At 40.3% G+C, this 531152-nt stretch overlaps 2 protein-coding genes, 1 non-coding gene and 1 pseudogene across 24 annotated transcripts; 2 read left to right on the top strand and 2 right to left on the bottom strand.

Annotated features, from left to right (window-relative positions):
- Positions 1 to 84939: 84939 nt before the first annotated feature.
- LOC129136164 (small ribosomal subunit protein uS2-like) lies at positions 84940 to 85986 on the bottom strand (annotated as a pseudogene).
- A 28018-nt stretch (positions 85987 to 114004) lies between these two features.
- LOC112204718 (small nucleolar RNA U3) lies at positions 114005 to 114217 on the top strand. The gene has a single exon (XR_002938377.1). It is a non-coding gene; the product is annotated as a small nucleolar RNA U3 (small nucleolar RNA).
- Positions 114218 to 219023: 104806 nt separating this feature from the next.
- Positions 219024 to 265078, bottom strand: LOC129136163 (uncharacterized). The gene is made up of 5 exons (XM_054660064.2): positions 265064 to 265078; positions 264486 to 264783; positions 225062 to 225182; positions 221827 to 222808; positions 219024 to 219892 (listed from the first exon to the last, which is right to left on the bottom strand). The coding sequence occupies exons 1-5, from the start codon at positions 265076 to 265078 to the stop codon at positions 219881 to 219883; spliced, it is 1428 nt and encodes a 475-aa protein (XP_054516039.1). The 3' UTR covers positions 219024 to 219880.
- MPP7 (MAGUK p55 scaffold protein 7) lies at positions 222232 to 477975 on the top strand. Of its 22 annotated transcripts, XM_054660887.2 has the most exons (21): positions 245543 to 245662; positions 246308 to 246395; positions 248262 to 248302; positions 273449 to 273551; positions 276863 to 276980; positions 289584 to 289751; positions 326058 to 326176; positions 379047 to 379124; positions 381544 to 381624; positions 397444 to 397575; positions 404048 to 404129; positions 405022 to 405107; positions 408477 to 408551; positions 408755 to 408951; positions 409431 to 409495; positions 439327 to 439497; positions 459273 to 459353; positions 469423 to 469516; positions 470563 to 470671; positions 472529 to 472672; positions 474908 to 477975. In XM_054660887.2, the coding sequence occupies exons 6-21, from the start codon at positions 289715 to 289717 to the stop codon at positions 475085 to 475087; spliced, it is 1731 nt and encodes a 576-aa protein (XP_054516862.2). In that variant the 5' UTR covers positions 245543 to 245662; positions 246308 to 246395; positions 248262 to 248302; positions 273449 to 273551; positions 276863 to 276980; positions 289584 to 289714; the 3' UTR covers positions 475088 to 477975. The 22 variants fall into 22 exon arrangements, with proteins under 22 accessions (XP_054516864.2, XP_507720.3, XP_054516860.2 ...); XM_054660884.2 differs by lacking the exon at positions 248262 to 248302; XM_054660894.2 differs by lacking the exon at positions 276863 to 276980.
- Positions 477976 to 531152: the final 53177 nt, after the last annotated feature.

The raw sequence follows: 531152 nt of genomic DNA, 5'->3' as shown, positions 1-531152 counted from the left end.
AATTAAACCGTCAAAAGTCAATGACAATCCTGCAAGCAGCAAGAGAGAAGCAATTCCTCACGTACAAAGGATTCTCAATAAGATTAATAGCTGACTTCTCATTAGAAACCACAGAGGCCAGGAGGCAGTGGGATGATATATTCGAAGTGCTGAAAGAAAAAACTGTCAAGAATTCTGTGTCCAGCAAAACTATCCTTCAAAAAAAAAAAAGTGAAGGAGAAATTAAGACATTCACAGATAAGCAAAAACAGAAAGAGTATCTCACTAGTAGTCCTGCCTTACAAGAAATACTAAAGGGATCCTTCAGCCTGAAATGAAAAGACACTAGACAGTAATTCAGATCCACATGAGGAAATAAAAAACACTGAAAAAGATTTAAATACATAGGTAGATATAAATGAAAGCAATAATTATATCTGTGTCAAAGCACAATATATAAAGGTGATTCATGATGAGGAAAGGATGAAGTATAGGAGCAAAAATTTTGTGTACTATTGAAACTAAGTTGGTATTTATTTGAAATAGATTGTTATAAATGAAAGTTAATTGCAATCCCTAGAGCAACTACTAAGAAAATAACTAAAAATTTTGGAAAGGGAATAAAAATGGTATGCTAGAAAATAATACAAAAAAGGCATAAGGGAGAAATTGAGGAAGACATAGGGAAAACAAATAGCAAGTGGCAATGTCCTTCCTACTAATTACATTAAGTGTGAATGCCTTAAACTCCATTTAACAGATGGAGAGATTGGCAGAATGGAGTCTTTTAAATGTTCTAACTATATCCTGTTTACAGAAGACTGACTTTAGAACCAAAGACACAAATATGTTGAAAGTGAAAGGGTGTCACCTTAGTTTTCTTTCTTTCTTTCTTTTTTTTTTTTTTGAGATGGGAGTTTCACTCTTTTTGCCCAGGCTGGAATGCAATGGCGTGCTTGGCTCACCACAACCTCCGCCTCCCGGGTCCAAGCAATTCTCCTGCCTCAGCCTCCTGAGTAGCTGGGATTACAGGCATGCGCCACCACGCCCAGCTAATTTTGTATTTTTTAGTAGAGATGGGGTTTCTCCATGTTGGTCAGGCTGGTCTTGAACTCCCAACCTCAGGTGATCTGCCCGCCTCGGCCTCCCAAAGTGCTGGGGTTACAGGCTGAGCCACTGCGCCCGGCCAGCACCTTAGTTTTCTTGTGCTGCCGTAACAGAATACCTGAGACTGGGTAATTTATACAGAGCAGAAATTCATTTTCTCACAGTTTTGGAATCTGAGAAACTCAAAATTACGACATTGGCAGGTTTGGTTGTCTGGTAAGAGCTGCTTTCTGCTTCCAAGATGACACCTTATTGCTGCATCTTCTATAGGGGAGGAATGTTATATCCTCAACGTGGCAGAAGGTAAAAGGGCAAAAAGGAATGAAATTTCTCATCAGGCCCTAACTTAAGGGCACCTAATCTCATTCATGAGGGGAGGAGCCCTCAAGACTTAACCACCTCTTCCTGGCTGGGCGCAGTGGCTCACGCCTGTAATCCCAGCGCTTTGGAAGGCCGAGGCGGGTGGATCACAAGGTCAGGAGATAGAGACCATCTGGTCCTAGTAGAGACACGGTGAAACGCAGTCTCTACTAAAAATACAAAAGATTAGCCGGCCGTGCTGGCGGGCGCCTGTAGTCCCAGCTACTTGGGAGGCTGAGGTGGGAGAATGGCGTGAACCTGGGAGGCGGAGCTTGCAGTGAGCCGAGATTGCGCCACTGCACTCCAGCCTGGGCGACAGAGCAAGACTCCGCCTCAAAAAAAAAAAAAAAAAAAAAAGAGACTTAACCACCTCTTAAAAGTCCCACCTCTTAATACCATCATGTTGGCCATTAAGTTTAAATATCTGAATTTTGGAGGGCACACATTCAAACCATAGCAAGTGGAAAAAGACATTCCAAGATATCTCAGGTTCACATGGAACATTCTTCAGAATAAAACATGTTAGTCCACAAGTCTCAGTTTTAAAAGATTGAATTACAAAGTGCCTTCTCTGACTACAATGGAATAAAACTGAAAATAACACACCCTTAAACAACCAATGGATCAAAGAAAGATTAAATCACAAGAGAAATCAGAAAATACTTTGAGATGAATAAAAACAAAAATGCAGCACCCTAAAACGTTTGGAATGCAGCAAAAGCAGTGCTCAAAGGCAGTTTTATAGCTGCACATGCCTACATTAAAAAATACCTAGAATCAGCAACCTAACCTTCCACCTTCAGGAACTAGAAAAAGAAGAGGAAATCAAACCCAAAGCTAGCAGAAGGAAGGAAATAATAAAGACTGGAGAAGAGATAAATGAAATATACAGTAGAAAATAGAATCCACAAAACCAAAAGTTGGTTGTTTGAAATAATAATGTTCACAAACCCTTAAAAAGACTGAGCAAGACAAAAAGATTCAGGTTACTAAAATAAGGAATAAAGTGGGGACATTACTGCCATTCTTACAGAAATAAAAAGGATTGTAAGGAAATACTATTAACAATTATATGCTAACAAATTAGATAACCTAGATAAAATGGACAAATTCCTAGCAGCACACAAACTACCAAAACTAACTCAAGAAAAAACTAAACCTATAACAATACTAGTTAAAAAAAAAAAAAAGTAAACCAGTTAAAAACAAAAAACTTCCAAGATAGGAAAGATCAAACCATGTGGCTTTACTGGTGATGTAAAGTATTTTAAGAGTGCCAGTCCTTCTCAAACACTTAAAGTAGGGGAAGAGGGAATATCTTAACTCATTATATGATGCCGGCGTTACCCTGGTACCAAATCCAGACAAAGACATCACAAGAAAATAAAACTACAGTCCAGTAGTTCTAATGAATATAGATGCAAAGATCCTCAACCAAAGTGAATCCTGAAGCACATTACAAGGATATCCACAAACAAAACTGTTAGAGCTAATACCTCAATATCACAGGATGCCCAGGATCAACCTACAAAAATTAGTTATATTTCTGTATCCTTGCAATGAACATTTCAAAGTGAAATGAAGAAAACTCATTTACAGTAGCATCAAAAAGAATAAAATACTAATAAACAAGATGTAAGACTTACACACTGAGAACTACAAAACATAGTTGAGAGAAATTTAAAAAGACCTAAATAAATAGGCATTTTATGTTCACGTATTAGAAGACTTTGAAAATGGCAATACTCCCCCAATTAACCAACAGAATCAGTGAAATTCCTATGAAAATTCCAACTGCCATTAATGTAGAAATGGGCAGGTTGATCCTAAAATTCATAAGAAATTGCAAGGATGTGGCCAGGCGCGGTGGTTCAACGTCTGTAATTCCAGCACTTTGGGAGGCTGAGGCGGGCGGATCACGAGGTCAGGAGATAGACACCATTCTGGGTAACACGGTTAAACACCTTCTCTACTAAAAATAATAATAATAAAAAAATGTAGCCGGGCAGGTCGTGGGCGCCTGTAGTCCCAGCTACTGGGGAGGCTGAGGCAGAAGAATGGCATGAACCCAGGAGGTGGAGTTTGCAATGAGCCGAGATCGCGCCACTGCACTCCAGACTGGGTGACAGAGCTAGACTCCATCTCGAAAGAAAAAAGAAAATGAAAAAAAGAAATTGCAAGGATGCCAAAACAGTCTTGGAAAAGAACAAAGTTAGAAGACTCACATTTTGTGATTTCAAAATTTACCATGAAGCTACAGTAATCAAAAGAGTGTGGTACTGACATAAGGATAGATATGTAGGCCAAGAAAACAGAATTGAGAGCCCAGAAGTAAGCCTATACATCTGTGGTCAATTGATTTTTGACAAAGGTGTCAAGATAGATCACTGGGGAATAGAATAGTATTTTTAAGAAATGCTGAGGATACTGGGTATCCACATGTAATAGAATGGATTTGGACCCTTACCTTACACCACATGCAAACATTAAGTCAAAATAAATCAAATACCTAAATATAAGAATGAAACTATACAACTATTAAAAGAAAATATTGGGGTAAGTCTACATGACCTGGGATTTCCCAGTGGATTCTTAGATATGATACCAAGAACTCAAGTAGCAACATGAAAAATAGATACAATTGGGCTTGATCAAAATTTAAAACTTTACATATCAAATGACACTATCAAGAAAGAGAAAAGAGAACCCACTGAGTGAGAGAAAATATTTGCAAGTCGTATACCTGGTAAAGCTCAAATAACTCTTACAAGTCATCAATTAAAAGACAACCCAAGTTAAAAATGGGCAAAGGACTTGAATAGACATTTCTCCAAGGGAGATATTCTAATGGCCAAGTACATGAAGAGATGCTTTGCATCATAACCTTCCACCTTAAGGGAAATGTAAATCAAAACCACGATGAGATACCACTTTCTATACTCACTAGGGTGCTATTATTAAAAGACAAGTGTTGGCAAGGATGTGGAGAACTTGGAAAGCTCATAAATTGCTGGTGGAAATATAAAATGGTGCGTTCATTATAAAATAGTTTGATGGTTCATCAAAATTTTAAATGGAATTAACATATAACCCAGCAGCTCTCCTAAATATATACTCAAGAGGATAGAAAACTAATCAAACAAAAACTTCTGCATGAGTGTGTATAGCAGCACTATAATAGCCAATAAGTAGAAACAACCCAAATGTTCATCAATAGATGAATGGACAAATTGTGGTATATTCATATAATGAAAAACTACTCAGCCATAAAAAGAAATTAGGTACTAGTATATGTTGCAACATGGATCAACCTTGAAAGACCTTGCTAACTGAAAGAAAAGGCCACATCTTACATGATTGTATTTATGTGAAACATCTAGAAGAGGCACATCCATAGAGACAGAAAACATTGGTGGATGCTAGGGGTTAGGGAAATGTAGAAATGGGGAGTTGCTGCTTAATGGGTTTCTTTTTTGAGTGATGAAAATATTCAGATTTAGGTAGTGGTGATACTTGCAAACATTGTGAATGTACTGGAAGGCACTGAATTGTACAGTAAAATGGTTAAAATGGTGAGTTTTATGTCATGTGAATTTTACCCCAATAATACCTCAATAATAATTTTTTAAAAGTAGCCCCTCTCTTAGTCCATTTTGTGCTGCTCTAACAGAATACCCGAAACTTTATAAAGAACAAACGCTGGCCGGGCACTGTGGCTCACGTCTGTAATCCCAGCACTTTGGGAGGCCGAGGTGGGCAGATCACGAGGTCAGGAATTAAGACCAGCCTAGCCAACATGGTGAAACCCCGTCTCTACTAAAAATAACAAAAACTAGCTGGGCGTGGTAGCACATGCCTGTAATCCCAGCTACTTGGGAGGCTGAGGCAGGAGAATTGCTTAAACCCGGGAGGTGGGGGTTGCAGTGAGCTGCGATCACGCCATTGCACTCCAGCCTGGGCAACAGAGCAAGAGATTCTTGTCTAAAAAAAAAAAGGAACTATATTGGCCCACATTTCTGGCAGTTGAGAAGTCCTAGATGAAGGGGCCACATCTAGTGAGGGCCTTCTTACTGCATCGTAACGGTGGAAGGCATCACATGATGAGAGAGAGAGCAAGAAAAGGTGCTTTTGTTACAAGCCCATTCCATTATAATGAACCCACTCCCATGATAACAAGCTATTCATGAGGACAGAGCCATCATGACCTATCCTCTAATTAGGCCCTACCTCCCGACACTGTTGCATTGAAGATTAATTTTCCAACACAAGAACTTTGGGGGACACAATCCATAGCAGTCCCTCTCTTCACTAATTTCTTTCCATGAATTCTTCCACTCCCCTGAATTTTGTGTGTAGTTACCATCTATACACAGATGCCTCACTAGAGGCAGTTTGTATCTCCAACCCACATCTTTTTTCTGAGTTCCAGATGTGAATATCCTGCTGTTTACTTACCTACCACCTCCACACATATGCTTCAAATGCAACTTTGAAATATAAAACTGAGTTCATTACCTTTTCTCCTAAATTTGATTATCTGTGAATGCTTTCTGTCTCACTAAAGATAGCTTCCAGTCATTGAGAGTTTGCTGTATGTTTGGACTAAAGTTTTAATCCATTAATTTACTTAATCCTCACAAGAACCTCAGATAATACTATTTTCCATTTGCAGTGAGAAAGTTGAAAAGTAAAATAACTTATTGAAATCACACACCTTTTAAGGAAAGGCTAGCCCTCAACAAAGGCAGCCTGACTTTTCAGAGCCTATCTTCTTAATGCCATTGCTATACCATCCTCTAACTTTTTCTAGAGACCTAGAAGTCATCTTTGTCACTTCTCTCCTTTACATGCTTTATCAAGTTGATCATGAGGTCCTATTGATTTGACTTCCTAAATAACTCTCACTCCATCCAGTTCATTTCATCTGCTATCACCAGCCTTATTCAAGCAACCATCTTTTGTCTATACAATGGCCTCTTAACTAACCTCCCATATTCACTGACAACAACCTAATAAAAATATTTATAAATATAAATTTGTATCTTACAGGTAGGGAATTTATATTCTTCTCTTATTATGCCCAAGGAATATTTCCAAATATTAATCATAAGATTGATCACCTAGAAAACCTTAGTGAATCATGAAAAGTAGAAATCTTAAGAGCTGCTTTTCAGATAGTGCAATAAAACCTAAGGTCAACAAAGGTTGTTTTTGTTTCTTGATGATTTTAACTGTTGGTTTACTATCAGTCTCTCCAACACTCCTGCCTTAATTCTTGGTGATTTTAATATGCACATCAATGATCTTTCCAATATCTTGACCTCCAGCTTCTTGGACACCTCTTTTCATTCCACTTCAGCCACTCCTTTGGTCATTCCGTAGTTAGATCTGCTTATTACCATTAACTGCAAACTCAATTATCTCAACTTCATGCATCCACCTTTCTGGCTGCCACATCCTGTCTTTCCAGCTTTCCCCTCTAGATCCCTAGCTCCTCATAATTATTTATCTTTGTTGGTAATTCTAATCTATTGATTCTATCACTGTTTCACTGCCCTTCACCCTTATTTTCCTCCTCACTTGCCTTAAATTCCATAGCCAGTCATTGATTGGATATTCCTTTTACCCACTGACAAAACCGTAACCCTAATCGTTACTTATCTACTCCATTCTTGCTCCCGTGTAGCTGAACATGACTGGAAGAAAAATGCAAGAGTTTCACTTTAAATTCTTGAAGACAAACCTCATGTGACCTCAAAATGCTGCCAGTCAATCAAATTATATTTTCTCCAAGTTTATTCACTTGTAGTCAGCTTGGGCTGCTACAATAAAATATCATAAAGTAGGTAGCTTGTAAACAACAGATTGTCTTCCTTCTGGTTCTGGAGGCTGGGAAATTCATGATCAAGGCACCAGCAGATTTAGTGTCTGTTGAAGTCCAGCTTTGTGGTTCATGGATGGCGACTTCTCACTGTGAGAAGATATGGTGGAAGAGGGGTCCTTTCTTGAGCCTCTTTTATAAGGACACTAATCTCAATCATGAGGACCGCCCCCCATAACCTAATCACCCTCCAAACGTGATTAGGCCTTCCAATACCATCACCTTGTGGGTTAGGATTTCAACATACGAATTTTGAAGGGACACAAACATTCAGAGCATAGCACTCCCTTTTCCTGAAATGATTTTATGTAATTGTCTCTTTTCGAATATCCAACACTCTATTCCCAGTCTTACCCTCGATGATAACTCTTGTTCCTATTTCCTGGAGAAAATCGGAGCAATCAGAAGAGATCCCCTGCCACTAAATCTATCCTTCTAGCAGCTTGTGAACTCATATAATTTTCTTTCCAGCCTGTTACTATACATATATGCATGATGTCCATGCTCTCATCTAAAATCAGCCTCTGCTTGTGTACTAGATCAGGGTTGACAAAATGCAGCCTGTGGCCCAAATCCTGCATTTTGTTTTGTTTTTGTACAGCCCGTAAGCCAAGAATAGTTTTTACTTTTTTTTCTTTTTTTTTTTTGAGACAGTCTTACTCTGTTACCCAGGCTGGAGTGCAGTGGCACAATCTTGGCTCACTGCAACCTCCACCTCCCGGGTTCAAGCGATTCTTCTGCCTCAGCCTCCCAAGTAGCTGGGACTAGAGGCACCCGCCACCAGGCCTGGCTAATCTTTGTATTTTTTAGTAGAGATGGGGTTTCACTATGTTGGCCAGGCTAGTCTTGAACTCCTGACCTTGTGATCCACCCACCTCAGGCTCCCAAAGTGCTGGGATTGCAGGCACAAGCCACTGCGCCCGGCTAGTTTTTTACAATTTTAAGTGTTGGGGAGAAAAAAGTATATACAGCAGAGACCATGTGTGATCCACAAAGCCTAAAATATTTACTGGCTCTTTCCAAAAAAATTTTACTGATTCCTGTACTAGATCACATTCTCTCACACCTACTTGATAGTAACACAGCAATTCTTCCTTCTCTCTTCTACATTAACCAGTGTTTGCCCTCATTCAAGATTACTTCCACTAGCATTCAAGCATTCTGTTATTTCTCCCATCTTTAAACAAACCGAAAAAATCTCGATACTACTTTTCTTGCCAGTTACTGTCCTGTTTCTTTGCTCCCCTTCGCAACACAGCACCTTGATTTTTATTTTAATTTTATTTTATTTTATTGTGAAACAGGGTCTCGCTCTGTTGCCCAGGCTGGAGTGCAGTGGTGCAATCTCGGCTCACTGCAACCTCCACCTCCCGGGTCCAAGTGATTCTCCTGTCTCAGCCTGCTGAGTAGCTGGGATTACAGGCATGCGCTACCACGCCCAGCTAATTTTTGTATTTTTAGTAGAGACAGGGTTTCACCATGTTGGCCAGGCTGGTCTTCAACTCCTGACCTCAGGTGATCCGCCCGTCTTGGCCACCCAAAATGCTAGGATTACAGGCACGTACCACTGCGCCCAAACAGCACCTTGAAATAATAATCTATAGTTGCTGTTTTGAATTCCTCCTTTCTAATTCTCACTTGAACCTACTCTAATCAGGTTTTCTCCCCTGTCACAAAGACCACTGTCCTTATCACAGTCACTAATAGCTTCCATATGCTAATTCCAGTGGTCAGTTTTCAATCCTACTTTATTTGACCTAGCAGCAACATTTGACCAAGTATATTCACTACCTCCTCCTTGGTAAACTTTTCTTCACTTGATTGCCGAACACCACACTGTGTTTTCTCCCTACATTACTAATGTCTCCTTTATTGGTCTGATACGTTTCCCAGATCTCTTCACACTGGAGTGCCCCAGGGCTCAGCCTGTCTTTCTCCATCTACACATCTTGAGGGATCTTATCCAGTTTCATGACTTTCAAAACCACCTATTTGCTGACAACTCCCAAATTTATATGTAGCCTTGACTTCTCGCCTAAAACCCAGATTCCTTTATCGAACAACCTACCCAACATCTCCAGGTAAATGTCAGATAAACATCTCAAAACCAAAACATCTAAAACCAAATTTCTGATATTTAATCCTAAACCTGTTCAGTAGTTATCCTCATTTTATGAATGTTAACTCATCCTTCTCGATAATAATGGTAAAAACTTTGGAGTCGGCTGGGCACGGTGGCTCACGCCTGTAATCTCAGCATTTTGGGAGGCCGAGGTGGGCGGATCACAAGGTCAGGAGATCAAGACCATCCTGGCTAACACGGTGAAACCCCATCTCTACTAAAAATACAAAAAAAATTAGCCAGGCGTGGTGGCGGGCGCCTGTAGTCCCAGCTACTTGGGAGGCTGAGGCGGGAGAATGGCATGAACCCAGGAGGTGGAGCCTGCAGTGAGCCGAGATCAAGATCACGCTACTGCACTCCAGCCTGGGCGACAAAGTGAGACTCTGTCTCAGAAAAAAAAAAAAAACAACAACAACTTTGGAGTCATCCTTGACTTTCCTGTTTAATACCACACATGCATTGTATCAAGAAATCCTTCTGGCTGTACCTTTGAAATGGAACAAGAGTCTGACCCCTTCTCAGTCCTCTACTGCCACCACCTTGATCCAAGCTGCTATTATCTCTCACCTGGGTTACTGCTCACTTGCCTCCTACTTCTATCCTTGTTCCCTGTAATCTGTGCTCAAATAGCAGCCAGTCATGCTTTTGAAATGTAAATTATATCGTGTCACTCATCTGCTCAGGATTCTTCAGTGGCCCCCCATTTCACTCAGTGAAACCCAAAGTCATAACAATGGCCTAAGAGCCTACGTGAACTGATCCCTTTTGCGTCTTGGACCTCATCTCCAACTCTCCACCCGTGCTATTCTGGGCACTTACTAATTCAGGGCTTTTGCACAAGCTGTTTACTTTCTATTCTTCTGCTGTATATTCACTTGGCTAACTCCCTCCCCTCCTTTAAGTCCTTCCTTAAATCCCACCTGCTCAGTGGGGCCTACTTTGATCACATTATTTTAAATTACAGCCTCTCCATCTGCACATATGATTTTCCTTTCTCTTTTTTATTTTTGTGTTACATAGAACACTTATCACCTTCTAGCATGCTGTATAATTTATGTATTATGTTTATTGTCTAGCTCCTGCCCCCTAATGGAGGCTTCATAAGGATAAAAATCAGAATCTCTTTCGCTCTGTGATATATTCCAAGCACATGGCTCATAGTTGATACTTCATAGATATTTGTAGAATAAATAAAAATGAATTTAAAAACTTCCCAATTCTTTAAAAACACTACAAAATAATTACTGGATTATAGCAGAAGTCAAATTTGAGATTACAAGTTGTATACAAATTGGAAAACTGGAACACTTCATATGAATATGTATGGAAGTGAATCAAACCTAAGCCCAGAGAAGAATTCATAGTTTTAAAGGAATATAATGCCAAACAAAATAATTCTTACTGTGATCAGAGCTCTTACTAATAATGTTCTCTCTATCATCACTTCCTGCATCAATCTCCTAGCAAAGCTACTGGGCTTTCTCTCCCAAAGTTATTACGTTAGAAGATGGTTCTCAATATGTAGTTGCTGGACTAACAGCATCAGCTTCACCTGAGAACTTGTTAGAAATGCAAATGTTTTAATAAGCCTGCCAACTGATTTCAATACACATGATTGTTTGAGAATATTGCATTAGACTCAGGAAGCTTATTTCTTAGTGCCTTTTTCTTTTCTCACATAAAAGAATAGAGTCTGCTGTTGATTCAAACACTGTCTTGCTTAGGGAGGCAAATTTAATGGATCAGACAGGGTTAATAGATAATCGTTTCTCCCGTGTTAGCCAATATACAATTATCTTTAGGGCCAGGCACGGTGGCTCACGCCTGTAATCCCAGTACTTTGGGGGGGCCGAGGCAGGCGGATCAGGAGTTCAAGAACAGCCTGGCCAGCATGGTGAGACCCCCATCTCTACTAAAAATACAAAAATTAGCTAGGCCTGTGGTGTGTGCCTGCAGTCCCACCTACTTGGGAGGCTGAGGCAGGAGAATCGCTTGAACCCGGGAGGCGGAGGTTGCAATGAGCCGAGATTGTGCAACTGCACTCTAGCCTGGGCGATAGAGTGAGACTACTTCTCAAAAAAAAAAAATGCATTCTGGATGCATTTTGTTCACCATGTATACCTTGAGTATCATTACCTTAACTTCTATTTTTAAGATGAACCAAAACAAAAATATTGTGTTGAAGTCATAATCATAGGCTTGTATCAGCCTTACAGTTTTTATCCTGAGGTTCATAATCACAAACAAATTTTTGTAGAATATCCTGTTTAATATCCACGAATATGTTTTAAAAGAAATATCAAGACATATTCAGAACATCTTAAGAATTTACAGAAGGGTGCTCTTGGGCAACCTACTTTCTCAGCATGAGGAAGCTTTCTCTCTCTCTCTTCTTTTTTGTCTATTAAACTTTCCACTCCTAAACTCAAAAAAAAAAAAAAAAGAATTTACAGAAGAGCATAAAATAATTTGACTAAGTCAAAAAACCATTTAATTTCCTGGTTAGAATAACTTAATAGTGTAAAGATAACTTCTTTACACTATTAATATATACATGTAATGCAATAATTTCAATCGTAATCATAACTTTGGAGAAATGAGGGTAGTATTTGGTAAGTTGATTCTAAAATTTATCCTGAGAAATTAATTCATGGAAAAATTTAAAATCATGAGGAAGAAGAAGAATGTGGGAATACCATACATTAAAATGTACTGTAAGTCTAAAGTCATTTTAAATGTATGTTATAGCTACTGGAAGAGACAAATACTACATGAATCAAAATACTTCAAATATACCTCCATATGGCCATGAGAATTGGATGAATTATAAAGGAGGCATTTTCAATCAGTGGCAAATTGATGGAATATTTAAGAAATAATGTTGGAACATGTATCTACTCATTCTGAAGAAAAAGTTAAATCTCTTCTTTACATTGTACTCCGAAATAAGTTCTTAATGTATTAAATACCTAAATGTTAAAAAACAAAGTATGAAAGCGCTAAAATAATATATAGAATTGTTTTAATCTAGGTATCAACGGAACATGAAACCCAGAAGCCACAGAGAAAAACACTGATAGATTTGACACATACAAATTTATAACTTCTTTATGATGAAAAATATAAATAAAGTTAAAAGGTAGGTTACGGATTTGGAGAAAATAATTACAATACATAAAAGAATCAAGAAGTTAATCCATATACTATACAAAGAACTCCCAAAATTAGTAAAAATACCAACTCAACAAAAAGTAGATAGAATATATTAACATATAGATGAGTCAGAAAAGGAAATACAGATGGCCAGTAATAAATGTTTTATCTCATATATAAAGTAAGAAATACAAATAACATTGAACTTTCAGTGTAAGGCTAGACTGAGCACCCATATGTACCTCTCTTTCAAGGTCTTACTTTATTTTTCTAATTTCACTGTTACATACCCTTATGTGTATCACCTCATTATTACCATCACTCTACAAATAAGGAAACTAGGACATAAAGTAGTTAAATCATTTGGCCAAAGTCAAACAGATAATAAAAGCGGCAGAGCTGGGGTGTGCACTCAGCATTTGGACTGCAGGATCTACCCTCTAACCCACCATACTATGCTACCTCTAAATGAATTAAAGCAGGTCTGGGAGTGGCCAAGACACTTTCAGAGAAGATCTACGAAGTTAAAACTTTTCATAATAATAGCAAAACATAATTTGGCTTTTCCACTCCTTCATGAGTGTGGCAGTGTCATTTTCCAGAGGCTTCATGACATGTAATGTTGCAAAAGATTAAATGCAGAAGCAGATACGAGAATTCAGCTGATTTCCATTAAGTCTCATCTTAAAAGAGATTTACAAAAAAGTAAACAAAGCCACTCTTGTTTGGAAATATGTAACTTTTCATGAAAATATTTATAACGTAATTAGTTTATTTTGAATGAATTTATAGTTTTAAATTTCTCACTTTTAACTTCTAATTGGTAAATATAAATAGATAAAATCCACATAAACAAAAGCTCTTTGTATTCTTCAATAATTTTTAAGGATGCAAAGGGATCTTGAGGCCACAAAGTTTGAGAACTACTGAATTAAACAATTACCTCCAGTCAACTGACAGCTGAGCCAGTTAGGCCTCTATCCCCCTTCACTCACAAATACAGACAGAACCCTCTGGGAATCTGTGGCTTTTCCCCCAGGAATAAAATCTCAGGAGGTCTTCTGTAGGCTAGAGCAAAGTATGGTAAGGAAAAACATTTGAGATGGTACCATGTCACTATCAGCTGTTCTCTACTTCCTGGGCACAAACTTTTGCAGAAGTGCAAACTGTCTATTGAATAGCACCTCTGTTCACTAAATGGCCCCACTGTGGCATGCTAAGCAGATGCTCTCTGTTAGGGAAAGGGACGTGCTTATCTAGTATCAACAGTAAGAAATCTCCTAGATGACAAAGGAGTGACTGATGTTTGTAATCTGTTGTGCCTGAAAAGGCACCCGATTCTGGTTTTCCATTTACAATACTGCAGTGGCTCACTTCTGTAATCCCAGCACTTTGGGAGGCCGAGGCAGGCAGATTGCCTGAGGTCAGGAGTTCAAGACCAGCCTTCCCAACATGGTGAAACCCTGTCTCTACTAAAAATACAAACAATTAGCCGGGCGTGGTGGCGGGCGCCTGTAATCCCAGCTACTTGGGAGGCTGGGGCAGGACAATTGCTTGAACCCGGGAGGCGGAGGTTGCAGTGAGCCAAGATCGAGCCACTACACTCCAGACTGGGCGACAAGAGCGAAACTCCATCTCAAAATAAATAAATAAATAAATAAAAAGTTTCCTTTTAAAATAAATTTAGTGGCCAGGCGTGGTGGCTCATGTCTGTAATCCCAGCACTTTGGGAGGCCGAGGCGGGAGGATCACCTGAGGTCAGGAGTTCGAGACCAGTCTAGCCAACGTGGCGAAACCCTGTCTCTACTAAAAATACAAAAATTAGCCAGGCATGGTGGCTTGTGCCTGTAATCTCAGCTACTCAGGAGGCTGAGGCACGAGAATCACTTGAACTCAGGAGGCGGAGGTTGCAGTGAGCCGAGATCGTGTCACTGCACTTCAGCCTAGGTGACAGACTGAGACTCCATCTCAAAAATAAAATAATAAATTTAATTTTCAAAATTGAGTTGATTTTAAAAAAAGTGTTAAGAAAATGTTATATATGTAAAGATGGCAAAAATTGTTAAGTGAAGGAAGTTTGAGAAACATTGCTAGAAAGCAAATCATTAGTCTGTCTCGGGTGGGTCTTTGATGTAGCAGTTAGGGGTCTGAGAAAAATGGGGCAGACATGAGGTAACCCCAGACCCCCACACTAAGGGAGATAAGAAGCAAAGTGAAAGGGCAACTCTGCCTGAGAGTGAAAGATTGAAACTCTGCACCCTGGCATTCTCTGGTCTGTACTTGTTCCTTCCCCAGTAAATCTGCTTACTGGTATGTTTCACTCACACAAAGCTTGTGTTCACCCCTCTGTGTCTTCTACTGCTACTCAGTCTTCATTGGAGACCTAATTTTCCCTTAAAACTCTTTATGATTGGCCAGGCGCGGTGGCTCACGTCTGTAATCCCAGCACTTTGGGACACCGAGGCGTGTGGATCACGAGGTCAGGGGTTCGAGACCAGCCTAACCAACATGGTGAAACCCCTTCTCTACTAAAAATACAAAAATTAGCTGAGCATGGTGGCAGGCGCCTTAATCCCAGCTACTCAGGAGGCTGAGGCATGAGAATTGCTTGAACCTGGGAGGTGGAGGTTGCAGTGAGTCGAGATCGTGCCACTGCACTCCAGCCTGGGCGACAGAGCAAAACTCCGTCTCAAACAAAACAAAACAAAACAAAACAAAACAAAAAAACACTTCTATGATTGGCCAGGCGCGGTGGCTCATGCCTGTAATCCCAGCACTTTGGGAGGCTGAGGCAGGCGGATCACGAGGTCATGAGATCAAGACCATCCTGGCTAACACGGTGAAACCCCATCTCTACTAAAAATACAAAAAAATTAGCTGGGTGTGGTGGTGGGTGCCTGTAGTCCCAGCTACTTGGGAGGCTGATGCAGGAGAATGGCATTAACCCGGGAGGCGGAGCTTGCAGTGAGCCGAGATCACGCCACTGCACTCCAGCCTGGGCAACAGAGCGAGACTCTGTCTCAAAAAAAAAAAAAAAAAAAAAAAAAAAGAAAAACACTTTATGATCATCTATCTGATAAGGAATTGCTACCCAGAATATATAAAGAACTCTCTACAACTCAACCACACACACACACACACAAAAACAATTAAAAAATGAGCAAAGGACTTGAATAGACATTTTCCCAAAGAAGATATACAAATGGCCAATAATCCCATAAAAAGATGCTCAGTGTCACAAGTGAAATGCAAGTCAAAACCACAGTGAGATACCACCTCACACTCATTAGGATGGCTATTATAAAACAAAAACAAAACAGAAAATAACAAGTGTTGGTGAGGATATGGAGAAACTGGAACACTTGTGCACTGCTGGTTGGAATATAAAATGGTGCAGCTCCTATGAAAAACAGTTTGGCAGTTCCTCAAAAATTTTAAAATATATTTACCATATGATCCAGCATTTCCACTTCTGGGTATAAACCCAAAAGAAAGCAGTAACTCTAACAGATGTTTGTACACCAATGTTCATAGCAAAGTTATTCTCAAAAGCCAAAAGGTGGACGCAACCCAGGTGTCTGTTGATGGATAAATGGATAAACAAATGTGGTATATACATATAATGGAATATTATTCAGCCTTAAAAGAGAAGTAAATTTTTAAATTTTAAAAGAGAATCGCTTGAACACATGCTACAACATGGATGAAACTTGAAGTTATTATTCTAAGTGAAATAATGTCATCATGAAAGGAGAAATATTGTATGATTCCACTTATGTGAGGTGCCTATAGTAGTCAAATTCATAGAGACAGAAAGTAGCATGGTGGTTGCCAGGGGTGCGGGGAGAGGGGAGCAGGAAGTTCTTATTTAATGTGTACAGAGTTTCTGTTTGATATGATTTTGAAAGTTTTGGAGGTGGATGATGGTGATGGTTGCACAACAGCATGGATGTACTTAATGCCACAGAACTGTTCATTTAAAAAATGGTTTTACTGGTAAATTTTATGTTATATATATTCAACCACAATTTAAAAAAAAACTATTAGGAACTATTATCCATGTAACTTAAAATACGACCTGAATCGTAATATAATATGTCTCATGTGAAACAGATAACGAAACATACAGCACAGATGACCTCAAGGTACTAACCAATCCCTGCTCACAAACCACAATATTTAATGTAATTTGCATGGCATGGTTATCTGTTCTTTTACTCACAGATTAAAAATTTAGACAGATAGAACATTGCATTTAGGTCTCCATTTTAGGTTTTTCTTTTGCAACCCTGGTAATATTACAATACAGCAGGCTGGAACCAAAAAGGAAGCAGTGGGGCTCTGTTGTGCCAGGAAGTTACCCCAAAACAGAGGCACCTGTTATCCAACTAATGTGTGATGCAACCGTGCTTGGCCAGGGAGTTACAGTGCTACAACAACAGTTGTCCAGGACCTACATATTCAGATCCTTGGTTTATCCAGATCATTTTGCTGTGCAGACTTTCTTTTTACAAAACAGTACATGTGCTGTACAAAACCTTAAGACAATGGTAAGCACTTTTTAAATAGGAAAGGTGATTCATATTTCAAAACATTTTCATAATTTTATCTGTTTTTTACCAAGATACTATAGTCACAGTTTTCTTGTGAGTCAATGGTTGGTTGTTATTTATATATTTATTTTTACTTATTTATTTATTTATTTAATATTTTTTGAGAGAGTCTCACTGTGTTGCCCAGGTTGGAGTACAGTGGCACGATCTTGGCTCACTTCAACCTCTACCCCCCGAGTTCAAGCGATTCTCCTGCCTCAGCCTCCCGGGTAGCTGGGATAACAGGTGCACGCCGCCACACCCAGCTAATTTTTGTATTTTTAGTAGAGATGGGGTTTCACCATGTTGGCCAGGCTGTGGTTGTTATTTAATATATAATATTAGAAACTGCATAAACTAGCAACATTTCTCCAAGAAAGAGATAGTTTAGAAATGGAAGCACAGCCGGGTGCGGTGGCTCACGCCTATAATCCCAGCACTTTGGGAGGCCGAGGTGGGTGGATCACCTGAGGTCAGGAGTTCAAGCCCAGCCTGCTCAACATGGTGAAACCCTGTCTCTACTAAAAATACAAAAGTTATCCAGGTGTGGTGGCAGATACCTGTAATCCCAGCTACTTGGGAGGCCGAGGCAGGAGAATCCCTTGAACCTGGGAAGCAGAGGTTGCAGTGAGCCGAGATTGTGCCACTGCACTCCAGCCTGGGTAACAGAGTAAGACTCAAAAAAAAAAAAAAAAAAAAGAAATGGGAGCAGCTCTTTAATCTTTTCCTTCTGCGTGCGGGTTCTCTTGCTCCTTACTCATTGCTGTCCTATATGCTGTTTTTCAGTCCCAAATGCCACCTGTATCTAGGAAGCTTTCATCCTTGACCAAATCCTGGAGCACTATGCAACTTCCGCAGCCCCAGTATAGAAGCAGGAGTATTAATTCTCAGGTCGAACACAAATTAATCAGTGAATACAATGATCTTCTACTTTGGTTCCTTATTCTTGCAATTGTTTTGCCAGTGAATAGTGTCACTAGGTAAGCTACATGTAGCTCTTTGGCTTCCAATGGCTTATCATTGCCTCAGAGACTTCTGTATTATCCTTCAGCGATTTGTCTTTGAAATGAAGCAGAAGGAAAGCCTGCCAGTGGTTTCTTGGGGCCCTTTATTCTCCTAAATTTTAGAGAAATGGTACCTATCTAGAGGTCTTTGGTAAAGCAAAATTTGCTTAATAATAGAGTGTGTTGTAGAATCCTAGAGGTTTCTAATATTTTCTGTAATTGTCTCTTGTTAATGTAGGGTTTCTCTGGACCCTGCAGCTGGCAATCATTACCCCTGTCAACACTCTCTCTTTACAGACTCTAATGCTCCATCAGCTCAACACAGCATCCACGTCCTCAAAACCTTCCATCATAGTAAACATAAGACTCGGTAAGTGTCTTGAGGCTTGAAAGAATACTCTCACAGAAGTCTCACATAAGTGTTTGAGGCTTGAAAGAATACTCTCACAGAAGTCACATCATCCCAAAGTGATAACAATATTTGATTAATTAGGAAATATTGGACATTTATATGAGTAGAATTATCATATTTCCTCAAATACTGCATGAAAATTGGGTGCCTAGTAATTCGTTGCTACGTTGGATTAATCTGTAGCCTGCATGACTCCATTGATCTATCTTGCAGGAATTCAAATTATGAAGATAGTATCTGAATATGCATGTTTGAAAGATATTTGTTTGTTTGTGTTTACCGAGTCTTATGTTTACTGTGATGGAAGGTTTTGAGGACATGGATGCTATGTTGAGCTGATGAAGCATTAGCGTCTGTAAAGAGAGAGTGTTGAGGAAATATGATAATTCCACTCATATAAATGTCCAATATTTCCTAATTAATCAAACCCTGTTATCACTTTGGGATAATGTGACTTCTGTGAGAGTATTCTTTCAAGCCCACCTTTGGCCTGCATTATGTGCCTTTAGGCCACTGCATTAAAAGCATGTAGCAGGGAGCACACTTGGCACATATAGGCAGGTGCTTGTCCTAGCAGCCCAGCCCAGCAGGGGCATATGACTCCATCGGCAGGGTTCCAAATTCATATTAGTGTTGTCTGCTTGCCAGGTGGTATACAACTGTGCGGTAGTACTGAATTCTTTCCTTTTACAATGCTGTTTTCCATCTGGCTTTGATTCTTTTTTTTTTTTTAATCACAAAGTATACTTCCAGAAAAAGGAATATACATTACCTGTATCAAAAAAGACAGGCCATCTTAAATTAACATTTAAAAAACTAGATTTCATTTGCAAAATTCTAAAATAAATTTTGGATGTTTTTCTATATGCAAGTTACTTTCACATTCGAAAGAAGATTGACCTGTTTATATAAGTGAATAAATTTACCTGTGGAACACTACAAATATAAAAGCTCTGTCAAAAGGAGGCTTTCTCCCAATATTTTTTCTCCATTCTTTCTTTGTAGAATCCCTAATTTTTAGTGGGCCTCTCTCTGTCCAGAAAAAGATTGTATTTCTCCACTTCCTTTGTAACTTGACGTGGCCATGTCTGTCCAACTGGATATAAGCAGGAGTGGTGCGTGGAATTTTCAGGAACTATCCTTAAAGGGAAAAGGTTCTTCTACTTTTCTCCTTTTTTTTTTTTTTTTTTTTTTCTGAGACGGAGACTCGCTCTGTCGCCCAGGCTGGAGTGCAGTGGCACGATCTCGGCTCACTGCAAGCTCCGCCTGCCGGGTTCACGCCATTCTCCTGCCTCAGGCTCGCGAGTAGCTGGGACTACAGGCTCCAGCCACCACGCCCGGCTAATTTTTTGTATTTTTAGTAGAGACGGGGTTTCACCGTGTTAGCCAGGATGGTCTCTATCTTCTGACCTCATGATCCGCCCGCCTCGGCCTCCTAAAGTGCTGGGATTACAGGCGTGAGCCACGGCGCCCCGCCTGCTTTTCTCCTTTCTGGCTACAGTGTGAATGTGAGAGCTGGAGCGTGAATACGCACCTTAGACTATGAGTGGAAACCATGTGCTAAGGATGATAGAGCCAAAGATAAGAGCCTGGTTTCCTGGCATCGTGGGACGGCGCGTCACCTCTAGAGAGACTACTACCTCCCTAGAGAGATTTTTAACGTGAGTGAGAAAATAATCTGCTTTTTTGATAAACCACTGTAATTTTGCATTTACTGTTATTCGTAGCTAAACTAATTTAAATGGGTAAACCCTCAGATATGGGAAGAAATTATCTCCTTTTGAAAATACACCATACTGGCTGGGCGTGGTGGCTCACGCCTGTAATCTCAGCACTTTGGGAGGCCGAGGCAGGCGGATCACGAGGTCAGGAGATCGAGACCATCCTGGCTAACACGGTGAAACCCCATCTCTACTAAAAATATTTTTTAAAAATTAGCTGGGCGTGGTGGCGGGCGCCTGTAGTCCCAGCTACTCGGGAGGCTGAGGCAGGAGAATGGCGTGAACCCGGGAGGCGGAGCTTGCAGTGAGCCGAGATCGTGCCACTGCACTCCAGCCTGGGCGACAGAGCAAGACTCCGTCTCAGAAAAAAAAAAAAAAAAAAAAAAAAAGTTGCTGTACCAACTTTTTTGTACTGTTTATCTATATAACAAGTTTACCTATATAACAAAACCTGCACATGTACCCCTGAACCTAAAAAAAAAAAGTTAAAAGAAAAAAAAGTTGTGGTAAGGTTCTAAGAAACCTTCCATAAGAAATATAATATAAACTCCTACTCATAGCTTGATTAAATAAATAATGAAAAAAGGCCGGGCGCGGTGGCTCACGCCTACAATCCCAGCACTTTAGGAGGCCAAGGTGGGCGGATCACGAGGTCAGGAGATAGAGACCATCCTGGCTAACACGGTGAAACCCTGTCTCTACTAAAAAAAAATACAAAAATATTAGCCAGGCTTGGTGGCGGACGCCTGTAGTCCCAGCTACTCGGGAGGCTGAGGCAGGACAATGTCATGAACATGGAAGGCGGAGCTTGCAGTGAGCCGATATCGTGCCACTGCACTCCAGCCTGGGCAACAGAGCGAGACTCTGTCTCAAAAAAAAAAAAAGAAAGTTATTAGCTATCACAAAACAATGATCTGAAGAAGTTAGCTGATTTTGGATACTCATTTCATAAATGGCTCATATAAATAACAAAAGTAACTAATGAAAGTGTAAAATTAAAATATATTAACTCTGAATTGAGTCTAAATGAATCCACGATGATTAAGAATTCTTACCCACCCACTTCAAAACGGAAGCATCAGTTTCCAGCAAACACATTTTACTTCTCTTTACATGAGTAGCAGTTGCTAAATCTTTTTTTTGTTTTTTTAATTGAGATGGAGTCTTGCTCTGTCGCCCAGGCTGGAGTGCAGTGGCATGATCTCAGCTCACTGCAACCTCCACCTCCTGGGTTCAAGCTATTCTCCTGCCTCAGCCTCCCGAATAGTTGGGACTACAGGTGCGCGCCACCACACCCAGCTAATTTTTGTATTTTTAGTAGAGACGGGGTTTCACCATGTTGGCCAGGATGGTCTCGATCTTTTGACCTCGTGATCTCCCTGCCTTGGCCTCCCAAAGTGCTGGGATTACAGGCGTAAGCCACTGAACCCGGCCGTGCTCTTTTAATGTACTCACAGTTCTGCACTATTCTCATCAGCCTAGCTCTCAGTGGAAATATTGAGCAGAGATGCTAGCTGGGCTTCCTGGGTTGTAGGGGCTGAGAAAGCTGTGGAACTCACTCATTTCCTGCATCAGGACTTACTTTGGTCCTGGATGAATAATATTGAAGATATATGCTTAAAATATTCCTAACATCAGAATTTGTGCATGTGTTTTCTTCCCCAGGAAAGCTATAAACACTAGAAATTTTGCTGTAAGCTTCCCTGTGTCCTCTCTCCCTCTCTCCCTTCCTCCTCCCCTGAAACTAAAGTGACCAGCAGACCTTATCTATGCTCCCAATTCCAATTCCCTGTAAATACAATTTGTAAGGTCTTGTGAGATCCTGTCTCCTTTGCCATGCTGCTGCAAGGTTATAAAGTAGATAAAACTTAAGTTACAATTCCGGTTCTCAAGATCTGAGACATATTAATTGTCTTTGTTTCTCGCTCTGGTAACATCTTCCCATCCCACGTATTTCCGGCCTTAAAGAGTTTAAAAGGTGATGAAAAATCTAACACTGGCTACCCACTCGGGACCCCTTCCACGCTGTGGAAGCTTTGTACTGTCACTCTGCTCAATAAAGTCTACAGCTCTTTTTCTCTCGGTCCGATCCCTGTCTCTCTCGTCACAGGCTACCGCCATACCAATCCTTCGGCATGGCTAAGGCAAGAACCTTTGGCATTACAATGTCAAACTCTAACAAACACCTGCCTTACTCATAAAGGACACCTATTACATCTAGAGACAAAAATTTAAAACTGAATGATACTTAGTCCAATATCTTCATTTTAATAAACAGGAAACTGAAGCACAAGGAATAAATGATTTGTCACAGATAACACAGCTAGAAACAGGGTTTCTTGATCCCTACCTCATTAAAATACAATTCATTGTCTTAACCATCAGTGAGATTTGTGATTGGAGGCAGTAAGAGGGGACCCTAGAAACAGGCCAGACTTAGCAGAAAAGAAAATGCTTGTGCACAGAGCTGCTTCTCAGTAAATCACACCAAAATGATCACCTGCAAGACTATAGAGGCCAAACTATTATAGACGCCAAGAGTTGGACTCACGAAGGCAGTAAGTAGGGAAAGAGATGTGGTGTAGTAAAATGTTACTAAGAAAGGACTTCAGGCAACGATAGACACGTATAAATAAAATCCACCTGGAGGGTGGCCACAGTGGCTCACACCTGTAATCCCAGCACTTTGGGAGGCCGAGGCAGGAGGATCACTTGAAGTCAGGAGTTCAAGACCAGCCTGGCCAACATGGTGAAACCTCGTCTCTACTAAAAATACAAAAATTAGCCGGGCGTGGTGGTGGGTGCCCGTAATCCCAGCTACTCGGGAGGCTGAGGCAGGAGAATCGCTTGAACCTGGGAGGCAGAGGCTGCAGTGAGCCAAGACTGCACCACTGCACTGCAGCCTGGGTGACAGAGTGAGACTCCATCTAAAAAAAAAAAAAGAAAATCCACCTGGAATGCGGCCTCAGAATCCTTCCGTCAAAGCCATGCCTTCTTAACTCACTTGTCTCTCAAAACTTCTTTCTCTTCTCCATCTTGTTTGCCCATCAATGCTTCCTTCAGTTGCTTATTTTAGCCAGATTATTCTGCACATAATTTTTTTTTTTACATGGCAGGGAGAAAGGTATAAAGTACAGAACACATAGGCAGCGTAATTCTCCTAAGTCCTGAATTCCCTTGACTTAGTCTTAGCTACAATTGTTTAATAATTTCCCCTATGTATTTAAGGGAAATAAAAGGTTATGTTTCCCTTCAGAAGAACCATGGGATTGCTGCATGATGCACCTGATGGTCCACACTTTTGGAAAACAAACTTGAAGAAAAATAAAGACAGCATTAAACTTATATATTTATGTGACTAGAATACCTCCTGCCTATGAAACTTGTTAGAGGATTAAATATATTTAAAGAAATAATCCAGAAATGCTTCTATGAAATTTACCAAATAGAGTGTTAAGTACCTGAAAAGAAATAAGATTGGGAGGCTGAGGCAGGTGGATCACTTGAGCCTAGGACTTTGAGACCAGCCTGGGCAACACGGCGAAACCCCATCTCTACAAAACAAAAACAAAAACAAAAACAAAGTAAAACTAGCCAGGCATGGGGGTGCACCCGTATTCCCAGCTACTGGAGGGGCTGCGGTGGGAGGATTGTTTGAGCCTGGGAGGCTGAGGCCACAGTGAGCTGTAATCACACCACTGTACATCAGACTGGGCGACAGAGTGAGATCATGTCTCAAAACAAAACAAAACAAAACAAAACAAAACATGATGGGTGCGGTGGCTCACGCCTGTAATCTCAGCACTTGGGGAGGCTGAGGCGGGTGGATCACCTGAGGTCGGGAGTTCGAGACCAGCCTGACCAACATGGAGAAATCCTGTCTCTACTAAAAATACAAAATTAGCCAGGTGTGGTGGCACATGCCTGTCGCCCCAGCTACTCGGGAGGCTGAGGCAGGAGAATCACTTGAACCTAGGAGGCAGAGGTTGCAGTGAGCTGAGATCACGCCATTGCACTTCAGCCTGGGCAACAAGAGTGAAACTCCCTCTATTAAAAAAAAGAAAAAAAAAATAAGATAGCAGAATCTTACTCTCCAAATCTGCTTTCTTTTTCTAATATGTACTTTAAAAAAATATGCAGTATTCCTCTTGGTAAAGCATTAACTTAGTGATTAGATTGTGCATGGCAGTAGCAGCCAATGCATCATTAATCTTAGAGGACTGTTCACTCTCATCAGTTGTCAAAAGGTAATGAAGACTGAGAATTTCTCAGCCCTATTGATAACACATGAGTACAGGCCGATTTGTATTTATTCCATGATCCTATTTTAGTCCCTTTTGGATAATGGAATCCCACTGTGTTATCTGTCTTTTCCTTCCTTCCTTCCTTCCTTCCTTCCCTTCCTCCTTCCTTCCCTCCTCCTTCTTTCCTTCCCTTCCTCCCTCTCTTTCTCTCTCTCTCCTTCTTCCTTCCTTTTCTTTCTCTTCCTTCTTTCTTTTCTTTCTTTTTATTTCTTTCTCTTTCTTTCTTTCGTTCTTTCTTTCTTTCTCTCTCTCTTTCTCTCTCTCTCTGTCTCTCTTTCTCTCTCTCTCTTTCTCTTTCTTTCTTTCATCAGGATCTCACTCTATTGCCCAAGCTGGAGTGCAGTGATGCAATCATAGCTTACTGCAGCCTCAAACTCCAGGGCTCAAGCGAGCCTCCTATCTCAGCCTCCTGAGTAGCTGGTACTACAGGTGTGCACCACTACACCTAGCTATTTTTTAAAAAATTTTTGTAGAGACAGGGGTCTCACTATGTTGCCCAGGATGATCTTGAACTTCTGTCCTCAAGCAATCCACTTGCTTCGACCTCTCAAAGTGCTGGGATTATAGGTGTAAGCCACCACACCCAGCCCTGATTGGGTTATTTCTTTTTAAAATATCTCTTATACTTTCAAGTAAATTGACATTTGTGAACTTTCTATTTCTATCATTTATTGTTATTATAGAAATTATCATCTTAAAGTTTGAACATGTAAACATCCAGCTTCTGGAGATTGTGGTCTACCTAATTCTGAACCCTGGGAATTTGCATCTAGGGTTGCTTAACCCTATCTGTAAAGTAGGAAAGTTCCAGCTCAGACTCTGGAATAATTCACATCCTCTGTATGTGGTGGATAAGAAACGAGATCTTCAGCCCGACACTGGGTCATCTGATCCTGTTTCCCCAGTATATCCAGGAAGTTGATTCCTTATTTAGACTTCTGTGCCTGAGTCCTTGCCTTCCACCTTGGTACATCAGAAACCTGACTGTGGCTTTTCTTCCTATGCCTCACTGACCCGGTTCCCTGCAAATTGGACTCTCCTCTATCTCCCCAGTTCCATCTAGCCTAGTGAATGAGTTGCTCCTCTGCACGTCACTTTCTGTGACCAAATTTCAACAGCTACTTTTAGACCTTTCTGGCATTATCTCCCCTTTCTTCTGGAGCTCTTCCAAAGGTCTGACATTTGGACATCTACCAATCACCTGCCTTTGTTGACAAAAATGTGGTAGAGTTAGAATGCAAGACCAGATTTCATCACCTCCAAAGACTGCTTGTCTGCACCAGATCCATCCACTGTTTATATGGACATTTTGAAAAGGTTCTCCAGATGAAGGGCCAAGATAGTGGCTCATGCCTATAATCCCAGCACTTTGGGAGGCCGAGGCAAAAGGATCGCTTGAGGCCAGAAGTTCAAGATCACCCTGGACAACAAAGTGAGACCCTGCCTCTAAAAATAAAAGTAAACAATAAATGTTTACAAATGTTCCCCAAATGAGAGATTTAGCAGAGCAAGTTCTGCAAAGAAGGCCTCTTGCAAACACTGGCTTCCTAAACAGTCAACTCACTGGGGCAAGAGCCAACTCTCTTAATCTAGTTGATGTCAGCGTAACTGAACGCCTGTTAGTCGAGGTGAGACACTGTCCTCTAGCAGGGCTAGGGCATGGAGGTAAAGATGACCCATGATAAGGTGGCCTCATTTGGTAGCAAAGGCAAATTGAAGATTTCTTGATCCATAAATCAGTCTATAAAAAATAAGTAAGACTTTGGACTAACAGTCGCTAGATTTTGGATACCTGGGGGGTTTTTTGTTTTGTTTTGTTTTTGCCTGTTTGCAGGCATCCAACACTCCTCCCGAATCGGTGTCTTGCAGAAGCAGAAGTAAAGTAATACATCTATTGTATTTTGAAATGAAAGCAGGAATTATTTTGCTGCAGAGCTATAGCTTAACATTTTTAGCAAAATGTGGATCCTTCTTCTCAATCTTCACTTAGGACTCTGTGACTACAACCCTCTGTTTAGTTAGTGGAATTGAGAGCAAGACTCAGATGGATGATTGAGGACTAAACCCCAAACTTGCCTAGGATCACTCCACTGTTTCAGGTAAGATCAGAGGGTAGTTAACTCTGAGTTATACAAATTGTTGTCTGCAGTAGCATGAGAATAAACCTTTCAGATCTCCTACTGCAGGAAGCATAATTTATTTCCAGCCCTAGCTGCTGGTGTGCCCAGCATTGAGGCCACACTTCCTGTGGGCTGCTCCCAGTCAATGACTGAGTATGGCAGGGATACCAAGGAGGCCCCTTCCTGGGAGGCAGGGGCTCCTCTAATGGGCAACTTAGGTTCACTGACTCCCTTTTGACCTTGCTGAAACTTTCTGAGAACTACAAGGCAGTCTATGGCCTGTCTTTGCTCCTTCCTCCCTCCCTCCCTCCCTCCCTTCCTTCCTTCCTTTCTTTCTCCCTCCCTCCTTTTCTCTTTTCCTCTTTCCGTCTCCAGTTTCTTCCTTTCTTCCTTCCTTCCCTTCTCCTCCCTCCTCTCCCTTCTCTCTTCCTTCCTCCCTCCCTCACTTCCTTCCTTCCTTCCTTCTTTCCCTCCTTCCCTCTGTCTTCCCAGGGGGCAGACGTGTGTCATGATCTGATGGCTCTCCTATCACCCTCTTGTTTCCTTCTCATTATCCCTCCCCAGTGCCCCAGTATTTTCGCCAATTAATCTCTTATCCAGCTAATCCTTTTTTGGCATTTGCTTGTCAGAGAACCTGGACTAAATCATTATTTAACTAATTTGTTTTGCATGTGTAATTTAGGATCAAACATCACTTCTGAGTTCGGGGGCACATATCATTCTTTAGAAGGGGGAAGACCTAATGCTGAAAAACAAAAACAAAAACAAAAACCCAATATGTGCGTTCTATGGATCAACTGACTCTGTTGACCTAAACATGTAGAACAGTATTCCAGTTCTTAATACTTTAAAATCTCTAGAGCAAGGCCTTATAGCTTGGAAGAAAACCATTGGAAAGCCAAAAGGAAAGAAGTGGCACCAGCCAATTCTCCTCATTCTAGGCCCAGGGCAATGAACTTAGGGAGGAGGTCGTGCAAACTGGAAACCATAGCCTTGTTTCATGGCTTAACTGGGGGTGGTTAAGGCTCTGAGAGGCAGGTTGTCACCTCATTATCTATCCACTCATGCACACAATGAAGTCCATGGAGAGCTCACTGTATGACCAGCACTGGTGGGCCCTGAAGATAACAGAGGTTATCCTCAAGAAACTCAAGCCTATGGAGAAGATAGGCTTGGAAACAGACTAATGACACAATACAAGCCCTAAAACTGAGATGTGAACTGACTTGGGAAGTATGGTAAGGACACCTCCGACTGCTTGGCAGATGGAAAGGCATTTAAAGTGGAAACTGAAGAACGGAAGAGATGGTCAGACAGTGGAGAGAAGTGACACTAAGGAGCTCCATTCACAGAGAGCAAAATAGATACATCTACAGTCTTTTTCTTCTTTTTCTTTTTTTTCAGCCAGGGTCTCACTCTGTCACCCAGGCTGGAGTGCAGTGGCTCGATCTCAGCTCACTGCTGTCTCAACGTTCCAGGCTCAAGTGATCCTCCCACCTCAGCCTCCCAAGTAGCTGGGACCACAGGTGGATGCCACCATGCCCAGCTAATTTTTATCTTATTTTTGGTAGAGATGAGGTCTCCCTATGTTACCCAGGCTGGTCTCTGACTCCTGGCCCGAAGTGATCCTCCTGCCTCAGCCTCCCAAAGTGCTGAGATTACGGGTATGAGTCACTGTGCCTGGATTTTTTTTTTTCTCACACAAAGAGAGAGGAATTAAGTTTCTTCTCTTAAGGGAGGCAGTATCAGAGGATTTGTGGATATATCTTTAAAACCATCATATTGTTTTGAAAGACTACCATTCTGAAACAGACATAATTAGCATAAATGTATAAAAATGCACAAACTATTTGCTTCAAGTACTTGTCACAAACTATTTCAGTGGATAGACTTCATGCCAAGACTTATCTAGAAGGCAAGGACAGGTTTTTTTGTGTTGTTTTGTTTTGTTTATTTTTTTGAGACAGAGTCTCTGTCGCTCAGGCTGGAGTGCAGTGGCATGATCTTAGCTCACTGCAACTTGTGCCTCCTGGGTTCAAGCCATTCTCCTGCCTCAACCTCCCAAATAGCTGGGATTATAGGCGCCCACCACCTCATCTGGCTAATTTTTGTGTTTTTAGTAGATACGGGGTTTCACCATGCTGGCCAGGCTGGTCTCGAACTCCCGAGCTCAAGTGATCCATCCACCTCAGCCTCCCAGAGTGCTAGGATTACAGGTGTGAGCCACCACGCCCGGCTGACAATGGCAGTATTTATCCTTCCATTGTCATTACTGCTTAGCATTGATCTGCTCACACATGGGGTCTTGAAATCTGAATTGCTTTACTACAGAGAATAAAATATTGATAAAGAGATTGGTATCCATGCAACATATTCTTTAAAAACAAGATTCTATCTTTAATAATTCAAAATAAAAAATAAGTCCCTAAAGGGCTGTATTTGAAGTTGTAGCCCCACAACATACAGAGCTGGTGACACAATTTGCAACCTGCATATTTGCTGAATTGCTTGAGCGTGTATAGAGAGCATTAGAACGTGTATATAGAGCGTGTATAGAGAGATTACAGAGGCTTCTTATTTATTTATGTATTTATTTTAGAGATAGATTCTTGCTCTGTCACCCAGGCTGGAGTGCAGTGACACAATCCTAGCTCACTGCAGCCTCAAACTCCTGGGCTCAAGCAATCCTCCCACCTGAACCTCCCAAGTAGCTGGGACTGCAGATTCAGGCCACCACATGCCTAGCTAATTTTTAAAATTGTTTGTAGAGATGGGGTCTCGCTGTATTGCCCAGGCTGGTCTCGAACTCCTGGCCTCAAGTGATTCTCCTGCCTCAGCCTTCCAATGTGTTGAGATTACAGGCGTGAGCCACTGGGCCCTGCCTCCAGAGGCTTCTGTATGGATTCCGCTGTGATCACTATGCACTAACACCCTGGGCCTCTCAGTCACAGAATGGAATGGGACGGGTTATAGAGCTGGTCAGAGCGGGTGTGGCAGATAATAAGCATCTACCTGTTGTTTTACAATGCCCTCAAAATTCTATGCAAGATCATAATCAAGTAGAGAATGCTCAAAAGAGCATTTTCCACTTCCTCCCAAAGCAATTTGCTAACATACGCACTGTTAATAATTCTCTTAAGTAGCTTAATTTTTCCTGTGTATAATGATAATTTAATTTTTTTCCTCTCAGATGTATTCATCTGTTTCTTCCTGTGTTTCTTTTTCATTTCTGATGAGAGAATGAACCCTCAAACCGTTTCTAATTTAAGCTAACACCGCACAGGCTTTTTTGTAATATTGTATTTGCTTTCCTTCCTCTTCTCTTTCCCCAGAGTGTATTACAGAAGAGTTGTAGCTATTTCTCAATTTTAAACAGCTGCTTTCTGGGGAAACAAACCAGCCGGAGAATAAACTTTAAAAAAAAAAAGATCAGCACCTTCTCTCTTGCTTTTTATTTGTTTTATTTGTTATTCGTCATGTCTGTGGTTATGGCTCCTCCAGGAGACCACAGAATTTTATCAAAAGAATTGCACATAAATCACAGCCTATTTTTACCAAAACTGGGATTTCTCTTTTTTTTGAGACGTAGTCTTGCTCTGTCACCCAGGCTGGAGTGCAGTGGCGCGATCTCGGCTCACTGCAAGCTCTGACTCCCAGGTTCACGCCATTCTCCGCCTCAGCCTCCGCAGTAGCTGGGACTACAGGTGCCCACCACCACACCCGACTAAATTTTGTATCTTTTTTTTAGTAGAGACAGGGTTTCACCATGTTAGCCAGGATGGTCTCGATTTCCTGACCTCGTGATCCACCCCCCTCAGCCTCCCAAAGTGCTGGGATTACAGGCGTGAGCCACCGCGCCCGGCCTCAAAACTGGGATTTCTGTGTATCAGGGGCTTCCTAGTATTACATACTTTTCTCAGGTCATTTTTCTTTCTTTCTTCTCTTTTTCTTTCTTTTTTTTTTTTTTTGTTTGAGACTGAATCTGGCTCTGTCACCCAGGCTGGAGTACAGTGGCGTGATCTCGGCTCACTGCAACCTCCACCTCCCAGGTTCAAGCGATTCTCCTGCCTCAGCCTCCTCAGTAGCTGGGATTACAGGCACCCACCACCATGCCTAGCTAATTTTTGTATTTTTAGTAGAGATGGGGTTTCACTATGTTGGCCAGGCTGGTCTTCAATTCCTGACCTCAAGTGATCCACCTGCCTTGGCCTCCTAAAGTGCTGGGGTTACAGGTGTGAGCCACTGCACCTGGCCAATTCATTTTTCTTTCAGAATCTCTTCATTCTCCCTCCCCTTTCCTCTCCCTGCCTCCCTCCCTCTCTCTATTGAGGCTGAAGGAGTTGACATTCTTCTTTCCATTTCTGGTGGTCACTAGCAGTTCTACCATCAACATTACCTTCACTGCTGAGTAACTGCACAATTTCTCCTCCTCCCTTCCAGTCCTACACAAACACAAGTGCCTATGAGTTGGGAGGTTTTTCCTTTTGTCTTTGTGGGAGGGGTGGGGCAGTTGTAGTTTCATTTGAGTTTGCTCATGTGTATTTTCCCACTCTAGTGTAGGAGCAAATAGGAGCTAAACTAAGTACCAACAAAATATTTAACATTTACCAGCAGTGAACTGGCGCTGAAAGGACCAGGGTTGTTCCCTGACATCGCCTCTTGCTTGGCCAGTGAGAGGCTTGTGCTGTGTAACTGACACAGCCCCTTGGACTCCAAGTTCACTTTCCTGTATATCTAAGTCTTCCATTTTTTAAAGACTGTCATTTTCAAATTGAAAGTCAACAATAATTACCAGTTTAATTATTTATTTTATCACACTAGCTCCTTATTAACAGTCAACAATCAGAAGTCTCTCAAGAAATTGTACCATATCGAAGACAGTTTTCTGAAAGTGGATGCAATTGTTGTCAGCATAGTAAGGCAAATATGAATATTAAGGTTGGGTTGCCCCAGGAAGCAGACTCTGAGATGGAAACTAGTGGGCAGGATCTTTATTAAGGAGTGTTCCTGACCACTGTGGAGAACAGTTTGGAGGTTCCTCAAAAAATTAAAAATAGAGCTACCATATGACTCAGCAATCCCACTGCTGTTATATACCCCAAAGAAACGAAATTAGTATATTGAAGAGGTATCTGCACTCTCTTGTTTGTTGCAGCACTGCTCACAATAGCCAGGATTTGAAAGCAACCTAAGTGTCCATAAACATATGAATGGATAAAGAAAACATGGCACATATACACAGTGGAGTACTATTCAGCTATTAAAAAAGCATGAGATCCTGTCATTTGCACCAACATGGATGGAACTGAAAATCATTATGTTAAGTGAAATAAGCCAGGCACAGAAAGGCAAACATGACATGTTCTCACTCATTTGTGGGATCTAAAAATCAAAACAATTGAACTCATGGACATAGAGAGTAGAAGGATAGTTACTAGAGGCTGGGAAGGTTAGTGAGGGGGCCGGGGGGAGGTGGAGATGTTTAATGAGTTCAAAAAATAGTTAGCAACAATGAATAAGACCTATAATTTGATAGCACAACAGGGTGACTATAGTCAATAACAACTTAATTGTACATTTTAAAATAACTAAAAGAGGCCGGGCGCGGTGGCTCACGCCTGTAATCCCAGCACTTTGGGAGGCCGAGGCGGGCAGATCACAAGGTCAGGAGATCGAGACCATCCTGGCTAATACAGTGAAACCCGGTCTCTACTAAAAAAATACAAACAAACAAACAAACAAAAATTAGCCGGGCCTGGTGGCGGGCGCCTGTAGTCCCAGCCACTCGGGAGGCTGAGGCAGGAGAATGGCGTGAACCCGGGAGGCGGAGCTTGCAGTGAGCCGAGATTGCACCACTGCACTCCAGCCTGGGCTACAGAGCGAGACTCTGTCTCCAAAAAAAATAAATAAATAAACTAAAAGAGTATAACTGTATTATTTGTAACACAAAGGATAAATGCTTGAGGGGACCGATTCCCCATTCTCCATGATATGATTACTATGCATTTCACGCCTGTATCTATACAGCTCATATACCCCATAAATATATACACCTGTACACCTGCTATGTACCCATAAAAAATTTTTTTAAAATATATTTTTAAAGGAGTGTTCCTGGGAGCTTACCTTGAGAAGGAAGGAGAGGGGACAGGGAGGATTAGGCAAAGGGAGAAGTTGGGCTCGGATGGAGTTTTGACAAATGCTGTAATCACAGAGAGCTCTGAACCCAGGAAGGCCTTCCAGAGCTGTCGCAGTTGAGTGAGAGGCTGTGTCAATTAGTCACTGGACATGGGCCACCCTGGGAAGGGCGAATGACCGTGGGTAAGGTTTTTCAGCTGAGGCAATTCCGAAAATGACAGCTGTCTCCTGGCAGAACCTCCCACAGCTCTGGGACTGAGGCCTTCATTCCTGAAGCGGAACCTGGGTGGTACATTACAGGGTTCACTACAGCCGGCATGCCCTTTTGCAAGAAGAGCACACCAAATTCTGTGTCTGAAAGTGGAGAACGCACATGACCGGTGGCAAGGTCATCTCTGTGGTGCAGGCAAAGCCTCTGCACCCTGAGACTGGTCCATGGTCACCAGGCAAGCTCTGATCATAGCAGTCAGAGAAAGAAGAGTAGGGAAAGAAGTTCATAATCCCCTGCACCACCTCTGAGTCTCTTCCATTATTCTAACTTTCCAATGACAACTCAGCTGACACTCGACCTCTCACGCTTGAGCAGGGAAAGAGTTGGCTTTCCAGCTGGAACGAAGACCCAGCCACATGCCTGCATTCACACCTCTTCCAGCCTCTCTCTCTTTCTTTCTTTCTTTCTTTCTTTCTTTCTTTCTTTCTTTCTTTCTTTCATTTCTCTTTCTATCTTTCCTTCTTTCTTTCTTCCTCCCTCTCTCTTTCTTTCTTTCTTTTTTCTTTCTCTCTCTTTTTCTTTCTTTCTGACAGAGTCTTGCTCTGTCACCCAGGCTGGAGTGCAGTGGCACGATCTCAGCTCACTGCAACCTCCACCTCCTGGGTTCAAGCAATTCTCTGCCTCAGCCTCCTGAGTAGCTGGGATTACAGGCGGCCGCAACCACACCCAGCTAATTTTTGTATTTTTGGTAGAGACAGGGTTTCACCATCTTGGCCAGGCTGGTCTTGAACTCCTGACCTCATGATCCACCTGCCTCAGCCTCCCAAAGTGCTGGGATTACAGGCGTGAACCACCACACCCAGCCCCAGTCTTTTTCTTTTTTAATATATATTTTAAAATATGGGGTCTCACTACATTGCCCAGGCTGGTCCAAAACTCCTGGGCCAAAGCAATCCTCTGGCCTCAACCTCCCAAGTACCCAGGACTACAGGCGCAGCCATCACACCCAGCTCTCCCAGTCTTACACCTTCCCTCAGATGTCACCCAAACAAATCTTTTCCCTTTCTCATACTTAAGTCCTATTTACTTTCCTTTTGTGATAACTCAAAAATATGGGCCAATGTGAGGAAGGGGTGACTTTTCTGGAACTATAATTCCCCCTGGCCTTTTTTTTTTCTCTCCCCTTGTAGCCAATTGACCCTGATAATGGAATACTCTTATCAACACCCTTTTAATGGAATATGGCTGTCAAGAATCCCCACCTACACCATGTTTTTCTAATGTCATTTTGGAGAAGCAATATCAAAAATAGATACCACCTTCTGACATTCTGGAATGATTTGCATTAAACTCACAAAGGTAAATAGAAGAATAAGGCAGAACTACCTAAAAACCATGATCAATCCTTTATGTCAGGACAAGAGAATGTATTCATATTTCCCTTGGAAGTTTTCTTTCAGAGTTGAGCTTTGTAAACACGCGTATTGGAATATGTTACAGGTTCTGCTATGGAAGCACCAGGGATTCTCTCTAGGTCCTGCTGGTCACACAGAAAGCCAATCACTGACACAATGAATATTGCCAAGGGAGAAACGTTTTTTAAAAAAATTTTTATTTATTTATTTATTTTTTGAGACAGAGTCTCGCTCTCTCTCCCAGTCTGGAGTGCAGTGGTGCGATCTCAGCTCACTGCAAGCTCCGCCTCCCGGGTGCACGCTATTCTCCTGCCTCAGCCTCCCCAGTAGCTGGGACCACAGGTGCCCGCCACCATGCCCGGCTAATTTTTCGTATTTTTAGTAGAGACGGGGTTTCAACATGTTAGCCAGGATGGTCTCAATCTCCTGACCTCATGATCCGCTTGCCTCAGCCTCCCAAAGTGCTGGGATTACAGGTGTGAGCCACCGCGCTGGGCCAAGAAAGGCTTTAATCAGGTGCTGCAGTCAAGGAGATGGGAGCTCATTCTCAAATCCATCTCCCTGATGACTAAAAGTAGGGGTTTATATAGCAGAGAGGAAATGTAACAATGTGTAAGAAAACAGGAAGTAGGGAGGGGCTAGGAAACAATCACGACAAATTAGGGGTCCACATGTCATTGGATGTGGTTGTCTGGTGAGTTTAATTTCTTTTTCTTTTTGAGAGGCCTGAAGTTGATTTCTTAAGGAAGGAACTCACATAAAACAAATGTAAGTTTCAACGTTTAAGACCAGAAGGGTCAATTTTTGTTTATCAAAAAAAAAAAAAAAGAAAACAAAACAAAAAACCCAAAACTCTCTATGGGATTATTGGGTCAGTTTAGTTCTGTGACTTGTTTGTGTTTACAGAAGAATCTTCTAACTTTATATTTTATTTGAAATCTTTGGCTTTGAGCACTGAATAATGACAGATCACTACCAGTCATTTTAGTCTGACTAGAATCAAGTAGGGCTTTCTGTGTATACAGTGGGAAAGTAGTTGGACTGAGTCAGTGAGGAGGAGCCGAATGGGAGTTGAGATTCTTTTCTATTTTCTTAGACAGATAAGAAATTGAGAGGACCTGAAAGACCTTTGATGAGATAAATGATATAGTGTTGAAGTCAGAAGGTTTTCTTCTATTTATTTATTTAAGACAGGGCCTCGGCTGGGTGCGGTGGCTCACACCTGTAATCCCAGCACTTTAGGTGGCCGAGGCAGATAGATCTCGAGGTCAAGAGATCGAGACCATCCTGGCCAACATGGTGAAACCCCGTCTCTACTAAAAATACAAAAATTAGCTGGGCATGGTGGCATACATCTGTAGTCCCAGCTACTCGGGAGGCTGAGGCAGGAGAATCGCTTGAACCCAGGAGGCAGAGGTTGCAGTGAGCCGAGATCACACCACTGCACTCCAGCCTGGTGACAGAGCCAGATTCTGTCTCAAAACAAACAAACAAACAAACAAACAAACAAACAAACAAAAAACTAGACAGGGTCTCCCTGCATCTCCCAGACTGGAGTGCGGTGGCGCAATCATAGCTCACTGCAGTCTCCACCTCCCAGGCTCAAGTGTTCCTTCCACCTGAGCCTCCTGAGTAGCTGGGTGGACAGGTGTGTGCCACCACATCTGGCTACTTTAGAACAATTTTTTTTTTTTTTGTAGAGGCAGGGTCCCTATGTTGCTTAGGCTGGTCTTGAACCCCCAGCCTCAAGTGATGCTTCCGTCTCGCCCTCTCAAAGGGCTGGGATTACAGGCTTGAGCCATCATGTCTGGCCAGTTTTCTTCTATTTTAAAAGGAATTTTAAAGTAATGAGAGAGAAAGGAAAGCATAGAGAGCAAGTACTGCAATGATAGGAAGAAATAAAAATATGCACAAAAAAAATCAGTAAGCCGTGTAAACGGATCTCTCAAAAGAAAAAGATGGAAAAGAAGAAGTAATCCTTTGGAGGCATCAGTTCAATCTCCTAACGCTAATTCATAATATTTATGATTTGAATTTCTGTTTTGCTTATGAGATAATACTAATTTTTAAATTTTTGGTTGTCTTGGAGTTCCATCAAGTTTTATACTGGTGACATCGAGTGCTAAAAGCTTATCCATTCTAAAAAGACTGCTGGATACAGCCACAGGCCAAAACTGCTAGTCTTAACATCCTTCCTCTATTTCTTACTTGTCCGTAGAAGAGAAGCAATTAATTGAGGAGGCAATAGACGCTTAATAGATTTTATCTGTCTTTGTCACATAGCTAATAAGCATTAAAGCCAGTACGTCTTTAATCCAAGTATGGGTTATCCCAAAGTCCATGCTCTTTCCACCACCTTAGCCTCATATTTAATAAAGATTTCTGAGTCAACATCAAGAACCTGTTATTGAAAAGACCTAAAAAAAATGCCAGAGTCAGAATTTTAAGGGGCGACTGAATTTCAGAGGAATACATCAGGGAAAGTGAACTGAAGACTTTTAGTTGAGGAAAGAATATCTGATTCTTAAAGAAATTACTTAATTTGAAATTCTAAGTATAGTATAGCTGTGATTTTCCAAGGAGAGTGTTCTTAAATTGAATCAGATTCTGAAATATATCAACACAGAAAAATGTGTGATTTATATGCTAAATGATTAGACAAACAAGGCACAGACAAACAGAAAATAGAAACCAGAGGTTATGCTACCATAAATAAAGTAAAGGAGACAAATTTAAATAAAAATAAGATAAAAAAAAGAAAAGGAACAGAATAGAGCAAAGCAGTTCTTGCTACCTCTTTTTAAAATCTTTTCCCTACTTTTCATGGCCCAACACTTGTGTTTGCTGCAGAGAAACAAATGCTGGCCTTGAGACTCAAATAACTACAGTTGACCCTTGAAAAACATGGGTTTGAACTGCAAGATCCACTTACACATGGACTTTTTTCCACCTCTGCCACCCCTGAGACAGCAAGACCAACCCCTCCTCTTCCCCATCCTCCCTAGCCTACTCAACATGAAGATGACGAGGATGAAGACTTTTATGATGATCCACTTCCATTTAATGAATAGTAACTATATTTTCTCTTCCTTATGACTTTCTTAATAACATTTATTTTATCTAGCTTACTTTATTGTAAGAATACTGTCTATAATATGCAGAACCAACATACAAAATATTTATTAATAATTGCCTGTTTATGTTATTGATAAGACTTCTGGTTAACAGCAGGCTATTAGTAGCTAAGTTTGGAGGAGTCAAAAGTTATATATGGATTTTCAACTGCGTGGGGTTCAGCACCCCTGATATGGTTTAGCTGTGTCCCCACCCAAATCTCATTTTGAATTGTAGTTCCCATAATCCCCAGTGTCATGGGAGGGACCTGGTGGGAGGTAATTGAATCATGGGGGCAGGTGCTGTTCTCGTGATAGTGAATACGTCTCAGGAGATCTGATGGTTTTATAAGGGCAGTTTCCCTGCACATGCTCTCTTGCCTGTGGCCATGTAAGACAGGCCTTTGCTCTTCCTTTGCCTTCTTCCATGATTGTGAGGCCTCCCTAGCCATGTGGAACTGAATCTGTTAAACCCCTTTTCCTTTATAGATTACCTAGTCTCAGGTATTTCTTCACAGCAGTGTGAAAATGAACTAATACAGCCCCTGACAAAGGTCAGCTCTAATACCAAGGGGTGCAGAGGGAGCTTGGTCCTTCTTTCTTCTGCTCTTGGTCCTTCTTTCTTTCTTCTGTTAAAGACCTGACTGTGAACCTGAGACATCCTGGTTGATACAACCAGAAAGATCAGGAGAGGATTGTAAAGGGAATAACTTTCTCTTGGTGTGAATCTACGTTATTTGATCCTCATCCAAAAGGCAACTGTGTCTCAACTGTTGGGTAATGCTGCCCCACAGCAATCAGTAGCAAGTAGTTACTGACTCAGTTAATACCCTCAAATTATGTCTTTGATATTAATCTCAAGGATCATAGAAGATACTAGATAATTCTAGAAGACACTAGAAGATAATTCTTGCATAAGGAAACATAATATCTACTCATGTACTAGCATGAAACAATTAGCCCTTTCTCAACAACAACAACAATAGCACTAACAACAACAAAGTCACTTTGGAAGGCTGAGGAAGGATGATCACTTGAGTTCAGGAGTTTGAGACCAGCCTGGACAACATAGTGAGACCTCCAAAATTAAAAAATTTGACTGGGTGCAATAGCTCACACCTGTAATCCCAGCACTTTGGGAGGCCAAGGCAGGAGGATTGCTTGAGCCCAGGAGTTTGAGACCAGCCTTGGCGACATAGTGAGACCTTGTTGCTAAAAAAACAACACACACACACACACACACACACACACACACACACACACACACACACAGTTTTTGTTTTTTAAACAGAGCCTCACTGTGTGGCCCAGGCTGGAGTGAAGTGGCATGATCTCGGCTCACTGCAACCTCTGCCTCTCCGGTTCAAGCAATTCTCATGCCTCAGCCTCCCGAGTAGCTGGAACTGCAGGTGCCCACCACCACACCTGGTTAATTTTTGTATTTTTTAGTGGAGATGGGGTTTCACCATGTTGGTCAAGCTGGTCCCAATCTCCTGACCTCATGTGATCCGCCCATCTCAGCCTCCAAAGTTCTGGAATTACAGGCGTAAGCCACCGCGCCCAGCCAAAAATACATATACCTTTTACTTCCAAGAGAAGTTGGTCTTTGCTAATACTCTTCACAAGGCAAACTGGAATTGTCCTTGAAATTGGAGATTGGGTTGGGAGAGGAGGAAAGGCACTTCTACTGTCAGAAGGCGGAAGTGCTGGCACCATGTTTAAGATGAGCCCTGTGTTCAATATCAGCATATATGGCAGAACTGAGCCACAACCAGAGGTGAGTGAGATCCTTAGGAATTAAAAATGAGATTCTGACTCAACAATAAATAATGTAGAAACCTGCATTGTTTAAAGTACACATGTATTTTGGATTTAAGAGAAATTTGAGGTTTCCTGTCATGGTTAATGGTAGGGATATGAATTTTTAAAAAATGAATTCTTGTCAGAAGATGTAGCAGAGCAAGTTCTGGATTTTTTCTCTGGTCAACCACTAAATGATTCACTTTTTATCTTGGTTACTTTTTTCCAAGTGTTTTCCCAAGGGTTTTATAGTACTCTTCTTTCACCTACAGAAAGTTTTGTCTCTCTTTTTTCTTTTATTTTTCTTCCTTCTCAATCTGTCACCCAGGCTGGAATGCAGTGGCATGATCTCGGCTCATTGCAACCTCTGCCTCCTGGGTTCAAGCAATTCTCCTGCCTCAGCCTCCCAAGTAGCTGAGATTACAGGCACCCACCACCATGCCCAGCTAATTTTTGTATTTTTAGTAGAGACCAGGTTTCACCATGTTGGCTAGGCTGGTCTTGAACTCCTGGGCTCAAGTGATCCATCTGCCTTGCTTCCCAAAGTACTGGGATTATAGGTGTGAGCCACCTCACCTGGCTTCTTTTTTGCACAGTTTCAAATGTGGCAAAATTAGTTGCAAAGATAGGAGTTAATTTTAGGAGCCAATATTCTAATAAAGCTCAGATTATAGAACTGTACACTTACAATTACTTAATGTTAAATTAATCTAAGACACTCAAGTACACTGATGCATGAACAAGAAATAGGGGTTTCAATTGATTAGTTAGAATAAGACTAGGTTATGCTGCAATGACAAATAAAATTTCCATGACATATTTACTGGCTCACATCCACTTTAGTGGCTGTACATCCACTGAAGGTTGACAGGGGCTTTGATCCTCAGACCATAAGAGACTGAAGCTAACATTGGCTCACTATCTTGTTACACTACCATCTCAGCACACATCTCAAAGGACACTACAAAGGGCATGGTGTGGAGGACTCACAAACTAAATCCTCCTCACAGCCTGGTGGCCAGACCTAGTCACATGGCTCCAACTTAACGGCAAGAGCTACAAAAAAAGAGGAGTACCAGAGATGGTGATTCTTCTCATCGCTACCACACCATGTTATTTGAAAAATAATCTGTGTTATGTGTAGACTGTATGAGTATTGCTATCATTTTAGAAACACGCTTAATGGACTTTTTATGAAAAAGTCATGATGGAGCTGGGCGTGGTTGCTCATGCTTGTAATCCCAGCACTTGGGAGGCCAAGGTGGGTGGGTCATTTGAGGTCAGGAGTTCGAGACCAACCTGGCCAACATGGTGAAACCCCACCTCAACTAAGAATACAAAAAATTAGCCAGGCATGGTGGCACATGCCTATAATCCCAGCTACTTGAGAGGTTAAGTCACAAGAATCGCTTGAACCTGGGATGCAGAAGTCCCAGTCAGCTGAGATTGCACCATGGCACTCCAGCCTGGGTGACACAGCAAGATTTCGTCTTAAAGAAAAAAAAGTCATCATGGGAAGAGAGTCACAGTTTCAACTTACACAGAGTTGAGCTTTGATATAAGAATTCTTGCCTGGTGCAGTGTCTCACACATGTAATCCCAGCACTTTGGGAGGCTGAAGAAGGAGGATTGCTTGAGCTCAGGGGTTCGAGGCTGCAGTGAGCTATGAGTGGCACTGTACCCCAGCCTGGGTGACAGAACAAGACCGTGTCTCTAAAAGAAAACAAATAACTCTTGTAATTACAGAAGTTTGTACATTTTCATAAGTAGTGGAATCATTGGAGAGCTGGTCCCTATCCCTTAAGATTTTAGCACAGTGAGTCTGAGGTGCAGTCCGGGAATTTAAATTTTAACAAGCACTTCTGGGGCTTTTCATGCAAGTGGTCTTCAGGGTTTGATAAACACATGAGCACTGGTTTCTGCTTTCTGACAGTGAAGTGTCAAGGCTTCAGCTTGTGTGTGCGCATGATATTTTATTTTGACGAGTGGGGTGCTAAGAAGCAGATGGCTGTTTCTTCTAGCACAATGATCTTCACAAGTTGAAAGCCTCAGTGGACATGGATCCCAAGGCTTCAAAGGTGTGTGGAGAAAAGCAGCTGAAAGTGAGAGAAAGTAGAAAGCACAGTGCAAGAAGCTGCGGAGGATGCAAAAGCCATGAGCAGGTGCGGAGGAAGAATGGAAATGAGGGTGAAAAACATCCCAGTGGACAAACCATGTCGCTGGAGAGAGGGATTAACTTATCTGGGTCAACATATGGTCTGGTGGAAAGAGAACATGCTGAAAGCATTCCACAATATGGCAAAGGATTTTGTGATGGTTTTATTTAGAAGCACTTGACTGAGAAGCAAAGATGGGTCTGAGAAGGGGCAAAGTCCTGCTGAACTCCCTGTCATTGGAAATGTGATCATTTGCTAAAGAATTAATCAGAGACGTACATGAGTATTTATGTTCAAAGTTTTTGCAGCATCTTTGTAATGATGAAAAATTGGAAATCACCTAAGTGTATGCCACTTGGAAGTTGGTTAAGAACATTAGGCTTCATCCATGTGATGGGATGTTACGTAATCATTAAAAGGGTTGTTGGCTCACGCCTATAGACTCTGTATTTTGGGAGGATTACTTAAGGTCAGGAGTTCAAGACCAGCCTGGACAACATAGGCAGACCCTGTTTTTCCAAAAAAAAAAAAAAAAAAAAAAAAAAAGCCAGGTGTGGTGGTGCATTCCTGTAGTCTCAACTATTTGGGAGGCTGAGGTGGGAAGATCACTTGGGCCCGGGAGGTTGAGGCTTCAGTGAGCTATGATCATGCCACTGCACTCCAGCCTGTGTGACAGAGCAAGAACATGTCTCAAAAAAATAAATAAATAAATAAATAAACAAAACAAAAAAACAACAAGTGGTATTGGAACATCCAGTAAAGGCAGTAAAATTAACAGATTTACAAAATTTCCTTCTAACACTGACTGGAATGAAGAAAACAAGATATACCAAAAGAAACATCCTCCAACACTGAATCTAGGAAATTTTTCCAACCTCATACCACAGACTTCAAGACATCTAAATCCAAATACAAGACACCCAATGCATCCAAATAAAAAACAATTAGGTCTGAATTGAAATAAAATTCTGGGAACCAACCCACAACTCCCTTTTTTGAGTGAGCTGCAGCACGTGGTGAGAGAAGGCTGCATTTCTAAAAAATCCCACTAATACTTCTCACTTCGGAGGAACAGGAAATAGAGGCCTGAGCTGGCAAGAGAAAAGATCTGGAATGTTCTGCTTGGGGGCCCTTTTCCCCTGCTGTACAGCTAAACATCAATCCAAGGCCACAGTGGTGGGAGAGAGTACAGAAATAGGCTTCTAGCAGCAATTGTCCCTGAGGGCCAGGCAGCTGTGACATAGCAAGCTGGCTGGAGAAAAGTACTTGTGGCCACAACAGACAAGGCGTTCACACGCTGTTGGGCTGGGATCCAGCTTCATATCTGATCCACCAGAGTGGGGAGACAAACCCAACCCTCCAGACCCACTGCCCAGCTATGGGACAGGGGACCCTAGTCAAGGGTTTCATCAAAATCAGAAATAAGATGAATGGAAAAATAGGCCAGGCATGGTGGCTCACGCCTGTAATCCCAGCACTTTGGGAGGCCGAGGTGGGCGGATCACTAGATGTCAGGAGTTTGAGACCAGCCTGGCCAACATGATGAAACCTCATCTCTACCAAAAAATACAAAAATTAGCTGGGTGTGGTGGAACACGCCTGTAATTCCAGCTACTCAGGAGGCTGAGGCACGAGAATTGCTTGAATCCGGGAGGCAGATATTGCAGTGAGTTGAAGTTGCACTCTAGCTTGGGCAATAGAGAGACCCTCTGTCAAAAAAAAAAAAAAAAGTAAAAAGAGTTCCCAGCTTTGACTGCACATAGACCCACTTTCCTCCCCACCCTTCTCAGACAGCTTTGGGACCAACAAATAAAAGTGATTTTGATCCAAGCCCCAGCTCATATTCCATAGAGAAGATGCAAATTGCATGCAGGTAAACAGAGAGATAAGCAAAAGAGACCACATCAGTATTATTTAGGGGGAATAGTGGGCCCATGGAGAACTGCCACTATTTCAAAATGACTAAGCAACAAGAAACACAGTGTGGTGTCTGTGCAAGAATTCTGCCTCTCATCTAAAAAAGAAGGAAGAGGAAGAAAGGAGCTTAAAACGTGCAAGACAAAGAATTCTCTCTGGAATAAAATTTCAGAAAATTGTTTCTACTCCTAAGCAAATTAAGAAGACACATAAAATCAAAATAATGGAATGGAGAGGATCTCTGAAATACCTGGGACTTAAATATGCACAGTAGTTTGAAGAGATGGAAGAGACTCCTCATTGTCTCCCATTAGGAAGGGCCACATACATTTTATGAAGCCGTGACTTTTTTTTTTTCCACTTTAGAGGTAGGGTCTTGCTCTGTCACCCAGGCTGGAGTGCAGTGGTGCAGTCATAGCTCTCCGCAGCCTCCAACTCCTGGGCAGTCCTGTGCTTTATAGGATATTTAGCTCCACCCTGGCCTCTACCCCTAGACATCAGCGGCATTCTCCTCTTCCCACACACAGTTGGGAGAAATAAAAATGTCTCTAGATATTGCCAAATATTCCCTGGTTGTTGGGGGGTTGGGGGGCAGGTAAAATCACCCCCAGTTGAGAACCACTCTTTTAGAGATTAAGTAGCTTGCCCAGGTCTCATAAGAGAGAAGGGGTCGGATTGTTCGTTTGTTTGTTTTAGTACTTTATTGTTGCTGTATTTTTTTTCTTTTTTCTCTTTAGAGATGAAGTCTCATTTTGTCACCTGGAATGGAGTGCAGTGACATGATCTCGGGTCATTGCAGCCTTGACCTCCCAGGCTCAAGCAATCCTTGCACCTCAGCCTCCTGAGTAGCTGGAACTACAAGCACATGCCACCACACCTGGCTATTTTTGTATTTTTTTGTAGAGATAGGGTTTTGTCTTGTTGCATAGGCTGGTCTCGAATTCCTGAGCTCAGGCAATCCTCCCATCTTGTTCTCCCAAAGTGCTGGGATTACAGGCGCAAGCCATCACGCCAGGACTGTATTTTGTATTTCTTTGATAACAAGGCCATTATTTTATTGTAGGCTCATTAATCATTTGAGTTCCTTTATTTCAGATAATTTTCTTTTTTTATTTTTATTTTTTTGAGACAGAGTCTCCCTCTGTCCCCAAGGCTGGAGTGCAGTGGCATGATATCGGCTCTCTGCAAGCTCTGCCTCCCGGGTTCACGCCATTCTCCTGCCTCAGCCTCCCGAACAGCTGGAACTACAGGCGCCCACCACCACGCCCAGCTAATTTTTTGTATATTTCGTAGAGCCGAGGTTTCACCATGTTAGCCAGGATGGTCTCGATCTCCCGACCTCATGATCTGCCTGCCTTGGCCTCCCAGAGTGCTGGGATTATAGGCATGAGCCACCGCGCCTGGCTTCTTCTTGTTTTTTTGAAACAGGGTCTCACTCTGTCACCCAGACTGGAGTGCAGTGGTGCAATCATAGCTTGGTGTAATCTTGACCCCCTGGGCTCAAGGAATCCTCTTGCCTTGGCCTCCTGAGTATCTGGGACTACAGGCATGAGCCACCATGCTATGCAAATTTTAAAAAAATTTTTGTAGAGATGGGGGTCTCGCTTTTTATTGCCCAGGCTGGTTTTTTGGTGTTTTTTTCTTTTAGATTCAGGGGGTGCATATGCGGGTTTGTTACATGGATATGTTGTGTGATGCTAGGGTTTGGGCTTCTGTTGAACCCATCACCTGAATAGTGAGCATAGTATCCCATAGGTAGTTTTTCAACCCTTGCCTCCCTCCCTTGCCCATTTTGGAGATGCCAGTGTCTGTTGTTCCCCATCTTTATGTCCATGTGTACCCAATGTTTATCTCCCACTTATAAGAACATGCGGTATTTGGTTTTCTGTTTCTGTTTTGCTGCAAAGGACATGATTTCATTCTTTTTGATGGTTGCAGGAGTCAGATTTTGAATCCAGGTCTGAATCAAAGCTTATGCCTTTTGACCAGGCACAGTGGCTCATGCCTGTAATCCCAACACTGGGAGACTGAGGCAGGCTGATCACTTGAGACCAGAAGTTTGAGACCAACCTAGGCAACATGGTGAAACGCTGTCTCTACTAAAAATACAAAAATTAGCCAGGTATGGTGGCACATACCTGTAATTCCAGGTGCTTGAGAGGCTGACGCACTAGGATTGCTTGAACCTGGGAGGCAGAGGTTGCAGTGAGCCCAGATTGTGCCACTGCACTCCAGGCTGGGTGACAGAGCAAGACTCTGTCTCAAAAAAAATTTTTAAAAGCTTATGCCTTTTGCCGTCATGCACTTCCCTGTCTTTTCCAACTTCACCTCCTGCACGCCTTCCCCCTGCCTTCAGGTATGCTATACTCTTCCTCCTGCCATGGTTTCTGCCCTAACCTCAGCCTGGAACTTTCTTCCTTTCCCGACCTGACTTGGACAATTCTGATCATTTATCAACAGATAGCCAGAGTTGTCACCTAGGGCAGCCCCAACTCCAAATCCTAAATTCAATGACATCAGCCTCTGACCACAGCCTCTGTGCCCTCCACTGCCTGCCTCTCGCCCAGGCTCTGCAGGGTTAAGACTGAATGTGCTTGTGTGCTATGATTTGCCTAGAGCCTAGGGTATAGAAGACCGGCTCTTGTTTGCTAAGTCGAATTAAGTTGAAGCCCACTACACTTCCTTATCTATCTCATTGAGATATCTAGGACCTCAACCCTTCTTTTCTTCCCTCAGTTATTCATTGGAAAGTTATTTGCCAAATACCCTTGCCACATAGTCCCCATCACAGTCAGGGTTCTCCAGAGAGACAGAACCAACAGGCTTCATATATGAGAGAGGATTTATTAGGGAAATTGGTTCATGTGATTATGGAGACTGAGAAGTCCCCACAACCAGCAATCTATAAGCTGGAAACCCTGAGATGCTGGTAGCATGGCTTAGTCCAAGTCTGAAGGCCTCCAAGCCAGGGAAGCTGATGGGGTGTAACTCTCAGTCCAAGGCCAAAGGCTGGAGACCCTGAGGGACTGCTGGTGTTAAGTATTCAGGCCAGGGAGCCTGAAGTTGTTGTCCAAGGACAGGAGAGGAAGAGTGTGTCCCAGCTCCAGCAGATAGATGGACATATTGGTCTTTTCTCTGTTTCTGTTCTCTCTGGGCCCCCAGCAGATCGGATGGTGACCACTCTGAGGGCAGATCTTCCCTACCTCGTTTACAAAGACTCAGATGCTATCACCTCTGGAAACACCCTCACAGACACACCAAAAATAATGCTTTACCAGGTTTCTAGGCATTCTTTAACCCAGTCAAGTTGACATCAAAAATTAACCATCACACGAGGCGGGAAGATCACTTGAGGCCAGGAGTTTGAGACCAGCCTGGCCAATATGGTGAGATCTTGTCTCTACTAAAAATAAAGAAAATTAGTCAGGTGTGGTGGCATGTGCTCCACTTATAATCCCAGCTACTCAGGAGGCTGAGGCACGAGAATCACTTGAACCCCAGGGGTGGATGTTGCAGTGAGTCAAGATCGTGCCACGGCACTCCAGCCTGGGCGACAGAGGGAGACTCTGTCTCCAAATACAAATAAACAGACCAGGTGTGGTGGCTCATGCCTGTAATCCCAGCACTTTGGAGGGCCAAGGCAGGCCAACCACCTGAAGTCAGGAATTCAAGACCAGCCTGGCCAATATGGTGAAACCACGTCCAAAAAAAAAAAAAAAAAAAAGAAAGAAAGAAAGAAAGAAAGAAAACAAAAAATAAATAAATAAATACCATAAAATAGATTTAACCATCACAGTCCCCACTCTCAGGAAGCGAGTCAGTGATAGAAGATGCAGATGAATCTTTTTTTTTTTTTTTTTTTTTTTTTTTGAGACGGAGTCTCGCTCTGTCGCCCAGGCTGTAGTGCAGTGGCGCAATCTCGGCTCACTGCAAGCTCCGCCTCCCGGGTTCACGCCATTCTCCTGCCTCAGCCTCTCCGAGTAGCTGGGACTACAGGCGCCCACCACCACGCCCGGCTAATTTTTTTTGTATTTTTAATAGAGATGGGGTTTCACCGTGGTCTCGATCTCCTGACCTCGTGATCCGCCGCCTCGGCCTCCCAAAGTGCTGGGATTACAAGCGTGAGCCACCACGACGGCCTGCAGATGAATCTTTATACTTTAATGGGGGTGAGTGGCAGAAAATAAATAGGCAGTTATTGCAATTTTATGGGATGTGCTATATGGGAGGTGGTGGTTTTGTTTGTTTGTTTTTCTATCCAGACTAGACTCCAATTGAATCACTTTCTTCCAAAGGTTCTTGAGTCCCACAACTTCTCTCCTCATCTTACAGTTGCCTTGCAAACCACCAGACTGAGACGAACGGGCGCTAACCTTATGGCTTCACGTAGCTTCTCAGAAACTCCTCCAAAACTTGACCTCTCTCCTCAAATTTCCCCCGCCTCTTGATGGGGAGGGGACTTTGCTTCCAAAAGGCCTGCCCAGAAACCGTCTTTCTTTCTCACCCATGCACTTCCCACCCGTTTCAGAGGCCAAGCTTTCCCTGAACCTGTCTCTCCTGAAACCTTGCTCCCGAATTACCTTCCCTCTCCCTCTGTGTTGTCATCTTCTCACGTCTCTCCATTCATGAAAATCTGTCCAGAACCCTTGGCTTCCCTCAAGCTACTATCTCACGTTTTCTTCCCTTTTCTATAGCCCATTTATTTGAAAACGCCATGTTCACTCATCATCTGCATTTCCTCACCTCAAAAAAGCTAGACTGTCTTTGTTGGTGTCTGTAAGAACCTCCTCAGGCTGGGTACCGTGGCTCACACCTGTAATCCCAGCACTTTGGGAGGCCAAGGCGCGTGGATCACCTGAGGTCAGAAGTTCGAGACCAGCCTGGCCAACATGGTGAAACCCTGTCTCTACTAAAAATACCAAAAATTAGCCAGGCGTGGTGGTGGGCGCCTGTAGTCCCAGCTACTTGGGAGGCTGAGGCAGGAGAATGGCATGAACCTGGGAGGCGGAGCTTGCAGTGAGCAGAGATCGAGCCACTGCACTCCAGCCTGGGTGACAGAGAGAGACCCTGTCTCAAAAAAAAAAAAAAAAAAAAAAAAATTCCTTCTCCTGGCTCAGAAGCTCCCCTGCCAGCAAGAGAAAAACCCCCTTTGACTGTAACTTTCCACTACCCACCCAAATCCTATAAAACTGCCCCACCCCTATCTTCCTTGCTGACTCTCTTTTCAGACTCAGCCTGCCTGCATCCAGGTGACTAAAAAGCTTTATTGCTCACACAAAGCCTGTTTGGTGGTCTCTTCACACAGATGCGCATGACATGAATATATTCTTGCTAGAAAAAAATTGAAAAATATGCGTGATGTGAAAAAAAGCTGCCCTATCCTTCAATCTCCCAACTGTAATCCCCGTCTCAGAGGTAGCTATTGTTTTCAATTTGGTGAATATCTTCCCAGATCTTTACTTCTTATATTTACTTACAAAGATGAGTGTATACACAAATACAGCTTTTTATGTATGTGTGTGTGGGGTATGTGTATATATGTGTTTATATAAGTAAGTGTCACATTATATGAGTTGTTCCATACCTTGCTTTTAAAAATTTATGTCTTGAGCGATTTTCACTTCAGAACAACATATATTTAACACATTTTTTAAAACAGGCTGGTTACTATTCCTCACGGTGGAGACACAATCTTTGATTTAACCCCTCCCCTGTTGGCTGAAATTTAGGGTCTTTCCAATTATTTGGTATCATAAACAACATAACTCTGAAAATCCTTGTACTTCCCTTTTAATCCACATGGGCAATTATTTCTCTAAGGCAGATGGTGAGAAATAAAAGACAGGGGCTGAATTTTAAGTGCATTTTTGTTTCTTGTGTTTGTACATACTGTCCAAATGCCTCCCCTGAAGTCCTGACCTTTTTTTTTCTTTGAGACTGAGTTTTGCTCCTGTTGCCCAGGTGGGAGTGCAATGGTGCGATCTCGGCTCACTGCAACCTCCGCCTCCCAGGTTCAAGCGATTCTCCTGCCTCAGCCTCCCAAGCAGCTGGGATTACAGGCATGCACCACCACGCCCGGCTAATTTTGTATTTTTAGTAGAGATGGGATTTCTCCATGTTGGTCAGTCTGGTCTTGAACTCCCGACCTCAGGTGATCTGCCCTCCTTGGCCTCCCAACGTGCTGGGATTACAGGCATGAGCCACTGCGCCCAGCCAGTCGTGACCTTTTCTTGTGTATGTTATGGGCTTCCCTAGAAGACAAGACCATTTTTTTTTTTTTTTTTTTTTGAGATGGAGTCTCCCTCTGTCTCCCAGGCTGGAGTGCAGTGGTGCCATCTCGGCTTATTGCAACCTCTGCCGCCCAGGTTCAAGTGATTCTCCTGGCTCAGCCTCCTGAGTAACTGGGATTAAAGGTGTGTGCCACCATGCCTGGCTAATTTTTTTTTGTATTTTTAGTAGTGATGGGGTTTCACCATGTTGGCCAGCTTGGTCTCAAACTCCTGACATCAGGTGATCCACCCTCCTTGGCCTCCCAAAGTGCTGGGATTATAGGTGTGAGCCAAGACAAGGCAATATTTTTAAAGGAGTGACTTTTATTTAAAAATGACAAGCAGAATTTTGCCTCTGGAAGTTGAAACTCTAACTTTGGGGTCCTCTATTTCACTGTAAAGTGGGTGTGAATCTCACGTCACCAACTCAGATGTGCCAGACATATCACCATACTCCCAACCATTTCATTTGCACCTGAAATGAAGCCTCAGTCAAATTAGGGGCTATTAGTGAATTCCTGTGCCACTTAGTGTGGGGTTCGTTTGCATCCCTTAGGCCTGGTTGCTTGGTTGTGGCAGAAGAGAGAGAGCCACTGGTGAGGAGTGGGGTGAGGATGGGTTTGGTGTTTTTTTTCTTGCTGTTAGCTACTCTCAGAGGCCACTGCAGGGGTGCATGCTCTCCCATCTGGTCCTTGTTGGACTGTGCGTGTCTCAGCTGCATGGACTCACCAGACCTGGCTCTTTCTCTGCTATTTCTCACCTCTTGGAGGCAGAGAAAATGCTTGGCTGTACTTCCTTGACAGGTTGGTGTGCAGGGAATTGTATCCGACTCTCTCCATCCCCACTGTGCGGCCGTGCTTTATAGCCACACCGCTGACCCTGAGCTGGTGGGGTGGACACTGGGAGCTTTGACACACCCTGGACTTTACATAAGCACAGAGGGACGGGACCTCTTCTCTTAGATTCCCCAAGCAGATCCATGATTTCTAGAAATCCTTGCCTCCACTTGGCCCCAGGCCAGTTGTAGGGAGAATGGAGGAGGACCCATAGGTAGGGTGAAGATACATTAGTGCCGGTCGGCCTGGACCAGTCCTGGTTCGTGTCTGTGTCCAAGGCAGAGTCATTAACAACACTCCCTTTCACTTTCGGAAGGGTCCTGGTATAGACAGTAAACTGTGTCATCACCCTACTCACACAGAATCTAGTTTATCTGGTTCTTTTTTCATTCTCCCCTCTTCCAACCTTGAGAATCGATATCTCATTTTGATTTAGAAAACCTGGTTTTTAACAAGCTCCTCATATTCTAATTGAATGTTTATGGTGTAAGATTCATGCTGTGACTCTTTCAAGGCCAGGCATTTGACACTGAAAACCCAAATGTTTGCAACTCCAAAAGCCATTTCCCCTGATTTCCTGATGTAATAACCCTTTCCTGGGTTGTACAATGGATGCCGCACAGTCTACTCTGTCTGGCAAAAGGGCCACGGAGTAGAAAGAAATTATCACTAATGAAAAACACATTGCTTAGGATTCTAAAAACTTATCTTACCACATCTCCCTCCTGTAATCCCTCCTACCTTTACAAAGAAAGTTTACTTCTCATAGAGGTGTCCTCTGCTACCCGACTCGCCAGGAAGTGGGATCAGAATCTTGGCTCTAAGCTGGGGGATCTGGAGAGTTTCCATGCAAGATCTGTGTGGTTTGCTGACCTAGGACCATCTGGGGTGACTTTGGCCAATGACAGGCCAGATGCGCATCCTGAACACAAGTACCCCTGAAGGTCAAGGAGTTAGACACAACCTTGGAGAGTCTGAATTGAGTGAAATTACCCTGAATTCACTAAAGTGAAGTTTCTGCCACCCATAGGAATGGGCACACAAAATAGAAACTAAATAAAGTCATGGAAAAATAAAGCAAGTTCTACTTTTTGCATATCTGAGTTGTGGCCTCGGACTCACCCCAGCTACATTCAGGGACTCCTGTATGACTTATATTAATAATAACAATGATGACAGCAATGATGATGGCTAATATTTATTGACTGCTTGCTCTGTGCCAGGCTGTGTTCTAAGGGCTTTCCGTGTCATTCTATTGTAGCTACTATTATGTGTCCCATTTTACAAAAGAAAACTGAGTCACAGAGAGATGAAATGATTGTCCAAGGTCAGAGTACACATTGGCCCCACAGACGGAAGACAAATCCCAGAATGGTATTGGCAGCAGGTCACTCCAAGACATGAGAACACTGGTGTGCAGAGATGAGGCAAATGTCTTAGAAATTCTTGTTGATTTAGAAATATTAATGGGCTGTGATGAGACTGCACTGGGGAGAAAAAAAACAAAACTATAGTTTTTGAGTATATGCAGGATAGCCAGCAAAACGAAGACATTTAGGGGCAAGGAAATGATAATTTTTTTTTAAGGCGGAGTTTTGCACTGTCGCCCGGGCTGGAGTGCAATGGCGTGATCTCGGCTCACTGCAACCTCTGCCTCCCTACTTCAGCTTCCCAAGTAGCTGGGATACAGGCATGTGCCACCATGCCCGGCTAATTTTTTGTATTTTTAGTAGAGACGGGGTTTCACTATGTTGGCCAGGCTGGTCTTGAACTCCTGACCTTGTGATCCATCCATCTCGGCCTCCCAAAGTGCTGGGATTACAGGCGTGAGCCACCGTGCCCAACCAGAAAGGATAATTTAAAGCTCTTCTGTGCCTGGGTGCGGTGGCTCATGCCTGTAATCCCAACACTTTGGGAAGTTAAGACGGGTGGAGAGCTTGAGCCCAGGAGTTCAAGACCAGCCTGGACGACACAGTGAGACCTCCGTCTCTCTCTGCAAAAAATACAAAAATTAGCCAGCTCTGGTGTCACATGCCTGTAGTCCCAGCTACTCAGAAGGCTGAGGCGGGAGGATCACTGGAGCCAGGGAGGTCGAGGCTGCAGTGAGCCATGATCACACCACTGTACTCTAGCCTGGGGGACGGAGAGAGACCCTGTCTCAAAAATAAATAAATAAATAAATAAAAATAAAAGCTCTTCTGGGAATTTCAAAGTGAACTAAGATTTGTCCTAGAAGGAGAGAAGCCTTGTAGCTTGTTGCTCCACATCAGCGACCCCAGCCCTGACCACCCAGGTAGAGGGATCCCAGGCTTTAACCTGCCACGAATTCCTCCAGCCACTGCAGAGCTGCTGTGCTTTGGAGGTGCCTCCCAGATTCATGGCCAGAGGGAAAATGCACTCATCCTAAAGGGGATGAGGTTTTTACTTTGTTTTGTTCTGGAGACACCTTCTAAGAGTTTCCGGAAGAGCAGCGTCTCTTCATTTTGTCAGTGGGAAGTGGAACATTTGACAGTAGACCGGTAGACCGTCACACACATGCTAAAGTGGGTGCGTGGGGCACTTCTGCAAACTGCAAGAGCCTAGGCTAAGCCTGCCCCCTGTTCTCCATCTTGCTAGACAGCCAAGGCCTAGAAGAAACAAGGAGGAGAAGAGGCAGGGCTGGGCATGCAGGTTGAGGAATTAACTCGCATCACCTGGTCCCCTGAAGGAGCGGTACTTGTAGTTCCACACTCCAAACTGGCTAATAATAACCCCCAGGTAGGTGAGGAGATCGGAGAGAGAGGGGTGTGGCTGGGGAGGCGGCAGGTCTTCAGAACCTCCCATGCAGCAGGGCTTGGGAGCAGGAGAGGAGAGACGACCTCAAAGGATGTCTGGGCCTAAGGGCCTGGGGCCACCTTGAGGTCCCTGTGCACCCCATGAGGCCGTAGCTGAGCATTTCCTGGTGTGGCTGAGTACAGTGTGGATGCAGCACAGAAAGCCAGAGCTTGGCTAAAGGGAGCTGTAACCAAGCCAGAGGCTGTCTCAGAGGATGCGGGGCCTCAGAGGAGGCCTGTGGGGACAGAAGAGCCCGAGGGACCAGGCATCTCCTCCCACAGATGTTGCAAGTCCCACACTCTCCATTCCCAGAGTTTAGACCAGCTCTAGGAAGTGAAGAGGGAAAAACCGGAACTGCTGAAAGAAGTTATAAAACTGGCTGAGAATGGCCTGAATTGGCTAAGATTAAATTTTCACTCCAACTTAAGGTTTGGTGGTGAGTAGTGATGATATTTCTTAATATAAATTATTTATGTATTTATTACAAAAAATCAAAGTTCCAATTCTTGTATATCAGACTTTAAGTTCTAAGTAATTCGTACCCATGCTGTTTGTTTTGGGAAGTTTGCTTGAATAGGCCCTATTGTACTCAAAAAGTAGCATCTGAAATTCTTTTTTTTTTTTTTTTTTGGTAGAGGTCTTGCTTTGTTGCTCGGGCTGGTCTTGAACTCCTGGGCTCAAGCAGTCCTCCTGCCTCGGCCTCTCAAAGCGCTGGGATTACAGGTGTGAGCCACTATGCTGGCCTTAACACCTGAGATTCCTAAAGAAACCGGGAAATCACAATTAACTTGAAGGCAGATGAAAAGAATTCTGGTTTGTGCATTCCAATGAGTGGTGATTCTCTTGATTTGTGATGTGAGAGGTGGGAGCTGTGGCTCTGTCTGAATGAAGACAATGCCAGTTCCTGTGGAAGAAGGTTTTTGTTCACGTTTTGATTGTTGCTTACAGGCAAGAAACAAAGGAAAGAAATGGAGGTGTCTGTTTTTGAGAGAGACTTTGAGAGACCTGCAGGAACCCATAGATTTGCAGTGGGCTCAGATGATAGTGGGAGGGTGGATCCCCGCACTCTCTGGTGCCGAGGGCATTGTATTAAAGGGCTGTTGGCAGAGACACTGGTGACTTTGTGCCAGGGCAGCAGATACCCTTCTTCGAGCAGCCTCATGGCCAGTAGAGGTCAAACAGGAGGGAGGAGCTGGGCAGGAAGAGCCTGGCAGCAGGACGGCTGGGCCCTGGGAGTCACAGAAGGTAATGCCTGGAAGACTTGGATATAACACAAAGACGCTGAGACTCGGGCATGTGGGTTACGTATGATGGGTGTGAAGAGCTCCGTAATGATTAGGTGCAAGAATATCACATTTCTTTACTTTTCTGAGCAAAAGCAAATCTGGCACAATGTTCACTGGCCTGGCTAACAGGATATTCCAGTCCGTCATTAAAAAAAAATTGATAATTTATGCCTAATAATTATATGTATGTATTGAAGCAATGTGATATTTCAATGCATGTAGACATAGTATAATGATCAAATCGGGGTAATTACTGTATCCATCACTTTAAACATTTATCATTTCTTTGTAGTGACAACATTCCAAACTTTCTAGCTATCGTCAAAGGTAGAATACATGGTTATTTGTGATAGTCACCCTACTGTGTAACTGATATGGTTTGGCTGTGTCCCTACCCAAATCTCATCTTGAATTGTAGTTCCCATAATCCCCATGTGCTGTGGGAGTGACCCTATGGGAGGTCGTGGAATCATGGGGACTGTTACTTCCATGGTGTTCTCATGATAGTGAGTTCTCACGAGATCTGATGGTTTTATAAAGGGTGGTTCCCCTGCATACACTCTGTCTTGCCTGTCATCATGTACGACATGCCGTTGCTCCTACTTCATCTTCCGCCATGATTGTGAGGCCTCCCCAGCCATGTGAAACTGTGAGTCCATTAAACTTCTTTTTCTTTATTAATTACCCAGTCTTGGGTATGTCCTTATAGCAGAGTGAGAATGGACTAATATAGTAATATAACAAAAAAAACTTATTTTTCCTATCTAATTGTAACTTTGTACCCATTGACCAACCTCTCCTGGTCTCTCCCTCTCTCCTTCCCTGTCCTCTCCCCAGCCTCTAGTAATTACTAATCTACTCTCTACTTCTACAAAATCAATTTTTTTTTTTTTGAGACGGAGTCTTGCTCTGTCTCCTGGGCCGGAGTGCAGTGGCGTGATCTCTGCTCACTGCAAGCTCCGCCTCCCCGGTTTTACGCCATTCTCCTGCCTCAGCCTCCTGAGTAGCCGGGACTGCAGGCGTGCACCACCTACGCCTGGCTAATTTTGTGTGTGTGTGTGTGTTTTGAGTAGAGACGGGGTTTCACCGTGTTAGCCAGGATGGCCTCGATCTTCCTGACGTCGTGATCCGACCGCCTCGGCCTCCCAAAGTGCTGGGATTACAGGCATGAGCCACCGTGCCCGGCCTACAAAATCAATTTTTAAAGATTCTGCATATGAGTGAGATCATGTGGTCTTTGTCTTCCTGTGCCTGGTTTATTTCATGCAACATAATGCCTGCCAGGTTCATCCATGTTATTGCAAATGGCAGGATTCTATTGTGTTTTATGGCTGAATAATATTCCATTGCGTGTGTGTGTGTGTGTGTGTGTGTGTGTGTGTATTTATATCACATTTTCTTTCTTTCTTTCTTTTTTCTTTGAGACAGAATCTTGCTCTGCTGCCTAGGCTGGAGTGCAGTGGCATGATCTCAGCTCACTGCAATCTCCACCTTCGGGTTCAAGTGAGTCTTCTGAGTCAGCCTCCCAAGTAGCTGGGACTACAGGCATGCGCCACCACACCCGGACCATTTTTTTAATTTTTAGTAGAGAAAGAGTTTCACCATCTTGGCCAGGCTGGTCTTGAACTCCTGACCTCAGGTGATCCACCCGCCTTGACCTCCCAAAGTGCTGGCATGATTACAGGCATGAGCCATGGTGTCCAGCCTATATCACATTTTCTTTACTCATTCATCATTAGATGGGCTACTATCAAAAAGACAAAAAATGACCAGGTGCAGTGACTCATGCCTGTAACCCCAGCACTATGGGAGATTAAGGCAGGAGGATCACTTGAGCCCAGGAGTTCAAGACCAGCCTGAGCAACATAGCAAGACCTTGTCTCTCTGAAAATTTTAAAAATTAGCCAGGTGTCATGGCACATGCCTGTAGTTCCAGCTACTTGAGGGGTTGAGGTGGGTGGATTGCTTCAGCCTAGGCTGCCAAAGCTGCAGTGAGCTGTGATTGTGCCACTGCACTCCAGCCTGGGTGACAGAATGAGACCCTGTCTCAAAAAAAAAAAAAAAAAAGTTAGTATGTATGTGGAGAAAGGGGAATAATTTTTTTTTTTTTTTTTTTTTTTTTTTTTTGAGACAGAGTCTCTCTCTGTTGCCCAGGTTGGAGTGCAATGGCGTGATCTCGGCTCACTGCAACCTCCGCCTCCCAGGTTCAAGCGATTCTCCTGCCTCAGCCTCCCAAGTAGCTGATATTACAGGCGCCCACCACTACACCTGGCTAAGTTTTTTTGTATTTTTAGTAGAGATGGGGTTTCGCCATGTTAGTCAGACTGGTCTCGAACTCCTAACCTCAGGTGATCCACCCACCTCGGCCTCCCAGACTGCTGGGATTACAGGCGTGGGCCACCACGCCCAGCAAGAAAGTGGAATACTTATACACTATTGGTGGGAATGTCGATTAGCACAGCCATAAGGAAAACAGTATAGAAGTTCCTCAAAAAATTAAAAATAGAACTACCATGGGGGCCAGGCACGGTGGTTCATGCCTGTAATCCCAGCACTTTGGGAGGCTGAGGCAGGTGGATCACAAGATCATGAGTTCGAGACCAGCCTGACCAACATGGTGAGACCCCCTTCTCTACTAAAAATACAAAAATTAGCAGGCTTGGTGGCACGTGCCTGTAATCACAGCCACTGAGGAGGCTGAGGCTGGAGAATGGCTTGAACCTGGGAGACAGAGGTTGCAGTGAGCCGAGATCACACCACTGCACTCCAGCCTAGGCAACAGAGCAAGACTCCGTCTCAATAAATAAATAAATAAATTAAAAAAAAAAAAAAGGCCCGGCACAGTGGCTCACGCCTGTAATCCCAGCACTTTGGGAGGCCGAGGCGGGTGGATCAAGAGGTCAGGAGATCGAGACCATCCTGGTTAACATGGTGAAACCCCGTCTCTACTAAAAATACAAAATAATAAGCTGGGCATGGTGGCGGGCGCCTGTGGTCCCAGCTACTGTGGAGGCTGAGGCAGAAGAATGGCGTGAACCCGGGAGGCAGAGCTTGCAGTGAGCAGAGATCGCGCCACTGCACTCCAGGCTGGGCGACAGAGCAAGACTCTGTCTCAAAAAAGAAAAAAAAAACAGGACTGCCATGGGATTCAGCAATCCCAATACTGGTTATCTATCCAAAGGAAATGAAATCAGTGTGTTGAAGAAACAGCTGCATTCCCATGTTTATTGCAGCACCATTCACAATAGTTATGATATGGAGTCAATCAGGAAGTCATTTTTGGAAGCCTATGTCTCCAAATGAAGGCATTTATACTCTGGGTACCAAAATCTCCCAAACAGAATCTTGGGTAAAGGAGGCAAATGGTTTGGGGTAGGTCAGTGATGGTATATACCATTGCTTCCATTGCTTGGATTCCCCAGCCAAGTGGATCCTGGCGCCAGGAGAAACAGCAGCACTGGCCAGAAAATATGCTGCGTCCCTATAAGGTATCTCTCCAGCTGGCACAGGAACCGGCTGCCAATAGACCATTCCTCTGTTCTCCTGAGCCACCTGCTTTTGGAGATGGGACACCGTGACAAGATCAGTGAGTCCCATGGGCATTAGCCTCTTGGCTTACTTTGTCTCTGCAAAATGTTTCTTCATCAGAAGTAATATTGTGTGGGAGACTATGACAGGCTACAAGCCATCTAGCACGAGCACAGAGAGAGTGCTGGCAGCAGCATGACAACGGCCAAGGAAACCAAATCCAAATCCGGAAAAGTGCCTGTTCCAAAGGGAACAAATCGCTGCCCCCTCCCTGATGGAAGAGGTCCAATATAATCAACCTGCCACCTGGTAGCTGCCTTCTCCCCCAGCTTCCTCATTCCACTCAATGGCACAGTCAGTCATGCAGCTGAGCGGGCCAAAATCCCAGGAGTTTGCTGTCATTTGTCCTTTTCCCTCACACTCAATATCCAATCTGTCAGCGGGTCCTATTATCTTTACTTTTAAAACAGACCCCAGATCTGATCTCTTCTCAACCACCTCCACCTCTATCACCCTAATCCAAGCCACTGTCATCTCACCCAGAGCACTGCAATAGCCTTCCAGCTGGTCAGCCTGCTTCTACTCTACACACCAGCCAGAGTGATGTTTTAAAATTTTAAAAATTGTGATAAAATATATATAGCATAAAATTTACCATCTAAACCATTTTTAAGTAGGCAGTTCAGTAGTGTTAAGAACATTCACATTATTGTGCAACCAATCTTCAAAACCCTTTTATATTGCAAAACTGAGACTCTATATTCATTAAACACTAACTCCCCATTCCTCCTCCCCTAGTTCCTGGCAACCATTATTCTACCTTCTGTGTCTATGAATTTGACTACTCCAGGTATCTCACGTGAATAAGAGGAATCGCACAATATTTGTCTTTTGTGACTTGTCTATTTCACTTAGCATAATGCCCTCAAGACTCATCTCTGTTGTAGCATATGTCAGAATTTCCTTCCTTTTGAAAGTGGGATAATTTTCCATTGTATGTAGGTACCATGTTCTGTTTATCCAGAGTGAATTTTAGAGACACGTATTAGGCTCAGTTTACTCCACAAAAAAATGACATATGAAAGAAGCAAATGGATAAACTGTAATGTGATTATACAGTGATTTGAACAAACCAACTGGAAAAAGATGTATTTGAGACAATGGAGCAATTCGAACCAGAATTGGAGATTTGTTAAGGAAATATTTTAAGAAATAGCCATTTTTTGCTTTTGTGATAAGACTATTGTGGCTAGGTTTTTAAAAAACTTTTTATCTTCTAGGGATACCTGCTGAAGTATTAATGAATAAGTCACTACCTGGAATTTAATTACTCCAGAAAAACTACGTGCATGTAGGGAGAAATCAGGTGAAATAAGATGGGCAAAATGGCAATCATTGTTGAAGCTGGTGATGTATAAATGAAGGTTTATTATATTTTCCTCTCTACTTTTATATATATTTAAAGATGTCCGTTAAAAATTCTTTCTTTTTTTTTAAGACAGAGTTTCGCTCTTGTTGCCCAGGCTGGAATGCCATGGCACGTTCTCAGCTCACTGCAACCTCCGCCTCCCAGGTTCAAGCAATTCTCCTGCCTCAGCCTCCCAAGTAGCTGGGATTACAGGCATGCACCACCATGTCCGGATAATTTTGTGTTTTTAGTAGAGATGGGGTTTCTCCATGTTGAGGCTGGTCTTAAACTCCTGACCTCAGGTGATCTGCCCACCTTGGCCTCCCAAAGTGCTGGGGTTACAGGTGTGAGCCACCGTGCCCGGCCTAAAAATTCTTAAAGATACTTACTAGACCTATTCCATTACTCTTCTAAAAATTTTCCAATAACTTTTACCACTCATAGAATAAAACGCACCAGTATAATATTATAGTATTATTGTAGTGTGATAGCATGATGTTCCTGTGTAGAATTGTGAGGGTTACATGAATTTACAGATGTAAAGCGTTGGGAGGAGTGCCTTGTGCATCTTAAGTGCTATACAACTGTTTGATATTAGTACTAGTTTAACTTACTAACAATCAAAAGGGGAATTCACTATGCTTAAAATTTAAAAACCCCACTTTTTGAAGACTTTAAAATAGGACTTTTATAAGTCATGTTCATAGAAAGATAAAAATTATGAATAGTAAATAAAATTAGAAAAATCAGTGGAGGAAGATAGCCTTTTAAAATGGTGCTAGAGTAATTGGACGCCCCAAAGCAAAAAATATGACCTGTGTCCTAGTTTTATACCACATACAAAATTTAACTCAAAATAGATCATGCACATAAATGAAAATGTAAAAGTGTAAACGTTTTAGAGAAAAATGGAAGAAAAAATCTTCATCATCTAGGGATAAGCAAATCGTTCTTAAGTCTTGCCACCAGAAGCAAGATTCAAAAAGGGAAATGTTGATAAATTAGACTTCACCAAAATATTTACATTTTTACTTTGTAAAATACTGTCATGTACCACACAAAGACATTTCAGTCAATGATAGACTACATGTACTATGGTGGTGCCATAAGATTATAATACTGTATTTTGTCTGTACCTTTTCTATGTTTAGACATAGATACACAAATTCCACTGTATTACAACTGCCTACACTATTTAGTACAGTAATATGCTATACAGCATTGTAGCCTAGGAACAGTAGGCTATATCATGTAGTCCAGGAGTGTCATAGACTATATCATCTGGATTTGTGTAAGTACACTCTATGATGTTTGCACAATGAGGAAATCACCCAACAACACATTTCTCAGAACATATCCCCATCATTAAGTGATGCATGAGTGTGCCCAGTTAAAAGGAAGAAAAGAAAGCCACATACTGGAGAAAATATTTGCAAATCGCATACCCAGCAAAGGACTAGTATGTAGAATATATAAAGAACTCTCAAAACTCAACAGTAAAATAGCAAACAATCCAATTAAAACATGGGTAAAGGACATGAAAGACATTTTGCACATATATACGTACATATTTACACACACATATACATACATATTGATGGCAAACAAGCACATGAAAAGCTGTTCAACATCATTAGACATTGGGGAAATGCAAATTAAAATCACAATGAGATTTTGGCAGGGTGTAATGGCTCACACCTGTAATCCCAGCACTTTTTGAGGCCGAGGTGGGGCAGATCATTTAAGATCAGGAATTCCAGATCAGCCTGACCAACATGGTGAAACCCCCTCTCTACCAAAAAATACAAAAATTAGCTGGGCATGGTGGTGCGTGCCTGTAATTCCAGCTACTCAGGAGGCTGAGGTGGAAGGATTGCAGAGGTTGCAGTGAGCTGAAATTGCACCACTGCACTCCAGCCTGGGTGACAAAGTCTAAAAAAAACCAAAAAAACAAACAACACACACACACACACACACACACACACACACACACACACACGCACACACAGAGATTTATATGTCAGCAGGTTACAGACTAGGAAACCCCAGACCCTCTACCCCCATGGAGAAACCAATTCAACAGCATTACAGGGACCAATTCCTTTGTGAGAAATCTAGAAACTAATTAAGAGGCTTCTGAACCTCAGGTGAGCACAAAAACAGCCTCATGGAAGCCAACTGGAAAATATGTGGCAGTTGCTCTCCATAGTCCCATCCCTGGCTTAGCATGGCATGATCAGAAGAAAAGTTGCAGCTCCTGGCTTCTCCCTGGGAAGCGACAGAGAAGACTGAAATATATGTCAATGTTTAGACTTTTCAGGGGTCTGTCCAAACAACTGGTTTCTGTTGTGTCTGAATTTAAGAAGTGATAGGAGCCGGGCGCGGTGGCTCACCCCTGTAATCCCAGCACTTTGCGAGGCCGAGGCGGGTGGATCACGAGGTCAGGAGATCGAGACCATACTGGCTAACATGGTGAAACCCCGTCTCTACTAAAAATACAAAAAATTAGCCGGGCGTGGTGGCAGGCGCCTGTAGTCCCAGCTACTCGGGAGGCTGAGGCAGGAGAATGGCGTGAACCCGGGAGGTGGAGGTTGCAGTAAGCCAAGATCGCGCCACTGCACTCCAGCCTGGGCGACAGCGCAAGACTCTATCTCAAAAAAAAAAAAAAGGAAGTGATAGGAAAAGGTACCAGGTTGGGAGCCACTGAGAACAAAGCTAAGGTTTGGTTTAGTATGCACTCACTCACCATAGCCCCTCCCCTGGCTCAGTGTGGTGTGATCAGAAGAAAATCTCCAACTCTCAGCTTCTTCGTTGGTAGAGAGAGAGAAGAATAGAGTTTGAATTCAACATCCTGGCTTTTCAGGGGGCTGCCCAAGGGACTGGTTTTTGTTTCACCTGTCTTGGAATGCTGATATGACTTTAGGTATACTTTAGGTACCCAGGGGTTACTGAGAACAAAAGAGAGCTAAGTAGTTTGCTGCTGCTCCAGAAGACCTGCAGTGCAGCAGACAGAGGCTGATACAGCTCAGTGGCCTCTCTCTTGGTGAAGGGGGAAGGAATAGGAAGAAGAGTGGAGTATGCATCCAACATTCTGGCTTTTGAGGGGGCTGCTTGAGGAACAAGTTTCTGTCTCATTGACTTGGCATGCTGATGAGATTCAGCATACTCTAGAAGCCTAGGGCTGCTGAGAACAAAAGAGAGCTGGGCAGCTTAAGGGAGCTCAAGAAAACCTGCAGTGCTAGAGAAAGACACCAGAGAAAGCAAGAGATTACTAGCTTCTGAAAAAAGAAACTGTGAAATCACTCTAATTGGGATTTTACTTGCACAAGTCCAGAGAATAGACATCCAGAAAAGGTTTGAAAGGCCCACAGGATCTCTAGTTGGGCTGATTTTGTTTTACCCGTACAAAGTCAGTCTGCAAATACAGAGAGGGGGCTATATTTATTTATTTTTCTCAAATGTGTAGATCTCACCACAGATTACAAGGCACATAAAGAAACAAGGAAATTTGGCAAGTGCAAAAGAGTAAAATAAATATTCAGAAACCAACCTTAAAGAAACATAGATATATGAACTACCTGAGAAAGAATTCAAAATAACCATCATAAAGAAGTTCAATGAGCTCAGGAAAAGGATGAGAATGTTAACAAAGAGAAAATATAAAAAGAACCAAACAGAAATTTTGGAGCCAAAGAATATAATAACTGAATTGAAAAATTCACTAGAAGGGTCAAACATTCACTAAACGGGCTGGGTGCAGTGGCTCACACCTGTAATGCCAGCATTTTGAGAGGCTGAGGCAGGAGGATCACTTGAGCCCAGGACTTCGAAATCAGCCTGGGAAACATAGTGAGATGCCATCTCTACAAAAAATTAATAAAAAATTAGCCAGACATGGTGGCACATGCCTATAGTCTCAGCTACTTGGGAGGCTGAGGCAGGAGGATCACTTGAGCCCAGAAGCTTGAGGCTGCAATTAGCTAAGATCACACCACTGCACTCCAGCCTGAGCAACAGAGTGTGACTCTGTCCCCCCCCCCAAAAAAAAAAATTGCTAAAGGGGTTAAGCTTCAGACTTGATCAGTCAGTAAACTCAAAGACAGGACATTTGAAATTATCCAGTCAGAGGGGGAAAAAAAAAGATGAATGAAAAAGAATGGGCTGGGCACAGTGGCTCACACCTGTAATCCCAGCATTTTGAGAGACCAAGGTGGGTGGATCACTTGAGGTCAGGAGTTCGAGACCAGCCTGGCCAACATGGTTGAAACTCTGTTACCAAATACAAAAATTAGCTAGGTGTGGTGGCATGCATCTATAGTCCCAGCTACTTGGGAGGCTGAGGTGGAAGAATTGCTTGAACCTGGGAGGTAGAGGTAGCAGTGAGCTGAGATCATGTCACTGCACTCCAGCCTGCGTGACAGAGTCAGACCCTGTCTCAAAACAAAACAAAACAAAACAAAACAAAAAAAAGAAAAGAAAAGAAAAAAAGAGTGAAGAATGGTAAGGGATTTACAGGACACTATCAAGCAAGCCTATATATACATTATGGAAGTTGCAGAAGGAGTACAGATAAGGGAGGAGACCACCCCTCATATTGTCTTATGCCCAATTTCTGCCTCCAAAGAAAGAAGTAAAAACTAAAAGGCAGAAATGAAATCTGCAGGCAGACAGCCCGACACCACACCCTGGGACCGGCAGTTAAAGATAGACCCCTGACCTAATCGGTTGTTTTCTATAGATTACAGACATTGTGCAGAAAAGCACTGTGAAAATCCCTGTCCTGTTCTGTTCCATTCTAATTACTGGAGCATGCAGCCCGCAGTCACGTACCCCTGCTTGCTCAATTGATCACAACCCTCTCACGTGGACCCCCTTAGAGTTGTGAGCCCTTAAAAGGGACAGGAATTGCTCACTCAGGGAGTTCAGTTGTTGGAGACATGAGTCTTGCCGAAGCTCCCGGCCGAATAAAACCCTTCCTTCTTTAACTTGGTGTCTGAAGGGTTTTGTCTGCGGCTTGTCCTGCTACACAGAGAGAAATGAACAGAAAGCTTATTTGAAAAAAAATGGCTTAAAATTTCTCATATCTAGGAAAACATATGGATAAGATTTAAGAACCCCAGGAGACTCCAACTATGATAAATCCAAAGAAGTCTACACCAAGACACATTACAATTAAATTGTTGAATGTCTAAGACAAAGAGAAAATCGTAAAAGCAGCAAGAAAAAAAATGACTTGTATGGACAAGATAGCCCTCATAAGACTATCGGGGGATTTCTTGGTAGAAACCTTGCAGGCCGGAAGAGAGTGGGATGTTATATTCAAAGTGCTGAAATAAAGTGAAATTAAAAAGCCCTGCCAACTAAGTGTTCTGTCTCTGGTAAAACTGCCTTTCATCGATAAAGGAGAAAGACTTTCCCAAGTAAACAGCTCAGGAAATTCATTCCCACTAAACCTGCCTTACAAGAAATGCTAAAGAGAGTCCCTTAAGTTAGAACAACAGGATGCTAGACAGCAGCACAAAAGGATATGAAAGTATAAAGTTTACTTGTAGAGGTTAATATACAGAAAAATACAGAATACTGCAATACTGTAACTGTGGTATGTAAGTCACTTACAATTCTGGTGTAGAAGTTGAAAATCAAGTACAAAAAAGAAATATAACTATAAAAATATGTTAATGAAGACACTATATAAAAAGATGTAATTTGTGACAGCAATAACAAAGTGTGGGGAGGAAAGAAGTAAAAAAGTTATTTTGGTATGCGACTGAAGTTAAGTTGTCAGCTTAAAATAAAGTGTTTCAACTATGAGATGTTTTATTTTATTTTATTATTTTTTTAGACAGTCTCGCTCTGTCACCCAGGCTGGAGTGCAGTGGCACAATCTCGGCTCACTGCAACCTCTGTCTCCTAGGTTCAAGCAATTTTCCTGTCTCAGCCTCCCAGGTAGCTGGGATTACAGGCACACACCACCATGCTCAGATAATTTTTGTATTTCTAGTAGAGGCAGGGTTTCACCATGTTAGCCAGGCTTGTCTTGAACTCCTGACCTCAAGTGATCTACCCGCCTCAGCCTCCCAAAGTGCTGGGATTACAGGGATGAGCCACCATGCCCAGCCTACAAGATGTTTTATGTAAGCCTCATTGTAACCAAAAAGAAAATACTTATGACACACAAAAGGAAATGAGAAACGAATCAAACATGCCACTGCAATAAAAAATAAATAAATAATCAATAGAACAAAAAGGCTGATAGCAAGAGAGGAAAAGGGATGAAATTCTATAAGAAAACAATTAACAAAATGGCAATAGTAAATCCTTCCCTTCAGTAATTACTTTAAATGTAAATGGATTAGACTCCTCAATTAAGACACAGAGTGGATGAACAGATAAAAGAACTAAGATTCAACCATGTGCTGTTGATAAGAGACTCACTTTATTTATTTATTTATTATTTTTGAGATGGAGTCTTGCTCTGTTACCCAGGCTGGAGTGCAGTGGCACAATCTCGGCTCATTGCAACCTCCGCCTCCCAGGTTCAAGTGATTCTTGTGCCTCAGCCTCCTGAGTAGCTGGGATTACATGCGTGAGCCACCACACCCAGCTAATTTTTGTATTTTTTAGTAGAGATGGGGTTTTACCATGTTGGCCTGGCTGGTTTCGAACTCCTGACCTCAGGTGATCTGCCCACCTCAGCCTCCCAGAGTGCTAGGATTACAGGCGTGAACCACCGTGCGTGGCCAAGAGACTCACTTTAGATTAAGGACACACATAGGCTGAATATAAAAGAGTGGAAGAAAAAATGCATGCAAATGTTAAACAAAAGGGAGCAGGGGTGGCCATATTTATGTCAGACAAAAGAGACTTTAAGTCAAAAGTTGTCACAAGAGGTAAAGAAGAACATTATATAATGACAAATGGGTCAGTTCACTAGAAACATATAAACTTTTAAAATATATATGCACCCAGTTGCAGAGCACCCAAGTATAAGAAGCAAATATTGACCAAACTGAAGGGAGAAATAGATAGCAACACATTAATAGTAGGAGATTTCAAATGCCACTATCAACAACTGATAGACTATCAAGGCAGAAAATTAATATGTAAACAAAAGACTTGAACAACACTGTAGGCAAATAGTTCTAAGAGACATATATGCAATGTTCCATCCAATAGCAGCAAAGTACACATTCTTCTTGAGAATATACAGATCATTCTCCAGGATAGATCACTTGTTAGGTGATAAAATAAGTCTTAACAAATTTAAGAAGATCAAAATAATACCAAGTATCTTGTCTGATGACAATGGGATGAAACTAGAAATAGTAGCCGAAGGAAAACTGAAAAATTCACAAATATGAAGAAATTAAACAACACACTCTCAATCAATGGGTCAAAGAAGAAATCAAAAGGATAATTAGAAAATATCTTTAGACAAATGAAAACAAATATACCCAAACTTATTTGATACTGCAAGAATAGTACTAGGAGGGAAATTTATAGCAGTGAAGGGCTACATTGAAAAAGAAGAAAGATATCAGTAAACAACCCACCTTTAAACCTCAAGGAACTAGAAAAAGCAAAGCAAAGTGAGCACAAACTTAGCAGAAGAAGAAAATAATAAAAATTATGGAAGAAATATGTGAAGTGGAGAAGAGAAAAATAATTGCTGACATTATCTGATAGATAGAAAACCCTAAAGCTTCCACCAAAAAATCTGTTAGAACTAATAAATGAATTCAGCAAAGTTACAGAATACAAAATCAACATACAAAAATTAGTTGTGTTTCTATATGCTAAAAACAAACAATCCAAAATGGAAATGAAGAAAACAGTTCCAGGGCTGGGCACGGTGGCTCATGCCTGTAATCCCAGCACTTTGGGAGGCTGAGGTGGGTAGATCACAAGGTCAGGAGTTTGAGACCAGAATGACCAACATGGTGAAACGCCATATCTACTAAAAATACAAAAATTAGCCGGGTGTGGTGGCACACACCTGTAATCCCAGCTACTCCGGAGGCTGAGGCAGGAGAATCGCTTGAACCCGGGAGGCGGAGGTTGCAGTGAGCTGAGATTGTGCCACTGCACTCCAGCCTGGGTGACAGAGTGAGACTCTGTCTCAAAAAAGAAAGAAAGAAAACAGTTCCATTTACAATAGCATCAAAAATAATAAATATAAGATTGAGGAATAAATATAAGGAGGTGAAAGACTTGTACAGTGGAAACTACAAAACATTGTTGAAAGAAATTTAAGATGATACAAATAAATTGAAATGTTTCATTTTCATGGATTGAAAGACTTAATATTGCTAAAATGTTCATACTACTCAAAATGATCTACAGACTAAATGCAATCCCTGACAAAATCTCAATGGCATTTTTTTTTTCAGAAATAGAAAAAAAAAATCCTAAAATTCTTATGGAACCACAAAGGACTCTGAACACAATCAGGGTCCTTTGACAAAAAGACCTGGATTCTTGAAACTATCTTGAAAAAACAAATCTGGAGGGCTCACATGTTCTGACTTGAAAAGCTATTGCGAAGCTACAGTAATCAAAACAGTATGGTACTAGCATAAAGACAGACATATAGATCAATGGAATAGAATAGAGACCCCAGACATAAATCCACACATATATGGTCAAATGACTTTCAACAAGGTGCCAAGACCACACAATAGGGAAACTAGTTTCTTCAGCAAATGGTGCTGGGAAAGCTGAATATTCACAGGAAAATAATAAATTTGGACCCTTTTCTGACACCATACACAAAAGTCAACTCAAAATGGATTAAAGATTTAAACATAAGACCTGAAACTATGAAACTTCTAGAAAAAGACATAGCGGGAAACCTTCATAACATTGTTTTGACAATGATGTCTTGGACATGACACTAAAAGCACAAACAACAAAAGCAAAAATAAACAAGTGGGACTACATGAAACTAAAAAGCTGTGTGCTCAAAAGAAACAATTATAGAGTGAAAAGGCAACCTACAGAATGGGAGAAAATATCTGTAAACCATAAATTTCATACGGGGTTAACAGCCAAAGTATATAAGGACCCCCTACAAAAAATAATAAATAATCTGATTTTAAAACGGACAAAAGATTTGAATAGACATTTTCCCAAAGAAGATGCACAAACGGCCAACAGATATATAAAAAGATGCTAATCACTAATCATCAACGAAATGCAAATCAAAACCACAATGAGCTATCACCTCACATCTGTTAGAAGGGCCATTATAAAATAAACACACACACACACACACACACAAACACACAGAAAATAAGTGTTGGTGAGAATGCAGAGAAACTGCAACCCTTTGCATTATTGGTGGGAATGTAAAATGATGCAGCTGCTATGATAAACAGTATGGAGATTCTGTAATAAATTAAGAATAGAGCTACCTATAATCCAGCAATCCCACTTTTGGGTATATAACCAAAAGAATTGAAATCAGAGGCTGGGCGTGGTGGCTCACGTCTGTAATCCCAGCACTTTGGGAGGCCGAGGCGGGCGGATCACAAGGTCAGGAGATCAAGACCATCTTGGCTAACACGGTGAAACCCCGTCTCTACTAAAAATACAAAAAATAAGCCAGGAGTGATGGCGGGCACCTGTAGTCCCAGCTACTCGGGAGGCTGAGGCAGGAGAATGGCATGAACCCAGGAGGCAGAGCTTGCAGTGAGCCAGGACTGTGACACTGCATTCCAGCCTGAGCGACAGAGCAAGACTCTGTCTCAAAAAAAAAAAAAAAAAAAAAAGAATCGAAATCAGAATATTCTTCATTGCAGCTTATTTTTGTGAAGAAGATTGAAGAAGATTCTGTTTTCAATTCAAGATTTACAATGAATCTTCATTGCAGCTTATTCACAATAGCCAAGAGGTAGAAACAACCTAATGGATGAATGGATAAACAAAATGTACATACATACAAAATAGACATATACATTGTATACATATACAATGACATATTATTCAGCCTTAAAAAAGAAAGAAATCCTGCCATACACAACCACATGAGTAAAACTTATAGATATTGTGCTAAGTGACATAAGCTAACCATAGGACAAATGTTGCATGATTCTCTTTATATGAGGTATCTACAATATTCAGTCTCATAGAAGGAGAAAGGAGAATGGGGGTTGCCAGGAGTTTCAGGGAGAAGGAAATGGGATATTGCTATTCAATGGGTTTACAGTTTCAGTCATGCAAGATGAAAAAATCCTAGAAATCTGTTGTGCAACAATGTGCTTATAGTTAACTATGCTATGCTATGCTACTGTTAACTATAATACTATACAAACTATAATACTATACTAACTATAATCTGTAATAACTATGGTTATTATAGTTATATTATATTGGTGCAAAAGTAATTGCGGTTTTTGCCATTGATATTGCAATTACTTTTGCACCAACCTATTAGTTAACTATATTATACTAACAATATTATACTATAGTATCTATATACTTAGAAAGTTAAGAGGGTCGATCTTGTATCATGTGTTTATTAACACATTAAGAAACACTCATTCGGCCAATCTGTTGGAAAAAAAAGAGAAAACCACAAAGATATATCAACACCTGTGAAAAGAATAAAGTATAGATAAAAAATAAAAATCATCAACACCTGTGAAAAGAAGGAAAAAGAAAAAAAAAGAAAAGAAAAAAGCAGAGACAACACCAAATGCTCTTGAGGATGCAGAACTGGTGGGCCATTCACACATGGTCATAAGATATAAGATTAATAGACAAAAAAATCATTTACTCCCTTATACTAGCAACAAGTATGTATAAACTGAAATTAAAAATAGAATACTATTTACAATTGCTCAAAAATGAGGTGATTAGGTATAAATTTAATAAAACATGTATATGCTGAAAACTATAAAATGATGATGAAATTAACTGAAGATATAAATTAAATGAAGAGATATATATTGAGTTCTTAGAGGAAGGTCTCGATTCTTTTCCAAATTGATCTATGGGTTTAACCCAATGCCAGTCAAAATTGTAGTAAGCATTTTTATAGATATAGACAAGAGTATTCTAAAACTTACGTGCAAAGTCAAAGGAACTAGAACAACTAAAATAATTTTGGAAAAGAAGAATAAAGTAGGAGTAATAACTCTAAAACAAAAATAAGCAAAGCCAAAAAAGTTTGCACTGTCCATCAGAGAGCCCAGAGTTTTTGCTTACCCCTCCCTAGCCTACCTTCATTGCAAACTATTGGCCGGTTTATTATTTTTTTTTTACTGTATTCAGCTTAGTGATATTTTGCGATAGTTATATTTTAAACACAAAGAGCGAAATTGTGAACGGAAGTTTTTATTTAACATTTGGAGTGTGGCTAACTCAAATTGAGTCACATCTTTTGAGATCAAGTTCCATTTTCTTGCTATTGCTGCATAAATATTACCTATTTGAACTGACTGGAGAAAGTGTGTACCATCATGCATCTCTTAAAGACAGAGATACGTTCTGAGAAATGCATCCTTAGGCGATTTCATCATTGTGTGAACATTATAGAGTGTACTTATGCGAACCTAGATGGTAGAGCCTACTACAAACTTAGGCTATGTGGTACAGCCCCTTGTTCCTGGGATGCAAATCTGTACAGCCTGTTGCTTTACTGAATACTGTAGGCATTTGTAACGCAATGGTAAGCATTTTTGTATCTAAATATATCCAAACATAGAAAAGGTACACAAAAGTAAGGTATTATAATCTTGAGGGACAATCATCATGTGGTCCATCATTGACTGAAACATTATATGGTGCACGACTGTCTGCATTTTTTTTTTTGAGTCCGAGTCTTGCTCTGTCACACAGGCTAGAGTGCAGTGGTGCGATCTCCCCTCACTGCAACCTCTGCCTCCCAGCTTCAAGTGATTCTCGTGCCTCAGCCTCCCAAGTAGCTGGGATTACAGATGTGTACCACCACACCCAGCTAATTTTTTTGTATTTTTAGTAGAGACGGTGTTTCACCATGTTGGCCAAGCTGGTCTCGAACTCCCAACCTCAGGTGATCTGCCCGCCTCGGCCTCCCAAAATGCTGGGATTATAGGCATGAGCCACCGTGCCCGGCTCCACTTTCAACCTAGAGCACTTTGTGCTTTTGAGTTCAAAAAGCCAATTTTACACTGACAGGGTGAGCTATGTAGTATCAAACCACAGTTTTCAAAACAGGTATAAGTTTTATTTCTCTATGATATTTCAGTATAGGCTAAATATACATCTTCCTGCCCATTTCTGAATTATTCTTTGTGTAAAATGTGAATGTTTTTTAAAAAGCAGACTGTTTTGTTGAATAACTACATGTATACATAGTTCTGCTAGAATGGAGCTAATTCATTCCATGTTGTAAAATGGGTTGAATACAAATTTTTTAAAATGTTCATTTCCAGATCCTAAATTCTTTGTTTTCATGAATGAGCCTTCCACATTTCTTTGATTTAAAAATTGGCATATATTCCTCGGTTTTCCAAAGCTGGTAAATACAGCACTCCATACAGTCTGGAAATCTCTTCCCTGGCTGCACTTGCAGAGAGAACTGATCAAAAGCTCAAAATGAGCCTTCTGGCCATTCTCATCACACTCTGTTCCCTGGAGAGTGAAATCTTTTTTCAGATTAAAGTAGATTGTTTAAACAGATATTTTTGTGATTCCTTCTGTCTTCTAATCCAATGTGTGATTATTTTATGTTTTAAGCATAATTGCCTCCCAATATAAGACAGATTTTTCTTACTTATTCGCATGTCAACATTTTCATTATGCAAAACAAATTTAAATATTTAACTGACCGCCTTGTTTTGCTAAGTAGAATATAAAGAGAATTATGTAGAATCAGTCTCTGCTTTAGAGATGTCTGTAGTTTAAAACAGACACCCAGACAGTGGTACATTGATATCAGAATAAAAATATTAAACCAGTGTATGATAGGAAGGTGAAATACTAACATTATCCCTTCCCCACTATGATTGGCTTCCAAATTGAGATTTTTTTCAGAGATAAAATGACTCCATATGTTAAATTGGTCTGTGTCTATTACATCTATCTGGTCCTATTGGGAGGAGAGAGGAAAGATGCTCTCTGATAAAAAGATCTGAAATGGAAAGGAGGTGAGAATGTTGAACTTGGACAATAGGACAATGAGTGTCCACTATAAAGCATGGACCAAGGGCAGCTTGGGGTAATTGAAAAAGGACCCATTGTTAAAGTAGACAATAAATTATCCATACTCCAGCTCTGCCATTTCCTTGCTGTGTGGTGTTTGGGAACATGATTTAACCTCTTTGAGTATGTTTTCACATTTAGAGAAGCAGAAAAATCGTGCCCACCGTTTCGGATTGTTGGAAACATTAAATGTTGGGAAGATTAAACACTCATGCAGTTGGGGTGATTAGGGTTCTTCGGGAGCTGGGACCGTGTGCTAGGACAGAAAGGTTGGCCTGTGGTTTGGGGTGTGGATCAAGGGAAATGCCTGCATCATGGGTCAGAGCAGATTGGGAGGCAAAGGAAAGCTAAAGCATCGAGGCCACTGCATGGAATTGGCCTTCTTGCCTCTTTGTACCTTCCTCTTATTTCCTCTTCCTCTTAATCGACATTTATTTATTTATTTATACTTAATTTTTTTGAACTGGAGTCTCCCTCTGTCACCCAGGCTGAGGTGCGGTGGTGCCATCTGGGCTTACTGCAACCTCTGCCTCCCGGGTTCAAGTGATTCTCCTGTCTCAGCCTCTCTAGTAGCTGGGATTACGGGTGGGCACCACCACGCCCGGCTAATTTTTGTATTTTTAGTAGAGTCGGGATTTCACCATGTTGGCCAGGCTGGTCTTGAACTCCTGACCTCAAGCGATCCACCTGCCTCAGCCTCCCAAAGTGCTGGGATTACAGGCGTGAGCCACCGTGCCCGGGCAATTGACTTCTTTTTAAATAGTTAATTTTTTTTCTTGTAAGCATTCTTGCTCTAAAATGCATGCTTACTGTGTAAGAAATTTGAAAAATATACAGACTAGTATGCAAAAAAGAAAGATAGAGAATTACTAAATGCTGAGGACACATGACCGTTTCCAGAACATTAAGTATTGGGAGTAGTATCATTGGGTCAAAAGGTCGTAACAATTTTTTTCTACGTTTTTAGAGACAGGGTCTGGCTTTATTGCTCAGGCTGCAGTGCAGTGACAGAATCATGGCTCACTGCAGCCTCCAACTCCCAGGTTCAAGTGATCCTCCTGCCTCAGCCTCCTGAATAGCTGGGACTACAGGCACACACCACCACATTAGGCTAATTTTTAAATTTTTTGTAGAGATAGTGTCTTGCTATGTTGCCAATGCTGGTCTTGAGCTCTGGGCTCAACTGATTCTCCTGCCTCAGCCTCCTAAAGTACTAGGATCAACATTTTTAATGCCTAAAGTACTAGGTTTTAACATTTTTAATGCCCACGTGCCCACTTACAAATTGCTTCTAGGGTGTTTGCAGCAATTTATGCTCCCATCAGCATGGGCTGGGTGCACTTATGTACAGGGACATTTCTAGGTCTTCATAAGCTGAGACAATCTTTTGGAAGCCTTAACCCATCTCATATATTAGAGTGAGGTGGTGCTTGCCATTATCTGCACTTGTTTTTTTTTTTTTTCTTACTATGCAGATTTCTGGAGAGTCATTGTGTATGCTTGAGAATCCTTGCAAAGCAAAAAGATCTACAAAAATTGCATTTAAGATAATGTGATTATTCTGAATCCTAAATTTAGCAATTAAGAAGTTCAGGGCCAGGTGCAGTGGCTCGTGCCTGTAATCCCAGCACTTTGGGAGGACGAGGTGGGTGGATCACTTGAGCTCAGGAGTTCGAGACCAGCCTGGCCAACATGGTGAAACCCCGTCTCTACTAACAACAACAACAAAATACAAAAATTAGCCAGGCATGGTGGCATGCACTCATAGTCTCAGCTATTTGGAGACTGAGGCAGGAGAAACATTTGAACCCAGGAAGCAGAGGTTGCAAGTAGCCGAGATCGCACCACTGCATTCCAGCCTGCGTGACAGAGAGACTCCATTTCAAAAAAGAGAGAAAGAAATTCGGGATGTTATGGTTTTCAACATTTATTAATTTTTAATATTATTGTCATATCTTTGATTTTTTGTCCTATCTCTAGCAATAAAGAAACGGGATGTTATGGTTTTCAATATTTATTAATTTTAATTTTATTGTCGTATCTTGTAGCCAATATATTTTTTTCAGATTTCAACATATTTGCAGTCTCTGAAAAAAAATCTCATCAGCCTTGAACCCTGAATTAGAGTGGCTGATCGATAAAATGTCACCTCCTATGTCATCTTTTCTAATTGACCAGCAAAATGACATTATTCTTTCTTTTTTCTTGTTTTTGTTTTGTTTTGTGTTGTTTTGTTTTTTTGAGACAGAGTCTTACTGTCACCCAGGCTGGAGTTCGGTGGCATTATTTCAGCTCACTGCAGCCTCCACCTCCTGGGTTTAAGCAATTCTTGTGCCTCAGTCTCCCAAGTAGCTGGGATTACAGGTGTGCACCACTGCAACCAGCTAATTTATGTATTTTTAGTAGAGATGGGGTTTTGCCATGTTGGTCAGGCTGGTCTTGAACTCCTGGCCTCAAGCAGTTCTCCTGCCTTGGCCTCCCAAAGTGCTGGGATTACCGCCGTGAGCCATGGTGCCCAGCCTTTCTTTTGTATTTTGAACCGTATGATCTATTTCTGGATATTTATTGGGTATTTTTTATGGAAAGTCCTGTACTCAAGGAAACTGAGTCTAGTAAGAGAGAACATATGTCTGATGATGATTACCAGAAACAGGTGTAAAGAATTCAGCTGTGGGAAATCCAGAGAATTCAGAAAGCAACTATGGGAATTCAGAGAACAAAGAGATTATTTCTGTCTCTAGTTGTCAGGGACATCTGGATGAGGCATTATTGTTTGAGCTAGGCCTTGAGGCAAGGGTAGAATTTTAACAGGGAGTGGGATGGAATGGGTTAACTCATGATATGCAAGATACATAAATTAAAAGATATTTTATCTAGGCTGGGTGCGGTGGCTTGCACCTATAATCCCAGCACTTTGGGAGGCTGAAGCAGGAGGACTGCTTGAAGCCAGGAGTTCAAGACCAGCCTTGGCAACATAGTGAGACCTCATCCCTTAAAAAAAAGATATTTTTATCTTGTAAAATATAAGAAAAATACATGTATATGGCTGGGCACAGTGACTCATGCCTGTAATCTCAGTACTTTGGGAGGCCGAGGCTGATGGATCACTTGAGATCAGGAGTTCAAGACCAGCCTGGCCAACATGGTGAAATCCTGTCTCTACTAAAGAAAAAAAAAAATTACCAGGGCGTGGTGCTGCACACCAGTACACCTGTAGTCCCAGCTACTTGGGAGGCTGAGCCAGGAGAATCATTTGAACCCAAAAGGTGGAGGATGCAGTGAGCCGAGATTGCACCACTGCACTCCAGCCTGGGAGACAGAGTGAGACTCTCTCTCAAAAAAAATTAGTCAAGTGTGGGGGTGCATGCCTGTAATCTCAGCTACTCGGGAGGCTGAGGCAGGAGAATTGCATGAACCCAAGTGGCAGAGGTTGCAGCAAGCCGAGATCATGCCACTGCACTCCAGCCTGGGCGACACAGCAAGACTCCATCTTAGAAAAAAAAAAGGAAAGAAAAATACATGTATATGAACCATCCAAGGATCTTGTTAAAATGCAGGTTCTGATGCAGTAGGTTTTGGCCGTGCCGTTTCTAAGAAGCTCCCATGTGATGCTGATATGACTGGTCAGGCATTTCAGGTTGGTGGAACAACAGGAACAAAGGCAGAGGTGGGAAAACATCAGAGGAGCTGCCATGCGGAGAGAAACAAGAACAGTGCAGTCAACCAGAGTGTGGTCGCTAGATGGTGAAGCCGTGGGAATGAACTGCCATGGCAGATCAGATCCAAACTGCAGAATGTTTTGAATATCAAGTTTCAAAATGTGAACTTTATTCTACAAACAATAGGGAAGCATGGAAAACCGTTGAGCAAGTGAATGACATGATCAGAATGTGTGTTAGTGACATTAATCTGGCCATGGTATGCAGGAGCCAGGGAGACCAGTGCGGAAGCTAACTCTAACAGTCCAAGTGGGAGGTATTAAGGGCTTAAGTTAGAGAGATGCCTGCAAAGTCGGAAAGGAAAAAAAAATTCTTTTATGTAGCAAATGGATGCTCAAAACTGTAAATCGGAAAAATAAATGAATCAGTGAATAAAGTAAAAGGCTTAGCAAAGAAAGAGTGAACAGGACATAATGGTCAACAGGTGACTTTACTTTTTTTTTTGAGACAGAGTTTCAGTCTTGTTGCCCAGCCTGGAGTGCAATGGCGCAATCTTGGCTCACTACAACCTCCGCCCCCTGGGTTCAAGCGATTCTCCTGCCTCAGCCTCCTGAGTAGCTGGGATTACAGACATGCGCCACAACGCCTGGCTAATTTTTGTATTTTTAGTAGAGACGGGGTTTCTCCATGTTGGTCAGGCTGGTCTTGAACTCCTGACTTCAGGTGATCCGCCCGCCTTGACTTCCCAAAGTCCTGGGATTACAGGCGTGAGATACTGCGCCTGGCTGACTTTACTTCTTATATATGGGAGAATGATGACACCATTAACAGAAAACTGAGGAAGAACTGCTTGTTTTTTGGCAAAACATAACAGCAATATTTACTGAATACTCACTGTGTGCTATTTATAGTTTTGAGTGCCTTTAATACCTTGTCTCATTTATTTATTTATTTCATTATTATTATTTTTTGAGACAGAGTTTTGCTCTTGTTGCCCAGGCTGGAGCGCAATGGCGCGATCTCTCCTCACTGCAGCCTTTGCCTCTCGGGTGCAAGCGATTCTCCTGCCTCAGCCTCCCAAGTGGCTGGGACTACTTGCTGTACACCATCACACCCGGCTAATTTTTTTGTATTTTTAGTAGAGACGGGGTTTTGCCATGTTGGCCAGGCTGGTCTTGAACTCCTGGACCCAGGTGATCTGCCCACTTTGGCCTCCCAAAGTGCTGGGCATGAGCCACCGGCCCCTTGTCTCATTTAATCTTTATCACAATCCTGTGAGAAGGTACCATTTATTTGCCCCATCTTAAGAAAAGAAACTGAAAAACAGAGAGGTTAGGTAACCTGGGCAAGGTCACACAGCTAGTAAGGGCTGGAGCCAACACTGGAAGCAGCGAGTGCAGGTCCAGAATGCAACTCTTAATTGCTGACCTAAGTCTCATAATGTATTAGATACATTTTGCGGTAGTTCTCTCACCCGTTCTCCTTCTGGGGCAGGGGCCATCCGGATCCCATGCCCCTGGCCACAGCTAAGTATCTAGGGGAGGAGACTTGTCAGGATAGGCCACCCACTGGCTGGCCTGACACCTAAAATCTGGTGCCCTGGTGGGAAAAGTGAATTGGGCCAATCCATTTCCTCTTCTGAAAACCTGGAATGCGGAAACACTGATTTTGGAAGATAAGGGAAGAGAAAAGAAGCCCTTGTCCCTGCCCTGCCTGAGAACATTTTTTTTTTTTTTTTGTGCTCCTGTGATCAGTGGCCTTTCATTACGTCCTACTTTTCCCAAAATACCTTAGTCTCTGTTCTTTGTACCCAAATGATCCTGATTTCATCTCATTTATTTCCTTATAAGAATTTATCCAGATTCTAGGCTGGACGCAGTGGCTCACACCTGTAACCTCAGCACCTTGGGGGGCCAAGGAAGGAGAATCACTTGAGGCCAGAAGTTCAAGACCAGCCTGGACAACATAGCAAGACCTCATCTCTTAAAAATAAATAAATAAATAAATAATTAGCCAGGTATGGTGGCATGCCTGTGGTTTCAGCTACTCAGAAGGCTGAGGCAGAGGGATCACTTGAGCCCTCCAGGAATTCAAGGCTGCAGTAAGCCATGATTGTGCCACTGCACTCCAGCCTGGGTGATAGAGTAAGGCCCTGTCTCTTAAAAAATTTTTATCCAGATTCATTGAAAGATGAATAAAATACTTAGGTATTGCTGGGTAAACGCTAACCCTCCAGTTTCTCCTCTTTCTGCTAAAAAATACATAGACATTTGTGAAGTAATGTGTGTTTACAGCATTCACAAGTGAAAGCTTGGAAGTCAAACTTCAGCCTACACTAGCAAGAGAGAATGTTTGGGTGAAAAATGTATTTCTGGCAAAGACTGCCCACCGTCCTCCATCTGCAGGTTCTTCTTTCTTCCAAAAAAGCCATTCTCCCTGCTGTAGCAGGATTAAGGGCAGAGATATGGGTGAAAGTCTTGCATTGAGAGCTGTAGGCAACTCAATATGAGACAGACACACACAGGCCTTAGCAAACAACAGGCTTTTTTTTTTTTTGAGACAAGGTCTCACTTTGTCACCCAGGTTAGTTGGAGTACAGTGGCAAGATCATGGCTCCCTGTCCCCTTAAACTTCTGGGCTCAAGTGATCTTCCTGCCTTAGCCTCCCAAGTAGCTGGGACTACAAGCATGCACCATCATACCTAGATTTAAAAAAATTTTTTTTTGTAGAGTTGGGGTCTTGCTATGTTGCCCAGGCTAGTCTGGAACTCCTGAGCTCAAGTGATCCTCCCTCCTTGGCCTCACAAAGTATTGGGATTATAGGTGTGAGCGACCACGCTGGGGCAAACAACAGGCAGTTTTCACTCTATTCTGGAAGAGACACCTCCTCAACTTTTGTGCTATTAAGAGTGAAGACACCTAAAGCCAAAGAAGAATGCTGGATGGAAGGGTGATGTGGCTGCAACGCTGATCACCCCATTGATGGCCAGGGTCGATTCTGCCCATCTGGGTAGCATCCTATCCAAGTCACTGCTGCACACGCCTCCTTCCTTGAACGGCCCACTGGCGGAGCAGGCTGCCTTCCCAGACAGAGGAGCACATTTCTTCAGTCCAGGGTGCGTAAGTGTCTGTGCCCCTTGCTAGAACATTCTAGTAAACTCTAGAGGCAACTGTGTGGAAGAGTGTAGTAAGGAAAGCTTCCAAGATTCCAGACAGAACCAAAGCAGATGCAGGAGCAGCCTGCCTGTCAAAAAGATAATTTATGTTCACTCACTACTTAAAACTTGAGTTCTGGAAATTGGCAAGAGAGAGATTAAAGTTGTCTGTAATTAGCTGTTACTACTTTCTACAGAGTGTTTATTGAGAGTGGAAAATCCTTTGGCCTTGTCGCCTCCTGGAAAACCCCAATTCAGTTTTCAAGCTTAACTCCAATGAGAATCTTCTCTGACCTTCTCAGGCACTTGTTTTTCCTCCCTGGAGCTCCCGCTCAGCCTGGCACACGGTTTAGTAGAACAATTTTCATTCTTCCATGATGATTGAACATTGAGATGTGTTTTTGGATCCCACAAGGTCCGGCACTGTGTTTTACTTTTGTGCCCAGTGCTTGGGAAAGGAGGGAGGAGCGATGACTTAAATTGTAGTTCATAGCTCACTGGACTGCAAAGGTCTCTGTCCAAACCTGAGGACGAGAACTGTGAATCAGAGCAAGGTTCTGGAGTATGAGCTGCAGGCAGTAAAGGAATGGGTGTGTTCTCTGCTGTAGGAAGAAAGCTGCAAACAAGAACAGATGCTCCTCCACTTACGATGGGGCTACATCCCAATAAACCCACTGTGAGTGGAAAACATCACAAGTTGAAAATGCATCGAATAGAACTAACCTACTGAAATCGTAGCTCAGCCTAGCCTACCTTAAACATGCTCAGAGCACTTATGTTTGTCTGCAGTTGGACAAAATCATCTAACGCAAAGCTGATTTTATATGTAAGTGTTAAATATCTTATGTAATTTATTGAGTACTGTACGGAAAATGAACAACAGAATGGCTGTGTGAATACCTGAAGTACTGTTTCTACTGAATTCATGTTGCTTTTGCACCATCATAGAGTCAAAAAATAATTAGTTGAAAAATTATAAGTAAGGACTGTCTGCATTTGGTGCCAAAAGAGTAGAAGGTGGCAGAAATAGAAATAGAAATAGTACTTAACAAAATTCACATTCTCTTCTTCCTGGGCACAGAGTCATATCACATTTCCCAGCCTACCTGGCAATGAGGTATGGCCGTGGGACTGACTCCTGCCAATAGGATATGGTGGAAGTCCCACAAGGATCTCACATGAGGATCCTCCAGGCATTTCCCTCTTCTGCTGGCTGGATGCCAGTGTCTAGAGAGACCAAAATCAGAGCTCCTCCCCATCACTTTCCCCACCCAACAGGGAGCACAGGTTTGAACTCTTAAGCAAGTAAGAAATAACCTTGTGTTGTATGGGGGGTTAATTGTTACAGCAGCTGGCAATCCCTAGCTCATGCAGAGCGTTTGGCTGTTTTTCACCTGAGGCAGTGGTAGCCCAGACTCATCTCTTACCTGAAGCATTCTTGGGGTTCTTCAAGTTATAATGAGAGAGAAGACCCTTGAAGAGGAGAAAAAAATTACTCGACTGGCAAGATGAGGTTTCAGAGAAGCTTGATTTGACTATTAAGAGATATTTGATGGCCAGGCACAATGGCTCATGCCTGTAATCCCAGCACTTTGGGAGGCCGAGGTGGATAGATCACTTGAGGTCAGGAGTTCAAGACCAGCCTGGCCAATATAGTGAAACCCCATCTCTACTAAAAATACAAAAATTAGCTGGGCATAGTGGTGCGCGCCTGTTATCCCATCTACTCAGGAGACTGAGGCAGGAGAATCGCTTGAACCCGGGAGGCGGAGGTTGCAGTGAGCCAAGATTGTGCCACTGCCCTCCAGCCTGGGTAACAGAGTGAGAGACTCTGTCTCAAAAAAACAAAACAAAACAAAAAAACAAAAAACAGGAGATATTTGACTTCATCTTGTACTTGAAGCTGGTGAAATGGGATGTAGTTCAGTTAACATGAGCCTTATGGTTAATAGTAAACATTTATTTCTTCATTTCCTCCACTGATTCATTATTTTAATATTAGAGAAGGTTACTTAATAACATAAGAAAATACTCAAAACAAGCTGTTAAGCGAAAAAGCCTACTAGAAAATAGTAGATTCAGCATAATCCCACTTTTAAAAAGCAAGCCAAGAACCTAAAAATATATTCACATACACATTGACCTAGGAAGGTGACATCGAACTATTAAGTGGTCATTTGTAAGTAGTAATAATAAGTGTGATTTTTTATTTGTCTTTATTCTATTCAATGTTTTTCAGCCTCTTCCCAGTACACATGCATCACTTAGAGATTAACAACAGCAAAAGCAATAGAAGTTATTTTTAAGGAAAATATAGAGAAAAATGTTGTCTTGCAATTAAAAAAAAAAGATCCAGTCTCTTCACTCATTATTACTGGGAGTTCTCGGTCAAACTCATATCCCAAGCAGAGACTTGGGGATCCACCAGTACTTCAACAATCCTAAAGTGGCAAGCAACAATCCTTGTTTCTGTTGAATGAGCAATCTTGTTTCTTTTTTTTTTTTTGAGACGGAGTCTAGCTCTGTCGCCCAGGCTGGAGTGCAGTGGTGCTATCTCGGCTCACTGCAAGTTCTGCTTCCCGGGTTCACGCCATTCTCCTGCCTCAGCCTCTCGAGTAGCTGGGACTACAGGCGCCCGCCACCATGCCCAGCTAATTTTTGTATTTTTAGTAGAGACGGGGTTTCACCGTGGTCTCGATCTCCTGACCTCGTGATCCGCCCGCCTCAGCCTCCCAAAGTGCTGGGATTACAGGCGTGAGCCACCGTGCCTGGCCACAATCTTGTTTCTTTTGCTTTTGTTGAATTATGCTGGGTGTTTAATCTAGAACTTGAAAAATAGGAAGATCAGGCTAGGCATAGTGGCTTATACCTGTAATCCCAGCACTTTAGGAGGCTGAGGTGGGGTGGGAGGATCATTTGAACCCAGGAGTTGGAGACCAGCCTGGGCAACATAGTAAGATGGAGACCTCATCTCTACAAAAAGTAAAAATAAATAAAAATTGACTGCGTGTGGTAGCACGTGCCTGTGGTTCCAGCTACTTCGTAGGCTGAGGTGGGAGGATCGCTTGAGCCTGGGAGGTCAAGGCTGCAGTGAGCCAAGATCGTGCCACTGCACTCCAGCCTAGATGACAGAGTGAGACTCTGTCTCAAAGCAAAGCAAGCAAGCAAGCAAGCAAGCAAGCAAGCAAGCAAGCAAGCAAGCAAGCAAGCAAGAAAAGTAGGGTAGGGGCCTGGCATGCTGGCTCACACCTATAATTCCAAGACTTTGGGAGGCCTAGGAGTTCACTTGAGCTCAGGAGCTTAAGGCCAGCCTGGGCGACATGGTGAAACCCCTTCTCTACCAAAAATACAAAAAAATATCTGGGCGTGGTGGTACACACCAGTAGTCCCAACTACTTGGGAGGCTGAATTGGGAGAATTGCTTGAGCCTGGGAGTTGGAGGTTGCAGTGAGCTGAGATCATGCCACTGCGCTCCAGCCTGGATGACAGAGTGAGATCCCATCTCAAGGAAAAAAAAAAAAAAGGTAAGAGAAAGTAGGAAGATCTCACAGAGAGTTTTGCATTGTTAAAGTCTCTTAAAGACTTTATTGCTTTCCAACAAGCATGTCTCTATACTCTTATTAAATTTGGGAAATATATCAGTTTTCTTGGCTAAACTCAGGCCAATCTAGCCGTGGGAGTATTCCAGTGCTGTCAGCATCAGAAGAGTTCTTTTCTTCTCCTTTGATTTACTTGTTTATTTATTTAAGAGACAGAGTCTTGCTCTGTCAGCCAGGCTGGACTGCAGTGGCACGATCATAGCTAGCAGTCTCCAACTCCTGGGCTCAAGTGATCCTCCCACTTCAGCCTCCAGAGTAGATAGGACTACAGACATGTGCTACCATGCCCAGCTAATTTTTTTTTAAGAAACAAAGTCTCACTATGTTGCCCAGTCTCGTGTCTCCTGGGCTCAAGTGATCCTCCTGCTTCGGCCTCCCAAAGTGCTGAGATTACCTGCATGAACCACCACATTCGGTCTTTCTTCTGCTTTTATTATCACATCCTAGCTAAGAGTGTGATGAATCTTCATTTCGTGAGATGAACAGAATTCCACCAGCAGGTTAAAAATACTTCACATTCTAAGGAAATGGAAGGCTGACCAAAGCGAGGGTTTCAGGAACATCAGGCACCACTCAGGCAACTGAGATTTCAGCACCCCTCCCGCCTCTTCTTTTGGCTATCTCTGGTCATCCTGTAACATAAATGTTCTTTTTACTGGAACAGAATAAATGTGGTCTGTATATTAGGGAAATCCACATGTTTGGAAAACTTCACAGCTTGTTTGAACGCTAAACACAAATCAAGGAAAAGGCAATGAAATTAGAGCAACATTTGTATACCAGACTTCATTGCTCTCTAAATTCTAAGCATTTACTATGAAAAGATCCGGATGGAGATGATACAGACATGAGAAATATAAATACATGTTTGGAGGAAGTGTGGATTATTGGAAAGGATGTAGACTTTGGAGCTTGACAGACACAGAGTCAAGCTCCAGCTCTGTCACTTACAAGTGGCACAGCCTGAAGCTAGTTTTTAACTTCTCCAAATCTGTTCTTTCAGTGGGAATATGAGGATTATAGCACCTATTTGGAGGGTTGTTGGGAGAATTAAGGAACAAAAGGTACGAAAAGCACTGCACACAGTACCTGGTACACAGTGGATGCCCATTCATCGTGTTGACTTGGGTGCTAAGGCAAAAGAAAACCAGATTGGAGTGAAAATGGGAAAATGTTGAGTGAAAATAAACTTTTTTTTTGAGATTGAGTCTCATTCTGTTGCCTAGGCCGGAGTGCAGTGGTGCAATCTCTGCTCACTACAACCTCTGCCTCTTGGGTTCAAGCGATTCTCCTGCCTCAGCCTCCTGAGTAGCTGGGATTACAGGCATGTGCCATCACGCCCAGCTAATTTCTGTATTTTTAGTAGAGATGGGGTTTTGTCATGTTACCCAGGCTGGCCTTGAACTCCTGAGCTCAAGAAATCCACCTACCTCAGCTTCCCAAGGTGCTGGGATTACAGGCGTGAGCCACTGCACCTGGCTAAAAAAAATTTTTTTTAAAAATTAGCTGTGTGTAGTAGCACATGCCTGTAGTCCTAGCTATTTGGGAAGCTGAGGCAGGAGAATCACTTGAGCCAAGGAGTTTGAGGCTGCAATGAGCTATGATCGTGCCACTGCACCCCAGCCTGGGCAATGGAATGAGACCCTTTCTGTACAAAAAATTTAAGAAGTCTTTATATAAGGTATTTATGCTTGTAATGAGTTAAAAATACATATTCTTGCATGTGGTAAAAAGTGAACATGCTTCTCTTTACTTCTTCTCTATCAGTCTCTCTTCCCAGGGGAATCCACCTCTTCTGTTTTTTGTGGTTTTTTTGTTTTGTTTTTTTTAGGAACTGATGTTTATTTTCCATCAACGTTGTTTCCATGTTGCTTAATAGCCGGTACAAGAGCAGCTTAAGACCATTCAGTGGTTGCCCCTACCCATTCAGTGGCCTGAGCAGTGAGAGCTGCAGACCAGTCTTCCACGGCAGGCTGAGCGCTCCAGTCTTCAGTAGGGAACAGCTGAATAGGCACAGAGGGCACCCGCACGCCGTCAGACCAGTCTGCAACCTCAGGCTGAGTAGCAGTCAACTCAGGAGCTGGAGCAGTCTGTTCACCCTGAAATTCCTGCTTGGTCACAGGCTTTTCAGCAGCAGCCTGCTCTTCTTTTTCAGTCTCTTCAGGATCCCTGTAGAAGTAGAGATTAGAGATCGGGCATGACCTCCCACGGGTGTTTGTGGGAAATGGTACCACGCATGTGCAGAACTTCCCGGGGCAGCAACTGCATCAAACCCACTGAGCGAGCTTCCGTGTTGTTGCATGGGATGGCAATGTTCACACGGCGCAGAGGAGAAGCTGTGTGACACAGAGCAATGGTGGGAAAGTTAACATAAGATGCCTCTGTGAGAGGCTGTTGGTCAACCGTGGGGACAGTAACCACAAGAAGCCGTGGTTCCCGGAAGGCTCCCTGGATCTGGTTAGTAAAGTTTCCAGGAGTGAAGTGGCCAGCAATTGCTCTGGCTCCAGTGGCAGCAGCAAACTTCAGCACGGTCCTCTGGCCAGTATTCCTGGAGGTTATGACACTGACATCAGCAGGGTTTTCAATGGCAACAATGGTGTGAGCTGCAGCAGAAGCTTCTCCCAGGTCCTTTCAGATTTAGGATGTAGATGCCATCACTTTTCCTTTCGTAGATGTACTGTTCCATTTGGAAGTCAAGGTTGGTGCTACCTAAGTGGATTTCTGCTGCATAACTTAAGGACATCCTCCTCCTTCATTTGCAGGACATCAAGGGCTCCAGACATTGAGAAATTTTCCCTTTAAGTTGCGATGGGAATCCAGAACAATGCCATATGGACCTCTGTGAGTAGCATGGAAAGAGGAAACCACTTATTTATTTATTTTTTTTTAAAGAGTCTCACCTTGTTGCCCAGGCTGGAGTGGAGTGATGGATCTGCAACTTCCATCTCCCGGATTCAAGTGATTCTCCTGCCTTGGCCTCCCAAGTAGCTGGGATTACAGGCACCTGCCATCACGCCTGGCTAATTTTTGTATTTTTAGTAGAGACAGAGTCTCACCATGTTGGGCAGGCTGGTCTCGAGCTCCTGACGTCAAATGATCCACCCGCCTTGGCCTCCCAAAGTGTTGGGATTATAGACGTGAGCCATCACGCCCAGCTGGAAACCACTTCTAATAATGTAACAGGTTATATATTGACACATAGACAGTTTTTATGAGATTATACTATCTCTCTACATTTTTTTCTTTTTATTGAGACGGAGTCTCACTCTGTCACCCTGGCTGAAGTGCAGTGACATGATTTCAGCTCACTGCAACCTCTGCCTCCCGAGTTCAAGCGATTCTTGTGCCTTAGCCTCCAGAGTAGCTGGGATTACAGGTGCGTGCCACCATGCCCAGCTAATTTTTCTATTTTTAGTAGAGATGGGGTTTCACTATGTTGCCTAGGCTGGTCTCCAACTCCTGACCTGAAGTGATCCTGACCTGAAGTGATCTGCCCATCTCAGCCTCTGAACGTGCTGGGATTACAGGCATGAGCCACTACGCCCGGCCTATTTACACATATTTTTTAAACTGCTTTTTAAATCTTAACATTATACTATGGACATCTTTTCACATAGTAAATACAAATTTTCCTCATGTTTCCAACAGTACAGTAAGAGGCACAGTAGAACCTAGGAATTAAGAGCATGGACTACAAAAAAAAAAAAAAGTTATAGGCCGGGCATGGTGGCTCACGCCTGTAATCCCAGCACTTTGGGAGGCCGAGGCGGGTGGATCACCTGAAGTCAGGAGTTCGAGGCCAGCCTGGCCAACATGGTGAAACCCCGTCTCTACTAAAAATACAAAAAAAAAAAAAAAAAAAAAAAATTAGCCGAGTGTGGTGGCAGGCGCCTGTAATCCCAGTTACTCTGGAGGCTGAGGCAGGAGAATTGCTTGAACCTGGGAGGTGGAGGTTGCAGTTAGCTGAGATCACACCATTGCACTCCAGCCTGGGGGACAAAAGCGAGACTGTGTCTCAAAAAAAAAAAAAAAAAAAAAAAGCATGGACACTACTCGGGTTGGATACTAACTCGTGCCCCTTAGGTTGTGTGTGAACTTGGACAAATGACTTCCCCTCTCTGCGTCTTAATTTCTCTATGCATAAAATGTGTTCTGATAAAATGCTTGTAGTAGCATATGAAAAATGCTCAATATCAGTAATCCTCAAAGAAATGCAAATTAAAATCACAGTGAGATATCATCTTATACCAGTCAGATTGGCTAGTATTAAGAAGTAAGAAGATAACAGATGTTGTTGAGGATATAAAGAAAAAGGAATGCTTATACACTGTTGGGGGGAATGTAAATTAGTACAACTTTTATGAAAAACAGTATGGAGATTTCTCAAAGAACTAAAAATAGAACTATCATTTGATCCAGCAACCCCACTACTGGGTATCTACCCAAAGGAAAGAAATCATTATAGCAAAAAGATACCTGCATTCGTATGTTTATCCCAGCACTATTCAAAATAGCAAAGATATGGAATCAACCTAAGTATCCACCAATGGCTGACTCGATAAGGAAAATGTGGTGTATATATACAATGAAATACTATTCAGTCATAAAAAAGAATAAAATGTTTTTTGCAGCAACGTGGATGGAACTGGAGGCCATTATCTTAAGGGAAACAACTCAGAAAGTCAAATACCGCATGTTCTCACTTATAAGTGGGAGATGAGTCATGTGTACACATAGACATAGAGTGTGCAATGGTAAACATGGGGGACTGGGAAAAGTGGGAGGGTGGAGGAGGGTGGGTGATGAGAAGTTACTTGGGTCCAGTCCACAGTCTTTAGGTGATGGATGCACTAAAAACCCAGACCTCACCACTGTGTAATATATCCATGTAATAAAACTACACTTGTACCCCTGAAATTTATACAAATAGGCCGGGTGTAGTGGCTCATGCCTGAAATCCCAGCATTTTGGGAGGCTGAGGTGGGCCGATCACCTGAGGTCAGGAGTTTGAGACCAGCCTGGCCAACATGGTGAAACCCTGTCTCTACTAAAAAATACAAAAATTTTTTGTGCACCAGGCATGGTGGTGCATGCCTGTGGTCCCAGCTACTGGGGAGGCTGAGGTAGGAGAATCGCTTGAACCTGGGAGGCGAAGGTTGCAGGTGAGCCGAGATCACACCCCTGCACTCCAGTCTGGGTGACAGAGCAAGACTCTGTCTCAAAAAAAAAAAAAAAAAAAAAAAAGAGTATACAAATAAAAGAAAAGGAAAAAAACGCTTGTTGTGGGGATGAAATAATTAATGCGGATAAAGCCTCTAGAATAGTGCTAGGGCATGTAACAAGCCATAACGACTCTGTCTATCCTTAGTGAAGTTTTAAGTTCTTTTTAAACTTTATTACAAACAATGCTACAATGAAGGTTTTATCACATCTTTTTGAACACTTTACTAGTGTTTTTACAGGAGAGAAGTCAGAATGAGGGATCATGTAGGATGTTCACACAAAATTAGAATGGACATTGCCTAACTGCCTTCCAAAGTGGTACCCATTTACCCTCCAGCCAAGAGTGTACAAAATGGTTCATATTCCCAGACTTTTGCCCAAACTGGATTCTATCATTTTGAAAAAAGTGTGCCCATCTAATAACAACTGATCTTTGACACATTGAATTACAGTATAAAGAGGGCTTTACCCAAATGGCCCACAAGGCTACCTAACTGGGCAGAGGCCATACATACGTATTTTAAAATTTCAATAGAAAATTCTTTATTCAACATCGAGGCTTATAAAATTCTTATCTTTTCCTCCATAAGGCTTCTATGTGTCTTTATTCTGAACTGAGGGTATATGAAAATAAATTTTCCTTTCCTTGATTTCCTTCCTTTTAAATTCTGCAGATGCTGTGAAATACTTCAGTACTCAGGAGAAGTCATGTTCTGGTTGCTGCAAGCGTGTGATGCCCTGTCATTAAAATAAGAAATAGATTGTTATCCTCCGCCCTCCTCTGTGCATGTGTGTGTGTGTGTGTGTGTGTGTGTGTGTGTGTGTATAGATAGATTTTTTTTCTTTTTTTTGAGACAGAGTCTCACTCTGTCATCCAGGCTGGAGTGCAGTGGTGCAATCATGGCTCACTGCAGCCTCAATCTCCTGGACTCAAGTGATCCTCCCACCTCAGCCCCCCAGTAGCTGGGATTACAGGCACATGCCACCACACCTGGGGTAATAATTACATATATAATTATATTTTATATATATATATATATATATATATATATATATATATATATATATATATGTATTTTTTGTTTTGTAGAGACTGGGTCTAGGTATGTTGCCCAGGCTGGTCTTGAACTCCTCTGTGCAAGGGATCCTCCCTCCTCAGCCTCCCAAAATGCTAAGATTGCAGGTGTGAGCCACCAGGCCCCGCCCTTTGTGCATTTTCTGAGACCAATCTTTCCAAAACTGGTCTCCAGGAGATGAGCAGGCAGGTTGTAAAGGATTTAGTCTCTATCACAGACCCAAATCGGAGAGAAACAACTTGGAAACGCCAGGGTTAAATCAAATTAGTGTTCAAGGCCATATTTCCGCTTTTTCATGTTCCTGAGTTGGGAATCCACATTTGGCCGCTGGGCAGTGGGAATTGTTAAGGAAGTTCTCTGGGCTGCCCTGTCGGCTCCAGGGGTTTTATTTGCCATCTTGTTCGCCCTCTACTGGTGTTTCAAGAGAAGAACATGAATGGGAAGAATGGCTTTCTCTGACCCTGGGAGATTTTTTCTTGCTTATTTTCGTTCTGGGAAATCAAAATTCCAGTTGAATTCCGTAACTATAAAAATGTTAAGAGAAGACATGTGGGTTTCAATGGAATAGACTAATTTGAATTACCATAGGTTTTCGGAGATGGGGTATGGGGATAGGAAAAAACTCTGGCTTTACTTCTTTTTATACATGTCTTACTGTTTAGTTCTTCAACTATGCATTTTCTGGTATGTATAATGGTCCTAAATCATAAATTTAAAGAATAGAATGCATGTGAATCTATATCAATATCTATCTCTATCTACATGAGCTATCTACATCTATTCATATAGCTGTATATATTCTGGAACCTTGCCAATCTGGGGAACTCAGAGCTGAAAGCATCCTAAGAGACTGAAAAAGAACACAGGGGTTGACACCTTCCACTTATAACCAGACCCCTCAATCCAAGAAAATATAATCGAATGTTTTCAGAGCCCTAAAAGGCTTTTTTTTTTTTTTTTTTTTTTTAATTTGAGATGGAATCTTGCTCTGTCACCCAGGCTGGAGTGCAGTGGTGTGCTCTTGGCTCACTGCAACCTCTGTCTCCCAGGTTCAAATGATCAAGCAATTCTCATGCCTCAGCCTCCCGAGTAGCTGGGATTACAGGCACGCAACACCATGCCTGGCTAATTTTTGTATTTGTAGTAGAGATAGAGTTTTGCCATGTTGGCCAGGCTGGTCTCGAACTCCTGACCTCAGGGGATCTGCCCTCCTCGGCCTCCCAACGGATTACAGGCATGAGCCACTGTGCCCAGCCAAAAGCTTTCTTTAATTTACAAGTTCTGTATAAGATCTATTCTAGGAAATTCTCAAAGCTTCTAGGCATTATAATGATAAAGATTCATTGAAGAGCCCATTATTTCAAGAGTTCTGGTTTGCATGTGAAGTGCATGCAAGACAGCAAACCCCACACAGGGAGGTGACGTCACACGGGGAGGTGAGGGCCCCAGTCACCAGCCTCCATTCTGAGCAGGTGGTGGTGTTTTTCTTAGTCTGGCATTCTTTACATCCCTCTGGTCAAAATAATTGGCAGATGAGCCAAACCTGGCCGCTTCTTCGCTAGGATTTTACATTAATGCTGGAAGAGAGAAGCTGTCTCTTTTCTCTAGGCTAACACCTCTGGGTTATAAAGGTCTGAACCTGTCTGTGATACTCATCTATTCCCACCGACTTTATGGTGGACACCCAGGAGAGTGGACATGCAGAGAAGTAGATACAATTGAAATGTGTTTTGAGGTAGAATCTGCTGGAGGATTGAATTAGAGGCAAGAGACATGCAAAAGGGAAGAGTCAAGAATAACTTCTAGATTTCTAAATGAGGTCCTGGATGAATGTGTTGCCATTTCTTAATATGGGGGAGAACCAGGAGTGGGATTGGAGATGAAACCAAAGCTTGGCGGTGACAATTGGGAGTTCTGTTTTGGACATATGGACTTTGAGATGCTGTGAGATAGCCGAGTGGAAATATCAAGTACGTAGTTATATATGTGACTTTTGAGAAAGGGAAAAAGATTTGAGCTGGACGTATTAATTTAGAAGCTGTGACATAAACTGTATGTAAAGATATTGGAGTGGATGAGAATATTTAGGTATAGAAGATATTAAAAAGAGGGCCCAGGACCAAGTTTTGAGGAGAATCAAATTTTGCTGATTGAGTAGAGAAGGAGAACTTAACACAGGAGAGGCTGGTAAGGTGGGGAAAAGTAGAATGGGAATAGGTTGCCACAGAATTGGAGAGAAGAGGGTGTCAAAAAGGGGAGAGTGGTCAACTCAGTCAAAAGCTGATGAGAATTAGAGAAAGTTGAGGTCAGAGACACATTCATTGGGCGTGGCAATATACACAGCATTGGTGAAGTTGACAACAGCATTTTCGGTAGAGTAATGGGCATGAAAAGTAGTTTTGAGGCAGGGAGAATAGGGTCTGGAGGCAGGGAACCTAAGGCCGATTCACGCTGACTTCCTAGAACTAAATCAAAAGGAAAATCCCACCTTTCCACACCCAAGTAACAAAAGGACAGGAGGCTACTTTGTTTGCAACTGCCTGCCCCTTTTTCTGCCTGGCAGATGGAAAATTGAAAGTACCTCTGATTGGTTGCTTTCCTCAATCAATAAGACGTTTGCATAGGAGTGTAACTTTGTAACTTCACTTCAGCCTCTGAGCCTCTGATTGGTTGCTTTCTACAACCAATCAGACTGATTGTAGGCCAACTCTTCCTTTGCATAGAAGTGTAACTTTGTAAGTTTACTTTAGCCTCTGATTGGTTGCTTTTCACAGCCAATCAGATGTTTGCATAGGGTGTAACCTTTGTAACTTCACTTCAGCCTCTGTTGGTTGCAGCAGCCAATCAGACTGATTGCAGGCTACTACTTCATTTGCATGGGGGTGTACACCAAGTGACCAATGGGAAACCTCTAGAGGGTATTTAAACCCCCAGAAAAAATTCTGTAACAGGGCTCTTGAGCCACTATGCTTGGCCTGCTCCCACCCTGTGGAGTGTACTTTCGTTTTCAATAGATCTCTGCTTTCATTGCTTCATTCTTCCCTTGCTTTGTTTGTGTGCTTTGCCCAATTGTTTGTTCAAAATGCCAAGAACCTGGACACCCTCCACTGGTAACAGTTTGAAGAAGGTTAAAAAGGAATGGTGGTGACCAGCAGTGCAGATGGCATTGTGGGTTCAAGGGAACTGATGACCACCCCCCCGCCCCCTCCCACACACACACGCACACACAGAGTACAAACAAGTAGTGCAATCAACAGAGTATTTAAAAAATATTTTAGAGACTGTCATTGTGTCCTCTGGTGTAAAAATTCATTCCATATGTCTTTGACTCCTAAACAATCAGAGCCCAAAATCATGAAGACTACAACATAAATATTGAGGGGTCCTTAGGTATAAAAGTGGAGGAGCTACTCTCACTTCCACTCCTTGCTTCCCCATTCATATACAGTTTATTCAAATTATTCATGATAGTTACATTCTATAAAGTTTCTTCTAATGCTGAATTGGCAAATAATGAACTGTTGCTCCAAGAGGAAAGACTAGGTTATGTTCCTGTGAGCCTCTGGTCATAAAATTTTTGCCAAACAAAATGCCACCCTAGGCATTATATAGGTTTGTTTGCCAATGTCCTTGTAAAACAAGCCAGTCTCACCAGCATTGAAAGCCTACTCTTGTACATAACCCTTTCCTGTATAACAGTTGGCAGATATTAAAAAAAATTCATCTGCAGCCTCCTGATCTGCAGAACCTGCCTCACCTGCAAGTTTAATGTTTCTCAAGCTCTGTTGCCTTTTGAAATGTGAAAGCCAGCCAGCACTAGCTCAGAAGAGTTTCACATTTTCCTACCCCTGGGTGTGATGGTTAATTTTATGTGTCAACTTGACTGGGCCTTGGGGTGCCCAGATATTTGGTTAAGCATTATTTCTGGGAGTGTATGCGAGGGTCTCTCTGAATGAGATTAACGTTTGAAACAGTAGACTGAGTAAAGCAGATTGTCCTATCTAATCAGTCAAAAGCCCGAATAGAATAAAAAGCTGAGTAAGAAGGAACTGTCTATTTCTGCCTCACTGTCTTCAAGCTTGATCATTGGTAGTCTCTTGCCCTTGGGCTTGGACTAGAATTTAAGCCATTAAATTTTTTAAAAAGAGCTTAGGTCATTGCTAATTCCTTATAATAAATTTCTCTCTCTCCATATATATATTTATATATGTATATATACACTATATATGCTATATATGAGATACATATACTAGGTATATGCTACATTATATATATATAGCAAGGATATATATATATATATATATATATATATATATATATATATATATCTTATTGGTTCTGTTTTTCTAGAGAACCCTAATCCACTAGGTAATGTGTCTATAAATTTATTACTGGAGTGGCCTGACTTATAGGTCAGTGCATTTCTTTCTCCTTTTCCTGGATGTATTGTGTTGTTGATTCATTCACATTGAACTCACAGCCAACAGCACTATAACTCATGCCTGAATGAAGCTTATCTAACACATACATTTTCTCCATAAGGCACATCACAGTCTTCCTGTTTTTAGGAATACTAGACAGCACTTTAGCATTATGCTTAGGGGCCATTTCAAACAGCAGAATCACCAACAAAAAGCATAGAAAGTGGGAAATATGGCACTAAATAGACATTGAAAATAATGCTTATTTATAGTATGGGATCTGAAACAAGAAACATTGCCTTGTTCAGCCTGAGCTGGCAACATGCAGAGGGCAACTGACATTTCTTGCCACCTCTGCACATGTCCTCAAATAACCATGAAAGTGCCATTGGTATTGATTTTAGGGTTATAAATAAATTTTAGCAAGTAGGCAAATTTGCAAGCACAGAAGTTATGAATGATGAGGATTGACTATATGTTGGTTTTGGAAAAACCAATACCATATATTGATGATCAGTTCAGAGTCTATACCAAAATTCTATAGCAGGGCTGCAACATGACATGTCTTTCCAGCTGGTGCTAGCATGTTATTTAGACCCGTCTGTAATCCAGGTTCAAATTTTTCTCATCAGCTAACAGGATATAATAAACTCCCTGTGAGGCCTTACGTCTTTTGAGATTGATTGAAGTAGCAGTGGACAGGAATAGCCCGGTTGGGAAGATAAGTCACCTGTTTATGCAATTCGTTTGTGTCTTCAGGACCTGCTCAGTCCGGATTAGGTGTCTGACACTTCCACTTGATAATGGACTGCTTCTGGGCATCTCAACTGTATAGAGAAGTGAATCAGAAAACAACCATTTTGTCATGGCCAGCTCAATCACATTGTCCCCTCATGTCCCATAGCCAGGCACTCAGTTTCTACCAGGGTTCAGTAGCAAGCCAAGAGCTGTTTCCCAAAATGGAAATTGTTACTAATGCAATACAGCATAGCCTTGCTTTAAAATCCTATTCTCCAGTCAAGGTTAGCTTCAGCCTCCATACAGACTTATCTTGCTCTGGGCCCTACTCAAAGGTGGCAACAGAAAATATTTTAGTTTACTTAGTATATGAGCTGTAGAAAGAGACCTAAAATGTAATATGGGTAGCTTCCAAAATCCACAACATTCCATCAAGTATTGTGCTTCTTTCTTTTTTAAATTTAAATTTAAATTTTTTTGAGACAGGGTCTCACTCTGTTGCCCAGGATGGAGTGCAGCAGTGTGATTATAGCTCACTGCAGCCTCAAACTACTGGGCTCAAGTAATCCTCCCCCTTCAGCCTCCCCAGTAGTTAGGACTACAGGCATATTACCACACCCAGATAATTTTTTAATTTTTTTGTAGCGATAGGGTCTTGCTATGTTGCCCAGGCTGCTCTCAAACTTCTGGCCTCAAGCAATCCTCCTGCCTTGGCCTCCCAAAGCACTAGGACTTCAGCTATGAGCCACCACACCTGGCCTTGAGCTTCTTTTGTAAGGGTAGGAGGTCCATATTTTCATGAGATTTTCCTCCCATACTTTAGCAGGCATATATCTTGGTTGGGCATCCAAGGAACTTCCTAATTCCAGTCCACCCATATAAATGTCATCAAAATAGTGAATAACCAGGATGTATAGTTGGTAGGAATATCAAGTTTTCAAAAAATTCCCTTGGATAAGGCAAGGGAGGAAAGGAGACTGATCATGAAGGTGTCCTGCTGTCCTTTCCAGGCAAAAGCACACTGTTTCTGGTTTTCTCTGTTTATTGATTGGAGAAGGGGAAGCATTTTCTAAATTCATAGCAGCACGTACCACATACCTGTGCCTGTGCTGCCTTGCTACCATAAGGAAATCATATCCAGAAAAGCAGCTGTAATTAAAGTCAGTTATTAATTAGGCTTGGGTTAATCCACTGTCTTTTTCCAAGATAAGTTTCTCTTCTGCAAAGACTCTACAACTGAGTGTAATGGGGGATATCATAGGTATAACCATGTCTTTATTGTTCAAAACTTTGAAGGAGACACCAATTACTACAATTCTTCAGGAATGTGTTATTGCTTTTTGTTTACTCTCTCTGTAGGGAGGAAGAACTCAAAGGGCTTCCACTTGGCCCTTACCACCATAACTATCCTTTTTCTACAGGTCAGAAGACAATGTGAGGATTTAGCCAGTTGATGAAGGCAAGAAGAAAGGAGATTAGTTATTAGCTGTGTCTGTCTCTTTTATTCAGAAAGCAAAAACTCACCCAGACACTTCACATGAAGTTTTCACTTCATGTCTAATTGACAAAATCTTGCCACTGACTCTAGTGGCGGAGGAAACTAGAAAATTAAGTATGAATTTAACATTTCCAGTCTTGATAGTAGAGAACAAAGGAGAAAGCTTTGGGGAATGATATGTGGGTTTACCACAACTCCTTATAAGCCAGGGCCTTATCATAGCTTTGATACCCTGACCTTTGCTATCTCTTATCCCAGGGATCTGTTATTTTCTGGCTGCCACATGCATTCCAGCTCTATGTGGCACTGCCATCAGAGAGCTTAGGGTTTTGTGGGGAATACAAGCAGTGCTGTAGGGAAAGGTTTTGCTGTTAACTTGCATTTTCTATTCTTTTGCTTTACCATCCCCCAGCCACCAATAAAAAAGCAGCAATGCCTTCCTATGATGCATTGTCCCCAGGGGAAGGGTGGATACAGCCTAGCAAAAACCAATCATTATTTAGCTTTGAGCTTCAAAATATGATTTTGTTTTTAGAGACAGGGTCTCACTCTGTCAACCACGCTGGAATACAGTGATGCAATCATAGCTTGCTTCAGCTTCGAACTCCTGGGTTCAAGCAATCCTCCCACTTCAGCCTCCTGAGTAGCTAGGACTACGGGCGTGCACCATCACACATGGCTGAATTTTTTTTTTTTTTTTGTAGAGATGAGATCTCACTATATTGTCCAGACTGATCTTCAATTCCTGGCCTCAAACGATCCCCTCAAAATGCTGAGATTACAAGCGTGACCCACTTAGCCCAGCCTCAAAATATGATTTTTGAACTCCTTAGCTACCGTATCAGTCTGAAAGCTGAACACGTTTGATTTTTGATTGAGAGATAATACGCATGCCTTAGAAAAATCAAAGATTCAGAGCCTAGAAGATGGGAACACAGATTTTATTAACAATCAACTCTAATGTGGGTAAAAAATAGCAGTTCTTCCTGAGCTGAATGGAATAAACTTGTTGGATTAAACAAGTTGAGAGTAAGTTAGGTGCCCAAGAAGCACCCTCCCACCCTCCAGAGAAATGCGCCTGGGCTTTGCATTCCAGGGGGTTGGCAAGCCTGTAGGAGAGACCCACATGAACCATGGTTCGAGGCATTGTCCAGGTAGATGGACCTGACTGCAGTGCTGTAGAGTCCTGCACCCTGCGCAATGATGTGAAACAACAGGTCAGAGTTCCCGAGCCCAGGGAGAAACTAGAGGCATAAATGCTCAGAGGAAGGGTATAAGGGTGGGAAGGGAGCAGCCTGGATGAAGGTGAAGAACGAGTGGACCCAGTGATTTCACCAGAGGCCATGTCACGGGCCTTGGATATCAGCAAGTGATGGCAGCCCTCTAAAACCAGGTGGCATGTCCCTTCCTCTTCAGAGGCCAGAAAGACTTGGAGAAAGACTCATGGTCCAGATACTCCATTCTTTAATGTCAAGATGTTACCAAAGTCACCCAGAAACTTAGATTATGTGCAGAAAGAAGTCAGCTGAGAGGAAAACTGACAGGATCTTAAAATTGCCTGCGTATTTACTCAAAAGAGACTGTTTCACTCCAGAAGGGATTCCTAGGTGGCCAGAATATGTGTTTTCTGTCATGTATGGCCACGTGGCTCAACAGTTAGTTGAGTTTTACTACAGAAAATAAAGAAAGCTACCTTTCCTACACATCCAATTTGTGGCTATCAATTTCATACCACCTTCACCGGGGAAATTGATAATTATAATGCAATGTGATATGTGGTAAATAAATCATTTGAAAGCAGTAGGAACTGAGAAAGGAAGCATCTCTCTCCTCAGGAAAAAATAAAATAATTCAAATAGGAAATTATATTTGAGATGAGTTTTGAAGGGTGAGAAAGTACTTGCTAAACAGACAAGTGAGGGAAAATTGTTCAAGCAAAGAAAACAGCCTGAAGACACAGGGCCACAAAAGGGTAAGGTGTGTTTTGGGAAATGGCAAGAAGTCAGGGTGGGTAGAACTTGAGTTTTGCAGGGCAGAGTAGAGGAGGCCAGGGCCAGGCGTGGGGGCGTGCACCTGTAGTCCTACCTCCTCGCAAGGCTGAGACAGGAAGATCTCTTGAGCCCAGGAGTTCAGGGCTGCAGTGAGCTATGATCACACCACTGCACTCCAGACTGGGTGACAGAGCAAGACCCTATACCTGCAAACACTAGCCAGGCATGGTGGTGCACGCCTGTAGTCCCAGCTACTTGGGAGGTGGAGGCGAGAGGATCGCTTGAGCCCCAAAGTTGGAGGCTGTGGTGAGCTAATGGCACCATTGCACTCCAGCCTGGGCAACAGACTGAGACCTTGTCTCTAAGTAAAAAAAAGAAGCAATAAGAAAAATAATCAAAGTGTGCATTGGATTTGGTTACAAGAAGATCATTAGTAACTCTACCGAAAGCATATTTTTAGGAGTGGTGGGGGCAGATGCCAGATTGGAGTGGGTTGAAGAATGAATAGGAGGTGAGAACTGAAGCCAGTAGAAGTAGGCAATTCAAGGAGATTGGCTGTGAAGGGGTAAGATTTCCATTTTGGACATATTTTGCTAGACATGCCCTTGTGATGTTAAAGTGTAGCTGTCCGGAAAGTCACACATAAAAAACTATAGCTAGGGAGCATGTCTTGGATGCAAAAATAGATTTGGTTTGCAACAATGTGTAAGTGGTTGCTGAAACCTGGGATTAGATGAACTCCCCAAGCAACAGTGGGAACAACAGCAGAAGACAGAATCAAAGGCAGAGCCTGGAAGATAAAAACATTTAAGGGGCGGCCAAAGGTATCAGAGCCCTAAGAAGAGACTGATGACTAATTGTCAGAGATGTAGGAAGAAAACCAGGAGAGCCTGGGCTGGAAGCTGAGAAAGAGGAGAGTTTCAAGAAGTGCAAAATGCTACTGATAAATCAGATGAAGATTTAAACCGAATCACTGGTTGGCTTTAACTTTTTTTTTTTTTTTTTGAGACAGGGTGTCACTCTGTTGCCCAGGCTGGAGTGCAATGGTGCGATCTCGGCTCACTGCAGACTCTGCCTACCAGGTTCAAGTGATTCTCGTGCCTTGGCCTCCCAAGTAGCTGGGACTACGGGTGCACACCACCACGCCTGGCTAATTTTTGTATTTTCAGGAGAGACAGGATTTCACCATGTTGGCCAGGCTGGTCTAGAACTCCTGACCTTAGGTGATCCACCTGCCTCAGCCTCCCAAAGTGCTGGTATTACAGGCATGAGCCACCGTTCCTGGCCTAGCTTTAACTTTTGAAGATCATTTAAGACTTTTGTTAGAGAAATTTCAGGAGGGTAGTGGATCAAAAGCCAGATGATAGAGTTTATTCAAACATTGAGAAGTTAGGTAAACAAAGTTCATGAATATTGACTCCTATTGAAAGGAGTTTAGCAACATATATAACAAGAATCAATTAATATTCTTTATATTATTATATTAATAATAGATCAATATGATAATATTAGTTAACATAAATTATTATATTAATGTGATATTACTTATATTAATCCAGATATAATTATATTTATAAATTATCAATTTCTATTTATACCAATATATTATAATTAATATAATCATAATGTTCTACATAATTGTTACATAACCCATGCATTATAGATTAGTGATATACGCATAACATGCATTATTTTATATACATTATAATGAATTATATATCAATATAAAAGGTACAATTGATATATTAGTTAGTATAACTATATTTACATTATTCTAATTATTCTAATAATTATAATGATTAATATACTTAACACTAACATTACTAAATTAATAAGAAAAAGGAATATAACCCATTAAAAATGGCAAAGGATAAGTGTATGTAGTTCACAGAAAAGGAAGTATAAAAGGCCAATAATTATGTCAAAACAACATCAAACTTACCGTCAGGAAATGCAAACAAAACAAAAGAGATCCAATTTTTCTTCCAGAGACTGACAAAATTTTTTACTAATATCAAGTGTGGTGACATCTAGGAAAAAAATTTAGCTCCATTATTTTCTATAATGCTCTTTTTATCTTAGGGGAACTTCCCTTTTATCTGATAACTGCAGGGGGCTGGTATGGAATAAACTAAAATCAGTCCCATTTGGTAAACTGAATCCTAGCTGATATTTTAAATACATTTATTAGATAACTCATGATATAATCAGAAGAGATCTGGATCAGGCCAGGCATGGTGGCTCATGCCTGTGATCCCAGCACTTTGGGAGGCCAAGGTTGGCAGATCACCTGAGGTCAGGAGTTCGAGACCAGCCTGGCCAACATGGTGAAACCCCATCTCTACTAAAATACAAAAATTAGCTGGAAGTGGTGGTGTGCGCCTATAATCCTAGCTACTTGGGAGGCTGAGGCAGGAGAGTTGCTTGAACCCAAGAGGCAGAAGTTGCAGTGAGCTGAGATCGTAGCACTGCACTTCAGCCTGAGCAATAGAGCAAGACTCCATCTCAAAAAAAAAAAAAAAAAAAAAGAGGAAGAAGAGATCTGGATTACCTAGTTATCCTGTAGAACACAAAATGGATCTGTTACACTGAGGACATGTGTTGATTGGACAGGACGAGCAAGAGGTGCTAACAGCAGGAGGCCTTGGCAGGACACATGTGCTCCATAGGGCAGGAGATCATCTTTATGAATATTCATGGAACTGCCACTTAGGTAAAGATTTTGGGTGTCCAGATTAAAAGACAAATTGCTGCATCTTGCATCTCACAAGAAGAAAGTACTAGCCCTGAAGGCCTCTTCCCATTCCACACCTGGGCACACAGCTCTAGTTCACATACTGAGTTACCTGAAAGGCTGGCAGCTGTGAGTGAATCCTGCAGCAAAAAGGGCTCTGCAGTGAGTCCAGGTGGCACTACAGGCAGTCCTGCCACTTGGCCCATTCAATATGGAAGACCTTGGAAAGGTCAGTGCTGGAAAGTTATGTCATGTGGAGCTTATGGCAAGCTCCAGAGGAAGAGTGCTTTTGTCTTTCTAGAATAATTCCTGGTGTGCTATGGGCCCCAGTCAAGGCAGCACTTTACCGTGGAGCATTACATGGCCATGAACCCGAATATGCTCATTATGAGCTGGGTTCTCCTTCTTTTTTTTTTTTTTTTTTTTGAGATCAAGTCTTGCTGTGTCATCCAGGGTGCGATCTTGGCTCACTGCAATCTCTGCCTCCCAGATTCAGGTGGTTCTCATGCCTCAACCTCCTGAGTAGCTGGGATTACAGATGCCTGCTACCACGCCCAGCTAAGTTTTATATTTTTAGTAGAGAAGGGGTTTCACCATGTCGGCGAGGCTGGTCTCAAACTCCTGACCTCAAGTGATCCTCCCTGCTCGGCCTCCCAAAGTGCTGAGATTACAGCTGTGAGCCATCATGCCCGGCCTGAGCTGGGTTCTCTTGAACCCACCAATCAGAGTCAGGGAGTCCCAGCCGCCGTCTATATGAAGATGGAAATGCAATGTCAGTGACTGAGCCTGAGCAGCACAGTAAGATGTGTGAGAAGCTAGCCCAGACTCCCCTTTTCTTTAGAGCTGTACCATCATCTCCCCCTCCAACTCACACATTTGGCCATAGAGGGCAAAGGAAGAGAAGCTGAAAGAGGAGAAAAAGCCTGAACTCGGTTTATGGATAGATTAGCTTAGATTGTTTTGTGGGTGCAAGTTTAAAATGAATAGCAGATGCATTACAGTCACACTCGGGGGAAATTTAAAAGACAGTGCTGAGTAATCCCAGCACTTTGGGAGGCTGAGGCTGAAGGATCACTTGACCCTGGGAGTTCAAGGCTGCAGTGAACTATGACTGCACTGCTGCACTCCAGTGTGGGCAACAGAGTGAGACCCTGTCTCAAGAAAAACAAACAAAAAATGAAAAAAGTGTTGAGAGAAAAATCTTTCCAACGGGTAGAACTTTGAGTATCACCTGATCATCCACTTTATGCAGAAAGAAAAGTAGCCCAAGGTGAGAATTTACGAGAGCTCGCGGGAATGGTGAATAGCCTGGTTGGTTTGCCAGCAGACTGAAACAGAAGGACTGAAAGATTGGAGACATGGAGGTCTAGGGTAGAGGCATGTGAAATGACATTCCCGGTGGGTGTGACAATTTTTGTATGCATCTTTGCTGCTCCTCCTGTCATAGACGAGGGTCTGTCTGCCCAACCCTTAAATCTAGGCTGAGCCATGTGACTTTGGCCAATAGAGCTACAGACAAAGGATACAAGCATAGGCTTCAAAAGTGCCTGAGCCTTGAGACTTGCCCTTCTTTGCTTCTAAGAATGCTTTGTCACTATGTGAAGAGCATAGCCTAGCCTCTTGGAGGATGTCAGCAGGTGGAGAGGGCCTCTGCCATCCCGCCTTTCCCAGTGAAAATCTCAGTGCATGAGTGAGCCCCACTGGTACATCACAGAACAGAAGCAAGTCTTCCTAGCTATGGCCCATCCCAATCACCGGTCCATAGAATCAAGATCAAATCAATGGTTGTTAAAAGCCATTATGTTTTGGGGTAGTTTACCATGCAGCAAAAGCAAACTGATAATGTAACTCTCTAGGCTTGGCTCTTAAAATATCAATAGGGTGTGAAAAAACTCTCTTGACAAAGACAGCCTTCAGAAATTCGCTTCTGATTCAGAAATGTCAGGTGTGAGCTTCTGAATTGATGAGCATTTCTTCCATCAGACCTGCTCTCCCTTTCCTAGGATATTAAGCCCCATGTATCAGCCTTAGGGATGAAAGTCTGCAAGGAAATACGGTTTAAGGAAGAAATTTAGGGAAAAACACATTTGCTTAATGTTTTTCGAAATATTATTATTCTCATTATTGAAATTGGCAGAAGACCAGGGAAACAGGTACTCTTATACACAGCTGATGGTAGAATAAATCATACAGACATTTTGGAAGACAAATTGGCAGTATCAGCAACAATTGAGCGTGAACCTACTGTTTGTTCAAGTGATTCCATTTCTTTATATCTGCTTTAGATGTGAAGAAACAACTATATAAAGAGGTCTAGACAGAGGTGTTATTTGCAACATTTTAATAGCAAAAAGTTGGAAACAGGAAAATAGTAATGTAAACGATGGTATGTCTATATTGTGGAACATTGTGTTGCAATTAAGAGGAATGAGGTACTGGATAGAAAAGATATCCAAGATAAATTCTGAAATGAATATACCGGCTGGGCATGGTGGCTCAAGCCTGTAATCACAGCACTTTGGGCAGGCGGATCACTTGAGATTCAGGAGTTTGAGACCATCCTGGCCAACATGGCAAAACGTTGTCTCTATTAAAAATACAATAATTAGCTGGGCGTGGTGGCACACTCCTGTAATCCTAGCTACCTGGGAGACTGAGGCAGGAGAATCGCTTGAACCTGGGAGGCAGAGGTTGCAGTGAGCCGAGATCGCGCCATTGCACTCCAGCCTGGGTGACAGAGGGAGACTCTGTCTCAAAAAAATTAATTAATTAATTAAATGAATACAGTTCCTAGTTAAGGAAATACTAACTTCTATTATAGGTAAACATCAAAATCTCAAGGGCTTAACAATGGAAGTTTATTTTTTACTCATAAAATACAGTCTGCAGCAAAGGAGAGGGTAGATCCATTCCTTGCAGTCACTCAGGGCCTTGGGCTGTCATCTTCCAGTCACATTTTCTAAGGTCTCCTTGAGCATCTGCCTCTGGCCAGCAGATAGAGAAGAATGGAAGAATTCCTTGAGGGAGATTGTTAGGGGCCAATCCTAGAAGTGGCACTCATCATTTCTGCCTGTATTTCATTGGCCCAAATCAGTCACATGAACATGTCTAATTTCAGGGTAGCTGGGAAATGTAGTCGAATTGTAAAGAAGCTGAAAGAGAAATGAATTTGATGAACAGCCACAAACACTGTTAGAACTCATTCCCACACATATACTGCAGGTTTCCATTGATACATACATGAACACCTCACAGATATTGCAGATGAGTTTCCCGACCACTCTAATAAAGCAAATATCACAATAAAGTGAATCACATGAATTTTTTGGTTTCTCAGTGCATATAAAAGTTATGTTTACACTATACTGTAGTCACTAAATGTGCAATAGCATTATGTCTAAAAAAGGTACACACTTTAATTAAAAATACTTTATTGCTAAAAAAATGCCAATGATCATCTGAGCCTTCAGTGAGCTGTAATCTTTTTGCTGGTGGAGGGTCTTGCCAGGATGCTGATGGCTTCTGACTGATCAGGGTGATGGTTGTTGAAAGTTTGGGTGACTGTTTCTTAAAATAAAACAACAATAAAGTTTGTCACATTGATGGACTCTTCCTTTCATGAAAGATTTCTCTGTAGCATGTGATACCATTTGATAGCATTTTACCCAGAGTAGAACTTCTTTTAAAATCAGAGTCAAGGCATCACATTACCTGACTTCAAATTAACAAAAACAGCCTGGTACTGGAATAAAAATAGACATATAGAACAATGGAACAGAATAGAGAACCCAGAAATAAAGGCATCTGTCTGTAACCAACTGATCTTCAACAAAGTCAACAAAAATATACGCTAGGGAAATGACACCCTATTGAATAAATAGTGCCAGGAAATTGGATAGCCACATGCAGAAGAATGAAACTGGACCTCTTCCTCTTACCATATACAAAAATTAACTCAAGGTAGGCTAAAGACCTAAATCAAGTTTGTCTAACCCCCAGCCTGTGGGCTTCATGTGGCCCAGGACAGCCTTGAATGTGGCCCAACACAAATTTGTAAACTTTCTTAAAACATTATAAGACTTTTTTTAGATTTTTTTTAACTCATCAACTATCGTTAGTGTTAGTGTATTTTATATGTGGCCCAAGACAATTCTTCTTCTTCTAACATGACCCAGGGAAACCAAAATATTGGATACCCCTGACCTGCATGTAAAACCTGAAACTATGAAAATCCTAGAAGAAAACCTAGGAAAGTCCCTCCTGAACACTGACCTGGGCAAAGGGTTTATGACCAAGTCTTCCAAAGGAAATGCAACAAAAACAAAAATAGACAAATGAAACTTAATTAAACTAAAGAGCTTCTGCAAAAGAAACAATCAACAGAGTAAACAGACAACCTATAGAATGGGAGAAAATATTTGCAAACTATGCATCTGAGAAAGAATCTACAAGAAATTCAGCTCAACAAGAAACAAGTAAATAACTCCATTAAAAAGTGGGCAAAGGACATGAACAGCCATTTTTCAAAAGACATACAAGTGGCCAATAAATATATGAAAAAATGCTCAGGATAACTAATCATCAGAGAAATGCAAATTAAAAACATAGTGAGATATCATCTTACACTAGTCATAATGGCTATTATTAAAAAGTCTAAGTCCGGGCGCAGTGGCTCACGCCTGTAATCCCAGCACTTTGGGAGGCCGAGGCGGGTGGCTCACAAGGTCAGGAGATCAAGACTATCCTGGCTAACATGGTGAAACCCTGGCTTTACTAAAAATACAAAAAAAAAAAAAAAAAAAATTAGCCGGGTGTGGTGGCAGGCACCTGTAGTCCCAGCTACTTGGGAGGCTGAGGCAGGAGAATGGCGTGAACCTGAGAGGCGGAGCTTGCAGTGAGCCGAGATTGCGCCACTGCTCTCTAGTCTGGGCGACACAGCGAGGCTCCGTCTGAAAAAAAGAAAAGTCTAAAAACAAGCCAGGAACAGTGGCTCCTGCCTGTAATCCCAGCATTTTGGGAGGCTGAAGCAGCAGGCTTTCTCTTGAAGCCAGGAGTTTGAGACCAGCCTGACCAACATTGCGAGATCCTGTCTCTACAAAAATAAAAAGATTAGCTGGGAGTGATGGTGTACTGGAGAGGCCAAGGCAGGATTGCTTAAGCCCAGGAGTTCAAGGCTGCAGTGAGTTATAATGGCACCATTGCACTCCAGCCTGGGTGATGGAGGAAGACCTTATTTCTTAAAAACAGATTTTAAAAAAAAAGGCTAAAAACAACAGATGTTAGTGAGGGTATGAAGAAGGGGAAACACTTATACACTGTTGGTGGGAATGTAAATTAGAATGACCACTATGGAAGACAGCATGGTGATTTCTCAATAAAGTAAAAATGGAACTACTATTTGATGCAGCAATCCCACTTCTGGGTATCTACCCAAAGGAAAAGAAATTATTGTATAAAAAGACACCTACACTCATATGTTTATTGCAGTACTGTTCAAAATAGCAAAGATATGGAATCAACGTAAGTGTCCATCAATGGAGGATTGGATAAAGAGAATGTGGTATGCAGACACCATGGAATGCTACTCAGTCATAAAAAGGAATAAAATCATGTCTTTTGCGGAACATGGATGGACCTGAAGGCCATTATCCTAAGTAAAATCACTCAGAAACAGAAAGTCAAATACTGTCTGCCACTTATAAGTGGGGGCTGAACAACGGGTATCCATGGACGTCGAGTGGAAAAATATACACTGGATACTACAAAGGTGGAAGGATGGGTAGGGAGAGGGTTGGAAACTACCTACTGGGTACGGTGTTCGCTATTCATGTGATGGGTTCAGTAAGAGCCAGATATGCCTTCCTCACTAAGATTAATCATTTCTAGTTTTTGGTTTCAAGTGAAGGACATACAACTCTTCCTTTTACTTGCACAAACAGAAGCCATTGTAAGGTTATTAATTGGCATAATTTCAATATTGTTGTGTCTCAGGGAATAGGGAGGCCAAGAGACGGAGAGAGATTGGGGAGGTACTGGTCAGTGGAGCAGTTAGAACACACATATTTATTGGTTAAGTTTGCTGTCTTATATGGTATTGATTCATGGCCCCTCAAAACAATTAGAATAGTAACATCAAAAATTACTGATCCTACACCACCATAACAGATGTAATTATAATTTAAAAAATGTGCAAGATTGTAAGAATTACCAAAATGGGACACAGAGACGCAAAATGAGCACTTGCTGTTTGGAAAAATGGCTCGATAGACTTGCTCAATGCAGGGTTACCACAAACCTGCAGTTTATTGGAAAAGAAAATATCTGTGAAGCACAGTAAAATGCAATAAAATGAAGTATGCCTGTACCGTCAAAAATCTTCTGCATTCTTTCCTTGTTCCTTCTGTCTTCTCCACGGTTAGTGTCTGTACTTGACCTCCAAAGTTGGCTGGGATCTGACTCTAGTTATGGGTCTGGAGGTCTTGAGATGGGGAAGGGTGGGTCTCAAGGACAGTGTGGCATCTCCTTGTATAAAAACTATGTCAGGTCCGGGCGTGGGGGCTCATGCCTGTAATCCTAGCACTTTGGGAGGCCAAGGTGGGCTGATCACTTGAGGTCAGGAGTTTGACACCAACCTGGCCAGCACGACCAAACCCCATCTCTACTAAAAATACAAAACTAGCTGGCGTGGTGGTGGGCACCTGTAATCCCAGCTACTAGGGGAGCTGAGGCAGGAGAATCACTTGAACCCAGGACGCGGAGGTTGCAGTGAGCTGAGATTGTACCACTGCAATCCAGCCTGGGTGACAGAGTGGGACGCCATCTCAAAATAAATAAATAAATAAAAATAAAAATAAAAACTATGTCAGATGAGGACACTACGAGGGTCTTCAAGCAAGAGGGAGCTTCTTTTCAGACAGAGGAAAGTGAGGTTCCTCCTATTCTAACTCACTGTAATCACTAGGATGCCGTACTTTCCAAATCAGTCCCTAACTAGCATAAAAAGACCTAGAGAAGCAGTGAATTCACCTTAGGTTGTAATTTTGCAACTCCTAGGATCAAACCTTGGATCTCGTTTTTACATGTGCTAGCCTGACAGCCACAAGAGACCAGCTCCTTTAGGGCAGTCATAGATGCTCTCTGGTCCTCTGTCCGGGAAGTCAGCCGACAATGTCAAGTGCTGAGCTCGCTGTTTCCTTTCTTTTTCTTTTTTCCTTTTTCGAGACAGAGTCTTGCTCTGTCACCTAGGCTAGAGTGCAGTGGCACGATCTCAGCTCATTGCAACCTCCGCCTCCCAGGTTCAAGCAATTCTTCTGCCTCAGCCTCCCAGGTAGCTGGGATTACCGGTGCGTGCCACCGTGCCTGGCTAATTTTTGTATTTTTAGTAGAGACGGGGTTTCACCATCTTGGCCAGGCTGGTCTGGAACCCCTGACCTTGTGCTCCACCTGCCTCAGCCTCCCAAAGTGCTGGGATTGCAGGTATGAGCCACTGAGCCCGGCCTCCTTTCTTTTATTCTGCAGGGTGATCAAAGCAACCAACCCATGCACCATGCTTTTAGTCTTTCATAACATTATATTGCAGCAGCCACTTGGTCTCTCAAAGCACTTTAATTTTTTTTTTTTTTTGAGACAGAGCCTTGTTCTGTTGCCCAGTTTTGTGAGAAACTGCCAACCTGTCTTCTGAACTGTCTGTCATTTTGCATTCCCAGCAATGCATGAGAGTTCCTGTTGCTCCACATCCTCGTCAGCATTTGATGTTGTCAGTGTTCTAGATTTTGGCCATTCTAATAGGTGTGTTGTAGTAGCTCATTATTGTTTTAATTTGCATTTCCCTGATCATATATGAGGTGGAGCATCTTTTCATATGTTTATTTGTCATTTACATATCTTCTTTGGTGAAATTTCTGTTAAGGTCTTTAGCCCATTTTAAAAATATTTTTTAAACATTTATTTATATGTTACTTATTTTTATTTTATTTTTATTTTTAGAGATAGGTTCTTGCTATGCTGTCCAGGCTGGTCTCAAACTCTTAGCCTCAAGTGATCCTCCAGCTCAGCTTCCTGATTAGCTGAGACTATAGGAGCATGCCACCATGCCTGGCTCTTTGGCCCTTTTAAAAATCCTGTTTGTGTTTCTTATTCCTGAGGTTAACAGCTCTTTGTATATTTTAGATAACAATCTTTTATCTGAAATGTCTTTTGCGTATATTTTCTTCCAATCTGTGGCTAGTCTTTTTATCCTCTTGACAGCAGACATTTTCTCTTTCTCTCTCTCTTTTTTAATTTTTTTTATTTATATTTATTTATTTATTTATTTTTGAGACAGTTTTGCTCTTGTTGCCCAGGATGGAGTGCAATGGCACGATCTTGGCTCACTGCAACCTCTGCCTCCCGAGTTTGAGCAATTCTCCTGCCTCAGCCTCCCAAGTAGGGGATTACAGGGATTACAGGCATGCGCCACCACGCCCAGCTAAGTTTTTGTAGTTTTAGTAGAGATGGGGTTTCTCCATGTTGGTCAGGCTGGTCTCGAACTCCTGATCTCAGGTGATCCACCCGCCTTGGCCTCCCACAGTGCTGGGATTACGGGCGTGAGCCACCGTGCCTGGCCCTAGACATTCTCTTTGACAAAAGAGCAAAGGCAATAGAATGGAGAAAGATAGTCTTTTAAACAAAGAATGTTGAAACATTCTTTGTCATGCAGAAAATGAATCTAGACACAGACCTTACACCCTTCACAAAAATAACTCAAAAAGAGTCACAGACGTAAGTGTAAAACACAAAACTGTAAAGCTCTTAGAAGATAACACAGGATAAAATCTAGATGACTCTAGACATTTTAGATGCAACACCAAAAGGTACAGTCCATGTAAAAAAGAATTGATAAGCTAGACTCCACTAACATTAAAATGTTCTACTCTTTATTACTATTTTTTTAGAGATGGGGTCTCACTATGCTGCCCAGGCTGGTCTCAATCTCCTGGGCTCAAGGGATCTTCCCGCCTTGGTCTCTTGAGTAGTTGGGATTACAGGTGAGAAACACTATGCCCAGCCATTTCTTTTTAAAGGATGCAGTCTAATCCCTATTTATAGACTAAGGGAAGGAGCCAAAGATTCTGAAGAAGTTGGACATAAAAAGACTTGAAAATGGTAGAGCAAGATCTTGGAGGAGTCCAGAGAGGATGGGTTCTAGTTCAAGTGGAGATCTCAGACATGGAGACTGAAGATACAGAGGTGAGAGCAGATGCCAGTGCAGGTGAACAGGAAAAAAGAAAGAAAGATAAGAGACATGCCAATAATTTCTCAATAGAGCATAAGGCAAGGCCTCCACATGAGAGTAAGTAAACGGGGAAACTGGGAGGTGATGACCACTGTGACTATTTGGAGTGGTTGCATCACCTGACCCAGAATCTGCTGAGGTTGCTTAAGGATGCTTCAGGGTGTGCCGATCCCAACTCACTGGGTGGGGCGTTTTAGAGCTGAAAGTTTCTGTTATGCTGTTTCTGAGAATGAGTAACATCTCCCATGACATCATTTAGAGCAGGGTTTCTCAGTCTTGGTATTATTAACATTTGGGGCCAGATCATCATTTGGGAAAGGGAGAGGGGGCTGTCCCATGCACCGTAGGATGTTTAGCAGCATCCCTGACCTGCACCTGCTAGATGCTAGTAGCAACTCCCCACACACTGGTTATAACACCGCCAAATATCTTCAGACATCTCCAAATATCCCTTGGGGGAAGAAGCGAAATCTTCTCCGGGTGAGAACAACCAATGTATTTATTTATCAATTGAGATGGAGTTTCACTCTGTCACCCAGGCTGCAGTGCAGTAGCGTGATCTCGGCTCACTGCAGCCTCCACTTCCCAGGTTCAAGTGATTTTCTTGTCTCAGCCTCCCATGTAGCTGGGATTACAGGCGCCTGTCACCACGTCTGGCTAATTTTTCATATTTTTAGTGGAGATGGGGTTTCTCCATGTTGGCCAGACTGGGCTTTAACTCCTGACCTCAGATGATCCGCCTGCCTCAGCCTCCCAGTGTGCTGAGATTACAGGCGTGAGCCACCGCACCCATCCAAGATCCACCAATTTCAAGCTAGAGTTAGTGACGACATGCCAGGGCTACTTCTCAGGAATGTGCAAGCTGCTCTGATTCCTGGGGATGGTCTGCCCTGCCTGTCTTTGGGAAGGGTGGGAAAGCCTTTGGCATTTGAGCAAGGTATTCACAGAGATGCTTCACCCAGACTCTTAGTGCTCATTGTATTAAAACTGCCAACAATGGAGGTGTCTTCATGGCTGATCAGCCAATTCTTCTCTTATGGAACTTCTCACTATCACCACCTTGTGGAAGAGGACACAGTTTCTCCCCCTGGATATGGGACCACTGCAATTCAAAGCCAAATGCCCCCTCTTCTTCTTCAGATTTCTTTCCCAGCATTTCGACTTTTACTATATCAAAATATAAGAATATACCCAGGACTCTCTTAGCATCAACTACACAGAATTAAATGAAAGGTATGTATCAAAATTTTCATCAGATCAAGTCAACAAAACATCCCCCCTTCTCTTCTGGGATCTTCCTGTTCTTTTCTTCTCCTTATTTATGGGGAATTTATTGACATTCACTGCTTTCTAGGCATTATGCCAGGGGCTGGATACTCCAAGATAAAATACGTGTGCTCCCTGCTGTCAAGGAGCTTACATCAAATAAACCAAGTAAACAATGTAATAAAGAGTGATAAATATTAATAGACCTACACACCCAGTATTTTGAAAGCACAGCAGAAATAGAATGCCCGGAGGAGAGGAGTCGTCACAGGTCAGGGAGGCATCTCAGGGGCAGGGAGGGATATTTTGGTTAACTCTTAAAGGATGCTCAGGAGTTCAGAGAGCCAGCCCAAGGACAGCATTTCAGGCAGGAGAATGGATTACACAAAGACCACGAGTTGTGCTTGGAAGCCTTTGAAAAAGTAGCTGTGGGCCAGATGCGGTGGCTCATGCCTGTAATCCCAGCACTTTAGGAGCCTGAGGAGGGAGGATCGTTTGAAGCCAGGTGTTCAAGACCAGCCTGGGTGACATAGTGAGACTCTGTTTCAGCAAAATAATTAAAAAAAATAGCCAGGCATGGTCGCATGTACCTGTAGTCCCAGCTACTCAGGAGGCTGAGGTGGAGGATGGCTTGAACTTGAGGGTTCAAGGCTGCAGTGAGCTATGACTGAGCCGCTGCTCTCCAGCCCGTGCTACATTAAGACCCTGCCTCTGAAAAGGAAAAGAAAAGAAAACGTAGGTGTGGCTGAAGTGCACCGAGTGGAGAGAGAAAATAAACTAGGAGCAAATGATGAAGGCCCTCGCAAGCTGTTTTTAGGCATGGAAGTTTTCCAGTGACTGGGTCCTGCGCTGACTGATCTCTTGGGTGGTGGTTCACCCCCCTTCCTCCTCTCTCTCTCTCTTTTTTTTTTTTTGAGATGGAGTCTCCCTCTGATGCCCAGGCTGGAGTGCAGTTGTGTGGTATTGGCTCACTGCAACTTCCACCTCCCAGGTTCAAGCAATTCTCATGCCTCAGCCTCCCGAGTAGCTAGGATTACAGGTGTGTGAGAACAAGCTCAGCTAACTTTAAATTTTTTTTTTTTTTTGGTAGAGATGGGGTTTTGCCATGTTGGCCAGGCTGGTTTTGAACTCCTGACCTCAATTGATCTGCCTGCCTTGGCCTCTCAAAGTGCCGGGATTACAGGCGTAAGCCACCGTGCCAAGCTCCTCCTCTCTTTTAGTCCAAGATCTAACATTTTGGATTCAGGCAAATATAATCTAGCCATCATCTGAAGTCTTCCCAGAGAAATCACTTCATAATCTTATTTATTTATTCATTCATTCGTTCATTCATTCATTCGTTCTTCTGTTTTCTCCTCTGCAAGGCAGACCCCATAATTTCTATCACTGCACGTCCTAGGCTCTTCCCAGCTCTGTTATCTCCTACTTTCTGCTTTGCAGAATCCACCGGCTCCCACAACTGCTAGTTTTTACCCAAATTCATTTCCCTCTCCCCATCAAAATAATCAGGAAGACACTCTTGCTCCTACTGGGACGTCATATTCAGATGGCATTAAATAGCCGAGCCCAATTTCTGGGCATGATTCTTTAAGAAGAATTTGCATGTCTGACATTTAATAAGATGAATTCTCCTTGCACCAACCACACCAGGCATAAAAACATACACAGTAATTTTTTTAGGTGTTTTTCTCCTTGGAGAAGGTAGCTGTCAAGGTGGGTGATGCTCTGGGCAGGAAGCGGTGTCTTTCACTAACGGGTTCTGACAGTTATATAGAAAATCCTGAAAGTACCTCTGAAGAGAGAATAGTTTCTTAAGCCTTTACCATGGAGAGTCTTAAGAGTTGTTTTACAGCAGTTAGCTGAGAGCAAGATACTGCAGGAGGTGGGCAGGTTTGGAGATACCAGAGTGCAGAGAGACGGAGACAGAGAGAGAGACAGAGAGAGAGGAGAGAGGGAGGCAGAGACACAGAGAGAAAGAAACAGAGGGAGAGAAAGAAGGAGAGAGAAAGAGACAGAGAGAGAAACAGACAAAGAGAGGGAGAGAAAAAGGAGAGGGATAGACAGAGACAGAAAGAGACAGACAGAGAGAAAGAGAAACAGAGAGAGGGAGAGAAATAGAAGTAGAGAGAAAGAGAGACAAAGAGAAAGGGAGAGACAGGGAGAGACAGAGAGAGACAGAGTAAGAGATGAGAGTAAGAGACAGAGAGAGACATCGACAGAAAGAGAGAAAGAAAGAGAAAGAGAAGAGAGAAAGAGGAGAGACACACACATCAACAGAGACAGAGACAGAGAGAAACAGAGAGATAAAGAGAAAGAGAGAAAAAGGAGAGAGAGACAGAGAGAAACAGAGAGAGGGAGAGAAAGAGAGAGAGACAGAGAAAGGGAGAGAGAGACAAACAGAGAAAGAGACAGGGAGAGAGAGACAGAGAAAGAGAGAGAGAGAGAGAGAGAGACAGAGAGAAAGGAGGCCATGAAGGCCAACTTTCTGCACATCATAATCAGCCCAGACATGGCTGTTTCCCTGACAGCACGCATGTGTGAGGACTGTGCTTTCAGAGTTCATGTCCACAGCTCATTGCGGGGGCAGTTTCTCTGATCGTGTGGAGCTGGATGCCAGGAGCAGGACACACCGTGTTCTTTCCTGAGCATGAAGCCAGCTCTCGGAGTTGTTTTGTTGCACCTGCCATTAGGCGTTGATGATGTTCTTTCTTTCCTCCGGTAGGGTAAGAAGGAGAGGACGCAGTCCAAGTGGTTTCCTTTCTTAAAAAAAACAAACAACAAACAACAAAACAAGAACACTAACGTGGGACCAGGCACAGATGCAAATTCTCGTTTTGAACTTTGAACCCTGCCCAGGAAGCCCTTCTCATGCATCTTCAGTATCATATACATACACCTGGGCCAGGCGCGGTGGCTCACACCTGTAATCCCAACACTTTGGGAGGCCGAGGCAGGTGGATCACTTGAGGTCAGGCGTTCCAGACCAGCCTGGCCAACAGGGTGAAAATATAGGCCGGGCTCAGTGCCTCACGCCTGTAATCCCAGCACTTTGGGAGGCCAAGGCGGGCAGATCACTTGAGGTCAGGAGTTTGAGACCAGCCTGGCCAACATAGCAAAAACCTGTCTCTACTAAAAGTACAAAAAAAAAAAAAAAAAAATTAGCTGGGCCTGGAGGTGCACACTTGTAATCCCAGCTACTCAGGAGACTGAGGCACGAGAATCACTTGAACCTGGGAGGCAGAAGTTGTAGTGAGCTGAAATTGAGCCACTGCACTCTAGCTTGGGTGACAAAGCCAAAAAGAAAGAAAGAAAGAAAGAAAACATAGAGTTGAGGTTGAAAGCATCATAATATCCAGAAGTCCAAGAAAAATGAGGGATGTGTTTGTCTGCATAACATCTTTAATATGGAAAAAAACACAGATAAAATTTTAAAATAGGAAAATGAGAAAAAAATCTGCAACAGATATGAGAGACAATGGGTGATTATCTTTTCTATACAAACAGCATTTACAAAATCATAAGACAGACAAGAGAAACATGGGCAAAAGACATGAATAGGAAATTTACCAGTAAGATATGAGACTACATTCAATCTCCCTGAAAAGCAAAGAAATGCAAATAAATCAGAAGAGCATTTCCCACATCAGATTTGCCATGATGAATACTTTGGATAAAACCCATTGTTGGCAAATATATGGTTAAAATGAACAGTACCATAAAATATTGGTGATACTACACATTGTTATGCTTTTATAGGGTAGTTTGGCAATATCTATCCAAATATAATATATGCATATCATTATCACTTTTAGGAACTTATCCCTAGAAGATAATTCCACCATTATGCAAAAATGATTGTATAAGAATGTTCAGAGCAGTGTTGCTTGTAATAACTTAAAAAAAAAAAAGCAGTTTTTGCCAGGTGCAGTGGCTTATGCCTGTAATCCCCGCACTTTGGGAGCCTGAGGCAGATGGATCACTTGAGGTCAGGAGTTCGAGACCAGTGTGGCCAATATGGCAAAACTCCGTCTCTATTAAAAATACAAAAATTAGCCAGGTGTCACTGCAGGTGCCTGTAGTCACAGCTACTCGGGAGGCTGAGGCAGGAGAATCACTTGAACCTGGGAGGTGGAGGTGGCAGTGAGCAGAGCACTCAGCATCGGTGACAGAGCAAGACTCCATCTCAAAAAAAAAAAAAAAAAAAAAAGGCCGGGCGCGGTGGCTCACGCCTGTAATCCCAGCACTTTGAGAGGCCGAGACGGGCGGATCACAAGGTCAGGAGGTCGAGACCATCCTGGCTAACGCGGTGAAACCCCATCTCTACTAAAAATACAAAAAAATTAGCCAGGCGTGGTGGGGGGCGCCTGTAGTCCCAGCTACTCGGGAGGCTGAGGCAGGAGAATGGCGTGAACCCGGGAGGCGGAGCTTGCAGTGAGCCGAGATCGCGCCACTGCACTCCAGCCTGGGCGACAGAGCGAGACTCCGTCTCAAAAAAAAAAAAAAAAAAAAAAAAAAGCGTATTGTACTTACATTTTAAAAAGAAGCTATTTCAAAGAAAACTTTTTTAATTTTGAAAAATAAAAACAAAACATGTACTGGTTGAGATCAGTTTTCTGGAGAACCGGCCCACTCTCCAGAGGCCAGAGAGCTGCGATGCTTCCATAGCAGAAATGCCCAGTGAGTAACGAGGGCTAGTCTCAGGAAGCACACAGCCCCATCAGAATAAGCTGTATTCACAGGAAATAAAAGGTGAATTGACTTGACTAAAGTGTAAAATGATTGAATTGGATTTTACCTTGTTTTTAAGAAGAGCATATCCATTGAGACCAGCCTGGGTGACACAGCAGGACCCTGTGTCCAAAAAAAAAAAAAAAAAAAGCCAGGTATAGTGGCACATGCCTGTTGTCCCAGCTATTCAGGAGGCTGAGATGGGGGGACTGCTTGAGCCCAGGAGTTCAAGGTTGCAGTGAACAATGATTGCACTGGTGCACGCCAGCCTACTTGACATAGTAAGACTCTGTCTGAAAAAAAAAAAAAAAAAAAGCAGATTCATAGAACAGAAATTGTTTGCACAGTCTTCATAGGGGATCCCCAAAAGTAAATAGTTGGTAGAGTTTAATCTGATATTTTCTGTATTATTTAGGGTAAGTTAACTGCTATAACAAACAATCTTGAAATATGCATGACTAAACACAACAGAATTAGTTCCCTCTCACATTGCTGTCCACTGGGAGTGAGGGGTGGGTCCCCACAAACTCATTCAAGGAGCCAGGCTTTCCAAAACTGGTTCCACTATGGGATCTCTGTGTCTCATCAATGGACAGGGAAGAGAGAGAGTGAGCCAGTGCAGAGGGCAGGAGTGGGAAGTCCAGAGGCCAGGCCTAGATATGATAGGCATCGCTTTTGCTTCCATCCCATTTGCCAGCACTGGTCACATGGCCCCACCTAGATGCAAGAACACCAAGAAATGTAGCCTTCCTGTGTGTCCAAGAGGAAGATGAACTGGTTTAGGAAACTGGTTCTAATTGTTCACGGAAGAAAGTTCTTGAATCTGACAGATGCCCATATTTTAGTTACTCTCATATGGTTAAAAGTAAATCTTTAGTGTCACCATGCCTGGATAAAATATCCCTTAAGAAAATACTATCTCCTGTTGCTCTAAGCAACTTTCTCTTTTCTTTTCTCTTTCTTTCTTTCTCTTTCTTTCTTCTTCCTTTCTTTTCTTCCTTTCTTGTTCTTTCTTTCTCTTTCTCTCTCTTTCTTTTTCTTTCTCTTTCTTTCCTCTCTCTCTCTCCCCCCGCCCCCCACCCCGCCTTCCTTCTTTGCTTCCTTCCTTCTTTTTTTTTTTTCTTCAAGGTCTCACTTTGTCACCCAGGCTGGAGTGCAGTGGCACGATCTTGGCTTACTGCAACCTCTGCCTCTTGGACTAAGGTGATCCTCCCACCTCAGCCTCCACAGTAGCTGGGATCACAGGTGTGAGCCACCACACCTGGCTAATTTTTAAAAAATAATTATTTGTAGAGACAAAGTCTCACTATATCGCCCTGGCTGATCTCAAGCTCCTGGGCTCAAGCAATCCTCCTGCCTCACCTCCCAAAGTGCTGGGATTACAGGTATGAGCCACCACGTCCAGATTTCTAAGCAACTGTTTTTTTTTGTTGTTGTTGTTTGTTTTTTGTTTTAGACAGAGTCTCGCTCTGTAGCCCAGGCTGGAGTGCAGTGGCATGATCTCGGCTCACTACCACCTCTGCCTCCCAGGTTCAAGAGATTTTCCTACTTCAACCTCCAGAGTAGCTGGGATTACAGGCACACACCACTACGCCTGGTTAATGTTTGTATTTTTAGTTGAGATGGAGTTTCACCATGTGGGCCAGGCTGGTCTCAAACTTCTGGCCTCAAGTGACTGCCCACGTTGCCCTCCCAAGGGATTATAGGTGTGAGCCACCCTGCCCGGCCCTAAGCAACTTTCTAAAAAATAGTTTAGTGTCCTACGTATCCTGATATCCAGAAGAAGTCAGATGAGGCCAGAATCCCAGTGTTTAGAAAATAATTTGTTTCTTTCTCTCTCTCTCTACTGTTTCGGTAAATTCTCTTTCTGTTTTATGTATCTGTGAATTTTGAGTTTGAGTTCACTCTGTAGCGTTTCTGGACCTGGAAGGCTAGAGTGGGACCTGAAGCTCGGTGGCCACAAGAACATTCTGTGGTCTCATGGGTCCCTTATGTTTCCATCCCTTGGCATCATCTCACTCAAACTGCAAACTGGAGCATCCGGTGGGGCTGGCTGGAGCAGGTGCAGAAGGCAGAAGATCAAGTCCAGAAAATTAATTAAGGCTGGATCAGAACCAAAACCATGAGCCCATAATTTCAAAGCTGGAAAAGAGTCTGAAATGTATTAAATTAAATTAATTAATGTATTTATTTATTTATTTTGAGACGGAGTCTTGCTCTGTTTCCCAGGCTAGAGTGCAGTGGCTTGATCTCAGCTCACTGCAACCTCTGCCTCCTGGGTTCAAGCGATTCTTCGGCCTCAGCCTCCTGAATAGCTGGGATTACAGGCATGCACCACCATGCCCAGCTAATTTTTGTATTTTTAGTATAGACAGGGTTTTGCCCTATTGGCCAGGATGATCTCAAACTCCTGACCTCAGGTGATCCGCCCACCTCGGCCTCCCAAACTACTGGGATTACAGGGATGAACCACTGCCCCCGGCCCTGAAATGTATTTTAATATCAAAGTAAAGCAGAAATGGGGCTGGATACTTAGGCATCAACCTTTTTCTTTTTCTTTTTTTTTTTTTTCCTCCTAGATACAGGTTCTCATTCTATTGCCAGGCTGGAGTGCAGCTAAGAGCCCTGGTCTTCAAAGAAAGTTTTCCCTTAAGCAGAAACATGGACTCAGCCTCTCCTGGTTAGACTATTAGCTGTCTCTTGGGCAGCCCAATCACAGCTCACTGCAGCCTCCCACTCCTGGGATGAAGTGATCCTCCCACTTCAGCCTTGCAAAGCACTGGGATTCCAGGCATGGGCCACTGTGTCAGGCCCATCATTGCCCTTTTAAAGCAGGGGTGCTCATCTGCTAGGACTTACTCTGAGAATGCCAGAAAGCCTGACTTTGCAAAGAAAGGCAAACTTAGTTCCACCAACTGCTGTAAGAGTAAGGAGGGCTGAGGAGCCAGCAACCTAGGGTGGAGTAGCTGATTTGGTTTGGCCGCGTCTCCACCTGAATCTCATCTTGAATTGTAGTTCCCATAATCCCCCCGGTGGGAGGTAATTGAATCATGCAGGTGGTTACCCCCGTGCTGTTCTCGTGATAGTGAGTTCTCAGGAGCTCTGATGGTTTGAAAAGGGGCTTTCCTCCCCTTTTCTCTACACTTCTCCTTGCTGCAACCATATGAAGAACGACGTGTTTGCTTCCCCTTCTGCCATGACTATAAATTTCCCGAGGCCTCCCCAGCTATGCTGAACTGTGAGTCAATTAAACCTCTTTCCTTTATAAATGACCCAGTCTTGGATATGTCTTTATTAGCAGCGTGAGAATGAACTAATACAGTAGGGAACAGAAAAAGTACCTCTTCCCCTTATTCTAGGAACTTTCCAGTTTCACATCAAGATAAATCTAGCGCTCTTCACCTCTGAATGTGAATTTCTGTTCTCCTGTCATCTTGGGAGGTGTTAGTATTCAGTCTAGGGAAATTAACAAGTTCTGTAAGAATTAGCTCCTCTGCACACCAAAGTTACTCACATAAAAAGCCCTCAGACTCAGGTATTTAACTTCTGTTCACATCAGAGCTGAGGCTGCTGGGAAAAAAGCCCAAATCAAGGCCTTTTTTGTTTATTAAATTTTGATCAAGAGCCCTTTAATTCGGGATATGCGGCTTTCTCTTATGGCACATACTGTTGCACTTGAAGTGGTTAATTGAGAAAGCTCTGAGCTGCTGCAGCCCAGGAGAGAGTTAATAGTCTATCCAGGAGGTGCTTAGTCCTCATGTCTGCTTAAGGGAACCTCTGCTGAAAACTTCCTCTGAAGACCGAGGCTCTTGCCTGGATTCTTAGATCACTCACAGGCAGAACCTACTTGATAATTTGTGGGACCAAGTGAACAATAAAAATATGGTGCCCTTTATTCAAAAACTACTAAGACTTTCAAGATGGTGATAGTAGAGCATTAGCTAAGTTGGGGGCCTCTCCTAAGTGTGGGGCCCTGAGTGCCTGCACAAGTCACATACCCACGAAGCCAATCCTGCCCACAAGTTATCTTCAAATCTACAGACTCAAACTAAATGCCAGTTTTTCCTTCCTTGAGCATATTTTTTTTTCTCCTGTACTTATTACATTTAATGGGACACTGTCTACCCAGGAAAAAAGCTTGGGATCATCCCAGATTTCTCTCTCCCCTTCACCCTACCATCCAATTAGTGATGATTCCTGTTAATTTCACCTGGAGAACTTTTTTGTTATTTAACACATTTCTCACCTTAATCCCCATCCTGGTTCTGACTCTCATGATCTGTCAGTGGTATCTGCCTGCCTGAATCCCCCACAATGATCCCTCTAAACCACTCAGCTGACCACATCACTGCCCTGCTTACAAACCTTCCAAGACTCCTTGGAACCTATGAAATAAAACCCAGATGATTTAGCATGGAGCATGACACCCTCTGCAGCCTGGTTCATCCCCATCGCCTCATACCTGATGCTCCCACAACTCTAAGCGACACAGATTCTGGATGCTCTGTACTGAGTCATGCCACTGTGCCCTCTTATGCTTTTCCTCCTGTCAGAAATGCTGTGCCTGTCTCCCTCATGTTACCTCCTGGAAAGGCTGAGTGATGGTCCCCCAAAAATCCAGGTCTCAATCTCTGAAATCTGTGAATGTTACCATATATAGCAAAAGAGACTTTGCAGCTGTGAAGTGCTTGAAATGGGGAGATGATCCTGGATTACCTGGGTGGACACTAAATACAAGCAGAAGTGTTCTTATGAGAGGGAGACAGAACTCAGAATCCACAGAAGAGGAGAAGATGATATGGAGCTGGAACAGAGGGAGATTTGCAGATGCTGGCCTTGGAGATGGAGGAAGGGGCCATGAGCCAAGGAGTGCAGCTCTAGAAGCTGGAAAAGGCAAGAAATGCATTCTCCCCTAAAGCCTCCAGGGATGCACAGCCTTGCCAACACTTTGGTTTTAGCCAGTGGAACCCACTTAGGCTCTTGACTTGCAGAACTGTAAGAAAATAAATGTGTGTTGCTTTAAGCTACCAAGTTTGTGATTCTTTGTATGACACATAGGGAACTAATATACCTCCCTTCCTTCCCCAGTAAAACCAGCTATGACCCTTCCTCTGTGCATACATAGCATCAACAGCATACTTTCACCATATTGTACTAATTGCACATTTCTTATTTCCTCATTAGGTCATATGCGCCTGAAGGCAGGGACCATGTCTTGTTCCTTTTTCTTTTTTTTTTTTTTTTTTTGTGACAGAGTTTTGCTTTTGTTGCCCAGGCCGGAGTGCAATGGTGTGATCTTGGCTCACCGCAACCTCTGCCTCCCGGTTTCAAGCGATTCTCCTGTCTCAGCCTCCCGAGTAGCTGGGATTACAGGCATGCGCCACCACACCCGGCTAATTTTGTATCTTTTTAGTAGAGATGGGGTTTCTCCATGTTGGTCAGGCTGGTCTCGAACTCCTGACCTCAGGTGATCCACCCGCCTCAACCTCCCAAAGTGCTGGGATTATAGGCGTGAGCCACCGCGCCCGGCCCTGTTCCTCTTTATCTCCCTGGCACCTAGCCAGATATAACAAGCACCTCATAAATATTTTTCAAGTGAAACTGCCCCACAGTGTGAAAAGCAGGGCAAGAGGCGTGTTAATGGGGAACAATCTACTTTCAGTTCAAGAAGTTACCCTTTCTATGATCATAATGTTCATTGCTCCAGGATGAGCAAAACCCATGAGAGCAGAACAAGTTGTACAGAGCACAGAGCCCTCAAATTGCAACCGGCCGGTGTGTAGCCCTCTCTGATGGAAAGAACAAACTGTCCCAGAGTAAGAGGACTATTGAAATGCATTTCGGAAAGTCATTTTATAGAGAGCAATATGCTTGGGGTAGCATTGGGATATCACTGATACAGTCGATGTCAACTGTGATTTTTGGGAAATTGATAGACACACGCTGAAGTTTTTGTGCAAATAGTAGTTAGGACTTCGATGCAAGGCAGTGACACCTCCGCACAGATGCAATAAGGAGCAGGCAGACAAGTATCAGCAGAGCTCGGAAAGAGCAGGGAAAGGATTTTGGTTGAGAAGAAAACTGTTCTCAGCCATACTCACTAAGCGTTTCCAGCTGCTTTCTAGGCCCCACTGCCTGCTAGCTGTAGTTAGATATGTGAACTTCTGCTTGCTTCCTCTATAGTAAAAACTCTATTAATTGTAATTATGTAATGTGATGTAGTGATCGGTTGTGATCTACTCATCTTTTGTTGCCTTTGCAAACTTCAGCATTAATGAACACCCTGAGATGTTATTCTAGAAGCATCTGACTTGGAGGATCCTGATTAACGGTTGCCATCAGGAATCTGGTGATCACAGTGAGTAAAATGAAGTAAGGAACTCCACTTCCAGAAAGCTGCTTTGACAAGGCTCCCCTCTGCCTGGGTGGGCCACACATCACTGATGTATAACCCAGAAGAGCTGGATAATTCTCATCTGTGACCTGACCCACATCATCATTTACTCTGTTCAAAGACAAACATGGAAATGATGGAAAAATTTGGAACCTCCTAAAGTTGCCCAGACTGTGAAAACTCTGGTCTTAAAAAAATGAAAGAAAAAAGCAACATGAATCAGCAAAGCTGATTGCCTTGTCGTGGCAATAAACAGCCCCACAAATTGGTGTCTGTAAAACTGGTGTTGGTTCCTCCTCTCGTCACGTGGCCCAGCCTTGCCTGCCATCCACCACTTCTCTGGTTAACACCAAATCCAAGCGTACCCACTCCAGGAAGTTTACTCCCATCATGTCAGTTAAGGCCATAAAAATCAATTGCAGAAGCAAGGCTGAGAGGAATGCCTCTTGCTGCACAGATTTTTTAAAGTAATTATTCAAATAGATGTGGAAAACCAGTGATAAAAGAAAAACTTTAGCTGAATTAAATTTAAAGCAGTTTAATTGAGCAATGAATGAGTCATGAATCGGGCAGCCCCCAGAATCAGAGCAGATTCACAGAGACTCCAGCGCAGCCACATAGTGGAAGAAGATTTATGGACAAAAAAAGGGAAAGGATGTCTAGAAATTGGCAGTGAGGTACAGAAACAGCTGGATTGGTTACAGGTTGGCATTTGCCTTATTTGAACACAGTCTGAACACTTAGCAGTGTATGAGTAGTTGAAGTGCGGCCACTGGGATTGGCCATGACTCAGTTATTGTTAAGGTGCATACGCCTAAGTTAGGTTTTCATTCTTGTCTGATTATTAAGCTAGGTTACAGTTCATCCACAAGGACTCAAATATAGAAGTACAGAGTCCTGGCCAGGCGCGGTGGCTCACACCTGTAATCCCAGCACTTTGGGAGGGCGAGGCGGGTGGATCACCTAAGGTCAGGAGTTCAAGACCAGCCTGACCAACATGGTGAAACCCAGTCTCTACTAAATACAAAAAACTAGCCAGTCATGGTGGCTCATGCTTGTAATCCCATTGGGAGGCTGAGGCAGGAGAATCACTTGAACCCGGGAGACAGAGGTTGCAGTGAGCCAAGATCACGCCATTGCACTCCAGCCTAGGCAACAAGAGCGAAACTGTCTCAAAAAAAAAAAAAAAAATGGAGAAATACAGAGTCCTTCTCAAGCCATATTTGGCTTGCTTTAACACCAGGAAGAGAATGATGCTAATCATTTCATTAAGAGTTCATGTTTCCTCAGACAACCTACAGAATGGGAGAAAATATTCCTACAGATTCAACGAAGGTCTGGTATCCAGAATCTATAAGGCCCTTCAGTAGTTTAACAAGCAAAAAACAACCCCATTAAAAAGTGGGCAGGCCAGGCACAGTAACTCATGCCTGTAACCCAGCACTTTGGGAGGCTGAGGCAGGATGATTGCTTGACCCAGAAGTTTGAGATCAACCTGGGAAATATAGGGAGACTCCAGTCTTACAAAAAAAAAATTAAAAATTAGCCAGATATATAGCCACCTATAGTTCCAGCTACTTAGGAGGCTGAGATGGGAAAATTGCTTGAGCCTGGGAGGTTGAGGCTATGGTGAGCCATGATCATGCCACTGCACTCCAGCCTGGGCAACAGAGTGAGACCTTGCCTCAAAAAAAAAGTGGGTGAAAGACATGAAAAGACACTCTCAAGACAAAGAAGCAGCCAACAAACATGAAAAAATATTCAACATCACTAATCATCAGAGAAATGCAAGTCAAAACCACTATGAAATACCATCTCATACCAGTCAAAATGGCTATCAGAATGGCTGTTACTAAAAAGTCAAAAAATTACAGATTTTTGTGAGGATACAGAGAAAATGGAACGCATATACACTGTTGGTGGGAATGTAAATTAGTTCAGCTCCTGTGAAAAGCATTTTGGAGATTTCTCAAAGAACTAAGAACTACCATTCTATCCAGCAATCCCATTACTGGGTATATACTCCTCCCCAAAATAAATTGTCCTACCATAAAGACACATGCATTTGTACATTCATTGCAGCACTATTCACAACAGCAAAGACATAGAATCAACCTAGGTGCCCATTAATGATGGCCTGGATAAAGAAAATATGGTACATAAACACCATGGAATACTATGCAGCCATAAAAAAGAGCGAGACCATGTCCTTTGCAGAAACATAGATACAGCTGGAGGCCGTTATCCGAAGTGAATTAATGCAGGAACAGAAAACCAGATACTACACGTTCTCACTTATAAGTGTGAGCTAAACATTGGGTACACATGGACGTACAGACGGCAATGATAGATTCTGAGATCCAATAGAGCAGGAATGGGGAGAAAGGGTACAAAGGCTGAAAAACTACCTATTGTGTATTATGCTTACTACCTGGGTGACTGGATCAGTCATACCCCAACTCTCAGCATCACACAATATACCCAGGTAACACATCTGCACATGTACCTCCTGAATCTAAAAAGTTGAAAAAAAATTTTTTTTGAGACAGAGTCTCGCTCTGTCGGCCAGGCTGGAGCGCAGTGGTGTGAGCTCACTGCAACCTCTGCCTCCCGGATTCAAGTGATTCTCCTGCCTCAGCCTCCCAAGTAGCTGGGATTACAGGCGCCCATCACCACGCCTGGCTAAGTTTTTGTATTTTTAGTAGAGATGGCGTTTCACTGTGTTAGCCAGAATGGTCTTGATCTCCTGATGTCATGATCTGCCCACCTCGGCCTCCCAAAGTGCTGGGATTACAGGTGTGAGCCACTGCGCCCGGCCAAAAGTTGAAATTTTTAAAAAAAGACTTCACATTCCCAAGTAGGAAACATGACTTGATGAGCTCTCTAAAGTGCCTAACACGCCATAGGCACTCAACAAAAATCTAATTAAAATATCTAGACATTGAAGGGAAAATGCATTTTTTTAGTCATAAGAGAACACAGCTGTGTTTGTGGTCTGTTGACTGTCTCAAGTTATTTTGAAAGCATTTTGTTTTGGTAACAAACTTGGCAGGTTCTCTTTCCCCTCGTCTTTATATCCATGTGTATTTAAAGGAGAATTTAATCCATATGTTCCTGATTCAATTATACTTGACTCATCCCAGTATTGCTTTGTGCGAGTGATTTGAACGCCAAGAATCTTGCAAATTTCCTAACAAACTCTGAAGTTTTGTTTTTTTGTTTTGTTTTCCAAGAACTAAGAATTGGTTTTGTTCACTGAACATTCTGAGAGTTGTTTTAAGGAAGCACGTAGACTTTCACTTATCACTGTGTTAGTATTTAGTTACAACTTGGGATGATGAGTTGTGAAAATGATGACATGAATATAGCTGCATTAAATGTTGATTATTGGCTGGGTGTGGTGGTTCATGCCTGTGATCCCAGCACTTTGGGAGGCCAAGTCAAGTGGATCACCTGAGGCCGGGAGTTTGAGACTAGCCTGGCAAACAAGATGAAACCCCGTCTCTACTAAAAATTCAAAAAATTAGCCAGGCATGGTGGCACACGCCTGTAGTCCCAGCTACTCGAGAAGCTGAGGCAGGAGAATCGCTGGAACCTGGGAGGTGGAGGTTGCAGTGAGCTGAGATCGTGCCACTGAACTCCAGCCTGGGTGACAGAACGCGACAATGTCTCAGAAAAAAAAAAATGTTGGTTATTTAGTATTCCTATTACATAACTGTTCAAAATGAAATTGACCCCGAAATTAGATCATCGTGGGAATTATTAAACTCTTACAAGCTCTCAACTTGGTTCAAATCAATTGAAAATATCGAGCATCAATCAAGTGCAAGTCACACTGCTCTCATAGCAGACGAATTCTGGAATGTCTGACTCATTCCCAAATTAAATGCCCTCTGCCACTCCACCTATCCCCCACAATACACAAGGGGGCTTCCGGCATCCTGGTTGATTTTTTGACTAAGTGGGCACTTAACTCAAATGAGGCTTGCCAGAATCACCTGTTGATAATTTAAATTGGGAAAATAGAGAGAGAGGCAGGGAAGGAGAAGTAGTGGAGGAGAAGAAGGAAAAGAAGGAAGAGGAGGAGGAGGAGAAAGTGGAAGATAAAAAGAAAAAGAGATTAGTTTGTTTATGTGACTTGTAGCTGTACCATATAAATGTGAGAGCAAAGAGTGGGCATTTTCTGCCATAAAGTGTGTGGCCAGAGTAAGTCATAAGCCAGCATGCAAAGACAGAATGAACCAGAAAAATCAATGCATATATTTAATGCATTATTTTTCTCCAAAATCTGTTATAATCAATGCACTTTAGAATGTGAGAAATTCAACTGGACGTGGTGGCTCACGCCTGTAATCCCAGCACTTTGGGAGGTGGAGGTGGGCAGATCACTTGAGGTCAGGAGTTCGAGACCAGCCTGGCCAACATGGTGAAACCCTGTCTCTACTAAAAATACAAAAGTTAGCCAGGTGTGTTGGTGCACACCTATAACCCCAGGTACTTAGGAGGCTGAAACAGGAGAATCACTTGAACCCCGGAGGCAGAGGTTGCAGTGAGCCGAGATCGGGCCACTGTACTCCAGCCTGGGTGACAGAACAAGACTCAAGAACAAAACAAAACAAGAAACAAAAAACAACAACAACAAAAAATCCAACAACCCCCCAAAACAAAAGAAAATGTTGCCAGGTGTTACCAGTATTTAACACTGAGAGTTAAAGTTATAAGTTATTTTTACTTCTATTATTATTATTATTATTTTGTTAGTAGGGTCGGGGTCTTGCTATGTTGCCCAGGCTGATCTTGGACTCCTGGCCTCAAGCAATCCTCTCACCTTGACCTCCCAAAGTGCTGGGATTACAGGCGTGAGCCACTACACCCGGCCTTTTTACTTTCTTATTTAGACTTTTTCTATACTTGGTGAATTTTTTTACAATTAGAAAATCACTTGAGTTGTTTCCTTCTGAGCAAAGGAAAAGGATCTATAAATGTGAGCATAAAAAAATGTGAACAAATGACTTCTGTATGGGTCACAGGGTGAATTAAATAGGGTTTACATTTTCCCAGAAATGAAAAAAAGATTCGTCAGACTATGATTTTTTAATGAAAAATTTTAATATTATATAACTTTCCCTTTACACCAAGTTAAAAAAAAAAAGTCGTTATGTTGAACAAGCAAGATTCCTGGGGTGTGATCTGAAAACACTTTCATTCTCCCATGCCCCACACCATCTGCTCACGCCCATTCTGTGGGGGTAATTTGTGGGTTCTTCAGAGCCCTCTCTCACCAGCTGTTCTCTAGATTCATGCAGAATTGCATCTTATGTCTCTGATTCTGGGAGGACAGATTTAGCCTCCCTCTGATAAGATCTCCTGGCCCCAAAGGATTTAAGAAAACCCCAGGTGGGCTCTGCGTGGCCACATCTGGCCCATAGAATACGCTCCCCTTAGATCTGCCACTAGAGGGCGCACAGGCACTTCCCAAACTTACTTCTTCCCCTGCCAAGGATTTTCAGCCACGCTGTTGCCTGTAGATTACTTTTGAAGCACACATCAAGCTCCATCTGTATGAGACAGTTGTCAAGCTTCCCATGTGGTGGAGAGACGTTCACAGCACATCCGTCATACCTTCCAGAGACACCTTGTTTAATCTCTACCTGCAAGTATTTCATGACTTCCAGGTGGGATCTCGGTTAAGGGTAACAAAACTGTTTTTAAATATCTGCTTTGCAAGTTCTGACTGTGTGTCCTGGCACCTCACTTTGCAAAATGGAAGTAGCTAACATCATCCTCTTGGGGGCTCTGTAGAAACAGATTGGTAATGTCTGATCTTAGCATCCTGGCCAGGTGCCGTGGCTCACGTCTGTAATCCCAGCACTTTGGGAAGTGAAGGCGGGTGGATCACTTGAGGTCAGGAGTTCGAGACCAGCCTAGCCAACATGGTGAAACCCCATCTCTACTAAAAATACACAAAAAATTAGCCGGGCGTGGTAGCTCACACCTGTAATTTTAGGTACTTGGGAGGCTGAGGCAGGAGAATCACTTGAACCTGGGAGGTGGAGGTTGAAGTGAGCTGAGATCACTCCACTGCTCTCCAGCCTGGGTAACAGGATGAGACTCCATCTCAGGAAACAAATGACGACAAAAACAAATAATAAAACCATCCTGTTATACGAAGACTCACATACATAGAATCCTATTAGTGTTTTGTCATTTTATTTCTGGAAAGAAGAAAGGGAAGGAAAGATGGAGAACAGATGGAACTTTAAATTCTCCTGAGCATCTATTACTAGAAATTTTCCATCAATTTCTAATTTAACTTTTTTTTTTAAACGGAATGTTCTGTTTTCTCAGATGCCTTTTATGTGTCAATGGAGATTATGACTTTGTTCCTAATCTATTAATAAGGTGGGTTATATTAAACAATGATAGCTGCTATGCCAGGCTGTTTGAAATATACATATTTGGGATGATATTATCCTAGAGTTTACAAATGAGAAAACTGAAGCTCATGAAAGTGAAGTGAAGCAGCCATCACAAGGTTAATGAGAATTACTAGCCAGCTCTAGGCAGAATTATAGTTAGGCCTTGGCCAGGGTGTTCTGATACACTTCAAACCACCTCCCTGCAGCTGCTAACTATCCAAGAGGCATGTAGCATGCTGACCACCTGCTCCCCATTGTCCCTATAGATAGAATCTTTGGCACTGGACCTTTATTTATTTATTTATTTATTTATTTATATGTTTTTTAGAGACAAGGTCACACTCAGTCATCCAGGGTGAAGTGCAGTGGTGCAATCGTAGCTCACTGCTGCCTCTAACTCCTGGATTCAAGTGATCCTCCTGCCTCAGTCTCTTGAGTAGCTAGTACTACAGGTGTGTGCCACCACGCCCAGCTAATTAATTTTTTTTTTTTTTTTGTAGAGGTGGGATCTCCCTACATTGCCCAGGCTGGTCTTGTACTTCTGGCCTTAAGCAGTCCTCCTGCCTTGGCCTCCCTAAGTGCTGGGATTACAGGTGTGATCCACCACTCCTGGCTGCTACTGGACCTTTTTACCTAAGAATTGCTTAAGATATTTTTTCTGATCCTGAATTCCAGCAAAATAGCTGACACCATCCAGTGTGAAGACCCGCATCAAGTAGCCACCTCAGCACGGGGATGCAGTTTCTTCATCTCCCTGCCCCGTGACTCCATCTGTCACTTCTCAACCAATGAGCAACTGCCATGCTTTAGCCCATCACCTGTCTAGACTCCTTACAAACCCCATACCCAAACCTCGTGGGGAGGTGGATTTGAGGTTTGCTCCCATCCTGTCATCCAGCGGGGCTATGATTATTATTATTAAACTCTTTCTCTGCTGTGACCCCTGGAGTCTTGGTATATTGGTTCACTTTGCATTGGGCAACAAACCTATGACAGTCGTACAAGCTTACACAGCTCAGGAGTGATGGGTGGTCCTGGTCCCACTGACTGGAAATGCCACGATTTTTCTACTTTAACTATACTTCCTTTCATGACTATTTCATGGTCAATTACTAATCTACATGGTAAACCAATGGCTTTTTAAAACAAATAAAACAATTGACCAGAGTATTATTTTTAAAAGATTTCTAAAAGCACACATTTTAAAGAGGAAATGCTAGATAAGCATCAATCCCTTTTTTAGTTCTGTTGTCAGAGGCCTGTATCTAGGCTATTCCTATAAGGCAAAGTTCTTCAAAGACCAACTGTTGCAGAATAACCTATGGCAGGAGGTCCCCAACCTTTTTGGTACTAGGGACCAGTTTTGTGGAAGACAATTTTTCCATGGACTGGAGGCTGGGGATGGTTTGGGGATGATTCAAGCACATTATATTTATTATGTACTTTATTTCTATTATTATTATATTGTAATATATAAGAAATAATTATATGACTCACCGTAATGTAGAATCAGTGAGAGCCCTGAGCTTACTTTTCAGCAACTAGATGGTCCCATCTCGGGGTGATGAAGGATAGTGACAGATCATCAGGCATTAGATTCTCATAAGGAGTGCACAACCTGGATCACTAGCACATGCAGCTCGCAATGAGTTTTGTGCTCCTATGAGAATCTAATGCTGCTGCCAGTGATCTGACAGGAGGTGGAGCTAAGGCGGTAATATGAGCAATGAGGAGCAGCTGTAAATACAGATGAAGCTTCACTTGCTCACTCACCACTCACCTCCTCCTCTGTGGCCCAGTTCCTGACAGGCCATGGACTGGTACCCATCCATGGCTCAGGGGTTGGGGACCCGTGACCTAGGGGGTTTGTTACAAATGTAGATTCTGAACTGACCCCTTTATTAGTTTCCCATTGCTGCTGTAATGAAGAAGGCTTAGTGGCTTAAAACAACAGCAGTTCATTACCTTCCAATTCCAGAAGTCAGAAGTCTAAAATGGGTCAGGGGTTCTGCTTTCCTGATGGTTTGGAGGAGAATCTGTTTCCTTGCCTTTCCAGCTCATAAAGGCTGCCGGCATTCCTTTGCTGGAGGTTGCATCTCTCTGGCCTCTGCTTCCATCCTCATGCCCACATCTCTTTCTCTGCTCTGACCTTCCTGCCTCCCTCGTTCACCTATAAAGACCCTTGTGATAACATTGGTCCCACCCAGTTAATGCATGTGAATATTTTCATCTCAACATCTTTTTTTTTTTTTTTTTTTTTTTCTGCCCAGGCTAGAGTGCAATGGCATGATTTCAGCTCACTGCAACCTCCACCTCCTGGGTTCAAGCGATTCTCCTGCCTCAGCCTCCCAGGTAGCTGGGACTACAAGTCCCTACCACTATGCCCAGCTAATTTTTGTATTTTTAGTAGAGACAGGGTTTCACCATGTTGGCCAGGCTGGTTTCAAGCTCCTGACCTCAGGTGATCCACCCACCTCGGCCTCCCAAAGTGCTGAGATCACAGGTGTGAGCCACAGTGCCCAGCCTCATCTCAACATCCTTAACATAATCACATCTGCAAAGTCCCTTTTACCATATAAGAAAATATATTCATGTATTTTGAGGATGAACATCTGTGAGGGGCCATTATTGCACCTGCTATGATGCCCTAGGGATTTCTTTTCAGAAATTCTGTGTGGGGCCCAGGAATCTTCATATCTGATGAAGCCCCTGCTGGTTGTTGCACTAAAAATGTGGGGATCATTACTATAAATAATTATATGCTTTTAAAAAAAAAGATGAGCATCCTAGGAGATTTAATAAGTGCATCAACAACTTATTTTAAACCTAAATTTGTTTTATCAAAATCAATGATTACAAGGATTTAAAGTATGCCTTTTGCTCAAATCCAGTGTGCTAATGTCACAGTATTTAATTGTATTTATTTATTTATTTTTATTTTTATTTTGAGACAGAGTCTTGCTCTGTCACCCAGGCTGGAGTGCAGTGGCACAATCTTGGCTCACTGCAACCTCTGCCTCAGGGGTTCAAACAATTCTCCTGCCTCAGCCTCCCAAGTAGCTGGAATTACAGGTGTGCACCACCATGCTTGGCTAATTTTTGTATTTTTCGTAGAGATGAGGGTTCACCATGTTGGTCAGGCTGGTCTTGAACTCCTGACCTCAAGTGATCAACCCACCTCTGCCTCCCAAAGTGTTGGGATTACAGGCATTAGCCACAGCACCTGGCCATTGATTGTATTTTAAAATCTCTTATTGTGCTTTTGATGTCTTAAGCAGTCTAGGTTTCCAGTATTTATTTTATTTGCTCCTTACCAATATTTTCATAATAAGGGACACCAAAACCCATCATAAGGAATATCAAGCCAGTTCTGAGCATTGAAGCCAGGACCCCTTACTAAGATTTCACATAATTTAATTATTTATAGTATTGTACCTAAGAGCATCAACTTTATAGCCAAATTGCCTTGGTTCAAATTCCATATCTGCCATTACTAGCTGTATAGCCTTGGGTAAGTTACACAACCTCTCTGTGTCTAGGGTTCTTCACCTATTAAATGAGGGTGACAACAGTCCCTGTCTCATAAGATTGTTGTGAGAATTGAAGAAGTTAATACATGGCAAATGCTTAGACTAAGCACCTATTACATGGTATACATGTAATAAACACTGTTGTTATTCTTCTTCTTTTTTTTTTTGAGACGGAGTGTCTCTCTTGTTGCCCAGGCTGGAGTGCAATGGCACGATCTCGGCTCACTGCAACCTCCGCCTCCCGGGTTGAAGCAATTCTCCTGCCTCAGCCTCCTGAGTAGCTGGGATTACAGGCATGTGCCACCATGCCCCGCTAATTTTGTATTTTTAGTAGCCATGGGGTTTCTTCATGTTGGTCAGGCTGGTCTTGAACTCCCGACCTCAGGTGATCCGCCTGCCTCAGCCTCCCAAAGTGCTGGGATTACAGGCATGAGCCACGGAGCCTGACATCATTATTCTTTAATAATGTGGTTCACCATCTTTTCATCTCTTTTTGTAGTAATACACCCCCCAAGTGTTTGTCTTCATTCATTGTCGTGTAATTGTCAAGGAGAGATCATAAATAGCACATGTAGTCTGCGGTTGTTGAGGGGACTTCTTTAGGTGCACTGTGGGGCTTTATTTGTGTGACATGGCACGGTCCTCTGTGGAATGAATTAAGCAGTCCTAAAGACTGGGGAGACATAAAGTGTGGTCCTGTTGGGAAGGACTATCCTGCTGAAAGGAGGAATGGCATGGGGTGAGATGTGAATTGCTCTCAATTAAAGGTCAGATGTCCTTATGTCCCATCAGCGGGAGGGCCAGAAGGACTCTCAAGGAGAGAGTTGTATCTGTCAAGGTCCTAGCAGGAAAGAGATGGCACATTCAAACTGGGATAATTTTAGGAGCATTTTATAAAGGGACAAAGATGGTGAGGAATAGGGAATCCCGGCACCTGTAACAACAGAGGTACATTACTGTCCTTAAGCCTGGAGGGGGAAGGGGAGGGTGCAGAACTAGAGACAGCCTTGTAGAGGGGGCTGTGGGGCAGGATGGGCTGCAACCCTGAGAGCAACCTTCAGGGAGGGGATAAAATTACTTTTTAAAAATAATCCTCCCCGGGCCGGGCGCGGTCGCTCACGCCGGTAATCCCAGCACTTTGGGAGGTGGAGGCTGGTGGATCACGAGGTCAGGAGATCGAGACCATCTTGGCTAACACGATGAAACCCCGTCTCTACTAAAAATACAAAAAATTAGCTGGGCGTGGTGGCGGGCACCTGTAGTCCCAGCTACTCGGGAGGCTGAGGCAGGAGAATGGCGTGAACCTGGGAGGCGGAGCTTGCAGTGAGCCAAGATCAGGCCACTGCACTCCAGCCTGGGCGACAGAGCGAGACTGTATCTCAAAAAAAAAAAAAAAAAAAAAAGATCCTGCCCTCCCCTCCCCTTTTCTTCCCTTCCTCTCCCTTCCCTTCGTCCTTCCCCTCCCTTTCCTTCCCCCTTCCCTCCCTTCCCTTTCCTTCCCTCTTCCCTCCCTTCCCTTCCCCCTTCCCCTCCCTTCCCTTCCCTTTCCCCTTCCACCTTCCCCTCCCTTCCCCTTTCTTCCCCTTCCCTCCCCTCCCACCCCTGTCTTTCTCTCTCTTCCTTTGTTTCATTTGTTCTTCTAACAGAGTCTTACTCTGTCACCCAGGCTGGAGTGCAGTGGTGCAGTCATGGGTCACTGCAGACTCAACTGCAGTATCAAGCCATCCTCCCACCTCAGGCTCCCAAGTAGCTAGGACTACAGGTGTGTGCCACCATGCCCAGCTAATTTATTTTTAATTATTTGTACAGACAGAGTCTCCGTATGTTGCCCAGACTGGTCTTGAACTCCTGGGCTCAAGCAGTCATCCTACCTCAGCCTCCCAAAGTGCTGGGAATGCAAGCATGAGCCACTGTGCTCCGATGGGGAATAATAACTCTGACCTCAGTCTGCTCCCACTGATCTGTTGGGGTCTTCATTGGCCTAACCCAGCCAGATGCTAAAGGACAACTGTGTAGTGCCCACAGAGAGCCTCCTGTGGACTCAGAGGAGAGCTCATAAGGGTAGCAAATGGGTCTGGAGGGGCAAATGAAAGATCTCTAGGATGAGAGGCATTTTCACTCATTGAAAAAGGTGTCTCTGCCCTGCACCAAGTGAACTTATGTGTCCTAAATTGGTAGTACAGGAATGTTAATCCTGGAATGTCCAGCCAGGAGCACAAGGCAGCCGAGACATCCCAGCAGCCTAGTAGACCAGGTCAGCACATTGCTTGAGAAGCGCAGAAAAAGAGCCAAGTAAGCCCTGTGGAGATCACTGGCAGGGCTTGTGCGAGCTCGCTGAGCTTAAGGGAGAGTCGGTGCCCATCCCTAAGGCAGGGCAGGGTGTGTCCTGAGACTTTTGTCAGGGAGCCACATGCAGTATTTCATCACTGTTGTGGAAAGACCTTTGCTGACAAACTAGAGTGCTTGGAAGAAAAGAAGCATTCAAATGCTCCCTGGAGAGTGTTTTGTAGGTCTCCAAGCAGATGTGGGGGCCTAGGACACAATCCTCGGTGCTATGAGCGCACCTGGGCCAGGGCTACACTTGGTTATTGCATCCTAGCCAGATGTTTAGGATGCCATGAAGAAAGAAACATTATTCTCAGGAGCTTTAAGATTCTAGAAATGCAGTCAGAGAGCAAACAAACAAAAATAGCAAGAAAGAAAATAAAAAAAATTTAACCTGTAAAAAGGACGGAGCATTTTGGGAATTGAAGTGGAACATGAAATTGTCAATAGCATGATTCTGGAGAACAGAAATGTCAGGAGATAAAAGAATACTCAATGACAGGAAACACTTTTAACTTTGCCTCCTACCTCTTCAATCTGCTTTCTACCCAGCAGTGAGAGTAGCTTTTCAAAAGGATATAAATCGTAACGTGTTACTCCTCTCCTTAGAACCTCTCAGTAGCTCTTCAGTGAGCTTTGAACAAAACCCTAACTCCTCACTCTGCTGAGAATCCCTGGATGATCTCTCCATGCTAACTGCTTCTGCCTGCGTATCTCCCACATGCTCACCTTAGTTCGCTGCATTCTGTCACTGTTCACTGTCCTTTCCCTAAAGCTGTGTGCTCTTGATAACTTCAAAATTGCTGCACTTGAGTTACTGGAAAGGGGCCCTGATCCAGACCCCATGAAGAGGGTTCTTGGATCTCACACAGTGAAGAACTGGAGGGGAATCCTTGCAGTAAACTGAAAGCAAGTTTATTAAGAAAGTAAAGAAATAAAGAATGGCTACTCCAAAGGCAGAGCAGCAGCTTGGGCTTGATTATATGCTAAACAAGGAGTGAATTATTTATGAGTTTTCTGGGAAAGGGGTGGGCAATTCCAAGAATTGAGGGCTCCTCCCCTTTTTAAACCATATAGAGTAACTTCCTCACATTGCCACGGCATCTATAAACTGTCTTGGCACTGGTGGGAGTGTCTTTTAGCATGCTAATGCAATATAATTAGTGTATAATGAGCAGTGAGGATGCCCAGGTGTCACTTTTGTTACCATCTTGGTTTTGTTGGGTTTTGGTTGGCTTCTTTACTACAACCTGTTTTATCAACAAGGTCTTTGTGACCTGTATCTTGTGCCAACCTCCTATCTCTTCCAGTGACTTAGAATGCCTAACTTCTTGGGAATGCAGCCCAGTAGGTCTCAGGATTATTTCACCCAGCCCCTATTCAAAATGGAGTCTCTCTGGTTCAAGCGCTTTTGACGCTTGTGCTTCCTTCTGCCCGGGCTGCTGAATCATTTCCTTCACCAGTTCTCAATGAGCTGAAGGCCTTCCCAATCACTTTCTCTAAAGCAGACTGTCCTCTATCTCTGCACCCTGTTTGTTTCCTTCATAAGACTCATTTCAATGTATAGTTTTTATTTGCTTCTGTAAACTAATAATAAAATCCTAAGCCCCCCAACCAACTTGGCCAAACGGACCCCAGAGAAACTTGAAAAACTGTTTTCTGGGCCATGATGGGAAGGGAGGTTCGACATGTTTTGTGATACCCACTCCCTTTTGGAGTTTAGGCGCAACTGACCAGCGTTAATGTTAAAATAGGGATTATAAGACTGACAGAGTGGACTCTTTGTGGCAATATGATACCAAGTTATAAACAAGACCTAAGCCCATGCAAGGCAAGGGTTAAGTCATGCCCTACAAACCACAAAAGCTCATTAAATGTGTGTTTTTGTTTTTGTTTTTCACATTAGCCTGGTATAATGTGGCTTACTTTCCAGCCTGACTCTGGTATAGCATCACATGACAGGTAGCAGACCTCTTTATCTTAACTTGAAGTCAATAGAAGGGAATGCTAGGCATTCGTCTAAAGACTTCAAGTCTTTAGACAGAGCTTAACTCTTTCAACCAATTGCCAACTAAAGAATCCCTAAAACTCATCTACAACTTGTAAGCCCCTCGCTTCGGGATGTCCTGCCTTTTTAGGCTGAACCAATGTATACCTTCCGTGTACTGATTTATGATTTTACCTGCAATTTCTGTCTGCTTGAAATGTGTAAAATCAAATTGTAATCTGACTGCCTCAGGTGCACTTTCTCAGGACCTCTGGGACTGTTGTGGTCTCTGGGCCATGGTCACTCATATTAGCTCAGAATAACCCTCTTTAAAATATTTTACAGAGTTTGGTTTTGCAATTAACGGTTTTTAACTTGTTTATTGCCTGCCTTTTCCATAAGAGTACAAGCTTCATATGGTCACGGTTGAGTTCTGTTTGTTTACTGTAGAATCTGTATTCCCCATACCTGGCATGGGTGGGTGAATGGATGGATAGATGGAAAGATGAATGGATGAATGGATGGATGAATGGATGAATAGATGGATAGATGATTGGATGGATGGATGGAAAGATAGGTGGGTAGATGGATGAATATATGGATGGATGGATGGATGGATAGATAGGTGGATGGATGGATGGATTGGTGGATGGATGAATAGGTGGATGGATGAATGGATGGACAGGTGGATGGATGGATGGATACATGGATGGATAGATGGATGGATGGATGGATGGATGGATGGATGGATGGCTAAGTTTTCCAAAACCTAGCCTTTGCTTTTTCTGCTAACACTAAAAAACGATGTTATTTAACATATAATTTATTTGGATTTTGTTCTGCTAGCCACCACTAAACATTTCTTGACCCTTTGCAACTGGAGAGAATCAAAGCAATGTGAGACAAAGCAGGAAGTAATTACACATGGAGGAGAGGTCACATTTATTCATTCCTGAATAATTACTCCAGAAATAACAACTCTTATTTGCTTTAGAATTGGTAACTTGCCTCACGAAAACTAAAAAGATTAAAAGCCTAATTTCCTTGTAAGAGAGATTATAAGTGGCTTTCTGTGTTTGTGCGAGCACATGAGTGTGTATGTATACGTGTTTGTGTGCACGTATAGCTGCCATGTACCTAAATAACAGAAGGATTTTAGACTCAGAAATTTTGCCAGTGCTTTTGTATAAACAGAACTCTCCTTCTTTGCAAAAAGCTAAAAAAAATTCCAGGCAAATCTGGAAAATCTGTTTTTGTCTAAAACCTCTTAGAGCACTTTCTCAAGGATTTATGATGTCTGAGAAAGTTTATACTTCGAGACACTGAAAGCCAAGATGGACAAAAATTAAAAGAAGTCGTTGGAAAGAATTCTACCCTTATATACCATTCCACCTCTAAGTTTGTTATTTAATATGGGCCTAGGAAAATATGTAAAGGAGAGAAACCTCTTTTTACCTGACTATAGAATTTACAGCAAGACGGTCTTATAGAGAGGGGAAAATACTCTATGACAAAGCCACAGAACAGGAGCATGAAAAGGAACTCAATAGAGGTAGGACCAAAGAGAGCCCTGCTGGAAGACTGCATGCATTGTGGATAAGATTCTTGGTTTTGGATTTCTAAGCATCTGGGTTCAAGTCCAGGCGTTGTCACTCACCAACTATGGTAACTTATCCCTTATTCTCTCTGAATTTCAGTCTTCTGGCTTGTAAAATTGAAATGATAATAATACATTTTTTAATACTGCTATTATGATGATTAAATGAAAAACCAGTGTGCACAAAACCCTTGGCATAGTATACCCGCTAGGTAACCGTTAGTACACAGTAAGCACTCAATTAACCTTAGTCATAATTGTTTGTCAAACTCTGTCCTGTGCAATTGAATAATAATGTGAGCCACATATGTAATTTACAAATCTTCTAGCAGCCACATTAAAAAAAATTTTTAAATAGCCTAGAGTAGTGGCTCAAGTCTGTAATCCCAGCACTTTGGGAGGCGAGGCGGGTGGATAGCTTGAGCTCAGGAGTTGACACCAGCCTAGCCAACATGGCAAAAACCCCGTCTTCGCAAAAACAAAAACAAAACCTAGCTGAGCATGGTGGTGTGCACAAGTAGTGCCAGCTACTCGGGAGGCTGAGCGGGGAGGATCACATGAGCCCAGAAGGTTAATAAGGCTACAGTGAGCTGTGATCGTGCCACTGCACACCAGCCTGGGCAACACAGCAAGACCCTGTCTTAAAAAAAAATTAGATGAAATTATTTTTAAATAATATATTTATTTAATTCAACATATTCCAAATATTACGCTTCAATATATAATCAATATAAATAACAAGATATTTTATATATTTTTTAATGCTAAGACTTTGAAATCCACTAAGTGTTTTGTACTTACAGCACATCTCAATTGAGACTGGCCACTTTCCAAATGCGTAGTAGCCACCTGTGGCTAGTGGCTACTGTACTGGATAGCACAGGTCTAACATCTGTCTCTGATTCCCACAGAATGACCCTCTAACTGCACAAAGCTCCTTTCTGGCAGTCGCACAGATGGACTCAAGATGGAAAAGCTCTTCATGCCTCACAGCTAATCCTGTTTTACGGAAGAGCTGCAGATGAAACAATGTTGACTATAAGGGTGAAGTAATTTTCTATAGTTTGACTCATATTCCCATGTCCCACACCCCTTCTCTGGAAACTCTAACGTCAATGCTGTGAGAATAGAACTGGATTTGTTTTTCGAATTCTGTAAGTCTTAGAGGAATATGGTACCACTCAATAGTGTTAGAGTGTATTGTTGTTTACTTAAGAATCTTTCTAGACGGGCGGCGGCTCATGCCTATAATCCCAGCACTTTGGGAAGCTGAGGCAGGCGGATCACGTGAGATCAGGAGTTCGAGACCAGCCTGGCCAACATGGTGAAACCCGTCTCTACTAAAAATACAAAAAAGTAGCTGGGTGTGGTGGTGCGCACCTCTAATCCCAGCCACTCGGGAAGCTGAGGCGGGAGAACTGCTTGAACCCGGGAAGCGGAGGTTGCAGTGAGCGGAGATAGCGCCACTGCACTCCAGCCTGGGTAACAGAGCAAGACTCCGTATGAAAAAAAAAAGAATCTTTCTAGATCTCGGAGGCTGAATTATACTGCCAGGACCAAGAAAAATGGCCTCCACGTTCCCCCTTCTTCTAGTTTACCGTTGTCTCCTCTGGGAGATTACCCCTAAGAGAGAAAGGAGGAGAAAAAAGGTCCTGTGTTGGTTCCTTTCTTTCCCATGCATATTGATGGCGTACCAGCAGGTGGCAGTGTAACACCTTGCATGATACAATTCAGGCCCATGTTTTTTGCTGAGAAAAGCAGTGGTCAACGTTTGGTCTTTGCTTGGAGTTTATGAGATAATTATAGGATTGTGGTGAAGACAGCGCAGTTAAGGCTGAGGTGGGGTATTGCAATATAAATCTCTGTCTTCACTTTTAACATATTTCAAACTGTTTTTTGGATTGCTTTTTCACATTTAGTTTTTCAGCTCAAAAGAATCATAGAATTAAAAAAGACATGAAATAATGTACATTTCCAGTTATTATTAAGTGTTCCTTACTTTTCTCCTCTTTCTTCCATGCCATTAGCTCTCTGACAAGCATAACTTATGTAGTTGAGTGTTACTGAGGAACACTTGGTTTGCAAAATATGAAACTTTTGTTGAGCAACATTTATGACAGGCAAGGTTTAGAATTTCATGCTATAAGCCTATGGCTTCTTCATTTTCCATAATTAAATAACTTCTGAGAATGTGACTTCTCAGAAGGATGCATGAGAATTAAAACCAGCAGCTCTCAAAGATCAGATATCCACAGTTAAGAAAAACCCTTGAAATAAACACTTACATGGGTCAGTTTTTCCTTCTGACAAACATTGGCTTATTTCAACCTAATAGAATAATTAGATAATATCTAGCTTATTATAGGATTGTAATAGATTATTGTTTTTGGCAAAACGACATCAGATAATATACACATGCTTCTTTAAGAGTTTTTAAAATAAAAAGTTGTAGAAATTAGTAAGTAAAAACTAGGCGCTTTCAATACAAATGTCAAAAAATGAAGGATTCTGATTTGTATTTGTTAGAGTCACTCATTAACGTCTCATGTATTCAATACATTAAATATTTGCTGGGTGTTTATTCTGGGATGAGCATGAGGGGACGTTGGTCTTTTTCCTGTCTCTGGACTGGGCTTTACACCATCGATTCCCCTTGTTCTCAGGCGTTCAGACTCAGTTTGGAAATACACAAGAGCTTTCTTGGGGCTTCAGTTTACAAACGGCTGACTTCTTAGCCTCTATAAGATCATGAGCCAATTCCTCATAATAAATCTCCTTCTTTCTGTCTCTGCCTATATCTATCTACGATTGGCTCTATTTCTCTAGAGAACCCTAATACAACCAGACACAAAAGGACAAATATTGTATGATTCTACTTATATGAGGTACTTAGAGTAGGCAAATTCATAGAAACAAAAAGTAGACTAAAGGCTAGGCATGGTGGCTCATGCCTGTAATCCCAGCACTTTGGGAGGCTGAGTTGGGCAGATTGCTTGGGCTAATGAGTCTGAGACCAGCCTGGACAACATAGTGAAACACCATCTCTATGAAAAATACAAAAATGAGCTGGATGTGTTGGTGTGCACCTGTAGTCCCAGCTACTTGGGAGGTTGAGGTGGGAGGATCACTCGAGCCCGGGAGGCAGAGGTTGCAGTGAGCTGAGATCACGCCACTGCACTTCAACCTGGGGGACAGAGGAGACCCTGTCTAAAAAAAAAAAAAAAAAACCAGCAGATTAAAGGTTATAGCGGCTGTGGGGAGAGGAAATGGAGAGCTATTGTTTAATGTGTACAGAGTTTCTGTTTGGGATGATGAAAGAGTTCTGGAAATGAATATGGTGAAGGTTGGTTGTGTAACACTGTGAAGGTACTTAATGCCACTGAGTTATATACTTCAAAATGATTAATTTTTCTTTTTTTCTTTTCCTTTTTTTTTTTTTTTTTTTTGAGAAAGGATCTCACTCTGCCCAGGCTAGAGGGCAGTGGCGTGATCATAGCTCACTGCAGCCTCAGACTCCTGGGCTCAAGCCATCCTCCCATGTCAGGCTCCTGAGTAGCTAGGACTACAGGTACCACCACCATGCCAGCTAATTTTGTTTTTACTTTAATTTTTATGTATAATAGACACGGGGTCTCGCTATGTTGCCCCGGCTAGTCTCAAACTCCTGGCCTCAAGTAATCTTCCCTCCTTGGCCTCCCAAAGCCCTGGGGATTATAGGTGTGAACCACCGAGCTCTGCCCTAAAAATTATTTAAATAGTAAATTATATGTTATGTATATTTTACCACAATAAAAGAACATTTTTTTAGGCTAGGCACACTGACTCATGCCCAGCACTTTGGGAGGCCAAGGCGCGAGGATCAGTTGAGCCTAGGAGTTCAAGACCAGCCTGGGCAACATGGTGAGACCCCATCTCTACAAAAAAAAAAAAATTAGCTGGGTCTGGTGGCATATGCCACTGTGCTCCCAGCTACTTGGGAGGCTGAGGTGGGAGGATGGCTTGAGCCTGGGAATTTGGAGCTGCAGTGAACCATGATCACAGTACCACACTCCAGCCTGGGAGACAGAGTGAGACCCTGTCTCAATAAAAAGGGGGTTTTAAAAAAAGGCAGAAACGTTATAAGTGTTCATAAGAGAGTTCTGAGCAAAAGGAACGACATAATCCAAGGCTCAAGGGGCAGGAAAGATTGAGGAGGATATATTTTGGGGGAAACTTTAATCTCAGAAAAGCTCCCAGTCACCCTGACGTGCAATTTTGGCAATGCAGGCTGGCAGGGTGATGGGGCAGATCTGGAAGAGAGGTTCTGAGGCAGCAGAGCCAGGGCTCAGCGCGGACACTTAAGTAGCTCAAGTCCTGCGATCTCTAGGACCCAGTGTCCTTGGGCATGGGTCAGGTCATTCAGTGAGGTCCAATTCAATGAGCAGAGTCCTATGCTTCGGAAATTGAGTTGTTAGTCTAATACAGAAGTCAAGAGGGCTGGGAAGGATCCAGCTTGAACCTGGCTAGACTTGTGCAGAACACCAAGCCATCATTTCTGCCAGAAAAACATGAAGAAAAATAGAACACAAAGAGCAGAACGAACCCACAAACTAGGCAGATTGCTCATCTGGAAGAGGGTTGGCAATGCTCTGGAAGGAAGGCTCCCTCCTGACTTCCTCCTGGCTCCCTGGCTCCCAGCACTGACTGACAGGGAAGGCTACTGGGCAGGGCCGTGCTCAGGAGCACAGGAGATCTGACCAGGCCAGTGGACTTGGGTCCCTGAGGAGCATAAGCCAATCCAAAACACTCCAGAAGTTGGGTGCAGGCTGCTGATGCACCTCTGTCAGGGCTACCTCGCCACCTGAGGAGCTGCATGGAACTAGAAGAGACCAAGGCAAAAGAAACGAAATGAAACTGATAGGATCATGGGAAACATACAGGGAAAAAATGGGAGAAAAGGTTGCAGGGAAGGTTAGGGCCAGCTTGCGGACAAATTCAATGCCAGGCTAAAGAGCCTGAGTAGAATTCCATGACTAACAGGAAGGTAGAAATCTCTTGAATAGAGAAGTGATATAAAGAAAACATTGCCTTTAAAAGATTCATCCAGACTGTGTGTGGTGGCTCACACCTATAATTCCAGCACTTTGCGAGGCTGAGGCAGGCAGATCACCTGAGGTCAGGAGTTCAAGACCAGTCTGGCCAACATGGCAAAACTCGGCCTCTACTAAAAATACAAAAATTAGCTGGGTGCAGTGGCGCTGCCTGTAGTCCCAGCTACTTGGGAGGCTGAGGCAGGAGAATTGCTTGAACCCAGGAGGCGGAGGTTGCAGTGATCCGAGATCATGCCACTGCACTCCAGCCTGGGTGACAGAGTAAGACTCTGTCTCAGAGAGGAAAAAAAAAAAAAGATTAATCCGGCATGTAGGATGGTTATAAATATAAGAGTCTATAAGTAGGTGGGAGAAAATAATAGCCAGAACTAGAATGGTGAAGTTGAATGCAAGATTCAGATGTATAAGTTATTTTTTTGTTGGAGAGAGGGAAGTATGCCACAATTGTATTTCCATGTTTCAATTGATTGCAGTCACTTAAAAATAAAGTGTATTAATTTATTTTTCATTATAACTATTATACCCATAATAGGAAATTTGGAAAAATCAAAAAAAATAGAGGATAAAAAATAAAATTGTTCTCAGTCCTTTTTGCACCAGTATAGCCACTATTGATATCTTGGTATATTTCATTCTTGTCTTTTTTCTTTACCTAATTATTTACATTGTGTTTTGCTTGTGTGTTTTACTAGTTGTGATTATGTTATGTATACAATTTTATATCAGTTTTTTTATTTAACATGGCCTTATTATGTAATAAGAATTAAGAATACAGACGTCGGCTGGCCATGGTGGCTCACGCCTGTAATCTCATCAGTTTGGGAGGCCGAGGTGGGTGGATCACGAGGTCAGGAGATCGAGACCATCCTGGCTAACACGGTGAAAACCAATCTCTACTAAAAATACAAAAAATTAGCCAGGCATGATGGTGGGCACCTGTAGTGCCTGCTACTCGGGAGGCTGAGGCAGGAGAATGGCGTGAACCCAGTAGGTGGAGGTTGCAGTGAGCTGAGATTGTGCCACTGCACTCCAGCCTGGGCGACAGAGCAAGACTTCATCTCAAAAAATAAATAAATAAATAAATAAAAAACAAAAGAATACAGACGTCTATTAAGAATACATGGCAGAACCAGACTGCCTGGGTTCAAATGCCAACATCTGCCATTAACTAGCTGGGTGACAACCTCTCTATGCCTCAGTTTACTTAGCCATAAAATGGTAGTAATAATAGTAGCAGTCTCATAGAGTTGTGGTGAGAATTAAATGTGTTACTATATGGAAAGCCTTTGGCATCTGGCATATAGTAATTATATGTGTTGGGCATTTTACTAAGTTATTGTAAACATGTGTTGGAATGGTTTGAAGATTTTCACTCAACATAGAAAGTAGGGAAATTTACAAAGAGTGGTGGTGCCCTTAACATTTACAGGAAAGAAGGAAGGATGGTTTGGAAGGTGGCAGGAATAGATGTGGGTTTAATTGTATCAAACTGAAGTTACAGGCAAAGAGAACAGGTGGAAGTATCTAAGAGGGCTTGAGATACAATACAGAGATTCAAAAGAGAGAAGTTATAACCAGACATCTGGATTTAGGGAACATCTGTCTACAGGTGACAGTTCATATCATAAGAAAAAAAATGAGATCACAAAAGTGTTGAGTTCAAAACTTTGGAGAACACCCGCATGCAAAGACTGAAAGACGGAAGTGGAACTAGGAGAGATGGAAGAAGAGGTAAAAAATCAGAAGAGGAAATGAGAAAGATAGGGAGGGTGTGATGGAGTTTGTTCATGGAAGCCAATTGATGTGGCTGAATCTCACAGTGTAACACCTTTGAACCCCTGGAGTCCTAAATGGGCAGTGGGCAGGAGCCCCTCCTCTGACCTCTTCCCCTTTTCCAGGGCAGAGCCTGGAAGGGGAGCATTAGAACACAGAATCACCCAGACTTACGCCTTTCTCTCCTCTTCTCACAGTTCCCCACCCACTGCCCCCTTCTCCTGCTTCCTGGCTTGGTCCCCTGGAGCTCTGCTAAACCTTACATTGCTTAGGGCTTTCTCGCACAATAGACCTTTGTGAGCTGATTCCATACAGCCTAGCGGATTAAATGCAGGGATGGAGGTGGGCAAGAATAGGGGCTACAGGGGATGACCCATGACTCTCTTTAGAAATTGTTGCCATTCCTTTGATGACAACCATCTTTTCTTCTTTTTGAGACAGGATCTCACTCTGTTGCTCAGGCTGTAGTGCAGTGGCACAATCACGGCTCACTGTAGCCTCTACCTCCTGGCCTTAAGCGATCCTCCCATCTCAGCCTCCCAGATAGCTGGGACTACAGGCACACATGACCACGCCCAGCTAATTTTTGTAGTTTTTGTAGAGACAGGGCTTTACCATGTTGCCCCAGGCTGGTCTTGAACTCTTGGGTTCAAGTGATCTGCCCGCTTGGCTCCCCAAAGTGCTGGGATTACAGGCATGAGCCACCATGCCCGGCCTGCTTTGGTGACAATAATCTTAATCTCCTTCCAGGTTTACAGATCCCTCAGGACAACTAAAGCAAGGGTCCATGTACTAAGCAGGGCAAAAACGTGGCGTATTAATTTTTACGACAGTGCCTCGTAAAAGAAGGGTATATAATTGGAGGTACAAAGTAGGGTAAAGGCACAGGACAAGAGGCTTGGAAAAGAGGAATGACAACTTCTAAATATAGGGAAGACTGAACATACCTCAACATTTTGAAGCAGAGGAGGTCAGTTGAAGGAGTTGCTGTGAGATGACTCAGCGGGAGTGTGGACAGACTTGAAGTGGTAAAGTGCAGGAACCCTGGAGACAGACATTTGGGCTTGAAATTCCAGTTCAGCCACTTTCTATCTGTGATGCCTTAAGAAATGTCCTTAATTTCTGTATCTCAGTTTCTGTGTATGTTAAAAAAAAAAGTGACATTGACATAATAATCTCTACCTCATGGGCTTGTTATAGGGATTAAATGCATTACTATATCTACATGTGAACTATATTTGCTCTAGATAATTAGGTAAAGGTGTGATAGGTGACCTTGGGAAAATGCAGGGGGTGGAGGCAGAAGAAACTCCATCCAGCAATTGTTGACAGCAATTCGGGCAGCCAGAAATTTAGCGCTAGGGAGACTCAGTGCCTGCTTTATTTTTCTCCGGTTGCCTTATCACCAACTGATTATGATTTTTTTTTTAACTTTTTTTTTGTGTGTGGGGGGGAGAGAGAAACACATGTATTTTAAAAGTCTTCATTGTTCTGAGAATCTTTTTGAATGAGAATTTGATAGTTCCTTTTATCTTCTAGAATCCAAATAAATTCTTGGAAAATTCTTTCTGATATTATTGCACATCTAGATGGGTTACTTACCACCACTTTACCCTCTCTCTCTCTCTCTTCACTGGAAACTATAATTTCAGTAGTTGATTGAAAAGTTGATCAGCAAAGCCACATAAATGAAGAAGGACTTTTGAAATAGCCTCCAAATATTTTTCTGGCTAGGCACTAAGGAACACAGTTGACAGCTGTGTAGTATTTTCTGCTACAGGAATAACATTCCAACATCAAGTTAAAACTAATGCAACAAAAATATTCAACACTAAGAGAAAGTCACATGGCGGATTGCACCTTTAAAAAAAAAAGTGTTTTTAGGCCGGGCGCGTTGGCTCATGCCTGTAATCCCAGCATTTTAGGAGGCCAAGGCAGGCGGATTACTGGAGATCAGGAGTTCGAGACCAGCCTGGCAAATATGGTGAAACCCTGTCTCTACCAAACAAACAAACAACAAACTAGCCAGGCCCAGCTACTTGGGAGGCTGAGGCAGGAGAATTGCCTGAACCTGGGAGGGGGAGGTTGCAGTAGCTGAGATAGTGCCACTGCACTCCAGCCTGGGTGACAGGGACTCCGTTAAAAAAAAAAAAAAAAAAAAATTTAAAGTAGCATTTAGCTGAGTTCCAGAATAAAATTTCTCCTGTGTGCAGGCAGAACTTGTGTAGTTGTAAGGTCTCAGAAGGGTAAGTGCACCTGAATGGTGAAATGCTAACCATTTGGAAATATATTGATTATGAATTTATGTATTATGCATTATATTATATATTTATATATTTTATGTATAATTCTTATACCTATATATTTATATCATAATTATAATTATCAGCCTTCCACAACTAAAATGTAAGTTATCAGAGAACAAACATTTTGCTCTGTTTTATTCACAATTAACACAATAGTTTAAAAAGTAAATGACTAATAGAATACATTAACTTGTAAGGAAACTTGTTTATAATTGAGCCTGAGTTCCACAAGATGCCAGGGTAGCTTGGGAGGGGCAGATGGGATGGGGTGGCTGTGCAGGAAGGGCTGTGGGGTGAGGTGGGGTCTGTGCTGGGCGAAGAGAGGGTGGATGGAGAAAGGGAGGAAGCCAAGGGTAGGAGTTCAAGCTACAGAGATGGAAACTGTGTTCTCATTGGAATGTTCATGGGAGGATTTAGTGGGACCCAGGTCAGGGAAATACATTCCTGTTTTTTTGTTTTTTTTTTCCAGTTTTGTATCTCTTCTGCTGTTAATTTTTTGAAAATGTGCATTTGTCTATTTTAAAATATAAATTGTCCATAATGGTCTCTTATTTGTCTAATCTATTCCAATGATTTTGATTTTTTTCTTACAATTTTTCTTCTTTCATTTATGTTTTTCTCAGTGACAATTTCATAAATTAGACTATGTCGATGGGGGAGTTTTCTTATTCAAAGAACTCCATTCGAATGTATTTGTTTATTTAAATGATGGCCTGGTTTGTAATTTTTCATTCATAAATTCTTTCTTCTGATATATTCAAGATTTTATTTTCTTTTCTTCTTTTCTAGAGTCCTGATGTGAGTGTTTGATAATTTAACAGACAAAATAACTGTGTGGCTCCTGAAATTGGCCTTTTTTGGGGGTCTCTTCAGAGGCTTCAGGGAGAGGCAGGCAGGGGACCCAGGGAGAGGCAGGGGACCCAGGGAAGAGCAGGTGCTGCTAATTTCCATCTCTTTTGCCTGGATTTTAAAATGGCTCACAATGCCAAATCCTAAACTATATTCTTTCAAACCTCAACCACTTTGGAATTGCCCCCTTTTGGAATTTTAAAATACGAGCTTGCTTTGTTTTCTGTGCCACCTTGCCATGACCTCACCCAAATGCTGTCTCCAGATTTCCCACCTAGGTTTTACAGGCAGTATATATATATATACACACACATATACACACACACATATATATATACACATATATATATACACAGAGTCTCACTCTGTGGTCTAGGCTGGAGTGCAGTGGTGCAATCTCAGCTCACTGCAACCTCTGCTTCCCGGGTTCAAGCAATCCTCCTGCCTCAGCCTCCCAAGTAGTTGGGACTACAGGCGTGCGCCACCATGCCCGGCTAATTTTTGTAATTTTAGTAGAGATGGGGTCTCGCTATGTTGCCCAGGCTGGTCTCAAACTCCTGAACTCAAGCCATCTGCTGGCTTTGGCTTCCCAAAGTGCTGAGATTACAGGCGTGAGCCACTGGGCCCAGCCTGCAGGCAGAATACTTTATAGTGATAGAAAGTAGCGACCCTGAAGTTACATAATTCCAGGTTCACATCCCAGTTCTGCTACTTCCTCGCTGCATGACCTTTCTCTGGTTATTTAGCCCAAGCCTCAGTCTCCTCACCTGTCAGATGAGGGTAATGATAGCACCTGCTTCAAATAGCACTTCCGAGCATGAAAAGAGATGGTGTATGTCAAAGACCTATCACAAAAGGAATATTTGCTAGTTTGTTAAGCTTTTCTAGGGGCTTTTACATACAGGGTTGTTTCTTGTTTTGTTTTTTGTTTACGACAGGGTCTTGCTCTATTGCCCAGGCTGGAGTATGGTGGCACGATCACAGCTCACTGCAGCCTCAAACTTCTGAGCTCCGGTGATCCTCCTGCCTCAGCCTTACAAGTGGCTAGGGCTACAGGTGTGCACCAGTGCACATGGTGAATTTAAAAAAAGTTTTAAGAGGCAGAGTCTCACATTGTTGCCCAGACTGGTCTCAAATTCCTGGCCTCAAGGGATCTTCCCGATTCAGCCCCTCAAGTAGTTGAGATTTCAGGTGTGTGCCACTGTGCCCAGCTCTACTTCAGGTTTTTAAGTGTCATCTCACTGCCCAAGGGATTAGCTATTATTCTCAGTTCATCGTGAGGAAAGACACAAAGATACTAAATGCAATTTCTGCAATTAACGACTAATTAGTGACTAGAATTTGAGAATCCTTATTCCCAGACGCGTGCTCTTTCTAAGGCGGCAAGTTAGCTCTTGGCCAAAACTGAAAATTAATTATTTTTTTTGCCTGTAGTGCCCAAACACCCCTCCTTACATTCTCTAATTCTTTCCCTGGGTCTTTTTCGTCTCTCTCAAGTCTTAACAGATAACACTTAGCATGTTCTCCCTCCCAGCAGCATTTGGGTTATTTTTTTAATTTTTAAAAATTTCAACTGTTGTTTTAGATTTGGGGGTACATGTACAGGTTTGTTATCTGGGTATATTGTGTGATGCTGAGGTTTGGGGTACAGTTGATCCCATCACCCATGTAGTGAGCATAGCACCCAATAGTTTTTCAACCCTTGCCCTCCTCATTTCTCCTCTCTCTAGTAGTCCCCAGCATCTGTTGTTGCCATCTTTATGTCCCCATATACCCAATGTTTAGCTCCCACTTACAAGTGAGAACATGTGGTATTTGGTTTTCTGTTCCTGTATCAATTCACTTAGGATAATGGCCTCCAGCTGTATGCATGTTGTGCAAAGGACATGATCTCATTCTTTTTAATGGCTGCATAGTATTCCATGGTGTATATGCACCACATTTTCTTTATCCAGTCCACCACTGATGGGCACCGTTTGATTCCATATCTTTGCTACCATGAATGGTGCTCCCAACAGCATTTGTGTTTTATCAGTGAATTCTTTAAAAATCAGAAAGCCTTCAAGAGGTAAAGAATGAACATCTAAAACAATTCTTAAGGCCAGGAACAGTGTCAAACAAGGGGCCTTCTCAGGGAGTGTACTTTTTTATTATATCTTGTGGTCAGAAGAATAATGTCCCCGGAAGATGTCCACATCCTAATTCTCAGACGCTGCCTTGTCACCGAATGTGACAAAGGGACTTTTTAGATGTAGGATCTTCAAATGGCGAGATTATCCTGGATTTTCCTGGATTATTCAGGCAGACTCGGTGTCATCTCAAGGGTTCTTATAAGAGGGAGGCAGAGGGTCTGAGTCAGAGGAGGCAACCTGATGATGAAAGCAGGGGTGTGTATGTGTGTGTGTGTGTGTGACAGAGAGGGAGAGAGAACCCTTTGACGGTGCTGCATTGCTGACTTTGAAACTGGAGGAAGGGTCAAGGAGTCCAGGAATCCAGGCAGCTCCTAGAAGTCAGAAAAGGCAGGTACGTGGATTGTCCCACTGAGCTTCCAGAAGCAATGCAACTCCTGACACCTTGAATTTGGGAGTTCTGACATCCAAAAGTATAAGATAATAAATTTGTGTTGTTTTAAGTCACTAAGTTTGCACTAATTTTTAACAGCAGCAAAGGGAATCCAATACACATCTTATAGTCCATCTGTGGCCAAACAGATTCAACTTTTCCACCATTCAACTATTTGCAACACCTACCAAATGGTTCAAAGCAGCATGGTGCTGCACACCTCTTGCAAAATGAACTATATGATAAGAATTAACTAAGAGTTCAAACTTGAAACCATTGGCTTGGGGAATGTTCGATCAATACTAGGGGAGATATAACAGTATAGAAAAGATGCTGTTGATTCTGGCCAATGCATATTGCTGTGCAGTTTGGGCCCAGCCGAGAGTGCCTGACTGTGGGGGCAAATGACAGGTGAAGTCCAGGCCAAGCACCATCTGCCAAGTAGTGCACCCGGTCATGGAGCGGCCTTTGCCTGGAGGAAGGAACACCATTTTCTAATTTGCCCAAAGGCACCAGATGGACTAGCAACAGTCCCAGAAGACTTAGCATGGTTCTGCCAAGGACTGAGGGTGTGAATTCAGGTTTGCTACCACTTATCACTTTGGATAGAAGCTACAATTAATTAGGTAATTCACTTCTTTGGCATTCAATTTCATTGCTTAAAAGGGAGACTTCAGGTGAAATGAACTCATTGTTACTAACTCCACTCCAGCCCTGCATGCCTTCTTGCTGTTCCTCAAGCACATACCTCCTACCCCAGGGCCTTTGCACTCACTGTTTCCACTACCCACCACCTGGCTTGCTTGCTTGCTTGCTTCCTTCCTTCCTTCCTTCCTTCCTTCCTTCCTTCCTTCCTTCCTTCCTTCCTTCCCTCCTTCCCTCCTTCCCTCTTTCCTTTCTCTTTCTCTCTTTCTCCCTTCCTTCCATCCTCTCTTTCTCCCTCCTTCTCTCTTTCTCTTTCTTTCTTTGGGCCTTGGTTTGTTGCCCAGAAGGGAGTGCAGTGCTGTGATCATAGTTCACTCCAGCCTCAAACTCCTTGGCTCAAGTGATCCTCCCACCTCAGCCTCCTGAGTAGCTGGGACTACAGGTGTGCACCACCATGTCTGGCTAATTTTTTTTTTTTTTTTTTTTTGAGATGGAGTCTCGCTCTGTCACCCAGGTTGGAGTGCAGTGGCACAATCTCGGCTCACTACAACCTCTGCCTCCCAGGTTCAAGCAATGTTCCTGCCTCAGCCTCCCGAGTAGCTGGGACTACAGATGCCACCACCACATCTGGCTAAATTTTGTATTTTTAGTAGAGACCTCCTGACCTCGTGATCCACCTGCCTCGGCCTCCCAAAGTGCTGGGATTACAGGTGTGAGCCACCGCGCCCAGCGCCTGTCTGGCTAATTTTTATTTTATTTTTTATAGAGATGGGGTCTTGCTATGTCGCCCAGGCTGGTCTCAAACTCCTGGCCTTATGTGATCCTCCCACCTTGGCCTCCCAAAGTGTTGGGATTACAGGCATGAGGGACTGGGCCCAGCCCTAATAAATATTTCTTGTAGGCATAGACTTTTCTTCTTATGTTAAAACTGACTTCCACAATAGGATGCTTCGGCGTTTCATGTTTTGTGTATGTGAGTGTAATTTTGCTCCCTGGTGGGGTGTAAATTTACTTTCTGAGGCATGGGGGTGAAGGTGACAGTGACTAGTATATTGCTTCAGGATGTGTTCTGGCCCCTTCTTATGGTGTCACCATCTTCTAGGATGTGGCCAGAGCACGGTGAGGTATATAACAAAATGAAACCTTTTGCTTAAAATCAAATTGGCCAGCAGGGCGCGGTGGCTCACGCCTGTAATCCCAGCACTTTGGGAGGCCAAGGCAGGTGGATCACGAGGTCAGGAGATCGAGACCATCCTGGCCAACATGGTGAAACCGTCTCTACTAAAAATACAAAAAAATCAGCTGGGCACGGTGGTGCACACCTGTAGTCCCAGTTACTCAGGAGGCTGAGGCAGGAGAATGGCTTGAACCCAGGAGGTGGAGGTTGCAGTGAGCTGAGATTGCGCCACTGCACTCCAGCCTGGTGACAGAGTGAGACTCCGTCTCAAAAAAAAAAAAAAAAAAATCGGTCAAAGTACAATATTTGCTTCCTACTCTGCTCATCTTCACCTGAAAAATCTACAGATTCTTCAGATTGCAAACCCATGTTTACCAAAGATAAATGCTTGCACTTTGCATGAATTTGAAAATGTATCTCTTATTTTTCATTCAAGACTCCAAGTTGGCCAGACAGGATGACTCATGCCTGTAATCCCAGCACTTTGGGAGGCCAAGGCAGGTGGATCACATGAGGTCAGGAGTTCAAGACCAGTCTGGCTAACATGGTGAAACCTCGTCTCTACCAAAAATACAAAAATTAGCTGGGTGTGGTGATGCATACCTGTAATCCCAGCTACTCAGGAGGCTGAGGCAGGAGAATTGCTTGAATCCAGGAGGCAGAGGTTGCAGTGAGCTGAGATTGTGCCACTGCACTCCAGCCTGGGCTAATGAGCGAGACTCTGTCTCAAAAAATAAAAATAAATAAAAATACAAAATAAAAATAAAGACTCCAACTCAATATTTGGAAAAAAAAGCCACTTTTATCCCTGTCTTTGACCCCTTAATCATTTTTCCTTTGCTGGACCTAGTCCTGTCTCTCTGAACTCTCTGCTGCAATTTCCTGACACTGTGGCCCAGGTCTGGGGAGCTCTTTGGGTGGGGCTGAATGCGGAAGCTCACTCACCACCTCCCTTCTTTTCAAAAGAAGTGAAAGTCTTTCTAGTTCCTTCGGTTTGGGTACTTTCTTTAAGTATGTGCCTGAGTAGACAAGTCATCGTATTTCCTGATTCTGCTCACTGAAAGTAGTTTCTACTTGTGTGCAGGAATAGCTTCTAGCTCTGATGCTTAATTCTTTTGACTTAAATATCCCCATATGGTGGGAGGTCTAGAGAGGAATTTATACCGCTGAGACTCTCACTATATATATTTTTTCTGTCAGTTACTCTTGTAAGCTGTGAGTCTTTAATGATTACCATATGCACAGGCCCATATGGTCTGAGCCTCCACTCAGCACGTGTTCCTTGATCATAATGTCACAGAGCAGTGTGGCTTTTCCTGTGAGCGTTCTGTGCAACATAGCATGGTGACAGATACCTTATCCGGAGTCGCCATTTTATTTTTTCAACGTTTTCAGTGCGTCTTTGGAAACACTAGCCAGCCATTTGTAGACACGTCAAGTACAGATTCATATTTGAAATATCCTGGGTAAATATTTAAAGTTTTTCTGTGCCAAGCAAAGTGGCTCATGCCAGTACTTTGGGAGGCTGAGGCGGGAGGATCAGTTGAGGCCACGAGTTTGAGACCAGTCTCGGCAATATAGTGAGACCCTGTCTCTACAAAAGTAAAAAAATTAGCCAGGCATGGTGCTGCACCTGTAGTCCCAGCTATTCGGGAAGCTGAGAAGATGACTTGAGCCTGGGAATTGAAGGCTGCAGAGAGCCACGATTGCGCCACTGCACTCCAGCCTTGGCGACAGAGAAAGAACTGTCTCAAAAAACAAAAAACAAACAAAGTCTCTCTGTAAGTTTGTCTGTCCATGATACGCAGGGAAATTCAGAGAGGAATTTGAATGTAACTTTTATCTCTGTAAAACAGTAGCATTCCTTCTTTCTGGCCATACTAAGGACCTGTTCCCTAAATGGCTGGAGCCCACGTTAGTTTGAATTGCTGCGTGTGAAGCAAAAATGCAATTTCATTATCAGAACAAAACAACTTGGCTTCATCGTGGGAAGCTCGTTAATTTCAAATGGAAAATAATCAACCCAGAAAAGGATGGGTGGGCTTTTTCTTCCTCTTTTTCCTGTAAACTAGAGGAAAATGGCTTTTGGCTGAAAGATAGCTTGGCAAGAAGCTTGACTCTTCAAAAGGAAGCCCCTGTAGAGAGCAGATAGGCTCTGACGGTGGGGGGCACAGGTCTGTGTCCATTTGTCACACGATTTTGAAACTGGCAGGGGTGCCCCTGCTGCTTATATCACAAGAGGGTTTCCACAAGGCACGTGTTCTCCAGTGAGGGTTCTCAGTAACTCATGAGCCATTTGCGACTCGGTACAAATTCCCAGGGGCCCAATCTCTCCTCTTTTGCCTGCTCCACCTAATTCTAGATTAATGTCATGGGTGGGTGAGAAGAAAAAGAAAATTATAAGACTTTCTATCTATTTTTATTTTTATTTTTTATGACACAGGGTCTTGCTCTGTCACCCAGGCTGGAGTGCAGTGGTGCAATTATGGCTTACTGCAGCCTCAACCTCCCAGGCTCCAGCTATCCTCCCACCTCAGCCTCCTGAGTAGCTGGAACCACAGGTGTGCACCACTACACCTGGTTAAGTTTTGTATTTTTTGTAGGGATGGGGTCGTACTATGTTGCCCAGGCTGGTTTTGAACTCCTGAGCTCAAGCAATCCACCTGCCCAAGCCTCCCAAAGTGCTGGGATTACAGGTATGAAAAGTCACGCCCAGCTTCTAGCTATTTTATTTTAGATCAGGGGGTGCAGGTGCATGTTTGTTACATGGGAGTGTTGCATCCTGGTGGGACTGGACTTCTAGCTTACCCATCACCCAAATAGTGAACGTTGTACCCTTTAGCTTTTTAAATAGTAACAATGAAAGCAAATCTGAAAACCACTGGATTATACAACCCAGTCTATAAAGATAGAAGCAAATTATATGTAAACACTGCATACATGTTGGGGATCAGAAAACGATACCCCAAAATATGGTGCTTTGACATACTGAAATAAAGAAGCAGCCTCAAGTTCACTCTGACCTTCTCCCCACCTCCAACTCCTGTCTCTTCACCTTCTGTCTCTCCCAAATGCACAAGAAGAGAATGTTCTCTGAAGTTCCCTAATCTAGGTAGAAACTGGACCCGCCAAAAAGGAACACAATTGCCTTCAATCTCCTCCCTGAAATTTCATTAACCTGAGAAGATTAAAGCTTGTATCACAGAGGAGACTGAAAGTGAAACACCACACCTGGAGCCCAGATGAACTTTGTCCCAAACTATCATCTGTTCTCTGATCCCATTCAATTTCCGAAGAGAATCATTTACTTGCCATTGTCTGAGCATGGGGCTCATTCATCTCCCCTATAAATCATTCACTACGTCTAAAAATAGCCATATTTCCCTTTTCTCCCATTCCTCCACAAAGAAGGATATAAAAGCATCTGAGCCTCATTGGGTTACTGGGTAATCATCCTTCTGTGACTCCCCTGTGCTAATGCACATTACATACATTTGTTTGCTGTTTTCTTCTGTTAACCTGGCTATTGTCCATTCATGTTCAGCACATCCTTCAGAGGGCGGAGGTGAAGCTTTTCCTTTGCCCCTAAATCTGCATAAGCAGCTCACTTTTCAGTTTCCTTCACATGTTGCTTTCATCACTCTTTCTCCTTCTTCCTCCTTTTTTCACTTATCCTATTTTTCTCAACCTGTTTTATTTTTGTTTTTCTCCTCCAACTCTTTCCTTTTCTGTCTTTCCTCTTCCTTATTATTTTTCCTTCTTTTCTCTGTGAGCCTCTCCTTCCTCTGTAATTTCTGTCTTCCACAGCAGGCAATAGGAGAGCTCTAGATTTCACATGCCACAACCTGGACTGGAAAAAGATATGAAGCCAGGTCACGTGGTAGCAACAATTGAGTCTTTTAAAACACTTCCAGGGTCCCAAAGTAGTACTTAGGATAAAACCCCTTTATTGTCTCCATATTGTCTTCTTGCATTAGGATTTTTAAAAATTGCACTTTTATAATGTTTTTTTTAAAACATAACTTAAGGCTGGGCGCAGTGGCTCACGTCTGTAATCCCAGCACTTTGGGAGGCCGAGGCAGGCAGATCACTTGAGATCAGGAGTTCGAGACCAGCCTGGCCAACATAGTGAAACCCCGTCTCTACTAAAAATAAAAAAATTAGCAGGGCGTGGTGGTGTGCACCTGTAGTCCCAGCTACTCAGGGGGCTGAGGCTTGAGAACTGCTTGAGCCTGGGAGGCAGAGGTTACAGTGAGCTGAGATTGCACTACTGCATTCCAGCCTGGGCAACAGAGCAAAACTCTGTCTGTAAAAATATATGTATTTTATTATATATATATATATATATATATATATATATATATATATATAAACTTAAGAATGTTTGACTTGTAAATATTTCAGTATTATTTTAAAATCAAGGCTAGGATGTGTGGGGGTTTCATACTTGTAAATGAGTTTAGGTTGTATTATACCTGTTGTGATTTTTTTCATTAGTATCATTTTTTAAAAAATGTTTTTCAAAATAATTTGTGTAATAGATCATCATAGCACTTTCTGTTAGAAAAGTTTTCTTAATTATAATCATTAAGTTGGCTAACTTTTCTGAGGCAGTAATAATGGCTTTTAGGTGATAGGGTGGTGGTAGACTTTGTTTTTTTATTTTTATTTTTTTGAGATAGGGTCTCGCTCTGTTGCCTAGGCTGGAGTACAGTGGTGTGATGCTCATAGCTCACTACAGCCTCGAACTCCTGGGCTCAAGAAATCCTCCTGTTTTGGCGTCCCCAGTAGCTTCAGCCTCCCCAGTAGACTTTTATCTAAAGGCATACACCACTATGCTCAGCCTGTTTTGTTTTAAATTTTTTGTAGAGATAGAGTCTCATTACATTGCCCAGGCTGGTCTTGAACTCCTGACCTCAAGTGATCCTCCTATCTCAGGCTCCCAAAGCACTGGGTTACAGGCATGAGCCACCATGCCTAGCCTTATTGTTCTGTTTTTTAAAACAATTATCCAATGATGTGAAGTTGTGAGAAAGAAGTTGACATCACACTGTAGTTTCTCCTCCTCCTCCTCCTCCTTCTTCGTTTTTTTTTTTTGATGGAGTCTTGTTCCATCACCAGGCTGGAGTGCAGTGGCATGATCTCAGCTCACTGCATCCTCCATCTCCCAAGCTCAAGCGATTCTCCTGCCTCAGCCTCCCAAGTAGCTGGGACTACAGGCGCGTGCCACCACGCCTGGCTAATTTTTTGTATTTTAGTAGAGGGGTTTCACCATGGGTTTACTCTTCTTCAGAATATTTATTAATTGTGTTGCAGTGCACTCTTACATAAATGCTGGGAGAGTCTCCTTTTTGCCCTCTGGAAAGGCTGGTCCTGGATGCAAGTTTCTCATCTTTCCGCAGTGTTCTCTGAGGGGCCTTTTGCGTATGTGTTATTATAACCCTCCCTATCACAGCCTGGCTGGGGTCACACTCTTCCCCGTTGGTTCAGGGGGCCTAGGCTCAGATCCCACTCATGTGAGACCCAGTGTGACTACCGAGCCTACTTGTGAATTCTGGAATCAAGATTCAGAATCAGATCCAGGAGAGGACTTCTCATTCTCTCTTGCAGAATTGTCCTTTGGCTTGAAGTACATGTTCTGATACATTCCTCTTCTTCATAGAAATGTCTCTAGATGGAGAAAAGTATAAAAATAAAATAACATGTGGTGTCATCTTCCAAAGAAAAGGCCTAAATAAGGTGTGGTTTGAAGTTAGCAGATGTTTCCTCAACATAATGCTGACAATAGGCCCTTACCATAATGACTGGATTCCCTTATCTTTATCTTCTCAGGGCATAGCAAGTTTCTGGCCATAACAGGCTCTTTATTCATTTTGAATGAATACATAACATAAAATACATTAAATAGGTTGTAATAGCATTCTAGAAATTCAATAATATGAAAGAGAAAGAGAGAAGGAGAATAGGCCAAAATATAATAAGATTTCAGTGTCGAAATCAATTATATTAACTAAAGACATTACTACTATATATGAAAAGTGCTCTGAGCTGGTCATGGTGGCTCATGCTTGTAATCCCACCACATTGGAAGGTCGAGGTGAGATGGCTTGAGGCCAAGAGTTTGAGACCAGCCTAGGCAATATAGTGAGACAGCCCCAGCATGTTTACACAAAAACTAAAAAAATTAGCTGGGCATTGTGGCACACCTGTAGTCCCAGGTACTTAGGAGGCTGAAGCAAGGGGTTCATTTGAGCCTAAAGGTTCAAGGCTGCAGTGAGCTATGATTGCACCACGGTACTCCAGCGTGGGCCACAGAGTGAGACCTTATCTCTTAAAAAAATTAAAAATAAACATAAAAAATAAAAAGACCCTTGCATTTTTCCCTACAGCTTATACAACAAACAGTACACAAGTGTACTGTATGATACTTCTGACATATGTATATACCTTTGAAACCAGAACTGTAACTAAGATAATAAATGTATTCATCACCCTCACAAGATTCTTCTCATCCTCATGTAATCCTTCTCTCCTGTCCCTGTCCATTCACTTCCTGTCCCTAGGCAACCATGATCTGCTTTTTGTCACTGTAGATTTATTTGTATTTCCTAGAATTTTATGGAAGTGGAACTAGATCCACATATCAAATACTGTGTATATAGTGTATGTACTCTTTTTTGACGGGCTTTTTTCACTCCGCATAATATAATTATGTTGCTGTGTGTATCAGTAACCCATTTCTTTTAAATGCCTGACCACTCTTCCATTGTATGGATACACCACAGTTTGTTTATCCACTCACCTGTGTGGGCATTTGTGTGTTCCCAGTTTGGGATAATGGTGAATAAAACACCTGTAAACTTTCACGTATGATGCTTTCCAAAGTAGTCGTCCATTTTACATTCTTGCCAGCGTTGTATGAGGGTTCCGCTTGCTCCACATCATCCCCAACACTTGGCATGGTCGGTGTCTTTCATTGTAGCCACTCTACTGGGTATGTCGTGGTATTGCACTTTTTTTTTGTTTTTGTTTTTGTTTTTTTTTGAGACGGAGTCTCACTCTGTCGCCCAGGCTGGAGTGCAGTGGCACAATCTCAGCTCACTGCAAGCTCCACCTCCTGGGTTCATGCCATTCTCCTGCCTCAGCCTCATGAGTAGCTGGGACTACAGGCGCCCGCCACCAGGCCCGGCTAATTTTTTTTGTATTTTTAGTAGAGACGGGGTTTCACCGTGTTAGTCAGGATGGTCTCGATCTCCTGACCTCGCTGACCTCGTGATTCACCTGCCTTGGCCCCCCAAAGTGCTGGGATTATAGGTGTGAGCCACCGCGCCGGCCTGTTTTGTTTGTTTGTTTGTTTTGAGATGGAGTCTTGCTCTGACGCCCAGGCTGGAGTGCAGTGGCTTGATCTCAGCTCACTGCAACCTCCAACTCCTGGATTCAAGCGATTCTCCTGCCTCAGACTCCTAAGTAGCCGAGATTACAGGTGGGTGCCACCACGCCCAGCTAATTTTTGTATTTTTAGTAGAGACAGGGTTTCACCATGTTGGTCATGCTGGTCTCACCATGTTGGTCATGTTGGTCACCTCGTGATCTGCTCGCCTTGGCCTCCCAAAGTGCTGGGATTACAGGCATGAGCCAACGCACCTGGCTTCGCACTGTGGTTTTAATTTGCATCTTACCAGTGATGAATGATGTTGCGTGTCTTTTCATGTGCTCATTTGCCATCCATATATCTTCTTTGGTGAAGTGTCTGTTCAACTCTTTTGCCCATTTAAAAAACTGTCTTGCTTATTTTCTTCTTGAGTTTTGAGAGTTCCCTATATATTTTGGATACAAGACTTTTATCAGATATGTGATTTGCAAATATTTTATCCCAGTTTGAGGTTTGTGTTTTCATTTTGTAAAAATATATTTCAAAGAGCATAAGTTCTTAATTTTGGTGAAGTCCAATTGATCAGTTTATTGTTTTATGGATCATACATAAGAAATCTTTGCCCAATCTGAAGTCACAAAGATTTTCTTGTAGAAATTTTCTTTTAGAAATATTATAGTTCTATATTTTACATTTAGTTATATGATACATTTTGAAGGGATTTTTGCATATGGCATGAAGTAACAATCAAAGTTCATTTTGGCGGCATACGGTTATTTATTCTGGCACCTTTATTGAAAAAACTATTTTTTGCCCCAAACTAGCCTTGCATTTTATTGAAAATCAATTAACCCTGTATATGTGGGTTTATTTTTGGAATCTGCTTGGTTTTCCTAATCTATTTGTCAGATTGTACTCTGCTTTTATTCTTGAGTTTATGAGGTTTGGTTTTTTTTACATCAGTAAGAAGATAGAATACTTTTTAAAGATATCATCAATCAAACTATCATGATAATTACTATTGCAGAAATGTTTGTTAATACAGATTGATGTTTGGTTTTATTGGGACTTGTTTTTAAACAATCTTAAAGGTGTCTTTAAAAGATTAATGGGGCTTTTTAAAGGAAAAAGCAGAGCAAACTTTGCAATTCTAGAAAGAAAAATACTATATAATACAAAATAGTATGAACACTGACTCTGTTCTTTCTAACTTGAAGAAGTGATTTTCTTTTGTTGGTTCACTAAAGCATAGGTGATTGAATTTATCAACAAAGCAATTTTAGTGTGGGCTTCAAAGATTTAAAATTTTCTTCATTTTGTTTTCATTTTAAATTTGTGTGTTCAGACACATATCACTCCACACATTACCTAATAAATGCTCGAATGCATAATATTAATACATATTCATGTTAATATTTTAATTAATTTCTGCTTTGTTGAAATGGTTGTCCTGTTGTGGGATCTCCTTGGCTAATCAGAATAAAGAGGAGAGTGAGTACGTTTGGGTCCAAGAGTTAAAAGATATACAACAAAACCTTCCTTGTGTTTGGTTAGTGCTTTATGCTATTTAATTTCTGCATATACAGTTATTTTATCTAGCTGCTGATCATTTAAAAAGTACCATTGTGATGCTTATGTGGCACTAAAAGACATTGATTTGAGAAAAAGCAGACCTCATGTATTTTCCAAATAACGTTTTTACTACAGCACCATATGTTTAAATATAGGAAGTTTATAAAACAGGAATGACTGAGTAGAGTCCAAAAATAAATCCACATATACAGGGTTAATTGACTTTCAAAATAAAATACAAGTTTCGGAATTAGTCTGCCTTACGATTGTGGGCAATCCCTGCCTGTGTTCTCATCTATAAAATGGGAATAAATCCACTGGTAACACAGAGATATTACAAGAGTACAAGGTCCGTCATATTACAGGAGAGAGAAGTTATGTGGCAATGCATCGCATTTCTGTAAAGTTTGGCTGTATTTAGAGGGCTTTCACCATTTTCTCACTTGAAATCTCCCAGTCACCAACAAGATAGGCAGATGAGCCTCAATATCTCCCCTTCCTGACTTTCAAGGGCAAGAGAAAGATTAGAATAATAAAAATAAAGGTTGAAAAAGAAGTGTCCAGGTGATATACTCAGATTTATTATAATAATATGACATATCTGCCTCTGCTATTTCCTATGTTAGAGTCTATAGGCTCATACATAATAGCAAAAATTATTTAAATTATTCATTTAGACCAGCTGTGGTGGCTCATGCCTGTACTCCCAGCACTTTGGGAGGCCAAGGCAGGTGGATCACCTGAGGTCAGGAGTTTGAGACCAGCCTGGCCAACATGGTGAAACCCCATCTCTACCAAAAATACAAAAAACAGCTGGGCATAGTGGTAGGTGCCTATAATTCCAGCTACTCAGGAGGCTGAGGCAGGAGAATTTCTTGAACCTAGGAGGTGGAGCTTTCAGTGAGCCGAGATCTTGCCACTGCACTCCAGCCTGGGCGACAGAGAGAGACTCAGTCTCAAAAAATAAAATAAAATAAAATAAAATAAAAATTTATTTAAAAGGTAATGTGAGATAATGTTATAATCATAGTGAGTACATCCTTTCCTTTCCTTTCCTTTCCTTTCCTTTCCTTTCCCTTTTCCTTTCTTCTTTTCTTTTGAGACAGAGTGTCACACTGTACCCTCAGGCTAGAGTGCAGTGGTGCAATCATGACTCAGCGCAGCCTCCAACACCTGGGCTCAAGTGATCCTCCTCCCCCAGACTCCTGAGTAGCTGGGACAACAGATACACACCACCATGCCTAGCTAATTTTTCAATTTATTTTTGTAGAGACAGGGTCTGATTATGTTGCACGGGCTGGTCTCAAACTCCTGGCCTCAAGCGATCCACCTGCCTCGGCTTTATATCCTATTTTTATAAAAGAAAAATAAGCTGCCTATTTGGGGAAGGGGTTGTTTGAAAGAGAGCTCCCATCTATTTAAAGAGGACTGGGGAAGATGACGGGGCGCACATGTGAGGAATTGAAGATGATGTTGGAGAGGGGAAAGGTCTGGAGGCGAGGGGAGGGTGGCAGTGTGTGGAGTGTAGGGACTGGGCACAGGCCTGCCACGGGAAGATGCGAGAAAGAGACACATCATGGAGGAAGTGATGTGGGGAGGAGTGAAGAAAGAAAGTGCATTAACAGGCAGTAGATAGGGCTGGAGGGAACAGTACCCGTCTGACATCTGCTCCTTTCATTAAGGTTCCAAATGAGTAAAAGGAATTCAACAGATGTTTAAAAAAAAAAGCTGGAAAATGGGACAAACTGTGGGACCAAAGGACAGTTTGCTGTTTCTAATAAGCTCCCAGGAGATTGGTTGTAGAAATCTTTTTTTCTTTTCTTTTCTTTTTTTTTTTTTTGAGGAAGAGTCTGGCTCTGACTCCCAGGCTGGAGTGCAGTGGTGCAATCTCGGCTCACTGCAACCTCTGCCTCCTGGGTTCAAGCCATTCTCCTGCCTCAGCCTCCCGAGTAGTTGGGATTACTGGTGCTTGCCACCACGCCCAGCTGATTTTTGTATTTTTAGTAGAGACAGGGCTTCCTGATGTTGGCCAAGCTGGTCTTGAACTCCTGACCTCAAGCGATCTGCCCGCCTGGCCTCCCAAAGTGCTGGGATTACAAGCGTGAGCCACTGTGCCTGGCCTGGTTGTAGAAATCTTAATCATAAGATCTATGAGATGATTCCAAGAGGCACTTGCACGAGGCCCACAATGCAGGCACTAAAAGGGAGGAACTGGAGTTGATCAATTGACAGTCTATTACCTAAAGATCTCTGGGCGAAAAGAGGAATGCTGTTGGGGATTTCTGTCCCATCACCAGGGGGCAAGCCAAGGTCAAAGACGGTCCTCTTATTATTACTGAGATGTGAAATGGTGGGAACAATTATGTAGTTGTGTAGTTGAAGTGATACTGCAGAATTCCCTCAGCCAAGTAAGAAATGAACAGATACAGGGACAGGGAAGGGAAAAGAAGGTGTACTTGAAGAACTGTGCTAGACAGAAATGGGAGTATGTCATTCTTCTGGTCTGCTTTACCTGGAATTTAGAGAGCCCATAGGTATTTTTAAAAATAATATGTTTCCCTGGAGCCAGGTGCGGTGGCTCAAGCCTGTAATCTCAGCACTTTGGGAGGCCGAGGCGGGCGGATCACGAGGTCAGGAGATCGAGACCATCCTGGCTAACACAGTGAAACCCTGTCTCTACTAAAAATACAAAAAATTAGCCGGGCATCGTGGCGGGCGCCTGTAGTCCCAGCTACTCGGGAGGCTGAGGCAGGAGAATGGCGTGAACCCAGGAGGCAGAGCTTGCAGTGAGCCGAGATTGCACCACTGCACTCCAGCCTGGGCGACAGAGCGAGACTCTGTCTCAAAAAAAAAATAATAATAATAGTGATAATAATACGTCTCCCTAAATACCCATCCTAAGAGCACCAAGTATTAACTCGCTTCATACTAGATCGCTTCCAGGATGGAGAATTGGGCAATTAAAAAAACCTTGCTGGGTCCACTGGCTCACGCCTGTAATCCCAGCATTTCGGGAGGCCAAGGCGAGAGGATCACTTGAGCCCAGGAAGTCTAGGCCAATCCGGGCAACATGGCAGAACCCCAACTCTGCTAAAAACACAAAAATTAGCCGGGCATCATGTCGCAAGTGTATAGTCCCAGCTACTTGGGAGGCTAAAGGGGAAGATCGCTTGAGCCCGGGAGGCAGAGGTTGCAGTGAGCTGAGATCAAGCCACTGCACTCCAACCTGGGTGACAGAGCAAGGCCCTGTCTCAAAAACAAACAAACAAAAAAAAACAACCCCCTTCCCCCGCCCCCGGCCAAACCCTTAACCAAAGGAGATAGGTAGCGAGGTCACAAGTATAAGTAGGGAAATAGCTTTGCAGCTGATGAGAGAGAGAGGGGATTACTAAGGGACATTTCATTCAAAAACGGTAACAAAGGAGTCCACACAATCTAGGGAATAGCATCTCCTTGTTCTGCAGTCATGCCAATGATCAGAAACTATCCACTGTCTTCCTCTTCGGCCAAGTCTTCGGAGAGCCTTTCCCTACACTCACTTTGGAAACCAATAAAAACTCTAATCTCAGCCGGGCGCGGTGGCTCACGCCGGTAATCCCAGCACTTTGGGAGGCCGAGGCGGGCGGATCACGAGGTCAGGAGATTGAGACCATCCTGGCTAACGGTGAAACCCCGTCTCTACTAAAAAAAAAAAAAAAAAAAAAAAAATTAGCCGGGCTTGGTGGCCGGCGCCTGTAGTCCCAGCTACTCGGGAGGCTGAGGCAGGAGAATGGCGTGAACCCGGGAGGCGGAGCTTGCAGTGAGCCGAGATGGCGCCACTGCACTCCAGCCTGGGCTACAGAGCGAGACTCCGTCTCAAAACAAACAAACAAACAAACAAACAAACAAACAAAAAGACCCTCTAATCTCCCTGAAAGAACGGTAGACGATACAAGCATAATAACCAGAACATGCCTGGCACATAGGCAGAAGTCAACATGTGTTCTTTTTGTTTCTTTCAGTCTCATTTATTTTTATTATTTTTTTTTATTTTAAGAGATAGGGTCTCACTCTGTCTCTCAGGCTGGAATGCAGTGGTTCAGCCTAAAACTCCTGGGTTCAAGCAATCCTCCTGCCTCAGTCTCCTGATTAGCTGGGACTACAGGTACACACCACCACACCTGGCTAATTTATTTTTTGTAGAGATGGAGTCTCACTCTGTTGTCCAGGCTGGTCTTGAACTCCTGGATTCAAGCGATCCTGGCACCTCAGCCTCCCCAAATCTTGGGATTACAAGCATAAGCCACCATATCTGGCCCATGGACACAGGTTTAAGATATATTTATGAGACAGACTCAATAGATAGACAGATATCAGTGAGAGTGCTTATTTGGACACAAACGAAACCATTTCTGACTATATTAAGCAGAAAAGGGCTTGATTGGAACGTTGTGAGTAGCTCACAGAATTGATGAGGAGGCTCACAATGAGGCTTGAAAAATGAGCAGAAACCCAGCTGACTCTTCATTCCTGGGTCACTCTCTCATGGTCATGGGTGTGACTATGAAGAACCTCAGATAACACACCCGTACCCTACTTGTGATGTAGAACAGATGTCTCCCCACCCTCTCTGATTCTTTTGTTTCTAAAGTGGGAGGTAGAAGTCTATCTCCTCCAAAGACCCATGAAAAGAAAGATTTCCCCAAAGTGAGACCAACATGGAGATACTGAGTAGACAAGAAATCCCAAAAGAGAAATGCTCATGATAGAGATAAAATAGATACAGAGATTCACAAGAGGCTGTTGGAAATACAGCTTAAGGTTTAAAAGAGAGGTCCAGCTTGGGCTATAGATCAATTATTGGTATTTAAGTAATATAGATGGTAGCTACCTGGATACATATATAATATATACATATATAATATGTAATATATACATATATAATAAAAAAGTCATCCTGCAGAAGGATTTCAGTATTTACTATTCAATTACTCCATTCTATAATGTGAAAGCAGAACTGCGTTGAGTCCCTCATCCATCTGACACTATGAAGTCCAGTGTTCCCCAATCCCTGCTCTTGCCTCACATCTCTGGGGAATTCTCAGGAGTCTCACATTTCTACTTTCTGTTTCTACCTCTGATTTCCTGATTCTTTGAAATTCTTGGTCTCCGTTTTGCTTCCATTCTGTTATGTGCTGTCCCTTTTCTGTGTGATGATTACAAAATTTATTATCCCTGTAGAGATAAAGAATTTAAGGCTGGGCTGGTTGCCATGGCTCACTCCTGTAATCCCAGCACTTAGGGAGGTCAAAGTGGGTGGATCACCTGAGGTTAGGAGTTCGAGACCAGCTTGGCCAACATGGCCAAACCTTGTCTCTACTAAAAATACAAAAAAAATTAGCCAGGTGTGGTGGCTCATGCCTGCAGTCCCAGCTACTCGGGAGACTGAGGCAGGATAATCTCTTGAACCCAGGAGGTGGAGGCTACAGTGAACCAAGACTGTGCCACTGCACTCCAGCCTGCATGACAAAGTAAGACTCCGTCTTAAAACAACAACAACCAAAAATAATTTAAGGCTGCAAAAGTCTAGACTGCTCACCCATGGCAAGAAGATCTCATTATACTAAGCTCAAGCTTTGGAACTGCTTTGGTGAAAAAGATGTAAGTGTTTAAGGACAAAAGCTGGAGCGAGTATGCCCCGGGGCGGGGTTTGAACTGAAGCTCCTCAGTGCTTGCTGAATGCCTGGCAGGGAAAGTGCTGTAGGAATCACTAGTGGAAATGTCCTTTTGATGGAGGTGCATACACAGTAAAGCTTTCTAGCCTAGGTCGGCAGCAGGGCTGCCCTGCCATTCATTCAACACACATTTGCTACACGACTGCACATGCAGCTTATCTTCTACTGGAGGTAATGAACAAACAAATAAGTGAGGAAATATCCAATGGTTATATGTGCAGTGATGAAAAAAAAATGCAGACGTGGCAGAAGGCCGTGATAGAAAGAGATTTGAGATCATTCTGGATTGAGTGGTCAGGAAAGGCCTCTCCAAAGAGTTAATATTTAAGCCCCAAGCTGAATACCAAGAAGGAGCTCAGCAGGTGCCAATCTGGAGGAAGAGAGAGCCAGGCAGAGGGCAGCAGCAAGGCTGAAGACCCTAGGATGGGAAGGACTGGGGAGGGTTCAGGGAACAGAAGGTAGGCAGGTGTGCCTGATGCATAATAAGCCTCACCAGGTAAGTCATGTGTGAGAGGCAAAAAGCTAAGTACATTTCATTCCCTTTTGTACTTGATATGGCTTAGCTGTGTCCCCATCCAAATCTGTTCTTAACTTGTAGCTCCCATAATTCCCATGTGTCATGGGAGGGACCCGGTGGGAGATCATTGAATCGTGGAGGTGGATCTTTCCCATGCTGTTTTCGTGTTAGTGAATAAGTCTCATGAGATCTGATGGTTTTTTAAAGGGGAGTTGGCCTGCACATGCTCTCTGTCTTGCCTGCCACCATGCAAGATGTGACTTTGCTCCTCCTTTGCCTTCCACCATGATTGTGAGGCCTCCCCAGCCATGTGGAACTTTGAGTCCATTAAACCTCTTTCCTTTATAAATTACCCGTCTTAGGTACGTCTTTATTAGCAGTGTGAGAACAGACTAATACAGTACTCTATATTAGATATTTTCCTATGCTTATACATGAATATCAGAAGGTGGGCCTTCTGGATATGGAAGGGATCATAGAAGGAGCTTTGCTAGAACAAGGTCTAATTGCAGAATGGAGACCATGAATGGAGTAGGCTAAGAAAGAAACGGAGAATTGGGTAATTAGAAGAGGGAATAGATGCCCTGCTGGGGAATGTGGTTCAATAATTCAGGAGAAATGGGCCAGGTGCAGTGGCTCATGCCTGTAACCCTAGCACTTTGGGAGGCTGAGGTGAGAGGATCACTTGAACCCAGGAGTTCAAGACTAGTCTGGGCAACATAGGGAGACCCCATCTCTACAAATACATATTTTTAAGAAATTAGCCAGGCATGATGGGACATACCTGTGGTCCAGCTACTGGGGAGGCTGAGGCAGGAGGACAACCTGAAGCCAGGAGGTTGAGGCTGCAGTGAGCTGTGATGGCACCACTGTGCTCCAGCCTGGGTGAGAGAGGGAGACCCTGTCAAAAAAAAAAAAAAAAAAAAAAGAAAGAAAGAAAAGAAAGAAAGATGTTTCCCAGAGGAGGCTAGCAGATTAACGATACGACATAAAGCATCACATGGAAAGACGGAGAATAAAAAGCCTGTATGATCACAGAGCAACATGCTGTTAGAAGAAATAAAATTAGTCAGCCTCCTTAATACCTCTCTAATTCATACACTTCTCTAATGTCCTCAGGTTTTTCTATTTCTTTCTTTCTTTTTTTTTTTTTCAAGAGACTGGGTCTCACTATGGTGCCCAGGCTGGATTCAAACTCCTGGGCTCACGCAATCCTCCTGCCTCAGCCGCCTGTGTAAGCTGGGACCACAGGTGCACACCATTGTGTTCAGCTTTTCCACTGTACCCCGCTTCAAGTTTTTCATCTGTAAAGAGAAATGATAATAGTACCCCGCTACACACACACATACACAGTTAGAAGATAATTGACATAATGAACATAAAGCCTTTGGTGTACAGTAGGAACTCAACATGTGTTCCATTGTAAACCCACAGGGCCTGTTTGGGCTGTTTACTATTGAATCTCCAGTGCTGAGCACAGTGCCTAGCAAGTAATAGGCATTTAAGAAATATTTATGGAAAGGAGGAATGAGTGAATGACTCCTTAGAGCGATCCTCATGGTTCAGATTCTTAGCATTAATTTTAGGTTGTTGCAGCATCCTTCTTAGGAGTCTTCTTGATGCTAATCTTGCCCTTCTCTAATCTATTTTCCAAAATGCCCATAGGGTTTTGGAAAATGCAAATCTGATCGTGTAATTTTTTTGGCTAATTCTTAAGAGGTTTTCCATTGCACCCCAGAGAAAACCTAATCTTCTTAGCATGGTTTAGGATGTCTTTCAGCTTTGGCCAATGTTCACTTCTCTTTCTCCAGAAAATCCTCTAAGAGCCTGGGGCTCCTTAACATGTGATATTTCTTCCTTCTCAAGGTCTATTGATTGAATTGAATTTTGCTGCCTGTAACACAAACCTAGTTACATAGGCTTAGTCAATTTTTCTCCCCCTCACTTAACAAGAAATCTGGAGGTGAGCAGTTCAGAGCTTGTTGAGCTGGGTCTTTAAAATTTTTTTATTTATTTTTGTTATTTTTATTTATTTATTTTGAGACCAAGTCTTTCTCTGTTGGCCAGGCTAGAGTGCAGTGGCATGATGTCGGCTCACTGCAACCTCTGCCTGCCAGGTTCAAGCGATTCTCTTGCCTCAGCCTCCAGTGTAGCTGGGACTACAGGTATGCACCACCACCCCCAGCTAATTTTCGTATTTTTTTTAGTAGAGATGGGGTTTCACCACACTGGCCAGACTGGTCTTGAACTCCTGACCTCAAGTGATCCACCTGCCTCGGCCTCCCAAACTGTTGGGATTACAGACGTGAGCCACCATGCCCACCCTGTTGAGCTGTTAAAGAACTTTTAATGGACTCAGAGTCTGTCTAGTCTCTTGCTTACTCTTAAGAACTGCAACCAGCTACATCAACAGTATAACTATTAGGATTAAGAACTGAGAACACCTGTGTCAACTTCTGGAGTTAAAAAAAAAAGGGGGGAGAGAGAGAGAATTTAAGGCTAAAGACTGAGTATGTAAATATCCAATTCAGCATGGCTTAGTTGTTCGTTCTGGGAAATGCCCAATTCAGCACGGCTTAGTTGTTGCCCCAGGAAAAGACTGTAATCAGTAGGTAACTTCACTGTTTGCTGCAGGAAATTTCTGCACATCGCTGTATTTGAAGCAGCAGTCTATTCACCTGGGCAAACAACTCACTTAAAACAACGGTTTGCTTACCAAGACTTACTTCAAGACCCTCACCTTGCTATGTGCACCTCTTCTAAGCTATTATGTCCTGAACTTGGCCTGATCTCAATTGGTTCCCTGTCTCTAAAGATCCACCTTAAACCACTTGAGTCTAAACTCAAAATCCTATGTTCTTCTCTGACCTTCCCCTTTGGAGATACTATGGAGACTGTTGAGGTGGTGTTTTCTCTCTTTTCCTGCAATGAGTTCTGATACATGTAGCTTTGTTTTGTTATAGGTTGTCTGGTGATATTTTGGGGGTTTCAGTACTATCTTTAGATGTGGCTTTTGTCCTGTCTTCGGAGATGTCTTTATTCCAGGATCAAAGAAATGGAGAAGAGTGAAGGACAAAAACACATGCCAACTCAATCTTACCTTTTCTTAACAATTGGGATTGTTGAAAAGTGTATACTTCAGTACCACTCTGCTGATAGGAAAACCAAAGTAGTTTACTTTTCTGTTCCGTAAAACAATACACAAGGTAGGATGAGTACTTCTATTTTTTAAATCTTAATATTCTATCAGTGCCTATATATACGGTTCAGAAAAAGGTAGTTGAATAACATAGAAAATTTAGTTTGCATGAAATACCTTCAATGCTGAGCTGCTTGCAACAATTGTCAAAAACAGGAATTCTAGGCCGGGTGCAGTGGCTCACGCCTGTAATCCCGGCACTTTGGGAGGCCGAGGCGGGCGGATCACGAGGTCAGGAGATCGAGACCATCCTGTCTAACATGGTGAAACCCTGTCTCTATTAAAAATACAAAAAATTAGCCAGGCGTGGTGGCGGGGGCCTGTAGTCTCAGCTACTCGGGAGGCGGAGGCAGGAGAAGGCAGGAGAATGGCCTGAACCCAGGAGGCGGAGCTTGCGGTGAGCTGAGGTCGCACCATTGCACTCCAGCCTGGTTGACAGAGCGAGACTCTGTCTCAAAAAAAAAAAAAAAAAAAAAAAAAATGGGATTCTAAGTGATCCTTTCCTAGGATGGCCTCAGCATATTTCTCAGAAATGGAACAACTGAGGGGGCTGGTTCCATAAAACATGGATGCCAGAGAACTCTGAATTCTCAACTGTGGCTTATTGAGCCTCCCATATTTAAAACTTCTTCCAGTTGCAAATGTGACATGTGCTAATGCAAAAATTTATACACTGCAAAATGAAAGCTCCCACTCCCACTGTCAACAGGCCCATCCACCATACCCCTTCCTACCCTAGAGGACTATTAATACTTTGGTTTACGGCCTTTCAGATCACCTTTCCATGCATTTAGGAATCTATGTATATATGAACATAAAAATGTTGTATGTTATATTAATCATATTACATAAAGTGTCCCACAAGTTGGTTTTTCTACTGTTTTTTTTTTAAGAGAGCTTTTTATGTCAATATCCATAGTTGAAATAATGTATTAAAATCACCAAGTAGGTTCCATTGCAGGAGTGCACTCTAACCTGCTTAACTCAGTCTGCTACTTGAGCTATTTCTTCCCCTTCCTCCCCCTTTTCTTCATTTTCTTCTTTCCTTTTTGCTATTTATTTTATTTTATATTTTTTGAGACAAGGTGTCACTCTATCACCTAGGCTGGAGTGAAGTGACACAATCACGACTCACTGCAACCTTGATCTCCTGGGCTCAGGTGATCCTCCTCCCTCAGCCTCCCAAGTAGCTTTGGACTACAGTTGTATGCCGCCACATCTGCCTAGTTTCTAAATTTTTTGTAGAGGCAAGGTCTTACCATGTTGCCTAGGCTTCTTTTTGCTATTACAAGCAATCCTATAACAAACTTCTTTGTAGCTAAGACAAGTTTTAAATAATTTTCAGTTTTTCAGTGTTGGTCAATGTGGTGGGTGAAATGTGGCATCTTGTTTCTTTCATTTGCATTTCCTCAATGAAGAAATAGTTTAGTCTACTGGCCACTCATATTTATTTTGCGAATTGCTTAGACCTGTGCTGTCTAATTTGATAATCACCAGCCAAATGTGGACACTGAGCACTTGAAAGGTGGACAGCCTAAATTGGGTTGTGCTGTCAGTGTAAGATACACAGAAATTTCAAAGACTTGGTCTAAACAAAAGATCTCACTAATATTTTTATATTGGTTATCTTAATATCTCATTAATATTCTTATATTGATTACATAGCAATATAGTAAGACATACTGCTTTAAATAATTTTAATGTGACTAATAAAAAATTTAAAATTACATATGTAGCTCACCTGATATTTCTATTGGACAGAGATGACTTAGATTTTTCTTTTAATTGGGTTGATTATCTTTTTCTTATTGATTTATAAGAGCTCTTGATATTTTGTTAATCCATATTTTTTGACTGCTATATTTATAGCAAATATTTCTTCCCCATCTGTAACTTATTTTTTACCTTGAATTATGGAGCCTCTTGCCATACAAAGGTTGTAAGTTTTTAAGAATCTGCCCATTGGCTGGGTGTGGTGGCTCACGCCTGTAATCTCAGCACTTTGGGAGGCCAAGGCGGGCCGATCATGAGGTCAAGAAATTGAGACCATCCTGGCCAACTTGGTGAAACCCCGTCTCTACTAAAAATACAAAAATTAGCAGGGCATGGTGGCACGCACCTGTACTCCCAGCTACTCGGGAAGCTGAGGCACGAGAATTGCTTGAACCCAGGAGGCGGAGGTTGCAGTCAGCTGAGATTGTGCCACTGCACTCCAGCCTGGCAACAGAGTGAGACTCCGTCTCAAAAAAAAAAAAAAAAAAAAAAAGAATCTGCCCATTATTTTTCTTAATTGCTTCCAGATTTTCACCATGGTGAAATCTTTCACCATGCCAAAATTACAAAAATAACTTCCTGTGTTTTCTTAAAGTCATTTCTTTCTTTAATGTTTACTTCTTTTAGGTACCTGAGTTCTTTTGTTTGTTTGGTGTGAAATAGCGGAAGTTTTAAAATTTGTATTAAATTATAGGGTAGGTAGACAAAAGAACACACATCAGATATGTACATAGTTGGATTTTCAGTGAGTGATGGTCATTGGATTGCTTATTCCATATGAAAACCAATTCTCCTAACATCATTTTTTGAGCACTCCTTGCTTTTCCAAATGATGTGAATTGGCTCTTTTCACATGCAGTATAACATTTCTGTAACAAATGAAGCATTTTGAACTCTTCCTCCGTCTCATCAGTATACTTGATTATTCCTGCACCAGACTCTCACTATTTTAATTACCAATATTTTATAGAATGTTCCTATATCTAGGAGATCAAACCTTTTCACAGATTTATTCATAGGAATGGTCTTTTCCAACAAACTTCAGAATCAGTTTACCAATATCCAAATTAAATTCTGTTAGAATTTTGATTGAGATTGCATTGACCATATAGATTACTTTGAGGGAGAATTTACATGTTTGCAATATTACTCCTATGCAGGAACATGATATATCTCTTCATTTATTTATGTCTTTAAAATGTGAATCAATAAAATTTTATATTTATTTTAATATCTGCCTTACGCTTTATGTATTAGGATTTTTCTTAATGATTTTCTTGTTCTTGTTACAAGAAAGAAACATTGATGATGTTGAATTGATTTTTTTAACTCTATGTTTTATAATTATGTTGTATCCAATCAACTTAGTTGAATGTTCTTTTGGTTCTTTAGTTTTTCACTTGATTATTTTTGATTTTCTGGATACACAATTATGTGATGCCATAGAGCTGGCTTATGCCAGTTTATGAGACTTGATTATTAAGTTTTCAGAAATTTTGTGAGGTGGTTGTTAAACATAGCCATTATTAAGAATTAAATTATGTAAATAAACTAAAAAATACATTAGAATGCCAATAATAATTTAAAATAAGCAAAAAATGTTAAAAAAGAATTAAATTATGTAAACTTACAATTAAATAGATTATATAAAAGACTAAGGTAATAAATGCTCAAAACTCATCGTGTCCTAATTGTTTTCTTACATTTTACTATTATCTATGCTCTTGAGGTTATTTATTTCTTCTGTTTCTATATAATGGAAATTCTTTATGACAGTATGCTATTGTGTCTCTTCCAGCTCCACATTCAATGATGTCCCTCTGGTAGGTTGAAAGCAACCATCACAGGAGTACTGTATTTACACTACAGAAACCAGCAAATGTTACCATTTAGGTCTTGATTTATTGTTTTGTTAACTGTCTAGACTTAATAATGTAATGGAGAAAATGTTAATAATGGAAATTTCTATGGTTTGGACATGGTTTGTGTTTGTTCCCACCAAAACTCATGGTGAAATTTAATCCCCAATGTGGTGGTGCTGGGGGTCAGGGGATGGGTCCCTCATTAATGTTTTGGTGCCATTCTCACAGTATTGAATGAGTCCTCACTCCAATGAGACTGGATTAGTTCTCGAGGGAACAGAATAGTTCCCAAGAGAGTGGGTTGTTATAAAGCCAGGATGTGTTTCAGATTTTTGTCTCTCTTCACACATGTCCACTTCCCCTTTGATGTTCTCTACCATGTTATGATGCAGTACAAAAGACCTTGCCAGAAACCAGGGCCATGCCCTTGAACTTCCCAGCCTGCAGAACTGTGTGAGCTAAATAAACCTCTTTTCTCCTTTCTCTCTCTCTCTTTCTTTCTCTTTTCTCTTTCTTTCTTTCTTTCCTTTCTTTTTTTCTGTTTCTTTCTTTTTTTCTTTCTTCTTTTCCCTTTCTTTCTCCTTCCTTCCTTCATTCCTTCCTCTTTCTTTCTCCCTTTCCTTTCCTTTCCTTTCCTTTCCTTTCCTTTCCTTTCTTTCCTTTCTTTCTTCTGTTCCCCAGGCTGGAGTGCAGTGGCGTGATCTTGGCTCACTGCAACCTCCACCTCCTGGGCTCAAGCGATCCTCCCACCTCAGCCTCCCAAGTAGCTGGAACTGCAGGTGTGTGCCACCACATCCAGCTAATCTTTTGTAAATTTTTTTTGTACAGACTGGGTTTCAATATGTTGCCCAGGCTGGTCTTGAACTCTGAGGCTCAGGCAATCCACCTGCCTTGGCCTCTCAAAGTGCTGGGACTATAGGTGTGGGTCACCACACCTGGCCAAACCTCTTTATAAATTACCCAGTCTCAGATATTTTGTTAGGATGACACAAAACAGACAACACAGAGATTAAACTTGTGAATGTGTCATACCTGTAGTCATTACATTGTGAAAAACACAAAAAATCCTCTCTCCTCTCTCCTCTCTCCTCTCTCCTCTCCCCTCTCCCCTCTCCCCTCTCCCCTCTCCCCTCCCCTCTCCCCTCTCTCCTCTCCCCTCTTTCCACGGTCTCCCTCTGATGCGGAGCCGAAGCTGGACGGTACTGCTGCCATCTCAGCTCACTGCAACCTCCCTGCCTGATTCTCCTGCCTCAGCCTGCCGAGTGCCTGCGATTGCAGGCGCGCGCCGCCACGCCTGACTGGTTTTCGTATTTTTTTGGTGGAGACGGGGTTTCGATGTGTCGGCCGGGCTGGTCTCCAGCTCCTAACCGCGAGTGATCTGCCAGCCTCGGCCTCCCGAGGTGCCGGGATTGCAGACGGAGTCTCGTTAACTCAGTGCTCAATGGCGCCCAGGCTGGAGTGCAGTGGCGTGAACTCGGCTCGCTACAACCACCTCCCAGCCGCCTGCCTTGGCCTCCCTTAGTGCCGAGATTGCAGCCTCTACCTGGCAGCCACCCCGTCTGGGAAGTGAGGAGCGTCTCCGCCTGACCGCCCCCGCCTGACCGCCCATCGTCTGGGATGTGAGGAGCCCCTCTGCCTGGCTGCCCAGTCTGGAAAGTGAGGAGCGTCTCTGCCCGGCCGCCATCCCATCTAGGAAGTGAGGAGCGCCTCTTCCCGGCCGCCATCACATCTGGGAAGGGAGGAGCGTCTCTGCCCGGCCGCCCATCGTCTGAGATGTGGGGAGCACCTCTGCCCTGCCGCCCCGTCCGGGATGTGAGGAGCATCTCTGCCCGGCCGCCCCATCTGAGAAGTGGGGAGACCCTCTGCCTGGCAACCGCCCCGTCTGAGAAGTGAGGAGCCCCTCCGCCCGGCAGCCACCCCATCTGAGAAGTGAGGAGCATCCTCCCTCCTCGTCCGGGAGGGAGGTGGGGGGGTCAGCCCCCCGCCCGGCCAGCCGCCCTGTCCGGGAGGTGAGGGGCGCCTCTGCCCGGCCGCCCCTGCTGGGAAGTGAGGAGCCCCTCTGCCCGGCCGGCCGCTCCGTCCGGGAGGGAGGTGGGGGGGTCGGCCCCCCGCCCGGCCAGCCGCCCCGTCCGGGAGGTGAAGGGCGCCTCTGTCCGGCCGCCCCTACCGGGAAGTGAGGAGCCCCTCTGCCCGGCCAGCCGCCCCGTCTGGGAGGGAGGTGGGGGGGTCAGCCCCCCGCCTGGCCAGCCACCCCGTCCGGGAGTTGAGGGGTGCCTCTACCCGGCCGCCCCTACTGGGAAGTGAGGAGCCCCTCTGCCCGGCCAGCCGCCCCGTCCGGGAGGGAGGTGGGGGGGTCAGCCCCCCGCCCGGCCAGCCACCCCATCCAGGAGGGAGGTGGGGGGGTCAGCCCCCCGCCTGGCCAGCCGCCCCGTCCGGGAGGGAGGTGGGGGGGTTAGCCCCCCGCCTGGCCAGCCGCCCCGTCCGGGAGGTGAGGGGCGCCTCTGCCCGGCCGCCCCTACTGGGAAGTGAGGAGCCCCTCTGCCCGGCCAGCCGCTCTGTCTGGGAGGGAGGTGGGGGGGTCAGCCCCCCGCCCGGCCAGCCGCCCCGTCCGGGAGGGAGGTGGGGGGGTTAGCCCCCCGCCTGGCCAGCCGCCCCGTCCGGGAGGTGAGGGGCGCCTCTGCCCGGCCGCCCCTACTGGGAAGTGAGGAGCCCCTCTGCCCGGCCAGCCGCCCCATCCGGGAGGGAGGTGGGGTGTCAGCCCCCCGCCCGGCCAGCCGCCCCGTCCGGGAGGGAGGTGGGGTGTCAGCCCCCCGCCCGGCCAGCCGCCCCGTCCGGGAGGGAGGTGGGGGGGTCAGCCCCCCGCCCGGCCAGCCGCCCCGTCCGGGAGGGAGGTGGGGGGGTCAGCCCCCCGCCCGGCCAGCCGCCCCGTCCGGGAGGGAGGTGGGGGGGTCAGCCCCCCGCCTGGCCAGCCGCCCCGTCCGGGAGGGAGGTGGGGGTATCAGCCCCCCGCCCGGCCAGCCGCCCTGTCCGGGAGGTGAGGGGCGCCTCTGCCCGGCCGCCCCTACCGGGAAGTGAGGAGCCCCTCTGCCCGGCCAGCTGCCCCGTCCGGGAGGGAGGTGGGGGGGTCAGCACCCCGCCGGGCCAGCCGCCCCGTTGGGGAAGTGAGGGGCGCCTCTGCCCGGCCGCCCCTACTGGGAAGTGAGGAGCCCCTCTGCCCGGCCAGCCACCCTGTCCGGGAGGGAGGTGGGGGGTCAACCCCCCGCCCGGCCAGCCGCCCCGTCCGGGAGGTGAGGGGCGCTTCTGCCCGGCCGCCCCTACTGGGAAGTGAGGAGCTCCTCTGCCCGGCCACCACCCCATCTGGGAGGTGTACTCAACAGCTCATTGAGAACGGGCCATGAAGACAATGGCGGTTTTGTGGAATAGAAAGGGGGGAAAGGTGGGGAAAAGATTGAGAAATCGGATGGTTGCCGTGTCTGTGTAGAAAAAGGTAGACATGGGAGACTTTTCATTTTGTTCTGTACTAAGAAAAATTCTTCTGCCTTGGGATCCTGTTGATCTGTGACCTTACCCCCAACCCTGTGCTCTCTGAAACATGTGCTGTATCCACTCAGGGTTGAATGGATTAAGGGCGGTGCAAGATGTGCTTTGTTAAACAGATGCTTGAAGGCAGCATGTTCGTTAAGAGTCATCACCACTCCCTAATCTCAAGTACCCAGGGACACAAACACTGTGGAAGGCCGCAGGGTCCTCTGCCTCGGAAAACCAGAGAACTTTGTTCACTTGTTTATCTGCTGACCTTCCCTCCACTATTGTCCTGTGACCCTGCCAAATCCCCCTCGGCGAGAAACACCCAAGAATGATCAATAAAAAATAAAATAAAATTAAAAAAAAAAAAAAAAAAACACAAAAAATTGAGGAAATAAATACTCTTGAAGTATTTGAAAACGATTTTTCAATTTAACCAAGAAGTTGCTCATATCATTGACCAACAAGTGAAGTTCAGGCAAGTTGTTTCACTTTAATTTTAAGTTGTTCCATTTTAATTTTAAGTTGTTCATATATAAATAAAACCATTAACCAACATTCATACTGGGAACTACACTCAGAACCAGTTGTTTATCATATATCATCATACCACTGATTTTACAGCATATAAATAATGAAAGTCTCTCAAATATTACATCTTATCTTATTTTTTGCATCTACTGCATCGGCTAGGGCTCTAATACAATGTGGAATAACAGCAGTGTTTCTCGACATTCTTGATTTGATCCTAATTTTAGTGTTTCTATTTTGTTATTAAAAATGGTGTTGTTCTGGATTTCTGGTAGATATTAGTGAGAGTTCTGGAATTTCATTTGAATACTTTCCTTCCTACATACTAATAGGAAACTTCTGCTGCTGGTTCTAGGAAAATTTCCTGTTAAAAAAAATTCTTCCATTTTCTACAATTCTTTATTTTCCTTCCAAATTGTATGACCATATGGATTCCAGAGTCCTAGCAACACTTGGCACGACATCACACTTAAACAAAACACCTCTTGTGGCTCCCTGAAAAAACATGCCTATACTCCTTGTTTCTACTCCCTAGCCCATCATTACTCTTATGTCAATTTATGCCACTCTTATGCCATACGTGCCTTTGTTCTCTGTACCCACCCCACACCACTAAAACTCTTCAAGTTGAAGTTATCAGAGACCTCTATTGTGCCAAATCCACTTGGTAATTCACTGTCCTCATCTCAGAGCATTAACTATTATTATCCACTTGACCATCTTTCCTTCAATCCCTCTCTCTGCTTGGCATCTGGGGCATCATGCTCTTTTGGCCTTATTCCCTCTTCATTGGCCACTCCTTTTTAGTTTTCTTTACTTGCTGTGTTGGTCTGTTCTTGTGCTGCTATGAAGAAATACCAGCTCCTGGGTAATTTATAAAGAAAAGAGGTTTAATATGCTCATGGTTCTGCAGGCTGTGCAGGCATGGTGCTGGCATCTGCTCTGCTTCTGGGGAGGCCTCAGGAAGCATTTACTCATGGCGAAAAGCAAAGCGAGAATGGGCGCATCACATGGCAAGAGTAGGAGCAAGAGAGGGAGTAAGAGAGAGAGAAGAATGAGGTCCTAGACTCTTTTAAACAACCAGATCTTGTGTGAACTGAGTGAGAACCCACTCATCACCAAGGGGATGGTGCTAAGCCATTCATGAGAGATCTGCCATATGACCCAATCACCCCCCACCAGACCCCACCCCCAACACTGGGGATTACATTTCAGCATGAGATTTGGAGGGGACAGACATGCAAACTATATCACTTACTTCTCTTCCTCATTTTTGTCTCTGTATGTGGAAAGTCCTGGTGAGCTTGAGCTTAGTCCTCAGCCCTCTTTTCTACCCAGTTCGATGGCTTCAAGTACAATTTATTTGCTGACAACTTCTACATTTATGTTTGCCAAACTTCTTTCTAGAGTGTTCAAATACATACTCCTATATCCATTTGGATATCTCAGAGACATCTCAACCTTAATGAAGCCAAAATCATACTCTTAATTCTGAGCCCTTCCTCCAAGTCTACTCCGTTTTCATCATTCCTTTCTTAGCTAATGACACTATTATTGGCTTATACCACAATCTATAACTCACACAGGATTCTGTTCTTCCTCTCGCTTCCACAGTGGGTTTGTATAAACCAAACCCTACAGCCAAGTAATGTGATACACTTAATGAAGGGTTGGTAGCTATAGCCCCTTGGTCAAATCCAGTTTGCTGCCTGTTTTTGTAAATAAAGTTTTATTGGAAAGCACCATACAAGTCAATTGTGTTTTGTCTATAACTTCTTTTGTGCTATAATGGCAGGCTGAGTAGTTGAACAGAGATCATATGGAACAGAGATCAAAAAGCTTAAACTATTTACTATTTTGTGTTCGCTATAGAAAATGTTTGCCAACTCTTCTTTTAATTGGCTGGAATACCGCTGACCCAACCTGAACTATGGTTGGGTCATATGTTTATGTTGAAACATTTATTTGCTGACAACTTCTACATTTTTTATGACAATGTTTATGTTGAAAGTGTTTCAGTTCTCTGCCATGTTATATCAAACTACCACCACATTTTGTGGCTTAAAACAATCATTTGTTGTTGTTCATGATTTGTAGATTGTAGATCTTCTGTGTCACATGGTATTGGCTGGAGAGCTAGACTTGGTGGTTGGAAGGTCCAGAATTGCTTCACTCCCATGGCTGACAGTTGGTCTCTACCTGGGTCTTAAATGGGGCTGTCAGCTGAAACCCTCATTTTTCTTTGATGTGGATCTCTCCCATGTGACTGCTTGGACTTCCTCAGAATATGTCAGCTAGGTTCCAAGAATGGGCATTCTTAGAGAACAATCACCAATATGCAAATGCTTATGAAGCCTCTGCTTTGCAACATTTAATAATATCAATTTGTGAGGAGGAGGGACTGCTCCTCAACTCATTCTATGAACCAGCATCATCCTGATACCAAAACCTGGCAGAGACACAACAAAAAACATAAACTTCAGGCCAATATCCTTGATGAACATTGATACAAAAATTCTCAACAAAATACTAACAAATAGAATCCAGCAGCACACCAGAAAGCTAATCTAACATGATCAAGTAGGATTTATCCCTGGTATGCAAGGCTGGTTCAACATATGCAAATCAATAAACATGATTCATCACATAAACAGAACTAAAGATGAAAACCACATAATTAACTTAATAGATGCAGAAAAGGCTTTGGACAAAATTCAACATCCCTTCATGTTAAAAACTCTCAACAAACTAGGTATTGAAGGAACATACCTCAAAATAATAAGAGCCATCTATGACAAACCTACAGTCAAAATCATATTTAGTGGGCAAAAACTGGAAGCATTCCCCTTGAAAACTGGCACAAGGCAAGGATGCCCTGTTTTATCACTCCTATTCAACATAGTGTTAGAAGTCCTGGCTAGAGCAAACAGATGGGAGAAAGAAATAAAGGGCATCCAAAAAGAAAGAGAGGGAAGTGAAACTATCCCTCTTTGCAGGCTACATGATTCTATATCTAGAAAACCCCATAGTCTTACCAAAAGCTCCTTGAGCTTTTAAGCAACTTCAACAAAATTTCAGAATACAAAATTAATGTACAAAAATCACTGGCATTCCCATGCACCAACAACAGCCAAGCCAAGAGCCTAATCAGGAGACCAATCACATTCGCAATTGCCACAAAAAGAAGAAAATACCAGGAATATAGCTAACCAGGAAGGTGAAAGATCTCTACAATGAGAATTATGAAACACTACTCAAAGAAATCAGAGATGACACAAATGGAAAAACATTTCATGCTTATGGTTAGGAAGAATCAATATTGTTAAAATGATCATACTGTCTGCTATTCCTATCAAATTACTAATGACATTTTTCACAGAACTGGAAAAAATAATTTTAAAATTCATATGGAACCAAAAAAGAGCCCAAATAGCCAAGTCAATCCTAAGCAAAAGAACAAAGCAGGCATCATGCTACCTGACTTCAAACTATACTACAGGGCTACATTAACCAGAACAGCATGGTTCTGGTACAAAAACAGACACATAGACCAATGGAACAGAATAGAGAGCCCAGGAATAAGACCAAACACATACAACCATCTGATCTTCAACAAAGCTGACAAAATAAGCGATAGGGAAAGAACTCCCTATTCAATAAATGGTGCTGGGATAACTGGCTATCCATATGCAGAAGATTGAAACCAGCCCCCTTCTTCACACCACATAGAAACATCAACTCAAGATGGGTAAAAGACTTAAATGTAAAACCCCAAACTATAAAAACCCTGGAAGACAACCTAGGCAATATCATTCTGGACATAGGAAAGGGCAAATATTTCATGATGAAGACACCAAAAGCAATGCAAGAAAAGCAAAAATTGACAAATGGGATCTAATTAAACTAAAGATCTTCTGCACAGCAAAATAAACTATCAACAGAGTGAACAGACAACCTACAGAATGAGAGAAAATTTTTGCAGACTATATCTGACAAAGGCCTAATATCCAGCATCTACATGGAACTTAAACAAACTTACAGGAAAAAAACAAATCACCTCATTAAAAAGTGAGTAAAGGCATGAACACTTTTCAAAAGAAGATATACGTGCAGCCAACAAGCATATGAAAGAAAGTCACTGATTATTAGAGAAATAGAAATCAAAACCACAATGAGGTACCATCTCACACCAGTCAGAATGGCTGTTATTAAAAGTCAAAAAATGACAGATGCTGGCAAGGTCGTGAGAAAAGGGAACACTTATATACTGTTTTGGGAGCATAAATTCGTTCAACCATTGTGAAAAGCAGTGTGGCAATCCCTAAAAGGGCTGAAGACAGAACTACCATTTGACCCAGCAATCCCATTACTGGGTCTATACCCAAAGGAATATAAATCATTCTATCATAAAGACACATGCACGTGCATGTTCATTGCAGCACTATTCACAATAGCAAAGAAATGGAATCAACACAAATGCTCCTCAATGATAGACTGGATAAGAAAATGTGGCACATGTACACCATGGAATACTATGCAGCCATAAAAAAGAACAAGATCATATCCTTTGCAGGAATATGGATGGAGCTGCAGGCCGTTATCCTTAGCAAACTAACACAGAAACAGAAACAAATAACCACATGTTCTCATTTGTAAGTAGGAGCTAAATGATGAGAACACATGGATACAGCGAGGGAAACAACAGATATGGGGGCCTACTTGAGGGTGAAGGGTGCGAGGGGGAGAGGATCAGAAAAAATACTTACTGACTACTAGTCTTAGTACCTGGGTCATGAAATAATTTGTACAACAATCTTTCGTGACGTGAGTTTATCTATAAAACAAACCTGTACAATTACCCCTGAAACTAAAATAAAAGTTTTTAAAAAATTAATTTGGCCCAAACTGGTCACATGGCCAAGTTCAGAGTAAATGTGAGAGAGAAATACACAAAGGTGTGAGTATGGGAGGTATGGTTCGTTGGGACCCCCAAAATACAGTGTACCTCATGGTGGTTCCCTAAAAACCCAACAGAAGAGTGAATGAGTGCTGGGCAGAGTTTTAAAAAATGTCTACTATGAGCTACTAAAGTTTTAACTTACTTAATTTGAATAAAATGTTGAATTTTATTAAATCCTTCTTTAGCACTTTTGAGTTGGTTATATAATTTTTTTCTTTTAGTTTATTAATGTTGTTTCACAGTTACATAAATTCATTTAAAAAATTAATTCATTTAAAATTTGGACTATTATTTGATTCCTGGATAGAACTTTTTAATCATAATATATTATGTACTGTAGGATTCAATTTTCTAATAACTTATTTATGACTTTTGCATTTAAGATTGTAAATAAGATTAGGGGATTTCAATTCCTCTGGGAGGCCACTGGTGGTCCTGATACTGCAGCTTCTGTTGCATGGGACCTGCTGTGGCTGCCTGAATCGTAGAGAGGATGCCAGGACACCAGGAAGCTGGAAATGGACTCAGTAGGCTTTGAGAATGTGGCTGTGAACTTCACCCAGGAGGAGTGGGCTTTGCTGGGACCTTCCTGGAAGAATCTCTACAGAAATGCAATGCTGGAAGCCTTCAGGAATCTGGTGTCTGTAGGAATCAAATGGAAAGCCAGGACATTGAAAATCTGTCCCAAAATCTTGGGAGAAAGCTACGAAATAATATGGTGGAGAGACTCTGTGGATGTAAAGAAGGAGTCAGTGTGGAGAAACCCGCAGCCAGAAAGCAGATTGTCATCTGAACAAGAAAATTCGTACTGGAGTAAAACCATGCAAGGCAGTGTGTGTGGAAAAGTCTTTGTACATCATTCATTCCTCCATAGGCACATGAGCTTACTCTGGACACAAACAATATGAGTGTGGTGGGGAATATGGAGAAAAGCCCCATAAACATAAACAATGTGGGAGAGCCTCCATTTCTCCCAGAAGTGGTCCAAGACTCATGGTAATATGCACTAGAAAGGGATGTTATAAATGCAAGCTATGAGGCAAAGCCCTTAATTTCCGTATTTATTTCACAATGAACTCATACTGGAAAGAGGTTCTATAAATGTAGAGAAATTGTGAGAGCCTTCACTGTTTTCATTTACTTTCAAATACATGAAAACATTCACACTGGAGAAAAATGCTGTGAATGTAAACACTGTGGAAAAACATTTGATTGTCCCAGTTCCTTTCATTTTAATTTTTAATTAAATTAAATTTATTTTTTGAGGTGGAGCCTCACTCTGTCACCCAAACTGGAGTGCAGTGGCGCGATCTCAGCTCACTGTAACCTCTGCCTCCCGGGTTCAAGCAATTATCCTGCCTTAGCCTCCCGAGTAGCTGGGATTACAGGCATACACCACCACATCTGGCTGATTTTTGCATTTTTAATAGAGATGGGGTTTCACCAGGTGAAACCAGGCCAGGCTGGTCTTGAACTCCTGACCTCACATGATCCACCTGCCTTGGCCTCCCAAAGTGCTGGGATTCAAAGGTGTGAGCTAATGCGCCTGGCCCTAGTTCCTTTCAAATACATGTTAGAACTTACACTGGAGAAAACCCTTACCAATGCAAACACTGTGGTAAAGCATTCACTTCTTCAACTTACCTTTGGACATATGAAATCAGAGCTCATGTTCTCGAGAAATCTTATGAATGTAAGGAATGTGGGAAAAGACACAATTGTTCCAGTTTCCTTTGAAGACACAAAAAAACGCATAGTGCAGGAAACCTTCATGAATGTAAAAAATGAGGTGAAGTCTTTAGATGTCCCACGTCCCTTCAAGCACATGAAAGAACTCATATTGGAGAGAAACCCTACGAATGTAATACATGGGGCAGAACCTTTAATTATCTCAGTTCCTTTTGAAGACATGAAAAAACTCATACTGGAGGAAAATCCTAGAATGTAGAAGGTGTGGTAGGACCTTTGGGTGGTGCAGTTCCCTTGGAAGACATGAAAGGACTCACACTAAACAAAAACCCTATGACTGTAAACAATGTGGGCAAGTCTTCAGTTTTTAAAATTACCTTTGACTACAGGAAAGAACTCATTTTGCCCAGTGCAGCCAGTACTTTGAAAGACTGAGGCAGGAGGATCATCTGAGTCCAGCAGTTTGAGACCAGCCTGGGCAACATAACAAGACCTTGTATCAAAAAAGAAAAAAGAAAAAAAATTAACTGGGTCAGGTGGTATGTGCTGGTAGTTTCAAGTACTCAGAAAACTGAGGCAGGAGGATTGCTTGAAGCTGAGAGATGGAGGTGACCGTGAGCAGTGAGCTGTGATCACATCACTGCACTCCAGCCTGGCCAACATAGCAAGACTCTGCCTCAAAAAAAAAAAAAAAAAGAAACGAAAAGAAAAGAAAAAGGAAAGAAAGAACCTCATTTATACAGGAGAGAAATTCTGTGGATGTACAGAATGCATTCAATTTTCCCAGTTTTCTTTAAAGACATGAAAAGACCCACCCTGGAAAACAATTCAAAGAATATAAAAAGTGTAGTAAAGGCTTCAGATGTCCTGGTTCCATTCAAAATCATAAAAGGACTCACACTGGAGAAAACCCCCCTAAATGTAAAACATATGGTAAAGCATTTAATGTTCTCAGTTGCTTTCTAACATGGGAAAGGGCTCTGGAGAAAAATCCTATGAATATACAGAACGTGGGGATGCTTTCCTTGCTGTCATCTCCATTCAAAGACACACCGCAATGCATGCTGGAGATGGACATTATAAAATAGAAGAATGAATGCTGGGTGGAAACCTTAGTAATATGGAAAATACAGGAAAGTTTTCCATTTTAATATTTACCTTAAAAATCATGTGAAAACTCCCACTGGAAAGAAATCCTGCAAATGTAAGTAATTTGGAAAACCTGATGTAAATTAATTATTGTAAAAGGCTAAAAACTCCACGAATGAATTATGATACAAAGTTATCAATATATGGGGTTTATCAGTGGCTCATTCTTAAAGAGGATTTCTGGAAGATGGATTTCTTTTTTTTTTTTGAGATGGAGTCTTGCTCTATTGCCCAGGCTGGAGAGCAGTGGAGCAATCTTGGCTCATTGCAACCTCTGCCTCCCAGGTTGAAGCTATTCTCCTGCCTCGGCCTCCAAGTAGCTGAGACTACAGGTGCCTGCCACCACGCCTGGCTGATTTTTGTATTGTTAGTAGAGATGGGGTTTCGCCAAGTTGGCCAGGCTGGTCTCGAACTCCTGATCTCAGGTGATCTGCCCGCCTTGGCCTCTCAAAGGGCTGGGATTACAGGCGTGAGCCACCCTGCTCAGCTGGATTTCTACTTCTTTTGCAAGGAAACATTGTGTTGAGAATTCTGTATGTACTCTTTAAGCCATGGTACCTGAGGCTTAATAGGAAGTGTTTTTATCCTAATACCGTTAAAAAATTTTTTTCTCTATCCATTTTAAAGTGTGTTGGATCTATAGGTGAATTGAAATTTATTTTTTATGCAGTGTTTAATTGTTCTGTGATTAATGGGCCATTGAAAAATGAGATTTTGTGAATTGAGATTTTCTTATTGGTGTTATGTGGCAAGTTCTGGATATTTCTAACCCAGTATGTATATTCCGTTTTCCTTTATTATGGGGAAAACTACTGCTTTGACATGACTCTTTATTCCATTTTCTTTGCTAATGAAGAGCTGGTGTCAATTTGTAAGTACGTCAAGTTTATCATACACCATTGTCTCATGGGAGTCATTTACATTTGTTGTCCTTTTTTTGTCACTATTTCTGAGTATTATTTGGATAGTTCATTTTGAATTAAAGACAGACCTGTGATATCACAATATTTTGTGTCTAATCTGATGGAGAAAGCATTTAGTCTCATGGTCAAGTATGATGTTAGCTGTGGTTTAAAAATAAATTCCTTAATTGAGTTTGAAAAAAAATAAGATTAGTCTGTAATTCCATTATATTTTTCTTTCCTCTTCCCTTCCCTTTCCTTCTCCTCTCTTACCTCTCCCTTCCTTCCTTCCTTCTTCCTTCATGATTTATATAAGATTGTGCTTGTCTTGTTTTGGTTTCAGGGTTAGGTTGATTTGAATCCCAGCACTTTGGGAGGCCGAGGCTGGTGGATCATGAGGTCAGGAGATTGAAACCATCCTGGCCAACATGGTGAAACTCCATCTCTACTAAAACACAAAAAATTAGTCAGGCGTGGTGGTGCTGTAGTCCCAGCTACTCAGGAAGCTGAGGCATGGGAATCGCTTGAACCCAGGAGGTGGAGGTTGCAGTGAGCCAAGATCACGCCACTGCACTCCAGCCTGGCGACAGAGAGAGCAAGACCTCGTCTCAAAAAAAAAAAAAAAAGAAAAATGAATCAGAAAGTTTTGTTACTCTGCTCACTGCAGTAAAACAAAGAATCTCTGCAGGCAGGAACTTCTTTTTGCTTACTGCTGTATCCCCAGCTCCTAAAACATAAAAGGAGTTCAATAAATAGTTACTGAGTAAAATGAATGAATCTTCCTCAAAACATTGGTAGGTTATACCAGATGTGAATGTGGTGCTCTTTCCTGTGAGTTTTTGGGGGGTGTGTGTGTGTGTGTGTGTGTGTGTGTGTGGTGTTTTGCTACTTCTTCAAATACTTCTAGGGTTATGAATTTTTCTTTTTCTTTTTTTTTTTCCAGACAGAGTCTCACTCTGTCACCCAGGCTGGAGTGTAGTGGTGCCATCTCGGCTCACTGCAACCTCCACCTCCCAGGTTCAAGCAATTCTGCTGCCTCAGCCTCCCGAGTAGCTGGGATTACAGACGTGCACCCCCACAACTTGGTTACTCATATTTTTCTGAAAAGTAATTGATTTCACCTAGACTTTCAAATGTATTAACATAATGATATACACAGTCTTTCTTTTCATGTTTCTTATTTATTTATTTTAGGGACAGGGTCTTGCTCTGTCACCCAGGTTGGAGTGCAGTGGCACTATCATACCTCACTGCAGCCTAGAACTCCTGGGCTCAAGTGATCCTCCCGCCTCAGCCTCCTGAGTACCCAGGACTACAGCCGCATGCTGCCACATCCAGCACTTTCTTATAATTTTAAAGTAGTATTCCCCTATCTGGTTTTAGTTTTTATTTGTATCTTTTCTCTTTTGTTCTTGAGTAGACTTTTAAAGGATTGCTAATTTTATTGGCTTTTTAAAAGAAACAGATGTTTCTAAAACTCTGATTTCAGATAGAAGCAGAAGTTAATAAGAACTTTCTGGCCGGGTGCGGTAGCTCACGCCTGTAATCCCAGCACTTTGGGAGGCCGAGGCAGGTGGATCACGAGGTCAGGAGATTGAGACCATCCTCGCTAACATAGTGAAACCCCATCTCTACTAAAAATACAAAAAAAAAAAAAAAAAAAAAAAATAGCCGGGTGTGGTGGCCTGCGCCTGTAGTCTCAGCTATTTGGGAGGCTGAGGCAGGAGAATGGCATGAACCTGGGTGGCGGAGCTTGCAGTGAGCCGAAGCTTGCAGTGAGCCGAAATCGCACCAGTGCACTCCAGTCTGGGCGAATTTTTTTTTTTTTTTTTAATAGACAGGGTCTTGCTCTGTCACCCAGGCTACAGTGCAGTGGTGTGATCACAGCTCACTGCCTCTTTGAACTCTTGGGCTCAAGACATCCTCCCACCAGGCCTCCCAAAGCACTGGGAATACAGGTATGAGCCACTGCACCTGGCCAGTAAAAGTTTTTATAATTACTTCAGTTGAATATTTAGATAATATATTTTTCTATCTTTTAGGTTTTTCTAATAATAAATTGAGGCTATACATTTTCCACTGAGAATTAATTTGATTACATCCTTAAGTTTTTAGATCCAGGACTCTAATTTTTATTTCTAATATCCTATAATTCCACTTGATATCTATCATTCAAAAGATCTTCTGATGGCTACCATTTCCCTTTTACTATGCTGTTTTGGATTTAGCTTTTTGGTAGCCAGACTTCAAGATAGCCCACATCCCTTATGTAGTCATCTCCCACACTGGATCCGAGTTAGTCTGCATGATTAATACAAGATGGCAGAAATGATGACATGTGGCTTCTGAGGCTACTTCATAAAAGACCTGTGGCTTCGCGTGAACCCAGGGGGCAGAGCTTGCAGTGAGCCGAGATCACGCCACTGCACTCCAGCCTGGGTGACAGAGTGAGACTCCGTCTCAAAAAAAACCCCCAAAAACGTGTGGCTTCTGCCTTGTCGCCTGTCCCTGGGATTACTCCCTCTGGGAGAAACCAGGTGTCATGTCAAGGGGACACCCAAACAGCTCTGTGGAGAGTTCAGTGCCATGAGGGACTAAGGTCTCCTCCCACAGCCGTGCAGCCGTGTCGGGAACTTGAGGGTGAATCCCCAAGCACAGTGAAATCTTCGGATGACAGCAGCCCCAGCAGCATCTTGATTGCCGCCTCGTGAGTGATCCTAAAACAGAAACTTTCAGCTAATTTGCCTCCTCATTTCTGACCCACACAAACTGAGATTCAAAAACGTGTTGCTTGTGTTAAGCCCTCAAGTTCTGGGGTAATTTGTTACACAACAATAGGTAAGTAATATAATTTAAAAATATATTTTATCTCATTTCAATAGGATTTTGGAAGGGTGAGAAAGAAAATGTATGGGATGAGTCTGTCTTCCTAAACCAGAATCCCACTCTGTCTTTAGCTTAAAATATTTCCCATCACCAGGGTCTTAACTGTGTAAATAAAACATTGATATTCACAAAGAGAAAAAGACTGGGAGAAACAGATGTTCCTAAAGGGAAAGTGTTAATATTTAAATTCCACACAGCATTTTAACCCTTGTAGATTTGTATCTCTACTAGGGCACACAATTATTTATATCAGAACAAATAAACGTCAAGCACATTGACTTGAGTATAAACACAAGAACATTGAGGTCAACAGGTTGCTTGGCAACTAAAGAAAGAAGCAAAACAGTAGCTTCACTCAGACACCGTAACCATCATCTCATCCTGGATGCAATTGTTGTGGTTAACAGTTGAGTATTTAGTGGTGATGGGGAGTCAACTATCATGTTCTCTCTTGTTTTGTCCAGATCACGTTATTCTTATGTATAATATCTTGAATTAAAATGATTACTTTTATTCTGCTCCTTTAGTTGTTCTAAAACTTTGTTTTACGAATTTTTCGTCTTTCATTTTCTCCTTCATCTCACCTCCTTGATGACTCGGCCACTGTTTTTTTTTTTTTCTTTTTTTAGACAAGGTCTCACTCTGTCACCCAGACTGGAGTGCAGTGGCATGATCTTGGCTCACTGTAACCTCTACCTCCTGGGTTCCAGCAATTCTCCTGCCTCAGCTTCCCGAGTAGCTGGGACTACAGGCGTGTGACAAAATGCCTGGCTAATTTTTTCGTATTTTTTGTTTTAGTAGAGACAAGGTTTCACTATGTTGGCCAGGCTGATCTCGAACTCCTGACCTCAAGTGATCCGCCCGCCTTGTCCTCCCAAAGTGCTGGGATTACAGGCATGAGCCACCGCACCCGGCCCCCTTGGCTACTATTATGTCTCCACTGTGCAGCCCATACAAAAATTTCTCGGCCCAAATTTTTCAACTACATCTGGGTTTGGATGTTTGGGAGGAAACCTCTGCTTTTCCTTTGTTTCTAGATAGACTTAAAAAAATTAATTCCACCTACTTTACATGTGTCTCACTGGGAAATGTGGCTACATGTATCTCTTTTCAAATGGAAACTGTTTCCTGCAAAATACTTGAAAAAGTTACATTGTAGAAAATTAGACTGTAATTCTCTGTGCTGCCAAATTTGCACCAGACTTTAGTTGCAGTATTTCCTGCTTGTTGTAGTTTCACAAATGTACAACGTTGCATAACGGAACATCTGAGACCTACATATAACCTTTTCCTGTTACTTCTGAGTGATTTACTTCAGCTGAAAATTTATGATGTGTGCTAAACAGGATAGTATAATTGCAGAACTCAAGAATTAGAATAGCGGCCAGGCGCAGTGGCTCACGCCTGTAATCCCAACACTTTGGGAGGCTGAGATGGGTGGATCACCTTAGGTCAGGAGTTCAAGACCAGCCTGGCCAAATGGCAAAACCCTGTCTCTACTAAAAATACAAAAATTAGCTGGGTGTGGTGGCGGGTGCCTGTAATCTCAGCTACTCCAGAGGCTGAGGCAGGGAGAATCACTTGAACCCGGGAGGCGGAGGTTGCAGTGAGCTGAGATCATGCCATTGCACTCCAGCCTGGGCAACAGAGTGACACTCTCTGTCTTAAAATAAATAAATAAATAAAAAGAATTAGAATAGTGTATTCCAGAATATTGAAATTTTAACACATTAGGTTAAAGTTAAGTCGAATTCTCACAATGCCATAAGCATAGCCTGTGTACCCAGACATGAATGGATTCAAATCTTAGATGTGTGTATCAGCTGTTGGACACTTGACATGGTTTCCTCTGTACAAAGCAAATAGGGCCAGGCACGGTGGCTCATGCCTGTAATCCCAGCACTTTGGGGAGCTGGGATGGGAGGATTGCTTGAGGTTGGGAGTTTGTGACCAGCTTGGGCAACATAGTGAGACTCTGTCTCTATATAAAAATAAAAGAATTAGCCAGGCATGGTGGCACGTGCCTGTGGTCCAAACTACTTAGAAGGCTGAAGTGGGAGGATTGCTTGAGCCCAGGAATTCAAGGCTGTAGTGAACTATGATTGTGCCACTGCACTCTAGCCTGGGTAATAGAGTGAGACCCTATCTCAAAAAATGGGGGGCAAATAATAACTTACCTTACAGAATTGTTTCAGAGTTAAATGTAGTAACATATTGAAGAGTAAGTGCTACAATTTAAGTGCTCAAAACCTGTTGATTTTATACATATGCACAATACTATGATAGTTTTCTAACTATACTTATTTCTAACAGGTTTATACTATTTATATTCTAATTTGTGCCATTGCACTATTTAGATCACAAAATGTGTGTAAACTGCCAACTGTAAAATAATAACTTTAAAACTCCCATGCTTTGAAATTTTTAAATGATATCCTTTCAACTTTAAGTTACATCATAAGTAAGAGGGAAATATAGTTAGGACAGCACTTAGAGAAATAGATGGGAAATGGAAATACTGTACCCAAGATTAGCCGCAATTTATTAAACACACACACACACACAGAGACACACGCATACATTTGACAAACTGGCAATGTACGTGTCTCAAACATTATCTAAGTTGCTTAAAACATGGTGTTAATGAAATGAAGACTTGCAGCTTTTTGTAAGAAAAAAACTCCAATTTCTTCTGGTGGCTGGGAAAGGAGCTCAAGAACTGTGGTTGAAGGAATAACCCACACCAGTACCACAGCTGAATAAACAAAGCAAATGCTTGTTCAATTACCAGTGAGTCAGTAGCTTTATATTCTCTTACAGAGGGCAGAAATACAATTTCTAAACATCTGCAACCTGGAATTAGTGCCTGTGACTTCAGCAATACCAAGGAGATGAATTGTAGGAATACAAATTGTTCTCATTTCTATGTAAAGATAATATTTTTTAAGGCCAGGCAAGATGGTTCATGCTTGTAATCCCCGCACTTTGGGAGGCTGAGGTGGCTGAAACACTTGAGGCCAGGAGTTCAAGACCAGCCTGGCCAATATGGTGAAATCTCATCTTTACTAAAAATACAAAAATTAGCTGGGCATGGTGGTGTGCACCTGTAATCCCAGCTACTCAGGAAACTGAAGCACAAGAATCGCTTGAACCCTGGAGGTGGAGCTTGCAGTGAGCCGAGATTATGCCACTGCACTCCAGCCTGGGTGACAGCGAGACTCTGTCTCAAAAAATAAAAATAATAATAATTTTTAAAAACCCTACAAACTGAAAATTGCTTTTTAAAAATATCCTCTTTAGCTTGTATTATAACTCTCATCACAGGCTGACTGGGTAAATTATGAGCGAGACCAACAATTAGGGTTAAATATTGTACTATTATATTGCATATGTGGTTTCTTGCCTTATAATTCATATCATAATTCATACTTATAATTACTTAAAATAGTTTCCAAGACCTTCTCCTGCATTTGACATTAGGAACTTACCCTTCTAACTTCCCTGAGGCTCCTCCCCTCAGTGAGGTTAGTGTAGAAAGGAAGAGAAGAAGGAAGTTAATTGAAGGCAGGACCCACTCAGTGAGTAGCCACTGAGATGGGAAGCCGGAGAAAGTCTAAATGGACTCTGAAGACATTTCCCTTTTTTCATTAATTCATCAAATATTTGTTGAGCACCTGCTAGATGCTAGATCCCAAGCTAGGTAAACAGTGAACAAAGTAGATATGACTCTGCCCTCATTTAATTTATATTCTAGTGGGGTAGATGGTAAATAAACAAGTATGACACACATAATTTCAAATTGTCCTCAGTGCAACAAAATGAATATGGTACTGTGTTAAAGAATAACAAGATGGATCAGGACAGGTGCTGTGGCTAGCACCTGTAATACTGGCATTTTGGGAGGCTGAGGCAGGAGGATTAATTGAGCCTAGGAGTTTGAGACTAGTCTGGGCAACATGGGGAGACCCTCATCTCTACGAAAAACAATTCTAAAAAATTAACCAGGCATAGTGGTGTGCACTTGTAGTCCCAGCTACTTGGGAGGCTGAGGTGAGAGAATCATTTGAGCCTAGAAGTTCAATTTTACAGTGAGTTATAATTGCACCACAGCACTCCAGCCTGGGTGACAGAGCAAGATCCCATCTTAAAAAACCAAAACCAAAAAACAAAAAAAGCAACCCCATATTTTATCCTCTGATCCCCCAATAATTCAATAAGACTGTGGCTTTCTTCCTGAGTTCTAGCCACCCCATATTGCATGGGCCAGAGAGTGCTCTTAGAGGAAAAGCCACATAAGTGAAGCTTTTACCCAGTCTCTTCCTGCTTTTTAAAAAAAAGCCTAAAAATTAATAAAAATCTTTTCAGTTTAAAGATGAGATCTTGCTAAGTTGCACAGGTCAGAGCACAGTAGCTATTCACAGGTGTGATCACAGTGCACTATTTGAGCCTATTGTAGACATTTTGGAATTTCTTATCTTCCCAACTCCTGGGCTCAAGCCATCCTTCTCCTTCAGCCTCCCAAGCAGCTGGGATTACAGGTGTGTGCCATTGCACAGTTCAGTTTTGACCTGATTTTAGTCACCCTCCAGTGCCTTCAAATCATTTTCAAAAACTATTTCAGCATTTATAGTTGTCGTTGAAAGGAAGCTCAGCATGATACAAGGTACTCCACTATTACCAACAGGAAAACTCTGCAAGTAGTATTCTTGTTAGTGAGTATTGGCAGGTGTGTTTGGTAGATGCTGTGTGGTGCCTGTTGGGAAGCTATTAACAGCACCTCACCGAATTTTCTCATTTATCCTTATTTCACCTCAAAGCAGGAAGAAAAGGAGAAGTATCACTCTTTTCGCTGCACAAATGTGAAAACTCACAATAAAGAGAAGGGAGAAAGATATTTATCATTAGAGCATTTTGGTCAGGAGCTGGGATTAGACCCCAAGCCTTTATATTTATATTGTTCTTGTTGGACAAGGTTAAAATCTATGAAGCTGTTAAAGCTAATCGGATTTATATAAATGTGCATATCCTCAGTTACTGGAAATCCTCATTTCAGATTCTACATTTTGATCATTTAATTTAAACTACAAATGCGACTCAATTTTGCATTATTCATTAAGGAAAGTTTCTCAGCTGAAAAACTGTTAGAAAAGTATTAGTAAAGTAGCGGTTTTTTTTTTTTGAGACGGAGTCTCGCTCTGTTGCCCAGGCTGAAGTGCAGTGGCGCGATCTCTCAGCTCTCTGCAAGCTCTGCCTCCTGGGTTCACACCATTCTCCTGCCTCAGCCTCCCGAGTAGCTGGGACTACAGGAACCCAACACCACGCCCAGCTAATTTTTTTGTATTTTTAGTAGAGACAGGGTTTCACTGTGTTAGCCAGGATGGTTTCCATCTCCTGACCTCGTGATCCGCCCGCCTCAGCTTCCCAAAGTGCTGGGATTACAGGCGTGTAAAGTAGTGGTTTTTAAGGTAACATGTAAAAATCGATACTTTTCCAAGCTCAGAATAGAAAATGAAAATATCAAGAGAGACAGCATTCCCTCAGTTACAACAACAAACCAGAAACATAAAATCCTTGAGAATTAATAAGGTAATATTCTAGAAATATTGACTATTTTAATGCTTTAGAGCAAGCAATGTTTTGAAATATTGATACTATCTAAATTAACCAATAAATCAAAAGATATTCCAATCAATTGAAGGCAAGGAGGTGGGCAAGGAGACTTGATAGATTAGTTTACAGGTCATTAAGAGGTTCAAGAAGTAGCCAGGGCAATTTTAGAAATGAATAGAAAATATCAGTACCTTTATAATACATTTTACTATGTAGCACAATAAAAATAAAATGTGTTACAATATACAACAATGGTAAAACAGTGTGGCAACATAAAAGCTATAATGGTGAAAACAGTGGGGCAATAAAAAGAAAGAGACATCGTAATGGTATAGTGAGGACAGTATGTGGAAAAGTTTAATATGTAATAAAAGTATTTCAAATCAGTGTCACATAGTATTTCGACAAATAGAAAGACATTAAACAAAGCTGAATTTATACAAAATCTGTGCCAGCTATACAGAAAATGTAAATGCTGAAAATATAACTAAAAGGTATTAGAAGAAAACATGAATCAATATAGTTATAATTTTGGTATAATATCTTTCCAGTGTAACAGAAAAGCACATAAGCCTTTCTACTCTATTTGGAATGTAAACAAACTTTTAATCAAAAAAAAAAAGTGCTTGCTAGTTAAGGAAAAGTCTCAAGACAGAAGCACTTTTTTCCTCCCTCTGAACTATGAGTAAGCTCGTGACACCCAGAGAGAAAAAGCTAAGAATTCTACCAGAGCTCATAACTTAAACTTATAAACTTAACTAGGGCTTATAAACTTAAACTCTACTAGGGCTTATTTTACTACAGCTTATTAATCTCATCCTTGCCATATTTAAAATTCTGCCCTACTGAAAAAGAGGGAATACTAGAGTTAATGTTCAATTTCAAGAGATTCAAAATTTAAAAACTATGAAATAGACCTCAAAAAACAGTTATTCTATACTTTTTAAGGTGTGAATTTGAACATTGAACCTTCGCATGTAGGTAAAAGTCAGTTGTAGATTTTTATTTTTTTCTTAAAAAAATCAGAATTAAATCTGACTGAGCTGAGATTTTTTTTATTAGCCAAGTACCAAGACTGTATTATATTAATGAAGCACTAGAAGTTTGAGTCAAATAAGAAAAGCATTCATGGTTCTCAGCACAGAACAACACTGTACATGAGGACAAAAACGTCTTTGCTGATTGGATGGAGACAGAAGCCTGCATCAATTTCAGCAACTGAAAGATACAAAAACATTTTCTTGTTCAACAGGTCAGGGGACTGAGGGAACCCCAAGTCAAATGCCATTTATTTCCTCTTATCTTTAAGGAGTTATTATCCGAGCTCTTTCTGGTCCATGGAATTCTTCCAGTCACTTCTGTTCTGAATGACACAATCAGTGCACACTCACGAATATAATGTCAGGGCACAATAGCTGCTAGTGTGCTGAGCAGCCAGGCCCTGATTTGGGAATAAAATTTTCACTTGGTTCTTGACTTGAAAATTCATGTTCTAAACATGAATTTTGTCCCTAGATGGTCTCAGCATGATTCACCCCCATTGGTTAAAAATAGAAACCTCGCTGGAACAATAGGAGCTAGATTAAACAGCTTCTGTAAAATAAATACCTAAATAAACTAGAACTCAGATAAATCCATATATTTGGGTCTTTAAAAACTGTTAAATTAAAAAAAATCAAAAGTTGTTATTTCTGTCTTTATCCAGCTCTTCCTATTAGTCCACGAATTGAAGAAGTTCTTTATCAAGTTTCTAAGCTGGTTTGCCAGTTTTTCTTTTTATGGTCAGATGAGAAGAAATATAAATTTTTTTTTCCAGCTGCAAATCTTTTTCAATTCTTTTGCAAATGACAGTCCAATGAATTTGAAACGAGCTAGGTAGAAGGGGTAATATTTGCATTTTGAATATCTCTTTCCAAAACAACTTCTCACAGTTAAGACTTTTTTTTTTTTTTTTTTTTTTTTTTTACTTCTTTGACAAGTTGAAATCAAAACCTGAGAGGCTCTAAGACTTCCCAGTTCCTAGTTTGGGCTTTGCTGGATGCTGAGCTATTTTTACCCCTGGCTTAGAGCCATCTGGTTTCCCTTTGAAGGTTCACGTTGGTGTTTTTCAGTGCGGCTGGTCACATGTGCTTTGCTTTCCCAAGTAAATGCTGGTGACCTGGGGAGGAATGTATCCAGACTCTCCTGGCATCTCCGTCCTCACCATATCCTTCCCTGGTCATTGATACCGTTCATTGTCATGGCTGAGTCCTGGGCTTAGTGGCCACGAACACTTCAACTCTTTCTTGCATCTAAGCATTGAAGCTTTTTCTGGTCTATGGGATTTAATAGAATATCAGTGCAGCAGACAGAGCCCGGGAGCTGGGGTTCGCAAACTCTCTGGTGAACCGACTGGCATGTACCCTGGCAATGTGGCCCAGCACTTTCTGCCACTTGGCTTTGCTGTTGAGAGCGTTGTGCCAGGTGAATGTTAAGGAACTGAGTGCCTTGTCACAGTAAAACTACGCTGTGGACAGGCAATTTGAAAAATGTATTTTCAAGGCTGACTTAGGGGAAAGAATAAATCATCTTACCATGTGACATTAGCCTTAGCCAGGGCTTGCTCTGCTGATGGCTGTAACTTAGCACTGCCAAGAAAGCCCTTCTAATGATCTGGACTTCCTTGTTTGTCTTTTTCTTTTTAAAATTGAGCCTGGAGCATTGACTGTCACCATTTGTAGAAGTGTAAGTTTCTTTGCCTTATCAACACCTTCCTTCAATTAATATTTATAGAGTGCCTGAAGGATCGATGTCGTACCCACACCTCTGACTTCTCACGTTTACAATTGGTAGCAAGGAGGAACAGCAGCTGCCTTCATTTGTAGCAGCCCTTCTCTGCAAGATGAACAGCGGTCTTTTTATTCTGCCACACTGATTGATTTCCTAAAGGTCTTTTGGTGACAGTGCCTCCCGGAAGTACAGAAAAACCCCAGTAATTGATATGGGATTATATAAATAAAAATAGGAGATTTTCACACCTGAAAAACATTTCTCTGCATTATCACGTCTACCCCAAATCTTTGGTGTGCAGCCCCAGAATAGGGTAACCACATACAGAAAGCAGTGAGCTTGTACATGCCTGGAGATGGAGAAGGATGGGCTATGCTGTGTCCTATAAAGTTAACTTAATTACTGCAGGCCAGATTTTTCTCTTTAAGGAATTTTTTTTTTTTTTTTTGAGATGAGGTCTCACTCTGTCACCCTGGCTGGACTGAAGTGGTACGATCATAGCTCACTGCAGCCTTGAACTCCTGAGCTAAAGCTATCCTTCCACTTCAGGCTCCAGAGTAGCTGGGACTATAGGTGTTCACCACCATACCTGGGCCAATTTTTAAATTTTTTGTAGAAATGTGGTCTTGCGGCCAGGCGCGGTGGCTCATGCCTGTAATCCCAGCACTTTGGGAGGCCGAATCAGGTGGATCATTTGAGGCCAGGAGTTTGAGACCAGTGTGGCCAACATGGGGAAAACCCCCTCTCTACTAAAAATACAAAAATTAGCCGGGTATGGTGGTGCATGCCTGTAATCTCAGCTATTCGGGAAGTTGAGGCAGGAGAATCCCTTGGACCGGGGAGACAGAGGTTGCAGCGAGCTGAGATCATGCCACTGCACTCCAGCCTGGGCGACAGAGCAAGACTCGGTCTCCAAAAAAGAAAAAAAAGAAAAAGAAATGAAATGGGATATTACTATGTTGCCCTGGTTGGTCTCAAACTCCTGTCCTCAGGTGGTCCTCCTGCCTCTGCCTTCCAAAGTGCTGAGATTACAGGCATGAGCCACCGCACCTGGCCAAAAATGTTCTTAATATCAGTACAAGTTATTCCTTATTCCCTAGATATCTGCTATTACAAATGCATCTACTACTTATTACAATACTACTTTCAAATACTAGCTAATGTTATTGACTCTGACCATGAGGCAAGCCCTGTGCTAAGCCACATACTGTATAGTGGTTAAGAACACAAGCAGCTGGCACAGTAGCTCACACCTGTAATCGCAGAACTTTAGGAGGCCAAGGCAGGAGGATCACTTGAGCTCAGGAGTTCAAGACCAGCCTGGGCAATATAGTGGGACCTCCATCTCTACAAAATATATTAAAATTAGCCAGGTAAAGTGGCATGTGTCTGTAGTCCCAGCCACTTGAGAGGCTGAGATGGGAGGATCACTTGAATCTGGGAGGTCAAGGCTGCAGCGAGCTGTGAACACAGGCTTTGGAACTGGACTATTGGTTCAAATCTCAGCTCTATCACTTATAGACTTAGGCAAGTCAACTAACCTCTCCATGCCTCAGCTTCTTCAACTGTTAAAAAGGGGCTAATAGCTGATCTCCTAGGATTTATAGTGAGGACTAGATTCACTCCGGGATGTATAAACCAGTGGGTAGAGTTCTGGATACTTGTGAACTTGAATAGGAAAAATTAATTACATCTATGCTCATCAGTTTTTCAAAGTCATGGCATTGTTAAACCCGTCTCCAGTTCTCATTATGAAACGTATTTAAAAAGAAGAATCTTTATTACCGTATTACTTTTTATTCTTTTGGCAGCTGTCTCAGTATATTTGGTTATCCTATATGTTCTATTTTATGCATATAGAATTCTTATTCTGAGAAAGGGTGGAGATGCTCCACTAAATTACAGAAAGGGCCTGTAGTGCAGAAAAATTAAAGAACCCTTGAGTGACAACATGTGCCAAGTACTTAGAACCATTCCTGGTACATAATAATCTTACTATCTGTGTTTTCTATTGTCTTAGTCTGTTTGAGCTTCTATAACAAAACATCATAGCCTGGGTAGCTTCCAGATTACAGAAATTTCTTTCTTGCAGTTATAGAGACTGGGAAGTCCAAGATTAAGGCGCTGGCAGATTTGGTGTCTGGGGAGGGCCTGTTGCCTGGTTCATAGACAACGTCTTCTCTCTGTGCCCTCACGTGGCAGAGGGGCCAGGGAGCTTTCTGGGGCCTCTTTCACTACAGGACTAATCCCATTCAGAACCTTCATGACCTAGTCACAGCCCCAAAGACCCTGCCTCCTAATATCATCAACTTGGGGGTTAAGATTTCAACCTATGAATTTTGGCAGTAGACAGACCATCACAGCTATTGTTATTATCTCATTTTAGTCCTCATAATAACTGAAGAGGTGAATATAGCTATTATCATCTCACTAGGATATATGGTTATGAAGGCAGATATTTTTTCTGTTTTGTTCATTGTGTATCCCTAGAACCCAAAATGTGCATGGCATATAGTAGATATTTAATAATATCTAATGAATGTCCACATCCCAATTTTGCAAAGAGGACACCATGACTTGAAGAGGTGGCGTATTATGCCATATTCAGTCACCCGGCATCCAAACCATCAAGCTCCATCAATGTGGCTCCAGGACTGGAGACTGAACTTCATTCATTGTCTCCCAGTCATTTCATGACTCTTTCTCTCTCTCTGTCTATTTATTTATTTATTATTTTTTGTGTGTAGCAACAGGGCCTTGTTATGTTGCCCAAGCTGGTCTAGAACTCCTGGCCTCACGTGATCCCTTCACCTTAGCCTCCCCAAGTACTGGGATTACAGGCTTGAGCCACTGTGCCTAGCCCATTTCACAATTCTTAGAGCAGCAATTTTTCCTAAGCTTAGAACTTGCATACTGGGGAAAACAAAGCCCGGTTTTGGCTGGGATTTCTTTCTTTCTTTTTTTTTTTTCCTAGATAGAGTCTCACTCTGCTGCCTAGGCTAGAGTACAGTGGTGCGATCTTAGCTCACTTCAGCCTCCAACTCCTAGGCTCAATTGATCCTCCTACCTTAGCCGCCCAAGTAGCTGGGACCACAGGTGTACACCACCATGCCCAGCTGATTTATTTTTCTTTTTTTTTTGAGATGGAGTGTCGCTCTGTCACCCAGGCTGGAGTGCAGTGGCCTGATCTTGGCTCACTGCAAGCTCTGCCTCCAAGGTTCATGCCATTCTCCTGCCTCAGCCTCCTGAGTAGCTGGGACTACAGGCGCCTCCACCACGCCCGGCTAATTTTTTGTATTTTTAGTAGAGACGGGGTTTCACCGTGTTAGCCAGGATGGTCTCGATCTCCTGACCTTGTGATCCGCCTGCCTTGGCCTCCCAAACCGCTGGGATTACAGGTGTGAGCCACCGTGCCCGGCCCCTATTTTTCTTTTTTGTAGAGATGGGTCTTATTATGTTGTCCAGTCTGGTCTTGAACTCCTGGCTCAAGCAATCTGCCTGTCTCGACCTCCCAGAGTGTTAGAACTACAGGGGACTGCTTAATGAAACAATGGAGGCAGAAGGTGACTTTGAGATGATGTACAGAACTGAGCAACCCCAATCTCACCAGGTCTTATCAATAATTTAACACAAATAAAATCATATTAACATGTGGGTGCTCCTAGCTTTCCCCTCACACAGCTGCTAAAGGAAACTTTGTCTTCTTCAGCTTGGTTCTTGGGCTTCTATGGTGCAGGATCTGGGCTTGGAGAAACTGGAGAAGTGACAGAGTGTGGCTGTGCTCCAGAGAGCACTGAGTTTTACCCCTGGGAAAGGTCAAAGAGTAGAAATCAAAGGAAAGAGACAGCGGCAAAGAGAGACAAGACCCGCAAGAGCGGGGTGTCAATGACAGCCAAAAGTAACAGAGAAAGGTTGGGGCCTGGCTGCCATTTTATGGAGAGTGGGTTTTTCAGATGGGGAGAGAGGGTTTTTCAAAGTTTTTTGTGCAAATCTTCTGATCCTTCCAGAGTCATGAGCTTTTATTTTTTATTTATTTTATTTTATTTTTTTAGAAAGGCAGGAAAAATGTTAATAACTTGAACTTGACAACCTCTGATCTAATGTTTCTTTTAATACTACTTCTTCAGAGCAGGAACCGCAAGACATCCAGCTTTTATATGGATAATAATATCCCATCTGTTTCAGCACCACACCATCTCCACCTGTACTTGATCTCTTCCTCCCACTTCTCCTTACCATGGCCAATTGCCTGCTAAGTTGATTGCAAGTCCTGGAGTGCAGGGCTCCTTATATAAATGGAACTTTTGTCACCTCCCTGGATCTGTGACTCATTTTGTCACATGGCCCTGAAGTGGCACAAAATGCATCTAATGTCTTTCCAAGTTTCCTCAGAAAAGCAGGTTTTTATCTTCTGTGAGTATCTGTACAGCTAAACACACACACACACAGTCTACAAAAACAAGTTGTAGCTTACAGGTATAATGCAGTCTAAATAAATTCTCTAAAAATTTTCTGGCTAGGCATGGCTCATACCTGTAATCTCAGCACTTTGGGAAGCCAAGGTGGGTGGATCACCTGAGGCCAGGAGTTCGAGACCAGCCTGGCCAACATGGTGAAACCCTGTCTCTACTAAAAAATATAAAAATTAGCCGGGTGTGGTGGCACATGCTTGTAGTCCCAGCTACTCAGGAGGCTGAGGCAGGAGAATTGCTTGAACATGGGAGGTGGAGGTTGCAGTGAGCTGAGATCGCACCACTGCACTCCAGCCTGGGTGATGAGCAAGACCCTGTCTCAAAAACAAAAACAAAAAAATTTCTATTAAAAAATACCCTAATCTGAAGGATTTAGAATGACAGTGAAGGGTTTTGACTTTGACATGAGGCAGACCAGTTTGACTCCCAGCTCTGCCAATTATTCATCATCTAAATTTGGGCAATTAAAATAATTGCTCTAGCCTCAGTTTTCTCACCTATAAAATAGGAATAATAACATCCATCCCATGATGTCAACTGTGAGGACTGCATAAAATAATCCAGGAAGATGTGTATTGGGTGTTCTCTGTTACTGTTACTTAACATGGAACAATTTAGATGTTTGGAGCAATAACATGAAAAGAGCTTTTCTCATTGGTGTCTATTTTCATATCTAAAATTAACCTTTTTTTGTTCATTTTCCAGAACAATATGCCCCAAATATATATCCTAATCTCTATTTTTTTGCAGGAGAGGAAACTACATATATATTTGAGATGTCAGCTTTTCTTTCTGGTTTTTACCAGCCCCATTAAGGTTTCAAACCTTTTAGATCCAAGTCTTGGCCTGAGCTAGGGCTCTGGGAGTGAGGAGCTGCCTATCTCCCCGGTGGGGAGGAAGCTTCTCCAAGCACCGCGCATTGTCAGAGTGGGCATGGGGCCTGAGCATGTCCTGTGCCTTGCATAGCTCTGGGGGACACTCTGTCTGCCCCTGAATTGCCTCACTGTTACAGTTAAGAAGATGAACCTCGTCAGGGGCTATTACCAGTGCTGCCTTTTGTTCCAAACCACTGCAAAGGAACAAAAAAAAACAAACAAAAACTGCACTAGTTTTAAAAATTGGAAGTGGCAAAATAGGAGATGTAGGCTTGATGTAGATATTAAGTAATTATTCTAAATTAGTGAAAACTGACAACTGAACATCACTGATTATGAAACAAAGATTTTGGACCGCCCACCCCGAATAATGAAGAGTTATGTCAAGCAAAATTGATATGAAACGATGTGTAGTGATTTCAAGTTGACCCCCCTTCCACTGTTGATAAGTACTCGGTCACTTCGATAGTTTTATTTCTATTTTTTTCTTATGAAGGCTTATTCTAAAGGTCCTCTTTTCACTATCATTGTAAAAAATAAAATAATAATTTTAATTATTTGACTTGGAAATAGTCTCTCTTTTTTCCCCTATAAGATTAATTGTCCTAAAATACCATTTTCCTGGCAAGCTAAAAAAAAAAAAAATCTTCAGTAACTTCTATTGATTTTAGAATCTGGTCCAAATTTCCCAGCCTGACAATCTAGGTCATTCCATGGCTGTCCAACCCTTCCCTACAGAAATGTTTTGTTCCAGCTGGCATCCTCGTTTTCCTTTAGACATATACAGCTCATTGCTGCCTCAAACCTTTTATTCATGATGCATCCCAAAAGGAATGCTCTCCTCCAGGGTACCTTCTCAGCCCATTTCTCTCCTTAAACTAGTTTCCTTTTCTTCAATTCCTGTTGATCTCTCACACGTATCTTCTCCAGAGTCACTAACTGACTCCTTTACATAGAGACATTCAGTGCGTGACTGGGGAATACAAGTAATGGGCCTCCCTTGGGAACTTCAATAGAGCAGTTTCCCTTACTGAGGTATAGAGGGCACCGAAAGAATAATTTGGGTGAATAAAATATGTATTTTTTTTTGTTTTTGAGAGAGAGTCTGTCTCTGTTGCCCTATCTCAGCCCACTGCAACTTCTGCCTCCTGGGCTCAAGCTATCCTCCTGCCTCAGCCTCCTGAGTAGCTGGGACCACAGGCGTGCATCACCACACCCAGCTAATTTTGTGTATTTTAGTATAGACGGGGTTTCTCCATGTTGCCCAGGCTGGTCTCGAACCCCTGGCCTCAAGTGATCCACCTGCGCTGGCCTCCCAAAGTGCTGGGATTACAGACATAAGCTACAATGCCTAGCCACAATATGTGTTTTTATAAATGGCAGTGTCAACATTTAAATACCCCCTCAGAATTTATGTCCTGAATTTACTGAACTGTAGCCAAATATAAGTCATAATACAGTTAACTGAAGATATGTCATCTCTCTCTCTCTCTTTTTCCCAGACCACCATGCTGGGCGAATTTTTATATTTTTTTGTAGAGACAGGGTTTTGCCATGTTGCTCAGGCTGATCTTGAACTCCTAGGCTCAAGCAATCCACCTGCCTCAGCCTCCCAAAGTGCTGGGATTACAGATGTGAGTCAACATGCCAGCCTAAAATTCCCATCTAGGAAGATAAAACATTGATATGGTTTGGCTCTGTGTGCCCAATCAAATCTCATGTTGAAATGTAATCCCCAGTGTTGGTGGAGGAACCTGGTGGGAGGTGATTGGATCATGGGGTGGATTTTCCCCTTGCTGTTCTCATGACAGTGAGTGAGTTCTCATGAGAGCTGATTGTTTAAAAGTGTGTAGCACCTACCCCTTCACCCTCTTCCTCCTGTTCTGGCCATGTAAGACATGCCTGCTTCCCCTTCACCCTCTGCCATGATTGTAAGTTTTCTGAGGTCTCCTCAGCCATGCCTCCTGTATAGCCTGTAGAACTGTGAGCCAATTAAAACTCTTCGTTATATATTACTCAGTCTCAGGTATTTCTTTATAGCAGTGTAAGAACAGACTAATACAAACATGCAAATATGTTTCAAGGAAAAATATGTCTTTGACACAGATTTCTAAAGCATCATATTACATTTACAAATTGGTTCTTTCACAAATAGAAGTTATAAACTGCTTCTTGCAATGTAACTTGTGAAGAGAAAACACACACTGCTTGTCTACAGATGGTGTATGAGATTTGAATTTGGCTTCACTTAAGCAAGGCAAGTAAAAAACCTTTCCATCATCCGACAACTAGAAGGGCAGGGCTATGTATCTAAGAGTACTTTCACAAGAATAATCCTATTGCTTTTATTTTATTTTATTTTTTGATATGGAGTGTCACTCTTGTCACCCAGGCTGGAGTGCAGTGGCATGATCTCAGCTCACTGCAACCTCCACCTCCCAGGTTCAAGTGATTCTCCTGCCTCAGCCTCCTGGGTAGCTGGGATGACAGGCACACGAAACCATGTCCAGCTAATTTTTATAGTTTTAGTAGAGATGGGTTTCACCACATTGGCCAGGCTGGTCTCAAACTCCTGACTTCAAGTAATCCACCTACCTTGGCCTCCCAAAGTGTTGGGATTACAGGAGTCAGCCACCATGCCTGACCCCTATTGCTTTTCAACAGAGAAGCTTGACTGTCCTGTGTTATGTTACACAGAGAAGGAAGAAGAACCAAGCCTCAGTGGAGACCTCATTACTGTCAGCCACTGTGCTCAGTGCTTTGAAGTGTCGTCTCATTTAATGATCATAACATCCCTGTTCCATGGGTGTTATTATTTCCTCTGTTACGGTTGAGGAAATTGCAATTATAGATCAGTCCAAGAGTGGGATTCTTTATTTCAGTTCAAGGTAAACAAAATCATGATTTCCCATGGTAGTTGGAATGCCCGCTCTGTTGGGAGAAGTATATATAGTGAGGCATGAAAGTAAGTTTGAGGTTGCCAAGGCTCTAAATAGATGACACATGCTCATAATAGGCGATGGCACCCGGAACAACAGCATATGGTTGTGCAGCTTGTGTACTGCACAGGGTACTGCAGTCATGGCGTAAGCACCACACATTTGTATTTTTATTATGACACATTCCTGGCAGATGTCAGTGAAGTGTCTTGCTCTAATCGAAGCAGCATAGCATAAGAATTTTCCGACAAATGGAAGGAAAACATCTTGAGGAAGAGTGCCTTTTCCTAATTAGTGCCAAGGCAGCAACTGCTTGGACCAGGCATGGCGGCCACCCTGAAATCGTGACCTACCCCATGCCTCTCTTAGCTGGTCTGCATTTAACTCACTTTCCTGCCACTGTATCAATGTGGTGAAATTTGCAAGGTTACTATTACATGTGACTACTTTAGACTTTTCCTTTAATATGGTTTTATTTAAAAATAAAAGGAATTGTGGTTAGAAGTCAGGAGAGTTGACATGACTACTTGGGAGCTAAATCAATCTTTACCGAAAACAATTCTTTACCCTTTATTTTTAAATACAGGGTCTTGTTATGTCATCCAGCCTGGGATGCAATGGTATGGTCACAGCTCACTGCAGCCTCGAACTCTTGAGCTCAAGTAATCCTCCTGCCTCAGCCTCGCAAGTAGTTGAGGCTACAGGCATGCACCACCACACCTGGCTATTTATTTATTTATTTTTGGTAAAGATGGGCTCTCCCTGTGTTGCCCAGGTTGGTCTTGGACTCCTGGTCTCTAGGGAACCTCCCATCCTGGCCTCCCAAAGTGCTGGGATTACAGGTGTGAGCCACTGTGTCCAGGCAAATAAACAACTTTTATATATCTTGATTTCTTAAAATTTTGTAAATTCTGGGATTAGCATAGAAGCTTTTCTAGCGTGTATAAATGGCAGATGCTAATGACAAGGATGCTCTTTGTTTTGGAATATCTGCCCTTAATTTTTAGGATATTGACTTCATCAGTGAAGCCTTTCCCTTGCATCACCTTCTTGGCATTTCAGAACTTTCTGGCTCACAGTTCTTCCCCCTTTTATGAAAATGATCACTTATATACATGCGTGGGTACAGCGGCAGGATTCTCCCACAGAACCCTGACCAGGACTCACAGATCCAGGCTCAGACTCCTCCCCAGGCTGAAGTAATGAGCTTTTCTCTTTGACAAATTTGAAATATGGAACAGAGAGACTCAAAGCCTGACAGAGGACAGAGCTGAGTCATGTTAAAGGCAGCGAGCGCCGTACAGGAAAGAGCTGCTGAAAACTTAACTTTTCCTACTCAAGTCTTGAGTGTTCAAATCTTCCACTGATTCCTTGAGATACACCAGTATCCTTCATATGCATGTCTACATACAACTCCATACGTATATATCATCTGTTTAAAATAGACTTTATTTTTTGGAGCAGTTTTAGATTTACAGAAAAATTGAGAAGATAGTACAGAGAGGTCCCATGTGCTCTGCTCCTAGTTCCCCTTACTATAAACATATTGCTGTGGTGCATTTGTTATAATTAATGAATCAGCGCTGGTGCATTGTTAGCAGCTAAAGTCCATACGTTATTCACATTTTCTCAGATAGTTTTTTTTTTTTTTTTTTTTTTTTAAAGACAGAGTCTTACTCTGTTGCCCAGGCTGGAGTGCAATGACACGATCTCAGCTCACTGCAGGTTCTGCCTCCTGGGTTCAAGCGATTCTTCTGCCTCAACCTCCTGAGTAGCTGGGATTACAGGCGTGCCACCATGCCCGGCTAATTTTTGTAATTTTAGTAGATATGGGGTTTCACCATGTTGGCCAGGCTGGTCTCGAATGTCTGACCTCAAGTGATCTGCCTGCTTCGTCCTCCCAAAGTCCTGGGATTACAGGCGTGAGCCACCATGTCTGGCCACATTTTCTCAGTTTTTATGTGATATCCTTTTACTGTTTCAGGATCCCATCCAGGGTACCACATTACATTTACTTGTCATGTCTCTTTAAACTATGGCAGTCTCTCAGCTATGTCCATCTCAGACTTTCCTTGTTTCTGATTACCTTGGCAATTTTGAGGAGTACTGGTCAAGCATATTGTAAAATGCCCCTTGATTGGCATTTGTCTGATGTTTTTCTCATGACTGGGGATAGGGGTTTAGGGGAGGAAGGCCATGCACACAGGCAACATGACTTCTCATCACTGTTGATGTTGACCTTGATCAGCTGGTTGAGATAGCGCTGGTCAGGTTTTTCCACTGTAAAGTTACTCTCCCCGCCCCACCTTTCTGTGTTACACTCTTGGAAGGAGGTCACTATGGGCAGCCACACTTAAGGGATGGGGAGGTATTCTTCACCTCTCTGAGGATGGAGTATTTACATAAACGATTTAAAATTCTTCTGCATGGGTGATTTGTCTCTTCTCTCAGCAACATACATATTTTTAATTTATATTACCTTGAAACAGTTTCTGTAGCTTTCAACAACTAAAAGAAGCCCTTAAAAACCATCCGGTTCAGGAGACGCAAACTCAAATGTCTGCAGTGGCCAGGAGGGAAGTGGGAGGATGAGTGAAGCCAGTGGGCAGGGTGCGCCACAGACTGCAAAGCACATGCCAGCTCGAAAAGGGGGCACAACGCTCTGCTTCAGGTAAACACTGCCACACGGAGGTGTGGGTCAACCTTCCCTCCCTCCCTCTCTCCCTCCCTCTCTCCCTTCCTTCCTTCCCTCCTTCCTCCCTCCTTCCCTCCCTCCTTCTTTCCCTCTCTTTCCTTCCTTCCTTTTTTCCTTTCTCCCTCTCTCCCTCCCCCCTCCTTCTTTCTTTTCCCTCCCTCCCTTCCTTCCTTTCTCCCTTCCTCCCTCCCTCCCTCCCTTCCTCCCTCCCTCACTTCCTTCCTTCCTTCCTTCCCTCCCTCCTTCTCTTTGTTTCTCTCTCTCTCTCTTTCTGTCTTTCTTTCACAGGGTCTCCAGGCTGTCACCCAGGCTGGAGTGCAGTTGTGCAATCACAGCTTGCTGCAGCCTTAAACTCCTGGGCTCAAGCAATCTTTCTGTCCCAGCCTACCAGGTAGCTGGTTCTACAGGTGTGTACCACCACACCTGGCTAATTTTTTTATTTTTTGTAGATATCGGGTCTTGCTATGTTGCTCAGGGTGGCCTTAAACTCTCAGCCTCAAGAGATTCTCCTGCCTTGGCTTCCCAAAGTGCTGGGATTACAGGTGTGAGCCACTGTGTCCGGCCTTTTTTCTTAAAAATTGAAACTTGTGAGTTGAACTTTTCCAAGAAATCTCCTGATTTTGAAATGTTGGCAACAAATCAAAATTTCTACAAACTTTGTGCTCACCCTGAATAACTTCAGTTTGTAACTTCTTGGGTGGATTAATCACTGCACATAAATTATTAATAAGGAAATGGCCTCAGAAAAGTAAATGAGATGTCCAAGCTCACACCACTAGCTTTAGTGTCTAAGGTAGAATTGTCATTCAGCATTCCAATCTTACTGAATATGCTTCTTCTTTGGAGATTCTTCAACACTTTGCGATTGTTCTCAAAATCGTTTGGACTTCATTCTAGATTCTCTGCCTTTAGTGAACATACGCGAAAGCTAGAACTCCTGCAACACCAGCTCTTTCATCAAGCCCACTCCAGGAGGCGGTGCCATTAATCCTATTCAGAAACTATCTGCCTTGTTTTCTTTTGTTTCCTGCTGCATTCTACAGTTCATTTGCTTGTATAATCCTTATGTTACACTGGAGATGGACAGGGCCTGAGGCAAATGCCTGTTTTGACAATGATTGCAAATGCACAAATCAGAATTCTGTGAACTCTGAGAGGCTATGGATTTTGGCCTAAACATGTTTGTATTCTTTCCCACCAATCCAGAACCCACCACACTACCTGGCACATAGTAGGTGCTCAGTAAATGTTTGTTGAATGAATGACAGTTATTAATGACTTCAGATGAAGTATCGTAACACATAATAATATTGATAGAACCTAAGAAAAATCAAATAGTGTGGAAATTAGAATATTTAGCATTTGCTAACAGGAGCCAGCCATTCTAAACAGCATGGAAGCTCTTAGTTTACAAGGTTATTCAGTGCTAGGCACAGTGGCTCATGCCTGTAATCCCAGCATTTTGGGAGGCCAAGGCGGGAGGACTACTTGAGCCCAGGAGTTCAAGACCAGCCTGGGCAACATGGCAAAACCCTGTCTCTACCAAAAAAAAAAAAAAAAAAAAAAAAAAAAAAATTAGCCAGGTATAGTGGCACACACCTGCAGTCCTAGCTACTTTGGAGGCTGAGGTGGGAAGATCAACAGAACCCAGGAAGTTCAGGCTGCGGTGAGCCGAGATTGTGCCACTGTACTCCAACCTGGGGGACCGAGCAGACCCTGTCTCAAAAAGTTATTATTTGGTTGTTTACAGAGCATAATTAGAGCCTTAAATTATAAATTTCATAAATCGTTCTTCTCTGCGGGGATATTAACCTCTTTAGTCAATTCTTCAGCTATATTATGTATATCTTACATTCTTAAATTTGTCACTATTTAGGATGTCTCTGTCTTTTTGTTTCCTTTTTTTTTTTTTTTATTTTATCTTTCTGAGACAGAGTCTTGCTCTGTCGCCCAGTCTGGAGTGCAGTGGTGTAATCTAGGCTCACTGCAACATCTGCCTCCCAGGTTCAAGAGATTCTCCTGCCTCAGCTTCCTGAGTAGCTGAGATTACAGGTGTGTGTCACCACGCCCAGCTAATTTTTGTATTATTTGTAGAAACGGGGTTTCACCATGTTGATCAGGCTGGTCTCCAACTCCAGACCTCAAGTGATCTTCCTGCCTCGGCCTCCCAAAGTGCTGGGATTACAGGCATGAGCCATCAGACCCAGCCTGGCTTTATTTTTTTAATGGTAGAATTTGCACTCATATGTATCAGAGAGTTAACTATTAAGTTCCTTTGTTTTCTGCTCATATACCAGGGACAGGGAATTTTTGGATAAAGGTGCTAGACAGGAGAAAGCTGTGAGTTAAGAAAATAGACACAATTAAGCGAAAGAGTCCCATCTTCTAAAGTAACATCTTTGCTGGAAGTGAAGCCTGGGTCCTGGAAACATCCTCTTTGTGTGCATATCCTCAAACTGCCCCTCCTGCTGTGGGGGTGCTGTTTTCTATGTTGCTGTAGCTCATCCTTGCAAGTTTCCTAATCTTCAACGTGGAACAAGGAGTTACTTAGTTTTCAAGTGGTGAGATAAGGAAGCTTCTGCTTTCCAGGTCAGCACAAATTAATTAATGCTGGCATAGTTTCTAGGATAACATAAGTGGTGCAAGAGTCACTTTGCTTGCGATGCTCCCTTGGGAGATCAACATGGTAAATACAAAGATGACTGAGCTTAATTAAATCTAAATTCTGAATGACTCATCTCACTATGTATTTTTTTCTCAACGTTTCCATCACTGGCCTTCTTGCTGAATATAAAATGCTTATTCCAATTATACGTGTTACAAAGTGTTCACGTATTTTGTTCTTAATGAGTATGGCTAAAAAGTGATGAGACTGATTTTTTTGGTACAAGGTAGAAGTGTTCTCAATTTATAATCATGCTGAGAGGTGAAGCCAGCTGGACTTCCTGGATCAACCTGGAGAACTTTTGTCTTACAGGAGGATTGTAAAACGCACCAATAAGCACCCTGTAGCTAGGATTGTAAAATGCACCAATTAGCGCTCTGTAGCTAGCAAGAGGATTGTAAAATGCACGAATCAGTGCTCTGTAAAACACACCAATCAGCACTCTGTAAAATGCACCAATCAGTGCTCTGTAAAACACAACCAATCAGCAGGAGTCTAAAAGTAGCCAATCGTGGGGAGGACTGAAAAAAGGGCACTCTGATAGGACAGAAACAGAACATGCGAGGGGACAAAAAAGGGAATAAAGGCTGGCCATCCCAGCCAGCAGCGACAACCCGCTCAGGTACCCTTTCACGCTGTGGAAGCTTTGTTCTTTCGCTCTTCACAATAAATCTTGCTGCTGCTCACTCTTTGTGTCCGTGCCATCTTTAAGAGCTGTTAATAAGGACCATCTCCATTCTTGAAGTCAGCCAGACCGTAAACCTGCTGGCAGGAACCAATTCTGGACACAATGCCAGAAAAAAATTTGATCTTTTTTTTTAAAAAAGCTAAATGCAAGTTAAAAAATTATTTTATAATCCCAACTTCAAACACTATAGATAAAAGAGTATTTTAAAAGTATCCAAACTGGTTCAACTTAAAGCTTTCTAGACATGGGCAAGAGGGAGGACGGAGCATTATTTGACATGAGAATCTCAGTGTTTGTGTGTGTGTGTGTGTGTGTGTGTGTATTAACACATCTATGCATTCTATTTAATTTTTTAATTTTTGTAGAGATGGGGTCTTGCTATGTTGCCCATGTTGGTCTTGAATTCTTGGGTTCAAGCAATCCTCCTACCTCAGCCTTCCAAATTGCTGGGATCACATGTATGAGCCACCATGCTCAGCTATATGTATATTTCAATCAAATGGACATATATATTACCGGACACAACTTGTTTGAATAATCAAAGACTAAATCACAAACAGGCAGAGGCTCCTCAGGTTAGCATACCAGCATTTACGTAATTATCAGTCTCTTTATTGTGTTTTATTTAAGAAGTTCTTGACTATGTTACTGTAACACATATGGTCACATACTATGCTGGGGACCACATATAAATTGGTATAGAGGTATTCATGAGGTCACTAGCAATCCAACTTCAGACACCCACACATCATGCTGTCATTCACACCCATATGCCTCAGAGTTATTAGATCACTCTCAGTTTACATACAGAAGTCCTTGAGTATGCAGCCAATTGCAAACCACATGGAAAATCAATCTTGAAGGGTTGCCAAATAGAAAAAAATAAATATAATGGATCACAGTCACTGCTAATGCTTTAGATAAATGTTTCTTGCTCAGGTACAACTGGTTGATGAAAACTCTTTCATTTTAAAATGAGTTCCAAATGAGTTAGTTCAGTAAATCTTCACTAGATTCTTGCTATGTCTCCAACCTGTAAGCCACTGGGGATCCCATAGTGAATAAGTCAAACAAAGCCCCTGACATTGTGGGGACAGTTTTATTTATAAGCAAGATCAAACCTGTAATTTTAGCTAAGAGAAAAATATTTTAGGTTGATGCAAAATTAATTGAGGGTTTTGCCATTACTTTTAAATGGCAAAACCCGCAATTGCTTTTGCACCAACCAAATATATTCCCCACACTTATAGACTTAGAATTCCAATGAGTCTATCAGATCAGTGAGGGGTAAAGTGGTTTATAGCTTTTTCCCAAAAATACCTGAGGGTCCTCTACCATCACCAACAGGATCACTGCTGTAATGAGGTAGATCCAGGTGTGTGCATTTGGGGAGAGCCTGTTAAGAAGCATTGAATTAGCATCTCAGTGCTTCTATAATTTGAAAAGGCTCTTCAGGTAATTTTAATACTGTTGCAAATTAATGGTATAAGGAAATTAGTTTTTTCTTATGTTTGAAACTATTAATATGATTGTTCCTGCATATGCACATGTTTATGGTATTTTTAATGGTATATAATTGAAAGTTGCTGGATTCTGGGTGATTCGTGATGGTACCATGGTGGCAACGAGTTCGTGTGACAGCGCAACAGAAGGAGATGCAGGCATGAAGACAGAACATGGGAGAGTGGAGCAGGAACCTGAGCTGGGAAGAACTGGCTGTGTGTTAGGCCATTTTTGCACTACTATAAAGGAATACCTGAGACTGGATCATTTATAAAGAAAAGAGTCAGGCACAGTGGCTCACACCTGTAATCCCAGCACTTTGGGAGGCCGATGTGGGCTGCTCACCTGAGGCCAGGAGTTCGAGACCAGCCTGGCCAACATGGTGAAACCCCGTCTCTACCAAAAATACAACAATTAGCCGGGTGTGGTGGCAGGTGCCTGTAATCCTAGCTACTTGGGAGGCTGAGGTAGGAGAATCGCTTGAACCCAGGAGGCAGAGGTTGCAGTGAGCCGAGATTGTGCTACTGCACTCCAGCCTGGGTGACAGAGCAAGACTCCATTTAAAAAAAAAAAAAAAAAAAGGTTTAACTGGCATTGGCTCCCAGTTCTGCAGGCTGGATGAGCATGGCGCCAGCATCTGCTTAGTTTCTGGGGCGGCCTCCGGGAGCTTTTATTCATGGCAGAAGGGGAAAGGGGATCAGGCATATCACGTGATGACAGCTGGAGCCAGGGTGCAGGGAGGGGATGTGCCACACACTTTACTCAACCAGATCTCCAAAGAACGCACTGACTGTCAGAAGGATGGCACCAAGCCACGAGGGATCCGCCCCCACGACCCAAACACCTCCCACCAGGCCCCACCTCCAACACTGGGGACCACAATTCAATGTGAGATTTTCAGGGGAAAACATCCAAATGATATCAGGTTGTTAATGATAAAGTTCAACAGCCAAACACCATCAGAGACAAACCTGCAGTCTAACTTGGTTGGGTTTATGAGCTCGTAACAAGGGGGAGTGCTCCAAGGAACCCACAGAGGGTCTCACCAAGGGAAAAAGCAGCCTTCTTGTAGGAATTGGGAGAAGGAATTGGAAGGAAACAGTGTTGTGATAGACTGAAAGCAGAGCAAGGCTGTGAGTAGCATTTTTTTTTTTTTTGAGATGGAGTCTCACTCTGTTGCCCAGGCTGGAGTAGAGTGGTGGGATCTTGGCTCACTGCAACCTCCACATCTCGGGTTCAAGCAATTCTCCTGCCTCAGCCTCCTGAGTAGCTGGGACTACAGGCACCTGCCACCACGCTCAGCTAATTTTTGTATTTTTAGTAGAGATGGGGTTTCACGATGTTGGCCGGGCTGGTCTTGAACTCCTGACCTCAGATGATGTGAGTAGTATCTTCTTAACATTTAGTAATATTTTTATTAACATGAGTTCTGGTGTGACAGATTCAGAGTTCTGTTTCCTTAGAGACCATAAAGTTAAATGTGGAATGCTGGGTCCCCACATCTCTGAACTGAAGGCTGGAAATAAAGACTGCTTCCTTGGGTCAAGTGATCCTCAGGCTTGAATCATCCAGGCAAGAGTGGGTGTTCCATTCTCATTTATCATCAAATAGCAGTTTCTGACTAGTTTTAGAGTTTTCCAATTTTCTTAGTCCTGTGTCCTTGGTGTTAATTAACAAGAGCAGTTTTTACAGATTCACATCAATATAGAAAAATGTAAAAAGAAAGTTTTGACTGAAGCAGGAAGAGACAATAGATGTGAAATTCTTTTTTGCTGTTGTTGTCTTTTTGTTTTTGAGACAGGGTCTCACTCTGTTGCCCAGGCTGGAGTGCAATGGCGTGATCATAGCTCACTGCAGCCTCAACCTCCTGGGCTTAAACAATCCTCCTGCCTCAGCCTCCTGAATAGCTGAGACTACAGGTGTGCACTACCACACCAAGATAATTAATAGGTGTGACATTCCAAAATAAGTTGCCAGAGCAAGAAGCAAATCTTAAAAGGAAATATCCTAGCCCCTTGGTGACTCTTAAAAGTGCCTCACCCAAAATAGGATCATAAAAGGGCAGAGGAAGTGGAGTTCAGGAAAGAATCTATGAAGATGTTTTCTCTGAAGAAAGCAATTCTGTAACTCCTACTTCTTTGAGACCTTTCTCCTTAAACTCACTAGAGAGGCAGTGTCAGTGAGGCAGACCATGAAGGCAACTTGATTTGTGTCCCCTGGTATTTGGAGACAAATCTCAAGTGGAGAGGCTGAAGATACTGGCTTGAGGCAGCAGTGGGGCAGTGGTGGAGAGAGAGAACACTGAAGACCAGTCTGCACACAGCCAGCTGCACTTTTACCAACCATGGGCGTGAAGTATGGATGAATGTTTGAAGGACCAGATAACAGCTGTTTGTTAGAGACAGCTGGGCTGAAGGAGTTTAAATCCTGCCTACAAGGATCACCTGGAGCAGCCTAGCGACCATTTCCCTTCTTCCCCTGCAACAGGAGACTATAAAGTGACTTGCAGGGAATGAGAAAGCGAGGGGAAGTGTTAGATAAAATTGCATTGCTCAGGTCAAGAGAAGTGGAGTTGGATGTTTCAAGTACAGGTCTCTAAGAACCCAAGAAAGGACCCAAGAAGGAAGTGCACATTTTAGTCATTGTCCAGGCTTGGAGAGCAACCCCTGCTAGCAATGCACCAGTTAAGCATGAGCTTGCTAGTCCTGGACTCTTCCCCCTTCTTTTTGCAACCTGAATTTGAAGGGGATTCTAGGGGGATAGAGAGAAGGATCCTTTCCCCCTTTTTGGAGTTCCATAGCTTGGCTGCATGGGACCCTTTCTGGGGAAGCAGAGGGAAAGTTTAACTGTGAATGAAGCTTGAAGTGTTGATCAATGGCATTTACATTAAAATTAAAGCTGTATATTGTGATTTAAACTGACCAAATGATTTTTATTACCTGTGAGCAATCAGAAAAATTTCGGGATCACCCAAGTTTTCATCCAGGGGTGGGGACAGATGTCCTCATATGGAATGCCTGTGGAAGGGATGGTGGCAGATCGAGGTTTGCCATCTGCTTCCCTTCACGCCTCTGTCCTGCTTGTCCTGCAAGCTGGTCTCATCTGAGCCCAGAGCAGCAGGCTAGTTCACTGACACTCATAGATTTGGCAGGAGCATTTGCTCTTTGAATACATTGATGTCAGGAGGTACACTTCAGATAGGGAAACAGGAAATTACTAGAAGACCTGAACAAGAATGGCAACTTGAAACTGGAAGACACAAGGGTACTGGGTGTCTGGAAGCCAACTGAAGTAGAAAGATTTCCAGAGAATGTGGGAAATTACCATCCAAGCCTTCGGCCTTGGCCTCTAGGTCTCCAGTTTACTATAAACAGCAGGTGAAGACTTTTAGTAACTAGAAATGAAGCCTCATTGACTGGCGATTGAAAATGTCAGGGGTGCAATGAATGCCTGTCTGGTAATCTGCCCAGTGTGTCTTCTCTGGGAAACCTCTGCTCATAAACAGGGATGGGCCCTGGCAGCCATACTGGTCCCCTGCAGCCCCCATCATCTATGATTAGGGTTAGGGTTAGGCAGGTGATTTAGTCCTTGTGGGTGCAGCTCTGGAACATCATTTCTCTGACACTGGGACATAGGAGCCAGGGGCTGGTTATCAGAATAGGAGAATAGAGCACAGGTGTAGAGAGAGCACCTGCTATGGAAAAAAATTCCATTGAGTTCCTCCTGGCTTTTCAGGTCTGCGATCTGGGTCTTCCTGAGGACTAACTTATTTTTGCCTTTGGGTTCTATTATACATCTATCTAATCTATCAATCAACGATCTATTATCTATCTATCAACTATCTATTATCTATCATCTATCTATCTATCAACTATCTATTATCTATCATCTATCTCTATCTATCTATCTATCTATCTATCATCTATTTTAGAGACAGGGTCTTACTCTGTTGCCCAGGCTGGAACGCAGTGGCAAAATCTCTGTTCACTGCAGCCTAGAACTCCTGGCCTCAAGCAATCCTCCCACCCCAGCCTCCCGAGTAGCTAGGACTACAGCTGCACACCACCAAACCTGGCTAATTTTTAAATTTTTCGTAAAGATTTCTTGCTATGTTGCTCAGGCTGGTGTTGATTTCCTGGCCTCAAGTAATCTTTCCACCTTGGCCTCCAAAGTTGTTGAGATTATGGGCACGGGCTACTGTATGCAGCCTCTTCTGTCTATCTAATGAATTTCTGTCCTCTATTAGGGTGAAGAGATAGCTTTTCAGTGGCTTTGAAGCATTGTGCCAAATATTTCAAAGATCACATTTTAAAATCTACTTTTTGATTTATTTAGTTGCTGCAAATTTTGACTTATCTGTCACTAATCAGCTGGATGTACTGAGATACTTTGACATTTCCTAATGTCTGGTGCTTTCTCTTTCTGGCCCTCCATAGTGAGGGCTGGCTCTCTTCCCTTATAGGTATCTGCTAATGCTGGAGGCTCAACTGATAAAGTAAAGATAGCCATCCCAAGAAGCAGGCGGAAAGGCTGGGGCTAATAGAACAGATCTCTACTCCAGGGGCTTCAACTCTGCCCTAGTTCTGGTCAAATAGGATTAATACTGCTCACCGTTACTATCCTAAAAGGGCTGTCATGGTTGAAAGTGGGCATTTACTATTTTCAGTGTCTTTTGTTGCTGGAATAAAGGAGATGATAATATGAAACAAAAATCAGGTTGCTTCTCCTCATATTTTGCTCAGCTCCCAAGCATTCAGAATGTCGTTACTAATTAGACATTTGTTTCAACATTCTGGGACCATCCAGGCTAGGCAATCTTGTGATGTGGGGAAAGTTGACTGGTTACGCAATGGCTTTGCATTAGATCCCCTGCTCCCTTGCAGGCGCTGAATGCTCTTCTGTTGTTCTCTGGATCTAGAACCCTGTCCCTTTTCTCTGGGATGGCTCCTACTGATGTTTCAGCTTATTCCTCATTTGCTGCAGGACAGTCTCCTTGGCCCCATAGTACTCTTGATTTCCCCATCACCTGTGCAGTAATAGTTTCTCTATAGATCCACCAGTCTTGTCTTATTCATTGTTATATCCACAGATCTAACCTATTTCTAGTAAACAGTAGGTTCTTCCTAGATCTATTCCTGATGATTGGCTTAATGAATGAATGCTCATTTTACTGGTGACTCTGAAAAAGGAAAAAAAAATAATGATTTTACTCCACTATCAGCAACTCGATGTTGCCTGTCAGGAATCCTTGTAACAAAATACAAAGTTATCATTGCCTACAAGGTCCTCACCTCCTTCTCCAACCTGTCTAGTAGCACTCTCCTTATGCACCATGATACCCATGCTGGCTTTCTCTCTGTTCTTGCTATACATCACTTTTCTTCCTACTTCAAGTCCTTTGTTCTTGCTATTTTATCTGCCCTGGAGTTTTGCTAAGTTGGTGTTTTCTTATTTAGGTAGTGCCTCAAATCTTAGAGCATTTCTCTTAGATCATTTCTCCTTAAAGCATTTTTCTCCTTTCCCAAAATTAAGTGTGTCTCCCATCCCTCTGGTCACTGTTTTCTTCTTTGCCCTGATCCCGGTCTGCAAGTTTATCTTTTTATTGGATCATTGTCCATCTTCTACTGATAAAAATAGCTGCAAGTCTGTCTTGTTCAAGGCTATACTCTGAGTGCTTAGTAGAAAGCCTCGTTCATTGCAGTATCTAGTATTTGATGATTAATATTGATTATGTTTGATGAGTAAATGAATAAAAGAATAATCTTAGACATACATTATTTAATCCCAGTGAAAGAATGTTAGTGATGGAATTTCAGGTGTTATTGTAGAAGAAACTTTTGAAGGGTATTCCCTACAGTTTGTTCATACTAGGCTAAGTTCCTCTTCTTTTCCTTACACAATGTAAAAATATTAGATCTCAAAACTATTTGCTCAAAGTACTTACTTTAGGACACGTATTTTTAGACTACAGTTTAGAATTACAGTTATTATTAGAAAGGTTTGGTAAAAACTCTTTTTGTTAGGCAATAAGGTTATTCTGTCCTCCAAAGAGCTTTACTTTATTCTCAGGAAGTAAGAGAGAAAAAAGAATTTCTTGTCTTCTTTCTATCAGGTGTTTTGCCCTTACTTCTCTTTAAGTTTATGTTTACCTTAACATTCCTTTCCTTCCTCAGGTTTGCTTTTTGTCTATCTCCATTTTTCACTATTACGTAATTCACGGAGTTGCTGGGGGGAAGTGCTTAATTTCAAATAGCCTGTTTTAGAACTTTGCGAGAATGACAAGAACAAACAGAATGTTAAGGCAGCTAGAGAGAGTTAAGTGAGAGTGGTCCCTAGGTGAGAAATGCTTCTTGCCTTCTAGGCTGACACCAGTTCTGGGGGATGTGTTCTGAGAGCTCATATTAACTGCAGGTCATTGATCCTTATCTCAATCCCCTTCCTCTCCCTTCAGCTTTCCATTCAAAGTCTCTATCACATCTTGAAGTGTTGTCGCATTATTTTTTTTTCTGATAATTCCCTCCATTAGCTGAGCTTTCCAATTTATATTACCTGATTTTTTTTTGTCTTCCGCTTTTTACTACCCCTTTTTCTAAAGCTTTATTGATTGTGTACTTTGGATTCTAATTCTTCCTATAAGAGTCTTCCTGTAATTCTGTTTGCAGTGTAGTGCTGTCCACATTATGTGTTGGTTACATGATAGGAAGGAGTATGGGGGCACTTCGGTCACATATGTAAAGTTCTTTAAGAGAGCTGAAGGGCGCTGATACCAGTTCATGTTTTTTTGGGGCAGCCCTCAGATATTAAGCATGTTTACTGTATTTTCTTCTATTGTGAAAGAATCAGTTCTCTGGATTTCCTTAAAGTTTGTCTTTACCATTCTCCGCACCCTACTCATTTTTCTATTTAATAATTTTTTTTTCTAATCATGTAGTACATGTTCAATATGGAACACAAAAAGGTAATAAGAAAAAAAGTCACCTACAGTGTCGCCAAAGGTGAAAACACCTTATGTCTTTTTTCGTGCATAACAATATCCCTCTCAATCTTATGCAGCATTTTTAAACCTAGGAGACTTGTCTGAATGCAAAGGAAGTTAAAGATTACGTTATTCACCGAGTTCATACTGAAATTAGAGAATCGCAGCGGCTTAAGAAAACTCGCATCTGGCGAATGAACCTGCGTATCCGGGGTTCTCCTCAGGGAGGTTGCTCGTCCATGAAACACCCCCCAGTCTGCAGCCACCTGGGAGTGGGAACCAAGGGCGAGCGAACCGGGCGGGCAGGGGTGGAACTTGCGGGGACTGCGGGTATGAGGAGGAGCTACAGAGCTGTCACCAATCAGAGCCCAGCTTTGTTTTCTCTTGCCGACCAATGAGGGAGTTCTGCTGGAGAGGCTGTCTTCAAGTCTGAGACGCCTATCGCCTTCGCAGCCTATCAGCAGGCCCCTCTTACCCGCGGGCGGTGCAGCCCCGCCCCGCCCCTCCAACCGCGGTCCCGCCCCTCCGAGGGTGGGGGCCGTGTTGGTTACTAGCCGGGCTGGAGGCGGGGGCCGGGCTCCCACTGGGCTCGTGCGTTCTGCGCCCGCCGCGGCGGTGCCGAGCCCGCTGGCTCCCGATTGTCCTCTGCGGCGGTGGCGGTCGCTGCCTCCTTGCCTCCGGGCCCGGGGCTGCAGGGGCCAGAGCGAGTGCGCCTCCTGCCCGCGGACCGCGGCAGCCCAGAGCAGGTAATGGGGCGCCTCTGGGGAGCGCCTGTCGGAGCCCAGGGCTAGGCTCGGGCGGTGGGGTCGGCCCCCGAAGCTGCTCCCTGCGCCGGCGACCGGGCCGAGCGGTGCCGCGGTCCTCCGGAGCCTCCTGCCGGCCTCTAGGCGCCTCAGCCCGGGAGCCCGCGGCGGGCACCTTGTGAGGAGGTGGGGGCGGGGCCGGGGCAGGGGCGGGGCCGCCTCGGGCGGGACCCTGAGGACCCCTGGAGACCCCTGTTGACGCGCGGGACTCCGGGCGGGGGCGGTGGCGGGGCCGACCCAGGGCGGGGAGGACCGGCAGGTGGAGGAAAAACTGCGGAGTTGAGTCAGAGTCCGGCTCCCCGGGGAAAAGAACCGACTGAAAGGGAGCGATAAGCTGGCTGGCTTCTTTTTTTTCTTTCCCTAAGCCAGAAAGGCGTCTTCACTTGGGTCGTGTTAATTACATGTTTTCTGAGAACAGGCGTTTGGCCGTGTAATCCACACGATAGCATTATTTATTTACTTATTTGCTATTTAAAAAATTAAAAGCAGCATTTAGCGTGAATCTATTTGGGGGCTTTTTCTTAAGTGACAGGTAGACCCAGCCGAGTAACTCAGCTTTGTCTGGGCTGAAGTGGGGAGCGGTGAGGTAGGAATGAGGGGGAGGAGTGTTCGTGAGGAATGCCTGTGCAGGTTTGAAAGGATTGTGGGGGTGGGACCTTGTTTCTGTCACTGTGCCATGGGTGGGAGTAGAATTGTGATTTTTTTCTTTTTCTAATTTTTAAAAAAATATTCACATTAAAAAAGGGGGGGGGGCTTTCTAAAAACAGTCTCTGTACTCGAGGCTTTGGGGATGCACCTGCTAGTCAGGCAGTAATAGTTTGCAGGTAAATCCTGGGTTATTAATTACGTAATTTGATTTACTTATAAAGAAGTATCTTGAATTGTTGCTGCCTTTCCTTTGACTTGCTCAATATATTGCTTGTTTACAAGTGAATTGATGAAGGTCACTGAGTTTTAGCGGTAATGTCACAGCGATGGCCCTTGGAGAGTTTTCTATGCTCAGGTTCACTCTGGTTCTATAAAAACAGTATTTCCATTTAATCGTGAAGCTCATAGCACTCTATCAATTATATAGTATGCCATCCTCCTACTCTTCTGAGGCAGGCTGTGCATAGCATGTCCATTTTACAGGTATGTCAACTGAAAGCCCTAGAAATGAAAGGAATCCTGCCCCACTTTACTCCTACTTTATTTTATACCTATAATGGATTTAATCCAAAATCTGGGTAAGATTCCCGCCATCAAGCCAACTTCTGCATACCAATTTGATCCCGTATACACAGGTCAGATGTGGAGATGCTTATTTTCAAGTAAAGAAATATCTGTGAGGTTTTTCTTTCCATTCAGGTTGCTTAGCTAGTTTGAATTTCAGGTGAAAGGTAATTTTCCACACAGGCAAAACAAACAAAAGTTAGGAATGCTGTGTGAAAATCTCTATTTTAAATTTTGGGAAGCTTTCCAAATTAGAGAACCTTATTTGTGTTTGCATCTCTAGCTCAGCATTGAATTTCGGTACCTTTTTTTGAATTGAATAGAAATAATTGATATGCAGAAGGAAAATACTAATGAAGTGTAATGCATTTTGATCATGACTTATGACTTTGTTTCGGGAAGTGTTTACTGTAAATTTATAGACGGATTGAAGAATAATTTCTTAATTAGAATAACTTGACCAAAGGAGTTTGGGCATTAGTGTGGGACAGGCTGAAATGGGTAGTTGGGAGTAGCCGCTTGTATGATGTTAAGGCTTAGGGAATTCTAGAGAATTGTTAGGTTTTGTTAAATTTACTAGTTATCAGAAACATGAAAATGTCTTATGGATTACTGAATGGAACTCTTTTTTTTTTTTTTTTTTTTTTGAGGTGGAGTCTCACTCTGTTGTCCAGGCTGGAGTGCAGTGGCTCACTGTGATCTCTGCCTCCCTGGTTCAAGTGATTCTCCTGCCTCAGCCTCTTGAGTAGCTGGGACTACAGGCGCGTGCCACCACGCCCAGCTATTTTTTTTTTTTTAAATATTTTTGTAGAGATGGGGTTTCACTATGTTGGCCAGGCTGGTCTCGAACTCCTGACCTCAAGTGATCTGCCTGCCTTGGCCTCCCAAAGTGCTGGGATTACAGGCATGAACCACTGCACCCAGCCTGAATGTAACTGTTCTAATCATGAAGTTATCTCTTGTTTTGTGGCTAATACCTCTGTTTCACATGTACATTTTAACATATTCATGTAACATATAAGGCAACTCTTCTTACACAAGGCTGTCACTCTAGCCCAGCATTTATTTACTTATTTATGTTTTAGTGGCCTTATTTAACTTTTACTCTCCTGTCAAAATTTCTAGCACCCAAGCAAAAATTTCCATAAAGGAACTTTTATCATCTGTTGATTATACAGAAAATGAATCATTTATTCTCATAAGCCCAGCCCTCTTGCATTGTGGGACACTGGAAAGATATTTTGGCTGTTTGTAAAGTATTTGCTTGTATTCTTACCTGAAGCTTTGACTTCTCCCCCTCCCCCAATGGTTTTCAGAGTTTCTGTGACTTTTTTCTTTAAATTAATTATGACACTACCTGACTTCCACTAGATGGTGCACTGGGGGCTGCTTACTGGAGATTTCAAACAGATTTTTGTTTTTCCTTGTTATAAACATTTCACTGACAAAGATATAAAGGTACTGCAGCTGTTTCTCTCCTAATTGCAATTCAGACAAAATTGTAATGAATGACTTAAGTCTTGAGTTTTGGCCAGGCATGGTGGCTCACGCCTGTAATCCCAGCACTTTGGGAGGCCGAGGCGGGTGGATCACGAGGTCAGGAGATTGAGACCATCCTGGCTAACACGGTGAAACCCTGTCTCTACTAAAAAATAGAAAAAATTAGCCGGGCGTGGTGGTGGGCGCCTGTAATCCCAGCTACTCGGGAGGCTGAGGCAGGAGAATTGGCCTGAACCCAAGAGGCAGAGCTTGCAGTAAGCTGAGATCGTGCCACTGCGCTCCAGCCTGGGCCACAGAGCGAGACTCCGTCTCAAAAAAAAAAAAAAAAAAGTCTTGAATTTTGTTAAATGAGATACATTCGGAAGGAAAGGGTATTCCTTCATTTTGAATTTAAAGTGAAGGAAATTGTTAGTCAGGCTCACTCTCTGAAGATACTGTGTTTTTTACAAACTGAAGGTTCGTTGGCAACCCTGCAAGTCGATTGGTGCTATTTTTCCAATAGTATATGTTCATTTTGTGTGTCTCTGTCATATTTTGGTAATTCTCACAATATTGCAAACTTTTCATTGTTATTCTGTCTGTTATGGTGATCTCTGGTCAGTGATCTTTGATGTTACGATTCTAATTGTTTTGGGGCTCCATGAACCGCACCTATATAATATGGTGAACTTAACTGATAAATGTTACATATGTTCTGATATCTCCACCAACTGGCCATTCCCCAACTCTCTTCCTCTCCCCAGGCCTCCCTATTCCCTGAGACACAACAATATTGAAATTAGGCCAATTAATAACTCTACATTGGCATCTAAGTATTCAAGTGAATGGAGAGTTGCGTGTCTCCCACTTTAAATCAAAAAGCTACAAATGAGTGAGCTTAGTGAGGAGGTCATGACAAAAGCTGAAACAGGCCAAAAGCTAGGCCTCTTGCACCAAACAAGAGAGCTCTGAATGCAAAGGAAAGGTTCTTGAAAGAAACTAAAAGTGCTACTCCGCTGAACGTCCAAATGATAAGAAAGTGAAACAGCCTTATTGCTAATATAGAGAAGGTTTTAGTGGTCTGGATAGAAGATCAGACCAGCCACAACATTCCCTTAAGCCAGCAGAGCAAAACCCTAACTCTCTTCAATTCGATGAAGGCTGAGAGAGGTAAGGAAGTTACAGAAGAAAAGTTGGAAGCTAGAAGAGGTTGGTTCATGAGGTTTAAGGAAGGAAGCTGCTTCCCTAACGTAAAAGTGCAAGGTGAAGCAGCAAATGCTGATATAGAAGCTGTAGCATGTTATCCAGAATATCTAGCTAAGATCACTGATGAAGGTGGCTACACTGAACAACAGATTTTCAGTGTAGATGAAACAGCCTTATATTGGAAGAAGATGCCGTCTCGGACTTTCTTAGCTAGAAGGAAGTCAGTGCTTCACCTCAAAGGCCAGGCTGACTCTTTTGTTTGGAGCTAGTGCAGCTGGTGACTTTAAGTTGAAGCCACTGCTCATCTACCATTCCAAAAATTGTTAAGCATCATGCAAAATCTACTCTGCCTGTGCTCTATAAATGGAGCGACAAAGCCTGGATGACAGTACATCTGTTTACGGCGTGGTTTACTGAATCTGTTAAGCTCACTGTCGAGACCCACTGCTCAGAAGAAAGGGTACCATTGAACAACTGCTGCTCGTTGACAGTGCACCTGGTCACCCAAGAGCTCTGATGGAGATGTACAAGGAAATTAATGTTTTCATACCTGCTAACACAACATCCACTCTGTACCCATGGATCTAGGAGTCATTTCAACTTTCAAGAGTTTTATTTAAGAAGCACATCTTGTAAAGCTATAGCTGCCATAGATAGTGATTGTTCTGATGGATCTTGGCTAAGTAAATTGAAAACCTGGAAAGGATTCACAATTCTAGATGCCATTAAGGGCATTTGTGATTCAAAGGAGGAGGTCAAAATGTCAACATTAACAGGAGTTTAGAAGAAGTTGATTCCAGCTCTCATGGATGACTTTGAGGGGTTCAAGACTTCAGTGGAAGAAGTACCTGCAGATGTGGTGGAAATAGTAAGAGAACTAGAATTAGAAGTAGACCCTGAAAACATGACTGAATTGCTGCAATCTTATTATCAAACTCGAATGGATGAAGAGTTGCTTCTTCTGAATGAGCAAAGAAAGTGGCTTCTTGAGAGAGAGTCTATTCTTGGTGAAGATGCTGTGAGCATTGTTGAAATGACAATGAACGATTTACAATATTCTGTAAACTTGGTTAATTAAGCAGTGGCAGGGTATGATAGGATTGACTTCAATTGTGAATGAGGTTCTACTGTGGGTGAAATGCTACCAAAAGAGAGATCTTTTTTGAAAGGCAGAGTCAGTTGATGTGGCAAACTTCATTTTTTAAATTTTTTTGAGACGGAGTCTTGCTCTGTTGCCCAGGCTGGAGTGCAATGGCACGATCTTGGCTCACTGCAACCTCCGCCTCCCAGGTTTAAGAGATTCTCCTGTCTCAGCCTCCTGAGTAGCTGGGATTACAGGTGCACACTGCCACGGCTGGCTAATTTTTTATATTTTAGTAGAGATGGGGTTTCACTGTGTTGACCAGGCTGGTCTTGAACTCCTGAGCTCACGCAGTCCACCCACCTCGGCCTCCCAAAGTGTTAGGATTACAGGCGTGAGCCACAGCGCCCGGCCTTATTGTTTTCTTATTTTAAGAAATTGCCACAGCCATCCATCTTTCAGCAGCCAGCACCTTGTTCAGTCAGCAGCCATCAACATCAAGGCAAAACCCTCCACCAGCAAAAAGATTATGACTCCCTGAAGGCTCGGATGATCACTAGCATTTTAAAAAAATTATAAAGCATTTTAAAATTAAGAGCTAATGCTATTGCCAGCATAATAGACACAGTATACTGTAAATATAACTTCTATATGCACTTGGAAAGCAGAAACATTTCTGTTACCTTATTGCAGTGTTAGTTTTACTAAGGTGGTCTGGAATGGAACATGTGATATCTTCAAGGTATGCCTACGATTTCAGAAATAACCTCTCCTATTGAACCCTCTGATTCTCCCTGTGTTCAGAAACCCAGACCAAAGTGTAGATTTATTGGTCTTTATTTATGAGTCGTTGAATTTTTTTTAATGTCTTGTGTTTTGTTTAAATTTTATGTAAACTGCGGCTTAGCTCTTTGAGCATAGTCTTATGCTTTGCTTTCTTAGATTACTGAGTCTTTAAAAGAACTGGTAAAGTGCATATGTGTGGAAAGATTATTTGCTACCTACTATGAACAGATACTTAAGTAAAAAAACAAAAACAAAAAAACCCAAGATGTTTTTTCCAGGCATATAAATGTTTTTTTCTTGAAGAGGCATTTAGTCTTTCTATTTACTAGAACATTATCAGCTTGCTTTACTTATGAAAGAGAGGAGACCATTCTTTTCTCTGTGAATTTAGGAGCTATTTGTCAGGCTTGTTTATTACTGATTGGGTTGCTTGTTACTGATTGTTAGAGAAGGGAGATGAAAATACATAGCAGTTGCAATATCCATTTTGGGTATAGAACTGGCAATGTTAGTGGAGATTAAAGACTAGCTGGTACGACTGCATTTTGCAAGATATTTTGAAGACAACTTTGGACTTTGAAAATGCAGGATAGGAATCTAAGTGAGAAAGTCTTTCAGTGGTTGAGGTGTGTGTGTGTTCACTTCAGTTGCACTGAACTGTGGGTGGGGAGGAGAGCAATGGTAAATTGTTTCTTACCAGAACACTGCCAGTTCTTAGGGGATTTGGTGGAGATTTGGGAGAGAGAAAATAAATAGGATTCAGCCCTTCTAGGAAGGTCATTCTTGGCAGTGCCTTCAGCCCTTAGGAGAGCGTGGGCATGGAAAAGGTGGGTGGTTGTAAGTAGCCAGGCAGATTAAAAGGCTGCTTCCTAGAGTTTTCTTTACCTTTGATGACCTTAATCAGGTCATTAAGCATTTTAAGACAGGTTTATAGCTCTCCTGTGGTCCAAGCTTGGACTAAGTACTCCTTAATCTTCAATTTTACGTTTTAAATTTTTGGAATAAGTAGAAACCTGAAATTTATAAAATTAATGACTTGAGTATGCGAGTGAATAGCTTCAGAGAGTTATTTGGCTTATGGAAGATTTCAGATTATGGTAGGTGCTTGAATATACTTATTTCTCATACTCTGTCTTCCATCCCTTTAACAACAAAAAAAGGCCTTATTAGAAACAGGCAAACTTGAATACACATAGAGCTGTACTGCTGAAATTGAGTACTTGAGTTGGGGAGAAAAGACTCCCGGTCTAGATATAGCTTTGAAAAGAGAAGGATCAGGTAGGATGCCGTACACGGCAGGTGTATGCAGGGACAGGGATAGCGTTAACCCCTTTTGCTGTGAATATTGTCAGAGGGTCTGATGTGTAATTAGGCATCCCTTAGCTTCACTCCTGATAAAAACACACTCTTGGACAGTTTCTCTGTATGTGCACTTAAAGCAGTTTGAATCTTGTTAATCAAATATTTCTCGGGGTTGTAACTTCTTTTTTGGCATTGGGAAGACTGTTGAAGTCATGTTGTAAAAATTTGGAGTTGAGCCTGGGATCAAAATTTGGAGTTATGGCCCAAGATTTATCAAGCTTCTGCTGATATTCAAAATATTGTTTTTTTCTCTTCCTATTATGGCTTCTGATTACTTCTGAAGAGTGAGTTCAGACCTCTGTGCTCTAACGCTCATCAGAGTATCCTTTTTGTACATAGTATAATCAGGATAGAGATTAGGCATTTTGTCAAGTTTGGGAGAAAGAAGTTGAGCAGTGAGGAAATGAACTAACACTGTTTTCGTTTCTTCATAGTCATTTTAAATAGGATACAAATTTTATATTTTAGAAGTTTCAAAATGGTAGTAATTTCACCTTTCACATTATGCTTAGTATGAAAAATTTCTACCAGTGGTTCTCAAACTTTAGCATACCTTGGGATCACACGGAGGGCTTGTCAAACCTTAGGCAGCTGCCTTCCAGCCCCAGAATTTCTGATCAGTCGGTCTGGGAGGGGAGGTCCTGGCGATTTGCATTTCTAATAAGTTCTAAGGCCATGTGCTACAGCCACTGCAGAGGCCAGCCACTCTAGGGGGAAACGTAAGTGTAGTGGTTAACACTTTGAAAGACCTGGGTTTGAATCTCTGCTCTGCTGCTTTCTAGTACTTTGACTTTAGGCAAGTTTCTTAACCTCTGTTGTTCCGTCTCTAAAGTGGAAATAATATAGTATTTTGTTGTGAATGTAAGTGGGCTCCAATGTGTAGAAGCTCAGGGAACAGGGCCTTGAAGATTGCAAGCGTGCAATAAATGTTTTCTTTTATCCATAAAAACAGTACGTATATAAAATAAATAGGATCCTGCATCTTATACAATTGAAGCAAAGACAGAAAATTTAATACTTAACCTCATTTCCTGGCACTGTGCTGGGGAAAAAATATGAGTACTCAATTACTTTTTAAGGAGCGAAGGAAAAGTTTGTGGATCCTAGTAATTTTCCAGAAACACTTTTTAGAGACATAGCCCATTCATATCAATGCTGCCTCCTCCCTCTTCCCCTTCAAAAAGTTTGCATTCTTTAATCACCGTATGTTGGACTCTCACAATAATCCTTATAGTTTACATTTTATATAACAGGTATTTTGAAGGTTGTTTCTGGGAGCTGAATGACAGGAAGTACCTGAAAGTCATCTTTAGAACACACTGTCACCTGTACTATGACAACTTTGTATTTGATGACCTTGAACGCAGTTCTTCTTGAGACGGAGTCTTGCTCTGTCCCCCAGGCTGGAGTGCAGTGGTGTGATCTCAGCTCACTGCAGGCTCCACCTCCCGGCTTCACGCCATTCTCCTGCCTCAGCCTCCAGTTTAAAACATATTTAAACTGGACTACAGGCACTCGGCTAATTTTTTTGTATTTTTAGTAGAGACAGGGTTTCACTGTGTTAGCCAGGATTGTCTGGATCTCCTGATCTCATGATCCGCCCGCCTCGGCCTCCCAAAGTGCTGGGATTACAGGCATGAGCCACCACGCCCAGCCCTTGAACGCAATTCTTTGGGATCTCATCTCTCGGCTTGCTGAATGCCTGGTTCATTTTCTTTCTGCAGACCTGTGGGATCTCACCTCTGGCTATCCTTTCATTAGTGAAACCCTCTTTCCATCACTTTCTGTCACTATCACTGTCTTACTTGTTAGCTGTTAACACTCTTTTATCATTATCTTATTTGTTTCCTTTTTATTGTTTCCTTCACTAGGACATAAACCCTATGAGGGTAAGGGCTTGATCTTTTGCTACTGGGTCGCTAGGATGGGATGCAGTTCCTGGTATGTAGAGACTGAATACCTGCTGGTTGGGTGAAGGGACCTGTGATGCGGAGCTGCCCTGCTCCGCTCCCTCCCCAGCTCAGGGGCTCAGACTGGAGTTAGCGCTCACTTCATGGCACGCTGTCATGATTGGTCCGTGTAGAGTCTCCCACCTTATTTTATTGTATCTTTCCCCTTCATCACCTATCCGCATTCATGTTCTTCCTTGCCCCCAGGGGACCCTCTCTCTGGCATATGCATAATTCCCTTAAGTACGACCAGATTGTTATCTCGTTGACACTTTCTTTTTTTTTTTTTTATTACATATTTCTCTTTATTTATATATATATATATATTTTCTTTTTTATTGATCATTCTTGGGTGTTTCTCGCAGAGGGGGATTTGGCAGGGTCACAGGACAACAGTGGAGGGAAGGTCAGCAGATAAACAAGTGAACAAAGTTCTCTGGTTTTCCTAGGCAGAGGACCCTGCGGCCTTCCGCAGTGTTTGTGTCCCTGGGTACTTGAGATTAGGGAGTGGTGATGACTCTTAACGAACATGCTGCCTTCAAGCATCTGTTTAACAAAGCACATCTTGTACCGCCCTTAATCCATTCAACCCTGAGTGGATACAGCACATGTTTCAAAGAGCACAGGGTTGGGGGTAAGGTCACAGATCAACAGGATCCCAAGGCAGAAGAATTTTTCTTAGTACAGAACAAAATGAAAAGTCTCCCATGTCTACCTCTTTCCACACAGACACGGCAACCATCCGATCTCTCAATCTTTTCCCCACCTTTCCCCCCTTTCTATTCCACAAAACCGCCATTGTCTTCATGGCCCGTTCTCAATGAGCTGTTGAGTACACCTCCCAGATGGGGTGGTGGCCGGGCAGAGGAGCTCCTCACTTCCCAGTAGGGGCGGCCGGGCAGAAGCGCCCCTCACCTCCCGGACGGGGCGGCTGGCCGGGCGGGGGGCTGACCCCCCCCACCTCCCTCCCGGACGGGGCGGCTGGCCGGGCGGGGGGCTGACCCCCCACCTCCCTCCCGGACAGGGCGGCTGGCCGGGCAGAGGGGCTCCTCACTTCCCAGTAGGGGCGGCCGGGCAGAGGCGCCCCTCACTTCCCCGACGGGGCGGCTGGCCCGGCGGGGGGCTGACCCCCCCACCTCCCTCCCGGATGGGGCGGCTGGCCGGGCAGAGGGGCTCCTCACTTCCCGGTAGGGGCGGCCGGGCAGAGGCACCCCTCACCTCCCGGACAGGGCGGCTGGCCGGGCGGGGGGCTGACCCCCCACCTCCCTCCCGGACAGGGCGGCTGGCCGGGCAGAGGGGCTCCTCACTTCCCAGTAGGGGCGGCCGGGCAGAGGTGCCCCTCACTTCCCCGACGGGGCGGCTGGCCCGGCGGGGGGCTGACCCCCCCGCCTCCCTCCCGGACAGGGCGGCTGGCCGGGTGGGGGGCTGACCCCCCCCACCTCCCTCCCGGACGGGGCGGCTGGCCGGGCGGGGGGCTGACCCCCCCACCTCCCTCCCGGACGGGGCGGCTGGCCGGGCGGGGGGCTGACCCCCCCACCTCCCTCCCGGACGGGGCGGCTGGCCGGGCGGGGGGCTGACCCCCCCACCTCCCTCCCGGACGGGGCGGCTGGCCGGGCGGGGGGCTGACCCCCCCACCTCCCTCCCAGACAGAGCGGCTGGCCGGGCAGAGGGGCTCCTCACTTCCCAGTAGGGGCGGCCGGGCAGAGGCGCCCCTCACCTCCTGGACGGGGCGGCTGGCCAGGCGGGGGGCTAACCCCCCCACCTCCCTCCCGGACGGGGCAGCTGGCCGGGCGGGGGCTGACCCCCCCACCTCCCTCCCAGACAGAGCGGCTGGCTGGGCAGAGGGGCTCCTCACTTCCCAGTAGGGGCGGCCGGGCAGAGGCGCCCCCCACCTCCTGGACAGGGCGGCTGGCCGGGCGGGGGGCTGATCCCCCCACCTCCCTCCCGGACGGGGCGGCTGGCCGGGCGGGGGGCTGACCCCCCCACCTCCCTCCCGGATGGGGCGGCTGGCCGGGCGGGGGGCTGACCCCCCCACCTCCCTCCCGGACGGGGCGGCTGGCCGGGCAGAGGGGCTCCTCACTTCCCGGTAGGGGCGGCCGGGCAGAGGCGCCCCTCACCTCCCGGACGGGGCGGCTGGCCGGGCGGGGGGCTGACCCCCCCACCTCCCTCCCGGACGAGGAGGGAGGACGCTCCTCACTTCTCAGACGGGGTGGCTGTCGGGTGGAGGGGCTCCTCACTTCTCAGATGGGGCGGTTGCCAGGCAGAGGGTCTCCTCACTTCTCAGACAGGGTGGCCGGGCAGAGACGCTCCTCACATCCCGGACGGGGCGGCAGGGCAGAGGTGCTCCCCACATCTCAGACGATGGGCGGCCGGGCAGAGACGCTCCTCACTTCCCAGATGTGATGGCGGCCGGGAAGAGGCGCTCCTCACTTCCTAGATGGGATGGCGGTCGGGCAGAGACGCTCCTCACTTTCCAGACTGGGCAGCCAGGCAGAGGGGCTCCTCACATCCCAGACGATGGGCGGTCAGGCGGAGACGCTCCTCACTTCCCAGATGGGGTGGCTGCCAGGCAGAGCCTGCAATCTCGGCACTTAGGGAGGCCAAGGCAGGCGGCTGGGAGGTGGTTGTAGCGAGCCGAGATCACGCCACTGCACTCCAGCCTGGGCGCCATTGAGCACTGAGTGAACGAGACTCCGTCTGCAATCCCGGCGCCTCGGGAGGCCGAGGCTGGCGGATCACTCACGGTTAGGAGCTGGAGACCAGCCCGGCCAACACAGCGAAACCCCGTCTCCACCAAAAAAATACGAAAACCAGTCAGGCGTGGCGGCGTGCGCCTGCAATCGCAGGCACTCGGCAGGCTGAGGCAGGAGAATCGGGCAGGGAGGTTGCAGTGAGCTGAGATGGCAGCAGCACCGTCCAGCTTCGGCTCGGCATCAGAGGGAGACCGTGGAAAGAGGGGAGAGGGGAGAGGGGGGAGGGGGGAGGGGGGAGGGGAGAGGGGAGAGGGAGCTCTATCTACCACCTTCAGTGGATTGTTTTTTCTCTCTGTTATTATCCTTTAATGCCTAGATTTTTCATCGTAATTAAATTTCCACAAAACCCCCAAATCGCAAGTGTTTTGTTTTTTTTTTTTTGAGACGGAGTTTTGCTTTTTTCGCCCAGGCTGTAGTGCAGTGGCACAATCTCGGCTCACAGCAACCTCTGCCTCCCAGGTTCAAGCAATTCTCCTGCCTCAGTCTCCCAAGTAGCTGGGATTACAGGTGCCCAAAACCACATTGTGGGGAAAAGAAAGAGAGATCAGATTGTTACCGTGTCTGTGTAGAAAGAAGTAGACATAGGAGACTCCACTTCGTTCCCTACTAAGAAAAATTCCTCTGCCCCCAGATGCTGTCAATCTGTAACCCTTCCCCCAACCCTGTGCTTCTCGTTGACACTTTCACCAGCTGTTGCTCCCTGCATTCTTGCTGGAATGTGGCATTTTCTGACCTTATAATTTTTTCCAATCTGATGCAACAGATGGCGCAATCCAGCACAAAGTGATATGTTATTGTTCTTATTTGCAGCTATCTGATTACTAATGCAGTGGAGTATCCTATCGTATACTGTGTGTGTTTTTCCTCGGTTGAGGTCGCCATTTATATATCCTTTGCCTCTTTTTCTGTTAGCTTTTCATATCTGTTTCCCATTTTTCTGCCCTAATTTATAGCAGTTTTCTTCTTTTTTCAGTCTCTCGTTGGATTTTAAATGGTATACGCATCTTTTTTTTTCACCTGTCAGATTTTTTCTTTGAAATCTTTCATTAAACGGAATCTTTAATTTTGTTATGATCCAACCTTTTTTTTTTTTTTTAACCTTCTGGGTCTTGTGTAGGAAATATTTCTCCATTCCTAGTTAACAAAGTTATGTTTCTGTATTTTCTTCTATGGCAAACGAATTTTCCCAAATCTCATTTACTAAATAACCTAGTGGTTTGTGATGCTACCTGTATCATATGTCAAGATCCACACACTCGTATATATGCACACAGAGACACAGACACACACATTCTCTCTCTCTCACCTTTTTAGGCTCCCTGCTCTGTTCTGATCAATTTGTCTGTTTCTGTTCTAATTTCACAGTGGATTTTGCTTTTATTTTTATTGCTACAACTTGTTTATATATTTTGATATCTAGAAGAATGAGTCCCTCCTGTGTTATTTTAAAAACATATTTAAACTGGTAGTTTTCAACCATGGCTTTATATTAGAATTTGCTAGGTAGCTTTTTAAAAAAAAAGTCTCATTGACCACAGATGAACTGAATTATAATCTCTAGAGAGTGGAGTCTAGCAATTGTATTTTAAAAAATCTCCTCTGGTGACACTGATCTATATCCCGAGTGGAAACCGCTTATCAGTGGTATTAATGTTTTATTCAATGGAGGTCAAAAATTTTTTTTTTTCTCTAATGATCTTGTCTTCTTTGTTACAGTAATTCCTAGTTCAGCTTCTGTTTCTACTGTGAATGCCGTTTTTTCTTCTGTTGTATTTTCTATTGTTTATTCCCCCTGGTGTAGGGGAATCCTACATATATCGACAACTATGAATCACTGAACAGGGATATGTTCTGAGAAATGTGTCATTAGGTGATTTCGTCATTGTGTGAACATCGCAGACTGCACTTACACAAATGTAGATAACATAGCCTACTACACACCTAGGTTATATGGTATAGCCCGTTGCTCCTAGGCTACAAACCTGTGCAGCAGGTTACTGTCCTGAATACGGTAGGCAACTGGAACATAATGGTATTTGTATATCTAAACATCTGTAAACATAGAAAAAGTACAGTAAAAATATGGTAAAAAAGATTAAACATGGTCCACCTGCATAGGACACGTTACATGTGTCTGGACTGGAAGTTGCTCTGGGTGAGTCAGTGAGTGGGTGGTGAGTGAATGTGAAGGCCTAGAGCATGACTGTACACTCACTACTGTAGACGTTATAAGCACTATGTCTAGGCTACACTATGTTCATTTAAAAAGTGTTTTTTCTTCAGTAATAAACAAAGCTTAGCTTAACTTTTTTGCCTGATAAACTTATAAATGGTTTTTAACTTTTGACTCTTTTGTAATAACACAGCTTCAAACACAAGCACATTCTATAGTGTACAAATATATTTTCTTTTATTAAAAAATTTTTTTAAAATGTAAAACTAAGACACAAACACACACTTTAGCCTAGGCCTACACAGGGTCAGGATCATCAGTATTACTGTCTTTATTTATTTAATTTTTTTTTTTTGAGACAGTGTCTCTCTCTGTCTCTGTCGCCCAGGCTGGAGTGCAGTGGTGCGATCTTTGGCTCACTGCAACCTCTGCCCCACTGGGTTCAAGGGATTCTCGTGCCTCAGACTCCCAGGCAGCTGGGATTACAGGCATGTGCTACCACACCTGGCTAATTTTCCTATTTTTAGTATAGACGGCGTTTGCCATGTTGTCCAGGCTGGTCTTGATCTCCTGGCCTCAAGTGATCCACCCGCCTCAGCCTCCCAAAGTGCTGGGATTACAGGCGTGAGCCACCGTACCCTGCCAATATCAGTCTTAATCCCTAGTTAATGTTTCTAGCTGTCATCCTATTCAAAGGAGCTACTTTTCCTGGTCTTGCCAGCATCAGTGGTTATAGCAGTTGCTGTATTTTGCGTTACCTGGGAGTCCATTTTTCTTTACATTATTGCATGTTTGGCATTTGCTAGTACATGTTAGTAGATGTTCACTAAATTTATATATGTAGCTGTTCATGATAATATTCTAATATCCTGAAATATTAGAAACAGCCTAAACTGTGCAGCAGTAGGCATTTATTCTTCTTCTCCATGGACATTGTTAATATATGGTGGCAAAAGTTTACAAAATCGTGTCATCAGGATAATCCTAATTTTGTAACAAGAGAATAAGTTAATTTTCATGTACATCTCTATATTGTCCATGTACTATTAATTCATATCTGTATGAGTGTGAATGTTCAAATAAAAACAGTTCAATTCATATCAGTAATGGGCATTAAGATTCTAGGTGAGTTACTTCTTTCACGTGTTAGTCTGTTTTCCTAAAATCCTTTTTGTTTAATAAGAAAACTGATTGGGGCCGGGCGTGGTGGCTCATGCCTGTAATCCCAGCACTTTGGGAGGCTGAGGTGGGTGGATCACCTGAGGTCAGGCGTTCGAGACCAGTCTGACCAATGTGATGAAACCCCATCTGTACTAAAAATACAAAAGTTAACTGGTTGTGGTGGAATGCGCCTGTAAGCCCAGCTACTCGGGAGGCCGAGACAGGAGAATCGCTTGAACCTGGGAGGCAGAGGTTTCAGTGAGTCGAGATTGTGCCATTGCACTCCAGCCTGCGCAACAAAAGCGAATCTCTTATCTCAACAAAACAAAACAAAATCTGATTAAAAATGACTTTATAATAAGCTGGGATGGGGAGGTGGGGCAGTTGCAGATAAAGTAAGACTGGCCATAAATTGAAGGTAGGTAAGAAGTTCAAGAAGTTTCCTTGTAGTATTATACTCTTTCCTCCAGTTTAGTATATGCTGGAAATACTCTCTATGTTAAAAAAAGAGAAAAAAAAAAAGGAAAGTAAAAAGACTGTAATTCGTGAGTGGTGCCACTTAGTAAAGAATACAGGGCATCAATACAAGGCAGACTTTTATTTTGTTATTGCTCCAAGAGAAACTAATAGAAGATCTTTATGTACCGTATGTATCAATAGTAGCGTAATAGCATTAGAAATCAATGGTTTGGCTGGGCTCAGTGGCACACACCTGTAATCCCAACACCTTGGGAGGTCGAGGCAGATGGATGGCCTGAACTCAGGAGTTTGAGACCAACCTGGGCAACATAGTGAAACCCCATCTCTACAAAAAATACAAAAATTAGCTGGATGTGGTGGCACACGCCTGTGGTCCCAGCTACTTGGGTGGCTAAGATGGGAGCATTGCTTGAGCCAGGGAGGCGGAGGTTGCAGTGAGCCGAGATTATACCACTGTACTCCAGCCTGGGTGACAGCATGAGACTCTGTCTCAAAGAGGAAAAAAAAAAATCAATGTTTTGGCCTTTTTGGGAAGAAGTAAATCATTATCTGTCATGTGGCTTACTGTAGTGACTTCTCTGCTCTTGCCCCTGCCCCTAAAACCTTTTCTCCATTTCTCCACCCAAAGCCCAGAGTGGGTTCGGGTGGATCCTGTCACTCATTTGCTCAGAACCTTGCCGTTTCACTCAGATTCAAGGGCAAAGTCTCCATAGTGGCTCACTCACCTTAGACACTGTATTTGTGAGCTCTTGGCCACACATCTCTTAAACATGCTGCTGAGACTGCACTTCTTGCCCCAGTTCTTAAGATTTAAGTGACTTTTGTGGTAAGTCTGGTCCTGAAGAGTTTACCAGTCTGTTAAAAAGGCAGAGATTTCTGTTGGTTGGGATGGCTGTTTTGATACTTCTTGAGTTAACCAGAGGAGGAAGCGCACGGGAAACAGTTCGTCTCAGCTTCCTTAATCCACTAGTCTGCTAGTCTGGACTGATATGGTTAGCTTTTTTTTTTTTTTTGAGATGGAGTCTGGCTCTGTTGCCCAGGCTGGAGTACAGTGGCATGGTCTTGGCTCACTGCAACCTCCGCCTCCTGAGTTCAAGCGAGTCTCCTGCCTCAGCCTCCTGAGTAGCTGAGACTACAAGTGTGTGTCACCACACCTGGCTAATTTTTTGTATTTTCAGTAGAGACGAGGTTTCACCGTGTTGGCCAGGCTGGTCTTGAACTCCTGACCTCAAATGATCCGCCCACCTCGGCCTCCCAAAGTGCTGGAATTACAGGTGTGAGCCACCATGCCTGGCCTGGTTAGCTATTTTTGAGACCAGAATCTCAAGAAAGAGGTATGTGCTGAGCTAAGAAGGAAAAAGTGCTGCTGACTTCCCCCACCCGAGGTCTTCTAACCTCACACCCGAGCCTAATACAAAATATTCTGCTCATAAGGCCCTTTCTCAAGATGGCTGTGGCTGGTGGTTCTTGGTGCTCTAGGCCTGACATTGGGCTCTGCTGAGCTTCCAACTTTTAGCGTTTGTTCAAACAGGAACTCAAAGAATGAGGTAATTCCTGAAGTCTCACTTGAACAAGCACAGCCTTGACCTCAGCTCCATATCCTTGGAGCTGCAGTTTTCAGACTTGTTTCAGTACTGCTTCACGCTCTTAACAATTATTAAGGACCTCAAAGACCTTTTCTTTACATGAGTTATATCTATCAATGTTTACCATATTAGAAATGTAAGTGGGAAATTTTAGAGTATTTATGAATTCAATAAAACATAATAACCTGGCTGGATGTAGTGGCTCATACCTGCAATCCCAGCACTTTGGGAGGCCGAGGTGGGACGATCACTTGAGGCCAGGAGTTCGAGACAAGCCTGGGCAACATAGTGAGACTTTGTCTCTACAAAAAATTTAAAAAATTAACAGGATATGGTAGTGTGCACTTGTGGTCCTAGCTACTTGGGAGGCTGAGGCAGGAGGATCGCTTGAGCCCAGGAGGTTGAGGCTGCAGTGTACCATGATCACACCACTGCACTCCAGCATGAGTGACAGAGCGAAACCCTGTCTCATAAAAACTAAAAATCAAAACATAATAACCCTTTTGTATATGAACAGAAATAACACTTCTGTATGAAAAATACCTTTACAAAGATAGTTTAGGGAAAGAGTGGTGGTGGTTTACATTTTTGCGGTTCTCTATAACATCTGGTTTCGTAGAAGCAGCTGGATTCTCATAACTGCTTCTGCATTCAATCTGTTGTGATTTGTTGTTTGGTTGGAATGTGTGAAGAAAATCCAACCCCAGGCACATCTGTAGTTGGAAATGGAGGCGTGTTTTAATAGTCTTTTCTGATAATTGTGGATATTCCCTTTGATGCTACACCAAACTCTGCAAGTGGCCATTTCTTAAAGCTTATTTGCGGTGTGGAATCTGAAACCATATCAGTAAACTTTTCTTACTTTGTTGCATTAAAATCCATTGACCTCTCTTTCATTTTGGATCTTTCTTACTCATGTATCATTTGGGAAATACTGATTCATGGAATTAAATGTTAGCACATTTTATAATACCATTAGAAAAAAATTACATTTGTTGAAATCAGCGGTCATCTCTTGAAAAGTCTTCTTCCCCTCCAGCTTTATTGAGATATAATTGGTATACAAAAACCTGCATATAATCAATGTATAGAATTTGTTGAGTTTGGACAAATGTATACACTCCTGTATTTGGCATTATAAAATGTGCTAACATTTATTTCCATGAGCCAATATTTTCCAAATCATGCATGAATAAGAAAGATCCAAAATGAAAGAAAGACCAATGGATTTAAATACAACAAAGTGAGAAACATTCACTCATATGGCTCCATATTCCACATTGCAAATAAACTGTATATTACATTTACCATCTCCACAATCCAGGTGATAAACGTGTCCATCACCTCCAAAGTTTCCTTGTGTCTTTGTGTTTTATTTTTATTTTGTGTGTGTTAAAAACACTTAACATGAGATCTACCCTCTACAAATTTTTAAGGACACAATACCGTCTTATTAACCGTCTGCATATTGGGAAAGCTGTCACACTCTTGGTGGCAGATACAATTTTTCTAAGTATCTAATTTTTGTTTGAAGGCTTGACTTTTATCATTGGCAACAAATAGGTCAGTTATTATTTTTTTTTGAAGCAGCAGGCTAATTTTGCGTTTGAGAAAGTGTGTGCCAAATACCCAACTTTAAATACTAATACTTTTAGTTTTTATTTCATGTAAAAATGATATTCTATAAACAAAAACTGCTAGTTCAGCTTGTTGATCAAACGGTTGGCATAAATTCTTTTCCTTCAGGCAACCTCCATACTTCAGTATGCCGCACAGCTCCTTCATGTGAACTTTCCTATTTCAGCACAAAGAATATTAAAAAGGTCAAAAGGGCACATACTCAGGGGTTGAGATTTCATGCAATTGCTAATGTTCACTGTTTCATCAAGGATATTTTTATATGAAACCGTCCTTTTTTTTTCCCACTGTGAGTTCACAGTGGTCATGAGGACCTATACTGGTGGTGCCACTGTCTTGATTTGTGCTAAGGGGCCAGCAATTTTATACACCCTTGCTTTGATCATCAGTGCTTCCTGTCAGCCTATGAAAGTTGTGAATGACCTGTTTGCATTATTATAATGATAATTTTGATGTCATGGACGTCCTGAAAGGTGCCTGAGGACCCCCAGGGTGTCTTGGAGCACTTTGAGAACAGCTGGTGCCAGTTCAGTTGAAAGTGGGCTCCTCACAGTGATCTGTCTCCTCTGAGGTTGCTCAACTGCATCCAGCTTCTTCTTTGCTTATTACTCCTAAAGCTGTCATGTTAGAAGCGGGACCAGTTACTTCTTGGCTCAGCTGTGCTGTAGTTTTCCAAGTGAAAGGAAGTTTAGTAACGCTAGGAAAGAAATTTTTATTTTTTTATTTATTATTATTATTTTTTGAGGTGGAGTCTCGCTCTGTTGCCCAGGCTGGAGTACAGTGGCGTGATCTCGGCTCACTGCAAGCTCTGCCTCCCGGGTTCACGCCATTCTCCTGCCTCAGCCTCCTGAGTAGCTGGGACCACAGGCGACGACCACCATGCCTGGCTAATTTTTTCTGTATTTTTAGTAGAGACGAGGTTTCACTGTGTTAGCCAAAATGGTCTCGATCTCCTGACCTCGTGATCCGCCCACCTCGGCCTCCCAAAGTGCTGGGATTACAGGCATGAGCCACCATGCCGGGCGAAAGAAAATATTTTTGAGATAGGCAACTCCTGACCTGTACAAAGTTGTACATTTTTTTGTCTTACACAATAAATAAGCACATCCATAAACATGCTTGTACTTGATAGACTTTCCTCATCTTTTAAGATGAAGATAATCACAAAGAGAAAATGAAGAAATGTTATGTTCATTTATCAAAAAGTACTTGTTTGGTTATCATAATTAAATAAAAAAAAAAACAGGCTACCACCTGTTGTAATGCTTTTTGTTTAATGAATGGTTTAACATGTTCTTTTGTTCTTTTAATGCCTGTAAATAGTAATCAGATCTTGATTTGATTCAGTTTCTATTTTTTTTGGCAAAACTACTTCGTAGGTGGTGGCCTGTACTTCTCACCCCAGTCAGGTAATATTGGTTGTCTCACTTTTTGTAGTGTTCATGACCATTGATAACCATTGCCTAGATCCATTATTTTATCAGGGGTTTGCAAAATGGTGATATTTTTATTGTTTTCCTGTTTTAGTTATTAGAATATTTTTATGAAGAGAAACTTCCCCTCATCAACTCTTTGAGATCTAGTTAGTACAGAAAAGGTAGGTTGGCTGGGCACAGTGGCTCACACCTGTAATCCTAGCACTTTGGGAGGCCGAGGTGGGCGGATCATCTTAGGCCGGGAGTTCGAGACCAGCCTGACCAACACAGAGAAACCCTGTCTCTACTAAAAATACAAAATTAGCTGGGTGCGGTGGCGTGTTGCCTGTAATCCCAGTTACTCGGGAGGCTGAGGCAGGAGAATCGCTTTAACCCAGGAGGTGGAGGTTGCAGTGAGCCAAGATTGCGCCATTGCACTCCAGCCTGGGCAACAAGAGCAAAACTTCATCTCAAAAAAAGAAAAGGTAGGTTAAATGCCTGATTCTTTTTTGTTTTTGTTTTTAACATCAGTTTGCAATATTATGAGCTGGTCTCTTAGATTAGTCCCTTAGAACAGGACTGTTCAGGTTGTGTAAATTAAATTGGTCTCTACAGCATTTTTGTTGGAAACACCAAGCTAAATTGCCTGGTTTTTAGAAGCATATCTAAAGGAAACTAGTAATAGAAAAGTCATTTTGTTCTATTCTGAAAGTAGCTTAATTCACTTGAAATAAAAAAATAATGGCTGAGACATCTTGGGGCTGTTAAATGGGAATAAAACAATTAAAACACTTGTTCTTGTCTTTAGAATGATGTATTCATTGCATGTCATTATCCTTTTATGTATCTTATATTGTATTCTGAGATCAGATTCAAAAATGTATAAAGCATCCTTGCCTTCAAGGTTCATAATAGAGTAAGTGAAAAGTTGACCTCTGTTCTTGTTACATTGATTTGTTACAATCATTCCATGGATGGAATGCAAACCAAAGTTCTATTTACTCCAATATTCCCCCCACTTTAAAATTCATAATTTTGAGAAATGTCTGATAGACAATAAGATAAAGTTTTCTTCGGAAAAAATGGAAGCAGTCAGTGAAACCTGTTATGTAGAGGGGGCAGTCAGATGAGACTGAAGAGGTCCTGTTGGAATTAGGGTGAGAGGAGAAAGGCAGGGAAGGCAACTTTCTTCAGTCTTCAGCTGCAGACTTCACTGGCTTCTTCCTGCTAATGCTGCCTGTGACTTGAAACAGGTCCTCCTGCTTCAGGCCAGACCTGTTTTTAAGCTGCTCCTCCCTCCCTGAATTCCTTCTCATGATTTGAGTGATTACTGAATACACAATACTTGGTGCCTAGACAACAGAAGATTATATAAATGTCTGTGTACATTTGTGTACCCCTCCTGGGAACCGGTTAACAGCTGTCCTTGATCAGCAGGGATCTTGGTGACACTGGTTTTTCCTGTGTGCTTCCTCTCATGTGCATTTCAGAGTGGTATCCTCAGTAAAGAACTTTACTTAATCATTGGTGTTCATACCGACTATTAATCTCACCACCAAGATCTGTTCAGTTGTTTTCAGTTCAGTGTCTTACACTTAATAAATGATAACTAAAGTGATTTTGACTTGGCTTCTGTTATCCTGGGTGCTTCTAATTTCCAGATGGGTCTGAAACTGGGTATTTAAATTTAGTCTTATTTTTGCATATGGAGCTAAAAGTATCCTTTGGGACAGGCTGTGTATGATATGGCAAGTCTGCTTATCAAAACAGACATTTTCCTGTCTAATAACAATTTTGGATGGAAAAAAAGCTTTGGGGGCTGGGCGTGACGGCTCACCCCTGTAATCCCAGCATTTTGGGAGGCCGAGGTGGGTGAATCACTTGAGGTCAGGAGTTTGAGACCAGCCTGGCCAACATGGAGAAACCTCGTCTCTACTAAAAATACAAAAATTAGCTGGGCGTGGTGGCGGGCGCCTGTAATCCCAGCTACTTGGGAGGCTGAGGCAGGAGAATAGCTTGAACCCAGGAGGCAGAGGCTGCAGTGAGCTGAGATTGCGCCACTGCACTCCAGCCTGAGTGGAAGAGTGAGACTCTGTCTCACAAAAAACAAAAGCTTTGGAATGTTTTAATAGAGTGGTATGAACTTGGTGTTTACAGATTAAGAGCGGTCATTTCTTGGTTCTTTACAGTATGCCAGGTGCTGTGTTATGCAAACCCTCCCTAGATGTCCATGCTTAATTCAGCTCTTTGAGTATTCCATTTACATTTACAAGTAGAAAAATGGAGTCAGGGAGAAGTTAGGTAATTTGCCTTTGGGGTCATATAACTAGGAACTGGTAGAGCCAGGATTCAAACCCAGGTTACCCATTCTCCTATACATCAGAGACCAGTGTGTAAGAACTGTAGGATTTGAATTCATATTGGAAATTTCCTCCCCTTTATGGATCTTTCATCTTTCTTTCTTTGGCTCCTTCACATAATTTGGATAAGCACAAGTTTTACCTATTTTGGCCAGTGCCTTAAGTTACTCCACCAACGTGCACCTCTTCCCAGGAGAAGACTGGGTCACATTGAAAAGTAGCCCACTGCAGGCATGACATTGTTATGAAATTTTATGTTTCATGTAAAAGATTAAAAGTTACTTTCCACTGTGCGCAACTGACACACCAGAAAAAGGTATCTTTTTTTAATGCCTACCCCTATCCACACACCGTACCTCAGGTTGAGACACAGGCTATAGAACTTTCCAGTCATGTCATAATCATATATGGAGTTCAGTTAATTCACTATGTTGTTGTTGTGGGGGTCAGGTTGGGAGGAGGTCACCGACACAGAACAAGCAGGCAATAGCGAGGGGTTGAACTGAGGAGTAACACAGATCCGAACAGTGTAAGGGAGAAGATTTGATGACTGGAGATGGGGAGCTTAGTTCCTCCATTTCTGGTTTCTTCTTGGTTTCTGCCACTGTTTTTCTTTACGCTCCTGTCCTTTAATTGTGGGAGTGTCTTCAGTCCTTTTCCCACTTACTCACCCCCACCGCCCCAATTGTGCGTTTGCCCATTGTCTTGGTTTCAGCTCTCATTTCTGTCTGAGTGGCTTCTAAACTGCCTGTGGCTTTAATGAGCTCCAGTTCAGTGAATCCACCTGAGCCCTAATTTGCTGTAGCAAATCTGCAGTTGCTCAGTGGCTATATCCTGGATATTTGAATGTCTCAGAGTGAGTACGTTTGATTTTAACCGCTCTTCCTCCAAAGCCAGCTGTAAGCATTTTTAAGTGGTACACAAATTGATAGGAAGAGAACATTCCCAGATCCACTGTAGATGAGGCTCAGGTTCCTATTTTATCAGCCAAGGTTGCTGAACTGCCCTGGAAGCGGGCAGCCACATTTGCTGGAAAAGAGACAATATACTGAGGTGTAGTTTTCTCTGGCCCCTTGGTGCCCTGTGAGGCACACAGCTGTCTGTGATAATGTCAGAGATTACATCACAGTGCCAATGGAACTAACAGGAACCACCTGTGCACTTCCTTTTACAGGAATGTTCATAAACAGCAGGTTCTCCTAGGCTTTGAACAAAATTTAGCTTCTTCAAGGCCAAAAGCCTCATTGTGAAGAGAAAGAAAGGTGGGTGTTCTTCTTAACGATGACTCTGCTTGTAGCCTTCCAGTGTCCTGCAATGCTGGTTTCCACAGCTGTCTTCCTTGCTTAATTGGTGTACACTGCCCTCGGCATGCAACTGAAAACATTAGGGCCATATGTCCTAATGGTTAAGAATGTGGACCGTAAAACTAGACATGTTGGCTTCTAAATTCCAGCCCTGCTTATTGCTGGTTTTATGAATTTAGACAAGTTATTTATTCTCTCCAAACCTCCATTTTCTTAACTGAAACAGGCTAACTAGAGTACCTACCACAAAAGTTGGTAGTGAGAATTAAATCCGATAACACATTAGAAGTATTTAGTGCAGTGCCTGGCACATACCAAAGGTCAGTAAATGCTAATTGCTATTATTAGTTAATAGTATTGTTGGTAAATACCCTAAAAAAGCTGTTTTTATTTTTTCCATCTCTGCTATCTGGTCAATAACCTGATATTGTCATCTCTTCCTACTCATAGAATCTCATGTTGTCATTTGTCTCTCTGAGTTACTGCTGCTACCTTCTTCGAGCAGATACTCATTACCACTTCATTGTGTGTACAGAATGTTGGTACAGAAGTCATCTTCCTTTTTAGAAATGACCATTAGGCCTGGTGCAGTGGCTCACGCCTGTAATCCCAGCACTTTGGGAGGCCGAGGTGGGTGGATCACTTGAGATCAGGAGTTTGAGACCAGCCTGGCCAATGTGGCAAAACTCCATCTCTACTAAAAATACAAAAAATACAAAAATTTGCCAGGTGTAGTGGCGTGCGCCGGTAATCCCAGCTACTTGGGGGTCTGAGGCAGGAGAATTGCTTGAACCTGGGAGGCAGAGGTTGCAGTGAGCAGAGATTGCACCACTGCATTCCAGCCCCGGTGACAGAGTGAGACCCTGTCTCAAAAAAAAGAAAAAAAAAAAAAGAAATGACCATTTATTCTTTGGATCTGCTCTACCACACTGAGTCTAAATTACTCAGTTTGCCTTTCAAAGCCTGTCATATTGAGGCCTGTATATGGTATTTTCCATTACTCTTGTTTTTCTTTTACATACCCTCCACTCTAGTCAGACACAGGAATGTGTACAAGGCATGCATTTTTCTTTCTCTTTTTGTCTAAATTGGCACCCTGTATTGCTTTACCAGGCACATGCCCATTTGTCTCTCATGGGACAGTTTTGACCTTGTTATGTGGAGGTTGCATGTGACCTTTGTCTGGCCTGCGCTTTCCCAGGGTCTGAGATGATCAGGGTCTTGGCTGTTGCACCTCCTCTAGGCTGCGCCCTAGCCTGCCTTTAGGAGTCTAGATTCTGGGAAACTTTATTACTCTGTTGCTATTTATTAATCTGGAGTCAAGAGTACTAGAAATCACACCATTTTTTTTATGCCTAAGCCCTGTTAAAAGGAATTCTGTTCCTGAAATTTGGACTGCATATGACATCACTATACCGTCAGGCCCCTGTATGCATGGGTTCTGCATCAGGGAATTCAACCAACTGCAGATAAAAAATACTAACAAAAAAATGAATGGTTCTTTCTGTACTGAATATGTCCAGACTTTTTTTCTGTCATGATTCCCTAAACAATATAACAACTATTTACATAGCATTTGCATTGTATTAGGTATTGTAAGTAATCTAGAGATGATTTAAAGTGTGCAGGAGGATATGCATAGGTTATTTGCAAACACTGGGTTATTTTATATCAGGGGCTTGAGAATCAGTACATTTTGGTATCGGGAGACTTTTCGCCCACATATACAGAGGAACGACTGTATAACTTCTTTATATCGTATTGTTCCTAAAACAAATCTAGAGCAGGTACACAGTAATGTTCCCTTTATTTTTGTCCTGTTAGGTATAGCAGTCTTGGCAGTTGCTGAACTGAATTCCTGGCTGGTAAGAAGTGTAGTCAAATATGAATGAGCATGCATTCATCCTTGTTCTCTGTAATGGCTCATTGTCCTGGTTTACCAGTGGTGGCTTGGGCACATTAGGGAGGCAGAGACCTTCCTAAGTGGTTGCCCCATTCAGATAGCCTCATCTCACACATCAAGTTCTTACCTTGGCTCATGACAGTCATAATAATTCTAAGGGATCATTCAGCCACAGTTTAGACTTGATTTTTCTTGTGTTTGATGGTGGGAACATTTTAAGACTAAGAAATTGAGTGGAAGAAAAATTAATAGACGTGTCTTTGAAGGTAGGAATTCCGTCCTTAAACTTACATCCCTGATGCCTGTGCGGAATAAGTGATATTGAAAGAATGCATGGAGTTCTTTTTTTTTTTTTTTTGAGACAGCGTCTCTCTCTGTCACCCAGGATGGAGTGCAGTGACGCAATCTCAGCTCACTGCAACCTCCACATCCTGGGTTCAAGTGATACTACTGCCTCGGCCTCCTGAGTTGCTGGGATTATAGGCATGTGCCACCATGCCCAGCTAATTTTTGTATTTTAGTAGAGATGGGGTTTCGCCATCCTGACCTCAGGTGATCCACCCGCCTCGGCCTCGCAAAGTGATGGGATTACAGGCATGAGCCACTGCGCCTGGCCGAAATTCTTAAAGAGCATGCTGTGCATTTCTGTAGTGAGCCAATGACAAACCCAAAAGACCAATCAGAGATTCACCTCTTAGAAGGAAAAAGATCCACTAACCTGCAGAACGTCTCTATCGGTGACTTGAGGAAGGACTTGGAAAGGGAACAGGGAGAATTAAGGGTTAGGAAGGAAGACATGGATTTATTTGGGAGGACTTTTAGTAGCTTCATCCTTCTGAATCTTCCTCTTAGCTTCCTTAGGAGATACTGAGCCTTAGTGCCCTTGCCTCGTTGCTGCCACTGGAGAACTTGCCCGTAGCTCAGGCCCACCCTGTAGATTCACTCTGGGAGATCAAACCAGCATTTAGATCTGCTAATTATGCCATTTCTATTTCAAGAAATACGTTGAGTCCAAAATAGAAATTGACTGCTTGCTTCACCCTGTTCACCCTGGAGTTATTCAGGCAGAATATGTCAGATATGTTTCATGTGATATTTTCATTAGGCAAGAGATATGGATCCTTTTCTTTCCTTCTTTTTTTAATTTGGATAACACTTCAGAAATAATGAATGGCAAAGAGAACACAATAAATGACCTTTACCTCCATTAACATTTTGTTTTTTTTTTTCAGATTAAAAAAATGGAATAAATGAAATGTTACGGATAACGTTTGAAATATACTTTGTTCCCCTTTCCAGTTTTATTTCCCTCTCTTCTCAGAAGTAGTTAATATGAATTTGTATATATCCTTTTATCTTTTTCTAAATTTACTTTTACTATATATGGATATTTCCTTAAGGACCTATACAGTGTTACATGTTCATTAACATAAATGATACACTGTGTGTTTCATTCTGTTACTTGCTTTTAAAAATCTATCATTTTGATAATATCTAGCCATGATGATATAGAGACCAGATGACATTTTACTTTTTTGTGGTGTTTGCAGGTGTTTTCTGTAAGTACCTGGTTGCTCATGTAAATCCATCAGTACCTCTAACATTTCCTAAAAATCTTTGTTTGTATGCCTTAAATTGATTAGGAATTTAAAAATGGATACCACCAGTAAGTCGAAAGTCTGATGTTTGGTGGAAACTTCCATATGCAATTTAGCAGGCTGTCTCAATATTTTGTGTTCCAAAAAGATGCTGCGAAGATAATGCAGTGGGTGTGGAATCGTTTGCAAAGGACTTGAGTAGGTGGCAGGGAGTTTTTGACTTGTACTAACATACATAGGAGTGCTGTTGCTAGGGCCACTTTGGGAACTTGTTATTGTGTGGGAAAGTGTTATGCTATTAAAAGCTTTATTTTTCTTTTTTTGGTAACAGTGTTAGTTTTCTATATTAAAACAATATTCTCTTTGGTTTAAGAAATATGCATGGATATAAAATTGTTATTTATAATATTAATCTGGCCCTGTTCTTCTAACCAAGCTTTGGTCTCATTGCCCTGGCAGCCTGTTGGACAATTTCACGTGGATAGCTCTTCATGTCACTCAAAAGATCAAAAATGGAAAAATAGGTCCACTTTTTCATGGATTCCTTTTCTGTTTAGGGTACCATTATTCTTTTTGTATCTAAGATTTGGAACCGTGGACTTACCTTCGAATCCTAATACCTCTTTAATTTTTCACTTTCAGACCTGCTCTTTTCCCCTTTGACATTCTCTTGTGCGATAATCTCTTGTATTCTAATCTCATCACTATCATTCTAGTCTAATTATGCTCACTTCTGACCTAGATTACTACAGCTGCTGCTTTGCTAAGTATATATGCAGCCTTCGGTTTACCCCGTACCCTGTTATTAGGTTTTAAAGCTTTCCTTGCATAACATCATGTTTGCAGAGGACTTCTTTGTGGACTTGTAAAGGCTCTGAGGTTGCTATATTGAAACCCCAGTTCTGCCAACTGTATGACCTTAAATATGTTATAAATCAAGCCTATCCAACCTGCGGCCCATGGGCCGCATGCAGCCCAGGACGGCTTTGAATGTGGCGCAACACAAATTCCTAAACTTTCTTAAAACATTAGGAGATCGTTTTTGTGATTTTAATTTTTTAAAAAATTTATTTTTTTAATTAATTTTTTTTTTTTTTGCTCGTCAGCTATCATTAGTATTAGTGTACTTTGTGTGTGGCTGAAGACAATTATTCTTCCACTGTGGCCTAGGAAAGCCAAAAGATTGGACTCAGTTCCCTCATAAGTAAACTGAGACAGTAGTAATGGTATTTAGATGATAGGGTTGTAGTAGGATTGATTGATTGATTTATTTGGAGACAGGATCTTGCTGTGTCTCCCAGGTAGAAGTACAGTGACACTGTCACGGCTTACTGCAGCCTTGACCTCCCAGGCTCAAGCTATCCTCAGCCTCCTGAGTAGCTGGGAGCACAGACGTGTGTCAACAAACCAGGCTAATGAATTTTTTTTTTTTTTTGTAGAGGTAGCATCTCACTATGTTGTCCATGCTGGTCTCAAACTTCTGGGCTCAAGTGATCTTCCTGCTTTGGCCTCCCAAAGTGCTGGGATTATAGGCAAGAGCCACCACACCTGGCCTATAGTAGGTTTGAAATCAGAGAATATGTGTCAAGTTCTATAGCTGGCACAGTCAAACGATAGGGCTATTATTCCTAATCTTATCAAGTCTTAATCCCTTTACCCAGATCCCATTGTTCTTCACATTGTGCTGTTCTCAGAATATTCAGCTTTAAACTTTTCCAAACATAAACCTGTTCTGTGATCAGATCAGTGACTTTGTCCTTTGATTCTTCTCCCTTCATATCAAACCTACGTGTGCATGACTTGCGCTCCTGAAAACAAACGCACCCATGTGTGATGCCTCCCTAGTTTTTCATCTGTAGTGTCTTCTGTTTTGTTTACATTCTATTGATCCTTTAGTAATCCAACTCAAAGACTCTTACAGTGATATAGTGTTCTGTTTGTCTTTATGTAATTTCATGTTGTTTGTTTGCTACCTTGTATATAGAAGCTATTTCTCATCTCAGCTGTAAATCCCATCTGGGCTGGACTATATTAGATTACTTTGGTAGCCTAACCAATGCTAAAATTTATTAATGTCTTCATAATAGCTTGCTACTTGGTAATGTTTATACTTGTTGTAAAAAGCATGTGATGAGGCCAGGCACGGTGGCTCACGCCTGTAATTCCAGCACTCTGGGAGGCCGAGGCGGGTGGATCACCTGAGGTCAGGAGTTTGAGACCAGTCTGGCCAATATGATGAAACCCCGTCTCTACTAAAAATACAAAAATTAGCTGGGTGTGGTGGTGGGCGCCTGTAATCCCAGCTACTTGGGAGGCTGAGGCAGGAGAATCGCTTGAACCCGGGAGGTGGAGTTTGCAGTGAGCTGAGATCATGCCACTGCACTCCAGCCTGGACAACAGAGCAAGACTCCATCGCAAAAAAAAAAAAAAAAAAAGTATGTGATGGCCTTTTTGGTCAAGAGGATGGGTGAGTATTCATCTTTATTGCAGACCTACTATGTGCTAGGTTCTCCAAGAGGTATAATGATTATGAGATACATAAGGTTTCTGCACGGGTACACACATATCCACAATTTTTTAACTTAAAGATTGCTCTTTAAAATTGCTGTGTAACCGGTGAGTTGGAGACATATCATAATGGCTCTGTAGTGAGATTGGTTGGGAGGTTGTTCAGGTGTTTGAGAATAGTGGCTTGGACTGGCATGTTGGTGGTAATGCAGATGTAGGGAAGAAGACTGATTCAAGAAATATTAGGAAGGGGTTGGGCATGGTGGCTCAAGCCTGTAATCCCAGCATTTTGGGAGGCCGAGGCAGGTGGATCCCTTGAGGTCAGGAGTTTGAGACCAGCCTGGCCAACACCGTGAAACGTCTTCTTTACTAAAAATATAAAAATTAGCCAGGCGTGGTGATGCATGCCTGTAATCCCAGCTACTCGGGAGGCTGAGGCAGGAGAATTGCTTGAGCCCAGGAGGCGGAGGTTGCAGTGAACAGAGATTGCGCCATTGCACTCCAGCCTGGGTGACAGAGCAAGACTCTATCAAAAAAAAAAAAAAAAAAAAAAGAAATATTAGGAAGGTGACAGGACACAGTGATTATTGGATGTAAGAGGTAAGGGAGAGATAGGACTCAACAGCACATCTAAGATTTCTGCCTTGGGCATCTAGGTGAATGGTCATGCCGTTCATGTAGAAGAGGGTATGCCGGCAGAAGAGCAGGTCTTGGGGAGGTAGTGGAAAGACATGTTCATTTTCAAACATGTTGTGTTTGAGATGCCTACACATTAAGTGAAGATGACACTTGGTTATATGTTGGGTCTAGCTTAGGGACAGAGAACTGGAGATGTCAGCTTAAAGGTGATAATTGCAGCCAAATTTCTTGTTCTTTAGTGGCAGCATTTTCAGCTTCAACAATGCCTTTTACTAAATCTGGACTATGGACATTTAAGCCGATTTCATCAAGATGTATTGAATTCTGATTATAGTATTTGAACGTACTGTGTTAAGCTCTGGGCAGATACAAAGATGAATACTGTCTAGTTTCCATCTTGAGACCTTAGCATCTAAGGATAAAATTGAACTAAAGCAAATTAAATATGACTAGAAAGTCATATAATGAGAGTAGCTTATTTTTGCTCATTATTTGTGAAATTGATGGCATATAAAAAAAAGCTAGGAAGGGATGGTGATGAAGGTAGTTTATTTTCAGAGGCATTTAGGTTTTTTAACCTTTCTGTAGCAGGAAGTAGAGAGGAAGTCATCCAGGCAGCCTCCTATGTAGTCCAGGGTTTGAGCTGTGCTATACTTTAGTCTGTGTAGTGTAGGCACTGTGTAAACACTGGGTGGATGGATATGATTGCCCTATAAATCTTTTTCATTTGTTTTGTTGGTTCTGGGAGCCAAAGAATCTTCTAATTTATTAGAGGGCTATCAGAAAATTGGTAAATTTTGTGAAACTATATTATTTATTTTGTTTCTGTGATGTTAATGTTGTGTGAAATTCTTTTGATTGTTGAAGAATATGGGCAGAGTTTAGGGAGCTTTGGTAACTACAAATGTAATATTTTAAAAAAATTTTGGCCGGGCGCGGTGGCTTATGCCTGTAATCCCAGCACTTTGGGAGGCCGAGGTGGGCGGATCACGAGGTCAGGAGCTCGAGACCATCCTGGCTCTGGTGAAACCCCGTCTCTACTAAAAATACAAAAAATTAGCCAGGCGTGGTGGCTGGCTCCTATAGTCCCAGCTACTCGGGAGGCTGAGGCAGGAGAATGGCATGAACCTGGGAGGCAGAGCTTGCAGTGAGCCGAGATTGCGCCACTGCACTCCAGCCTGGGTGACAGAGTGAGACTCCATCTAAAAAAAAAAAAAAAAAAAGAAAAAAATTTTATTTTACAGAGATGGGGTATCATGATGGTCTTGAACCCCTGGACTCAAGCAATCTGCTTGCCTTGGCCTCCCAAAGTGCTGGGATTATAGGCATAAGCCACCGTGCCCAGCCTTTGTTTGTTTGTTTTGTTTTAGAGATGGTATCTATGTTACCCAGGCTGGACTCGAACTCCTGGGCTCAAGCGATCCTTTCAACTCAGTCTCCTGAGTAGCTGGGGCTACAAGTGTGCACCACCATGCCTGGCTTGTAGTATTTTCTAATCAACATTCTGAGATACATGCAGCTTTGATTATTTATACAGGGATAAGAATAAAAATCTGGGAGGTCTAGTGAATGTAGAACTTGACATTGTTAATGCAGAATAATTGCGTTCTGCAAAGAAGAGGAAATTCTTTCATCGTGTTTGCATTTTGTGATAGTCCTCTTGATGCAATTTGCCTTAAAGTAGCAGAAGACTTAAATTCCTTGCTTTTATAGTCTCTGAATGCTGCTCTTAAACATGAAGGCAGATGTGGGTGAGTGAGCTGAAATGTGAGAGTGGGTAGAATGTTCCCAGTTCATTGAGGTAACTCTTCTGTAGGAGAGGCTATGCCGAGCAATTGCTTATGTCTGTCTCCACTTATCTTGTAACGGCACCAATAAAGAGGACACCTAGGAAATCTTGACAAAATACCTTGATCTGAATGCCTTTAATCTTTTGTAGGCTGTGTTCTTTTTCTAGATAGAATTCTTTTGTAATTGTACCATAAGATATGGAAAAGACTTCCTGGTTAATTTAGGGCAGATTGACTTGTAGTCTCTTTTAGACGATTCCAGATTGCTTTTGAACTGTTAATACTGGCTAATACTGTTTACGGTTTAAAATAACATTTTGGGGCCGGGTGTGGTGGCTCACGCCTGTAATCCCAGAACTTTGGGAGGCCGAGGTGGGTGGATCACTTGAGGTTAGGAGTTCGAGACCAGCCTGGCCAACATGGTGAAACCCCATCTCTACTAAAAATACAAAAAATTAGCCCAGTGTGGTGGTGTGTGCCTGTAATCCCAGCTACTGGGGAGGGTGAGGCAGGAGAATCGCTTGAACCCAAGAGTGGCAGTTGCATTGAGCTGAGATCGCGCCACTACACTACAGCCTGGCTGACAGAGTGCGACTCCATCTCAAAAACAAACAAACAAACAAAAAAACAAACAAACCATTTTGGGTTGTTTTACTTGGTCTATAATAAAATCATTATTCTTCATAGGAAGTAGTAACAGGTGAGTAAGACTTAATAAGTAAGTGTATTAAATTTAAAAAATGACTCCAACATCTCCAGGCATCAGTATCCACATATACTTTTCCCCTCCTGTTCCATTTCTTTTTTTTTTAAACTAAGAGTTTATATACTTTTTTTTTAAATCAACAGTGTATATAAAATTAAGATCCGAGCAAATCTTTATGAAAACTCAGTTAATGAAAAGGTGACGTTTAGTTGACTGAGTCATTAACTATATCTGTTGATTATTCATTAGCAATTGCTACTGGAATGAAATTACTTTCTAGAGATGTTTCTAGCCATTAAATGAAAAGCCCCAATGAAAAGCACTTCTTTTCATTATTTGAGGGTCTATCAATACCTTAATGAATTACCTCTATTTATTATTTTATATACTTATGTCTATAACTATATATGCACACACAATATATGTACAGATATAAGTAAAACTATTAAAAGTAAAATGTATGCCAAAAAGTGCACATTTAAGTGTAGAGCTTGATGAATTTTCACAAATTGGACACACCTGTGTAAATAGCACATTTTGGCATATATTTTACAAATAATTTTCGCTGGTTTTATGTAACAGGAAGAAACTTTGATCTAAGTCATGAATCTAAAAGTGCGTTTTAGTTTTGCTGAAGATGGGTGAATAGTCTTACTTCAGGTATTTTTCAGGCTTTGGTGCTCATGGTCAAACTATATGGACTAGAATGTTGGGTCTTGATCATTCATTAGTCTGCCTCATTTTCAGAGGAGAATATTGAACCTTGTCTTCTTCAGCTTTTCAGAAGCTGCAGTGAGCTGGCTTTTTATTCAAATATGCATCCTTGTAAGTGCCCCAGAATCTTTTTTTTGTTTGTTTTTTGAGACAGATTCTTGCTCTGTCACCCGGGCTGGAGTGCAGTGGCATGGTCTCGGCTCACTGCAACCTCTGCCTCCCAGGTTCAAGTGATTCTCCTGCCTCAGCCTCCCGAGTAGCTGAGACTCCAGGCACGTGCCACCACGCTTGGTTAATTTTTTGTATTTTTAGTAGAGACAGGGTTTCACTGTGTTAGCCAGGATGGTCTCGATCTCCTGACCTCATGATCCACCTGCTTCAGCCTCCCAAAGTGCTGGGATTACAGACGTAAGCCACTGCCCCAGGCCTCACAGAAGAATTTTAATTGCCCTTAGACTGCATGTTAAGGCAGCTGCATCTGTCTATATATCTATGAATTTCAAATAGGTACTCTCCAGACATTTCCCAGGGAGTACAAACAGGGCTCCCTACCTTTCAAAATTTATGGAAATCTTGCTTGAAAGAAGCAATATTTAGGGAGGAGTGCCTGAAGGATCTGCAGTTCATACATTAGACAAGGTATTTCAAATTATGCTCCTGCATCAAGCCAGATTAGCAAGAGAACAGTGTCTTTATGTCATATTTGATTGGCATACCAACAAGCTTTTGCTGAATTTTTAGCTGGTGTGATATTGGTGTTGCAATGGCTAATACTCCAGAAATCCTGTGATGGTGTTATAAATCCTGTTATCCCAGCACTTAATGTTTTTTCTTCTCAAGTAAAACAAATGTTTTTCAGAGATGTGACTGTTGTCTGACTTTAAATGAAATATTCCTCTGGTTTCTCTGCTCCTTCCAAAAAGATAGGCAGCACATCTGCAAAGATGGAAAGATACATTGCAAATTTTGCCTAACTTCCTTTTGCCTAGAAACCATATTTGGGACCTCTTGTGTTGTTTCGAATTATGCACACAAACCATTTTGATTGATATAATTCTTAAAAAAATTAAAACACACCAGTTGCTGGTCATGACAAGGTAAAACAGTTCTGCCTGTAATCATTATGGGTCTAGATCAGTGGACACCACCAGCTACTTATTTAGCTTACTATTGTACTAAAAAGTCCAAAAAACAAATGGCTGGGGCAGTCCCACTGAGAGATCCCATCATCATTTAATGTCCCTGGAGGAAAGGCAACATGTGCTATTTCAAAGAACCGTGGTCTTCAGAAAGAGCTCTCAGGCTTCAAGACTCTTCAAAAACAGCAGCCTAAGCATTACAGCCAGAGGTTTCTGATGAACTCTGATTTAATAAGTTCCCCAAAGACATTTTAACATTTTTAACGATAAATATTTTGCTTCCATTTCCTACTGCATGTTTAAGAAAACGAGGATAGAGGGCGTTGATGTTGAACAGGCTCTGCAGATAGAACTGAAGTAGGCACACATGCCTTTCCCCACCCAGCACTAGATGTAGATTGCGCCCCCTCCCCAGCTCCCCTCCTCCCCGCCCCCCCACCTTTTTTTTTTTTAAAGAGATAGTCTTGTTATGTTGCCCAGGCTGGTCTGGAACTCCTGCGCTCACGTGATCCTCCTGCCTCTGTCTGCCAAGAAACTGGGACTACAGGTGGGTGCCACTGCCCTGGCTTCCTCGTACTCCCCTTCAATTAAAACAATAGTTTTAAACATGATTTAAAGCTTCTGAACTGCTGGGCTGCTGTGTATTGTGATTATAACCATGTCAATGCATTAGGCATTAGAGGAGAACCACTGTGATGTTTTGCTGAATGAAAGCATAGTCAGCAATTCTCTCTGCTGAGATTTGCCTTGACCTTAGCTTTATGCCTGTGAAAATCTTCCCATTCCGTAAGGACTGTGTCAAACACCTCTTCATCCTTGAAGCTTGTCACTCTTTTAACGCGCCATCTTAGTCTCGTGGCATTTACCAGCCTACAAGTCATTGCATGTGAAGCCGTAATGGGGTCTTGGGAATCATGTGGTTTGGGGATACCCAGAGGCCTAGAGGATTCTGGGACTGGCTGTGGCCATGTTGCTGTTTTTAAGAGAACCAGTAAAACCAGGTCTAGACTCCACATTCCCTAACTCCAACTCAGGTCTCTTTCTGTCCTGATATCCTGTCTTTGCAGAATACCCTGATCTTAAGCATTATCCGCTCATCAAAGTTTGAAGGAAAATGATCTAATCTTATGTACTTTGAAGTACTACTTATTAATTTTATGTTTAAAATATTCAAACATTGTACTTGGGAGGCTGAGGCAAGAGGATCGCTTGAGGCCAGGAATTAGAGACCAGCCTAGACAACATTGTGAAACCCCATCTCTAAAAAATTTTTAAAAAGTTAGCTGGATGTGGTGGTGCGTGCCTCTAGTCCCAGCTACTTGGGAGACTGAGCTGGGAGGATCACTTGAGGCCAGGAGTTGGAGGCTGCAGTGAGCTTTGATCATGCCACTGCACTCCAGCCTGGGTGACAGAGCAAGATCTCATCGCTTAAAAAAAAAGAAAAAAGAGATAAAAACAAATATTCAAACTGTGAAGATGAAGTTCTCCGGCTAATTGAAGATTTAATGTTGGTGGAGATTTACTTTATAATGACGATGGATTGGCTTCTTTTGGGGTAATAGCTGAAGAGTTTGGGGACATAATCACTACCCAATTTATGCTTATGCAAGGTTGGACTAGATTAGAAGAGAATTGAGTTAAAATCGACCTCAGTTTGTTGAGCATTCACTGTTGTCATCACTATCTGGGCATTGAGGCTATGGCATTGAATGAGCTAATTTTTTCCCCTTTTCTATTCTTTGCTGGAGCAATGGGGTTAGGATAGCAGGGCATGTTCCTCACCTGCCTCTCCCAAAGGTCCTACATCAATCAGATGAGCAGGGTTTTAGAAACGTAAAGTATTTATATCACACCGAATCCATGGCTTCAGTCATAAGTAATCAAAATGTTTAAGGAAGTAGAAATAGTTATGGGAAAAGAAAGTCCTTACTTTTGAGTAAAAGGTGTATGTAATTACTGGTGGATTTGCTGTATATATTCATGAATATTCCTGAAGGAAGAGTAGTTTCATGAGTCTATAATATTAGCCCCATTTTCTTTTTCTTTTTTTGTTTTTTTTTTGAGACGGAGTCTCGGTCTGTTGCCCAGGCTGGAGTGCAGTGGCGCGATCTCAGCTCACTGCAAGCTCTGCCTCCTGGGTTCATGCCATTCTCCTGCCTCAGCCTCCCGAGTAGCTGGGACTACAGGTGCCTGCCACCATGCCTGATTAGCCCCATTTTCTACAATTGTCTTTTTTTTTTTTTTTTTGAGACACGGTCTCACTCCGTCATCGAGGCTGGAGTGCAGTGGTGCATTCTCGGCTCACTGTAATCTTCTCTGCCTCTCATGTTCAAATGATCCTTCTGCCTCAGCCTCCTGAGTAGCTGGGATCACAGGTATGCGCCACCACACCTGGGTAACTTTTGTATTTTTAGTAGAGATGGGGTTTCACCATGTTGACCAGGCTGGTCTCGAACTCCTTACCTCAAGTCATCCGTCTGCCTTGGCCTCCCAAAGTGCTGGGATTACAGGCGTGAGCCACCGCGCCCAGCCCCTAATTGTCTTTATAATAAAAATGGTTTTAAAAAATATAAAAATTAAAATTCAGATTTAAAGTGGCTTACAACATACTCTATGATTGTAACCCTTGCCTACAGTTCCTTCTTTATCAAAATTTCTCTGGCTCATTTTGTTCCAGCCACATCTTCTTTAGGATATATTGGGCTCTTTCCTTCTTCCCAGCCTGAATTCTTCTTGTACCTTCTGCCGGATGCCCTTGTCTCTCACATGGCGGTTCCCTGCCCCACAGTGATTCAGGGCTGAGCTTAATTGCACCTGCTTAGAGAAACTTCACCTTCTACCCAATATAGAGTATGCCTCCTCTCTACTCACATTTATTGTTCTTCATTTACTTAATTTTATTTTAATTTAATTTTTTTTTTTGACACAGGGTCTCTGTCTGTCACCCAGGCTAGAGTACAGTGGTACTTCACTGCTCACTGCAGCCTCGACTTCCCAGGTCCCAGCTATCCTCCCACCTTAGCCTCCCGAATAGCTGGGATTACAGGCATGCACCAGCATGCCCGGCTAATTTTTGTGTTTTTGGTAGAGTTGGAGTTTTCACCGTGTTGCCCAGGCTGGTCTCAAACTGCTGACCTCAAGTGATCTACCTGCCACAGCCTCCCAAAGTGCTGGAATTACAGGTGTGAGCCATCGTGCCTGGCTCGTTATTCTTTCAAATAGTATTATCTACTTTTCTTTTACCATGTTGATCACATTTTATACAGGTTGAGTATCCCTTATCTGACATGCTTGGGGCCAGAAGTGTTCTGGATTTTATTTTTCTTTTGGAATATTTGCATTATACCAGTTGCTCAAGCATCCCTAATCTGAAAATCCAAAATCTGCAATGCTCTAGTGACCATTTCCTTTGAGCATCATGTTGATAATTTTGGATTCTGGAGCATTTTGGATTTCAGATTTTTGTATTAGAGATGCTCAACCTGTGGTATTTATTGCTTCTTTGTTTATTTATTTGACTACCTGAGTGTGTTGTCTTTTTTGCTTGCTAGATTATAAGCTCTGTGAAGGTCAGGGATGTGCCTGTTTTGTTCACCACACTATACCCAGCATCTAAAGGCAGCAATTGCCTCATAGTAAATATTCTAATATTTGTTAACTTACTGAATGGATCCAACGAATGCAGAGGTTAGCAAATATTTTTTTGTAAAGGCCAGGTAGCAATGTACTAAGCTTTGCAGGTCCAGTGGTCTCTGCTTCAAACATTCCACTTTGCCATTGTAACATAAAAGCAGCCGTAGACAATATATAAGTGAATGAACTTGGCTGTGTTTCAATAAAACTTTATTTATAGGAACAGATGGTGGGCCAACTTGCTGTAGTTTTTAGGCCCCTGAACTAACGCATATGGCAGAACAGATGGCACACGGCATACCTTAGCTCTTTGACATCTGTGACAATGTTGATGGGCCTAGTGACTAAGGTTTTAGAGGCAACCTAAGCAGATAGCACACTTGGATTAAATATTAACCAGAATTAGTTGGAACAAGAAACACTTATTGAGCACTTACTGCATGCCAGATGCACTGGAAACTGGAGACATAAAGTTAATGATGCTCAAAAGCTTTGGTTCTTGAAGAGTTTACTGACTATTGAGAAACAGACAAGCTAACAATTATAACATGGGGACAGTGCTGATTGGGGTACACATATGGTGTCAGAGGGACATAGAAGAGACAGCAGCATAGCTTAGAAAGAGCAAGGTTTTAAGAAAGTGATTACAAAAATGAAACAGGAAGGAGATAAGGAAACCAGCATCTATTGAGGAACTTCTCTCTGTTGTGTTATCCATGCATTCACTTTTTTTTCTTTTTTTAAAGTCAGGGTCTCATTCTGTCACCCAGGCTGGAGTACAGTGGCACGATCATAGCTCACTGCAGCCTCCAACTCCTGAGTTCAAGAGATCCTTCTGCTTCATATGTTAACTTTTTCTAATTCTTCATGGCAAAACTATGTGTTATGAGGACCTGAAGCGCAGAAGTTGCGGGAGGTGGCAGAGCTTGATGTTACAATTTGAGGACCATGAAAGCATTTCTCTTTAGAATCAGGCTCAAGTTCAGATCCCTGCTCTACTTCTTTATTGACTTGGGTAAATTGTTGAACCTCTAAACTGAAAAGGCCCTTGTGGGCTGGGCACAGTAGCTCACGTTTGTAATTCCAGCACTTTGGGAGGCTGAGGAGGGTGGATCACTTGAAGTCAGGAGTTCGAGACCAGCCTGACCAACATGGTGAAAACCCGTCTCTACTAAAAATACAAAAATTAGCTGGGCACGGTGGTGGGCGCCTGTAATCCCAGCTACTAGGGAGGCTGAGGCAGGAGAATCGCTTGAACTTGGGAGGCGGAGGTTGCAGTGAGCCTCCTGAGTACTCCAGCCTGGGTGACAGAGTGAGACCCTGTCTCCAAAACAAAACAAAACAGAACAGAAGGCCGTTGTGAAGGTCAGATGAGAGAGTCTTGTAAATCCCTTAGCATGTAAGTACTTATGCTTACCTAAGTATTCAAGCAATAATGTAGTTTTTTTGCTCTTAAAAATATAATTTAAACCCAGGTCTGGATAATCCTAAAACCCATTCTTTCCCTTTCCTCTGCACTTACTCTGCTTATTGGATTTCATTAAAAGAAAGCACAGTTTGTGCCAACATTTATTAACTCGATAAAGTTAAAAAAGCTATGATATGTATTTCTTGGTTATTGAACAATGGAACAGACACATTATCAACACTGAGTAATTTATAGACATTTTACACTGAGAAACCATTTGTTGGAAAAAGAGATTCAAAGTGGAATTTTTTTAAGATGTAAAGGCATTTTTTGGGGGTGGGGTGGGGAGACAGGATCTTACGCTGTTGCCCAAGCTGGAGTGCAGTGGCATGATCTTGGCTCACTGCATTCTTGACCCCCTGGACTCAAGCAATCCTCCCACCTCAGCCTCCCAAGCAGCTGGGACTACAGGCATGTACCACTATGCCTGGCTAAGTTTTGCATTTTTTGTGGAGATGGGGTTTCGCCAAGTTCCCCAGGCTGGTCTCGAACTCCTGAGCTCAAGCAGTCCCCCCGCCTTGGCCTCCCAAAGTGTTGGGATTACAAGCTTGAGTCACCATGCCCAGCGTAAATGCATTTTGATGTGAGCTGAGCTCATAATTCTGTTCTTTTAAACATTCTTTATCAATTACCCCTTCTCATTTTTGCATCTTTAACCTGTTGACTCAGGTCTACCTGTTTTTAAAAATAGCAGCAGCAACAACAGTAAAAGCAATACCTCTGATGGGAACTCAGGGACCTATCTCTTGTCTCTTTTTATACATAACTTCCTCAATGGGAGGTGCATCCTGAGTACTGTTCTATCTCTTGAATTGATTCTGCCCTTGTCCTGTCTGTCTGCCCTATAATCTCCACTAATGAAACTGGTAGAGAGGATGCCTTCTAATTAGTATTTTTATATTTCTCAATATCAACAGCACTTGGAGATGAGGATTGTACCTTCTTCCTGAAAGTCTCTCTTCCTTGGCTTCTAAGATGGTACTGGTGAATTAATCTTCCAAGACACCATTCTGAACATGTCCTTTTTACCCACCGCCACCATAAAATCCTTAGGCCAGCATTGGAAATCATCCTTTCATTCCAACACTTACCTTTTATTTTATCCCAACTGTAATAAACAGTTTCCTTCACATGCTCTGTGCTTCCCACTTCCATATGTTTGCTCAAGCTGTTGAGAGATGGTGGAAATTAATGCTTGGGCTCTTCAGTCAGACTTTCTGTCTTTTTCTTTGATCGTTTGAGATTATATTTTATTTAAAAAAAAAAAAAAAAGCTCCCTGAGGCCAGGGCTGGTGTCTGTGTTGCTTATCTCCACTCTAATTTTGTGACCAAGGCAGACACCAGGACGGTCGAATTTAAAGTGCAGCCTTCTCACGTGGTGGGGTTTCTGGTCCACCAGCGCCCCATCCTGAGGATCTGTGGTCTCAGGGCTGGGCACTAGATTTCTTGCATTTTTACTTATTTTTTTTGCCAGTCATTCCTGGCCCTTATGCTCCTGTTTGTCCCTGTTGCTGTTCTTTGCCCCAAGTTTTAGCTAAAATGAGACTTAAAAAAAAGAGACAGGGTCTTACTACGTCACCTAGTCTGTAGTGCAGTGGTGCAATCGTAGCTCACTGTAACCTTGAACTCCTGGCCATCCTCCCACCTCAGCCTCCCAAGTAGCTGGGACTGCAGGTGAGTGCCATCCTGCCTGGTTAATTTTCAAAATTTTTTTGTAGAGACAGGGTCTCCCTGTGTTGTCCAGGCTGGTCTCCAACTCTTGGCCTCAAGCGATCATCCTGCCTCGGCCTCCCAAAGTGCTGGGATTGCAGGCATGAGCCACTGTACCTGGCCTAGAATGGGGCTTTTAATTTGGTTCCTGAAACTGTGCCTATCTCTCAAACTTTCTTTTTTCTGGGGATTGAAGCTCTGCCTCTGGAATTGGGTATGGAGCTAGAACGCTTTCCCTACCTGACTCCCAAGCTGCCAGACTTCCCATTGCTTTCTTCCATCTGTGAGATTTGGATACTATTCCTGTGTCTTGGAAATTCTGGTACCTGCTGTCGCCTGCATCACCACTAAGGTTCCCACATGTGTCGGATGTTTCACCTGGCGCCTTCAGCTGCAGCTCCTCCGTCTGCTTCTGAGCTGAGATAGCCCGCTCCTCTCTGCCCCTCCCCTGCCATCCTTTCCTCTCTGCAGATCGTGGGCCAGCTCCAAGATCCCTCCCCTTCCTCCTGGCTGGTTGGTCACGCTTCACAGCCAAATCCTGAGAAAGGGAAACACTTCAGTGTTGATTTTAGAAGTCTTCTGTATATGGCTCATGAGCCAATTTAATTTTTCATCACAATCCACATTGATGGGAAAAATGTAGCTCTGTAGTACTTTTAAGAGCCAACTGGCAGTGGTGGATCAAGGTCGGGGGACACTTTTGGGGCTTTATCCCTTCTATAATACCCCACCTCCTTTATTTGACATGAACAGTTTCCGTGTTCTGAATATTTATTTGCAGAACTATGCAAACACAGCTTCAAACCTTGTGACTTTACCCTCCCCAGGTCCATCAGGTCACATTCCTCATTTCTTAAATTCAAGATTGGCTGCTACCAGATGGTAGTGGCCCTTTCATTCAGCGTATTTAGATGAAAGCAATTTGAATACACTACCACCAGAGAAATTTGGGTTTTCTTTAAAATATTTTATAATTGCCTCTGATTTATATGTGGTCAGGTACTTAGACACCTGAGTGCAGGTAGACTCATTATGTTTCTTTTTAAATGTGAGATTTATTTTTATTTTATTTTATTTTTTTGAAACGGAGTCTCGCTCTGTTGCCCAGGCTGGAGTGCGGTGGTGCGAACTCAGCTCACTGCAGCCTCCGCCTCCTGGGTTCAAGTGATTCTCGTGCTTCAGCCTCCTGAGTAGCTGGGATTATAGGCACATGCCACCTCTCCTTGCTAATTTTTTTATTTTTAGTAGCGATGGGGTTTCACCATGTTGGTCAGGCTCATGCCTAACTCCTGACCTCAAATGATCTGCCCACCTCAGCCTCCCAAAGTGCTGGGATTACAGGCGTGAGCCACTGCGTCCGGCTAAATGTGAGGTTTAGCATTGTATTAGTCTCCTCAAGCCACTCAAGTAAGAGTTCCTGAGCTGTGTACATGATTGGACTTTAGAGTCTAATGAATGTACAACCTGTTTAGAATAGGTGCAGCTTTTTGTGTAACTAGCGAATGTTTCTTAGGAAAGAAAGGATCCATAGTTTTCATCAGATTAAAAAATGTCTGTGGCTTCCAAAGGGCCAAAGGCCATTTATACTAGAGTATTATTTATGACACCTGTGTAATAACCTAAAATATTTGTGACAACTTTTTAAAAGGACTTGCAGTTACTGGCTTAATGCATTGTGCCTCTTTGGGATATACTGTTAGTTTCATTATAAATTACTAGTTCAGTCAAAAATTATATTATTGGCTGGGCGCGGTGGCTCACACCTGTAATCCCAGCACTTTGGGAGGCCGAGGCCGGTGGATCACAAGGTCAGGAGAGCGAGACCATCCTGGCCAACATGGTGAAGAAAAAAAACATATATATATATATATGTATATATATAATTTATTTATTTATTTATTTCCTTTTTCTTTTTTTTTGAGACAGAGTCTTGCTCTGTCACCCAGGCTGGAGTGCAGTGGTGCATTCTCAGCTCACTGCAACCTCTGGTCCCAAGTTCAAGCGATTCTCCTGCCTCAGCCTCCTGAGTAGCTGGGACTACAGGCGTGCGCCACCATGCCCGGCTAATTTTTTGTATTTTTAGTAGAGATGGGGTTTCACCATGTTGGCCAGGCTGGTCTTGAACTGTTGACCTCAAGCAATCCACCCACCTCGGCCTCCCAAAGTGCTGGGATTACAGGTGTGAGCCATAATGGGGTCTTGTTATGTTGCCCAAGCTGGTCTCGAGCTCCTGGGCTCTGAGCTCTGAGCTCCTCCTGCCTCGGCCTCCCAAAGTGTTGAGGTTACAGACATGAGCCATTGGCACCTGGCCAAAAATTATAAATGGAGAGATAGAAAGTGAGATAAACCGGTCTCTCTCTCAGGATAGAGAAATGTATTTGTGAGTATATTGTATGATCAGACAGTTTCTTGTACTACATTGGAGGGTGTTCTACGTCATTGTCATTGGGGTGTGTCTGATATCCACACTCTGTGTACTCTGGGGTCACCTGATGGAGAAGGCTGTGCTGCCTAGGTATGTATTTGGAGATCAGCAGAAGAGTGGAGGTGTTGCAACCTTGGATAAGTACTGTGGCTTTCTCTGCTGTCCCACTTATGACCACATTTAGGATAGAATGGCAGGGACAATGGTTTGCCTCGCTTAAATCTTAGTGGAACTATGGTGACTGCGCTGGATCTGGTCTTTGACTCATTTCAATATAAAAAGCACTGGCCAGTGGAGCGCAAAGCCACCGTGTTGGTGGGAAGTACGTTTGTGATAAACGCCATAGGGTTCCACCCCAGTGAATGACTTGGGCAGTCTTTCGTTAAGTCATGGTTCAGTGTTCTGCTCACCTTGCTAGGAAGGAAAGTGTTCACAGTTAATTCTGTGTTTTCTCACCTGTGTGTAGGACCTACTTTTGCTAACAAGCATACATCACTGCCAAAATGGTTAATTCTGGAAAGAGAACTACAGAGACAAAGTATATAAAGAGCAATTTTTCTTAGTTGAAAGATTAAAGATAATTGATTGAATTGGGGACCCATCTGGCTTTGTGATTTGCTGGAGTGACTTATGAAAACTAATTGCTTTGGTAAAGAACTAGGCTATTAAAGAATAAATTTTATAGTGTAATTTTGTAGGCACCTTACATACTTGGAAAAACCATTTGAATTCTTTCTCTAACAACAATTGGGCATAAAATAAATCAACTCACACTGAGTTGAAATGCATCATGTAGAAAACAGAACCTTTTCACTTTCACTTTAAATTGTGCCAGAAGAAACATGCTATTTAAAAAAAAATTTTTTTTTTTTTTTTTTTTTTTTGAGATGGAGTCTCACTCTGTTACCCAAGCTGGAGTGCAGCAGCACGATCTTGGCTCACTGCAACCTCCGCCTCCTAGGTTCGAGCGATTCTCCTGTCTCAGCCTCTTGAGTAGGTGGCACTACAGGCATGTGCCACCATGTCTGGCTAATTTTTGTATTTTTAGTAGAGACAGGGTTTTGCCCTGTTTGTCAGGCTGGTCTCACTCCTGACCTCAGGTGATCCGCCCACCTTGGCCTCCTAAAGTGTTGGGATTACAGGCATGAGCCACCATGCCTGGCCAGAAACATACTATTTGGTTAGAACATAGTTAAATATAGTCTCTGGTATTTTTATATGTTTTAGATTTCTTTATCTTGACAAGTGATTGAAGGAAAGAACCATTTATAGTCTGTAGGTATAAGGAAGCTTTGTATAACTGCTTCACATCATTAACTAATGCATACATATAGACTAATACATAATATAATACATAGATCATTTATAGAGAGCCAGGGAGACTGGAATGGATGAATTGCCACTGGAAATGATTGAATACTTTTTAGATAATTAAGCATGTATTAATTAACAAGTAGAAAGAGGGATGGACTCAAATATGTCGATGATGATAGTGCCATAAAATTATTGTAACAGTATTTATAAATAGCTGCTAATATAGTGTTTTCTGTGTTTTTGTTTGTTTTGTTAAATATCAGTGTTTCCTAAGTATGGACATGCAGGGTTATTTCTGAAGTATTCTAATGAAGAGTTTTTGTTTTAAGCACTATGCTTTTCTTGTTATGGGGGACAGAGTGACAGAGTCTTGCTCTGTCACCCAGGCTGGAGTGCAGTGGCACAATCATGGCTCACTGCAGCCTTGACTTCCCGGACTCAGGTGATCCTCCCACCTCAGCCTCCTGAGTAGTTGGCATTACAGGGGCACACCACCGTGCCTGGCTAATTTTTTGTATTTTTTTTGTAGAGATGGGATTTTGTCATGTTGCCCACGCTCTGGTCTAGAACTCCTGGGCTCAAGTGATTCTCCCACCTCAGCCTCCCAAAGTACTGGGATTCCAGGCATGAGCCACTGCACCTGCCCATATGCTTTTATTTTCATGCATATTAGAAAACATAACTAACTCATCTCCTGCCTCCCTGCGTCCTTCTCTTCTCTCCCCTCCCCCTCCCCTCATCTTTTTCTTTTTCTTTTTCTTTTTGATGGAGTCTCTCTCTGTCACCCAGGCTGGAGTGCAGTGGTGCAATCTCGGCTCACTGCGGTGGTTCAATCCCACCTCCTGGGCTCAAGTGATTCTCCCTCCTCAGCCTCCCTAGTAGCTGGGACTACAGGCATGCACCATGACGCCTGGCTAATTTTTTGTATTTTTATTAGAGATGGGGGTTTCACCATGTTGCCCAGGCTGGTCTCGAACTCTTGAGCTCAAGCAATCCGCTGGCCTAGACCTCCCAAAGTGGTGAGATTACTGGTGTGAGCCACTGCACCTGGCCTCACTGTGGGTGTTTAAAAGGAGTCTAAAATAGGTATTTAAATAAAATAACTCTGTGTAAGAAAATTGTTAAGTAAAAAAGTAGTTTTGTATGTAATGTAAAAATTGTGAGGGTGGCATATGAATGATCAAAAGTGTGAGAACTACTAATTTAGGTGACTGATAAACAGCTGTTTCTGTTTAACTTCATTAATATATTTTAGAGTTAAAAAAAAACCTGGTGGAGGATGAATGGTGGTGGGCTGTCTACATTAGAGGTGCAGTTTCACCTGTAAGTTTGAGTCCTGAGCCTTCTCATTCTCTGAGTAAAAGTTCTGAGACATGTTACACAAAGGCTCTTTCTTTTTTCCCTTTAGCAGCTGTTTAGCGCGGTAATAACTTGGTGTTTTCACAGAAATAGGGATTTCTGTTTTTCCACTGTGTGGAGAGCTCTCTCTCCCACTCCACAGGAGTAGAGACAGGAGATACACTGTGATGTCTCTGATTCTAGCATAGTGCCTGGTGGTTGCTCAGTAAATGTTCTTTGGATACCTGTAATTGCCATTTAGTAAAACTAATAGGAGTAAAATGTAATATATTTTATTTAAATATATATTTAGGCCAGGCGCGGTGGCTCAAGTCTGTAATCCCAGTACTTTGGGAGGCTGAAGTGGGCAGATCATTTGAGGTCAGGAGTTGAAGACCAGCCTGGTGAACATGGTGAAACCTTGTTTCTACTAAAAATACAAAAATTAGCCAGGCGTGGTGGGGCATGCCTGTAATCCCAGCTACTTGGGAGGCTGAGGCAGGGGAATTGCTTGAATCTGGGAGGCTGAGGTTTCAGTGAGCTGAGATCATGCCACTGCACTCTAGCCTGGGTGACAGAGTGAGACTCTGTCTCAAAAAAAAATTTATATATATATATAATATTTAATATGTTATTTATATCTTATCAGTCCTAAGTATAATAGGAAATTTACTAGATAGTAGTATATATAGGCAAACTGTAGACTTTTGGTATTAATAGCAGCAATGCCTTTTTTTTTTTTTAACCTTTCTTGTCTTCTTGGTGGTCTCACCTTGACTCTACTTGAAGAGGTGACAGGAGTGTGATGAAGTGGAAGGAACATCGGGTTCTAGACTTGTGTCTGTCCCCTTCTTATAGAATCTGGGATGGGAAGGATGGAATGGAGGTGTAACCTACCTTAGAGGGTGTGTGTTAAGTGTGAAATAATAGCTGCATAAATACTCAATATTGTCAAGTTCTGCAGATGTGTATGTTTATGTTATTTGTGTACTGTAAGGTGTCAGCACAGGACTGTAATACCTTACCTAAAAATGATTATATTTACTCCCCGCAGAATGTCTGCCCTTTTCTCATTGAGAAGCCAAAACAGAGCCCCCCATTAAACAAAATTTAATGTTGATGGGGGTTCGTCAGAAATGTGGAGATATCACATTGTATTGATCAGGAATTGCATGTAGCTATTACAGACATAGAACCTGTTATAAAAAAGAGTTACGTTCATGGAAACAAGCTTTATTTTCTTTTCTTTTTTTATTTTTTTATTATACTTTAAGTTTTAGGGTACATGTGCACTTTGTGCAGGTTAGTTACATGTGTATACATGTGCCATGCTGGTGCGCTGCACCCACTAACTCGTCATCTAGCATTAGGTATATCTCCCAATGCTATCCCTCCCCCCTCCCCCCACCCCACCACAGTCCCCAGAGTGTGATATTCCCCTTCCTGTGTCCATGTGATCTCATTGTTCAATTCCCACCTATGAGTGAGAATATGCGGTGTTTGGTTTTTTGTTCTTGCGATAGTTTACTGAGAATGATGATTTCCAATTTCATCCGTGTCCCTACAAAGGACATGAACAAGCTTTATTTTCTATGAAGATATCTGAGAAGGTTTTCTTTGGGAGTTTTATATAAATTCTGTGTTTAATGTCTTCCTTAATATGTTGGTTTTCAGTTTCCTTATCATAATTAAAGAATATAAGGAAGACATACTTGATTGGTTTCACCAAGCTCAGACCTTCCCTCCCAGGCACCAGATAAATGATATTATTTCCAGTTCGTATCATGACATGAAACGCTGAATTGCGCTTGTTGCTTTTTAATACTGTGACATCTCAACTGCTGTCATTGGTTTTAATCTGTGGGTGATCTTGGAAAGGGATAGGTTTGATGTAGGTAGCCTAGAACCTTCTCAGGGATTGTGGAACATGTTGAAACTTATGCTGTTTCTGAGAACTATCTCCTTTCTGTGGGTCAGGCTGACATAACTCCGAGCACTTGTAATCATGACTGTAGCCAACTGTGGTTACCTGCAGAGGCTTAGATCAAATAGGAATTTGTCTCTTCATTTACTCACTCGGCATACATTGAATGAGCATCTCTGTACTGGGCATGGGGGAAGATGACTTATTATTTGTCTTGGTTCTTAAGGAATTTATAGTCTAATGGAGGAGAAAGACGCACAGATTCTCATATAAATGGATTGTGTACAATGATAGATTAAATAGGCTTTGAGACTTACAATGGAACTGTGGGCCATGATTGCCATTTGGATTTTAAAAAATTAATAGAATGTATGATTTTTCTGTTCTTAGTTATATACGTAAGACTTGAATAAATACTCATTGTGAAATAAGAAAGGTAGAAAGATTATAGCCTAAAAACGTAGTCCAATTTTATATCCCAACCTCCTCGCTGTGCCACTTTTCATTATTATTATTTTTTAAAACCATTGCCTGATTGATGAACATTTTAGGTCATTACTTTTTTTCCCTGTCTAATGATGCTTAGTCAGTTTTTTTGCACATATATATATTTGTTTACCTGTGTGAATTATGTCTGCAGTGAAATTCTTAGAAGTAGAATCTTGGCTGGGGTATTTTTCTGGGGGTGCATTTAATCTGTTATTGGAATTCATATTAATATTAGAATTAATACGCTTTTTTTTTTCCCTGGAAGCAACTGAAAATGTATGGCAATGTGGAGTTGCAGGGCAGTAGTCCTAATGGTTTAGCTGCAGCATCTGCATAGGTCTTTTATATAGAAAGTGTCTGGGTAGTGGTGTTTGACCTTGGTAACTTTTCTCTCTGCCATTTGAGCCGCTGCTGTCTTCATATCCTCCCTATCTAGAAATTCCCTCTCCAAAGTTGTTCCATATTCCAAAATTTCCCTTTTCACACTCCTAGTATGCTGTTGACCTCAGGTAGGCACAGTTTTGATTGTCAGAGCAAAGAAAATTAACCATGTATGTCTTTCCAGATAGTAGAATTTTCAGGGTATTCCATGAGTTCCAAAGGATGATTTGTATGAAGTATATTTCACTAAGTATAAAGGAAGTAAAACACTCATACTATGGTCTCTTCCCTCTCCTCTTCACCTCCCAGTGCCTCTCTACAAACTTTTTAGGATACCACTAATGACTACTTGAAATATTCATAGTTAGTCCATAAATCTGAGAGTGCTCCTGGATCCTGATAGGTATTTCATTGCACTCTGTGATTGGAATTTTGTTTGTTAAAATTGACTAGGAAACTATATTTCAGTAACAAATATGTAGAATTAAGAAAAAGATGGGCTGGGCACAGTGGCTCATGCCTGTAATCCCAGCACTTTGGGAGGCTGAGGCAGGTGGATAAAGAGGTCAGGAGATTGAGACCATCCTGGCTAACATGTTGAAACCCTGTCTCTACTAAAAATTAGCTGAGCATGGTGGCACCTGCCTGTATTCCCAGCTACTTGGGAGGCTGAGGCAGAAGAATCGCTTGAACCTAGGAGGCGGAGGTTGCAGTGAGCCAAGATCACGCCACTACACTCCAACCTGGGTGACAGTGAGACTCCGTTGCAGAAAAAAAAAAAAAGAAAAAGGTGGGCCAGGCGGTGGCTCACGCCTGTTATCTCAGCACTTTGGGTAGGCTGAGGAGGGTGGATCATTTGAGGTCAGGAGTTTGACACCAGCCTAGCCAACATGGTGAAACCCCGTCTCTACTAAAAATACAAAAACTAGTCAGGCGTGGTGGCGGGCACCTGTAATCCCAGCTACTCGGGAGGCTGAGGCAGGAGAATCACTTGAACCTGGGAGGCAGAGGTTGCAGTGAGCTGAGATAGCACCATTACATTCCAGCCTGGGTGACAGAAAAGATGAGTTCCTATCCCTTTTCTATACATTTGTTTTTTCAAAGTATGTTTGCGCTATGTCAGAGTGAGTGCATACATTTAGAGAACAACAGGGGAAAATGCTAGAAATTCAGTAACTTCTAGTTTCCATTTTATAACAAATGTATTTTTATTATTAGCTTCCTACTGGAATCCTCCTACTCCCCACCATTATGTCATCATTTTCACATCCACGGTCCATAGCGATTATGTCCATGTGGGGCCTCAGTAGTTTTCCCTTTAATTTTGTGCAGATTTCCTTACTGCATAAACTCAACTGCTCTCGCTGAGGTCGTCATTAAGTCCTGTGTGTGTTTGGGCAGGCCGACTTGATTTACAGCCAGCACTCCACTGCGGGTGAGTAAGATGGCAAGTTTCTCCCTGTTTTTCCTCTCAGCCCTTCCTATCTAGAGTGCAGATAACATAATTACTCAGTTAAATATCATCTGCCCAGGTTTTCATTTTGAGATAAATCTATATTGTGGTTATCTGCATTATACTTAAAACTTACACCGAAGATAATTCTGTTGGATAGGTTTTAAGTAATTATCTTTAGTATTTCCTTTTCATTTATGATATGAGGTATAGCAAATCTTGGATTCCTTGATATTAAAATAGGTAAGATCAAACTGTGAACTCAGGATGAGTCAGTACTGTTTTAAGAGTTGGATTTGCCATGCTTTTGGCAAATTAGTACTTCAGAGCAGGAGCCCAGAGGTTTCAGGTAATCCCAGTCACCAAAATGTTTGTTACAATATAACATCATTACTTTTCACTTGGGAACCTTTTATTTTGTTGGGCCCTTTTCTTTCCTGTTTTCTTTTTATAGCCATTTATAATTCAGGGATTCAGGCAAAGAAATACAGCCCTTGGACCACAAGATAGTTATATTCAGCAAGATTTTCAGAACTTGTACAGCTATGATTTTTCTCAGTAATCTGGGCTAGTTTGTGAAATTAATGGCTTTAGAAATATTCTCAAATGGTTTAGAGGAGAGTAAAAAGAATCTTTTGAAACATTGTCCCATTTTGTTAATTCAAGGTGATTATAGTGCAATTGAATGTAATTCCCATAAGAATGGATATAGCAGAAGTATGTCTTTTTTTTTTTTTTTTTCTTTTTCTTTTTTGTGAGACGGACTCTCTCTCTGTATCCCAGGCTGGAGTGCAGTGGTGAAATCTCAGCTCACTGCAACCTGTGTCTCCCAGGTTCAAGTGATTCTCCTGCCTCAGCCTCCCTAGTAGCTGGGACTGCAGGTGCCCCTGACCATACCCGGCTAATTTTTGTATTTTTAGTAGAGACGAGGTTTTGCCATGTTGACCAGGCTGGTCTTGAACTCCTGAGCTCAAGTGATCCGCCCGCCTTGGCCTCCGAAAATGCTGGGATTACAGGCATGAGCCACCGTGCCTGGCCAAAAGTATGTCTTTTTAATAATTGAGAAATGATGTCTTGAGCAGTCAAGTAGGAACAATTACTTGGTTGTCCTTGTGTAATGTGCAGAAATTAAGGAAGATGATTTTTCACGAATCTACATAGGACCTATCAACTATAAGGAAATATATTAGTAAACACTGTTTCTACATCCTGATGCTTGTAGGTTTCCTTGATGTTGAAATAGTGTTAGCACAGATTTGTTATTTTTCCTCTTTCTGATTAATCCAAACCTGGAGTGTGGCCCTGGTTCTCCGGCTGCAGAGAAGTCAGTCCATCTTTTGTAGGCTCCTTTTCTGTTTTACATTTGTCGGGCTCACTACTTGAGCTTACTCAGCAACCTTTAAAGCTCTAAATCCTCGTTAGTCTTAAACTCCCCAGCTCATATTTGGCTGGCAACTCTACTTGGCATTTCAGTAATTTCCCACTTGCCAGCTCATCTTTTACCAAGAATCAAAAACCATTCTGATCTTTAAAGAAATGCAGATGAGGCCGGGTATCGTGGCTCACGCCTGTAATCCCAGCACTTTGGGAAGCTGAGGAGGGTAGATCACGAGGTCAGGAGTTCGAGACCAGCCTGTCCAACATGGTGAAAACCCATCTCTACTAAAAATACAAAAATTAGTTGGGCATGGTGGTGCGTGCTTATAGTCCCAGCTGCTCGGGAGGCTGAGGAAGGAGAATCGCTTGAACCAGGGAGGCAGAAGTTGCAGTGAGCCAAGATAGTGCCACTGCATGCCAGCCTGGGTGACACAGTGGGACTCCGCCCCCCCCTCCCAAAAAAAAAGAAATGCAGATGAGAAAAGACCCTTTCTAGGACACAGAGAATAAACTTGCAGCTGTTAAGGAGTGGGAATTTCTGCCACACGTGGATGTCAGAAATGGAAGCTTTTATTATCAGGAGAAATATTTGCTGGTTGATGTTACTTAAATAGGTTCAAATTTCAAACAGTTCTAAGAGCCTGTTGAATGTCCGCTATGAAGAGTTGATTTTGCCAAGATGGAAAAAAAAAAATCTCATCTGGTTGCCTTTTAACGCCTCTGTATGATGTTAGATACAGGTGTACTTCTTGCCTTTTCACATATTGAAGAAAACAGTGAGAGTATCTAGAAAACGGGGGACCTAGATGGAGAGACTGAATGCATGAGGGTTAATGCCAGTTTCCTCATATTACAACCCAGGCTTGAGCAATATCTGATTTTTTAATGCTTCACAGAAAGCTAAATAAACGCCTATGTACTGTGGTGGTTCCATTCTTGTTCAGTACCATCTTGGCTTCCTTTCAGGTAAGGAAGAAATTGAGCAGTGATTGTAGCAGTGATTCCCCTGTGGGGGAATGCCCTACTATGGAATACTCTTGAGTGTGTGACATGTCGCCGTTTACCCAAATCCTCGAAGTTAATGAGTAAAACGGCAGAATACAATCTAGACTCATAGATTCTGAATTTTGGAAGTGAAATTGATCTTAAGATAATGAAATCTACTATGTTTATAGTTTGATATTTTTTGTTATACCCCTGACATAGTACTTTGCTAATCACAGGAGTTTGATAAGCATTTGATAACTAAGCAATGTATAAGCTAAGTCACAAAATGAAAAGATTGATTTTGGCAGTAACCGATAATTTGAGGTCTGTTGTCTTGTCTCAAGTGTAGTCACTGCTGATTGTTAGCACCTTTCTGAAACTGCAAAAGAAAAACTAAAAATGGACCAGGAATTAATGTAGGAAAGTATAGATTAGAAGACCCAAAGTGAAACAAATGGAAAAAGTGTTTTTTTGTTGTTGTTAAGTATACATATATTAGAGATGGGGGTCATTACTATGTTGCTCAGGCTGGTCTTGAATTCCTGGGGTCAAGTAATCCTCCCACCTCAGCCTCCCAAGTATCTGGGACTACAGGTGTGTGCTATCCTGCCTGGCTAAATGGCAAAAGTGAATAAAGAGGTGCCAGGGAATAGAGGCCTCCTGTGTTGGTGTATTGAAGTCAGAATACCTGTGCCTGCATCAGTTCTGTGTTGATATTGTGAGTGAAGTGAAGTAGTAACTCTGCAATGAAGATACTTTCTTTAAAAACTTGAACACTTTTCTGTTATATTTTACAGTAGATTGATTGGCTCATTGTTGCATACTTGTATGATTATTTCTTAGGGTGTATTCCTACAAGCTATTGTTGGTTCAGAGGGTATAATCACAATTAGAATTTTGATTTTTTTTTTTTTTTTTTTTTGAGACAGGGCCTTGTTCTGTCGCTTAGGCTGGAATGCAGTGGTGCGATCTCGGCTCACTGTAACCTCCGCCTCCCGGGTTCAAGCAATTATCCTGCCTCAGCCTCCCGAGTAGCTGGGACTACAGGTATGTACCACACCTGGCTAATTTTTGTATTTTTAGTAGAGATGGGGTTTCACCATGTTGGCCAGGCTGGTCTCAAACTCCTGACCTCAAGTGATCTGCCCACCTCGGCCTCCTGAAGTGCTGGTGTTACAGGCTTGAGCCGCTGTGCCCGACCAGAATTTTGATGTATTCTTATATGGTTCTTTCTTATATCAAAAATATGTTATTTGTTCAGATTAAGACAAAGTTGGGTGTTTATTTTTAGTTTCACATTCCTTACTTATTAGAAATATATTTTTTATAGCTTTAACACATCAGCTAAAGCTTGTGAAAGTTGCTTTTGTTAACATGAAGTCCATTTTCCTTTTAAAAATTAAATCATGGCACCCTCTACTGAATTTGAAAGGAATTGCTGAATAGTCATATGCAGGTTTGAAAAAGACTGTATGACTTTATAGATTAGACTTTGTTGACACCTATACTTACTATTATGATCCTTTTTGCTCACAGGCTCCTCATTAGGCAGTGTGGTAACATACATGCAATTAAACCCATATTTTGAAGCAGGCAGAGGAACTAGAGTGATCAAATTCACAGAAGCATGAAATAACACAGTGTGTTCAGGGTTGTAGTTTTATAGAAAACTTGAGAGAGGGTGTTGGTGTGATTTTTGCAAAGAAAGCAATGAGAAAGGACCAAGAGCATGTCTCAATTTAAGGAATTTAAACTTTATCATGAAAGTGCGGTTGAATCATCAGCTAGTTTATTTAGAGTAGTCAAGTGATCACGTAAGTATCTTTGAAAGATGATGCTGGCAGCATGTGTAGGATGGGTTGGAGGTGGGAACAGACCAATTTGAGGATTACTGTGTTTGCCGATGGGCTTATTAGGGTTCTCAGAAGGCACATAATTCTGGGATATAAGAGGCTGGGAGATGTGGAAGTTCTTTTTTTCTTCTAAAAAATTTTTAGCATAAAAATTTCAAGATATATAGAAAAGTAGAAAGAATAGTACAATGAAGACCCATATGTCCATCTTAGATCCAGCAACAGATGACATTTGGCCATATGTTCTCTCTCCCTCTCCTCCGCCTCTCTGCTGAAGTATTTTTGCGTAAATTACAGACACCATTACTTGACACCCCTAAATACTCTGTTGAGCATCTCTCCAAAACAAAGGATGTTAGGAGAGAGATGTTTAGGGAAATAAAATCAGGAAAGTTAGAATTTGGTGGTATAGATAATGGGTTCTGTTACATCCAATAGGAGAACCACAAAGGCTTGCTTTTACTGTTACTAATTTGTGGTTATATGATAGTTTCTTTCTACAGTTTTTTTTTTTTTGAGACTTTCAAGAGATGGACATATAGTAAATGCTATTACATTTTAAATCAAAATGTTGAAAAGGACACTTTTTTCATCAACAAAAATTTCAAATGTGCACAAAAGTTGAAGAGGACATCATTCTTGGCTAAAGCAATGGCCCATGCTAGACTTCTCCATGCGAGAAGAGAAGTGGAGCCATTCCAGAGAGGAGTCGGCTAGGCTCCTCCCACCAGGGGAAGGTGCAGGCTCTCTTATCATATCAGAAGCCCAGGTCAGCAGAAGTTTGTGTGAGAAAAGCACGCAGCCAGCACAAGTGTGACCCAAACCCAGTGAAATGGTGAGAGTGGGCAGCCGGCAAGCTGACTGGCACTAGCAGAGTCTGCTTACTCGGGGAAAAGGGAGCACGAGATGTCAAGGGGACTGGGCACAGATGACCTTTTTTGGCGGTGTACAAAGTCTCACTCTGTTGCCCAGGCTGGATTGCAGTGGATCTCAGCTCACTACACCCTCTGCCTCCCAGGTTCAAGCAATTCTCCTGCCTCAGCCTCTCGAATAGCTGGGACTACAAGCGTGTGCCACCATGCCCGGCTAATTTTTGTATTTTTAGTAGAGATGGGGTTTTGCCATGTTGGCCAGGCTGGTCTTGAACTCCTGACCTCATGTGATCCCCCCACCTTGGCCTCCCAAAGTGCTGGGATTACAGGCATGAGCCACCGTGCCCGGCCAGATAGTGACCTTTTAATATCTAATTTGTTGACAGTTTTCCTACTATACTTTTGGTCTAGTAAATATTTTAGGTTGTGATCAATGAGATTAGCAGTCTTTTTCCTTTGGACAGGAGAACTAAGAAGAGGACAGGCAGAAACACAAAATAAATAATGTATATAAAATATATAATATTATCATAGCTAAAATTGGTAGGAATTCCAGTAGTCACTCATTCATTTTTTCATTCATTATTCAATTAATGTTTGGAGCCACGTATTATTATGGCAGGCACTATTCTAAGACACCAGGAATTCAGCAGTGAATAATGCAGACCAAACTCCCTGCCCTCTCATAGTTTCTGTAAGTCATACGTTGCTTAACGACAGGGAGATGTTCTGAGAAATTTGTTGTTAGGCGACTTGGTCCTTGTGGGAGCATCCTAGAGTGCACTTAGGCAAACCCAAATGGCAGAGCCCACTACACACCTAGGCTGCATGGTGCAGCCTGTTGCTTCTAGGCCAGAAACCTGTACAGTAGGTGACTGCACTGGATATTTCTGGCAATTGGAACACAGTGGTAAGTATTTGTGTATCTAAACATACCTAAACATAGAAAGGGAAGAGTAAGAATATGAGACCACTGCCATATATGTGGTGTGTGATTGACAGAAACATCATTATGCCCTGCATCGCATTGACTGTATTCTAGTAAAAGACAGACACTAGACAAGAAGAGTGAAATACGCATAGCTCATGAAGTTGGGATAGGCACAGGCAAAGATCGTTAAGTGGAATTAGGAAGGTGTGAGGGAGATTTTAGAAAGGGAGGCCAAGGAAGCTGAGAAGATGCCACCTGGGGAAACACCCGGGAAACCTGAACCACTTGAGCCGCGTCGGAGTGCACAAAGCCTCCTGCTTGGCGTTTACATCATTTTCCGTTTCTTGTGAGGGCATGTCTCCTCCCGAGAGTGTATGAATAGGAAGTGGCTGACAGCTGGCTTCCATATGGTCTTAGCAGGCCCTGTTTTTCCCAGCCAGGTTCCCCTTCTAGCCCTCAGATTTCTTGACACTAAATTGATCATAAAGTAAGTTCTCCTAATCAGATAGATTCATTCCAGGGTGTGTTAGTCTAAGACAGTTTGGCTAGCAGTCCACTAACAGGCTGTGCATAGCTCTGTGAAATGCTCTTTTGTGTAACCATTTCCCGTGGTTTTTGGACAATGACTGGCATGTTACTTTCCTTAGCAACTTAATTTTTGTTCCGTCTTTACATAACTCTTTGGAAATGTTAACTTTTCCCCTTTTCTGTTCATTTGTTTCACTGTAGAAATGAAAATACTCCTATTCAGAGCTATGACATGCAAATTAAAAATTTACAAAGTATACTCAATAGATTCCAGCAGCTAATATTCATGAAGTATAAAAATTGATGTTATTGAAGAAAGTGACATTAAAAGGTATATGAACAATGCAGTGCTCTTAAAGTTTCTCTTGGGTATAGCTGACTTCAAATGTAAGAGTCTCTACCGTTTAATACATAAAGGGCTAATACAGAATAGATTCTCTTCTAGTTCATAAAGGATGCACTGTTCTCTACAATATAACATTAGGATTTTGAATTGTTTGAAGGGCTTATCTTGGTTTGTTCCTAGCATTGGAAATAAAATAGATGAATATGCTAGAAGAATGGAAACATGGGTATAAGCTCATACACAGATAAGTGAGGATTTCCTTTAGGAGTATAAAGATAGACCACCATGGAGAAAAACCTAACTTAATATAAAGTTGTTTGTGTTATATATAATCAATGCTTTTGGATTATATATTTCCTTTTATCACTGTCTGTTTAAGATAGCTTCAAAACATACATACATAAATATACATGATTGCAACCGTTGTGTGTTACATTTAGTTTAACTTTTTAGTGCTGTCCTTAATTTGAAAATGCATACAGTTAACTTTAGTATTATGACATAATTATTTACAAATGAATCAATTTTTAGAAAGTGTATTTTTTGATAGCTCTGATATAGGGCCTAGGAAACTGACAAAACTAGACAATTTACATGAGTCTGTTGTCAGTAAACACATGAAATCATCTTTGTGAATGTCCAGATTTATTACAGATGTTTCTAGTAGCCCACAAATTTTTGGAACTATTGTGTTGAACCACTTAATATTAATTAGTACTTAGGAAATAACAATGTAAATACTTAGAGTGAATGATTTGTGTTATTTTAAAATCATACTATTGATATTTGTAAATGAGCAGTGTATCAGTCATAATGGGCTATGTTGTATTTCAGTAGCAAATAACCCCAACAACACATTTATTTCTTGCTGCTGCTGTATATCCATCACATGTTGGTGGGGTACTGTGCTCTATGTCAGGGACTTGAGCTGATGGACTTGGCATTATGGGAAACATTAGACAACTTGGGAAGGAGAAGATGTATGATATGATTCAATTCTGTGTCCGTACCCAAATCTCATCTTGAATTGTAATCCAAATTGTAATCTCCGTGTGTCAAGGGAGGGATCTAGTAGGAGGTAATTGGATCATAGTGGTGGTTTCCACCATGCTCTTTTTGTGATAGTGAGTTCTTACCAGATCTGATGCTTTAAAAGCGTTTGGCAGTTTCCCCTATCCTCTGTTTGTCTCGCCTGCCACCACGTAAGACATGCCTTGCTTCCCTTTCACCTTCTGCTATGATTGCCCAGCCTGAAAATTTATAAAAGAATTAAAAGTGATTTATGCATCATTACAATATTACTGTATCTTATATTTGTTCATATATTCAGCTTTACCAAAGAGCTTTATATTTTCATGTGGTTTCATGTTGCCGTCTAGCGTTCTTTCATTTAGACTTGAAAGACTCCCTTTAGTATGTGTAATACAGGCATAGTGGCAACAAACTCCCTCAGCTTTTGTTTATTTGGGAAGGGATTAATTTATTTTTCATTTTGTGGGACAGTTTTGTCAGATGTAGTCTTCTTGATTGGCAGATTTTTTTTTTCACCACTTTGATTATATCATCTTACTTCAACCTGCAAAATTTCTGCTGAGAAATTCACTGATCCTCTGTGGATGCTTCCCTGTACATGATGAGTCATTTTTCTCTTGCTGCTTTCAAGATTCTCTCTGTGACTTTTGACAATTTAATTATAATATGTCTTAGCATGCGTATCTTTGGCTTTATCCAATTCAGTTTCTTAAGCTTCTTGAATTTTTGTGTCCATTTCTCCCCTCACATTTGGGAAATTTTCAGCCATGTCCCTTTCTCTGTTCTTCTCAGACTCCCATAGTGTGTATATTCATCTGCTTGATGGTGTCCCATTAGGTTCTTCCCTTTTCTTCATTGTTTTTTTGCTTTTGCTCTTCTGACTTTATAGTGTCATATGATCTATACTCAAGTTCACTGATTTTTTTTTCTGCTTGATCAAGTCTGCTGTTGAGCCCCTCTTGTGAATTTTTCAATTCCATTATTGTATTTGTAAGCTCCAGAGTTTCTAGAAATAGAAACTTTTAATAGTTCTGTTTCTCTGATTCTGTTGTTATTTTGTTCATGCATCCCTTTCCTGACAGGTTGTTGTGAGCCGAGATCGCACCACTGTACTCCAGCCTGGGCAACAAGAGTGGAACTCTGTCTTGAAAAAAAAAAAAATGTGATAAAAGCGGCCGTCTGTTGATTGGCTGCTATATATGGGTTAGATGTTTTACTTTTGTTATTTCATTTAATCTCATTTCATTAAGTAGCTTGGCCAGGATCATGGAGTCAGTAAGGTGGGGCTTGGGTGTGATCTTAGGTCTGTCTGATTTCAAAATCTGTGCTCTCATTGTTAGGCTGTGCTATCTCCCTATAGGTAAAATGATGAGGTGACTCTGACTTGGAAGGGAAAGAGAGCGGATCATTATTCAGTTTTTAGGGACATATGATGATATGGGTTCCATTCTCAAGGAATCTAGTGGGGGACATTGATTGAACAAAAAAATGTAGAATTATATTGATGTACGTTAATTACAAAAAGGACTGGTTTCTGCGGTAGAGAGGACTTAAGGGAATGCCAGTGGAATGCTGAGATGAATCTGAAATTGAGAATTAGTCAAGGAAAACGTAATCAAGAAGTTGTATCACTCTTCTCTACCCCCAACAATTAGAGGAAAGAGATACAGAGCAAAAATAGTGGGTCATTGATGGTCAGTGGTGTAATCTTGAAGATTTAGCCAAGACTTTTTAGCAGTAAGTGGTAGAATATAAATGCAATGAAAAGGCAGTCATCATCAGAGAAGTACCCCAGAGGAGAGGTGTGGAGGATGTGCCAACACTATAAATGCTGCCATTTTTGCTTAAGGAGAGTGAAAAAGGAAAATGGGGTCATGGTGCACTCATTGTTGTAGATGGTTTGGGTAGTCTGGAATGAGTTCATTGCCTGCAAGTGTTAGTTCATTCATTACACCTATGCTTGCAGAGAAGGGGCGGTTGTGTGCCTTCCCGAGCCCGCACTAGATGAGTCCCTAAGGGTCTCGTGGTTAATGCTCCTTCCTGGCAAATGGACCAGGGTTCCCGGCAGACTTTCCTAGCAGCCTTAAAGCCTGGGTCTCTTTGCCTGGGGATTATAAAGCAGCATGTTCTCTTGTTTCCTTTCTGAAGTCTTTAAAGGTTTATAGGATTCTTTTAATGGGATTCTTCTTTTCTATTGCTTCAGCATTTCCCTTTCCATGTGTGGAAAGGACATATGTTGGTTTTATATTAATCATTGAACCCCATTGGATTTGTAAAATGTGAGATATTTTGATTCTTCATAATCTTTTTTTCTTGAAAACTAGGAATTTTTGTTTTTGGTTGTATAAAGCATCTTTTCTTACATACAACATCCTAATACTTGGCCAGTTGTAAGTCTGTTTTTAAATTCTTTATGTATAGCGACGAGTCTGAGATACTTGGGATAGCCAAAATTGAAATGCAATTTTGTTTATGATTAAGAACTGAATCTTTAAAAATTTTCACAGTTTTGCACAACAAAACAAAATAGATTTTTTAACTTTCTTTTTGAATGTATAAATAATGACCAGTAAAAATGTTACTAGAAAACATGCTACTTCTAGATCCTTAAGTCACTAGCAGATAGGATGTAAGGATACAGAATAGTGGTCAGCAAACTTGGCCCTCCTTCATTTCTGGAAATCAAGTTTTATGGGAACACAGTCATACTCATGTACCTATTGTTTAGGTTGAGACCGTATGGACCACAAAGCCTAAAATGTTTACTGTCTGGCACTTTACAGAGAATGTTTGCCAAACCTTGGCATTAGAGAAGCAATTCTCAACATTTTTGGGCCTCAGATCTATACTCTTAAAAATTATTGAAGGCTCTAAAGAGTTTTGATTATGTGGGTTATATTAGTTTAATTAATTTAAAAATAATATTAAATTTGCTTCATGTTAACACAAATAACATTTTTATGAAAAATAATTTTACCCTCAAAACAAAAACATGAGTGAATTGCAAATTTCTTTAATTCCTGGCTCAACAGGAGACCGTTATATTTTCGTATCTGTGTCTACTTTCATTTTGTTGCTGTATGTTCCGGTTGAAGGATATGAAGAAAAACTGAACTTACAGAGAGATCTGTAGTTGGAAAAGGGAGGAGTATTTTAATAGCCTATTCAGTTAACTGTGCATATTTGCTGTTACACCAAAGATATATGGCAGTTTCTTAAAGATAAGTTTCAGTGTAAAATCTGAAAGTATAGAAATAAAGTTATTGTATTGGAACTTTAAATCCATTGATCAATCTTGAGCTTTTAATGGATGTCGTTCATGCATGATTTTCTAATGTGTTAGTAGAAAATGGGAAAATATTGGTTCACCGAATCATGCAGATCTTCCCAATGTTGATACAAAATGCCAAAAAAAAATCACATTTGTTAATACCACCGTGGGTCTTCTCAGCAAAGGCTTTGGGCATTGAGAAGCTGATAGAACCAGTGCACAGTGGGGGCTTGGTTCCACCATGCGTGTATTTCAGTTAACATAGCAAAATGAGCCTCTAGTGGATGCAAGTTTTTAAAATTCTGATTTTTGCTTGGAAGCTCATTTTTATCATTAGCAACACATACTGTTTTTGGTTTCCCTTGAAAGTATGGACTCTATTTATCTTCAAGAAAATGTTTGCCAAATACCGAAGCTTGAATAACCATAGTTTGTCTTCAGTTGTTCTTTTAAGTTAAAAAAAAAAAAGTTCCATGATCAAAGCAGCCAGTATAACTCACAACTCAAATCATTGCACAAGTGTTCTTTTGAGACAGTATTTCCTTTGTTTATAGCAGCAGTTACTTTATGTGTGCTTCCCCTTATTCACACAGGATGTTAAAAAGAAGAGTACTCGAGTCAATTAATATTAATTTTTACTGCTTCATTAAGGATATTCTATAATGAACCTTCCCTCTCCCCTTCTCCTCTTCCTGCTTTTCTTCCTTTTCCTCCTCCTACTCTGAATGAGCATCCTTGGCAGTGAAGAATACAATGTTGAATAGTTTCAATTTGGTGCCATTATCCTGACTCATGCTCAGGTGCCAGTGGTTTTACCAACTGTGACCATTGCTTTTCACCATTGGTGCAAATGCTGGTACAGTGCAAAAGACAAATAACATCTCAGTACTTTCTTTAGTAATTTTATGAAAATAGTTTGACTTCATGGACCTCTCTGGAAGGGTCCTGGAGACCACTAGGGGTCTGTGGACCATGCTTTGAGAATGGCTGGTATAAAAGGTACAAGTACCATTTTATATAAGCAGATGTCTGCCACTTAGTATATGTTGCCTCCTTTTATTCTTACAATTATAATTTATGAGGGTCCAAATAATGTTAACAGGTATAAGTCTGCTTCTTGCACTGGCTAATAGAACTAATGAGTCTTTCAGATTGAGCTTTTACAAAAATCTGTGATAGATTTATTTTTAAAAAGTTTACTCTTGTTTGTGTTATTTTATTGCTCTATTAGGTTTTGAAAATGTAACTTTTGAGTATGTGTATCTGGTGAAATAATCTACAGTTGGATTTCTGAGCACACTTATTCTTCTGAAATGATAGATTGCTAACATAATTATTAAAGTAGTTTATGATGACAGTTAATTACAAGTTTTCATATTCTTGAACACTTACCCAAATTTAGAGGAAATGTATTTGAAAATTACTTGGTTTCTTGTTGATATATATTAACTGTGTGTGTGTGTATATGTTCACATTAATAAAAAATGTTGCAGACTATGGAATTAAGTTAATTATTTACTGAAAACAAGTTTTAAACACTTGCACTTCTGTGGTTGACCACTAGATGTCATGAGTGCCACGGGAGCATTGAGAGTTACCCAGGGTGGGTAGAAATTGAACGTTGTAAGCTCATAGACCTTCACATAGTTCACTGTTTCCACATGATCAGTGCCAGAGGAACCTGATACAGTGTGATATATAGAAGCAAGGTACAACTGGAATAATGAAATTTCAAAAATAAGCCCTTTTAAAGGAGGGTTGTAATCGTTCTATTGGGTATTGTAAATGCTTCAGGTGCACTTGATGCTGCTGTTATGTTCCTGGCTTTCAGGTCTTTCTCTTTTTTATGGAAAGATGGATTGAACTTCAATTTAAGAATATTCGGTAATCCCTCTTAGGACATACTGTAACAGCTGGTATTTTTGTGTTGTAGTAAATCGATTCCATACAACAGTCAGTAATAATTATGGCTGCGTTCCGACAAATTCCAAAGCATTTTCAATGAATTTTGCCAAAGAAAATAACATCATTACTACAAAAGTTTAACTCAGTTTGAAAGTTAAACCTAGCAACTTTGCTTCATTCCACAAAATACAAAGTATTACTGGTTAGGATTCTGTCAAACCATTTTTTAAATTCATATACTTGTATATGGTCTGAGAAGGTGATTACTTTGTAGTATATATACTTAAAAGATAATTGTTTTGTAGTAAATGATACAGCTTTGGAAAAATTTAACCTTGAGTGTTCATTATGAAATAAAAAACAAGAAATATGAGGGCTTTTTGTATATGGCGTAGATGAACAGCAGCAATATCAGCTCAAAAGGATATTTTGATTTGGAATGTAAGGTCTTTAGTATTAATGGAATGTGAATGTTTCAAATTGTATGAAATTCTAATTGATATAAGCATATGTTGTCTTATTATATGGTGTGTATGGTTTACAAGCCTGAAACATTGTAAGTTCTTTAAGCTGTGAAGAAAGTGATAGGTTGCATGGTATACATGGTATAGCATATGTGCAATCTATACCATATAAATTTAGGCTTTTCTCATGACATAAAGAAACTTAAATTACATATATATACACACACATATAATAAATACCTACTCACAAACATACATACATATATATTGGCCTAATGGTACAAATGTGTCTGCAGACATTTTAGAAATTTTAATTGATTTTCATTTTTTTCTATTAGCAAAACAAAAGTCTACTAATTGACTGTGTTCTTTAAATTATACAGTCTTTTTTTTTGACTTTGAATTACTTCATTTCTAGCCTTGCTTTATATAAGGAACATTTTCCTGTAGTTGAATTCATCACACTGATTTTTTAGAATAATTTATGAAGGCAAAGCAAAGTTGCTTTCAAAATTATTAGAAAAAACAGCTCCATACTTGTGCATTAGTGAAATCTTGCCTCACATTTTTAATTTTTAGCTTAGTCAGCTATATTTTCATTTGGCATTTCAAATAACAATTCTTATATTTTAAATTAGCACTCTTTTCTATATGGATTTGTATGCATGTTTTAACTATGTCAGCCTTTGCAATAACATAAAGGAAAATTCAAGGTATTACAGCAGATAGTCTGGTCTAAAATAATCCATTTGATGGTGAAGTTTTTAATAAGAATTTTCACTTTAACAATTAAAAAGCAAATTTAGAAGGCTTTAATAGAATCTTACAGTTTGGATTTTTTAAAGTAAAATTTGGCAAGTTCATTTCTCTTTATTCTGCAATTTGAATCAGCAACTTAAAGGCTTTCAGAATTGATGTGAACCAGTCTTTCCAGTGTTTCCAATGTTTTTTTGTTGTTGTTAATATATGTTAAAAATATGCTTCTAAATTACTGAATTTGCTTTATAGAGAATCGAGGAAAGTGCATTAAAAATGAACTTAAAACACAGTGTATGGTTCTTCTGATTTCTACAAAAATGTAAATGGAGTACTTTCTCTGTTATTAGCCAGGGGTGATCAAATTTAAACCAGATGGCCTCCCTCTAGGTGTTAGGCCAATGTAAATTTTAATCTTGCTACTTTCTTTTATGTTTTCATTGTATAATCTCATTACCTGAATTAAAAAAAAACCCTAACAACCATTGTTTCTTGTTTATTTACCATGTGTCAGACACTGCATTATATGTCTGAGTATATTTAATTACCAAATAGTTCTAATTTACTATTGTCTCTATTTGCATATAAGGAAGTTAAGGCTTAAGAAGATGAAATACCTTGTTGAAGATCACAGAACTAGCAGCATTAAAGATTAGGTCAAACTCTAGATCCCTTGTTCTTAGCTACTGTGCTATACTGCCTTTACTGCTTATTTGAGGATAAACATTAGTTAAGATAGTTACTGAAAAAAAAGTTAATATTTTTCCAGATAAAGCAAAGGTTAGTTTTTACTAAAAGAATTTACTTATGTATGCTAGCTTGGATTGTTAGATTTACTTTGGATTACTAACACTTCTGTAAATCTATAATAACATCTTGCTTCCATTCTAGTAAATATTCCTTCAAGGTTAGTTGCAGACATCAGTTAGAGAACCATGCATTTGTCATATTAGGATGAGCTATTTAAAAAAATACAATTAGGCTGGGTGCGGTGACTCACACCTGTAATCCCAGCACTTTGAGAGGCCAAGGCGGGCATATGACCTGAGGTCAGGAGTTCAAGACCAGCCTGGCCAACATGGTGAAACCCCCGTCTCTATTAAAAAAAAAAAATTAGCCAGGCTTGGTGGCGGGCCCCTGTAGTTCCAGCTCCTCAGGAGCCTGGGGCAGGAAGAATTGCTTGAACATAGGAGGCGGAGGTTGCAGTGAGCCCAGATCGCACCACTGCACTCCAGCCTGGGTGACAGAGTGAGACTGCGTATCTAAAAAAATAAATAAATAAAATAAAAATAAAAATTATAAGTTGCTGACAATTTATATAGTCTCTGTTCTACATTTAGAAATGTAGCTGAGAATTATAGTAACACAGGGAAGGAAGTTGAGAATGACATTGACTTACAGAAGCTTCTTAAAATTATCCACGTATCCAATCAGTGTTCCTCAACCCAAATGTAAAAATCTTTAAGGAATCCTCAACACACGTATGCAGAACATTCATGTTTTCAATTCGAAGTTGCTTGTCAAGATCAGAAACTCTCACAGTTTGTACTTGCATGTGGTCTGTAGAAAAAATTCTGAAGAGTTGCGATCTCTCCAATAGTGATTGGGATGAGAATTTTGAATTAGTTACAGAATGTTGTGATTTGGTGATGGTCCCTTTTTAAAAAATATAAATGTTTCTTTCCTTTCTAGAAACGGCTTACAAAATATACAGATCTTGGTAGACAACGTGGCTGCAGGCTGTTGAATTGGAATTCCCTGTGGCTGTCCGAAGGCAGGGTGTCTGGAGAGCGGTGGGCTGACCTGTTCCTACACCTTGCATCATGCCAGCTTTGTCAACGGGATCTGGGAGTGACACTGGTATGTGACCCCAAGAGGGGCAGTTCTCATTCCATCTTTGCTTAAATCTTGTTCACAGTGAAATACAGCATTGCTTTAAGCAAATGCAGGCAGATCATGCTTGTTTTTCTGTCACCAACACTAGGGACATAAGATCAACTCAGGGATGCCCTCCTAGGTAAAAGTTACTGGAGGACATGGACTCATTGCCTCTTTCTCTGAGTAGTGATGGCGTGTGCGGATATTCTTATACTGTCTTGCTTTTAGAATAATTCTGTGCATTTAATTTAAAAAATTAAGTATTTGAAACTTATAGAAAAGTATGGCAAATACTGTGATACCCATATTATCCTTCATTCATGTATAACAGCTAGGAACTGTTTGCCACACTTGATTCATATTTTTCTCTTTTTTTTTTCTTTAAGAAGTAAAACATTATCCTTACCCCAATTCTCTGTTTTCTCTCTGTCACCAGAGGTAAAACTATCCTGAAATTGATACATACCATTAAGGGATTCAATTAAAACTAACAAACAAACATATTTTATGTTATTATCAGTTATAAGACTTTGAGATACCTAGAATAGGTATTTATAAGAAAGGAAAAAAAAACTCACACACACACGTGTACATAAAATCCTCCCCTTCTGATCTGATTCAGGAAGTAGAAGTGTGGTGGTAGATGCCTCTTTGAGGTCCTGTTCTGGACCAGAATCAGCACTTTTTCAAAGTGTAAAATCCTGGATGCCTCTAAGGACTACTAAAACAAAATGTAAATGGGGTTGGGGGCCTATGTCATGCATTTTTAAAGCCCCTTGAAAGAAGTGGTAACATAGTGGGACGAAAAGGAATGTTCTCTGTTTTATATGGGCTATCCTGAATTTGGTTGATATAGCTCTCAAACCAGCTGAGGTGGCTGTCTCAGACTGGACAATTACAATGACTGGTGCTATAATCTCAAAAACACCGAAACAGAAATTCAGTTTTATCTTGTATTATGTTACACTGGCATTTTCATTTGCACTATTTGCAAACATAATTATTTGCTATTTCAAGCATATCCATAGTTATATTTTGGCAAGTTTTGTCTCATCTTTATCCATCAAGAATGATTTTTTTTTTCCGCTGTGATTTACATTGAGGATTCGTTTTTGTCAGGAAGAAGTTTTGATTGTTAAATTACGTAAAGCTTTTCTTTCTCAAGACCTTAACTTGGAAGCCAGACCCTTTGGAAATTTTTTTTCTTCTTTTTAGGTTTTATATAGTCCCACATTGTGTTCTACTTTATAAAAATGAATGATTTAACTTTCCATAGTGCTTTGGGAAATTATGGATAAAATTTATGTGAACCATAAATTTACTACAGTCGTGTAATGAATAAGTTTTAAACCTTGCTGTTCACCCAAAATGCCTTAGTTTAATTTAATGCAAAATATCGTTGCTTACATATAACTTGAAGGAGGATTAAAATGGAGTATTTATAGTTTATAAGGCAGTTTAGGTGTCAGTCATGAAAAATAGCATAGGCTATTAAGAATTTAAAAAGAGCTTTTCCACACACAGCCAGCTCGCTGCAGTGCAAATCTAAAGTGCTGATCTGAGTGACACCTTGCTTTATGATGTTTTCTGACCTTATGTCCCCACAAGGTTTGAGCAAAGCACAGAAGACAAGAGTCTCTGCATTTACAGAAGCCGCAAAGTACGGCGTATGCATCAGATGTTTGCAACTGGCCAGTCGGGTCATTTTTCCCATAAGCAGCGTTGCTTAGCAGTATCGCTGATGTCGTCCCATTATCAGGTTTCCAGGGGAACAGAGTTGAAGTCAGACCCTTGTGCCACAGGAGCAAGGCACCCGACTCACAGCAGCCTAGATGCATGGATTGCTCATTTGGGAAAATACGTTCCGTGTAAAACTTTTACCACTTCTTCTTTCCCTTCTTGCTTATTTCACGAAGAAAAAAAAAAACTAATTATACAAGTAATACATAAAAACATGCCGCTTTCCCCCGATCTCATTTTTTTTCTCCGTTTGATAAGTAGCCTGTAAGAGTTTCCTGTGCATTCAATACTTGCATATATATGTCATTAATACATTGTTTTTGAGTCTCTTTTCCTTTTGTTTTTAATCACAGATTTTGTTATGCCCTATTTATTATTCTTCAGCTTTTTTTCTACACCAAGCTATATTCTTGGAGAGATATTTCTGTGTTAAATATAGAAAAGTGTTGGTGTGTCTACGCACGTTTATCTATATCTCTCTATACATCTGTGTATTTATCTCATTCTTTTAAACTAATGTATACTTTTCCATCATATTGCTGTTTAGTGAACCATATTGCTGTTCACAAAAGCCTGGTTTTGCTCCTTTTGTAAATATTTTGGAAGGGAAGATGTACACATTTAATGATGTCAAATTGTCCTCCAGAGTGGTTAAACCACCGAATGATCTACAGTCAGTGTATTAAAGATGCTTTCCCCTACATTCTTGGCAATATTAAATATTGTCAATCCTTGTAATTTTTACCGATCTGTTGGGAAAAACATAAAATCTTAAGTGTGAAATGTGCGTTACTAGTGATAGCTAGCGTATTTCCATTTGTTTAATGGTCATTCCTCTGTGATTCATCTCTTCATATCTCTTCCCCATTTTTGTACTGGTTCGTCATTTTCTAATTTACTTGCAGAATTTATTTACATTTTGTGTATTCATCCTTTGAGCCATTATAGGTTGAACATCATTTCTTCTGGTCAGTGATTTGTCCTTCTTATTCCTTAAATAATAACATTTCTTCTATAACAGTTGAAAACTTCTTTGTAGTCAAATCAATCTTTTCTGTATGGTGCATGCTACCTTTCTTCTGCTTAAGAAGGCCTTTCATATCCCAAGATTATGAAGATATTCTCTAAGATTTTTAATAGTTATCTTAAAGATTTGTTTTTACACATTTGAAATTGTAATCCAACTGTAATCTGTATGTGGAGCATGGCAGTAGTCTAATCTCACCTGATTTTATTTTTTCATGTGGTCCACCAAGTCCCTAGATCACTTATTCAATAGTCTGTCCTTTCCGTGTATATTTTTAATATCCCCTCTATCATAATCCAGCATTACATATATTTTCTGAGTTCTCTTTCTTGGCTGTATGATCTGTTGATTATATTTAATTTTTTATAGATTATTTTTAGAGCAATTTTAGAATTATAGAAAAATTACGAAGACAGTACAGAGAGTTTCAATATGCCTTGCCTTAGTTTCCCCTGTTATTAGCATCTTACATTAGTATGGTAAATTCATTTCATTTGGAGAAATGACATTGATACATGATTATTATTAACTAAAATCTGTACTTTATTCAGATTTCCTTCATTTTCCGTTAATGTCATTTTTTTTTTTTTGTTCCAGGATCTCATTCGTAATACCATATTACATTTAGTTGTCGTCTCTCATTAAGCTTCTCTTGGCCATAATGGTTTCTAAGACTTTAGAAATCAGGCACAGTGGCTGACACCTTAATCCCAGCACTTTGGGAGGCTGAGGCGGGTGGATCTCTTGAGTCCAGAAGTTTGAGACCAGTCTGGGCAACGTGGTGAAACCACATCTCTACTAAAAATACAAAAAATTAGGGCCACAGTGGCATGTGCCTATAGTTCCAGCTACCTGGAAGGCTGAGGTGGGAGGATCACCTGAGCCTGGGAGGTGTAGGCTGCAGTGAGCAGTGATCACACCACTGCACTTCAGCCTGGGCGATGGAGTGAGACCCTGTCTCAAAAAAAACAAAACAACAAAACAAAACAAAAAACAACAAAATCCAAAAGACTTTCCTTGATTTTGACAATCTTGAGAGTTTTGAGGAGTTCTGGTTAGGTATATTGTAAGGATTCCCCTCTCCTGGAATTTGTCTGATATTTTTCTTGTGAAAAGATTGGGGTTATGTGTTTGTGGGGTAAGATCAGAGCGGTGAAGGGCCATTGTCATCATATCACACTGAGGGTATATTCTGTCAACTCGATTTATAACTGTTGACATTAATGTTGGTGACCTGCCTAAAGTACTGTGTGTCAGGTTTCCCCACTGTAAGATTACTCTTTTTTTCATCCTTTCCATACTGTAATCTTTGGAAAAAGTCTCTTTGTGCAGCCCACACTTACAGTAGCATGTGTCGTTTCTCCTCCTTTAGGGTAAAGGAGCTATCTAAATTATTTGGAATTCTTTGTCTTTTCTCTCCCATTTATTAATTTATTCAATCATTCAGATCAGTATGGAGTCATGGATACTTATTTTGTACTTTGGGTTATAAGCCATGACTACTTTATTTTGTTGCTCAAATTGTTCCAGCTTTGGCCCTTGGGAGCTCTTTGAGTTGGCTTCCTTGATAACCCCCATCAATGTGGGCTCATTGGTTTTTAGCACTTCCTTACTTTTGATACTACAAATATTCTTGGCTCATCTTGTGTATTTCCTGCCCCAGTCCTAGAAGTAGACATTTCTCTAAGGGGCTCTAGTTCCTTTTGTTGGGATGGGCTTAGAAATCAAGATCTGGGCAATAGGTTTGCTTATCGCTGCTGGAGTGTTGTTTCTTTTTCGTTTTGTTTTGTTTCATTTCGTTTCTTTTCTCTTTTCTCTCCTCCTTCCTCTCTCTTCTCTCTTCCCTCTTCTGTCTTCTCTCTTCTTTCCCTCTGCCTCTCCTTTCCTTTCTTTTTCTTTTCAATTCTTTTCTTCTTGGTAGAGATGGGGTACCCTGTGTTGCCCAGGCTGGTCTCAAACTCCTGAGCTCAAGTGATGCTCCTGCCTCAGCCTCCCAAAGTGCTGGGATTATAGGCATGAGGCACCACACTCAGCCTTGGAGTGTTGTTTCTCTCTCTTTTTTTTTTTTTTTGAGACGGAGTCTCGCTCTGTCGCCCAGGCTGGAATGCAGTGGCGCTGTCTAGGCTCATTGCAAGTTCCGCCTCCCAGGTTCACACCATTCTACTGCTTCAGCCTCCTGAGTAGCTGGGACTACAGGCGCCCGCCACCACGCCCGGCTAATTTTTTGTATTTTTGTTTTTTTTTAGTAGAGACGGGGTTTCATCGTGTTAGCCAGGATGGTCTCGATCTCCTGGCCTTGTGATTCCGCCTGCCTTGGCCTCCCAAAGTGCTGGGATTACAGGCGTGAGCCACCGCGCCCGGCCGGAGTGTTGTTTCTTTAAGCCTCTTTCAGCTGACAAAGCAAAGAAATGTATGTGTGTAAGTTAACCCATGCGTAAACACACAGAAACGTATATGAACATTTCTATGTGTAATCATCTGTAACTATACTAAACTAAATATGAGTTCTCATTGATGTTTTCAACTCTAATCCTTAGCAAATGGATCATTGTAGCCTCTTCCCCCTCCAACAGTGGAAAACCTGCTACTACCATCCACCATCGATTTACTTAATTGTTCAGTCCCAGTGTACGTGTACCAATATAGCAGTATCAGAATTGTTAACCCATGGGAAACAACTTTTATTAGCTAGAGAGTTGATTTTATTTTTATTGCCGGGAGAGTGCCATACTATCTTTATAGTTTTTAATCTTATGGAATCATTCCTTTCCTGCATAATACCTATATTAGTTTTAGTTTTATAATTTCATTATGATTTTTACAAGCATCATATAATGTGAAATATAATATAGGTACAGAAATGCACATAAAAAACCTTTATAAGTAGAGTTTTAAAAGTGGTTATAAGCCAGCATCCATGTGACCTAGTCATAGCCATGTAACCATCATCCACCTAGGTCAAAAATTCCAACACCTTGAAGGCAGCCTGTGTATCTCTTCTCAGTCACAATCTTCCCAACCCCCTTAATGACTCCTACGTCAGACTACACATAAGACATAGTTTATGATTTGTATAAGCATTCGTAGGCAATATGGTTTAATTTTGCTGGTTGAACTTTATAAATGGAATTACACCATAAGCAGTTTTTAGTTTGAAAGTGAATATTTATTTAGAATGAAAACACATTGTAAATTTTCGAAAGTGGCTACATATAACACGTATTATAGAATCCAGGGGAAAAGTATTATTTTAAAAAAATTAACTCCCTAACACACCTCCATAAAGCTTTTCTTCTATATTTTTGGCTGTCTACTCTTTGCTTGCCTCTTCATGTGTACTATTTTCTTTAAAAGAAGAGAAAAGCAATCCAATCCATCTTACGTTACCAATCAATTGTGTGTGTGTGTGTGTGTGTGTGTGTGTGTGTGTGTGTGTGTGTTTTAAGAGACAGGATCTCACTCTGTCACCCAGGATGGAGTACAGTGGTGCAGTTGTAGCTCATTGCAGCCTCAAAGTCCTAGGATCCTCCTGCCTCAGTGTCTCAAGTAGCTAGGACTTTAGGCGCATGCCACCATGCCTGGCTAATTTTTTATTTTTTGTAGAGACTTCTGTGAGTCTTCCTGTGTTACCCAGGCTGTCTCAAACTTCTGAGCTCAAGTGATCGTCCCACCACTGGCCTCCCAAAGTGCTGGGGTTACAGGTGTGAGCTATTGTGCCTGGCCTTACACTGATTTTTGAATGTTAAACCAACTTGCATTCTAGGGATAAACCCAATTTGGTCATAATTTACTATCCTTTTTATATATTTCTGGATTTGGTTTGCTCGTATTTTGTTTAGAATTTTGAGATCTATGTTGATGAGTGAGTTCAGTTGTAATTTCACTTTTTCATTCTTTACCGAATTTCAAAAAGTCATGTTGGTCTCGTGTAGTGTATTGGGAGGAGCCTTTCCTCTTCTGTGGAAGAGTCTGTGAAAGATTGATATTAACTTTTACTTGAGTAGAACTTACCTGTTAGGTCACCTGTGCCTGGGAATTTTCTTTTTGATAAGATTTTTGGTAACTAATTCATTTATTTTAAAGGTTAAAAGAATATTCTAGCTTTCTGTTTCTTCTTGAGTCAATTTTGGTGATTTACAGTTTTCCAAGACTGTCCATTTTATCAGAGTTTTCAAATTTGTTGGGAAAGAATTATTTGTATTATTATTACTTCGTACCTGTAGTTTCTACATTGATGCTTTTTTTTTTGGTCCTGATATTGGTAATTTTTGCACTCTCTTCCTCTCTCCTCTTAATTTTGTGAGAGTTTTGTCAATTCTATTAGTCTTTTTAGATATAAAACTTATGGCTTTATTTTCTCTATTGTACATTTGTTTTTATTTCATTAATTTTTACTGTTCTTTTTCTAATTTCTAGAAATACTTTGTTTATAAATATTTAATCTTTCCCTTTTCCTAATGTTCACATTTAGGACTATTTCTCGCTAAGTTTTATTGGCTCTATTTGTGCTATAATTTAAAAATATTTTCTAATTTTATTAAGTGTTTGCTTTAGAATTTTTGTAATTGATTATTGAGAATTAAAAAAATATTCACATAAGAGTTTTTTTCATTTTTTTTTTTTTTTGTTACTGATTTTTTACCTTAATTGCTTTGTGGTCAGAAAGCTGAATTTGCACCATTTTAGCCCTTTGAAATTTGTTTATTTTATGGCTTAGACATATGGTTAATTTCAATAAGTATTCTGAATATGTTTAACCATAGGTATATTCTGTAATTATTGACTGTAGTTTTCTATATGTGTCTATTAGGCCAAACTTATTGATTAAGTCATTCAAATATTCTGTATTCTAATTGATTTTTTGTTGCTGCTGCTTATTCCTTCAGTTACCAAGAGAAGTATTTTTAAAAATCTCCCTCAGCGATTATGGATTTATCTTGTAGTTCTATCAGTTTTTGTTTAGTTTATTTATTTATTTATTTGAGATGGATTCTCGCTCTGTCGCCCAGGCTGGAATGCAGTGGCATGATCTTGGCTCACTGCAACCTCCGCCTCCCGGGTTCAAGCAATTCTCCTGCCTCAGCCTCTGGAGTAGATGGGACTACAGGCATGCACCATCATGCCAGCTAATTTTTTGTATTTTTTTTGTAGAGATGGGCTTTCACCATGTTGGCCAGGCTGGTCTCGAACTTCTGACCTCAAGTGATCTGCCTGCCTCGGCTTCCCAAAGTGCTGGGATTACAGGCGTGAGCCACTGCGCCTGGCCTTCTTTTGTATATTTAAATATGTTATTTTGTTGGTAAATTAAGCCTTTTAAATAAATTTTATATTGAAGTATATACTTTTTTTTTCTGTTAGCACTGAGTAGTTTATCTTTTTCTATCCTTTTACTTTCAGCTCTTCTGTGTTCCTAATGTATTGATGGAGCTCTTGTGAATTGCTTGTAATTGAAGCTTTTTGGGGTTGTACAAATCTTTGCTTTTAACTAGAGTATTTTCAGTACAGTTAACATAATGACTGACTTTTAAAATTTAAAATCTACCATCCCATTTTATGCTTTCTCTTTGTCCTATTCTTTCTATTACTTATATTTTCTTTGGACTGATTAGAATATTTCTACCATTTTCATTTTTCCCCTATGTCTTGATGTTATACATTCTCTTTCTGTTGTTTTGGTAGTTTCCTTCAAAATTACTACTTGAATCCTTTATTGTAAAAATTCAACATTAATCTCTACCTTTATTGTCACCATGGACAAGCTAAGGACCTTACAGGACTTCTACTTCATATGTTCCCAACTTACATGCTACTGTGTCATGTATTTTCATTCTCTTTTTTAAATAAAAAACCCCAGACCTTGAAGATATCATTGTCACAGTTCTTTTTGTTTTTGTTTTTGTTTTTGTTTTTTGAGACGGAGTCTAGCTCTGTCACCTAGGCTGGAGTGCAGTGGCGTGATCTCAGCTCACTGCAAGCTCCGCCTCCCGGGTTCACGCCATTCTCCTGCCTCAGCCTCCTGAGTAGCTGGGACTACAGGCGCCTGCCACCACGCCTGGCTAATTTTTTGTATTTTTAGTAGAGACGGGGTTTCACTGTGTTAGCCAGGATGGTCTCGATCTCCTGACCTCATGATCCGCCTGCCTCGGCCTCCCAAAGTGCTGGGATTACAGGCATGAGCCACCGTGCCTGGCCCATTGTCACAGTTTTATACTATCAGTATTCATTTAGAGTTCCTCACATATTACCATTTTCTTTGTTTACCTCCAACTCACAACTCAGCATTTTCATCCACCATGGTTTTTCCATCTGCTTACAGTAAAAATCTTTAGAATTTCCTATTTTGAAGGTCTACTGCTATCAAACTGTCTCTGTTATTGCTGAAAATGTTTTTATTTGTGCTCATTCTTGGAAGTAGTTTTTACCAAGCACATAATGCTAGGTTAGCAGTTATTATTTTTTCCTCAGTGCGCTGAAAGCAAGAGGCAATGAAATTATATATTCAAAGTGGCTATTTAAAAGTCAGTTGTCAGAGTCTCTCTTTGGAAGTAATCTGGCTTCTTTCTCTGGCTGTTTTTATTATTTTCTTTTTTTCTTAGATGTCTGCACTTTCACTATTCTGTGTCTAGGTGGAATTTCATTTTCTATGCCTTATCCAGAATTCATTTGGCTTTTTGAATGCATATAAATCCGTGTATTTCATGAATTCTGGAAAAATTTCAGCTGTTAATCTTTTAAGATGTTACCTGTACTTCATTCTTCCTCTCTCCTATCATTCTAGTGTTCCAGTTAAATATGCCTAAGACATTTCTTCTATCCCTTATCTTTCTTAACCCTCTTATATAGTTCAGTCTTTTTTGGTCTTTCCATCAGCCATCAGCCCTTTGAGTAATTCTCACCTATCTTGTTTGGTTAATTCTTTTTTGAGCTTTATTGCTCTCCTTTACATGCTGGGGTTGAGTTTTTAATTTCAGTGATGATGATGATTTTTATAAGAAGCAACTGCTTAGTTTTTTTTCTTTTCTTTTTTTCTGTTTTTTTTTTTTGCGATGGAGTCTCACTCTGTCACCCAGGCTGGAGTGCAGTGGTGTGATCTCAGCTCGCTGCAACCTCTGCTTCTTGGGTTCAAGCGATTCTGCCTCAGCCTCCCGAGTAGCTGGGATTACAGGTGCGCCACGACACCTGGCTAATTTTTGTATTTTTAGTAGAGACGGGGTTTCACCATGTTGGCCAGGCCAGTCTCAAACTCCTGACCTCAGGTGATTTGCCCACCTTGGCCTCCCAAAGTGCTGAGATTACAGGTGTGAGCCACTGTGCCTGGCCAAGAAGTGCTGCTTAGTTCTTTTAAAAATGTTTGGCCCATGTTCAAGTTGTTTGCGCTATAGATCAGTTTGCTTAGGGAAGTCTCGTTAACCTCACTTCTGGTACCAAAATCATGATCCTTTATCCTTAAAGTGATAGATTCAAATTACTGAAGGTAATCAATATATCACTGAGATTTACCACTCAAGGAATCCAGTTTAAAAAACAAAAGTGGATTTTACTGATATCGTCAGTGTCATGCAATTACTTTGTTCTCATCTTTCGTATAAAAAAAAATCTCATGTTAACATTTTTTTCTTCTTGGTAATTCATATATTTCCTTGTGGAAAAGCAAGGTCTTGAACTTGTTGCTTTTTTCCTCTAACACTTCCCCCACCCAAAGTATACTTTGCTGATTTGATTTGATCATATTCATACTTTTCGGTTTCTTTGCAGAGCAAATTAAGATTGTTGGGCAAGTAGTTCAGTCAGGATGGCAATTATTAAAAAGTCAAGAAACAATAGATGCTGGTGAGGCTATAGAGAAATAAGAATGCTTTTATCCTGTTGGTGAGAGTGTAAATTAGTTCAACCATTGTGGAAGACAGTGTGGCGATTTCTCAAAGATCTGGAACCAGAAATACCATTTGATCCACTAATCTCATTACTGGGTATATACCCAAAGGAATATAAGTCATTCTGTTATAAAGATACATGCATGCATGTGTTTATTACAGCATTATTCACAGTAGCAAAGACATGGAATCAACTCAAATGTCCATCAATGATAGACTGGATAAAGAAAATGTGGTCCATATACACCATGGAATACTGTGCAACCATAAAAAGGAACAAGATCAACCATGTCCTTTGCAGGGACATGGTTGGAGCTGGAAACCATTATCGTCAGCAAACTTATGCAGGAATAGAAAGCCAAACACTGCATGTTTTCTCTTGTAAGTGGGAGCTGAACAATGAGAACACATGGATACAAGGAGGGGAACATCACACACTGGAGCCTGTCGGGGGTTGGGGGTGGGGGAAGGGAGAGCACCCGGAAAAGTAGCTAATGCATGTAGGGCTTAATACCTAGGTGATGGGTTGATAGGTGCAGCAAACCACCATGGCACACGTTTACCTATATAACAAACCTGCACGTCCTGCACATGTATCCCGGAACTGAAAATAAAAATTAAATTTAAAAAAAGATCGTTATGCATGTAGTTGACCGCAAGCTGTTCTCTGTGAACAAGAAGCAGTGTGTGAACTGGCATTTGGGAATACCTTCTTTTTGGGAGTAATGTACTTCCTTGTACACAGAGCTTATATTCTTTAACACTGAATCAGTACACTTACTCTTGTCCTTGTCGCTACTCCCAAAATATTTAGAACTAAGTGAAAAAGTCCTCTTCAGGTATTGTGGGGTTTTCAGTGATAAACTAAAGAAAATCACTGAGTATTCTTTTCTTACAATGTTTCTCCTGCGTGCAGAGAGTATGCCTCAATGTTTGTCATATCAGTAGCTTCCTTTAATGGTAAGGTAAAATACCTGCTAGCAAGCATACATAATAGTGATTAGTTTACTACATTGCATGCCTTTACTGTTAAAAAAGTCCTTTCATATAGGAATTTTACCAGTAATCTTTATCAGTGCATAATATTTGTGTTTCATTTCATTGCTCATTTTAGAATCTTTATGGGAATAGTGTGACTTCTGTTTTTGCTGTAAGGAGTGTAGCCGTTAATGATGTCTTTGTAGTTTATTTTTCATTTTTAAGATTTTCTTATTGAGATAAAATATGTGTGATATAAAATTTGCCATTTTTACCATTTTTAAGTGTAAAATTTAGTGTAATTAATTGTATTCAAAATGTTTTATGATCATCACCACTATCTGCTTCCTAAACATTCTTTTCACCCCATACAGAAACTCAGTACTCATTAAGAGTAACTTGACCTGGCTGGGTGTGGTGGGTCACTCCTGTAATCCAGCACTTTGGGAGGCCAAGGTGGGTGGATCACCTGAGGTCAGAAGTTCGAGACCAGCCTGGGCAACATGGTGAAACCCTGTCTCTACCAAAAATACAAAAATTAGCTAGGCATGGTGGTGTGCCCCTCTAATTCCAGCTACTCAGGAGGCTGAGGCATGAGAATAGCTTGAACCCGGGAGGTGGAGGTTGCAGTGAGCCGAGATTATACCACTACACTCCAGCCTGGGTGACAGAGTGGGGCTCAAAAAAAAAAAAAAAATTAACTTTACCTGTCCCTCTCCCTCCAGCCCATGTCAATCACCATTCTACTTTCTGTCTCTAGAATTTGTCTATTTTAGATATTTCATGTAAGTGGAATCATACAGTATTTGCCTTTTTTCTTCACTGACTTATTTTACTTAGCATAATGTTTTTAAGGTTCATCTGTGGTGTAGCATGTATCAGAAATTAATTTCTTTTTATGGTGGAATAATATTCCATTGTATGTATATACTGCATTTTGTGTATCCATTTATCAGTTGGTGGACACGTGAGATGTTTCCATATTTTGGCTATTGTGCGTAATGCTGCAGTGAACATTGCTGTACAGGTATCTCTTTGAGTCCTTGATTTAGATGCTGTGTGTAATATAATATTGCCTAAAATTAGCCAAGTCACTGGGTTTAAAAAATATAATATTCATTGTCACAAAAATAAGTATGTCCCTGTGAGTGTAGTTTCCTGGTCATATGGTAATTCTGTGTTTAGCTTTTTAAGGAACCACCAACCTATTTTCCATGGATGCTGCAACATTTTACATTTCTACCAGCAATATGTGAGGGTTCCAATTTCTTCCCATCCTCATCAGCATTTGTTGTTTCCCATAGTTTTTGATTACAGCCATTGTAGGAAAGTGTGGAGTGATTTCATTGTGATTTTGATTTGCATTTCCCTAATGACTAATGACACTGTGCAGTTTTACATGTACTTTTTAGCCATTTGTCTTCTTTAGAGAAATGTTTACTGAAGTTTTTTGTCCATTTTTTAACTGGATTGTCTTTTTTGTTGAGTTTCCCTGTTCTCTATATGTTTTGGATATTAAACACTTACCACATTTATGATCTGCAAATATTTTCTCCTGTTTTGTAGGTTGTCTTTTCACTTTTTTTGATAATGTCCTTTGATGGACAAATGTTTTTAATTTTGATGTTCAGTTTATCAATTTTTTCTTATGTTGTTGATGCTTTTGGTGACATATCTAAGAATCCATTATCAAATACAAGGTCATGAAAATTTACTCCTATGTTTTCTTATAAGAGTTTTATGGTCTTAGTTCAAATATTTAGGTCATTGATCCATTTTAAGCTAATTTTTTATGTGGTGTGAGGTAAGGGTTGAACTTCATTCTTCTGTATGTGGAAATTCCATTGTCCCAGCACTGTATGTAGTTTTTCATCTCTGCATTTAGTGACTACCAGTTTTTATCCTGGGAAGCACTAGTTTGTGTTTATTTGCAGAATAAATCAGTATTCTTTATTTAAAAGTTACTAGAGAACTTTGATGGCTTTATACCACTGTTTGACAGAATTTCTCAACTGACAGAGCACTGGGGATAGGGGAGAGTGGCTCTCACAATTTTTAAATTTAGAATTTAAAAATTTTTATTTTTATTTTTTTGATAAACAAAATCTAATTCTTATGGTCATGTTTTGGTAGTTTATTTTTTGGTTACCTAAATGCATTTTTAGTTTAACTTCTCCTAACACAGGTAGATTCACGCTGTGTTTTAACGTTGGAATCCTGTTAACTTTCTCCATTGATGCTTTTGTTATCTAATAGTAATGGATGGAAGAAAAGGGCCATATAAAATTAATCTACGTTAAATGGGGGATGGAAAGAGCATGCTAAATAGTAGCAAAAATGATCAGAACTTTATCCAGAAAAGGGAAACAAATTATCATGTTTTTAATTTAATGAAGGACTTATTAGGTTATAATTTTAGCTTTGTACTAATTCATAGAATGTAGAATGGATTCTGCTGAATTTTTCTTTGTTGGCTTAATATTGCTCACAACATTTTGTGGCAGCACTTTGTTTTGCTTCCAGAAAGTCAATGAAAAGAGCATTTTAACAAAAAAATTTGCAGTCTTCAGTTTCTCTAGGTTTTTTTTAACTTTGATATTCACATTGTTCTCTTTTCAAGTGTAATATGTTGTTAAGCAGGTTAGTTTTTTCTTCTAGTTGTTAACTGGGTAAGATTTTCAGAAACTAATTCATCTCCAGCATTGCTTACAGTTGAATTTTCTCACCTCTGTGAAATTGTGTATTTATTTATTTTTTCTTTTTGAGATGGAGTTTCACTCTATTGCCCAGGCTGGAGTGCAGTGGCATGATCTCGGCTCACTGCAACCTCTGCCTCCTGGGTTCAAGTGATTCTCGTGCCTCAGCCTCCTGAGTAGCTGGGATTACAGGCGTGTATGCTAATTTTTGTATTTTTAGTAGAGATGGGGTTTCACCATGTTGGCTAGGCTGGTCTCGAACTCCTGACCTCAAGTGATCCTTCTGCCTCGGCCTCCCAAAGTGCTGGGATTGCAGGTGTGAGCCACCGCACCTGGCCAAAATTGTGTATTTTTGCAATGACGTTTATGGCATCCAAGATAAAGACCAATGACATTAATAGAGTGAGCATGTGTTAGGTGGGAAGAGATGTTGGAATGAAGCCTAATATTATACATTTCAGTTTATAGGTGAATAGCCTTATATTTACTTTCCTTTGTAGCCTTATAACACTTGAGACTCAGATCAGAAATGCTCAGAAGATTGGGAGCCTCTATGTTTGCATTACTATCTTTGATTACTACTGTGAACTAATCCTGTCTTTGATCTGTTTTACCCAGTAGAATATATGGCTCAATATAATTGTAATTTTGTAAAACAGTAATTCTCCAAACACAAATGGCAATAAGCAAATGACAGTGGAAGTTAATTAGAAGAACTCTGACAAACATAATCTCTACAGTACTTGTATAGCCTTATGCAACGATGATGGAATGAGATTTCTGCAAAAATTATAATCATGCTGCAAATTTGAGCATAGGTGAACAAAGTCTTACTGACTGAAGCAGCTTGTGGACCACTTGAAAGGTTATTGGGACCCCGCATTGTTTGGCAGGCCACACCTTAAGAAACAAGAATTAATCTGGTCTCTTGCACTGTTTCCTCAGAAGATTCGAGCTCAGTGATTAGTGTGGAAAATGCCCATCCTCGCTTCCTAGCAGTTTCTTGCTCAGGAGAAAATGCTATAACAAGTGACTCTTAAATTTAAGAGAGCATATTTCAGTGGTCTTTAAAATATTAATACATTTGAATAGTTATATTGGGAGGCTTTTTTTTTTTTTGAGACAGAGGCTCGCTCTGTCACCCATGCTGGAGTGCAGTGGTGCGATCCCGGCTCACTGCAACCTCTGCCTCCCGGGTTCAAGCAATTCTCCTGCCTCAGCCTCCTGAGTAGCTGGGACTACAGGCACCTGCCACCACGCCTGGCTCATTTTTGTATTTTTTAGTAGAGACAGGGTTTCACCATCTTGGCCAAGCTATTTTTATAGCCTAGATCCTCAGTATGCTTATGTGTATGTAATACTACCTAAAATTAGCCAAATCACTAGGTTTTTTTTTTTTTTTTTGAGATGGAGTCTTGCTCTGTCACCCAGGCTGGAGTGCAGTGGCACGATCTCGGCTCACTGCAAGCTCTGCCTCCTGGGTTCATGCCATTCTTCTGCCTCAGCCTCCCAAGTAGCTGGGACTATAGGCGCCCGCCACCACGCCTGGCTAATTTTTTGTATTTTTAGTGGAGACGGGGTTTCACCATGTTAGCCAGGGTGGTCTCTATCTCCTGACCTCGTGACCGCCCGCCTCGGCCTCCTGAAGTGGTGGGATTACAGGCGTGAACCACTGCCCGGCCATCACTAGGTTTTAAAAATTGTAATATTCATTGCCACAAAAAAGTTTCGCTTTTTAAATTTTTTATTGTTTTTTAATTTTTAATTTTTTGAGACAGAGTCTCACTCTGTCACCCTGGCTGGAGTGCATTGGCGCAATCAGGGCTCACTGCAGCCTCAACTCCCAGGCTCAAGTGATCCTCCTGCCTCAGCTGGGACTATAGGCACATACCACTACACCTGGCTGATTTCTTATTTTCGTAGAGATAGGGTCTCACCATATTACCCAGGCTGGTCTCAAACTCCTGAGCTCAAGTGGCCCTCCTGCATCAGCCTCCCAAAATGCTGGGATTTACAAGCCTGAGCCACTGTGCCTGGCCACTTTTTTTTTTTTAATCGTAGTACAAATCTTAGGGTTCAGTCCTAAAAAGAGTTTGTGATGGCTTGAGTGACCAAATATATTAAGAATTGTCTTGGTAGATTTCAGATTCCTGTTGATGTAGAATTGTTCAATATTAAAATAGTCTTTTCTGTTTGTGAATATGAACTTTTTTGTCCTTCAAACAACATGACCTTTTCCTCTTAGAAGAGAACTTTAGGGATGGATAGTAAGCAGTTCCAATAAAAATGGAGATCATATCTAGAAGATGATTTCATTCTGTTAAGATGAAATTAAATAGCTAGCATAGCACTATTGAAAATATTGATAAAAACTTTAAAATATTTTATTTGCTAGCACTCACATTAAATATTAAACTTCTCTTTCCGATATAGTGCAGCACTCGAATCACCTAGATTTTAAAAATATTGCCCAGGGAGCTCCAGTGAACATGTTTTAAGATAAGGCACAGACTACCTAAGGTATATATATTTTGCTTTGTTTTTTCTTGACAAATTTAGGGGTTGTAGAAAAATCACCTCCGTAAGTATCTTGAAGGGATTTTTACTCTAGCAAGTGTCTCTTAGACTGAATTTTCATAACATGATTTAGATGTAATGAGATTATTGGGATTCGCCTCATTACGTGGGGATCTAGTTTATTTGATTTCACTTGTTTCTGAAATGGTGAACCAGCAGTTACTGCTCTTGGTAGAATAATTCCTCACCACATAACTGATTTGAAGTGCCACTCTTATCTTGTATTCAGTTCTTTATGCATCACCAGTCTGCTTCTGGATATTTCATTATGTTTCAGGAAGTTTTGCTGGCTGCTCCTTTGTTCTTTTGGGTGGGAAGGATTTAATCCCAATAGTTATGAATTCTGTTGCTAAAAAAAATGTCACCTGTTTAGAGAATACTTGAGTGTGGATTGAAAGACTGGGAAGCATTTAACTTGGTAGTTATCAATAGTGAACCACCAGTTTGTTATTTTTAGCTAAAAAGAAAAAACGTTTACAGCTTAGGTTACTTTATTTTTCTAAAATTCATGGTGGAAGGACCTTAGTTATTATTAGTTGCAAACTCTCTAACCTACCATGTCTTTCCCTATTGAAACAAGGGTTCATCTTTTTGTTAGCTTGAGGTTTCTTAGGAGTTCAGCCGCTGCATTATTGTGTAACAGGTTGTTCTTGGAGAATGTTTGCAAAGAAAGCCATTTAAGATACTTTTATCCCTTGAACTCTGCTAAGAGCCTTCCTTTCACTTAAATGCTTTTTAATTCCTCTAACAAGCCTCTAAGAGGATATGATAAAAATGACAATAGAAGCTACTGCTTATTAAGGGCCAACCTTGTGCTTGATGTTTTTTATGCTTTTGTCCCGTTGCAAAACTGGGAAGCATTAATTAGATGCTACATACTCATTCTTTATCTCTGTTGACTATGATAACAGCTCTAGGAGAAAAGCCTACCTCTCTTTCTACTACATCATCTCTACAACCAAATAGGCCACTTTCTGCTTCCATGGTTTCTCTTGCCATGACCAATACTTCCTGATCAAGGTTAGCACCTACTGATCTGTTGATTGCTTACCACTTAATACAATGAATGCTGGCTACAGTAATGTGATGAGAGGTAAGATTTGAATTGCTACCTTGCAATGTAATGTAAAATCCAGATTTACTGTCCAGTTTGGTCAAACTACATGTTATGCTTGAGATAAATCCTATCTTACTATGAATATCATAAAGCCAATACTGCATTTTAGCTTTTATAGCCAATTACTTCAAGTAGGAAAGCCTGTAATTGTTTTAATGTAACGTAAATGTAATCGATTTTTGGAAAGGATGGTTATAGGCCATAATTTATGAGCTTTAGAAGTAATTTTCATTTTTCTATGGCTTTATTTTTTGGGTGAATACTGCTAAAAATCAAACTACCATCGTATTTATTTTGGTAGTAGAGAATACTTTGTGCAGAGCTACAGACTATTGACAGTTAATTACAAATTGGAACCTATTTAAAGCTTAGAGATGGCATGTACAAATGAAAGTTAGGTAAAGTTGTATGCATGTTCCCCTGTTAACTCATCCTGAATTTATGGACTTTAAGATAATTGTATAAAGTGTTATCAAGCAAGCTGCAATACTATAATTATTTAGATTGTTTTACATATTTAAAAACTCAGCTGGCCCGATGCTTTAATAAGTTATTTGCAGTTGAGGGAAAGTGTGAGAAAGAGATTGCCTCTCTCAGGGTTGTGTTAGTATTTTAGTATACTATAGGTACTTTTGGAAATAAAACATACTTTAAATGAGAAAAATTGCAGCCTGTTATGAATGGCACCAAATAGTGCTGATTATTTTACCTTTGACAAAGTGGAAAATTTAAAGCTTGGTGTATCCTATTTTATTAATATAATAAAATTTTATAGTGTTGTTCTGGGCGTCGATATATGTTCTTTAGTGTTTATTAGCCCTAGGTTATAGTAAAACGTTTTGGTCTGATGCCTGACCATACTGCACAGAATGCAAATGTGAGAACTAAGACAAAAAACACGTAAATACATATTTGTTTTTCTGTCTCTCAAGTCTTTTTCCATATGACTTCTAGATATTTTGGTTGCTTATATGAGTATGATTGAACCCAGAGAACATCTTTTTTAATCATTTAACATAGGTTTATGGCTTCCCCAGACTTGTACTAATAATGAAGCTATGAGGGATATGACAAGAATGGTGATATTAAATTTCTCTAGACTAACAGTAAATTTTTCCGTTCTGATGTCAGGAATGTTGAGCATCTGGAATCTGCAAGCAGAGTGAATTGTTCACTGCGGGAACACTTTCATCAAATTCTGAGCCATTTATTCTCTTAGGAACCACTACTGTCTTGTACAGAATATTATATTTTTACAGAAGCAGTTTTCTGGAACTGGAAAAATGTCTTTCCTTCTTGTGCTTCTGTATTTTTTAAATTTTTTCCCATTTTAGGTATGTCATTGTTTTGAAATTTAGTGTCACATTTTAGCACTGAATTTATGTTTTTAGGTTTAAAAGCAATAAGTTATATTTGTTCAAATGCTGTGAGAAAGCAATAGGAAATAAGTTGTTCTAAACGAAATTCTCTTTATAGTTTGTATAGGTGGATCTATGCTCCGTACTTTGTCATCATTTTCCTTGTATTTTCAGAATATCTATGATATATAGTTAGATCAATAGACCTAGATACTCGTGCCTTGATTGTGGCATAGATGTATTTCTTGAAAAAGTGCTGTGGAGGTGGAGGGAAGGAAAGTGTGAAATTCTCTAGTTTCTCTAGTTTTGTTTCAAACATTTCTGAAATGAGGAATTGAGATTCTAATCGGCCCTAGGTCGTGCTGGGTATTTAAAATAAGCATCTGTTGGTGTAAGTTACATGTTTGTTTTATTTTTTAAAAAAATTCTGGTGTTTTTAAATTTTGTTTTGGACAACAGAAACTTCTATTTTATTTAGTAATTTTTTACTTTGAATTAGGCTTTCCTGAATCTTGATTTTCTTTTTTTGGTTCCTTGTGTTTGGAGACTGTGATCGCATGGCAGTAGGTATCATTGCCTAGAATATGGGCTGGATGGTTTGATTAGAAAGCCTCCTATTAGGTCTTATAGTGTCTTCGTGGCCTGTGACTAACATATGTTTGAAAGTCAGTTATTTACTTTAAGGGAGATATTTCTGCCTCCGTTTAACATTAGTTAGCCAATCTTGTACCTGTCTGTCTCAGCTGTTGTTGCTGAGACTAAACATGGAGCTGATAAAGCTGCATTTCTTTCTTCCACACACGATTTTGCTGCTCAAGTGTGCAGGATCACAGCTTGCCAAGTGCATAAATGGTTTTAGTGTCATATTGATCCTTTAATCTGAAGATTCATTCCTCTACGACTAAATCCCTTTGCTCTGTATTCTAGTTCTCCCCCAACCACCTCTCTACCACTGCTGCCCTACCCCCAACTCTTTTCCAGCGTCCGATTTTATTTAGCACACTGCCTCAGTTGAACCATAGCCACTTCTCCACCGGCCTCTTTTGGCCTCCTCCCTACTGATCTGAAGTTAGCTATCACTGCTACTTTCAACTGTTATCTACTCATCACTTTGATCAGGCTCCTCAGTAACTTTCAGTTGCATTACACATCGTTATTTTCATTTAGGCGTAAAGTCTCCATGAGGAGCTATGAATCATCAACCCAATATGTGTTAGTAAATCAGAGCTCACATACTTTGCCTAATTCTCTTTAGGCGTTCTGAACCACAAGCATTTGGGAAAGTTGGAGGTTTTATTTTTTGCCTTGCCTTTGATTGCTTTTGATGTAGTCCAGCTGGTGTATGCTTGCTTTATAGTTTTCCTGATGAAAAGACGGTTCTCTATTGTTTGACAAACATGACAACCCTGGTAATTTTCCCTTTTACAAAGCATGAGGACTTTATTCTCATCTTTTTAGGAAGAAAATATGTTTCCTGGCTTCTTTTTTCTTACTACTTCCTTTTCCCTTCCCCTGCCTCATCTTAGTAATTCAGAAGATAATTTCTATAATAAAGGTGGGTTTTGTGAAATGGTTCCTAGCAAATGGTAAAGCCTTTTTTTGTGACTTTTTTTGTTAAAAGTTCTTCCCTGATGCAGTTTTTCTTTTCTTTTCTTTTCTTTTCTTTTTTTTTTTTTTTTTGAGACAGAGTCTCACTCTGTCACCCTGGCTGGAGTGCAGTGCGATCTCGGCTCACTGCAACCTCTGCCTCCCGGGTTCAAGCGATTCTCGTGCCTCAGCCTCCTGAGTAGCTGGGATTACAGACACACCAGTATACCCAGCTAATATTTGTGTTTTTAGTAGAGATAGGGTTTCACCATGTTGCCCAGGCTGGTCTGAAGCTCCTGGGCTCAAGCAATCCACCTGCCTTGGCCTCCCAAAGTTCTGGGATTACAGGCATGAGCCACTGGGCCCAGACTAATGCAGTTTTTCTGACTTCTGAGTATGTTATATCCTTGTCTAAAGGATAGCCTTGTTGAGTTGCAAATTCTATCAGCTTTTTCCTATATAATTAATATAGCCTTTGAAATGGAAGATGAAAGTGTATTAAAAACTTTAAAGCACTGAAACTATAAACAGGAACCTGCAAGCATGAGTTCTCTACATTTTTTTTCTGAATATCTTAATTACATCCAGAAATTTTAGAAAAATTGCTGGGAGAATTAATGTTAAAAGGCTCAAAATCAAGACTTTGAGTATTAAAAATACTTCTAGATGAATTATATTGCTGACTCTTTTTGCCACCATCTCTGAATGTAACCAGGATTTTCCAAGTTTTCGTTCTGCCAAAAAAAAAAATGAGGATAACAATGCTTAATACTGACAACATTGACCCTATATCTAATGAACTGTTTTGCGCTGTCACTTCAAGAGTTAGGGACCCAGAGATTCAGACAGATCGAATAATTTGAATGCACATTTGTTGTCAGCAGGTCTGTTCTGAGTAATAATTGTTTCAATAAGCCCACATCTGTATGCCATACCTGGTCATCTCCAGTGTGTGTGTTTATTATGTCTAACACTGGTAGTCTGGAGGAAAGTGCAAATTATTTCTAATTACCTCAATAAAGGGATTAATATTATTTTTCTATATCACTTGAAACATTGTCTAAAATGACTCTGCAACTATTTCAGTGTGGTTAGTGTTAATGACAAATGATTGGTTCCCTGGAGTCTCAGTTTGGATTTTGATATAGAATGTGCACTGGTGTACAGTTTACATCAGCCAATATTGTCAGTATATTGTTAATAGATACATACTATTGATATCACCAAAATTATAGTTGTCTCTTGCAAATATATGTTGCATTATCTTTATATTGAAAGTTGTTTTTAAATTTTAATTTTTTGAGACAAGGTGTCACTGTGTCACCCAGCCTGGAGTGCAGTGGCACCACCTTGACTCACTGCAGCCTCAAATCCTGGGCTCAGGCAATCCTCCTTTTTTTTTTTAGAAACAGGGTCTTGCTATGTTGCTCAGGCTGGTCCCATACTCCTGGATTTAAGCAATCCTCCTGCCTCAGCCTCCCAAAGTGTTGGGTGTTGGGTTTACTGGGTGTGAGCCACTGTGCCTGGCCAAAGGTCAGTTGGGGGGGGGGGTGCGGCAGATGTGATCACATTTTTAAGTTCTCATCTCTCAGTTCACTCTACCCAATACTTGGGGTCTGTTGTTGCCTGTCTTTATTGCCTATTGTGAAAGCTTTCTTTTCCCCTTAATGCATCCAGCAGGATAAACTTACATTTTGTCATCTGCCTCCTTAATGCTTGGACAAACTTAATAAGTTTTAGCATTTAATTTGGAATTATTTTTATTTAAAAGATGCTTACATAAGTTGTTCAGCAAAGCAAGGCATCATTGTAAGCTTTACAAATAACTCATTTAACCCTTATAACAATTCTGTAAGGTTAGCATGACTATACCTGTTTTACACAATAAAAAATGGATACACAGAGATGTTTACCAATATGCCCAGTTGCAGAGTTGGGATTTGTAATTATGTCGCATGGCTCTAGAGTCTAAGCATGAGTCTAGAGTCTAAGCATGCTACCCCAGGGCCTTTGTAAGTGCGGTTCTCTTTCTGTTCCTCACTTCAGCACCTCCGAGTTAATGTCTGTGCTTCCCTCAGATCCCAGCATAATTGTCGCTTCCTCGAGAACGCTGTCCCTGAGTTGTTCACATCTCTCTCTCTTATACTTTTCCTGGTGCAACAACCTCCTCTTGTATAGGGCTTTTCAGAGTTGTCACTTTGCATTTATTTTCATGATTACCGATATCTGGCTGCTACCCTACACTGGGGAAAAAACTTGTGTTTGCTTTTATTTTTTTTTTCCTCCCTTCTTTGTAATCGCCCAATGGGTTCCCCTTGCCCACTGCCTAGACAGAACTGATTTATCAAGACAGGGGAATTGCAATGGAGAAAGAGTAATTCACACAGAGCTGGCTGTTCAGGAGACCGGAGTTTTATTATTATTCAAATCAATCTCCTGAGCATTGGGGAGCAGAGTTTTTAAAGATAATTTAAAGAAATTTGGGTAGGGGCTTGGGAAGTGAGAAGTGCTGATTGGTCAGGCTGGAGATGGAATAATAGGCGGTTGAAGTGAGGTTTTCTTGCTGTTTTCTGTTCCTGGGTGAGATGGCAGAACTGGTTGAGCCAGATTACCTGTCTGGGTGGTGTCAGCTGATCCATCGAGTGCGGGGTCTACAAAATATCTCAAGCACTGATCTTAGGTTTTTCAATAGTGATGTTATCCCCAGGAGCCACGTGGAGAGGTTCAGACTCTTGGAACCAGAGGCTGCATGACCCCTACACTGTGCTTTCTAATCTTGTAGCTAATTTGTTAGTACTGCAAGGTGGACTGGTCCCCAGGCAAGAAGGGGGTCTTTCTGGGAAAGGGCTATTATCAGTTTTGCTTCAGAGTCAAACCATGAACTGAATCCCTTCCCAAAGTTAGTTCAGCCTATGCCCAAGAACAAACAAGGACAGCTTAAAGGTTAGAAACAAGATGGAGTCAGTTAGGTCTGATTTCTTTCACTGTCATAATTTCCTCAGTTATAATTTTGCAAAGGCGGTTTCATCATCACGGCATCTCCAGCCCTTCATAGTGCCTGGCACATAGATAGTAAGCACTCGGTGTTTGTGGGGTAGGGATGAGAAAGGCTCAAGAGGAGTTTTGAAGTGTGGAGGGGACTTGGGAGCTTGCCAGCTTCCGAAACACGCCTCTTGAAATGTTGGCAAGTGTGTTAAGTTAAACCTGTTAATGAAACTTTGATGTAAGTATGTTACCATGCTTCTTTCATCTTTCAGGTAGTTTCAGGGATCCTGAAGAATGGGAACATGACAGCAGTAGCAGTCATCAGGAAATTAATTATCTGGTGAATTGGTGTAAAGTTTCCTGGATACAGTTGTAATTTCAGGGTACAGCAAATAACAATTCACTGTGGCTGGAATAGAATTTGAGGAGAAGTTGTAAACTATACTGCTGAAAACAAGGTTTACAGCAGATTATTACATAAAAATGCAATTTGGAAATTTATAAAACTGCTGTTTATCTTGTAAAAGCTCAAGCAGTGTAGAAATATATATGGCAAAAATGAAAGTAATTGTCTCCTGTTCCTTTTGGTTTTTCTTCCAGATTAAACATTGATAACAGTTAGATATGGATCCTACTATAGCAGGCTCTCGGCCACCTAGAGCTGTAATGAATGAGTGAATAAAGGTGAATTTCAGATCAAAGAGAATGCAAGCTTTCAATTTTCATATTGCCAACAATGTATACCAATTTATGACTTCCCTGGATCCTTCATTCCCTCTGGGAAACCCAGAGGCTCTGACCAACCTTCTCTCTCTCTCTCTCTCTTTTTTTTTTTTTTTTTTTTTGAGACAGAGTCTCACTCTGTCGCCCAGGTTGGAGTGCAATGGCATGATCTGGGCTCACTGCAGCCTCCACCTCCCAGGTTCAAGCAATTCTCCTGCCTCAGCCTCCTGAGTAGCTGGGGTTACAGGCATGTGCCACCACACCTGGCTAATTTTTTTGTATTTTTACAACAGGGTTTCACCATGTTGGCCAGGCTGGTCTTGAACTCCTGACCTCTTGATCTGCCCGCCTTGGCCTCACAAAGTGCTGGGATTGCAGGCATGAGCCACCACAGCCGGCCCAACCTTCTCTTTTAAATGCAAACACTTTCTTCCACGTCCTCACTCTCAGCATGAAACCCTGTTTCCTAGTTTACTGAAAATAGCGAAACAATCTTCAGGGAATTATCACATGTTCCCTCAACCACATTTGCCCCACATGGGGCATCTGCTGCCTGCCTTCCTCTGTGGGACCATAGAGGAGCTGCCCTCTTGGATTTAATCCACCTGCGCACTTGACCCTGTTCCTTCACAACTACTGAATGACAGCTCCAGCTAAAACTTCTTTACCCCACTTCCCATACAAGGATCAATTCTCTGTTGAACCAAGTCTTCAGAAGGCTATGGTGGGAGGATTGCTTGAGTTTAGGAGTTTGAGACCAGCCTGGGGCAACATCGAGACCCTGTCACTACAAAAAAAATTAAAAATTAGTCACATCTAGGGGAGCATGCCTATATTCTCAGCTACTCGGGAGGCTGAGGCAGGAGGATTACCTGAGCCCAGGAGGTCAAGGCTGCACTGAGCTCTGATCATGGCACTGCACTACAGCCTGAGTGGCAGAGCAGGACCCTATCTCTAGGAAAAAACCAAACCCAGCTCCTTCTAAGAGTTGTCTGTATTTGCTCTCTCCTCTGTCTTCCCATTTTTTAGTGCTCCTCATTCAGTCTTCTACATTGTCACTCTGCCAAAGGTAGTCAGTACCCTGCGCATTGCTAAATCCAACGCTTAGTTCTCATTCCTCATTGTACTTGCTTATCAGTGGCGTTTACACAGTGGATGGTTCATTCTTCCTTGACACTCTGTTTCTAGGACGTGAGATTACAGCACTCGGAGTGGTTGCTGGTCCCTCCTCTCTTCTGCATCACCTAACTTTGGAGACTTCAGGGCGCAGTCCCCTGCCTCCTCTTCTCTTCTGTGTCTACACTCATGCTCCTGGGGATCTCATTTTACCTCATGGCTTTAAGTACAAATCATGTGCCAGTGATTCCCAGGGATTAAGTTTTCAGTCCAGAGCAGTCTGGTGACGTGCTGACCCCATATTCAACTGCCCACTGCATCTCCACTGGTATCCAGTCGACATTCCAAATTCAGTATGTCTAAGGCTGAACTTCCCCATTATAGGTGATGGCAACTTCAAAAACTGTTGGAGTTATGTTTGATTTTTTTTCCCCCATGTCCCTCATTCAGTCAGACAGAAATTCATATTAAGTTCTTCCTTGAAAATCCACCTGAACTTGTGTAGTTCTCACAACTTCCCCTGGCTACTGCATGGGCCCAAGCCACCCTCACTTTCTGCCCTGGATTGCTGTGTTTGATCTTCCCATATAGTTGTCTGCCTCGGCCCTTGGCTTCCTGCGATCTGTTCTCAATTCAGCAGCCAGAGTGATGCATTCATTCACTCATTTATTTATTTTTTTTTTACGAGACAGGGTCTCATTCTGTTGCCCAGGCCAGAGAGCAGTGGTGCAATCATGGCTCACTACAGCCTAGATCTCCTGGGCTCACATGATCCTCCTGCCTCAGCCTCCCATAGTGCTGGGATTATAGGCGAGCCACTGCGCCTAGCTGAGTGATGCTTTTGTAATGTAAGTTAGATCTAATCACCCCTTTACACAAAACTCTGCAGTGGCTCTTTCACTCTAAAGTAAAAGTGAAGCTCCTTCCCGTGTTTGCCCTTCCAGGCCCTGTGTGATCTGGGCTCCCATATCCTTCCTTATATCCCCTCTTCTTCTTGCTCCCTCTGCTCCTGTCATATGGGACTCCTTGCCCGTCATCTTCCTCAGTTAAAAGTATTCTGATGTACTCTGGTGGTTTATATACTCTTAAAAGATAATGCAATCTTATTAATTCAAAATGATGACAGCTTGTAATTATCTTCTGATTAATGAATTATAACTTTGGGTGAATTGTTTACTCAACGTGAATACATTTCCTTATGAGTTAGGTCAGGTTGTCTACCTTCCCCAATCCTTGGTCAACTCACCTGGCTGTTAGTTATATATATCTTATATAAAGATAATATTCTGATAGAAAACATGACTTTAGTTTTACAGTAATTCTCTCTCTCTCTCTCTATATATATATAGCAAAAAATATACTGCAAGACAACTTGAAGTTGCTCAAAGCATCAGAGTATCTAAAAGTGTATGTAAAATACATACCATCTCAGTGTGTTGCCCAGGGCTACTAAAGCCCCAAGAACATACCCTGATTGTAAGTCGTGAGAGGGGAAAGCACATATACCTTTATCTGTAAGGACAATGATACCAGGTGCAGTGGTGTACTCCTGTAGTCCCAGCTACTAGGGAGGCTGAGGTGAGACGGTCCTTTGAGCCCAGGGGTTCAAGGTTGCAGTGAGCTGTGACCGTGCCACTGCACTCTAGCCTGGGTGACAGAGCGAGACCTCATCTAAAAAAAAAAGAAAAGACAGTGAGACAGTGACATATGTTTCTCCTGCAGTGTAGCATGGGTTCAGGAAGATGATCACGGCATATTATTTAGGTCCAATTAAATAACTCAGTGATCTCAAAGCATATAGTTTTTATCTTTAACAAAAAGTAAGTGGCACATGTACTTATCGTCTAGTATAGTGTGGATAGAGGGAAGCCAGCTACAGCACATTTAAATCCCATCAAATAAATAAGTCAGTGTAGTTAAATTAAGATTATGGTCTTACATATGAGATGGCTTAATGAACCGGCTCACAGAGTGAGGTATTTATATTGTACTGAAAGCATTCTCATTAGTATATTACTTTTTATAATTTCATACAGCCAGAATTTGCCATATAAAATTCCTCTGGAAAGGGAGAATAGGTTACAACATTTATTTTCCACAGAGCAGGCTTTGGTAACCTGTTTAAAAATCTCAAAACATCTTTATGTGTCTTTGCAATTAGTTCCTTTAATTTTAAGCACCTTTCTTAGCCCCTAAAATTTTTGCCCACTATGTACTTTCTATCGTTTTTCCATGTTTAGGGGTTTTATGTTATTTTAATGTTAGAAAACCACAATCTATCTTGACCTTCTCTTATAAGTTTCATACATTTATGAGAAAGTTGAAATTAAGAGAGTGCTCTTTTGATAGAAAAGAGCTGTGTTTGGGTTCTCCAAATAAACAAAACCAATAGGAGATATTATAATATACATCCCCACACACATATGTACACACATGGAGACAGGTATATATTAGGTTGGTGCAAAAGTAATTGCAGTTTTTGACATTGTAGTAAAAACTGTGATTACTTTTGTACCAACTGACTTATATAGGTGTGTGTGTTTATAGGAGATTTATTATGGGAATTCACTCACGTGATTATGGAGGTCGAGAAGTCCAGTGATCTGCCATCTGCAACCTGGAGAACCAGGAAAGCTGGTGGCATAACTCAATCTGAGTCTGAAGGCCTGAGAGCCAAGATTATGGGGTGGAAGGGAAAGGGCTGCAGTATAAGTAAGTATCAAAGCACAAAGGCCCAAGAACCAGGAAGCCTGATGTCTGAGGGCAGGAGAAGATGGGTGTCCCAGCTCAATAAGAGAGAGGGGGAATTTGCCCTTCCTCTGCCTTTTGGATCTATTTGGACTCTCAGTGAGATTGGCTGATGCTGCCCGTGTTGGTGAGAGCAGATCTTCTTTCTTGAGTCTACCAATTCAAAGGATAATCTCTTTCAGAAACATCCGTGCAGACATACCCAGAAATAATGTCTTACCACCTATCTGGACATCTCTTAGCTCAGTCGAATTAACACATAAAATTAACCATCTCAAGACTGTTTATTTGTCATTTGTTGAACTTAGAACTTTGGCCTAGTGCTCCACCTGAGCTGTTGGGGTCAGGCTTAGCATATTGTGAAGACAGGCAAACATTGTCAATACAAGCCTTTGATGTAATAGTATTTCCCTTTCAAATCTATATTAGAAAAACCTTTACTTTCACTAATCACTAAATATTTTTCATTGTATCTCCAATGCCAAACAACAGAAAGAACATCGAAAACAAAGCAGAAAGGCAATATTCCTCTCCCCCAGAAAGAGACACACACATAGTTTTTTTTTTTTTTTTGGAGATAGGATTTCATTCCGTCACTCAGGCTGGAGTGCAGTGGTGCAATCCTAGCTCACTGCAGCCTTGAACTCCTGGGCTCAAAGGATCCTCCCTCCTCAGCCTCCCAAGTAGCTGGTGCTATAGAGGCGCACACCACTATGCTCAGCTAACATAAAAATTTTTTTTGGTATTGATGGTTCTTTCTAAGTTGCCCAGGCTTGTCCCAGGCTCCTGGCCTCAAGCGATATTCCTGCCTTGGCCTCTGTGTTGGGTCGTTCTTTGCATTGCCCTAGAGGAATACTTGCGACTGGGCAATTTATAAAGAAAAGAAGTATAATTGGCTCACGGCTCTGCAGGCTGTACAGGAGCATGGAGCTGGCATCTGCTTCTGAGGAGGCCTCAGGAAGCTTACAATAATGGTGGAAGGTGAATGGGGAGCAGGTATATCACATGGTGAAAGTAGGGGCAAAGGAAGTGAGTGGGGGGAGGTGCCACACACTTTTAAACAAACAGATCTCACTACAACTCACTCACTGTCTTGAGGACAGCCCCAAGCCATGAGGGATCCACCCCCATGATCCAGTCACCTTCCACCAGGTCCCAATTTGGGATTACAATTCAACATGAGACTTAGAGGGGACACATACCTAAACTATATCAGCCTCATATGTACATACATAAATCTCTATATAGAAGATTGAGCCAGTTATCATTTTATTGCCTCTTAGCTCCAAATTCCTACTTCATTGTCTGCTCTATGAAGATAGAGCTAGGCCCTTTAAGTATTTCTCTTTTGCTGCTGGCCTGACGTTAAGTTTTGTCAGATGAGGGCACTGGATGGGACAATGCAAGAGGAGGCGGAGGCATCTCTTCCTTATTCTTGTGTTTTCTTATTTGCTTTTTCTTTCTCCTTTCATAGGATTTCTAACAGCACTTGTGGGAGTATCCAGTGGTACTTATCCTCTTTGAGTTTTAGTGACACGCCCATGGGCAGACTCCCAGTGAGTCTTGTGGGCATCCCAGAGGTCAACTTCCTAGCCTCACCCTGCCTATGTACTGGAGGGGGTGTTTGCTTGACAGTTCCTGTCACTGTTATATACACCCCCTGGATATTTCTGGCTTTTTAGTCCTGCTATGCCAGGACTAAAAATGGTTTCCTGCTTGCCAGCCTCAAACCATCTGTATACTGGAGAAGTGTTTCCTGCTTGTTAGTCCCAGGCACAGTTTCTTGTCCACTTGCATCCTGGAGATGGGTGTTTCTTGCCTGCTCAATGATAATGGAGAATCTTTGGCCCAAGGAACCCAACCATCTTGTGAGCTGCAAACACACGTTCTCCTGTGAGCTCTGAGTCTTAGCCTTGGGGAGGGAGTCCTCTTCCAAGGTTGTTTTCTCCTTGGATAACAGGAAAAAATCTCCTTCAGTCCTAGGTATTCTTTAGAGTTCTCTCTGACTTTACAGATAAGCCCCTGTTATAGGTAATAATTATTTATATTAAGCTTCTCTGTTCAAATTACTGCAGAGCTCCTGTCTCCAGGTTGGACCATGACTGATGCAAACATAGCAGAAATTAGGGTTTGATTAATCACTAGTGTTTTCTTCAGTTTTATGGAAATTTAGTGCACTTAAAAATCTATAGATTTATGTGATTATAACTGCCTTTCCACCTTGGGTGTTCTCCAACCTAGAATGTACCCTTGCAGGTTCTGTTTTCCTTTTTCAGATCCTAGCTCAAGTCCTGCAAGTTCCAGTATAGCCTTTTCTTTTTCTTTCTTTTTTCATTTTTTTTTTCTTTTTGAGATGGGGTCTCACTCTGATGCCCAGGCTGGAGTAAAGTGATGTGATTATAGTCACCACACCACTGCAACCTTTACCTCCTGGGCTCAAGTGATTCTCTTGCCTCAGCCTCCTGAGTATCTGGGACTACAGGTGTGCACCACCATGCCCGGGTAATTTCTTAAATTTTTTATATAGACAGGGTCTCACTATGTTGCCCAGTTTGGTCTCTAACTCAAGCAGTCCTTCTGCCTTGGCCTCCCAAAGTGCTGAGAGGAGTGAGCCACTGTGCCCAGCCCCCAATATAACCTTTTATGACCTTCAATGATTGGTCTCATCTTTAAATTATTACAGTTCTTGTACGTATCAATCAACTGACCCTTGACATATTTTAGTTTTGCTGTGGTGCTTTCTTTTTTTTTCAGTTATAAAATATGCAAATTAAAAAATATTGCTTTTTATTTACTGGAAAATTTTATGAAATAATTTTATTGAAATGCTTCACCTGCATCTTTGACAGTGTCTATTCCATGTACCCAAAATATAAGGTGAGATTTTTTTTCCTCCTTAAAATTCTTTCTCAGAGAAGAGAGAGCTGCTTTATATTCAAGTTCTTACAAAATCTCTTATAGGTAACTTTCTGTTATTTCATTTACTCAAAAATATGTTGAATGGAGAAGGCACATTGTTCTCATATAACCTAAATTCAAAATTTTTGGGTATGGTTTTAGAGGCCACCTGACAGAATTGTTTTTTAAAAAAGGACACTATTCATCAAGACAATGGGAGAAAAAAAGGTTACAAAGAAGTTTAAGCCAGATTTAATTATTATTCCTTAGGGAAAGGTTGTGACCTCACATTTGCCAACGTTAAAGATACTTAAAGAGTAGCTTAGTGGTTCTGTTGTAGAGATAAAAACTATACAGTTACAGGAAAAATGAAAAACCGATCAGTTTTATGTAGATTTCCCATGATAGCATCTCACGAATAATCAAAAATATGCTGCATATCAAACAGCTTATAGCTTATCTAGAAATGAAAATGATATATTTTAACTCTGAAATTTAAATTATTTACAAAGTTATTATAAATAATTTAAATAAAACAATTTCATGAAATATGCAAGTGGGGCCCAAACCTAATATCTAAATTAATATATTTTACCTCATAGGTAATTTAAGGTATGTGTTCCTAACTAAACTGCAATGTAAATTTTAGAAGCAGGCATGAGCATTTTATCAACATCTATAAAAGTCAATTAGATATTTGAATTATTAGACATAAACAGATGTTAATAATTAATGAGGTATGTATTTCGTTGTCACACTAAATGTTCATGTATTTATTTGAAAGAAAATGTGTTTTGGATCTTTTCTTGGGCAAATAAGAGAGCCTTATATTTAGGATTGCTTTATGTTGGGGCATATTCTGTGTCATCTAAGATGATAAGACCTCTGGGGGCAGAGATAGTCGTATATTCTGTAAGTTGTATCTCCAGTGACAAGCATAGTACTCTGAATATGAGAACTCAGTAAATGTTGATTCTTAGGAACTTTGCCTTTAAAGAGGATCTTAGTCAGTTTTGTACTGCTATAACAGAATACCACAGACTAGGCAATTTGTAATGAACAGAATTTTATTGGCTCACAGTTCTGGAGGCTAGGAAGTCCAAGATCAAGGAACCAGAATCTGATGAGGGCCTTCTTGCTGTGTCATCCATGGCAGAAAGGCAAAGAGAGGGAGAAGAAGACTGACTCACCTTCATATAATGAACCCATTCCCAAGATAATGAGCCCACTCCTACCATAATGGCATTAATCTATCCATAACCTCTCATTGGCCTCCACCTCCCAATGCTTTTGCATTGGGGTTTAAGTTTCTGATACATGCTTTTTAGGGGACACATTCAAACCACAGCAAAGACCTAACTCAAGTGTTTACTTCTTTTCTGAAGACTTTCCTGATGTCTAATTCCTCCTTTGCAGGAATTGACCACTTCCCTTGCCATTGCCACAGCACTCTAACCTTGTCCTGGACTTACTAATAAACCTGCCTGTGCTTGTCTGCTGCACTGCCAACTCCTGAGGACAGGAGCCGTGACTGATTTTTCTTAGATCTTTAGAGCCTTGAGGAGTGTTTCATTCATAGCTACCATAACTGTTTACTGGAATCAATGAGTTTGAATGACTACAGAGTATAGGGTATCTCATTGTCTCAGTTCTTGCCCAAAGACCAAGTAGATTTAGGTAAATTCTTAAAAAATATCTGCTGCTATCTAAACTCTCATGATTTGCCCTTGAATCTCCACGACCCAAACCATTTGGATTTCACAAAATTCTTCACCATTAGAACTTTAGGAACTGAGTATAGGAGTATGTTAAAAAACATGTTAAAACACAGGCCCCATTTTATGCATGGCCAGAGATGGTTTCTAGGGCCCTTATAATTCATTTGAGTGGAAGTAGTTGTCTATATTATTTACCTTCATGGAGACTGTGCACAGCTCTGGCCTGGTGGCTCCTTTAATCATGTCTTTAATTTCTGGTTGGCACTGTGCTGTCTTTTCTTGCTGTGGTCATGGTTACCAGATGTGGTGGTTGAAGGGAAGGTACGGCTCTTGTCACTAGAGTGCCAAACTGTGGTGGGATATTAGTTAGGATTGCATAAAACTAGTAAAAACCAGAGAACTCTGGTTTATGAGCTTCTGCTAACAGAAAAATTATTTTTAATAAAAACTTAAATATAATATGGCTTATTCCCACAAAATGTAAGCAGTACTTGGGTAAAGTTAACACTTTCCATATGTAAAGGACTAGCGTGGTTTTATTTCTGAGTATGGTATTGTATCCAATTGCAATATACAGCTAAGCTATTGTTTGACTTTGAACCATTGAATTGAAATGACATTTTCATTCTAGAAGAAGACATGTTAAGCAACGGACTGCCTACGCTGTGCCAGCCACAGGGCTAAATGCTGCCATATGCATTGCTCTATAGAATTCTTACAACAACCGTGTTTGCCATAATTTTTTTTATGTTAGCATTTTATTTTGAGATAATTGTAGATTGATGTTATGATCTCATGTACCCCTCAGCTACTTTCTTCCGATGGTAGCATCTTGCATACTTATAATAGAGTCTTGCAACTAGGAAATTGCCATTGGTACAATCCTTTGACCTTTTCAGATTTCACATTTTATATGCACTTATTTGTGTGTGTCTCCGCGTGTTTGCGTATTTAGTGCTATGCATTTTTTTTTTTTTTTTTTTTGAGACGGAGTTTCACTCTGTTGCCCAAGCTGGAGTGCAATGGTGTGGTCTTGGCTAACTCCAACCTCCACCTCCGGGGTTCAAGTGATTCTCCTGCCTCAGCCTCCTGAGTAGCTGAAATGACAGGTGTGTGCCACCACACTGGGCTAATTTTTGTATTTTTAGTAGAGACGGGCTTTCACCATGTTGGCCAGGCTGGTCTTGAACTTCTGACCTTAAGTGATCTGCCCACCTCGGCCTCCCAAAGTGCTGGGATTATGGGTGTGAGCCATTATGCCTGGCCGTGCTATGCGATTTTACCACACCTGTAGGTTACCATTTGTTTTTAAACACATGAGGGAAATAAGGCTCAGTTAAGTTATGTGAAATGCTCTAAGTGTAGACTTTGAGTTTGAATCTAGCTGTGTTTGATCCACACTTGCTTTTTCAGTAACGATATGATTAATAACAGTAATAATTATGACAATAGCTAAAACTTACTGAGTTTCATGTGAAATGTATTGAGTACTTTTTATGTGACAGGGACTGTTCTAAGGTATTGAGTCATTTAATCCTCCTGACAACTTTTATCATGTAAATTATGTCAGAGTTGAATTAGTCTCCTTAATTAAACTGTAAGTCATGTTACCAAGGAATAGGTAATTATTTTTACAACTCCCCAAATCAATAATAAAATAATGAAATTTCACCCTTTCTTTACATAATTTCACATTTTGACTTCTGACCTTAACCACTGATCTTGGCCATTGTTGATTACTTTCATATATAAAATGAAACCTGTATTATTATAGATTGAGTTAGGTTGAGATACCTTACAAATAATTTTACTAAACTGTAAATAAGAGCTGGTGTAGGCAGAATGCCAGGATTTTAAGGGAATAGATGTAAAACACCAAGAATACTTCAGAATGTAATTGAGAGAAGGTTTTTTTTTTTTTAAAGAGTGTTTTAGCCTTTTTTTGGCCAAATAAGGCCCCAGACATGTTTCAATTTAATCAGATCTCCCAAGTTATGTATCTTAATTTTCAATGTGGTACCTAATGCCTTTGGTTGTGAGTTATCACTGATAAGCAGAATTAGCATGCTTCAGGAAGATAATAGATATACGAATCATCAGCCCATAATTTACTATTCTTTGCTAGTTAAATCTCTTGTAAAGCTGTCCCTGTGATGAACAGCAGCACTTATTCAGACCAAAAATAACAACAGTCCCATGTGTTGTAGGTCCCAGGAGGTCTTGGTGTTTTTGTAGACAGCAGACAAGAAATAAAAGGAATTTTGTCCTTTTTACCTCATGTAATCCCACTGGAAAATGAAACATGTGCTATGAGTTGATATTGACTCCTGCCAGGTCACCTCCCTAAAGAGTCTCGGGCAGGCACTGTTGCAACATTCTTGGACAGGAGTGTGACGGGCTGTGATGGAGATGGATGGTTTTTGTAGTACGCTACCGTGGAACACTGCACTACTGTCTACCCCTAGGAAGTGGCTAATGAGGACGCCACGAGTAACCCGCATCTGTTACTTTAACTCTTTCAGAGGGTATTACATAAGCTTTACATCCCCCAATTTTAAACTAAGTTCTACGTAGCTTTTTTTTTTTTGATAGTTGACTATAGTAATGTAGAACCATTTATGATTTCTTTTCCCGTACTTTGTAGGACTTTCTTTTGGATGTTAGATAATGCAAGTATTTTTGAAACTATATGTTATTAGGAACTATTTGGACCCTACAAAACCCTTTTAATGGGCCACCCTATCAATTCTCTGTTCTTCTAAGGAAGTTTTTCCTATTCATAACTCATTTCACTCTTTGGCTCAGATTGAGGGAAATGTAATAATGATTAAGGAAAGGAATGTATGCGTTTTCTTCTTTTTCTGAAAACCTGTACACATTTTCTGTCTCGGATTATGTAAACTTGGAGGGCTGTAGAATGTTGACAACTGTGAGAGGTAAAAATGAGTCTGTTAATACATAGCACTGCTTTGGAATTTAAAAGCCAGAAAATTCCCCTTTGGTTCTTTGGAGAAGTGTTTAGCTTGATGGCCCGGAATACAAATCCAGTAAAATTGGCATGTTCCAGCTGTCATTTACACACACCTTAGGCGAAATTAATGAGATCACTCTAAGATTACACTTTGTGTTTTATTTTCATTTTATAGGTCTGTATGAGCTGTTGGCTGCTCTGCCAGCCCAGCTGCAGCCACATGTGGATAGCCAGGAAGACCTGACCTTCCTCTGGGATATGTTTGGTGAAAAAAGCCTGCATTCATTGGTAAAGGTAAACCATGCTGATGTCAGATTCTCTTTGCGAAAAGCATATGGAAAAATATTTGGGGCACCACCAAGTAAACCAGAGATCAAATTGTTGCTCTCTGAAAACAAAACTGCCTTGTTCCATTCACCGACGGGCGTGGAAGTTGTTAAAGATTCTACCAAAAATACATAGATGATTTCACTTAATGGTGGTGAGCTGGCTCTGTATACTAATGTAGCAACCATGTGGTCACCCCCTTGTTTAGAGAAAGAATATGAAATAGTAGCAGGAAGGTTTAGACTCTTTTACGGTCAACATTCATGAGCTGGAATTTAACTTAAATAAATGTTCACAGCAAAAATTAGAAGGAATCTATTTTCTGAGGTCAAGGATGGCAGCAGTTCAGTAGCCACATTAATTTAAAATAATTTCCTTTAACAAAGTCAACTGAAATTCTAGTAAGCTGTTTCTTTTATTGGCAGAACTCCATTGAAGTGGTATTTTGTATATAAATACACTGAAGCCGAATGTGAGTAAAAACAGTTTTTGGAGACACTTTTAGTAAAGCATCATGCCATGAAAATGATCAGCCAGCAGAAATCGGGTCTGGCCATACAGCAACATTGGGAGTGATCAGAACTCCTAAAATAGTAAAATGAGAACAAGAAGCTTACTGGAAAATATGCCACTTGTGCTTCTGGAAATATGAATTGCATTTTCTCTCATCTAACTCAAGCTGAAAGAAATTTAGAGTCTTTCTGGAGTTTATGAGGAGGTAGAAACCAGTGACTCAATGATAACTGGACCTATATTTTTAAATTCAGCTAAATTTGTTATGGCTGCCTGTCATGATAAGAGGCTTTTAATTGATATAGAGTATTAGAAAATGAGCAATTTCTGAGTTGCAATTGCTTTTCAGAACAGAATTCCTATATATTTTTTTTTGTCAAATTTACTGAAATTTGTGTACTTGCAGCACTGACAATTCTTAAGAAATGGAAGTGTTGATATGTAGCATTTCCCTAGCAGTACATTTAAAGACCATGTTTATTTGTTCATTTCTTTATTTTTTCATAACAGTGTAATTTCCAAGGCATCCTTGTGCTCTAAATAATAGTTGCCCTCTGGGGATTTATTAGGCATGGTCTTGGGATTATAACTGATGACGTTTATGCCTTGGTAATACAATCATAAAAATATTTTTATGTTGACTGTGTGGAAGTTGGATAGCTATGGGTTTATTTAGATTGAGTTGACCTTTTGATAGAAGGAATAAAATATATTTGAGGTGTCATCATCATCCTTTAATCATTAAATAAGCATGCCTCCAAACAATGGATGCATATTCATTTGTATGTATTTACAAATAGCTACTATCTCAGCTTCCTTACCTATAAAATTAAAGTTATAATATCTGTTTACAGGGTTGTTTGTGAGTTTCAAATAAAATAGCGAAGATCTGAGTTTTTTGGTAGTTATATAATGGGGTTAGACAAATTTAAGTAGGCATTATTAAGTATTGAGGAAAAAGTTAATTATCGTAGCACGCTAAAGACCAAAAAGGAACTACAGAGATGGTTGTTATTTCTATTAAAAGAATGAAACTAATGCATAAAACAAATTCTTAGTTACACTGGCTTGAGTTTTAAGCTGAGGCTGTTTTTCAAAGTATATGTCAATACTAAGTGGTTAGAAAGCATAGCGGAGGGTATTGATATCTGATTTCATAAAAACAGTGGAGCGAATAAACTCATGTTGCTAGTATTTAGATAGCACAATAACACATGTACTATTCTAAATGTTTTCCAGTAATTGCTGTAAAATGTATTTTCAAAATTAGTTTTATTACATACCTCTAGTACATTCTCAATGTCTTAATAGTTCCTCCCACCCCCAACTTTTATCAGACACAGACCTCAAGTGTGTCCTTTGACTGACCCATTCTATTCGTTTTCAAGTATGTAAAGTCTACAATACTTTCAGGAGGCAGGTTCTTGGGACTGGAGCTTTAAACAGCTGGAATAAACCGCTTAACTGTATTCCAAGCGTGTCTATTTAAGCTTGGAGGATAGAAGCCTTCAGCTTTTGTACGTAAATCTTGGTAGAGCTGAAGGAATTTGTATGAAAAGATTTGTGGTAGAGTGAATCAAAATCGCTTTGGTTTTATGCTCTTCTGCCTGCAGTTGAAGCTGTTAGAATGTGGTTTAGAACTGAGTGAACACAAGACTTGATTTTATTCTAGTACAGAATTTTCATAGTTGTTATCGTGTGATCGTGTGTGTGTGTGTGTGTGTGTTTAAATGGGCTGAGTGCAGTGGTTCACACCTGTAATCCGAGGCCAGGAGTTCAAGACCAGTCTGGGCAGCACAGCAAGGCCCTCTCTCAAAAAAAAAAAAAATTAAAAATTAGCCAGGCATAGTAGTGTATGCCTGCAGTCCTAGCCACTCAAGAGTCTGATGTGGGAGGATTGCGTGAGCCCGGGAGGTCAAGGCTGCAGTGAGCTGAGATCACACTACTATGCTCCAGTCTGGATGACAGAGACCCTGTCTCTTAAAAAAAAAGTTTGGGGGCAGGTTGTAAATCACAACACAATTTTAAATACATAGACCTCTTTGGACTAGGAAAAAATATACTTATAAAGAGGAAGTTTGAGTAATACAGTCTCTGTGACAGATTCAGCCACCTTGGGGTATCTGGCTACAGTGCAAGTATATGTAGGCTGGGAGCTTGTCACTAAAAAGGAAATATGGTGATCCTCTAGGGTGTTAGCTGAGGATGCTTTTTAAAAGAAAAACGCCTAAATAGAAACGAAGAATAATAAAAACGGTGAGCATGAGACTTTAGAAGTATCAGAGGGAAGATGATACTGAGAGAATGCCTGAGAAGTCTCATATTGATATGGTTTAGCTGTGTCCCCATCCAAATCTCATCTTGAATTGTAGCTCCCTTAATTCATACGTGTTGTGGGAAGGACCCTGCGGGAGATAATCGAATCATGGGGGTGGTTTCCCTCATACTCTTCTCATGGTAGTGAATAAGTCTCATAAGAGCTGATGGTTTTTTAAAGGGAAACCCCTTATGCTTGGCTCTTATCCTCTCTTGCTTACCACGATGTAAGATGTGCCTTTCGCCTCTGCCATGATTGTGATGCTTCCCCAGCCACATGGAACTGTGAGTCCATTAAATCTCTTTTTCTTTATAAATTACCCAGTCTCAGGTATGTGAAAACTGACAAATACACATATCTGTGGGATGGAAATTCATTGTTTATGAGGGTGGAAATAGAAGGATATCAGAATTCACATGAACTAGGGAATGGTATAGACCATCAGCAAGGGTAGAGCTGCATCCAGGACCCATCTCTTGCAAATATCCAGGACCATATATTTTGTATCCCAACCTCATTTCTAGATGTAGTTTCTATTCTTGTGGATTCTTTTTTCCTATTGAGATCTCTTTACTTATTTTACATTTTATTTTTTTTAGTTATGTTTCTGTGTGTTTTTGTAATCTGGTTTAAGTTCATTTTAGAACAAGATATGGCACAAAAACTTGCTTAAATACTATCTTTCTTTCTTTCTTTCTTTCTTTTTTAAAATTCTTTGAGACAGAGTTTTGCTCTGTTGCCCAGGCTGGAGTGTAATGGTGCAATCTTGGCCCACTGCAACCTCTGCCTCCTAGGTTCAAGTGATTCTCATGCCTCAGCCTCCTAAGTAGCTGGGACTGCAGCCGCCTGTCACCAGGCCCGGCTACTTTTTGTATTTTTGGTAGAGACAGGGTTTCGCCATGTTGGCCAGGCTGGTCTTGAATCCTGACCTAAGGGATCCACCTGCCTCGGACTCTCAAAGTGTTAGGACTACAGGTGTGAGCCACTGCGCCTGGCCTATATTTCTTTAAAATAAGGCTGTAGTTCTGTTTTCTCCAGAAATCTTTGTTTTTAACTCACAACTATGTTAGATTTCTAGGATAAGAATATGGAATTGTTAGTACCTTTTAAATAGTTGTGTTATGTTTACCCCTACCCTTTAAAGTAATTATGTGTATATTTGGGAACAGGAGGAAAAAATGTAGCAATCTGAATTTTATTCTTTTTGGTATTTTGAAGTATTTCAACAAACCCAAATTGATATTTTCCAGATAATTTTCCTCATATGATTGAATTATTGTGTGTGTTTCTGTGATTTCAGCCTTATACAAGTAATGATAAATACTCAGACCCCTGTAACATCTGGTTACATTGTTTTAGCTTTGCATATTTTTTAATTTTGGGGGTTACATAGTAGGTATATATTTTTATGGAGTATACAATATATTTTGGTACCAGCATGCAATATAATAATCACATCAGGGTAAATGGGGTATCCATCACCTCAAGCATCTATTTAACTTTGAGTTTTGATGGACTGATTGATACTATTTGTTGGGTACATACTCTATGCCAGTTACTATATGGACCACTAGGGCCAAGATGTTCAACTTGGTGGGCACAATCCCTTGCCTGTGGGGGCTCCAGTCTCCCAGAGAGTTTATAAATGAAGGGATGGATGATTACAGTATTCTAAGATAGGCCTCATTTGGAGCTTTTTAGGAGAGACACAAGGTACCTCACTCAACACTAGCCTCAGAGGGGGCGGTTCATGGAGGATTTGGTATCTTAAGTTGGAACCTGCATTCGGTATAGGAGTTGCTCAGGTTAGGCTGGGTGTGGTGGCTCATGCCTGTAATCCCAGCACTTTGGGAGGCTGAGGCAGGTGGATCACTTGAGGTCAACAGTTCGAGACCAGCCTGGTCAAAATGATGAAACCCTGTCTCTACTAAAAATACAAAAATTAGCCAGGCATGGTGGCACATTCTTGTAATCCCAGCTACTTGGGAGGCTGAGGCATGAGAATTGCTTGAACCTGGGAGGCAGAGGTTGCAGTGAGCTGAGATCGTGCCACTGTACTCCAGCCTGGGCGACAGAGCAAGATTCCATCTCAAAAAAAAAAAAAAAAAAAAAGGAAGTTGCTCAGGTTAGAGTTTATGGGATGGATGAGGGCATGGGAGGTCAGGCAGAAGGAATAATGGATGCGAACACCTGGAGGCAAGAGCGAACAATCCACCTTTAGGATTGAGGTCAACAGATTGTTTTGGCTGATCTGTGACACCAGGAAGGCTGTGGGCAGCCGAGGGTGGCAGGAGAGATGAACAGTGACCTGTTCTTGAATAGCTTTGTAAACGACAGAAGGTAAATGGGCTTTCTTCTAAGAGAGTGGGAACCATTGCATGGAAAGGTTTCAAGAACAGTGAAGATATCAGGTTTTTCTTTTAGAGGTAAACAGTGAAGACTGGATGGGACATGAGATTCCCAGGTCAGAGATGATGGTGGCAAAGTGTTGGAAGAGCCACTGATTTTAGTTTGAGAGAGGGAGGCTGATGTTCAATGTGCTCTCATCTGCCTGTGGGCTCTTCATTGAAATATGAAACTCTCCTGTTGTAAGCCACCAACTATTGTTTATGCCAGGCCATTGCGGGTTGGAAGAGGATACCAGGAGACCTGTATAAGCCCTAAGATACCAGGTACCAGTTCTTATATATTTTGACCATCTCCTCAGAGGAGATGAGAGGTAATTTTAGTTTTGGTTTTTTTTTTTTTTTATTATACTTTAAGTTTTAGGGTACATGTGCACATTGTGCAGGTTAGTTACATATGTATACATGTGCCATGCTTTGGTTATGTTTGATATCTGGGGCATAATCAAATAGAGCTACTTATTGGATGTGTGAATCTTTTTTTTTTTTTTTGAGATGGAGTCTCGCTGTGTCACCCAGGCTGGAGTGCAGTAGTGTGATCTCGGCTCACTGCAACCTCTGCCTCCTGGGTTCAAGGGAGTCTCCTGCCTCAGCCTCCCGTGTAGCTGCAATTACAGGCACCTGCCCCCACGCCCAGCTAATTTTTGTACTTTTAGTGGAGATGGGTTCCACCATGTTGGCCAGGGTGGTCTTGAACTCCTGACCTTGGGTGATCCACCTGCCTTGGCCTCCCAAAGTGCTGGGATTACAGGCATGAGCCACCGCACCTGGCCTGGATATGTGAATATTGAACTGAGGATAATTATGTTCTGGATTGGACAGAATAGATTTGGGAGTAGGGGTGCCAGATAAAATGCAGGACATCCTCTTACAGTTGAATTTCAGATATGCAATGAATGGTCTTTGTTATAAGTGTGAACCATGCAACATTTGTATTTTCGTTACTGAAATCTGACAGCTCTTATTTGGGAGTCATCAACGTTTAGAAGGTAACATTCTTTTGGGAACAGATTTGTTGAGCTATATAATTCACCTACTGTCAAATCACCCACTTAAAACATACAATTCAGTGGTTTTTAGTATATTCACAGGATTGTGCAACCATTGCCAAAATCAATTTTATTTATTTTGTTTATTTTGTTCTTTTCCTATCCCCACAATCAATTTTAGAACCTTTTTATCACCTCAAAAATAAATCTTTCACCCCTAGCCATCATTCTTCAATCCTTGCATTCTCTCTCCCATCCCATCCCTAAACAACTGCCAGTCTACTTTCTGTCTCTATGTATTTGCCTATCCTGGAAATTTCATATAAATGGCATCATCTGTGGCTTTTTTGTAACCGGCTTCTGTCACTTAGCTTAATGTTTTCAAGGCTCACCCAAATTATAGCATGTATCAGTACTTAATTCCTTTTTATGACTGAATAACATTGTATGGCTATATCACACTTCGTTCATCCTTTCATCCATGGATGGACATTTGGGTTGTTTCTGCCTATTGGCTGTTATGGTGATGCTACTAAGAACATTTGTGTATAAGTTATTGCATAGATGTATATTTTCACTTCTCCTGGGTATGTATCTAGGAGAGGAATTGCTAGGTTAAATGGTAGCTCTAAGTTTTTATGAAGACCTGTTAGACTATTTTTCTAAGTGGCTGAACCATTTTATATTCCCACCAGCAGTGTATAAGGGTTCTGATTTGTCTGTATCTTCACCAACATTTGTTTTTATCTGACTTTTTGATTCTTACTATCCTGGTGGGTATGAAGTGATACCTCATTGTGATTTTGATTTGCATTTTCTAGATGTCTAAATAATGTTAACCATCTTTTCATGTGCTTATTGGCTATTTGTATGTCTTCTTTGGAGAAATGTCCAATTGGATCCTTTGCCCATCATTTCTCCCATTGGATTCTTTTTAATTAATAAACTTTACTTTGTAGAACTGTTTTGGATTTACAGAAAAATTGAGCAGATGGTACAGATAGCTCCCATATCCCCCTTCTCCCCTTCCCAGTTTCTCTTATTATTTACCTCTTGCATTGGCATGGTACATTTGTCAATTAACGAACCAATGTTGGTTGATACATTATTATTAATTGAACTCCATTGTCTACATTAAGCTTTATTCTTTGTGTTGTATACTTCCAGGTTTTGACAAATGCATTATGTCTTGCATCTGTTATCACATTGTCATGAAGAATAGTTTTACGTTTCCAAATCTCCCATGCTTCACCTGTCCTCCCTCCCCAGCTCAGCAATCACTGATAGTTTTACTGTCTGAATAGTTTTGCCTTTTTCCAGAAGGTCATATTGTTGGAATCATACAGTATGTAGCCTTTTCAGATTGGCTTCTTTTACCTAGTAATATGCATTTAGGGCTCCATCAAGTCTTCTCATGGCAACATAGCCCATTTTTTTACTTTGTATTGCTGAATAGGATTTAGTTGTAGATAAGCACCATAGTTTGTTTCTCCATTAACCTTTTGAAGGGCATGTTCATTGCTTCCAGTTTTGAGCAGTTACAGGTAAACTTTCTATAAACATTTGTGTGCAGGTTTTTGTGTAGATGTAAGTTTGCAACTCATTTGGATAAATATCACGGAGCACAGTTACTGGATCATGTGGTAAGACTAGCTTTTTAAGAAACTGCTGGCCAGGTGTGGTGGCTCATGCCTGTAATCCCAGCACTTTGGGAGGCCGAGGCGGGTGGATCACCAGGTCTGGAGTTCGAGACCAATCTGGCCAACATGGTGAAACCCTGTCTCTACTAGAAATACAAAAAACTAGCCAGGTGTGGTGGCACGCGCCTGTAGTCCCAGCTACTTGAGAAGCTGAGGCAGAAGAATCGCTTGAATCCAGGAGGCGGAGGTTGCAGTGAGTTGAGATTGTGTCACTGCACTCCAGCCTGGGCGACAGAGTGAGACTCTGTTTCAAAAACATTTCAAAAACAAACAAACAAAAAGAAGCTGCCATATTGTCTTTTAAGGTGACTGTACCATGTTGAATTCCTACCAGCAATGAGTGAGAGTCCCTGTAGCTCTATAGCCTTGTCAGCATTTGGTGTGGTCATTTTTTTTTTTTTAATTTTAGCCATTCTAGTTGGTGTATAGTAGTATCTCATTATTGTGTCAATTTGCACATGGTAGGTTAAGCATATCTTCACACGTTTATTTTTTTATCTATACATCTTCTTTGCTGAGGTGTCTATTCAGATTTTTTGCTTATTTTTATTTTTATATTCCTGTTGTTGAGCTTTAACAATTCTTTGTATTTTCTAGATGCAAGTCTTTTATCAGATATGTATTTGCGAATATTTTCTCCCAGTTTGTCTTTTCATTGTCTTCGTGGTGTCTCTCACAAAGCAGAAGTTCCACATTTTACTAAAGTCTAACTTACAGATTTTTTCTTTCATGAATTGTGCTTTTGGAGTTATATCTAAAAACTCATTGTCAGGCCAGTCACGGTGGCTCACGCCTGTAATCCCGGCACTTTGGGAGGCCGAGGTGGGCGGATCATGAGGTCAGGAGATTGAGACCATCTGGCTAACACGGTGAAACCCCGTCTCCACTAAAAACATAAAAAATTAGCCAGCAGTGGTGGCGGGCGCCTGTAGTCCCAGCTACTCGGGAGGCTGAGGCAGGAGAATGGTCTGAACCCGAGAGGCAGAGCTTGCAGTGAGCTGGGATCGTGCCACTGCACTCCAGCCTGGGCGACAGAGCGAGACTCCGTCTCAAAAAAAAAAAAAACAACAAAAAACCAACCAAACAAAAAAACCCAAAAAAACTCATTGTCAAACTCAAGGTCACTTAGATATTCTTGTGTTATCTCCTAGAAGTTTTACAGTTTTGCATTTACATTTAGCTCTATTGTCCACCTTGAGTTCTATGTCTAGATTAAAATGTCTGCATATGAATATCCAATTGTTTTAGCATCAATTGTTGAAAAGACCATTCTTTTTCTATTGAATTGCCTTTGATCCTTTGTCAAAGATTAGCTTCTATATCTGTGGGTCTATTTTTGGGTAATTGTGTTCCATTATCTATTTGTTTATACTTTCATCAACACATGCTGCCTTGATTACCTTAGCTTTATAGTTAGTTTTGAAGTAGGGTAGCGTCAGCCCTCAGACTTTGTTCTTCTTTGATATTGTGTTGACTATTCTGAATCTTTTGCCTTGTCATATAAACTTTATAATCAGTTTGTCATATCCACAAAATAATCTGCTGGGATTTTGATTGGGACTGTGTATTCTATGGCTCCATTTGTGAAGAGATGACATCTTAGTAATATTGTGTATTCCTGACCATGAACATGGAATATTCCTCAATTTATTGAGATCTTGTTTGATTTCTTTTACCAGAGTTTGTGTTTTCCTTATTTAGATTCTCTACACACTATATTTTGTTAGATTTATACCTAAATGTTTTATTATTTTTGGTGCTATGGCTTTGGAGTGGTGTTATATTTTTAATTTCAAGTTTCAGCTGTTCAGCACTGGTATACAGGAAAGCAATTGATTTTTGGATATTAAGCTTCTGTCTTGCATCCTTGCTATAATCGTTTGCTTGTGGCCAAGGTCTTTTGCTGTTGTTGATTCTTTGGGATTTTCTCATCTGTAAACAAAGACAGTTTTGTTTATTTGTTCTCAATCTGTATATATCTTTTTTTGTCTTATAGCATTAGCTAGGAATTCTCATATAGTGTTGAATAGCTGTGGTGAAAACAGACATCTTTTCTTTATACTGATCTTAGGGAAAATTAAGTATGATTTTAGCTGTAGGTATTTTATACATGTTCTTCATCAAGTTGAGAAAGTTCTTTCTATTTCCAGTTTGCTCAGAGTTTTTATTGTGAATGGGTACTGATTTTTTTTTTTTTAAAGACAGAGTCTTACTTTGTCACCCAGGCTGCCTCTGGGGTTCAAGCGATTCTCGTGCCTCAGCTTCTCAAGTAGCTGGGATTACAGGTGTGCGTCACTACGCCTGGCTAATTTTTGTATTTTTAGTAGAGATAAGGTTTCATCATGTTGGTCAGGCTGGTCTTGAACTCCTGATCTCAAGTGATCCACCTGCCTTGGCTTCCCAAAGTGCTGGGATTATAGGCGTGAACCACTGCACCCAGCCTTAAAAATATTTTTGCTTCTGTTGATATGATCATATGATTTTCTTGTTTAGCATATTGATGTGATAGATTACATTAATTTACTTATGAATGTTTAACTAGATTTTGCAGACCTGGAATGAGTCTTATTTGGTCGTGGTATTGGTTGAGGATTCCTTATCCAAAAGGCTTGTGATCTGAAAGAAGTGTTTTAGATTTTAGATTGTTTTGAATTTTGGGACATTTGCAGATTCTTAACTAGTTAAGCATCCCTGATTTGAAAGTCCAGAATCTCAAAATGTTCCAGTGAGCATTTCTTTGAGCATCATGTCCATGTCAGCACTCAAAAAGTATCAGATTTTGGAGCATTTCAGATTTCAGAGCATTTTGGATTTCAGGTTTTTGGATTTGTGATGCTCAATCTGTATATAATTAATTTGATCTATTGCTGGGTTCAACTTATTAATATTTTGTTGAGTTTTTTTGCATCTCTGTTTATAAGTACGGTTAGTCTGTAATTCTCCTTCCTTGTCATGTCTTTATCTGGTTTTGATAATAAGATAATGCTGGCCTCATAGAATGAGGTAGGAAGTATACTCTGCTTGCTATTTTCCTTTTCTTTCTGGAAGAGATTGCAGAGAATTGGTATAATTTCTCCCTTAAGTGTTTTGTAGAATTCACCAGTGAAGCCATCTGGACCTGGTGCTTGCTGTTTTGTAAGTTAACTAGTTATTGATTCAATTTATTTCATAAATATAGGCTTATTCAGATTTGTGTTTCTCCTTTTGTGAGTTTTTGTCACTCTTGTCTTTCAAGGAATGGTGTATATCATCTAACTTATCAAATTTGAGGGCATAGAATTGTTCATCACAATTCTTTATTGTCCTTTTATTGTCCTTGGCATCAGTACTGTTGACTCCTCTTTCATTTCTGATATTCGTAATTTGTATCTTATCTCTTTTTTCCCTGGCTATAGATTTATCAATTTTATTAATCATTTAAAAGAACTTGCTTTTGATTTTGTTGATTTTTCTCTGTTTTTTTTTTTTTTGTTCCAGTTTCATTGATTTTTGCTCTTATTGTCTGATTTCTTTTCTTCTACTTGCTCTTCTTTTTCTGGTTTCCAAAGGTTGGAAAGTTAGATTATCAATTTTAGATTTTTCTTTCTTTTGAATGTATTCTTCCAGTGGTATAAATTCTAACCACTGCTTTTGCAGCATCTCACAAGTTTTAGTAAGTTGTATTTTCATTTCCACTTAATTTAAAATATTCTTGAGAATTCTTCTTTGACCCATGTGTTATTTAAAATGTTGTCCAATTTCCAAATATTTAGAGATTTTCCTGCTGTCTTTCTGTTACTGATTTCTAGTTTAATTCCATGTGGTCTGAAAGCACATGCTGTATGGTTTTTGTTCGTTTAGATTTAAGTTGTGTTTAATGGCCCAGGATGTGGTCTATCTTGCTGAATGGTCTATGTGAGCTTGAGAAGAATGTGTATACTGCCATAATTGGATAAAGTATTCCATAAATGTCAGTTAGATTTGGTTGGTAGATGGTGCTGCTCAGTTCAACTGTATCCTTACAGATTTTTTTTTGCCTGCCGGATCTGTCAATTACTGACTGATAGCGGGTGTTGAAGTTCCAAGTATAATAGTGACTTCATGCATTTCTCTGTAGTTTTATCAGTTTTGCTTTATGTCTTTTGATGCTTTCTTTTTAGGTGCATACACATTTAGGATTGTTATGTCTTCTTGGGGAATTGATGCCCTTTTCATTATGTAATACCTTTATCTCTGATAATTTTTCTAGTTCTGCCAATTTGCCATGTTGGGAATTGACATATGTACTCCATCTTTTTTGGGTTAATGTTAGTGTATCTTTCTCTACTTTTTTCTTTTCGTGTGTCTGTATCTTTATATTCGATGTGAGTTTTTTATAGACAACATATAGTTGGGAGTTGGGTCTTTCTTTTTATCCATTCTGACAGTCTCTGTTTTTTAATTGGTGTATTTAGATCATTCACATTTGAAGTGTCTGTTGATATAGTTGGTTAATATTTACCATATTTACAACTAATTTCTGTTCACTGCACTTGTTAGTTTCTAAGATTTTAATTATCCTGTCTTTTCCTTCCTTCTCTGCTTTTAGTTGACCATTTTATATTATTCCATTTACTCTCTTCTTTTATCAAATCAATTATACTTAATTTTTTTTTCTATGTGTGCTTGCCCCACAGTTAGCAACACACATTTACAACAAATACAGTTTTTTTTTTTTTTTTTTTTTGAGACAGGGTCTTGCTCTGTCTCCCTGGCTGGTGTGCAGTGGTGTTATCTCGGCTCATTGCAGCCCTGATTTCCCAGGCTAAAGTATTTCTCCCACTTCTCAACCTCCCAAGCAGCTGAAAGTACAGGCGTGCGCCACCATGCCCAGCTAACTTTTTTTTGGTATTTTTTTGTAGAGACAGGGTTTTGCTGTGTTGCTTAGGCTGGTTTCAAACTCCTGGGCTCAAGTGATCCTCCCGCCTTAGCCTCCCAAAGTGCTGGGATTACAGGCATAAGCCACCATGCCTGACCTAGGTCTATTTTCAGATAACACTGTCATTTCACAGGTAGTACAGGTACCTTATAACAGAGTATTCTCAATTCCCTTTTTCCTATCTCTTATAACATTTCTGTCATTCATTTTACTTATCCCTATGCTAATGTAATCCCCCAGTACATTGCTAATATTATTACTCTGAACAGTTATCTATTAGATCAATTAAGAATAAAACAAATAAAATATTTTGCCTTATATTTATTTATTTTTTCTCTGATGTCTTTCCTTTTTTTTGTGTAGATCTGAGGGTCTGACCTACATGATTTTCTTTCTCTCTGACAAACTTCCTTTTTAACACTTCTTGCAAGGCAGGTCTACTGGTTGCAAATTCCTTGAGTTTTTGTTTGTCTGAAAAAGTTTTTATTTCTCCTTCACTTTTGAAGTGTAATTCCATTAGATACAGAAGTCCAGACTGGCATTTTTTTTTTCCGTCAACACTTAAAATATTTCAGTCCACTCTCTTTTTGCTTGCGTGGTTGCTGATGAGAAGCCTGAAGTAATTCTTATCCTTCTCCTCTAGAGGTAAAGTATTTTTTCCCTCAAGCTTCTTTCAAGATGTTTGCTCTCTAGCAGTAGTCTTCAATGGGCTTTACTTCTGAACTTGAAAACTTTACAAATTCAACTAAGGTAAACTTTGCTTACTATTTTGGTCCTTTTCACTCAAAGACATGGAAGCCTTATCAGAGGCCTCCATATTCCTCAGTAGATGATCTCATGATAATGTTATGATTAATCTTTTTTCTTTTCCCCTACAAATGGAAAAGTCCTTTGTCTATTAGCCTATTATAAGCACAGGAGTACATATCATGTGACTTGGAAGTGCCATGATAACCTCTTAATTGCCTACCCCTTTACCTTAATAAAGATGAACACTTTTTTCAGGTAAGATAAATTCCTAGTTTTATTAGCTATAATTTAAAAGGAATGCCCACTATTTAATATCAAGAGTAATTTTTAATTCAAAATATACAATTTATCTTCTTAAAAATGCCCTGAAGTCTTGTTTTTTTTTTTATTTTTTTTTATTTATTTTTTATTTATTTTTTATTTTTTTTATTTTTGAATTGTTTATTTTGTTTTTTGTTTTTTGTTTTTTTTTTTTATTATACTTTAAGTTTTAGGGTACATGTGCACATTGTGCAGGTTAGTTACATATGTATACATGTGCCATGCTGGTGCGCTGCACCCACTAACTCATCATCTAGCATTAGGTATATCTCCCAATGCTATCCCTCCCCCCTCCCCCCTCCCCACCACAGTCCCCAGAGTATGATATTCCCCTTCCTATGTCCATGTGATCTCATTGTTCAATTCCCACCTATGAGTGAGAATATGCGGTGTTTGGTTTTTTGTTCTTGCGATAGTTTACTGAGAATGATGGTTTCCAATTTCATCCATGTCCCTACAAAGGATATGAACTCATCATTTTTTATGGCTGCATAGTATTCCATGGTGTATATGTGCCACATTTTCTTAATCCAGTCTATCATTGTTGGACATTTGGGTTGGTTCCAAGTCTTTGCTATTGTGAATAATGCCGCAATAAACATACGTGTGCATGTGTCTTTATAGCAGCATGATTTATAGTCATTTGGGTATATACCCAGTAATGGGATGGCTGGGTCAAATGGTATTTCTAGTTCTAGATCCCTGAGGAATCGCCACACTGTGAAGTCTTGTTTTTAATGAAACCTATGAAGTCGCGGGCATATTAGTCACCTAGGAGAAGTGAAGTATGAGAGATGACACTTGGTGGGAGTTTATTTTGAATCTCCATATTAATATGAATTTGTAAAGTTAAATTAATGCTCATGAATTTAGGTTGAATTCTCAAAGGGAAAAATCTTCTTAATCTTGAGTCTAAATAAATCCTGAACAGAGGCTCATGGAGCAACCTGTGAACAAGAATATACTTTTGAAGTTTTATTTCTCCAACCTGGAAATTTCAGAAAGTGAAAAACCAGTTTGAAGGTAATTCTTGATCTTCATCTTTCAATAACTCAGATTTTCTACTAAAATTAGCACTATGAGATTTGCATAGAAAGTAGTTATTTCCAGGATAATCGATCCAGTCAAGGTATTTTAAAAAGAGGGATAATTTTATTGAGGAATGGTTTTATAAACTCTTTTCGGTTCAAGCACTTTTAAGTTCCTCACCTTTTAATCTAGAAGCAACAAAAAGCATCATACTTGCGGGGAAAAGGAGATATTTACATATTAGTGAATCAGATTCAAGGCTGAAGAACTATTAATATTTTATAAGATACTCATGGTATAGGCCCTTTTAGAAACAAATAGTGCTGTTTGGGGAAGGGAGAGGTGGTATTAAGTTTAGAGAGTAAACCCATTGGGGAGGTTATGTTACTTGCCTCTGACGTATCATTTGCTTTGGGTGGGAGGAAAAACAAAAAGACAGCCAGACATTGCGAATGATCCATGGCCACCTGGTCTGACAGAGCGGAGACTTGGGTAGCAGCAGCTGGTAACGCTCCTTGGCCAATCAAAGGTAATTGTCAGGCCAGCTCTGTTGGAAAAGCCAGATGAAGTTATTTCTTACGTTATAGTTTACATTTTTTCAGGCACAGAAACATGTAAAGTCTGCTGAAGAATTCCTGAGACCCTGAGTAAATTGTTGCCTTTGTAATTCATACTCTAAAAATGGTGGCCATATGTTGCCCTTTTCAGAGATTTCCTTGAGAGTAAGGATGAGAAAATAGGAGCCATATTTGTGAATATTTAGTGCGGCTGTGCCCTCCCGCGTGGTCTACATTTATGTAATGTAACAGTCAAGTTATTGTGAGATTTACATGGTGATTCAAATATACTTAGTTTCAGAACAACCGTCTTATATTTATTCATAATTTCATAATAGGAAGTCTATATGCTCTACCAGAATGAATGTGGGGAATTTCTTACCTAGAAATCTCTGACTTAAGAAGAGTTCATTCATTAGAATGTATGGAATCAGGAAATTTGTAACACTTATTTCCCTTTTCGGGCAATTCCTGCTGTTCTCTAATTCCAGAGGATAGGAATTCCAGTAGGGAAACATCTAGCTTCTCTAGGTATTATACCTAACAGTGGAGTCTCTGGGCTACAGAGATGAGCGTTTCCCACTGCAGTAGGTCTTAAGCAAATTGCTCTACTAAGTGAATTGACTGGCTCAGTGAAATGTATATTTACAATTCTAGGACCTTGGGTCATCTCCCTTTATCACCCCCATTTCTGGATTGTGCTGTTTTTGGATATCTGGCTTTAATGCCATGACAGGTGGCACTTCACGTCCTATTGCCACAAAGGTGTTGGGCAGTGCAGTGTCGTCCTGACATTCCCAGTTGGTTCTCAAAGTCCATTTCCCACAGCAAATTGTAGAACCATTGGCAGCAAATAAACCTCCAATGTTTGTTTTCATCTATAGTAAAATGATTTTAAAACGTCACAGTTCTTGCCATCTACAACTTCCTTGGAGGCTATCCTTGTTTTATTTTATTTGATGTAAATTATTTTTAAAGTATAGAACTGAATTATAATAATTTCAAAATAGGCTGTTTTCTTTCTCTCTCTCTCTCTCTCTCTCTTTCTTTCTCTTTTTTTTTTTTTCTGAGTTGGAGTCTTGCTCTGTCACCCAGGCTGGAGTGCAGTGGTGCGATCTCGGCCCATTGCAACCTCCACCTCCTGGGTTCAAGCGAGTCTCCTGCCTCAGCCTCCTGAGTAACTGGGACTACAGGCGCCTGCCACCATGGCCAGCTAATTTTTGTATTTTTAGTAGAGACAGGGCTTCACCATTTTGGCCAGGCTGGTCTCAAACTTTTGGCCTAAGTGCCTTAGCCACCTGCCTTAGCCTCCCAGAGTGCTGAGATTATAGGCGTGAGTCACCACTCCCGGCCAATACTGTACGCTTCTGATGGAAGTCAGCACGAAAGTGACTATCAGAGCTTTGGAAATGACAGGAAGAATAACTCAAATTGAACAAGGGAGTGCTGTGGGATCTGCTGTGTCAAGGCTGTGTGGAGGCTAGTTCACACTTCTTGTGGTTGTGTAAAAAGGTATACAGGAATACACATTCTGCATAAAGAAAACTTAGTGTCAGCATGGAATTTCACATGATAGATTTAAACATGTTTTTGTGGGCTGGCTTGGAGGCCTATTCACCACCACATTTAATTATATTTCTAGAGCATGTGTTTGAAGATCTAAGAAAAAAATTAGAATTACGAGCACACTTTTTGTGTAAACTCTGCTTGATTTGGAGTGGAGGGACTGGATAATATTCACTGAAGTGTAGTTTGGAACTTTAGGCCTTTGGTTAATAATCATGAAATGATTGGATGTGTGAGTGTAATGTATGGCTGAAGGAGACAGGTAATTTCTAGAGAGAGGACAACGACTTCCATGATTCCTTCACATCAAGTTGGGACCTTTTGCTGTCTGCATCCTGTTTTCTTTTGAGTCTAGTGATCATTTGCTTCTCATTGAATCTGTCTATTCACCCTTTTGTGTTGTCTCAGTTATGGACAGTCAGGTATATTGAGTACTTTTCTGTGCTTCCAGAAACCTCATGTCCCACCCTTTTGCAAAGAGGCAACTGTAGTCAGAATTCAGAGCTGGCATTGTGAGCCACATTGCTTGGGCTCAGGTTCTGGCTGTGCCAAGAATAAGATAATAACTTATATTATTATCATAATGTAACAATATATAATCATATTTATCTTAATATATCATATTATACTATATTATATCATATAACAACATAATAATTTATAACTTATTTTCATCATAATTACATTATTAAAAAATATATAATATAGGCTGGTCTCAAACTCCTGACCTTAAGTGATCCACCTGCCTCAGCCTCCCAAAGTGCTGGGATTACAGGCATGAACCACTGTACCTGGCCAATGATATATTTATGATTATAAATACTATATATGATATAATAATTACATATTAATATATCAATTAATAAATAATATATTAAGATAAATATAATATATTATTACATTATGATATATAACAATATAATAACATAATAATTTGAAAGAACTTATTTTATATTACATTATAAAAATCATAAAAATCATAGTATATTAAGTTAAAATAAATAGATATGTTTACCTTAATATATTAATATGTAATATTAATATATATTAAGATAATATCTATATATAAATAATATATTAATGATATATATTAATTATATTACTATATATTAGGATAATATCTTTTCATTTTGGAGACAGAGTCTCACTCTATCACCCAGGCTGGAGTGCAGTGGCATGATCTCTGCTTACTGCAACCTCTGCCTCCCAGGTTCAAGTGATTCTCACGTGTCAGCCTCCCGAGTAGCTGGGATTACAGATGCCCCTACAACGCCCAGATAATTTCTGTATTTTTAGTAGAGACAGAGTTTCACCATGTTGGCCAGCCTGGTCTCAGACTCCTGACCTCAAGTGATCTGCCCACCTCGGCCTCTCAAAGTGCTGGAATTACAGGCATAAGCCACCATGCCTGACCAAGATAGTATCTTAATATATTAATATTGTAATATATTAATAATATCTTGTGATATATATCATAATAATATATTAAGATAAAGATATATTTAATATGTAAAGATATATATTTAATGTATAAATATATTTTTATATGTAAGATATATATCTTAACATAATAGAATATATCTAATATGTATTTTATAATAATATGTTAAGATAAAGGTATATTTAACATATATAAAGATATATATATTTTAATATATATAAAGACATAGATCTTAATATATACTAAGATAATATATCTTTATATGTGAGATATATATCTTAATATATTGTCTTTATATATATAAATATCTTATTTTACTTCACAGTGCCTCACTTTCCTTATATATTAGTGTAAAATGACGATAATAGTAGTACCTACTTTGTGTGGTTGTTATAAGGATCAAAAGAATTGATAGATGAAATGTGCTTTAAATATTGTCTGGAACATATTAAGTCAACTTCATTATCATCATCCTCATCGTCAATTTCTTTCTTTCTGTTAGCTGTGTTCCATGCTATATGCCAGGATTTGCACCATTTTCAGTATCCCTTTGGCTACGTTGCTGCTTTTTCAGGATGATAGTTTCTTGTCTTAACAAACTTGTTTTTTTTTGAGATAGATTCTTGCTCTGTTATCCAGCCTGGAGTGCTGTGGAGCGATTGATTATAGGCCACTGCAGCCTCAACCTTTTGGGCTCAATGATCCTCCCTTCTCAGCTTTCCAAGTAGCTAGGACTACAAGTGCACAATACTGTGCCCAGCTAATTCTTTATTTTTTGCTGAGATGAGGTCTTGCTATGTTGCCCAAGCTGCTCCTGAACTCCTGGGCTCAGCAGCCCTCCTGCCTCAGCTTCCCAAAGTGTTGGGATTACAGCCATGAGCCACCACACCTGGCCTCTTAATAAACTTTTCTTCTGGCTTTTTTATTTCTTTGCTCTCACTCTTTTAAAATTACAGTGAAAATTAATAGTCTGTGATTAGAAATCTTTAAAAAGTTCTTGAGTTGGCTAAGTGTGTTTTCTAACTTTTCTTTCACCTTAAAATGTTATGAAATATTTTGGGCATTAAAAGTGAGAACAATATACTGAACATCCATGTGTTCCAACACACAGCTTAAGAGAGAAAACATAGATCCAGTTGAAGTCTGAACATCCCTCCTGTTCCCATTCTTTTCCTTTTCCTGCCAGTGATAACCTTCATCTTGAGTTTGTATTCACAATGTGAGATATTATTTCGTCTGTTTTAAAACTCTTATAAATAGAATCATATTTACATGACACATTCCTCTTTCCTCAGCTTGCTCTTTTTTTGTTTGTTTGTTTGAGATGGTGTTTCGCTCTTGTTGCCCAGGCTGGAATGCAATGGTGTGATCTTGGCTCACCATAACCTCCACCTCCCAGGTTCAAGCGATTCTCCTGCCTCAGCCTCCTGAATAGCTGGGATTATAGGCATGTGCCATCACGCCCGGCTAATTTTTGTATTTTTAGTAGAGATGGGGTTTCTCCATGTTGGTCAGGATGGTCTCGAACTCCTGACCTCAGGTGATCCACCCGCCTTGGCCTCCCAAAGTGGTGGGATTACAGGCGTGAGCCACTGCGCCCGGCTCAATTTGCTCTTTTGCTTAACATTTTGTTAATGAAATTTATTGTATTTATGGTGATACAAATAGGTCTAATTCATTTGTTTACATTGCTATCTATGGCATTATGTGACTAGATAACAAATCATCTATTCTCCTGTTGATGAATATTTGTATTGAAAGTTGGCTTGTGAGTACAAGAGTCATATGTCTGGAAATCATCTTTATCTCCATGTCACTATTGGGAACAGTACAGGAGATAACTTTTGTGTGGATTCCCCTTGTACACACATGCAGTCCCTTCTGTAAGTAATGTACCTAAGAATGGAGTTGCTGGACCATAAATATATACATCTTACACTTTAGTAGATATTGCCAAATTACTTTTCTAACGGATTGTATCATATTGTAATCCAGGAGTTCCAATTACTTCACATTTATTTCAGCATTTTGAATTGTTAGACTTTAATTTTTGCCAACTTCCAATCCAGACCATTAATTAAAATACTTACCAACAGGATCAATTTGAAATACCGTAATATCTCCTTGTTTTAGTTTATATTTATTTGAATATTAGGGGTTGAACATATGTTTGAGTCATTCCAGTTTCCTTTTTATATCCTTTGCCTGCTATTTTTTTTGCTTTGGTTATTTGTCTTTTTCTAGTTGATTCGTAGGAATTATTTTGTACATTCTGATGCTGGATCTTTGTTTATATGTATTGTAAATTATCTCCTGGTCTGGGCTCACTCCACTCTTTCCGATAATTTATCATAAGTGTTCAAACATACATCCATGCAGAAAGTCTTCTCTCTGTCTTAAATGCAGAAGCAAAGGCATCTTCACAGACTCACCATTTAACACAAAATCCTTATTAGCTCACTGGGTCTTACTGAAAGCATGTATGAGTCGGAGGTTTATGTAGCTCCTGGCCAAGTCTGAGGTCTGGTTTATTTTTATGTGCTGGCTCTAGCGGGGTCCTCTGGGACTGTTTGAACTGATCTAATATTCTCATTTGGTTGTAAGCATCTATAGAATGTATTTTTAGCACCTAGTCTAATTATGGGTATAGTTGTTCATTGAGTAAAGTTCTTTTCAGGCAGAATCTGTGTATAGTGTTTTTTTTGTTTGTTTATTCTGCGTTACCTCAAAGCGTAGTAGGTGTTCAAGGGAGATTGCCTGATTAAAGGAAACTGAATAACTTGCCCTTCCAGGGTCTGTCTTGCCCAGTTTGTTTTCCATTCATTTCACAAATACTTGAGTGCCCATCATGGGGCACGATAATAGATGCTCACATCTCATTGGATTCATTTATTGAAGTATTATGGTTATTCACAAATAATTGATGAATGTAGTTTGATTTTTCAGTCAGCTCAAGTTGTGGCATAAGTTGCATCATCTTTATTACAGACAGATGATAGTTAATAAAGAAAGATATTTTTATCCACCTGGTTTAAAATGAAGTTTATTGTTGATATTTCTGCATGTCAATAAAATAGGAATTAGGAATGTTCTATGATGATCATGGTTTAACAATAATAGACTATCAAAGGAAATTACTGAATTAGATTGGTTTTATCATTCTTTCCATTTTCACGTAAAATACTTTAAATCTTTAACATTTTAAAATTGAGTATTTTTAAATGTTTCAAAATGTTACTTAAAATACTTTATTATAATTCTATAAGACATTAATGTAAATCTAATTTATTATAAAGAACCTAAAAGTAAAATTAATAAGCTTCTGTATATGTAAAATTAGTTGCAGATGATCCATTCTGAATCAAAAAATTATTTTATATTTATCTACCCACCCATGGGTCCATCCATCCATCCATCCATCCATCCATCCATCCGTATATCCTGCAGTAGTGCTGTTTACAGGTACATGTCAGATTGCACTTCTCCACCTCTTGATGTTAGTTATGGCCACATGACTTGTTTAGTCAATAGAATGTGAGTGGGAGTGAAGTGTGTCACCGCTGGGCAGAAGCCTTTAGCAGTCAGTGCACTCTGTCTCTTCTTCCTACCCTCCAGCCCCCATTGCTGACTGCTGATGTTCCAGGTGGTGGGAGTTCTCCCCACCTGGGTCTGAGCACGTGGGCTTGTGGAGCAGAGTTCACAGAGGAAATGCAGTAGACAGAGAGTGTCTGGGGGAATATAAACTTTCATTGTTATATGCTGCTAAGGTTTAGGCATTGCTTATTACCACAATATTATTTATAACTTAATTTTAACAAGTATTTTCACTATATTACATTTCAAATATATTTTTCAAATATGGCTTAGTGATGTAGAAATTAAAATAAATAGTTATTAACATTGCATGAGGCTAGTTACTTTTAGGTAGTTGCTATTGATCTAACAGTTGCGCTGTAGAAAGTTCATATTCATTTTCTTGTCAAAACTTGGTAATTTTTACATTTTCTTCTTTGATAGACATGTATCTCCCCTCTGCAACCACTGTGGCAAGGCTTGAGAAAGGGTGATATGTCTTGTAAGATGTCCCTGTTTTACTTGATGATTCCAGTTTAATATTAATATATTAACCCAGGAGTGTGCTATCCTGGATACTTTTGATTTGTGTTTCCTTTCATCACTAATAAAACTAGAAGACAAATGTATCTACATTGTTCTTAGAGTCCCCTGTTTCATTACTACATTTCACAATTATTTTTGCTTAGCAAGCGAGGGCTATCAATATCAAAGTATAATACACCCCCTCCCTTCTGATAAAGAACTTTCCTATTTTTTTTGAAAGGCTTGAGTGTATCAAATGGTGTATTTTCATATGCAATTAGTGTTTTAATTGTACCTTTATTTTCTTTCTCACTTTGGAAGCATAGCATCTAGAATTGCTTTTTTCCTCATTGTTTTCATTTCTGTGTTCAGTTAAAAGCTAAATGAAAGGATGTTAACTGCCAACTTTAAAAATACATTTTATTTGTGAATTTCATTTGTTTAAATTGGAATGTTATAAATATACAGATGGTAAAAATTTGATTTTCATTACTTGACAAAGTTGGCATGTATCTTTGTCTTTTAATTTGAATAAATATTTGGCTAGCCACTATTGTGTGCCTAGTAAATTTAGGTAGTGTTTCAAGCCACTTTTTAATCTTATGTGCCTCCACTAGGTGGTGCTCATTCCTTCGGGACATCTGAGACCTAGCTTAAAGAACTTAGTTCTGTCACTGATGGGTTAAAGATAAAAGAAGCAACTTCAGGCCAAAGCAGTACGAAAAACTTGTGAAATTTTTTTATTTCATGTAATGAGTTGTGAAACTCTGTAGTAGAGGTATTTATTATTATTAATGTATGATATTTCCAAGAAATCAGTAATTTTATTATATGGCTCATTTATATAAAATGTATTTAAATAGTTATTATGGATTGTGTTAGATGATGGGGATGCAATGGTGAAAAACAGACACGGTGGTCTTAAACCATATGACTCTTGGAATCAACACTCAAGTAATCACTTGAGTAAGTGTGTAATTATTACTGAGATACGGACAGGTTTTTGGTGCTTTGAGTGTATAAGGGGCAGAGAAGGGGGTATTTTCCAAGATTCTGGGAAGTTTTATTGAAGAACTGATCACTGATCTAGTTAAATAAGATCTGAAAGTTGCTGAAGAATTAACCAGGTGTGAGTGTGTTGGAGGAGAAATTTCACAGTGATGAGGTTAGTGTGGGGTTGCAAGGAGTTCTTTATCTGCACCCCAGTCGTTGTAACGGTTGGATCCAATGGACCTTTTCAGTCCTGGAGACATCTGTTCTTCAGCTTTAATTTCTTGATAATTTCCTTCCCTCAGCTCTTCTCCTCTTCCATCTTTCTAGAAGTTCTTTTAGGTGAATATTGGCCTTTCTGGATTTTACCTTTGCTTTTTAAGAGATTTCTTCAACTTTTACTACATTTCTCTTTAAAATCTTAAAAATTTGCTGCTGCTATTTTAATTCCAGTACATTTGAGAAGAATGTCTCTGTTTCTTTTTTGTAACATCTTAGTCTCATTCCATGGATACACTATAGAATCTTTCTGAGGATAATTAAACAAAACAAAAGCCCCCTTTTTGTTGATTCTGTGTTCCATGAACTTTTCAAAGTTCTAAGTACCTTGTTTCTCTCTTCCAGCAACCCTTTAGATAGATATTAATATTTACCCCATTGTAAAGATTAGAAGAATGAGGTACCACTTTGATTACACAGCCAGTTAGGTGGTAGAGCTGGTCTTGAACCCAGATGGTCTGACTCAAGTTCTACATTTTTACTATCATGCTACTCTGCTTGTTGATGAGTATTCAGTAGAATGGTTTCGGTTTCATTTTCAATTCTCCTCATTTTGTTCACAATTTTTCTTTACTCTGGGACTTTTTTTTTCCTGTTTTGCCTGCTTGGTGTTTATCCTGTGGGGGCTTTCCTCAAGTGTCTGCTTATTCTTGGTTGTCTGCCTGTGTTTAATAGTGAGTTGTTAAAAGAGCTGATTGGAAGATCTATGTGTTGGAGCAGGGCCTGGTGACAGGTGGAATCTCTGTAGAACAGTGGTTTTCGACTGAGTTGGATTCCTTCTCCCCTTTCCTGGTCATTTGGCAACATCTGGAGACATCTTTGATGGTGATGACTTGAGGAGGGGGTACTGCTGGCATCTAGGAGAACAGCTCAGGGATGCTGCTGAACATCCTGCGATAGACAGGAAAGCCCCTCACAACAAAGAACTATTCAGCCTAAAATGTCAGTAGTGCCAGAATTTAAAAACTCTGCTTCAGAGGGAAAGGATGAAAAATCAGCTACTGTTGGTTACAGGAGGAGAGATTGCAAATCCCAGAATAAAGAGCCATTTTTCTCCATGGCTTTTCAGTTTTTTCATCAGAGAGACCTGGAATCTGCTGCCTGGCCCTTAGGTGGCTGGCTGCTTGGCATTCTGGATCAGCCAAGGGAAAGGAGCCCCTCACAGTATTTAGGGTTTCAGCACCTGCATGCCTGGCATCCCTGATCCGCCAGCATGACAGTGTTCCCTGGGTCAAATTGTCTCTTTTCAACAATTCCCCACTTTGTCTGGTTCTATGCAGTGGCTTCCTTTTTCTAAAAATTTTTGAACTCTCTAGTCTTCTGTCTCATTTCTGTTATTTTTAATTTGAAAAATCATCTTAGTGCAACTTAGGATAGAGAAGAGATCCGTATCTTTAATCACTAAACTTTGTCATAATTTTTAGTGGCATTATTGTAATCCATCAACCGCTTATGCTATGGTTTATTTGATCATTTTCTTATCATTGTACAGAACAATTTTTCCTTATCAATTCTTAGGTTACTTTGAAATACAGCTTATATAGGAACAATTAATCTACGAATTTTCACAATGTTGTTTTGGTGCCCTTGCACCCTCCAAAGTGAATCAGTAAGAACTCTTTTTTTTTTTTTTTTTTTTTTGAAATGGAGTCTCGCTGCATTGCCCAGGCTGGAGTGCAGTGGCGCGATCTTGGCTCACCACAACCTCTGCCTCCCTGTTTCAAGCGATTCTCCTGCCTCAGCCGCGCCACCATGCCTGGCTAATTTTTTTTTTTTTTTTTTTTTTGCATTTTTAGTAGAGTCGGGGTTTCACTATGTTGGCCAGGCTGGTCTCGAACTCATGACCTCATGATCTGCCTGCTTGGCCTCCCTAAGTGCTGGGATTATAGGCGTGAGCCACTGCGCCCGGCCAGAACTCTTTTTAGTATCGGTATGAATACAAAGATTTTTGTATATTTGATGGGTTTTAGTCCACTGCAATTATTATTCGTGTTTTTTTCTTTTCTTTCTTTTTTTTTTTTTTAAATTATACTTTAAGTTCTAGGGTACATGTGCACAATGTGCAGGTTTGTTACATATGTATACATGTGCCATGTTGGTGTGCTGCACCCATTAACTCATCATTTACATTAGATATATCTCCTAATGCTATCCCTCCCCCACCCCCCCACCCCACGACAGGCCCCAGTGTGTGATGTTCCCCATCCTGTGTCCAAGTGTTCTCATTGTTCAATTCCCACCTATGAGTGAGAACATGTGGTGTTTGGTTTTCTGTCCTTGCGAAAGTTTGCTCAGAATGATGGTTTCTTTTTTTTTTAGACAGAGTCTTGCTCTGTTGCCCAGGCTGGAGTGCAGTTGCACAATCTCAGCTCACTGCAACCTTTGCCTCCTGAGTTCCAGCAATTCTCCTGCCTCAGCCTCCCTAGTAGCTGGGATTACAGGCATGTGCCATGACACCTGGCTAATTTTTTATTTTTATTTTTAATAGAGATGGGTTTCACCATGTTGGTCAGGCTGGTCTCAAACTCCTGGCCTTGTGATCCACCCACCTCAGCCTCCCAAAGTGCTGGGGATACAGGCGTGAGCCACCATGCCCAGCCAGTGCAATTATTATTCTTTTTGATGCTAAAATGACCCCAGCTTTGGCCAGTGGGAGTGCCTTCAAGTTGACTCCTGTGTTTTGTTTTGTTTTGTTTTTGACCCAACTGCACTGGGCTTTGATTGCTTCTTTGCTTTTTGGCCTGACAGGGTCTCTCAGGCTTATTTTACACATTTCCTGCCCCTGTATATTTTAAGGTAGATTTCTAGAATTGAGAATTGCAATGATGCAATCTCAGCTCACTGCACCCTCTGCCCACTGGGTTCAAGTGATTCTCAATTCTAGAATCTCTTGTTAAATACTGTATTGGTTCCTAACAGTGACCAATAGGAATTCCTTTACCCTGCTTTTCCCAACTTCTAATTGAAACTACTATATACTTTTTTAAAACTCCCAATTAAAGGTAATCAATGAACTTATTTACTTTACATATATTATTTCCCTTCTCTTCCTAATTTTTGGTAGTTGTATTTGACCTGCATTGCTAGATTCTAAAAAAGCTGCATTCTACTTTTTACTCTGCCCCATTGTTTAACTTTAGTTAAATACAGTATATTGATGGTAACATCATTTTTTATCCAAAAGCTTCTCTGATTATTTCAGAAATTCATCCTCTAGTTGCTCTCCCATGGAGAGGGCTCAGGGAACAATTTTCCCTGAGCTCTTACAAGTTTTTCTTGTGGTCTTTACATTAATAGTTGAAGATCAGTTTGTCTAAAGTTAAAATCTTGGGTTCGTAGTTTCTTGTTTTGAATATCTTAACTATCATACTTCTTCAGCTTCTGGTATAAAGTGTTCCTAAGTATGGTGTCAATATAACTTTCCTTTATAAGTGTTTTTGTCTTGATGTTTAAAGAATGTTTTTAAAAATTTCTGATTCTTAAAAAATATTTCTCAGTGTTGACTGTTTAGTATCAGTTTTCCCAGATATTCAGTATGTTCTTTTAATCATGTATGTTCACATACTTTTATTTCATGGCATTTAAAAAAATTCCTGCAGAACCCCAAAATGTACCCTCCTCTCCCCCATCTTCTTGCTCCTTTACTTCAAACTCTCTTTCCTAAGTAAATCACTCGGCTCACTTTAAAGTTTATGGGTGGTTTGCCTGTTCTTGGAAGTTTCTTTTTTTCCTTTTTTTTTTTTTTGAGACGGCATCTCACTCTGTCACCCAGGCTGGAGTGCAATGATGCAATCTCAGCTCACTGCACCCTCTGCCCCCTGGGTTCAAGTGATTCTCATGCCTCAGACTCCCATGTAGCTGGGACTATAGGTGCACATCACCACGCCCAACTGATTTATGTGTTTTTAGTAGAGACGGGGTTTTGCCATGTAAACCAGGCTGGTCTCAAACTCCTGACCTCAAGTGATCCGCCCACCTCGGCCTCCCAAAGTGCTGGGATGGCATGAGCCACCGTGCTCAGCCATGTTCTTGGAAGTTTCTTTAAATGGAACCATGCAGGATGTATTTTGTTTGTGTCTTTCTTCTCTTGCTCAAATTATATGATTCATTTATGTTGTTACTAGATTAATTCATTTTTGTTACCAAACAGTATTCTATTCTGTAAGCATAGAACAATTTATCTATTCAACTGTCGATGGACATTTTTACCGTTTCTGATTTTTGACCGCTTTGGTAATGCCACTGCTGTTAGCAGTCCTGTACAGTTCTTTGCCTGAATGTGTATGTGTTTCTGTTGGGTATATACTAAGGAATGGAAATGTTGGGAAATAGGATTTTCATTCAACTCTTTGTATACGTATTTTCTTAAGGTATGATTTAAGAATGGAGTTGCAGGGTATCTTTGTTTTGTATTGCTACAAAGGAATAATTGAGGGTGAGTAATTTATAAAGAAAAATTTATTTGGCTCACAGTTCTGCAGACCGTACAAGAAGCATGGTGCCAACATCTGCTCTTGATGAGGGTCTCAGGACGCTTCCACTTACAGTGGAAGGCAAAGCGGAGCTGGCATATGCGTGTCCTATGGTGAGAGAAGGAGCAAGAAAGAGAGAGGGGAGGTGTCAGGCTCCTTTCATTAACCAGCTTTCATGGGAGCTAAGAGTGAGAACTCACTCTCTAGGGAATGGCACCAACCATTCACGAGGGATCTGTCCGCATGACCCACACACCTCCCAACAGGCCCCACCTCCAACATTTCAACATGAGACTTAGTGGGTCCAAAAGGCTCCCCATATCCAAACCATAGCACTGGGTAATTGGGTATTGTTGAGGTTTGTATTGCCACGATCAGTGTACGACAGTCGTTGCTGTTGCACACACACATTCTTGCTAGCCCTTGATATGGTGGGGCTTGTCTTTGCTTTTAGTTTTTGAAGCCACTTTGGGGGTTGTAGTGGTATCTCATTGGCTTTAAATTTGGATCCCCAGATGACTAATGAGGTTGAGTACTTTTTCATATGTTTCGTATGGGTCTGTTTCTGGACCGTCTGCTCTTTTCTGTTGTTCTGTCGCTGTGTCAGTACCACAGTGTCTTATTTGCAGAAAAATCTGTTGGCATTTTGATGATTATTGCATTTGAATTCATAGTTTAATTTGGTGAGAATGAATATCTTTACAATACTGAGTCTTATAATTCACAAGTGTGGTGACTCTTTCTATTTAGTTAGGTTTTCAGTTTCTCCCAGTAACACTTTCTAATTTTCTCTTATAGGTCTTGCATGTCTTTCACTAGTGTTTTTCCTAGGTGTTGAGAAAATGATTTTAAAATATATTCTACTTAAGAATGGGGTTGCGGGGTGTCTTTGTTTTGTGTTGCTACAAAGGAATAGTTGAGGATGGGTAATTTATAAAGAAAAATTTATTTGGCTCACAGTTCTGCAGACCGTACAAGAAGCATGGTGCCAACATCTGTTCTTGATGAGGGTCTCAGGACGCTTCCACTTACAGTGGAAGGCAAAGCAGAGCTGATACATAGAAATGCCTCATGTTGTTGCAGTATTATGCACTTAGAACATTTATTCCTTTATCTGTAGATTCTTTTGTTTGTTAATAATGGCAGTTTTATTTCTTCCATGACAATTCTTTATCCATCTATTTATGTTTGCCTTATTGTTCAGTCTGGGACCTCTAAGTACATTGTTGAGTGGGTAGATCCATGATAATGGATAATCCGTAGTAATGGTAGATCTGTAATAATGGATCTGCTTGTCTCTTTTCCTTCGAATTCTTTTTGTCTTTTTTTTTTTTTTCATCGCTACTCACCTATGGAGTCTGAGCCTTCTCTCCCCTGTGCTTTAGTATTCCCGCCCTGCTCACCCTGGTTCTCCTTTCAGCAGTTCCCTTCCTGTCTGGGGAACCACTACTTTTGGAAAGCATGTTTTGCCACTGTTGTTCCTCCCCCGGCTTATATTTTATTTAAAAGTCGATCAAACATTTTATTTTGTGTCCACCAAATTTGTGATATCTATAGGGTGAAAGTCTTGGTATTCATAGGATGGTTGAATAGATTAAAGGGGTCAGTCCACATGAAGCACCTGGAACAGTCCGGCCATAGTAAGCACTCACTGTTGGTGTTGTAATTATTAGTAATAATTAGAAAATGCCATATTCTTTCACTCATTCAACAAAATAACCATTTCAATAAATAATATTAAAGTTGGTAGTGACTGAAAGAAAAACATTGAGAATAAGACTAATTTATTGCTTGTCTGACTCACTTTTTGGCAAATGTGTAATTAGATACACGAGAAGCAATCATTAGTGTAATTGGTGTAATTTCTATAGCTCGGTGTAATTTCTATAGCTCAGAAAGTCTTTTTTTGGATATCGAGTTCTTTCATGCTTTATTAGATTTATCTTTCTTCTTTGGAACTTGATGAAAAACATTATTTTGTCCTAGCTGGAAAATCAACTTTCTGCTGCCGCTCATTGTCAAATATTTCTTACACCCACAGTCTGAGTCGGTGTAGTAGAGTCTTGATATTTCCACAGTAACTGCCTTCGGGAGTAGAAATACAATACATGTATGTTTAGGGTAGACCAAGTGTCTAGAATGAAATAAGACTTCTGCGTGTGCCACGTGGAGCTGTTTAACCTTCCTACATAAATCAGCAGTGGGAGAGGATTGAATAGTGTCTGACTGTTTTTAAGATTTTTTCGTACCATTCCAACAGTACCTATTTCTAAATCACGTATTTTACTTAACAATGTATTTGTTTGTGCTGAATTTTAAAAATCTGTAGTATGTTGAGGTCCTACCTGGCATTTTAGTAAAATATCCTCTTGAAATTAATAGGACAATTAGATTTGGTATCTTGCAACTTCATGAAAATGTGTTGCCAAAGTTCATGACATCGTCCTTCTCTGTAGGCCAATGAAAGTACATTGCATCATCCTAGACCTGGCAGTTTGTGAGATTTGCAAAGACGTTAGCACAGGCTCTTGTGCTGCTGGGATAGTGATGACTGCTGCTTTGGCAACATTATTCAGTGTATCCAGGGAAAGACTATGAGGACCTGGGGGATAGTGGAGCTGCTTAGATGGAGAGAAGCTCGGCTTTTGAATAACTGCATGAAACCAAGAGCCCATCCATCCTCCCCTCTTCTCTTTGGAACATGGCACGAGCAAAAAGTAAAGACATAACAAAACTACAGAAAGTCTGCTGTGTAGAAAGACTATACAAAGAATGAACAAAACTAGAGAAGTGCAGGCGTTTGATACCATAATCCACATTTACACAGAGGGTGTGCTTGTGTTACCCTTGATTTGTTTATCTGAGGATTCTGCAATATACTAGAACTGCCTGCCAAGTTTCTAATATGGTACACTTAAAAAGTTTGGTTGCAAGCATAAACTTTTATCAACATACCCGTGAAAGAGGTTCAGTAAATATGTAGAGAAGACTCAGCGAAATTATAGTTTCTCTTTCCAGTGAGTTTAGCATACTTTCACTTTTTAAAATCTCTAGGCTCATTTGAAATGCTGTTGACCCCACGGTATGGCCTCCCTCCCATATTGGCAACCAAGACTAACCGGCAGCTATTAAAATAGAAAACTGTAAGGAAAATAGACTTTTCCCACAGCATATAATTCTGAGGTTAAAAATAAAAAGGAAGTAAAGGTGGCAGAGAGAAAAATTTTCTTTACTTTCCCGCTTCTGGTTTTCATTAATTTTCATTTTCTTTTGCTCACAGAACATGTTTGTTTTCTTTTTTGAGAAAATTGGCTAAAAAGCAAGTTAAAACAATGTAATTAGTTGTTTAATGTCAACGCCTCCACAAAGTATACTATAAACTTTAAGAAGATATGGACTGAAGGTGTGTCTGTCCTTTCTGTACCCTCGATGCTGACAGGGCACATTACTCGACACCTAATAGACACTTATTAATTTGTGTTTTTGGATGTAATGTGACATTTTGAGAATTTTTATAATTAAACTTACCTTTTGGAACAATTTGTGGAATGCTGAAGTTGTATAAAGCTATTCCTCAGAGCGTGTAGGATTTTATGTAACTATTATATGATATACTGATATGGTTATTCTATCACTGTTATCTCGTCATGTGAGAGGATACTTTTGTATAATTGTAACCTAAGTCTGAGGCTAAAAGGGAAGAAATGAATGAAGACATATGAGTTGCTGTTGCAGAGATGAGCTATGAATGAACATTGAATGGGCATTGGGAAGAAACTGACAGATTCAGTGGCAAATGGAACTTCTAAAAATCTAATTGTGGAAATAAAAAACTCAGTGGATCAAATGGCTTCAATTGCAAATTAGATACAGCTGAAAAGAATTAGTGACCTCAAAAATTATCTGAAGAACAAGAAAGTAGACAGATATAATAATAATACATGTATAATTATATATTATAAATATTATAATTATGTAATAATAAAGAGTGATAGAGAATACAAAAGAAATTCCCAGTGGTAAGAAAGTTAGAATGAGAGAGTCTAACGTGTGCTCAACTGGGGATCCAGGCAGCGATGATAAAGAAAATAGAGGAAGTTGGATGCAGTGGTTCACCCCTGTAATCTTAGCACTTTGGGAGGCTGAGGTGGAACAATTACTTGAGCCCAGGAGTTCAGGAACAGCCTGGGCAACATAGCAAGACCCCATCTCTATATAAAAAAATTTTAAAAAAGAGAAAATAGAGGAAAGGTGATATTTGTGGGATAATGACTACATGCTTTCCAGAACTGGAGAAGACCCATGACACCACAGACTCAGGAATCACAATATACCCAAAACAGAACATATACATAAACAGAATATATACATAAATAGAAACATATATATGTATATACATAAAGGCAGAACTAGAATATTTTGAGCACCCTCATTTTTTAATTAAAAGAAGAAAAATACTCTTAGATAATAGGATGGGAGGAAAAGGAGGAAACTTATGGATATCTACTGAAATCTATAGTAATTATTATACTTAATGGGGAAAAATGAAAAGCATTCCTTTAAAAATAAGAAACAAATAAAAAATGCTTCCTATCGCCACTTAAAAAAATCTTGGAATAGAGATCCTAGTCACCGTTGCAAGATAAGGGAGAGTGGGGATAAGGATTAGAAAGAAAGAAACAAAACTGTCATTCACAGGTGATAGGATTATCTTTGTATGGAAAACCCAACAGGAATCTACATACTAGTTAATAGAGTGGTCAGTGCTGGGTGGCTGACTGCAAGGTCTGTATATGAAAGTCAGCTGTGTTTCTAACCCCAGCAACCAAGAGGAAGTGAAATAAACAAACAAAAAAACCCTACTTACAATAGCAGCAGAAACCATGAGTTAGCTAGGTAAAAATTTAACAAAAAATGTTCAAGACTTACATGCAGGAAATTATGACGCTTTACTGAGGCACAAGTGGAGAGTGATACTTGTTCACAAATAGGGAGACTCAGTATTGTAAAGATGGCAATTATCTAACGTGTATTAATTATTTTTTTTAAAGAGATGGGGTCTTGCTTTGTTGCCCAGGCTGGAATACAATGGTACAATCATAGCTCAGTGCAGCCTTGAACTCCTGTGCTCAAGAGAACCTCCCACATCAGCCTCACTCCTGGGTTCAAGATATCCTCCCATATCAACCTTTGTTTTAATTAGCTGGGGACCTTACCTGGCTAATTAATTTTTTTTTTTTTTAAAGAGACAGGGTCTTGCTGTGTTGCTCAGGCTAGTCCTGAATTCCTGGGCTCAAGCAATCCCTTCACCTCAGCCTACCAAGTAGTGAGGATTATAGGCTCGGACCACTATGCCTGGCTAGTGGTTCAATGTGTTTTAGAGCTTTGGATTATAGATACCAGCAAAGTGTCACCACAAGCCAACCCACACCTGATGGTATAGGGGGTGCTCTTCCCACTAGATATCAAGATTTATCATAGAGTCTCAATAGTGAAGATGGCATGGTATTGGCATGGGAGTAGACAGGTGGAACAAAGGAACAAAAGAACTCCTTGTTACAGACTTGCAAGTCTATGGAACTGGGACAGTACTGTAGAAAAAGAAGGAAGCTAAAAGAAATAGTTTTTACATATAAAAAAGGATGGATTTGGATCCCTACCTCACATCATAAACCAAAATCAATTTTAGATGGGTTATGAATATAAATTTGAAAAGCAAAACCTGAAAACTCTTAGATGGTGAGATAAAAGAGGCTGGGCACTGTGGCTCACACCTGTAATCCCAGCACTTTGGGAGGCCGAGGTGGGCAGATCACAAAGTCAGGAGATCGAGACCATTCTGGCTAACATGGTGAAACCCCATGTCTACTAAAAATACAAAAAATTAATGGAGCATGGTGGCGGGCGCCTGTAGTCCCAGCTACTCCGGAGGTGGAGGCAGGAGAATGGTGTGAACCCGGGAGGTGGAGCTTGCAGTGAGCTGAGATCACACCACTGCACTCCAGCCTGGGCGACAGAGCGAGACTCTGTTTCAAAACAAAAAAGAAGGTGAGGTAAAAGAATATCTTTCTACTTACCATAAAAGTTGGTGTGAAAATTTTACCACATTAAAGCTAAGAACTTCAGTTCATCAAGGTGTCCCATAAATAAGTGAAAAAACTAGCCGTAATTTGAGAGAAGATAATTGTAATACATATAATTGACAAAGGTTTAGCTTCCTGAAAATAGAAAGCACATCTACAAAAGAGTGAAAAAAACAATTTAAGAGAAAATGGGTAGAAAACATCAGAAACATGTAGGGGCCAGTAGATATAGAAAATATAATCTTTTTTTAGACAGAGTCTCACTCTGTTGCCCAGGCTGGAGTGCAGTGGTGTGATCTAGGCTCACTGCAGCCTCCGCCTACTGAGTTCAAGCGATTTGAGCCTCAGCCTCCGGAGTAGCTAGGACTACAAGCATGCGCCACCATGCTCGACTAAATTTTGTATTTTTAGCAGAAACGGGGTTTCACCATGTTGCCCAGGCTGGTCTCAAACTTACAACCTCAAGTGATCTGCCCGCCTTGGCCTCCCAAAGTGCTGGGATTATAGGCGTGAGCTGCCATGCCTGGCCTAGAAAATATAACCTAACCAGTAAGCATGAGTTGCAAATTAGTGCCACAGTGAGCTAGCTATTCATTTAGGTCCTCTAGATTGGCAAAATATAAGAGATCTGTAAATCTCAAGTATTGGTGAGTATGTGGAACAACTTTTATGTTATTCTGGTGGGGTGCAAATAGATAACACCATTTTAGAAAACATTTGATGTTAACGTAAAAATATTTATATCCTGTGACCCAGCAATTATTCTCATGAGAATTTATCTGAGGAAGCCATTTACGTATATATATACCAGCAAACTTTTACAAGAATATTTTTTATCAGCCAAGTACTTATTTATTTTTTAAATTTTAGGTCAGTAGGTACGTGTGCAGGTTTGTTACATGGATATGGTGTGTGATGTTGAGGCTTGGACTTCTGTTGAGCCAGTCACCCAAATGGTGAACATAGTATCCAATAGGCCTTTTCAAACGCTGTTCCCTTGCTTTCCTTCCCCCTTATGGAGGCCCCAGTGTCTGTTGCTCCCATCTTTATGTCCCTGTGTACCCAGTGGTTAGTTCCCACTTATAAGTGAGAACATGCAGTTTGGCTTTCTGTTTCAATAGCAGAGTTCTTTTGAGTGTTTTTTTTTTTTTTTTTTTTTTTTTGAGGCAGAGCCTCACTCTGTTGCCCAGGCTGGAGTGCAGTGGTGCCGTCTCGGCTCACTGCAACCTCCACCTCCTGGGTTCAAGTGATTCTTGTGCCTCGGCCTCCCGAGTAGCTGGGATTACAGGTGCATGCCACCACGCCTAGCTAATTTTTGTATTTTTAGTAGAGATGGGGTTTTGCCATGTTGGCCAGGCTGGTCTCGAACTCCTGAGCTCAAGTAATCCGCCCTCCTTGGCCTCCTAAAGTGCTGGGATTACAGGCATGAGCTACCATGCCCAGCCCCACTAGCAGAGTTCATAATAGCAGAAAAGCTATATCAATTGGGATATCTATTGATAGCAAAATAGGTAAATAATTTGTGGCTTTTCTGCAGAACAAAGTATTATGCAGCAGTGAAAAATAAATGATCTATAGAATATGGAACAAAATGAGTGATCTCCAAAACCGTAATGTTGAAGGGGGAAAAAAGCAAGTGTTGGAAAAGTTCTTACAGCTCGATACCATTTTTATGAAGCTCAAAAACAAGCAAAACAGAACAATATATTGTTGAAACATTCACACAAGAGTTGTAAGACCAGATTTTTTTAAAAATTAAAAGATAAGGCTGGGTGTGGTGGCTCACGCCTGTAATCCCAGCACTTTGGGAGGCCGAGATGGGCGGATCACCTGAGGTCGGGAGTTCGAGACCAGCCTGACCAACATGGAGCAACCCCATCTCTACTAAAAATACAAAATTAGCCGGGTGTGATGGCGCATGCCTGTAATCCCAGCTACTTGGCAGGCTGAGGCAGGAGAATCACTTGAACCTGGGAGGTGGAGGTTGCGGTGAGCCGAGATTGCACCACTGCACTCCAGCCTGAGCAACAAGACCAGAACTCTGTCTCAAAAAAAAAAAAAAAAAAAAAAAATTAAAAGGTAAAAAATAATCTGGGTAATGGTTATTTCTTGGAGGATGGAGGAGTTTGGAGGGGAAGGGGGCACACAGGGGTTAGATGTAAAATATTTGTACTATTCTAGTGGATGGTTTGTTGGTAGGTTCCTAGATGTTCCTAGTAAATTATAACTTATTAATATGCAAAATGCTTACATGCTCTTTTATGTACTGAATGATATAAGATAAAGAATAAAAGAGTAGAAAAAAAGCTCTGACTAGATTATACAGTTTTATTAAGGATGTTATGTAGTTAAGGTACATTAGGATTTAAATTTCATTTGTTGGTTTGCCTGGAAGATAAGCACCTTCAGGACCATGTGGGACACTAAATTCTTTTTTTTTTTTTTTTTGAGATGGAGTCTTGCTCTATTGCCCAGGCTGGAGTGCAGTGGCACAATCTTGGCTCACTGCAACCTCTGCCTCTGGAGTTCAAGCGATTCTTCGGCCTCAGCCTCCCAAGTAGCTGAGACTACAGTCATGCACCACCACGCCCAGCTAATTTTTGCATTTTTAATAGAGACGGGGTTTCACCATGTTGGCCAGGCTGGTCTCGAACTCCTGACCTCAGGTGATCTGCCTGCCTTAGCCTCCCAAAGTGCTGGGATTTCAGGCGTGAGCTACCACGCCTGGCCGGGACACTAAATTCTAAATTTTACTTTTATTCTAATTGGCCTGACAGGAGTCAGTGCTTATCAAAATGATTTTTGGAAGATGTCATGCCCATGTTTTTTCATGTTTGATATGATGAACTTATCATGGCTGCCTTTAAAATATTTGAGGCTAAAGTCATCTGGTCCATACAGCAGAGAATGAGGCTTCTTTCTTTTTTTTTTTTTTTTCCTTTTTTTAGAGACAAGGTCTCACTCTATAGCCCAGGTCGGAGGGCAGTGGTGCAGTCATGGCTCACTGCAGCCTTGAATTCCTGGGCTTAAGCAATCCTCCCACCTAAGACTCCTGAGAATTTGGGATTATAGGTGGGCACCACTATGCCTGGCTAACTTTTAAAAATTTCTTTATAGAGATAGGATTCTCACTCTGTTACCCAGGCTGATATCAAACTGGCCTCACCTGATCCTCTTGCCTTGACTTCCCAAGCTCTGGGAGTATAGGAGTGAGCCCCAGTGCCCAATCAATATCTTTATTTTAAAGAGACATCTGCAAAGTCCCTTTACCATGTGAGGTAACATAGTCACAGGCTCGGGCGATTTGGATGCAGACATCTTTGGGGGCCATTACCCAGACACCACATGCTCTATTATTGTTGCTGCAGCTGGGAACGGTGGGATCTCTGTGTTCATTTGGAACCATAGGTATTAGTGAGGAGAAGAGAAACACCAGATTGGCCAGGGGCATTCAAAATGCCATTATTGTGTTAAGCCATTCATTAACTCATAATTCCCCCATGTTTCTGTTTTGGTTTAGATTTAGGGGATACAAATGCAGTTTTATTACATGGATATATGTATAGTGGTGAAGTCTGGGCTTTTAGTGTAACCATCACCCAAACAGTAACATACATTTTACCCATTAAGTAATTTCTTATTTTTCATCCCTCAGCCCTCCCCCACTTCTGAGTCTCCAATGTCTCTTACAAAGATGTCCAATCTTTTGGGTTCCCTGGGCCACATGGGAAGAAGAAGAATTATCTTGGGCCCCACATAAAAAACACTAACACTAATGACAGCCGATCAGCTGAAAAAAAAGTCTCATAATGTTTGAAGAAAGTTTACAAATTTGTGTCGGGCTGCACGTGGCCCATGGGCCACAGGTTGGACACTCTTGCTCTCTTATTCCACACTGTCCACGTGTACACATTATTCATAAGTGAGCGCTTACCCACACTTTTTTAATGGAAGCTTCTATCAGGTGACTACCTGCCTTCTCTGCCTACCTGTGTTTGGAGTCCCCTGTTGCAGCCCTCCACTTAGCTACCAAGTAGTTCTCACCAAGAAAAGCCTAATAGTGGATAGTTAGCTATACAGTGTGAAGAGGTGCTATTTCAGTTCTGGAACACCTTCATTTTACCTCATGGTGAGTTCACCATTAAAAAGCGCTTTCCCAGAACTCTGAGATGCCGGCATCTGCGGGGTCTCCTACCCCTCTCCCTCCCCTCTCAGGAGGTCTCCTGGGCCTCTCCTGCACCCTGCTTCCCTTCTCAAACTGCAGACAGTCGGTTCTCCCTGGGTGATTTCCTTCTCTTCAGTTCATTTCAGTTACCATTTACATCCCCTGACTCTCCCAATCTTTGTCTTCGGTCTTGATCTTTCTTTTTAAAGCCAGGCCTATGTCGTCACCTGCCTGTCCCACTTCTCCACGTGGGTGTCTCACAAGGCTTTATGCTCAGTGTATCTCCTCTACATTTGATCTCTACTTCTTCAGACTTCTGTGTTTCGGTAAATGGCAGCATCGTTCCTCTGGTTTTTATAGAAATATAGTACTCATTTTTTTTTTTTTTTTTGAGATGGAGCTCTGGAGTTTTATCACCCAGGCTGGAGTGCAGTGGCGCGGCCTCGGCTCACTGTGATCTCCGCCTCCTGGGTTCAAGCGATTCTTCTGCCATCACGCCTGGCTAATTTTTGTATTTTTAGTAGAGACGGGGTTTCACCATGTTGGCCAGGCTGGTCTCAAACTCCTGACCTCAGGTGATCCGCCCGCCTCGGTCACCCAAAGTGCTGGGATTACAGGGGTGAGCCATTGTGCCTGGCCAAAATATAGTACTCATTCCAGACACTTCTTTCTCCCACTACAGGCAGTCAAATTCCAAGTACTATTTTTTTAACCTGATTTATTTATTTGAAAATATTTGAGTATGTACTAAGTTTCTTGCCTATCCTAGTCCCTGGGTGTATAGGTGTGAACATGATAAACCAGGGCAGCCCTCTTTTCTGAGAGAACTTATGTTAAATAAATAAAAAGTGAGCAAGACAACTTCTATGGTACTGTGCTGTGAAAGCAATAGTAAGGGTGAATAGGTAAGATAGTAAGACGGGATCACAGAGACCTCTCTGAAGAGGTGACATTTTAATTGAGATCTAATGTCAAGGAGTCAGCCTTAAAGATCTGGAGACAGAAGGAACAGCAAGTACAAAGTCCCTAAGTTGGGAAAGGCTCTGGATCTAGATTCAAGACACTGTGAAGTGCAAGGTGGCCAGAGTGTCATGAATGGAGGGAGAGGGAGGGATGTGTTCAGACAGGAAAGAGAGGCCAGATCACAGGGAGGATTGGAGGTGCTGTGTGCTGGGTGGATTCATGCCTTCCTCCACCCCTTCACTACCCTCAAGTCGTCTTTCTCCCTGGACCCTATGACTGTGTCACCTTACATGACAAAAGGGACTTTGCAGATGTGATGGCGTTAAGGACCTTGAGATAGGAAGATTATCCTGGACTATTCAGTTGGGTCCAACCAATGTAATCACAAGCTCTGTGTAACAGGGAAGTAGGAGGATCATAGGAAGGAGATTCAAAAATGGAAGCAGAGATACGAGAGAGAGAGAGAGAGAGAGAGAGAGAGAGAGAGAGTGAGAGAAAGAATATGGAGGGGGCATAGGCATGTACCTGCAAGACAAAAGTCACGGTGTTTTATAACCTGATCTCAGGAGGGACGTCCCATCACTTTTGTCTGAATATTTCAATTCATTAGAATCAAGTCAGTAGGTTCAACCCCCCAACAAGGAGAAAAGATGACACCAGGAAGTAAGTCCTGAGAAGGAGAATCTTTGGGAGCCATTTTAGAGGCCGCCTGCTGCACGCCTAGTAGATGACTGTTGAACAACGAATTAGTATCCTGCTCCCCACTGTTTTTCTGAACCTCTGCTTCTCTGAACTTGGAGTTCTTTGGTCCTTTGGTGGCCATACTTGTCCACTTTCTTTCCTAAGCAGGTCTCTCTTTCCCGGTAAGTATAGAAGAATACGATGATTCAGATAGACTTTTCATAGTATTTTTATCTTTGTATTTTTTAGAAATATTTCAGAGTCTCCTGACCTGTGGGTGGCATTTTTCTCTGCTATTACCATGCATTAAAAAAAAATTGTACTGTATATTTTTTGGTTATTTCAGTGGGATTCTGAGTAGGGTGTGTGATCAATTCGTGGGCTCAGTTCACCATCTGAAACTGCAAGGCCTTGTTCTGTGTTTTCAAGGTAATTCTTCCCACCTTTAGTGGAATTGTTGATATTTCCACATGTAAAATATTAATTTGATGGAAAACAGTGTTTCCTTTGCTTCTTCAGAGAGTTGTCTTTGTATCCCTGAAGTCCAAAGCTTCATTTAGGTTTTATTATTAAGCAGTGCTTTGTTATAGCTGATCTGAGAGGAGACTTCAGCCGGATTTCAGAGTAGTAGGATTTGACAGATTTGAATTCAGTTGCTTTCTGAATTGTGACTTGGATTTTCTGGGTGTGTAAACTATATCAATAAGAATGTATTAACCATCTGCCGTTTGAAAGTAATCAGATTTTACCTATCTGTTGGAATGAACCAAGAGATTGTTTAAAAGCTAGAAGAAAGGCATAACAATTTTTACAATTTCCTTTCTGTAAATAAGTTTTAACTTATAGCCATATGATTCTAAGGACTTAGAATCTATTTGAATTAGAATTTTCTATTAAGTGAAAAGTTGGGGAAATAATTTTCTTAGAAAATAAAGGTTTTATTTTATGTTAAAAATAAATTGCAAATATTTTCACTTAGACTTCAGAAATCGAGGACGTTTAGCTTTGAGGTGGTAGGAAATGTTGTTTAGGAATAGGAATGAAATGTTTAGCTTCGGTCTAAATTTCCTCTCTCCACCTAGGGACCATATTCTTACATGCAAAATGATTACAAGTTTTTGTTTCTTACTGACCAAGGGGTATATTTGATTATTCATGCCTGCAAAGCTTCTTGTATAATAGCAGCTTTCATGTTCTATTAAAAAAAGAATTCATAGCAAAAAATGTTTTTCATAGGAAGAAAAACATTTTAGATAACTCTGCCAGGAATAAGAAGGGAATGGAAGCTGTGTATTATATAAAACCTGCGGGGGGTGGGAGGGAGTGGGGAATGCTGTTTTTTGGACATGCTACAATACATATTTGAGTGCATTAAAATATCCCAGCTGTGATGGTAGCAGTGTAAGCAAATTACATTTTATGTTATTATACAAAGCAGAAATATAGAATAGCATTTTAGAACATAAATGTGCATGAAAGTAAATGAAAAATGTATGTTAGTGTGTGAAAGGACGATTTTGAAATAGTGCCATAAATAAAAGAAGATGATAATAGCAGCACTGGGCCAATGCCAGAGCTTCTTAGTCTGGGACCATATTATAAATCGCTGAGGTTTAAATGCGCTAACGGTGGCAGCAGTCAGCCAGCATGAAAAGCATGAAAGGCAGAACTTTGGAAAAAATGTGAATAATGAAACATTAAGGGATTAAGCAAACTTCAGTTTCATGAAATGCTAAAACCTGTTCTGTGTCTCTTTTTAAGTGAACTCTTTAAAAATATACTAGTTTTTTCCCCAAAGCTACTTTTCAGACCTCAAAATCATGGTTTTTTAGAAAAGTAACACCTGGTTCTGAGAGTCACACACGTCACAAGCCTGGACCAGTGGTTTCAGGTAAATTGCCAGATTCAGAAGACCATGTTTGTAAGGGAAAAAGTATTAATATTCCTATACCAAAGTCATATAATTCACCATGAGTTCTGCAGCCACAAAGAAATGTTAGATTTCCTTTTATTTGTTTGATTCATGTATTCAGAGATAGTAGGTAGTCGTGGTTCTCAAGGTGTGGCTTGTGGACCCCTGGGGATCCCTGAGACTATTTTGTGGGGAGGCTCTTCAAGGTCTAAACTATTTTCCTGATAATATTATGATGTTGTTTGCTTTTTTCACTGAGTTGGCATCTGCACTGATGGTTAAAAATACTGATGGGTAAAACTGCTCGTGCTGTCACACAAACCAAGGCCATGGCACCAAGTGGCACCAAGTTAGTGAGTTGTCATGTTCTTCACCATGGCACACTCACAATCAAGAATAGTTGGCTGCATTAAATCTTAACCATGGTACACATCTCTTTACTGTCAAGTCTTTTTAATCTAGAAGAAAGAGGGGAATACTCAGAAAGCACTTGGCTGCAAACCAGAGTTCTGGTTAGCAGAAGACAAGTAGCTGTAGGATTGTGAGATTGTGAACTAAACTAGTTTCTTTTTCTCATAGGAAACCATTAGAAACTGTGTCTACGCAGATTGTGGTGTTTGGAAGACTTTTTTTTTTTTTTCTAATGATCAAAGTTTGCCTGTCATTAAAAAACCAACAACAAACTATATTGTTGCCAATGAATAAAATTCAAGCTTTTGAGCAAGTATTAGAATTTTGAAAAACTTGTCTCTGCCACTCGAGATTGCCAGCTTTCTAGTACTTAAAAACTTTTTTTGATGAGATTGGTGGTGATATTAATGTGTGACTTTTTGTTGTTGAACCATGAAATGTGTAAATGTTTGGAAAATCTGCATAACTTAGTGAAGCAGTATTTTCCAAATGATCAATGCATAATATCATGAAACTATGCATGGGTAAGCGCCATGTAGAATGCAAGAGAAAACAAGGATTGTAATGTAAAGGCATATGGAAAGCCCAGTGATGCAGCTGCAGGGTCCACATTGCATCTCACCTCTAAGAAAGTATCAGCTGCAGAGTTTTGGTGTAGTATCAGTGAGTATCTACAATTAGCTAAAGAGGCTCTGAACATATTCCTCTCTCTTCCAACTGCAAGTCTGTGGGAGGCATGATTTGCTTCATGAACTTCAACCAAAGCAGCATATCCCAGTAGATAGGATGCAGGAGCTGATAGGAGAATTCAGCTGTTTCCTTTGTAGCCAGAAATGAAAGATATTTACACATTTGTCAAACAACGCCACTCTTCAAAAACTTTTATTTTGGAAAATATATTGATTTTTGGTAAGATGTCATTTTAACACATTTATTGTTATTTTAAGTGAATAAATTTTTTAAAATTCTTAGTTTTATTTTCAGTATTACAAATTATCAGTAGATATAAGCACATAGAACTCTTTAAGATACTCAGTGAATTTTAAGAAACTAAGACGAGTTCTGAGACCAAAAAAGTTGAGAACTGTTGGGCTATACTGTTCTAGACAACAAATCAAACAGTGCTCAAAGAGGGAGTTTTAATTTTCTCCAATCACTGCATCAAAATATGTTACATCAAAGCTAACTTTTCTATCTCTTTTAACAAAATTTCTGGCAGTCTGTAGCTTCCAAGACATTTTCAATTATTAAAAGCTCAATTTAGTATTCCTTTGTGGTCATCTCTGATCTGAGTCTCACCTCCTCCTGTCCCTAGTGTCAGCCAGGGGTAGGGGAGTTGACTTGGGGATGGGAGATAGTGTGTTCTTCTTTTACCCCTACTCCCCCAATACCCTTTGCAAGATGGATCGGTTTGCTTTTGAAAGGAGATCCAGTTCTTCTGTTGTGTTGGGGCAGGGAGACAGAAGTTGGCCACATTATTGCCTCTTCTCAGGCCAGCACTGACCAGCATTCTTACTCTTTGTGGAAGTCCTCAAACGTTGCATTTCTCTTACAGTGCATGGCTTGTGTAACCCAAAACCTCCTGTAGTGCTGTAGGCTGGATTATCTGCAGGGTGGCTCCAGCCCAACTACTTTCAATGGGGTCCATGTGACCTGTAGGTAACTCATGCATCATTTGTAGGCCAAGCAACTGTCGGCCTCTACTGTTCCCTCTCTCTGTTCTGCCATCCTGCCTCATTTCCCTTGTCACCTTGATTAGAGAAACACGAAAGGGAAATCAGCTAGTCTGCTGCCTGCATAGGAGCTAGAGTTTGTCCTCTGTCGTCTTCTCTGTACCCCCGTTCTCTATGAGGGATTGTCTCGGAGACTTACCTCCATTATTCTACTCTTCACTAGGCTGTGGACCCCCCTGCCTGCTGTCCCCTCTTTTCCTATTTCCATAAGACAATTTCCATTCTGTAGTCATATGTATGTATGTATATATGAAATTTATATTTCATATATAAATTTCACACACACACATTCTGGGAAGTGGCAGATAGAAGATAGTTGATGGTTACATTTCACCCATCTCTTTGACTCTAGAGAAGTGTATGTTTCAGCTGTTTGGAGTTTTTCTTAGAACATGGGACTTAACACTTCTTTTTCCTCAGCTTTGGGGACTAGTCATCAGTTTTGGGGCAAGAAGAAAATCATTGCATTTATCATCCTCTTCCACAGTGATCCCAGGGTGTTACCAACTGTGCAGGATTAGAGGATTTATATGTCCACTTATCACTAACTAATAATAACGTTTTAACATCTATTTTATGTGAGGCATTGGGTTATGAGCAAGGGATCTGGTGGTGAACTCTAGGGACATTGTCCCTGATCTATGAATTTCATTACCGATGGGGGTGTAAACAGATAAATATAATAAATCTATAAATACAAAGTCTGATAAGGATAGTGAACAAAAAGAATAGGAAGCCATCAGACCTAATAATGAAGAACTGGTTTTGATTGGGTAAGACTGTTGGGAAAAGCTGTGTGTAAGTGACATTTTAGCTAAGACTCAAAGGTGAATGTGGGTGCCCCCAAGACTCAGGAACATTGCAGGCAGAGAGGATGCCTTGAGGTAGGAGAGACTCTGGGTGCTTGAGGATCTAACATAAGGTCCCTGTGGGTGGAACCTGATGGAGAATGGCTTGAGATGGAAGTCTGCAGGGTCCAGGGCATGCAGAGCCCCAGAACAGGCTTGAGTTTCAAGTGCATTGGCAGGCATGCCCTTCATCTCAAGAGCAATGGCAAGCCACCAAAGGGCTTAAATAAGGAAGTGACAACCAATTTATGGTTGCTGGGTATTTCCATTGTGAATAAAGTCTGATTCCTGTCCAATAGTCGTTTTCCATACAGTCACATTGGAATACACTCCACATTCCTTAACCAGATCCTAGCTCATCTCAAAATTATGTGAGCTTCCTTATTAATTTCAACAGAATTTGGGCTTGTGGGCAGAGGGTCTTTGGATTCCCAAATGATAGGCAGATGAGAGCTGACAACAGTGATACTAGCCCTGTATCGTCTTTGAAGTGACCCTGACGGTTACTCTTTTTCTTTTCCTTTTCCTTTTCTTTCCTTTCCTTTCTGAGACCAAGTCTCGCCCTGCTGCCCAGGCTGAAGTGCAATGGCATGATCTCGGCTCACTGCAACCTCTGCCTCTCGGGTTCAAGCGATTCTCCTGTCTCAGCCTCCCGAGTAGCTGGGATTACAGGCACGCTGCACCACACCTGGCTAATTTTAGTATTTTTGGTAGAGATGGGGTTTCACCATGTTGACCAGGCTGGTCTCGAACTCCTGACCTCAGGTGATCCTCCTGCCTCGGCCTCCCAAAGTGCTGGGATTACAGGTGTGAGCCACCACACCTGGCCGATTACTCTTTTTCTAAGAATCTTTCCACCTCACTGTTACACTTTTTCTTGTGTGAGGGTTTCATTCTGTCTTCTCACCAAAGATAGAACTTTCTTCTTTGGGAACAGGGCAGCTAGAGCTGTGGGTGCTTCCAGACAGATTCTTTTTGAACCTGTTAATAAACATGTAGATCTAGATTTTTCATCACACCCCTCATTCCTCCAGGAAATCTCCTTATAATATTCTCAGCTTGGTCTTGCACCCTTTCCATCATTTGCCACTTGCAGTGATCACAGTTAGTGTCTGCCTTTCCTGTGTCCGTATCTGGTGGTCACAGTTACTGTCTGCCTTTCCTGTGTCCATCCAGGCTTCTGTTAGCCCTTTGTTCAGGTCCTCTTCTCTTTTTACTTGGACTGTTTTTGAAGAAATGTCAATAGAGATGGCATTTGGTTGCATGACCTCAGAAATTCTCTTCTTGAATATAGGTGATACCAATTAATCTTTGATGTTGATCTTTAGGTCTTGATTGTATCATATGTATATGCAACATGGTGTAGTCAAAGGGAGACGAATATCTCCTCTTACTAGGAACACCAGTGGAAGTGAGCAGGGGAATTGGAAATAAATACTATTTATTAGGTGTTTTCTAATTTCCAGAACTTGCATGAAACTCTTTTAATGGTGACTTTCATTCTCACAGTAACCCTAGTTAATAGATACGATTATTATCCTGTTTTAAATATGAGAAAACTAAGGCATAGAAAGTTAAATAAGTTGCTTAAGGGTAAGTAAGGGGCGGAATTGGGATTTAAACTCATGTATTTGACTTCAAGACTCTCAGTAAATTATGTTGACACTTCATCTTTTAAAACTGTGAAAATACTATAAATTCTTCATTTTTTTTTAGTGCTTTTCCTTTTCTCTATGGAGATAACAGTTACATCTCTAAAATACAATGGGCCTATATGTTTATCTTGGAGGCAGCAAGGAAAACAATGGCTGGAAGAGTACATCTGATTTCACAACAGATTTGGGGATAGAGGCAGTGTGGTGGCTGCTGAGAGGAGATGGAACTGCTTCAGTCCATTGTGTTTGCAAAGAAAGGGAAACCTGAGGAACCCCAAAGTCATCTGTACTGAGCAGTGACCAGTTTTGTTTGTTTGTTTGTTTGTTTTTTAAAGTTTCTTACCACTAGAACAATATCCTCCTAACAGGTTTTCTGTTCCTCGTCTTACCTGCTACCTCCCTTCCTCCCCAAATCTGTCCAAGGAAAATGGAGTGAAGCACAAATTGGCCCAAGGGTCTCCTATTCTTTAATGCCTTTTTCTTTTTCTTTCTTTTTTTTTTTTTTGGAGACAGGGTCTGGCTCTGTTGCCCAGTCTGGAGTGCGGTGGCACAATCTGAGCTCACTGCAACCTCCACTTCCTGGGCTCAATCAATCAATCAGTCTGCCCACTTCAGCCTCCCGAGTAGCTGGGACTACAGGTGTACACTACCATGCCTGGCCAATTTCTGTATTTTTTGTAGAGTTGGGGTTTCACCATGTTACCCAGGCTGGTGTTGAACTCCTGGGCTCAAGCAATCTGCCTGCCTTGGCCTCCCAAAGTGCTGGGCTTACCGGTGTGAGCCACCGCACTTGGCCTTTAATGGCTATTTATTTATTTACTGAATAAAGTCTTAAGTCCTTTAGCATAAATCACCCATCTGTATTTGGGATTATTTTCCTAGAAAATGCATGCAAACAAATTGTATATAGTTTTCAGGAGTTCATGAATCAACTGAGAGTCACCCATGAACTCTCCTAGCCATAGATCCCAGACTCGCCACGTTTTAAGACGGTTCATTCCATCTTTTGTTACAAAACTAGTTTTAAGCTGTAATTACAGTTTTAATGTTTGTTAAAATGTAAACTGCAAACAAGTATACAAGGTAATTGATTGCTACTTGTATGTTGAAACCTGTCTGAGTTCCATGACATCATCTGCAGTAACAGCCATCTGATCAAAAATTTAACAGTTCCCACTTCATCAACAATTACTGAAAAAAAAAAACCAAGATTTTTGAAGAATGGCAGCTCTCATAATTGTAATATGTGGGGAGTGAAAAATAAATGTATGTAGAAATTTGGGGTTGTTTCAAAATGGGACAGATTATATATCTCTGGATTGGAGAATTCAAGTTTCCCCACCCCCCCCCCCACCCCAACTAACTCAGATTTTCCGAAGAAATGTTTAATGCCCTGGCTACTTTCTCTAGAACATTATTCTGGGAACTAAGGGAATTTGATCTGTAGAAAATGTTCTGAGAAGTGGTTTCAAATAGTATCACTACATTTTCAACCAAAATGAAAATGTTGATGGTTTGTTGCTTTTTAATCATTTAACTTAAGCCTAAAAACTGTTTTTGGTGCTTTGTATTTTGTAGACTTTATAGACATGTTCCTTATAAGAATTATGCATCTGTGTAGAGATGTTGCAAACACCCTGGCTGGAATTGAAGGCAAAGTACCAGTTGCTCCCAGCGATTCCTATGGGAAGGCTTTATTTGTTTACATTTTTACTTCTGACTGTGTAGCTTGAGCAAAGGTACAGCCTCCAAGTTTTTAGGCTTTATGATATACACACACAGAATAGCTACTTTTCTAGGGCTACTTTGTTAGTGAGTGGGAAGATGAGAAAACTTTAAACTACTAGGGAGATGACAAAGAAGCTGGTCTGGCTCTTCCTGGGATTAGGTAGGAACAAAAGAAAGTCTGCTTTAAGAGTTTGTAACCATCCATGGACTTGTTGGTCCATGGCTTAGGATTTGAGAGTTTTATCCACCAAGTCCTACATTGTAAAGTTAGCAAAGTGGCCAGTGATATTTCAAGGTCATGCATCAGAAATAAATACGTATTTCTGAAAGGATCGTGTCCCATGGATTTTCTTTTTTAGTACCCAGAATCTTCTCCCTACCCCCAGTATTTAAAATATGGAGGTAGATAGGTGTATGCATGCATGTGCTAATTCTAGATCTGGTACCATTAATTAACATGCTGAAGAGTCAAACTACTGGGCAGTAATTTTCAGTACTTTTTTGTACTCGTAATAGAAGCCAATAAAAGGATTACAGCTTTAGTTTACTTAATGTAATGTAATGCAGATGACCATGGTGGAGTCTGTACATCATTGACAGGTATAAAATACATGACTGCATTGGGGGGTACTTTATTCATAGTTTAATTATTGAAGCTTTATTTTTAAAAGTTCTACTGTATGTGTAAGTAAAACAGATTTCCTCACTAAAATTAAACATTTATTTTTAGGAAGTATGTAAATGAAGGTAACTATGGCTTCCTTATGAGAACTGCTTACATATTAAAATGATTTTTATTTTTACTGATGTTTTCTGATTACAAATGTAATTATAGGAAAAAAACCCTTATGGACATATACATACAGCATAATGTATATAGATTTTGAAATGTCCTTTTTTCTTAATAGTGCATTTAATATATTTTAGCATGACCTGACTTTTAGGATCTTGTTTTTGAATAACTGTTATATAAAATTAATTTAACCAGATTTCCCCTTTTCTCCAGACTTCTTTACTCCTAACTCCTTTCCTCCCTCATCTCCTTCTCTGCTTCCTCCTCTTCCAGTTGCTCAGGGGAGAAAAATGAAGTATACGTTTTTTTTTGTTTTTGTTTTTGAGATGGAGTCTCGCTCTGTAGCCCAGGCTGGAGTGCAGTGGTGAGATCTCGGCTCACTGCAACCTCCGCCTTCCGGGTTCAAGCCATTCTTCTGCCTCAGCCTCCCTAGTAGCTAGGACTATAGGTATGCGCCGTCATGGCCGGGTGATTTTCATATTTTTAGTAGAGATGAGTTTTCACCATGTTGTCCAGGCTGGTCTTGTACTCCTGACCTCAAGTGATCTGCCCACCTTGGCCTCCTAAAGTGCTGGGATTATAGGCATGAGCCACCACACTCGGTCTGAAGTGTACTTTTATTATGTCATTGAATCTGCAAAGGGAAATGTGTAGTTAAAATAAATGAGGTTTTGCAGGTTTGGCTACACCTGATACTTAATAATTGATGCTAGATTGCTCATTGATGATGAAGCCACATCTTTGGTTATATATTTGTCTACTAGATCCCCAAATGTTCCCACTTCGGGAAATTTGTCACCCTGTATCAGAGTAAATTTTTCTGGGATATAAAGAGAAATTATAGACTGCATAAAGTTATGTCATGTTCTCCAAGAAGAAGGCTACTGGCTCCATGTGGGTATTTAAATGTAAAGTAAATAAAATTAAATAAAATGAAGAATTCAGTTCCTCAAGTCAAGCCACAGCTCAAGTGCTCAAAAGCCACACGTGGCCAGTGGCTAACCATATTGGACAAACGGCTATAAAACATTTTCACCATCACAGGCAGTTCTGTTAGATAGCCTTGGGGTGAAGTCTATATGTGTTGCCTGTTTATTAGAATTGAAAAATCATTTTTTTCTTTTGGTTATCATAAATAGTAATAAAAAGCAGAATTTCTGTCAATATTTTTGGAAACAGTGAAAATATTGTTTTCCAATTTTGAGCTCAAAATTATTTAGAGTAAATTTTTACTCCCCTACCAACTTAATTTTTAAAATGATGCCGTAAAGTAAAACACATACGCAACACAGGGTTACCAGAACTTTGAAATTCTAGAACATTTAAAAAATGTTTGATATGGCACAAAATCCAGGAGTGGGCAGGCTAGGGGTGGGATACTCTATCAATTGGGTCAGGATCTGGAGAAGATGATGGAAGAGAAACTGACTATTTGTGAAAGACGCTCAGAAGAAGCAAATGAAGTGGAGAGATAATGTGTTTATTTGAGGCACATAATTTTATGTTATAATTAGAGTATTCATAGAAATTAACCTGGGAAAATTGGAAGCCATCAGAAAGAAAACACAAGGGATGAAGAGGAACCACCAATGAGAAAGAAAATATAAGGGATGGAGAGGAACCACCGATGATCCTCTAGTCAGTGGAAGCAGTCACTGCAATTTGTTATATATCTTTCCAGCCTTCCTTTCTATGCTCTACAAACTGGCCATATTCATTAGGCAGCCAAGGATCGCAGTGAAGAACACAGATGAGATGTCAGTCTGAGAGGAAAAGTGGGTGATTAGGAGCTCCAGCACTGAGCCAGATGGCTTGAGCTTGAAATCTCAGCTCTGCCTCTTACTGTCTGCAAGAACATAGCAACTTGTTTAACTCCTATTTATCTGTAAAATGAGATGGTCCTGCTGTCTACCTCTTTATTTTCTTGTGAGAATTGAGGAATTCAAATTTTAAACTCATTAAAGACTATGTTACTAGTATTACTGACCTATTAGGTGGGTAGTACAGGCACCTGGTAAGTTCTTAATAAGTCTCTATGTTTATTATAGCAGGGAAGCAGACATTTAAACAAGTAACTGCAGTCAGGTTAGATGAGTTTTGTGATAGGGTAAGTTAAGTATTCTGTGATACTATATGTTGAGATGTCTTAATTCTCGATAATTATTTAAACAAAGTGAATTTAGCTCAGTATGATTGGTTTTTGTTTTAAATTATATGTTCATAGTTTCTCAAATCAAATCTAACTCTTTTTATAGCTTACAGTCTTTAAAGTTTGTTTATTACCTTGTTATGATACATCTTTAAAATTTCTAAGATATTAAGTAAAAATGTGGCTCTGATCATTCTGGTAATATCATAAGTGTCAAAATTCTTTCCCTGAAGCTTTACATTGTGTACTGGGTTGCCAAAAAGGTAATAGAATCCTCTCTTAGCAATAGCATCTGGCTAATCAGAATAAAATTTATCTTCCAGACTTTTACAATGGAGTTTGGTTAGCTTTGAGTATAATTAAAGAGTGTATTACTTGATACCTGTTAAAGACAGGAAATTGTGAGGTGCAACTGTTTTTTGTATATGGTGGGGGACATTGTTCTTCAACTATAAATAAAAAGAGACTAAAGTGAGTTTTCAAGTTTAAAATATGAAAGGACACCTACACAAGAGCTGAAATAGATGAAACTTAAGTGCTGACAGTTATATGTTTGTCAACACGTCTTTTGTTTCTCAACTTTCTGCTAGATTTTTCAAGGAACTCAGTGTGTCTTACATGGGATTTATGTAGATTCTTGCCTTTGTGTTTCTTGGGTCACAATAATGGGAAATGAAGGGCTAAATTTTTTAAAATTTATTATTATAATTATTTTACAATATGAAAAATGATCTCATTTATGCTAAATAATTATAAGAAATGCCACTAGTTATGAAAAATCCCTTCATTTCTTAGAAATTTGAAGTTGAGGGGGAAAGTTGGCAATTTCAAAAAAAAAGAATGAATAAGTATAATAAAAGGAACAGTGTGCTTGAGCAGATGTTCCTGGATGTGGCACCCAGGCACAAATAGTGCCAGCTCCTTCCGTCTTGACAGTGATTCCATACCAACCTGCCAAAATGTGGCTGACAGTTTATTGCTTTGCTTTAATCATAATTTACATTTTTAGCAGGAATATAAGCTGCAACTGATACTTGAAATATTGCAGCAATAGATTTTAGATATAATAGACATCACAAAACTTAACATGCTTATTGAGGGGAAAGACAAAGACTTAGTTTTCAAGTGGGTTCTGTTTGATTAAGACTGTTTTTTCCATTTGACTCCATGTTGTAAACACTGGGCCATAGTAATAGATGAATTAGGCACACATACGTGTCACCTATGGGTTTATATTAGCATGTACAAACATATTACATGTGTGTAATATGTCATAAACATATAACTTTAGGATATTCAAGGATTCAGATTCTCTTTTCAAGTATAAAAATGTGCAGCTATCTGAGATTGTTTGCTAGCAGGTGAACTTATATGCATTTGATTTTCTTCCAGATTCATGAAAAACTACACTACTATGAGAAGCAGAGTCCGGTGCCCATTCTCCATGGTGCGGCGGCCTTGGCCGATGATGTAAGTGTGACTCTCCGAGCTCACCGGGATGTGTCTGCTGCAGACCTGGCCCAGGCAGAACCTGTCCTAGTGCAGACAGATGCGTGTGATCCTATGAGTGAAAAGCAGAAGAGGTTACAAATGTTTCCAAAAGTCCTGTCGTCACTGAGCTTATGTTAATATTATGTTGATTTTCATTCACTTTTCTGTTCTAAAAATTTTACATGTAGCTACTCTCTTGTTCTGCTTTCGTAACTTCGTAATAGACATTTTAGGCTTTAAACTCATGGAGAGAGAGAAGCTGTCAGCTGTTGGTGTTCTGAGAAAGTCACAGACAAGAGGAATGCTTTGGAGAAATAAAGACAAATGAGATAGCTCTATTGCTGACAGTACTAAAAAATGACAGATACTAGGATACGAACGAGGCATATGAAATAATATGAAATACATAAAAAGACAGGATTGTTTTCATAATGGATTATAAAACATAGTAATGATTTATGGATATTAGACTTTTCCAAATTACCTTCATAACCAAAAAATAAATTTAAGAAGCAGTTGGCATTGATGGAGTAGTTAATTTCCTGTAGCTATAATTTTATTTTGAACTTGGGGGAAGGGAACTAACTTGCTGATTCTTACTGTTAACTTTCGGACTCGGATGAATTGAGAACACACCTGGATAAACTATAAAGGACATGAAGCTGGAAGAGAAATATGTTTAGTGCGAAGGCTGGTTTTAGTGATAACCCGTAGCTTATTTGTTGCTTTTAATATTTCTTTCCTTTATTTTTTAAGACAAGCTATATAATTCAGTGTGGTAAAATATCCAGGCCATAATATAATTAAAAAATTGGCCATCTTGAGAAGTTGATTTTATTTGAACTACTTTGCATTCTAATTTAGAAAAAACACATATGTAATAAATATGCAAGTTGCGTGCTATTTGTTTAGTTTCCATTTTTCTTTTTGTTTTTATCTACAAAGATTACAAGTATGTTTCAGTATATATTTAATGAGGAAGCTTACTTCTGCATTATTGAAGCAGAATTTTTTAAATGAAGGCAAATAAAGTTGTAGATACAGTTGCTCAAGTAAGGCACGAAAGCCTTAAAAAATCAGTTTTAAAACATTTACTATTCAGAGTTTTGGGAAACATTTGTTTATAAACCAATGTTGTTGTGGCCCAATCATATTGCAAAAATATTCCTTTATAAAAAGTTAGAGACTGCTATATAAATATGATAAACCATAGTATCTTATAATTTGTCAGAGCAGTATATTTAAATGTTAAAATATATTATGTTTTAAGTGACTAAAGTGTGCAAATGACCTTTATGTCTTTTTGTAAGTTAAAAATGCTGTAGAAATATTACCTCAAAAAAGTAAAAGCAGTGTTTGAAAGGTAATTAATGACTGTATAATTTTCTATGATTTTATTTTTTGTGTACAATTTATATTATGCCCTTCTTTTAGAGAAAATTCCTTTTCCAGAGATAAGAGCAATTATTTTTAGCTTGTTAGAAAAAGTAGGGGCAAATGGAAATTTCATGCAAGGTTTTAAGACGGGTTTTTAAATAAAAATGCATCTATACATATGCCACGTATTTCATAATTCTAATCTTTTTTCCTGTTTGAGTCTTGCTTTTTTTAAGAAAATTATGAGATCTTTCCTATAGCCTAAAATTGAATGGGAATTTTGATAGGAATATCTCTTAATGGAAGATATGGGGCAGGTTTGAAGTTGTAACACCTTCTTTATGTAGAACCCAAATGGGAATTCTCGGTTATTATAGTAGAGTACAGTCAGCATTTTTGGTACCAGGGTAGCTAGCTGTCAACCCATTATAGCTCATTTTACAATTGGTACTATGATTGGTTGGTATTTAACAGATTTCTTCATCTGTATAGGTAAACATAATAAAAATTTCAGGCCATTTGCTCTATTAGGGGCATTCTAATTATTTTTACCCTAGCTCTAAACAGCACAGCTACTGTGGGTTTTTGGAATCCCCATGGGTTTTTGGAAACCCTGTGGATTTCACCACCTCATTCAGAAGCTCTGTTTTTGTGGGGGTTGGGGGAGGTTACAGTGTCAAAGCTTTATCCAGTTCTTCTTACAAGTGGTCCTTTGTCTAGGTGCAAAAGACCATTCACATGGATGAAGTGCTGGGGTTTGCCCTCCTTGCAATAAATCAGAAGGTGATCTGGCTGATACGATTACTTGATTTGTACTCAGCTGAGAGCCTGGGCTCGGATCTGGACTACCGAAGGTCTAAAAAGAAGAGCAATGATTGATGATCTGTTTTCTTTTATGCTGACCTCTCCTTAAACATTGGAAAGTAATAGCCTTGAGCAAGTCAGATTCTCAGTTGTCACACACCCAATCCCACAATGCTCTTACTAAATGTTCTTTAAGTCAATGTAATCTCCGTTGCAGCTGGCCGAAGAGCTTCAGAACAAGCCATTAAACAGTGAGATCAGAGAGCTGTTGAAACTACTGTCAAAACCCAATGTGAAGGTGAGGACATGTTACGCCGGTAATAAATACCTTCAAACAGGGCCACTTTCTGAGCCTTCAGATGAATTTTGTTTCGAGCATCAATTCTCAAGTAAATGTATTTTGAATAGGGCACAGTATTTTAATAGCCTAAATCCTATTAATGAGAAAGAGGCGAGCTTTTGATTATAATGTGATGAGAAACTGCAAAATACTCTTATTGGGAAGCTCAGAATTTAAGTTCTGTCAAATGTAGCTTCAAGGTCATTTTTGTTTTAAGTAAAGTTAAGAGTACACTATACAGAACCTACTAGTAATTTTGTTTAGGTCCATTTTACTTGGGTAGTTAATGGGATTCCAATATGTTTGACAAACGTACCTATTTTTCTATAGGGTCATTTCAGCATTCCTCTTTCTTTCCCCTTTCACCTCCCCATTTCCTGTCCCTTTACTAATTTATGTTTCAAAATGTCATTCCATTTTACAGAGAAGAGCACTTTTCCAGTGTAAAATACCCGTAAAATATTGGCAGACAGATTTCAATTCTCCCTTTCCATTGCCTCCTAAGTTTATCACTTATTTTTCCTCCAAATGTGATCAGTTTACAGCAGGCATTTCAGAATTTTCCTACATTATTCTGAAGTCATTACTGCACTAAATCCTGCACTGTATACATTTTGGACTTGACGCTGGGGCAATTATGTGTCAGATATTGTTCTGTGAGTCAGAATTACATATAGGTTACATAATTACATAATTAAAATGATCATTTAGCTTGTGATGATTACTGGTGAGCATATGTAGAGTGTTGAATGAAAATTTCTTCCTAGATGTAAAAACTAGTTTCTACTTTTTTTGAGAAATAGCTTTCAGAATTTAAAACTTGGTTTTAAATTTATTTTTATAAAAAGAGAGATGGTATTAAATAAAAGATGAGGTTAAAAACATGTGGCAGGCGCCTGTAGTCCCAGCTACTCGGGAGGCTGAGGCAGGAGAATGGCATGAACCTGGGAGGCAGAGCTTGCAGTGAGCTGAGATCGTGCCACTGCACTCCAGCCTGGGCGACAGAGCGAGACTCCGTCTCAAAAAAAAAAAAAAAAAAAAAACCCAAAAAAAACCATGCGTGGACTATAAACCCTATTGCTGTAAAAGCTAAACAGGCTATGATTAATGATGTGAGGGTAATTGATTTGTAGTGGTTTAGGAAGTTTATTAAATTTTTGTTCTGAAAGAACAAGGATCAGATTAGAGCAGAAAAGTTCCTTGATGTTAAATACAAAGTGTGTAAAAACGTTAAGGAGATTTTTAGCCACAGAACGTTCTGAAGATTTCTTCATTTGGTCTTAGACTGCACCTGAGAAGTTAGTATCACCCAGGGGAGGGTGAGGTTAGCTATGAATATCTTGTTAAACTCCTTTTTGAAATTATTGTTTTGGTTCAAGGGTATTAGAAATGAAAGCAGCATGTTTCAGACAAAAAAAATCCCCGATTATGGTATTTGGTTCAAGAGTGTTTCAAATGGAATAGCTAATTATGCAATATTATACTGAATGAGAACTGATATTTGGCTCAAGAGGGAGGTATGACTTTAGACGTTATTAAGAAGGGCCATTTGATAAAATTTTATAATTAGTTAAATTTTATGTGGAAAATATTTTAGGTGGATAATTTGGTTATTTTTCATTTTATCTAGCAGTGTGACTAAAGAATTGTGTAAAGTTAGCATGAAAGACATATATTCATATGTGTAGAAAATAGGTAATATTCCAGGATACATGATGTTTTGTTTGGCAATGTCAGTTTGTAGTTAGCTAGTCTTGGGAATAAAGTATCTTTTTTCCTTTTTTGATCTAACATTTAACATTGCTTTTCTTGAAGTCATTCTTATTATCTACCATCGCTTTGACCTCATTTCCATATTACTTTAACAAGTTAAGCCCCCAAATAAATTTTAGACTATTTCAGGATATAATCAGTTAATCTATTTTTGTCCCTGGAGTAAACTAAAATCTTTTTGTGATTGTTTTCCTTTTAAACAGAAGCAAGGTATGTAGGTTGTTAGTTGAATTGACAGTTAAAATATGAAAAATGTAACTCTAGTGTATTAATTTGAATATTTAATTTCTAGTGGATTAGGGAAGTTACTTACTTTTTAAAGATTTGCTATTTCATTTTAAATACTTAATTCATTGGACTGAAAAGGAAGTTGAAATATATCTTCAAAGTAATAGAACTTTAAAAAGACACAGATACGGCCAGGCACAGTGGCTCAAGCCTGTAATCCCAGCACTTTGGGAGGCCGTGACGGGCGGATCACGAGGTCAGAAGTTCGAGACCAGCCTGGCCAACTTAGTGAAACCCCGTCTCTACTAAAAATACAAAAAATTAGCCAGGTGTGGTGGTGTGCGCCTGTAATCCCAGCTACTCGGGAGACTGAGGCAGGAGAATTGTGTGAACCCAGGAGGCGTGCCAATTCTTTCTGAAAATTTTTATAACTTTCTTTGGCAGTTTATAAATGTCACCAGCAACGGATCTTCATTCATTCATTTATTCTTAGATTTTTTTTCTTCTAATGCCTAGTGTGTGCCAGGCCCTATGGATGCAGATTATAGAGGATATATGTACACTAGTGAAGGTGATAGGAGAAATACTGATTTAAAAGAGGGAGCGTATGGAAATGATATGGAATACATAGGAATGGCGCTAAACCCAAACTTGGGCAGGGGGAGAATATTGAAGAAAACTTTACAGAGGAAGTGGCATATAAGTTGAGACCTTACGGTACAGTTTGAGGGAATCAGCAAGGGGACAAAGGAGTGGGAGATGGGTTGGGGTGGGATGTGAAAAAGAAATGATTTAGGTACAGGGAAGAGCATGTGAAGTCCCATAAAGGAAAACTTTAAGTTTGAAGATGTAAAAATGCAAACGCAGCCTCAGAACGGGCGAACAGTGGCTTGCGAAGGAAGAAGGGGTGAGAGTTTGGAGCTGAGGAGTCGACCTTTTGAGTAGGGTTTGCCCAGGATAGTCGGCTTCATGCCTGCAGTTCCAGCATTATTAGTAATAGCCTTTCTCCCACTTTCAATTGTTTCCCTATTTGGGTGATAAATTATATGGCCACACCTGAAATCGTGAGCTTATAAAAAAGTGGAAAGCCATTGAAAGGATCTGAAGCAGGAAGTGACATGTCACTCCCTATGTAGTCTACAGACCAAGCTTTTGAGGCATTGGGTGGTGTAGAATGGGAGAAATGCAATACTGAATGGAGGAAGGCCAGTGGGAGCCTATAGGAATAATTCACATAGAGCACTAGCACTTTGGGAGGCCGAGGTGGGCTGATCACCGGAGGTCAGGAGTTCGAGACCAGCCTGGCCAACATGGTGAAACCCCATCTCTACTAAAGATACAAAAATCCCGGGTATGGTGGCGGTGGCAGGTGCCTGTAATCCCAGCTACCTGGGAGGCTGAGGCAGGAGAATCACTTGAACCTGGGAGATGGAGGTTTCAGTGAGCCAAGATCACGCCGCTTCACTCTAGCCTGGGTGAAAGAGTGAAACTCAGTCACACACACACACACACACACACACACACACACACACAGACACACACACACACCACACGATTGAGGTCCTAATGAAAGAGTGTGGGATGGGTGGAAGGAAGCACGGGGGATGGGCAGCTTGAGGGACAATTGTAATACGTGGTCTTGGAATAACAAATAGTTTGGGAAAAAATGAGAAAAGTCACCACTAGAGTGAACTTCAAATAGATTAAAAATTTAAGTGTAAAAAGTTGAACCATAAGAATATTTTTAATTGAAAAAATATGTATTAGAAGAAAATTTGCAAGTTATGTTATCATGGAATAGAAAAGCATTTGATCCACAAAGACAGGAATACACACATACAGACACAAACATGCACCCATAAAGGAAAGAATATTTTAAAATCCATAAGTGAGATTAGAAGGAACATTTATTAATATACATGATTTATGATATCTGTCCTTAATAAGATGTGATAATTTATTATGTTCACTTTTACTTTTTGCAGAGTGACTTGATAAAGACTTAAAAGGAAACAAATATTCTTTTTTGATAATACATAATTGTATTTTTCATTCAAATTATAAAGAAAGTAGAAGCCCCTATCGTCATTGCTTTATTAGTGAGGATGCATATCTTTTCCTATGCTTATATGTTTTTATTTCTTCTGTGAATTGCATGTTCGTATACCTCTAGGGATAACTGCTCTTGGCTGGCTGCATTACCTTTCAACCCTTTCTGTATATATAAATATTAAATGTTTTTTCCCAGTATATTCTGTGGGATCATAGAATGCACTACTTAATGTGATTTTTTTTTCTTTTAATATTTTTGGCATTTTGTAGCCTTCTCTTTGTGTCAACAAAATTACCTATTTTAACTTACAGACGAACCTTTGTTATTTCTGCTTTTCTGCTATTTAAATAACACTATGATGCACATCTTTTGTATATTAGAGGATTTTATGGAATATTTTGTCAAAATATACTTTAATTAGGGCAGTAAATTATTGGGGCATACATAATGTTTGTACATTTTACAGTTTTGATCATTGTTTCTAGCTTGTTGTTAAGACAGACCTTCTTGAGCACCTGCAGTATAGTGCATGAGAAGGCCTGTTTCCCTATGCTGTTGCAATTTATATGCAATTAATTGCATAAGCTCTTTTCGACTAATATTCTTTCTTTTTTTTTGAGACAGAGTCTCGCTCTGTCACCCAGGTTGGCGTGCAGTGGCACAATCTCAGCTTACTGTAACCTCCACCTCCCAAGTTTAAGCGATTCTCCTGCCTCAGCCTCCTAACTAGCTGGGACTACAGGTGCGCGCCACCACACCTGGCTAATTCTTGTGTTTTTTTGTAGAGTCGGGGTTTTGACATGTTGGCCAGGCTGGTCTTGAACTCCTGGCCTCAAGTGATCCACTCACCTAGTCCTCCCAAAGTGCTAGGATTACAGAGGTGAGCCACCATGCACAGCCCCAACTAATATTCTTTTTTAGCTTTGCTAGTTGAGTACCACTAGAATATAAGCCACATGAGAATAGGGAATAAAAATTGCAGGTGTATAGCAGGCTTTCATTGAGTACTGTGTGATTAAATAATGATTAGTAAAAATTTTGTGTTTTTCCTAATGACTTGTGAGTGACATAAGAATATAAAATCATTATTATAGATTTCTCCGTAGTTATTTTTCTTTAATCTTACATGCATTTTCTAAGACTGGGTAGAAATATGTACTTTTATATAGTAGAATTTGGCATTCTTTTTCTTTATGACTTCTGGGCACTGAGTTAGCTTGGAAAGGACTTGTATTCTTCATGACGAGTTTACGAAAATTGTCTTTCCTATTTTCTTTTGGCTTTTTAAAAATGTGATTTTTTGAAGTTTGAAATTATTACTCTGTATGAAAATTTGGTGTATGGTATAAGATGTGGTTCTAGTTTTTTTTTATTCAAGTGGATGGTAATTTTCTCACAGTTTGATTTATCTTTATTATATATCTGAATCTGTTTTGAACTCTTGGTTTGATTGCTGTTAATTTGGTTATCTTATTGTTTTAGTAATTGTAGCATGATACCTTCTAAGGCCAAATTCCTATCATTATTCTTGCAAATGTATTTTCCCAGAAGAAATTTGGAATTCTCTTTTATGTCATAAAAAAAACCCATTGGGATGCAATTAAATTTTCCAGAGACCATGGCAATTTATTTATTTAGATCAAATTGTTCCTTATATAACCCTGGACTATTTCCTGCTAAGTCTATTCCCAGGCCTGATGTGTACGCGTGTGTGCCGGCATGCATATATTTATATGTATACACACATCTACACATATGTATAAATTAATTTTCCCCCATGGTATACTATTTACTGAGTATTTTCTAACAAGTATGTTGTTTCTATACAGTAAACATGTTAATTTCCATAATACTTATTTTATACCACCTTACCGAAGTATCTCATTTAATTTTCAATGTTATTGACAAGATTTTTTAAAAATCTTTTCCTGTTTAGTAATTATAGATAATTTCCCCCCTTACCTTATTGCCTTGATATGACTTGCAGGAAAAAATGCTCAAAACTTGTAGTAAAAACAGGATATGCTTTTGTTTTTCTGTACTTTTATGGGGATACTTCTGTGCTTCCTGTTATTAATAAGTATGATGTTTGTGGCTGGTTTCTGATAGAATATTTTACAAAGTTTTGTTGTCTCATTTAAAAAAAATAAATCAGAATTATGTTAAATTTTGTCAAGTGCCTTTATGGTACTTATCAAAGTGATCATAGAAACTTTTTTAGTTGTTAGCATAAATAACTGCAGATATTTATGTGATAAAACATTAAATTCTTGGGATTAAAACTTCTTTTTGATAAAAGAAGATTTTTATGTCTAATTTTGTAATATTTTACTTTAGTATTTAAAAAAAATCATCCTGAGACCAAAGTTGTGCTGTCATCTTTTTATACTTTCTGGTTAGGTTTTACATTTGGGTTGTGAGACTTTTGAAAAAGAAATGTTACATTTTACTATGTGTTAGAATTCTGTAAATAACACAGAAAACTGTAATACAACCCTTCATTTGGTTCCAGTGCCATCTCTGGGGAAAGTTTTTTGATAGTGCTTTTAATTTCTTCTGTAGTTATTGATTTAATCCAGCTTTCAAGCTCTTCCAGAATTACTTCATTATTTATTTTTTCCTAGGAAACGTAACATTTTATTAAGATTTCAAGCATGTTGGAATGGTGTTCAATTTATCCTGTTGATTTGTATCCAAAGTTCTGTCCCATTTCTCAGTGCTATTAATATACATATTTTTTCTCTAGTTTCTTGCTCTGCATACCAGAAATGAGTAATTATCTAATCTCTCAAAAGAACTGGCTCATTATTATCAATTCTATTTTTCTTTTTTTTTCTTTTTTTTTTTTTTTTGAAACTAAGTCTCACTCTGTCGCCCAGGCTGATGTGCAGTGGCGCGATCTCAGCTCCCTGCAACCTCAGCCTCTCGGGTTCAAGCAATTCTCCTGCCTCAGCCTCCCAAGTAGCTGGGATTACAGGCACATGCCACCCGCCTGGCTAATTTTTGTATTTTTTGTAGAGATTGGGGTTTCACCATTTTGGCCAGGCTGGTGTCGAACTTCTGACGTCTGGTGATCCGCATGCCCCAGCCTACCAAAGTGTTGGGATTATCGGCAGTAGCCATCGCATCTGGTCTGATTTTTTTCTTTATATCTATCTTTGATTAGATAGTGGGCTCCTCAGCTGTCACACTTGTTTAATTACAAACGCATTTAAGTAGTATGCGGCTTTCTCTTAAATTTGGTCACCTTCCATGGACATTGTGTATGTCATATTGGCATTGATATTAATTTCTTGATTGTCTATAATACATTTTGATAACTTCAATATCCTGACTTATTTAAATTTGTGAGGTTGTTTGGGTTTCGTTTTTTATATTTACAGATGTTAATTTCTAGTTTGACCCATTTTTATCACAATATACAACCTGTTAACCTTTTGAATATAAAATTTGTTAAAAATGTTTGCTTGCTAGTTTGGCCAACTTTTGCAAATATATGAAGGAAAAGAATAGCTATATGGAAAGGATTTTTAAAAAATTTATATATGGTCCTTTACAAGTTTATAGACAAGGTTAAATATACAATGTGACTGTTCCTGAAATAAGATAATCATTAAATTAATTGTAATAGCTAATAAGTCAACAATACGAAGTCTTTACTATGGAGCAGCCTTTTTGCCGTGCACTTTCATGTATTATCTCTTTAATCATTGTGAAGCCCTATTAAGTAGGTACTAATATTAACTCTTTTAAAGATTAAGAAAATTAAAGCTCAAAAACTTGTATCCAGAAATGAAACTGGACCTTTAACAGATGTTTGTTTGTGTGTGTGTGTTCGTGTGTATGTATGTGTGTTTCAGGGATTTTCTGTGTTCTGTACCTAATAAAGAACAAAAGTATATCTTTCTTATTTGTTGGAGGCAGAAAGTGTGAGGGTCATGATCAGCTCAGTATACCACTGGAGGTTATATGAGTAAACAGCAAACCTCTCATAAATGCAGGATGTGGGCAAGCTGACAACTATGTCCGCTACCCAGAAGGAATGCTGAGGGCATTCATGCCCCAAGCGCAAGTGTTTCTGGTGATTAGGCATAATTGAAGCCTGTTAGCAATGATGTGAACCTGTGATCAGTTAAGCAGCTGACCAATCATTACCTCCTCCATGCTCTTTCTACCCAATAAATACAAAGGGTGGTAGAAGCTCAGGGGCTGCCTTTGCTCACTAGAAGCAGGGAGCTCTCTTCTTCTTCCCCTGGCCCTTTCCTTAAAATAGTTTCTTTTGTTTTTTGTTATCATTTCTATGTTCGTCCCTTCATTCAGTCTCATAATGAGGGTCTCAAGCAGTAACAGTGGTAACTGCTGTAATGAGGGTCTCAGGCAGTAACAGTAGTAACTGCTGTAATGACGGTCTCAAGTAGTAACAGTGGCAGTCTGCCACACTTCATGATACACAGGATGGTCTTCTTATCTTTGTTTCTAGCACATAGCACTGTGATTGCAACATTGGGATTCCCAGTAAACGGAATTCAATGTAAATTATTAAATGTTTGGTGGAATTTTTATTCCATTATAGCCTTCTTTGTCTCTACATATAAGATAATTCTGTACATTTATATGACATTCAAACTTTTCTTTCATAGTCTTTAATTCATAATAGTATAAGATCGTGATTTTGTTCATTTTACTCTTTAGGAATCTCTTGCTGTGTTCAGAAGAATGCCAACACTTTTCTTGTATAACCTGTTGCCCTCAAGTCTTTGATAGTTAGGAAATGACTTGTCATTCTGTAACAATAGTGTCACTGGAGAACTGTCAAAAATTGAAAGATTATACCCAGAATGAATTGATCAGTCAATTGCCATATTGAAAAATAGATTATTCTTATTAGTCAATAATGTCTGCAAAATCCAGTTCAGGAAAATAAATGCAGTATAAAAGAAACAATAGGTGTCTGAAAATGTAAAAGTAAGTAGCCAAAGGCCTAACTAGATTAATTGAATGTGAATACTTCCTGCAGTGATGAAATAGGCAAAATCAATAATGTTGGTGGCATTTAGGGGCATTGATGGAGGGATATTGTTCTATATAGAGACTTTGTTTCTAGGGGAAGCAGAGATAGTCATTAATAAATCAGAACCACTTCTAACCATCAAATTGCCACATTAAAGGCAAATTAAACTGTATGAGTCATCATTCCGGGGGCTCACTTTTGATAAAACAGTGAAGTGACATCATCTCTAGAATATGGCATTATAATTTAGGAAGTCATGGAAAATTTGGTAGATTTTTTAAAAGGCAATAAAATAAGAAGATTTGTTGTAATTTTTAGCTTCCAAACATTCACTTAAGAGAAATTACTCACTGCCTGAGCATGCAAGATGAATGAAGCTTCATTAAAGCAAGCTGAAGGAAAAAGTTAAGCTCCTTCTGGAGGGATAAATCAATGTTGCTCATCCTTATAAGCTAGACACTTAATTCTGTGAACCTGACAGATACTTAGAACATAAAGTTGACTCCAGGGGGTCCAGTGCAGTGAGTGCTTGTGAGTCTGATGAGTTACAAGGCCTAGTGTTCAATTTCCTGCAGATTCTTCTGAGCAACAGGTAAACCCATCAGTTGTGATTGGTGGCTCTGGCATATGGAAACACAATTTCCATTTAAGTATTGCCTTTTTAAAGGCAAGTCTGTATATTAAAGAATAAAATCACCTCAGTTAAAACAGGATAATGGAATGCAAAATTTTAGTTGTCCAAAATTAAAAATGTTGCTATCCAACAATATTTGTAAAACAAAGTTATTAAAAATTACAAACTTAATGCCTATGAAATTATTTTGGAATGCAGACATGGAACAAAGCCAAGTAGAAAAAATATTTAGCTGATGTTCTTAATATTGCCTGTCAATTATCATAATTGCTTCATTTAAAAACATTTTATTCAGCTATCTCTGTTTTACTATGTGCAAGATATGCCATAGATACACAGACAGTAGATACTCCCAGTGTTCTTTATTCCTCTGTATGGACCCACATTTCCATCTGCCAACATTTTCCTCCTGTCTGAAAGACTTCCTGTAACATTTCTTGCAATGCAAGTCTGCTGGCAGTGAATTCTTTCAGCTTGTGTATATTTTTCAAAACTTTTCAATACCCCTTCATTTCTAAAAGATATTTTTGCTGGGTATAGAATTCTAAGTTAACAGTATTTTTCTTTGAGTATTTTAAAGATGTTGCTCCATTGTTTTGTGGCCCACATTGTTTCTGATGAGAAGTGTGCTGTCGTTTTTATTCCTTATTCTTTTATATATAATGTGTTTTTTAAATCCTTTGGATGATTTCAATATTTTCTTCCTGGTTTTAAGCATTTTGGTGGTGTTTTATGTTTTCTTTGTGCTTGGGTACATTGAGCTTCTTGAACATGTGGGTTTATACTTTTTTCATCATATTTGGACTATTTTCTGCCATATTTCTTTAAATAGTTTCCAGCAACTGCCCCCTTTCTTTGGAGATGCCAGTTAACATGTATATTAGGCCATTTAAAGTAGTTCCCCAGATCACTAAGTCCTATTCAGTCCTATTCATAATTTCTCAGTATATTTTCTCCTTGTGTTTCATTGTGGACAGCTCATGTTGCTTATTCTACAGGATTACTTTTCCTTCTGCAGTATCTATATTAATCTCATTCAGTGCACTTTTTTCTTATTTCATACTTTCCATCTCTAGAAGTTTGATTTGAGTAATTTTTATATATTCTATTTCTCATGTTCAGTGTTTCCTTTAACTTTTTAGAACATTTGAAATACAGTTAAATAATAACTTTTAATTTTCTTGTCTGCTATCTGTGTAATTTTAGGGTTTGGTTTTATCCAGTTTTATCATCTGTGTAATTTCAGTATTTGGTTTCATTGTTTCATTTTTTTCTTCATTATGAGCAGTATTTCTGCTTTCTTTGCATACCTAGTAATTTTGAGTCATTGTGAGTTTTATCTTGATTAACTACCAGTTACTGTGAGTTTTATCTTGTTGGATGCTGGGTATTTTTGTGTTTCTTTGGATCAACCTTCTCCAACCATTTTGGCACCAGTGATCGGCTTCATGGAAGACAAGTTTTTCCACAGATGGGGGTTTGGGGAGTGATTTCAGTGTGATTCAAGTGTATTCCATTTGTTGTGTACTTTATTTCTATTATTATTACATAATCACCATAATGTAGGATCAGTGGGAACCTTGAGCTTATTTTCCTGCAACTAGATGATCCCATGTAGTGGTGATGGGAGACGGCGACAGATCATCAAGCATTAGTTTCTCATAAGAAGCATGCAACCTAGATCCTCGCATACTCAGTTCACAATAGGGTTCACGCTCCTATGAGAATCTAATGCTGCTGCTGATCTGACAGGAGGCAGAGCTCAGGTGGTAATGCAAGCAATGGGGAACAGCTATAAATATAGATGAAGCTTTGCTCATTCTCTACTACTCACCTCCTACTGTGCGGCCTGGTTCCTAACAGGTCATAAGCGGGTACTGTTCTGTGGCCTGGGGTTGAAGACCCCTGCTATAGATAGTATTCTTGAGCTTTATTTTGTTATACAGTTAAATTACTTGGAAACATTTTGATCTTTCAGAGGCTTATTTTAAGCTTTTTTTTAGGTGAGATCATAGCATTAAATCTTGGGCTTATTTTTTCCACTATTGAGACAATACCCATCCCATAACTCTTCTCAGTGCCTATGAATTATGAGGATTTTCCTGCTAACTGATGAGAACAAGAACTATTTCTGCCCTATGCAAACTTCAGGGATTATTCCTTGTAATGCAGTTTCTCAACCTTAGAATTATTGACATTTATGGGCTGGATAATTGTTTCTGGAGTTTAGGGGACTGCCCTGTATATGATCAAATGTTTAGGAGCATCCCTGGCCTCAATACAGTAGATGGCAGTAACATCCTTTAAATTAAGACAATCAAAAATTGTCTCCAGATATTGCCAATGGCTCCAAGGGAGTACAATTGCCCTCAGTTAAGAGCCACTGCTCTAATTCTTTCTGGTAGTTTTCTTATATGCATGCCATGGCTAAGGACTTTGCTCAGGACTCAAGGGAGACCTCCTACAGATCTCCCAAATTCTGTATCTGCCACCCTTTCCTCTTCTATAGGCTTACCTGAGAACCTAGTCAGTTGACGTCTTTGGATTCCCAGCTCTGTTTTCCCAACTCAAGGAGACGGCTGAGTTTTGCCTGTGTTTCTTTTTCCCCATCACAGCCTGGAAACTCTAGGCTGCAATGCTGGGGCAATCATAGGCTCACATTGTTTCCTGTCTCTCAGTGATCTCTGTCCTTTGTTGCTTGATACCCAGCATCTTTGAAAACTATGGTTTCATTATCCTTTATTTTTATATATTTTTAGTTTCTAGTTTTTCAGGTGGATTCCTGTTAACCTCATCTTGGTCCTCATCTTTATTCTTGAAAGATACTTTTGCTGGGTACACAATTCTGGACTGGCTATTATTTTTTCTAAGCACTTTGAAGGTATTTGAATTGTCTTCTGGTGTCTACTGCTGCTGTTAATCAGCGGTCAATCAATTTTCTTCTTTCCTTTCTCATGATCTGTCTTTTTTTGCTCTGAGTACTTTTAAGATCTTCTCTTTGCCTTTGCCATTTTGTATTTCTGCTGTGATGTATTAAGCATAGGTTTCTTTTTATCTTTCCTTGTTCCTAAAGGATATATCAGGCTTCGTGAACCTTTAGAGTCTTTCTCTCATCACTTCTCAAAAATTTGCAGCCATTATCTTCTCAGGTATTTTATCATCTTGATGTTGTTTATTTCTTCCCCTTTAAAACTCTTGTTGGATACAAAAAGCATGAACCACAAAGGAAAAAAACATTTATTGAGCTCATTAAAATTAGAATCCTTTATTGAGCAAAAATCACCAAGAAGGAGAGTGAAAGGGCAAGCTACCAAAAGGGAGAATGTATTTCTAGCACATGTGACTGATAAAGACTGGGTCCAGCATATTATAAATAGTTCATACAAATTAATAAGAAAAAGACAGATGCAATAGAAAACCATGCAAATATCTTGAGGAGGCATCTCACCAAGAGACACACATGCCCAATAAACACAAATGGGTTTCATTCTCATTCATTTTAAGAAAAATGAACATTTCAACCACAGGAGATACCGCTATACGCTTGGAATGGCCAAATTTAGACTAATAATGTAAAATGTTTGGGATCATGTTAGAAAGCTAGAATTCACATTTTTAGTAGACGTATAATTGAAAAACACTACTAATTTTGAATGGGCTTACTATATATCTATGACCCAGACATTCTACTCTTAAATATACTTAAATAATATCATATATATATGCATCAAAAGATATGAAACATTTATGGCAGCATTATTTGTACTAGCCAAGAACGGAAAACAACCCAGATGCCCCTCAAAGGCATAATGGGTAAAGAAATTGCAACATATTTATATGTTGGAAAACTATATAGCAATGAAAAATGAATTCCTTCTACCATAAGTAACAGCATGGGTGAATTTCACTAACTTAATATTAGGGAAAAATGAATACTCACTTGTAATTCTAATTATATAATTTTCCAATAAAGGGAAAGATTGCCACTTTGCGGGGTATAGAGGGCATGATGACTAGGAATGAGCATAAGTGGGGGCCACTGGAGTTTGGTTAATGTTGTATTTCTTGTTTTGGGGGTGTTTATTTGGGCATATTCATTTCTGAAATTTATACTATACACTTATGATTTGTACTTTTTGTATATATGTTATAGTCAATTCAAAAGTTTGATTTAAAACAGACACTATTTATTTGCCATTTTAGAGCTTCTGTTTCAGTCGACAGCAAATATAAACCATATAAACATAAAAATGCACATATGATTATAAATTATGGACATGTATGAAGGCAAAGAACAAGGTGCTATGGCATTGAGTCACCAGGGGATCTGCTTTTATGTAATGTTTTGGCCAGACCTCTATGAGAAAGAGTTATTCAAGTTGAATGAGGAGGAGGGCAGTGTAAGATAAGGTTGGAGAGGCATGCAGGACTTTTAGGACATCCTGGAGAGTTTGGTCATCCCAATGGATGGGCAACTTTAGAAGGGCTATTAAGGGGTAGTTACGTGATTTAAGTTCTTAAAATAATCACTCTGGCTACACTGTGAATTGCGGACTTGAAAATGGGCCAGAGTTGAATGCTGCTGAACCATTTAAAGACTACTGGAGTGCTCCAGGCAAAAAATGATGGCATCCATGATCTAGACCAGGGACCTGACAGCTTTTTATGTAAAAAGTGTGTGTTCCACCTGCTAAACTTAGCCACTGTAGCATGACAGCGGCCATAGACAGTGGATAAATGAACGAGCATGGCCTGTGTTGCAGTAAAACTTGATTTACAAAAACATGTTGTAGTTTACCAATCTCTGATCTAAGTGGAGAAAAGAAAACCTTTAGGTATATTTTGGAAGTAGATTTAATAGGATATGCACTAGGTGCAGTGGCTCATGCCTGTAATCTCAGCACTTTAGGAGTCCGAGGCAGGTGGATCATGAGGTCAGGAGTTCAAGACCAGCCTGGGCAAAATGGTGAAACCCCATCTCTACTGAAAATACAAAAAACTAGCCAGGCGTGGTGGCGGGCGCCTGTAATCCTAGCTACTTGGGAGGCTGAGGCCGAGAATTGCTTGAACCTGGGAGGTGGAGGTTGCGGTAAGCCAAGATTGCACCACTGCACTACAGCCTGGGCGACAGAGCAAGACTCTGTCTTAAAAAAAAAAAAAATTAAAAAAATAGCTGGGCATTGGGGCATGCATTTGTAATCCTGGCTACTCAGGAGGCTGAGGAATTAAGATCGCTTGAGCCTAGGCGTTGAGGTTGTAGTGAGCTATGATCCCACTGCTGAACTCCAGCCTGCATAACAGAGCAAGACCTGGTGTCTAAAAAAAAGTTTTTAAAAAATAGAATATATATTGGTTATTGAGAATGTCAGTAAGAGGAGAGGATTCAAGGCTGGCTTGAGTAATTTATGAATAGTGGTGTTGCTTATTAGGGGTCAAGTTTGTTGAAAGTCCAAAACCCACTCATCTAAAATAGTGAATTGTGACATGTCAAAGTTCTGGTGTTCTTTTCATCTTTGGTGTAGAATTACATTTATTCTTTTATACACATAGTAGTCACCAATTACACACACAATTAAAGTGAGGAAAAAGACAAAAGAATCTGTCATATTGATCATCATTGTATTTTCTGCTAATGGGAGAAAAAATAGTAGGAAAGAACAAAATATAGAACATTCTCAGACTCTATTTGACATTGCATCTTTAGCCCTCATGTTCTCCCTTTCCCCAAAAGTAACATCCCCCACACTCTTGCCCCAAATTGCTACCTTTTTAAGGATAAACCAGAGAATGTACAACTTAGAGGAGATTATTTGTTGATTCTTTACATACATCAGTGACACTGGGGACAGAGGTGGCTGCTAAGTAGAGCTGCTATCTGCTCTCTGGACAAGCACTGTTTCCCATTCCATTTGTAAGAGGCACCTATTCAAGTAATTGTCTTATTACCACTACTATGTCAAAACCATAACACTGTTTTGATTTTCCTTATAGTTTGATGTGTTTGAAATTTTATATATATTACATATAATATATAAGTATATATATTTACTTATTTAAATCAACCTTTGAATATTGCAGGCTTTGCTCTCTGTACATGATACTGTGGCTCAGAAGAATTACGACCCAGTGTTGCCTCCTATGCCTGAAGATATTGACGATGAGGAAGACTCAGTAAAAATAATCCGTCTGGTCAAAAATAGAGAACCACTGGTGAGTTTTGGTGCTCAGATATGAGTAGATACCATGATAGGGCCAAATCTGATGGTGCATACCATGTATAACTCTTTAAAATATGCTTCCTCTATGTTCTCAAACTTTAAAAGAAATGGAACATTGATGTCTAAAGAACATGCTTTTGAAAAATGAAAGTGAAGGTTAATAGACATTTTACTGGCTACATTTAAATAGCAATGATTTTGAAAATGTAACCTGTTGACATTTATGAAAGAAGGCGTAACATGTACCAAGCATGGCTGATTTGAGATTACATGGTACAACTTAAAAAAATTGCTATTGTCTATGGGAACGCAACTTTAAGTTATTTTATATACTTAATTCAATTGCTTTTTAAATTTAAACTAATTTACAGCAGGTCCAACAAAACTTTTGAGAAGTCTCAGTGAAGTAAACATCTAATTTCTTTGTTAAACATCTTTTGAAGATCTTGTTTGGTCAGGAGGCGTGGAACTTAAATTTGTTAAATTTAATTTTATTTTATGTCCAAGTAGCTCTATTTTTAAAAATAAAAAAAGCTTAATATAGAAAAATAGAACCTCTAATGGCAATGAAGAAATTTCCAAAATTATTTGTTAGCTATTCCTTAAATAAAGTATTAAGATTTAAAATGTCATTTTAAATATTGGAATATGAAATCAAATGAATAGAATTACTTGTCTTGAAATTTTTCTCATTCGATTATATAATTGGTGTATTATCTTTGCAATTATTGTTAAGGTAAAGTAAGATTATTGTGTGAACAAATTTAAAGTTTAAAAAATACACTACCCAGAAGAATAGAAAATACTTTTAACAAATTTGTTATTTAACATCAGTCAAATGACATTTGTTAGTTCGGGGAATTGTTGGAGAAGCCACAAGACTGTCAAAGCGCAATGAAAAACACACAGAGAGAAGATTAAGAGTCAAAGATATCTTTAGGAGAATGAGCCCCAGTCATGAGAATCAGAAGTAGGCAAAGTGCTGGAAGCTAAGCTGAAATAAAATTCTAGCAAGTGGCTGGTCAGGAAATGCTTGGCAAGTGATTCATGAGGAAAGGCTGTAACGTTTGGCAACCAAGGGGTAGGTTACCAGTGTTATCTAAAAATGCAATTTTGTTTATTGGGATCCATAATGTGGTGACATGAACACTGAGCTTGCACTGGATGACCTAAGTGGGAGTTGGGATTCTGTCACTTTACCCTGTATCCTATAGAGCAAACCACTCACCATCTCAGCCTCAGGTTCCTTATCAGAAAATCAGGAAATGTACCTCTTTGCAAGTGTTTTTGAACATCAGCTAAGATATAATGTGTTTGGAATGGTTTATGAGTTCTGAAGCATTATGCAAACATTATGTAAATATTAGAATATATTCTATCTAATATTTAAAAGATATTAGAATATATTCCATCTAATATTTAAAAGATATTAGAATTTATATTCTAGTTAATACTTATAAAAGCTAGGTTGCATCTGCTCAAGGAGAGAATGGTTACCTCAGAGAACAGGCTGTGAACACAGGTTATGTGGGTATTAGATAATGGATAGGAAAAAGGGTGATTACTTAAGGGGCAAGATCCCTTGAAAATGAAATTCTGTTTGTTGGTGAGTAGATTTCGAGCCTAAATTCTCAGTGTTACTTGCATGGGCTGTCCTCTTGCTTCCTTGAGAACAGTGGTTCTCAGATTTTGGTATTGGAAGAATGACCTGAGATGCTTACTTACAATGCAGATTTCTGAGCTGAATCCCAAGGGATTTATATTAGGAGGGTTTTTTTGGTGCCTGGGAATCTTGATTTTTAAAAGTGTCTCAGATGTTCTTGGTGCAAGTTTTTGGTAGATCACACTTCAAAAACACTTGTTTCAAAGGCTCAATCTGAAATTCACTGTGCCACCTACTTGAGGAGACCTTGCAATATGGCAGTTTATAGGAAATAAATAAAGTAAATTTTTTTTTGTTTTGAGACGGAGTCTCACTCTGTTGCCTAGGCTGGAGTGCAGTGGCATGATCTCGGCTCACTGCAACCTCCGCTTCCTGGATTCAAGCAATTCTATAGGAGATAAATTTTTTGTTTAAGGAAATCATGATAACCCAGTAAGCAGTCCCCTTTTATAAACCATTTTACAGAATTAATAATTAAGAAAAATCTGACCAGAATTTATTTTTTCAATCTAACTTGAAATTCTCCATACTCTATTTTTAAAACAAAATCACATAGAATAAATTCAAAATAATTATGTAGGAAAATAAGTAATTTTTAAAATATTAGATCCAATTTTAATTTATTTTGTGTTGGCAGACTATGCTATAGGATTGATGACTTTTGTACAGTATCACGTGTAATGTGCTCTGTGTTTTTGAGATTTGATCTTATTTTCATGGAAATATATTGCACTGGGAATACATCAAACAATTGTGGTAAGAGAGGTTTGGAAAACAATATGGAAATAGAAGTCTTCAAGAATGAAGGGTTCAAAGTGAAGATTGATTCAAGTGGTAGTATCATGTAGAAAGTGAGAGATTGTTCTTCAAGTCTGTAGTTTACCCTCCAAGCAAAGTAGAATCAGGGGATAGCAAGAAGATTCTATCAGGGCACTTATCTCTGTCTATAATGAGACCCTTATGCGTTGGAGTGCTTTGCATTATCTACACATTCCAAAAGTGATTTTATTCTGCCCATGGCTTTAAAAAGCATCTATGTGCCAGAGACTCCCAAGGTTATTTCTCTTCCAGTCTTTTCTTCTAGTCTTTAAATTCGTATATCCATCTGTCTATTCGTTATCTCCATTTGGAGGTCTAATAGACATCTCAATTTTCACATATCCAAAAATAAACTGCTGTTCTTTGTCCCCAAATCTGTTCCACCCTTGTCTTAACCCCTTTTAGTTGATGGCAATTCCATCCTTCCAGCTGCTCAGCCAAAAGAAGTTGAGCCTATCTTTAATCCCTCTCTTTCTTTTGCATTCCATAGGCAATCTGTTAAATCCTTTAGACTCCACCAATAATATATCCAGATCCCCTTTCATCACCTCTACTCCTGCCAGTCAGATCCATGCCACCATCATCTTTCCCTTGAATTACTGTGCAGAGTGAGCATCCCAAATCTGAAGATCTGAAATCCAAAATGTGCCAAAATCTGAAACATTTTGAGTGCAGACATGAGCTCCAAGGAAATGGTCATTGGAGACTCTTAGATTTCATATTCTTGGATTTGGGATGCTCAACCAATAAGAATGCAAATGTGCCCAAATCTGAAAAGAAAATCTGGAATCTGAAACACTTCTGGTCTAAGCGTTTCAGACAAGGGATCCCCAACCTGTATTAACCTCTCATTAATTTCATTGCTTTAGCCCTTGCCATCCTTCACTCTTAACACAGTGGGTGGAGTGGTCCTCCTAGGTTGTGCCCCTCCTGCTGTTCACAACCTTGCATGTTCCCTCTTTCATTCAGAGTAAAGCCCAGTGTCCTCACAGTGACTCATAAAGCACAGAAGCTGACTCCCTTCTGCCTTTACCTCATCTCCTCTTGCCACTCCTCTGCTACTGGGCTCCAAGCCACACAGGCTGCCTTGCTCGCTCTTGAGCATTTTATTCACAGCCTTCCCCTTGGCACCTTTGCACTGGCTGTGTCTTCTGTTCCTTCCCATTGGCTAACTTCTTCACCTCCGTCCAGTCTTTATTCACTCAGACATCATCTTCTCAGTGAGTCCTGTGTCTTCACATTGTCTTTCCTCCGCCTGCCCTGGCATCCTGGTCTTCTATTTCCTACCCTACATCCCCTCACACCCCCACAGTGTTTACCACCTGATAGGGTTCGGCTCTGTGTCCTCACCCAAACCTCATCTTGTAGCTCCCATAATAACCACGTGTCGTGGGAGGGACCTGGTGGGAGATAATTGAATCACGGGTCAGGTCTTTCCCATGCTGTTCTTGTGATAGTGAATAAATCTCACGAGATCTGATGGTTTTAAAAACGGGAGTTTCCCTGCACAAGCTCTCTGTTTGCCTGCTGCCATCCATGTAAAATGTGATTTGCTCCTCCTTGCCTTCCACCATGATTGCGAGGCCTCCCCAGCCACATGGAACTATAAGTCCATTAAACCTTCCTTTCATAAATTGCCCAGTCTCAGGCATGTCTTTATTAGCAGTGTGAAAACAGACTAACCCTCTAACATACTGTATAATGTATGTAATTATTCCATCTCTTGTTTATTGTCTTGTCTCCCCCATTGGGATGAGAAAGCTGACTTTTTTTTCTTTTTCATCAGTTTATTAGAAGCCCTTAGAACGGTGCCTTGCACAGAGTAAGTTCTCAATAAACATTGGTCAACTTCATTGAATACAGAATAAGTCAAAGGAACTAGCATTAAGTACAACAAACAGGTTAGATAGCCCTATACTGAAAAACTGTACAGTCCATAGTACAGAGAGAGATTGGTTCCACTTAACTAATTCTATGTTACAAACCACGGCTGTATGTTGTGGCTAAAACAATATTATTTTGGGGGTTGATGAGCTCAGCTGGGAGGTTCTCACTTGGAGTTCCTCATACATACAGTCAGATGGTGGTGGCTGGAGTGAACTGAGGGCTCCTTCATTTACACAACTGTTACCTGGGCTTGGAGCTGGAAGGTTGGGGGCTGGCCAAGTGTCTCTTTCTCTAATTGTTACATTTACTTGGCTAGCTTGGGATTCCTCAGAGCATAGCAGTGGTCATGATTTCTTACATGGCAGTGAGATTCGCATAGAGCAAATGTTTCAAGAGGCCCAAGTGGCAGCTACAGATCCTCTTATAGCCTTTGAAGCCTCAAAACCATTTTTACCACTTAATGTGGGAATATGGCATGCACATACAAGGAGGGAAGGAATTGGTGATCCCCCTTTTAGAGACAATCTCCCCCAAGAGTAATGAACTCATAGACAGAATGAACTTATGAACAAAAGGTTATGGGAAGATAGAGGTTAAGCAGTATTGGATGATGATTGAGATGAATGATTGTGTCTCTGGTCAGATTACCTTAAACAAGTCCTGATTTTTCCATATACTAGTTATCTGATCTTAGACAAATTACGACCATTTAATATTCAGTTTATCATCCAGAAACTATGGATAAGTAAACTTAGATTACTAGGCTTTTCTGCCGTTGGGCATATTTGGTGGGAAAAATTTGAGACATGTCATTAAGGAAAATGAAAGTTGATTTAATCAAACTAATTAGTTATATTGAGAATATTACATTTCCAGTCATTTTGGAAACAAGTTAGAAATTGAAATAAAAGCAGAAAATACTAGTAGTTGGTGAGTCTAAGCTTTATGACCATGGAGAGATGCTCATTCAAGTCTCTGGCCTTGAATACAAGCACAGGTGATGAAAAATGCCGTAAAATGCCTGTCACTTAATTCTTTGACTTTTTTACTATTATTGGCTATGTATCTGATAGTTATAGATAAAGGATACTTATTACAGATGGACTTTTACTTTGTTTACATATCTGTTCTTTAATGATATAAATGTGTTTATTGACAAACTGGAGAAAAATTTCACTTCTTTTGGATGAATTCTGCTGCCACTGAAAAGCATACCTTTTTAGCAGTATTATGCAATGTTGGATGGCTTTGCAAAACCAATGCCAGATTCTTAAAAGGAAAGTCATGGAAAGGCTTTCAAAGTAACCACTTGTGCCTGTTGTTCTTACAAAGCAGCAGTTAATTTGCTTCTGAGTATCTGTAAGTGAAGAATTTTTGGCTTCTTTTTGAGACTGTTTCCTAATCTTATGCCAATACTTAGTTCTATTTGTACTAGGTACAATCCTAGTTCACTAAAACCATGGAGTAAGAGCTCTTTCTTCTAATCATTTATCTTAGACTTAGACAACAAATATAACTAATTTCTGGGTTTTAACTTTTTTCTTTATAATTATCGCCCAAGTTTTTTTTAATTTTTAAATTTTTATTTTTTTACTATGATAACTGAGGGTGATAGAAGGATCACTGAACTAACTAAAAGTCAAATGATCTGGGTTTTAGTTTTTTAACATATAGAATCTTTTGTCTATTAGTGTAATTGTCACTATTCCACTTTCTTGATGCGGTACTATAAGGATGAAATGAATGAAGAATTGCTTTAAAAGGATAAAAACCAAACAGCATTCAAATACAAGGTATTTTTATAATGGAAAGAAGATATGTTTATTTTACACAGTTTTGAAGAGGTTGAAGATTTCAAAAATCCTTAAACTGGGCTGAAACCCTTTGATGCTATGTAGATAGAATTTCCTCTATTTAGTCATGAGAATAGACATTGTAAGACAAATGGCATGATGTCTATTTTTCCTGCCTCATTTCTTTTTTTTTGTTTTTGTAGTTGTTTTCTCTTTTTTCAGATGAATGTCCTTATTTCCTCCTTTTCTAACACCCAGTACACACATTTACCCACAAATGCTTTTTGTTTTTGTCTTAAAAGGGAGCTACCATTAAGAAGGATGAGCAGACCGGGGCGATCACTGTGGCCAGAATCATGAGAGGAGGAGCTGCGGATAGAAGTGGTGAGACTTTAAATGTTAACCAAGTACAGACTAATCACGTGTTTCGTGTGTAGCATTTCCAGTAGATAACTAAGAGGATAACCATCTTTGGATCTCATACAGCAGAACAAGTAATAAGATATTTTTCTCTGTGTTGAAATGTGAGAGCCTATTTAAATAAATGATAGATAAACATTACTCTATGGTCTTCTTGTACACAAGCATCCAAAGCTATCTTAAAACTTGTGGGCCGGGCGTGGTGGCTCACGCCTGTAATCCCAGCACTTTTGGAGGCCAAGGTGGGTGGATCACGAGGTCAGGAGATCAATACCATCCTGGCTAGCACGGTGAAACCCTGTCTCTACTAAAAATACAAAAAAAAAAAAAATTAGTCAAGTGTGGTGGCGGGCACCTGTAGTATCAGCTATTTGCAAGGCTGAGGCAGGAGAATCTCCTGAACCTGGGAGGTGGAGGTTGCGGTGAGCCGAGATTGTGCCACTGCACTCCAGCCTGGGTGACAGAGCGAGACTCCATCTCAAAAAAAAAAAAAAAAAAAAAAAAAATCTTGTTTCTTCTGTGTTTCTCAATTGAAAGGTACTGCTAAGAGCATGCAGCCTTTAAGATAAATAAAAATTATTTTATTAGTATATTAGTATAAGATATCAGTAATGTGCATTTCTAGACAAAGACCAAGCTCCTGTTACCATTTCTTGGCCAGCATTACTATGTTGTGGTTTTTGAGTCACTGCTATGGAGAGGCATAGAGGCTGAAACCTGAGACGTGTGAAGGTCTCCTTTCCAATCGTTAAGTGTATTAAGGGAACCTAACAATGCTTTACTTATGGAAACAGCTGCAAATTACAGTTTCGGTTGTGGGTAACACTGCTGATTTACAAAATCTCCTATTTCTCAGGTCTTATTCATGTTGGTGATGAACTTAGGGAAGTCAACGGGATACCAGTGGAGGATAAAAGGCCTGAGGAAATAATACAGATTTTGGTAAGCTGTAAATTTCTTTTAAAGGTACAATAAAAATAAAATCGAATCACTGTATTTCAGACTTTTAGACTTGGTTTGACATAGACAGGATTTGTATTAAGCAGTGCAGGGTTCGAACACTTAATCCCTGTGTGTTCTTGGAAAATATCTTAATCTATTCATGCCTCAGTGTTTTCATTTACAAAATGAGAATAAGAGGTAACTATCCATCTGGAGTGTTTTGAGGATTAAATGAGATAGTATATATAAAGAGTTTTAGGGCTGAGTGTGGTGGCTTATATCTGTAATCCCAGCACTTTGGGAGGCTGAGACAGGTGGATCACCTGAGGTCAGGAGCTTAAGACCAGCCTGGCCAACATGGTGAAACCCGTCTCTACTAAAAATACAAAACAAAATTAGCTGCACGTGGTGGCAGTCACCTGTAGTCCCAGCTACTTGGGAGGCTGAGGCAGGAGAATCGCTTGAACCCAGGAGATGGAGGTTGCAGTGAGTCGAGATCACACCACTGCACTCCAGCCTGGGCGTCATAGCAAGACTTTGTCTCAAAAAAAAAAAAAAAAAAAAAAAAAAAGAGTTTAGTACCTGTCCCTGTCCCAAGTCTATACTTAGCAGATGGCATCTACACTGTGGCTGGTGATGCATTTATCTTTGTCTTCCTCCCATTGACACAGTCACATTCCATGCTATAGATCATAGCAATACAAATTAGTCAAACTAATTTAGATGTCTTTTGAAATCTGACACTTGAATAAAATTATTGTATGCCTTGGAAATATTAATTCTAAAGTTCATTTGTAAGATAAAAGGAAGGGAAACTCTCTTTTATATGTGAAAACATACTGGAAACCTATACCAACTAGAAGAGGTTTGAGTGTGTCTCAAAAACAGATCTCTGTATATATGAAAATTTAGTATATGGTTAAGGTGGCATTTTAAATCAGTGGGAAAACAGTGGAACATTTCATAGATGGTATCAGGTTAATGGCGCAGAAAAAATAAGGTCAATCCTTGTTTTACACAATACATAAAAATAAATTCCCAACAAATTAAATAAGTGCAAAAAAACACAAAAATTGCACAATAAAATGTAGTGTACAATTTTTATAATTATAAGGTAGAAAAAGACTTTTTAACCTTGATATGAAAGTCAAATAGAAAAATAACAGATGTGTCTACTAGAATTCAGAACTTTCTTTATAGAAAAAAGATGCCATAAAGAAACATCAAAGACAAATGAGATTGTATGAAAAATATTTTCAATATATATAATAAAAGGCTAATGTTTCAAAATATGTAGAGATGATAAAAATCAATAAGAAAAACATTTACAGAAAAATCAGCAGTGCACATGGACAAATACTTTACAAAAGAAAACATAGGTGTCTGGAGACACGAAGGTGATGCCAAGCCCAGGGCAGGCTTGATCCCCTCAAAGCATTTTCAGGATATGAGATTGGAAAGCTTGATGATGCCTAGAGTTGGTCAGGGTATAGGAAAATAGGTATATTTATATGATTTGGGGATGGGATAAATTATTAGTAGAACTTTTTGAGATCTGAAACTATCAAAATTTTAAATGTGCATACCCTTTAGTTGGAAATGAATCCTCAAGCAATAATTTGGTAAATGTGTATAAACAAAATTTTTCAAAAATATTCAGAAACTACCAAGAAAGTTGCGTTGATCAAATAATCATTCATCCATATGCTAGATTATTGTGAGGCAATCACAATGAGAGATAGACCTATATGGCTCAGCAGTAATAGTAATAACAATTGAGTCCTTATTAAATGACACTGTTGTAAGGACCATAGATCCATTTTAAAAAAAACACACAGACACAAACTAGAAAAATAAGAGGAGATTATAGAAAAGACTTTTGTTTTCTCTCTACCAGTGCAATTCAGTATTACAGTATGAGAATTCTTTATAAGATTTGTGAGCGCCTTCTACAATAAGCAGTAGCAATGATATTACCATTTTGAAATAAATCAACCCTTTATAAAATTCTATTATTTAAACTATCAGAATCCCATTTTACTTAACTTGCTGTGTTGCACTAGAGCTGCCTTCTTAAGGCTCGGCCCAGAGCTGACTGTGTGATGCACCATTTCCCAGCTCAGCTTTCAGCAACTTCATGCTGGTGAATTGAAATTGACTATAGTGAAAGTATTTATACCGTGGAAATTGACAGACAGTACACATCAGAGCCTTTTTTTTTTTTAAATAAATGGAGTCCTGGTTTACCAGTGCACCACAGATAGTGAGACTCAGAGATATGTCTTGCCCTACCCCCCTTCCTTTCATATCTTTCAAATGTGCCAAGTATTTAGTGCTTTTATGGAGCTTACAAATTAGCAGGAGTAACATATCTTATGAAATAATGGCATAAATAATTAAATATGGCTACAATACATGGTAAAAATAGAGAGACAGAGAATGACATGAGACTATATTTAAAGAGAAATCCTATCTGAGATAACAAAAACTTGTGGGTGCTGGTACTTATTTTAATGAAGTTAGAATAGATACTCAGTCTTTTCATCTTTCAATTAATCTATTACGTTGGATATTTTACTCGCTCACCAGAATACAATAGATATGAATGTTCTTTTTTTTTTTTTTTCTGATGGGCATTGCCACTAATTGAATCATGTATTTGTAACTGCACTACTGACATTATAGGTGTTTTGTCCCCCAAAACATGGATGCTGATACTTAAATGTAACTGTCTGAACCTTGTACATTATTCTTTAAAAAAAAAAAAAAAAGCTTCTTGCTCTGTCACCTAGGCTGGAGTGCAGTGGTGCGATCACAGCTCACTGCAGCCTTGAACTCCTGGGCTCAAGAGGCCTTAGCTTCATCACCACGCTTGGCTAATTTTTAAAATTTTTTTTGTAGAGACAAGGGTTTTGCTATATTGCTGGTCTTGAACTCCTGGGCTTGGGTGATCCTGCCACCTTGCCTCCCAAAACACTGGAATTACAGACACGAGCCACTGCACCCAGACCTTTATACATTATCTATTCTAGTCATTGAATACTGTGTTTATTTAAGGTGTTGTGCATATTTTGTGTGTTTCTATTTCGAAGAAACTTGGATGGGAATGTATTTACTTGACAGCTTAAAAGTACACAGGAAGTAAAAGTGGATTTAGGAGTTAATGTTTTTTAACTTATTCTACAAACTTCAGAGCTTTCTTTCTCACATTACAGGAATTTCTACAAAAATAGTTTCCTCCGTTTAGTCTATTTAAGAGTAGAAGCCCCAAGCTTGTAAATTTTCAGATGCATTTCACTTTCTACCTATTTTACCTTATTCTTCCTTGGGTCTGGTTTTCTAATAACTCCTTCTTTTATCTGATACCAGGCTCAGTCTCAGGGAGCAATTACATTTAAGATTATACCCGGCAGCAAAGAGGAGACACCATCAACAGAAGGCAAGGTAATTATTGCTTAAAAACATTTCTTCGTGCGTGGGAGGGAAGTCATGTTTTTCCATCCAACACGTATCCACTTTGTCACAACACATTTCTTTCAATATTCCAGTTTTAAAATTACTGTGTTTGGAGTCGGAGTTAGGAGAATATAGGCCATTTCACATTTATTTTTTATCTTTATTCATCTTTAATGAAACTTTTCTTCCAGATGTTTATCAAAGCCCTCTTTGACTATAATCCTAATGAGGATAAGGCAATTCCATGTAAGGAAGCTGGGCTTTCTTTCAAAAAGGGAGATATTCTTCAGATTATGAGCCAAGATGATGCAACTTGGTGGCAAGCGAAACACGAAGCTGATGCCAACCCCAGGGCAGGCTTGATCCCCTCAAAGCATTTCCAGGAAAGGTGAGCTGCTGGTACATAATAATGGCTTTTCTCCAGCTGACCTTTTGTTCTCTGCAAAATATCATTCTAGCATTGATGTGATAAAATATGCTATAAAACCTTGCCTTAGAATTTTTTATCCCATGGGTTTGGATTTCTGTTTTGTCTAACTAAGTATGATGAATGACCAAAAATAATATGACAGTACTGGGTCATATTAGATTTTTGTTATGAAGCAAATGGAAAATAGCACATTAATATCTTGAAACCATGTTGATATGAAAGGTGGAAAGAAAAAAAGACCAGTGGTTTTGGAGGGAGGGAAGATAATTTACAAAAATTTGAAAGTGGGCGATTTGTTTCTTAATTTGAATCTATTGCATTACATTCATTTTTTTCTCTAACCTTTAAGTTTTTTCTTAAGACTAAATATTTTGATATTGTATTCACCTCGGACCTGTGCTGAAAATTGATAGGTATGTTGACCTTCTTTCTCCCAGGAGATTGGCTTTGAGACGACCAGAAATATTGGTTCAGCCCCTGAAAGTTTCCAACAGGAAATCATGTAAGTTTGTTAATAAGAATGCAGAGAAACCAAACCCTGATGTTTATTTTTGACTATTAAAGCAGGTGCTCATGGCAGAACAAAGGGTCCTATTACCCTAGCAATAACTTTGGGATCATCAATTCTCAGGAACAAACAAATATGAGATTCATATTTGGAATATTAACATGAATCTTTTGAGGAAAGGGGTGGTTGAGGTTGTTAATAATAAATCCATGACTCACTCTTTAAGAAAGTGACTACTACTACTACTACTGTCTTTGATTTCCAAATATAGTTATTTTATTAAATGTCACCTAAAATACAGCTCTTCCTTCTTCAAAGCCAGGAAGTTTGGGTTAGGTATTTCTTGGTAAAGATTAGGGAGAAAAAAAATCTACCATTTTCTTGGGTACAAAAGCAATTGTGCTCAAGACCAATTGTTCTTAATTCCTTTCTTATCCCCAGATCATAATACTTCTGACCTTTAGCCTATCCCTTTGGAGTTATTACCAGACTAGATTAAAAGAAAATGAGAGAAAGACAAAGGATGGCTACTGTATGACTACTGAAAAACATAGTGTGCATTTAAGTACTTTTTTTTCTCTTTCAGCCTAACCTTCTGTCAGCTTTTCTTTATTTCCCACCACCTAGCTCTTCAAGTCTGCATCCCATAAATTCCCTGTTCCACCTCGCCTAGATGTTTCATGGTTCTAGGTATTTTAAGAGGAAAAAACCAACCCTTTGTTTTTAGCATAGAAACTGTACATTAAACAGCGAAATGACCAAATAAATGGCCCTGGAATTTTACACCAACATCTGTTTTTAGTATTGTTGCATTTTTCACATCTCCTGTGATTTCTGTCAGTTTGCAGAAGCATATAGCCCAGGAATCACATTAGAAGGGAGCCAAACTGTAGTCGAGTATAAATCTCACAAGCAGGCAAATGCTTAAAGTGGAGCACTGATTCAAAAGCCTGTTTGTCCTTGCTACATTAAGTCTAGGCACAAGGAAAAAAACCCTTGTCACAGAATGCTACAAGTCTTCTGACATTAGAAAACTTAAAGCTTTCATGAGAATATTGCACTGTTCTTAAGCGTGATGACTTTTCACTGGCCAACTCACTAACAGAAAGGAGCTTTGAGGCTCCTTGCCTGACTGGCTGTCAAAGGGATTTTTAAATAGGAGGCTTACACATTTCTAATATATTTGGTATATGTGGGATAAGATAATGTGTCACTTAAAGATGAAATAAATGTAATTATACTCGAATCTGGATCCATACTCAACTCTTTTTCAGTCCTAGGCAACTTAGAAATGTACAGTTTGATATTATTATAAATTTTCATTGATTGAAAATTTTTGATAAGTGTATATGTATTTCTTTAAAAGAACTATACAAAAGGGATATATTGCTTTTTAATAGCTCTTTCAAACTGATTTCTATATAGATGCATATGAAGGTGAGGTGTGTGTTGGGGTATGTGTGTTTGTGTGTGTGTGTATGTAGAAGTATTAATTGTAACGGAGTCCTTTTGTATGTTGATTTGCATAATTTCTTTTTTATGTTAATACTTCAATATTTGGATCTGATAAATATTTATTCTAGCATTTATCTTTACTGAAATGTCCTCATTTGACTAATTTTGGTTTTTTTTGTTTTTGTTTTTGCTTTTTCTGCCTCTTGAATACCATTCAGAAATGTTTGCTGGTCCTCCTCTCTTTCTTTCTCCTCTCTCTCTGTCTCTCTTATTAAACTAGAGTTTGATTCACTGAGAGATGCATTGTTTGTTTTTATATATGTTATTTATTTTCAAATAAATCTGGTCAAAATTATCCTTATTAAATCATAAACATATAACAGATATGGACTTGTTCAGAGAGACAATATATTTCTGTGACAATTAAATAGGCAGCTAATGTCTTTATTCTCAAAGAATTGAAATTCTACTTGAAATTTCCTTGAATATTGTCTCACATAAAGTTAAAAGTTATGCATAAATCATTGTATTGATTCTGAACATTTTAAATGGCATTTAAAAACACTTTAACCTATGTTTTGATGATGATTCTTTACCAAACTAAAACTTGTAAAGGCCATCTGATCCACTACTTTCTGGATTTCAATATTTGGTACTTAGGGTTTTGGAATAGGAAACTTACGTTATTATGCCCTTTGTTGAATTATAGGAAAATGCCATGAAGAAAAACAGCAAGTTGGTATAAAATCTTTTGTTTTTATGATTTTGAATATTAATAGAATAGGGTTGTAAAAAAAGTTTCTGATTCAATTAAAATTTATAAAGGAAGAATAATTCTATCATGTCAATGTTTATAAATTTATTTTAAAAATACAGTGATAAAAACTTTATCCACTAATTTTTACAAGTGTACTTAATATCTAGGAGGAAATTGCAAATATAGGATTTGAAATAATGAATTTAGTCACATAATACCATTTACGAAATTAGCCAGTTAACTTTTTATACAAAGTGATTGCTCGTATTACTCTTTTTAAAATCTTTATTTTGCTTTTTATTTCATTTGTCGTGTATCACTGTAACTTGAGTTTGCATGGGGGAAAAGTTCATGGAAGATGGTTCTGGAACTATAGGGTTTCAGTTAATATCAACACAGAAGTAAATAAGGAAGGGCACATCCCAATCTTACTATCTTTGCATTTTTGCACTTATATTTGTGCTAGAGCTCCAGTTCTTGGCTCCAAGGTAAGTAAAATCAGGAGCCATGATAATAACAACCTCTTTAGGCTTTAAAACTAGCCTCCTTATGCAAAATTCATAAGTGCAAGTCATATTCATCTTTGTTGCTTGGTTATGTCCTCCCCTAAAGAATCTCTGTGTATCTAATACAAACCCAGAAGAATAAAAAGGCTTTTCAAACAAAAAAATAATTTACCTCTTAAAAAATTCCTGAAAACTAAAACATGACCTCTTAAACCTAAAATATTTCTAAGTCTTAAGTAGCTGGATATAAGGACTTGTCTCCTCCCCCTATTTTTTGGAAGAATTGCTTACCGAACAAAGATATTTGTAATGGAAATTTGTTTTCCTCCCTCTCCATCATCTAATGATAGGTTCCCACATAATGGATTTATATTAGCAATGCAGAGAGAAAAGCAGGCCTCAAAGTCTGATAGATTTTCTTTTATATGACCAGCTTTTAGATTATTATATAAAAGATGTAGCTTAAGTGTTCTGGAAATGAGTAAAAGTGAATCTTACGTCTCAGATAGAATGTAGGAGTACTTTTGCATGACAGAAACTTGGCAGCTTGCATTTCTTGTGTCAATATAATTTAAAGTATTCTAATTTTCTGCCTAAAACTTATTTTTATAGTTTGGTTGCATGTACTACCTAACCGTTAAGAAAGAAATAGGAATTCATTTGTGGTATTGTTTGTTGCTTTTCTATTGAAATCTAAATACAAGTTAAGAATTGTCTTCCTAATGACATCAAATTAATTTAACTTCAGTAGGATGTGATTTATATTAAATATTTAAATCCAGTATAATTGTCTTCAGAAAGGAGTAAGAAAAAGCTGTTATCCAGGTAGTGTATTTTACAACAGAATATTCAAGTGTGAGTTTTTATAGTGTTGTTTCCTTTTTTTAGTTATCAAAATATAAGAACCTAAAAGTTTCTAATATTGCTGACTGAATAACCTTAATTCAAAATTTTTGTTTTACACAATAACTCTTAAAAAATTTTTGCAGTCAAAGAAACAAGAATGTACAATTTTTCAACCATTTAAAGATTAGAAAGGAAAACACAAAATATTTTATTGTAGAATTTGTTTTAACTAGTCATGATTATTATTATGCAGGTAAAAAGAAAACATTTAACTGAAGCCAAAGGGTATCCATTTAAGCAAGGTGTAACTTAGTTCATTCAAAGGCAAACATTTGTCAGTTGATAATCACAATAGGCAAAAAAGAATTTAAGCATTGGGTAAAATAACGAATTCACTGCACACGGTACCGGTATTTTGGAATGTCTTAACACTTAGGAATAATATATCACAGGACGCTACAAGTCATTGTAATAAAGCTTTTCAAGTTGAGTAAGCTTCTTCTTCCTGGATTCTTAAGTAATTTTATTTGTTGTTTTCATACATAAAGTTAATTCAGAAACAAACACATTGCTTATGTTGTTACATGAAGTTTGTATGTCTAAAACATTGTCAAACATTTTCTTAATATTGGTGGGGTCTTGTATAAACAGAAACACGTGGGGTTTTAAAAAATACCTAACATTGGCCGGGCACAGTGGCTCACGCCTGTAATCACAGCACTTTGGGAGGCCGAGGCAGGCAGATCACAAGGTCAGGAGTTCGAAACCAGCCTAACCAACATAGTGAAACCCCGTCTCTACTAAAAATACAAAAAAATTAGCCAGGCATGGTGGCACATGCCTGTAATCCCAGCTACTCGGGAGGCTGAGGCAGGAGAATCGCTTGAACCTGGGAGGCAGAGGTTGCAGTGAGCCGAGATTGTGCCATTGCACTCCAGCCTGGGCAATAAGAGTAAAACTCCATCTCAAACAAAACAAAACAAAACAAAACAAACAAACAAACAAACAAACAAAAAAAAACGTAACGTATTTTCCCCCTAATACTAATACTATCTGGAAGATGCCAGAGTTCAGAGTTTGGGTGGAAAGAGGTGTAGATGAACTAAGTTGTAAATTTCATATCTGATCACTTAAATCGAAGATGGTTGAGGTGAAGAACCTTCTAACTGTTACTGCTCACACTCAGTCTCAGTGAACTGTGTTCTCCTGGGATTCCCCAAGATGTTGCTTCTCAAACACTATCAGAGTAGATGCTTCTAGTCTTTCCATTGGAAGCGTTCTCAGCCCTATTGTCTCTTGTATTTTGTCCTGGGGACTCAATGCCATGCAGGTTAGAAAGCATTGGTTAACTCTTAGGGGTCTGATCTGTGGTTGCGGATTATTGCAGACTTTTAGGAGGGATTGCGGTAGGGGGTGGGGAATTTAGGAAAGTGGTTTCTAGTATGGGGATTTAACCTTGCCCATGTGAATAATAGCACACTAATATAGACACAGTTTCTCCACTTGTCAGGAGTGTCACACATGTCCCTTGCAGAGTGACATCCAGCAGAATGGGACGTTTACTACTGCCCAGTGTGCAGGACTCAGCACGTGCTTTTCACAGAACCTTTCTAGTTCATTCTGTTAAGACAGCACATTTATCTTTCTCTTTGAAAAAAAAAAAAGGTTTTCCTTTATTTGAGACAGGCTCTCACTCTGTCGCCCAGGCTTGAGTGCAGTGGCACCATCATAGCTGACTGCAGCTTTGAACTCCTGGGCTCAAGTGATCCTCTTGTCTCAGCCTCCTGAGTAGCTGGGACTACAGGCGTGCACCACCACCCCCAGCTAATTTTTAAAATTTTCTGTAGAGATGGGTTCTCACTATGTGGTTCACGCTGATCTCAAACTGCTGGCTTCAAGTGATCCTCCTTCTGTGGCCTCCCAAAGTGCTGGGATTATAGGCATGAGCCACTGTGCTCAGCCACATTCATCTTTTTGAGATCTTCTTGGCCTCCCCTTTGTCACTTTTCTAACTTTCCTCTCCTGCTCTAATGTACTTGAAGATAGCAGATGGTGGACTCTTGATAACACTGGAGAGAGGAGCTGGCCCTCCCTGGCCACTCCTGGCAGGAGACTCTCCCTTGGAATACCGAAGCTTTGGGGAGGGATGGCGGGCCATGGGAGGTCATGCTAAGTCAATAGGAAACTTGTAAGAAACATTATGTCCCTCAACCTCTCTCCTGCCCATTTCTAGTCTGAGACTTGAGTAATCAAAACATGATTTTGTCATGATTAGCATAGCATTGAATTAAAAACTCAGACTCGAGCCAGATGGCATGGGTCCAAATCCCAGTTTTAACATGGACAAGTGTGTTGTATTTTTTTTTCTTTCTAATTAGTTCTTGAGCTCTCTCTAGAAAGTGGCTATAAACTCTAGCCCTGCTCTGATGCAGGGGAGGTGGTCATGGCTGTCTGCAGTGTGCCTTTCTTGGGATACTTCTTTCTGGTGGAAGGCCTAATGCCTAAGTGTCCACCTGTGACCAGATGTCCTGTCTCATAAGGACTTGATTATATTGACAGACACTCTTGGGGCTCTTGTCTGACCTGTTTCCAGTTTATTCCTACCAAGATAGCCACTCTCTAGGAATGCCCTGACCAGGAAATACTGTAGATTCAGGTGTGCTGGGCAGGTGAGACACAGAGGAGGCAACGTGAAATAGCAGGGGTGCATGAAATAGCAGAGGCAGTGTATTACTCACAGATCCCAGAGAGGAGAGCAGTATACCTCGCAGGGCCAACAGGAAGAGGGGAGTTGTCTGGGATGCAGACTCAACCAGTGTGTGGGGAGCAAGAGAGATGGGGGGACCAAAGCCTTCACTGGGGTCCAGGGCATTACCCAAGCAAGCTTTCCTTGTGGGAGTTCTAAATAGTGGGTGTAAAGAAAGCAGGCATGAGTTCCGTGGAGTTATGCTGTGACTGAGAGGTGGTCACTGCAGCATAATTGCATTGTCCACGTGGGGTGTAGGGGTCACGGAGTGAGTCAAATAGGCTGTATCCGTATGTCCCATAGTGAGGTGGTCACCAGCAGGCAGTTGTATAAGGCAGATTTCTGGATGGGCTGCCTTGAGGAAGTGGGAGGAGGCAGAGAGCTTGAAGCCATGTCAAGGGCGACTAAGCCCTGTTTCTGATATGAGAAAGTTAAGCCTGGATTCACAATGGATGCCAAAGCAACATAAAATTATGAGAATTCACTATAGGGTTCTTTCTTATCTGAAAAAAATGGGGATTATAGTACTGGACTCATAGATTGTTGGGGAATTAAATAAGTTTGTGTATTGTAGTGTACACAGAACAGTGCCTTCCACATAGTAATAATCATGCGACTATCCCAACTCTCTTCTGAGATCAACGTTTTATATATTTTTTCCTCTTTGTTCAAACTTGCTAAGTCTGAGAAATTCTGTTTCTTTCCTTTTCTTACTGGATGTTCATTAAGCATGATACTTGCTACTGAATATATGTGTGTGGTTATATCAGTAATATAAAAATATCATTTTCTCTCTACTTAAAAATTTTATGGAGAAACATTCTTTTGCAAATTTATACAGCATATTCATGACATTTTATTAGAATATGAAATATATACTATATGTGATATAAATTACAGATTTTTTTGTGGATTGGCATTGGTGTTTTAATTGTTTGTTGGTTTTTGTGGTATGGCTTTTATCATTTGATTTCCATGGCGCTAAGTCTTTAATCGAGGGTGTAGTATTTAATCTATCCCATTGGTCCTATAAAAAAATAGACTCTATGTTTAACAACCCACTTTATAATGGAGTACCTGAGATTTCAAAGTGACCCATCTGATGTCCATCATGCCTAGCTGTTTGCCTAAGCCACATCATATCGTTTATTTCTTGTTTTCTAACCGTTTGCTTTAGATGCACGTGACAGGTCAGAGTTACTAAAACATGAGCTTAAATAAAGTCACAACTTGGGTGATTCAAAGCACGAGCCTGAATAATAATAATGATTTGCTTGTGATATTTGCTAATACTGGTCAAACCAAGCCAACATAGTTTAAGGATCCATAGGTATTTGAAAAATAAAAATACAGTGGTATACACCTTCCTGGAAGTGTTTTCTTTGGCCACTATTCTGTAGCTTGGATGGATGAGGGGAGAACTGTTCTGATCACTCCTGTTTGCTCTGAGGTCATTGTAGTGAAATGCTTTGTACCTTGACTCATAGTTAGATTTGCCTCTGTAATATTGCCAGTATTTTTTCCACCCTTCTGAAAGCGATCTCTGAAGTCATATTTAACTTTTAAATTGCTATCCTATTAGTAATTTAGGAACTGTTTAGGATTACTTTCTAAAATACCTTTCATCAGATAATATAGACAGAATAAAAATAAATGATTCTGCATAACTCATTTGATATGTATATAACATTGATAATTGTCAGGTTATTGTTAAATTTACAGGATATTTAGATATGTTAAGGACAAAATTTGTTGTTTCTAATATCCTTTTTTCTTTCCACTATTTTTATCAAGAAATTTCTTTTAAGTGTTGAACAGATTGATTTACAAACAAAACTGTTCTATGAAAATAAATGTAATCCCCTTATTAAAGACATTATTTTGAAAAAAATGCTGAAGGTTTTTGTTCTGGTTATTTTTCCCATTTGGTTATTTAATAAGCTATGTAAGGACTATGTTTTGACAACTTAAGTGTATGCATTCTTTTTAAAACAAGGCTGCAGTGCAGCCTAAAATGTAGTTTTTCATAAATTCTATTTATTTGTTGACTGATAATTTTGAAACATTTAAAATACATTTGTTTTTTCCTTTGGCTTTGCTAAGATGAGGAAACAGTTGAGTGTGGTAGGTGGATTTTTTTTTTCCTTTGGGTGCAACATCTTCCTATTCTAATTGTATTTTCTGCACATTTAATCATTTCCTTTCTCATTTTCTTTGTGCTTCTCAGAGGAAATTAAAGGTACATGTATAATAAGTTACCCTGCATAGTCTAGTCATTTTATTTAGTGCACATATATGTAGGATTAAATTGAATATAACAATCAACTTACAAATGTACTCTGTTGTACATCCAAACTTCCATCTTGACGTTACAATACCAAAAATTGTGGTTGCACTTTGTTTTAGAAAGAAATATGCATTTTTTTGCTTTATGCAGCAGAAATATAGAATGTAATCTGAAATAATACATTATATTTTTATTCTGTCAGTAGTCTTAAATGTGAATGAAATAAACAGTATTATTCAAATGTATTGACAGATGTATTTTGATGTAGGATCTAGGGGAACCTTCTCAATTATTTGATTTCTGTGCAGTCTATGCTGCTAGTTCCACAAGAAAGAGGCCTAAAATATTAAGTACCCCACTACTTAAATAAAGTTTTTAAGATATGTATAGCCTAGTATTCATGTGACTTAAAAATACTAGCACATTGCTTACTTTACAAATGTTTTTATCAGTTCTTTAAAAGAAATAGCAATATTTCATTCCCCTGTTACTCCCAACATGAAATCTCTTCTTATCAATAGAAAGGACATATTTTCATCTTAACCTTTCTGTCTAATCCAATGAGCCAAAATAAGTGCTGTATTTTTACCTATTATCTAAGAGCCTGATTTACAAAAATAAATGTACTTTGGGGGATCAGGTGGCATCATTTTCTTAACTTTAAAAATATAGGTCGGGCGTAGTGGCTCACGCCTGTAATCCCAGCACTTTGGGAGGCCAAAGTGGGTGGATCACCTGAGGTCAGGAGTTCGAGACCAGCATGGCCAACATGGCAAAACCTTGTCTCTACTAAAAGTACAAAAATTAGCCGGGTGTGGTAGCGCGTGCCTATAATCCCAGCTACTCAGGAGGCAAAGGCAGGAGAATCGCTTGAACTCAGGAGCGGAGGTTGCAGTGAGCCGAGATTGCACCGTTGCACTCCATCCTGGGCAAAAGAGTGAGACTCCATCTCAAAAAAAAAAAAAAGAAGAAGAAAATATAACCTCTCTGACAAGTCTCGTATAATTTTCTTGGAACTGCATCAAGAAACCACTGAAGAAAGTTGGGGGAATTAAAAAAAACCCTGCATGATGTTTCAAAATATCACTTTAAACTTAAATATAAAACAAACTGTTTTATGTTTAAGAGTGGCATTGCAAGGGCTGTTCTATGCTGTGCTTTACCTAATTGTTTTAAGTGGTTTTTTTTTTTTTTTTTTGCATCTGCGGCTGGCCTTCTAACTGTTCTGCTTTATTTCTTGGCTTTTGTTCTGTATGCTTTTACACTCCATCCAGAAGATGCTGACTATGCTGGTAACAACAGTGGAACCTATATAGGTGAGCACTTGGCCACGGAGGAGGATCTCTTTCTTTCTGTTGCTTTCCTCGAAGTCATTACCTCGTTTTATCTGAAATGAGCGCATTTGCACTCGCATGCTCTGAGATTCGGTGGGGGTGGCATGCACCTTCACGTTACACAGGCTCAATGGGCTGGACACAAAGGGTTTCCTAGTGTGCTTTGGTTATTCCGGAAACGTTCCCAGATGCCCTATCTTTATATTAATCTAATTTATATTTTTGATATAAGATAAAAATAATTGTATAATTTTTGATAGAGGGTGGAAAAGCATCCTATTGGCACTAAGCAATTTTACACAATTAATGGCATCTGGACTTTTCTAATTACCTAGTTAATTGTGAATTAATCAACACTTCTAAATAACCTTTTTCTTCCTGACAACTTTCTGCTTATTTGTTGTTGCTGTTGTTTTTGAGATGGAGTCTCACTCTGTTGCCCAGGTTGGAGTGCAGTGGCACAGTCTCGACTCACTGCAACCTCTGCATCCTGGGTTCAAGTGATTCTCCTGCCTCAGCCTCCTGAGTAGCTGGGATTACAGGCACCCACCACCACGCCTGGCTTATTTTTGTATCTTTAGTAGAGACAGGGTTTCGCCATGTTGGCCAGGCTGGTCTGAAACTCTTGACCTCAAGCGATCTGCCCGCCTCGGCCTCCCAAAATGCTGGGATTACAGGTGTGAGCGACCGAGATTGGCCACTTTTTGTTTATGCTTTTTTATGACTTCTTATTCCCACAGCCTCCTCCTAAGTAAACATTGACTGAACAGCCCCAAATATAATTAAGCCTTATGACCAACTTTCTAATCTGTACTGGCAGGAAAAAATTCTAGTTTGGAGATGCCGAGGGTTGTTATACACGAAAATATTTAGAAATTGCTCAAGGCATTAAAATGATCTTCCCCAATGTTTTACCTTCAAATTTTCCCACTCTTGCCACATCCAGGCATCATGACAAACTCTCTGCTTTTAGTAGTGAGAGGGAATGAATGGTGAATTTTATTTTATTTTATTTTATTATTATTATTATTATTTTATTATTTGAGACAGGGTCTGGCTCTGTCACCCAGTATGGAGTGCAGTGGCATGGTCTCGGCTCTCTGCAACCTCCGCCTCCCAGGCTGAAACCATCCTCCCACCTCAGCCTCCCAAGTAGCTTGGACTACAGGCCTGCACCACCACGGCCAGCTAATTTTTTTGTATTTTTGGTAGAGATGGGGTTTCACCATGTTGCCCAGGCTGGTCTCAAACTCCTGAGCTCTAATGATCCACTTGCCTTGGTCTCCCAAAGTGCTGAGATTATAGGCATGAGCCACTGTGCCCAACCAGAAACACATTTAGGGATCAGCTGCTTCAGCTCTCTTATTTTAAGATTAATAATTATGTATGATGATAATATCTCCTGGTTATTGAAGAAGTGCACCAGAGCCTGTATTTGGTATTTACTGTGTATTATCTCTAATACTGTGAGGTTAGTGGTATTGTATTTATTTTAAGAAAAGGAAACAAAGGTCTAGAAAGTTTACAGTATTTACCCGAGGACTCAAACATGGTAAATGGAGCATCCTGAAGTCACATCCCCATCTGCAGAGACAGAATATTTGCACTGTGTCTTTTACAATTGCTGCCTTTTGATTTTTCATTTTACAAAACAAACTAGAAAACCCTTTGCAGACATATGGAGTATTTCAATTTCTAGGCTAGAGAAAATCTACTAAGTAAGAATTGGATGATGAGAGAGATTTTATTAAAATTGTATTCTTTACTCATTTCAGAATAATACAGTGTGCCAGATACCCGGTACATCCATTAACACCTCCCCCTACATCACCAGAAACTGTAATGGCTTAAAACAGCAAGCATTTATTCTCATGATACTGTGGTCAGCGGTGTGGTTCTTCTGGCCTGGGTCAGCTTGGTGGATCTGTTCAGGCTGGGGTCTTGGCTGGGGTCTGGTTGGTTTGGGGGTGCTCAGGTGGGTGAACTTGTTTCTGTTTCATGGAGTGTTTCACCTTTCGCAAAGCTAGCCCGTGCAGTGGTCTCAGAGTTCCAGAGAACAGCAAAAGAAAACAGTCTCCAGGATGTAAATGCTCAGGAAGCCTCTGCTTGCATCAAATCTGCTAATATCTCATTGGATGAAACAAGTCTCATGGCCAAGCCAGGGTTACTGTGGAAGGAGAGCCCCTGGGAGCTTGGGTACAGGGAGGTGTGAAGACATGGATGGCCATCACTGCATGCTTCTGCTTCTCTCAAAAATAGAAAGAGTGGTACCTGCTCCCTAACTTTAAGGGCCTATACTCAGTCAATCAGACAGTAGGGATTATAGAAAACTGTGGCATAAAGCATTATCTGATGACTGTCACATAAAATGCTGTGATTCAGAGAAGGTGGTGATCATCGTAGCCTGAAGCAACCAGGGACCCAGTCCCACAAGAGAGGCCATTAGAGCTGGGCACCAAGGGTTAGCTGTAATTCCAGGTAGAGTGGGGGATAAAGATAGAAGAAAATAGCATGGAAAGAGCAATGGACATATTTAAGTTCGATGATATGTAGATGGTGGGCCTGGAAATTTAGTTTGGTACTGGATAATGTGAGATCATAAGTTTTAGGTTAAGTAATTGACACATTTATTAAAGTTTTGCCAGATTTTGGCACTCAGTGTTATTCTTTGTATAAAATTTCATCCAAAGAACAAAATATGGATTTTAAATCTGTGTCTCTTTTCTAGCATTTAGGAGTTTTGTAAAATGAGTATTTAATCAGTAGATGTATTATATTATACATTGATGTGCAAAAGGAAGGGGTGATCAGAAATATGGGTTTCTTTAGAGCACATAAAGACAATGAGTTCTGACAAAATGCCATTGAATTTGGCAACGCGGAATCACTGATAACATCTGAGAAACATTTTCACCGGAAGCCAAATTGCAAGGTGTCAAGGAGTGACAGAGTTGACAGCAGAGGAAGGATTGCCGTTGAGTCCGAGGCAGTTTTTATAGTTGAGGATAGGAGTGCTCCAGTGGGAGAGAGGATAATATGATCATTTTTATAGGCAGAGATGACCAAGCCAATGGTAAAGAATTGAATATCTGAAAAAGGAAATAATTGTGGTTAACTGTAAATGATTCAAAGCTTCTAAATAACTTTTTCTTTCAAATATCTTTTTGATTATGTTTCCTTATGACTTCTTATTCCCATAACCCCTGTAAATAACCGTTGGCTAAACAGCCCCCAATATAATCAACTTATGATTAACTTTCTAAGGAAATCTCCAGTTTGGAGATGCCAAGGGATGTTATTAATATAAACAAAAGCAGGACTACCTAGAAATTGTTACAGGCATCTTATCTTCACCTACACTTCTCTTCTGACTTTCTCACCACTGCTGTAGATAGGTATCCTGGTAAGTTCTCTGCTTTTAGTAGTGAGAGGTAATAGTCTAGAAGCACAGTTTTAGTGATCAATTCCATTAGAGAAAAAAGTCCAAATAAGACTAGATTGGGTGGAATTAAGACTATGGGAGGGTTTAGATAAAATAATTTGGCACTAGCAGGTGAAGTTAAGCATACAGATATCCCATGGCCCAGCAGAATTATTTCTTTGGAAAAGGTGGTGAGCTTTGTGCTTCCAAGAGATCATTCTACATCACCCAATTATAGAAGAAAATAGGGGACCATCTAAGTAGAATGAGAATAGCATGAATCATGTAATAATTCATATCAAACTGGTGGCTCGCAGACACTCTGAAGGCTTACAGACAGACACTCTGCAGACTGTGTTGGGACAAAGATCCATATTTTTTGTTAGACCTGCAAACTGAGAAATTTCATATGAAAATTTCTGGCTCCTTTGGCAGAACAAAAGGTTTGTGCAAAATAGGCCTTAATTTCCTGACGTTAATAATTAGCTGAGGCAGAGCGCAGTGGCTCATGCCTGTAATCCCAGCACTTGCACTTTGGGAAGCCAAGACCAGTGTATCATCTGAGGTCAGGAGTTCAAGACCAGCCTGGCCAATGTGACGAAACCCCTTCTCTACTGAAAATACAAAAATTAGCTGGGCATGGTGGCGCACACCTGTAATCCAAGTTACTCAGGAGGCTGAGGCAGGAGGATTGCTCGAATTTAGGAGGCGGAGATTGCAGTGAACTGAGATCGCGCCATTGCATTCCAGCCTGGGTGACAGAGCCAGACTCTGTCTCAAAATAATAATAATTAGCTGAGCTGCATTCTAACTGATTCCTTAATGGAGAGATTAAGAGCACTCCAGTTCATCGCAGTCCACACCATTCCTCATTACTTGCCAATTCCGAGACAGGTTGTCAGTTACCATTCTCCTAACAGTTGTACTGGTGCTTGTGCTATAATAGCAAAGTGTTTCTTTGTATCCATATTTTCAACCATGGGAAAGTAAAGGTAACCCAAGAGTATTTCTAGAAAAATGAGACAACATGTTTCTTCAAGGGCTGATGTTGTGCAAAATGTATTCTTATTGGCAGATGGATAACTTAAGATCTTTCTGCCTACCTGGCTTTGACAGGGTTTGTTTTTTTTTGTTTTTTTGTTTTTTGAGATGGAGTCTCACTCTGTCGCCAGGCTAGAGTGCAGTGGCGCGATCTTGGCTCACTGCAACCTCCGACTCCCGGTTTAAGCGATTCTCCTGCCTCAGCCTCCCGACTAGCTGGGATTATAGAGTACAGCTATTCACTCCATTCAACTCTTGGTCTTAGAAAAAATAGCTTCATTTCCATCCTTGAGTATGGCAAAGGGAGAAATGTGACCAATGTGTTTTGGTATGCGTGCACCATGACAGCATTTCTTTATGTCCTCCTGGTCTAAATACTTATTCTGATGTGTGCAAGAGACAACCACAAGGTTAGCGCACCTGGAAGTTCCTTGAGATACCACCAAGATTAGGAAACCTAGGAGGGTACCTGAGAAGAGAGTCATACGATATAAAAAGACTTTTAAAAAGAATGCATCCTTCCACAGTGAAACAATAGGACAGATAAATGAATAGTGTTGCTGATAAAAGTATCTTCTTTTATGGAAGCACTCCAACTAATGACCAAAGATTTGACTTGAGTTCTTTTGTAGAATAAGCAAGTTTGATCATAGTCTCTCATTTAAAAAAGAATATATTGCTAAAAAGTTACTTTGTTACAAATAGCTTGAGAAAATTATCTTGTGGAATTCTGTTTTTCCCCCAAAAGCCAAATCCTAAAAATGCCTACTGATCTTATGTGTTTTTAAAACAAGGCTTATAAGCAACATGCTACCATAAATGGCAAAACTATTTTATGGTAAACATATGTATTTAAAAAACGTGTTAAAATGTTCTGTGACTTATCGTAATTGTGGGACTTTTTAGTAGTTTTCCTCCCAATCCCACTTGTTTTTTCCTCTTAACCATTTCTTTGCCCCCTTTTCTTGTTGGGTTATTCATCAGTCTTCTGTTAATTTGATGAGCTCTTCTTATATTATGAATATTCGTCCCTTCTCTGTTGCCCACATTTTCTTCTGGTCTTCTGGTTGTGTCTTAACTTTTTCTTTGCTAAATTTTAGAGCATGTAGGTATTTTTCTTTTCACCTAGCCAAATCTGTGAATCACTTCCCTTTTGTCTTCTCTTTTCTTTTTGTATTCCTCATACCAAAATTACTTAAAATAATTTAAAATTATATGTTTTCTCCAAAGTACTATATGCGTTTGGTTGAAGCAGATGAAATTGCTGTTTTGTCAGTCAAAACCCAATAACAATGCCAGCAATTTCACATGGTTCCATTTAATAAATTGTTTGAAAAGTCAAATAGTATTGCAAGTCCAGCAACCCAAAGCAGGAGTCTCCTTTCCTCCTCCTCCTCCCCATTCCTATGGCTTCCCTCGAGAGAGAACCACCTTAGCTCTGGTTGGCATTTTCTTCTGGTATTTATAGCATATAACTTTCTTACAATGCTATTTCTGGATTTTATAACACAATATTTTTGAGTGCCTTTTACATTCTAGATGCTGTTCTGGGCACTGGAGTTTCAACAGAAATCAAAACAAACATCCTCCTTTTCTAGCACTTTTGTGTTGGGAGTAGGAGTGGAGACAAATTGCTGAATAATTCGTTAGATGGTAATAAGTGCTAAGAAGAAAAGTAAGGTGGAAATGAAGATGGGGTGATGAGGGAGCTGGGGAAATGGGCATTTCAAATTTAAATATGGTGGTCAAAGAAGGCCTCCTTGAGAAGGCCATGTTTGAGCAAAAACCTGAAGTGAGCTTGTTGGGAATAAGCATTCCAAGCAGTGGTACAAGCATGTACAAAGGCCCTGAGACAGGATGCATGTGTTCAGGTGCCCCAACAGCATGTGCAAAGGCCCCGAGACAGGATCCATGTACACAGGCCCCCAACAGCGTGTACAAAGGCCCCGAGACAGGATGCATGTGTACAGGCCCCTGACAGCGTGTGCAAAGGCACCAAGACAGGATGCATGTGCACAGGCCCCAGACAGCGTATGCAAAGGCCCCGAGACAGGATGCATGTGTACAGGCCCCCACAGTGTGTGCAAAGGCCCCGAGACAGGATGCATGTGCACAGACCCCCCAACAGCATGTGCAAAGGCCCTGAGACAGGATGCATTGTGCTCAAGTGTGTGCAAAGGCCCTAAAGATGGGTCAAGAGACCAGAGTGACCAGAGCAGAGTGAATGGGGAGAGTGATAGGAATTGAGGTTGTCAAGATAATAGAATGTTTGTGGGAGGAGGAACTTTGGCTCTTATACTCCAGATCATTGAAGGGCTCTAAGCAGAGCAGTAACATGAACTGCCTTCTGTGTGTAAGGGTCACGCTGGCTGATCTGTTGGGAATGGATTGTAAGGGAGAAACGGCAGAAGCAGGGAGCTCCTGTAGTCATTCAGGCAGACGATGATGGTGGCTGGAAGCAGATATTATCTGTGGAGGTGGTGAGAAAATGTCCCATTCTGGATATATTTTGATGGTAGAACTGAGGAGATTTCCCTACAAAGTGGCAAACCAAGGATGGGTGTATGGTTTTTGGATTTAGTAACTACGAAGATGGAGTTACTATTTACTGAGATGGGAAAGACTGCGGAGGAGTAGGTTGGGCTGAGGAAAAGTTCAGGGACTCCATTTGAGGCGTACTAAGTTGACATCCAAATAGAGATCTGTGACACTCCAAGATTTAAATGCCAATTTTTATGAGAATTATACTTTAAAACCATATTTAATAAGCTATCACTGGTGTGAAAGTACACTATGTGGTATGATTCTTACTGACCTGTAACATACCTCATTTCTTAAGAGGTTAGCATGTTTATTAATGAAAGAGGTTTGGCTGTTATTATTAAAAGAAAGGAAAAAGCTCACTGGGCAATGGAAGTTGTATGTAGTTTGCATAAAATTTTGTAATAACCCGAGCGCAGTGGTGCACACCTGTAATCCCAACTACTCCGGAGGCTGAGGCGAGAGGATCACTTGAGGCCAGGAGTTCAAAGCTGCAGTGATCTACAATGATGCCACTCCAGCCTGGGTGACAGAGCAAGACCCTATCTCTTAAAAATAAATTAAATTGTAATAATAACATGAAGGTGAATTGCTAGTATGCTGTAAACATGAATTGCAGAAATTTACACCATTTAAAGTTGAATGTCCGCAAGTCAAGGGCTGCCTGTATATAAAGATTGTCAAATCATATATGTTTATATATGTATATGCTTGCATATATATGAATTATTAGGAAAAATTCATTTCTTCCTATAGGCTTTTGAAAATTTTGCTCAGCTTTGGTGGATGGCATAGAAGTTAGTTTATTTTTGGTCTTTCAGAACAGTATGTTTGCTTCCAAAGTATAATTGCTTCTCGATGGTCGAACCATCAGCATTAAAAATTCTCCTTTTTCCTACTGCAGTACAAAATAATCCATATGAAGAGTAATTTCTTTTGTAACATTGGTCAGATTTAAAGACTGTTTTCCTCTGGTTAATTCATTATAGAAAACTTGTTCTAATCAATTCACAAAGCATCACTTACCATGCATCTCTTTTCTAACATACTTTCTTACAAATAATTTCCTGAAAAGTCACTTTTTCTCTACTTTTCCCTTGCTCTGGAGTACTTCATACATTCTTTTAAAACAAGATCAGTTTGGGGACTTAATGTAAGTTAAGAGGGGTTTGCCATAAAGTTAAATAAAAATGAAACTGTCCATTTGTTGTTATTTCTTTCAAATGTTATTATTTACCCACATCTACTCCTAGGTGTTTTTTCCTAATCCTGTTTCTTATTTCTGTCTGTCCTCCTATGTTGAAGCAACACTGATCTTCAACAAGTTATCTGCATGTTTTATAAATCCAGTAAATATTCCATTTATTCAATATTCAATCATTTTATTAAAGAATGTCATGCAAATTAAGTACAGCTATGTCTAAATATACTGCCTTAATATTTTTCCTAAACATAATATTTATGCATAGGGAACACTTAGAGGTATTCTTTCAAAAGTGACACAGGTTCTTTCTTGAATATGAAAGAACGCTGCATAATCTCAGCATGTCTGGAATACTACTTGGAAATATTTTTTTCTGACAGAAAGAAACCATTTCTGTTTGGAGAATTTTAAGTTGCACAGACTCAACTGAGAAAACATATTAAAATTTCAAATCAGTTTTTCTCTCTGTTCAGAACCATATTTTTATATACAATTTTACATATGCATAACTGTATTTTCTCATAATTTTGAAGGTATAAGTAAGAGCTTATTTCTTTATTAGCCGGCTTACAAAAAATTAAATTCTCATATGGTTTCTTCTCTCTCTGTCCGTTTTTATGGTAATGTTCTGTGCTGTACTTTAAAAACGAATTGTAAGTGGTATCAGGAAAACTTTTAAAGACCTAAGTAAGATTTTTCTTTGAAAATTGCAAATTGATATCTTTTATTAACTTTTGTGGTTTCATTAGGTACTTTGAGTTTCTATTTTTATTTTTAGCCTGAGATGAGCTGAAATACTCAAGGGTATTTATGGCATGTGAACATCTCTTTACATTTTACTGAGAGCAACTTTGAACCTGCAACATTGCAGAGATGAATTTTCTAATAGTATGTTTGAAAGCCTTTTTCCCCTTTATCTACAAAATTAGCATATGTATAATTGGCTAATATAATCCATGAAAATGTTCATTTTTCTTTGGTGATTTTTTTCTGACGTTGTTTTGTAAGGTCAATACGGAAGCTGCCTAACCTAGCCCCTTTAGACTTCAGTAAATGTACATTTAGCATTTCTTCTCAGTTTAAACCTCCTCCCAAGATTTTTACTTGTTTGTTACTGTAAGATGTTCTTAATTATCCTCCATAGTCTTTGGGATAATTTTATGATTGGCATATAATGAGAGCATCATTTAGATAATAATTTTCTATTAAGATCATGTTACTATGTTGGTTATGATTTGCACTATTATAACAGCATTGGCGTTATATTCAAAATGTTTTTATTAGTAGAAATGTTCAATGTTTGGTTGTCAGAAACCTAATATCATCTAATAATTTCCAGCTGCTTAGTTTTTATTAATGTCTACGTGGTTTTTTTTTTTTTAATCTTCTTAAGAAGTTCACTTATAGTAAATTTTTTTTTTCCTTGTAGTTAAGGTACCTATTGAATCAGTTAAATATTTGCTTGGTCAAATGAATCCGATTTTTAAGATGCAAAAAATAACTCATACAATGATTTTAAAAAGTCTTCTGATTAAAAAAATCTGCATTTTAGTAATTTTAAGGTGAGAAAAAAAGAATTTAAATGTTTTTTTTTTCTCCTTTGAAAAAATGAAGCAGTTTTCTAGACTGTGTTTGTATCAAACAAATGTATTCCTTAAAACCTTAGGAACTTTATTTTTTATTTATTTATTTTTTTTGGGAGATGGAGTTTCACTCTTGTTGCCCAGGTTGGAGTACAATGGCACGATCTTGGCTCACCACAACCTCTGCCTCCTGGGTTCAAGTGATTCTCCTGCCTCAGCCTCCCGAGTAGCTGGGATTACAGGCATGCACCACCACATCCGGCTGATTTTTTTGTATTTTTAGTAGAGACGGGGTTTCTCCATGTTGGTCAGGCTAGCCTCGAACTCCCGACCTCAGGTGATCCACCCGCCTCGGCCTCCCAAAGTGTTGGGATTACAGGCGTGAGCCACCACGCCTGGCCTAAACCTTAGGAACTTTAGAGTGGCTCCTTCTCTAATCCTCTGTTATGAGTCAAGACTATTTCACTAGGACCTCTTTTCCCATGCTATCAACACGTATAAAATTTAAACATATTAAAAGCTTATTTTTAACATTAGAAATGCATACTATCTGATGTTATTAGACCAGGTTGGTTATGTAAAAGAAATGTAATCAAAGATCTAAACTGTCCCATTTGAAAAATTGCAGGTGGTAACGTAGTAGTATTGATTTTCTTTGAGTTAACAGAAAGCCAAGTCCCACTTCCCCCTCATTTACATGTGCGATTTTTGGAGGCTGTTAGTATGGGTGGTGAGTTATCTTGACTTTGCTTGAGGGCCTTTTATGTTAATGGCCATGTTTGTAGCTAAAATGATCATGTATTTTTAATAAAATGCCATCTTAAAGGTCAACATTTTATTAAAAAGTGAGATCATTAAAATTACAAATATAGGTACATTATAAGTTTACATTGAAATTATGTGTTTGTGAGAGCCAAAGAATATAATAATTTGTGATTTTAGAAAGGATTTTTATCCATTTTATTAGTTTGGTTGTAAGTTTCGAAACCGTAAGTACTTCTTTTTTTCATCATTACTACTTAGGTGAGACTTCTGGTTCTCTCTCTTCCTTGCCCTTATTCTTAACTTCTTATATTATATTCTCATTTTTTATACTTTTCCATGATTTTTGCTTTTGTTGCTTGCTTTATGCTTGAATTTATTTGGCTATTCCTAACTATTGTTAATATACAAATTTGGTCTATTACCATAATCACTGAAAAATACAGATGATTAGAACTTGCCTCTGAGACATAACCAATACGTATTTTGTGTTACGTGCTGATATAACCACACAACTACATCTGCCAATACGGATTTCATTTGTTTGTTCATTTCATTTGTTGTTTGTTCATATATTTTTATGTTTTCTTTTTAAAATTATAAATTTGAAATTATGTAATTTTATATAATTATATAATCCAGTAATTTTGAAACATATATAATATTACAGTAAGTTTGAAAAATAGAACAAATAATTGTCCACAGCCCTCTCTACCTAACACAACCATTGTCTTTTTAAAAAATATATTTTCTTCTATATTTCTGTATCCATAACAGTCTTTATATTACTAAAAAAAGTAAAACTCATAGTGTAAGTATGATGATTGTATCCTGTCTTTTTTTTTCCATTTATTATATGAAATGCATTTCTGTGGTACTATGTAGTTTTATAATTTTAATAGTTTCAACTTCATTTCTTTGAGAAGGTGTTTTATAAGTTAATTGATCATTTCCATACTTCTGCATATCCTGGTTACTTCCAAGTTTTTTAATTGTTAAAAAATATTGCTAACATTTGAAATTATATATAGGTAGTTATAATATTTATCTATACTATGAAACTTATTTTAATAACAAATGATTCTTAATTTATGTATGTAAGCATTAAGATTAATACTGTATTGGTGAATAATGTTTTACAAATGCAATGTCAATAAATAGCTTTGAAAGTGACCAAATTGCAACTGTCCAAGTTTTAAAATTTTTTACTTAAGAGAAATTGTAGTGACTGGAATACTTGCAAAAAGTCTTTATTTTCTAGTCATGGTCCTGCATTGTGAAAACACCTTAAATTACAAGCATGTGAGAATAAGTTTTGTGTCCCCTAGTGGTTGGGAGCCAATGACACTGCCTTACATATTTTTGTATTTCGAATACAGGGGAGTGTTAAAATGTGTTTCCTTATATTTGGAAAACGTCTTCTATCAGGAAAAAATTATGTTTTTAATCCCTAAGTTAAACCGTTGGTCCTTTGTTATTTTTTTCTATTAAATTATTTCATACCTAACATAATGTAATAGAAATGAGCTAAATTCATTTTTTTCTATTATGCATCTATGTATATAGGGTAATGTTTGAAACTTTCTTCTTGACTTCATTTTATCATTTAATACTTGAACCAAAGCTTTGGCCATCTTTGTTGATTACACTGAAGAGTGTACTTAAACACATGGATTGTTATACCCACCTCATAGGGTTGCTGTGAGAGTTAAATAAATTCGTCACACATGAAGTGCTTTGAGTAGTGCCGGTCATCTAGCATGTGCCCGACAAATATCAACCACTACCACCACTTATACTGATATTATTATTATTATTTGATATTATTATTAAAAAGAGAATTTATTGATATTATTAAAAAGAGAATGAAAGGCGAGGTATGGTGGCTCATGCCTGTAAACCTAGTACTTTGGGAGGCTGAAGTGGGGCCAGGAGTTTGAGGTTAGCCTGTGCAACCTAGTGAGTCTCCATCTCTACAAAATACAGTTTTTGAAAAGTAACTGGGTGTGTTGGCATGTGCCTGTATGTCCAGCTGCTTGGGAGGCTGAGGTGGGAGGATCGCTGGAGCCCAGGGGTTTGAGGCTACACTGAGCTGTGATCGCACCACTTTACTTCAGCCTGGATGACAGAATGAGACTCTTTCTCAAAATAATAAATAAATAAATAAAAATAAAAAGAGAAGCTAAATTTAGACCAAGAATCACCTTTTTCTGTCATGGCATAATAATGTACCATCTGGTATTTCAATATAATGTATATGTCAACATAAAGTAGTAAAAGGGTTGTTCAGTATTTCTGAGACCATTGGTTAGTTATTTAGAAAAATATAAAGTTACAGCCACACTTCCCAGGCCTGATTTCATCATGATTACATGTCAGTAATTCCAGATGGAATTAAAAAATTAAGTGTAAAGCCGTGCAACCCACTTTTTAACACTTCAGAAAATATTGGTGAATATTTATCAGAACTAAGATGGAAAAGTTATAGAAACAATGGAAGGAATCACAAAGGAAAGATATTTATAAATTCAAACACGTAAACAGTTTAAATTTCTTTATGATGACAGTTAAAAGGAAAATTGAAAACCTTACATCTTTTTAACAAATAGAACAAAGGGCTCATGACCTTATTGAAAGATACCTATGTATATGTATTTATGAAGACTCTACTCCAAAAGTGATCAAAATGTATAAACCAACAATTTACGGAAGAAATGCAAGTGAGTAATAAACATGAAAAAAATACCCTCAACTCCACTAACCGTTAAAATAACAGTGATGTACAGTTTTCACTTGTCAAATCACTGAAGATTTTAAAGAAGAGATTAGAAGTCCTTTGATGAGAGAATGGTGAAATGGGCCACTGTACATACTGCTGGTGGGAATGGATATTGATATTAATCAATCCGAGAAGCATTTGGACAGGATCTGTCTAGTTTCTAGCAATTTGCCCTAATGAAGTCATCAGTGACATGGGATAAAGGGATGTTTATTGCAGTCTTATTGAACTAAGAAGCAAATAATGAGCAACTCAGATCTCTCCCTTTACAGTTAAATTTTTAACTTTAACCAAAGCTATAAATTAAATGATAAATGAACAAGTCATCATAAATTTTCTACTGGAAAATATTAGATAAGCGGTGTCTGTGATTAGGGACTGACCTGCAGCTGCAGTCTTAACTCTGAAGTCACTTTCCTATTGTAATAAACTAAACGTGCCGTTCCTTTCAAAAACACAAATCTCTAGCAGCTGTGGGTAAGCTCCCTGGAAAAAGCCTGTCCATAAAAATGTTGAGCCAATTATAAATTGCAAAAACATGAAATGTAAGGAAAAATATTTTTTATGTAAAACTGTTCCCTTACTCTAAATTCCTTGTTAATGTTCCCCTTTCCCTTCCGTCTTTTTTAAAGCCAGCTCTTGCTAAGACTTTTACACTGAAAGTGAACTGAAATCAAACAGGTTCACATTTATCTAAAAGAATCCTCTGTGTACTTTCAGTTTAAGGTCACATTTTTTGGTCTTCCTTTTAATAAGAGAAGTAAGATCTGAAGGCAAGAAACGATTAACTCCCTTTTTCTGACACAGAATTACTCTCCCTTAAGCTTAGACTTAACTAAGGTGTACTGACACATCGCTCATTATTTTACTGAAATTGGAAAATTACAGCCTCTGTACTGCCTTGAAGGACATGTGAAGTGTGCTATCACCTCTGACTACCCATGGGGGACAGAATCTAGAAAAATTGCCGTTAGGAGTATGGGGCAGGCTGAAAAATCATCACAAATAAATACTCTGAATTTCATAACTCTTGCTGTATGTTTTGTTCTGGCTATTTTATTGGTTGTCTGGGCTGGCAATTTTTTCTTCTTCTCACCCTGTCTGTGCATGTGTATACATATACATGTCTGTACATGTATATATGTTTCTGTATATATATATATATATATATATATACACACACACATATGTGTGTATGTATATCAGATGTGTGTGTATGTAAATATGAGCATTAATATGTATTTGTGAATCAGGGGAGTAAGTAAAAAGTAAGACCAAAGGAAAGGATACTTTCTTTCAATGTAAATATGGTAACAAATAACTATATCCCTAGAAAGAGAATCTGTGAAGACAAATGAAAAAATAGTTAATACATACTAAACCTTTCTGTTGTATTTTTAAAACTTATTTATTTATTTATTTATTTAGAGATAAGGTCTTGCTCTGTTGCCCAGGCTGGAGTGCAGTGGCGGAATGTTGGCTCACTGCAACCTCCACCTCCTGGATTCAAGTGATTCTCGTGCCTCAGCCTCCCAAGTAGCTGGGATTATAGGCATGTGCCACCACATCTGGCTATTTCTGTTGTATTTTAAATGTCTTAATACTTAATAAGGTACTTTAGGCATCTACAATATTGAACATATTTAAATCTGGCTTTAATTTGGACATTTTATCTGTTTTATACTATTAGTCAATTTGAAACTAATTAGTGAGCCTCTTAATTCCCCCTCCTCACCCCGCTTTTTTTATTTTTGCTAGACACCGTGCTATGGGACTACAAGGGATACATGTTCCTGCCTTCAAGGTTCTTTTAAGTAGTTGGAGGCATTGTAGCATGAATCTGTAGCTAACATGTAAAGCATTTACCATATGCCACAGATGGGACCGAAAGCTTTACATGAATTATTTAATCCTTAACCACCTTGTGAGGCAGATACTACTATCATCTGTATTTTAAAGTAGAGGAAATGAGCCTTGTGAAGAAGTAAGTCAGCAGAGCCTAGGTACTGGTCCGGATCCTCTGCCAGCCTCTGCTTGGTAACAATCAGTGACCAGCTGCTCCCATGGAACCCCTGTGGCGACGTCACTGCCTTTGCTCCTTTGCATTGTAAAATATCGTTCAAGGCACTAAAGCTTCATAACCTGTGTGAATTCCTGTGCATTAAGGCACCGAAGCTTCATAACCTGTGTGAATTGATTGCTGTTGCTACTGAAAAACTGATGTGAACAAGTGCAGCGTATGGCTGCCCTGCGGGGAGCAGACTCAGATGACCTCCAGAGTTTCTTCCAGCTCTAAGGCTTTCTTGTTTGCAGAGCGTTAGCCTTTGACACCTTTTAGAATTTTAACTCTTAGAAAATGCCTAATGTGTCATGCTTTCTTTGTTGAAATTTACATGAAGCAGATGAAACAGGAATGATAGTAGGGTTTTTGTTGCTGCCTTTTAAAATTACTTCCATTCAGTAAACGTTTATCAAGCAACTGTTCTGTAGCAAGCCTTGCACAACTGACATCACCCAACTATCTATGCAACATGGTCCCCATCTTTGACACTCGTGCAACATCACCTTAAGAGATCTGATTACCTTCTCTTTTCCTCACTAACTCTTCATTGTTTATGATGAAAGTAAAAACTTGGCTGGGTGTGGTGGCTCATGCCTGTAATCCCAGCACTTTGGGAGGCCAAGGCGGGTGGATCTCCTGAGGTCAGGAGTTTGAGACCAGCCTGGCCAACATGGAGAAACCCCGTCTCTACTAAAAATACAAAAATTAGCTAGGTGTGGTGGCAGGCGTCTGTAGTCCCAGCTACTCAGGAGGCTCAGGCATGAGAATCACTTGAACCTGGGAGGCAGAGGCTGCAGTGAGCTGAGATTGCACCACTGCACTCCAGCCTGTGCCACAGAAGTGAGACCCTGTCTCAAGAAAAAAAAAAAAAAAAAAAAAAGGAAAGTAAAAACTTAAGTGAATTTTAAAGGCTCAATTAGGTAAGCACATTGAAATTCAAGATTTAGCTGTGATTTACTCAACAGAAATTTGTCAGGTTTTTACTTTTGGATGTTATTTCCTGTGGATGAAGCATTTATGTTCTTGTTATATCCATTCCTGTGCCAAAAGTTTGTAGAGACTTGACAGCAAGCCTCCCTCCATACAGGGAATAATTATAAAGGAATTTATAGTTCTACCTGCTTATTCTGTAATTGCCTCTCATGAGGCAAGAGCTGTGGAAACATGAAATTAGAATGCTGTGAAATATCAGCATTCTAACTTTTGTTGTTAGAGTAGCTCATGTATCATCTTTGTTCTAAACCAGAAGCCGTGCTAATACTGGGCTACAGTCTGGGCCAGCACACATCCGTGACAGAGTAGGTGCTGGGGTTGGTTTGGGATAACTAAATTCTGCAATTAGGAAGAGACCCTTGTCTGAGAACCACTGTGCTCAAGCACAAGGGGTAGTTGTAAAGACCTTGGCTACTTCTGGTGTAGTGTGTTATGTCTGTGATAGGAAGGTGGCTGGGTTCAGTGTCTCATGCCTATAATCCCAGCACTTTTGGAGGCTGAGGTGGGCGGATCATTTTTGCTCAGGGCTTCAAAACCAACCTGGGCAACATGGCGAAACCTTATCTCTTAAAAAAAAAAAAAAATTGAGCCAGGTGTGGTGGCACATGCCTGTGGTCCCAGCTACTCAGGGGGCTGAGGTGGGAAGATGGCTTGAGCCTGGGAGGCAGAAGTTTCAGAGAGCCGAGATCCTGCCACTGCACTCCAGCCTGGGCAACAGAGCCAGTCCCTGTCTCAAAAAAAAAAAAAAAAAAAAAAAAAGGGTCCCTTTTCTGGGTTCTATGAAGCTTTCCCTACAACCTAGAAAACAAGATGAACAAAGAGTAATAAATAACTTTTTCTCTGGCGCTTTACATAGAAGTTTGAATCCTCTCTGCATGTGTGATTTTATAATTCCACCTCTTTTTCTCATCCTAGGGCCAGAGGGACGTATTTACCTTCTAGCTTTCCTCAGATGTCATCTCTTGTCTTATAAGACACCCATGTGTTTACAACTTGTCCTGTTCTCTTCTCCTCTTTACCTTTGTAAAGGAGCTTTAGAACAACTGTCTTCCTTGTTTTAGATCCTTTATAAATAACCTTTTCTCTCTACTCAAATATCTTCTCAAAATCAGAGTGACTCTTAGAGGGCCACAGAAACATGTTATCAGATAAACTTTAGTCACTCTGTCCTTAATATCTTGATCAGTTTTTATCAAACTCTGAATCCATAAGGTGAGTCACATAAAACCATTGTTAGTCATTGGTAATTGTTTCACATTTCCTTTATTTTGAATCCTGTTAATTTCTTAAACCCAATGGTAACAATTATTCATTTCCTTTATGCAGTCATCCTATGATATCCATGGGAGATTGGTTCCAAGACCCCCTTGGACACCAAAATCTGCAGATGCTCAAGCCCCGATATAAAATGTGTACTTGCATGTAATCTATGCACATCCTCCTGTATACTTTAAATCATCTCCAGATTACTTGTAATACCCAATACAATGTAAATGCTATGTAAATTGTTATACTCTATTGTTTAGGGAATAATGACAAGGACAAAAGTCTCAATACAGATGAAATAACACTCAATACATGTTCAATAGAGATACAGTTAAAAAATTTCAGTCCATAATTGGTTAAATCCACATGGATGGAACCCACAGATTCAGACAGCTGACTATATTCACTAAAATCCACACAGATTAGTTATTACATTTTTTTCATTTTGTTACAAAATACCTCTGTTTATAAAAAAGATATCTATGGCTGGTCATGGTGGCTGACGCCTGTAATCCCAGCACTTTGGGAGGCTGAGAAGGGCGGATTACCTGAGGTCAGAAGTTTGAGATGAGCCTGGCCAATATGGTGAAACCCCATCTCTACTAAAAATACAAAAGTTAGCCGGGCGTGGTGGCGTGCGCCTGTAATCCCAGCTACTCGGGAAGCTGAGGCAGGGGAATCACTTCAACCCAGGAGGCAGAGGTTGCAATGAGCCGAGATCGTGCCATTGCACTCTAGCCTGGACAACAAGAGCAAAACTCCATCTCAAAAAAAAAAAAAAAAAAAAAAGTTATCTATTTATCAAAGTTGATGAATATTCTTTTTGAAGAGAATGTATTTTTATACCTTTAAAATGTACTTGCATTTTATTTTGAACTTTGCAGCTGATATAAAATATATATAAGGGTTTTTTTGTTTTGTTTTGTTTTTGAGATGGAGTCTTACTCTGTCACCTAGGCTAGAGTACGGTGGTATGATCTTGGCTCACTGCAACCTCTGTCTCCTGAGTTCAAGTGATTTCTCCTGTCTCAGCCTCCCGAGTAGCTGAGATTACATGTGTGCACCACCACGCTTAGCTAATTTTTTTGTATTTTTAGTAGAGATGGGGTTTCTCCATGTTGCCCCACCTGGTCTTAAACTCCTGGGCTCAAGCGATCTGCCCTCCTTCCTTGGCTTCCCAAAGTGCTGGGATTATAGGCATGAGCCACCGTGCCTGGCTCTATTTCTTAATTTCATATGTGTCACATTATGAAAGCATAGAATTTCCATTAGAGAAAAGAACCTGAGGCTTGATGATTTATTCCATCCCCTGGAGTCCAGTTAAAGTTAAGTGACTTGCTGAAGATCAACTAATTGTTGACTGGGTGAGCCTTGTTCTGTCAGCCTGACTGACGCATAAGCACACGCTACACTACACACTCCCTAATTTAGTTTTCTTTTTGTTTAACAATAGATGCTGCCTGTGCCATGGGTACGTTGTTAGGTTATGCTTAGGATGTAATAGAAACTTTGTTCATGTTCATGAATGAGCGAACTTATTGTTTACATTTAAAATGCTTTTACAGTGTTTTTAACTTTTTCATATCAAATGTGTTTACCAATCAGTTCTTGATAAATTATGATTTTTGACTTATTTTGCTTTATTATAGTTATTTTACTCAATGATTTTTCAACAGAGCTCTTTATTGTTTAAACCAAATAAAATTTACATTATTATAACTACATAAATAAATATTAAATCTAAGTTATTGTTTTTATAAAATTGTGTACTATTATTTTTTTCTTACTGAATGCATTTCTAACAATATGATGATGAATAGGCCGGGCACAGTGGCTCATGCCTGTAATCCCAACACTTTGGGAAGCTAAAGTGGGTGGATTGCTTGAGGCCAGCAGTTCAAACCAGCCTGGGCAACATAGCAAGACCCTGTCTCTACAAAATATTTTAAAAATTAACCAGGCATGGTGATGTGTGCCTGTAATCCCAGCTGCCTGGGAGCCTGAGGTGGGAGGATCGCTTGAGCCCAGGAGTTCAACACTGCAGTAAGCTGTGATGGCGCCACTGCTCTCCAGGTTGGGCAACAGAGTGAGACCCTGTCTCTAAAACATTAGGGTTTTAACTTTAAAAACCCAATATTATGGTAAATAAAATCCAACCCAACTCTGAGAGTTGTTTTTTTTTTTTTGAGGGTTTCTTTTTTGGTTGACGTTACTAAAAATATATTTATTTTAATATTTGCAGCTGGTTTTAGAAGAAGTTTTCGTCTTAGTAGAAAAGATAAGAAAACAAATAAATCCATGTATGAATGCAAGAAGAGTGATCAGTACGACACAGCTGACGTACCCACATACGAAGAAGTGACACCGTATCGGCGACAAACTAATGAAAAATACAGACTCGTTGTCTTGGTTGGTAAGTGCTTGTTTCTGTGAGTAATTCTGAGGAAATGAGTGAGATAGTAAGAATTTCTCTTCAAAGTGAATCATACTTGAAGTTTTCAAGCTAAAAATCTCCTCCCCTTCAACACCTTTTGTCTTGTCTCTGAAACAAAATCTTTAGTTTTTTGTATGTAATTGACTTGCAGAGACTTTTAAGACATTTCTGAAGAACGGTACTGTCGTTTTTGTGGAACCTTTGTCAGGTGGGGATAGCAAACACTGTTGTAATATATGAAGCATACATCAGAGCAATTAAATAATAGAAGTGAATATTTTTGAACACAATGCAAGTTCGTTTCAAAGCATTTTGAGGCAGCAGCATGGTACAAGCTTCAGATGGCATTTAGACCTTCAGTGAAATAAAGTATTACAGCAGAGTTCTAGGATATTTCAAGCTAGAGAGTCAGCAAAGTCGCTTTAAAGTTGATAATTGGCTGGGTGCAGTGGCTCACACCTTTAATCCCAGCACTTTGGGAGGCCAGGGTGGGAGGATCACTTGAGGTCAGGAGTTTGAGACCAGCCTGGCCATCATGGTGAAGCCCCATCTCTACAGTGAAGCCCCATCTCTACAAAAATACAAAAATTAGCCAGGCGTGGTGGCACAGTCCTGTAGTTCGAGCCACCCAGGAGGCTGAGGCAGAAGAATCCCTTGAACCTGGGAGGTGGAGGTTGCAGTGAGCCAAGATCGCACCACTGCACTCCAGCCTGGGAGACAGAGCGAGACTCCATCTCAAAATAAAAAGGCAGTTAATAAAGGAATGTGGGTATTTTCACAAACATCGATTGCCTTGACTCAGATTTGCATCCTAGCATCTATCTTGTGCACCCTTCACAGATGTGAGTAGCCACAAGCTCCATGTATCTTCACTTCATTCTCAATGCATTTCTTTAAAAATGTAGCGAGAGATATTTAAACTTCCAGGATCAAAGCCAATGATTTTAGAAAAGTTTTGGAGTAGAAGAGCATGGTGTCTCTTAGTGTTAGTACATTCTCACACTGCTATAATTACCTGAGACTGGGTAATTTATGAAGAAAAGAGGTTTAATTGACTCACAGTTCCACAGGCTATATAGGAAGCATGACTGGGAGCCCTTAGGAAACTTAACAAGCATGGCAGAAGGTGAAGGGGAAACAGGAGCGGGCTTCACATGGCAGCAGGGGAGAGAGAGTGAGAGCGACAGGGGACGTGCCACATACTTTTAAACCATCAGATCTCGTGAGAACTCATTATCGTGGGAATAGCATGGGAGAAATCCGCCTCTGTGATCTAGCTACCTCCCACCAGGTCCCTCCCCCAGCATTGAGAATTACAGTTCAACATGAGATTTGGGTGGGGACACAGAGCCAAACCATATCACTCTTGTTAATTGTTCTTTTATAAACTCGTGATGATACTTATGGAAATGAGAATCAATGGAGAAGCTGAGAATTACCCCATCTTAGTAAGACGGAGTCCTTTGAAAGGTTGCAACCCATGCTGTTCATTGAGAGATGGTGGGTGACTCATGGGAAATGATGCAATTTCTCACATCTGTAGGTCCTGGAAGTGAACACTAGCATCATTACATATTAAGATTGTTCGCATTATTTTGAAACACATATTCACATACTTCAAAAGAAATTCAAAATTTCCTTTATTAATAATGTGCACATCTCCTAATTCATTTATACTGAGCCTCCTCAAGGAGGAGGAGGAAGAATTTATTTATAGCTTACAGTGCCCTGCTTCTCATCCTTATAGAGATGTGCTGAGAGAACATGCATTTCCCAGCTCAATGGGGCTACCTGAGACCTCCTGCTCCTCTCCCACCTCACTGTCCCTTCTGTGCTGCCTCCTTCACCAGCACAGATCACAGCAACATCTCTTCTGTCCCTGTTGTCTCTTCTCCTCAGCCAAGGGGAAAGACATGTAATAAAATGGCATTGAGGCTGGGCGCAGTGGCTCATGCCTGTAATCCCAGCGCTTTGGGAGGCTAAGCCAGGAGGATCACTTGAGGTCAGGAGTTCAAGACCAGCCTGCCCAACATGGCAAGACCCTGTCTCTACTAATAATATAAAAATTAGTCAGGTGTAGTGGCAGGCACCTGTAGTCCCAGCTTCTTGGGAAGCTGAGGCACAAGAATTGCTTGAACCTGGGAGGCAGAGGTTGCAGTGAGCTGAGATTGCATCACGGTACTCCAGCCAGGGCAACAGAGCAAGATTCTCTAATTAAAGAAAGAAAGAAAGAAAGAAAGAAAAAGGCATGTGTTAGTCTGTTGTGTGTTGCTGTAAAGGAATACCTGAGATTGGGTAATTCATAAAGAAAAATGATTTGTTTGGCTGATGGTTCTAATAGCTGGAAGTTTGGGCATCTGGCGAGGGCCTCATGCTGCTTTGACTTGTGAAGGCGAAGGGAATCCTGTGTGTGCAGAGATCACGTGGAGAGAGAGGAAGCAGGAGTGGTGGTCAGGCTCTTTTTAACAACCAGCTTTCTTGGGGGACAAATAGAGTGAAAACTCACTCACTGCCTCACGCCAGGGAGGGCATTAATCTATTCATGAGGGATCTGCTCTTATGACCCAAACACCTCTCCTTGGGCCCCACTTCCAATGCTGGGATCAAATTTCAACACGCAATTTGGGGGGACAAACATCGAGACTATAGCTAGAGGGAAAAATAAAATGGGAAACTTCATTATCTTGGAGGCCACCTCTCCAGATTTGACTCCATCTACACTCTGCCTGGTTTTGTTTGCCTTTCAGAGTCCCTAGGTTGTTGCCTTTTGTGCGCTGTCCAGAGGTTTGGGCTGTATTCAGCGGGGGATAGACTCTGGTGGGCTTTCCCCGATATAGTGGATCTGGAACTCTCTGAAGCTTTAAACTCCTCTGACACAACTTGGCCTTTCTTCATGGGTGTGCCTTAATCAGCCTCCTCAAAACTGTGTAATGGAACCCCAGCCCTACTGGTCAGCAGTTGAAACGGTCATCAGGACAAAAGAATATCACAGCATCATTCCAGCTACCTTTTGAGGCAAAATAATGCTCCCAGAATTATATATCACCACATTCCATTGTCAGCCAAAAATCATAGAATGACCTGAGGTATTTTCGCTTCTCCTGTCTGAATGCTAATTGTCCTGATCTGTGATCACTGATTGCACTAAAATTCATCTGGCTGAAATAATCAGTAAAGAGATTAATTGTACGCACTTCAGTTGCCCTGTTTCCCCTTTGGCCTTTGGGTTCCTGGTACCCGAATTCTGAATTGAATGTGGACTCTGTTTTGGGGCCAAGTGCTTTGCTTTTTTTCTTTCATTGTTTTCTCTTCTTTCTTTCTTTACTTTCCTTTAAATTCTGGGATACATGTACAGAATATGCAGGTTTGTTACATAGGTATACATGTGCCATATGGTGGTTTGCTGCACCCATCAACCCGTCATCTAGGTTTTAAGCCCTGCATGCATTAGGTATTTGTCCTAATGCTCTCCCTCCCCTTGCCCCCACCCCGCAGGCCCTGATGTGTGATGTTCCCCTCTCTGTGTCCATGTGTTCTCATTGTTCAACTTCCACTTATAAGTGAGAACATGTGGTGTTTGGTTTTCTGTTCCTGTGTTAGTTTGCTGAGAATGATGGTTTCCAACTTCATCCATGTCTCTGCAAAGGACATGAACTCATCCTTTTTTATGGCTGCATAGTATTCCATGGTGTATATGTGCCACATTGTCTTTATCCAGTGTATTATTGATGGGTATTTGGGTTGGTACCCTCCCTTTTCTCACTTTACTTTTTAATTCCCAGCAGAATCCTAAAGCCTTTTTTTTCTAGCCCTGTGATATCAATCCTATTGCAATGACTGCTGTTTCTGTCTCCTGTTTGAAATTCCTTAAGTTTGATTCCTGATTCTCAGAGATTTCCCCTTTGTCTTCCAACAGGGATATTCCCTCGACATAGTCCTAAACTGGAGATGCTAAATACTGATGCTCCCAAGTGGCACAGTCAGTGAACGTTTATATTGCCTTTGATAGGTGCTTCTGCCAATGTTTCCTCATTCTCTATAGATTTCCAGGCCTTAAGTAAATAATTAATTGCATTGCTTCAATGACAACCAAAATATCTGTTTGAACTTCTTAGGTTTCTCTGCTACTAAGATCTAACTGTCATGTTTCACTACCCTCTGCTGTTCCCAACTCCTTTCAAACAGTCTCAAGCAAGTTTTTAAATTTTAACTTGTTTTTAAGAGGGTCCTGTCCTTCCTCCATGCTATATAATAACAGTAACTAAGAGCTATGAGTGTATTATTTCCTTCAGTCCTCATCATGACTACATGGTAAATACTCTTATTATTCCCTGTTTTACAGATGAAGAAACTGAAGCACAGAGAGAAGTAGGTAACTTGTCTAAGATCCTGAAGCATTAAGTTACAGAACCGATTCAGACCCCAGCAGGTGGACACCAGAACCCTACTTCTTATCTTACTGTGGAATATGGCTTCCAATCTTAAAATTAGGGCAGTACTTGACACTGTGCTGGATCTAAATATCTTACTTTTTAAAAAATCTCCTTGATTAAAGGACTGTTCATTCATTTTCCTGACAGATACCTCCTTGCTTTGTGAAAGTTTAGATGTGAGTCTAGTGAAAGCGTTTATGTTCACTTGAATCCTGCCCACGTCTACAACTCGAGTTTCCAATGTAGGTCTCCCTAGGTCAGTTCAACAGGCTTGGTGGGCTCACCTCTCTCTTTCCTACACGCTAATTCTGCACACTGTCTAGGCAGGGTTTCTTACTGCACCTGTCATTACTATTTCACTGCCCTGCTCCTTAAAATTTTTCAATAAATTCCTAAAGTGCTGATTTTCCTGGTCTTTCCCTCTCAAATTTGTTCACATTTCCCATGGTCAACCTGGGATAAGTCTTCCACTTACCAGGAAAGGTTATATTCATAATCTGTCTACTGCCTTCAGAGTTCAGAGATTGTCTCTCAATAGTTTTTTGATTGCCATAGATAGAGGTAGTCTTGGAGAATATACAGAGGGAGGAGCTCCTGCCCTTCTCCTCTGACCTCCAGACCCTATTCCAGGGCTTGTCAGATTTAACATGCATTCTGGTCACCTGGAGGTCTTGTTAAGATGCAGTTTCTAATCTGGTAGCCTGAGGTGGGGTCAGAGAGCCTGCATTTCTAACAAGCTCCCAGATGATGCTGTTGCTGCTGGCCTGATTAATTAGGGTACATTTTGCTTTTCCCCTATTGCTGCTGGTTCAGATGCAGGTACTGTGAGGTCTGGTGCTGTGCACACAGGGAGAAGCCCTGTTGCTCTGTTTGAATGGGTTCAGTTGCCATTGCCTTCTTTGGTTAGTGATTGTGAATTGGCTGCCATTTATTTTGATTTTCTACTTTTCTTGGCATTGTATTTCAGTTTTGTGCTTTCTCGTGTATGCCTTATAATGATGGCTTAGAAACTTTTGGTTTCCTCTTAATCTTTCTGCTGTTCAGGATTTGCTCAGCAATATTTCAGGTTTTGGCTTGTCTGTTTTGATCAACAGATTTGTTATGATTATTAGCCTTTAGTCTGAAATTCCTCTAGGAAAATTAACTTTATGTGAAACTCTTTAGCCCCTAACACGTTCTTTTCCTATTTTGGAGCAATTGCTCGTATAAGGCAGTATTTCTTAAATCTGTAACAATTGGATTATAACAGAACAGACTTAATGGAGAATATTCATTTTGTTCTTTTTGTCATGTTAGATCACATTTTCTCTTCAGGCGAATTGTATTTCCTGTGTCTCTATATAAAAAATAGAGTAAAGGCCAGGTGCGGTGGCTGATGCCTGTAATCCCAGCACTCTGGGAGGCCGAGGCAGGCAGATCACTTGAGGTCAGGAGTTCGAGACCAGCCTGGCCAACATGGTGAAACCCTGTCTCTACTAAAAATACAAAAATTAGCCAGGTGTGGTGTCGGGCGCCTGTAGTCCCAGCTACTCGGGAGGCTGAGGCAGGAGACTCACTTGAACCCGGGAGGCAGAGGTTGCAGTGAGCTGAGATCATGCCAGTGCACTTCAGCTTGGGGAATAAGAGCAAAGCTCCATCTCAAAAAAAAAAAAAAAAAAAGAGGAAGAAAATCGTGTAAGCATGGTATATTAATGCAAACTTCTTAGTAATAGTTCTACTAAAGAAAAGATCTAGAAACTTTCCAGCATCAAGAATGCCTGTACAGCTGGAGGCTTGGAAATTTCAGCCCCCTGGTGTCATTAACAGAACATTCCACCTCTACCCCACTGTGGCCTGTGTACAGCACGACACTGCACAGTGGGGTCTGGTGATGGCCAAGGCGGTTTTATGTAACTGTCCTTCAGAAGTATTCCCTATTATTTGCTTTCTTCTTTGTATTCCTTGCTCAGAAACCCTTTCAGCTTATGTGTATGGCACATTGGAAGTATCAGAAGCTTAGAGCCTGTTACGTGGAGAAATCCCCATCTCTTTATATCCTGTGAGGCAGGATAATATAGAAGATGAGAGATGAGCCTCTGGGACAAGATGGCTGCCTTCCAGTCCTGTGATGCCCTTCAGTAGTCACATGACACAGGAACAATTCAAATTTTCTCTGGGCTTCAGTTATTCATATGAAAATTTGAGATAATAAAAACACCTACTTTCTAGGTTTGTTTTGAGGGTTAAACAAAATAATCTGTGCAAAGATGTAGGCCAATTCCTGCACCTAGTATGGTTTTAATAAGAAATATTTATTGCCCAGCATAGTGGTGCATGCCTGTGGTCTCAGTTGTTCAGGAGACTGAGGCAGGAGGATCACTTGAGCCCAGGAGTTCAAGACCAGCTAGATACAGTGAAACTTTGTCTCTAAAAATAAAAAAAGAGACTGAGTGCAGTGGCTCACACCTGAATTCCCAGCGCTGAGGGAGGCTGAGGCAGGGAGAGTGCTGGAGGCCAGGAGTTCAAGCCCAGTCTGGGCAACATAGTGAGACTCCATCTTTACAAAAAACAAAATAAAATAAAATAAAATTAGCCAGGCAAGGTGGTGTGTGCCTGTAGTCCCAGCTACTTGGGAAGCTGAGATGAGAGGATTGCATGAGTCTGTGAATTAGAGATTACAGAGAGCTGTGGTTATACCACTGCACATTCTGGGCTGGGCAACAGAGTCTAAAAGAAGAAGGAGGAGGAGGAGGAAGGATAAGGAAGGAGGAGGAAGGAGGAGAAGGAGAGAAGGAGGAGAAGGAGAAGAAGGGGAAGAAGAAGGAAGAGGAGGAGGAGGACTTACATATTAACTAAACATAATAAGATAAACATGAAATGTTCAACTATCAGTAGGCTTCTACTGGTTTTGAACCTCAGTGTTCAAAACACTTATTAGATTATCTAGAAGTTTATCATCTGAAATAGGTAATGAAGCCATGGACACAAATTTTGGAAATTCTGGGTTATTCTTGAATTAACTGTTTACTGTTTAGTTTATGATTATAGAAACGTTGTATACATAGGAATTTATTTCCTTGGCTCCTACAATGTGTATTTGTGTAGGAAGATGGAAAAAGTATAAGTGTCATAGTCCTCCTTGGAAATAATTTTTGGCTGGGTGCAGTGGCTCATGCCTGTAATCCCAGCACTTTTTGGGAGGCTGAGGCAGGTGGATCCACCTGAGGTCAGGAATTCAAGACCAGCCTGGCCAACATGGTGAAACCCGTCTCTACTAAAAATACAAAAATTAGCCAGATGTGTTGGCAGTCACCTGTAGTCCCAGGTATTTAGGAGTCTGAGGCGGGAGAATCACTTGAACCTGGGAGTTGGAGGTTGCATTGAGCCGAGAATGTGCCACTGAGTGACAGAGCAAGACTCTGTCTCAAAAAAAAAAAAAAAAAGGTAATAATTTTTTACCCAGTGTTTTCAAAGCCATTGGGAAAAGTGACACTTGCTTTGAAACCGTTTCCTAAATATTGTTGAGAAAATAAAAATATTATTTTTCTATATTATCATAATGCTATATGGTTTTTACTCTTGTATTTAATGATCAAGAAATAATAATAGACCAAGTTGTTACCATGGCAAAAATACAACAATGGAGGACTTTGAGCTGTGATCAGAAGTATTATAATTTTCTCTTCATTTTGAAAATGTATTCTTCTTAAGCCTCATTTTAGCCACCAAAACATCTCAATGACAGTTTCTGTTAAATTTCCTTCTGCATTTAAAAGTATTTTCTAGAAAGTATGTTGAAACCAAATGTCAGGCTTTTAGTACATTTTCCTACATGACAAGTCTTATCTTCAGTGAAACCCAACTTTTTGAAAAGTAAAGTAATAAAGTCAAATAATGTGTGTGTGGGTGAGGGAGGGAGCAGGGAGAAGACTTAGGTGTTAAAAAGCAACTAAAACACTTTTCACGTTTAAGCCAAAACAAGAGCAAAAATTCATCTTGTGGATATTCAGACAATTTGCGACTTGTTCTGTCTGGCTAGGAGGTACAAGAGAAACTAATAATAAATCTTTCTGTATATTTCACATTTTTAGCTTGAACATATCAGTACTATTCTGCTCTCCTTTGTGCTGAACCTTATATGCTGCCCAAAGACTGCTTGTAGAGGTAATTTGAATAAACAGGCATTTATTATAAGACTGTCACTATTTTTTCATAAAACTGTGGCATAACACAAAGCCTCCCACATAAAGCAGAGTGCAAAGTAAGTGCTCAAAACTAAATGTGAGTGTTAGTGTGTTTATTAGAATTCTCATATCTTTTGTTGCACTTTGATGGAAGGCTTGTAGAATTAGAGTTGGCTCTGGAGGATTTTATATAGATAACTGTAAAACTGAAAATCATAATGAAATTCCTGAGAATGTGATGGGTTTAAAATTATAACCCTTGTATGTAAAAGGTAAATGTGATCTTCACTGGAGTCACAGTTGGCTTTTTATGCCGTTGGCCAATCTTAAATATTTATTTTCAGACTTCATTTCTGGGCATAAACCACAAATCTTTTCATTCAACTGAGTTTTACGGTGTACCAGCTGTGCCAGGCACTGTTCTGAGCACACAAACATTTTTGCCCTTGTGCCATTTATGTTCTAATGGGAGAAGATGGACCAAAACCATATTTATAATAAATTAGTAAGAAATAATAAAATCACTTGTACAGTTGTTAGAAGGCGATAAGTCTATGGAAGAAAGTAAAGTGGAATGGGATAAGGGGAATGGAGAGTTGGGGACACAGACAGGATAGATTTTGAATTGGGAGCTTGGTGGCCCCATTCTGAGCAAACTCTGAAGTAAGGCAGTTTCTCATGCCCCCGTCTACTTAGCCACGGAACACTCAGGGATGATTTTATTTTGACCTCTTAATTTTATTGCACTCTTGTCATAGTTTTGAAGTAGAGTGAGATGAGTATTTTAGTCAGTCTATATAAGCGTAGAGTAAATAGCTGCGTGGAAAAAATGGTGCTCTTTCAATAAGCTTCCCACTTTTTACTTTTCTTTTGTTTTCCTTCCTTCCTTCTTTTCTTTTCTCTTCTTTCTTTTCTTTTTCTTTCCTTTCCTTTCCTTTTCCCCTCCCCTCTCCCTCCCTCCCCCTCCCCCTCCCAATCTTGGCTCACTGCAATCTCTGCCTCCTGGGTTTGAGCCATTCTTCCGCTGGGATTATAGGCACCCCGCACCACACCTGGCTAATTTTTAAATTTTTAGTAGAGATGGAGTTTCACCATGTTGGCCAGGCTGGTCTGGAACTCCTGACCTCAGGTGATGCGCCCGCCTCGGCCTCCCTAAGTGATAGGATTATGCCCATCCATATGCTTATTCTTTATGACTGTCATTTAAAATATACACATGTACGACATTTCATTGATTTCAGTAATTATTTTCACAATAGTAATACATATTGCTGTTCAAGTAAATGTTTATTCATTCGCTCAGAATGTGCACTAACATGTAAATAAGTATAGAATTGAAGGTTCAAAACACAACGCCTGAGACCATGGCCATTAACAGGTTTTTTGTTTTTTTGTCAGTATAAGAACATTATACCTGGTATTTCAAATCATTCTTTCAGTGCATGTATGATTGTGGGTGTGCTTCTAGGCGCTGATGTTATTGCCTCAAATCTTTTTCTACTCATTTAGCTTTGTTTTATTTTTTGTTTTGTTTTTTAGAGAGGATCTTGCTATGTTGCCCAGGCTGGACTCAAACTCCTGGTCTCGGGTGATCTTCCTGTCTCAGCCTCCCAAGTAACTGGGATTACAGGTGCAAACTGCTGCACCTGGCTTGTTTCTTTCTTTTTTTTTTTTTTTGTGGTATATGTCTGTATCAGATTAAAAAAAGTAGATTATTTGGGGAGACCATGTTTACAGAATGAAAAACTTGTATGCATCAACTATGAATTAATTTTGAAAGTATACTGTGCTAGCATTCTAATCAAAATATACTTTTTGTTTTTTATACATAAACATTTGTTACAAATCATAAACACCTAAACATATTTGGGGAATAAAAAGAAAATCTGAAACAGAACAATGAAAATACCCTACGTCTCATAATTACATTACATGAAATGAGGCAATAATGTCAACCAATTTCAAGATCATTTCGGGAAAAGGTGTCATGTATGTCTACCTTCTTCTATGTAAATTAAAGCTGAGAATTTGCTATAGATTTTTAACCTTTTTAAGATAAACATAAAAGAATCTTTGCATGTAGTTAACAGTGACTGTTTTCTTAAATTTAAAATCTTAAATAGAAATTGTATTAACATTTTATCGACACCTTAAATGGGCTACGTAACTTTGGTTAAAATGAATGAAACTTTTTATAAAACCATGCAACACATTTGCTTACTTTCAGTAAGGAGTTACTAATTAAATGCGTAAAAAGGAATTTAAAGTAGTATTATGCTTTTCTCATTATCTTAATTATCCAATTGACACACATTTTTCCCAAGACCTTCACGTAATACAAATTGATACACACAGCTTTATTCTTCCTTTCCAACATGGTTTTATAAATTCTTATGAAATATTTTTTAGATGAAGCAGATAAATACTTACTTACATTTCTGGTTTGGCTATAAACATTCTTTTCTTTTCTTTTCAAAGCTAAGAGACACACCAACTTTAGTTTACTGCCTGAATTCCAGATTAATAAGCTCCAAAATCATTTTTAATGTGCCTTTTTGGCTTTTACTTACATATATCATCTTTGTGTTTGATTTTCCTCAGTCCTGAATTGAGAATCCTAACACATATGCCCAGTGTCTGTGGCCCAGGCCTGGTCTGCCCATCATCCTCATTCAGTTTATATTAGACTTCTCAGAGATTCTGCACAGAGTGAGCTTTGAGATCACCAGATTTGACTTCTGCCACTTTTTGTAGCCTGCGTCTCTGCCTATTCCAGGAGCATAATTAGTCATCACGAAGTATGGATTGCGTGGACTGGGGATGAGAGAGTCCGTGAAGTTCCAATTCACAGCCATAAACAGACAGCAGAGCAACAGCTACCCGAGTTCATGTTTTATCGGCATATTCTTTTCATAAGATCATAGGTAGAGTGGAAAGAATGCAGACTTTTGAGTTAGACAGATAGGCTTTTGAGCACCAGCTAAGCCACATGCCAGATGTGTGACCTTTGGGAAATTACCTCACCTTTCATTGTCTCAGTGTTCTCATCTGTAAAATGAGGATAATGATACCTTTCTTGCAGGGATGTTTTGAGGATGAGTAACAGTGTATGTGAACCATGTCACACATGCCTGTCATGTAAAAAGAACTCACTATGTCATCATCATAATTATGCCACAGCCTCTTGTCTATGATTTAAAGATGGGCTGTTTAGATTCTGTTCTCTTCTTCGCTTTATCATTAGCAAGCTCAGTTGAAAACGAACTACAGAGTAATCTACTTATATATGCCCATGTAAGTGTATTTCACCAGTTGTGATAAAAATTTCTTTATCGAAGGGGTAAATGAAGCTATCCTATTGCAGGGGCATATGAATAAACCTAACTCAGTTTGCATCCCTAAATTGCTTGGAATGTAAATAGATTTTGTATTCCAAATACAAACCAGACAACTAAAAATGTTGTGAACTTAGGCCTAACCCTAGAAAGGGGATACGGGACAGGATGGTGCATCTGAGCTGTGGTCTTTTAAAGTCAAGGGGAGACTCTAGAACTTCTCCAGTGGGGATGGCAGATTGATCCAAGGGCCTGACTGGGAAAATGCTGTTTGTAGGCCCACTGGACAATTTTGCAGTAAGAATGATTGAAATTATGTCTCTATTTTTAACCTTTCTTGGGAGGATACTTCTACCTTTGAAGATGATGACCTAGAATAACCTAATTTAGGGAAAATTTTCCAAATAAAGTCATTTGCCTCTGAATGTTCTTGGCACCCTACATGGGTGTAGTGAGCTTGCTTGTAAGGGTTAGATTATAAAGTTAGCATATTACCTAGGCCCAAAATCGAATATAGTCAAAATTTAAGGATATCACATTAGAGATGGCATATTTTTTCCCACTAATTCAAATATACCTAGTTTTTTTTCCCCTAGAGAGTTAATTTTTTTTTTTTTTTTGTAGTTAGAGATTTTTAAGAATAAGAAAGGAAGTGCTAGACTCTCACTTGGCAAAGTATCTCACACTCTGGCAGTCACTCCGGAGCTGAGACCTTCTAAGGAAATGGTGAATTTACATCCCTTCCTGTAGTTCTAGTTGTCTTGAGGGACAAGGCAGGCTGGGACACTCTATTTGCATTTTTTTTTTTTTTTTCAGACGGAGTCTTACTCTGTCACCCAGGCTAGATCGCAATGGTGCCATCTCAGCTCAGTGTAACCTCTGCCTCCCAGGTTCAAGCAATTCTCCTGCCTCAGCCTCCCAAGTAGCTGGGATTACAGGCGTGTGCCACCATGCCCAGCTAATTTTTGTATTTTTAGTAGAGATGGGGTTTTACCATGTTGACCAGGCTGGTCTCAAACTCCTGACCTCAGGTGATCCGCCTGTCTTGGCCTCCCAAAGTGCTGGGATTACAGGCATGAGCCACTGGGCCTGGCCTGCCCTCTATTTGGGTTTTATAATAGTGTTTTGCTGTGTTTGCTTCTGTGTGTGTGTGTGTGCGCGCATGTGTGTGAGAACATATATAATTGGGTTTGCATTATTTGTACTTAGAAGATACCTTCATTGCAACACCACTTGTTTTCCTTGTATTTTCTCTATTTATTTGAAAAAGTGAGTTTTAGAACTTACTCTGAATACTTTTTGAACCTTTAAAGTAGGTAAATATGTAAGCCCCTACATGGTGCCTGGCATATTATAGACAACCAATAAGCACTTATGTCTTTCGCCCTTTCCCTCAGAAGTCTCACCTGTCAATGCAGTCTCAGGTTTTACCTCGATGTGAATACATTCACAATGGAACCCTAGCCCTGTCCTCTCTGTTACATGGCAGCTCTTGTCTGAGTTTTGGGAGCAAGATTTTCTTTCTGTAAACTCACTGTACCTAGAGTGAATCCATCACCTCCCCTTTTACCTTAAGATAAAGAGCCAAGTTCAGATGTGAATTCCAGCAACTTCTATTGGTTAACTTGAGCAGATTATCTAATTTTCATATCCACACGTTCTAGGGGCAAATACTTTTTAACTTTCTCTCACACTCCTTTGGTTCATTCAACAAAGTTTCACCTGCATAATAGCATCATTATTGAGTATAATTTAAATAAATAATCTAACTAGGGCCTTCAGTTTGCCAGCTAGGGAAGCCGTTGTTGAACAAGGCAGAAGGCATTCCTGTTTTCACAGAACTCACAGTCTGTTAGACAATCAAGACAAAGAAGCAGGCAAGTACAATGCAGTGTGATAATTCCTTGGAAGTGGGAGTACAGGAAACACATGAACTCGGGAACCTAACCCAAATGTAAAGTGTCAGAGAATATTTCCTTAAGGTGCATCTGAGCTGAATCTTAAACAACAAGCGAGAATTAGTCAGGTGAGAAGACAGGAGTGTGCATAAAAGAGCAAGTAGCACGTGATGAAGACCCAACACAAGGAGAAGTGGCCACGTTTCAGGAAGCAGGAGAAATTTCATGGCGCTGCAGCATACAGTGCAAGGAAGGAGTGGCAAGAATTAAGAGGAGAGATCATAGTAACTTGCGTCATGCAATCTATATAAACCTGTAAAAGAATTTACACTTGACTGTGGACACCGGATAAGACAAGTGGGAGGTGCTGGTGAGAAGTTTCGGGGCCATAAACCAGGATGGTGGAGAGAAGAGTGAACTACTGTGTGGGTTTTCTGCACTCTGTGGTTCAGGTGTGGGTATGGAGAGGGGCCAATGGGTTGATCTTAGATGGGATGTTTCCTTGGCACGTGATAGGGTTTGGATCTGTGTCCCCACCCAAATTTCATGTTGAAATGTAATCCCCAGTGTTGGAGGTGGGGTCTGGTGGGAAGCGATTAGATCATGGGGGCGGATTTTCCCCTTGGTACTGTGTCGTGATAGTGAGTTCTCACAAGATCTGTTTGTTTAAATGTGTGTGGCACTCCCCTCTTCCCCTTCTTCCTGCTCCCGCCATATGAGACACCTCCCTCCCCCTTCACCTTCTGCCATGACTGTAAGTTTCCTAAGGCCTCCTCAGAAGCCAAGCAGAGGATAGAATCATGCTTCACAGGTAGCCTGTGGAACTGTGGGCCAATTAAACCCCTTTTCCTTATAAATAACCCAGTCTCAGGTATTCTTTATAGCAGTGTGAGAACAGACTAATGTGTGATAAAAGGACAGTGTGTAAAAGAGTTGAAGATATTAGCAAAAGAGTGGAAGACACCATGGCCTGTGAAAGTGGGGACATGAAGGGATGTTGAATTAAGGGCTGGAGAAGAATTTAGAGTTAAGGGAAATGTGGAGCTTTTATTGTTGTTCTTGTTGTATTAAGGTAAGAGAGCCTTTATCAGTTTTAAGTGCTGATAGAAAGGAGCTAGAAGCAAGAGAAGTGAAGATTCAGGGAGAGCAGTCTCTAAGAGAAGATGTGAGAGTATACGGCTGGAAGGAAAGATAAAGGCTGCTTTAGAATGGGCATTGTGGTTCACGCCTGTAATCCCAGCACTTTGGGAAGCCAAGGTGGGTGGATCACTTGAGGCCAGGAGTTTGAGACCAGCTGGCCAACATTGCGAAACCCTGTCTCTACTAAAATTACAAAAATTAGCCAGGTATGGTGGTGCACACCTGTAATCCCAGCTACTCAAGAGCCTGAGGCATGAGAATTGCTTGAACCCAGGAAGCGGAGGTTGCAGTGAGCCATGATCACGCCATTGTACTCCAGCCTGGGAAGCAGAGTGAGACTGTCTCAAAAATAAAAATAAGCAAGTTAAAAAAAAAAAAGGTTGCTCTAGGTGGATCTAGATGCATCACTTTGGAGGAAGGACTTTGAAAACATTTCCATGTGTTGGCCTCTATGTTTTCTGAAGTAGTTGAGGTCTTCTGCTGAGCATGAGGTGGTGATAACAACACTAAATGTTTTATTTGTTCATTCAGCAGATGTTTATTAAGGATTTATTTGGTGGGGATGGTAAACAATATAATACTCCTGCCCTCATGGTGCCTTTATCTGGTGGGTGATACAGCCATTAAACAGTGTTTTGGCTAGTTGTCTGATTATGATTTTTAAGTATTATGAAGGAGATGTACAGGATGCTGTGGAACATGAAAGTGGGAACCCTGATCCTCTAGGATCAGGGGTGGCTTTCTGGAGGAAGCACTGTTTGAGCCAAGCTCTGAAGGATAGATCAGAATTCCTCTCAGCTTCAAGTAAAGGAGACAGTTGCAGGCAGACAGGGCAGGGTTCAGATCACACAGACCCTTGTAGACTAGGTAAAAAAAAAATATTTTTTTTTTTTCTTGAGATGCAGTCTCACTCTGTCACCAGGCTGGAGTGCAGTGATGCAATCTTGGCCCACTGCAACCTCCACCTCTCAGATTCAAGCAATTCTCTTGCCTCAGCCTCCCAAGTAGCTGGGACTACAGGAACCCGCCACCATGCCCAGCTAATTTTTGTATTTTTAATAGAGACAGGGTTTTGACATGTTGGCCAGGCTGGTCTCAAACTCCTGATATCAAAGGATCCACCTGCCTTGGCCTCCCAAAGTGCTGGGATTACAGAAGATTTTAATCTTTTTTGGAAGACCCACTGGAAACTACATATCCAAGAATGTCAAGCATGGATGCAACAGGACCAGAATAACTCCTGGAAAGACCTTTCTGGCTGCCAGTTGATGCTAGATAATATGGAAGGACAGCAGATGTAAGGCAGATAAAAGGCTGTTTCAGGACAGGAGGCAAAACAGGGGTATTGTGGCAGCAGTGGCGATGGGGAAGCATAGATCTGATAGATCTGAAGAATGTTTAGGAGGTGAAATTGGCAGCCTTTGGTGGTTGATTCTAGGGATATTCAAGAGAGAAGTGACCAGGAGGCTCCCAGGTGTGGGTAGAGAGGAGCCTGGAGAAAAGTCGAAATTGCCATCATGGGGATCTAAGAAATCCAGATGATAAGGAAAACATAAAATGGTTGCTGGAGCACATGAAGGTCCTGGTTTATGCGTGGAGACCAGGAATGCGTGATGTTACTGCTGTCCAGGGGCTGCATGGGTTTTCTGCACTCAGTAGCTCAGCAGTGGGTATGGAGAGAGGCCATTGGGTTGGTCTTAGATGGGAGGTTTCATTGGCAAGTGTGATAAAGGACAAGTGTAAGAGAGATGAAGACATTAACAAAATCATAGAAGTGAAATGTCGTTATATGACCATAGGTGTGGGAAGAATAACTGAGTGAGTGATCCAAGAAGATCAGAGAATGATACCATACTGGGGAGTTTGGATTTAATATTTTCATAGTGAATCAGCTCCTAGTGATGGCAAAGGCCAGGCGTGCCATGTCATGGTTGAAGTGAAGTAGAGAGGGAGGTCACCCGAGATCAGGAAGTCAGAGGCTGCATTTGGAAGCGATTTCTACATGGATATTGATGTCACCCAAGATGACGGCAGGATTTGGGGTGCAGAAAATGACAAGGGTCAGGTGCTAAAGTCATAGAGAGTGGTTTCCACAGGGGCAGGACTGCCCACTGGGGTGCATTATGGACATTGTTAGGGAACTTTTTTTGATGTCAAAATGGCTGATGGGTAGAGGGATGTAGACTTGACCCTTCTATAGAACAAAGATCTGACTGCATCCCACATGACTTCAACATGCTGTGCTAGACATTCAAGGACTGAGGAGATGATGCAGCATGTGGTGGGGTTTCTAGAAAAGCAAACTGTCTGGTGCACTGAAGCACTGTCTCATCCCACATACTATTCTTTATTTTATTTTATTTTTGAGACAGAGTCTTGCTCTGTCGCCCAAGCTGGAGTGCAGTGGTGCAATCTTGGCTTACTGCAACCTCCGCCTCCCTGGTTCAAGCAATTCTCCTGCCTCAGCCTCCCGAGTAGCTGGGACTACAGGTGCCTGCCACCATGCCTGGCTAATTTTTGTATTTTTAGTAGAGACAAGGTTTCACCATGTTGGCCAGGTTGGTCTCAAACTCCTGACCTCAAGTGATCTACCTACCTCGGCCTCCCAAAGTGTTGGGATTATATGTGTGAGCCACCGCGCCAGGCCCCATATACTACTCTTGGGTAAGCTCAGGTCATTTGTATTGTTTTCTTCACTTCGATAGCCTTGACATGCTATCCTTAGTTGTTTCCTTCTTTCCTTATCATATTCAAGGAAGTCTGATCTGTGGTTTCTATCCAAATGCTAGTTCTTATTCCTGGATTTACATGTACCACTGGGCTTTTGTTTTCCTGTTCTTTCTTGTGCAGAATAGCTCCTGATCTTTTAAATCCAAACTTATTTATTATAAGTAGGTGCAAACATCTGACTTGGTTAGGTTTTCTGCTCTAGTCATGCCAAGAATTTACATATTGAAATACATATTGCTTTATTATAAATTATTTTTTCTCCTTTCATATATTATTTTTAGTTAGGTCAATGTATTAATTTGGAAGGGAGAATTATGTCTATAAGTTATATTAGCAATTAATTCCATGTCAGGATATAAATGGGGTATTATGGCATATTTATTATAAGAGGGAGAATTGAGAGTTGCTGTCTTACAGAAAAGGAAAGTTGCCAGAGAATTGATACTGGACAGCAGTGTGGAGAAAGGTTGAAGGTGGTAGTGAATGACCACCTCGGGACAGGTGTTTTTATACAAGGGTCAGGGACCTAGAAATGGCATGAGAGCAAGAACAGCACAGTCCCCAACTTCCCCCTCTTCGTCTTTGCTCATCCTTTTCCCTCCACCTGGGATGCCCACCCTACTTCTTTTTACACTTGCATGTTCTCCATTGTATGGTGTAAAACCTTATTCTTTCAAAGCCACCTGTGACCTCCTCAGGGTGGAAGAAGACATAGGCAAGGCAGTGAACAGTCAAGTACCTGGACACTGTGCTAGGCACTGTGCATGCGTTCTCAGTTCTCATTCATTCTGCCCAAGAAGGAAAAGGAACAGGCACACTTTTAGAATTAAAATGAAATCTAATTACGCCCCTGGCTTTCCCTTCCAGTGTCACCAGGTGAGGGCATAGCAGATGGGAAGAGATGGGACTCTACCTGAGGGCAGTGTGGTAGCTTGTGTCACCCGCTGAACCACACCATCCGTAAATGGACCCTGATGGCAGCATTGTGAGAAGCTTCTAGGTGGAAAGCAATGCTGGAAAGGGGGGACTTATGCCTGTCTAACTTTTGATTTCAGACTCATATTTGAAACTGTTCTTTGTTTTTTGTTTTTCTGGTCCCAGACTCATAATTAACCAGTGACTTTCTTTAAGATCAGAGTCAATTTGTCATCTTTTGTTGTCCGCAGAATCTACTGTATGCCTTGCTCCTTATAGGTGTCCAGTGTGTATACATTGATTGAGTAAAGTGTGTAAGGTCTAGGCAAGTTTTCAAATGCTTAAGGAAGTCTATAGTACAGGAAAAGGTCTCAGCACATGTAAATGTGGCTGATTGTTTAGCAGATGTAAAATGCATAACTGAATTTGCATCCCAAATAAAGTCAGGGTGAAAAGTTTTGTTTTATTAACACTTAAAAACATTTAAAATTGACATTTTCACTATCTGCATTATACAATTGAATTTTCTTAGGTAAACATGTTTTTAGGCTCTTGTGGGTAGCTTATTATTTGGTAATACTTAAATACTCTTTTTTTGAGGAGTCTCACTCTGTCGCCCAGGCTGGAGTGCAGAGGCGCAATCTCGGCTCACTGCAAGCTCCGCCTCCTGGGTTCACACCATTCTCCTGCCTCAGCCTCCTGAGTAGCTGGGACTACAGGCACCCGCCACCATGCCTGGCTAATTTTTTTTGTATTTTCAGTAGAGATGGGATTTCACTGTGTTAGCCAGGATGGTCTCAATCTCCTGACCTCGTGATCTGCCCACCTCGGCCTCCCAAAGTGCTGGAATTACAGGCATGAGCCACCACATCCAGCCTAAATACTCTAGAATATATCTCATTTAAACATAAATCTTTCTGTCCTTTTTGAGGAAAAGGTGAGGATTTCAATTGAAAAAGTAAAAAAGCAACAAAAGAAATCTAGCATTTTCTTAAGTTCAAGTTAACAGAAAATAATCTCTTTACTTAGGATGCAAAGCTGGATCCATGTTTTCAGTCTGTCTTAGAGACTCATGTCAGTTACAGAAATGTTTATGTGGTGTTTTGTCCGATAATGAATTTCTGTTACCCTGTTTTTCAGGTCCCGTGGGAGTAGGGCTGAATGAACTGAAACGAAAGCTGCTGATCAGTGACACCCAGCACTATGGCGTGACAGTGCCCCGTGAGTTCTGCGCTCTTCAGTGTTCCTATGACTACACTTACAATAATTTTAAATTTTTAAAAAATTATTTTAAAAAATTTTTAACTTGTTTTTAAAATTTTTTGGGTACATGGTAGGTATATGTATTTATGGGGTACGTGAGTTTTTTTGTTTTTTTTTTTTTTGAGATGGAGTCTCACTCTGTTGCCAGGCTGGAGTGCAGTGGCGCAATCTCAGCTCACTGCAACCTCTGCCTCTTGGGTTCAAGCAATTCTCCTGCCACAGCCTCCCAAGTAGCTGGGAGTACAGGCACGTGTCACCACACCCAGCTTATTTTTTGTACTTTTAGTAGAGACAGGGTTTCACTATGTTGGCCAGGATGGTCTTGATCTCTTGACCTTGTGATCCACCTGCCTCGGCCTCCCAAAGTGCTGGGATTACAGGCGTGAGCCACCACACCTGGCCAAGGTGTTTTGATACAGGCATGACATGCTGAAATAAGCACATCATGGACAATGCGGTATCCATTCCCTCAAGCATTTATCCTTTAAGTTACAAACAATTCAATTACACTCATTATTTTAAAATATACAATTAAGTTGTTATTGACTATAGTGACCCTGTTGTGCTATCAAATAGATCTTCTTCATTCTTTGTAACTATTTTCTTTTTGTACTCGTTAATAATGATTGCTTAGTACTTACCAAGCACGTATGGTATCAGGCACTGTTCTGAGCACTCACTCATCTAGACCTCCCAGCTGCCCCAAGAAGTATATAGTGACATCCCCATGTTACAGAGGAGGAAACCAAGGCAAAAGTGGTTAAAGGATTTGCGCTAAATTACACAGATTTTTGGCAGAATATTTGTTAATCACAGCTTCCCTACTCTTGGGGTTTTATGGTGAATTTTAGTACACATATGACATCAAATTATTACTTACAAATTTTCTTCTAAATAAAAGTCTAACAATTCTGTTTCCTAAAATAAGTGCTAATGTTTTCCAGAGTTTTTCACTAGCTTTAAGATTAGAGAATCAAATCACAGAGAGCTGAAGGAGACTTAATTATAATATAAACCTTTCTTAATTACTTTTTATATGTAGTAATTGGCAGATGATGTTAAATGGGCTTTTCGTGGCTATATAGTTTAAATATGGTAAGCTTCTTTTCAGTACACAGAATTAGATTTATTTTTATAAAAGTGGTTTTCATAGGCATTCTTACAAATAAAATGTGATGCTTGAAACATTTTGATCTGCAGAATAAAGGCCATTTGACTACTTAATATGTTGATATTAGAAAGCTGTCTAAAAGGCTAAATTGAAATGTTGGCTTTTTTCAAGCGGTTTTAGTACTGTTTTAAAAAATTTACTTGTATGTTGCCCTTAGCGATGTTCTCTAGTTTTGGAAGAGTTCAGCTTTATTTTAAAATTATAGTTTTCTGTGACCTCAAGTTCCTTCTTTTTACATTTTTCCAAATTATTGCTTGTAATCATTTTCAGTCACAAGATATAGGACTGCTGCTTTCCACCAACAGAGATGAAAGTTAATGAAAATGTGGAACTAGACATTTTTTTTTGCCTGTAATTATTCACCTCAATTACAAAAGCTGAATTGCAATATATAAGTTATTAGAAAATTTTACAAAATAATTTTTAAGCTTACAGGTGAGCAATTATAGAAGAGACCTAGAAGATGCAAAAACAGATTACAAAGAAAAAAAAATGAATTTTTAAACTTCCTACTGTGTATTCATCTCCTTTGTTTGTCTTAATTTTTGTAGCCTTCCCAGTCAAGTATAAGATGGTTGATATTATCTCTATTTCACAGAGAAGGAGATAGGGATAGAAAGGATATGTTGACTTGAGTTCCATAGATGATAGGTGCACTTGGATTCGAAACCAAGTTTTTTTTGATACCAGTTCTCATGTTCTTCCTCCTATATTAACACTAGCAATCCTTTAAAACTACAGACTATCTTTGTTGTATTCCAGTAAGTAGTCAAAACTGACTTCTTTTGAAGATGAGAAATATCCATAAGCCAATCTATCCCATGTAACTCCCTATGAGAGATGTGATATTATGGAAGGACCTAGGGCAACAAACATACTTTAGCCTCAATTTACCCAGCTGTTTAAATGTTTGCCTCTGAAGTTGTTATAGAAGTTGACAATATTACAGAAAGGTTGTGGGACTGGGACTCTCCAAAGAAATCCCCAAAGTAGTTATTTTTCACTCTGATTTACTTTTAGACAGATATCAATGTCAAAATGTCTTCATATAGTAATGTTTCACTGGCTTGCCTGATGGTAAGACTCTCATGGAGTTCTATAAAAAGATATGCCCAAGTATCTGTATTTATAGCATGTTTGGAAAATACCGCATCAAACCAGGGTGATTTAATTAATTAAAGTAGAATATATTTTAAGAGTAATTTTAGAATTTCAGGTAGTTTTGCTTTGTAAAATACTTTGGGCAGAGTCTTGAATATTGGAGAAAAATGATTGCTTTGCTTATACCACCAGTATTGTTTGATGTTTATTTCTATAATTCTCTTTTTGAAAGCATGTATTACATATCCACCAGAAAAAGTTATGGAGCAAAGGAACTCCTGCACATTGCTGGTGGGAATGTAAATTAACACAATCATTTTGGAAAACTAAGTAGCAGTATCCACTAAAGCTGAGCAAACACATACCCTTGACCCAGCAATTCCGCTCCTACTGCACACCCAATGGAAATGCATAAGTACGTTCACCAAAAGACATGTACTGAGCTATTCTTAGTCATTATTCATAAGAGCTCAGAACTGGAAACTACTCAAATGCTTATCATTTGAATGAATAAGTAAAATGGAGAAGTAAAGTATAGTATATGCATACAAAGTATAGTATATGCATACAATGGAATACTGTAAAGCAATGAGAATGAACAATCTGCAACTACATGCAACAATAAGAATGAATCCCGCAAATGTGTTGAACAAAAGGAGGCAGACACAAGAGAATGAATGAGGCAGCGTGATTTCATTTTTATAATTGCAATAAAGGCAACATTCATGTGTGCTGTTAGAAATCTCAAGGATTTGGGTTAGAACAGGAACTCAAGAGGTGATTCTGGAGTGCTAGCAATTTTCTGCTTCTTGTTAGAGTGCTGGCTACATGGGGGTGTTAAACACTTTTATGTGTATATATATCAGTTATTGTATAATACTCAGGCTTTAAATGTTAAAAAGAAATAATAGTTTAACTGTAGTTTGCTGATTTTCTGGTTTTCCTAAAGTGCTATAGTTACGTAAATATTTCAAGAGGAAGCTGAGTGATTTTACATGAGACCTGTCTGTACTATTTTTGTAACTACTTGTGAATTTGTAATTACTTTAATTTAAAAACATTATTTAAATGGATGCTAAATCAGGTACTCGAGCTAAAATGGCTGAATGAGCTATATGAAATGTTTAAAAATTATCCATGTAATAATATTAAACATTCAAAGTTGCTTTTCAAGAAAGTGGTGGCTAAAACCCTTGCTTTCTGTCTTTTGCTCCTCTGTGGGAAGTTTCTTATTGATTGATTGATTGTAGAGATGGAGTCTCACTATGTTGCCCAGGCTAATCTCAAGCTCCTGGCCTCAGATGATCCTCCTGCCTCAGCCTCCCAAAGTGCTGAGATTATAGTTGTGAGCCAACATGCCCAGCCTGTGGGAAATTTCCTCCTTGAAAAGCAACATCAACATTGTTTTAAGGCTGTATAGGTTATCATCAATAAATCTGAATGACTATTAATACAACCAGTCAAAAGGGTCTCTTGTACATTAAATTAAAATAAAATAGGTAACAAAAATTATTATGGTAGACATCAAATATTTGATAGCTTCCAAAATCTCTGTAGTCTAGAATTTGGGCATTCTAAGTCAACCACATCTATTAATCACTTTCTGTGGTTCTCAGAAAGATGTATATTGCAGTTTTTGTGTTTTTGTAGGTTTTAAAGCATCCATGTTCTAGACAACTTCTTTGTCCATACAATACTTCACTTGAATTTTCTTTAAACATAAAAAAAAGGCGTTATAACTAGGGTACCAGTTTAAACTTTTTTTCCGTATCTCCCCAGGACAGCTATTTTGGGATATTTTGGGGACATGGGAAGAGGGCTCCTATTTTGTTTTCTATTTTGCCTTAACTGGTATACATAGTGGGTACTCAGTGAGCTGTGATGGAGTCGTGCCTGCCTTGTGGGTAATATGCACATCTTTCCCTTGGAATCTCCTTCACATAAGAATTTCAGATCTCTTATTCAGTATTCCTTGTTGTGAATGAGTTCATGAGGTTCCTGTGGAACTCATTACAATTAGGCACTGACATTCTTTGTCAGTAAAATAACATCAGACCTAGGTAATTCAGGTTGATTATGATAAGCAAACAATTTGGTTGTAGACACATTACCTTTTAAATGCATGTGGCAGTGTCATAAATGTCTTGTTCAATTACCCCTTGATGTGGTTCTAAAAGTATTTTAACCCTGCTGCGGGATGCCGTGTGTCAGGGAAGTGATCTTTCAACCATGTGTTGCAGATTTTCAACCAAAGTGTCCTGCCATCATAATTGAATAAAAACAATCTTTTCTCTGTCCGTAAGAAAGAAATCAATGCACAGAAAATTCTCAATTTGATTTTCAACAATACTTTTTACTTAGGCTTACTATTTGCTAAAGGAACACACTAGCAAATAGCAACAACACAACTGATTAAGTAATGAATGAATATTAAGCCTAAACTCCAAAGCAGGGCATTATACTAATTTTAATATATCTCATGTTCTTGGATATTAATCGTGTTATATACCCTCAGTAGGGTATTTTTCTGCTGCAAAACTTTAGTGTTTGTGATAGAATACAATGTACCAGTTTAGAAGACAGTGCACCAGTACTTCATGCTGTTCCTGTAAAGAGTGTGACATTTCATTTTAAAGACTAGCACTACCTCTTGGTGCACCACCTGCAGAACAGGTATGAAAAACTGTTTCAAGAGATCTGAGCATTGTATTAAAATATTCTTGCTAACTAAATAAAAGGGAATTAAGCTTTTGGATATAACTTAAATTAGTTGGATTTTATAAATTCATTACTTTTTCTATTAAGTTACATTTTCTGTACTTCTCAGATTCTTTTTTATAACATCAAGATGTAATTGGAATAAACTGCACATATTTAAAATGTGCAATTACATCAGTTTTAGCATCTGCGTACACATGTGAAAACATCAGCACAGTCAACATAATGAATGTTTCCATCTCAAAAAATTTCCTTGTGCCCTTGGTAATCCAGTCTTCCACCCTGTTCCCAGGCAACCACTGATCTGCGTTCTGTCACAATAGATTATTTGGAATGATTTAGTATGTTATCTAAATAGGATTATACAGTATGCATCCACTTTTTTCTTTGCCAGACTTTTTCCACTCAGCATAATGAATGTAAGATTCACCCATGTTGTCTCCTACATCAATAATTCATTCTTTTTCATCCCTTTTCATGCTGAATAGCGTTCCATTGTATAGAACTACTACAATTTGTCTATCTATGCACCTGTTGATGAGTATTTAGGGGTTTCTTCCTCTACCCCTATTTTTGGCTATTATAAATAAAGTTATTACAAGGTTTTTGTACAAGTCTTTTGACAAATATGTTTTTGTTTCTCTTGGCCAAATATGTAGGAGTGGAATGGTGAGGCCATATGGTTTAATTTTTTGAGAAACTACTAAACTGATGTCCAAAGTGGTTATACCATCTTACAAACCTCTAGTAGCGTATGTGAGCTCCAGGTGCTTCACATCCTTGCCAACACTTGGTGTAGTCAGTCTTCTAAACTTTTGTCAATGTAGTAAGTACATAGTGGTATCTCATACTTCAGTTTGCATTAACTAATGACTAGCATAATTTTATGCAGCAGTCCCCAAACTTTTTGGCATCAGGGACCAGTTTCACAGAATCACAGAAGACAATTTTTCCACAGACAGGGCAGGAGGGGATGGTGTCAGGATGAAACTGTTCCACCTCAGATCATCAGGCATTAGATTCTCATAAGGAGTACCTAATCTAGGTCTCTCACACGTGCAGTCCACAATTCGGTTCGTGCACCTAATGCCGCTGCTGATCTGACAGGAGGAGGAGCTCAGGTGGTAATGCTCCTTTGCCTGCCCGTCGCTCACCTTCTGTGTGGCCTGGTTCCTAACAGGCCACAGACTGGTGTGGCCTGGGGATTGGGGACCCCCGATCTTCTTTGGTAAAGTGCGTGTTCAAATCTTTTGACTTTTTTTTTTTTTTTTTGAGACAGAGTCTTGGTCTGTCACCCAGGCTGAAGTGCAGTGGTGTGATCTTGGCTCACTCCAACCTCCACCTCCTGGGTTCAAGTGATTCTCCCACCTCAGCCTCCCGAGTAGCTGGGATTACACGTGTGTGTGCCACCATGCCTGGCTAATTTTTATATTTATAGTAGAGTTGGGGTTTCACCATATTGGCCAGGATGGTTTCGAGCTCCTGGCCTCAAGTGATCCACCTGTCTCAGCCTCCCAAAGTGTGGGATTACAGGTATGAGGCACTGTGCCTGGCCCATTTTTAAAAACTGGACTGTTTGTCTCGTTACTGAGTTTTGAGAGTTCTTTACATACTGTTGGATACATGTCCTTCATCTGATAAATGTGTTACACATATTTTCTTCCAGTCTGTGGCTGACCTTTTCATTTTTTTTTTTTAATGGTGTCTTTTAAAAAGCAAAAGTGTTTAATTTTGATGAAATCTAATTTATCAATCTTTTATGTTTTGTAATTTTTCTGTTCTATGTAAAAGTTCCTTGCTATCTCAAGGTTGCAAAGACATTCTCCTGTTTTCTTCTCGAAGTTTTACAGTTTTAGGTTTTACATTTAGGTCTTGACCCATTTCGAGTTATTTTTCATGTTGTTACTTAGCAAACTTGCCTTGCTCCTGATCTCAGGGGAAAACAGCTCCATCCTTTACCATTAATATAATGTTGACTTTATCAGTTTGAGGACATTCTTGTTACTCCTAGAATGGTGTCGAAGTTTTTAAAAAATGCTTTCTTTGCATACGTTGAGATGATTGTTTTGTCTGCCATTATTCTCTTAATGCTGTGAATTCTACTGCTTTTCTAATGTTAAAGCCAACCTTTGGTGTGTGTGTGTGTGTGTGTGTGTGTGTGTGTGTGTGTGTATTTACTAAATTATGGAAATGATTGAATTTAAGCTACTATTTTATTATTTGTTTTCTGTTTGTCTCTTCTGTATTTTATTGTATTTTTCTTCTTTTTCTGCCTTCTTTTGGATTATTTTAGTGTTTTTTAATTTCCATTTTAATCTACCTGTTGACTCTCTGGTGGTATCTCTGGATTAGCTTTTTACTGGTTGCTCTGAATATTAAAGTATGCATATCTAACCATTCATGACCTGCTTGCAGTTTAACTTGGTGTCATTTCACATAAAATACAGAAACCTGGCAGCCATTTAAGACCCTTTCCCCCAGCCTAATCTTTTTGTTTTAGGTGTCAAATGTATTACATTTGCATACATTGAAAACTATCAGACAATATTATAACTTTTCTTTAAAATAGTCATATATATCTTAATGAACTTAACAGGAAAAAAGTAGACGTTTACATTTACACAATTATTTCTTTCCTCATTCCTGAATATAAAAGTTTCCTTTTTATCATTTATCTTCAGCCTAAAAAACTTCCTTGAATATTTTTTTTGAACAGTCGGCTGTGAATTCTATTAGTTTCTCTTCATCTGAGGAGGTCTTTATTTTGACTTTATTCTTGAAACACATTTTGATTAAGTATTTTCCTTTAGTGCTTTAAAGATATTATTTCATTGATTTCTTATTTTTATGATTTATAATAAGAAATCTGTGACAGTTTAAATCATTATTCACTTATGTGTTCAGTGTTTTTTCCTAGCTGCTTTGAGATTTTTTATTTATCTTTGGCTTTTAATAGTTTGATTATAATGTGTCTAGGCATAATTTTTCCCTTCTGAGTGTATCCTGTTTGGGATTTGCTGAGCTGCTGAAATTGGTAAGTTTATGTTTTCACCAAATTATAGAAGTTTGGGGCCTTTATTTCTTCAAACATATTTTTCTGCCCCAATCTCTTTTTTCCTCTCCTTCTAGTACTCCTATGACATATATGTTTTCTCATAGGTCCCTGGAGTTCTATCTATATTTTTAAAATCTTGTTGTTGTTGTTGTTGTTTAGATTATATAATTTTATTGTTCTGTCTTCAAGTTCACTGGCTTTTCTTTCTGTCATTCTGTTATTGTGCCCATCTAGTGATTTGTTTCTGTTGGATATTTTTATTTTTCAGTTCTACAATTTCTATTTGTTTTTTTCTTTATAGTTTCTGTTCTTCTGCTAAGAATTTATATTTTTGTTCAATTCAAGTATATTTTCCCTTACCTTTTCAAGCTTAGTCATGGTACCTGTTTGAAAGACTTTGTCTAATCTAACTTCCAGGTCATTCAGGGTTGCCATCTGTTATCTTTCCCCTTGAAAATTGGTGGGGTTTTTTTTGTTTGTTTGTTTGTTTGTTTTGGTTCTTTCATGTTGAATAATTTCAGATTGCATTTTGGACATTGTGAATATAATGTTGTATTAACACTAGGTCTTGTTACCATATTCAGGAGAATGTTGATGTTTTTATTTTAGCTGCCAGCTTCTTTTATCTCACTTACCTTTGTTATATTGATTTGGGTCTATTAGGATGCAAGGATTAGTCTAAGACTTGTGTGCATGGTTCAGATCTCAGCTCAGTTCTTTAAGCCTTTTCTTCATTGGCTTAGATATGTTTTGTGATACTCTTTTTCAGGGGTTAGGCTGAAACCTGTACATTCCACTCTCAGTTCATAAGGCCTTTGCCATGCTGGTTTGAGTTTGAACTACATGTGTGTAGCACAGAGAGGATTCTTAGACTATTGTTGACTTATACACAGAATTGAAGTATTTTCTTCTCCAGCTTTCTTCTCTCCTGGATTTCCTCCACAATTTTCAACCCACACACAGAAGTGAAGTATTTTCTTCTCCAGCTTTCTTCTCTCCTGGATTTCCTCCACACTTTTCAGCCCACAAGGACTTTTTCTACCCCCCGTCCCAAGTTCTTTGCACCAGAACGTTAGGGCTTCTATTGGCATTTAGCTGCAGATTCTACCATGCTGCTCTGTGAAGGATTCCCACCCTTGGGGCAAAGCTAAGAGGAAAATAGAGTTAAACTCCTCCCCATGCAGTTTGACTCCCCTCTACAGTCTACCTGCTTTACTTATTTTCAAAGTGTTCAGGTAGTTTCTTGGCATCCATAGTTTTTAGTTGGGATCTGCAGGAAGGATGGCCTGTAGTGGGTTTACATTTGCCATGTCAGCACTGGAGTGCCTTGGGCTTTGTTCACGTTGTCGTTTTAATGAATCCTATATTTTCTGCTCCATTTTAGTTCATTAATAAATAATTAGGCAAGATTACTGAAAGGTTAGAAGTTCAATAGTATTCTAAGATGATGCTATTTATAACTTTGCAAAGGAGGAATGAGTGGCACACAGAAGTATTTGGCTTCACTTGGCTGGTAAAACAAAACTTTGATGGCATACCCACTATGTCCCATGAGAAGAAGAGAGTCAAACAGTTTCAGAGTTTACCTGACAACTTAGTGGTTAATAGATTTGCTTTAATGAATGAAGATCAATAAAGATAATAAGCATATTATTTGCAAAAAAAAAAAAAAAAGGTTTTTTTTCCTCAGGAGTTTAAATAGCACTCTTGTATCAGGTTAGAGGGCCTTCAAAATAGCAAATAATAGCAGAGACATACAATGCAATTAACTTTTTAACCCATCTTCAAATCAATATAATTTTAATAACAGTGGAAAATCTGGATTTATAACAGCTTACTATATTTTATTAGCTAATTTGCTTTTTAAATACATTTTTAAATCCTGTTGAAAAAACTAATTAAATACCCTTGATTTCTTTTTTAGTATTTTCCTTAAGGTGGCTGATGTGGGCTTTTCTAAACTCCTTTTCATTAAATCATAGATACCACCAGAGCAAGAAGAAGCCAGGAGAGTGATGGTGTTGAATACATTTTCATTTCCAAGCATTTGTTTGAGACAGATGTACAAAATAACAAGTATGTGGACATTTTTGAGAATTTTCATGTGACTGTTTTTTATAAGCACATGCCTGTCCAGTTTTAGACAACTGAGAGTTCTCCATTTGAAGTGTATTTTAATTATCATAATAATATTTGAAACAGATGAAAAGGTAATAATTTGGTTGGTAATTATTGTTAATCTTCACCTCTAATTTTTTAGTAACCTGGATTTGCTTCATTTCTATGAAATGTGTAGACACTGCTTTGCAGAATGAGGGAAGGTTGCAATTGTCTAATTCTGATCTCCTTCCAGCCCACTAATTGAATCTTAACATGTAATTTGGATAGAATTTTACTTCAAAAACCAACAACTATGTAGTATATCACTAGGTCCAGCGTCTGCTTCACACACCTGCATCTCATTCTCTCATTGGCTCTTCAAAAAATTGAAATGATGATAATTAACTTGCTGGTACCGTCTTCTCTAGCTAGCTCCAAGCCCACCCCAATGCCCCCTGCCCAGGTTTTCCATCTGCTGAGGCACAAATATTTTAGGCTATCAGAAGCAATATGTGTTTTAATGCAGGATTGTGGGATTTTATTAAAACATCGAAATGCTTTTTTCGCGTTTGGCGCAGTGATTGTGTTTTTATAGCACATGATCGACTGCCCTGGCTCCATTAGCCACCACCCAGCGCCTCTAGTTCTGAAGCCGGGCTGGGTTACTCCGTAGCGTGCAATGAAATTCCAGTAGTTTCTATTGTTTGGCTTATTCACCATTTTATTGCATTGCATTAGTTCTGAAGAAAAAGGGGGTGATGGAAAACATTAGAGCCCTACTAGACTAAAGTACTTTTTTTCTGCTTAAGTGTAATTTAAGCAAGTGTTACTGATTTGAAAATGTATAATAAAAGATTTTTTAAAAACTGACATTTTGAAATACTTGGCTCTGTTTATATTATTAAACACAGTTTAAAAAAATTACGTGTTCAGCAGAAATGTCTTTTACCTATGAATTTTATCTTGCCACCTATAATTGTTTTAAATTCACAAATGATTCCAATGCATTTAATTTTTTACAGGTTTATTGAATATGGAGAATATAAAAACAACTACTACGGCACAAGTATAGACTCAGTTCGGTCTGTCCTTGCTAAAAACAAAGTTTGTTTGTTGGATGTTCAGCCTCATGTAAGTAAACAATGAGCTATTCAATACCCTTCTGACCCATGTCATCTACAGCACCTCATGTGAGCATTTCAGTATGAAATAATATGAAGTCAACTCACTTTTGGCATATATGTGGCTTTTCTGAGATGGCAAAACATTTAAATATAATTGGAGACATCTTTGGTGGAGAAAAAGAAAAGCCCATAATATTATTAGAAAGAGAAGTGGAGGAAGCTCCAAGACCTGTGTTTGTAACTCTTATTTATATTCAGTTTTTGTCAAGTAAAGCAACTCTTAGATGTTTCTATATATTCTGTATTTTTAAAAAATACATCACATTGTTACATGCATAATGCATTCTTATGTGTTATGTATTAGTATCAGTGTCTATAATTTTTAACGATGGACATTTTGGTTCCAAGTCTTTGACTTTGGTTCTGTATATATCCTAGCAAATAACCCCCCACTAGAACTGAAGGGCATTTTGCAGGAAATGTACTGAATGAAAGCCCCATTGCAACTGCCATGTCTGCACCTGTCATCCTGGAAACTCCATTATGAACTTTCTGAACTGAGAACTTCAGTGGATGAGGCCATTCAATTCCCTATCAAACCATACATCTTCCAGCAGATCCCCAGCCCACAGCATTTTCCTCATCCCCCAGGGACCATGGTTTCTCCTTCCACTGATGGCTGTACCCTGGGGTGCAAAACCTCCAAATGCTAGAATGACCTGCGGAAGCCCTTTGGACCTCTAAAGGAAGATGAATCTGGAGTTAAAGTGTTTCAAGAATCAGGAAGGCTGCCTCCTGACTTGGGCACTGTGTTAGTCCCTTGTTGCACTGCTCTGAAGAAATACCTGAAACTGGGTAATTTACTAAAAAAAAAAAAAAAAGTTTAATTGGCTCACGGCTCTGCAGACTGTACAGGAAGTGTGATGCTGGCATCTGCTCAGCTCTGGGGAGGCCTCAGGAAACTTGCCATCATGGCGGAAAGCAAAGGAGGAGGGTTGAGCACTTCACATGGCCAGAGCAGGAGGAAGAGAGAGAGAGGAGCGAGGTGCCACACACTTTTAAACAACAGGGTCTCACAAGAACTGACTATTGTGATGACAGCACCAAGGGGGATGGTGTTAAACCCCGGGAAAATGCCCCTATGATCCAGTCACCTCCCACAGGCTGTACCTACAGCAGTGGGGATTACATTACAACATGAGATTTGGGTGTGGACACAGATCCAAACCATATCAGGCACCAACAGTGAATGGGACAGTCCTGCTTATGCAGAGCCTCTCTGCTGGTGTCCCAGGTCCAGTTGCTGTCAGACTCCCACAGTGTAGTATCAGCTCATGAATAATAACTTTCAGCTCTCACCCTTTGTAGATAGGTCCCCAGAAGTATAGAGTATAGAACATCAACGATTTGATGAAGGAATCTAGACAGGCATCATGGAGAGCAGGAGGCTGCCCTTGTAGGGTACTCTGAAGGATAGGGTGAAAGAGAAGAACTCCTGCCTGAAATCAGAAAGGGGCATAAAAGGGATGGTTGGAAGACATTTGTGGACAGAAAGTTATTTAACTCATCACACCTTTGGAATATTTGATCTAAAAACCAGTTTTGTGATATTTTTAGTCACTTCTGTTCAATGTTAATTATGATGTATTGCAGAACATTTTAAAATGCCAAGTTACATTCCCCAGCTTCTTTTCAGAAGTGTTTGTTACATTTAATTGTCAACAGTTAATTGAATAATAATATATTGAAATGACTACTGACCTTAATTAAAGAATAATTTTGAGGAATTTTCTCCTAGAAAGAAAATTCAGTAATTCATGATGCTATGGAGAAATTTGAGAAAACTTTCTTTTCTTCCTTGTAGACAGTGAAGCATTTAAGGACACTAGAATTTAAGCCCTATGTGATATTTATAAAGCCTCCATCAATAGAGCGTTTGAGAGAAACAAGAAAAAATGCAAAGATTATTTCAAGCAGAGATGACCAAGGTGCTGCAAAGCCCTTCACAGTAAGTATAATGATGCTTGGGGGCCAGGTGTGGTGGCCCACACCTGTAATCCCAGCACTTTGGGAGGCCAAAGCAGGAGGATCATTTGAGTCCAGGAGTTCAAGACCAGCCTGGCCAACGTGGTGAAACCCCATCTCTACAAAAAATACGGAAATTAGCCAGGCATGATGGTTGGACACCTGTAGTCCCAGCTACTTGGGAGGCGGAGGTGGGAAGATCACAAGACCCCAGGAGACTGAGAGTGCAGTGAGCTGAGATCACACCACTACACTCCAGCCTGGTAGGCAGAGGTGGGAAGATCACAAGACCCCAGGAGACTGAGAGTGCAGTGAGCTGAGATCACACCACTATACTCCAGCCTGGGCGACAGAGTGAGACCCTGTCTCAACAACAACCACAAAAAGCTTGGAGATAAGATATAAGCAGTAGATAAGATGTAAGATACAGTTGTATATATGAAAACATATATACAGCTGCATGTACTCGGGAAGAGTATAATAGATACAAAAATCAGTGAAAGAATTGTATTTAGGTACATACCTTTTGAACAGTTACACTTCTTGTGCTTTGGTGAATGGATCTTCATATTCAATTGACTCAAAACTATTTTGTATGCTATTATGTGAACATTTCATACTATTGTAGGCTGAACGTTTGTATAAAATCTAGACCAATTAATTTTCAGAGCAGCCTTATTTTTAAAGCTAAAAATACCATCAGTAACTGTTACTCATTAAGAGTCCAAATGAAAAATTTAATAATGTGCCTTGCTTGTCTCCTTGTGTCAACAATTATATTTAGCACAGCAAAAGAAAATCACTATTTTGGGTATAGGATAAGTAGACCAATATTATTCAGCAATAATATTTGTATTTTCTATGAGTGTTACTGGAAATGATGATTGTGGTATATTCATGACTATAATGGGTTCTGGCAAGACCTTTTATTGTTTTTCTTCTTAATCTTAATATATTCTACCTTTGGACCAAAAATCAAAAGCAAAGAAATTAAATGTGAAGAGCTTATTTTTTTCTTGCCCCTCTTAATTAGCTCATCATTAACTTTAGTTTATATTAATTTATGAACTGTTCATTGTGGTTACAAAATACAGATCACATTTCTGATTCCCAGTATATTTGATAAATACCTTTTTTTACATGCCAACAGTACATATCCGTTCTGAGTAGGTACTGTCATACAATGTTAGTTACTCAGGCTCTTGATCAACACTAAAATTAAATTTTCTGTTGTTGTGAAATCTTATGTGACAATGAAATGCAGACTCAAATTATTTCAGCATGTTGCAACATAAAGATTTATTGTACTATTTAGACATTTTAAAGGTTTCTCAACGAAGATAAGAAAGGATAACATATTCTTAGGATTTGGCTCTCTTACATTTATGTTATATAGCCAACTAAAATACTTCCTGGCTTTAAAAATGTGAGACACGAAGGCTCCTGAAACACTTTTAATGAGACATCGAAGGAACGTGGTAATCAGCCGGGCGTGGTGGCTCATTCCTGTAATCCCAGCACTTTGGGAGGCCGAGGCAGGTGGGGATCACTTGAGGTCAGGAGTTCCAGACCAGCCTGGTGAACATGGAGAAAATCCATCTGTACTAAAAATACAAAAATTAGCCAGGTGTGGCGGCACGCTCCTGTAATTCCAGCTACTTGGGAGGCTGAGGCAGGAGAATTGCTAGAACCCCGGAGGCAGAGGTTGCGGTGAGCCAGGATTGCACCACTGCACCCCAACCTGGGCGACAGAGTGAGACTCTGTCTCAAAACAAAAAACAAAAAACATGGTAATCATCCTTTTACAAATTTGTCCAACTCTGAAAAAGGAGTTTATATTATAAATTCCTTCCTATGAATAAGCATAAATAATGCAGCCAAAACATCAGAGTAAACAATTCTTTTCTCCAATAGCTATTTTAATACTGACATTTCCCCATAATGATGACTAGTGACTCATTATCCTGCAATTCAGTTAAGGCAGGAGTTTTGACTCTTGCCAGAGTAGTTTTTTGTTACAAGCAAATCATAGAAATAGTATTAGAAATTATGGCTTCTGAAGCACTTGTGGTTAAAGAGGATGACTTTTATTTCTGGCTGAGGGGAAAGACTGAACACAGAACAGCATTAGGTAAACCAATTGTAGAATGTTTGCATTGATGTGAAGTGAGGTAATGGCCTGGTTAACCAATTATTTTTTTAATACTTCCTTTTGTAGGAAGAAGATTTTCAAGAAATGATTAAATCTGCACAGATAATGGAAAGTCAATATGGTCATCTTTTTGACAAAATTATAATAAATGATGACCTCACTGTGGCATTCAATGAGCTCAAAACAACTTTTGACAAATTAGAGACAGAGACCCATTGGGTGCCAGTGAGCTGGTTACATTCATAACTAAGAGAAATTTCCATAATTGTCTTTTTCTATAGAGTGCATGATGAAATCAGTTACAGTTTTGGTAGTAGGGTTTTTAAATCTATATCACTGTCATAGATGTACAATCTTGGTTCAAGTTGAATGCTGGTTTTGTTTGTATCTTTTTACAGCCTTATTTCAAACGCCATGTGTTAGTATAAGATCCGAAATCAAAATATGCACAGTACTGTATTCTAAGCAAAACCTCAAACCTTCTCGTTGTCTTCAATACAGCTCTATCTCCAAGATGAGGCTGAAATTTTCAGAGAGACTTAGCTAGAGGCTTAGTATGTATGGGAGTTCAGCGCTTCTGCTGGTCTCAGGTGTGGCTGCTGCTGTCGAGTTTGAATGTTAGCTGTTGAAGGTATCAATTCAGCAGCCATGAGCAGCTCCAGACAGACAGGTGAGCTCTGCTGTCTGGCTAAATCATCACAGATTTAGCCGGGCAGGCAGTAAGGTGTCCTCTTACTATTCAAAAAGTGTAGACTTTCTTACATATTCGCAATACGTTCACAGTGTGTGCATTTTAAAATAATTCTTAAAGGAGTAACTGAAATTTTACCTTGAGTGAATGGCCTTCATAATATAGCTTGAGAAGTCCTTTTGAGTACCTGTCAGTGACTCAACAACATTTAATAAGGGAAAGTAGACTTTTAACAGTTATTATATATGTAACGAAAAGCCTTTCCTTTGGGATTAATATAAGTAAGAATGGTAGCCTTGTGGCAAGAAATGATTACAAAGGATATTTTTATTTGTAATTCCTGAGAAGACAATTTATGAAGTCACACAAAATGTTATTTTAGCTGGTTTTGGATTTTTCCAATAAATTAGAAGAAGGATTTCTATTCTAAAACATGTAAAACCTGTTTTACATATTACTGATACAATTAAAGATTATTTTTCATCTATGTGCAATAGATCACCCCTCTTTAAATTGCTCTAAGATATATTTTAGAAAACTTTTCATGTGATGTTATTTCTTTGTCATCAAAATGCTTGTTAACACTGTCCAGACACCATCCTAACCTTGCCATTGTTAAAGAAGTTTAGGAAAGACTCTTAGATTGTAAATATTTAGATGGGTTCTCTCACTTTTCTTTGATACTGCTGATTTTCAGCAAGTGAATTATATAATTCAAAATGCTAGAAATGTCTATCCGTTCTAGAAGAGAGCATATCCTGCCATTCTTGCATGCAGTGAAGCCCTGCCCGTCGAAAATCATTGCATCTGTGACTTTCAAAGTGGAAAAAAAAATGTTATTTTTTTGTTGATTTGTAAAGAGAGTTTAAATGTCATGTGAAAAAAAATAGAATGTAGTAAAATTTTATATATTTATGAAATATTTTAAAGGCATATTTTTTTAAATATCAAATGGGGCTATTCATAAAATAAACTGATTGTATGTCAAGATGTCCTAATTTAAAAGAGTAGTTTTATAAATCATGGTCAACATTCCATGTAAATATTTGAGCTTTACAAAGATGGATCCAAGTGTGCGATCTGTGCACTGCACATTTGATAGCATTATTCACTGGTTTTCCTTCATACTTGTCAAGTTCATATTAGAAGCAGAGACAAAAAGCACTCCAATGGCCTTGACACATAGTCACACCAAAATAGATAATCAGACTAAGTATTATATAACAACATGATCCAGACAGTGGGTTCTAAGTGTATTAATTAAATAGCAAAAAATTTTGTTTTTAAAAAATGAAAGAGGGAGGGTTGCCAATCTGAAGTCTTAAGTAGATTGTTTGGGTAGCATATTTCCTTCTTTGAACATTGTCTGAAATTTCCTATAAATCAAGACTTCTTGTACAAAGAATGATGGGACATATGTAATAATTCAGGCAATCACCTGAGTAATTTAGGCAGTCCAAATTCTTTACCCTGAAATACCCACATTTAAAAAAAATTGCAGATAATTGCTTCAGTTATTTACTTTGGGGACAGAGATATAGTGTAAAGTGGGAGAAACTGAGTCCTTTTTTGGTCTTGGTAATAATAAGATGTTATAAAAATATAACGTTTTAAAAAAGAAAGGTCCAGACCTTAAGCGCAGAGCTAGAACAATATTTTTTAAATAATGGGGGGAAAAGGGGGCACTTTGGTAATTTTAGAAATCAGGTAGTATACTTTTTTTTTTTTTTGAGACAGGGTCTTGCCATGTTGCTCAGGCTGGTCTTGAACTCCTGGGCTCAAGCAATCCTCCTGCCTTGGCCTCCCAAAGTGCCGGGATTACAGGCATGATCCACCGTGCCCAGCCAGTAGACATGGTCTTAAAAACAGTGTTTACATGGCCATCTTGATGCTTAGAAAGATAATTGATTAAAATTTAATAAGGCAGGGCCAACTCCGAGAGTTCATTGACAACGGCAGCAAAAAGGCCCTGAATTCTGTACTTTCTTCCCCCAGCCTCCTTCTCCAGCAAGGAGAATAGCACTCCTCCCTCCTGAAGCCAGCTCCCTAAGTTGGAGCCACTATGTAAGAGAAGAGGAATGTTCACTTTTTAAAATTCATATATTTAAAAATCAAGACCAAAAGGAAATTCTGTACTCCTATTATTGACTATAGTCAATTAAACATAAAAAGGTGAAAGTAAAATTTAATTTTTTACCCTTATTTTACTGACCAATATGGAAGTTCTTGGTATCTTTAAGGCTGACCTTCCTGGTATTGTGTAATGATTGAATGTATTTAAACTGTAATAATTTGAAACTGACAAACATAACCTTCTCAGACTTACAAAACTATGTTCTTTCTAAAGATACAGATTTTTATTATTTATTTTATTTTGACTAGGAAGGATTTATAAATAAATGTAATGAAAAATCTTTGATCTTAATAAAGTACCTTCAAACAATGTGTGTACTTACTTGAAAATTGTTTTTGCACTTGGATATTCTATTTTATTATACTACTATTGTGATCTATTCCATTATACTATTTCCCATGGTAGAACAAATTCTATTTTCTACTGTGATATGAAGTGATGTAATTGAACTTGCCATGTCTAAAATTAAATTTCATATTTTTTTCAGTCAAACACTGCTTTCATCGAGGCTGTTGGAGAGATGGAATTCACTAGTGTTGTTCTTACCCATACATTCCAGCAATTAAAAAATGTGGAGAACCTTAGTGGGAAGGAAGAATTAGGACCATCAATGATGGGAACACACCTCCCCCACTCCCCACCTCCTCTCCCTCCCTCCCACTAGGAATCAGTGTCACACATATCCTCTTCCTGAGCTCCAGTTAGGCAAAACTCAACTTTTTCAACTGTGCATATAGGAACAGATTGTCATCTGCTATGCAAACTAGCTAGCATTGGCCTTGCTTCAGTCCTCGAGCCAGTTAGCCCCAGCTGTGCATCCATAGAAAGGTTGCTCTGAAGAGCATTTAAAAGCATTTAAGAGCATGGGATCTGGAGTCACAATTCTTCAGTTCACATTCTGATTTTGCCTGTTTCCAGCTCTGCAGCCTTGGGAAAAACACTGAACCTCTCTGTTTTTCATTTTCTCATCAGAAAAAAATAGGGACAAGAACAGTGATTACCTCATGGGATTGGTGTGGGCATGAAATGAAAGAATCCATGTATACTTAGAACAAAACCTGGGACAGAAGTGTTCAATAATTGTGAGCTCCTGTTGTATAATGGTCATTATCATCACATCACACAATTTAAAAATAGCTGTGTAAGTATTCTCAATCACCCTACATAAACAGTTTTCCTATTAGCCCACTGGAAGTTTACAATAAATCATTTTTAGAAGCTTTATTTTTTTGTTTGTTTATTTTTTTGAGATGGAGTCTCACTCTGTTGCCCAGGTTGGAGTGCAGTGGCGCGATCTTGGCTCACTGCAAGCTCCGCCTCCCGGGCTCACGCCATTCTCCTGCCTCAAGCCTCCGGAGTCGCTGGGACTACAGGCGCCCGCCACCACGCCTGGCTAATTTTTTGTATTTTTAGTAGAGATGGGGTTTCACCTTGCTAGCCAGGATGGTCTCGATTTCTTGACCTTGTGATCTGCCTGCCTCAGCCTCCCAAAGTGCTGGGATTACAGGCGTGAGCCACCAGGCCTGGCCAGAAGCTTTATCATTTTTAAAAAAATTTCATAGCTTCCTACCAAGTGACACATCAGGAACTAATTAGGTAATCCCCAATAGGAAGTGAACCAATTTTTATTTTCAACCACTGGGTATGCAGTGTAACTGATAACAATTAGAAAGGAATGTCCCTTAGTTGTATTAATGCCATTTCTTCTACTGCCACCGTTTTATCCCCAAATGCGTGTTCAGTTACACTTAAGCTTCTGGAGGACAGAAAATATTTTACTTTTGTAACAGCTATCTTATACACATACACAGGCCTAATTGTACTTATTAATCATAGAACATCTTTATAGTTTCCATACATGATCTCATTTAATCCCACAACTATCTTACATGGAAGATATTATCTTCATATTTTACAGTGGAGCAAACTGAGCAGCAGGGCTGGAGTACCTTGCCCAGGGTGACATTGGTGATGAGCAGTGGAATCAGGGCTGGAATGTCGTCTGGCATCCTCCAGCTCCACGCTGTTTCCACTGCATTGTGCTTTATCGTGTTTCTGTAACTTGAGGTAAAGCTGGGAACAGGTTAAGATTTGGGTAATTAGAGGAATGATTGTTCATACTTATGCACATGCAGTTGGCAAATAATTTTCTCAAAACACTGTTGCTTTAGTCAGATACAACTTGATGTATCCATGCCTGTATAAGTGGGTTCATCTTCAAACAATGGCTATTATCAGAAATGTATAAAAACCTTAGATAGCATACTATGAAATTTTCTGTTATGCCTGCCTGAGTTCCAGTCCCTACTCAAGATTGGCCTCAGTCAATCATGATAATTTCCTTTTTTTAGTGATTTATCTGGGCCGGTCATGCTACCAGTTTGAGGTCGTGTCTGTTGGAGGAGCCATGAGAAAGACACATTTCCCTGATGTAAAGAAACAACTGCATGAAATGAAAATCCTTTATGGTCCTGCCCTCATCTTTCTGCTTGAGATGCTCAGTTGTGGTGCTTGTCAATATGACAGCCATAATCCTAACCCTACATCAGAGGATGATAAAGGCCAATGTACTAAGGATGACTGAATGAAAAAGATCCTAAATCCATAATATTGAACTGCTGAACCAATCCTGGGACTTCCTTCCTCTAACCGTTAAATTAAAAAAAAAAAAATGTTCTGATGGTTTAAGTCATTGCTTCCTTGCTGCTGAAAGCACTCCTAATTTGAAACAGTATTCATGAGCAACTCAGGCCATTCTCAATATCTACTTTTCACTTAGCAAAGGTTGTCCTTTTGCTCAGTGGTCACACACCCTGCAATGATACAATTACTGAGTGTTAATACACTCTATAGAATGGTCCAATGCAAGACGTTCCATTTAAATTTTATTTTTCTCAGATTTCATTTCTTTTTCCTGCTCAATATGGATAACAATTTAACCTTAAAATTCAAGTTCAGAAAAAAGTTGTTCTTCCTTAATGTTTTTGGATTTACAAATTTATGATGGTTGTGTTCTATTAGTCACTCAAAATATGTTATAAATTAAAAGGCTGACTAAACACTGCAGAGTCTACCATTTCAAACAAAGTAATGCTTGTTTAATTGTTTAATTTGACTCGGGCAAGAATTATACCAAAAGGTTCCATTTGTTAAGCCCTTGCTCTGTGCCAGGCATTGCTGCTTAGTAGTAGATAAGCTGTTTGTGGTCATCAGTTTCACTTAAACATAGAAAAGTTCTAAATAGAAATATATTTGGATAACTACAAAATATAGCTACAAAACATCTATTGCTGTAAATGTTAAAGGGATGCAATGTAGCATAAAGTAAAAACTTATGAAAATATATTACTATTAGGAATCTAGATGATGTCACAATAACAGAGGATGGAAGAAGGAAGGAAGCAATATAAATGTACGTAAATATCAGTTAAGTAATTATTTTTTAAGAATTTGACTGGTCTGGGCAACATGGTGAAACCCCGTTCGTTATCTACAAAGAAAAAAGAAAAAAAAAAAAAAGCCAGGTATGGTGGTGAGCACTGGTAGTCCCAGCTACTCAGGAAGCTGAGATGGGAGGATCATTTGAGCCTGGGAAGTCACCGCCGCGAGCCCTGATCACGCCACTGCACTCCAGCCTGGGAGATGGAGTGAGACCCTGTCTCAAAAAACAACAAAACAAAAAAATTGAAAGCAATTTCCAGTGGGACTATAATTAAATACGAAGAATCAAAAAGAGAATCCATAAAATGAGATGACAGAAGCAAGACCAACTGTATCTCTAATAAGAGATTTAAATGGCATAAATTCATGTATTGAGACAACGTTTCAACTACATTGAAAAATGAAACCAACTGTATGCTTCCAGATGAGAAAGATTTTAAGTGAGAAGATTAGCTACAGTATGCCAGGCAGATGCAAACAAAGCAGAGAGCACAAAAAAACAAAACAAAAAACCAGAGTTGAAGTCAATGCTTATTATCTGGGTCAAAAAGTCGTTCTTTAGTAATTAATGCTATGAGCCACTACAAGAAGAGCATTGAAGGCCTAAAACAAAACATGAGAAACATAATCACCAAAACCACATTACTTGATAATCTGTAAAACACATCTCTTAGACCGTGAAGAAAAATGGTTATAGAGGGTCTGAATATCCTAATTCTTCAGGCTGATGTCATAGCATTTTATGAATTCTCTTTTAGATTCTTTGTATTTAATTTTAGTCCCACAGGGAATCGTTTTCATAGCTATGTCATAGCTATGGAAAGAGAATTTTGTCCTGAAAATGAGATTACATCTCATCGAGCATTTATAAAACAAAATTCTAAAGTAGGCCACTGAAAAGCCTCATTAAACTCTAAAATATTTAAATACCTCAAATTACATTTTATGACCGTAGTCCAATAGAACTAGAAGCAAATAGCAAATATAAACTGAAAAAGGACCTAGAAATAAAAAATTCAGAGTATTCTGATCCAGGAAATAAAAATGAAATTGCAGATTATCCAGAAAATAACACTGAAATCAGAATCTATGGAATCTGGGTAAAACTGAGCTCAAGAAAATTCGTTGCTTTAAAGACTTTTCTAAGAAGAAAATAAAAATAAACATTGGCTCAAGCAACTCGGGAAAGAATAACATGAGTGGTACTGTATTTTGGCTAGGTTATTATATACACTGAATTTTCCAGGAATGCACTACCATGTAAATCAAAGGGAGATTGTACTTCTTTTTTTTTTTCAGAATACTAACAATTTTTTACCATTTTGGAACATCATGTCACCAGTTGCAATACAACTCATAGCATTTGAGTCTCCACTGACCTGTCTCATTTGTCCACACCTTTGCTGTGGCACACACAGTAACTACATCCATTCGATTTCTGTTTTCTTCTACAGCAATGCTGCTTGAGCCTTTATGTATGAAAATATGTCATATTTTCAATGGTTTTCCTTTTATTTGTCTCTTCCATTACAATGGGGTTTCTTGTTGATTATGTAGATTATTTCAGTGAACTTCATTTCAGGTCAGCAAAAGGAATATTACAACATTTCTCTTACAGAAAGGGACCCCTGTGTAGGCTAGGTGGAGTCTTGCTGCTTCAGATATATGGCCATTTAAATCTCATCTATTTTTCCCCTTTGAGGTTCACTGGCTCATCCTGTTTTAATATTTTAAGATGATTAATATGTAACAGCATAAATTAGTATCCTCGGACATACTACTGCTATGAACAGACTGCTAAAGATGAAAATAACTGTAAAGTTAAAATATTTTCAAAAATATCTAATACGATTGAATAAAATCATGGAAATTACCACAGACCTAAATATTAGATCAAAAGATTAAACTGATAGACTCTTTGAGAGCATAATTTTTAAAAGATAAGGGATGAAGATTGAGAATATGTTGAGACATGGATAGTAAATCCAAGAGACCCACTGTCCACCTAATAGGATTTCCTGTTAAGCTAAAGACATGAAATGAACAATACAGTAAATTTCCCTAAATTGAAGATAACATCTTCAGACTTAAATAAAATCTCCATTCACTGACCAACTACAGTGTTGCAAAAAGATCCAGACACTTCTTCCTGGAATTTGTGACCTCCAGTAATAGAGAATCCTGTAAGCTCAGAGAAACAGAAAGAGAGAGAGTGATATGGATAGGATTTGTGTCCTCACCCAAATCTCATCTTGAATTGTAATCCCCAGGTGTTGAGGGAGAGACCTGGTAGGAGGTGATTGGATCATGGGGGCAGTTTCCCCCATGCTGTTCTTGTGATCATGAGTGAGTTCTCAGGAGATCTGATGGCTTTATAAGGGGCTCTTCCTCCTTCACTTCCACACACACTCTCTCTCTCACCTACCGTCATGTAAGATGTGCCTGCTTCCCCTTCCACCATGATTGTAAGTTTCCTGAGGCCTCCCCAGCCATGCCTCCTGTATAGCCTGTGGAACTGTGAGTAATTAAACCTCTTTCTTTTATAAATTACCCAGTCTCAGGTGTTTCTTTATAGCAGTGTGAGAATGAACTAATATATATGTGTGTATGTACATATATATATATATATATATATATATATATATAGTTATAGAGGTGGGGAGAGAGAGGAGAGAGGAGAGAGAAATGTTACTTATAAAGAAATACAAAATCTACTAGGCCTCAAACATCTCATCTGCAATAGGATAGTAGATGACAAAACCCATATCATATACTGTGGGGAAAATAAGTCTAAGCCTAGAGTTCTGTAACCATTAAGACTACCAATAGGAGCAACAGTAAATAAGCTCAGATGTTTTTACCACCCCTATATTCTTCCTGGAAGAAAAGGCTCAAAGATGCACTTCAGCATTGAAAATAAATTCATGAATGAAGAAGGCATGAATAAAAGCAAAATAAATAAAAGAATCAGGAAAACTTAGGACAATACTAAATAAGAAGGATTTACGTTCAAATCATTGCTATACCACTTCCTAGCTATTACATAATGCAAACTACTTAACCTTCTTGAACCTTCATTTCCTAATCTATAAAACAGAAGTAATAATAAGACTGATACAATAGGGCTCACTAAAATACTCTACCTAAAGCCCTTAGGACAGTGTTTGGCATCGGGTAAATGTTCAGTAGATATTAGCTATTATTATAATCAATGATGGGCTTCAAATTGCTAAAGAATTTTTGGTAGCCAATTTTGCAGTTCCATCAAATGTTATAATATTCATGTCATGCCCCTGAACCAAACAGCTTCCATGCACACTTATATTTGTGTAGCAATGTTAATCACAGTAGAATTTATTGTGGGAAAAATTTAAATCAATCTCTTGTAAGTGAGGGAATAATAAACTGGTATAATATAGTTTTGACTACTATATCACTGTTTTAAAATATGGGGTGGTTTTTTTTTGCATTATATTATTAATGCAAAAAGGTATATATATAAAATGCAAAAGGTATATAATGCAAAAAGGTATACAATATTATATATTATACAATATATAATATTACTTGTAAGTAATGTATCAAAAATATATGTATTATATATTATTATACACAATATGTACACTATATGTAATGTGTTATATATAATATGTTAATATATATTTATATATTAATATATAATATATATTATAATGTACATAAAAATCGTGGAAGGATGTTACATTCTCATGTGTAAAGATACATATTAAATGGTATGGAAAGGTACAAACCAATTGTTAATGGTGTATATACACCTGGGAGTGTGGAGGTGCTAATGAGAATGTACTTTTCTGTTATTTGAGTTGGTTTTTATTTAGCATTGTGTTTTGCATGGCTATAAAGAAATACCCGACATTAGGTAATTTATAATATAAAGAAAAGAGGTTCTGCAGGCTGTACAAGAAGCATGGTGCCAGCATCTGCTTCTGGTGAGGGCTTCAGGGAATTTTACTCATGGTGCAAGAGGCTGAGGCAAGAGCATGGCTTGAGCACAGGAGTTCAAGGTTGCAGCGAGCTGTGATTGTGCCACTGTCCTCCAGCCTGGGTGACAGAGCAAGACCTTGTTTCTAAAAATATAAAAAAAGAAATCTGATTCACTTGGAAATGAGGATCTAGAGTTCAAGAAAAATTAAAAATAATATGTATATATATATACTTTTCTTAAACTTCTGGCCTCAGGCAATCTCCCTGCCTTGGCTTCCCAAAGTGCTGGGATTACAGGTGTGAGCCACCATAGCCAGCCCCTAGATTTTCTTTCTGTTGATTAACTCTCACATGGAAAAATGGCCACCGGTACCTGTCAGTTTTGTACCAGAGATGTCTCTTCTTCACCCACTGCCACTAACTCATCATCTCTTGCTGGACTTATTCCAATATACTCTAACTGGCTCCTCTTCTGCAGTTTTGCCCTGGTGTCATTTATCTTCAATATTTCCTGCTTGAGTGATTTTTCATAAATTTGATTATGATACTCTCTTGCTTAAATTTCTTCAGTGTCTTACAGCTCAATAAACAAATGGGCAAGTGATTTGAATATATATATATAACTGTCCAATAAGCATGTCTAGAAAGATGCTCAACCTCATTAGTCAACAGGGAAATGCAAATTGAAATCACAATGAGACACCATTATTCACCTATCAGGTTGATTACAATTAAAAAGACTGATCATGGCAAGTGCTGTAGGGAAGGTGCACTTTGGGAAGGTACACTGTAGGGATGATGCAGCCACTTTGGAAAACAATTTTGCAGTTTCTGAAATTAAATACACTTCTATGTAATGCAACTATTTAATTCCTAGACATTTGCCAAAGAGAAACGGAAGGACACATTCACATAAAGACTTGTACACAAATGTCCGTACCAGCATTATTTGTAATTGCCTCAAACTGGAAACAAACTAAATATCTATCAACAGGCTAAAGAGTAAACAAATCATGGCCTGTACATACAATGGAATGGCACTCCACAATACAAAGGAGTACACTAATGAAACATGCAATCAATAAGGATGAATCTCAAAATCATTATGCTGAAGGAAACAGCCAGACAAAAAGAGAGAGAGAGAGCGAGAGAGCACATACTGTACGGTTCCATTTATAGAAAATTTTGGAAAATTTAAAGCAACCTAAAATAACAAAACGTAGATTAGTGATTGCCAGGATATGTGGGAGGGGATGGGAAGAAAAAGGGGGATTACCGAGGGGTACAAGAAAACATTTGGGAATAATGAATATGTTTATTGTTTTAATTGTGTCAATTATTTCTCAGATGTATACACTTGTCAAAACTGATCGAATTATACACTTTAAATATTTTGAAGTTTCTTGTACTCAAAACTTAATGAAGTTTTTTAAAATGAGATAAAAATTCTGAAAAAAAAAAAGAAAAGGAAAAACAATGTAGAGGTTTGGCTTCCAGACATCTACAAAACAAAACAAGACAACCCAAACCTGATATTTTAAAAAGTATTTTATAATCCATTCTCTGGTAGGATTTTGAGCCTCATCTTTGTCCTTGGAGCTCCCCAGCACCCTATTTATATCTCCATTAGCTTCAGGTCAGATTGCATCTAATTATTTGCCCTTAACTTTATCTTCCTTTCGTCCCTATGCCTGCAAGATGAATGCAGAAAATGTTTCATTATATTGGTTTCCTCTCTCCTGCCTGCAATACCTGGGATTGGATAATTCATGGAAACATGGGAGGAATCATGGAAATGTATTCAACTAGACAATGCAAGACCATTCAGTAGTCTGGAAGTGCTGCTGCTGCTGCTGCTGTGTGACCTTGGTATTTTAGACTTATGGGTAGGTTTGAGGAAGAAGGAAAATCACCTTGTAACTTTTCACGTTGAGGTCTTCAATGGATGGAAATATGCAAGGCCATTATCCAGCTGGCTGCCATTTCCTGCCATGAGGTAGAAATACCAACTGTAATGAAAATTTGGGGTCAGCTTCTCTCTCTCTCTTTTTTTTTTAGATAGAGTCTCGCTCTGTCACCCAGGCTGGAGTGCAGTGGTGCGATCTCAGTTCGCTGCAACCCCCGCCTCCCAGGTTCAAGCAATTCTCCTGCCTCAGCCTCCCGAGTAGCTGGGATTACAGGCATGTGCCACCACGCCCGGCTAATTTTGTATTTTTAGTAGAGACGGGGTTTCTCCATGTTGGCCAGGATGGTCTCGGACTCCCAACCTCAGGTAATCTGCCCCCCTTGGCCTCCCAAAGTGCCGTTATTACAGGCATGAGCCACCGTGCCCGGCCTAGGTTCTCTTAAGAATTAGGGAATAAAAATCTGACCCCCAATTTTCAGGCACATTTTACAACCCATTATGAGTTCGACGATATTCCTGAGAACTTTTAGATAGCTGAGCTGAGCAAAATATTTTTTATAAAGTATACCTCTTTTAGCCCCATATCCCTAAAGATCACTTCCCTTTAACAATTTATTTTTTTCCACCAATAACTTTATATTCCTGAAAATAATACTTTTGGAGCTCAGCCCTTACCAAGTAGGCTGCCAAGAGGCACTTCTTATATACAAAAATTACTCAGTTAATATTTTTTTTTCTCTGTACCTCTGTATTTCACGAACCTAAATTTTAACTCACCTTCCCACCAAAACTCTTCCACTTCCTGTATTCTCAAGCTTTGCTAAGGGCTCCATTGTCCCTCCAGTGTGTCCAGCTAGAACACTCACAGTCTAACTGAAGCACTACCTATCCTTTACCTCGGTTGCAAAATTCTGAGATGACCTCCAGGATCCTCCTCCTGTGATGTACACACACCTTCTCCCAGTTCTTTAACCAAGCGCTAATCTAGATACTGCTAGGAAGAAATTTTACATCTGCAATTAAGGTTCCAAATTTGTCCACCTTAAGAAAGGGAGATTATCCTGCCCTAATCAGGTGAGACCTTAAAAGAGGTCAGGCTTTTCCTAAAGAAAGACATTGGAAGCATGAGAGAGAGTTGACGTTAGGGAGATTCTCTGTTGCTGGCTTTGAAGATGGAGGAGGTCACATGCAAGAAATGCAAGTGGCCTCTAGGAGCTGAGACCCCCCCCCCTTATCCTCCCACTTGCTGGCATTCAGCAAGAATGCTAGGATCTCAGTCCCACAGCTGCAAGAAACCGAATTCTGCCAATGTCCACATGAGCTTGGAGGAAGACCGTGAGCTCCAAATGAGAAGAGCAGTAAGCCCTGCTCGTACCGTGACTTAAGCTTTGTGAGACCCTGAGCAGGGAACTCAGTCATGCCATGCCTAGACTTCTGACCTGCAGAACTGTGAGCCAAAAATGAATGTTGTTCTGAACTGGTAAGTTTGTGGTCATGTGTTACACAGCAGTGGAAAACCAGTACACTAACTCACTGCAAACATTCAGCCACCAAGTCCTATGAGAAGTCTTTTAGCTCCATCCTCTCCTCTCCACCTTCTCTGCTGCTGCCTTTGTGCAAAAGTTCATCATTTCTTTCCTCAACCACTGCAATGAGCTTAATGTTCCTTTTGAGCATCTTACACTTCTGTTAATCCTGAACACCACCACTATTAATCTCACCTTCCACCTCCTCCTTGCTGTCTTACCATTTGGGACCTATCTCTGTGTCTTTGCCTGTTTGCACTATGAACAGTTTTCCATTTTTTTTTAAGTTTCCATTTCTTTTTAAATTATACTTTAAGTTTTAGGGTACATGTGCACAATGTGCAGGTTTGTTATATATGTATACATGTGCCATGTTGGTGTGCTGCACCCATTAACTCGTCATTTGACATTAGGTATGTCTCCTAACGCTATCCCTCCCCGCTCCCCCCACCCCACAACAGGCCCCAGTGTGTGATGTTCCCCTTCCCGTGTCCATGTGTTCTCATTGTTCAATTCCCATCTATGAGTGAGAACATGCAGTGTTTGGTTTTTTGTCCTTGCGATAGTTTGCTGAGAATGATGGTTTCCAGCTTCATCCATGTCCCTACAAAGGACATGAACTCATCATTTTTTGTGGCTGCATAGTATTCCATAGTGTATATGTGCCATATTTTCTTAATTCAGTCTATCATTGTTGGACATTTGGATTGGTTCCAAGTCTTTGCTATTGTAGCAAAGAAGCAGCTAACAAGAATCGATAGAGCAAGTATGCATACTTCATTTACGGAAGAAACATTTATTGAGTGCCTGCTATACATCCAGCCTGTGCCGGGATTAGTGAACTGACTAGCAGACAGTCCCTGATTCAAGGTGCTCATGTTGTAAAGGGAGAAATAGGCACCCAGATTGGGAATAATGAGATTGGGTGGTAAGAGCACTAATGGAGATATGCATGTGGAAGCTCCAAAGAGGATCTAACCCACTGAATAAAGGGATAAGAGGTGGGAGAGAAGAGGGGTGGGAGGGTAGAAAATTAAGGATTGTTGTAAGAGAGGAGATGTGAGCTGAATGTCATTGGATAAATAGGAGTTTACCAGGCAAAGGGAGGGTGGGGGTGAAAGGCAGGAACCAGGGGGTATTTCATATAGAGACATGAGCGAAGTCATGGAAGTGAGATGCACTTAGTGTAGTAAAATGCAGGCATTTAAGACTACCAAAGTATGGAGCTAAAGTCAGGGACTAGTAAGAAGAAAAATGAGATTGGGCTGGGTGCAGTGGCTCAATCCTGCAATCCCAGCACTTTGGGAGGTGGAGACAGCAGGATTGCTTGAGTCTAGGAGTTTGAGATGAGCCTGGGCAATGTTGTGAGACCCCATCTCTACCAAATAATAATAACAACAATAATAAATTAGCTAGGTGGTGCTGGGTTCCAGCTACTCAGGAGGCTGAGGTGGGAGGATTGCTTGAGCCCAGGAGGTTGAGGCTACATTAAGTCGTGACTGCACCACTACAGTTCACCCTGAGCAACAGCACGAGAAACTCTCTCAAACAAACAAATAAACCAAAGGGAGATTGGAGAGGCAAGAGCCAAGATCAGGAGGGTTTGCTGTATACAGAGTGTCCAAAACTTTAACATGTGCGTCACTGAGGTACGTATGGGAAAGTCAGATTTCTAGGAAAGCTGGAGATCACGATTTGGTAAGATCATGATTTGGTAAGACTGGTGTAAGTTTCAGAAATCAGCTTTGTCACAAACTCTTAGGTGAGCCTGATGCAGATGTTCTATGGTTGATAATTTGAGAAACACGGTAGTTAGCAATGGGGAGACAATGAAGAAATCTGAACATAGTGGGAAGTGGTGGGATTGTTTTTTGCTATGTTTACATATTATGCCTTCTGGAGGCTTATAAGGGGCTCGATTTGAAAAGGAGGAGAAAGACCTAATCCATGGGGAAAGGAACAATGATCCAAACTAGTGCTGGAGAAGGACAGGAGAAGTCAGAGTCTGGAACTCTTTGGTAGGCAAAATCTGTAGGATGTATGCTTGATTAGAGAGGTGAAAAGAGGGAAGAGACAAGTTTCTAACATGAGTGATTGGATGCTGTTGCCCATTGAATAAAAAATATAAAAGGAAGATCTGGTGGAGTTGGGAGGATTATTAGGTCAGTTGTAGACATATTGAACATGAAGTACATATAGAACAGCAGTGCGATGTCCCAGAGGCAGTTGGATGCATGAGCCTGAAGCTTAGGGGAAGATCTGGCATGGGTATCCAGATTCTGAAGTCCATGGAACACTGGTCCTTGTGGAGGCATGAGAGTGGTTGAGATCATCCATGGAGAGAGTGTAAGAGGAAAAGAAAAACCTGCTAAAGACAGGATCCCAGGTAGCACTGACTTTTATGAGGTACCCAGAGGAGAAGAGGTAAAAGGATGCAGTCAAGGAAAAGCTAGAAGGGTGAAGAGAAAGGGAGTGAACCACAGAAGCCACAGGAGTAGAAGACATCGAGAAAAAAGGAATGACTGATGATGTCAAGTACAACAGAGAACTTAAGGAAAGTAAGGATGAATAGCATCCCTTGGATTCAGCATGGGTGCCCATTGGCAACTCTAATGAGGACATTTTCAGATAAATGGTGAAGGGAGAAGTCAGACTAAAGTGCATGATGGAATACTAATATGGAATACTAATGCTAATACTAATATGGAAGACTAATATGATGGAATACTACTCAGCCATAAAAAGAATGAATTAATGGCATTCGCAGCAACCTGCATTTTATTGGAGACTATTATTCTAAGTAAAATAACTCAGGAATGGAAAACCAAACATTGTATGTTCCCACTCATAAGTGGGAGGTAGGCTATGAGAATGCAAAGGCATAAGAATGATACAATGGGCTTTGGGGATTCGGGGAAAAGGGTGGGAAGGGGGTGAGGGATAGAAGACTACAAATTGGGTTCAGTGTATACTCCTTGGGTGATGGGTGCACCAAAATCTCACAAATCGCCACTAAAGAACGTACTCATGTAACCAAACACCACCCATTCCCCCAAAATCTATGGAAATAAAAAAATTAAAAATAAAAAAAGAAGTCAATGAGAAGTGCCAAAGCACAAAGCACAGCTCCCTGACTCAAATGACATGACAGTGGCTTTCTTCGCAGCTGTAGTTTTTGAAGATTTCTTCCAAGCTGCTTGCTGGCAGCACAAGGAAAAAAAGATTCTTGTTGTTGAAATCCAGATGTGTGGATTTCTGCTCTTGAAGTCAGTTTAAAAAGTCTCCTGTTTAGATTATAAATGTTGACATTCCTATACATGATATATACTATTCGTGTCTTCTTATATTTCACCAACTTCATATTTTAAGTTAATGTAACAGTCTAAAATAAAATATATTGGTCAGCTGAATAACTTCCAGAAGTTTATGTCTTATCTATGGGCATTTTCAAGCCCTCCTTTCTATACACACACACACACACACACACACACACACACACACACACTCTAGATGAACTAATACAAATTTAACTTCAGATTTTCTACTCATATTTGAATGGATTTTCTTCCATCCTCATACTATTATTTAATCCCTAATTTTCGAATAAAATCCAAGTTACTGTCATCTCCATAGTGAAATCATCACCATTGGGTGCTAAATGAAGTATAAGGCAGCTCCCAGTGGACCGGTAGCCAGAGACACTTCTGTAGGGTTGGAGTCCATTTCTGACTAAGGCAGAGTTCTCCAGTCAGGCACGCAGCAGGAGTGTGAAGGCATGGATAGAAGGGGAGAGCTGGGCATGCACAGATAACCATTCCATGCGCAAAACCTGAGTTTGAATGTTGGTTCTAGTAATGAGTACAAATCTGGACATGGAATCTGTGGTTTAATTTTGATTATTGTGATGGTGGAGGTCCAGCTCCTTGTGGACATCTAGGAGATTTACATGCCCTAGATTTTCAAATCAAAAGCCAAGTGCCTGGAACGATGTAGTTCCCAGTTAGTTCTCTGATTGGCTCCTTCTGCCCTTAGACGTGGGTCCTGGTCCCTTTACTGATCCTGTTAATTTTTCGTTTTCACATTGACCATAAATCTGAAGTCTCTTTTCCATTTTCTGCCAATGAACCTTAGGCATAGCCACCTCAGTCCACCTGAATAGATGCTGATGACATTTTATTTTAAGGAATAGGGCCTGAATTCCTTCCATTGGGGTTTTTATAATTTACTCCCATCAGGTTTTTAGTCCTATAAAACAACCACTTCTCCACCCCAATTAAGGTCACTTCACAGAGATCTTTGTATAATAACATGGCACATAATCCAGATGTGTGGAGTAAGGGAAGGTTTCCTGGAGGAAGGTAGTCTGACTCAGGATCTGAATATGGTCAGCAGAGGTAACCAGAGGGTAAGGACAACTGGTTGAAGGTTCAGGAGCCAGAAGCTGGACTTCTTATAGCATGACTGGATCACAGATTTTACAGGATTTTGTGTTTTGCAGCACAAGATGAAACCAAAGAAATAAGCCAGGGTCATATCATGCTAGGCTTCATAAACTCAGTGGAGATTAACATGCTCTTTAAAAGTGAAGAGAAAAGAAATAATGCTGATAAGTAATGATGGTGGCCTAAACTAGGGTGGCAGCCATGGAAATGGAGCAAAGTCAATAGATAGTAGAGAATCTTGGCTAGAATCAACAGATCATGGTGTTTTGGAGGAGTAGGTGGTGGGGGAGAAGGCAGTTATTACCATGGGTGCCTGGATGATAGTGAAACAAGTTAAAGTGGGTAGGGAGAGATGAGTTCAAGTTTAAATATAGTTAAGTTTCAGGGGTCTGTGTAGGAACCAGGTGACACTTGGATATATGGATCTGAAGCCCTGGAGAAATAACAAGATCTACAACTCTTTGGAGTTGTACATGTGGGAGTCATCAGCATGAAAATGGAAATCTAAGGATAGAGAATCACCCAGATAATGTGTAGAATGAGAAGAAAGATAAGCCCCGGATGGACTTCTGAGAGTTGTCTGAATTTAAGGGACAGACAGAAGAGTAAGTGTGGCAAAGGAGACACAGGGAGGTCAGCAACAAGCATAGGAGAGCTAGCAGAGTATAGTATCATTCAAGCTCCTGAAGTGAATGTCTAAAGGATGAGGTGGCCAACAATGCCAAATGCTGGTAAAAGGTCAAATTTTAAAACCATTCATTGCGTCTGGCAGCAAGAAGCTTGTTAGTGATCTTGAGAGTTTAAATGAGGTGCTGAGCAAAAAATGTAAGGTTATAGATGCTTAAGAAGTGAGTGGAAGCTCAGAAGGTAGAAGCTGTAAGCATAAAACCTCTTAGGAATTAAGTGTAAGCCTTTCAAAAAATTAAGGTCTGAAGTAGAGGAGAGAGAGGAAGATAAACTAGATGGGAAAATGGGGATAAAAGACTTTATTTTAAGAAGAAAGACTTGAGCATTTAAAAATACTCAGGGTAAAGACTCCTTAGAGAGAAGTTGAAGATATAGGAGAGAAAGAAGAGATATTAAAGAGAGACACTGATAAGTTGAAATATAATTAAATAATTAATTCTTGAGGAATACTTTTCTAATAAGAGGCATTTGAGCCAAGCCGTGAAGGAAGTGAGGGAGTGAGCCATGTGGACATTGGGGGCAAAGTGTGTCAAGCAAAGAAAACAGCAAGTACAAACGCCCTGAGGTAGGAGCATACATCATTGATCATGAAATAGCAAGAAGACCAACATAGCTAGAATAAGTGTGAGTGCTATGGTTTGAATATCTGTAGCCTCTAAAACACCTGTTGAATCTTATTCTCCAATGTGGCATTATGGAAAGCCTAGACATTGGATTTACTAGATTAAAAACTTTAAGTCAATTATTATAAATAAGTTCAAAGAACTAAAGAATACTATATCTAAAGAAGTAAAGTATAGAACAACATCTTATGAAGTAGAGAATATCAATAAAGACATAGAAATTATAGGGGATAACCTGATAGAAATTCAGAAAGTATCAAAATGTACAATAACTGAAATGAAAAATTTATTACAGGAACTCAACTGCAGGTTTGAACTATCAAAAGAAGGAATAGGCAAACTTGAAGGTCACTTGAAATTTTCCAGTCCAAGAGCTAGATTTTTAAAAAAGAGTGAAGAAAAAGGAACAGAACTTCAGAGACCTGTGGAATATTAACACATACATAACGAAAGTCCATTAATGAGAAGAGCAACAGAAAGGAGCAGAAAAATTTCCAAATTTGATAAAAAGAAATCATTAATATGCATATCTAAAAAGCTCAACAAACTCCAAGTAGGATAATCTCAAAGATCCACATCTAGACAAATTATAATCAAACTGTCAAATTAAAAAGAGAGAACCTGAAAAGTTAGAAGAGGCCAAGGACCCATTATATAAAGAAGAAGCCTCAATAAGATTCACAGCTCACTTAGAAATCATGGAGGCCAGAAGCAGCAGGATAACTTAGTCAAAGTGCTCAAAGAAAAAGAATGTTAACCAATAATTCCATATATAGTAAAACTATAATTCAGTAAAAAGGAAGAACTAAGATATTCCTAGATAAACAAAACTGGATAATTTTATATTAGCAGAACTGCCCTACAAGAAAAAGAAAAGGAAATCCTTCAGACTGAAATTAAGTACACTAAACAATAACTTGAATCCACATGAAAAAATAAAGAGCACTGATAAAAGTAATTGCATAAGGAAATATAAAAGATGCTATAAATATACTTTTGTTTGTAACATTTTTCTTCTCCTGTCTAATTTAAAAGAAAATTCTGGAGACTTCTGCTTCTTGAAACATGGAGATGTATTTTACCCTGTTCCTCTATGTACAACTAAAAACCTTAGATGTTACATACATAACAAACATTACAAGACTCTAAAAGTTGGAAAGAAGACAGACTGGCAAGGGACCTTAGGACTTGGGAAATGACACAGTGGTGAGAACCCTGTATTTTCTTTTTGTCTCATATATCCCAGAATTGGAACTGAAGAAGCTAGCAACCCAGAAACTTCAATGGATGCAGACAACAACAACAACAACAACAACAACAAAAAACCTTAACAAAGGCCTGCTCTTACTTGCCAAAAGAACAGAATAGGGGCAGCCTAGCAAGACCAAAAAAAAAAAAAAAAAAAAAAAAAAAAGTCAAGACAATGATTGCTTTATTCCAGCCAAAGATCCTAGAAAAAAAACTGTGGCTCCACTCCCATCCATGCTAGAACCTAGACTTATAACCCTCCCAAAACTAAAGTGAAGTATCCCACACCCATGCTGGGGAGGTATCAAAGAAGGCCAACGAAGGATGCAGGACTCTCATTCCCACTGCCCAGTGATGAGTCCCTGGTGATGTCAGTGGGAATCATGAGGGAAGCCTAGAATCTCACTCCTATGGCAGATACCGCTTCTCCTCCCTGCTCAGGGACCTAGTGGAAAGTCAGGACTTTCATCATTGCTAAGGAGTAAGGCCGTGCCACCTTCATCCCCTGCTGGAGTGATGTCAGAGAAGCCAGGCAACACAGAAGTTTTTAAAAATAGATCCAGAGTCTTATAAAATAATATAAAATGTCCATGTTTTAATTTTAAAAAATCGTCTATCATACCAACAAAGAGTAGTCTCAAACTGAATGGAAAAATCTGATCAATGAGTAACAACACCAAGATGACAGAGATGTTAGAATTAACTGTCAGGAATTTTAAAGCAACCATAATTTTTAAAAGCTTCAATAGCAAATACAAACATTCTGGAAACAAATGAAATACAAAGTCTCAAAAAGGAAATAGAAGGTCTCGGTAAACTGATAGAACATATAAGGAAGAACCTAAAGGAAATTTTAGAAGTGAAAAATGCAATAACCCAGGTAGGAAGCTAAGTTGATGGGCTGTATTGCAGAATGGAGAGACAGATAATAGAATCAGTAAACTAGAGAATAGGACAATAAAAATGAATTAATCTAGACTATAGAGATAAAGTAGAGTTAAAAAAAAAAGACCTTTTAGGGACCTGTGTGATAACAAAAGAGTTAACATGTATTTCATCAGAGTCCCAAAGGAGGGGAGAAAAAAGGGGGAGTTGAAAAAAATACTCAAAGATAGAATGCCTGAAAACTTCCTAAATATGGCAAGAGATGTAATTCAAAAGTAAGCAAATGACAAACAGAATATACCAAAGAAATTCATGCCAATACACATCAAAATTAAAGTTCTGAAAACTAAAAGGCAAAGAAAAAATCCTGAAAGCAGCCAGAGACAAACAAAACCTTGCTTACAAGGAACAAACAAAGCAACAACCGTTTTCTCATCAAAACTGTCAGGCCAAAAGTGACAAAATATTTTCCAAGTAATAACAAAAAAAGTACTGTCAGTCCAAATATTATACCCAGTAAAAGTATCCAGGAATAAAGGGGAAATCAAGACATTCTGAAATGATGGAAAGCTAAGAGAAGTCACCGGCAGACCTACTCTAAAACAATGGCTGAAGGAAGTTCTCTGAATAGAAAAAAAAACAAAGAAGGAAACTCTGAATTTTAAAAAGACAGAGAGGCCACAGTAAGCAAAAATATGAGTAAATAAATAGACTTTCCTTATCCTTTTGAATTTTCTAAATTATGTTTGATGACCAAAACAAAAATTATCTTTAGAATGTGTAAAAAGTGATAGCATTTACCGAATTGTAATTGCTATTAAAATTCAAAAAGCTGAACATATTCTTTTAACCATAAGCCAGTCTTAGTTAAATCAGGACTGCCCAACAAAAATATTCTGTAAGTGATTCATGATCTGAATTCTGGTGTAGGATATCTATTAAATTGTGGTACACATTAAAAAGTCATGGGACATTTCTGTTTTGAAATAAATAAGGCAGTAGCCAATTATTACTCAGTAGCTTTTTTGAGGTAAGCTATCAGGTCTGCCCTTTCTGCTTCATCTTAACGCCAGCAAAGATCATTTTGTAAAGTTCAACTGTTCACAGAGATCTTAAAACCTATTGGAGATTGGTTTTACATTTATATGTATTTAACTGGTTATATGAATACATTTAAATACTGGAGAAATTCCTTCACTGTCTTAGAACCAAGCAAGATTCACCTGTGTTTTGTGTTCATTTGCCTCTCTTAAAGGCAAGGGCTGAAAATAAGGTAGCAATATCAACTTTACATTTTTGGCCTTATGCTAATCTAATTAGAATTCTGTGTATCTAAAATGGTTCCTTTTACTTATTGAAAGGCATTTCTGTGGTTTATGAGTAATATCAAAGATTATTTAACATTTCAAAAAATTGTAACGCTCTCTGATGTGGTCCTAAATGTATATAGAAAAAATATTTTTAAGATAATGAAATTATCTGAAAGGTAAAGGGGTTAAAAGGTAAAAATTTCTATACTTCACTAAAACTGATAAATTTCACTAAAATTGGTAAATTGATGACACTCATAGACTTTGAGAAGTTATGCATAAGTTATGTAACATACACAGCAACTGCTGAAACTGCTGTGCAAAGAAATATACTCAAAAACCTTATAGATAAAATGGAATTCTAAAACATATTCAAGTAACTCATAGGAAGTGAGATAAAGAAGACAGAGAAATAAAAAACATAAAAAGTAAAATCATAGATTTAGGTCTACAAACATATCAATAATTATATTACATGAAAATGATCTAAATGCTCCAATCAAAAGACAGGTGAACAGAGATGATTGAAAAAGGATGATCTAACAATATTCTGTCTACAAACAACTTACTTCAATATTATGATACAGACACAGTGAAAGTGAAAGAGTAGAAAAATTATATTAAACACATATTAATTAAAGGACAGCAGAGTGGCTTAACAGCAGATCAAATGAACTTCAGAGCAAAGAAAATTATCGGGAAGAGAGACAGGAATGGTATAATGATGAAAGAATCAATCCACCAAGAAAATCTAGCAATCATAAGTGTGCATGAAACAAAAAAATGGGATTCCAATTATATGAAACTAAAACAGATGTAAGAAGTAAACAACTCCACAATTATAGTTGAAACCTTCAAAACCTCTGTCTCAACAATTGATAGAACAAAACCTCTGCTTCAACAATTGATAGAACAACTAGACACAAGATATGCCATTATGGAATTGAAAAACCAGCAATCAACAGGATGGAATCCGTATTTAGAGAATGCTCCACCCAATAACATCAGAATACACATTCTTTTTAAGCAGCTGTGGAATATACAGGCCAAGATGTGTCACATGCTGAGCTATCAAAAAAACAAAACAGAAAACCTCAACAAGTTGAACAGAATTGACATCATAGGGCTGTGTTCTCTGAACACAATGGAATCAAACTACAAATCAATAACAGACATTGTTTTAAGAACTCCAAAAATTTGAAACTAAATGACGTCCTTCTAAATAAGCCATGGATCAAACATGAAGTCTCAAGAGAAATAAAAAGGGAAATATATATATAAAGTTATAACTATATATAACTAATATATATAACTATATTTAAGTTATAACTATATATAACATATATATAACTATATGTAGTTATAGAGAACAGAACTTGGTTCACTGTTAATATATAGTTCTTTATAAATTAACTGTTTTTTATAACTATATATAGTTATGACTATATATAGTTCTTTATAACTATATATTTCTCTATTAATAAATATTGATTATATATTATTACTTTATATAGTATTAATTATATGATATATGATAGATTATTAATCACATATTTTATATTGTATAATATAATATTCATTAATTATATAATATAATTAATTATTTTAATGTATTTATATAGTCACATATAGGTATACCTATATATAGTCACATATAGGTATAGCTATATATAGTCACATATAGGTATACCTATATATAGTCACATATAGGTATACCTATATATAGTCACATATAGGTATACCTATATATAGTCACATATAGGTATACCTATATATAGTCACATATAGGTATACCTATATATAGTCACATATAGGTATACCTACATATAGTCACATATAGGTATACCTATATATAGTTATAAAGAACAGAAATTTATTTCTCATAGTTTTGGAGGCTGAGAAGTCCAAGATCAAGGTACTGGCTGTATCCTCACATGGTTGATTGTGGAAGGAGGTGAAACTACTCCCACAAGCCCTTCATGGTGGAATTAATTCATTCATGAGGGCAGAGCCCTTATGGCCTAAACACCTCCCATTAGGCCCCACCTCTCAACATTGTTGCATTGGGGATTATGTTTCCAACACATGAATTTGGAGAGATACATTTGGACAATAGCAAGAACACAGCCTCTAAACAAAGGCTTAGAACATTACAATTTCCAGAGGCCCTTTCTATCCCTCTAGTTACTTACTCATGCCCACAGTGAGCACAAGCCTGATTTGTAAGAGCGAAGTTTACTTTTGCTTCTTCTTAACCTTATTTTTGAAATGTTTTCCTTTTTTAAAATAAATTTTTAATTATTATGGGCACATAACAATTGAATATATTTATGAGGTACATGTGATATTTTGATACAGGCCTACGATGTGTAATAATCAAATTAGAGTAATCTGGGTATCTATCGTCTCAAGCATTTATCTTTTTTTTGTTAGGAATACTCCAATTCTACTATTTCAGTTATTTAAAAATGTACAATAAATTATTGTTGACTATACTCACTCTTTTGTGCTTTCAAATACTATATCTTATTCGTTCTATCTACCTATGTTTTTGTAATCATTAATCATTCCCAACTTAACCTCCTTCTCCCTGCTACCCTTTCCATCACTATATTCTGTATTTCCATGAGATCAGTTGTTTTTTTAAGCTCCCACATATGAGTGAAAACATGTGAAATTTGTCTTTCTGTGCTTGTTATTTCATTTAGCATAATATCTTCCAGTTTCATCTATGTTGTTGCAAATGACAGGATTTCATTCTTTTGTATGGCTGAATAATATTCTATTACGTATATATACCGTACTTTCTTTATCCATTCATTTATTGATGGACACAGGTTGATTCCAAATCTTTGCTATTGTAATAGTGCTGTAATAAACATGGGAGTGGCGATATCTCTCAATACGCTGATATCCTTTCTTTAGAATATATGCCTGGCAGTGGAATTGCTGGATCATATGGTAGTTTTATTTAGTTTTTTCAGAAACCTCCATATTGTTCTCCATAGTGGTTGTACTAATTTACGTTCCCACCAACAGTGTAGGAGGTTCCCCTTTTTCCACATCCTTGCCATCATTTGTTATTGCCAGTCTTTTAGATAGAAGCCATTTTAACTGGAGTGAGATGTTATCTCATTGTGGTTTTGATTTGCATTTCTTTGATGGTCAATGATACTGAGCAAATTTTCATATACTGTTAGCCATTTGTAGGCCTTCTTTTGAGAAACGTCAATTCAGATCTTTTGCCTATTATTTTTCTCTTGGAGGAAACACAAAAATATTAATTATAACTAAATTTGGGTGGTGAAATTATTCAGAGATGATCTTTTCTCTTCTTATGCTAGTCTGTATTTTCTCTCTTTTTTTCAGACTGAAAACAACAAAAAATTATAGAGTAAAAAAATGAATTCAACTTTTCCAAAGCACAAGAATGATACCAAATACTTGTTTTAGAATTCATGAGACGTGCTCTCAGAAAAAGGCCATTGTGAATGTTAGAGAACAGAAGTTTTACTTTTACTTAGAAAATGAGAGTTATTACAAATTCTACACTTGTAATTACCATTCTAATACCTTATGTGTACAAAAATAATTTTTAAGGTTAACTATATTATGTAAGTTTTTAAAAATTTTTCTACTTTTATTTTAGATTTGAGGGTGTATGTGCAGGTTTGTTACATTGCATGAAGCCAAGGTTTGATCCTATCACCTATCACCATGAATGATCTTATCACTTATCACCCAAGTAGTGAGCATAGTACCCCACAGGTAGTTTTTCAGCTCCTGGTGCCCTTCCTCTCTCCCACTTCTGGTAGTCACCAGGGCCTATTGTTCCCATCTTTATGTTCTTGTGTACCCAATGTTTAGCTCCCACTTATAAGAGAGAACACAGGTTTTCTGTTTTTGTGTTAATTCTTTTTTTTTTCTCTTTTTTTTTATTATACTTTAAGTTTTAGGGTACATGTGCACATTGTGCAGGTTAGTTACATATGTATACATGTGCCATGCTGGTGCGCTGCACCCACTAACTCGTCATCTAGCATTAGGTATATCTCCCAATGCTATCCCTCCCCACTCCCCCTCCCCACCACAGTCCCCATAGTGTGATATTCCCCTTCCTGTGTCCATGTGATCTCATTGTTCAATTCCCACCTATGAGTGAGAATATGCGGTGTTTGGTTTTTTGTTCTTGCGATAGCTTACTGAGAATGATGGTTTCCAATTTCATCCATGTCCCTACAAAGGACATGAACTCATCATTTTTTATGGCTGCATAGTATTCCATGGTGTATATGTGCCACATTTTCTTAATCCAGTCTATCATTGTTGGACATTTGGGTTGGTTCCAAGTCTTTGCTATTGTGAATAATGCCGCAATAAACATAGGTGTGCATGTGTCTTTATAGCGATAATGGCCTCCAGTTGCATCGCATCCATGTTGATGTAAAGGACATGATTTCATTCTTTTTTATGGTTGCATAGTATTCCATGTTGTATATGTATTCCATTTTCTTTATCCAATCCACCATTGATGGACACCTAGATTGATTCCATGACTTTGCTATTGTGAATAGTGCTGCAGTAAACATACGAATGTATGTGTCATTTTTGTAGAATGATTTATGATTCTAGAAACTAGACTGATGGTCTAGTTTCATTTTTCTGTATACGGATATCCAGTTTTTCCAGCACCATTTATTGAAAAGACTGTCCATTCCCCCAGTGTATGTTCTTTGGAACTTTGTTGAAAATGAGTTCATTGTAGATGTGTGGATTCATTTCCGTGTTCTCTATTCTGTTCCATCGGTGTATATGTTCGTTTTTATGCCAGTACCGTGCTGTTTTTCTTCCTATAGCTGTACTATAATTTGAAGTTAAGTAATGCAATTCTTCTAGTTTTGTTCTTTTTGCTCAGGATAGCTTTGGCTATTCTGGGTCTTTTGTCATTCCATATAAATTTTATGATTACTTTTTCTGTTTCTGTGAAGAATGTGATTGGTATTTTGATAGGGATTGCATTAAATGTGTAGATTGCTTTGGGTAGTAAGGACATTTTAACAATATTGATTCTTTCAATCCATGGACATGTAATATCTTTCAATTTTTGGTGTCTTCTTCAATTTCTTAAAAAGTACATTAAACTGGATGAAAATACAGCATAACAAAATGTGTGGAATGCAACTAAAGACAGTACAGAGAGGGAAATACATAGCACTTAATGCATACAGTAGAAAAAAAGGAAAGGTTTGAAATTAATAATCTAAATTCTCACTTTAAGAACTAAGAAACGAAGAGCAAAATAGTCCCAAATCAAGCACAAGGAAGGAACTAATAAAATTAAGAGCAGAAATCAATGAAATTAAAAACAGAAAAAAGAAAGAAAAATCAATGAAACAAAGAAACAAAGAGCTGGTTCTTTAAAAAAATCAAAAAGATTGACAAAACTCTAACAAGACTGACAAAGATAAAAAGACTGAAGACCAACATGCAGAAGGAAATAGTGGGCTATCACTAGAAACCATGCAAATTTTACAAGATAATAAAGGAATATTCCAGATAACTCTAAATATATACATTTGACAACTTAGATGAAATGGACTAAATCTTTGAAAAATAAAAATGAGCACAAGTCTTATGAATTATAAAATGGATAATTAGGGTAGCCTTATAACTATTAAGGAAACTGAATTCAAATTTAAAAACTCCCAGGAAAGAAATTTCCATATCCAGATCATTTCACTAGAGAATACTATAAAACATTAAAATGAATTCTACACAATGTCTTCCAAAAAACAGAAGGGAGGGAACCCTTGTCAATTTATTTTATTAAGCCATTATTCTACTGACACCAAAACTAAAGATAGTTTTTTTAAAAAACTTTATTAAAAATCTATATTTAAAAATCTTTATTTCCAAGAAGCAAGATTGGTTTAATATTGAAAACATCAATCAATGTGTCTGCCACATTAACAGGCTGAAGCAGAAAAATTACATGATCATATCAATTGATACAGAAAGAGTATTCGATAAAATCTCCACACAAATTTATAATTTTTTAAAAACTCTCAGAAAAATGGGAAAAGAGGGGAACTTTTTCATACGATAAAGAATATGTACATAAAACTGTAGCCAGCATCACACTTCATGTGAAAGACTGATTGCTTATAGCAGCTTTACTCATTATTGCCAAAACTTGGAAGCAACCAAGATATCCTTCAGTAATGGGTAAATAAACTATGGTACATGCAGACAATGGGATATTCTTTAGCACTGAGAAAGAATGAACTATCAAGCCATGAAAAGACATAGAGTGTCTTAGTCTATTTGGGCTGCTATAAAAAAACACCATAGGCTGGGCGTGGTGGCTCATGCCTATAATCCCAGCACTTTGGGAGGCCGAGGCAGGCAAATCATGAGGTCAAGAGATGGAGACCATCCTGGCCAACATGCTGAAACCCCGTCTCTACTAAAAATACAAAAATTAGCTGGGCCTGGTGGCGTTTGCCTGTAGTCCCAGCTACTCAGGAGGCTGAGGCAGGAGAATTGCTTGAATCCAGGGACCAGGGGTTGCAGTGAGCCAAGATCACTCTAGCCTGTGACAGAGCAAGACTCTGTCTCAAAACAAAAAACAAAAACAAAAACAAAAAACCTATAAACTGGGTAACTTATAAATAACAGAAATTTATTTCTCATGTTCTAGAGGCTGGCAAGTCCACGATCAAAGCACTGGCAGGTTTGGTATCTGGTGAAGGCCTACTTTCTAGACAACCATCTTTTTCTATAACTTCACCTGGAAGAATTCATGAACGAGCTCTTTGAAATCTCTTTTATAAGGGTACTAATTCTATTCATAAAGGCTGAAGCCGTTATGGCCTAATCACCTCCCTAAATCCCTACTTCCTAATGCAATCACTGTGGGGGTTGGATTTCAACATGAAAATTGGGAGGGGACATAAGCATTCAGACCATAGCATGGAAGAACCTTAAATGCATACTATTAGTGAAAGAAGTCAGTCTGAAAAGACTACATACTGTGTAATCCCAACTACATAACATTCTAGAAAAGGCAAATGTGTGGAGGCAGTAAAAAGATCCATGATTGGTGGTAGAGAGGGATGAGTAGGTGGAACACAGAAGACTTTTAGGGTAGTGAAATAATTACATGTGATACTATTATTGCAGATACATTACACATTTGTCAATACGCAAAGAATGTACAGCACCAAGAGTGAACCTTATGTATACCAGGAACTTTGGGTGACAAAATCAGTTGTTTTAAGCACCACCCTGTAGAACCTTGGGGGCAGAACACCTGGAGCCTTGGTGGTGTGACCTCCACCCAGCAGAGCCAAGGAGGTGGGACCACCAACTCAGTAGGTCCGGAAAGTGACAAAAAGGCAAAGAGGATTAGTCTCACACCTTAAGGCAGAGTTTGCCTTGCTAGGTGTGGGACTTGCTTGGGACTCATCACCTCTTTCTTTCTCCTTTGGAATGGAAATGTTTGTTTTATAGCTGTCCTACCATTATGTTTGGAAGCACATACTTGTCTGATTTCACACAGGTTCACCAATGGGGAGAGATTTTGCCTCAGGATGATTTGTACCTTGAGTGTTACCCATATCTGATTTAGATATTTTGGTAGATTTTGTACTTTTGGAGTTGATGGTGGAATGAGTTAAGATCTTTGGAGATGTTGGGATGGAATTTTGCTTGTGAGAGGGGCATGATGTTTGAGGGGCCAGGTGCAGAAAGCTATGTGCTTCATGAATTGTGTCTCCCTAAATTCAGATGTTGAAGTCATGACCCCCAGTGCGATGATCTTTGGAGATGGGCCTTTAGGAGGTAATTAGAATTAGATGAATCACGAAGGTGGGACCCTCATAATGAGATTAGTGGCTTTATAAGAAGAGGAAGAGAAAGAGATTGTTCTTGCTCCACCATGTGAGGACACAGTGAGAAGATAGCTGTTTGCAAGCCAGAGAGAGGGCCCATGTTTATTTTTGTTATAGCAGCCCAAACACAAAACACTGGTATGGATGCAGAGAAAATAAGTTACCATACATTGCTGATGGAATTGTAAAATGGCAAAATTATTCTGGAAAAGAGTTTGGCAGTTTTTAAAGTAAACATGCAAGATCCATACTTCTGAGAAACTGCATTCTTGGCCATTTATCTCAGAAAAAAATAGAGTTATGTCCACAGAAAAACCTATATATGACTGTTTATGGTAAAGTCTTCCTTGTAATAGCCAAAAGCTACAGGCAACCCTAATGTCCTTAAGTGGGTACATAGTTAAACAAACTGAAGTACATCTATACCATTGGATATTACTCTGCATCATTAAAAAGGAATAATCTGTCAATGTACACAACAGTCTGGATGAATCTCCAGAGACTTCTGCTGAGTGAAACAAGCCAATTCTAAATGGTTTCATAACATAAAATTTTATTTATATAAAATTATTGAAATAACAAAATTGTATAAACAGGGAACAAATTAATGGTTGCCAGAAGTTAAGGGGAAGATAGAAATTGGAGGGAAGTGCATGTGACTATACATGGACAATAAGAAGGATCTTCATGGAGATGGAGTATTCTGTATCTTGACACTGTCAATGTCAGTATCCTGATTGTGATATTATACCACAGTTATGAAGGTGGGTAGCGGGAGAAAGCTGGGTAACAGGTACATGAGAAAAGCTGGGAACAGCTGGGAAAAGCTGGGTAACAGGTACATGAGAAAAGCTGAGAAAAGCTGGGAAAAGCTGGGTAACCAGTACATGAGACCTCTATTATTGTTTCTTACAACTGCATGGGAATCTATGCTTAGCTCAAAACTAAAGAAAAAAAAAAAAAGAAAGAAAAACACATAATGCAATAGTAGAACTGTGTTGATGGGTTTATCATGTATAAAAATGTAATTCATATAATAATAATGGCACAAAGAGGAAGGTCACAGAACTATATTAGAACAAGCTTTTAAGATATTATCGAAATTAAATTGGTATTAATCTGAGCGAGATCATTTTAAATTAAATGTTAATTGCAAACCCTAAGGCAATCAAGAGGAAAATAAGTAGAAAAATATACTAAAAGAAGCAACAAGGAAATTAAAATGGCTAGAAAATATTTATTTTACACAAAAGAAGGGAGCACTGAAGAACAGAGAAACAAAGAAAGACAATGAAAGAAAACAAGTAGCAAGATGGCAGATGTAAATTCGACTTTAGTTAATCAGCATATTTCTAGACCTGTGCCACTGATTGGTTTAGCGATGGGCATGTGACTCAGGTTGATATAATGTGAGGTTAGCCGGTTAGCCCATTCAGTGACTGGGGAGCCCAGTCTCCTACTGGACAGGAAAAAGGAAGACTTGGTTGATGCTGCCATCCCTCTGGCGAACATGAGTGGAGCCAATTTATGGAGGCAGTTCTCTGTGGATGTAGCTGACATAAGGAAAAGCAGAACAGATAGGTGAAAATAAACTGATTCTTGGCTGACATTGTTGAGCTCAAGGCTCCCACTGTTAGCATAAGTCACTTTTGGATGCATTAACTGAGCAAATGATCTTGCGGGAGAATGGCTTTGTGATTAATTAGAGGCTCCTTGGTGTAATTAAAATGGTACCCTGTTTTCTGGGTTGGATGCAGCCCCAAGCTTAGATTCAGCTCCCACTTGACCTCTTGCCCAGGCACTTCTGTGCAGGACATAATCTATGTAAACAAACAGTGGATCTCTGAGCCTTGAAACCTGCTCTCCTCTGGAGTTTTTACACGGGCTAATACATTTTATTGATTAAGTCAGATCTTTTATATTACTTGCAATCAAAAGTAGCATAATCATAGGGAATTTGCTATTAGAAAATAGGATGTTACAAACAATAGATCCTAAAATGTGTACTTATCTGAACTAGTAAGGTAGGCTGCAAGGTAATGAGAATGATTTTCTCTACTCCGAGCAGGGAAGTTGGTGACCTTTGTATGTTGCAACAAAAGAGCTGCTTAAAATCTTTTATATCATACTTTGGAATGCTGACCACATTTCTACCAGGACTATAGCATAAAGACATCTGGAAGAGGAAAAAAAATCGGATTTTGGAGATTTTGAATACAATTTTTGGCTTTGAGTTAGGTCTTACACAAGCAATACAAATTTAGACTGCAAGTGCCTCTTCTGAAAGCAGAAAGGAACTTAATTTAATAGTTGCTTTCTTAACCAATCTCTGTTGAACTGACTTGCTTGGCCACTTCATGTGCTCCACACTTCTATAAAATATCCTGACTACATCCCACGGTCCTCAGATGTTCTTGGCTATGGGTACCACCTTTAACCTACCAAGCACATCTGTTCCCACAAACTGAGTTTTATAACTAGCTACTTTATTTGTCTTTGTTTCCAAACTTATTTATGCCAATTATGTTTATTATAATTATATAATTTAATACAATGTTACAAAAACCAAGGAACTATGATTATGAAAATAGGAGGTTTCTTCCTATGAAAGCCAAATTAAATGCTCTGGAAAGACTCGATAAAGGTCAATTGCTTAAAAATTGCTCTCAAATTATAAAAATTGGAGAGAAATTATGAAAATGTAAAAAGATTCTACTCTCATGTATTTCACAAGGGTCTTCAAATTCTCACTCCTCATTAAAAAAAGAAACTGAAACTAGAAACCTTAGATACCTTGATGCATTGTGGCTAAGGTTTATGTGAAAAAGACCCATGCTCAAAGAAAAGGCCCTGGTCCCATACCAAAATATTAGTGAATAGGAGATGAGTTAAAATAAAATGTTTACTCATTTATGCTTCCCTTTGAACTTAAATAGACCAACAGGTAGTTCTACCACTTTGGGTAGGAGGTTTCTACTTTCTGGCTTCACTAAGAGGTACCTTTTTATGGAGCTGGCCATCCATAGCATCTGGGGATCCAGTAATCTGAAGGCTTTCAAGGTTGGAAAAGCTTAATTCTCTTTCACAAACTAAGGTTGGTCCTAGAGAAAGCAGAAAGGTGGGAGTTATCTGTAATAGCAAATAACTTTGGCCAGACACTCATGCCTCCATGCCCCACATTCATTTCAAAATCCTTAGGTTATGCGTTAGTAACCATATGAATGGCAGAGGGAGGAAATTGCTAAATTTCTAAAGGAGTGTTATTTCCAAAGGAATTCCAAGCCTGGCCGACAAATATTGGTGATCTTCAAGGTATAGTGTTGAGGAAAGAGACATTCTCTCTCTCCTCCTGGGCTTGCTGTTGGGAGCCATCCTACAACCACGAAGCCAACAATGAAGAAGGCAGGAACTTTGGTGACATCATTGGAGTGTGGATTAAGACCAGCCTGAAGTTAACCCAGATGCTTGCTTTTTAAATTACCTGAGCCAACATATTTCCTTCACTGTTTGGATTTGGTTGTTTGTTTCCAAACAGTTACAAGAGCAGTTTTTTGGCTTGGGGCATGGTGGGGAGAAAGTGTCTTAAAGTGGATTGAAAAGTCCAACCAGATAAAGTGCATATCTCCCTTAGAGGAATTTTAAGAAATGCAAATTTGTTTGTTGCCAGCTAGAAACATTTCCAGAGATGTTTTAATGCACCATAGATCTCTCAGTGCCCTTCACAGGTTAGTACCATGGACAACTGCCCAGCTGGACTTCCACTTATCCGGTCTCTGATGTTGTTAATAAAGTTTGCTCTGCCCAAAGGCCAGTGGATGAACTATAGCAGGACACCCAGACTATCAGCCTGATGGGCCCTTTAAAAAATGTGCATGGACAAAATGAACTATTACTTTAAGCAATGCAGCAGACCAATGCTGTCAAGATCACAAGGAGAAGTCGGGTTGAATCTACTTACTTTGAGCAAAGGCACTGTGCATCAGGAGGGCGTCCTGTGGTCATCCTGGTATGATGCAAGCTCTCCCAGGGGGATGTCCTCACCAGAATGTAGAGTCATGCCTCTGCTCACGCAGACAATATTTGTGCTGGTCCCGGGCCTGTTTGCCTTTGGATCCATTCCTCACCCATACCCTTGCACAAGGAAAGAACACTGCAGACTATTTTCCATGATGGGAATGGCCCAGGTGGACATGAGAGGCAGATGGGGGAGGAGGCTGGAGAGAGAAGCCAGGGTTTTTCCTCCCACTCCCTCTCTGTTTCTGGCAACATCTGATGCAATAGTTGAGTCTCTTCTAGCCCCCATCTAAGGACCTTAGTCTCTGCCTCCTCACTCTGGCCCAGAGGAGGTTGTGGTTTTCTGGGAGTGTTTACCTCCAGGTTCTCTCCCTGTTTGCTGCTAAGCATTTCAGCTCTTCCTTTTCCTGGGTGATCAGTTTCCTGCACCAGACCCCTCTGTTTTAAATACTCAAGTGGTTTATCTTTCTTGAGAGGACCCTGACTGATAAGTAGATAATGCAAAGCCTTAGTACCGAGCTTCAGAAGGATGGGTCCAAAATATATCGTCCTGTCGCTATTCTAAATCTGAAGGTTTTCAGTCTGTTTCCCGTTTCATAAGTGCTCATGTTATAATTTTCCCCCTTGCATTCTCAATATTTCTTCTATTTACGACTTGAAGTTGCACTTCAGCTTATAAATGGACTTTCTTGTTTTCTAGTTATTACATCTTGGCATAATAGTTTCCAAACACTGTTTTATTATGTTCCACACTTAAAAAGCCACCTGGATATTCTCCCTTTCTAGTCTTTTTGTTAAACTATCTTTAAGTCTCCTTGCGTGTTTTTGTAATGTGGAACGCAGACTTCGTTACGACAGAACAGTTTCAAAAGACTTGTGCAGCTGGGAAGTTTTTGATGATTTCATTTCATAAGTCCTTTGGAATGAACGTGGGCATTAAGAGGCACAATGAATACAATTTCAGTTTAACAAGATTTGAGTGGCCTTATTTTTTACAGAGAAGTTAACATTTCTAGACATGGTGATTCCACCAGTGGCTTTCTCCATAATGTTTAAAAAATGGAATTTAGCAGACGTATAAAATGGAAAAAAACCCAGAGAAGTTGTCATAAATCTTTTATACTAAAGTGTTTTGTGATTGCTTAAGAAAGAAACAAGATGAGAAAGTCCAGGTGCTATTTGTTAAAATAGAGGGTTGATGTTTCACCATCTCAAAGGGATAGAATGAAAGAAACCGAAGAACATAGGTCACATGTTTTACGGTAACTCACCAGAGAAATCAAGCCCATCTGGCCTCTGCACAAAACAGGAATGTCCAAGGCCCAGCAAAGAAATGAAAGTGCACATCGTGGCAGAATTCATCAGACCCTTTCTCTGCGGGCGGGCCTCAATCTGCTCCCATGCTGGCCATGGTGCCTCTCTGTGAGTCCCCATAGGGCAGCCAGAGAGCAGTCCGCAGGTGTGGGATTTCCTCACCTTTGTGACTACACATCAGCCACTTGTACCACCAATGCTATTTATTGTCCCCAAGGGAGATCACGTGGTCACACTGCTTGGGCCAAAAAGGCTAGGAGACCCCTCAAGCCTTGCTTTTCTCTTCAGTCTGTATATCGTTCAGCACTAAGAGACTTCCTTATTGACTTGTGCCTTTGGGCCAGCTGTATTCCTCCACAGACCATTTTTTTCTCTAGTGTCTTTGATTTAGCAGATAGTTTGCACTTCACCCTCTAAAAAATGCTTGAAGATTCACCAGTGGCTCACACCTGTAATCCCAGTCCTTTGGGAGGTCAAGGTAGGAGGATTGCTTGAGGCCAGGAGTTCAAGACCAGCCTGAGCAACATAGCAAGTCCCTGTCTCTCCTGATTTTTTTTTTTTTTTTAATTTGCTGGGCATGGTGGCATGCACTTGTAGTCCCAGCTACTTGGGAGGCTCTGATAGGAGGATTTCTTGAGCCTAGGAGATCAAGGCTTCAGTGAGCCATGATCCCACCAATGCACCCCAGCCTGGGTGACACAGTGAGACCCTGTCTCTAAATAAATAAATTAGTAAATTAATTGAAAAATTAAAAATACTTTAAGATTGTTAATCTTGACTATATATATATATATATATATATATATATGCACAAGCTTTCCATATTAGTCTATATGATTTCTGTCACCTTTTAAAATAGCTGTGTAGGCTGGGTGTGGTGGTTCATGCCTGTAATGCCAGCACTTTGGGAGGCCGAGGTGGGAGGATCATGAGGTCAGGAGTTCGAGACCAGCCTGACCAACATGGAGAAACCCCATCTCTACCAAAAATACAAAATTAGCCGGGCATGGTGGTGCATGCCTGTAATCCCAGCTACTCGGGAGGCTGAGGCAGGAGAATTGCTTGAACCCAGGAGGTAGAGGTTGCAGTGAGCCGAGATCACACCACTGTACTCCAGTCTGGGAGACAGAGTGAGACTCCATCTCAAAAAAAAAAAAAAAAAAAAAAAAAAAATGGCTGTGTAATAGTTTTTCACCTACCTGGATATAAGGTATTTGTTTAAATTCATGGCATATTGGTGAACACTTATGATTTTTCTCATTTTTTACTTTTACATACACAGTTGCAGTAAATATCTATGAACATTTTTCTTCAGTGAATTTTCTTGACTACTTCTATGAGATGAAATTCTAGCAGTGGAATTTCAGAGTCAAAGGGTATAAACATTTTACATTTTGATAGATATCGTGCAGTGTATTCGTGGCATATTAGGCCATTTTATAGTCACACAAACATAAGTGTGTTTGTAAAAATTATTGTTTCTTTTTAGTTTTTAAAGTTGTGTAGCTTGGTTATTTAAAATCAGTTTTAAAGGAGAGTAGTTCCTGGAAATTGCAGAATCCTTTTGTTTTCTGAGTGCCTTATAAGATTGGTTTGGCAAGCAAGTTTTAATTTTTTAATTTTTTTTTAATTTTAATTTTTGAGATAGAGTCTTGCTCTGTCGCCGAGGCTGGAGTGCAGGAGTGCGATTTTGGCTCACTGCAACCTCTGCCTCCTGGGCTTAAGCAATTCTCCTGCTTCAGACTCCCAAGTAGCTGGGACTACAGGCATGCGCCACCATGCCCGGCTAATTTATTTTATTTTATTTTATTTGTATTTTTAGTAGAGATGGGGTTTCACCATGTTGGCCAGGCTGGTCTCAGACTCCTGACCTCAAATAATCAACCTGCCTCGGCCTCCCAAAGTGCTGGGATTACAGGTGTGAGTCAGTGCACCTGGCCAGTAAGCAAGTTTAGAGGCAGGAACTAAAGCACAGTTAAATCTTCTTGAATAATTTCAGGGGAGAGAAACCCAAAGAGAGAGGTGGAATTCTGGAGGTCAAAGACTGGAGTAAGATCTGGACCTGTGGTGATGTGGTGCTTAAAGGAGGGAAGAAAGAATGGTTTTCATGGCACTACAGTACAGAAGGGATTCTGGGAAAAAGGCTGTCAAAGGGGCTTTCAAATTCTCTGATGTGGGACAGCTCTTCTGTCCCATAGAAGATAATGTTAAATATCTCTTCTCCCTTACCAAATTGTCAACAAATTGCATGTTCATCATTAACTTATTTTTTCAGTAAATTCTTTTGAGAGAGCTCAGCCAAAAAGACAAAGGACCAGTAGGCATCAGCATTATAGTAGTTTGACTACATTGCATTTCATTTGGAAAATCAAGACAAAGGCAAGCAAAACAGCCATGGTCCTATAACCCGAACATAGCCATGACTACAATTTTATTTGGTTCCTGGCCATCCCTTTATTTTCCTATGCATTTTTACATAGTTGTAATCATAGTCTATACGCAATTTTGCATCCTGCTTTGTAAATTTGTTGTTCAGGTGTATGTGTGTACTTATAAAACAAAATTACAAGATGGAGAAACAAACCTTTTATATTCTTATTTTTCACTTTTATTTGTAGGTTTTATTGTGGCCAGAAGTAATTATAGACATATGTATATAGTGAATGTTTGGGATTCTGTTCTCAGGGTTGAAAGTTCAGTGCATATGTTACACAGCCTTGTTTGGAGATAAAAAATGTGACAATAAATAAGTTGCTGAGGGCTGTTGATGTCACTTTTCAGTTCTAAATATAGAAAGTGGTGTTGACTGAAACATCTACTCCTTCAACTTTTACAGATATAACTTTTGCAGCTACACTAACAAAAGTTAGTATTTTGGTTCTTGATCAGATTGAATTAATTTTCTTTTCTAGAGCTAGAGTCTTGCCCTGTTACACAGGTTGGAGTGCAGTGATGAAATCATAGCTCACTCTAACCTCTAACCCCTGGGACTGAGTGATCCTCCTGCCTCAGCCTCCTGAGTAGCTGGGACTACAGGTACATGCCGCCACCATACCCAGCTCATTTAAAACATGTTTCTGTAGAGATGGGCCCTTGTTTATGTTGGTTAGGTTCACCTCGAACTCCTGGGCTCAAGTAATCTCCCTGCCTTGGCCTCCCAAAGCACTGGGATTACAGGCATGAGCCATTGTGACTGACCTTATTTGTGTTATTTTTTACTGTTTTTTAAAAATATTTTCAATCTGCAGTTGGTTGATCCACAGTTGGTTGAATCTGCGGAACCCACAGATATGACTGTCATACACATTTTCTAAAACAGTAAAATATTAATTAGTAAAACTTCAAATTTCAACAATGCTGTTAACTCCCACCTGCATAGTTTTTAAATATAAATGTAACTGCTCTAGATAAATGAAGAAGATGGAAATAGCTGGTGAAAATTAGTTATATGTTAAGCCCTTGAAATTAAAAAAAAACTCTTTGAAAATAAGTATTCATCTAGTAAAACAGAAACCTGATTAGAAATATCTCTCTAATTATGATTATTAGTACACAAATCTCCAACATTTTTAAAAGATTGAAGAAGTAATTAGATTGAATTTTTCTCATCAATAAGATATACAATCACTACTAACTTGTAGGCTTTTTTGCCTCAACTAGAATACCCACACATTTCAAGTAAAGCACTCATTTTAGGTAATGACCAGAAACAGGAATTTTTAAAATATCAATTCCAAAAGTAGTCACAAAAAGCACGGTTGTATAACTTGAGAAGAATAGCAAAGAACTAATGGAGGAAATTATTATAATGTGCACCATTTAAGACAATTATACAATGCTTATCTTTGCATTAAAACATTATCTATTATGAAAAATCTTCAATACTAATTTATACTAGCTCATATTTATATTTTAAAAGTTATTCCTCAGTAAAATGTTTAAAAGAAAGATATTATAATTCTTAAGTTTAAAGTTCAAATTAGCAAGAAAATAGTCCAGAAAAAAAATTATAACAATGGGTAGTGAATGAGCAGCAATTTCACAGAAGATAAGCAAATGGTCTATGGATATATGCAAATATGTTCAGCCTTATTGGTAGTAAGACATGAGCAGATTAAAACAATAAGATTCTCATCAGATCAGCGAAATTTAAAGGTTGATGACATCCAGTGCTTTCAAGGACATGGTTATATATTGGTGGGCTGTAAAAAGATAGAGTTTTTTTGAAAAATTGTGTGTAATTAAATTTTTTAACACACATTCTCTTTGCCATAGCGCTCCCACTTTTAGGAATGTTTATACTGACATATATGTGTGTATGTGTCTGTAAGAAGAAATGCACATTTGAAGCGATGTCTGTTTTTAATAGTGAAAATTTAGAAATGACTTAAAAGTCCATCAACAGTTGAAGGGTTAAATCAATTACAATATATCTTTATTATAGAATTCTATGCAGCCAAAATAATGAGTAGATAAATTTACTTGCAATGACAAGCATTTCATGATATATTGTTAAGTGAAAAATTGCAGACCACATACATAAAATGACACCAGTAGTTTAAAGTGGTCCTAAATATGTAGTGACCCCAAGTGTCTGGCAGAAGCAAACGCCAATCCTGTTTAGAGGCAGCTTATTTTTCTCAGTTCTTAAGGAATTTCCTTGAAAAATAAATTTCCAAGTAAATGAAGAGCTTACAGTCAAAAAGGCTTTCAAAATATAGGGAAACAAGGTACAAAGAGTAAGAAGCAGCAAGAATACAAATAACAGAAACAAAAATACTTCAGATATTGTATAATGAGAAGTAGATGATAAAATAATTGTTTAGTGTGTTTAAATAAATAAAATTTAAAAATCCTTATAGAGAATAATAAACCATATAGAATGATCAATCACATTTGAGAAAGAACCAAACAGAGCACCTAGAAATGAAAAATATATTCACTAAAATGAACAAAAATCTCAGTGGATGGACTTGACAGCAGATCAGATGTAGCTGAAGAAAAAATTAGTGATCTTAAAGACAAAGAGGTGTGAAGAAGTTATCCAAAATGTTGCACAGAAATGAGATGCAAAAAATGTTGGTGGGGGGAAGGAGGGAGCTAAGAAAAATGGTGGATAGAGTAGAAATGTGCCTAATTGAAATTTTAAATGGAAAAGAGAGAGAAAAGGGGGACAGAGGTAATATTTGAGAAAAGATGACTGAATTTTCCAGAATGGATCAAAAATATATTCTTCTAGATTTAAGAGCACAGCAAAAATCAGACAGAATAAATATAAAGAAATGCAAAAGCTACAGAAATCATAGTGAAACTGGAAAGCCACGAAGACGAAGAGGTCTTAAAAGATATATGTTACCTTCAAAGGAGCAAAAAACTGACAGCTCATTTCTTGACCACAACAAGGGAAGCCTCTAAGAGACAGTGGAATAACATATTCATGTGCAAAGGAAAAACTGTCTTCAATCCAAAGCTCCATACTTAGAAAACATTTTTTTTCTACATAGAGCCAAACTGATGACATTCTAAATCCATCAAAAACTTAGGGGAGTTTGCCATTAGCAGATCTTTGCTAAAGGAAAATCTAAACAGTGTACTAGAGGTACAAAGAAAGTGATCTCATATTCAAAGTCTGAGATACAAACAATGATGGAGAGGGACTTTCACTAATAGCCAAGATGGAGTAACAGGATTTGGCTTTAGGCTTCTGCCTGAAACACCACCACTACCAACAATAGAGTGCAGTGGCAGAAGTGAAGGATTAAAAAAGGACCTAAGAAATCTTTTGGAGGTGAGGATATGATCATTCTCTTGATTGTAGCAATTGTTTCACGTATGTCAAAACTTATGAAATTACACAATTTAAATACGTGCAGTTTATTGTATGTCATTCATGCCTCAACAATTCTATTTTTTTAAAAAAATGGAAGGCCAGAGAATTTGGAGAATATATGGATAAATACAAACAATATAATGATTGTATAAAACAGAAATCTTTGTGTTTCTAGTAAAAAAAATAAAAGGATTTAAATGCATGACCACAATGGCATCTTATTTCAGAGGGAGACATAATTCTAATAGGGATGAAGGCAATGTTCTGTAGGTAGGTATTGATTAACTTGAATCTTTGATAAATTAATAATGCATGTTATTTTGGCAATAAACACTAAAAGAACAGTATCAGAGTGTGTGACTTCCAAATAGTAGCAGAAAAAATAAAATTTAGAAAAAATAGTAAATCTAAACAGAAGGCAACAGAGGAGAGAAAAGGAATCAAACAAAAGGCAGGACAAATAGCACATAACAAGATGGCAGTTAGTGCAAGTAAATTTACGCCAACATTAAACACCAAGATTGTCAAGCCAGATTTTTTTTAAAAGCACCTATATTCTGTTACAATAAACATGTCTAAAATATAAGTTTCTGGAGGAGTTAAAAGTGAAAGATGGGAAAAGACATACCTGGAAAACACCAAAAAGAAAGCTGGTGTACCTCTATTAAAATCAGAAAAATTAGACTTTCAGGCAAAAATAATTACTAGAGAAAAATAGGGTCGCTTTATGTTGATAAGAGGATCAATCCCAGGAAAATATAACAAATTTAAATTTCTGTGTACCTGTTATACAGTGTCAAGACTGGGCAACATAGGGAGACCCTGTCTCTATGTGATGGCTCAAGCCTGTAGTCCTAGCTAGTGGGGAGGCTGAGGCAGGAGGATTGCTTGAGCTCAGGAGGTTGAGGCTGCATCATTGCCTCATTCTACTCCAGTCTGGATGACAGAGTGATATCCTCCCTCAAAAAAAAAAAAAAAGACATAGCTTCAAATTATTCAAAATATAAAAAACAAAAACATTTTGTATGATTCATTTTGGCCAAAGAGATACAAATAGAATTGTGGTGTGGTAATTTCCAGAAAGAAAGTCAGTTTGGGACTTTTGCTCCTTCTCTTGAGGCTTCCCTCCTCTTGGTTGGTTAGAATGTAGTCATGATGGCTGGAGACAAAGCACATCTTGGAAACTTGGGTCTTGCACAGTGGAGGAGGAGCTTAGGTCCCTTGTGACTCTGCAGAGTCGAGCCACTGCTGCAGACCTTAACTGTTAACTCCAGACAATTGTTGTAAGTAATCAATTTCTGTCTTCTGTAAGGCTCTGTTTTTAGAGTCTGTTTCTCACACCAGAACCTAATCTTAATTAACACAGAGTGAGTTTACAGAAGCCAAGGAAGTAGACACTTTTGCAAAGGAAGGAAAAAAAATCATCATTGCTTTCCTAATCCCAAAGTACTCCTGAGACATTATTATAACACTTAGGTAATCGATATGACAGAAGAAAAATATTTCCCTCAAATGACAACTGGCAATATATTGCATACGGTTATTAATCTATGCTCTGCCCCCTACTTTCAGCTGATTTACCAGTTAAGAAGGAAATAGAAAATTAGAAGATTAGTTTGGTTCATTTAGACTTCCAGTTTTTTTTCTTTCTTCTTCAAGCACTTAATATCCATGGAAATTGCCAAATGGTCCATTTGTGCTTAATATCCTCTATAGGAAATTTAATTGATTAAGAGAAATATCCCTCAGAGAATGCACACATTCGAATTTCTGTTCTACAATATCGGATTACAATCTGTTTGTGTTCCTTAAAAACTCGTTTTGCTCCTGCTGCTGTTGCTGCTGCTGCTGTTTTTCAATCCAGTGACAAGACCCAGAGAAGAATTTTTCAAGCGCAAACTCTTGCCAGGTAATAAAGAGATGTGAAAATTAACCACAGAGTAAGTCAAAGGAAGACTTCAATATAGAAAACTAAAAGCCAGTGACCTCACTAAATGCATTTCATGATGCTAGCTCTGAAAGCTAATAGGCTCTGGTGCATTTTGATTGGTGCAAATCTATAATGGAGTGTGTAGGAGGAAATGACTTAAGACCTCGAAGGGCATAGAAATACGGGAACTCTATCAATGAACTAAGTAAGTGGCCTCCAAACTGAGGTACACATGAATTTTTTTCAAAGGGTATGTGGGTATAAGATGGTTTATGGGAAATCAATTTCCAAATTCCAGTTCTTTCAAAAAATTTTTTCTAAGAACGTTCCTGTGTGCAAAGCGTCATCCCGGTTTTCTTGTTCTACCTTCCTTTTTACAGTCATCCTCCTTCCACTGTACAAGATTTTGAACTATATTCCAGTCAGTGAAATAAACAAATCATCTCACCATAAACCCTGATTTACTTATGTTCTTACGAATAAATCACATTGTATGGTAAAACTGATTTTCATTGCAAATAGTTTATTCATCATTTCATTATTTGAAAAGGATAATGCCCTTGGCTTTTATCTCTTTAATAATATTACAAAGTTGAAGTGCAAAATACTACTAGTCACCCAAAGAATGCATCCCTTCTCAAAATAAGAAACATTCTCCCTTAGCCATGTTCTCATTTGGTATGGACACATGATTTACTAGGCACCTGGAAGCCATTCTTTTAAGACGTCTTCAGTGTTTCCTTTGGTGTTATTGGGAGACATCACCCGGATATTATTAATCCTCAGTTTGTTTTTCCAAAATATCAAGTCTCACATTAAATCCTTTATCCTCCATGAGGTTTTCTGGAGTAATCACTTCTTGGCTAGACTACACATTTTCTATATCAAATAACTTTCCCTACATTCCAAGATATTTTGCTGTGTGTTTCGACTTTTAAAAAATCCAGAACAAGTGCCACTTGACATAAAATGAGTTCAAACATTTTTAAAGAGTAAAATATATTCCTATTTATTTTTTAGATAAAAAAGAGAGCTTAGAATAAAACAGTGTTTAAATACAATGATTTATAACAATATTAAATAATATTTTAAATAACTGCATAAAAAAGAAGCAAATTTGTACACTTAGTCATTAATTCTGCTATTCATCCCAGATATTCTTGCTAAGAGGATGGAATAGGATAAAGCGACCAAACCACCATGGTAATATAATGGAAATGATGACCAAGATCAGAACATATTTGATAAATGATGAATGATATGATGAAGAAGGGTGCTTTGGCAGATTGAATTGTTGGTCTCAATGATTTCTTCACTCTCTCATAGTGATGTCATGTCTCTACACTCTTGCCATGGCTTCATGGTTGGCAAATAATAGTTCCTCACACTTTGACTTTGGGCTTGGCATATGACTTGATTTGGTCAATGGGATGTCAGTGGATATGATGCAATCAGAGATTTGGAATGTCCATGGAAGTGATCCACCATGATAAGAACATGTCACCGGTAGTCACTGCCTCTGAATCTAGGTTCCAGAATGAGACCTGTGGAGCAGATTCACAACCTGCAACCAAGCCCAGAAGAAATATAGCCTGAGGCAGAGCCTCTGAGTCAGGCCCAGCCTAGATCAGCCAAACTGCAATTGAAACTCCAAATGTCCTATAGATTCTGGAGTGTGAGCATAAATACACACATGCCACTGAGTTTTGGGGCAGTTTGTTATGCAATATTGTTGTAGCTGTCTTTGACTCTCACAGAAGCTTCAGCTCCTTTGACGGTCTGTGTTCATCAGGACTGAATCTATTTAAGCCTTTGTGATGATTAGCCCAGCCTGGATAATGGAGAGCAAGCCTTCTACAAAGTGGTTGATGCTGGTTCTTCTTGAGAAGTTGATTTGCTCCTGATTGTTCTTTTCCTGAAAGTCATAGTGATGGACGACAACTCTTACCATTGTCTTCAGCATTGCTCAAACATTTCTACATTTCCAAATTACATGCTTAAACTGCTATTGTTTTCCTTATTTTATTTTGTTTAACTTTAATCTTTTTTTAAGAGACAAGATTTTGCCCTGTTGCCGAGGCTGGAGTGCAGTGGTGCAATCATAGCTCACTGCAGCCTTGAACTCCTGGGCTCAAGCAATCCTCTTGCCTTAGCCTCCCTAAGGGCTGGGATTACAGGAATGTCCCATTGTATCCAGCTCTGATTTTTCTTTTTAAGAGATTATCATTGACTTCTTACTCTGGAAGAAGATGGTATAATTCTGTTCCATCACTCCTTCCCCACTCTACCCACACACTTGCCCTATTCCAAGACTTGCATATTTGATTGAAAAGACTCTTATATGTGAGCACCTATAGATCTTTGCTTTCAGGCTGGTCAGTCTCAGATCTGCCTGCTGATGTATACTGGGTTTCTAGTGCGAGGAAGGTGACCAGGAGAAGGGGTTGAGGGGGCTCTCAGCATTCAGCATGCCCATTGTTTTAGTACAGTGTTCATGGCTGTGCCTGGTGCCCTGGGTTATAAACTTGTCTAATGAGAAAAAGAATACAGATGGGTTTCTGCTACCCTTTGAACAAGACTTTCAAGCAGTTTTCCTGTTTTCAGCCCACCTCTATCCTGGCCATAAGAGATGATTCCCAAAAGTGTGAACAGAAAATTTACAGAAGACAAAATACTAAAATTAAGAGTATGTTGAAATGCTATAAATTACCAGTAATACAACCAAATAAATTCAAATTAGAGCAAGAATGAGCTATGAAATTCAGAAGACTACTTCAGTGCTGGATAGTTCACGGTGAGAAAAAAAAATATCCAACACTGAAGATAGAGAACAAATTGACGAAAACTCTGAGAAGCAATCTGGTGAAATTCATTAAAAACTTTAGAAGTATTTATGTCCCTTGACCCAATTCAACTTCTAGGATCATATACTTCCAAATAATAATAAATATTTGAGAATAAATATACTCGTTTCTGGGTTATTGCTAATAAAAACCAACTAAACTCAATGTCTAGCAATATGAAATTATGACAGATTTGTATGAAAGAATCTTTGTAAATATCAAAATTGTTTATGTCAAACTTGATGATTGGGCAAAGAAAATTTAATTTGCAGTTAACTGGAAAAAGAAAAAGATGCCTGGAAATTCTGAGTCTTCCCGGAGTCTGATTCACAAACATATTTTTGTTGGCTTTTACCCCTTGGAGCATTTAGGTTTCATCTCTCTCTGATCTGCTAAGCTAGTTTAATACTTTTGCTTTCTATTGTTCACATTTTGTTGACATGTTTTGTCTATTTCTTCCTTCCTCCCATTCTCTTTCCCCACTGTCATTTTAGTGGGCTTTTGGGATGTGCACAATAACTGTATTTGACTGGAAGTTTCATAATGTTGCACGTGGGTTTAAAACACCATTGAGCCCATGACCACTTTCATCATTTCTAGAGGTGTTGACCAAACCGAGTAGACAATATACTTTCCTGGATTTATTTCCTTTTTTTTTTAAAATAGAGTACTGAAGCTCATAACATCCTTATCCTGTCCCCCAAAATTCAATTTGAGATTCCAGTCATTTTGATCATTTTCTTGCCCAAGTTTCCTAGTCAGAAGGCCAGCCAACTTCATTACATGTAAATACTACATAAGGATTGGAGAGAACACTTTTTCTTCATGAAGTTTCTTCAAGCCAAAATGTTTAAGGAAATTCTACAGCTTTATTTCAGAACCAAAATCATATTGTTTGATATATATGAAATAACCTATTATACTTGGATATTTGATATATGGCCTAATTTTAATTATATATAAAATTTAAATTTACTCATAGGTTCTACGTTCATTGTCTCTTATACCATCCTAATTTTTGTTACTACAGGAACATAGGCTCATTTTAACATGTTAAAAGATAAAGAGGAAAATAAATTTAAAAATTAACAGTTCTTCCCCATCCATTCACTTCCTAAGGCAATATATATACGCATTATTGATCTGTTGTGTAACCATCCACAGTTTGTACGTATACCTAAGAAATAGGATGTTAGAATTGTTTCGCTGGTTCAAGATACAATAGACAATTCATTCCACAGTGGGGTACAAGGCTAAGATACAAAACTGTAAAAGCTATAACTGGAAAGTCAATTACCTGACTCACTCACACTGAAGTTATAGAAGGGAAATGAGTGGATTTCCAGGGAGGAGCTCTTTGGAGAGTCATCCAAGGCATTGCCTCTCTACTCACTACCCTCTTGGCCCCCAACATCAATTCAGAGGGGAAGGGAGAAAAGGGACTTCAAGGGACTACTCAGAGGGCAAAATATATGTCCTGTGTGGTTAGGGGGCGGGGAGGACAGAGTGGACAAGTGTCTGACTCCCAGCTGAGAATTCTTGGGGTTAAGAGACAGGCTGGGTCTGGTGGCTTTGATGGAAAAGAGCAAGAGAGCTTCTATAGTGATGGCATCGAGCTGCACTGCTAGAATTTGCTGGGCAAATAATGTGTGAGTACATCCCATGGATCAGATTTAGGCTGTTGGGGTGGGGGAAGGGAAATTCACTGGTTGGGGGAGATGGAGGTGGGATGGCAGCTATAGGACCTCAGCAGACAGTAAACTGCCAGATTCCCAAGACTACAGCCAGAATAAAGAAGCTTGTTCTGGGTTGGAGCAAAACACAAAGGAAAGGACACCAACCAGGCAAGGTTTCTGAAGAGCCGAGAAAAATACCCACAAGAGGGACAGCCAGCCTCGGCTTTGTTCAGAGAATGCAAAGCTAGCTTATGGCAGGACCAGACAATTAAACAGGTTCCTTGTTCCTTTTTTTTTTTTTCCTTCCCTGTTCTTTTTCACCCAAAGGGTTAGAGTGAACCCCCAGGTAGGAAATGGTGAAGACAAGCTAGAAAGAAGAAAGTGATCACACATTATAAATGTCGTTTGCCCTCAGGCTGACACTTTGTCTGGTCTGGGATGCTTGCCTGATGGGATGACCCAGATCTCTGTTTCTGAGGGGTTTGAGCCCTTAGTTGCCTTGCCTTGATCATGCTGTGGTTACTGTAAGCCATGGAGGAGCAATGAAGTGAATTCTCAGGGTCCCTGGGTTCTAAACATCTTCTTTCCTGATGGTAGCACCCTAGCTCCCATGCAATCATGGCCAATCATGACCTAACGGGTGTAATAACTCCCCCACTCCCCCCCTTTTTTTTTTGGCCTGCTGGTTTACTTGCATGAGGAGCCCAACGTAGCCAGGTGGTAGTAACAGCCTTAAGTTCAATGGAACCCTTAATCTATTCCCTGATGGATGGAGTCTCCCCATGGCAAGTAGAGCTTCTAGTCTGGCAGAGCCCAAGGTTAGTGATAATTGGAAGCTCAAATTCCATAAGCAGGTAGGTCACTGAGAGCTCTGGTGAGAAGATTCACTCCTTGTTTTGCACACCTAGGAATTCTAACAATGAAGGAAAACAGCACTGCGTATCACACATCCACTGTTAATTCTGAGCATATGCCACATCTTGGAGGATGGAGACCCAGCCCTAAAAAGAGTTCTGCCATACTAGCACCTTACCTGAGCCCTCAATGTGTCATTCTTCCATGCTATCAGGCTGACTGTCTCTAGGTGACATGGTCCAAGGTAAGACTGGTGGCTGTCACAGTCACGAGCCTATTGTATCTTTCTTTTTGTTTGTTTTATTTTAGATTCAGAGGGTACATGTAAGAGTTTGGTACATGGATACATTGCATGATGCTAAGATTTGGGCTTCTAATAATCCCATTGCCCAAGTAGTAAACATAGTACCTGATAGGTAGTTTTTTAACCCTTTCCCCCTCCCTCCCCATTTTTGAATTGCCAGTGTTTATTGTTCTCATGTTTGTGTCTGTGGTGCCCAATACTTAGCTCTCATTTATAAGTGAGAACATGTGCTATATGGTTTTCTGTTTATGCAATAATTCACTTAGAATAATGGTCTGCAATTGCAAAGAACATGATTTCATTCTTCTTTTTGGCTGTGTAGTATCCCATGTTGTATATGTACCACATTTTCTTTATCCAATCCAACCATCTTTATCCAACTCAGATGGGCATCTGGGTTGATTCCATGTCTTTCATTGTTGCATCTTTGATGTCTCAAATGAGTCTCTTTTTCTGAGGTATACATTGTTGTGGTGAATCTGAGGTAATCATGTGGGTGAATCAGGCTTTTTTTTTTTTTTTCCAAGACAGGGTCTTGCTCTGTTGCCCAGGCTAGAGTGTGGTGGTGCAATCACATCTCACTGTAGCCTTGAACTCCTGGGCTCAAGTAATCTTCTGCATAGCTAGGACTACAGACATGTGCCACCATGCCCAGCTATTTAAACAATGTTTTGTAGAGAAGGGGTCACACTATGTGTCCCAGGATTGTCTCAAACTCCTGACTTCAAGCGATCCTCCCATGATGCAGACATTTTGATGGTGGTGCTGGTGGAGGCACTGTGTGCAGAGAAGGCAAACTCACATTTGGAAGACGTGTCAGGCCTAGTAGGGAGGAAGCTTTTTGCCACCTCCAAGGTAGAAGGGATATGATGTAATTGACCTGCTACCAGGCCCCAGTTGGTCTCTCCAGGAATGGTGCCATATTAAAGGTCAGTTTCTGCTGTTGGTGGACTGGAAACTATCAGTGGCATTGGTCAGACTGGTGTCAGCAAGAAGGACCCATGCATAGCCTCCATCCCTGTCACCTTCTACATCTCTTCTTATATTTGGTCATCCGGTCTCAACACTTTCAGTGAAGGGGCACTTAGGTCTACTCCAAAGTAGTAGATCTTCACAGTTTCTACTGTTGGCTACTGCCCTAATAGAGCCATGGAGCCTTTTAGGAGGTGTGGCTGAAATGCGAGCTTGATAGTGGGGCCCCATGAGGGTGGGGTGCCATCCTACAGGCTGCAGTATATGCCCCAAATCAACAGCCATTCTATGGGGCTATGACTCCTCAGGGTAAATTGCACGGGTTCCAGAACCAAGAGATGGAATAAGTGGCCAAGTTTACCCACCATGTGGGAAAATTTGTGCTTCCTGTCACCACAGATCTGGGCTCTGCACATTTATATTTTCTGAAGATATAAAAAATTTTTATTGTAGTAAAAATGTAAAATTTACCATCTGAACCATTCAAGTCTACAGTTCAGTGGGATTAAGTACATTCACATTTTTGCACAACCATCACCACCATCCATTTCCAGAACTTTTTCATCTTCCCAAACTGAAACTCTGTACTTATTAAACAATAACTCCCCACTGCCCCCTCTCCTAGTCCCTGGCAAACACCATTGTACTCCTAGACTACTTTTGGACTCAGTTTCTTCTTTCACTTAATAAAAGAAAAGGAGCACTGCTGGCTAATGGGATCATTCTCTATGTGCAGGCCTTCTTGCATATATGTGATTGAGTTTATTGTAGAGAAAGGTACTAGAAAATGGAGTTGTAGAAAGAAAACAGGTGGAGACATAAACTGGACAAGGTTTTCATGCTGGGAGTCCTATCCAAAGGCTTCAGCAGTCCTGACGCAGGTCTGTCCAATTCTTTTGCATCAGGAATCTGATCTTGCGAGTCATTTCAGTGCTGTAGGACTGCCGGCAGGTTTCATAGCTTTCCTGCTGTCAACAGCGGCATGGCTTCTCATCGTACCCCTGATGGTATCCCCGATGCTTAATGTCCTCAATGAGTCCATCTACAGTGAGGATTCCTTTGAGGGTCCTGTACCCTCCACGGCCCTTCCTGTACCATCATAGTCCTGGCAATGAACTTCAGATGTTTTGCCATGACCTTGGATTTAAGTCTCCACTCTGCAGGGCCCCATGCACTCAGTATCCAGTGAACCTGATGCCTATTCTGCACATTTAGAGGTCACGGCTCCTAGAGGAGAATGTTCCACCAAGGGACATAAAACTTTAAGTTATGGTGGCTATTTTGTAACTTTGGACTCTTTACGCAAGAGACAAAAAGGCAAGTGAAGGAGACATAATCCCAATAGAAGAAACTGACCTGGATCATCAGGAAGAGGGAGGTTGCTGTTGCAAAGTGGGGTAAGGATGTCTTTGCCCAGTTTTGATGGTAAAGGTATAGAGTAGTCACCACCTGAGAAGGGCATGATGCCAGAAACTCAGCAGTGAGGGTCAGGATCACCCCCACCAAGGAAACCATCTAGATCAGCAAAAGTGCTAGTGAAACATGCAGGGAATCTGGAATGGGCAGAAAAGGAGGGCAGAAATGGATACGTTTTGGCTTGGAGACCAACTGCAGAGCCAGGGCTTGCAATTTTGTCTCATCTTTCACTTGTAAGTTTCCCCAGGGAAAGCTGACCACCAGGATTCCGGAAGAGCTGCTCCCAGATACCGCTCTCAGAGCTGTATTGCATGATGCTAGTGATCTCAGCTGTGCAAGGGGTGGACAGTAGGGGATGCTGTGGACTGTCCAGATATCTGACCCCATCCCACCTCTCCAAGACCAAAGCACTCCTGCCCTCAGCTGCTGGGGATTATGGGCAGATGATAGCCCTCAACTGAAAGAGTAAAGTTATGCCCTATTCCTGGGGACAGCCTGCACCCAGGGACTGGCTGATAATGATCAGTTGATGAGAAGATCTAAAGGTCCAGCCCCTTTGCCTCAATATGGGAAAACTGCTGGGCCATCCCAGCTTCAGGGCTCTCTGTGGGATGGTTGTAGCTGCATGGCAGTTCAGCTTCTCTCTCGGTCTAATCTCCTTGCCTTCACTCTCCTGAGGGCACTTCTCAATACATTTCTTACATGCCCTTCTCTATCTCAGAGTCTATTTCTCAGGGGAACCTGAGGCCAGGTGTCTTATTAATAGTCTCTTTCTTTCTACTCATGCATTTCTCTAGTTTACTTCCACTGTGTAATCAGAACAGCTTCTTAACAAGAGAAATCGGAGCACGTCACTCCCTGCTAAAAATCTTCCAGTAACTTTCATTTGTTCTTGGAAGAATATTTCAATTGTTATCATGGCTTAAAAGTTCCACCTCATGCAGTCCTTCGCACCGATTCAGTCTCTTCTCCTTTCTCTCCTTTGCTACTGTGCTTCATGCCAGTGGCTCTCCTTCTGGTCCAGGAATTCTGAGTTGAGTTTAGTAGGCTCCTTTTTTGGCCAGGACTTGAATTGGATAATCGAGTTCTGCCAATGGAGTGCCTGGCACAAAATGGCATCCAAAAAGCATTTATTGAGTAAATGAATGTCTAGGAGATTAGAATCTAAGGAGAAGGAGCCATTTCATTTCCAGGCCATGGGCCTTGGTCCACAATGCATCACTGAGAAATATCAGAGGGCAAAGGGAGGCAGCTGAGGCTGCACTTCTTTGACTTTTTGTCTTTATCTATGAGAGAGGGTAGAATCTGGTGAATTTGGTTTTTAGGACTTCGTAAGACTTCATGCAATTTTCTCTCATTGGAATTTCTGTTGAAAACTCCTAAAAAATTCCACAGAGAGGCAATTCCGCCCTATAATGAGACTTACCCCCATTACGACAAAATATAAATGACTGTAATTCCCTGCAAACCTCAGGAGGTTTATTTCATCTGTCTTAGTCCTTTCCTGATTGAGGTACTGGATGCTTAAACCAACCTTGCCTCTTACTTTCTCCCTGGTTATGGCCTATAAATTCTTAGTCGGCTTCACTCTGACACAGATGAATGGGCCCTGGAAGCCTGCTGATCACGTCTTTACAGAATGCTATGTGTGACATTGTGTCCTCCTAAAATCGTATGCTGAAGTCCTAACCTCTAGTGTCTCAGAGTGCAACCGTACTGAACATAGGGTTTCTATAGAAGTAATCAAGTTAAAATGAGTTCATGAGGGTGAGTCCTGATCCAATATGACTGGTGTTCATAAAAAAAAGAGGAAATAAGCCAAGAGGAGTGTCTCACACCTATAATCCCAGCACTCTGGGAGGCTGAGGCAGGCAGATCACTTGAACCCAGGAGTTCAAGACCAGCCTGGGGAACATGGTGAGACCCCATCTCTACAAAAAAAAAAAAAAAAAAAGCCCACGAAAATTAGCTGAGTATGGTGGTGCATGCCTGTAGTCTCAACTACTTGGGAGGATGAGGCAGGAGGATCACTTGAGTCTGGGATGTCGAGGCTACAGTGAGCCGTGATTGCACTATTGCACTCCAGCCTAGGTCCTGTCTCAAATTCAGAAATTTGTGTACAGAGACAAGCACACAGGGATAACATCATATGAATGTGAAAACAACCATCTACAAGCTGAGGAGAAAAGCCTGGAATCGATTCATTCCCCATAGCTCTCAGAAGGGATCAATCCTGCCAACACCTTGATCTTGGACTTCTAGCCTCCAGCACTGTGAGATAAGACATTTCTGGTATTTAAGCCGCCCCAGTCTGTGATACCTTGTTACAAAAGCCCTAGCAAATTAATGTGTGCAGTCTGTGTCTGAACTCTCTGATACATGAGAGGAACAGATTTGCCCAAGCCAGGGTGGATGGTTTCATAAGAATCCCTGTAGATCGGCAGTCCCCAACATTTTTGGCACCAGGGACCAGTGTCATGGCCAACAATTTTTCCATGGATAGGGTGTGGGGGAGGGGATGGTTTCAGGATGACTCAAACTCATTATATTTCTTGTGCCCTGTATTTCTACTATTATTACATTGTAATATATAATGAAATAGTTATACAACTCACCATAACGTGGAATCAGTGGGAGCCCTGAGCTTGTTTTCCTGCAACTAGATGGTCTCATCTGGGGGGGATGAGTGACAGGGACAGATCATCAGGCATTAGATTCCCATTAGGAGCTTGTAACCTAGATCCTTCTCATGCACAGTTCACAGTAGGGTTCATGCTTCTATGAGAACTTAATGCCACTGCTGATCTGACAGAAGATGTGGCGTGTGGGTGGGGCCCCTGCTGTAGATGACATAATGTTGCAGAGGTGGACCAAAAACTATCAAGTTTTTCCCAGGAGCCCGTGGCAGATTTTCTCTAAAGTTTCAGTGGACAGCGCTGCACCATGTGCTTGCACTCTAGCCATGGGCAGGGCTGGTAAAGGCCTCTGGTACAGCAAACCCTGGGTGTGCTCTCAGTGATGAAGCCTCTTTCCAAGATCACGGCTACTTAGAATCCTCAGGCTGGTTCTGTTAACCCTAAGAAAATGTGGGCCTTGCCTTTCTGGTGCTTGGTGAAGAGTGTCAGGAAGCAAGGCATCTTTGACTAGGCGATTCATGAATTTAGCTCCTTCTACGTGCCAGTCATCCTTCTAGATCTTAGGAGTACAGACTTGAAGGAGGCAGAAAAGCTCCCTATTTTCATAAAGCTTACCTTGTAGGGGTAGCAGATGGGCAACAAGGCAAAGACAAGTTATGGCCAGGCACAGTGGTTCATGGCTGTAATCCCAGTGCTTTTGGAGGCCATGGCTGGAGGATCACTTGAGCCCAGGAATCAGAGGCTGCAGTGAGCTATGCTTATGATTATGTCACTGCACTCTGCACTCCAGCCTGGGTGACAGAATGAGACCTCGTCTCAAAAAAAAAAAAAAAAAACAACAACAAGTCATGATAAATCCTTCAGGGAGTGACTGGGCCCAGGTAGTGTTTCATCACGACAAGGAAAAATTGGAAAGAGGCGACTGGGACTTCTTCAGATTTAAATATTATTAAGTTATTTTTGCTTGGAAAATATCCAGTAAAATAAATTCACATTTTGGCATCAGATTAAGCAACTTGGCATGAATTTGGCAAACAAAGACATAGTTGCTCAGATCTTGGTGGGTTCTGGCTTTTTCCAGCTTTGCAAACCAAGGTGAAATGTCCTGAACTTGGAAGATCTCTGGCTGGCATAGCCACATTGGACCCAGTAATGCTCCCTTATGTCATACAGCTGATTAAAATGTGCAGAGGAACTAAAGTACCCACAGAAGCTTCCTTGCTTCCAGGACTGGGACTACTCCAGGATCCTTCTGAAGGATGCCCTCTGCTCCTCACCAGGTTGTGACCTGCATTACCGCCACAGGTGTGATGCTGTTGTCTCAGACTGTAATCCACCCATTTTTAAAAGGGCTTCTCTGTATACCTATTAGCATAAGCCCCTTTCTCACTGGTTGCAAGTCTAAGCTTCTCTGCAGGTAGTATCTCCTTTAGGTGAAACTATTCCATTCCTAACAACTTTCGCACTTTCAAAAAGAGAAGAAAAGAACCCAAAACAGGCCAGGCATGGTGGCTCATGCCTGTAATCCTAGCACTTTGGGAGGCCGAGGTGGGTGGATCACTTGAGGTCAGGAGTTCAAGACCCACCTGGCCAACATGGTGAAACTTCGTCTCTATTAAAAGTACAAAAATTAGCCGGGCATGGCGGCGCATTCTTGTAATCCCAGCTACTCAGGAAGCTGAGGGGGGAGGATCTCTTGAACCCGGGAGGCAGAGGTTGCGGTGAGCCGAGATGGGAGGCAGAGGTTGCGGTGAGCCGAGATCGTGCCACTGC

The sequence above is a fragment of the Pan troglodytes genome, chromosome 8 (assembly GCF_028858775.2).
Source record: "Pan troglodytes isolate AG18354 chromosome 8, NHGRI_mPanTro3-v2.0_pri, whole genome shotgun sequence".
In the NCBI taxonomy this organism is placed as follows: domain Eukaryota; kingdom Metazoa; phylum Chordata; class Mammalia; order Primates; family Hominidae; genus Pan; species Pan troglodytes.
The sequence above is the reverse complement of the archived record's forward strand: the minus strand, read 5'-3'. Positions and strand labels throughout refer to the sequence as shown.

Bases quoted from the DNA above. Each gene is read 5' to 3' on its own strand.
- LOC129136163 (XM_054660064.2), bottom strand. The intron at 225,183-264,485 runs GTAGGGAAAGCG...AATTGCAATTAG, and splicing joins TCTGGCAGCTTGGGAGTCAG to GAGAGAAACAGCTGCAGTAC. The intron at 222,809-225,061 runs GTAGTGTCATAA...GCTCCCTTTCAG, and splicing joins CACCATCTAGTGGAAGTCAG to TCGGTTCTTTTCCCCGGGGA.
- MPP7 (XM_507720.7), top strand. From the start codon at position 289,715: ATGCCAGCTTTGTCAACGGGATCTGGGAGTGACACTG. The intron at 381,625-397,443 runs GTGAGGACATGT...TGAATATTGCAG, and splicing joins TGTCAAAACCCAATGTGAAG to GCTTTGCTCTCTGTACATGA. The intron at 397,576-404,047 runs GTGAGTTTTGGT...TTGTCTTAAAAG, and splicing joins TCAAAAATAGAGAACCACTG to GGAGCTACCATTAAGAAGGA.